Genomic DNA, 543,214 nt, shown 5'->3' with positions numbered 1-543,214 from the left:
TGGGGACGCAAAGCAGGGCCCCGAGGCTTAACTCCTTTATCAGCTTTGCATTAGCATGTTCTGGGTCCTGTCTAAAAGCCACCCCTCCGAGGCGCCCCACGCTGCACCAAGAGTTGCCAGCGTTGCAACTTCCTCCCAAAGCCGAGTGTTGAGATGTGACGGTGTTTGCCTTGGCACAGCGCGCCCCTCGCTGTGCTGCTCTTCCTGTAAGTGTTACTGAATGTAAAGGTCTGTTGGATGTGACCAACACGGCAGTGAACTTGAGATGCAGTATCTGTTTTGTAAAACCTGCCAAAGGAGGGGAGGCTCAAGTGGAGGCTGCCCATCGGATATGACTTCTGCTTCTTATGGCAGGTTACGGATTTGTTTGAGTGTCTCTTTCCATTAAAAAAAGAAAAAAAAAAAAAAAAAAAAGCCAAATTTTCCAACCAAAGCCTTGTAATCCCAAAGCAAATACCTCCTGCTTCTGCCCATGCTGCACTGTTCACAAATTTCCAGGCCATTTTTTTTTGTGTGACTTTTTCATCATGTGTACAGATCTGATAATGGAAAGTGAAATAATTTCCAGAAAAATATTTGATTGTAGATGTGTTTCATATGGAAAATATGTACCTGACCCGGAGGGGCTGGGAGCTGCTACTTCAAATTAGCTCAAAGCGCGAGGCACGGTCCTCTCGGCGGAGGGGAAGGAATCCTATCTCCCTGTTCTCAGGGAGTTTGCAGTCTTACTGTTTCACAAAGGCAAGGGGTTCCCAGCCCTGTGCTAGGAGCCAGCACAAGCAGAGGAGCCCTGTTCATCTCAGATGGCTCTTTGCGCCGCGATGGAAATGCTGTGGCTCCGTGCCAGCACTGGCTCTGGTTATCCTGGCTCACTGCTTCTTCGTTCAGGTGGGCTCAGATGCCGTGACCTGCGCCCCTGTGCCGCGTGTGTGCGTGGTGGAGCTATGGGTCAGCGCGGTGCCATGGGGCACTGGTGGTGGCTTTGGGAATCGTTGGGCTTGACCTCAGACCTTGGCAAGGCTTTGGCTTGCAGAAAGGATACTGCATCTTCCCGTGTCAGCTCTGCTGCCACTGAGCTCACCGTGTCCGTCGTGGGGCGGGTGGCAGCCTGGGGGCCGGAGGGCATCTCGCCATGGTTTCTACTGTCAATACAATTTTGCACAAAGAGTTCTTTGAAGTGACATTTTAAACACTAATATCTTAAATGCACAACTGTGAATTATAACTTTTACACTCCTGTTGGTTGAATTTCCTTTAAAGAAATGAACCTGAATCTGTTGTAATTATGATTTTTTTTTTTAAATTCTGTGTATTGCCAAATCTTTGTAAAGAGTGAAGGAATGTTCTTGCTTTCCAATGAGAATCGTTCTCCAAACGAGACTGCCTCTGGTGACGTGGAGATCTTACAAAGCACGTGGCTGAGCGCAGAGGGGCTCAGGTGGGCGCAGCGAGACTCCTCGGCCTCTGCAGCTCACGGAGCTCTGGTTTGTCCCCTCGTTCAGACCCCAGCTTGTCCGTTATCCCCAGGGCTCAGGACGAGGTTTCCCAGGGCTGAGAGCGCAGGGGTTGGGCAGGCCGTGCCCTAGTGATGCCCCCAGCAGCACCGGTCCTCCCCGCGCTTCCCTCCCTTGCTCCAGCTGTACCTCAGCTGTGTTCCTGCTGCCCCTCGTGCTCCCTGTGCCCTGACACGCATGCATGGCGGCTCTGGGCTGACAGACCCTGCCTGGGGCTGAGACCTGCGGGCCTTGTGCTGGGCCACTCCTTCAGCGCTGTGCTCCACAGTCTGTCCCCCCTCTCTCCTACACTTACTCCCCTTTTCTCACCGCAGGGTTATTATCATTTTTTATTCTTCTTTTCTTTAAGTGCCTTTTTGTGCGGGTGGAGCAGGCACCTGCAGGAAGCTCAGCTGCCCGTGACACCCACGGACACATCGCCCTGTGCTGCTCCCCAGCTGCAGGCCCAGTTCCAGAGATGAGGTTGGCACTGGTGGGACTCTGGCTCAGTTCAGCTCAGAGGAAAGGAAACCAGAGGCGGCTTTGTGAGGGGTTGCCCCCCGACGGACATCCCGTGTAAGTACCCTGCCCTAAGGACAGCACAGCTGCCACCTCCAGGACCGCTTGGGACGTGCATCTTCCTTGTGCTGAAACAGACTGTACAGATCGTTCCCACATGAAAGATGTACCGTATTTGATATGCTGTCTAATACACGTCTGTGGTTTTAAAACCAGTGCCTATGTACCAGTTGCTGCGTTATCCAATGCCAGTAGGAAGCTGGGGCTGGCGGGTGGGGAGCGATCTGTAGTGAAAGAGAGAGTGCCAAAGAAGTGCCTGGTCCTTGGATACTGAGGGTTGATTGTTGTTGAACTGAACTTAACAAATGGGAGTGGAAACCAGGCATCATTGCATGGCGTTGAAAAGGGAGAGGCCTTCATCCTGACCTGACAGGCAGAGCCCCGCGCTGTGGGCTGGGAGGCTGACCCCCCCCTGCTCCCTGGTGTCCTTGGTCCATCAGCTGCAGGGCCCTGCACTGTGATCCCTGAGACAGCACCAGCACAGGGGGACACAGTCCTTCTTGGTGTTCTGCTCTTGTCCTGGAGCTTGTCCTCTTGTTCTTCTGTTTTAATTTCGTGGCTGCAGGGCTGTACCCAGGCGAGGGCACGCAGCTGCCTGCTGCAGATCCACAGTGGTACGGTTGAGCTTCTCAGGTTGGATTTGTGTAGCTGCTGTTGTGTTAGGAGCTGGATATGGGCCCTGGGCGTGTTCCCCAGAGCAGGCCTGGGCGCAGGTGATGGAGAAAAGTTTTCTTGGGTCAGTAGCATCAAACTCTACCAAAGTGACAGTGTCCTCTTGTAATCCTCATGTCAGACCATAGGGATTTTGCAGATAAGGTACTCGAGCTGCTGCTTTTCTGGCTGCAGTTGAAAAATTTTGTGAAAACCTTTCCTGAGGTTTTCCTTCGGGCCCTGGTTTCCTTCAGGTAGGACCAATAATGGAGTCCTCCAAAGCTCAGTTCCTGAGCACTTCTCCTTTAGTCTTTCCCCCAGGTGGGCCCGGGCTTGGGCTGAGGCTGGGGGCAGCCTTTAGTTGGAAGTGCCAATACTGAAAGAATGCCTTCGGGTTTTGTCCAAAGATCAGTGATGGAGTACGGCGGGGCTCCTGGTGACTGCGCTGCAGCCAGGCCTGGATCCCTTTGCCCGGTGTTTGTGCTCTGTCCGTGCGCATTCAGCAGAGCAGCTTGCTTCGCACCTGAATGCCAAACAGATTGAATCCAAAAACTCGAGTACTTGAGGGCACCTTCCTGTGTCACCGGGAACCCACAGTGAGCTGCTTCTCTGCAGCCGCTGGGCTCTGAAACCAAACCTTCCTCCTGCATTCGGGAGCACGGCACAAACCCTCCGGCTGTTCTCCCAGCAGAGCTTTGTGCCCACGCCGGCCCTGCAGCCCGTGCTCGGGGTGGCTGAGCCCAGCGCTTCCCTGCTCCCTCCCACGTCCCACTGCCCGTCGCACGTGGTCTTTGCTGATTGTATCATATTGTACATTGTGTCGGGTCTCCGGAGTTGTAGTGTTCTGACTACAGTATTTCCATGTGTGTACATAAACCTGAGTAAGCACAACTGAAATCATGGATGAAGTGTATACGTTTCATATACTGATTGTCATACAAGTGAATTTTATAATTATTCTAATTTTGTTGTAGATTTCCAATCTTTCCTATTTATTTTGTACCTGATTTATTTGTATATTTTGTGATTTTGTTTGAAAGCGTTTTGTTTATTTCTGTTCTTCTAGATAAATGATGATTTTTTTTCTGTTGGACATTCCAGTTTATGCATTTTTCCCTTCTCCGCTCTTCCCCCCCTTCCAAAGGGCCGGCTGCTGGCACGTGGTGGTGGGTGGTGGGGCTGATGGTGGTGACCCCGGCCCCAGATCTCCGCTGATCAGGAATTGCTGTTGGCACTGGGCAGCCTTGAACTCCTCAGCAGTTGTCAGGAGCGATGGAGAGGCCAGATCAAGTAGGGCCTGCTTGTGTTCTTTGCACTGGGGTCTGGGGGCCGTCCATTCTGCAGCCCGGGGCTGGCAAAGGCAGCGGTGCCTCAAGGCTGATGGCCTTTTTCTTTCTCTAATAAAAGTCCTTTATTTACAACATGCTTGCCATATATCCCATTTGTTTTTTGGGAAGTAGGAACTCCATCTGCTTGGCCCTACCTCATTCCCACTGTGTGTTGTGCAGGGTCTTGGAGTGGCCAGAGTAAGAGCGTCGGGGAGAGGAATGGGGCAGGAGAGCCTGGGGAGGGGGGGGCACAAGAGGCTGGGGAATGGGAATTGGTTTGCCTGCCCAGTCCTGGTGCAGGAAGGGCCTGGCTGCATCACTGTCAAGCACTGCCTGGAAGTAAGCAGGAAAAGGGTTTTACTGACTGTGAGAGTCCAGCTTTTCTCCTGCATTGCAGTCTGACTGTCTGAGGCAGTGCTGGCAGCACCCAGGATGCACCCAGCATCTGTGAATGCGTTCTCTGGAGCAGCAGCTGTGGGGCTCCACCATCGAGGACCGGGTCACTGTGAGCAGCTCATGAGGAGTGAGGGTCCCACAGGTGGGTGCTGGTGGAGCCGTCACACCTGGCCCTGTGGGTGGAGAGACCCCTGGGCATGGCACAGGGACTGATAGACAGCCTCTGTTGGTTGTTGGGCATTCCTGATGGCAATTATGTTGGCATTGGCTGTTGTGTGCTGTCTGAAATTCATTACTCAGAGGGAGGTGAGGCTCTGGCTCTGGTGTCCAGAGAGCTGTGGATGCTACATCACTGGACGTGCCCAAGGCTGGGTTGGGTGAGGCCCTGGTCAACCTGAACTGGTGGGTGGCACCCAGCTCACAACAGGGACTGGGACTGGGTGGGCTTTAAGATCCTTTCTAACCCCAGGGTTCTGTGATTCAGAGCCCTGTAAGGGTGGGATGAGGGAGCCTGGCAGGCTCTGCCTCTGCTTTCCCACCAGTGAATGGGGGCCTGATACCTTCCATTGCTCCAGCCTTGCAACATCTCCCTGTCGCTGGCAGAAATAGCCCTGGGCTGGGAGCAGGCTATTTGTGGGACTACAGAGGCAAAAGGAATGTGCAGAGCTCCCCGCATCGCCCTGCTCACAGCCTCATGCCCTCTCCAGCTGCCGAGCTAAAGCCTGAAGAATCCAAGTGGCTCTACTTGGAGAAATGATGATTAGACATAGCAAATGCCAGCACAGCCTTCAGTGCAAGGATGCAGGGCTGGCTCTGGCATTCCCTTCCAGCTGGGGCTGTTTCCCACCTGCTGCCCCCCACACCACCTGCTGCCCAGTGCCAGCCAGCCCTCAGCCCAGCACTGTGCCATAATGCACCAGGCACTTCTTAGAAACATCACGGTTTATTGACTTGAACAACTGCCACTTCAGTAGCAGCATTTCCTGCTCAGAGGGTGGTGATGTGTATTATTTTTATTTTCTCCTAAGGTACTTTAAAATAGGGGGGGGAAGAAAAAAAGAAGATTAAATGCGCTTATGGTACTGAAACAACAGTCGAATTCATTACAAGAGGCCCCCCCCACTGTAATCCCTTCACATGTGAACGGCACAGGCTGGAGTCAGGGAAGCTGCACCCATAACAGAGAGAAAGACCAGCAATGGCAGAGCTGCACCATCAGCCACAGCGGTCCGGTCCCCACATGGCAGCCATGAGTCACTCCCTCAGCCAGGACGCAGCATCACTGTGCTCTGCACCGGGCCAAAGGCGATGGAGCTGCGGGTGGATGAGAGCCTCCTGCCCAGCACTGTGGCATACGCTGTTTCCTGTTGGGGTAGAGCTGCTTGTCCAGCAGCACCCTGGAAACAGGGTCCCTCACTGTGGCTGGTTTTGTCTTTGGGACAGACAGAAGGGTCAGGAACAGGCAGCGAGGAAGACAAGCCAACTAATGTAACGCTAAAGCGGTAGCTTGAAGCTGTGGGGTAAATATTTACTGTTGGAAGGACAGGAGTTGAGTTGAGAACACAGCGTGCGGCTCTGCTGTTTGGGAAACGCGCTGGCAATCAGGCACTGAATGCTGCTGATGAAAGAGAGTGTGAAACAGGGAGGGGACAACACCGCCTACAAACTGAAATGTGTACAGCTGCAAAATGCACGTAAGAGCCGGAATCCTGCTGCTATCTGTGATGGACGGAGGAACTGAACCATTCACAGGAGACTCTTGCCAAGCAGGGGTGGACGTGGAGCTGGAGGCTACAGCAGCACCCTGGCTATCGTGGTGGGGATGGTTTGAATGCAGTAGAGCAAAGGGTGGCAACCCAGTGGCAGGAGTTGGATTGTTGTGTTTCCTGCAGGGCTCAGCACATCCCTTCCTCCTCCACATGAATGTAACAAATGGCAAAAACCGTTTACAGGACACCGTTCGAATGGAAACACATCATGGGAAAGGAAAAAATCACGCAGCATCCCCATATGGAATGGGAGCAGCGTTACAGCACGGGCGGGCAGCGCCATCTGACTGCACCACCCAGGCAGATCCATCAGCTTGTTGAACCGTCTGCAGAACTGAAAACAAAGGTCTCCTCCTGATTAGTGTTAATTTGATGAAAGTTTCCGGCCGCTTTCAAAACGTGCCTTTGCAGGAATCACACACCCCCAACCCATCACCCCAAGGGCCCCAACATAGGAATCTCCTCCTCATCACTGCTAGAGTCACGGTTTATCTTCAGAAATTCTTTACTTCTTCCTTCTTACTCTTCTTCTTCCTCTTCCTCCTCCTCTTCCTCTTCCTCATCATCATCTTCATCGTGGCAGTGTGTGATTTCCTGAGGTGCCTGGGGGAAGAGGTTGGGCGGTTTGATCTCACTGATGGAGCGGGTCAGTTGGTGCCGCTTGTAGTCAGAATCCTTAAAATCCACCGAGGTGCGATTGCGCGTGGCCATGGGCGACTCCTTCTCGTTGATGTCCACGTGTGTGTGCTCTACTGTGGACTCGTGTGGCATCTAAAGGTGTAAGAGAGAGAGGAGATGGCGAGGCAACCAGAGCACAAGGCCCCAGAACGTACCACCCCATCCTCCCAGTGCTGCCAGCTCGTGGCGTGCCCCCCAGTGCCTGCAACTCACCAGGACGTGGGCGGCTCTGAAGAGGTAGCTGAAAGGGTAGTAAAGGAGGTTGATGAAGGAGGCTGCATAGAGGTCGGCGTAGCGCATCACCTGGCTGGCAAACAGGGTCTGCCGGGAGCCGCTGCGGAAGAGGCTCCCCATCATCCCGTAGCACATGTCCATGTCATGGGTCACTTTCTACAAGCAAAGGATAGGTTAAATCCCGGCCCGGGCACACGGCAGCACAGAGCCGGCCCTGCCTCAGCGTCACTGAAGGCCGGGGGCTACGTAAAGCCTGCAAGGATCTCCAGTGAGCTTTTGTGTGCTCTTATCCCAAGGCATCAAAGCGCAGCCGGGCCCCAGCTAACAGAAGGGAAGGCACCCGCCCCAGGCTGGGACCTCGCACGCAGGGCTGAATGAACCGGAGGCTACGGCCCCTTCAGGCACACATCAGCACCCTGCTCTGCAGCAGCGAGCACTGTAAGTAGGTGCTACGTGCTTAAGGAAGGAGACCCTATTCCAGACCAGGCTGCCTTTAGGAGTGCCAGTGACACCAGTGAGCTGGGAAGCTCCTCCGTTTGCGTCCACAGACAAAACGGCTTTGCAAAGCCTGCCATGCCCACCCAAAGGCAGAGCAAAGCATTTCAGGGCTGAGCAGTGGGTCGGGTTGTCAAGCCCTTTGGGATCCAAAAGGATGAAAAGGGATTTTTATGATTGGTACCTTAATGCGTCTCTGGATGGAGCTGATGTCAGGGCGTTCATTGCTGCTACTGTCCAGATGCCTAGTTACAGGCGAGAAGGTAAATACATGCTGTGAAAAGCCTTTCAGAACCAGATGTTGTGAGATGGGGGCTTAGGGAGGGAGGCTGGTCTGGAGGGGGAGGTTGGTCTCAGGGGCAGAACCCAGGCCTGAGGCAAAGCTCTGGCAGCAGTGCTGCCAACCCAACCCCAAGGGTTCGTCAGAGCCACGCATTAGCTGTTGCTAGGCTGGGAAAGGCAGCAGTACACTGGTCAGCATTTGAACACTCACTTGTATAACTCGGCCAAGAAGATGTCCAGGCTCTGCAACTCTTCAAAAAGGGCTGGATGACCCGGAAAAGAAAGGGGGAAAAGGTGAGTTTAACCTCAAAATGAAAGGGCTGAAAACAAATGCACCATCCTGCCCACATGACCGTGGTGGGAGATGTATGTCACAGCGTTGTGCAGGGAAAGGGTTCGATTGCGCTCTATGCCATCAACAGAGCTCTGGGATTGCTTTCTGGTTACCACTTCAGTTTTTTGAGGCTGAACCTTCACAGCCCTCACAGAAACCTTCCTACCACTCGTGGGACAATGTGCATAACCCCCAGACCGACTCACACGTCAGCACGTAAACCTGGGAGAAAAGCAGGAGTGCTCAAGTTTGGGAAACAGCACTTTGGCAGCAGAGGGAGGAGGAGGAGGAGGAAGGGAGAGGAAGCACCTGGTAAGCAGGGATTCTCTGCAGACTGGAGAGCAGACATGGCTCAGGTGACAAAGGGTGAAAAAAAATGGCTATCTTGTTAGATACTTTTTACTAGAGAAGACACGGCACTACAGAGACAGAGTTTTGGGAACGAGGTTACAGATGAGCTCAACCCCAACCAGCAGCAGCTTCTCCTCTGGCCAAGTCAAGGCTGGGTGATCAAAGGCAAAAACCCTGGGACCCTGTGAGCAACCCAGCTGCTGCACCAACACCTCATCCCAGGGAATCTAAGATGGGTTTGGGAGAAAGGTTGCAAGACAGTGCGATCTCTCCCCTGTGCCCCCTGCTGACCGCTTTTGTCAGTCCAGACGTGTAGCTCCTGTGCCAACTCAGGGATCACTAGGAAGGTCCTCCAGCCCTGGCGCTTCTTGGATTTGAGGATGTCTCCGAAGATGTGATCTCCAATGTACAGAATATCCTTCCCTTTAGCCCCCAGCAGGTCACAGACTGTGTCTGAGGAGCCTAAAACAAAAAACAGAATGGCCGGAATGAGGAGCCAAAGGGAAATGCAGGGCTCCATTCTGAGGACCAGGGCTTAGGGATGCAGCTGCTTCATTTTCCTCCCAGAAATCTTCAACTGCTAAACTCAACAGGGCACTGCACACTCACCTTCCCTTGGAATATACACACACCTTCACACAAATGTAGCAGCCTCCTGGCCACGTAACAGTGATGGAGCCCAGAACATTATGGACAGCCCTGTGCAGCCATTGCATTTCCCTGGTGCAGCCACTCTGTGCAGCATTCCCAGCTGTCCTCACTGCTGCCAACAGGCCTAGCTGCATCTCTCCCCACTCCCAGCCCTGCAGTGGCATTTCCCAGGCCCTCCCTGGAAGGAAGGGAAGGGCATTGAGGAACAGCTCTCTTTCCTCTCAGCACTGAGCAGCAACAGTTTTTTTGGCGCAAAAGGCACAGAATGATGTGTTTCATGAAGCACAGCCCTGCCTAGATTCTGGCATAACACCCAGCCACCCTGCACAAGTCCTCATGAGTGGATGAAGGCCACCATGGCATGTCAGAGCCACTTCACAGGACAAGAAGTGTTCTGCCTCACCTCCAGAATACACGATGCCGTGCTGCAGTGGGCCAGTGTAGGTACCGATCTTCAGCTTCCCAGTCACCTGAAGGAAGAGATACTGCATTAGTAAAGAACAGCGGATGCTCTGGGTCTTTTCTGTCCTATTCTATCTTTATGCTCTGCTTCTAGGGCACGTCCAGCCTAAATACCACACTGCCCGCTCCCACTAAGAGACTGCATATGATCCCCTCCAGCTTTTGAGGTGCCCTCCATGTGCTCACCGTGTCCACCTGCCGCAGCACAGTGCCTTCCCCAAAGAACAGGGGTTTCCGTGCATCCACCAGGATCAGGTCAAAGTAGGACTGCCATGGCCGATGGGCACTCCCAGGCTGCAAAACAAAAACAAACCCTAGAACTGGGTACCCCATAAACGATCACAGGGAATTTAATTGCCCTCAGCCATGATGTTTCTACACAGCTGGTCCATCAAATGCACTGATTCTCCCAGCTTGTGCCTCTGTGGCACGACCCTGTTGCCATTCATAGAGCATTCATTTGTGGCAAAGCCATCCCAACCCAGGACTGGGGAAGGAAGGCAATGAACAGCCACGTCACAGCACAGCTGTTGTGCAAAGGGCTGCAGTAAATGACACTGCTGCCACCATTTCTGAACGTGACAAATGTGACTGTGGCTTCAGCCTTCCAAGGACACACTGACACACTTGCCCAGAGCTGGAAAATGCCTGCACTCTATTCTACAGAGCGCAGCTGCAAACCACAGCCTTGCCTGACGGACACCAGGCGTGATTTCCCACGTTCTGAAAATTCTCCCTAGGTCTTCCACTTTCAGTGCGCAGTGTGAAAACACATCTTTTGAATATGAGATGAATATGAGATGGTCTCCTAATGAGAGATGGAGAAAGCAGTATAAATTCAGCTCCTAAGCCTCTCTCCGAAAGTTTCAGGGCTGAGCTTCATCCTCAGGACACCAGGAAAATCATGGCAAACTTTTGGAACTACCATAGCAGAGGCACAACTAGGCCACACAAGAAAGATACTGCTGTTTCACACAACTCTTTCCCTTCCATCAAGACATTTTTTAACAAAACATTGTATAAGATTAGGAAGAAATCTGGCTGTAAAACGCCACAGCTAAAATGCATTAATGCTAAAATAATGTTATCACTAACATAGATTATTGTTTGAGACTAGATGATGCCTCTTTTCTCTTTGTTATATTGTATTTGCTTTGATCCTATTCAAATGGGGCACTAAACAGCAAGCGTATTTTAACCAGATTAAAGCAACTAATCCCATGCAGCTGATGAAGCAGGATTAAAATGCTTTCCAGCTACACAGATAATTAGGCACATCAACTCCTTTTGGAACTGCAGTCTAGAAACCACATACCTTTGGTCCGTGTGGAAAGTCAAACAAGTAAGTCATAATTTTCTGAAAGACAGAAAGTATTCCAAGTTGTGTTTTTTATGTAGTTAATAAAGACATACTTTTCTGCTTTTGTCTTTTCAGGCTACAAAACTTTATTTTCAGCATTTACATGAAAATCAGCCTTGGAGACAGAATGAATGGATTGGCCTTAAAGTGAAGGGAAATAAAATGGTGGGTTTTATAATCAAAGAACACATCTGCCTCAGGAATCTGCACGTTGCTTCAGCTGTATCTTGCAGTGCTTTATAATGGCACGTGATCCTTCAGTGATCCTCCTGACATTCAGCCAGCAGCACAGCACACAGCCTGCTCTGGCTCCTGGCCCTCTCCAAGATCATCGTTTTGGTGACCTCTCCCCACTAAGAGCTGTCTCACTCAGAAGAGCAGATTGTCACTTTCTCTTTCGCCTTCTTACTCACTTATGAACAGAGGCACAAAGCGACTTAAGCCAGGCCTACCCCAGGTCAGAAACAGAGCCAGGACTATAAACGAGAAGTCTCACCACCTAATTGGCATTCACCACTAAATCATTCCAGCTCAGAAAGCACCCAGTTCCCCACCAAATACTATCTTGCCAAATCCCATACACTAGGCGGGTGGCTTTTGTTTATTCCATTACATACTGATGCTCCAGTTCACACAGCACTTACATCTGTGTATTTGTAGTCGCTGTTTGTCACAAGAAACACCTTCCCAACTTCGTTCATGCGGCTCAGCAGCAGTGGCAGCTTCCCCTGCAAGTCAGAGGACAGAACAGTCAGACACAGAGCTACAGCATGGGCAAAACACAGCTCAGCTGTGATCCCATCAGTCAAAACAAGGAAGACACTGCTACCACCACCCTCCAGACCCAGATCTCCTCCCAGAACGGGCCCACAGGAGGTGAAATCTGAGCTCGCATGAGCCACGAGTTGGAGTGTATTATGATTCCAACCTCAAATTAGGGAGAATTTATTCCTGGAGCTATTTTTACAGAATCATAAATCTTAGGGCCGTTGCCAGAAGAGCTGATTACCTCACAGGATGGTTTCCTGAGAATTTTGCAGGCATGTAACTAGACACAAGGTTAACTGCTTTAAAGTGGTATTCCACCACCAAAGGAGGAGCCCACAGAGATCATTTAAACTGAATAACGATTATAAAATGATGGGTCCAGAGAGGCCCTGCACACTGCAGAGGGCGAAAGTAAGGGAGCTTGCTCAGTTAGATGTGCTGAATACATATTTTGGGGCTTATCGAAGTGCTGGGCTTCGTTGAGTGTCTCGGGATTTTCCCCTCCATCTGTCATTGTAGGAGGTGTGTAATGCTTTTGCTGGATGGTTGAGGAATACTTCTGTTTCAGTGATGCTCATCGGTTACTTTTAAAAAGAGGCCTGCAGCAGAGGATTGCTTGGGCAGAGAAAATGTGGGACTACTGTTGCTTTCAGCATCAAAAGACAACGTAAAAGATCAACGTAAGCCTGGCCAGCATATCCACCTGTGTCCCATGACAACGTTTCCTCTGGCTTTTATATTTTACGTAAAAAAGGCACGCGTGAATACGAAATCACGTGGATCACTGGCTCACAATAAAGGCTGCGTCCGAACTTTCCACTTTGTCTTTGGTTCTTACAATAGAAATGACAGCGTTATCTGTTCTGTGATGTAGTAAAGCCAATCAGCGTATTTACTCCTTGCCTGCTTACTCAGTACCGAATGTCACGCGGCACACGAAGCGACCTCGCACTTACATCTTTCACCACGTACTTCTCCAAATTCTCAAGGGTCTTCTCCTTGAGCGACCCCTGAAATAGAAACAATAGAACCCAGTGAGGTGATGGAAACTTATGATGTAAGAGACATCACAGTAATGCCAACTTTCACACTCCAAAATGCTGTGAAAGTACAAACCAGGGCGAATCTGAACCAGTGACTCTAGAGATGAGAGGCTTTGAGTAGCAGGGACCATCACAAACTCTGTGATCCATCGATTCCCTCACCATGGTAAATAATCCACTTCAGCATTTTAACCCTTTCAGGAGGGAATACAATAGAAACAAACAAAAAATAGATTTGCCATAGCAAGCAAGACAGTCAACGACCTGTCTCCAACACTGACCATCATAGTGGCCAACTCCAACATGTATCATATAAACATTGCATAAGGAAAGAAAAACAGATACCCAACTTCTGCATGACTCAAACAACCACAAGTACAACTGCGAGCACAGATCTCCTGTGACAGTTCCCCATCCCACCCCAACAGACTCTCGAATGAGGAAGAACAAGAAGATCAGGTCCTGAACGAGGCGTTAATGCTCACAAGATCTACATTCTAAATTTGCACACCAGTGTGCTGAAAAATGGCTTCCTCTGCTGAATTCTGTTTGATGCAGATAGCTTTCAGACAACACCAGATAGTACCATTGTGATATACTGACAATAAAATTGCTTTTTTAAAAATTGTGACAATGTGAAGTTGTGAACTTTAAATGCAAATATCCTCACGGCAACACATTCTAAACCCCACAAATCATAGCAAGGAAACAGTGTAGGCACTATAAAAAGAAATAGGAAGCCAGCAGAGAAATACTGCAGTGCCAGAGACCTTGACTTGCTTGAGTAAAACTGCAGTTTATCATTTGCTCACTAGGTGGCAAAGCAAGGCTCTTGCCCAAAAGTGGAATATCTTAACTGAGGAGTTACAAACCAGTCCCTCTAACTCATTTAAGACAACAAATGTCTCAAGCAGTTCTTGCAATCACCTTGTAATGAACCCAGTCAACAGCATCTCTGACATCTTGGAACATACTCCTGAATGACATGAAGAGGTCTCCATCTTTAAACCCTGTTTCACAGCTGTGGAGAGAAAGAGGAGGCTGCAGCCAATTTCAGGGTTCAAAACATATGGAGCGTTTTTATCTTACCACACTCATTTCTTATTGACTCTTTCACTGCAGCAATGCATATATTACATGATTGAACTTTTCCTTTCCAGTCACAAAACATGAAAAAATGACCCATCACAGAAGTCAGCTGCACAGTAGCACTCTCAGACCTGCAGCTTGTTTTTATGTTTACATCTATTTGAAAGCTAGGAAAATACATACATTGCTGAAATAGCCTTTTAAACTACACTGAATATCTGAATATTTCACTTTTGATTACACAAAGTCCTCAATTATAACTTGTGGTAACTGGCTGAGGAAACTTAGCCTCTCAGCTACCTGCTCAAACGTGGATCCAAAGGACATGGGTTGAAAATGAGCTGTGCAGTGGCTGTAATCACTCTTTAATATGGATGTGGTCTGGCCCAAATACCAGTGTCAGCCAGTACAGTGACACTGGCATGCCCTATGAAGGAGACCCACATACCCAGCCTTGGCTGCACACATAGAGCATCTCATCAGCACTAAATTCCCTTAATATCAGAAGAATAACAGGTCTGAACATTTCCCCACTGACATCACTTGAGAGGCATCAAGTGATACTAACAGCAGGTGCATCTCTATTATATACATTGCATGTTATAACAACAATCTTACAGTATTATCACTGTGTCTAACCAGAGAGGACACATACCTGGTGTACCGGTCACAATTAGTAAAGAAATCCACGAGGCAAGCCAACAGGTAGGTCTCTGTAAAGAAGAAAAGCAAGACTTTAAAACAAGGATAACACCACACAGCCAGCTAAATCTGGGCCCTGTGCCTGAAAGAAGAAAGTTCATGCAAAAATAAGTAAATCAAACAGCTGAGTAAGACACTGGCAAAGCTTTACAGGCTTCAAAGATACAGGGACAGTCACACAGGACTCACCTGGTAGATTGAACAATGTGTTCAGAATGTAAAACCTATCTGTGTCATCCCTCTGGATAAATTTGTTCGGATATTGATCCCGTGTTTCAGGCCTGAGAACAGATAAGGTGGAACAGAATGAAGCCACAAAACATACTCAGGATACAGTAGCTGACCTGCAGAACATAGCTTTAGTAGGGTCCATTAGCAAGTACTATCTGTCTGCTTTAATCAACACTTAGCTTTCCTGTGTGCACTAGCAAAACAGCACCCACTGCACGTCACTGTCACTGTGCTGGCTGCAGCACCACTGGGCACAGAGCCTTCATCCTGAGTCAGCAAAGGAGCCAAGCCCCCAGAGGAAAACTGTGGTCAGGAGTCTGCGACTCGACCTTAAGCCCCATGCTGCTGGCTATGGGTATGCCTTACATCATCTGCACTTTCATTGTTTGCTTATCTTAAACTTTCCCCCACTTTCCATGTGCTGTTGAACACCCCTCTGAGCAGCTTCCCACAGGGCAGTGCAGGGCTGCACTGCAGGAGTCTTGCCTGGGGCCTGCTACAATTAACTGGTGGTGTGGTAACGACTAAAGTCACTAAATTGTTCTTGTTTCCTTCATTTCTGGAGCTTCTGAAGATCACCTTTGACTCGAGGAGGAACTCGACTGCATTCATAAAGCCTTTTATAAAATGTTGACCTCCTGCTACAGGGACTTACATGCCTGCAATGACAGGCTCATCACCTTGAGGCCCCGGAGCTGGCTCGTGCTTGCCTTCCATCCCTCTGCCTTGCAGGTAGGAGGGGATTTGCTGGGATACATCAAGCTCGCTGCACTGCAGCCCCCTCTGCTTCCCTAAGCACCTTCTCTGGGGCACAAGGAAAGCAAGCAGATGGAAAAGGGTGCAGGAAATGGCATGAGATGCATCACAGAACCATAGAATCACAGGGGGTTAGAAGTGACCTCTGGAGATCAGCAGAGGTTCCTTACAGCAGGTTGACCAGGAAAGCATCCAGGCAGGCCTTGCATAATTTTCTTAGACGTGGCATCAGAAGTCTTCACAAGTCCTTATGCAACGAGTGCCCTACAGATCACATTAAGTCAAAAAGAGCAGTCAAGAGCAAGCACTCACCCTCTGAGGAAATTAAAGCCATGTGCACACACCAAAAGGTTTCCATAGGCATCAACTTTCAGCAGGTTTCCATAGTGGGTATCAAACACCAGGCCTCTGTTAAGAAAGCAATTAACAGTGAAGAGAACAGTGAAAGCGGTGACTATTTCGGTACAAGCTCTTTTCAATGCCAGCTCTAGAGCAGCTGGCTTGCTTGGCAGGGGGCACCAGACCAAAGCTGCTTTTATTGTGCAGATGGGCGCTCACTTTTTACCTGGGTGCAGGTATGCAACAACAATGCCCTGCATTGCCAGGGTAGAAGATACAGCCGATCTGCTCTGCATGGACTTGAAAGTGGAGCCGTTTAACCTGGCACAGGCTTAGCTGTGCATTTACCAGGACCTCTTCTACAGGGTCACGAATCTGACACCCGTGCTTGTGATCACTGACAGCCTTGCAGGGAGGTGGGATAAGGGAATTTCTCCCCTCCTTTTCATCTGTCAGTCATAGACAAGCCAGATGGGACACAGAAGTATGGCACAGAATGCTTGGGACAATTTTTCCAAGTCCAGCAAAACTCTGTCTCACTTCTTTAGTATCTTGCGCCTGAGAAAGCAGCTTTCCCACAGATAAACCCTTTCTGGCCCTTTCCTGGGATGAACGGGAGGGATTTAAGGAGTCTTCATGACGTGCTCATAATGTTTTGTTATGGGCATGGGAGCACAAAGCACCAGTCTCAATGTAAATCATGCAGGCAGGAAGGAAGGAGGCTGCCAGACTAAAACTGGAGCACCAGGCCTCTGCTCCAGTCTTTTGTAAAAAAAAAAAAAAAAAAAAGCCCCAGAGGAGCCAAAAGCAAAATCCAGCAAAGACACAAGTGGAAATGGCTTAAAGGCACTGAGCTAGATTAAATGCCTTTAAAACAAGCAATATCCTTTTAATTTCTGCCACCAACAGACAAAAATGTAAGAATTCAGTAGCTTTGCACCGCTAACTTGATTTTCCACGTTTGATTCATCTAGGCAAGTGGACTGGGTCAGTCCCACTTCTACTGCTGGTTACCATCAGCTTAATTTTTCAGGATGTCTTATGCACCAGGATGCTGCTGCATCTGGCTTGACAAAACCAAAGGAAAACACATTAATTCATTAAAATAATTATAGAAAAATGTTCTAAGACTTTCTGGCCTCATGGACATTAGCGGCTCCTTCTTCCCAAGCTTTGATTTTGATTTTGTTCCAGGTCCCATTGTGTCTCTGCTGTCTTTGCTTTGAAAGTTATTTTTGGATCGTGACTTCAGCAGCCTCTCCTGCTCTCCTTCTCCTTGCTAGCATGGACTTCAGTGCACAGAAGCCTTCCGTGCACCCAAGCAGTCCGCTCTCTTCCCCATGATCTGTGGGAAGCCACAGGCTTCAAAGGCACAACTCTGAACACCTGGCCTCAGTGTGTCACCTCTGAACGTAACAGAACAAGTAATCAAGGCCTCGAGCAGGCTGGGTTGGTATCTGTGAGTCATTTACCTGGTAGGGAATGCAGGATCATACACAAAATTGAGCAGCTCATGAGGGTATCCAATGGAAACTAATCTTTCTACGGTCAGGTCAAATCCAAGAGATTCGTATTCAGGGGATTTATACACTGTACCAAGATGAGATTTCAGTTAGAAAATTTGCACACAGCTAGGGGGTTAAACAAGAAGGCAGTCACAAGTCCCGTTCCCATTCGCCCTCCTCCCTCCTCCACATTACACAGATGCACAAACGCTCCCTCTTCCACCTGCTCAGATCGGGTTTGGTTTGCTGTGATTTCACAAAGCTGGCGAAGAAACCAATACATTTTGGGAGCACATGTATTTGTGGTTAGAAAGCCTGAAATTCATTGCTGCTGTGCTACTGGATACAATCCCAAAGCTTAGCATTGTCTTCAGATTTCATCTCAGGGGAATTTATGTTTGCTGCAGACTAAGTTAGCTTGAAGGTAGAGCTGTCAACTTAACATACGGTTTGTTTGTTAATAATACCATATGGTACTGTACAAATCTGTTAGCTATTACTCTTGTACCAAAATGCTACTCTTTTAGGCAAGCTTGCTGCTCTCACATTTCTTACGAGCTGCTCATCTGTGACATACACATTTGCTCAATGCAAAATGAATGACTAGTTCAACCAAGTCATTCCTACCTTCAGGACTGTCTTCTTCCTGCAAATGACCTTCCCATGCACTGGAAATGTTGCTATTTAATTAGATCATTAAATGACCATTTAGAAGGAAATTGCTGTGTCTCTGTGACAGATGGCAATCGTTGTGTTTCTGTCACAGTGTGTTGACATTTGTTGCATGACACTGTCTTAAATTGGTTCTAAGATATAATGAGGTCAAATATAACCCGTTATTTCAATGGGGCCTATGGGGGTCCAATGGGTCCAGCTGTGTCTCAGATTCTTGACTAAGTTGTGTTTTACTCAGTTAAGTTTGAAAACATGTAAGTAAGCTCTTTAGAAGACAGACTGCTTTTCCTGAGAGGTAGCTCACACATCTGTGGGCATCACAATGCCTATCAATGCCCTTGTCTATACTGCCCAGGTAATCACCACCGTATGTATACTGTGCAATACAAAAGCCCAATCTGAAAGGAGAAAACAAATGCATGAAATACTACAAAAATACTAAAAAGGCAAGAACTGTCAAAGAAATAAGACTCACAGTAGCCACATGAGAAGGATCCCATATCTATTAACAATCCAGAAGTATTCTAAAAGTTCAGTTTTCTCATTAAATTCAACATCATTCAAATGCAAAAAGCAAACCAGTAATGTTCTTGAACAGATAACCAAAGCCAAACAATTACCAAGATCTTCAAGCATCATTAGACCAGTGGCAAACATCGTATATCAATAAGAAGATATAACACACAGTGCACGTAGCCTTTTCTGTCCTTTAGGAAAGGAAGGGTTGATTGAGCTACAGGTAGGAATAAGCAATCAAAAACTACAGCTAATGAAGGAAGCAGTGACTGACAAGGCAATCCTGGGGAGTGAGCTAGAGTTGGAGGGAGCAAGAGGCAGTTAGGTGATGAACATTGTGAGAGTGACACCAGAGCATCATCTGGAAAAAGGAACTCCTTTGATGCAGGACAGTAGAGATACCTCCCAGGGAAAACAGTGATAAATACACCTGCACGTACTCTCAGAGGGCGAGGGCACGGCAACGATCCCCACGGTGTGAAGCAGCCTCTATTCCCCACTCTGTCCATGCAGCTCCCTGAGACCACATTGCCAATTTATCCATAAACCATCACTTCCCAACAAAACATCTCTCCCAGAAATCCCTGCCCCTTCTGAACTCACCAACCGCCGTGGCACAGCTGAGCCATAAACAAAGCTCAAGGAGCAAGCTGGCATCTCCTCTGGACAAACAGAGGTGGTTTGTGAGCTTCTCCAGCAGAACCCTTCCAGACAAACCATAGAGCTTTCAGTCACACAGCCTGTGCATCTGTGAACAGCTGACGTGTGGCTGATCACTTATGCCCTCACTCAGCTTCTTCCCTTCTGTATTTCTCTTACCATCACATTTATCACTGCAAGCCTCCACTGAACTTTCTGAGCCTACAGAAATGAGCTGACACACCAGTAGGAAAAAGGCTGAAGAACAGGTTTCATCATTCCAAGTCTCTGCTCAGACAGTACTACAACACGGCTAATCCGAATTTTAATTTCTGTGCAAAGTAATTATTCCCCTTTACCTCTAAGCTACAAATAGTGCCCCCCGATTCCTCTTTGAATAAAAGTAAGCTACCAGCTCATCCATACCTCATGTCCCTTCCCTATTTTTCTACCGTTCCACCATACCTGGAAAACGAGAGCCCTCTTGTTGATACACAAACTACATGGGGACACTGAGCTCCTGGGGATGGGAAAAGGACAACAAGTGCTCCCCAGTTACCACAATACTGTCCAAGATAAACTTTCCTTTAACTACACTCAACTGGGAACAGACTGAGAGATGACTGAGCCCCCCTAGACTGCACCACAGCACTGCACCACAGCCCGTGCTGCATCAGCTGGTACCAACCACAGCCCACGCTTCTTGTAAGCTTTGTGAACACCTGTTAAAGCAACGTGAGCTTTCAGGCAAACAAGCAACCCATCTCCTTGAGACCAAACATGAATAGGCTAACAGTACTGCAATGACAGCAGCACATCTGGGGACAATGCCCCCGCCACATGCATTAAGAGACTGCTTAGCCTAGATAAAAAACGTATTTTACTATTGTACTTAGGGCTGGCCCTGCTTTCTCATCTTATCTTCAGGCATCCAAGGAGATAAAGAGAGGGCACAGCAGTATTTTATTCTGCAGTTGGACGATGAAAAAAGTAGCTTAAATCTTTCTGGGAGCTTAAACTTCCCCGGCCCTGAGCTGAAACACAAAGGGAGGAAACTCACAGGATGTGGTGCTGCAAGAATTGGGCAGTTTGCCATGCAGTGAATCCTGTGCTCAGCTCTCCCCTCTGAGCAGCCCCATCCCAATGAAGGTGAAGCAGAACCACCACACCACAGCCCCCAGTGCCCTCGCCATCCCTCGGCCCAAAGCACGCAGGGTGAGAGTACAATCGAAGCATGAGTTGCAACTCACCCCAACCTCCTTTCTGCCTTTTCACTGCTCGATGGCTGTGTCCCTGCCACCGTGCCAAGTCCTCTCCTCCAAATGGAAAAGTTATTAAAATCATTTGAGCTTGAACACGGACAGATGCTCCAATGGCTCAGGGTGATGGACACCCCGTGCTTGTGCATTATGTAATTGGGCTTGAGAGAAAACAACCAAATCTTTAAAAAACTGCAGCCAGCTGACAGCATTTCAGCTTCTCCTTCACATCATCACTTAAAATGACACTAGTGAAAGTTAAAAGCAGGACCCCGGGAGTGAACGCTGCAAGCCTCCGATCTGTGAGGAGTGTTAGGAGGGAGCCGAGCTGCAAGGAGCGGGGTTGTGCAGTAAGGTATGCCATTCTCATGCATTTTCGTGGTTGTTTTTACCTTTGCTGCCAAGACACATACAGTAACAATTTTATAGCTCTCCTGAAAAGGAAAAAAAAGGAAAAAAAAAAGATTTCTACAGAGGCTCCAGCTTATGCAAAATGCTGCTGCCAGGATTTTAACTCACATGAGGCAGATGCAGATTCAGAGTGTCACTCCAGTCTTGACGGAGTTACACTGGGCTCCCCTGTTAAAGAAAAAAATCAGACTGATTTTAAAACTGCAACAGCTCTGTGCCACGTGGGATGGTGTCGCTGGAGCTGTGTCCTCGAGTAAGCTCGGCAGCCGACCTGGCAGCTATTCCAAATGCACTTACAGCTGATTTATAGAGGAGGCACAGTTGGTAATCGTGCATCCTGCAGGCAAAATTCTGTCCTCATATCCACAAAGCAGCCTTAGATCATCAGCTCAGTGGTAATTAGAAGGATGAGGCTACACGTGCACTGCCCGAGTGACATAAAACCTTCTGGTTTCTCTTGGACATGGAGCAAGTGACTCAAGAAAGGGTGTTGTGCTCTTTTGGGGGCTTTGCCATTATTGCCCATCCCTCAATTGGTGACAGAACACTGCTGTCAGGGCGCTCCACTTCTTTCACAGGATGAAACACCTGCACATATCAGTGCAGGGGACCGGGAGACTGAGTCAGGAGCTACTCTGGGAACCTGAGAAGAGAATTTTGCCCTCTCAGCAAGAGCCTCAAACATGGAGTCAGTCTGATGCAGCACATCCAAATTCAATCGCGCCCTTTAACACTTACGTTTACATTTGAGCTTCTAAGTGTAAAGCATTGAGGGATGAACCAGTATCAATCCTGCACATTGTTGCAGTCTACTGCAGTGCTCTAGTTCGCAAGCACGCACAGGAAGAAGACCTCTTTGTAACTTACAGGTATGCATGGAGTAATCAGAAACAGCTTTTGAGATCAAATTGGCACTAAATGCAAAGCTGGGCAAGTTGAAATAACGTTGCAAAAAGGACCCACAGAAGTATGCAGATCTCCTGGAAGGCTGCTCTGAAGATAAGTGTTTAAAGCTTGCACCTGAGGGAGATAGCAGTGGGCTACCAGTGAGCAGTGGCTCAGTTTAAGCTGTGGAGAAGAAAGCCCTTTAAGGGCTGCCCATTTCTTTCCTTGTTCCTCCTCCCCACATACAAGTTTTCAATTCACAGGCAGGGCAGCTTCTTGTGGTTCCTTGAAGAGTCACCCCTCCATCCCCTCAGCCAGCCCCTCCAGGCTGAGAGCCCCAAACAGCCCCAGCTGCCCCCTGCATATGGTGCCCAACCTGCCTGCCCCAACACCTGAACATATTCTGCCTCACATGCAGGTGTTGAGAGCACTGTCCAGGTGGGCTTCCCCGTCCTTGGCCCTGGTGGCTGAGATTTGGGATTTCAAACACTTTAGCCTTCCCTCACAGCTTTGGCTGGCAGATAGAAACTGCGAGACTTCCTCATTTCAGGTGTTCAGATAAAATCAGCATTTCTCAAACTACAGATGATGACCTCCTCTGATGGCTTGCAAGAAGCTTAAGGCACGCTCAATCTTCAGAATTTCTACCCTCTATCTGGGTTCTCTGGAGATGACACGATAAGTCAAAAAGCAGACAGATAATGTGAAGGGTTGAGCCTTGTCTCTGAAGCACGGGAAATGCAGCCCAATTACTTTGTGTTAAGTCTTGAAGAACTGAAAGTGAAATAACTAGAAACAGGTTATTTCAGCTGCTGCTTATCCCCCAGTGGCCGGGGCATGCAAATCCGGCAGTTAGGACCTATATGGGCAGGAACAATAGCCAGGTTTCTGTACTTCTATACAGGCACAGCATGCATAATTAAGCTTGTGCAAACACATTTCTGAAATTACCGCATGTAAAGAGTAGGATCAAAGTCCTGCTGATCTGAAGAATCTATCGCATTCTGAATTGCATCACAAATACATATCAGTAAGGCATTGTTATCAGTGTTGTGCTGATGAAAAGTGCTTAGTTAAAGCCCTGAGAATCGAGATGTCCGTTCACAACCCATCCCTCGTGGCAGTAAAAATACCTATGGAACCTGCCCCACCTCGGTCTACCAAATGGGATCTTGGGTGAGCATCCCAGACCAGGACAGATCTCTCCCCACTGTTCTCCATCCGTCAGCACGTTTCCTGCACACAGCCCTGACACCGGGCACACAGCCCCACATACCACTGTGCTGTACCACCAAATCTCTGGTGTTCCACACCACCACCACATGCTCTGGCACTTCCAATTGAGAATCCAGAAGGAAACTAAGCAACCAATCCCAGAGGTGCTTGGCACCGGACTTAATTAAAAAATAAACCCCACTGAAGCGACAATTCCAATTAAACACATTGAACAATTAAACGGACTGGGCAAGCGTTCTACAGAGCCATGGTTTGAGGAAAGCCTGTCTCAGCTGTAGGCCCAGAGGTCTGAGGCTCCCCAGACATAACCAGATAACGATCTTAATTTACACACCAAACCCCTTCTTGGGAATCTCTTACCATCAGTTTGCACACACAATTATTAAAGAACAGGATTAAGGCTCTAGGATAAACATGACATCAACTTGCGTTGTGGGGCTTTTTCTAACCAGGGTAGCTGCAGTCAGGTGCTGGCCCTCAAAATGAAGCCTGAGCTCTGTGCTACTTCTGCCACAGTAAATGCAGGCATTTCACCTCCCAGCATCCCCACTCCAGCACAGGGAGAACACAGACACAGACAGGAAGGCCTGGTTGTGCAGAGCATGGATCTCAGGCCACCTCTGCCCAGCACAGCATGAGGAGATGGGCCTGCTCTGCTCACGCTGCTGGGGGCCCACATCTGTGCTGTGCTGACCTGGGGGCTCATTGCCTGCAAACAAACCGGTAAATGTGCCTGGTTATAACCTCAAGAAATCCCAAGGGACAGCTCGTACCTTTTAAGCTAGGAACGTGGTGAATCACCCAACTGTCATTTGTTTATGGACTTGGCTGAACTGTGACCATAAGAGATTCGTCTGAGGTCAAAACAAGTTGAAAAACAGCCAGGAATAGAACCCGGCTCTCTTCAATCTCACTGTTTGATTTTAACTACTAGACCATAAATAAAACCACACTGTATTATGCAAAACAAAATTGTAATATTTCAGCTTCTTTTTAAATTGAGACTGAACAAACAAAATGGCTACGAGCAGCCAATTTTTCAATCTGAAATGGGAAGAAATCACTGTCATATCGATCATAATTTTCATTTATCCAAATAAACCCAATTAAGCACAGCTCTGTTGTGTGCAGCAAGACAAAGCTGAGCTTTTAGCATGTTTCAGTACTTAACGCACCGCTTCTATTTCACTAGAAATTACGTATTTGAGGTGATCAGCAAACAAGAAGTCAACAACACCTCCAGCTGTATTTTTGTATGCTTCACACACAAGCTGCTCTCTGCGCATGAAGAGCCAATCTTGCACTGAGCCCTGTGCAGCCACAGATGTTTGATGGTGAATCTGGTAACAGGAAGCAAGGCAAGAGTCACCGCACATTGGGGGGCCAAACCTTTTAGATCCTGTACATCTGAGCTTCCCAGTGCCCTTTCGGACAGCCCAGTGCTGGTTTTGGGTGGTAATCAGAGCACACCTACAGAGGAGAACAAAGGCTCTGCAGTTCGCAACTGCAGCAGTGCCCATAAAGCAGCTCGGCACCCACTCTGCAGCCTCAGAGTGATGGAAAATTCCTTACCTCTAATGCTCCTGCACACATTCCCAAGTGCACAGCACAGCTTTCAGCTCTAAAACCTCTAACCTGGAACTGTATCAGCTCCTGTGCTCCCACTCTGCATGCTAAAAGGATCTGTAAAGACAGCATTTGTTGTTGCTCTGAAGACTGACCCACCATTGTATGATCGGCTTGGCTCTGAATTGCTGGATTTGTACACTTCTGATTGCTTTAGTGCTGTGTTTCTACTTGTTTAACATTAAAAAAAAAATGTTGTCAAGTATCATCAGCTTAAACTCTTCCCAAAGCAGGTTTGTTAGTGTTCTCATTGGTAAATGCTAGATATTTTTAGCTTTCTGCTGCTGCATTTTATTTGCCTTTGATGTAACAAAGATTGGGGCTGTTTGGATATGCCTCAGAGGCCAGCAAAACAGAGCTTCGTCTTGGAAACCTTGCTTCTACTGAATAAAAATACATGGCTTGAGGTAACAACAGCACCGAGGTGACATTCTGCATGTAGAGAGAAACAATTCAGACGGACTCTGCACTTCAAGAAAATTCAATTTCTCAATTTTAATCACTGGCATAACATTCCTTTGCTCCGGAACAGTATTTTAAAGATGACTGCACAGTCACCTGTTCTTTAGGGAAATTTTTTTTACAGTTTCCCTGGCACAAGAGAATCTTTTTGTGCTTAATGAGTGGCCTTCATAATTCACCTCTCTCAGATACAGCCCACTGGGAGTCATAATCCCATAATGGAAATATCCCACCATTTCCATGGAAACAAACTACTGTGCCAAAATATGGGCTTAGTGCTCAATAAAGACTTCCTGAACAGGGAAGAAATAGTTGCATGGGCTTCATGTTGAAAAATAATTTGGTTGCATCTAGAAATAAAATGACTTAAAGGCACAGCAGCCATTTATAGTCTATATCTAAGGCATTATTCAGGCTTATCAGCACTCAAGCAGATGAGACTTGTTTCTTCTCTCCATATCGTTTCTACTTGCCTATTGATGGCCTCACTCACTTTCCCTTTGGATATGATTTTTAAAAGAGAAGGAAACAGAACTCAAGGTTGGTGTAGGAGTCTCAAAATCAGGCGTTCTCCACATCCTTTCCCCCATCTCTACCATATTCACTTAAGAGAGTGGTCCTCTAAAGCTACACTTTTAATGTGTTTAACAGTGTTCACCTGAGTATACATGTAGCACAAATGCCCATGCCATCAATGAGCCACATACACAAGCTTTTCTGCCACGTGCTAAAATAAAGCATTCACAAAGCACTAGCACACGTGACCTCAGAGTTAAATCCTGTGCACTCAGCTTTGGTTCCTCCCACAGAGAAAGCCATCTGCTTCATCACTGGGGTATTTGCAACTTAATAGTACTTCTATAGTGGTATAGAGATTACTAGATAAGGGCATCTATTATATTGAAAAATACCTCCATGCTTCTATCTGTCTGGCAAAAGCAGGAACTGCTGACCCAGCCAGTGTTATTCCCATATTCCTGACAGCAAGAGAGCAGAGTATCACAGCTTTTGAAACCTTCCTTACGCTGTGAGGACTTGTTCCTCTCACAGCTTCTGTTTAATGCTCCAATTTTTCAAGAATCCACTGACGGCTGATGAACAGTTTGTCAGGAGCTGATTTACTGGGACAGAGCAAGCAACACATGCTTCTTCCTCTCCTCATTCCCAATGCCTGCACACTGAAAAGCCACAGCTCCAGATCTCGGGTTTGGAGCAGTATGCAGCTTTACAGGGACAATCTTCTGCAAGCAGCCACCCAAGAAGAGCAGGGACAACAGTCACCCTTAGCACTGCACCGGTATGTAAAAAATATCCAGCTCAAAGCATACTAGGAACAACTTGACTTCTCCATCTGCCTTCAGCTTTAAAGCGCTAATGGCCAAAACAGCTTCTGAAATCTGCAAAATCTGCACCTGTTAAGACTGACACATGCAAACATGAAAATGTAGACAGCAGATGTGCAAGAGTTAAAGCATCTCTCAATGTCTGCTGGGACAGCTTGAAGGCCACTGTTGTCACATCTACCACTCCCCCTCCCTAGTCACCACACTTCTAAATGACACACGGAGCTGAGTTACTCAGAGACCCGGGATAAAAGTAGAACTGATGAGCTTTCAAGCCCAGAGTCCTTACACTATGATGGAACTGATGACAAACCTTTAACCTAAGCAGGAGAGCTCTGTTAGAACATTTGTATTTGAGTTAACAGTAAACATGCAGCAGTGGCATCTGAGCAGAAGAACAAATATTTCTTTGTACCTACTTACATTACAAGCTTTGTTAAGTGTTCAGCTCAACCTTTCATGTGTAAAACTCCCACGTTTATACTCTGTTTTTCATCTGCGTAATCCAGAAAGTCTTACACGAGGAACAAATTCGTCAGTCCCATTTCTCAGTTATGGAAACCGAAACATACAAAGTGATACAACTTAACAGAGGTACAAACACTGGATGCACTCAAGAACTGGTTCTCAGCTGCCACCTTTTCTTGCAGATCTGCAGCCAATCCTACTGACTGGGTGGATCTTTTCCAGAGCCATTATGCAAAGTCAAATGTTTCCAAATAAGATGTAGGTGTGTAAAACTTCCCTCACCCCCAGACCGCGCAGTTGGCTTAGGCATGAACATGAGGAAGGGGCCAAACCTGTTTATGCATGCTGCACTTTGGAGCAAGTTGGGAAAGGCAGCCACAAACAATGACTAAAGCTGCCTTTCCCATGTGATGAGAAGGGAAATGCTGCAGCTGAAAGCATAAGCAATTTTGCAATAAAACATTCTCAGTGCACCAAACCTTGGCATTACATTGGCAACGTTTCCAGGACACAAACTACATTCCAGATTATGTTGAATTAATCATATTTGCACACAATACAAACAGTATTTTTCAAGCTTCATTTCCCCTTCTTTTTAATTGAAACAGTTTGCAGTTGCTACTGATGATTTCATTATAGGTTTATAGAGAACATGGAAGCAGCAGTAATTTAAGTACAGGGAAGGCCTCCCAAATGAAAGCATCCTGCTTGCTGATCCCATGTCTTATTCACTTTGGAGATGGAAGATAAAATTTTCAGCATGGCTCTAACGTCTGGACAAGGGCGGTGGTCACAGAGGAATCTTTCCAAGCACAACCCAGTCTCTCATGCTTACTAACTTCATCTGCCCATGGTCCGGTGTGAAATTACAGCCAGTCCAAAAACCTTGCTGCTGTAACCCTGTGCCTGTCAAGGGACATCTATCCACAACCTCATTGTGCAACCCATCCCATGTAATACTCAGGAATGCTAAGGCCTTCTGCATTACTCAGATTCAGTCCTAATAATTACAAGCGTAGCTCACCCTGAGAAAGAAGCAGCCAAACAAAATTTCTCCTAAAAGCCATTTCTCTCAGCTGCATTTCCAAAGGGCTACAAGAGGCAGGTGGAAAGGTAGAACCGATGTCCAACAAAGATTTTGGAGCCTCTGGTATTAGAGCACCTTGCACAACAACTCAGGGAGCATTGTGAGCTTCCATATGCATAGGAAAGCTCGTTCACCCCATAAGGATTAATCTTTGAGGGGAAAGGCAGAATCTAAAACCTGCAAGAGTCATTTTAATTTGCTTCAATTTTATTTTGAGCTCCTAGCGGCCAAATTATTTCCAGCTGTAACCACAGTTAAATTCAGCAATTTAATGTTCATAATTTCTCAGAAGAGGAGGCTAAAACCTTCAGGCTCTTTTCTTCAAGAAGACTTTACTTGCCTAACCCACCTCCATTAACAGTATTTCTCAATCCCATGCAGGGAAAGAGACAAACATGACAAAACATAAAAGTTATTAACAAGAATTTAAAGTTTAACTTAATTTTGACTAGCAAACAAAATCATTGTAGCAGTGCTGTATCAGCACTTGAATCTTTTTTGTTATCAAGTCAAGTGGTCCTTTAATTTAATAAGGTTAAGAAATACTACCCTGTAAAACAAATGTCTGGAATCATATTTTATTTGCACTGTAACATGATGATACTAACACTGTTGTCAGATGGCGGGCTGATGCTCTCAGTCATGCAAGTAGCAAAATGCATGATCGCTGCAGCATGTGTGTAGTAGGTGTTACTACATCCATACACACTTGCAAATGGAAATATCACATTCCTACCAAAATCAGCTCATTTCAGACAGAAATCAGTGCTATTACGAATAGGTTTGTCTGCTTAAACTCATACAAGTACAAGTACAAAACCATCTCCAGCTTCTAAAGTTCAGAATGATTCTGACTTCTCCAGTACTGAACCTCCTCCTGAGGAGGCTTTCGAGGCTATTGATTTGGGAGGAAAGAGAGTTACTGTGTTCTCTTTCATTGACACATCCTCTTCACAAGATGGGCAATTCGGGGTGTTCAAAAATAACCAATCTGCTCCTGAGCTGTCAAAATCTATGACTGGCAGCTACAGCATGAATGCCATCAGGTTATAGATGATGTGAAAGCTCAGGAAAGAGCGCAGAGCAAAAACACCACACACAGTTTTAGGCAGGTCTAATGGCTCTGACTGCTGTCAATCACTGAATAAGAAGATTATGCTTGGGATACATCTAAACAACTTTACAATGTCTCAAAGTACAAAGGTAGAAAATCAGATGAGGATACTGGGGGAGCTTCCATTCTTCTTCCTTTGTCTATTCACACAAGTCATGAACAGGCCTCCAAAATGCATCTGCTCACTATACATCATCTGGTATGCAGACACTATTTCCAAGTGTTAAACTGTGTATAAACTAGCTTTTGATAGATGTGTGTATAAATAAATATACATATACAAATCAAGACGGTAAATATACCCATGTGAAAGAGTCTGTGGGGGATAATTTGCCCAGACAGAAAACATGATGGTGTCTTATGAATGCACTACAACGTATTAACGTAATACTTGACCACTTCTTCATTATAATTTCAATTAATTAATTGCAATAATATTTTAACACTGTGTTTTTTAAAGCCCCTGCAATTAATAAATGACTTTTCTTGTGTGCCACAGTTACACATAGCAAATAATGGTCAAATAACAAAAGCCCATGTGGAGAAGAAAGGATGATGGTGAGATAGTAACAAGATGAAGACATAGTTGATAGTTTTACAGTTGATTAAAACAGAAAGGGGAACTAGGTCTTAGCAGGCACAAGGCTTGTCATCTGAAAAAGGCTACCCAGCCTAACTATATTCTTACAACTCCCTGTGAAACGACCTACAGCTCTTTGTTGTACCACAGGAGAAGGCACAACTTACCCAAGAGCAATCCAGATTTCCTGTTTTCTGCTCAGATCCCATCTTGTTTCTTTTTTTGCAACATATCCTGTCACTCAGCTCCCCTGAATGCACCAACTGCCTGCTGAATCGTATGGCTGTGACCTTCCAGCCTTGGAAGCCTCATATTTCCACATCCCAAGGAACCGATCAAGGACGCTTGAAACATTTGCATCTTTCATCAAACTGAGCATCATTTTGTGGATAGCAACACATTTGCTCTGTGTTTACAGGAACATGCAACACTCGAGTAAAACGAACAGTCGGAGGAGTGAGGACAGCGCTGAAACTCTCCTTCTGTCTGTTAGCAACACGCTTCTTGTTCCACTGGGATCACCCGCGTCCTTGGAAATGCTGCCAGTTTGTCAAAGTAGGTTGTTTTTTCAGTACGGAAGTGAAACCCACAACTTCTTTTTCTGTTGTTGTTGTTTTTTGTTTTTTTCTTTAAAGCATTTGTTCTTGAACTGTTTTGCACTCCCTAAAAGCCTGGCCATAAAGCTGCCACAGCTGGGAAATGCAAACACGGAAAGCGTGCGCCTGCAGTCGTATCTGAGCCCTCTTTGGAACTGTATCTGGAAAATCCAGCACAGATTAACTGTGATACACTTTATGACTTAAAAAGTGGCAGGAACTTTAAGCAGATTTATAAATAAGGTGTTGAATAACCAAACCTTTTACATACAACTAGCGCCTCATTGACAACTGCTTGAAAATAAATTGCACCAAAGCAAGTGACTGAAATCTGAACCACAATGACTTGCCATAGCCTCCAAACCTGCTTTTTGAGCACTGTGTCCAACCATGTGAGTACAGGGCGCTTCTCCTAACTTTTGCTTACCTCTTGCACTGCATCTCTCACACTCAGTAGACACAGTAACTAGGTGACCATACTTGACACCATATTAACCTAGTATTAGGTGACCCTCTTATTCTACTTAATGTATCTCAGTATATCCTCAGTATTTTAAGTTGAAATATCAAGAGTGATAGAAAGTTTCTATCCATAACCTTGGAAGTGGTAGAATTATGTGTGACAGCCTTAGTTACAACCTACTCTACCTGACACCACAGCCTAGGAAAGTGGAAGTGGGATTTTTATCTTTTCCTTCCTTAAACTATGTAACACTATGTAAGTTTGATTACACAGAAAACTAACTTTACCCTTTTCTCCAGCAGAAGTCTCAGAGAAGTTGCCTGTTGAGTGTGAGTATTTGAAAGATGGAGAAGTCCTGCAGAAAACTTTATGAAACTACAAGCCTTATGCAACCTCCCAAAGACTATCTGCTATTAAGAATGGGCAGTACTTTCTTAATTAACTTGATCAGCCAATACACAGTGCTCCCCTGCCTTGCTGCTTCTCTACAAATGCATCGCTGATGTGGCCAAGAGAAGAGTAGGAAAAAGGAAAACTTATTCCAAAATGCAAGATCTGCATTCCCAAGATGCAAGAACATCTGCTGACTAAAGGTGTAGCCCATCACACGCTCTAAGGATAATAAAATCACACAGTTATTCAAAACCGAGCTTTCATCAGGGACAATAGCAAACTACAGTGGAATATAAGCAAGTAATTATACTTTTCAAGTTTCAGTTTCCTTTAAACTGTACTAAAGCTATGTGGCTCATGACCAAGTACAACTTCCAGATAACAAATTAAAGAGAAACACCTGAAATGAAAGTGGAACGAACAGCGAGTTACATATTTGCTAACACAGGAAACACCTGCTCACTGGAATAGCCCAATCAATTACTGGTCTTCTCTCAACAAGAAGTAATATTCCAAACTAAGTCAGTGATAAAGAGCAAGAAGATACTCACCAGCAAGCGTATAATCCATATCAAAACCAAAGCACTTGATCTTTTCCATAGCTAAACTTCTGTTTACAAAGACCCTGTAAAAAGAGAAAAAACAAAGCCACTGCTTTGAGTATTTTCAACATAACCATATTTTAGAACAAATACATTCTGCCTGGTGTCATAGGTCAGAACCAGAATATACCCGAAAACAGACCCAAGATTCATTTTTGGCCATGAGTTCTCCTGAAGCAAAGCCATGACTTGCAGGGTTATTCTAATTATTGGTATGCTGTCTAGAGACATACACGCATGCATGCACACACACATGGTTTTGCATGTGACCTGCAAAAAATCCTAAGAATAGAAGTGCAGAAGCTCCTGAAGCAGAATTCAGAGTTCAAGTGGAAACAGAAGATAGCAAGCAATACAGTTTGTGTGATTAAAATCAAAAACTGCAAAGAGGTAAGAAGGGAAGGAAAACAAAACAACATTTCCATGAATAAACTCACAGCATTCAAACCCTTTTTGGAACTCTATCTGGAAACTCAAAGCAAATACTCATTACCACATTTACATCAATATGATTAACAAGCATTTAACAGATCTCTGAAAAACAGAGAAAGAAATTTTCACTCATATTATTTCTATTGTGAAAAATGTTATTTTTATCTGTCATAAAATCTGCCGCTCCTCCACAAAAGGGACTCGCTTTTAATTCCATTTCTGCTGTCAATGCTTATTGCAATGAGAATCTAAGCTGCATACTTCCAGGCTCTTTTTGATCACAACATTTTAATACACTATATGCAATTTAAATTCGAGTAAATACCACAGTAAAGAAATAGGTCAGCGAACGCAACAAAAGCTTCTCTTGCTTTCTGCTCCAACTACTGCAGTAACTAAGCTGCTCATGTTTCCCCACAACTTTACAGCAGATCTGTAATTCAGCAGGGCTTCTCCCCACCGCCCGTTATCGGAACGCTGCGGATGAGTCTGAGCAGCACAGGCAGGAGTTCGGTGCGGGGTGGAAGCTGAGCTGCTCAGCATGGAGCTCAGACAGAAATCCCTCATTCTGCTCGAGCCGTGACGCCGAGGGAAAGGTCTGTATGAGAACAGCCACGAGTCCTCCACCTGTACTTCGCTTTCAGTACATGAAAAATTTCCAAACATTGAACATCTCTAACGCTCTCAGCAGAGTAATTAAAAACCAAACTCGGCAGAGGAGGATTGGCACGGAGGGACCCGAGCAATGGAGACGGTACGTGCAAAGCCAAGTGCTCAGATATTCTGGAAAGCTCACGGAAAGCCCGGCTGCAGGCAGGAGGCACTCAGTGCCAGCTCGCTGCTGTGCCGACCCCCAAAGCTGGTGATTTCACCGCAAACGAACACCTAACTGTCACGCTTCTATGCAAGTTGCCTTACCTCATCTCTCACTGATGTGCTCCCTGTTCAGCGCGCAGCAGTCTGATTCATCTACTCGCCTGAATCATGTTACACAAGTCCTTAAAAGCTGTCCTAGTACAGATGCAGTTTTGCTTGGATCTGATTTGACTTCAGAAGATCATTATGCCTCAACCGAGCCAAGAAGATACTGAGTATCTTCTTGGACAGTGCTATAGAAAACACATCTGTGGCTAATTTAACTAGTCACTGGATATCGTTGTTGTTCCACACAAATCCACTCGGAATAGTTTCTCTGGCAATAGCATGCTTTGCCCCTAACCTTGCACACTCTCTCTGGGAGTCACAGTTTCCTGGCACATCGCCTGCCTTTGACAATGGGGCTTGTCACCGAGGGGCCACAGAGGTTAGCGATGACTATCTTTACTGATAGATTTATGGATTACCTAAATGAGACAAAATTATAGGGGAAAAGAAAAAACACCACCCTGTAAACTCATAAAGAAAGGCCTTCTGGAAATAAAAGACGGGATCATAAATCACTCAAATTCACTCTTGCGATGCAAAAATGCACTCTTGCTTTCAAGTAGGTGGAGCACATTACCCAAATCCACAGCTTGAATCAGTGTTTGTTTGCCTTAACATCTCGACAGCTCTGATTTAGCAGAGGCAATGCAAAATGTTATTCAGTACTAAAGAGTCTCATAGTTTGTATAATGAAGATGACTGTTCTATAGATGTTGGTGCCAGGAAGCACTATTTATTATTTAAACCCAGCACATGATTTCTGACCTAATCCCTGCGCAGTTTGTTTCAAAAAGAGATATTTAAGAAGGAATAACATACCTCTGGGAACCGCTAGCAATATTTTTTGTCCAACCTGCAGAGTCCCATTTTGTTCTCTCCTTTAGGCTCAGCCCCTGGAGCATAGCTCTCCGTCCAAGCAAAATGCCCAGACCGCCCGTCCCCCTCTGGACACAGCAGGAATAGGAAGGGAAATTTAAAGAAGCTCGGGAGTCTAAAGGGAGACTCAGAATTGCAACATTTGGGAACAGTTTCCCAAACGAGGACAGAAAACAAGCACTGCTGAGACAGAGCTGAAGGCACTTATAAAAAGGGCAATACGACGGTGCCTGGGAAAGATGAAAACAAGGGAGCTGTGACCCAAGAGATCGCTTCCAGTCCAGCATGCCTATGTTTAGATGATGACGACACCAAACAGACCAAAACCATGGAAAGATCTCTAAGCTTCAGACATTTTTTCATCACTTTCTTTTGGAATATTTACAAACTGAACCCTGGGACTAAATAAAACACACAGCACATGGCGATACCGATGATCTGGGAAAGTTTACTAAAGGCAACAAAAGGAACAACATCTATAAGCATATCTTTCGTTCCAAAACAGGTCTTTGAACTAAAACAAGAAATTCACTATACCAGTCCTGCCTTGGTATCAGCTGGTGAAGGCAGATCTTTCTCCGTCAACCTGTAAATATCCCCCATGACCAAGAAACTGTATGTGGCAAGGGCTGATCGTACCCTGACAGTCTGTGGGACCTGGCAGACTTCAAGGTATCCACCAACTCATTTGGCAGGGTGATTGCTTCACTCACCAGTGCTGGAGTGAAACTGAACAAATGTCACACGCACACACACACACACAAAAAAAAAAGCTATTGCACAACAAGTTCAGGAAATGAGAACACACAAATTAATTTAAACTTGGATTCATGAAGGCAGATTAAATGGCAGACTAAACAGTGGCAGAGCAATTGGAACCAATCTCATCTCGTGCAGGCCCAGGCAGATGTTCCATTCCTTTGTAGGTGCACAGTTCTAAATTCCAATAAAGGAAGATATCTCCTATGAATGCAACCCCTCTATGCACAAGGGGCTAAGTAGATAGAGGGGAGATTAGGTTGCATATTAGGATGAAGTGTTTTATGGTAAGGATGGCGAGGCACTGGCACAGGTTGTCCAGAGAGCTGGTAGTGCTCCATCCCCGGAGACACTCAAGGCCAAGCTGCAGGGTCTCTGAGCACCTGATGGAGCTGTAGGTGTCCCTGTTCACTGCAGGGGAATGGGACCGGGTGGCATTTAAAGCTCCCTTCCAACTTAAAAGGTTCTATGGTTCTATGATACTTACAAAAATTTACTCCCAGAAGCAAGCCTGCTTAATTCTGGGTGTTTACTCAAAGTAGTAAATATCTGTGGTATCCTAGAAACTAAAGATAAAAGTTGAAATCAAACCACCAGGACAATTTCTGGGAAGAGCCACATGTTGGCAGAAGCTGCAGATGCAGCCCAGCCCCATGCTTAGAGCTGACAGAGCATAGGCTCAGCTGATCTCAGTAATACTGCTCAGGTGTGCAAAAAATGTAATGTCACCACAGCAGCTTAGGTGCAGGAAGAAGTGACAAGAGCTTGTAACCCTGCATATTAATAAAAGGTCTGCAGAAGGAGTCAGAGTAAGACGAAAACTAATATCACCCAACCCTTTTAGGAAAGGACATTTTAACCTCAAGTCATTTTTCCAATTGCCAGAATTAGAATTAAATCATGCTTTCACTTCCCCAGATTTTGGTCTCTGCCATTCAGAAAATAATTGTTTTAGCTCAGAGCACTGGAGTTAAAAATTAAGCTGATTCGAACATTCACCAGCACTGGACGATATGAGCAGCCAAATGCAGGCACCACATGAGATCACCTCCTGCATCCTTGTGCTGGTGCTGTTCCCAGCTCCACATCCGTCAGCAGCCAGGCATCTCCTTCACCAGGACACCACTTTTCTTTTGCCTTCACCTGTCCTTCCCTTGTGAAAAATCAAGCATCACACTTCCGATTGAAGGAATACCCTTGTCACTGTGTCAGAGATCTGCATCTCTGGTGCAGCAACTCTGGCAGGCTGGGAGCAGGTGACTGCACCCACAACAGATCCAGAGCCTTAAAAAAGACTTCAGGTGCTGTTGCTGTGCTAATTTCTCTACTAATGAGCTCTTCCTCAAAGATTAAACCCTGCAGCTTGGCCACAGCAGAAGGTGCCCAGTGATGACAGCATTTATTTTTCTTTTAAGCTCTAAGAATTGTGCTGAACAAGAAAAAAACATGTTGTTCGGCAAGGAAGAAGGAACTGCTGAGCACGCATAACAGGAGTCACAGAGCTGTCATATCCTCAACACTGCAATTCACAGTCCTTCGTACTTTTTGCAAGTGAACTGATCAGGGCTTTGTTACTGTTCTTGTCAATCAGTTCTGAGGTAGGAACCTAAATCCCATCTCTTCTCGAGTAACACAGGGGAGGAGCACAGGCGGAGAGGGAGAAATGTTTTTATTTTGTTTGTGCAAAATCTCAGAAGCACGCTGTAGCCTGAGTGCAACTTGCATGTATAATATTGTGGTAATGTGACCAACAAAATAAACAAAATGCACCAGAATTACACAGCTACGGAGGAATGTTAGCAGACAGCTCCTAACTCCTGAGAGGTCTCAGATTCCTGCTTCCTCATGGTTGAGGCACTCTGTTTAGTCTTCACTTTATGGACAACTTCTGTGTTTTAATAAGCAGGAAGAGTTAAAAAGAAACACAGGGGAACTAAATGGATTAGCTTTTGATAGCTTCCCATGTCCAAGTTCCCCAAAGCCTTTTTAGAAGGATAATAATGAAGAAGTATATCACCACTGATAGAATGAGCAGATGCTCTCTCTTACTGCTTAGTCCCCAGATGTGGGCTTAGAGGAGAGGTCTCAGCATATGACATACAGCTCTGGCTGCAGGAGACTCCACCAGTAGTAGTGAGAGCTCAGATGAACCCTTCAATGTTTTCAATGCACACATTGTGTGAGATACCTCCAGGAGGATTAGTAACATTAAATTACACTGGATTTTCAGTTTCATTTTATTCCTTCTTCAACCAAAGAGGAACATTCAGACACATCACTATATTTGTAATTGTGTTAAGAGGGAGTGTTTGGGCCCGAGATTTATTTAGGCAGGTGAAACAGTTTCAGATAGGAGACAGAGAAAAAAAGGCAACTTGTAGTAAGATTCCCAACATAACACCCAGCAATTTCTCAAGACTAACCAACCATCCCTGCATAATTTAAGTGCCATAAAACTGAAAAATCAGATTACAGCTGGAAGTCCGATGAGGCTGTATCCAGAAACACATCCATGAGTGCTTCCCTCCAAAATCCAGCAGTGCTCAGAGGGAAGCAGACAGCCTTCACCACTTCTATTTCCATTGTTTGGATTTTCTTCCCAGGCAACAGCAAAGTGCCAAGGAGCTCACGTATGGATTCCATCCCAAAATAACACACGTCTGCTCCATGAAACTATTACAGGTCACGGGACATTTTCAACGTAATTTCTTTATTATTAATTTGGCAAGTGTTCTGCTTTCTCATTAGCCCATCCATTCCACCGCCTTAACAACCCTCTCCCCCCTCTCTCCAATGTCGAAAGCACTAAAGCAAAATAAATAGAGAGGCACACGCTGCCTGCAGCTCTACACATGCCACTGCACGAGCCCACGGAGGCTGCATAAAGACATATGAGGACAGACCGGAGCCAGCAGTGCCCACAGAGCTGCGCCATTTGAAGTTACATTGGAAATATCACCACTGCCTACTGGAACACGTCTGATGGGAAGAGGTACACAGCATTTTCAGACTAATAAGTGTTTTTTTTCTCGTTTGCCACCTGATCTGACTGATCATTATAAAGGGACCTTATATACAGCTGACCTAATAGACAAAGTTTCAATCTCTTATCCTACGCTACATAACATTTCCAGCTGTTTGCAACCACCAAATCAACCCAGCGTTCACAAATTTGAACATGCTGAAACACATCTTAAATACATCTTTAAATCTAGAAATGGAAACAATCGATTGGTAATCCTTTTGTATTTTAACAGTTTAAATTGCATAACTCACACTAACACCACAAGATGCTTTAAAAGCAAACTGGAGCATGTAGCTATAAAGCAACTTAGTTGAACGTCTGTGATCAGTCAGCAGCAGAATTAGAAATTGTGATGCCACATCCCCGAGCTAGCCAGTAAACAACTCTGCGACAAAACAAAGCTACGACAGAAACCCCACGTTCAGGATGAGAAGTCTCAAATGATTTTGGTGCAAAACGGCAAAAGCATCCCAAAGCCTACATGTTTAACATAAACACCTATTCCAACCTTGCTGCAAAGCCAAAGCCACGGAATAAAAGTAAATGCAAATACCTGTTTCCTGGATCTTGGGAACTGTCAGTACCAAGAGTGGATGGAACACCAACTTTTTCCATTATTTGCTTTAACTAGATGCGGTTTCTATTTAAACCCCACAGAGCTATGCGAGGTAATCCAGAGGGTGCCTAGAAGTGCTCACTCCAAGTTAAAAAATAGACACTAGGGCAATTTGGTGGCTCAGAGTCAACCTAGTTCTTGGTTAATTACAATCACGTTAAATGACAGTACTCCTCCAGAACAAATGCCCTAGTGATTATCCTCTACCAGGAAAAGTCAACAAGCGCAGCACAAGGGAGGTGGCCTCACAACCACACACACGAAGGAAAAAGCACCTAGCAGCTATGCGTCCATTTTATTTCTGAATTAAAATGTATGTTGCTAATAGAGCAGTGATGCAGTATCCTCTTACCAGTGACCTCTGCTAGAGAATGAATAACATCTAGCTTGTATATTAATTCATCTTTAGACCTCACCTCCAACAGGCGCCAACAGCGTTGTATAACTAGGTTTGTGGCTTACAGCAACACTACCCAACTTGTAGTCTTACTTACAGTGATCAGAAATACTCTCACAACATTAAACCACCCCTTTTCCGTCCCTATGGATTTTTTAATTGTTGATGTTGCTTATACGGCCCTCTAGCACAACAGCATAGCATGCATTTTCATATTCTCAAGCTCTGCTTGCTTCCTCAGAAACCTCAATATTCTAATTTCTCAAGATGCTATACCAATTGATTCAAACACCAAGCAAAAACCTGGAGAGGAAAGCAGCTATAAGTATTGATTTTGAGCATTCTTGCCTATGGCACGCAGACATGATTACGATATAGTCATTACACCCTGAGTCACTATGCACTACACCAGTTAAACCAGTCTCAAATGGGATTTCTGCCAACAGCATTACACGTTGAGGATCCATCCATCAATACGATACAGTGAGAAGAGAAATACCTGAAAAAAAGCTCCCAGAAAGAAAAAAAAAATCACAGTAAAATATGAATATTAGAATGGTAACTTCAGAGCTCATTTTTGAAAAAGTTTTCTAAAAGTTTAAAGCTCAGGAGAGCATTTTTAAGGTACGTTACACTGCTTGGATTGGAAAACTTCCCCCTCGCTTTTTGTTGTCTCAGCATTTACAATTCAAGGATACCAAATCTGCTCTACTTCATGAGAACCAGAAAGTGAAATCAATTGGTTTAAGTATCTCCACTGATAATTAATTAAGCATGAAATAAATGAGCTGTGATTTTTTAATTATTATTATTATTTTACGTTTTACACTTCAGAAAAGCACTAGGAGAGGCAATCAGAAAATCCCACAGAATGACTTGAAGCCCAAATGGGCGTCCAGCACGCAGGTAAGCATAGCCCCAGCCATGCTTATATCACAGCGTGGCACCGCTGCCAAATCCTGCCAGCCTTCCAGATAGGACCCATAAAATCACTGGGACAAGGTACTTAGGGACTTAGGTAAATAGTCTTAAATTTGTTATTTTTATTGTGTTCCTAAATCACTTTGGATTTGCATCCTCAAGGATTTTTATTTTTTTGGCTGCTAAGAAGAAAAAGAGACAGAAAAAACAGATTCAAAGAGGCTGAAACAGAAAGAAGAGAAAGGCTCAAACATTCACCATTCTTAGCCACTGGTCCTTCCTAATGCTCAACAAAGTAACCAGTGGTACATGAAAAAAAGAAATGTGAATCTCGATCCCTTCAGTTTTCTACCTCTCTTTTTTATAAAATTGAAAGCGCTACAGCAATAACCAACAGTCAAAGCAAACTGGGATCTTACTGAAACAGCTTCACATCCTAAAACAGATGGCTGTGACAAGCATACATATCCTACATCTGAACAATTAATGAAACACTAAAAAAAACAACAAAAAAAAACTAACAAACCACTCTGTCATTTAAAGCCTGCATTCATCTTTTAAGCAACAACACATCTGTTAGTATCAAGACCACAAAAACTACCAGAAATAGAAGTCTGACAACACTGCCTCTGGAATGAAGTTGTTTCAGATTCTTACAATACTGGATTATTAAAATAACTCCCATGAAACTGGTACACCAAATCCAGTAATAGCACAGATTTATACTACAGCCATGGCACTGGGTTCTCTCATTCTCTCTCAACAAAGTAACCAGGGTCCTCTAAAGAGGACAGTACTTTCAAAAAGAAAATGCACCTCTCCTTAATGTATTTCAAATGCCATGCTTTCCATGAAAACCAGGAGAGTAGCAACATTTCTTCTCAACAAGTTTTGAACAAGACATTTCTAGGTTCAATAACTAGAGATTTAAACTGTGAAAGACACCGATTTCAGACTACCTGATCCCAGCTCCTTTGAGAAACCCTCCTATATATGAGTGCATCATTCTCATTTACCATGGGGAAATTGATTCTGGAAATACAGATTTTTTTGCATGAGTAAGGGTTAACATGAAGAGTACTTGAATGTGTGAGCTCTTGAAGACAAGTACTGCCTCCCTCGGATCTTGTACTACATTTAACAACCTGTCAGCACCTAACTATAGTAAACGTTGAGCTAAGATTTAGGAAATAAATAAGCAGGCCTTACTCTTATTTCATTTACATCAGTCTAAATCACAACTAAAGTCCTAGGTAAAATTATGATACAAACTTGTCAATGACTTCAAGGTTATGATTTTTGCAAGGGAGCAGTACAAAATCCATCTCTTTACATGCTATACAACAGTTACATTAGGACTGTTCATATCTTGACAAGCCAGCTGACACAGAGACTTAAATAATGTCAACATTTAAGACATATACCCAAACATCCTTCAGTGGAAATTGGAAAGCTTCAGAAGAACATCACAGGATCCATTACTCAGCCTTTTACATTGCAACTTGCACAATCTGGCCTATCACATCGTGTTAATGCATTTTTCTCTAATTAGATTCCATTTGGAGATTCAAAGATATCTAACACTTCTTAAGCATTTCCTCTGAAATACCACCATGTATGAATCACAAACGCAACATGGCATTTAAGCATCAGGTTGGGAAACTTGACATCTTTTTCTATTTCTGTATCAGATTTCCATCTCTCCAACTCCTGCTGAACATACTCTGATTATCATACTGCAGGACTCCTCAAATTAAACAAGCTAAAATTTGATGGTACACCACCCACAGTCAGAATACTGACAACTACTAGATACTGTTGTTTTTAATGCTGTAACAGTCCAGACATCTGATGAGGATACAGACTGCATCCATCTTATGCTCAAGGCCTTGGACCTTGGGAGCTGTGGGCTGAATACTTGGCTCAACCAAACATCCAATGTGATCTTGTGAAAACAATCTAGCCTCTGTATTTTGATTCCTAAGTGATAAAATGAGAGCAACAACATTTGTTTTATTCTGTAATCTTGTTTTTTTTAGATTTTTTTTTTTTTTTTTTTTTTTTTTTTTTTTTTCCTTAAACAGCAAAGACAGTTTTAGGCACCTACCATAGAAAAGGAGGCCAGGAGGCCAATATGTGGAGATATGATTCTGAAACACTCAATTGCTGCCCTATTTAATTCTTCACTATTTTTATTTGTGCATTCCAGGGTCTAAGCTTATGCTCTCTCACTCTGTAGTGCAATTAATACAACATTTCTGTCACCTAGTATTTCTTGACTTCAAAGCTTCTATCCCAAAACATAACCTGGAATTAATCTTTTGGCTACATTCAAAAAGCACACCTTCACTTGCTCCAGCACACGTATCTCACCTCTACTGTCTGTACATTCCTGCAGGCAAATACTGTGTTATATCCTAAAACATTTTCTACTAACACTTCTGGATGGGAGGTGGGAATGACCTTTCAGTTTGTAACATCTTGCAGGAAACAACAAGAGAAGTGGAGATTACATTTAGTTTATTTCCCTCTCTCTAAGCACTTCAGCTGTGGAGGTCCAGGAAGGACTTACCGGTGATAGGCTTCCCGGCGGTACTTTTTCAGAGCATGCCCATCCATGTTTGCAGGGAGATCTGCTGCATTCTGGAGTCGGTCACTCCATGAGGTTGTCATCTTCAAATCCTTCTTTATTTCTGAAAGAGCCAAAAGAGAAAATCTTTCTTAAACTCAGGATCTGTTTCACCAACAAGTTGTCTGTTTCCTGGTGCTAAGAGATGCAATGCTACTCAGGAAGTCTTGTGAAGTACCCAGTGGTACTTTGCCTTCCTGAGAGGTCAGCTGAGATAGGGAGCCAAGGCAAGAGTTGGGAGGGTTCTTCCATATGGCTAGAACTTCTAAGATATTTCTACCCACTGTGGTGAAAATGCTTTTAGAAACAAAGATCTTGTCTTCATTGCTGAAGTCACTTTTTTTTTCCTTTTTAAATCTTAGACTTACAAATATGCATAAGCTATAACTGTTGGAAAAGTCACTCTTTACATACGAGATAAATCAAGCAAAGTAAACCCTATTAAACTCCAGCAGGACCAACATTTATGTGGTCACATTTACCACAGTAAAAATGCAGAGCCTTTTCTCTGGCTTTGTTTCTTATTTGACCTCTGGGCAAAGACAGTACTTCAGACTGACGCCAACTTAGCAGAAGAAACTGAAGGGAAGCATAAAGATTATCTTTTGTTCTCTGCAGGTCAGACCCATTATGGCAAAGCGAGAACCCACTCAAAACTGTACTGTACTCATGCTGATACTCACAAACCTCCACAACCCCTCAAGAAGTGGTTGTCAAAACTAAACCTGCAGAAAGCTTCAGCAAGGCCGTGCGGTGAGGCTAGAGGGCTACACTCCCCCCTGTGGTATTCACACACTGGTGGGAGATGTGCCCCACGGGAACATCAGATGAGGCACAACACAAAACCACAGCTCTGTGTAATTGTGCAGCCAGGCCGCAGGACTTGCCGTGTTTGCTCTTCCTTAAAAGAAACACAGCCACCCACAAGTTAGATGGGTAATGACACTGTAACCATCTCTGGACACCTTAAAAAGAAGCCTGCCCTTGTTCCACCGAAGGAAAACATGATTTCAGCAAAGCAGAGAGTACAGCATGCGGTCACGTTACGACTTGAAGCCATTGTGCTTGGGTGTGCTCGCTCTCCTAGAGGCAATCTGCATCATTTTTTAATTTTGATTAAAGACCAACAGCTGTGATCATCACAGCATCTGTTAGTGCATTCGCCTACTATTTGTTGGTCATAAAAATCAAACAGGAGGCAAATAGCTTGGCTGTAAAGAATACGTTCCTCCCTCCCCCAGCATTCCCTACCCGTCTCTCAGTTACTATAAGCAACGTTTACAAACGCATCTGATGCCACATCCTAAAGGTCACCAAATTTAGGCCCTGGCAGGCAGCCACAGGGATGCATTCCTGTGCTGAGAGCTGCCTGCCACCAATTCCCCACAGCACACCAGGGAGGAGGTCAGCGCAGCCGGAGGGACATGAACACGTCAGCCAACCACAGCTTCCACAGCAGGGCATGCAGGGAGACACAGCTTCTAAAATAGCCCAAACCCAGGCCACTAAGGGCTTATGAGCAATTACCAGCAATTTAAGTAGTGCCCAAAGGCAGTAAGGGAATGAACAGCCTGTGAGCATCAACCTGTTTCTCTTCAAAGCGGGGCACTGTGCCCACAGCACTGCCTGCCAGGGGCTTTCTGCAGCAGCCCTGCTGGAGGAGAGGATTTAGGGAGTGCAAGGCCCACACAGCGACAAGCCTCAGGATCTTGTGGGACCCCCAGACTGAAAGACACAGAAGACTTATGTCTTCAGAAAGTGGAAAATGGGCTACTCCATAAGCATTTGAGATGGTTTATGTCACCACCACTGTGGTCTTACCTGGAGCTATTGTAAAGCTAGTAACCTTGAATATAGATTCAGATCTAAAAGATATACGTGTTTAAGGCCTGTAAAAGGAAAGTCAAATAGCTCTACAAAACTGCTGCATGGTTGGTTGTGAGATCTTGGTCTGCCAGCTGAATGTAAACTGTCCACCAAGATCTGAAGACTTACATCCATGGCCAAAATCAGAGCCTTTCCATTATGCTAGCTGCTTCCCACTTCATCTGCTTACCACCACAGAGATGCTGACACAGGCGCTAAGACAGGACTGTACCCAATGGCCATCCATGCCAGACATCTGATAGCTCCCCAACAGCATCCTACAAAGAATCCTAAAGCCCAGATGGTAGAAGACCATTAGCAGGTTACCTCTGTCAGTGGTCTTTCTAAAATGAGGAGTTGGTGAAGCAGTGTGAGCTCCCGTGTGAAACCCTCTTCCATGCAGGGGAGATCAGACAGAATCATACCGAGCGCTAGGATTCAAAAATCCAAGCCTTGAGGAAGCCACAAAAATCCAAGTTTCCACAGTTAAGCAAGAAAGACATGGATTATTTTAATGTTCCAGTAGTTATTTTTCTGTAGCTGTGATGAATAGAGTTCAAAGAGAGGACAAGGTCTGTAGACAGAGGCAGTATCTTTTATTAGACCAACTGGTATGGCTGGAAAAAATAGACAAGCTCTTGGGCATACAAGCTTGTCTAAATTTTCAAAGTCTATCAGTTACTCTAATAAAAGACATTACTTCTGCCCTCAGGCATTACTGATTTATTTATTAAAATTGTTGTTTCAATGTCCACAAAGCGTAAAATAAAAAAATATATTGCTGAAGTTTTGCATTACATAAACTCAAAGGCACTCCTACAGCTCAGCAGGCTGCACCACCGCTCTGATGATAGCTTACGGCTCTGAAATGAAACACCAATCACTTACAAATTACATTGTGATGCCTCTTCACCACCTAGAAACTCCACTCACACAGCAAGTTTTACTGACTTGAATGAAATTGTTCCAGTGCTCCAAGGTACCAAAATCAGCCTACCTGAGTGGGTAAGAGGCATGGGACCTGATCCCTGAATACAAATATTCCTCTTTGCAGTGGTGCCAAATACAGGGAGAAAAATAAGAAGGGGTGAATCACTCCATACACTCGTAAGCCACAGGAATAAACATCTAAGAGAGCAGGCAGCCAGCCAGGCAAGATCTTCAACTCCAAATAACTGAAATACGATGCATCTTTCTTTAGTTACAGATCTATTTTTGAAATCAATAATCTGTAAATAGCTTCACTTAAAAATAGAAATCTTTACATAGATGAAGCATGTTAGAACACCTCCCTGTAATTTATTGCTAACATGTTCCTTGCTGTTGCAGTCTTAATTAAACACCTGATAGCATTTAAGGTGCAGGGTTCATTTTGAAAAAGTATTTTAAAACCCCACATCAGTGCTTTGGCACAGAGCTACTATCCATTACACATGCTTTTGTCCAAAAAAAACATGAGATTTTTAACACATATTTTGTAAGAAATTAATTTGCTTCTTTTGTTAAGCCTCAGCTGATTTTAAGAATCACAGATAGTGTATTTCTTTCAAATACCCCTACAGGTTAAATAACATGCACAGAGGCATTGCCCTTCAAGGAGTTTCACGAGTTAATTTCCTCATCTTTTTTGGCCGATGGTTAGAAACTTCTGCACCTCATAATACCTGATGTGTTTGGGTTAAATATACCACTTGTATTTTTCTTCTTAGTTTGTTTTCAACACTTGGATGATGCAATGCCAAATCAGAGGCATACAAACCAAAATGTAGGGATAAATAAAATAGAAGTGACGAGTCAACTCTTTCCAGGATCCTGTCCAAGAGCTTATGGAGCAGAAAACAAACTCACAGCAAACCAATCCCAAGGCACCAATTTACCATGCGCTACATCTGTCCTTTTCTCACACATGCTGCTTTAGGAATCCTTGGTATCTTGTCAGCACGACCCACACGCATACATGCACGTGGGCAAAGTGAACAGGGACATCAGTGATCACAGCTAAGGTTTGGTACATAAAAACTCTGGCCGGAGGCATACACAGAGCTCCTGGTGCCTTGCCGAGCCTACAAGAGGTTCCTGACCCGTGGCTGCAAGGCTGCTCCATCCCAGGTGATCTGGGGATCTCAGCAAGGGGGGAGTTAATGGTCCTGAGAAAGGGGAAAAGGAAAGAAAGAAGGATTGAGGTTGGTTCAGTCAAAGCACAGTTCAAATTTCAGGCTCAGGTCATAGCACAGCCTCACAAATTGAGAATGAGAAAGGAAAGGCACTTGCCTGCTGTGGTTCAGAATGAGCAGCTTGTTTGCCAGGAGCATCCTTCTCCCTCCACTGTGCACAGAATTAACTCACATCTACGTCAAGCTTAGGCTATGCACTTTGGACAACTAGCATCAGAGGAGATGAAGCCCACTCAGGCTAGCACCATATCCCCTGGTCCTTGAGCATCTGACAACTCGGATTCCATAATCCCCCTAAGTGGCACCTCCTGCTTCACCATGAGGGCAGAGCCTCGTGCCTGCCATCCCAGAGCTCTCTGCAAACTCTCTTCCACTGCAAACACATTTAGGGACAGCCAAAGGTGCTTTCCCCATATCAGCTACAGATAGCAGGGCATAGAGAACAGCCCTCAGACTTTCCACAAGCTCCAGCTCAGGGTGTCACAAACACACTGAAGCCCTGGAGGTGTTCAAGGCCAGGCTAGATGGGGCTCTGGGCCCTAATCTGGTGCCTGATGCAGTGGCTGGCAACCCTACTTGTGACAGGGGGTTGGAACTAGATGATATTCGAGGTTCCTTCCAACCCAACCATTCTATCATCCTGTGTTGTAGCAAACTTCTGACACACCTCAGGGCTGCCAGGAAGCAAAGTAACAAAGAATTTCTAGAAACAGAAGTGCCAACTAAGGAGAAAAAAATCCAGTGGGTGGCATTTCTGAAACTCAGGGGAACTATTCATGTGAGTTCAATTCTGAAATCTCTACTCACACTCCGCTTAGGAAGAACAATACAGAGAAATGGGTGGAGATAAGGGAGGACTCCCCAGTACGTATTGTAATGCTCCTGATAACTCAGAACTAGCTGGTCCTAGATGTACAGAAGTCAGAATGATCACAGCACCCAGAAGTATCAATAAACCAAAATGGAGAATGGGACAAACAGCTCCTTTACCTCCTACCAGTACAAAACAAAAGAAAAGAAAAAATAATCTTGTGGGAAACTAACCTGCAGTTTGGTGGAGGTCTCACTTTGGGAGAGCTAAGGACAATGAAAAGTTTTTAAAGTATAATACAGAAAAGAAAAATTTATCAAGGGAGCAGATTTATTACGGATCAGAGAACAGGAATAATGTAAAAGGGGTAGAATTCTTCAGGAAATACCTCTAGTAGCGTATTAAAAAAGGATGACAGTGCATTAAACTCTTAATAATAACTAAGACTCATTAACTTTGCAACCAAAGAGCATTTTAAATAATACACAACAGAGAGATATTTTACAGCAGACTATGATAAAGTCTCCCAAGGAATTCTAAAAGAATTAGCCAAATATATTTTAGGCTGCGTTAGCTTTACCTGACACCTAACCTATGAAATGTAGTGAAGAGGGCAATTCTTTGATTCATGTAGAATTAGATGACAGAAGTACAGTCAGTCTAGGTCAGGCCATCAATAACATTACGTATTTAGTTCAAATTCTTGAGGACTGGGAATTCTCTTACCCACACACAGCAAAGGTCCCAAAGCAGCAGGCCTGTGCACGGATGACATGGATGCTGAATGATGCTCCACTCCTCTGACCAGCAGCCCTACACACCAGCTCTGGCTGTGAGTTCGCACAGCTCCTTCCTGTCCCGACAGCTTGAGGACAATTGAACCCACCCTGTGTGCTACTGTCAGCATTTCAGCTTACAGCCAAAGGCAAACCACATTCAGAAGGTGTTTCCAAATGGTGTCGCTTTTAGAAGATTAGCATGCGTTAGACTTGAAATATCTGGCAACGCTGAAAAGCCCACAGTCTCTAAGCAGTGATATTTGTAAGCAATATGAACCAGAAAATACACTTTTTATTTTTCTGTTTGTGTCTGTAGTTAAGTTATTCATTTGAAGAATGTAATGCATATGTGCATCTTTGACACTGTAACTTCAGGTCATGATGGCAGGAAAGGACAAGATAGGTTCTTCCTATTTGAATTCTAAATTACTTCTGAAACAAACCTCAAAGTTTACTCAAGTTTAACTGTACTTGAGATAGGCTTTCAGAATGGTAACTGTAAGGGCATGACAGGGTACTAAAGAGGTAGAATCTACTGTTAAGAATCTATTAATAATAAATACAGATGCACTCACTTGCGGTTTATTAAAAAACCTATTATATCCCATTAGATTCATAATGCAGCCTTGCGCCATGGATTGCACTGATCTTCCCACCCCTAGCTTTCCCTTTCAGAACCAGCTCCAAGTTTTCCCTCGGCAGGATATGTTTCCCCAGTGCTCTAATGCAGAACTGACTTCAATGATGCTGCATTTCCAAGAGAGCTTTTAGAGAAACTGGAAAAGCATTTCCACTTGTACATTTACCTGACTACAGTCTGACTGATAGATGACAGTATTTCATGGGTTATTTCTCAATGGGAAATGTATAAGAAGGCAGAATGCTGCTTGTGTGGCTTGTTAAAGGATTTTATTTAATTCCAGGCCGAATTTTATCATGAATCTACATGTTAAAGTAAAGGCTATGTAACAATGAAATACAATATATCTAACAAACCTGTGTCTTATTTTACAGGAGTATTTTTATCAGACTATTTCTAGTGACAATCATCTCCACAGGGTGCCTGTGCCATGCTTAGAGCCTCAGTAATAATCCAGTAAGCAAAAATGTATTAGAAGCAGTAAAAAACGTAGAACAGACAAATTGGGAAGTTTTTTAGGGTTACCATCCATTTCTAACCAAGCAGTTCTGCTCATTCAGGGACTTCAAAGGCAAGAGTCATTCGAAATATTCTTATCATTTTAAATAGGACTTAATTATCACCAATTTCAGGGTTGATTAGAAAGGAGTTCGGAAAAATACTCTGAAATCCACAGTGCTCTGTGAGGAGCAAACCTCAAATCCGACCTTCTCTAACTATCAAGAGACCATCTATTCACGTGAATCATCTGTAATTGAGTTTACTACCTTAAAATGGATACCACAAATTCTCCAGTCAGCTAATGAGAACATTCTCCAGCTTCCACACAGCTCGTGCTTCTCAGCATCTCCTGCAGAGCTGCCATTTCAGTCAAGTTACTTTCAACATGCTGCTCGTTATACCAGCAATTTGCCAGAGGTAGTACCAGCTCTCCCTCTCTCTAAGCCCAGCGTGGCCAGTATTGTCCCACCACTAGAAAAAAAGAAGGCAGAGTACACATAAGGAACACAAGAGTTGATCCAGAAGAGCAAGAGCCATGCCACGAAGAACAAAAAACTAACACGAACTCTCTAAGAAATGCTGGGACTGCAGATCAAATCTGATCCACAAGGCCACCAAGTAGGAATCTATGTGCCTATCTGTCACTGCGACAAACACTGCTGCTGTCTTCAGCCACTTGTCCCCATTTAAGAGCAATATATTATTCTGTGATTACACCGAGGAAGGAATAAAGCTATAAGAGAAAGACTGGAGTGGGATAAGAGGCTGAGACACCACCAATCTTGAGGGGAAACCTTCAAGGTTTCACCTGGAGAGAAGGTGAATGGACAAAGGTTCTTCTTGGGCCACTCACTTCCTTAAGAGGCCTTCTGCAGGAAAAGAGCCCAGCAGCCCGCAGCAACTGCAGCTGCAGAGGTTCCCAAGCTGTTGTCCAATTGACCACCTGCCAACAGCAAGCACAGACCTGGATAATAACATCATGTTCTAACTGCTGCTTGTTTCCAGCTGTTACATTCCAGTAAGAAACCCAGAAGATAGTTCAAATACTTTGCTCGTGCTGTTTTTCTTGTAAGCAATTGCTCTAGTTGCACAAGATCTTAAAAGGTTGAAATCCAGAGGTGAATTTGATCTCTCTGCTGTGATGAAGTCTACCCTAAAGGAAATATTTAGGAACTCCCATGTGTATGTTTTAGCTTAAAACGGAGAAGTAAGCTTTGATGCAGATGCCCACTATAATGGGGATTCAGTGTCAGATATCTGCAGATCCTAATTTTATTACTACAAAGATGAAGCATAACAGAGTGCTAACTGAGCTGCAGGTTAACACAAATAGCACAGAAGGCAGAAATGTCAGCACAGAAATGAACATGCTGAATTCCACAAATCAAAAAGGAAAGCCAAAATAAACTTTTCTATTCTACCTCTACCGCTTTGCTTCTGAACAATCTGAAACACTGTATGTACAGCTATCTTTTTATTTATTAACAAGCACTACCTCTATGCAACACCCTTGGTGTTCAAACTTGTGAAAGAAGCTGCTACCGGATCATTGATGGCTCAACCATATGAGTTTGTGACTCGCAAAGAGAGTGAGCAAGACGAGACGTGCCATCCCCAGTGGGAAAACTGGAAGCCATCACTCCACGTACGGATTTCAGACCAAGGAACAACTGCCACTCCAACCTGCTAACAGGGATTATACAACAGCAACTCCTTTGGCGGCAGATCACGGTATTTCAAGACAATGATGCTTTTCATTCAATTCTGCTGTGTCTCAGGAAGCAAGTACAGCCTTAATGAGCCCTTTCAGCAGCGGTGGTAAAAACAAAGTATTTGAGTTGCAAAGCTCAGATCAGGCACACAGTCATTCTGAAAGCATGCAACTGGGTCAGCTTGGATAACGCAAACACCAAAAGCCCTCTCTATCTTCTAAACGCGGAAGGTGAGGGAGGACAACATTTTTACTGGCTTCCCTTACTGACAGTGCTTACTGGCATAAGTAAAACAAGACACCTCTTGTCTTTGAAGAGCGTGGTCCCGGCTTCATTAAAATGTTATAGAAAAAGCAAGGATCCTGAAAGCTTATTCTGACTTTTTTTCTAATCTTTCCAAGTGGAAGGGAAAATAAGGATGATTTTCTAAAAGACACTTGAACTCTCTTCCACTGTACATGTTTACAGGCTGCAAAAGCAGATGCAACAGCAAAATCAGCAGCTGAACCATCTCTGCAGGCTGGAGACTGTTCCCATCTCTGCAGGCTGGAAGCTGTCCCTGCCCAGCCCAGGTGCAGGGAGCCAGCTGGCTGCTCCGCACCGGTCCCATGGGCACCACATGCAGCCCTAGCCCAGGGACGTGCTGCTCAGCAAAGAAGCTGGCGAGCTCTAACTTTCTTTCATAAAGCTACTGAAAATAAACGTTGAGATCAACAGCTAAGATGACTTGGTAATCTCAAGAGTTGCCCTGTCAAAATCAGTTAGAACTCATTTTTTCCCACTGCTACCAGTTCTGTTTTCCAGTACTGTTCCCTGCAACCCCACTTACACATAAATTTGGTCTCTCCTTTTGAGTTCTTACCTATCAATAACAGGCAGAGCAGCCACGAGGCAAGCAGCGTGAAGTCTGAAGGCGTTTCAAAGTTCTTCTAGCAGTGCACAGTTCCCCTCTGCATACAGAGAACACAATTTGTTCCTTTTTTGACCTGTTTTTTTAATCAGAGGGAAATGTAGTAATTATAGTCCGTGTGATTGCAAGTGAAATTACAAACCTATCCTTAGGGCACAATACTGTCCCCACCTACATGTTATCGGCCCCAAATCTCATTTAATCTTGACAGATATGTAGTACTGAGGCATAACTTCAGGAAACTCAGTGAGTAAATCAATTTTAAGAACACCTTCTCTGCAGTATTCCTGTGCTCTTCCAAAAGTCTGCTAATTCATACAGCACTTCTTACGCAACCCATGTAACTCAATTCATCAGCAAAGTAACCCAACACTTCTGATGACTGAGCTTTTGCTCAGTCTCTGGCTTTCCTATGATAACCTAACTGTCTCAGCTTTATCAACTGATACCAAAGGCCTACATTATACTGTTCTCTAACAGCATCAACTTCTTTCTTTTCTTCACAAACTTTTTGTAACCCTGCCCAAGCACAACACAGAACACTACATTCATTTGGGGAAAACAAAACCAGACTTCCATGGACCCTTCAGTTCACTAGTTTTTAATACACCAAATCAATCCTGCTGACGCAGGAGATTGTTCCCTGGCAGGAGCTGAGGAGGGTACACACAATGTTCTCCCTGTACTTGTCCCAACACAGACTGCGCTCAGAGAGGACACGGATGAAGCAACAAATCCACTCCTGCAGCTGTGACCTGGAAGAAACATTCCAGCCTGAAGGGTGAGAGAACATTAAAAAAAAAAAAAAAGAACTAAAGCAGCACTAACAGCAGGTCCTTGTTACCCCAAAATCAGAGATGAGAGTTACCAACACTGAACCCTCCTTTGGGCCGTGACTTCCCTCTTTGGGGAACATGAAGTAACTTGTTAGTGGAGACTAGAAGACCCACAACACCGGGCTTTGGGAAGACAGCTCTCTGCATGTCCCACCCTCACCAATTATTTGTTCTCAACACCAGAACACACACATTTATAAAGAACTGCAAGTGCTTTTTATTACTTTATTAATATCTACCTGCTACAAGGCTGTGAAGAAAAATGAGCAGCAAACGAGTGAAACTTTGTTGAGTTTTATCATCCCTACGCTCATGATTGCTCAAGCACAGCTAGCAGACTTCTTGGCCTTGGTTCATCAAACTGTCAGTGCAGTATTGCAAGAGAAGTTACAATACACATAACAGAAGAGGTTAATAACCTGCCTATTCTATTGCCGAGGCAAAGGAAAATAGGGAAGGTTAGACCACAAATGTGTTTTTTAAAAACTCTTAGGAAGGCCACACTGCTATTTCTCTGAACCAGAACCAACAGAAATCCCCAGCTTACTGAGCACTGCATACTGTAATTTCTCCTCAGATCACAGCAAGTAACACTCTCCCCAGCTTGTACACAAATTGCTCAGAAGTATCACACACATCTGCTAACGATTCCAGCACCAGATTTTTCTGAACATACTCATGCTCTGTGAAACTGCTCCACTTCAGTGCTACAATCAGAAGATAGGAAGAAACACTGGAACATGCATAACGCACATTCTACCCAGTATGACTGCAGTCACCAAGCAGATAACAGTCCAGGTAAGCTAAATTTCTCAACTGAAAAGGATTCAGTGGAAGATCTACTGGTACACCAGTCATTGCTTAGCACTGACACTTCGGGGCAGGGAAGCATTTTGAAGAACTGAGCAGAAGGATTCTGCGTCTACTTACCTGTATCACCCACAGACTTAATTAGCAAACCTTCATTTTTATCATTTTCTCCTTAACAGTCTCTACTTGCTGGCAGCCCTGCACTGGATTATAGGAAAAGAAATGCCTCTTGAGCACTTTTCCCTTCAGAGATTCCCCGTTAACATGTATTTGGCTTTCAGCAACAGTCTCTCTTTTCCTTTGTTTAAAAAAAATAAAAAAATAAAAAAATGTGGACATGCAGTACCCAGCCCTAAACACTCAAAGACACAGAACAGGTACTTTCCTGGTGCCTTTAAGCACCACTAGAGCACCAACTGACAGATGCTTGCAATGTGAAGTGGAAACCGAAATCTGATTCCTGCCTCAGTTTCCAGACAGCAGAATGAACAGATGATTTACCAGCCTGGCTTGCTTCTATCTTCAATTCCTCTTTCCAACACCACTCAGCCACTTGGATTACAATGAGGGCAAAGCTATAGGAACTGAACTGGAAGGGTAGTTTCCAGGGTCAGCTTCAAGCTAACAGGTGCTCGGGACACCTGAAATTCACGTTCAACTAATTGGTTTTCTTCAGGGAGAGAACTCATCCCAACCTGGCAGCACATACATAGAATAACATGAAATGAGTTGAAATGAACAAGCAATGAAAAAGAAACAACCATGCAGATACTACAGGTATCTGTACTTAAAGACTCCCAGTGAACACTGTAACATGTCAGAAACCAGAACACTCAGGACTCATCCCCACAGTCATCCACTGTGACTTCAAAAGACAGACTTGCAAAAGACTTTGCACAGTCTTGAGACTGAATGGCTTTGTAATATCCAAGCGAGCGCTGCAAACATCAAACACACGCAGCTCTTCCTTAGAAGAAAAAAGAAAAAAAAAAAAAAAAGGGTGAAAACCTATCTCAGAGGAAACTAAGAACACCAACATCCTGAAAGATTATTTGCTTTTAACTGCAACTGGTTCTACTTAGCGACTTCCAAAATTACCTGCACTTACCCTTTAAAGCTACTACTGGCGATGGCTGTGTTATGTGTACAGAGCAGTGGCATACAGCTCACTCAGCACTTCTTCGGGTTTCTGAGGGCAGAACATTCACATGCTCTCCTCTGACCCCACGTTCCTAATCATTGCTGTCCATGTCTATATGCAACTCATCGCCAGCTGAACCAACCCAAACACCAGCTGAATTCAGCCGGTCTTGGGATTTTTGGCATGCTTTATACTGAGCCATCAGTCTTCTCTCTTTGGAATTTACCTTCTGTTCTAGGTTATTTTAGAAGCTGAATAGAAATCTCATCTTGTTATATGCCATGGCCAGATGTGCTACATTTGATGGAAAGGCCAAGAAGAGCTCGGTCCAAGCAGTAACATGTGAGTTGATTCCACCCATTACTACTATTCTGCAAAGGAGATGAAGAACACCAATTTAAGCTGCAAACTCTACTTCACCAGCAACCCACTTCCTCCTGAACCGGATGCACAACGCAGGGATGCAGCTGTTGCTACTGCAGCAGTGCAGACAGTCGCTGCTGCCCGGGGAAAAGGCAATACTTCACCCAAGGAAGGGGCAACCCACTCAGTGGGTCCCACAGTCCAGAGCTGCCTTGCACAGCTGCCAAAGCTGGACCATCCTGGCTGGAAAAAGATTTTTTGGAAATGCACCTTCACAGAGGGTTCAGTGAGAATTTGCTCCCTGAAAAATCCAGCAATAATGTGTCTCAAGTGTTTTATGCATTATGCCAATGTTAACACAGAGAAGTACAAGGCCTGGGTCAAAGCCAGTTAATCCAAAGGGCTGTTCTTAAGTAAACAGTGGAAAACCACTCTACTTCAGAGCCTCTCATAGAAACGCACACAGGAAGCCTCTCTTCCCCCTTCCGCTGAACCAAATGTGCCAAGTAAGTTAAATGATAATCTAGTAGTAAGCATATGTGCAAAATAGTAGGCCTTTGTTTGAAAATATCTGAACCACAGCTGGGAGTTGTGAATAGTCTGTAACTAAATTAAGCTAAGTTTAGAACTGCATAATGACCTCCACCTTTGTTGAAGGAACCTTTATTTTTAAACAAATTGCAAGTGGTAAGATGAGAGGGAGTGGTAGTTTTAGACACTGAAACTTCTCAATTACAGTTTAAGTACATCACATCAGGGTACAGTGTCCCCACACACCTGTCCAACTTACTTCACTTTGATGCCACCTTCCAATCTCTAAAGATTAACAACTGACCAGGCCTCCCTTTCTCCCTATTGCTCTACAGAAGCAGTGCATCCTTTATTTTCAAAAGAGAAATGAACAGACCATTCACATCCCAGCATCACCACTACAAGTATTTCATTACAGCAATTCCTGCTCTCCACACTTAACACACCTCACACCGCAGAATTTAAAGAGGTTTCCACTGGTAAGAGGCACAGGATAAGAACCCACCTGCCTTCTTTACTCGCACGTTAACAGAAAGCAGCATACAAACAAGCTCAGTGGGGTTTCCAACTTCCCTGACTCGGAACCCTCTCCCCGATGAAACTACCAAAAAAGGGCTGGCCGCGCTGGTAAAGCCCGCAGCAGGTATTCACGCCCTGAGAATGATAACTGCAAGCAACAAGTTTACCTCTGCCATTCTGCACCAGACTTGAAAAAGCGGCAGGAGCGTGAGGGCTGGCATGCAGCCATCAGTGCTCACACACGTGGGGACCCAAGTGTTCAGGAAGTCAGAGCAGATCGGCTCCCGGCCTTACCGTAAGGAGCACACACTGCTAGACGTTTGGGCAGTTGTCAGATTTGACAGATGGGGGTTTTTAGGCTGAATTACTCAGGCTCCCTTCTTGATCCTGCGCCATCATACAAAAGTACTTCCCCCATCACGGCTTTGCATGCCCAGGTCCTCCCAGGCACCTTTTTAGCCGTGCAAAGTCATTCATAAGACTTAGTAATTACCCTCATGTAGCCAGGTTTCGATTAGCAATTGCTTACAGTGGCTACCTGAAATACCTACGCAATATTTTCCAGATGTTGCTTAAGGTCTATTTACTGTACATTAAGTTCTATTTATTGTGCACACTGGATTGTCTCTGCGGTTGTGTTAAGCAGAGTCATGTTATACGCACTCTCTATGCAGAGTACACAGTCCAAGGTTTTAGGAACCATTCCAGTAAACGAGTCATAGTGATTAGAAAGCAAAATACAGATCATTGCTACGAGCATCATAACATGACACATAACAGTAATTTCTTTAGAAGTATGAAACAGATGTTTTAGAAGAGATGTAAGAAACATTTATATGAATGCACACTTTGTAAATATGTGAAGATGTGCTTAAACACAGAACAGCCTTAGAGACTTAGACTGCAGCCATTCCAAATGTTTGTGCTGCTGACATAAGAAATGAAACTTAAAAAATAGATGGAGTACAGACAATAAGCAAAGAGTTCCCACGCGCTGACTTAGTAACATCTCATCTCAAAGAGCCAGACAAGACTTCCACTCCCGGCACATTCTGTTCAGTTTTCCGTCCCATTATTCGTATTGCTAAAAAAACCACAGCTGTTTTCTATCAGGACACCCACGTTGGCAAGCCACCCCGAGGCAAGGACACGGCGCAGAGCAGGCTCTGTGAACTCGTCCCAAGGTGCACCACTTGGGCTGCCCTCAGCTTCCTTGGGGGTAGAGCCCACGCGCCTGTCCCCTCCATGGCTCTGTGCAGAGTGGCACACAGGCCCTCCTTATCCCGAGATGATCAGTTACAGAGGTGAGCTTTTAACGGACTGAAGACAAGGCACGGCCCTGCCAAACACCAAGCCAGTTCCTATGACAACTTTCCACTGCAGCCTGGCTGGAGACCATTAATCCACCTTCCTCAGGCGAAGTAGCTCCTACACAGAACCAGTTCTGTGGATCGTTACAGATTTCCGCAGGACTTCCAGCAGCGTTCAAGCAATGGCAGGTTGCACTGTACCGAGCTATCCCGATCCCACAGCATCCCCTCATTTTCAATTTATATGAAAGAAGAGGTTTGCTGAGCACACCCACTTTTGTCTCTATCTCTCACCATTTTCTGGGCAGAGCTGCAGCCGGCCCTTCTTCCTGAGCCTCCTTGTGAGTCAGAATCCAGAATCCACAACTCATGCAGGACTGAAAAGCTGTGGGTCAGCTCACTTTGCCCCAGGGAACCAGCAGCCTACCTTACTGCCAGCCCCAGGCCATTTCCTGATAACAGCTCACTGCAAACTAACAAGCCACATTTCATTTTTTAACTGAAGCACTATTAAGCTGAACCACAAATCACAGGTAGGAGGCGAGCAAATAAGCCTATCTTCTTTTTCCGTAAGCACCACTTGAACATCATATTTAAAGAGTTTGTTTCCTTTTTACTTTAGATACACAAATAACGTGTGTAATTTTTAAGGGAAATACAACATTCCTAAAAGAGTACAATACTGCAGTGTTTACCAGCAAACATCAAACTGAGGATTCTGTTTTTTTTTTTTCAAAAACAAACATACCCTGTGATGTTAAAAAAGCGTAGGACAAATATTTCTAGTTGTTTTAGGAAGGGTTTATCAACTTTCAACTTTGCAAATGGTAACAACTAAAGGGCTCCTCTTTTTGTTACTATTACGAGTTGCCTATAAACTGGAAACTTGCCTGAAAAAATTTCAGCTTGCATCTGATTTTTTTGCTAGCGTATATCCTAGAAACAGCGTATAGAACACTAATGCAACCAAAGCAAATGTACTAACAGGCTCCAAATTTCAAACCTCAGCTGAAAACAGTTGTCCCATTCTTACAGTTTTTCTCCCCATTTGTCTCTGCAATTGTACTTCACTCAATGGAGCATTTTAAAGGTAATTCAGCGGTGCATTTTGCAATACAGTTTGCTTGAATGACGCTATACAGAGTAAAGGTTGTATTGTACTATATAATGAAACAACGTCCATGCTTGAACAAACTCCAACCGCTGTTAATCAAACCAGCAAGTTCCTGAATGGTCTTTTGGAGTCAGGACTAATGGCAATAGATTATTTTAAATAGCAGCCCTGCTTTAAAGTATGTTTAGGTTGATGCAGGCTGACGGGCAGTGACAGAACCCACAGCCAGGCTGACCAGCTTGCAGTTAAAACACAACGCTTTGCCCTCTGTGCCATCACGACAACTGCAGCATACAACCTGAAGATCAACACGTAGCTTTGAGTTTTGCTTCTGGTTTTCAGCAAAGCCACACAGCACCTGAGAAGGCTTGCAAGTCTTCCTATCCCCCATTTGTTCACTAGTCACCACATTCTGCCCAGTTCTGAAAGCAAACAGCTGGATGGATCAATGGAATCTAGAATCGTCAGGGTCAGAACAGTCCAGATCATCTGGCTCGATTGCCAACACGGCGTGTTTGAGCCAGGTGTTATTCTCAACCGAGGCAGACAGGTAAGACACCTTTATACACAGAAAGCGCATTGCAATCTTTGCGGTTCAGACCCTCCAGAACTAACAAAAAAATAAAAACTTTCCCAAAGTCATCATGCCTTGGGGGCAATGTTCTCAAGGCCGTTGCCGAGACGCTCCCGGGCATCACAGGCAGCCCGTGAAAGCCAGCACCGGAACGAACGTGAGCGTTCCACCATCCCACAGCCCAGGAACGCCTAAAACATCCTGCACGGCACGAAACCGCGCTGCCTGCTACGGCACCCAGAAAACGGAGGGAACCGCTTCCACCGTACGTTGTACGGCATTATCTCTGGCACAGAACAGAGGCACGAGCGCGGCTCGAGTCAAGCAGCCGCGCGCCGCTCGGGCTCCGCCGCCGCTACGGCCGCGGTCGGAGGGGCAGCGCGGGGCTCAGCCCGCCGCAGGGGGTCCCGCGCTCGCGGGCCGAGGTGACTCAGAGCGGCTCGGGACGGGAAGGCGGCAGCGGTGCCGCCGAGTGCCTCCCTTTAACGGCTGAAGGGGAAGTGCCTCAGGAGCGCCGCCGGAGCCCCGCTCTCGGCGCTCCCCCTCCACACGGAGCCCCCTCCCCGGCTGCGCGCCCGAGAGGAGCGGCTCCCCCCGGCCCGATTCCCCCCCAATTCCGAACGGTCGCTTCCAACGGTCCCCGCCACGCGCCCGGCGCGCGCGCGCACGCGCACCCGCACGCGCGCACTGCCCCCGCGCGCCCGGGCCGCTCCTCACCTCCTGCCGCGCTCGGAAGAACTGCCCCGCACGACTGCCGCAGCGCCGAGGCGGCAGCATTGCGCATGCGCGGCTCCAGCCCCGCCCCCTCCGGGCGCCAGGGAGCGGGGAGAGTGTGCGAGGCCGGCGGCCGGGCGCAGGCGGCAAGGGAGCGTCGGCAAAGTGCCCGCACGTAGGGCAGCCGCACGTCCAGAACACGGGGACCCGCCCCAGGGAAGCGCCTGTGCCGCTACTTCGCTCTTTCCCAGAAAAACTCTCACTGTCCCGGGCAAACTCCTGAGTTGCTCCTCAGCTGGAGGCAGCCAGCAGAGCCAGCCTGACGTTTTCATCGGTGTTGGTGTGTGTGTGTGACCCACCTGTGCTGGAAGGCTGATGGCAGGCACTCGGATCTGCCTTTTTCCCTCAGACTCCCTTGGTTCAGCAGCCAGCAACCGTTTCCCCCCCGGGCCACCAGTGAAGCAAAGCCAGGCAGTGAAACCCATACCCACAGCGTGATTCAATGGGCTGTGCTGGGAACCGGGCTGGAGGTGTGCATCCCAGTGCTGTGTGTGCACGGCTACAAGGACAGCTTTTTCCTTTCCACCACAATCCAAAGCTAAACGCAGCTTCTGAGATAAAACAATTAAGTCCCATCAGCAGGTGAGCAAGGTGCAAAGTCACAAAGTTTTAAGGCATCCTCCTGCTGTCTCACAACCAAGACCTCAGTTTGGAAGCAGCTTCTTGCTCTCGCAGGAAACCAGAGTGCACCCTCACCCCCTTTGCCAAATGGATTCTCCAGGCCTTTACTGTACATTAAACAACACAGTGTGATATATAGAGATGCACAAAACAGTACAATGATACCCCTCTTGCTCCCTCTTTGTTCTGGCAGGTTTAGGAAGTTTGTGCTCATAAGGACACACTAGACTTATGGGACCCAGCTCCTTGAGGACATGGTCACAGTGAAGCTCAGGTCAGCCCCCAGGACCTTTGCTGGGTATTAAGGGGCCTCAGAAGGGGCTTGTGTTGTTGTTGTTCGGGTGCCAACAACCTGGGATGGGTTTCGACTCAACTTGATGGGATCCCAAAGTCCCTGCTCCTCCTTCCTGCTCTGACAAAAGCAGTATCCGATGGGCTGGAGCCCAATCTTTGCTCTGTGGGAAAGAAGCAGTTGTTATCATTTATTGACTCAAACTCCTCTGAGTCAATAAATTCAGAGACATGCTCTCAGCAGTTACACTGGCAGCTGGCTCAGATCCCACCTAATTCCTGTAGCCTCATTCCCTTCTGACTCAAGAAAATCACAGAATCACAGAAACACCAAGGTTGGAAAAGACCTACAAGATCATCCAGTCCAATCATCCACCCATCACCAATAGCTCCCACTAAACCATGTCCTTCAACACAACGTCCAAACGTTCCTTGAGCACCTTCGGGATTGGTGAATCCACCACCTCCCTGGGCAGCCCATTCCACTGCCTGACCACTCTTTCAGAGAAGTAAATCTCATCTACTTGGAGGCAAAGGGATTTTTCCTAGGATCTTTACTTATGGATGGTAGCAGTCCTTGCAGAGACCCTTGCAGATTTTTTTTTTTTTTTTTGTATTATTTTTTCTTTTATGTAGGAGAATGTGATACTCCCAACCGCTTTTAGAGCACATCTGTATGTCAGTACTAAATCAGCACAAGTGGGAAGGCCAGGAAAGGTTGCACTCTGCTTTACCAAGACAAAAGAAAGCCAGAGCAGCACTCAACATCATCAGTAATAAACACCATAGCAAAGTCGTAACAATGATACAACTTAACTAAGCAGAGCTGGTGACCTCCCAGTTACTCAAACAATTACTGCTGGTAGAAGAAACCTCACTTGCAATACGGTAATGCAAAACAACAGAGGTCGAGGAAGTGGTGAAACACATTTGTGTGTGAGGATGTGAAAGACCTGAAACAATCAAACCAGATCAAAGTGAAGATTTCTGCCTAGTGAGCATGGTGGGGCATAGACTGAGGCTGCAGGGTTTGCTCTACCATCAGAACATATGCACTTGGGTCACAGAATCACAGAATGGTTTGGGTTGGAAGGGAGCTTAAAGACCATCCCATTCCAACTCTCTGTTATATCCAAGGACACCTTGCACTAGATCAGGTTGCCCAAAGCCCCTTTCCAATGCTGCCTTGAATACCTCCAGGGATAAGACAGGGCAGGGAAGGTACAAGTGTTGCAACCTCACAATGGCTGCTCTAAAACGGGCTTCAGAAAGACAGAATGCTTCTAGGAAAGCTAGCTGCGAGCAGATCAGAGTCCTGGAAAGCAGTGCACAAGCCAAGTCTCTTGTATTTATACTTCCTGGCTCTTTTCTTTGTCAGTTGGCTGACACTTCTTATTCCTCCCATACTCTACAAGGCAGATGCACAAGACTTAGGCAGGATTTATATGTATACATGTGCATCCCATTACCAATCCATGACAATGTATCTGGACCAGCCTGCTGCAGCAGTAAGCAATGGTGTGTGGTGCTGTACCCACTTGACTCACAAGGAAAAGGGATGTTTCTGCCTTGTAATCCCCTTCCAATTGTGCCAGCTGGGATGTGGGCTCCTGTACAAGCCACAGCTATTGCCATGATTGCAGGGCTTCCTCCAGACCAAATCATAGTGACAAGGTTCTGATCTTGAGGGGATTTGAATCCCAGTGCCATCCCTCCTGCTTTAGTTGATCCCTTTGAAACAGCAGCAGTTATTATGGAAGCAATGACTCTTTCCAGTCCTGGCTTGCTTGCCCTCTTGACTCACCAGCTGGACTTTGCTGACATGATCCTCTTGTCACCTGAGAGGACAAATGGGGACAGGCGGAGTGAGAGAAGTAGGCTCCATCTCATTGATCAATGCAGAAGGGATGTGCAGCAGGAAGTCCAGCTGCATGTTTTATCCTGTGCGAGGCAGGGACTAGCACCCAGGACACTGTCACCCTGGCACAAACACACAGTGTGGCTTCCCTTCAGAACTGGTGGTGATGAGTGTTCTGTGCATGTACATGGTGTGTGCCCACCCGTCAGTTTGCGTGTCTGCCTATGTTTCTCCACCTGCCCATTTCTAACCACTTCTTTATGCATTTCTGCCTCTCTTTGCCTGTGCGTCTATGCGTGTTTCTTTGCACGTCTACTCTTCCCTTTGTCTGCCTCTCAGCATGTGTACGTGTGTGTGAATGTGTTCATGTCTTTCTGTGTGCCTGTGCAACCACCTGGCTCTTTGTGTGCGTTTGACCGTACCTATCTTTCTGCCCGTATGTCCGTCTCCACTCCTACACCCACTCATCTATCCACTTATCTATTCATCCACCCACCCACCCATCCATCCATCAACCCAACGTTCTACCCCCGCACCCGCCCGCCGCAACCTTTCAGCACCACGCCTGGTGGACAGCTCCGCCTCCTCCCTCCGCGGCGGCTCCGCCGCAGCTCCGCGCCCCATTCCGCCCCGCATCCCACCGCCCCTCCCCGCATCCCATCGTCCCTCCCCGCATCCCACCTCTCAGCTCCGCTCCGCACCCCCCCGCCCCTCCCCGCATCCCATCGTCCCTCCCCGCATACCATCGCTCAGCTCCGCACCCCCCCGCCGGAGCTTCCCGCGCTCCGCCCCGCACCGCACCGCAGTACATAAGCGCTCCGCCGCCGCCCGCCTCGCTTCGCCTCTCTCCGCCGCAATGAGCTACAGTGTGGAACAGCCGGCGCTGGCCGCCTCCTCCCGCCGCCTGCTCGCCCAGGCCCCGCGGCGCACCGATGGCGTCGAGCCGCGCCGTGCCAGCGAGAAGGAGCAGCTGCGAGGCCTCAACGAGCGCTTCGCCGGTTACATTGAGCGTGTGCGGGCGCTGGAAGAGCGCAACCGGGCGCTGGCCGGCGAGCTGGCGGAGCTAAGGCGACTGCCGCCCGAGCCGCGCCGGCTGGGGCAGCTGCTGGGCGGGGAGCTGCGGGCCCTGCGCGCCCGTCTGGAGGAGGCACACGGCGAGCGGGCGCAGGCCGCGCTGGAGCGGGCGCGGCTGGCCGAGGAGACGCAGCGGCTGCGGGCGCGCTGCGAGGAGGAGGCGCGGGGTCGCGCCGAGGCGGAGCAGGCGTTGCGCGCCCGGCAGCAGGCGGCCGACGGGGCGGCCCGAGACCGCGCCGATCTGGAACGGCGGGCGGAGGCGCTGCAGGAGGAGCTGGCGGAGCTGCGGCGCGCCCACGCCGAACAGCTGGCCCAGCTGGGAGCCGCGCTCCGCGCCTCCGCTCCCCCTGCCTCTGGGCCCCCGACGGCGCGGCCTGACCTGGCGGCTGCGCTGCGAGAGCTGCGCGCTCAGTACGAGGCGCTGCCGGCCCGCAACCTGCAGGCGGCCGAGGACTGGTACCGCGCCCGCTGCGCCAGCCTCCACGAGCGGGCGGCCCGCAGCCAGGAGGCCGTCCGGGCCAGCCGCCGCGAGGCGGGCGAATGCCGCCGGCAGCTGCAGGCCCGGGTGGTGGAGATGGAAAGCCTGCGCGGAGCCCACGAGTCCCTCGAGCGGCAGCTGCAGGAGCTGGAGGAAAGGCACAGCGCCGAGGCCGCCGGGCTGCAGGTGAGCGGGTCCCCTCCGTCCCTCGCTGCCCTCCCCAAGGATCTCCCCCATCGCGGCTCCTCGTACGGCACCGCCCCGCCCCGGCACCGGTGCCTTGCGCCCGCTCCTCGCGACTGCGGTGCCCCCCTGCTCTGCGCAGCGCCTCCATCCCTGCAGCCTCCTCCCGGTATAGGGCTTCCATCTGCCCTGCTTGGGTATTGCCTGCTGCCTTCATCCTTCCTCCGTACTCGGCGCTCTGGGAAGCAGGAAAGACCTTTCGGAAGGGACAGGCATGGACACCTCTCTACAAAGCCTATTGTCGCAGGGACAAAGACCTCTGTGCACACAGCAGTGCTGCTTGGGGATATCACCCCATCCCTGTCCCCAAAGTCCGCTGTCACTCCCCATCACTGTGGGTAATTCCTCGAAGCCCACAGTTGGCACCTCGCTCTGGGGCCTGGCTCTTGGCACCGGCACTGCAGAACTTGGAGCTCTGCAGATGTGAAGGCAGCCAGATCCCAGCATCTCAGTGGACGCTGAGCACATTGTATCTTTTATTCCATTAATACAATATGACTCCTTTTTCTTAGTACAGGGAAAACATCTGTGGTTTAGAATGAAATAAATCCAGAGATTGTTGTATTATATGGCTACTAAGTGATCTCTGATTTCCAAATCAAGCCATTTCGCTATTGATAATGAAACAACAGCCTTACATCATACCCGAGGACTGCTGTTGTTCCTCTGCCAAGTACTGCTGTGTCATGGAGCCCACATCCAGACTGGGTCTCTAGAAAGCTGGTTTGCAGCTCTGTGCTGCTTGTAGTCTTGCTGGGTCCTTCAACAAATATTGTGGAAATGGACAATATGCAACATTTCCTGCAGTGGATGAAAGGATTACATGTAATAATGTTCCTGAATAGCCTTAATGCTGAGTGAAAAGAATAATTCTGGGAGCAACCTATCTTTGGAATAAAATTGGAGTTAAAAAAACAGTAACAATGCAGCTGAGTTAAACAGAACTGTATTTCAAACTGATTTAGCTGCAGAACAATGGTTTCTTTCTATGTGACTCACAGGCTCTGCTGTGAGTGTGACAGTGCATGGGAGTTTGTTGCACGGTGTTCCTGATTAGGAGCTAAATGATGCTCAGTGCTACGGCAGAGGCAGTGGAAAAGGCTGGCTGTAGGGGATGGGAGCTGGCATTTGCAGTGGCCACCACAGGTTCTGCAGGCACTTGCTGCAAACTGCTTACTCATTGCCCATGCACATCATGCAGCCTCAGTGGCACAGCAGAGCGACCAACATGGGAAAGCATTTGGCCTAGAAAGATCCCCCACGGGAGTGAGTTTTGCTGCTTTCAGGCCTGCAGCTCAGGGGATTTGCCAGGGAGGATTGGATCTTGCTCTTCTGGTGCAAGCTTTTCCCTCCCATTGCCCTGCAGCTGTGTCCCAGCCACCCGCTCGGTGCTCTGTCTGGTCCCACTGAACCCCATACTTGCTCTGGTGCTGTTTAAACCTACTGAAGAATATATAAAACCATCAGTGTTTAAAGCCCCATCCCACTGCATGCTGTTATGAGCTGTACCCAGCACTCTGCCTGCTTCACCATCCCTGTTAGCACCCAAGCCCCTGTTTGGGATGTGCAGAGCAGAACAGCTGTGGGGAAAAAAACAACAAAACCAAAACACAGTCCTGGGAACCCTTATCATTGCCTCTCTGCAGGACACCATTGGGCAGCTGGAGGCTGACCTGCGCAACACTAAAACCGAGATGGCTCGGCACCTGAGGGAGTACCAGGACCTGCTGAATGTCAAGATGGCCCTGGATATCGAGATCGCTGCCTACAGGTAGGCTGCTCTGGCCCTGTCTGAGCCCAGTTCAACACCCTTCCCCATGCTGCCAAGCCCGGCACCAAAATCGGACCTGGGTCTGTTTTCATCCAAATCAGCTGCATCCTGGTGCTGTGATGGTGTCTTGTGAGGTGACCCCCACCTAAACTCCTTTGCTTGTGCTGTGCTTGCAGGAAGCTGCTGGAGGGAGAGGAAAACCTGTTCAGCATGGGGAGCGTTGGCCTTCCAGCCATGAACCCCCTCCCCAACCCCACCTACTCTTTCCAGCCACGCTCCTCCACTCCATCCTTCAAGAAAGAGGAGCAAAGAGAGGCGGTTAGAGCAACCTCCAAGATACCGTCCGGTCAGGCTGGGATGCTTGACAGGAGCATAACCACTGCCAAGAAAACAGAGAGATTCAGCGTGCGTGGAGGAATCATTGCAAATGCTAAAGTGTAATGGTGGGGATCCCATCCCTTTTGCATTTGGGAGGGAGCAGTCTTCAGTTGGCCCTTTAATTGCCTCTTGGGCACTGCGTTGTGCTCAGCAGCTCCGATTACAAGGACTCCTGTAGGGTCAGGGCTCAGCAGCCTCTGGCAAAGTAAGGGCCGAGCTCAGCACACTGCTCCCTCTCAAGTCAGGCGGCGGCCACACGGGTCGCTGGGTGCATGCTGGTGGGTGTTGTGGGTGCACGGGAATTTGTGGCAGCGAGGAGAGGACTCACTGCAATGAGGGGGTGGGGGTGGTGAGGTCAGTGGAACTCAACTACAACTAGGGTTAAGGCCCTTTACCTACTGTCCAAATCCATGTGTAGCTAAAGTGTTTCCTCTTCTTCAAGGTGTAGCCATCCACTTTTAACTCAGAAGCACAGAAATAGCCATAAACACACCTTGCTTCTGGTCTGTGAGCCACTTATATTTTAAACTATAAGGAATGTCTTTTTTTTTCGTTCTGACAACTCTTTCTGTTTCTCGGTAGCATTAGTCTGGCCACTTGCATGGGGTTTGTTGGTTGGGAACCAACAACCAGTGCCCATCTCCATGTACAGCAGGGAGGGCTGGGTGCTGCCAAATGCCACATCCACACTTGAGCTCCAGCCTTCCAACATGTGCCAAATCTGATGTAGGATTTACAACTGTAGGTTTCTTTCAATGCCTTAAAATTTCCAGCTTCTGCAAGAGCCAGAGACTGCGTGTGTGTGCTACATGTCAGTGCCCGGGCGAGGTTGCCATCACAAGACCTTACTGCCCTCTCAGTGTTGCCAGAGTAGTTCCTGGAACCAGCAAACTGTTCGCTCACACTCTTTCCTCTTCTACTGTAAGGCACAAGTTAATAATTAAAAAGAAAGAAAGAGTTACATGAATCAAACAAAGCTCTTCTGTCTTCTTTCCTCCTGCTTCACATGGTGTGCAGCACCATTAATCATAGAAACATTAAGGTTGCAAAAGACCACTAAGATCATCCAGTCCAACCCCAGCCCATCCCCACCATGCCACTGACCACATCCCTCAGTGCCACATCTCCACTGTTCCTGAACACCCCCATGAATGGTGACCCCACCACCTCCCTGGGCAGCCTGTGCCAATGCCTCTACAGTCTTTCTGAGGAAAAATCTTTCCTATCAACCAACCTGAACCTCCCAGGCACAGTTTCAGGCCATTCCCTGTTCCCAGGGAGATAGTATCCCACGAGATAGTCATGATCAAGGATATCCTGTCCATGATGGTTTCAGTGATGGACCCCACGGCCAAGGTCTCATAAAGACTGGCAGACAAGAAAGAACTTCATGACAGGGAAAACCCCATAAAGCTGCTCCTGTCATTGGGTTGCAGCTCTCTGGAGGCAGGGCCGGCACTGCTAAAGCCATGGGATATGTACCGATCTCATCTCAAGGTGTCCACCGCAGTAGCCACATTTTGTGGAGTTTGTGGCAGCCCAGTCAGAGAGAAAGGCCTCCCATGGCAGGGATTGCCCTTGCTTGCCCCAAAAATGAACACTGAGGCTGTAGATTATATCACAAGATGGCTGGTTGCGCCTCCTCCATGCACTCAGGGGTTACAAACAGCTTGTGTTTGCACGGCCAATTGAAGGTGACACAATCTATGCCTTAGCAAAGTTAACAGAAGAGCAGAGGATGCACCCATCTCCCAAACAAACCCTGTGAGAGCAGGGACAGAGCTGCCAACAGGGCCTTGCAGGTAGCAGCACAGGAGGCAGTGTCCCACTGGTGGCCCTGACATAGCGGGGTGTCCCAGCTCTTTCACTTCCTGCCACCTCACCAAAGCCTGCTTCAGCCATCCCAGAGACACTGGGATGTCTGCTGGTCACCAGCATCCCCATGGGCCAGCAGGCATAGGGAGAAGAGAAGGCAGATGGGATCAGGCAGCTGATACAATAAAAACCTGAAACTCAGATGTCCTTCAGAGCAGCTTTGTGTCTGCCCCTTGAGTACAAAGGGCCTGACCTGTCCTTTATTCTAAGCCTCAGTCCAGTTCCCTGCCTGCTCAGCTGGCTGCATGCTGCCAGCAGAGCTGGGATTTGCTTTGGTAGTAATGATGTGGAGGGCCTGCATTCATGGAGGAGAACAAAGGAGCCTGGGGGAGGACAAGGCATTGCTTTGGAACCAGATGCAGCTCTTCGTAATGGGGCTGCAGCGGAGATTTCCTGCATTTCCAGATCTCTGAGGAGGTTGTGGTGCTGGAATAGGGCTTCTGCTGCAGCCCAGTGTTTTATTGGGTTAAACTCTCAGGCTGCTGGAAGAACACTGCAGCTGCTTAAAAGATTTATACCTCTGCAAAGCCACAACCTCTCAATAAAAGGCGGCTGCAGACACTGACTGTACCATCTGCCTGGGAAGCAGCACTGAGCGGCTGTTCTTCTGTCACGCTGCCTTGCCTTTATATTTATGCTGGGGAGAACGTCAGCCCCAAGCAGGGGTGCAAGCTCCTGCCACATGCTTGGGTGAATTGCATTTTCCTGGAAGAAAACACTGGCCCTGCAGCTGCACTCTGTGGCTTACTGTCTCATTTCATTTCCATGAGGATGAGATGGGACAGCTCATGCAGCCTGGGATAGGCCTGGGTCATATTCCTGCTGCTTCAGTGATGGAAGAGATTGTTTCCTTCAGGATCTTGGATTCAGGATCCCTTCAGCACCACTGGACGTTGTGCAGTAACTGTGCTGAGATGTACAGCACCTTAAACGCTGGGAGAACCACTATGCACAAGGAACAGTTTTGTCAGTTACACTTGTTTAGATGCTGGAATCCATTAAGGATTAAGCCAAAGGAAAACAAGCCAAGGAAAACCCAATAAGCATTTGCATTCCTACAAAGGGAAAACACCTCATTTTGAGGCTTTGGGGAAGAAGCCTGTTATTCCACAAGAAGGAATCAATGGCAATTTAGAGAAAAGCCTCTTCTGGCACCTAGGCCTCGATCTGTCCCATTCTCTTCTTGCCAGCTCTTAGCAGAGACCTCTGCAAAAAGAGCTTCATCCTCAAGTGAGCTACCTATGCACAGCCCTTAATGCCAGCAGCCAGAGTGATCAGATGTCTGCATTGTGGGACCTGACTCTCTGAATTCAAGTTAGTATTCTAACAGCATGAGCAATGCAAGTCTAGCTAAAGCAGAGAGGAACATGAAATAGGATTTAAAAAACCAAAAAAAACAAAAAACAAACAAACAAGCCCTCCTAACTACTCATTTCGTCAATGCAGCTGATTGCTTTTGATGAAACTCTCCACAGATGGATCTACTTACAGCTGGAACAACTGGTAGCCAGAACAAATTCAGCGCCTATGTTTATCATTAGACAAAATTTTAAACACAACTTCAGAAGGAAAATACTTAGTTTGGTAATAGGTACTGTTACCAGTGCTGCTATACGTGCATTTACAAAGAGGACCACAGCAGCACCCTGCCAACTGCCTGCCCTTACGTACCCTGCAGAGCACGGAGGATGTTAGGATTCCCACCCAGGGAATTCTTACCTCAGTCCTCATTGTACACAAGAAAGGACCACCTCCAGAAAGGCATACTGCAAGCAGCAGGCTCTGAGCATGTTGTGGTATCATGGAACTGCTTGGTGCCTTCTCAGCAACATATGGGAAGAGTTGCAAAGCAACTCACCCAAGAACATGTTATTTTCTTCATAATCTCTGCCAAATCCTCACCATTCCCTTTTCTAGTGGTAATGTTTCCCTTGGAAGAAAACAGACGTTCTAAGACTTACATTTCCAAATTGATTGTTTTATCAAGCAAGTAGAAAATATAGAATCTCCCTTCCGCTTGGGGAAATGTTTCTTTTGCAGATCACTACTGCTTTGGCACAAATATATATTCATACTAAATCAAAACACAATAAAGATGGCGATACAGCCTCACAGGAATTCTGCAGCCGCAAAGCAGTACATCAGTATCACATTTCACAGCAGGAACTACTATTCATCTCAGAAAACAACAGAATTTGACCAGCTGACCTGCATGTATGGTCCCTTTCTGAAACTTAAACAAATGTAAGATTTGCTGGCTCATTTCTCATTTCAGGAGAGATTCCAAAGATGACGTGCAAAATTCAACTTACCTTTCTTCTCTTTGTGTTGAAATGGTTACAGAAAAATGTAATAGAGAAAAAAAAAAGAAAAAAGCTAGTGATGAGAAGGTACTGTTTGCAACATTCTCCATTTCCCAGAAGTATCCATCACAGCAGTACAACAGCATTTTAAACATAAACATTCAGGTTGGCACCTGGTAACCTCTCTCTGTTGAGACTTGTGTGGATAATCTGTCCCTCCTCCCTGCAAAGCAAAAGATAATACACAGTAACAGACAGCTGGAAGGATTTTTTAGTGAAGCTTGTTGGCTGCTCTGTATCTTTGGAAACTTGGAAACAAGTGTTAAGGCACTTCCTGGCTTCTTTTTGCTCGTCTTGTGGCAGCACAATTCAGGTCCAAGTGTAACAGCAATATTCAGAAAATAAATAATATTTACACATCACCATCACACTCTCTCCAGCTACAAGTTTTATTAGTCTCCTGAAACTTACCATACTACACTAAATCCAGATTAAACACAAGGAAAACAGAACCTACATGGCTCAATGCTCATGACTCGACCACAGCTTGACTGTGCGTTTATGAGAGCTCCTGACATCACAGCTCAGTCTTCTCCGCTAGGAGTCAGCAGAACTGTAAGCTCAGCATCAGCCATGTCATCTCTAAATAGGTAACCATAAAATAAGACCAGAACTATTTCATCACGCAATGAAATGATACAGTGTCTGTAAATCAACACACAAGTCCAAGCCCACATTCTCTCACCTCCTGAGCACGAGGCTGGCTCATCTCCCACAAGGGCAGAGACGCCATCCCATAGGCGGCCTGTTGTTACAGAAGCAATTCTATCATCAGAACCACAAGCGGCTGGAGGAAAGCCAAGGTTAAAAGGAGACCAACAGAAATAAAACAGCAGCAGCAGAGCTGCAAGAAGATTGGCACATTTTTAAGCAAGCGGGCTGATTATGTGGGGAACTGCACAGCCCACATTTCAGCCTCGACAACTGCCAAAGGTCAGCCCCACTGCACACTGGTGTGTCACAGCAGAACCCCAGGGGGTGCAGCAGGAGCTGGAGAGCAGGTAAAGCATCAGTGCCTTGAGGGTACACTTTAAGGTAGAAGAAAGCAAAACGTTCAGCCAAGACAACTTTGCAAAGAATATGCTGTATGGAGGCAGCTGAGGAAGGGAAAGAAAGAAGCAGACAATAAATTATTGGGAAATAAAACATCACTAAGGGCTCACACAAAATATTCCAGGCAACACTCCTGTTTCTGAATGCAGTTTTATGCATTCTACCTGTAGATCTTCTATCATTAAGTGACTGGAAGATTGGAAAGTCTTGACTTTTTCATTTTAAATGGTACATGGTTTACTCTATGGATAAACTCTGTAAAGATAGTGCAGAGACCTCTGATACTGTTACTGCTTCAGTCAGAACAGTACCAGTTTAGCAGATGGTTTAGCTAGATTATGCAAAAGCCAGCATTATCCTAGACAGACATAAATTTGAATTAACTATCAGCTTCTGTATGCCTGTTAAACTCTGCAAAGCCCTTTCATAGGCATGATGTTTGAGCCCAGACTAGGGAAGAATTTGCAACATAAAACACAACTATAATAGAGCTACAGATAGAAAACAAAACAGTAAGTAGTGATGAAACAAGAAGTGGCAGTATTGTCAAGCCAGTCACCTTGTGTACAGCTGTGATCATCAGAGTGGCAGAGAAAGACCTGGTTCACAGGGGGCTTAATGATGTCTCCATTACAGGATTATTTGTCCTGTATCTGTGTTGATAATTCATCTGAGATTTCATTTTATTCCAGGTAATGATACCAGTTAGCTCCAGTAGACATTCTGATATTAAACCATCTTTCATAGTTAAGCTTTCTCACTGAAATGTGTGATCCTAGCAACACCAGGGCACATCCAGCACTTTCAATGTTGAACTGCTACAACTTAGAGGCTGACAAAAGGGAAGATGAAATGGAAACAAGTGTTCAATTTAAAATTGGCTAAAATAAATTTTATTTTACCATTACAATATATAGTCTCTTATCAACACAACTCACAAAGTCTTTACAAAATAATTCAATCAATTTTCTAATGTATTTTAAACACTACTTTTGTACAAACTTCGAAGGGAAAATAGGCAATTATAGTTAGACATGTCTTTGTTCTTTTTTTTTTTTAGAAGCATCACAAGAACTACTTCAAATAAGACTTTTTTTTTTGTGTGTGGTGTTGCCCTCACAGGCAAAACTTAACACTTTCTGTAAAGAGCTGAAGGATTCATGAAAGCTTTCTTTAGACAAGAAATGCCAGTATTAGTATGCTGACAGCACTGCAGCAAATAGGACAGTAAGCAAACACATTTGAGCTAACTTAAGTGCTCTAAAATGCCTCACTAAGGAATCTTCTTCCCTTCACTACGCTGACTATAGAGGCAGCCTGGTTCTTAACAGTGGCTTTCATGAATCCCCACACATAAGACAGAACGTGCAGCAAGAGCACTGCACAGAAAGCTCTGTTCCTTAATGCTGCACAAGAGACCATGAAAAAGTTCAACAGGACAGAACTGGAATACTACAGCTGTCCCAAAACCCAGTAATTTAATATGTTGAAACAAATGAACAAAAATGTTACCTACTACCCTCCATAAAGGCAGTATGAAGAGGCACACACTATGCTATTTAACCCTTCAGACCCACTCTCCACTACAATTCACTAACACATGCTGGGAAGAGTGGAAAAAGCTACCATTTTTCACTACTGCTAGAAAGCTGTGTGCTGGAATGAAGGAAACTGTGCTCCTGCTAGTCAAGTCATATGACAGATTTTACACGACAGCAGAATTAGGCTATTTTAAAATACAGCAAGCAGGTAGAACGAGGTGATGCTTTTTTTCCCCCCTCCATGCATAGTTTAACCAGCTTACAGCCAGCTCACCTCCATTCAGACTAGAGATGCGTGACCCACAACTTGATGTAAGTCAAACTACCAGCAAATATTTTTCAAGTGCAATCAAAATTGTTTTTCTTCAAGAAAAACAACTGAATAAAGTTTGTGAGACATCATTTCCTACCTATTTTGGTCTCCATTTGAAGAGTCTCCTTCCTCTCCTGAATCACATCTGAAGTCAGATGATCACTACAAGCTTTTCTGCACCCTATGACTGTTTCCACCCCAGAATACAGTGTACTGCCCACTGAAGATCATCCCTGAGAATACTGTTCTAGCTAGACACTTAGGAAGTAAGCAAAATCCCATAGCTTAAGGAAAAAGCCTGTTTACCCTGTGAGATCTTGTGGGTTTAAGAATTATTTAAAGAAATGCAGCAACTCTGAGCATTTAAAGTCCCTGAGCTAAGTGAAAATTGATAGCTGTATGTACTGAACACTTAAAAAACAAACAAACAAAAAACAGTGCTAAAGTCAGATGCAAGTTACAAGCATACAGCAGTCAGTGATAGTTTCTTCTACTTGCTTCCTGTCACAGAAAACATGATGGCGTTCTTTGGTGAGAAACAGCAGTGAAGGAGCTTCATGACTTTGGATTCTTTCACATAAATAGCTGATAGTGTAGCAATCTAAGGAATGGTGAGCGGAGATACCACCAGGCCATAGTGCAGCACAAGCAAGCCATCCTAGAGAGAGGAGAGAAACTGTGTTATCGGATCACTCTGCCTTCTCCACAAGGCATTCCCATCACTGCCTGGTGTGGCAGCCACAGCGTGGTTTCAATCTCACTCATTCCATTGCACTCCCCCTCTCGTAACAGGGATACAAGTTTTATAAAATACCAAAGCAGATAAAAAACTTCCCCCTCTCACTTTACTTTTATACCTCATTTCCCATATGACACAGCAAGGCAGAATAAATAACTTCATTAAATAGTTCTAGAAGCAGCTACCAAATTCTGGCCATTAACTCTAGGCACCAAAAGTCAAACAGACATTTGAGGAAGAAGAAGGAAACGTTGTTGCCTGTTGCACAGAACTTGGATTCCAACTCCTAATGCTAATTTCAGTACCTTTACTGGCTGCTGCAGCTTACTGTTCAGTGGCTCTGTCACTGTTGACAATTGGGATTAAGATAGAAAGACAACAAAAAAGATCAAGTCACTTTTTCTCTCTTTTTTTTTTTTGAAGTACAAAAGCACTGTCTTTACATTTCTACAAGTTAGCTGGAGTCCTGCATATGTCAGTAATACATTCAAATAATTCCACCAGCTTCGTTAAGCCACACTGCCAGCTTACCATGACATCCTACTTCTTGATGAACAACATTGTTTAAATCCCTGTGCTTCTGCTGAAGTTAATAAAAAACCATTTCACCTGCAAGACAATACTTCCTGACTCGTTACAATAAATCTTACTTATGTAACTTGAGTTGCACAGCTGGTGAAAGATCTAGTAGTTAGTCTTCTTCCACCTCTGAAACCTGTTCCCACTCCTGATCCCCCAGGGATCTGACTTGCATTAGAACTAATTATGTAGACAGGCTTTAATAAATGTTTTCTTTTGAAGAGAGAAACACATTAATCACAGACAACATATTAACATTTCCTACCATATTTTACTTTTGATGTTTTTAGCCATTAACCTTAGGACTCAATATATGTTCCAGAGAAGTTATGTAATTCAGTGCGAGGGGGCACATTTTTAAAAACAAACAAACCATCACAGCAACACAAACTTTAAAGATCTAAAGGCCACATAAAGACCATTCCAATTTTATTAAAAAAAGTACCAAGACTGTCTTCACTTTATGCCACTGCTGCATTATACTACAGGACACATGAAGTATGACAGTGGTCTAAACAGTGTTTTGGAAGAATATAAATATTAAATATTTAAAAGCTCATTCACTGTATAAAAATGTTTTTGACCCGAGTCACTTTGCACTGCAGGAAATCGATCTCAGATGCAGGTGAGTAGATGCCCTTGTCCACACCTCCATGAAATATTCTTTTTCTTCCCTTAGGAATTATTCTCACACAGCCCCTACCAACACCCTGATGTTCTGTCTAAAAGATGTCTGCTTATTAGAAAATAGCTTTGTTTTGCTTCCACTGCCACAAAGAAAGAAATAACTGCAGCTGAGCGTGTTTAACTCTCTCTTCTACTCTTATTGTCTTTAGTTCTGGCAGGTAACTGCATAACAACAGGTGATAAAAACAGCTTCAAAGCAACAACAAATACGCACTGTGAATTTCATGCAGCCATTTCACTTTTCTTAAAAGGATGCTGACAAAAGAGGGCCTCAGTGCAGGGCAGTGGCCAACCAATCTTAACTTTAATGAATGAGAATGCAAGAAACCTCCTATTTCACTGCTGCTTTTAGTACTGCCAGGTTATTTTCCTTCATCTTTTTATTCTGTTAGTAAATGGAAATTCATTACTAATTCAAATAGATATGGGAGGAAGAAGGAGCTTCCATTGCCTCATTTACTCAGTGCCTAACAAAGTGGGATGACTATGTTGTAACGTGGAGACAGGATCCTGTTTGTCTTCACTTTGTGTTAGATACTTCAAAGTCACTTATCAACCTCTTGGCACAGAGTGTCATTATACCTTCACAGAGGTATGTTTGCTGCTCGTTGGCTACTTCTATAGGGAAAATGGAGGACTAACTTCCTTTTTTTTTTTTGGAAAACTGTGATCAACACAGCTTTTCCTCTATGGAAACTTTTCTTAAAGTAAAGAAATACAAGACAGAAATGCTACAGTGCGTTTTTTGATTAATGACTTACTTACATGGGAAATACCATTCTCAAATCAAATGCCAAACCCACTGCAACTACTTCTGCACAAAGAGAAGCTGAGATATGGCCCCACAGTGGCACTGCTTACCCTGTACTTATTCACTTTCTAGGTATTATACATTTCTGTGTCTGTTCAACTGCTTTCTCTAGAGATAGAATAACAAAGAGAAGGAGACCTCACTGCTTATTACAGATCTCAAATCAGAGTACTCAGATGTGTCCAACAGAAAAGGAAAGTACGAGCTCTTCTGACAGCAGCTCCTGCCCCTAGGGCTTTTTGCCACACATTTGTGAACCTGACCTAAATTGAAAAGGATTCCACCTGTTAAATCCAAATATAAGTGTTAGAGTGAGTTGACTGACAGAAACATCATGGCATACGCACCTTTTGAAGTTGTAAGAGCAGCAGTAACAAGAAGTGCCCCACTTTCCACATTCAATACTCCCACAAAAAAAAGAGTAAAAGAAAAAAAACAACTTCCATGGCAGATGTGTGCTAGAGGGTCACACTAATTAAATTAGATCACAGCTCTTACAGCCCAGTTCAGAAAACACTGGCTAAGAATGCTTGTTTAAATTTCTGCCTTTGGCAAAGTGAAACTTACCTGCATTTTTGAAACTCCTTTTCCTCAGCAAAAAGAGTAACTGCTGACATGAATGAACATGCACATGAAAAAAAAATGGGACTCAAAACAGTTACTTTTCTCCTCTCACAGTAACTGTACTTAATAAATCAAACCCCAAGTTTACTCCCTGAAAGGACTACTCTGTTTAAGTAACTATGAAAGCTATTTTCTCAGTGTGAATAATCTACAATGAATATCAGAACGTGGTCAATGACAATGGCAGTTCTGAAAAACATCCTAGTGAAAGCTGTTAGGAACAATTCCAGCAATACTGGTTTGCTGAGGCAGGAAGGTTATGATGATGCCCCGAGCTTAATTTAAAAAAAAACATAAAAAACCTGCCAAACATTCCTGCGTACTTGCAGTCTCACTGGACCTAGAAAACCATTGAATTTTAGGTCTAGTGAAAACACAGGACTTTGTAGAAAGCAAAGATCTTCCTTCTGTTTTCCCCAAGAGAGCAGGCTTGCTAGAAATCATTACTAGCACACTTATTTTGTAATAATGAGATTTGATATACCCTTCGAGAACAGATCCTTAGACAACTGTACTCTTTGTGGAGTTGCTGACTGGTGCTTAGCACTGAACATCAATCAGGAAGACCCTATTTTGACATGAAAGCACAGAATGGCCAGGCTTGGAAGGGATCACAAGGATCAATGAATCTCCAACCCCCTGCCACATGCAGGGCCACCAACCTCCCCATTTAATACTAGACCAGGCTGCCCAGGGCCCCATCCAACCTGCCCTTGAACACCTCCAGGGACGGGGCATCCACAACCTCTCTGGGCAGCCTGTTCCAGCACCTCACCACTCTCTCTGTGAAGAGCTTCCCCCTGACATCCAACCTAAATCTTCCCTCCCTCAACTTAAAACCATTTCCCCATGTCCATGACAAACACAGAACTTCAATCAGGAAGATCCACTTTCTGATAAGAAATGAAAACAAAACAGTTTTCATTACAGTCATTTCCCAAGAGCACTTTCATACATAAAAAGATTTTGTGCAATGACAAAATAAATAACTACATACAGTTAATAATTCTCCTGCTATTTCCTGAAGCTTTTTAGTATAGAGTATTTCCATCACTATTTTTGTTGATTGCTCCATGTTGTACTTACCATAAACTCATTATGTCAGAAGTGTGTTTGTTACTAGTGGTTTCTTCCTCCCAGTTTCTATACTCCCTAATGTGGGTTAGGTTAAATCTGAAGTTTTTCTTCATATTATTAGATGAACAGCCAAGACATCAAGTTTGACATAACTTCCTTTGGCTGCAGAAGCCATAATATGCACCACAAGCCTTAAAGACTTTCACTTTCTGCCAGTAGCATGATCTGTATCATCTGCCCTGACTATGGGATCACACCTTGTTAGTCAAATTAGGTACAGGTGCTGCATTACCCAGGACACCTTGAAACTGGCTTTCCACCCATTGCCTCTGACACAGAATCCCTCTTATAGCATAAAAGGGCTCAACATGAAATTTAAGTGTTCTGGATTGTGAGTGCACACAGACATATAAGTCATGAGGACTGAATGTGCTAATTTAACTTCTGTGTCATTTACTTAAGTTGCTTTCCAAATACAATACCAACCTAAACCCCATTCATCCCCACTGTAGTTGATGAACCAGTAAAATTTGTTCAAACTGCCAGGTTAGGATTAATATGCTATTTACACAACATGGTTTTACTTCTATATCCTACTAAGCACTGCGGAGATTATTTCATTGGCTTTGTTGTACTTATGAAATGGTGTGACCCTTGCCATTATAAAGATGTTTGGAGATTCCCAAGGAAATAAAAGGTTTTCTTACTTGCAGAGCCAGCAGCATTTAACATAGTAAATTACTGATAAAAAAAATAGTTGGCTACCCTGAAGCTCTGATCAGGACCTGTATAATATGCATCAAGGACATTAACTGCACTTACTATCATGCATCTTTGGTTTGTGCTTTTATGAGCAACTGTTCCCCTGATAATCCCTTGTACAGACTCAAGGTTATCCTTGGCCTTATGTGGGATACTTCAGCACTCTGATAATCTGCAGCAGAGATGCAATCACCAGGAAGAAAAACAAGAAATGTTACTTAAAAGAATGGCTGTATCACTGGTAAGACAGCAGCTTGTTTCAGAATAGAATAATTTTGTACCCAGAACATTCTCAAACCGTCGAGAACACTTCTGTTACCTGATATATTTCTCAACTACATTTACAATATAAAGAACAATTTGCATAAGATGAAAGTTTTTGTAAGTAACTTCTTCTGTTAAGTTGGTGTTACCTGATAGAATATTTCTTAACCTATTTTAAAACAGCACAAAGCCCCAGCTGCCACACATACCTGTACAGCACTCTCTCCTATGACTTGCCGGATCTCCCTCAGTGTCTGGTAGTGCTCTAGCAGGTGATCACCACATATTATGTCTACCTGTGGAAGAACACAAACATTGTCAAGTTTAACTTGACTTTGGTCTAGCAGGACAATATCTAAGCCATTTAAATTTGATAGTTCATAAAGTAAAACTAAAGCTGCTTAGAATTCCACCATAGCATGTCTGACACTACAGAAATCTTTAACTTTGCTGTCAAAATGCATTTAGCATGCACAACACTATGCTTTGCCCTAAAGCTCCCTTCCATCCCCCAAGTTGGGGCTTACTTCTGGAATGGAGAAGATAGTTTGCTTCACTTTCACTTGGGTGAGCCCACTGCCAAAAAGAAACAAACCCAAACCGTTTAGGAATAGCTGTGATGGATAAAATAGGAAGTTATATTTAAATATTAAAGTGATCAACACGAACACCCAGAGTCATTCATTATCTGCAAAAAAGTGCAAGTTGTCGGTGCTTATGGCAAATAATGGGCCAGTACTATCCTCACTCCTATTCTGAGCAACAGAACACATGAGTAAGTTTGCTTAAGACTGCTTGGAAGAAAGATATGAATAACAAACATTAAGCTCACTGTATACCAGTAGTATACTAGTATTGTCAGCAAGTACTTCTCACACAGTCCTTCTTTAAAATGTAATCAATGTTTGTGTGATGGAAGAAGCGGGCATACTCAGCAATCCTAAATAACATCCTCAACTGCAGCTTAACTACATCAACAATATCTGCAATTCCAGAGAAAGCACTTTTGTTAAGTAGCTGTGCACAAGAAGTGTTACTCTGGGGGAAAAAAAAAAGAGATTCATAGTGAGGCACTCCAGATTCCTTTCACCTTGTCTATTACAAAAAAATAAGCTTCTCTATTAGAAGCAACCAATCCAGCACTGTTTCCTCTCACAACTGCAGCTTTATTATATTCTCATTCTCAGCAATTCCTAGAGAGGGCTTTCATTTGTACTACAATGATCAAACCTCAAAGATAAAAGCATTGTCAGCATGTTGTTACGTAGCTTTAGGGAGGGACAAGTTTTTGCTTTGCCACTACAGTGGTCAGGGAGTATACACTGCAATATTGTTACCTGTCCTCTTCCATGGTTTTACAGCCACTTCCCACTACACTTTGTGCTTCAGCTGCTCAGTCTGTCTGCACATACACTCCTTTGCACACTGACATCTCTCTCCTACTCTTCATGAAAAAAATTTAGAAACATTTGTGTCTCATGCTTGCAGACTGTATTGTTCTTAGCTTTGGGAACAACAGAATTCTAATCCTTAGAGATAAATTCATTTATATACTATGAGAATGTTGTGAAATACTCCATTTCTAATAGAATAAATCTTAAATATTGGTTCCAGAAAGCACACATGATATAAACTGCTTAGTATTATTTCTGCTTTTAGCTTCCAGGAAGAAGCCGGCAAGTAAACATCAATCTGGACGTAACATTAAATGTTGATATCATATATATAAAAAATACATACATAGTTGGATATGTTTGTTAAATACCTCGAATCTTGTTTTGCCTTTTTTTTTTTTAGTGGTTTTCACTTATTTCTCCAGTTTCCCTGGCATTCTAGCCTCTACAGTTATTACTATAGGAGGAGAGACTTGCCTGCCTTGTTTTCCAGTGATGTATGAATTTAATGACTTCTCCTTTAAAAGCTATGTTCGCAATTTTCATACTGTAAATGAAAATTCAATCTTGTTCTCACTGATATAAATATTTACATGCACACTTTATATTTTCTGTAGAAAGAGAAAAAAATATTTATTTTCTCAATGTAGGATGTAAACAAGGTGGCAACTGCTGACTGTCTTTCAAAACAGAATGAGAATTCTTGATTCAAAATATCCCATAGTTGACCCTCTTGCTGCCCCAGTTTCAAGTAGCAGTTATTAAAGATTCAGTGTCTTCTAACAGATTTTTTTTTCCCCACATTCACCTCCTCACATGCTCTCATTGTTATTTCCTAATCCTCTCACTCTAGCACCACAGCCAGAATTTCTGCCTGCTAATTGTTACACCGATTCATTCTGTAATGACAAAAAAAAAAGCCACAAAAGAAAAATCCGAGGTCAGTGCGGAAATCAGTTGCAAAATCCATGTCTCTAAGGAATCCTCGTGCCTTAGAGAAATTACTATATTCTGTTATGAAAGAGGCACCAGCAACATAAGTGATGTGAGTCTACTTTAGTCCTGACAAGCTGGTAAAACTGTTGTCAGCTAACAGCACTGACAAGTGAGACAGCACTGAATACAGCTTGGCCTTTTGCTTAAGGGAAAAATGAATGGGCAGCTAGTTAACTCAAACACAACTTCAAAAATCTGATTAAAACAAAGTAGTCTTTATGGGCATCTATTAGGTGACATGTTTTCTGCACTCAAGAGCCACTTCCCCCACAAGAACATGGTAACAGGCAATTACAAATTAATACTCACCAAGTAAGATGAAGTTAAAAAGGAAAATGGTCGTATAAGGGACAACCCCAAGAGAAAATTTGACCTAGAAAGCACTAGATCTCAATCAATGGTTTCTATGACAACCCAGGGAAGGACAAAGAAAACAGTTTTGGAGGTCACCATGAGTATTTGGGAGAGTTATTCAAAACCTGCAATTTGCCTTTCTAAGGTACCAGAAACATCTGTTCCAAGGGATAAGACTGGCACTAAGAGGCTGCATCAGCAACGGCACTGTATGAGAACAGACTTTCTTCCAATCTTACCCCACAGGCTGCAGTTTACACACATACCTGCAGGAATGCAAATATGATGCAGGATGACTTCAAAAGAAAAAACCATGTTAAAATAAACCTCATTTTCTCCTAACTCAAAGTAATGAACAGAAAAAAATATATCTCAAGTTTAGTGTATTAGATGGGCTCAAAATCTAAATGATTTGCCTACCTTTGTATTCATATTTTTCATTCTAACATGTCCATTCACAACTTTCAAACCCTGTTTGCTTCCTTCAATGTACAGTTTGATTTTACTGACATTTTGCTCCTCTCTCAGTTTCTGCCTTCATATCCTCTCACACTCATACACTTCCCCATCTACCTACTCAATTTTATCTTTGAAACAGCAGGTTATTCTTTGCTTTGAATTTCTCCTGCTGAAATCTTACATGACACTATAGAAACTTCATACACAAAATAATGATAATTTAAACACATTGCAAATTGATTTGGAGAGTTCCTCCTACTTCTGCATTAACAAGCAACAGAGGCATAGGCATTAGATCATGGTGAACTAGCAAGTGCCACTGTAAGTGCTGTACCTGACAAGCAGGATCCAGATCCATCTTCCTTCTGAGGAATTTCTCCACGTGTCCAATAGTTGCCTCCCCTGAAACACGCACAAACTTCTTTTCCAAAGGCTGCAAAGAATAAACACATGATCTTAAGACCCTGTATATTTTCAGCCATCATTCCTGGCAATCCCCAACCTAGCTGAAGGCCCACTAATCGCAGAAGACAGCTCATGCTTTGGAATTCTCTTGGATCTATTTCCAGATTACCCCACAGGGAAAGGACTGTGTATTAACAGATTCTGCACTCAAACTTTCTGCTGTTTGAAACAACTCTTAAAAGTAACTATTGACTTCAGTCCTATTTCACTACTGAAATAAAGGAGAATGGGATTTCCTATTAATTCACATAAATTGGTATTACAGAGCATTTCAAGAACTCTTCCCTTCAACCCCCCTCCGCTTCTAAAAGCATTTATTCAGAAGCACGAGAGATTTCCCAAGATTTGCTTTTCTCCATGTTGGGCTTGCACATCAGACATGAATTTAAACAGTTAAATGCTATCATTTCGTAATGCAAGGAACTTAACTTGCTTAGCATGTTAGAAGTATTGTGGATTGGGTTGGAATTAACAGTCCATAAAATACCAGAATACTTAAAATACTATGCAGAACACAAGGACCAAAATAGTAGAATGGGCTTTTCGTATAATTTCCATATACTTTCTTAGCAAGGACTTCAACAAGAGTACATTTATCACGTCAGCCTCAAAGATTTTATTGGGTTTCTTGTCTGTGGATAAAATTTTGAACAGCTGACTGATAATATGGGCAGCTAAGCAAATGGGCACAAAGGCAGAGCAGATGACTGCATTCAGTATGATAAATGGATCCCATTTGTGTCAGTTAATTGAATTTACGTTAACTTCTGAACAGTTGTGGTTTACTATTTAGCTTCATCATATTCTTTCAATTTGAAAAACAAGTCAGAGCAGAGGGTCAAAGAGTACCACTTAATTAAACAATGAATTAAAATAAACACTTGATAGAAAGCTCAGAGAGGTCTAAAGCCTACCCTTGAATTCAATCATGAATTAAAATATCTATCCATGATAACTGTATCCATGATAATTGTACTTTTGGAGCAACAGTTTGATTTATTCATATGTAACAGCTAGAAATGCCAATAGGACCAGAGTAAGAGCCTAAGCTGGCTGAAAGCTTGACGATACCAGGTTTACACTTAGTGCACAAAGGTTTATGGCCATGAGCCTTATAACTTGTTCTCTCAATCCACCCCAGGGAAAAAAACAAAACAATAACAAAAAACACTTTCATACATTAATTCCATGTCTAATCTAACTTTTTTTTCTGAATAAGTGATTGAGGAAAGAGTAATACCAAGAAGCAATTAGAGTATGTTTTGTGAGAAATGGATAAGAGAGGGACTTGGAAGGTAGATGAGTAAACCTCTCGATCATGAAACAGAAATAGAGAACAGGAAGATATAAAAAGAAAAAAAAATACATTGAAGCAGGGAGGTAATATGCAGGAAAAAAAAAATTGGAAATGCTGTAGAAGATACCTGTTAGAAGATGTGATATTTCTATAAAGAACATACAGGAATCTAAATAGGCACTTGTGCAGAATGGCACTTCAGTCTATGGATGGTGGCATTATGAGCAGCACACAATGATTCCCTGAGAGATCAGGTGGGCAGCCTGTGGCCTTCAACATCCTCAGAGAACTAGAATTAAACTGAGTGGAAATGCACTATTTATTACTTAAAAGGGAAGAATACACACAAAATCCCTTTTCTGAGTCACTAATTCATTTTTTTTAATTATGTTAAGAGCTAAACATGTTTTAAAAGGCAAAACCATTCCTACTGGAACAGCATGAGGAATATCAGATAGAATAAATGCCTGACACAGATTTTATAAATGGAAAACACTGGTTAATAAAACATTTGAATTGCCCTACAGTCGTTTGTGGCAGGCCCAAAATGGAGAAGACAAAAATCAAACAAAAAAACAACAGAAAAAAAGGCAAATAGGAGACATGAAGGATTGGAGGTGATGTAAAAACAAGAACATTAAAAAAAATAAAATAGTGTGATAGATAAGGAGAAAAAAGAACATACAAAATGCTGGCTGGTGCTTGGAAAAACAAGTGAATAAAATTGGCAAGTACATTTTTAGAAATACTGCTTCTGTTCTATAGAAAAACTTCTATTTGTGAAACTGGACTTCAGTTTTCACACTTTGTGCACATGAAATCTTATTTACCTAACACTTTGAGATTGCCTCCCAAGTTCTCTCATACCAAGTGTCATTAGTATTTAAAAGTACCAGAAATAACTGTTGTCATATCCAACACTTCAGATTTGTGCTTGAAAACATATTGATTAGAAATCAACTGAGCTGAGAACAAAGGAAATCAGTAAAAAAAAAAAATGAATTAGGACAATCTATATTTCAGTTAGCAATACAATTCTATTGAAATCACTATAGAGCAAAATTGGAGTTTTACTGGTGCTGCTAGCAGCAAAATATCTCATTGTTATTCTGTGCCATTCCATCTTTTGATTCCTACAAGCCCCAAAACAATGAAATGCAAAATACACTGTGTTGTTTTGAATTACATCTCCTCCTTGCCCTGAACAGACTTTTCTTTTCTAGATGTTTAGCCAAAATAGTGGAAGAGCATACTCTGCAAATCTCTAGTTACAGCCTATGTAATAATGCAGGCATTAAACAGCGAGCAGTGCATCCACAGATGTCAACCAATTCAGTTCAGTATAATGATGCACAGCAGAAAAGATACCTTTCAGGATGGTAGGAATGCTATTTCTTACTCATCAGAACTGCCACTGCTGAGACAACTAGCTTTGTTAGTGAAGGGATGCAGGAAAGCCGTTTGCTGCAAGCTATGGAAGTGCTGCCTAGAAAATTTGCATTGTTTTTTGTTGCAATTTCAACCATGTAGAAAAAGTTACCATTTTTTATACCTTGGGTAATGCTTCCTCTGAGTAACCTGGGCAAGCTTTCAAGTATGTCTAGCTGTGAAAAAACTTTTTTAGAGAAGGACTGCACTTCTGCCTAGTATTCCAAGAAAAGCCATAGTAATGCACCTTTTGGTAGGAAATGCAAGAATAATAACCTAGAATTCCTCAAGTGAAGTTTCACTGACATCATTCCCACTCTCCTGCCATATCTAATTCGTCAGCCTTGGAAGCATTCACTTTCTACTCTGTGATGCTATACAACAACAGGTTTGAACATATGTTGTATTCCATTATGCTGCTAAAAGTTCAGGCTGTACTCAACGTAAGAAAAATAAAGACAAACTAAATTAAATACATTCAGGTTGTACATATTTCTGAAGTAAATCATGTAAGAGAAAAGTTCAAATCACATCTGCACCTTAAAATTCCCTGTGCCTTCGTTAGCTCTGAAAAACAAGAGAAAACACAATCAATATTGCTAAGGTTAACAATTAGTAACACCCTCAAGCTCTTTATTATAATTACTATTAAATTGTAAGCCTGGCATATCAAGCTCATTTTTAAAATCAGACTTTTCCTTCCATTAAAATCAAGTATATGAAACAACATTAGCCAAAAGTTATTCATCTTCTTCTCCTAGCCTTCACTCACTACCCCATTTCTTTCTTTTGAATTCAGTTACTTAGGACTTGGATAAACTTTATCTATGTGAAATGAAAAAAAGCAATACTCACTAAAGCCATATTTTACATGCAATATAAGTTTTCATAGGAATAAGTTGCAATATCAATGCTTTTTTAATATCCATACTTCATCATCCTCAACAGTTGGAACCTTAATGCACAGTTCCTAGAAGCTACTGACAGAACACACTCAAACACCAAAGAGGCTTTCAGTGCTTCCCAGACCATAATTACAAGATTACTGGTAATGCTGTCTAGGAACTCAGGAAAGCTGCAGGAACTTCTCTGGCAGGTCAAACATACACAGAGGTGGAAAATGACCAAATTCCCAGCTGCCCACAATGGAGGTTCATTGATTTGCACAGCCTGAGCAGGTGAGCTCCCACTTATCTACATACAGCATCCCCATCTCGTAGCACAGTATACAAATTTCTCAGTGAATTAAGCTCAATACATGATGTTTCACTACTCTTGCATTACTTTAGCAAGTGCATATGTATGACAGAGGTAAAATACAGTATTTCACTGTGTTGGAGAGAGCTAAGAAGAAATGTCACTATAAATTGACAATATTTCTACTGTCCATTTAATAGAGCAAACAAATGTGCAATGCTCGTACAGACCACAAATTAGCATGGCACTTCAGATTACTGTAATTAGCTATCAAACAGATTTAAGTAGAAGCATTACCAATTTTTGCTGCTGAATTGAAATGTAAAGTAACCAGGAAGCAAACAGACAAGCTTTTCCACTCTTGCTATTTTGATACAGTTCCACTGTTTCAGGAGATAGTTTAACACATCTAAATACATGCATAGTTTAAAGTTTACAAAGTAACAATTACTGCTGGATTGTTTCATCTATTCCAAGTTTCCCTTCTCCAAAGAGCTTTTTTAACATCTCATTGCCAAGATAAGCTCTTTGATTTTGATCTTTGAAGAAAACAGATTAAGCCTTAAACATAAAAATAAGATCAAACATTTAAAAAAAACCCCAAAACTTTAACATAAATTGCAAAACAGACATTAAGTCAATATCCTTCTGAATCTTTCTGGGCACCACTCCATCTAAGTAATGAAAGCAGAGGAGAGTTCTGCATACTGTAGATTGTATTTGCACAATTGCACTTGCCTTGGTGCTAGACTACAATAGAAACTTGACCTAAACCTGCCAGAATAACAAATGCAACACAGATTCAAAAGCCATCTTGTTCTACACACAGGCATGTAAATGTTTAATTCATTTTGAGGTATAAATTACCCTTCTATTTCTTCTTACTCTGCAAAAAAGAAAAATGTACCTGCTGAGAATCACCAAGGGCCACAGTGGGAGTAACCAGGAACCATGACAGTGGAGCTCTAAATCACAGTACTTTCACCACAATTAATTCAAACTGTATCTGATCCTGCAGACAAGATAACGTAACAAAGCTTTCCACACAGTGATCAAGAAACAGTGTCCCAACCTGAAAGGGACATAACTGGAATCCAATTTCAGTTATTTGAAGTCATTTTACACGGTAACTGGCAATAGGACACCTTCAAGTGAAGGCACTGTTGGTGTGAGCAAGTTCCTTCTGCCACCTGGTGGGCCAGCACAGCACTGGCTGCTACCTGACAGGTCCCAGAACGAGCATCCCTCACACTGCTTTCTATACAACACACGCCGAACAATCGTGTCTTTGCTTCACTCTCCTTGTACAATACATGACTCTTGGTTTACTTGTAATGATCCTGCTCATAACAGAAAACCATTGATTTCCTCCTCATCTCGCTTCTTCCAACTCAGGGATGTGTTCCACATCATCCTACTCAACAAAACAGCAATGTAATACATTGTTTAAAAAGAGGAATCTAAGACAGAGACTGCATTGAAGCATAACAAAGGACTGCACGTGCTCAATCTGAGACATCTGAAACTGAATCTGTTTGCAGAACACTTCATAGTACAGTCTTAGTCATGACTCTCACTGCTTTAAAATGTACACGTGAGCACAAAGTGCTCCTGATAGTCAAGCAGGTAGAAAACTAACACGGAATTCAACTAAGTGGAGATCAAAGCATATTCTATAGCAGTGGCATGGATTCTTCTGCAGATAGTTAGCTCAAAAACTTCTCTTACTGCAATCTCCTGTCTGAGCTATCCAAAGGATTTAAAAAAAACAAAACAAAACAACAAAACCCACATGATGGGCAACACAAATAATAACCAAGCCAGAACAGCTACATCAAAGCTCTGCACTCTGAATTCAAGAAAACACAGTAGAAACACTGGACATAAGAAGCAAAAAGGCAAGGACACAATCTCTACTGTGTCAACAATCAGGCCAAAAGCAGAGGCCATCTGCACGTGTTGTACAAGAATCAAGTCACTTCCTCCCATCAATTCAAGTTCTGTGCAGTGCTCTCAGTAGTTGCAGCTTTTATTCCATGCATAATAATTTCTCAGTCGCTGTTGTGAAAATTTGCAGATATGCAAAGCAATACAATTCCTGCTTTCCATGTTCCTGAAAACAGCTCCAATGTTTGGGCTGGAATTTCCCCTTCCTGAGCTATGACTAAAGTTGATGTCCCATAAAAAAAGCTTCAGCTATAGTCCCACCTAAAACATTTAGGGGAATGCCACTCTTGCTGCTCAGGTTTCCTACCTTGTCTTGGCCAGATACATTTAGAATAAAATTTCCTGTGAATTGTCTAACTGCCATTGATCACATTTAACAAACTCATTGTAGGTCTCAAGTTCCCAGCACGCTGTCAGAGATGCTCTTAACCCCTAAATGTTGGAAAACATCCCATCAAGAACACATTTCTTTTACTGAAGCAGCACCGTGGCTTTGTGCACACTGTCTGCAAATACTGAACTGCTAAATCTTAGCTACAATGAGCTCTATATTACTCAACAAAGCAGAAACAGGACTCCCCAGGCACATATCAGAGTTACTCTAAAATTTGTAACCAGGACCAGAGCGTTCTGGTCACTCATCTGCACGTGCTGTTACCCTGTAGGAAATGTAATGCCCAAACACTAACACTGCAACCACAGTGATTTCAGAGATGTTTCTTTGCTTCCCTTTCCCCACACCCCTGCCTGGTGAGCCATCCTTAGAATACAGTTTTTTGTGGCTATAACAGAATGTCACGTACATCGGCAGTCCCCTAGTTACACGACCAAGACCTAGTACAGTCATCACTAACAGTACTGCCACCACCTACAGGGTGGAAGGAACCATAAGAGACAGGTATCTTGGTTATTCCATTTACCAAGACTACACTACTTAAAAAAAAAAAAAATAAAAGGAATGCAAATTTTAAGGCTCTAAGCTTTTTTAAATCTATTTTCATAAAAAGACATCTTAAATATCTTATCTGCATCATCTAGATATGCAAAACTGACTACTGCTATTACACAGTAAGCTGAAAACTCCCATCTGCTACTTGAGATGAAAGTAGTAAACACTCGAAAACAAAGAGCTCAAAACAGTTCAAGACGTGAGCAGAACCCTCGCATCAGCAATTTGCCCATACATTTGTCCACAACTTACCCAATGAATTCGAGCAGTATTGAGATGTCAAGTTCTGGTGGGATCCGGAACACGGAGCCCAGAACTTTTCGAGGTCTTCCTCTGCTTGCTGGAACTGGCTGTGGGACAGCTACAATATTCAAACAGCCAAAATGCAAACACAGCTTGAAATAAAAACAGAATAAGATGCTAACATGTGCCAACCAAAACGGATGAGCTCAAAGGGAAAAAGTGCCCATGACACTCATCCTATTTTTTTTTTTTAAATAAACTAAATCAGCTCTGTATACATTTCTTGCTGTGTATGTGAGCCAGCATTTTGTTAGCTTTCAGCACAGCAATTCTCAAAAGAGATATTTTTTGTCTTACTATCAAACAAAAAACTAAGATAATCTCTCACCTGTCAATGGACATTCAAGTTCTTATCCTATTAGACTTCCTTAACTTATAATATTTATTAGGGGCTAGAAAATACAATTAGCACATACTTAACAAACTTTCCTGGGCAAAAGTAAAATATAAACTGTAAAAACACCCAAACACAACCTTGGTTTAAGTGTTGCTATTTTCCACGTTCTACTTTAGTAACTTGAATCTCACATTCCCTACAAACACTACAAATTTACTTTAGTTGTGAGCTAATATTTCAAGGAAAACTACTAAAAATAAATGGGATAGTAAGTATCTCCTTAATGACATCCTCTAAATGATTATAGCTCACCTGGTTTGGGCACTTCTAATCCTCTTTCTTTATAGAAGTCATGCATTTGTTTTTTTTCTCCTGAAAAAAAACAAAAAACAAAAACCACAGAATAGATTGAAATGTTATTTCAGATGCTGAGAACATACAGTTTCCAATGGTTAGAACTGAAACCGTTTCCAAGTGCCAACAAGTGTTCATTATCATTAGTATTCCATTCAAAGTTCAGCTGCTTAAAACACCCACACTTAGCAAAAAACTTGAAGTTGGACAAAACTCATACTGAACTACGTGCACAAAGCAGTATCCTTCTGACTGTTACTCCTCTTACATCTATACCACTTACAGTCCATACACACAGTCCCCCTGAGCAGACAGCACAGATTCAATGGCTCCCCAAGCACAAGTTAATGGACAGTGAATGTACATAATCAGAAGGAAAAAAAAAAATAAAAAATCATAGCTTTGATGATTAAAAAAAAAAAATATAAAAACATCAAACAATAAAAAACAAGATTTCAGAGAATCTGTCAGTCCCAGCAGTTTGTTTTTTTTTTCCCTCCTGAGACAAATGAACTCACAATTAGAAAAAATGATATTTTCTTTATTTGCTTGAAGCGTGACTGTGGAAAATGATCTGAATGTGTACCCAGAAACAGTCACAACTGCTACACTTGAGATAGAAAACAAACCAAAACGTCTTCAGCACAACTGCAGTGTCCAGCATCAGAATTGAGGCTTTTTCCTGCTGTGATGTTTTTCAGGAAAAAAAAAAAAACACAATAAAACAAAACAAAAAAAAAACCCACAAAAAAATAAAGTTGCCATTTTAAAAACAAAATGCACATTAGCTTGCAAATAACCAGACCTAGAATAGGAATTTAGGACCATTAACAAGGCTTACTTAAGCACCACAACTGTTTTATTGTAGTGATTAAAAATAGAACTTCCAGATCACTGCTGTATATCGTGCTACATTTTACACATATAGACCTGTCCAGGGTACACACAGCCATGTGCAACAGAACTTAGCAGCCAGAAAAATGCCAGTTTGCACAGGTAATTCATTAGGATTGATAACCAAATGTTGTGAAACTGTTTCTAACGAGCTCAGAGTTAAAACGGGACTTTGAATTACTGCCCTTTCTGCTTACTCGTTCCAATCTCTAGATGGCAATAAAATAAAGAAATGGACTTACTTTCCTCCAAATTGACAACTAATTTATAGACTATGTCTTGTAGTTGCCTGTCCAGTCTATCAAAGAGAAAAAAAGAAGTCTTTAATGTAAAGTATTCTCTATTTCACCAAACTGCAACAAAACTGCTAAATACACTGTTGAAATGACGTATGTAAGAGACAGAGCAGCAACTCCACCTGCCTAAATTCATGTCCTGCCAAGAGAGCTCTGATAGAAGAAGCCATGTTTAAAAAAAAAAAAAAAAAAGCAGCAACACCCTGCAAGAACAGTTCAGTAAATTGAAACTCCATTTTCAGAATTAGTAAATACTAATGCCGTGCCAACAAAGATGGGTCTATCCAAAGCAAATGGCTTGAGATCTTTCTCTCATAATCAACAACACTGTACAAATACACAACATTACCCAGGGCGGAAGGGTAAACAAACCCTGGAAAAGAGAAAGAAACTGAATAATTTTATTTTCACTATTGAGATGAAACTTACAAAAACAAATGTCTTCCTTGTAACTGTATCTTCATTCCAAACTGGAAAGCACTACAGGCAGTAAAATCATACTTTCAAAAGCAAATGCAAAACGTGATGTTATGCCTACAGAAGTGCAACAGAGTTATTACCTGATGTTATAGAGGGGCTGTGTCTGATGTACAACTATATTGCATTTTGGACATCTGTTGCTATAGTAGAAGTGTCTCACTATGCAGCTTTTACAAACTGTAAAAGAATAAAATAAAATCCTGTTAAGTCACATGTCCATTCTACAATGACATCTGCTTAAGCAAGAGAAGCATTCAGATTTGTCAAATAGTTTGTTAGAAATAAAATGAAGTATTTCAGCAGCACTAACAAACACTAACAAACTGCCTGTACCGTTCACAGGATACAACACGTAGGTTTATAATCCTACTGGTACAAAGGTAGCTGTTTAATGTTCTAAGTGCAATACCCAGGACAACAGCAGAGTTATGTCAACAGACTGACTGCTACAGATAAAAGGTTTGCTGAAAAGCATCCTACAAACAATTTCAGACGAACAACCAAGGTAAGAAATAATTCTGCAATTTTCATGTGTTTTATGCATACCTAACATATGTAGCAGTTCTATTTTCATTTTACTTGGGCTTCATCCTTCCCTACACTTTCTTCCCTACCTCCCTCCTAACCTAGTAAGCTGACTTCATCTTTGACAGAGTTAATGATTTTCTGATGTTTGATATAAGCATCAATATGTTTTCCTTAAGGACAGTTAGCTTCAAATAGCAGATTATCTTTGTGAAGTCAGAACACCTGAATATCTGTTTTTTGGTCGCACTTGCAGCTAGGTTCTTAGAATGGAAGCACTGGTACTTACAGGTGTGCAGACACTCTGTAATAGTTGTAGCATCAATAAAGTAACCTTTGCAGATGGAACACAGGATGTAAGGGGTCAACTCTGCCAGGTTTATCATACGCTACAAACAAAAACAGTTGACAAGAATTTAAAAATAGAGGTAAAGCCATGAAGTTACACAATTTCAGCTTCCAAAATATCGCAACCTGAAATAATGAACAATTAAAAAAAAAAAGGACTAACACCTTGGATGTCTCATCCCTGCAGGCATTTAAGGCCAGGCTGGAGAAGGTCCAGATATGGTGGGCAATCCAGCCCACACAGCAGGGGGTTGGAGCTCAATGATCTTTGAAGTCCCTTCCAACCTAAGCCATTCTATGATGCTAAAGACTTTTGTCTAGTCTTCAGAATCAATCTTTTTGTGAGCAGTGATTTATTTCATTAATCGTACCTTAAAAGCAAACAAACTTTTGGGATGAGTTGTTTTGAATGAGCTCTGTAACAAAACAATCAGTAAGAAAAAAAAAATAATCACTATTTGAAATTGATGGAGGCCCTCAGTCAAGAGGCAGATTTAGTGCTGCCTCCTGCTCCTATACAGCTAAATACTGAAGCAAGGAATGAAGTTTCACTGCCCTATATTCTGGTAATGAAGTACTTCATCAGGAACGCACACGAGGAGCTCTCCCAGCTTTGCCAGAAGCCCATTACTTTGGGAAAGAACGAATTTCTCCCACGACAGTGGCTTTGACAGCAGCTTTGTACCTCAGAAGGCCAACGCGTGACATTAGCACGCTGTTTGCTCCAGTCTTAAAGCCAGATCTGAGGGCTTTCCGCGCTTTGATCACGTCTGTCATTTTGCATCCACCATTTCAACAACACCAATTACGCACAAAGGCATCGTTTAAAGCAGACAGAAGGGATCTGGCTAATAACGAAAGAGCCTCTTCGCACCCGGCAGCCTTCCCAAGCCCCCAGCAGCAGGCAGCACAAACCCGCTGCTCCGCGCCTCCCCCCCTCAGCGCGCGCCGCCGCCTCGAGCAGCACGCGCCGCGCGGTGCACGCCGGGAGCTAGGCCTGCCTGCCGCGCCTACAGCCGTCGGGCGCCCGCAGCTCAGCGCTCCCCCGCCTTTACACCTTTCCTCTTCTTTACCTCCCGGTCGTCGTCCGAGTCGAGCTCGCCGTCGTCTGTACCAAAGCGAACCCCGGAGTCCCCCTCGAGCTCTTCTTCCTCCATCTCCTCCTCCTCGTCATCTTCATCGTCCTCATCGCCGCTGGATTCCGAGCGGCTCCGCTCGAACTCGAAGGGCAGGGAGCGCGACCCCGAGCAGCCGGGGGCTCCCTCCATCTCCTGGTCTTCATCGGCGGGGCCCGCGCCGGCACCATCCCCTCCCGACAGCCCCGAAACCACAGAGCCCGCATCCGCCTCCACCTCCATGGCTTGGGCTGAGGGTGGGGAGCGAGCTGAGCCGGCGCAGGGGGCCACTGCGCACGCGCGGGCAGCGCTTGTGGCTGCGGGCCGGCGGGCGCGGCGCATGGGCAGTAGGCGTGCTGGGAGCTGTAGTTTTAGCGGGCACGGCTCTCGCCGTTGTTACGCTTGACAGCGTTCTTGCCTAAGGACCTTTCTACACTCTTCGCTCCTACTGCTAAGAATCGAGTGATTCGCTAACGCGGTGCGGCGTGTAATTCATCTAGAAAGCACGTCAGCCACAAGATAGGGAATTTTTTTGTTTTTTGGGTTTTTTTTTTCAAGCGCTTATTCTGTAATATCAAAGAATCCTGATTTTAACAGACAGAAAGCTGGGAAAGCACGTGACCGGCTGTAATTAATTAGGAATCAACCTCGTAATGGCACAATCTTAGAGACATCGTTGGTCTCCTCCAAGCAGGATACCAGAGGCGGCATTGATTTTTTAATACAAAATCAATGTCACTTTGAATATGATCTCTCGCATACACGCACAGAAAGCAGCGGTCCGTCCCGCAGTTTGCGCCCATGCGATCATCGGTCCGTGTTTGCTGCAGGACGCCCGCGGAGCATCACCGCCGAGCGCGGCGTACTGCGCTCCCAGCCCACCTCGCTGCCGTAAAGCCCTCCCGGCACCGTCGCAAAATGAAGCTACGAGCGCTCTGCCAGTCACAGAGGGCGGTACCCTTCCTTTGCCCTGACTGTTGCAAAAACATCCGCGCTTGGCGGCAGCCGCCTGCCACCGGCGAATGGGGGGCGATGCAAGATGGCGGCGGTAGCTGAGGAGCCGGCGGAGGTTGCCGCGGTGAAGCCGGACCCGGAGGCGGGGACGCCGCCACAGCCTCCCGCCGCTCCCCCCGCCACCGCCGCCCCCCCCGCTCCGTCGGCCGCGGCGGCGGAGGGGGAGACGGCGGGGAGCGCCGGGGATGCATCGTCCGGTAAGCCCTCGGCACCGGGCCCGGCCGCCTCTTCGGCGGCGCTGGACCGGCAGACGCTGGTGGCAGTGCTGCAGTTCCTGCGGCGCAGCAACCTCCGCGAGTCCGAAGAGATCCTGCGTCGCGAAGCTCGACTGCTCGGCGAGGACCTCGGAGCCGCCGCCCTCAGCCCCGCCGGTGCCGGGCTCCCGGGAGCCCCGGGGGGCGAAGGGGATGCCAGCAGCAGCGAGGCGCTGCTCAGCCGGGTCGCCGCCGCCGCCACCATCGCGATAGGAGGCAGCGTCGCCCCCGTCGCCTCTTCTAGCCCGGGGGTGGCGGCAGCGGCCGCAGTGCCACCGGGGAAAGGTGAGACGCGCTCGGCAGCTACGGGAGGGGGGGCCCCGCCGGAAGGGACTCGGTGTGCTTCCCGCTGCCTCGGGGCTCTGTGATGCTGAGGCACGGGCTGAGCTCCCCTGGGTGGCTCCTCCGGGGACGATAAGGCTGCACCCCACTCCTCGGGGAAATCGGTGGTTCTGGCAGTCTGCCGTGCAACTCCAGAAGAGATCGCGATTTTGGGGTGCACCTCTCAGAGAAGGGGACCAAGGATAGGCTGTCTGTTTTGCTTACTGGGACAAGTGCTTCCCGTTGTCTTTGGGTACCATCTCAAGAAGGGCATCACGCGAGGCTGAAGATTCCCTTTGTAGTTGTGATGTGATTACCTTTGTAGAGGTGATGGCTGCAGGGATGTTGCCAGAGCCCCGATGTACAAGCTGCTGCATTTTGAAGAAAGAGCAGTAGGGTACTCGTGGAAAAGGCTTTATGCATTTCTAGTGCCAGCTGATAATGGCTTTAGCTGTTCCTCAGTCCTCAGACTGTAATAAATTTTAACGTGGGGCAGCTTTACGTAATATTGGAAGTGTTTCAGGAACTTATACGTCTGAATGGCAGTAAGAGTACAATATGAAGTCAGCTTGTTCCTGGCATCACCTGATAGGAGGTACATATATATTAAGATAGAAGACCAAGAGACAAAAGTGTTTAATGACTGCTATGAGAGTGCTAGGAAGTGGCAGAAAGTCACTGCCCTGTAATGGCTATGAAGTGGTCTTGGTAAATTGTTCAGTTGATTAACTTAATTTGCTTGTTAGAAGCAAAATAATTATAGTGATTATATCTTACAGGCTTAAAAATATTCAGCTCCTCATTTGACAGTTTCTAGCCCTTGCAGTGAAGGATTCTGATGCGACACTAGCTTTTTTTTCACTTAGCTGAGTTAGGCACTACGTTAAATACTTTGTAGGCAACTTTTGGCAGGGAGGACACAAAAAATTAAGAACTGTACTTGAAGAATCAGTTGCTGGGCTATAGTTAATATGCCACCATCCTCTCAATTGTATCACTTAAAGGTAGGGCTGAACAGATGCAAAACAATGTTCTGTTTTGTTCTGAGCATCTTACCTCAGCATAGGTGTTGTTAGCCACTGTGTGTTTGCTATTTGTGTATTGCTCTTTGAGGCAGCATTACAATCTGTTATGTGCTAATGCTTTTGCAGTTGGAGGAGGTGTTGTTGTGGAGGATCAGCCAGATGTGAGTGCAGTGTTGTCTGCCTACAATCAGCAGGGGGACCCAACGCTGTATGAGGAGTACTACAGCGGTTTAAAAAACTTCATTGAGTGTTCCCTGGACTGTCATCGGGCTGAACTGTCTCAGCTGTTTTATCCTCTCTTTGTACACATGTACTTGGAGTTGGTCTACAACCAACATGAGAGTGAAGCTAAGTCTTTTTTTGAAAGGTAAGTGATTTTAATTTGTGTAATTCCATTATGTGCTGTCTGCTACTTTGATTAAGTCCGTTAGCTGTAGTGGCTGGCATAGGCGTGTGTGTACATATATACATATACAAACACATGCTCTTCAGTAATGCTGAAGGGACTTACAATCTGTGGTTTGCTGGAATTGTTAATCCTTTTCCAATCTTCAGTGTTAGAAAGATGTGCAAACTCCATGCTTTTGAACTGTACACTTGCAGATTTTAATGGTGTTTATGTTGAGGTGGTGAGTTCCCTGCTGCAAAGTATCAATGAGAAGATGCTGCTGCTTTAGGGAAAGATTATGGGCTCGTTTTCTAGCACTTGAAAGTTGCACCGAGATCCAAAGCAGTGCAGTCTATAAATGTTTACTAACATCATACTGTATATATTTAAATTATTCTAAGATTAAAGGAAATTATCATTAATCTACATTATTATATTCTGGGATCAAACCAATTAAGAAACATTTCAACCCGTGTTTATCCCTCAAACATGGTCAGAAAAAAAGTTCTTTAAATAATTAAAATGTTCCCTGCCACAAGTATCTTATAAATGATTTGAATTAAAAATGGAAGCTTATTTTTTCTAGATGTATGTCAGCTATTAGGTAATGTGAGTGGGAAGTGAGGAATGCATTCATTGTTAAATGTGCATATTCATATGAGTCAATTACAAATACATCCAGGTAGTCTTACATAGTAAGAAATGCCTTGTACTTTATGGTACCACTAATTGAAGTTTCATTTATGTAAATAGATGTATTAGTGTAACTATTTACTGCAGGCAGTAATCCTTTGTGCTTATGTATTTCTGTGTATTCTCTTCATCTTTTTTTTTAATTTAAACTCTTAATTAATTTTACTGTGTACAATAAGTCGCTGATTCGTTGCGAAAGGAATCTTATTCCAGCACGAAGATCATTCCATATGTAGTTGTTGAGGAATCTTTGGAAGCTACTGTGTTTCATGTTAAAATGATGTAACTAAGTGTGCACTTAGGAGATAGTATTTTCTAATAAATTTTTTACCACGTGTTGAATTTCAATAGATTTCATGGGGATCAGGAATGTTATTACCAAGATGACCTCCGTGTGTTATCTAGCTTAACCAAAAAGGAACATATGAAAGGCAATGAGACCATGCTGGATTTCCGAACAAGCAAGTTTGTTCTGCGTATTTCCCGTGACTCTTACCAACTCCTGAAGAGGCATCTTCAGGAAAAGCAGAACAACCAGATCTGGAACATTGTTCAGGAACATCTCTACATTGATATTTTTGATGGAATGCCTCGTAGTAAACAACAGATAGATGCTATGGTTGGGAGCTTGGCTGGGGAGGCAAAACGAGAGGCAAATAAAGCAAAGGTAGGAGGAAAAGATTATTGCTCTTTATTATTGAACGTTTCCAGAGTAGTTTTTCAGAAAGTACTGATTATTGCTACTTGAGATCTTAAACGACAACACGAACAAAGTGAAGGAAGAGTTCAGTACAAATAGATGTTATCAGGAGTAGAGAAATCAAAATGTGTCACTGACCAGTAGAAGGAACTGTGATAGACAGCTCTATATTCTGTTTGCTGAACTGGATTTAAACTCATGATTTTGCTGTGTAGTTTTAAAATTGACCCATCTGGCATCCTCTCTAGTACAGCAACAACCGTTCTTACTTCCAGTTGTTACTGCAAAGACTGTTGGGTAGATCTCAACAGTAGTTGTAGTACTATATAATGCCACACAAATACATTATGTAAGTGGTAGGGATTTTGCTTTAGGGAAGCACTAAGAGGTTATGGGAGAACTCACAGTTGTCCAGATCAATTGCTGGGTAAAACAGCAGAACATGTATTACACTTGTGACAGACTAATCAGTAACGAACGCAGTAATGTTCAATTTAGTAGAGCTGTCCCTTTCAGACTGAAAAATTAGTGTTCAGTAAGAGCAACAGTTGCCATTATGTCGTATGTATCTTATTGGCTTGCAGGTTTTCTTTGGCTTATTGAAAGAACCAGAGTTTGATGTGCCTTTGGATGATGAAGATGAAGAGGGAGAAAATGAGGAAGGAAAACCAAAGAAGAAAAAACCTAAAAGAGACAGTGTGGGGTCAAAAAGCAAAAAACAGGACCCTAATGCTCCTCCTCAAAACAGGTACCAAGGGAATGATGTGCAGAGAACTCCTGTCAAATCCAGCATTATCATGCCAAATGTGCAGTGCTGGTCACATGATGCTTTAGCTCTTTGTCCATTTCAGCTGTAGACAGCTTCAGCCATAAGACTTCAGGGCAGCTAATGCAAAGCTTAGCATGTAACCTTCTGTCTTTGCCCTTCACGTCAATCTAGACTTCCTGATTTTATTTGGTTACCCCCTTATCTTTTCTGGCCATACTCAAATAGTTACCTCGTTTCACCACCTGTCTGGAATTCTTAAAGCTACTGCTTGTTTTTCTCATCAGTCTTTTACACAGTATTTCATTCTTCTGAATTTATTTTGGTATTTGAATATTGAGTTATAAGGTTGCATGTGAAGATTCTGCTTTCTCTGTTTAAATTGACAATATGGAAAGTTCATAAAAATGTGTGCTTCTAGAATTCCTCTTCCTGAACTGAAAGACTCAGATAAACTGGATAAAGTGATGAACATGAAGGAAGCTGCCAGACGTGTGCGTCTTGGGCCAGAGTGCCTGCCTTCTATCTGTTTCTACACGTTCCTTAATGCTTATCAGGTTGGTAAAAGAAGAATTTGGGTGATATGAAGGAGGGAATCAAAATGATAAACTTCAGTCTTAAGAAAGAAGACTAAAGAGTTAACGTTGGTTGTCAGAGCATTTGGAACATTCAAAATTCTACTTATAAACTTCCTTAAACTAATTTCTATGTTCCTTGGGTTTGCTCTGGTTTTGCCTCAATTCTTTCTTTCGTTTTTCCAATGTGACCCTGAGTGCATTGTACAGAATACAGTCGATAGTTTGCACCAAAATGCTGGGAAGCAGTGCTGCTTTGTCACCATTAACTGTACCTCACCTATGTATCTTTCTGTCTCGTGGTGCAAGAATTTCAAAGATGTGTTTGTCCAAACTATTCTATTTCTGTTAAATGAGCATAGTTCATTCTTTTGGTGTATAAGGTTTGGTAATGTTTGAAATGCACTGTGGAAGCTACAAACAACATCAGTGGCTATTTTGTCTATAGGGTTTAACTGCAGTGGATATTACAGATGACTCTAGCATGATTGTAGGAGGCTTTGCTGACTCCACAGTCAGAGTGTGGTCTGTGACTCCGAAAAAGCTACGTAGTGTGAAAGCAGCAGCAGGTAATTAAGTCAAAGAAAATTGAATGTCAGTGTGCATTGTTTGTGTCACGTGTGTTTTGTGTGAACAGAAAACTGTGTCTGTCAGGAGAGTTTTTTTGAGCAGTTACATGTTGTCACTTTGAAGAAACACTGTGCACAGTTGTATATTTGCATCTTATCATTAGAAATATGTATTTGTAAAGGAAGGAGATATCTGGCTGTGTACACCTACTGCCAGGCAGCCTGCACACAAATGAACAGTTCTTAGTCTTGGTGCTGAAATGAAATGTGGTGTTCAGCAAAGTTATTGAAAGTTATTTTAAGTTGTGTGTAGTGGTGTATAATCAAAGAATGCTAGGATGTTAAAATCACAAAATAAACAAGAGAGTTAGGCAAAGCAGACTATGGTAACAAAAGAGAATAAATACAAGGCTTACCCTATCCTGGGCTCACCCACAAAACACCAGAAGGAGGGATCTCCAGACAAGATCCTTGCCTGCTGGTAGCCAGCTCTTAAATAGGTCTAGGAGGGGTGCAGCCTGGCTCCACCCCTTCCGGCAGCACAGCTGAATTGCCTGCACCTGAGCTCCTCTGGCTGACTCATGGCTCGCCTCAGGTGATCAATCAGAGGTTCAGGCCGTGACTCAGCAGTTCCCATACAAGTGGGAAGCTGTCAAAAAGACCTGGGAAAAGACATGAAAGTTTGTCATCTCAAGAAGTGTGTCTTAAGACTAAACAATACATGTATGAAAAATAAACCAATCAGGATTTTATCTATTATGAGTTTTTATCGATTTTATCTATTATGAAGACTTGTGAAAGAGTGATTATTTATGTAAAGTATTATTGTCACCTTCTACAAGGGTAGAAGTGTTGTGCCATTGTACACACTTCACCATGACCTATTTCAAGGTGCTTTTGTTTGTGAGTTACTTATCGACGGTGGAGAAGATGTTACTTGTCTTCATGGCATTTGTCTTTGAACCTCTGACAGTTGTTATGATGCATGAACTTTGAAATATTGCAGACCTCAGTCTGATTGACAAAGAATCAGATGATGTCTTGGAGAGGATCATGGATGAGAAAACTGCAAGTGAGTTGAAGATTTTGTATGGTCACAGTGGACCTGTCTATGGCACCAGCTTCAGTCCCGACAGGTAAAATAAAGTTTACAAGCTAATTAGTTTGCTTATCTTGAGTCTTAATTGTACGCTATGAATGTGAACATGTTTTTAATGCAGCTTCTTCCAGAAGATTAAAGTAACTCTTGTGTCTTCTTTAAAATAACAGAATTTAAAACGTTTTGTAAGCTACACAAGAGACAACCATCACAGAAGTACAGCTGAGAAGTAAACTTTGTGTGGAACACGAATACAGAGTCTATATATGATCTAGACTCTATACATGGAGTCTATTCATAATTTCTTATAAATTAGGAGAAAGAATTCATACTGAGATCACATTCAGGGAATCGTACCATTTAGTTTTAGTTCAGAGTTACATTAAGATCATTTTAAAGTAATATAGCATAGCAATCTACTGTTTGGTTTTGGTTTGTTTTTCATGTGAATGTAATGTGCCCCTCTGTATTGCTGTGTCATGAGAATTAATCATCAGTGTTCAAATGTCTCTTTCGCATAAGGACTGAGGGCTCAATTCTTCCTGAACACTTTACTGTTGCTTACTTCACTGAAATCCTGATTTATATGGGACATACTAATTGGTAGCTGCCCAGTGGAGAGTTTTATGTATCACAGAATTATGGTGTGAATTTGATATGTAATATCCTATACTTTCTCCTGTGACAGGAACTACCTGCTGTCCTGTTCTGAGGATGGTACTGTCAGATTGTGGAGCCTCCAAACATTCACGTGTCTGGTGGGATATAAAGGACACAACTATCCAGTATGGGATACACAGTTCTCTCCTTACGGGTATTACTTTGTGTCAGGGGGACACGACAGAGTGGCTAGGTAAGAAATTAGATGAGTTTTCTACATATCAGTTTTGTGGTGAATTAACCCTGTAAGAGATTTTTGGCTGATATACTATAGGCTAACCTATTTTGGGAAGTAAATTTTATTACACGGGAATTAAAATACTGAGCAGCTGTTTTAACATACATATTTTTTTCCTTTCAACACACATCAGAGATAGCATCCTCCTTCGTGGTCATTTAATTAAAAATATTTTCTCCTGCTGTTTATTTACCATGACAGAATATTCTTTATTTCTCCCTTTTGAGAAGCACAGTTTTCCAGAACACAGATCCTGCTAATTCAGTAAACTTACCAGTGAGAAGCCATTCATTAATTACTTCCTTTTTTAATTACCGTGCAATAGATTCTGAACTTCTTGGGGGCTCCCTTTATTAACGAAGCTTTTCTTTTCAGACTGTGGGCAACAGATCATTACCAGCCTTTACGGATATTTGCTGGCCACCTCGCAGATGTGACATGTACTCGATTTCACCCTAACTCCAACTATATTGCCACTGGCTCAGCAGACAGAACTGTACGGCTCTGGGATGTTTTAAATGGGAATTGTGTAAGAATATTCACTGGACATAAGGTAAAGGCACATCACCGATGTGACAATTTCTATGGTGGGATTCTGAAGAATACAGCCTTTAGAATACAGATTGACTGGCTAAGAAGGCTTAATTAGCTTGTTTGGCTTTCCTCTCTGCAAATGTCTTTTGTAGGGTCCGATTCATTCGTTGGCATTTTCTCCTAATGGACGATTCCTGGCTACTGGAGCAACAGATGGCAGAGTTCTGCTGTGGGATATTGGACACGGCTTGATGGTCGGAGAACTGAAAGGGCACACTGACACCATCTATGCGCTCCGATTCAGTAGGGATGGGGAGATTTTAGCATCAGGTAAAAGTCGCTGGAAGCAAGCAAGTTTCCGTTGTGTTCCGTCTATGTGAAGTGGGATTATGTAATGGATTCCTTAAGCTGTGGAAGACAAATTAGTCACTGTCTTAAGCAGACCCAGCAAATTAAAACTGGTGGTACCAGGTATTCTGGGAACTGGAGGAAAGGTGTTACACAGTTAATTGATAGTGAAGGTTGGGCTCTGTACGTAGTGCTGGTGTAAACTGAAGTCAGAAATACTTCTGGGGCAGACAAGAAATGGCTGGTCTTAAAGATGCGTGGGGTACTGAGATGGGAGGAGAGGTGGGGGGCCACGTAGCAGGACTTGAAGAGAGGGCAAGAAAATAAGTAATCTGTTGCCTTACTGTTTCTTCGTGCTAGATTTTTAATATAAAATTATGTATCAATGATCAGGTTTATGAGCAGTGGAACTTGTGAAGTTTGCTTGGTTTTCCTGCTTGTCCACGTGGATACTCTGGTGGCTGATTTGGTAGGGCTCCTTTGGTAGGGCCACTATTTTCACTCTGTGGAGGCACAGTTTCGTCTCTGTGAACTGTTGTCTTAAAATGCATAGGAATTTAGGAAATTCCAAATTTGCTCTGTTCTGTCAGTTAGTTGAAGTTAGTGAAAAAGTTCGTTTTCTGATAGAAGAAATAATGTACAGATACTGTAAGCTGGATTCTAAGTAATTTCCTTACAAAATCAGGCTAGGAATTTCTTTAGTTCCCTCTTCCTAACTGCAGTGCTTTAAGAATCCTGAGTGAGCCGCTACCACAGGGTGAATGCTTCCGGAGTGCAGGTTTGATCCAGCCTGCATGGTGGTTCCTTCAGCTGACCAGTGCTCCAATGAAAGCACAGACCTCTGGGCCTGCAAAATACTGGGGTCTTCCCTCTATCAAAGAAAGTATTCAAGTATCAGAAAAAAAGTTACTGTGACTTAGAATCATAAACATCTGGTGGAGTTGGGATGTAGCCCTAAGTCTTGCCTTTTCAAGTGCTGGCTGATAGCATGGAAACCCAGATGTGCTTCTTTGCACTTTATCCACAGTGTGTCCCTGTTAGATTACAGGTGATAGCTTTTATGTGTGCTTTTGCTTTGTTAAAGGCTTGTTTAAAAATGCTTCATTGCAGGATGAGGGCTTACTATTCAGTTATGAGTAATTCTGCTTTGTGAGTTTGAATTCCTATTGTGTTTACTTGCTGTCTAGCAAGGAAAAGACTTTTAACTGTTACTTTCCTTTTTTCTCTTTTAGGTTCAATGGATAACACAGTTCGGCTGTGGGATGCAGTGAAAGCATTTGAAGATTTAGAAACGGATGACTTTACTACAGCCACGGGACACATAAACTTGCCTGAAAACTCACAGGACTTGTTACTAGGTACATACATGACCAAATCAACTCCAGTTGTACACCTTCATTTTACACGCAGGAACTTGCTGCTCGCTGCAGGAGCCTACAGTTCACAGTAGATCAGGAAGACGCGAGACTGGCTGGCTGTGCCAAGTTGTTGCAGCAGTGACCTCAGAATGTGAGATGAAGAGAAATGTCTTGTATGGGAGGACTTCACCAGTCCATTGCAGGAAGAAACAAAATTGTGTAAACTAACTCAAGCAACATCTCTGTTCTGCTCCCATAATTCACATGTTCTGCTCCCACAATTTGAAAATGCTGGAGCTTGACAAGACACTGTGGATTTAAAGGAAGGAATTGTTTCGTGGTGCTTTTGGTAAATGTATACGTACGTGTATATATATATATGTATGTATATGAAAATGGCTGTCTCCTCTCAGAGATGCTATTGAGCTCTGCTGAAACTTCTGGAAAGTTAACAGCCTTGGTATTTGTTCTCAAATGACTTTTTTTAAAGCACTTAATGTATGGTTTGGTAACGTTTAACCAGTCTCAAACACAGGTAAAAACTTCAGACTCAGAAAAGAAGAATGTAGTTTAACTCACTATAGCCTAGGCTGGGCAACAGGTATGGTGAGGATATTACAGCAACAAATGGGGCATTGAAAGAATAAGCCCAACAGGCAGAGGCTTGTGGGGAACTGCAGAGAAGTTACATGTAGTTTTTATGCATCTAAGTACCAAGTCCTGAAAAGATTTCAAACTTCTGTGCTCTTTTGAGTTATTAGAAATGCAGATCTTGTTATTCTGTTCTGACAAGTAGCTGCTGCTGTGTGATAAGCAACACAAGTTGCAATGTGAATTCTTTGGAGGGATGGTTTGGGGGAAAGGGACAACTGACATGCATCACCCAATTTTAAAAACATTATACTTAAACCCTCATGTGTTTTATTAGATTTGAAAAGCTTCAAAAACCAGCATCCTTTCAGCATATAGTTCAATACATCACACTCTAAAAACTAGTGAAGGATCAAGAAATTGCAGAGCAAAAAGCTTACTCAGTCATCAGTACGCTATCAGTTTGCTTTTGAAAGGCTGGCTTGTCTGCTTGTGTGACAATTGCCACCCAAAAAAACCCTGCTGTACTCCAGTAAGTCTTGCTGGACAACCAGTAAAGCTCAGAGCTTCTAAGGAAAAGTAAAAGATACAAAATACTGGGAGGATAGAGCATGTTTTGGGGTCTATGAATGGAAAAGGAAAGGCCTCTTAGAATCTTCCACAAACTACATATAAGGAAATCTGTTTGTATTCCCTGTTACTTGCAGTAAGGGCTCAGGCACTTAAACAATCTGCTGGCTCTCTACTGAAGATGCAGAAAACCAAGACTTGACATTTCTAAGGTAAACAAAAAACTACCTCCTATCTCATCCTTTTTCTGACTAAGCCTTGGAGTAAAGGGGCATTGGGGCATTAAATGTCAAAATAAGGGTAGAAAATTCAAAAGGAAACTAATTTGGAAACTTTTTTAAAGACAAAAGGTTAAAACTAAACTACTGTGGATTTTATCTGTAAAGGTACATCAAAATTTCCTAGCACTCAATATGACCAGCTGGACTTAAGTAAAATTGTAGTAAATTAAGTTACCTAAAAGCACATACAGCATTGAGAGCTTGAAGAAATCACTGCCACATTCTGCCTTTTTGTTTTGTACAGTTTTATACTTTTGATAGTATAATAAATACTAAAACCACACAGCTTGTGTCTGTACACTGTACGTTGGAAGAAGATACTTTCTTTCCCTGACAGCTGCAGTGGATGTGAGAGCAGTGCTTTTAAATGTGAGTACTGTGCTAGGAGAAACAAAGTAGTTCAGCAGTTGATGACTAGTTGTTTAACTTACATTTAGTTCTAACTGTATGGGATACATTTTAGCCAATTGTATGCGAAAGTCAAAAAGGACAGAGGCTGTTGATGTGAACAGGACAGAAAGACTAGTTTTATGCAGAAGGATGGCTTTAATAATAAATTAAGGCTGGAGGGAGAACATGAGAACCTTGTGTAATTTCCTCTGACCTACACTTTTTGCCAGCAATCATGCTTACTTCCTAAGTTTAGGTCTTTTTGTCTCCTACTTTTGCACCCCAGGTCCCATGTTCAACCCTTGTTGCTGGTGACCTGCCAAAAAGCACTGTGCTGTGTAACCACCTCCATTGAAGGAAATGAATTTTACTGAATTTTGTTGTAGAAAGATGGGTTAGAGAGCATGATATACCAGCTTTAGGGGTGGGCAGAGAGCTGGCTGTATATACAAGTCAACTAAGGATCACACTATGTTGGGATGCTTTCAACTCAAAACCAGAAAGATTCTATGCAAAATACAGGCAACAGAGGCAGCAGCTGACTGCTGTTCTGCACTGCATTATCATTAATGAAGTAATGGCTTCCATGTAAGTTAGTAGCTGGAAGTGTTAAAAAAAGTAACCAGCACAACCAAGTATTGCAAGCCATGCAAGTTTACTGATGTCCACTATGACACTCAGCAACACAGATGCTCTGCGCAGCTGTAAGCTCTGTGCTTGTTATGATCGTGCTGCTGAGATCTTCCCTAGATTACTACTAAGTGCTCAGGAGGATGTGTTACAACAGATGAGATCAAATACTCAGGAAAGAGTCAGCTACTCCATCTCCACTACAGATGATTTTTGAAATAGGAAGAAAGTACCCCACTTCTGCTTCTTTGCACCATGTCACATTTTCAATAAAGCAAATATTTGTTTATATTTTATTAGCCACCGCAGGACATCAGTTTCCTTTTGCAATGACATGACAAAGATTGGTGCTTCAGACATGCCAAAAACCTGCCAAGAGATGAGAGAGCAAACATATTAGTACCACTGTGCAAGGCTTGCTATTTGAGCATCACCCCTTCCCACAGTTCAAACAGTTTTACATAAAAGCAGGCAAATTTCAACATTAAAAAAAGGAAGTAGTGTCCCTTTATCATAAACAGTTGTAATAAGCTGAAGCTTATTGTTTTCTACCCATTTTGCAGGCTGTGAGGACAACACAAGGGTTTTCTCATTTTTTCAAAATGCCATTTCAGTGAAAATGTATTTGAAAGTGGACTATGTATTGTAACACTTGGTTTTTGCTACATAAGAACAAGCTCAACCACTTCCCTATGGTCCTTGCCTACTCAGCTCTCAGCGCATTGTTTATAGTGCTCCTTTTCTCTGTTCAAGAGGTCTTAATGCAGCGTTAATCTCCTCATAGAATTCTCAGATACAGTTAATAACTAAGTCATTACCTATTACTTCATTTCAATACTCAAAGCAGTAGTAGCAATAGTTATTTTTTACAGCAAAAGGATAAATCACAGGCACACACTGTGTAGGCAAAACCTGACACGCCTAGATGCAACATCCATCCATTCCTCCTTCCTTGCTTATTCTGCATGAGGATCCCTAACCCTGTTTAGCATGTCTGAAGAATAAAAAGAACAGCAGTAACCCATGATTTCTGTGGACCCCAGTAATGACCTAATTTGTTCAGAAGGCCCCCTCCTCCTGCCCCCTCCAAATTACTCTATAACATAATTAAGGTCTAAAATTGTGCACAGAATTCACATGCCTGTGTTTCTTCTCCTAATTATGTTTTGTTATTAGCAGTTTCTTTGTCACTCTTTCTTCCTGAGTTGGAATTGAACCGTTTTCTGGAAGAAAACTGGCCGCTTACCATTTATTTATCTGCCACAGCAGGAGTTTTCTTTTTAGGTCTGAGCTTGAAATACAAGACGAGCATTGCAATGCCTGTATATGTTGCTATTACATACTGTAAAAAAAAAAAAAAAAGTTTACTGTCAGTCTAAAACTCAAAAAAACCCCACATTATTACCAGACTGCAAAAGTTGTCATGATACGTACATTCCTCCTGCCTGTGATGGTGTAGGAATTGAAGTACTTCTGAAATCCAGTGAACTGGTGTTGAGATCCTGAGTCATGGCCAGCCATGGTTGCTGGTTCTAACAAGCAATACAAGACAGCTAATAAGTTTTACAGTCAGTTGGACAGGACCAATAGAAGATCAAACTGACTCCATGCTGTGCCTAGTTCTTCCACTGACAAAACTATTACAATGTTTTCAGAACATTTAACAGACTAGATATACATTGAAGAATGGGCATATTCAGAGCACTGCATCTTCAAAGGCAAGAAAATAAGGGGCTTTGAAAAGGAAAGCTCTTCAGGCTTTCCAGAGTTCATTTAACAGAAATTAAATATGTAAAAAGTAGTCTGTATGATGATAACAACATAAAGGAATATTCCTAAAAGAATCAAACCACCCAAACTGCTACTCCTGCCTACACAACCATCCAGTACGAGTACATCTAGCAATTGTTCTGGAATTTACAACACTTTATTAAAATAACTCATCCTAAGCTCAGCTGGGGAATAGCTTCAGCTGCACGTCCAAAAGCTCAGCAGTGACCTGATTCAGGCAAGACCACTGTGCCATTTTGCAATTCAAAATGCTGCGTTGCAACTTTCATACTATATTAGAATACAAGTGTTTGGTCATTAAAACCTGCTCTGCTCACAGCTGCACATTACTATTGTATTTTTACTTGACCAGGCTGGGCTAAAATACATATTTCTACTCAGTTTTCAGCTATACCAGCAAGCCAGTTGAGGCAACTATAGGACCTTATAAGTGTTTTCACAGATACAGTGAAATCACCAAGCATGAGAGCACGCCTTTGCATTTTGTCTGCACCTAGACCAAAATCCCAGGTCTACTGCACAAAGTCAGTTAGCACAACAGCCTACCAAACACACAGGAACATACTTGCAGAATCACTCAGTAGCTGATGCTGGCACCTCTAGAGATCATACAGTCCAACCCCAACCTGATCAAAACAGGGTCATTCATGGACTTGTCATTAGATTTTTGAGTATCTCTGGAGATGGAGGCTCCACAAATGCCCTGGAGAGCCTGTTTCAGTATCTGACCTTCCTTACAGCACAAGAGGTTTTAATGCTTAGAGGTATATTTTTTAAGAGTATCCTTCTCTTATGCTTAAGGAAGTCATATTTAAGATGGACACTTGTTTACTTTATACCTCAGCTCAAAGGAAGTACACGTGCCGCACACTACCTACCAAGCTTAGCAGAGATGCTGAAGCCCCTGGCACCCTATAAAATAGATACAGAGAATGGCTGTAGCTAGTTCCGCATTCATGAACACAATCCTTGCACAAACCCGGCCCTGTAACACCTCTGCTATGCAGTTAGAGATGCCTGCCTGCGTTCAGCTGAGGGTGAAACAGTGAAGACCCTCAAAGAAACCTCACAGACATTTGCAGTAGACGACGTGGAAAGCCAACCTCATCTTTGATTTACACAAGACCGAAGCAAAACCCTGGAGAAGAGTCACTGGGAACTTTCCAAGGGCGGCTCGGAGCTCAGACAGCGCAACGCAAGCTTTCCTTTTCAGAAGAACTCCCTGCCCTCGGCATGCCCCTCACAGACGCTGCCTCGCCACGGGCCGGAGCTGAGGAGGCGACACAGCGATTGAAGGTCGCGGGCACCCTTGAGAATAACCATAGCCCAATACCACGTACAGCCCTCCCACCCAGCGGCAAAGTCCACCAGAAAGAGCAGGAGACAGAGACCCGCACTCAAGCCAGACAGGCTCCCTCACACCACAGCTGCCACAACTACCTTGGCTGCCTCCTTCCTTACCGCCTCGCTCTGCCCTTCTTCAGCGCCCTCCCACAAGATGGCGGCCACCCAGCTGCGCGCGCAGCCACCAATCCGCACGCTGATTGGTTGTCCACGGAAGCAGGACGCCCCCCTCCCGGCCTAGAGGACGGCTCGCCGCTTCCGCCCGCCCTTTGACCTTTGATCTTCTCCTGGAGTACCGCTTCCGGGGGCGCGCGGAAAGCGGCGCACGTGAGGTTTGGAGCGGTGCGAGTGGTAGCTTTGAGGCCGGGCCTGGGGTGGGGAGTCCGGGTCTCTGTGGGCTGAGCGGTGTGGCCTGTGTCAGTGGCTGCGGAAGGTGTTTGCTGCTTACCGCGCCTCGCTGGACTTTCATTGTACGCTTCCGTAGGTAAAGAGGCGTTCGGTATTTGACAGACAGCTTTAAATGTGATTAATTAGCGATAAGGCAGGTGTTTAGATGGCCCTTGTAATGCTTCAGCGTAGTGAAACGTCAGATACGTTGTGAGTTTTTTGTTTTTCCTCACTGACCGCCTGGGAAGCAGCTATCTGGATTTTTTTCGTAGTTTCTTGGATAATTCAGTCTTACACCTTTTCAGTGTCAGATCTAACAAGAAACAAGTCTAACAGCTGCATGTTTAACTTCTGTTTTGTCATTTGCTCTATAGAAGCGCAGGTATGGCATCCATAGAAGAAAACTTTCCTCGAGGGGGAATCCAGAAGAAGCCCACAGAGACAACAGGAAAAAAACCAAAACCAAAGTTTGAGCAGGATAACTTGTTTGATGTATGTCAAGAGTTCCATTCACTGTCAGAATATGACCTAAAATTCTTCCTGTCCCTTACCTCTATAGTAACCTCTAGAAAAGACTTCTATGAAGAGATAACTGCTGGCATCCTCCTTGCTACTGATCTCTTAAAGATCCCAGCTATCTGATACATGTTGAATGGGATGTCAGGGAAGTGCAGTGAAAATTACCAGAAGATGTTGTACAAGCATCTGATGCGGAGATACTTGCATTGTTCCACTAGAGTTGCTGCATGCAGACAAACTAAATTTGGTCTTCCTCTGTTCCGTGGAGCATGCTGCAGTTTGCTTTTACTGCTTCTCTCTGCTCCTGTGATTCATGGTTTTATAAAAGATTGGACTCAGCTTGAAAGGGGATATTTTAAAAGACTCCCATTAAGGCCTGTAGGAATTAACATGCTTATTTCATTTTTTCTCCAATCTCATGTTTTCATCTAACTTTATTCCTGGCAGTTGAGTTATGCCTTAACATGATGTTCATCTTGTTATCTACTTTTATTCTTTTCCTCTCTACTTATAATTAATTCAGATTCACCATGAAGAACAAACACAGAAAAGAAAAAGGAGCGAAGGGGATCATAGGAAGCAGAAAAAATTCAAGGCAGACAAAAAAGCTCGTGCTAAAGACATTGCTGTTAGTGTTGAACCACTCACAATTCAGGTTTGTGGATAAATGTTTTATTTTGTGTCTCTCCCCCTTAATGACCTTGGTAAAAAAATTTGTGTTTTCCCTCATTAAAACCTGTAACATACAGCAGGAATTCAGGATGTCTACCACACTATTATCACTGACTTGCAAAGGTAACCACTGTGTGCTGTTTTTTCTGTTTTTCCAGGAGCTCTGTGAGGGGATGCTGCTCCTTGGTTGTATAAAAGAGGTAACTGTCTTTGAGCTTGTCATCAGCTTGCCCAATGGACTTACGGGATTTGTTCCAGTCACGCAGATCAGTGACGCCTACAGTGAATTGTTGAGCAAGCAAGTGACCCAAGGGGAGCTGCTGGAGGTGAGACTGGGTCAGGGCTGTGATTTCTGTCTGGGACCTAGAGGTAGGGGAAAATAAGTCAGAATCAAACTGAAGACTTGCTTAGGAGCCTAGTTTCTGGTGTCTTACAGATAGCTGAAGTTTGATTGCCTGCAGCAACTTAGCCGTGGTTAAATATTGCATGAACTTCATAGACAGCCTGTTAAACTTGGATAGATTTGTGCTTTCTTTTTGCTGCTGTAGTTAAATACTGAGCCTTTGCTGTAGGGAGTTAAATGAGGAAGCTAATTAAATGGTTGGAAGATGATGTGAGGATGCCAGTGTCTCACAGACAGCTTGGAGAGAATAGCGTGGTCCTTATAATATTGTTGTGTTTCTGCATACAGAGTCCTGCTGCATAGTGCTAATGTATATTTTCTCTGAGCCCAGCTATTTCAAACTATATTTTCAGTTTCCTGATAATGCAGCTTCTTGGAAAGAAAGAGGATGGAGTAACCTGCTACTCTGTCTATCCAATGTCAGCTCTCCCTAAGTTGTTGTGGAATATGCGATGTGCTGGATGCTAGCCACTTAGTGGTGATGTTTTTCTTTGTCAAAGAGGGTGGTGAGGTTGGTGTCTCACTCTGAAGATGTACTTTGGTCCTCAGCTGCAACATCTTGGCTCTGTGCTGCCTAGTATTTCTATTTAAGTAAAGCTTAGCAGACTTTGCAGTATGTCTCTGCCTCTATATTGAGATTGTGGTGTTTGTGATATTTCCTGCCTTTTATTGTAGTGTTGTCAGAGATCGAGGACTTTCCTATAGGATTTTTATTTCAAAAAACTCATTCAGTAACTGTTTCTGGCCTTCTTGCATGAATTAATGTTGTTGTATTTATACGCCTCCTTACTTTTGGTCATGTTTCTGGACAGGATTTGAATTCTCTCTCAGACCTGTACTCTCCAGGGATGTTGGTCAGATGCGCTGTGACCAGTGTTGAGAAAAGTGCTGATGGACGTCGGAGTATCAAGTTGTCCATCAACCCTAAAAATGTCAACAGGGGTCTGAATGCATCAGCACTAACATCAGGCATGGTATGTGTTCACAGCCTTTCTAGCCTTTTGAGGTGCTTCTTGCAGTGCATGAGTGGAACTCCTCAGTTTGTCCTTGTATGCTATCAGAACAGAACAGGAAGCTGCTGCCTCCAGAGGAATAGACCTGGGAGGAGAGGGCAATATTGGATTTTGGTTATGTTCTTACAGGCTGTCACCCATGAAACCATTCACCTGATTTTTATTTATTAATTTTTTTTATTTGGGCAAATTATGCAGTTACTTCTCTCTGCATAAGTTTGTTTATTTAACAGCCTATCTCTTAGAGGTGCTTGGTTGTTTAATTTTGATGTTTCCAGCTTCATGATTGCAGGTTTGTGTCTGCAGTTAGAGCACCTGCTATAGTTGAGCATTCCATTTTTATTTTCATGCTACTTGTCCATTATCTCCAAACATACATACATAGCTGGACAAGGATAGAGTTCAGACTCCCATTGTCAGGTGAGCTATTGAGTAAGAAAGAATGTTGCGATTGTTCTTTGCTCTGCAAAACTGTTCTCTGGCCTCATGAAATAAGTGAGTACTTGTGTGGTAAATCTCTCCTCAGAGGTGCATTCTCTGCAGATGCAGCTGTTTCTTCACGTTACTGAATTGCAATGCTTCCCTCCCAACAGCTGCTCTCTGGATTTGTGTCTAGTGTAGAAGACCATGGCTACCTCATTGATATTGGAGTCAGAGGGACTCATGCTTTCCTTCCTCATCAGAAAGCCCGAAGTTACATCAAAGCAGTCAAGAAAGGTATGTAGTATTACAGTAAGAGCTGCTGAAGTTAAAATAGATGTGGAGAATGAAAGGGATTGAAGCTCGCTGTATCTGTGGTGTTAGTGCTCCTCAGTGAGCGTTGGGACATGATGGAGTCTTTGCAAATTGTTGAAAACAGCAGTGGCTGATAAGCAAAAAGCCACTAGGTTCCCTGTTTTCTGCCAGGCCATGTTGTTGTTCCAAGCCCTCTGACCCTTGCTGGCTGTAGACCTCACTTTGGTGAGGTCTTTTAGCTTCTTAAAATAGAAGGAACTCTGAAAAAGCTTTGGAGGAAACTACAAAAGGGAACTCCTTAGTGTTCCTGGAAGGGAATTTATGCTGTGGCTTGCCTTTGTAGGGTCTGACTTGAAAATAGGGCAGAGCCTGAACTGCCTCATTGAGGAAGTAAAGAATGAGGGAAGAGTGGTCCATTTGTCTGCTGATCGATCAGAGGTTTCTGCATCCATTGCAACAGAGCAACAGAACTGGACACTCTCTAATCTACTGCCAGGGCTGGTGGTAAAAGCTCGAGTGCAGAAGGTAAGCTGTGTTTTTGTTTGTGGGTTATTTTCTTTTTCATTATTCTTTTTTGGGCCTTCCTGAAGAGATAAAGGTTTAAGTGGACATGGTAGTTGGTAAGCTGGAAAACTCTGGGTTCAGTTACACAAAAAGAGCAGACACTGTTTTCAGCAAGGTGCTCCCGGTGGTTTCACATAAGGTTTGATCTTTGCCATGCTTCTGATACTGTGAGTACAAAGGCTTCGGCCAGGAGATGGCAATAAACCATGGAGAAGAACAGGATGATTTTTTTTCTGTGGTCTATGCCTAGGAAAGTATTCAACACTGTTGCAGTACTCTCAGAGTAAGGACAATATAGGGGAAAATCTGAAGGATTGTTTTTACAAAACTGTAGAAAACAGAGTTGTTAGCAGTTGCCTATTTTGATGTGCTTGTTTAGTGCAAGGTGACTTCTTGTGAAATGTGTGAATTGCTCCCTGTTTCTGAAAACCAATTGACTTCTTAATTATTTTTTTTCAATTATTTTTTTTTCATCTTCACGTATAATTTCCTTCACCCTTCTAGGTGGCTCCACTGGGTATCAGTCTGACCTTTCTGTCTTCCTTCACTGGCATTGTGGATTTCATGCATGTGGACCCAGAGAAATCCACAAATTATTCTCCTAATCAAGTGGTAAGGAAGAAGATGAAACCTGGCTGAAATTATGTTGCTTACAACATCTGTTATCTTCTTCAGCAGCATTTTGAGGAAGGGTGTTTTTCAGTGGAATCTTTTCTGTCTTATCTTTCATTTGAATTACTATCATAGCTGCTTTAGGGCTGTAAAGAGCATAGCCATTCCTGGGGTAAATGGAAGACTTGTTTGGAAAGCATGAGAGACTTGTGAACGGTGGCAAATGAGTTCTGTGGTTGTCTTCTGCTCATTGCATTGATACCAGACTAGGCCATAAACAACGAATGAATGCAACAAAAACCCTGATCTATGGAACTGTTGAAGCTGAGATGTTAAGTGTTCATATGTGAGCAGAGTTCAGGCATCAAACGTAATGTCTAAAAACCACAAGCAATATGACATCCTGCAGTTTGATGTGTATAGTGATGTTATACTGATAACAAACATCATCTTCTAGGTGAAGGCCTGCATCCTCTCTACCCACCCCACCTCCAAGGTGGTGCATCTTACTCTGCGGCAGGCCTTCCTCCACCCTGGAGGATCCCCAAACCAGCTCTCCAATGATCGCATGGGGGCCGTAGTGGAAGAGTCTACAGTGAAGGCTTTCTACAAGCAGTTTGGTGCTGTCTTTGAGCTTGATGATGGCATGCTTGCATTTGCACGAGTAGGTACCGGGGCAGTGAAAGGAACTCCTTCAGAGATCTCTTAGCCTCTTGGGGAAGGAAATTAAGGTTAAGTTTTATTACCTACCTTAGTGTTCTTTGTGAGACAAATTAAAAAAAAAAAAATCAAGATAATGTGGAAGGTGTTGGCCAAATGCAGCCTCCCCTGTTTGGATTGGGATGTGAGTGAGTTGTTGCACAAGAGCTAGTACAAGTTGCTGCCTGAAGGGTGCGTTAGAAGAATGATTTTTGTCAGCTGCTACTATTTCAAGCTAAGGGCCACACAAGTGTTGCCATTTTCCAAACACTGAATTCCCATTTGTTTTTCTAGTTGAAACATCTATCAAAAACCAGAAAATCTTTTAAACCTGCAGCGTTCAAGGCTGGATGTAAGCATAAGTGTCGGATCATTGACTACAGCCTGATGGATGAGATGTGCATAGTATCTCTGAAGCAGTAAGTTTTACAGACTCTTCTAGTAAATTTATTTGAAGGATCAGAAGGGTTTGGTCAGTGTGGAGAGTTTTGTGGAACTGGAATTTGCCATTTGAGGTTTTTAGCTTTTATCTGTATTGTATCATGTCAGGTTGTGTGGATATCACATTGCTCTTATCCTAACTGTAGGAACATATACATACATACATATGTATATACATGTATGTATATATAACATACACATACATAAATATATACATGTATATATATGGTGGGCTATAGCCCAGAGAGATTAAATGACTTCTGTTGTGATCATGTCAGAAGACAGTAACTGAACAAGAAACTGAACCTTGGTCTTCCAAGTCCCAGCCCATTTTGCTTCTCCCTCTTAGTATTTCTATCTGTGGCTTTAGGCAGTGCAGGTTATGGGTTCTCTTTCCATGCAGCCATGCCTGGTGGTTGTCACCAGGAATGGAAACTGGTGAACCTCCCTGACCTTTATCCAGAGTGCTGTCTTGCAAGGTGGGTCGCTTGGGTAAAGCACAAAACTTTGGTGATGTAGAGTGTTGGGTATGTGTGGTATAAAGGATACTTTGGAGAAAGTGAAAAGGAGAGTGAAAAGGATATTGTTTCTTCTTATCCTGGCTTTTTTTCTTTCTTTTTTTTTTTTTTTTAAGTTGCCTGACAGGTCACCTCTTGTTCTCTCTCTTTCCTAGTCAAATTATTGAAGCTCGTTTCCTGCGATACCAAGATATTCACACGGGGGATGTCATGCAGGTGAGCTCCTGAAGCACTGATGCTATGCAGCAGTTATACTTAGAGAAATTATCTAGATAGTGTACATTTTTCTTTCTGCTTAATGTGTATATTCATTCAATTTCTGATCCAGATTTGTGGTAGGTAGAGTAAGAAGAAAAACTAAGGACTTCAATATCAAAGTGTGATACTCATCTTTCTCTGTTTTGTTCAGCTTTTTGTTAATGGTGGCAAGGCAATCACAGTCATTCTTACGTTTGTGTCATGGTTTGTTGGTTGTATCTCTGGAAATAGTTCCAGTTTACCAGAGTTGATAGGAATTCTACAGAAGTAGACTGTTTAGGTTGTAAAACAGCATTATGCAATGTGTAAAATGTGTATTAATTTGGTGTGGGTTAGACTAAGATTTCATTCTATGTAGCTTGTCAAATTTTGTAATAGTATGTGGTGCAGTGTCCAAATTGCTTCTTACCTGTGCGTAGCCTACTTTTCATGCTGAATTTACTGATCATTTTCTCTCTTTTGGTCTCTAGGGCAAAGTAGTGTCTCTGAAACCCATTGGGATGCATGTGAAAGTTGCTGATGGCATTAAAGGGCTTGTGCCATCCATGCATCTTGCTGATGTGATCCTGAAGCAGCCTGAGAAGAAGTACAATGTAGGAGATGAAGTCAGATGTCGGGTGAGAGCTGCTTGAAAGGACCTCCAGCTGCTTTAAATGGCTGTATTTCATTCTGACTACTTAGCTGCTGTGTTGGTTGGAGAACGGCAGAATGCTTTTTGAACCTTGTTTTACTCTGCTTTTGTAGGTATTAGAGTGCAATCCTGCAGAAAAGAAGCTATTCCTTACTTTAAAGAAAACTCTTGTGCAATCAAAGCTTCCAGTCCTCTCCAGTTATGAAGATGCAGAACCAGGTCTGATCACACATGGCTTTGTGGTGTGTGCAAGGGAATTTGGCTGCATTGTGAAGTTCTACAATGATGTCAAAGGTCTGGTACCCAAGAATGAGCTGAGCTCAGAGCCCATATCTTGTCCAGATAAAGTCTTCCATGATGGCCAGGTAATTAATTTACCTATGTCAAGCCTTGTGTGAATGGATGCAAAAGAGAAATCTGCAATTGTGAGTTGGCTTTGATTTGAGTTTTTTCTTGGAGAAACCAAGTATACCAAGAGGTATTCACCTTTCTGTTTGGGTAGTAGTTAGCCTCATCTATTTAAATAGAGCATGAAAAAGAGACAGCTCTTCTTTGACTATCTCACATAGCTTTTTCTTTTTCCCAAGGTGTGTGGTTTCCTTATTTGTTTTTGTTTTGTTTTTGCTATAGGTTGTTAAAGTAATGGTCTTAAAATGTGAGCCCCAGCAGGGAAGACTCTTGCTGTCCTTCAGGTTATCAAGCAGGCCTGTTCCTGAAGGCAGAACTGAGTGTACTCCAAAGAAGAAACAGGAAGTGAAATATCAAATAGGAGAGGTATTGAATTCAATGACTATTCCTTTTTTTGTCTCTAAGTGTTCTCTAAAAAAAATCTGTAATCACTTTGAGCAACTCTGCTTCAAAGAAAAGCTGCTGGAGGTCGGGAACCAGCGTTAAGTATGCATTTCTTATTTTGCAGTCAGATCAAAAACAAGGTCTGTGTTGTCAGAGGTCAGGATAAAGGAAACACAGGACAGTCTTCTAGGAGGTGCCAAATAATACTTTTGCTCCTTGATGAAGTTCTTTTTCTTCTGGGTGCTGTTAATGTTCACTCCAAAAGCAGCTGATTTTGCACTTCAGAGAAATGTTTCTTAAATGCTTGCCTGTTGTATTGTGGAACGAACAGCTTCCAACACCCTATGGATGTTACTGTTGCAGGAACGTGACAGTTGTTTTTAAATTGTGATAAAATGATTCCCTTCACCCTTCAGACAGAAAGTGATAACCAAGAGAGTCTCTGTAGTCTTTGATTTTGCTGGGAACTGGGAATTGCTTTTGTTTTACCATCAGAGCTGGCATGCTTCTGAGGCTCAGTCCTATTGATGTGAGATTGCATGGCTGGGAGGCCTTGTCAAAAACCAGCATTTGGTACCTGTGCATACTTCAAAGGCACTTCAGTTTTTATATCACTCTATTTCTTCTCTTTTCAGATGGTTGATGTGAAAATCTTGAAGAAGAATGAGAATGGGCTCGAGGTTTCTATCTTAGAAGATGGAGATGATGTGATAGCCTGGCTTCCTAGAGTGCACCTCTCTGACTTCGTTGCTAACTCTAAGCTCCTGTGGCATTGCCTTCAAGAGGGAGATGTCTTGCCCAGAGTTATGTGCCTGAGTGACAAGGGGGACCGTATTGTATCCTTTGTTATTTCAACAAATCAAATGATGGTGATGGAGGACAAGAAAAAAGAGAAATCTGTTAAAAATCTGGAGTATCTGCAACAAACAAAATATTTGCTAGTTAATCTGTTGAAGCAGAAATGCCTGTTGATGCTTCAGAGAGCTACTATAATTTGCTGGTTGAGCGATGCTCTGCTGCTGTTAGCATCCCATTGAGATGAGGATTTGGTTGTGAAATTGCTGAGCTTCCCGAACAGCTTCTGGAAATCAGTGTTAATCTTCTCGTAACCTTAGAAAAAATGTTGCAGTTTTTATACCAAAAGGAGGAACTTAAATATTAGGAAGTCTTCAATTCAGCTGGACCAAGCATGCATCATTAATGCTGAGTAACTTAAGAGATAGCGTTTGTTAAATTTTAGTGTAGGGAGATCAATATGACAACTGAAATTGCAGGAATTTGGGCTTCTGTACTGCTTAGTGTGTAAAAAATGCTGTAGCTCAGTGGCTAGCAGCATCGAGAGACTGGCATCAGGCTCCTTTTATTCATCTTCCCGTTTTTCCTAACTGTCTATTCAGATCTTGTGCAGGAAGTCTGCAGTGATGTCTGCTGTACAGGAAGAGCAAGTTGTGAGGAGTTTCTTTGAAATCCAGCCTGGGGTGCTGCTGACTGGTTATGTGAGGAAGGTTATGCCCTTCGGAGTGTTTGTGGAGTTCCCCTTTGGTGTGACAGGACTGGCACCTAAAGTAGTAAGTCGTGCATTCACTTGACTTCAGAAAACAGCATGGGTGTAATCATCAAGAAAGGCTGAAACACAGTTTTTAAGCAAGGCTGGAGGGAGCAGTAGGACTGGGGGTCCTGTGTTTGGACAACTTCCTCACAGTGTGGTAAATGCTGCCCTTATGTTTGCGTTTTAATTCACTTGCCAAATGAAGTAAAGGATATCATTCAATCAGAGATTTCAAGTAACTTCAATAATTCATTTTAATTGATAGCTTTTTGTTAATTTGGCTAATTTCACTTGGTATTTTCATTAAGTCTTAACTGAAACCCTTCTCTCGAAAAGCACTGCCAATGTCTGGCAGTTAGCAGCTGTGTCCAATAATCCTTGCCACTTTGTTTCCTCTGCACAGAGCATGAGTGACAAGTTTGTGACAGACACCAAGGACCACTTTGTGGTGGGACAGACTGTAATTGCAAAGGTGATGAGCATTGATGAGGAGAAGCAGCGTGTGCTCCTCAATCTGAAGGTGTCGGAGTGCAGCTCTGGTGATTCAGCTGCAGAGAGCTTTTCTCTGCTGAATCAATACTTCAAGGAGATGGAGGAAATCAAGAACTTGTTGAGGAGAAGAGGTAAAAGATTGCATATGTTCTGCCAAAGAGGATCTTATCTTAAAAAAAAGGTCTTCAGATGAACAAAAAAGAAAACTTTTTTTTGTAATGAAAGAAGTTCAAGCAGAGATTTGGCTTTTAAGAGGAGCTGTATTCCAGCTGGAATTAGAGCTGTAACAGGACCAAGAATCTCTTTTCACTTGAGTCTGCTAGGTTTCTTACGTTGATTTGGAGTTGAAACTTGAAAAGTGAGGGTATAAGTAGATGAACCTTAAGGCCACTATACCTGAAGAATAATGAAGATGCAGTGGAACCGGTAGATGTGTGTCTCAAAAGAGTCTGTGAAGGTGAAAATGAAACAGGCCAGGGTGAGACTGAATTCTTTGTGGACCAAAGCCTTTTTCCAGCATTGGAGATGTTTCTTTTTTTTTTAGTGTGAAAATTTGTAATTGATTTATGAATCAGTCTAAAAGTAAAGGAACTGGGGCATCTAGTAGCACTAATTTCACAGTTGTATCATACAAATAGTTGTCTGTTTTCTTTGAATCTGGCAGTGGTTAATTTTTTGCACTGCATGCTCTTTCATTATAAGATCCTTAGCATACTGACCCAATTTCTGTGCTCAGTAATCAGATGTTAAACTTCACAGGGCTTATGGATATACGAATATTGTGCCAAGCTCTGAAACTTTTCTAATGTTTAAACAGAGTTGTAAGCATGTAGTTTTTCTTTTTTTTTCTTCTTCTTCTTTTTCTTTTTTTTTTGTAATGGAAAAATGGCTCTTGGAAGAACTGACTCGTGGAAGTCCTGAAGGAGTTTTTCTGTGTGCCTGGGTGAATGGCTGCAATGTACAGCAAAGCAAAACAGTGACTAAACTTGTATTTTTTTTTTTTTCTGGAGTTATCAGATCCTTAATGTCATGAAATTTTCTGCTTTCTTTAGATCATAGAATTTACATGTTTATATTTACTTGTACTTACTTTACAGATCCAGGAACCTAAACTGTGTTTTCTGCTGTGGAGGATATAAATGGATATAAATGTTTGTTTGTGCTGTTGTAAGGAAATATGAAAATATTTTATTAAGAAATTAACTTGCCAATATTTCTTGTCTTTTTCTAGAGGAGTCTGGCTTGGCCCAGAGCTTTTGTGAGCTGGTGCCTGGGAAGGAGCTGCAGCTGGTTGTGCAGGATGTGACAGAGGACGGCTCAGCACTCTTCAGTGGCAGCTGTGTCAGAGGCTGGACTGTAACAGCTACTCGCTACCACTTGGGAGGTAGGGGTCCTTTCTTTGCTTGCTTTGGGTTTCACTCATGTAGTATGAAGCCTCCATCTTGGAATTAGTTATTCAGGAGAGGAATCAACCTGGTAGGGATCTAACCAGAGCAGGGACAACTCAAAGTTTAGTTTACCTTTCTGCTATCTCACTTGAGTAACTTAGTTACAACTAGCAGCTAAGTAGTCTTTTTATCACTGCAGTTTTTACGAGTTAAACTTGATCCAGAGGTGACTGTATGGGGCTGCTGAATCACGGCCTGAACCTCTGATTGATCACCTGAGGCAAGCAATGAGTCAGCCAAGGGAGCACAGATGAAGGCAATTCACCTGTGCTGCAGGAAGGGATAGAGCCTGACTCCACCTCTCCTAGACCCATTTAAGAGCTGACTGCCAGTAGGGGAGGATCTCTTGTGGAGATCCACTCCACCGGAGTTTCCTCTGTGAGCCCAGGATAGGGTGACTGTCCTTTTCTGCTCTAGTATGGTAATTACATAAGCCAAGCTCTCGAATATGCTATATCATCTGTATATTCATTGATGGTACAGATGACCCTTCCTGCCTGCCATGTGCCACAAGCTAAGTTACTCAAAGTTCTTTACTGTCATCAGGAGACAACCTCTTTGTTCTTGTTTGTAGGCAAAAAAGTCGTTCCTGGTGAGAAAGCAAAGGGGCTGGTTCTTCATGTGGATGCCATCGCATCCAAGGTGCACGTTTCTCTTCGAGAAGAACTCTTAAAAAAAAGAGCCAAGCAAGTAGGTGTTCAGTTGTAATGTTTCTGTTCCTGTGTCCCACCCTAAGGGAATAATGAATTTTGAGTGGGGGGAGGCCTTTTCCTTCCTTTAGAGCTGCAGGAGATCGAGTAAAGGGAATCAAAATCTCAGCAAGGGTGTCATTATCTCCATTTCTGTTTAGCGGCTCACAAAGAACTCCCAGCACCCTGCCATCGTGCAGCACGTCGCAGAAGAGTTTGCCATCGTGTCTCTGTTGGACTCAGGCTGGCTGGCAGCTGTCCCCATAGCCTCTCACTTCAATGATACCTTCCGCTTTGACTCAGAAAAAATGAAGGTGGGACAGAGAATCTATGCAACCTTAAAAATGGTGAAGGCAAACGATCTTGGAGTTGTGTTAGCAGTACAAGACCCAACGAAGAAGAATATTTTTGTAAGGGACCGGAAAGAGTCTGAGACAGCCTTAGAGGAGACACTTGCTGCTGCTGTGAAACACTCTCTTTCCCTGGGTGATATCGTTACTGGTACTGTTAAATCTGTCAAACCAACCCATGTCACAGTTGCTATTGATGACAAATTGACAGGTTCAATCCATGCATCCCAGATTCTGGATGAAGTGCCCATACACTCTTTTCCAACGTACACTTTGAAAGCTGGACAGAAGGTGACTGCCCGGGTCATTGGAGGCAGAGATGTGAACACTCACAGGTGGGAAAATAAGCACCTAATATCACTGACATTAGGGGAATGTGAAAGGTCAAATAATGGCTTTAATTCAAATGGTCTAGGCTGTTCTCTTTGTTACCAGATGCTGTTGTGGCTGTCCTTTCTGGAGTAGTGGAGAACCTCAGGAAATCTGCAGTTATATTCTATCTCAGACCCATGTTGCAGTGCATCAACTCTTTCTACCTCTGTCACTGGATTTGTTTTGAGCGTAGATTGCAAGAAGGATGTCTAATCTTTTAAGGTCCAGCAGAAATCTTAAATGCAAGCAGAACTTGGTTCCAGAGATTAAATTTGCTTAAATACTTTGGGTACCTAAATTGCCACTGAAATAGTACTAGGACGGCTAAAACAGAAAGGCCTTTATAGTTTTAAGGAGCTTACAGTTGTTTTTCAGCAGTGCAGAAGGGAGTACAGGTGACTGGGATGTGGTGAAGTAATGAGAAACTTTGATCCTATTTGTATTCTTTAGGTACCTGCCCATCACCCATCCACACTTCACACGGTCTGTTCCAGAGCTCAGCATTCGACCAAGGTAAGTGTTGGTCTTTGTATTGTCTGTACACCCTTTCCAGACCTTGTATCCATGTAGCTTCCCTGTATTGTTACATTCCTTTTGGGAATGAGCTCACCCATTCAGTAGGAAGGAGCTTCACGCACAGTATAGCATAATATCTTGCTCATTTTTTCACCCTAACTTAGATCTGTTAACTGTATGCTGTGAAATGCACACCATGTCCTTTTAATGTCCTTGTGCTGCCAGTCTGAATAGTGGTATGTCCCATCATATTGAAAAGATTTCCCCTCTTAAGCCCGAAGAAATTGTCACACTAACATTAACTTGCCACAGTTTCTTGGGTTTGTAATTCCTATCTGCATTGCTAGGACCAAACTTCCTAACCAGTATCCTCTTTCTTTATTTGTGAACAGTGAAATAGAAGGGAAAGTTGAAACAGTGAGAGATGACACCCGTGAGAAACTTGGACCCTACAACGTTGGGCAGACAGTCACCTGTTTTGTGAGGAAGGTGAGATCAGAGTCTTCCTAAGAAGTGTGCTAGGAGGAGACAGCAGGTGGAGGTAACCCCAGGGGCTTTAGCTTAAACCTATGAACAAACTGACACTACCAAATTCTTAATTAACCACGAGAGTGGCCCTTGCAAAGCATAGTGTCTTATGAGAAGACTAGAGAGAAGGGAAGGTGCAGTTTTCTGTATTTGAGAGAATTAAGTTGACTGGTGGTCTTAAACATGCTGGTTTGTTGCCAGCAGGTGCTTCCTTCCCTGCAATCTAGCAAAACAGCCTTTGATAAATTATTTATGCCACCAGCACTAAGTATGCTCTCTGCTGATCCTTTCTGTGTGCTTGCATGTGAATCACAGCAGCATTAAGAATGGATCTGAAATAACTGTTTTTGTTTGATGCAGGCGCCAAGGCTTAAGTATTCCTTTCTAGCCTTGAAAATTAGTGAGCCCACTGAAGAAGGGATGTCATTCACCAAAGGTCTCATGCTGTTTTTGGCTGTTTACTGTCTTTTCAGTATAATATCCTGAAAAATTGGCTGGAGGTAGAAGTGACCCCTGAGATTCGAGGAAGAGTTCCTCGTCTGCTGCTGTCTCTGAACACCAAGGTAAGAGGCTATTACAGATAAGCTACACAACTTTCTTCTTAGTATGTCTGCAGGTGACTGCCATTAACACTTCTGACATCCATGTGAACTCAGTGCAGTGACATGCCCTTCAGGCATACTGCCCTCAGTGATGAGTACAATGCCTGAAGCTCGTTCAGTCTGGGTTTACTGAGCCACTGGGGGAAAGCTGAGCTATCTGTCATGGGAATGCATCAAAGATGCGTTTGAAAACTTTAAAGCTTCATAGGAGTGTACACAAGTCAATGCTGTGCAAAGCTTCTTTTCTGGTAATAGGTGGAAATCTGTCTTCCCTTTCAGGTCTTAAAACATCCAGAAAAGAACTTCAAAAATGGCCAGGCGTTATCTGCTACAGTGACTGGAACAGATGCCACCGAAACAAACCTCTTCTTGTCACTCACAGGTAAGGTGGAGCCTTAACAACAGGACACAAATAAATATAATGCTTTCCTCAGAATTGGATCTTCACTGACCTCCTCAGTGAAGGAAGCTATTACACTTGAGAGCCGAGCTGTTGCTCCTTGTAAAATGGAGCTAACCCCTTGGACCCCGACCCAGATGCAGCAGTGTGCAAGGCGGGAGGTGTCAAATCTTTAAGGAACTGCTTACCTACTGTCTCAGACAGAAATCCTATCTGAAGCACATAGGAATATATTCCTTTCTGACCACAAAAATGAGGTGGTACATCTGCCAATATCTCTAAGTTATTCTGAATGTTGTAACTGTGCAGTTAAGGATCTCATCTCTGCTCTCATGACGAGCTTGTTGCTGTAGACTGAGAGAGCACAGACTGCACCTTGCCAGAAGCTAGTGGGTTTGGTGTGTGACCTATGCAACTAAAACCAGCCTCACTGGCTCAGTAGCCCTGTTACTTTTGTTACATGCTTTTAGAGTATTATGAGGACTTTTCCTTCCTTTGCCCTTTCCAGGAATTCAGTCACTGGAACCAGGTACCAACACTGTAGGTGTGGTAGCAAAAATGATTCCTCACATTGGTTTGACCATCACTCTGCCAGGTGGGAAGACTGGCAAAGTCAGTATCTTTCACCTAAGCGATAAATACACAGAGAATCCTCTGAGTGACTTCAAAATTGGCAAAGTTGTCAGGTCAGTAACTTTTGTTATTCTTTGTTTTTCGAGCAACAAGGCTTAGAAATATATTCCTATGTGGTGACAGTTTTTTCACTACCATAAGATGATGATAGATCTGTAAGGTTCAGCTAAGATGTAATGCTTACTTTTTGGGTTGTCTGTTTAGAAGAGAAGGCTATAACCTCATATGTGTTTGGCTGAAACATCACTTTTCAGGAATGAGAAAGCCCCTTTTGATTGCCTTCTTGGACTTTCATTTGAGAGAAGATAATCTTCTAGTTAAGCTGATGATGGGGTTGAGGGAGATCAGTTATCCCAACTCTGGTATAGTTCTGTGTGCTATTTGGCAAACCAGTTGCCTTTAATTTGTAATGTTTGAGTAATTGCCTTTCTCTACTGCACAAACTTGTTGGGAATGCTGGAGGGTGAAACAAGTCAAGTAATTCAGCTGTAACAATCGTCAGTTCTTTTATGCGTCTAATAGAGACTAGGTACAGCAAATAGACTTGTTTCAAAATGCCCTTCAGACAGTGTCATGAACTTTTCTGTCATGCTGCTTTGTGTTAGGCAATGACTACTCTAAGGGACAGAGTGTTTTTTTCCATCTGGAGCTTCATTGTACTGGTGAAAATATCTGTTTCCATGTGTGCCTTTATTTAAGGGTAAAAAATAATCCCTTTGTTTCCTCCCTTCATTCTCCTATGCAGATGTTACATCCTCTCCAATGAGAATGGCAAAATCCAGTTATCTCTTCGGCAGTCCAGGTTGGTCTCTTCCCTTCTCCTAGCAGTGAGGAAAAAACCATGTGAAATCCAGTTACTGTTGCTTTGTATGGTTCATTGTGAAGTGTTCAGAAGACAAGAGCTAGATTTATTTATTTTCTGTAAAGGATGAGTCTTGTTTCCTGTATATCAACAAGGCTGCAATGTCTGACATTTAATGTAGAGCTGATAAAAAGTGTTCAGGTGGCATTTTTATTTCTCACTGTTTATAGATTTGATTTGACAACTATTTTTGTTTAGGAAGAAAGAAAAAGTTCCTTCCTAGAATTTGCAATTCAAAATATGTTACTTTCAGTGTTCAGCTGCATTTTAACCATTTTGGGTAAAGAACAGAGTGTGCTAAATGCCTTCTTTAAAAACTGAGTCTCTTGTGTTGTCTTCTCTGTACAACAAAAGTATGCAAACTCTGTTGGAGTGAACTATCTTAAAAACAAAGCAGGAGAGGAAAAAAAAAAAAAACAACCACGGCCATTCTTGCACAAAACTTCAGACAGCATTTTGCATTTTACATTTTTTTTTAGTGTCAGAGTAAGCCATGCTGATCTATTCATAGAATTACAGAATATCCTGAGATGGAAGTGGCCCACTAGGATTATTGCATCCAGCTTCTGGCTCCACATAAGACCTCCCAAAATTCAAATTCTGTGTCCTCGAATGTTGTCCAAACAGTGCTGCTGTCAGCTTGGTGCTGTGACTGCTGCCCTGAAGAGCCTGTTCTGGTGCCTGACCACCTCTGAGTGAGGAGCCTTTCTCTGCTCCCAGCCTGACCTCTCTTGGCCCAGCTTCATACCATTCCTTTCGGTTCTGTTCCTGTCACCAGAGAGCAGAGATCAATGCCTGCTCCTTTTCTCCCCCGAAGGAAGTTGAACAAACCAACTGACCTGGGTGCTCCTCATACATCCTGCCCTGTAGACCCTTCATTATCTTTGTTGCCCTCCTTTGGACATTCTGTTACAGTTTTATATCCTATTTAAATTGTGGTGCCCCAAATTTGTTCTGTTTGACTCTATCTAGAGCACCACATCTGCTCTCTAATGCTATGTGTAACGTGGCAAAGATGCAGATAGCCAATTAGTGCATTTGAATTAAGTGAAAGATGTTTCTCTGGTATGTTTTCCAGAACATACTAGCTGTTCTTAATGCCGATTTCTTTGCTTAATACCTAGAGCAGAATGTGGTACTCTCAAATGAATGAGTGCTTTACTTTCTTACCTCTCTTTTCTTCTAGATTAAACCCCAAGAACAGCAGCAAAGTGGAGGATGCTGAAATAACAAGTATTAAGGATGTTAAAAAAGGCCAGCTATTGAGAGGCTATGTCAAATCAGTTACTCCGTCAGGTGTATTCTTTGGGTGAGTAGCAAAATAAAAATATACTGGGAAGTGAGGGGTCTTGGCAAACTCTGTATGTACGGTTCTGGAGTCTTTAAGGGGGTGTCACATGTAGTTTTATGTTGCAAAATGACATTCTGATTTCTGAGATTAAATTTATTGCTACATTCCTGAGCCTGTGAAATTGAAATATGGAAAACTTGAGTGATACTATACAGAACTTGTGGTTCTACAGATAGAATCATTTTGCTTTTTCTCTTCTGTTATTGACCATTTATTTACGTGTTTTCTTTTCAGCTTGTCTGCTTCTCTTCTGGGCCGAATTCTTTTCCAGAATGTTTCCCCTTACTTTGTACAGAAACACTGCTTATATGAGAAATACCTGCCAGAGGGAAAGCTGCTCACTGCCAAGGTCCTTGAGTAAGTCCAAGATTCTTGAAAAAGGGCTCTTAATTAGTAGGAGGGAGATGAGGTAGGAAGTGGGAATAGAAGGAGGAACAGTAAAATGTCAGAAGATTATTGGGAGTAGCTCAGATAATTGCAGTCATCTTAAATGTTTTTATGATTATTTTCTTCTCTCTCATTGCTCCTGGCAACGCTCTGAAGTGTAAATAAAACCGAAAATCATGTTGAGCTCTCTCTCCTGCCTGAGGACACTGAGATGCCAAGCGTCCTGCCTGAATCCCTAGGCTTACCACGCTATGGTGCAGAGGAAGAGAAAAGAGAGGAAGAGAAAAGAGAAGAAGATAACAAGGAGAAGAAGGAAAAGGTTAAGAGGAAGAGAAAACAGAGAAGAATGAATTCTGAGAGTGAGCAGGTATGGATGTGATTGCTCAGAATATGCTAAAGGACTTATTTGGCCCAGATAATGACTGAAGATCCTCTGGGGTCGGGAATTCGAGTAGGGGAAAAAAATTATTAAATTTCATTGGAGATCTGTAAAGATGAGAAACTTTACAGTTTGGAGTTTACTGGAGTTTACTGAATAAGCAGCCCATCCATGTTGCTTGTGTGAGCTGTAATATTGATTTTGCCATAGGTGAGCATGATTTTATTCATTTGTTTCCATTCTATGAGAGCACAGTGGGGGAAGTTGTGCCAGGGCACTGTCCTTTCTCTGCCGCCAGACTCATTACTGTGGCTTCAGAATTGTCTGTAAGACTATTGTCTGTAAGACTCCAGCTGTCTTCGTTCACCATGTGCTCATTTCCTCCATTGCAGGAAGCAAAGCCAAAAAAAAGGAAGCTTTCTCCAGCAGATGAAAATGACAGTGGAATTGAAGTGTATTATCGGGAAGAAGAGGATGGTGACCAGGAGGGAGAGGCAGCTGAGGAGAAATCTAAGGTGAGAAGTTGGAAGGAGTACATGAATTGGAAACAACATTGCAGCTCTATGGTGATGTATCAGTTCTAACTGGGATGACAGTAACTGTCATTGCCAGAGATACAAGGGCACAGTTTGTCAGCTGTGAATGGTGCAAGATGTGTACTGGGTTTGATTTACAGCAAAGGTGACCAGAGCAATGTTTTTCTGGTGAGCTGTTTGCAAGTGGGAGAAGCCAATGGTAGGCTGTCACAGTAGGCCTACCAAACAACCAGCATCTGTCTCTGATTTCAGTGTAAAATCTTAAGATTAAAACCTAGAATGTGCTCTGTTTTCCTCCAAGCAGATAAAGAAATGTGGTGAATTTCCCAGGCTGCAAGTTTCCACAGGCTTCACCTGGGATGAGGACATAAATGCAGTGGAAGTGCCTGTACTGAATCAGAAGGAAGAGAGCTCAGAGAGTGAGGAGGAGGAGGAAAATCTGCAGTCTAAGGTACTGTGTGCTGGTATCACCTGCACAGGAGGCGCCACATGGTGGCCATCACGTGTTGTCTTGATACTTGCATGTCTGATTGTCTGGGAGCAAAGCCTCTTAACCCAAAGGATGATCTCTGGTGACTAATACAGAAATTTCTTAACTACACCAAGTGCTGGGTTTAGCAGCAGGTAATCTCTGAAGTGGAGAAGAGAAATAGAGATTCTCACATAGACATGTAAAAAAAAAAAAAAAAAAAATTATGATCAAAGACTTTAATGAAGTTAAAATACTTGTTCTTGATTTCATCTTTTTTTATAATATTGCTCTAAATTTAGAGGAAAGCCTGGAGATGGAAAATGTTGTCAAATTACAGCCCTCTTAGAATACAAAAAAATGCTTCTTTATACTGTGATTAAGATTATTTTTTTTTTTAGGAGGCTGTTTCAGTATAAGCAATCCAGCAAAATTGGAAACAAGCTCAAAAATGCTTTCATATTTACTCTTCAGGATTTCCTGTCCCTCAAAACTTACCTCTTCAGAGGCTACAAATGGCAAATACTTTGCCTAAGGCGTAGTTGCCTTGTACTGAGAACTATGCTGTCGTTTATTTCTAGTTTAGACCTGAGTCACCCTGGTGATCCAGCAACATACCCCAGACTTGCACAATTTCTCCCCATATGTCCTGGATCTTTAGAGTGGAAGATTGTGGCGAATGCCAGCCTGAGGGGTTGAGGTTAAAGAAGAAAAGCAAGGGTGAATGTGAAAGTGTGGATCCTGCAGTTGGGATGCAAGGCTAATGAAGCACTTTCAGCCCTTGATGTATTTCATTAAAAGAAATCAGATTTAATGTAGCTCTTCTTTTTTTGAAGCTATGAACTATGTTTGTGTGGAGGGTAAGGGTGTCGTTCTCCTCCTCCCTGAAAAAATTGGCCCCTTTTCTTGAGAAACCTGCCTAGCCTTGGACGTATTGGGGTCTGTGCTTTAGCTGAGCCTGCCTATTCTGACATACAGTATCTATTCTTTCCTAATCCTTCATCAAAAGAAACAAACAAAGAAGGAGAAGGAGCTGGAGAAGCAGAAGAAGGAGAAAGAGCTATGCAAATTAGAGGCAGCCCTGATGGACCCGAGTCGTCAGCCCCAATCAGCAGATGATTTTGACCGTCTGGTGCTCAGTAGTCCCAACAGCTCCATCCTCTGGCTGCAGTACATGGCTTTCCACCTCCAGGCTACTGAGATTGAGAAGGCCAGAGCTGTGGCAGAGAGAGCACTTAAAACAATCTGTTTCAGGTAATAGTGGAGCTTTGCCTTTCTTTGCCGCACAGAATAATTAATGGCACATTAATGGTGCTGGGAGAAGAACGCTGGTAGCGCCATCAGTGTGTTGTGTGCATGTGAAGTGGGAAGCTCTGTTTCAGCGAGCTCAGAGGAATTAAATGGTAGCAATTGTCGGCTGGCCCTTTGAAGGTATGATGTGAGTCACTACGCTTGGCCTGCAGCTGGATTGCTGCAGCTTGTGGGTACAGTAGCTCCCCAGGGTATCACTGAGTACACAGACGTACCTCTGAGCAGTTGGAAGGGTTTGGAAAAGTGTAATGCTGTTTGTGATGTCCATAAATGAAGTGATGAAATAAACTGTGAAACTTGCATTACCCATTCCATAGGGCTACACCCTTGGGTATTAAAGCATCTCCACAGCATGGTGAAGTTCATTGTGTTTTCTTGAATTATCTTTGTGGTTTTTAGTTACAAACAACAGTGATCAAAAGTTGTAGGATGAAACAACTGCTGTGCTTATTCTAAGAGTGGTTTTTCACTTGTCTTGATAACGTGATGCAAGTCAGCAAGTCTTCGGGTGGCTTGCAAAAAGCTGATGTAGGCTGATAAAAGGCTGTATGTTCTTGTTCGTATCTGCTTTAAGGGAAGAACAAGAGAAGCTGAATGTCTGGGTTGCTCTTCTAAACTTGGAGAACATGTATGGCACTGAGGAGACACTGATGAAGGTCTTTGAGAGAGCTGTTCAGTACAATGAACCTCTGAAAGTCTTCCAGCATCTGTGTGATATCTATGCCAATTCTGAGAAGTACAAGGTGAGATTGTGCAAGCACTTACCGGGCAACTATCCTGTTCTGTCATGTCAGCAAACCACCAGCCCTGGCTGCGTAAGCTTCTGGTTCTCTGATGTTAGCCCTGTCCTGTTCCTAGCTGGGATTAATAGTTGTTGTTGGTATCAGATGAAGAACTATTGGTACTTACTTCTCACAAATGTTCAGAGGCACCTGGGCCAGGAACAAGAGTTTCATGAGCGAGGGTTTAATGAGCTATAGGGCTCTGTTATGAATCCGTGTGATCTAACCCAACTTTGCCATTCCAGCAAGCAGAAGAATTGTATCACACAATGCTGAGGCGTTTCCGTCAGGAAAAATCAGTGTGGCTGAAGTATGCCTCTTTCCTCTTGAAGCAAGGCCAGACTGAAGCTACACACAGGCTTTTGGAGCGTGCTCTCAAGGCTCTGCCCACCAAAGAACGTAAGCACTCATTGCCAATCATCACTTGCACTATGCATTTATAGGTCTCCAGTAGATGGGCTGCCTTCTGCATGTGTCTGCATGTGGCAGTGATTATAATAAGTGAAAACTGCAGCCAGACAGTGTTGAATCTGCTTTCCTTGACTGTAAGGGGAGGGGAAATTTCAGCCTGGATAACAACAGTAAAGCCTGTTGTAAAACAAACAAAAGTTAAATTGCAGCTCCTTCACTCTGACCCTCCACCTTGGACCAGAATCACTTTACACTCATCTCTGAACAGAGATGATGCTGTCTCTGTGCTTGCCATTTCTGTGTAATTATAACTCAATTTGTGTCCCTTCATAGGAAAGAGGGCTGCTGTGATCCCCTAACATGTCATTACTTGTTCCAGATGTGGATGTCATTTCAAGGTTTGCACAGTTGGAGTTCCGTTTTGGTGACCCAGAACATGCCAAGGCCCTTTTTGAGAGCACCCTCAACAGCTACCCAAAGCGAACAGATATCTGGTCCATCTACATGGACATCATGATCAAACAAGGCAGCCAGAAGGAAGTACGGTGAGTTGTGCTGTAGGTGGCTGGGAAAAAGGACAGGATAGTGCTTAGGGAAACACCTGAAGAGAGCACAAGTGGTACTGCCGAGGGCCTCCCAGAGCAAAGGAAAATCTGTATCTCATAGGGAAAGAAAACAGCAAAAGCTTGTCCTCCCCAAGTCTGGGAAGACTCCAAGGAGATCTGCATGGCAGTTAGTAATTAATAGTAAGGAGTGACCTGCAGAGCAAAAACTAGAGGGCTTTCAGTAAGGTTCAGCCCTTTTATCTCTTGTAGCGTGAAACTAAGGAGAATGGTCTCTTTTTTGCTGAGATGACAAAAGGGAGTTCAGCTTCTCACACTGTAGATCCAGCTGCAGGCATTTCATGAACGTCGGGTCAAATACAATGGCTGGATCTTTGTGTAAACTGTCTAATGAAGAAGGCTTCCGTTTTGAGGCTATCACCAGTTCTCATGAACCTCTTTCTTGAGGCATTTAGGTTGTGTCTCCTATGAGTTTCTGTGCTTTGCTCAATGTACAGGGCTTGTGTTGAGTGCTGTCACCAACATAGCAATCTGAATCACTTCGGTTTCTTGCAGGGACATCTTTGAGAGGGTAATACACCTGAACTTAGCACCAAAGAAGATGAAATTCTTCTTTAAGCGCTACCTGGATTATGAAAAGAAATATGGTACAACAGAAACTGTCATGGCTGTTAAGACAGCAGCACTGGAGTATGTAGAGGCCAAGAGTTCCCTCGCTGACACCTAAACACAGCACAAGTAAAAGCAGAGAGATTCCACTCTCCATTGCAAAGTGGGAACTGAGAGGTGTGGAGTTTCCATGGACAGTGAATTTCTGAAGAGTGTTGGTCTTATGACCAAACTGAAGTAGAAAGATCAAAGAATCTAAAGCTTACAGATGTTTGCAGCTTTGTCTGAATGTTACAAATAATCTTTGTCTGTTGATGACTAAAGACAGTTTTATGTACAGATTGTTTTATAATCAATATAAACATCGCTCCTACCTGGTCTGCATTCCTATGGAAATGGTGCTGTTGTGGTTCACTGCGTTTAGGTACAGCGTGCTAATGATTTCTTTCTCCGGCAAGATAGCAGAGAAGAATCTTGCCTTTCACTTTTTTTGATACCTTGATTAACCTGAAGTTCTTTCATGCTTCTAACAATTGACAGAGCAATGTGGAATTGTGGTGTGGATGAGGTTGGGAGTGACTGCTGGAAATTATCTGGTTCAAACCCTTGCTCAAAGCAGGGTCAGCTAGAGTAGGTTGCCTGGGGCTGCATCCAGTTCCAAGGATGGAGATGCCACAGACTCTCTGGCAACCTGTTCTGGTGTTTGACTGTGTTCACAGATTAAAAAAAAAGGAAAAAGTAAAATGAGGGTATTTTCTTACATTTAAATAGAATATCTTGCATTTCAATATGTGCCCATTTTCTCTTGTACTGTCCCAGAGCACCACTAAAAATAGTCTGGTTCTACTTTTTTTTTTTTTTATGCTCTCCTGACAAGTATTTACACACATGGATAAGATCTGGCTTGAACCTTTTCTTCTTCAGGCTGAAGGCTCCAGCTCTCAGCCTCTGTTTGTATGATGTATGCTCTCTAGTCCTGTTGCCATCTTCCTGTTCCTTTGGAGGATTCACTCTGGTAAGCCCAGTGACTGCTTCTCTGTATCGGGGAACCCAGCACTGGACACATCACCCCAGATGACTCACCATGGCAGACTGGAAGTGAAGAATTACCTCATTTAGCCTTCAGATAAGGTCTTTCCTAATATATCCCAGGATGTTCTTGGCCTTTTAGGCTGAAAAAACTTGTACTTTCAAAGCATACAATGTCCAATTACAAAGGATCCCACGATAACAACCATCCTGTAACAAATTGCCAGTGTCTGATGACAGGAAAAAGTCAGTGATTTTCAGTACTGGGCATCTTTTAAGATACTTCATTGAAGTTGAAAAGAGTGTTTTTTCTGTGCTGGAGAAAAAAAAATCCCCAGCTAACCTTCTGTATAGAAAAAGCCAACTATCTTTGATACGCTGTCACTGGTGTTGGTGTCTTATCCTTGGTCTTGTATTTCTCCAATAAGGTGTGGATGATGTGATGGGTTTTTTATAGACAGAGAACTGAAAGTGAGGGAAAAAGCAGGGGATGCAAAGAGGTGATTATCCAGTGTGGACACTGGCAAGTGGTTGTCCAAGTTTGAAACAATAAACTTGAATAATCTCATTCATTGTAGGTGCTCTGAACTTGAAACCAGAGTTCTGCAGGACTCGGCCCTTTTGCCTCTCTGAATGCCCAGCATGGGCAAGGCTGACTAGTTAAGCGTTCAGTTAATTCCCAAATCCAATGGGATCTAAAAACAAGTTGTTCTACTGCTTATCCCCAGGGGCTGCAGGGTGCTGGATTCATGCTTAATGCTCTTCTAGAAAAGGACGATACTTTCTTGCAACATCCAGTAGCAGCTGCTGCTATTCTTTATTCTTTTTTTTTTTTTTTTTTTAAACAGTGCAACTGCAGTAATGGTGGTTTTCCTTTTATTTTTTCCCCCAAATGAATTAGTTACGTAATAGAGTGTGTAAATAAGTGTCTGAATTGAAACCAAGATCCCTTTGAAGTATTATTTCTTTATGATTACAGTGGCTATTATAGTCTATACAGTAGTCAGCAGGGAAAATGAAAGGGCTGTGTATAACTCTGTGTACTGGAGCCTGGTTTAAGTGTGGCTTGCTGCTGGAAAGCGTGCCCTAACTGACAGCCTGTAGGCTGCTCTGTGGCAGCATTGCTTTCAGCCTCTGCAGGAGGAGCACAGAGCACGTGAGCTCAGCCTTCATGATCCAGCATGCCAAGAATTCAGGCGCCTTGGCTTCCCTTTTGGTATTTTCCTTGCTTACGCTGAGTTGGAAAGCTGTGTGGCTTAATGTCCTGCTTTGAGTATTTTTGCAGAAGTTAATCAAGTCTACTTCTTCCCCAAATGCTTTGCTCCCAGCATTTCCCACACATTGGTAGCTCTCATCCTGATTCCTTTCCTCCTTCGGTACTTTCTTCCTTCTGCTGACTTCACCTCACCCTCAATGGGGAAGGGTGAGTGACTACCTTGGCAGGGTTATAGATAACCCTATTAATTGCAGGGGAGTTGAACTAGATGACCATTAAGGACCACTTCCAGCTCAACTGATTCTATGATTCATAAGGGCACTGTTGGGCTATGAGGGACAGAAGCCCAGAGCTGCGTTATCGCGGACCATGCTCAAGGCTCTGGAAGAAGGGAAGAAAAACAGGAAAAAAAATCCTCACAATTGCATTGTTTGAGATTTGCTACGTATTAGAGAAATACTACAGTGCAGTATTTCCAACAGCAGTAGTTTGCTCTGCTCCTTGCTGTTAGCTGCTGGCCCAAATCTGCCTCTCCAGGAAGATGGTGAAAAAATGGGCAAGCTGCACAAGTCTCTGGCCCATTGCAAGGCATGGAAAGCAGCTGGAATTAATGCAGAAGAGAGAAGCTAAACAAAGCAAAGGCCGGGCTGTACACATGTTGTATTCTTAGGATAAACAAATCCTTTAGCAAGCATTGTGTCTTGCTGTTCTCCTTCAAAAGGAGGGGAGAGGAGGAGAAGGAAGTGGAGGTGGTTCAAAGGAATTAGGGCTGTCTCAAAGGGAAGTAAGAGGAATATGCTCATGCTACTGTTTCAGCAAGTTACCTTGCATCTGCTGACTTGCATGCGGGGGTGGCAAGCGCATATGCGTGTTCACCCCTCAGGGCCTGTGAGGAGAAATGCAAATTTAACTTTTTATCTCAAGTGAATGCAGTTTCTTTCTTTTTTTTTTTTTAACTTGCATATGATCATTCCTGAAGATTAGGTCAGTTGGTAGCTGAGCCTTCCCACAGATGAAAGGCAAATTATGGCAGAGCTGATCATGTGTCCTGGGATACCTCCTCCACCAGTTTAATATATGATACTTCAAAACATAGTATCGTGGTGTTAGCTGAACAAAAGAGGATGTAAACATTTAATAGAAAGAAAAGTTCCCAGTTCTTGGCTTCAAAAGGAATATTAAAACATGCCTTCTATGACTCCCTTAAAAATGTCAAAAGGCAATGAAAAAGAACTCATTTAATAGTTTATTTCAAATCTTCTTGTGTTGAAGCCTCTCTGAGTTCAGTGAGCTTTTTTTTTTTTTTTTTTTTTTTTTAACAATTCAAGGCTTTTTGGTAAAAGGCACAGTGTAAATGGAAATTGTGTCTGTAGAGGAACTGTACAAGTAGGAAAACCAAACTCCATTGTCCTGCCTATATAGGTATATAGGTCTGACTCTCAGGTAGAAAGGGGCACAGTGCCAAAACAGTCAGCACAGTGTCAGCAATTGCAGTACTATAACATCTCTCTGGTCTTGCTCTCTCAGTACAGCTGTCCCTAAAATAGCCAGTTTGCTGCAGGGACTGTTTAAAGCAGTGGTAAGAATTTAGTTCAGTGGTAGAGGGCTGCTCCCCTCATCCCATTCCCACAGTCTCTTGTGCTGCTGAAGCAATAGAGCAGGTGAGTGCATGTAACGTGGTCTTTTGGCTGGCAAGTTTTTTGCCCCTTTCCCTGGAAGAAATATGCTCCGTTAGTACAGCAAAATACTATTTTATACATATAGTGTGTGTATGTATATAACATAATTATATGTATGTAATTCTGTCTGGGGTTTTGTTCCAACCTGTCAACCAAACAAGCAGGACTCTCATCCAATGGTGGATGAGTAATGCAATGAGCTGCACATGGTGCTGTGGTTCACCGTGGATGCTATGCTCCCTTTGAGCCCTCCACTATGCCACCTCGCCTGAAAACTATTCTGCTGATGGTGTCACCTTCCAGGTTTATATTCTCATGGCTGTGACCATTTGGGCTCATTAGAGGTTGCCAGACGCTTCAATAAGAACAAAGGGAGTTTAGTGTCCTACCCAAATTTCAACTTGGTAATTACAGAGTGTCTTTCCGAATGCCTACAATATTGGTGATTCCTCCTGCCTTAGTCTCTCAGTTATTTGGTGTGCTGATGTAGTATTGACCCACTCCTTCTCAGATGCTATTGAATCCTTGTTGCTACAGGAATGTGCTCACTGCTTCTCTTTCCCTCTGAAGTCTGTAAAGTACTCCAGGACCTGTCAGTGTAACTGGCACTGCAGAACTGCATAAGAAGATACTGGTGTTGATAAAAAGGTGGGTGTGTAGGATGGCTAGGGCTAGCCCTGCCACAGGGGAGACAGATGGGACTGCAAGAGTCAGAGCTAGAAATGTTCCCAGCTCTTCCTCCCTGAGGTTTCTGATGGTGTTTAAGACAGCAGGGCTCACCAGCAGCCTGAAGGTAAGGTGTGCATCTGCTGTGCTCCCCTTATCCCTCTGGGAGCACCAGCAAGATGGTTGTCTCCAAGGGAGGGGTTCCTCAGCTCAGTGCATTGCTTATCAGCCTCTACCTGGAGGCTGTTGATTCCTTTTTACCTGCTGAGAGTAGTAATCCTGTTGGCAGGAATATTCCCAGCGAATCCATGAGCTGCACACCAATACTGATAGGCCTGCCAGGCAGACTGGGGAACTGCTTCCAACATCCATCTGTCTTAGGAAGCCAAGAAGAGCATTTCATGGCCCTCTGGGGTTGGCCCATTCCCTTCCACCCCTTTTGCCCATTTGTGGAGTCGGCTATAGAGGGGGAAGCCCTTGTTCTCCCGGTAGATGTAGACACCCGTGATGGCGTTCCACTGGGGGCTTGGCTGCACGCCCTCCACTGGGAACTCCTGCACCAGCTCCTTCTCCTCCTTATCAAGTGCCACAAATCCAAAGAATTGCTTCACGTTCTTTGCTGCCAGGATCCTGGAGTGGACTTCAGCCGTGCGGCGGAAAAGCTTGTCCTCGTTGGAGCGGTATTGGGCCCAATAGGCCTCCTGCCGGTAGCTCAGCGGTGAGCAGCAGTGCTTCAGGCACTTGGTGAGGAAAACCAGGACGGCGACGATTCCAATGAGCAGCCAGCCAAAGAGCTGAGAGAGAGAGTTTGCGTTAGGGCATGTCAAAATGTTCTTACCTGCTCCGTGCAGCTCTGCTCCCAACTTGCCTACCTGGGATTCATATCTCAGCCTCCGTGTCACCTCATCCCGGAACTTGGTGAGGTTTGCTGGCACATCTTTGCAGGGGAATCTCGCCAGCACCTCAGCCCCAAACTCAGATGGGAACTTATCCAGGGTGGATGGCCTGACAAACTCGCTGAGGGCACAGATGTAAGCCTCCCCACGCAGCAAGGAGATGACTGACCAGGTGACGGGTGCCACGGCTGCCCGGCCCATGATGGAACCAAAGAGGAGGAAGGTGGCGGCAGTGGAGAAGTTCTTGGTGCCACGCTTGTGGCACTCAGCCACTACGTTCCAGGTGTGGTTGTTCAAGATGACGCCGATAAGGAATAGTGCCAGGGCTGGGACACCGATGGCAGCCAGCCCATAGATGTAGTTGCGGGCTGGAGAGCAGGGGCAGTGGAAGGCAACAACTGAGAAGAGCTCCTCGCTGCCCACTGTGCCCAGAGCCACCAGGCCATTAAAGATCATCACGTCTTTGCTCTTAAAGAACAAGGAGAGGAAGCGGAAGTTTTCAGCAATAAGGGCAGCCATCTTATCCTGGAGATGGAGAATGAGAGGAGGTGCCTACTGCAGTGGGGGGCTGTGTTGGCCCACGTCCCAGCACTGAGGGACACGATGAGGGAGTGAAATGGCCTTGGGATGACTGAAATGAAAGGGAGCACAACACCTTCACTGCAGTCACTGATAGGATTGAGGAGGAATTCAGCTTAAGCAACGAAGGAAACCTCAGGCTCCTCAGTTTTTCAATAAACTGTCCAAGAGCATTTCTGTAGCAAAGATTACCAAGGGGACGATCATTTCTACCCTTGTCATTAGCACGTTCATAGTCTTTCGTTTGGCTTTAGTCACATCCCACAGAAGCGATGACCACTGGTGATGCCGCTGGTCACTTATTGATCTCCCAGGCCTGTAATGAAGGAGGACGCTGTGTTACTGGGGAAACTGGACCAGAGCAGTGGGGCATGGATGCGTCCCCAGCCCTGCCAATGACTCACACTCTAGCCCTCCCTCCTTAGACCTGATGAGTTAATATTTAGTAAAAGCCTGAAGTATGCCAGGGAGACAGCAGGAAATGAGTCCCATGGGTGCTGCAAGTTTGCCTGGTAGGTTTGGGTACAGGGAGATGCTTCATGGGAGGATCAGGTTGGAGAAACATTAATGGGAAAGCAGCAGCTAGTGGCTGAGGACCTACTAGAGGATGGTGTCCTGCTGCTCTGCATGTGTCTTCCCTTTTACTGCACATAGTGGCAGCTGGCCCCGTGCTAATGCAGTCCTGTTTCTCCATCAGGGGTCTCTGCAACTGGGCAAGGGGCTGCTGGTGCCAGCAAGAGATACTACTTTCTGGGAAAGCAAAGCTTATTGTGATCCAATGTACAAACACTGAATATTGATAGAGCTGGGCCTGAAATTACATAGAAGTTCCTGCTAGCAAGGGATGTGGTAGGATGATTCTCTCCCACAGTTGCCTTGCTGTCCCCTTTGCAAGTGTTGCTTAGCTGATTTCTTTGTTTCCTTTGCATCTGCTCTGCACCCCTGTGTGGTTTAATTTCAGGAAGCTTCAAGTCTGACAAAGCCTGCAAACCTTGGGGTTTGCTGGAGGCATGAAAGACCTGGACAGCCGACTAACAGTCCCTGGTGGTTTGTGCAGCACTGGCAGCATGCGTATCATTGTACAGAAGTTCTGGGGGAGACCTGACACCCCAGCACAACTGTCCCAAAATCCAGGGTGAGCTATCCCTGTGCTAGCCCCAGCTACAAGGAAAAGGCTATGGGGGCGTTTGTGCAGGTGAGAGAAAGACGCCATAGTTCATCCTCCTCTAACAGAAGCACCCAGTGCCTTTAATACCTTCCTGCATCTTCCCAGGTTTCCATATACAAAACTCCCTCCTTAAAGCCAAAACCCGCAGCCACGTGACAGCAGCTCCGGCCTGCAGTTCTGGCTGCTGTGCTTTGTGATGCAAGCAAGAACACTAAAGCTCCAAACTTGCCCTGGTGCATGGTGTTCAAATCCCTTTTATTAGAACAAGCTGATAAGCAAGGCTTTGCAACCTCTCTTCCAGATCCTGGTACCAGGCAAAGCAAAAAGAAGAGGAGCTGGCAAGGAGCATGCTATGTTGGCCAAGGGGTTACCCTCGCTTTGCTGCTGGGTTATGATGGGAGAGATGGGTGGGTAGGATGGGAGGGGAAAAGATGCTTTCAGCAAAAGACTTTTTTAGCAGGCAGTGTTAGTCTTTTCCTGAGACATCTCTGAAAGCAAGTGAAAAAATGCCATCACTTACTTGGAAAGCCGTTGAAATCCTTCTGGAACTTTGTCTAGCTGGTTTTGCTCAGGCTCCAGGAGTGGGGCTTTCCCAGCAGCAAGGGGGTGAGCAGCAGGGAGGGTCCAGCTGAGGCCAGGAGGGTGGGCGAAGCAAAAGTGGGTAAAGCCGTATTCAAGTTCGGCAGCTTCCTTTGCAGTGTGCCCTGGGCTGTCAGCTTTTGGGAAGGAGGGAGGGAGGGAGGGAGGAGGCTGGCTGTTCTTGGGGCCTGCGCCTGGGTGGGGCGATGAGCAGGCGCGTGGCTTCTGCTGGGTGCAAGACTGAGGTTGTGCCTTTAAAAAAAAAAAAAAAAAAAGAAAGGAAGGAAAAGCCGAGAATGAGTCAGTGGAAAAAGCACGTTGGTATGTTTCAGATCTGCGATGCAGCTGTGCAGAGGCTGGCTGTGGGGAGGACGGGGTTTGCCTGCAGGTCAGGAGCAATGGATGCCTGGATGGAATGTGAGGGGGAAATTCTGGAGCCCCTAGTCTGGTTTGGATGTGACCCCCACGCTCCCTAGAGGATGCTGGTGGGACCGAGGCTGGAACCCATGGGAATGAGGATGGGACCCCAGCTGAGCAGGTTGGGGCAGTGTCGGAGAAGCACTTTCCTCTTCTCAGGTGAAGGGGAAGGGGTGGAAACTGCTGTTTTTGTGACTGAGAGCTGGCTGAGCCTGTGGGAATAATGCCAGTCTGGCTGGGTTTTCGAGAGGAGCAGGAACCCATCACCACAAACTCTGTCAGGTTTTGCTTCTTGCCTCTGAGATGGACCCACTCTTGTGGATCGAACGGAGGGGTGTAATGGCTGCTATGCAGTGCTGTGGTTTGCGTGGGACAAGCCGTGTGTTTGGGGCTGAGTGCAGCCCATGAGCTGGAGATTGCAGCCATGTTCCTGTCTGTCTCTGCCTTTTTGCTTTCTACTTCCTCTGTAGACTGATGCCTTGCTTTCTCCTCTCTGCTGCTTGTCCCTTGGCTCCAGTTCCAGCCTGTCGCAGAGACCAGAGGCTCTGTCCCTTTTCCCCAGCCTCTTTGGCACTGTGTCCCCAGGGTTAAGCTCAGTGCTCTCATGATAATCTCTTCAGCACAGGCAAACCTTCAAGTAACACTCACGTTCTCCTCTGCCCAGAGCAAACCAGTGCTAAGCCAATGACTGTGGTCCAGCTGAAATCTTTGTCTTGAGTACTCCTCATCCTTCAGCCTGGTAAGGCTCTAGCCTTACCCCATCCCTTTGTGCTGGCCCTGTTTTTTGCAGCAGTGCAATGCCGGAGTGCACTGCATGCATGGCAGTCCCGCAACTCCAAGAGCCCCACTGCCAAACATACTCTGTGCCAGGACCGCAGCCTGTGGGAGCCACTCTGCATCCCCCAGTGAGGGGTCTACTCCCACCAATGATGAGATATGTCCCCAAAATCCAGAAAAGCTGCTGGGACAAAGTGTCAGCACAGGAAGATCACCATTCCTGCTCTGCAGGGACTGCCAAAGTTGCTACATGGGACAGAGCTTTGATCTCAAAATCTAAACTGAAACTCCAAAAGCTTTTCTTTGCAAATGCACGTAGGTTCCTTGGTATGTGGATGGAGCCGGCTGGCCCCGCATGCTGATCACAGCTGTTAGTGGGACTTGGGGTACAGCTTTCTTGGTGAGCCATGAACAGTGCTGTATGCACTGTACTGTAATGCAAGTAATGGGAGTGGAAACCGCCTTTATCTTTTAATCTCCTTTGCTTGTAAATCAGGTTTTGTGTCTATTAATTTCTGGGCAGGTGCTTTAATTACAGTTTGGGGTGTGAAGATTAATGATAAATCTGTGTCATGCTCCTTTCTCCCGGGAGTCAGCCACACTCAGTCTTTGACCATGGGCTGGTTCATGCTACAGAGCAGACCGAAGAATTCCATTTTTGTTTTGTCCTTTGTTCTTCTCTCCCCACAGCCTCTGTGGAGTTAGACACCGGTAATTAAGGTTTATGTTCAGAACAGTCACCTCAGTTACCAGTGAGCCATAATGGGTTAGTTTAAACAAGAATGCGGTAGGAGAAATTTCAAGGGGATGAGCATTTAGAAAGGGACGCAGCACGAGTAAAATTTGTGTTTCTAAAAGCTTTTTTTTCTCCTGTGTGCTACTAGTGCAATGAGAGCAAGGAGTGAATGGAGAGATTTCCATTCCTGCCTCAAGGCCCTGGGTTCTGTCATCCCTGGGCTGTATGGAAATCAGTGCCTGCCTGCTGTTGCAAAAGGTTGGTGCTGCACCCTGCAGCCATGTGGCTGACCCAACTGTTCCTCCGTGGGCTGTGGCTGGCCCAGTGCCAGTCCCACATGTTGCCCCAGCTCCTTGTCCCTGTACTGAAATAAAAAAACCCCGATGGTTTTATAAAAAGCCTTTATGACTCTTGTACATCGAGCCTGAACAGTAAGCCTGAGATATTTATTTGGAGCTGACTTCTCAAACAAACATCTGCGCTGATGTATAATGTTTGTCTTCATGCTGGAGAGGAATCCAGGTGAAGCTGCAAGAATGGAACATCCTGCAGAAAGTTCTTGGCAGGAGGGTCAGCCTGGCCTCCACCTCTCCTGGTCCAGGCACCCCGTTTCAGGAGTTTCCCCTTGAGCCATACTCATGATACCACCGCTTCCCTCGCAATGTAGGATACCCCTTTTCAGGTTTACCTTTGCATCGCCTTTATTTTAAATCTTCTCATGGCCTGGAAACTGTATGTGTGTGTAGGGGTCAGTGCACGGGGGGGCTGATGGGGAGACAAGCAGCCCAGCTTGATTCTTTACTGGGGATATTGCAATGCTGCCCAAATGCACAGCAATCCTGGGTGTTGCAGGGAGCTCTGTCACAGGTCATGAAGTGCATGAGAAGAAAGAAAGGAAGTTTTGCACATATGCGTCAGCAGCTGCTTCCACACAAAGCTGTAGCATGGTGCCACGGGATGCACAACGTGCCCCAGCATCCCCAGGGCTCATCTGTCACATCGAGCCTTGGCCAGCTGCCTTGTTCAACCCAGAGCTCGTTGTCTGCATTACGCAGGCTGTAGGGCTGCATATGGGGAGCAGATGGGGTCACCTGGGTGCCAGTGCTGCTCTTTGGGTGCTCGTGCACCCTTTGGGTGCTCATCACCCCAGCCAAAAGTGTGGCTCTGCTTCTGCTCACACTCCGCTGTAGTAGACTGCAGCCTCCCGCCGGGGAGCAGGGGGCTGCATGTGGGGTTGTGTGGGGGGCTGCCATTCCCCAGCCCAGCCATTGCTGCTGTGGGGTGCAGTTGGGTGAAGGTGCAGCGGGGGCTTGCACCTGTGCCAGCTTTTCAGGGCTGTGTTCATAGTGCCCCAGTCGGTGATGCCTAAAAGTTTCTCTGAAGCTTCCCCAGCATCTGTGGGGGCTTTTCTGGGTGGGTGGCAGTGAGTTGCCACCAGGTCTTTGCTTATGCTCTGGAAGAACTGCTGGATGCAGACCTTGGCAAAGCTCTTGGCATGCTCTGCACAGGTCTCATCAAACAGCTTGCGCTCGATGTCAATGTAGTGGGACCAATACCTGCTCTTCAGGAAGACAGTTTGGGTGAAGCAGGGCCGGAGAGATCTGACCAAGAATGCCAGCGTGGTCATCAGCAGCACGAAGCACCAGCCTAGGGCCTGTGGGGATGAGTGGGAATACTAGATCCATCATGAGCAGACCATAATAACCCCTTCTTCCCAAGCTTAATTTCTCTTCTAAAAACAGGAATGATTCCTATCTGTCCTAAGGAACGCAGGGAGAGCAACTTTAAAACAGAAAACAAGGGATGAGAGAGTATTGGACCATCCTGATTCTAGCTGTGGCCAGAAGCAAAGGACTTGAGAAGAATTAAGCACAGGACGAGGAGTTATTGGCACTTTTTCATCTGTGGTTACCTGGTGTGGCTAATAAACACAAGCAGCAGAGGCAACTGGTTACCAGCCCATTGCTTACATGATCTATAACTAGTGCCCAGAGCAGCCACAGGTTAACAGTGGGTTACATGAGGTGGTGGCAGTCATGGAGTAACAACTACATTTACTCCTTCTGAACTTGCCCTAACTGATTCTTGGTATACAGCTCCACTGTGCATCACCATCCTGGGCTGGTCAGCCTGGACCAAGTGGGGTCAGGACATGGATCCTTGCTCCAAAGCCCTGCTCCATGGTCACCTTCTGCTGTTCATGGGAATGCTGTCAAGGTGAAACCTGCCACTATTGGGATGGAGCAGAGGGGTGCCTGTGGTCAGAGAGCCAACACCTGGACCAGGCTTGGTGGAGAGGAGTCCGAGAGGCTGCTGTGAAGGGTACAACTTGTCCCCCTGCAAAACAGCCCATCTCTCCTCCTGAAGCTTTATTTCAATGAAACCCCCCTTTAAGACAGAGCTAAGGCTGTCAGCACCTAACCCTAAGCCATCAGAGAGGACATAGCTGTGATGCCTCTTACCTGTGAGATGCAGCGCAGGTACCTGATGGCCACTTCATTGGCGACGAGCTCCTGCCCATCGTAGATCTCCTTGCAGGGGATGCGGGCAAGGACTCGCTTCATCTCTCCCTGGGAGAGGCTACGGTGGCTGGCATTGCCCAGGGCCTCCATGGGCAGTGCGGTGCAGAAGGCACACGTGATGCACTTCCCGTCCAGCAGTGTCACTGACACCCAGACAGCTGGGGCAATCATGGCCCTCTGTGCCACGGAGCAGAACATGTAGCGCAGGACGGCCGCATCCTTCCTCCGCTGGCCCTGGGGCCGCCTCCACTCCTCAGTCAGCATGGACACGTTGTTGTTCAGCACGAAGCCCAGCAGGAACAGGATGAGGGGAGGCACCAGGAGGACGCCCAGCCCATAGGCCAGGTTGTAGCGTGGCAGGCAGGGACAGTTGAAATCAAAGGCTGAGTACAGCTGGGCGCTGGCCAGGGCCATGATCCCACAGATGCCGCTCATGAAGGACTCCTGGTTGGACTGGAGGAACTGGAAGACCATCCGAAACTTGTCCATCTTCCTCCTGAAACAATTCCTCCCCTATTGTGGTCCAAGCTGAGTCTTTGGTTTATTTCATTCTTTCAGACCCTTTCTGCAAAGATAGACATCAGCAAGTCTCTATAGAGTTCAGCAATTTACTTACACGCTCTGACAGCCCCAGTATTTAATGCAGAAAATGCAACTTTTTATTTCCTGTTTATTTTGCTGCTTGCAGAACTTCAAGGTTTGTGTCCTTCCACTCTTCCTCGTGTCCCTGGGACCTGGGTTGTTTCTCATTTGCTAAATCTGTCTCCATTCTTCTCTATGTCCTCATTTCTGCAGTCTCCCTGTCACCAGTCCTCCTGGCTGCTGGGCACAGGTGCTGCCTTGGCTGTGCTCTGCCCAGAGCAATCTGTGCCCTGGCAGGAATGGGACTTGCTGGTTGGGCTCTGTGAACCTGCTTGCAAATTCAGCAGGGCAGCTGAGTGCCTCCCACGCTGGACAGGATGCCCCACCTCTGCTCTGCTAACATAGATAGAAAATGGGGCTTCAGATTTTCCTCCTCAAAATCGGCATCAGCCAGAGCTTAGCTTCTACAGAACAAACCAAAAAGAAGTGGATTTTATTGCTGCTCTCATACATCTCGACTCCCATCTCACAAAGCAGCTTCGGAGCACCACATTTCACCTTCAAGCTGCCCAAAAAATACTGGAATATTTGGACTCTAAGTGGCCTTAAGCATACTGCTGCAGTGCTGACCACCAGCAAGGCATTCACTCCCTCCAGCCTGTCACCACCTGTGCTACTGACATGAGTGTCAAAGTGGTACCACCACAGAGGTGATCACAAAGTACACTGGTAACACCCAGTGAGTCCTAGCTTTGCCTGCTGCAAAGAGGTTAATTGCATGATCTCATCAAACGGAAAGAGATTTGCCTGCATGAATACAGATGAGGATTACTGTATCTCTAGCTAGGAGAGCCAGCTGGCTTCTCTGCTCACCTGGTGCGTGGCTTTCTGAAGGGCAGTTTACATCAAAGCTGCCATGAATCAGCCTTGTAAATGCAGAGAACTATTTTTGATCTCCAGGAAAACTTTCATTAAAGATGAATGAGGAGCCTGAGTCTGTTTGGTGTGCAGCAGCAACAGTTCTCGTGGAAGCCAATAGCAACTCAGTAGGGATCAAAACAGGGTTCATATATGTCGATTTTGATCTCTCCTTATTTTTGTGAGAGAGAGTCTTTTCTTGTGAACTTCCAGCAGGAAGCTCACTCCAACAAATTTTCTGTGCAGAAACAGCATGACCTCATCTGCTTGTGCTTTGGAAACCAGGCCTGGCAGAGGTGGTGCATGCCCAAATCCATCCCGATCTGGGGTCCTGCACCTGGATGCCCAGTTAGACACCATAACAGGGAGTTGCGTAGGGCTCTGTGTGCCCCAGTGAATACAGGAGATAGAGAGGAGGGACAGGAAAGTGGTCACGATTCCCATATCATTGGGAACATTGATGGTGGGATGGGGAGATCTGTCCTTGCAGTCAGCATCACTGTTTCATGGACTCCTGGTGGGTGAAGGGCCCCGAGGACTTCAGACACATCTGCACTCTGGGCATTAGGACAGCCCTGAGAGACAAAGAGCTGCTAAAGCTTGTTGGTCACCCTCTCCTTTCCTGCTGTCGTATGAGAGCACAGTTTCCTAATAAAGCAGGTGGAAAGGGACCTCTGGGCATCACCACTGTAAGACCAGTTGGAATCCAAATATTCCCCCATCTTTTGGCCAGCTTGAAGGAGCAACCTGGTGCTTCAATGCTGCTTTGTGAAATAGGAAGAGAGATGTAGGACATAAACAGCAAGTCAGGTTTTAACTTCTCAGGAACACAGGCTACTGTGTGTGTAATCTCCAAAATTTCTGCATCTGCATAACAGTCATAGTACTTATGCACAGTACTTATAGGTCAATATGCAGTACACTGGTAGTACACACATACTTATGTGCTACCAATGGCTACTAACTCCAGAAGTGGGTAGTTTGCATGAGCATAGATGCCTAATTTGCACTTGCAGGTGTCCAGGTATGAAAATCAGATGCAGAGAAATAGAGAGGAAATTGTGCCTGGCTGCAGTAAGTTTATGTAGTTGTGTTGCAGCTAGATCACTGAAAGCTCTGAGCAGCACATTTATTTTTGTTGGTGACTGATCTACTGAACTTCAGCTTGAACAGGTTCCCAATGAGTTTAAACTGATTCAAAATAAGCTTCTCTTAAGTGAGAATATGTCTCCCTCAGACTGGTTTCAGCTAAAGATAAAAAATCCATATCCAACACTCAACAGTCAGGTGCCTAAAACAGCACAACCAACTGGTCAAATTAGGTGATCCTCCTGCTGTGATAAATGTTGGGGTAGTCTCCCCTTGAATGTAGCTGGGTTAAGTCACTTAGAGATTGTTGTGTCAGCTGGTGACTGATCAATAGGTCAATATGTCAATAGATATTAGGTCAGTAGTTCAAAGGTCAATGGGTCAAAGGTAACCAGGCCAAAAGTCAATGTGTATTAGGCTAAATGGTCACTAGGTCAAAGATCAGTAGCTTAAAGGTCATTCTACCTGAACTGAAGGACTGTTATGACAGATTGAATCCAGAGTTACAAACTAAATGAGCATTATCAGCATTGTATGCTGATGGTCCATTGACTACAGGAATGTTATGTGTGTATCAAAAAGCAAGATACATGATGGTAATTAGGATGTGTAGAAACTGTGGCACCTGAACATGATGTAAAAGGTATGGATTAAAGGGTGGATCTTGTCTTGAGTCCCGATCAAAAGCTAAAAAAATCATTGGGTCAAAAGTCAGAGGGTGAAGGTCAAAGGCCAAGAGGTCACAAAAAGAGTGAGTGCCTGAGCACATACAACTTTTCTGACAAGGACCCCCCAATCAACCAGAGCTACTCTGTGACCAGACTGATCCTCCTGTTTCCTCCCAGCACAGCTAATAAAACTACCCCACACCTCCTTCTTTGCATTTTGTGTTTTGTGGCCACTCTGAGATGGCTTAAAGCCTGAAAGTATGGAAAGTAGCATGCAAAGTAGCATGCAAAGGAGAGCTGCAGACCTCGGGACTGAGTGAGGCTAGGAAAATCGCTGATTTGACTTGTGTGGAGTGGTGAGTCTGCAGCAAAGTTCAGGGTGAGATTTGTGGTGTCATGCCTGGTGATAGTAAACCAGAGCTGAAATTCAAAGTGCAATGTTTATTTTGAAGGAAAGCATAGCAATCACACTCTGGAGCTAAAGAGCATGGGAAGAGCTCTGTGCTGATCCCAGCGGGCACTGCACACACGGCTTGGGGTGTGCCTGGGGTATTTCTGTGCCATTTCAATATCTGGCAGAGCTGATTTTTTTAAATCAAAGTCAGAAAAGTTCATAGTGGCATGAAAAGATGGGGAACAGAGATGAGGGAAGGGAGAACAATGCAGCATGGGGTTTACAGTAAGAATTTTAATGCAACCAAGCAGCACTGCTGGACAGAAATATCAGTCAAACCCATATCATGATAAACATCTAAAACAGAGGCTAGAAAGAGTGGATGAGAAAGTAATTGGCATTAGAGGCTCAGAGCTTACATTCAAATGGTGCTGAAACTAAGGATGGTTATGCCCAGAGATGTAAGGATGATCCTTTGGGTAGATTGGTTTGTGCTAAAATCTACAAGAAGTGTGTAAAAACCAGGTGTGTCCTGTCCATGGCATGATGCTGGTGCATGCAAAGCCTTCTGAACACCAACCAGCCCAGCCAGAAGGGCTTTGTCACAGCTACAAACTCTTCAAGATAACAAAAGCACAATTCAGAGCCCTTGGATGAGTATTGTCGCGAATGCTGACTCTGGTGATTCTGGAACTCTGGGATTTTGGGAGCTGAGTCTTACTAATTCTGCTAGGACGTTCTGCTGGGTGCCCCAGAGCCCAGCCTTTGGACCTGGGGTTCTGGAAGAAGAGGTGAGCACTTTGGCCATCCATCTGCTAGACACACCTGGATTGACTTTGGGACAACCTCCTCTTCACATATGGGTGTGCTGGGTGAATTTAGACCTGGCACTGCAGCTATCTGCCCAGGGTGGAGATCTCTCTTGCTCCAGAGGATGTCTGTGGATCGCCTGGCTTACATCCAAGGGAGGTTTCTCATAGTACCACATTTTCAGAAGTTTGTTCACCTGATTGTGGTCTGTGATGCCCTGGAGAAGATCTTCCTCTCTCTCATTCTGTCCAGGCAAGTCAAAGCTGTGCTGTCTGATTTCTTTCCGCATGCTTTCGAAGAAGTGAAGGATGCATTGGTGAGCAAAGAGCCGGCTGTGCTCACAGCAGGTTTCCTCAAAAATCTTCTGCTCGATGTCGATGTAGTTACTCCAGTGACGTGTCTGGAGGAGGGCAGCCTGGTTGAAGCAAGGTGTGAGCCAGCGGGCAAGGAAAACAGCTATGATGAGGATCAACAAAATGCTCCAGCCGAGGGCCTGGGTGATAAGAAATAAGCAGAGGAACAGGATCAACATAAGCATAAGGACAGACACAAGCTGTTTGCTTGTACTGCTGAGAAAGGACTTCATGTAATTGTGCATTGGGACTCCTGTCTTTATCTGTCCCTTAAACCCAGCTCCTGAAACTGCATTTAGGCTGAGAGTGCTGGGGAGGCAGTCACCTCTTTCCAGTGAATACATGACATTTATCTGTGCAACAGAACTGCAGTAGAATAACTCTTTGCAAGAAGTCTGGAGCATTTGTTTTAAGCGTGGGAGCCTCAGATAAAGGGGATTTGATGCTCTTCTGCTGGCACCCACTTATCTCCACTGAGAGCCACCTGCTATCTATACATGCTCTGAAGCCAGGTGTCCTGCTCTCACATTGTTCCTGAACAAACTGCTTTCACCTGTCTCAGCTTTCACTGTCCTTAAAGCTCCTACCTGCCAAGTTAGAAAACTTTGGTTCTAAGCAGGCAGGGTGTTAGCAGGCTCTGATATTCTTCACAACCTGCTTTTTATTAAATGGGTTTAGAATGCGCTGGTTCTTTTAGAAGCAAAATTATGTTAATAAAAAAAACAAAACCAAAAACTTTCCTTCCTTCTTTTTCTCTTCTGATGTGACTTTGGAGATTGTCACTGAGGGCAGTGGTGTTTTGGGGTGTAAGACAGCAAAGAGCAGCCCTACTCCCAGCCAGACCACAGCAAAGCTGTTCTGAATGAAGAGTGGGTGCCCTGAGCACATCCCTGCCATGGGGCTGAGCTGGCAACCACTCACCTGGGACCAGCAGTGCAGGTACCTGGACACTGCCCTGCGGGATGTGCTGTTCCTCATCAGCTCATCCTCCTTGCAGGGCACCCTGGTGAGCATCTCCTGTGCCTGTGCCAGGGTGGCATTGGCAAAGCCCACAAACTTCTTGGGGTCTACAGAGCTGCTGAAGGCACAGATCAGGCATTTGCCATCCAGGAGGGTAACCACGATCCAAACAGCTGGGGCAACCATGGCTCGCTGCGTGATGGAGCAGCACATGTACCTGAAGCAAAAAAGAGACAGGAGCTCAGCTTCTCTCTGAGAAATCCCATTTCTTCAAAGTCGTTCTCACTGTGCTGCGTGTGACCTCTGTTCTGGACAATGGTTTGTCTGTAAAAGGGTGAAACTGGTTCTCCTTGCCATTTTACTGGTCTGCAATAACTGAGCTGAAGGGAAGGAAATCACAATGCTTTGATAAAGAATGACCACAATGGTAATGGTACTCTTTTTGCACATACAAGCATATCATCTTGCACATTTATGCCCTGGTGGAAAAAACCCATGCATGCACTGACCATGTCCCAGACTCCACACTCGTGGGGCGAAGTGTGGAAATGAATTTAGAAGAAGTTGACTTACCAGGAGGAAGAGAGATACAGAGAGAAGACAGAATAGAGGAGAAGTGGAAGGGAGGGCTCTGCTCCTGGTGCACACCCCACCTGATGACAGCCAGGTTCTTCCTCCTGTGTCCCTGTGGCCGCCTCCACTCCTCCATCATCACCAGAGATTGTCTGTTGAGGATGAGGCCGCAGAGGAAGAGGGCGATGGGGGGCACAAACATGATCCCCAAGCCATATGCCATGTTGTAGCGGGGCAGGCAGGGGCAGCTGAAGTCAAGGCAGGTATAAATCTTTACACTAGCCAGGGCTAACAGCCCACAGATTCCGTTCATTACAGACTCTGAGTTGGACTGGAAGTACTGGAAGATCATCCGGAAGCGGTCCATTCTGCTCTTTTAGCCAATTCTTCTCCAAGGAAACTGTTTCCCTTCCTTCCCCTCTCTGCTCCCTTGGGGATGAAGAGAACGGAAGAGGATGCACAGCTTTCAAAGCTCCTTCTTTCACCCCGTGCTATCTTCTAGTATGGCAGTTGGTAGTTTCTGTATGCGATCAGGGGAAAGGAAGCGAGTCCAATTTGCTGGTCTTCGCCACAGCTGCCACTGTTTCTTTTTGGTGAAGCAGTCCCCCAGCCCTGGGAGTACAGGGAGGAGGCAGGAAGAGCACGCTTGGCTCTGAGCCCACCCCATTACCGCTCAAACAGATTTCCCTAAATGAAAATTGCCTGAAAGGACCAACCCTGCAGTCCAGCGGCTGCGAGAACTGATGGCTTTCCCAATCTGGAACGGCACCTTGTGGCAAAAGCTTTGTACTGCAAAGACATTTTTGGCATACTCACATCAGTATCTGAGACCTTTGCACTGGGGCAGCTCACATTTCCTATAAATGATGCTGGTGTTGAAGCAGGTGAATGACGAAAGATACCACCTGGTATAAGAGAGGGTGTCGTAGTGAGAAAATAGTTGTGTTTGCTTCTAAAGCCTCTGCTGGTGTTGTTGTGTGTCGTGCAGCTCTGCCTGCCAGTGACACTGCCTCCAAAAGGCTTTAATGCTTGTTGGGATTCTCATTTAATGGCTCTGTGTTTATGTGCTGACTGGGGTAGGGAAAATCTTACATGTGTTGTAGAATGATTACTTGAGAGAAATCATTTTGCTTTTCCAGCACTCCTGAGCAAAAATATAGAAAAGGCTGAATATTTCCTTACAGCTAAATAAAAATAAAAATAAAAATATGAAAAGAGTAGCAAGCATCCTCTGTCCTCTGGATGCTGGAAGATGCAAGAGAGTCTTACTTCTTCAGAACAGTCACCTGGCCTGGGTGTTAGAAGTCCATAAAGAATGTCTTGTGGCAATTATTGTGCAATGCTGTGATCTGGGGTCTTGCCAGTAACTCCAAGCTGAAATGGTGAGTCATTGAATCACAGGAGAAAGATGATATTCCTTTGTTTGTTGCGAAAGGAGTTTTCTAGAATGAGAGAGAAAGAACCCTGGAGATAAGTGAATTGCTAAACATGGGCAAATGTTAAAAATACCTCTCAAAACCAAAAATGTGATTATTTAGCTTTCTCTTGTTTGACATGGGCGCTATCTTCTGAGCTAGACAGCTGCTCTTTTACTGATCACGTTCAGAACTGCTCAGCACACTCTTACACACCATGTGGGACAGACATCTGGTTTTGGCCCAGGTAGCAAAACATGCTGAATCACGAAGTGATTGAACAGCTGGGGGGAGGGCAGGGCCAACCCAGGGGAGCACAGGTGCAAGCAACAGGTGCAAGCAATGCTCCTGAGCAACTGTAAGGGGTGGAGCCAGGATCCCTTCCCAGACCTCATTTAAGGGCTGACAGTGTAAGGGAGGGTATTTTGCTGGAGATCCTTGTCTACTGAGGCCTTCCTAAGGTAAGCAATTTTTTTTCTTTTGTTTCTACGTTTGCAGCTGCAGTGTTTGGGCTTGTCTTTGTTTGCTGTGTCTTAGAACTTTGCCACCCTGCTATTATTTCTGTACTTTCCATCGCATTATAGCATTACAGCCCAACACCACAGCATCAGAGCACTGGCAAAGGGTTAGGGACACCTGTCCCTGTATTTTTGTGGGTGTAAAATAGCATTTATGGTTTCATGGCCTCTTTATGTAAGATGATGGAGAGAGTGTTGTTATGGGCACAAGAAGCCCCTGCTCCATAGGTGAGAGCCCTTTTGGTGTGGCACGACCTTCTTGCTTTGAGGAAAAGGATGATTTCACTGATGAAATTTGTGTTGATTGTTCAAAGTAGGACAAATTCTGTGGGATGGTGTGGTCAGCTTGGTGGCTGCTTTGTAGTCCCTGTGTTGTTCCAGGATAGAGTTGGCACCCAAGAGTAGATATTTCATCCAGTTCCTGGTCTGCTGGAACCAGACCATGGCCACCATCTCCTATGATGAGGGAGATCCTAATTTACCTCATTATGAGTTATTTGCAGTCATTTATAACTTTGATAAAGGAGCCCAAATTGTGACCCTGCTCCTTTCTGTGTTTCTGCTCCATGTGGTGGGGACCATATGAGTGCTTTTGCTGAGCTGAGCACTTTCCCCAGGTGAAGCAAATAATGAGTAACAACCACTAAGTAATTAATGAGATGCCAGCAAAAATAATGGCAGTGTTGTGAGGTGTAGCTTGTTTCCACTAATACTGTTCTGTGGTGATTGAGTGCTCCTATGTTCTGCCTTGTAAACTCATTGAAGTATCAACATGCAGCAAACTGCCAGTGAGAAAACAGATGGCTTTGTTTTGTGTTGTTCTTCTTAGGAACTTATTGTGTATTGCTCTCCTGGCCATTAAAGCTTAACTTCTTGGCTTATGTGAAAGCCTTCTTTCCTGATCTCTGCATTATCCCAACCTTGACCTAATTTGCACTGTTTCTGACTCAAAGAGCTTTTTTTTTGAGGTCATTTATCTGCTTGGCTTTGAGCTGATGTTGCAGCAAGATCAGTTAAGATGGAGTCTCTTCTCATCTTGAGAGTGAAATAGGGAATACAGTGGAGAGTTAGGGAATCAGATTGATTGCTTAATATCCTGGCTTAGTGATTTTTCAGACTTTTCTGATCTGCTAACACTTGCACATCTTTCAAGGGAGGTGCAGACCTTCATAGCAGATTTAAGGATGCTGACATTTGACTAGCTTGTCTTGTTATTTTTCTCAGACTCCAGGCTCTGGCCCTGGGGAGTCTACAGTTTGTTATCAGTGGTTTTCAGCCTGCAAACTTTTATTGATGCAGCAGTTTGTCTTCAGTGTGCAGAGATGTCATAGAAACTGCTGAGGTGTTCAGAGGGGAATATGGCTTGGGTGAGGAAGCCCAACTCAGTGTGGTGACCCTGGGCTGGGCAGCCCTTGGTGCTGGCACAGTCCTACTCTGGTGTCACTGCCTCATTCTAGGCCTTCAGTACTGGAGTCATGGTTCCTACACCACCAGTTGTATCTGCATAGTTGTTCACTTACTAAAGACCTGTAGGTAAGTCAAGGCTAAAAGCTGGATCTGTTACTGTAGTTTTTTCCATCTTCTAGGGAAACTCTTGGTGAGTTTGAGAGCTCTTGATGTGTGAACTTTGGCTACTCACATCTAGTGTTTGGGCTGCTTTGCTGTCATCCTTCACCTGGCTGCTCCAATCTTATTTGATTTAACCTGGTTGTGTTTCAGTACTACTAGACAAGCTGTGCTGGATCAGGTTTGAGTTGAATAAAAGGAAAGACAGCTTATCCAAAAGAGTGGTTGGGCACTGGCACAGGCTGCCCAGGAGTCACTGTCCGTGGGGGTTTTCAAGAAATGTAGAGGTGTTACTTAAGGATGTGACTTAGTGGGCAGTATTGGCAGTGAGTAGATAGGTCATTTTAAAGGTCTTCTTCAACCTTTATGATTCTACTTCAGTCAAGAAGAGATGTTATGGAAGGAAGTATTTTCTGTTGCCACCAGCAACTCAGGCAGTAACCATTCAAGTTACTGGATGAGCCTCTTGAATTTACAAGGTGTGAACCATAGCACAGATTTCCTAAAGCTCTCCTGTGGTGACAGATATGTTGTAACACGGATTCACCTGTTCTAGCTGTGATCAGACTTAACTTCAGGGCCTCTGGGGTGCACAAATGATGATGTATGAGTTCACTAGAGACTACCTGATTAACGTGACAGATCACTTGTAAGGAGTGATACTGTACTTCTAATTTATACCTTGAGAAGGGAAGGAGTTTCTAAAAACAAATTATGAGGAATTTTCACTTCCCCTCCTCTCCTGCCCACACCATGGGGAAATATCTTTAATTGTGGCCTTCAGAAAAGCTGACTGTGTTCTTGTGGCAGGCACAGAGTTATGAAGAAGCGCCCTGTCACTGCTGCGGGGTGTGGTGCATTAGAGCTGGGGCTTTAAACATCCACTGAGCATGTAAATCTGCTGCTTCACAGTAGCTGCAATTCATCTGCAGGCAACATTAGAGTCCTGTTTTGTGAAGTTGCCTTGTCACCCAGCTCTTGCCCATCCCTGTGTACAACAGCTGCCTTCTCACATCATTAATAGTCTTCTGTGTGCATTAATGTGATTTATAGAGGGCTGAATGTCTTCAGAATGTGCAGAATGTGAGTGCTGTTATCTGACTGTGGCAATTCTGCCTTCTTCCAAGGAAAATAGCAGCCTGCCTTGACTTCTCAGGTCTTTCCTTTCACCAACAGCTGATTTACTCTGTGATGACTGAGTTGCAAATGATCCTTGTGGCAGATTTCATCTATGCTTGGTCATGATAAATGAGAAAATAAGATATCCTAGGAAGATCAGGATACTTGGACTTATAGCACAACTTTCTTTCACTGTTCAACTCTTACTTGTCTCAATCATGCTCTGATTTTGGAGACTGCCTCTGAGCTTGTGAATTTCAGAGCACAAGATCTAATAGCTGCTGGAGGAAGAGGTGGCTGCAGGTTGCTGTGAGTTTGGGCTGCAGTGCTGGCGGCTGGTATGTCTCTGCTGACTGCACCTAGGAATGTAACTGTGAGAGAATTCACACATTTTTCAAAGAAGCAATCCCAAGAAATCAATGAACTTATCATGCAGTGATTTGGATGAAAAACCAAACAGCCATCCCAACCCCAGCTAGTCCTTGTAGACTGATAAGGACAAAACCATGCCGTTTCCAGTTGGTTCTTCACAAAGCAACTCTGTCCTCTGATCCTCGGAGCACAAAATACCTTAGGAAGACAAAATCAAGGACTGATAACCATAACTCTACTGAATTCTAACTGTTGCGGACTCAGCAGAGAAATGGTCTCATAGGGCATGTAATTTTCCATATCCTCTGTGTCGAGCCAAATCCTTGTGGTCCTGCAGGCAATGATTACCTGCTGTGCCTTCTGTCTTGCAGAGGATAATCATCTCTTCACTTTCCTTTTTGCAACATCCTCTCTCCAACCACTTCTGTGTTTTTGAAGCAAATAGCTGGCATCACAGTGTGTGGGATGATAGGATCCTGTGGCATCATAATTACCACCCTCTGCTCCTTCATGCTTTAATCAAGACCCTCTGCTGGTAAACACTCCAGTCTCTTCTGTTGCACTGTAGTGGGTGCTTGTCCCTTTGAGATACTTCTTTAGAGCTCATGAAATTTACCTTTTTCTTTAGCTGATGGCAGCCCCTCTCTGCAAAATAACATGATATAGAGGAATTATGGAAAATACCTGAGGTTTTAGCTAGGATCCCTCAGCAGCCTGTGGTCAAGAAGCTTTCTTGCAGCTCATTTCCCAGTCAAAGAGCAGCATCTTCAATCTGCTCAGTTCCCCCTACCCTTCCTGGTATTTACCCCATTTTCACCAGCCTCTCCTTTCTGTCTGATCTCCTGCTTTTTTTGCTGAGAGCTACCCTTGTTCCTTATGAGTAAATCTCTGCGTGATTTAAGCTGATTTTCTGGGAGGGAACAAGCTAGCAAACAGTGGCTATGAAATAACCACAGATTTGCTTTGCTGCTGCTGGTTGCCAGGAGCCGACTTTGCTCTGATATTTGCTGGCTCCAAATCACAGCTTTCTGACCTGAGCAGTGGAGCAGAACCATTAGCCATATAAGTGCAAGGCAAGGGTTGTATTTTGGGTTATTTCAGATTATCAAATTCTCAATCTCTGGGTCTGGTATCATCACTGTTTTGTTAATTTAAAGTGAACTCTGGAAGCAGAAAGAAGCATTTCAACCCATCTCTTGCTTTTAAATTCCTTCCCAAAATGAGGTTAGGTCCCACCTCAAAGGGAGCATTGTAAAAATGGAGAAGGTGAAGGTAATAACTCTGAGACTCTGGAACAAGCTGCCCAGGGAGGTGGTGGGGTAGTCATCTCTGGAGATTTTTCAAGACATGTAGGTATGGCACTCAGTGACATTGTCTAGAGCACTTGCAGAAATGGGCTGATGGTTGTATTCGATGATCTTTGTGGTTTTTCCAACCTTTATGTTTCTGTGAAAATGCCTGTCTTGGCAGTTGGCTGTAACTGCTAGCGATGCTGTAGCTAGGACTTTGACCTTTTCAATTCGTGGAAAAGAAGGTTGAATGATGGAATCATAACTTGTAAGCATCTATTTTGGCTGCTGCATCAAATATAAGAACATCTAATGAGCTCCACTGGCATGGAACTCGCGTATCAGCAAACTCAGACTGAAAAGGAGCAGCAAGCTTTAATACACAGCCATTTAAACACTGTGGAAAAAAAAAAAAAAGTCTAATAGTGGGGTAGACTTGCAACTTTAAAGGAGATTTTGCTTTTCAAACATCTTGCAGACAGTGAGAATATCTGCATTAATTCTTAGGCAGATAAGCAAATTTGCCTTTTGAATCCAGTACGTAAAACTCATGTTAGAGACTTTGAGAATAGATGATAATGTCAGGAGTGTGTTCATCTGTAGATGAGAGCTGAAAATATCTATCTGTTGATGTAGTGAATAATGCTGCCTGCAGGACTGTAGTGACAGAGTGAACAATGAGAGTGGTGTGGCTAGAACTGGAGTATTTATTCCTATGGGAAGGCAGTGTTTAGTCCCTATGTTCACATTCATCAGAGCCCAGTGATGGCATCTGATTTCATATTGTAATCTTTTGTGCAGACTGGAAATTTGGAGAACAGATCTGCCAGCAACATTATTCAAATAATCCCTGCTGGGGACTTGTGCTTCTCTTCTGTTCTTTCCTGGTTTGGTTGTGCATTTTGAGATTTGTTTTGAAATGCACGCTGGTTGTCAAGCCAGAATTAAGGCTGACATTTGCCTGTGGGGTTTGTCTTCACTGCTGGGGCAGGATTGTACTCTGGTGAAATAAAATAAAAAAGAATAGTTGCACCTGTTTTGCTGAATTCAGCAGTCCCTGGTATTTCCCTGGTGAGAAGTGCTTCCCATTGTAAACACATTACAGGCTGTCTTTGAGAATCAGCAGGACTATGCAATACTAATCTTGACATTTCTGAAGTTCTGGCTGGTTCCCACCATTTGAGTCAAAGAGTAAAGAAAAACTGTGACTTCAGATGCTAGCAGCAAGCTGCACATCCATGGTCATTGCTGTTACGGCCTCTGTAGACTGGGATGAGAAGGTGACTGTTGTTATTTCCAGGTCCAGTCAAATTCAGTGCAATTAGATAGGAATACCAATGGAGGCCAGGAGGGAACTGAGCAGTCAATAAAAGCATGGGTCTGTGTCTGGGGCCAGGAGCTGTCAGCAGCCCATCAAGTGAGGAATGTGCTGTGGGGGAGGGATCTGGACCAAAAAGGTGTTACAACATCACCAGTCCTTAAATGCAGTTGGGAAATAAAACCATAAAATAACTTTACCTGTAGGCAAAGCAACAAATACTTCAACAGTTAACTATTGGGTAGCATGCCAGAGTTCTTCCTTTGACAATCTAAAGCACAGCTGTTGGGGATGTCAAGCACATTTAGACACACAGTCTAGTAGCCCTTAACATACTTACCCTTCTCTAACTGGCCATGTTTCTAAAGGTTTGTTTTTCCACTGTTTTCCCCAGGAGGCTGATTTCTTGACAGGATGCAACGTTGGTTAGCAATGACCCAATTAGAAATTTGAGCACCTCCACTGTTAATTTGGGAAGTAAACCTAATTAAAAGCAAATATTTGGATGCAGAAATAGGAATGGGATATGAGATTTGCGCTAGTATCTGTCTGCTCCTGATTTGTTCTTGCTTTAACAGAAAACCATTTAGGTCTGCAAAGATTGTGGGATCTCCTTTGGAAGGGAAATATCCCTCAGATTTCAATCTTTCACAATGTTCTGTGTGCAACTTCCACCATCTTGACTGTGATGTTGAAACGACTGAAGAGAAAGTCTATTGACAAAGGAATTGTTTTGGGAAAGAAATTACTCAGAAGTCAAGTATGAAGACCACAGCAATGCTGGTAAATCTATGGAGCTGGTAGATGCACCTCAGTGTGCTGGGGGAAGTCTGAGTTGTCATACTTCTGTGAGTAGGGGGCTGGTCTGCCTGGCAGGCAGTGATACTCTGAAGAGAAAACCAAAGAGCTGATTACTAGCTGTCCTAAAATCCAGTTAAATTCCTCTTGTAGATCAAAGGATCCTTTAAAGAGGGAGGAGCTGATTCCTCTAGAAATAACTCCTGCTCAGCACAGGGCTTTCATGTGAGTGGTGAGATCTGACTGCTGAGATATGGTACAAATGTGGTTGTTCTCTACTGCTTGGAGTTTTTCCTCAGTGGGAGGAGGCAATCTTTGACTTGCTCTGATGTGCACATGGGGCTCAGCCCTAGTGTGGGGAGCACAAGAAGCTTGAGTTAAAAGCGACTTAAGCCATCCCCACCTAAGTGTTGAAGGGTGCTCTGGGTGAGATTTGCATGCCAGAGCTCAAAAATGTGACCAGCAAGTCTAACAACCCTATTTATTCTACCCTGTTGATAGCTGTCTCCATACTATTAATTTTGAACATAGTTCATGGGAAACATAGCCCATGCTTTGTAAAATAGCTGATAGAAATGTGAAGGATCTCTAAGTTCTGCTTGTCAGTGCAGGAATCAGACCTTTACTATGATTTCTGTCCCGTAGGCAGACATGCATGGTTCATTAAAATTGAATATCCCGAATGAAGCAAAGGAAGTGATTCTCTTACTTTTGCTATTTTCCTTGCTCTCTCATGTAGAGCTGTTATTGGATTTGTTATGGAGCTTTTCATACAGGTGAAAGAACAGGAGAAATTAAATGATGGTGAAATACAGGTGTGTCTACAACTAACTTGATCTAAGTCCATAAAAACCCATTTGGGGAGGTGTGTGAATGGTCAGAGCTGTTTCATTCTACACACTACAGAGCCAGTGTGTCCTAAGGATGGAAACTTCCTTTCTTCCCACTCACAGAAAACATATACCTGTATTTCTTATGAAAGAGTTGATACATGGTTTAGCTTTAAAGATCACCTGTTATGACTTCCTTTGACTGCTGTCTGAGTGTTGTGTAAGTGTTAGTGAGGTTTTGCATCATCAGTCTCTGCACTTTAAGCTAGTATTTCTAGATACATCTTCCAAAATGGTGCTGGATGATGCTGTGAAATCTGTTGTCCTTTTGGGACACAAAACTATGGACAAGAAGCTGGTCACCTGTGACAGAGAGCAGCCTCTTGTCACTCTGTTCCATCTTGATTCATAGTGCTGAATTTGTGTGTGCCCCATCTCATCCTTTTACCTGGCACTGCTTCAGTTTCAGAGGTGGCAATGATGGGGACAAACTTATCCAACACAGCTGTTGCACTGTGTTTTGTTTTGGGGTGACGCATCATCTGATCTGGCAGTAAGCAGAGTCCTGCCTTCAGCACAGGGACAATCTTTCCAAGTGAAGCCAACCACTGTCAAAAGAGGAATAGTTTACATAAATATGAAACCTGACTACTGATAGTGCCATTTTGGGTGAAGAGAAGAAAGGAGTGATGAGTTCTGGGCCATCAAGAAGGCTTGTTCCCAGCTGCCTTTAATTCAGGCAATTAAAAAAGCAGCCAAACAAACTAGATATTATCCCAAATAGCACAGTATCTCCTAAGTCATCTTTTTCTCCCTGCAGCATGCAGATGTGTATGTTGTGTGGAAGAAAAAAAAGCACACCTATCCATGCCTGTAGAAATTCTGATGCTAGGCTGCTTATAATTTGGGCCAATTAAACAACATCCGTCTTCTTCAGGTTCTTCAATATATGAGGCAAAGAACTAGATGAATGTATGTTTGAAGTTGGCAGTGCCCAGTGCAGCAAAGCTTGGTCTGGTCGTCCTTCTCTAGCAAGATCTTCTCTCACATGACAGTAGATGCTCCCCTCACGCTGTCTCGCTGCTTCTCCTCCTCCAGTCTCTCCGACATATGCCAGAGCTGAACAGCTGACACTCATCCTTGTACTTGACTGTGGGTTAATTTTTGAGAGTTCATGGATGTTCTCTTGACTTAAAGCAGTAGATGTTCCATGAGCAGATGAGACTGTGCAGCATTTTTCTCCTCACATTCATTTATAGTGATAATTAACATGTTAGCACCTTTTGTGGAGCTGATGCTTGTTTCAGATAAAATTTGTGAGTAGGTTGCATTATCTTGATTGACCTCTCAGCACAGATTGCAAATTGAATGGTCAGGTGCCTCTGCACAAATACAGGAAGGGAATGATAATGCAGTGCAAACTCACCCTGCTCTATCATACAGCGTAGAATCATTTGAGTTGGAAAGAACCTTTAAAGGCTATCTAGTCCAACTCCTCTTGCCATGAGCAGGGACAGCTGTGGCTAGATCAGGATGCTCAGAGCCTGGTCCAGCCTGCATCGTCTCCACCAGATCTGTGTTCCTTGATGAGATTGGTGCCCAGAGATTGCATGTCTGTACTCAATTCCATTGATACCACTCATACTAAGAAACCATGTTCTCACTTACTGGCATGGAAGTCCCACAGCTTTGGCAAGCTGATTAAAGGTTCTCTGTTGCTGAAGCACAAGAAAAAAGCAAAAACCCAGAATCAGTATGACCTTCTTTTGTCTATTAAGGGCCCCTGCAGCAGACTTTATTTCTCACCCTGCTCAATATTTTCTGCAGGGAGAGCTGACACAAGTTGGCAGGGACAGAAGCAGCCTCTCCTTGTTCCTTATCCAACCAGAGCATGCACTAATTCAGAGGCTCTTTGACAAAGTGAACCAAGATCAGACCACAGCAGAACCTTGGTGCTGTCTTGTATTCCTCCTTGCTTGGCCCTTATGGAGTAAGTCCATCCCCACAGTGAGTTCCCATAGTGAGCAGTGTGCATGATGCATGCGTGAGTGCCTGTGGTTTAATGGATGACTGCACAGGGATGCTCCCTGTGTGATTACATGGATGTACCCAATGCCTACCAAAACTGGAGGAAAAAAAAAAAAAACCTCCAGAAAAGTGTAAGTCCTCTCAAGAAATCCAAAGACAGGCACAGAGAGATTACAGAGAGGGAGGTGAGACTGCTGACTGCCAACAGTTAGATTCAGCAGGATAGAAGGTGTTGTATGGCAAAGCGACAGGGAGCTGCTCACCTAATGGAAATTCCAGCCGTGTATTTGTAGCTGAAAATAGTGTTCAAAGGGGATATGAATATGAACAAATGGTGTGGCTGTCCCACTTCTGCACGTGAGTTTCCTGCTAGTGGGTTCACAGTGGGGCCAGAGCAGGACCCAACATTCCTATAACACCTATCATTGAACAGTGTTTGAGAAGGAGCTCCAGCTCAATGTGATGGTAGCAATGCCAGACTGGTGTGATCAGCCTTCCAGGGAGGAGGAGGAAGGGTGCAACACTGTGGCACGCGCTCACCTATATTGCAGAGCAGGGCCTCGTGGTTCCACCTAGCCTGTCCAGTTGCATGGAAGAAGAGTCCTCATCCTGATGTCAGCACATTAATTTGTGTCACGCATCTTCAGTGTTTCTTATCTCTTACCAGTCAACCTCAGAAAGGCTTTCAGAAGTTTTGTATTTGAGCAGTTTCAAAGAATAGTGCTTTTCGGTCTTTTGGGCGGAAGCTTCATGACAGTAACGGTTTTATTGTGAAAATATTCACGTGTAGTCTGTGGAGGAGATTTCCTGAGATTCCCTCTGAGGAAGCAGAATGGAGGTGGACAGACAAAAATCACCTTTAGGAAAGCAACTGACCAGTAGAAATGTCTTTCAACTGGAGGAGGAATGAGGTGTTTTCTCTGACAGTGCTGAGCTGAAGCAGTTCTTTGCCTTCAGCATCCACTGACAGCCCAGGCGAAGCTTGCAAAAGCATCTCCAGAACCTACAATGCTCTTTGAAGTGAAGCGAACGAAATATGCAGACGCACGTCCAACATGGGTGTTTCATCGCCGGTCCCGGGACCATCCCACCCCGTCCCAGTCCGGGGGCCGAGCTCCGCTTCCACACGTGTCCCCACCTGTGGCACCAGCCGTGGCACATCTGGGCTGCGCACCCTCTCCCTCCCGGAGCGGAACAGCTGTCTCCATAGCGACGGGGAGCGGCGGGGGGGCCTCGGTGCCGCCGCCCCGCCCCGCCGTACCGAGCCGCCGCGGAGCCGAGCGGAGCCGGCGCGGCTCCGCGGAGGGCAGCGGCAGCGCGGGGCTATGGGGACGGCAGCGGGGCCGTGAGCGCGGCCGGAGCGCCGCCCCTTCCCCGGTACCACCGCAGCTCCACGGGAGAGACCCCGCGCGGTGCCGCCCGGCTCGGCTCGGTTCGGATGCGGCCATGGGCAGCCGCTTCTCCAGAATCCCCGCGCTGCCCCGCGGCGGGCAGGGCCGGCTGCACCGTGCCCGTCACCACCACCTCAAAGGTACGGCACCCCGTTGCGCCCCGAGGTGGGATGGGCACCCGGGCAAGACGGCAACCCTGCGCCGTGAGGGGACCCCAGTTTGGGATGAGCACCCAGAGCGCTACTGCGGGGTGGGATGCCCTATGCCTGGCACTCTACATGCGGATGCCCTTCGTTTGCGGCCGCGCCCCAGGAAGGCACGGGGACAGCGTGTTGGAGGTGACGGAGCACCGAAGTGTCCCCAGGTGTCTCCTTGCGAACGATTCCTTTGCCTTTGTATCTTTTCTGAGTGCTTCAGAGATCTAGCTGTGTGGTGTGGGCTGTCAGTCCCGTTTGCAGGAGGGCAGGGGATGTATGGGGCATCCTGCCCAGCTTCTGTGGTTGTCCCTTTGCCGAAATCCTGGAGCGCCATCAGGACACAATCAGATGGAGCTGACTTCTGTAAGGCGAGCAAGTGGGAGAAGACTGCCGAGGTCTTCTGTCCCTGCCCTTTTTTGCCCCTTTTTGCTCTAACAGAAAATAACCTGTCCTTCTGGAAGAGAATTTCTTGGGCAGCACTGCACGCTGCATGTGGTTGATGTGACCTTTTGTTAAGCACATTAATACAGAGAGGCACAGGATGATGGGAAGAGGATGTAAGCAAAGAGTAAGGCAGGTGCTGTTCCTACAGCTGTTACAGATGGTCAATACTTGTTGCATCTTCCATGATGTTGTGGGATTTTCACCCACCAGTATGGGAAATAGGGATGTTCTCCCTCATTTGTACTGAGCTTTTGTATGCTTCTTTGGTATGGTTGAGGGGAGTGGAATGGGTTAATGATGAGCTGGGCAACTGGTTGCCATACAGAGGGATTCTCTGGTTATCCTTTCCTTCCACCTCTCTGCTCCCTTCCTCTGTGCTTGGATGGTATAGAGAAGTTGAATGTGCTGAGGGTGATTATACCACAGCTTTCTTAATGGCTGTGCGAGGAGATGTGAGGAATGCTTACTGTTCTGCCACAGACAGTAGCTGTACTTAGAATTAAACCTGCAAGGAGAGGGTACTGAACTCTACATGGTGAACCTTCATCCCCTGTCAATGCAAACCGGGAGGTACATGCGATGCTGTAGTAGCTGGTGTGCAATTGTAAAGTGCCAGGGAGGATTTATCTCTATGAATCGTGCTGTCAGCTGGAAGTCTTTCTGGAGCAACCTTAAGCAGATAAGAATTTATAAACTGGAGCCAGAAGGAGCACTGCCACTTAATCCATTATCAGTGGCTTACGTGAGCTTTCTGAGATGCTCTGTATGGATCACCTGACTAGGGGTCTGTGGGGGGGGGGGGGGGGGGGTAACTAATGGCACTTTTGTTTGTCTTGTTCTTCCTTTAATTTCCATTTTAATTAAATTCCTACATGTGCCAAGGCAGCAAGTAGGAATGTTCCCTATCTGTAATGTAGCAGAACAGTAAAATCATTTTAGTTTTGAATAAAGAGTAAGATGCCTTTGTTGTAAAAAAAATCAAGCAACTGCCAGGGACAATATGTGCCTTTTCTGTCTTTTTTTAAAACCAAAATGCCTCAGGTTCTACATTTAAATGCAGAATAAACAAGTCTGATTGGATCTGACAGGTTCCTGTAAAATGGTCTGGAGGCAGAGCAGCGAAAGTACAATGTCACACAGTGGTGTTACAAATCTGCCATTTAACGTTTGGTAATGTGCATTTTAATTGAAGGTCCCTGGTTCTGCCTGGATGCCTGGCTCTGCAAGGGGCACAGAGCTTTGTAATGCGGTCACAGAGCACTCTCCCACTCAGTGCCAGGGCTGATAGGCTTTTTCTTGCTGAAAAAGCTGCACTATGGTGATCTGGGGGCTGTGAAGTCAGCTTCTGCCTTACAAGCTCATCTCTGCTGTGTAAGAAGATCACCATGTTGAATAGATCTGCTTCCTACATACACTGAAAGTTTTTGTTTTCTTTCCTGCTTGTCCTGCTTAAAAATGTTTCTCTTTAATTGAGCAGGTCTTCTGAAGGCCACGTGATGCTTTTGGTGGTACTAAAGGTGTAACACAGAAATAAAATCTGGAGCTCCAAGCTGATTGTTTTAGAGCTGCTTTCAGAGCTGGGTAGTGCTTAAAATGGGATCTGCCCAGATGTATATGGAGGGGCTTTGAGTTGCTGTTCAAAAGAAATTGCTAGTTGCAAGGATTTTAGGACCTCTCCCAAAGTGCTGTTACCCTCAGTGCTGTTTTCACCGTTGTGCCTGCAGGATTTAATCAGAGAATCACAGAGTGGTTGGGTTGGAAGGGACCTTAAACCCACCCAATTCCAAGCCCCCTGCCATGGGCTGGGTGCCACCCACCAGGTCGGGACCCCAGGTGGCCTTGGGTGGCTACAGGGATGCGAGGCCAGTGTGGAGACAGTGAAAACTGAAGTCAGTTGAAACAAGAGACATCCAGGACTTCAGCTGTTCAGATGCCACAGCCCTGATTAGGTGTTAACCTTAAAGTTAACAGCCAGTGGCTGGAAGGAGGTCCTCATTTGATGGTATAATGATGAGACTAAAGTGACGTTACTGTCAGCATTCCTGTGAATTCTTCACTTCCCATAATGCAGATGTAGCTTGGGGTGATAGAAGGTGACCCATTGTTTCCCTTTTAATGAACAAGAAATGGTGATTGTCTGATAATGATCTCCTTTTGATGTAGACTGATAACTCCAGCAAATATTTGCTCTCCACCCTCCCTGAAGCATTGTTTGTGACTGCCACCAAACAAGGTGTGTGCAGCTGTTTGGTGTGGAACGCAGTGTGGACTGCATACCCTCTCTGGGCTGTGGTGCTGCTGTTCCAGGATGCTAGGAATGATTTTTGCTGGTTGTTGGGTTAGAGGTGAGGTGTGGGACCTCAATTCCACCTCCTTGGCTCTGTGGGGAAGTGGCTTTATATCCTCACTTGTCCTTCATGTCCTCAGTTGTAAGGCTTAGCCAGTTCTGTGGACCACAGATCAGTATTACATTGTAGAAGCTAAGAGGCATTACTGTCTCCTCTCTTCAGCCTGCCAGGCAGGTTTGCTGCTCTTTCCTGATCCTCCTCTTGCCTCAGAAGGCTGCGCTCCATGGTGAGTGACAGCCTGCGGGATTTCTTCCCATCATTTTTCTTTCTCATGGGTTAATGCACCTGTGATATTTATGGTAAAGAATGCATGCACTACAGTTGAGACAGCCCGAGGTAGTCAGAGACACTCTTCTCAGCACTGGCTGATTACTCATGGGTTATTCTCTATTATTTGCATGGCAGTGGCATCTGGAGTCTCCCGTGGAGATCTGAGTCATGCTGGGCTTGGTGTTTCTGTGGTCCTTGCTGGAAGACTGCTCTGTACATGCTGCTCAGATAAATCTAACTCATGTGCCTGGCTGGTCTCTGCAGGATGCTCTGGGGTCTGTGTCTCTGGGGTACCCTGTGAAGCAGGCTGCTACCTTGGTGGGACAGTCCTGGCCAGTGGGGATGCTAGTTATGATAAGATATACCTTACAGGCCTATGTAGTTTTTGTCTATGTTTTTGCTCTTGCTGTTCTGAATGTTATATGTCTCATTGATACATAAGTCTGACATTTTTTTCCTTTTGCTGGTATTTTATGAGTCTCTGAAATAAATGCAGAAGATAGCGATCTGCCTGTTGTATGCACTGCAATAATTACATATTGTTGACAGGAAAGAATATTGCAATGCCAGCTCTGTTTCTTGCATTTGCAAGATAAGACCAAGTAAAAGGATGTGAGCAGCTGATGAATGTGGGGACTGGAGGTCAGTGTGCAAGCATAGCACTGAGAGAATGTTGATAGTGATGCCATTGGTTCACCTCAACTCCCATTGCTATTGTAATTGATTCTTCCTCAAACTATCATTTCATTTTTTTTCCAGCCTTGGGAAGTCAGAAGGCTTGCTGTTCCAGGCTTTGAAGGTTGCCTCCAGCTTCCTGCCCTTCTGCTTTCGTTCTGCCTTGGGTTGTTCATTTCCCTCTGACCACTGGCGTGCCTGGTTTGTAGGTGGAAGGGTTAGCCTGGTTCTGGTTCTCAGGTTTATATGACCTTTTCTTAAGCACTCTGTTCTTTCCCTGTGTTGCTGAACTTTGATTTGTTGCATTTAAACTGCCTAACGTTGCCCAGTGTTCCAAACACAGCAATTTATTGATGTTGCTTTTATTTTCAATTCTCCTTTTCATGAGGTATAGGAGCCTGTTGGTGAAGCAGGTAATGGTGTAGCTTGTCAGAAATTTCCCAGGAAATCATGTTGTTAACAAAGCACAACACTTCCTAAGGGTAGACCTAGGAACAGGCTATTGAGCTGAAAATATTAGTTCAAGTCTCAGTAGCAGTTAGAGAAAGCAAATGTAATATTAGAAATTATAAGGGAAGCCAAACAGAAATAGAGGCCATGAGTAAATTATAATATAAATCTGAGTCTAGTTCTGGTTCTTCAGGAGGGCAGGGGGGCAACAAGGGTGGATAATCAAAGGTCTGGAATAATTTAATGTAAGGAATGATTGAATAAGCTTGAACTCTAACCTCTGATGCAGAGGGGTGGTAAATGACAGAGACCTAAAAAAAAAAAAAAAAAAGTCACAACTGACACATAGAAAAGGGACAGAACTCCATTTTTCACTGTATCTTCCAGTACAAGAACCAGGAGGACATCCGATGGAGTTGGTAGATTTCAGGTCCCTTTGAACAGAAAGAGGCTGCAGCTATCTACAGTGGCTAGTAGCTCTCAGAGCTCATTAATAGTAGATGTTATAAGTGCAAAAATGGGTCTAATTTTACAGGAGATTGGAGGAGGTCATGAAAGAGGAATTCTCTGAAGTTTGCTAGGTACAAAGACCGCACATTCATCTTGCTCTTACGGGCTTTCCTAAGACTACTGACAGTAGTCTTAGTACTGTCACTTAGTACTTAATACTTAGTACTGACTTCAGCTGACAGTAGCAATGCTGAGCTGAGAATTCAAAAATTCTCCACCCTTGTGAGAGAGGGAGCTGGGATGTTCAGAGATTGCAGTGATGGCTGAAGGCATTCAGCTTGCTCCTGATGTTGGCCAGTTTCTAGCTGGATACATCCTCTTTGCTGTGAGCATCCCTGCCTAGATGCTTGCAGAATGGTTCATCACCATGGCAGCCTCAGAGTCTTGCACAGAACAGATCATGCAGGCTGTATGTGGGAGACAGCAGGGATTGCCATGAGGTTTGCGTGCGAACTCCCACCGTGTCTCTCATGGATGAGACTGCCTCCTGCTTCCTGGAGTTTTTAACAATAAAGGTGCTTTTGCATGGGTTGTCTTTTTTGAATAAGAGAAAGTAGTTTCTCTTAGCTTGCTTTGACACCCCAAGGGACAAGGGGTCTAAGTAGCCCCCGCTTTGTTTAGTTTCCGAGACTACTGAAATGCCAGATTTTGTGGAGAACTCTGAATCTGGGGGAGGTTTCTAATACAGAGGCTTGGAAGATTTTGGATTTGGCAGCTGTTCTTACCTACTGCTGCTAGGATAATTGCAGGAACCGGCTACTTCTGCATCACTGAAATTGTTGCCCATGGCAAGTACACGACAACGACACATGTTGTTGTGTTTACAGTATGTGACTTTGATGCGGCTACTTGTTTCAAGGTGAAGATCCATGTGTTCTCTGGCTTAGGCTGCCTTGAAATTTTAGAACAGCTGAGGAATGCAGTTCTGAATTGTCCTGAGGGGTGGGGTCTACAATACCCGTGTTTTGGTAGCACCTCCATCCTGCAGTCTCCGTCTATGGCTGATCTGAGATTAACCTGATTGATGGCACCATGCTCACAGTCGGTGACAAATCCTGAAGTCTTTTCTGACTTTAATCATAGCACTGTGCAGGTGCTTAGTGCTGTGCTGCAAATTGACAAATCCCATAGTAGTTTTGAAGACAGGAGCTGAATTTTATACTTACAGCCTAGCAATGGTTAAAGCTTCTGCTGTGACTGCAACATGTATACGCAAACCTGATCTGCCTCCTAACCTAGCATCATAGGGTACTGCTGGCTGTGTAGCTGGAGATGAAGGTAGGCATGTGAATCATGTTTGAAGGTCCAGGTTGATGCATCTCTGTAGTTGAAAACTTGCCCTGGCTCAATTTTATCTCCTATCACTCTTGGGCATCTCCAGCTGGTAAAAGCAAGCTGTATATAAGATTCTAGTTCATGTTTGTATAATATTAGTTATCTGGCCTTCCAGTGACAGGATTAAAATAGGATTGTGTTCTAAAATTACAGAGTAGAGGATGCCATGGTTGCATTATGTGCCTACAACACTGTTAGACAGCTTTGGTTTATCTCTGCTGAAGCATAAGAAAGGATTCTCAGCTCACTGGCTCAAACCTCAAAGCTATTTTATGCAAACATCTGGAAAGTAAATGCTAATAGTTCTCAGTCAGCTTCTCAGATAAACTATAGAGCATTTTTTTTTGTTGTTGGTTTAAAAAACCCAGTGCTTCACACATTGTGTAAACATTTTTTGGAAAACTAACATAAAGATCTTGGACAAAATAAATTCTAAAGTTCTGGCATGTCTGTCTCCCTTCTCTCTTTGTTCCTTCTTATTCAGTATTTGAGTTTCGTGCTGCTAACACTGATGCTTCCAGCTGTTCCTGCATGTGTGGGCTTACACACATGTGCATGGGCATAGGCAGGGATTTCCTGCTGCCTGTTGAACTCATCACTTGACTGGTATGGCCAGAACACACACGCTGTCTAGCATCGAGTCTAGAGAAGGCTGGCAACTCGCTTGCAATTTTCCACTTGCATTACAGTCCTTTTGGCAGAGCAATGGGTGGGGAGTTCTGTAACTGTCCAGGGCCAACTATTGCTGATGGGACAGGTCTGCAGGCTGGACATGGGGTGGCTGCAAGCATTCTCTGTCCATTTGCCTGGAATGGCTTTGCTTTGTTTGTGCTCCCTGTTGGTTGTCTCAGGAAGGGGGATTGGAGACAACCTGTCACGCATAATTTATAAAGCTTTATATTTGACTTGGGAAACCACTGCTGCATATTTTGCTAGCCAGACCAAGAGAGTATGCTGGGAAGCAATTGTGTGAATGATGGAAGAGGGAGAAAGTTGATGAAAGGTCGTGTGAACAATTGAATTGAAGAGGAAGTTGACGAAAAGTTCCATTGGCCCAGTGGAAATGTTTGTACGCTTGGTGCATCTTTAAAAAAAAAAAAAAATCATTTTGGGTAATTGGAAAGGTGGTATTTGCTTTCAAACAGAATGCTTTGAAAATCTGTTGGGTGAGAGCAGCAAATGGGTCAGATTTGGCAGGTTTGGAGTATTTTCTTTCTTTTCTAACAGAGAATTCAGAAGAAGCTATAGGTCTTTTTCCTAAAGTGGAGGGAAAGATGGTGCTTTTCTTCATGGTAACAGTCGCACCTATCCTGAAAAGGCTTTTTTTTTTTTTTTTTTTTTTTTTTAGAGGTAATAGAATTGGATTTGATAAACTGTGTTTCTCTATGTGAGAGGTCTCAGTGCTTACATGCATTAAATTTTATGACAAATGAGGAGAATTCTTATCTGAAAAACATATTTACAGTCATTGAAAATACTGTATTTGTGCAGAGAACTTGCTAAAAGGCAAATAAAGCTTTTCAGGATAGAATTTTCTAATGGGCTTGCATAAGCATCTTGGGTTATGCTTTGAGAGGAGGCCTGGTCCTACTGAGGCATGAAGTAAGAAGCTTGGCTCAGTGTGATGCTAAGCAGAGGTGGAAATGCGGGATCCTTTATCCCAGAGAAATTGATCAGAAGCACTTTTGAGGTAGTGTCTTCTTATCTGGGGAGCTGAATGAGAGCATGAACGTCCTTGTGAACAGCCTCTGGCTTCATTTTACTTGAAAGCTGAAGATCACATCCTGACCCCGTCAGAAGAAACGTGATCATGCTATGCTTGATTCATTCTAATTCACGTTGACTTCCCATATGTCAACATATGATTTAAATACCCTACTGATCATCTTTTATCCTCTGTTAGGCATAAGCTCTGCTTGATTTCCCTTTAACTGCTACTTGGATGGAGATGTGACTATGTTTTGTGCTCTGCTGCTCATCAACACCATCTAATGTAAAGACAGTACTGGACTCTTAACTTGCTGCTGGACAGTTTTGGCAGATAAGCTGTGTAAAAGTAGATCCAGAGTTTATTTGCTTTTCAGATTACAACCTTTTATCAGAGGTTCAAATCTCTTTCTTGAGTGGTATCTGTGCAACTGAGTATTTATTGTACTAGTATTCTAAATTTCTGTTGTTTGAGCAACTAGTGCAATTGCATTTTTAAATATATCTGTATTTATATCTCACAGGATCACTTTGTCCATGAGAGATGGTTATCTTTTGTACTTGGCAAGTATTTACTGGGTAGGAGGGAAAGAGATGGTTTCCTACAGAAATATTGACTCCCCTTAGTGGATGGGATGCAAATAACTGTGAAAGTCACAAACTGAATCTGTGTTTTATAGAATCATAAAATCATTAAGATTGGAAAAGACCTCTAAGATTGTCCAGTTCAATCATCAACCCATCCCCACCATTGCCACTAACTGCATCCCTCAGTGCCACATCTTCATGGTTCTCGAACACCTCCAGAGAAGGTGACCCCACCACCTTCCTGGGCAGCCTGTGCCAATGCCTCACCACTCTTTCTGAGAAGAAACTTTTCCAACTATTGAACCCAAATCTCACCTGGTGCAATTTGAAGCCATTCCCTCTTGCTGCTACCCAGGAGAAGAGGCCGACCCTCACCTCACTGTGACCTCTTTTCGGGCAGTTCAGAGTGGTAAGATCTCCCCTGAGCCTCCTGCAGACTAAACAATCCCAGTTCCCTTAGCTGCTCCTTGTAAGATTTGTGTTCCAGACCCTTCAAACAATTATCCCTTAACAGATATAAAATTAAAGACTAAAAGAACTCAAATCTATGTGTATCTTTTATTTCTAAAGTTTTAGAGTTGTGATGCTAAGTAATAATTACAGACCCCAGTGTTTTACTCATCCACTTGAGACTTAAGGCCATGGTTTAGTGGGCAATATTGGTAGGTGGGTGGTTGGACTAGATCATCTTAGGGGTCTTTTCCAACCTGTATGATTCTATGTCCTGCATTCATTTTGGCAGAAAGTTGTTACCTATGCTGCATGATTTATGGCCTGTATGGGCAATTTGCTGCTCAGTGCATTGCTTTGGGCAATTGTTCTCAGCTTGGATTGACTGCATTGGTGGACTTAGCAGAAAGAGTAAAAATCTGTTTGCGATTTCAAGCAGAGAGGTCCTGCAGGTGGGACGTGTTGCAGTGAATGAGGTGAGCTGTGCTGTGCTGTTGTCCATGCTCTGTGTTTGGTGGCCTTGTTGTCAGCCCAGCGTGAAGCCCAGGAGGAGAAACTACTGAATGATGTGTGGGAATGGTGACTGAGGGTAAACTCCCAATTTGGAAATGTTAATGTTACATCCATTATTAATAACCCCACTGTGGAAGAAAGAAAAAATGCTGCAAACCGAGCTGTGTCACAGGGAAGTGGCAGGCAAAATTAAAATTTTATTCTTGCCATGGTCTTACAGTAAAGATTTTGCGATACACACCCAGAAATGCCACTATAAATAGTCTCGTTATCTAATCTTCCAACTCGGACTATGACAGAAGATTACAAATAGGGAAACAGTGCCGTGTAGCTTTTAGCTATTCTCCCACTGCTTCCCTGGCTTCTGATGGAGCTTTATTGCTGTGCCCCTTGTAATTCAGATGGAGGCAACATTATTCACAAGTACAGCATGTCACTAGCAGGAGGAGAGTTCAGATAAAACCCAGAAGATTTATGACACAGTTTAGATAAGGCCACGTAGGAACTGGGAGGAGGGGAGCAGTAAGTCAGAGCCCAGCAGTGTTTCTCAGGGTGTGGTGAGAACATCCTCATGCCAGCTCTGCTGGCTCACATACAGAGCATTGTGAAGATGGAGGTGCAGGTGGAAGGGATGTCACACCCTCTTCTCCCCCCTCCCTGCCCTGCTGGGGATGCAAATGCTCAGTTCTGGCCCCTCCTTGGATCTCTACATCGCTTGTATCAGCATACCTGTAGGCAGTGAAGAGAGCTGAGTCCTGGGAAAGGGTTAAAAATGCTCTTCTGCAGCCTTAGTACATGGACATGAATGACCATTTCCCACAGAAGTCTGCTTCCTCAACCTTTATGGAGTAATAAAACCTTGTTATGGCCATGGGAGGAGGTGGGAGGGATTACGGCTGTTGTAAAACCTTAGCCCGATGAGATTCAGACCATCCTCTTTTTCCTGTGTCCTAAGGTAGATTGATGTCTAGGAAAGTAAAATGATTCATTTATTTTGCACAACTAAGTGGCAGGAAGACTGTGCTCGTCTTCTCTTATATCCATCAGTTCCTACAGAGTCCATGTCATCCACTTTTGCCTCCCTGAGAGATGCTGGGACTTGGACTTCCCTTGCATCTCCAGCCCACAGAGGCAGCCAGCAGGTGTTGTTCTCCACATCTGTAGTTCACAGCATCCCCAGCATCCTGCTGAGCGGAGGCAATCACATTCAGCTCTGCTGACTCACTGCCTCTTGCAGCCCTCCGAAAAGCATCCTTAAATAGCGCTGAAAACAAATGAGCCAGAGGACGTTCCTGGCTCTGCCAGGTTCAACTGAGACCCAATGTTGGTAGCAAACTGAGTTTTTTCTGACCCCTCACCCCATATTCTGGCATTTCAGCTTAAATTCCCAGGCATAAGCAATCAAAAGTTATGGATCAAAAACTTCCTGGGCATGGGCACTCTAAAGCTGCTCATCAGGAAGGAGAATTACCTTCTTGTGATTAGATTCTGCAAGCAGATCAAATTTGCTGCTGGAACAGAGGTTTTATATATAGTAAAATGCTCCCAGGTGTGCTTTTAGTAGTGCTTCTGGGTGCTAAGGATTGATTAACAAGAGGCACCCAAACCATATTATGGTTGAGGCAGAGCAGGGTTCTTTTGCTCTGATTCAGGGAGCTGATTGAATTCAGTGACAGATGCCAAGTATTTATGTCTTTGCCTGAGTTTATCTGTTAAATTAGAAAGTGCTAAAAGCTGGAGTTATTTTGGGAATAAATGCATTAAATAGATGGAGAGCTCCGGATCGGCATTGGTAGGATGGTATTTTATTTTTATGGATGCTTGTCCAAAGTGTATTACTCAGAACATCAGAATAGAAAGCTGCAAGGATGACACGCTGCACTCGATTTACACCAGAATACTTGAGCTGAGTTTGGAGAGTCCAGTGTCTTTCTTTGTGACATTGCTTGGAATCATGAATAATGCAATTATAGAATCGTAAAATCACTGCAGTTGGAAAAGACCTCTAAGATCACCCAGTCCAATCATCTACTTACCACCTACCAGGGAAAGTTATATTTATTGTATATGCACAATTGCATATATTAGTAAGCAATTGTAATTTTTGCTGCAAGGTTCCTGGCAGTTGCAATAAGGGGAGAATTATTTTAAGTATGTTATTTAGCATGTTGATAAATGTCCAAACTCTAAAGAAGCTGTTATTTGCCTTGAAAACCATTGCAAACTCATCTTTTGATTCCTTTTGCTCATTCTTCCTCCAACCAGTGATTTTTCTCCGTTTGATTTATTCTGTAGTGTTGACAGTAGTGTGGGTTTTTTGTTTAATTTATTCTGTAACTTCACCTAAAATAGATTCTGACCTTTAATTTTGTTTATAGCTTGCATATAATTCTTTATAGTTTTAAATTCTTTTTTATTTTATTATCATCTCCTTTAATAAGTTGTTTTTTTGCTTTTTTTTTTTTTATTTTTTACCCTTATCTAGCCTTCCCAACTTTCCATGGGCCATCTTGAAACCCTTGAATCATATGATCATTCAGGTTGGAAATAACCTCTATGATCACCTAATCCAACCATCCATCTACCACCAATATTGCCCATTATACCATAAATGGTGACAATTTACAGCTGAACCAAGACTCAGGGTAAAGCTGAACATCAGACCCATAAACTCCAGGCAAGTTGTCCCATTTCCAGTGCCTCTAAGCCATCTTGTGCCTCAGATATTAATACATATCTGCTCCTTACAATTGCTTTCTGCTATGCTCCATCAAATAATGCAATGCTGTAATTATTTGTGACAGTGAAAATCTCCAAAAGCATTCAGATAGAAGCCAAAGCATGTCCTGTGTGGGAAGGTTATAATACAAAGATGGCTTGCTTTGCCTGCAGGTCACGTTGACACACAAGGCAGAAATACCTATACAAGATGAGCCCTAGATGTGCTAGATTTAAGGGGGAACTCCGTTGCTGCTGCCGTGGGACTATTTTCAGGTGCTTGGCTGAGTGAATGACCCAAATATAGTTTAAGCCTGTGACTGTTTAATTTTCATAGCAATGCAAATACACTCGGTAAAGGCTAGGAGCTCTGCATCTAATTTAGCAGTGTTGCTTTAGCAACATTGTGCAGGATGCAAATAGTCTCCTTGGCAACACTTCCTAAGTGGCATTAGATAAGCGCTGGTTACAAACAGAGAAGCAGATCAGAAGGAGAGACATGCTCTTGTCCTGTACCTGTTTATACCCCAGACATCACGATTAGTGGTGCTTCTGGGCTGGGATCACAAACAGGAACTGCCTCAAAACCAGATTTGGGTTCCTCTGTTTCAAAGACCTTTTTCTGGGAAGCAGCAGCACAGTAGGGACTGAAGGTGACAAATAGGGTTACTTAGTGCTCAGAGAGACATGGCAGTTGCTTCTGCTGTTGACAGTGTCATATAGAAAGAGCTATGAATAGAGGCAGCTTTTCCAGCTCTCATAATTGATTCCCTCCCCCCCCCCCCCCCCCCAGAGAGGAACTGCAGGGCTTGCATGAGAATCCTAGCTTTTGTTTAACCCCCACCCCTCCAATTCTGTGTACTTCTCTTTTGCATAAAAAGCTCCAAGGTATAAAATGAATATGACCTAATGGCTCAAAAATCAAAAAGCATATGAAAGATCTGCCAATGCTTTTGTTCTACAAGGAATATGAATGCATGGCAATGTCAGCTGGAGCACTTGGAAGATGGTGGAGAATGGTGCCAAATCCATGAGGGCATCAGAAGATTCTGGTTAGGGATGGAAGCTTGTAGCAGCAGATGGTTTTGTTTTATCATGAGCTTGTCCTGCTTTAGCAGAAGCAGACATTAGGTGGACTTCTGCACTTATTTTTTTTTTTTTTTTGAAAGAGACATACTGTTTAGCAGAGTCTGTTGTGGTAGGACAAGGGGAAGTGGTTTCAGATTAGAACAGGGGAGATCCAGATTTTATATAAGGAGGAAGTTTTTACAGTAAGAGTGAGGAGGCACTGGCACAGGTTGCCCAGAGAGGTGATGGCTGCCCTAACCCTGGAGACACTCGATCTAATCCAGAGCCTTGCAGCCAAGCACTGCAAGTCCAGAACTGTCCAGAACTGTGACATCTGGGTCCATGCACAAGCCAAGGGACTTGAGACCAGCCAGTCCGAGGTCCCCTGTTCATGCTGACAGTGTGCAGCACCTTGCAGCTTAGATACATGTCAACAGGCTGACTGCATTTTTCCTCTTCTGATACAAAAGAGAATTCAAATGTCAATAGCCTTTCTTTATAAGGAGAACTCTAAATAAAATCAAAACCACATCCCCCACAGCCCTTTTTTTTCTCTCCCAGATCCTCTTGGAATCCATCCATCTTCATCTCACCCTTATCTCGTGGCCTCCACTCTAAATGTCAGCACTAATTAATGGGACCTTGGCCCTCAGATGATTAACAACGAAGTGTTTGTTTGTGAGATGGGGGCCCTCAGGTCTCACCTTTCCCAGGGTGAGGAGCTGGGGCTGTTAGCCTGGTGCGTGACAAGCTGCGAGAGGTCTAAAGCAACGCTTTGCCTCAGGGTGCCATACACAAATAAGTAAAACTTCTCAGCTGGGTGGGAGAAGTGTTTCCTAAATCTCCTAGAGGTTATATCGGCACTGGAGAGCTGTTCAGATGCTGGGATGCTGTTCCAGCCTTAAGGCAAAATGTTGCTGCAGTCTCTGTGCAGCACAACGGCCTTGCTGCCACGTGTCTTGGTTGTGGTGTTTTGGGGTCTCCAAGTAAAAATCGATGGGGCAGATAGAGTCAAGATGTAGATTATGCTCTTGCAGTGAAGAACTGGTGACTCCTACAGAAGCAGGTGATGTGGTGGCCATGTGTATGCTATAGAGAGGAACCCAAGTGCCCTATCTGGCATGAGACCCTTTTCCATCAGCCTCCTCCTGACCCCTCATCCCTGACTTATCACAGAATCATAGAGAAAATGCTTGGGTTGGAAGGGAACTTAAAGATCGTCTGGTTGTAAACCACCTGGACATGGACAGGGTTGCTGACAGCTAGATCGGGGTCCATGGCCCCATCAAACACAGCCTTGAACACCTCCAGAGCTGGGGCACCCACAGCCCTAGGTCCTCACTTCCCTCTGAGTATAGTACTTCCTCCTAACATCTAACCTAAATCTTCCCTCTCTTAGTTGAAAGCCCTTCCTCCTTGTCTTATCACAGTCCATTTCTGTGAATACTTTCTCTTTTCCTTCCCACAAAACCAGTCAGAAGAGATTGCAGCCAAGACCTTCTCCTGAGCAGCCAGGATGCTGCGGGGTGACTCTGGCTTGGACACAGACATCTCTCATTCAGCACTGACCCCTGACAACAGATGACTTTTTGCAGCCTTCTGCTTGCTCAGATGGGTTTATTAACTCTTGTGTATGCTTTCTCTGCAGCTGGAGCTGCTCTCATGGCTGGGCAGGCATTCGCAGTATCTCTTGTTGGCACCCTTGTCTGTTATTTTTTATATCTTTAGTGGCCTTCCTTGTGCAATAACATAAATTATCTTTTTGATAAGCATCTTGCAGTGGAATATTAATGTATATAATTAAGATAGTATTTGGTTCCCGAATCACGCTGTTCATCCCGAAATTGGCTTAATTACACAGCTGCTCCTCTTAGGAGCTTGAAGGAGGCTGGTTTTGTTTAAAAGCCTAAATATGTAAATAGGGGCTAAACTTCTTCCTCCAGGGAGACAACCTCCATTTGGGATTTCCAGCTATTTCATTTGTAGTGTTTTTTTCATTTTAAGGATGGGAAAAAGTAGATGGAGACACCCAAGGTCAGGCTGGATGGGCTCTGAGCATCTGATGGAGCTGTAGGTGTCCTTGTTCATTGCAGGGGAGTTGGACCAGATGTCTTTAAGGGTCCTTTCCAAATCAAATGATTCTATGATTCTGTGACTACTGATTTTTGTTTTAATCCTCTACACAGAGAGTAAGGCACAGAGCTCTTTGATTGATTTTGTTGTTTCTGAGCTACGGAGGGTAAAAAGCCTGAGGATATCATATCCCTTGGATTTGTTCACATGTAATTTCAGTGGTTGTTCTCTCTGACACCTTGAAACTCAGGTATCCTTACCAGCCAACCAAAGTCTGTGGGGTAAGGCACCCGCTTCCAGTTTGCGAACTGTAAAACTAGCTTGAACAGCAGCCTCAGCCTCTCTGTGTTATAACGACATGGAAGAAAAAATGCCTCCAGACAATTCTGCAGTAATATTTCAGCTTTCTGCGAGGCAGCTGAGAAGTTATGATCAATTTCACTATCAATTCTTCAGCTTTGAGCATTGCTGCTGTAAACTGTCGGTATCTCCTGTGAGTATGTTAGTGTTGGGAAGTATGCAGTAAATCAGATTATAGCTGCCCTTTATTAACCCAGTGCACAAGACTTCAGCAGTAGAGGCTTGATTCAGAGAAAATGAATGAGGATAGTTAAAGCCAAATATAAATAGAGCTCATTAAAAAAACAAACAAACTGGCCTCTGTTTCATTATGTGACTCTTAAGTGCATCAGGAGTACAGAAGCAGTTCTCATTAAAGTCCCCTGGCTGCCTTGTTCTCTTCATCTGCACACTTATGAGCTATAGGAGCTCTCGGGGCTGTGAAACCAATCTCTGCCTTGTGATGGGGGAAGGAGAAGGAAAACAAGCAGAATAAGCCCAAGAGTGTGTACACACAATAAAAGGAGCTCAGCCTTGCCAGCACGTCCACGTTCCCCAGAAACATGGAATGACTGGGTTGGAAAGGACCTTAAAGCCCATCCAGTTCCACTCCTGCTATGTGCTGGGTGCCACCCACTGGATCAGGGCACCATCCAGCCTGGCCTTGGGCACCTCCAAGGATGGGGCAGCCAGACTGCTGCACCTAGGGCCTCTCTCTTCTGCTCTAAGCATAAAGCTAAAGTCAGACTTACATGCTCCCTGTCCTGGTGTAGGAGGTGCTCATTCTTGCTGTGTTTTGAAGTACATATGTTCTGGGGGAAGGGAGAAAGTCCAAAAACTGTGATTTACTCAGAGTATGGAGAAAATCCAGCAATAGTGATAAAACACAGTGTATAGCTGTCTGTGCTGAAGGAGCAAAGGTGGCAGAATGCATCCAGAGTACCCCATTCAACAAGGCTAAGTGAGGCTGCAATGATTGCTTTGATGAATAGGAATTGCTTGGCGTCCTGAGCATGTAGTACAGAAAGGATGCCACATGTACCCTTGTCTTGAGCATCTCCAGGGACAGTGACCTCACCACCTCCCTGGGCAGCCTGTCCCAATGCCTCATCACTCTTTCTGAGACAAATTTATCATAATATCTAACCTGAACCTCGCCTGGTGCAACTTAAGGTCATTACCTCTTGTCCTCTCACAGTTACCTGGGCTGGTGGGCTGTGACTGTAAGGACCTACAGCTACTTTTAAGACAAAGTTACAACATTTTGTTTTTAGAAAGGTGTATTAAAGAAGAGATGGCGTGAATCTCATTATGACTAGTGTAATAGCACAAGTGGGAGATTCTGCTGAAGGGAAAAAAACTGCAGTATCTCTTGAGCAAACTTATTCCCACTGGAGAACTGGAGAGCTTAAAAGCAAACAGCAGCTGCATGCCATTTACAATTGCAGCTCTTGGAAGAAGTGTGGAGCCTGCAAGGGAAACGTCTGCACTGTGCTTTATGTTATCGTTTCCCTCTGCTACAAGCACCAGTTCAAACCCACTTTTAACCCCAGTTCAGTCTCAGCTTTAGTAGCAGTGGGAACATCAGGATACCGAAGCCTTTGGTCTTTTAAAGCAATATATTACCTGCCCCTGCTCAGCACAAGTTTAGCATGTGTACCAGCCAAGAGGGCTCCCTCCATTCCAATTCTATGTGGAAAATCATTCCAAAGTTTTAATTAATTTTAATTCATGATTGCAGAGCAATTTTAGCGAATGCAGATGGAAATCAGTAGAGAAATGTTAGTTTGTCTCATGTTAGCGTTTTTCGTGCGTACGTTTCACAAAAAGAGTTGCAGCTTACTCAGAACCTGGACTGGACCGTGCCTGACTGTTTAATTACTGTTTACACAGAAATAATTTGCAAAGTGTTATTTTCTGCAATCAATGCGCTCCCGTCCAATAAATACTTAACGCTTCCATCTGCCATTTTCAAGTCAGCTATCAACTCTCTTTGATGAAGTCTGTGAAACGGTTGTCTGCTGCTCATGTAAAGAAAGCTTTGAGATCCAGCTCGTGCAGAAACCTAGAAAAAAGCAGATTTTCTACACCCAGCTGGATTCTCTTTTCTAGATTTAACATGCCTAGGGAGACCATTGCATATGGAGAGAGGTTTTTGGCAGACATGCTCATGCAGCATCTTTAGCAGGGAGGAGGGGTGGAGGACACCTCTGCCACATGGGCAGGAGGGAACCGGTGGGATGTGGACCTCTCCTCCTGCAGAACAGCTCCTCGCTCTGGCTGCACAGTGACAATTTGATTAGTGGTATTCATGGAAGATCTGGAGCACTTCTGCATGGCAGTGCCCTGTGCCAATGCAAATGTCACTGCTCACAGCACAACACGGGGGCCTTGATGATTAGTTCTGTTTTACTGTTTTTCTAGAATAATTATGTTTAATTCATGTGTTGTTTCATCAGAGTGTCTGTCACTCAGGGCTTGGCCTCATCTTCTTAAATAGCTGGATATAAAATTACAATGTGTTCCTCCAGTGAGACCATATTTCCCGAACATCATGACAGCTTTATGATGATACAGGGCTCTCTGTTTAGCTGAACAGATACAGTGAATTATCCTTTAAAAAAATCAGAATCTCTTCTGTTGGGTCACTCCCTGTTCAAAGTTACTCTGAATCAACATCACAGGCATCTGCAGCCATGGCAGTTGTGTTGTGGCCTTTAAGCTGGGTCAGAGCGGGCTGTACTTAACTGGGCGGCAAACTGATTAGCACCAGATGGAGCAGGGCTCATTTTTCAGCAGAAACTGCTCTGTCTTTGTGTCCTTCCACAGCTTGGTGGCAGCTTCCAGAGTAAGGAGAGAAACAGTGGGAACGATCCCTATGTCCCCACGGTGCCTAACGTTCCTAATGACCCTGGAAGAGGGCTGCTGCCAGTCCTAGCACATTTTAAATACTCCTTTTGTAACTGGGCAGATGGCAGATCATAGAATCATAAAGGTTAGAAAAGACTTTCAAGATTATCAAGTTCAACCCCAGTCTATCCCCGCCATGCCCATTAACCATGTCCTTCAGTGCCACATCTCCACGTTTCTCGAACACCTCCAGGGACCGTGACTCTGCCATCTCCATGGGCAGCCTGTGCCAGATGGGTGTGAGCCTGAGCCTGTGCATACAAAAGTGTAGTTCAGATAATGTTCTTCCAATTCATTCAAGTTATTGCCCAAAGCTCTTTCCCACTATACTCCTGTGGTAAGACCAACCTGCCCAAGCCTAGTGGGACTGTAATGAAACTCCTTCCTGGACCTCTTGTGCTGTGCAGCTGAACCTTGGAACTGCAGTTGTTGCACTGGGGACATATGGCAGCAAAGCTCTTCTGCCCAGGAAGGCGGTGGAGTCACCATCTCTGAAAGGCATTAAAGAACTTAATGTGGTGTTGAGAGACATGGTTAGTGGGTGTGGTGGGGTTGGGTTGATGGTTGGATTGCATGATCTTAGCAGTCTTTCAAATATTAATGTTCCTATGGTTCTATGATTCCGTTATTTTGGATGTACTTCATGAATTTGCTGCAGTGGCTGGAGGACCTTTGGGATGGTTGGAAATGTCAATCAATTGAATAATGACACCTGTGGATTGAAAATTTCACTGGATTATGGTACAAGCATTGGAATTATTTCTGCAATGGGCTGTTGCTGTGTGGCGGGGAACCACAGTCATTTGGTGGTTTTGGTGTTCATGTAAGTGGTGATATCCCAGAAGAGGGGGAAAAAGAGATGCCTGCAGGGAAGTGTACTGGAAGCGTAGGTTGTGACATTATTTTGGTGCAAGACTTTTTAAAAAATATTTTTAATATTTAATACTTAAGACAGCTTTATACTTAATATTTAATATTTAAGACAGCTTTTAAAATTTGTAGGGTATTTGCCGAATGGCTGGCTGCCCTATGGCTTCATTAAACAGCATTCAACCTCAGGAAACCCCCAGTGGCTGGAAACAAATACTAAATTAAGCATGCTTTTGGCTAATGGCTAAGCCTCCATAGCCAGCAACGTGTTGTCCTGGGCAGTTTTCTTGCTGCTTTTATGCGTGTTTTGGGGGGAAGCCAGACCTACTGTATGCAGGTGAAGGGTGGGGAAGATGAACTGCCTCACAGCTTCATGCACCAAATTGAGACTGGGACAGTCATGAAGGGCCTGGTACTTTCTGTTTTCATCATCTCCTTTGCATCAATCTCTGTAGGAAAACATAATTTGAACACTGCAGAAATCTGCTTGTTAATGGAAGATGACATGGTCTACTAGGCACAGCAGGGCTTAGTGGAGATAAATCCCTCTGCTTGATGTTCCTAGTTCTCCCACGCATACACCAAGGTATTCACCTTGCTGTGCCTATGTACAGAGATAAAGGAGAGACGTGGATTTGCACTGCTGTTGTTGTGGCCTAATTCTAACCAGAACCCAGCAGAAGGAAGCAGAAGGCTCCTGACTCCTGCTGCTGGCATTTACACCTAAATTAGTTACTCTGAGAGATCCCAGGCAGTTTGAGCTGATTGATGTTGGGTCAGCTGCAGGCCACCATTTCCTGTACCCCATTTCTTTTGAAAGGATCATACCCTGTGCCTTTGCTGAACATTACACTTTATTGGAGTGATGTATAGAAGACTGAAGGTGTCTTTGAACTCAAATTGTGGTTTGTCATTTGACCAACTTATGAGATTGATCTCATGAGCTCTTGTGAGATTTTGGGGAGATTGTTCACCTGCTGACATCTCTTCTACTTTCATGTAACAGTTCTGTGTGATCAGGATGTTCCTGAGGATGACCACATTTGCACCAGTCTGTAGGAAAAATAAGTTTTTCTTTTTCAAACTGATGTTCTGTACTGGGTTATTTAGGTTAAAAACAACAACAACAGTGCACCCTTAGTAAGTTTGCAGATGACACCAAGCTGGGAGGTGGTGTTGATCTGCCTGAGGGTAGGGCGGTCCTTCAGAGGGATTTAGACAGGCTGGACCACTGGGCTGAGGTGAATGGGATGAGGTTCAACAAGGCCAAGTGCCAGGTCCTGCACTTTGGGCAAAACAAACCCATGGAGCGTTATAGGCTTGGGGATGAGTGGCTGGATGAGTGTGAAGAAGAGAAGGACCTGGGGGTGTTGGTTGATGCTCTGCTGAACATGAGCTGACAGTGTGCCTAGGTGGCCAAGAAGGCCAACGGCATCCTGGCCTGCATCAGAAATGGTGTGGCCAGCAGGAGCAGGGAGGTGTTCATCCCCCTCTACTCAGCACTGATGAGGTTGCACCTTGAGTACTGTGTTCCGTTTTGGACTCCTCACTACAGGAAAGATGTTGAGGCCCTGGACCGTGTCCAGAGAAGGGCAACGAAACTGGTGAGGGGTCTGGAGCACAAGTCTTATGAGGAGCAGCTGAGGGAGCTGGGATTGTTCAGTCTGGAGAAGAGGAGGATCAGGGGAGACCTCACTGCACTCTACAACTTCCTGAAGGGAGGTTGTGGTGAAGAGGGATTTGGCCTCTTCTCCCAGGCAACGAGGAGGACACAGAGTAATGGCCGCAAGTTGTATCAGAGGAGGTTTAGATTAGACATGAGGAAGAACTTTTTCTCTCAGAGAGTGGTCAGGCACTGGAATGGCTGCCCAGAGAGGTGGTGGAGTCGCTGTCCCTGGCAATGTTCAAGAGGCGCCTGGATGACGTGCTGCGTGATATGGTTTAGTGCTAGTGGTGGCAATGGTGATGAGGAGACGGTTGGACTGGATGATCTTGTAGATCGTTTCCAACCTTGAGATTCTATGATTCTAACAACAAAGTTGGATTTGCTCTCTACAACTCACTGAAAGGAGGTTATCGTGTGGTGGGGTCAGCCACTTCTCCCAGGTAACAGCAACATGAGAGAATGGCCCCAAGTTGTACCAGAGGAGGTTCAGTTTAGGTATTAAGGAAAACTTCTCCAAAAAAAGTGATTGGGCACTGGCATAGGCTGCCCAGGGAGGTGGTGGAGTCATCGTCCCTGTAGGTGTTCAAGAAGCAGATGTGGCACTGGAGTACATGGTTAGTGGCCATGTTGAGGATGAATTGATGGATGGTTGGACTAGATGATCTTAGAGGTCTTTTTCAACCTGAATGATTCTATGAAAGGCTGAAACTTGGCTCAGGAGAGCAGGATGTTCAGATCCAGCAGCCCCCAGCCTGGGGTAGATCTTTTATCCTCCGTAATGTCTAGCAGGGCAGCCAGTGAAGAAGGAGCCTTGTCAAAGAGATAAGCAAAGGCAAGCTGGGGAATACCAGCATTCCTTAGTAGTGCATTTCCTGGGTTTTAGAGTAACTCTGTGAAGCAGGAATTTAAAAGAACAAATCTGGCTGATAACTCTTCTGGTAAATAATAATAACAAAAAAGCTCTGGCAATTCAAACCTAACTTGACTAATGTAGTATCTGTCTTGAAAAGAAAAATACAATAGCAGAGAAGTTTCCTTTCTGCCATTTGTCAGCTTTGCAGGTGCTGTCATTGGGTAACATTCAGGCCCACAGAGCAACACACATCTGCACACCCCTGGGTCTGATACAAGCCTTCTTAAAATACCTTTTCTGTGTCCTGTATCTTTGTTCTCGGTGCGTTTCATCCACTGTATGGAAAGCAGCAGCCTCCTTCCCTCATCTAGCATGGGGGTTGTTTGTCTCTTTCTCAGGAAAGGCTGAAATAAGAACCTACACAATCTGGTTTTTCTTTCCTACATTAATAGCATTTGCTGGTGCTAAGAGACCTGTGGTGCCCAGCAGTGTGGACTGTGTGCTTTTCTTACTTAATGACCAAGAGGTGTCAGAGACAGGTGATATACCTCGTTAAGCTTCAAGTGTTGATTGAAAGGTCTTGCATTTACCCAAGTGGGAAGTAGTGCCCTTGTTGCTCTGCTTTCCTGCTTTTTCTCCTGGCTCACTTTATGGCAGTAAAGCTTGGAATTAATTTGCTTTGGTTGGAATTAATTGGTATTGACTGAAAGGGGCTGCTGAGTCATCTCCTCCAATCTGCATATTAATGCCACCCCATTCTCTTTCACCCTTTCCAGCTGGTCTGAAAGCAGAGGGTGAGAAGATATTTGGACAGGATCAGCTTCTGGCTTTCAAAGTGGTAATAACTTGATGTTGATCAACTTGGTGTTGATGTAGTTCATCTCATGGTAAACTAGAAGATCTGCTTAAGAACTATGGTCTATATGTTCTGATGCAGTAAAGTAGGACTTGGGGAGTACAGGCTCTGCCTTCAAAGTTGTTCTTCAGTCTTGCAGAGGTCTTCTATATAGTTGTGTGACTGGTCTGTCAAGCTTTATTTTGCTCTGCATCAATAGAAACAGCTCTAAGTGCCCAGAACTTCAAGTTTGTTCTTTTTTTCTGGCTGTTGTTTTTAAAGCAAGAGAGAATTAATTAGAACAGCCACTTGAGTAAGGTAATGTTATTTCCAGCTTTCTAAGAAAGTATTGGAAAGAGAAAGCGCAAACCTTTGCTATATTTGGCAGCTTCCTTGGAAACTCTATCCCTTATGAGAGTGCATTAAAAATAATGCTCTCTGGCAGCACTTTTGGAACCTAGAAGTGAAAAGGTAGTAACCAGCTCTGTATTGCAGGCTTATGTCTTTGTGAAATCTGCAATCGTGACAAAGCTCAGAGTTGTGACTCAATCTTCTGGAGAGGAAAGTTGCTGGGCATGCTTAATTTTAATGACTTTTCAGTGTTATGTTGTTCTTTCTCTTTTCCCCAAGCTCCGGAATGAAGTTTACACTTCCATATGATAACAAAGGGTGAACTCTTCAGACCAATTCTCCTGTTTAAGTTTTCTTGGAGCTTCTCTGCTGATGCCTGCTGCTATATTGTCTCTTTGGCTGGGATTTCATCCAAGTTTGCTAACAGAGATGAGGTTTAGCCTCTGAGTTTGGACTTAGCTCCGAGTTTTCCTGGAGTGCCAACTGGCCTGCTGTTGGGTACCAACTGTACCGACTTGCTAATAAATCATAGAGTCTTGGGTGATAAAAATCAGCATCTAAATTTAGGATACCAGGGAAAGTGGTAGCTGTTTTTCTGTGGGGGAATGTTTTTCTCTGAGCTGCTACTAATCAGATGTGTGTTGTTGGAAACATCTTTATTTTCTTTGTACCTCCTTTTTTCTTATTATTGTGTAAAGGCTTCACCCATTCAATGCTTCTCACAATGCAACAGCTTGTTGATATTTAGCATTCTGAAACTGGACTACTGCTGGCAATCTACAGTTTAAAAGTGAGTTGGAATAATGAAACCACAGGTGCAATCTGTGCTTGGAAATAGCAGCGGTTGATGTTGGCCTAGAGAGTGTTGGTTTCTTTCAGATAGCAGTGAAATCCGTATAGATGTGGTACAGCTTTGTGTCTGGGGCTGTGGCTCCTGTTCATCTGTTCTGGTGCATGTCCTGAGAATTGCTTTGCTAAGTGCATTCAGAGGGAGTGACTTCACAGCTATCTTTGGCTGCATGCTATTGCTCTAATTCCCTGAAGACTGGTCTCGTATTAGAATCATTGTTTCTCCTGCTTTCTCGTGTTCCTTTTCCCACAGCCATTACTTTGGCTCTCTGTCACTTTGAGCAGTGTGGCACATGGCTCTGGTCCTTGGTACATCCTTTGTTGTGCAGTGATTTGATGCTCTCTTGCAGTTGATTGCACTTAGTCTCTGGCATTGAATTTTGTGCACCTGGTTACTGGGAAGACTGACCTAGGCACTCAGAAAAAAATAAGTATATGTTTGTCTATGAGATTGAAGAGGTATCTTTAAAGGACTAAGACCGAAAGAGCTGAATGAGTACCAAGCAAAGCCTAAATAAGTAGATTTGCCTATAACGCATTTGATAGGTGCAAACATGAAGGAGGAAGGCTCATTATGTTCACTGGGGATACAGAAAGGATGAAACAGGGAAAGACTTGATGTATTCAGCAGGTAAACTCTGAGACATCACTGTGCTAGAGAAGCCACAGGCCTTCTACAGTAGAGAAATTAACAGGCTTTGAAAGGAAGATTACTCTGGTCCTGTAGTCTGCTCACTGGAGTTAATGTATGGTGTGTGGTGTGTGTTATGTTAACCACACAGGGATTTGAGTTTTTCTGGCTAATGTCTGAAAAACTGAGGCCTGCAGCAGAAAAGCCCAGTATTGTTATCCAAGGAGGTTGGTGTGCTGCCCTGCCTTTAGCATGTCTTCTCTTGCTCTGTTACATAACATCTTAGTCCATCTAAGAGCTCAGGACCACCCTGCCTGGAGCAGAGCTGCCCTTCAGCAGCCTCTAGCGGGGAATGACACGGCTGGAGCCAGGCACAGCTCCTCTTTACTGCATCCTGCTGACTTTGTGAAACAGCCAGAGCAGTGAGCTGGTGTCTGGAGTCTGGGATGAATTGTTTTAATCTCTGTTTTGTAAGCAAGGTTTGATGAATAGGAAGAAAAAGCTTCTTTTTTTTTTTTTTTTTTTTTTTTTTCGGTCGTTTCATATGTGGGGGAAATAGCACTATCTAGAGGTGAATGAGTCATTTTTCTGAGTCACCAATAGTGGGATGAGGGGATTTAATATTTGTGAATCAGAAGCAAAAAGTACAGCCTGTTCTCTACTTGGTCTGAGAGAGGAAATAATGGGCACCTTGAGAAAGCACTTTCCTCTGCAGTAAAAGCATGTTTTAGGTCCCACTTGGAATGACTGCGATTCCTGGGCCCCATGGCCCTGCTGGTCTGGTTGCACCCAAAGGTGCTTTTTACCTCTGGGCTTTTCTGGACCTCAGGCCCTTGTGTCTAGCACTACTGGTGACTTCTTTGATATCACATTGTTCATAGAATCACAGAATTTTTGGAAAAAAACACTAAGATCATGCAGTCCAACCATCATCCCACCACCATGCCCTCCTATTGCTCTCCACTCACTCTTCCTTCTACAGTATGAGGACAGAGCTGGGAGTTTCAAGTTTACTAAGCAAGACTTAGTGCTGTAAGCATTCCATTCTCTTTACCACAGAGAAAATGTGCAAATTACTCACAGGCAGCAGGAGGGGTGGCAAGCAAACAGATGCGATAAATAACGCGTTGACTGTGTGATAACTCCAATTCCTGCTCCTGGGTGCAGTGTGTGTGTTGTGGATTTTTTGGTTCAGCTGGGACCATCCAGAGCAGGGGGGGCATGCAGCCGGGCTGGTGGTATGTGGGGCTGTCTCCTCACGTCCGCCAGCTGTCACTGTTGCTGCACACACAGGGGTGCATGCTGTCTGGCTGTGATTGCATTTGCTCCCGTGAGCACCGACACCCCTGCAAGTGGCCCCCTGGCTGCATCCTGATAGAGGCTGCAAAATGTGTAGGAAGATGTTTGCTGGCAGCCAAGGGAGGTTTGGTTCACACTCAGAGTATTTAGCTTTGTCTTAAGTTGTTCCCGAAGTTACAACTTTGTTGCCTTGCAAAGCCGTTTAATGGTTAGTACTCCTCATTTGAATAAAATGAGACCTGCATATGCTTGTAGAATGAAGGAGCTAGAGCTTTGCTTCCCAGAGGGGAGGCAGCTTGGAGGTGGAAGCGTTCTTCTGCAGCATTTGTAGAAGCAGTCAGCATCCCTTTGAGGAACTGTACTTTTATATCCTCTGGTAAACACAAAATTCAGTGTGTACTGATCAGCCTAAAGCAATAGGAGCCAGGAATCAGTCTGCTCACCTACATTTTAGGAGACCGGACACCAGTGTTGTAATCATGCTTTGTTTGCATTCAGATGCCTTAGAGCCTGACACTTGAGTAGACCCTGTCAGGATATTGATACTTTGAATTAACTATTCATGTATCCCTTAGAGAATATGCAGCAGCAAACTGACCCTATTCCATGTTTTGTGTGACTGCATTTTGGATGTGAGGTCTCCAGCTGTTTTCGACAAAGATCTGCGGTAAGACCTGCAGGTGTAACTAAATTCATGCCATACATTTGTGGTGCTTCTCTAGCCTTACAACAACATTTGACCTTTCAAATTTAATTCCAGTAAAAACAAGCACCAGTCTAGACTAACCTCTGCGTTTAGATTAGATCCTGCCTCATACAAATATAATTCAGAGGAGAAAATGAGCTCCTAGCAGGGACAGATGGGTAATCCCAGCCCCTGCTTTGTGCTTGTGTGCTTTCTGTTAACTCTTTTCAACCTATGCTCCTGTCAGTTGTCTCTCATGAAGCTGAGTGTTCAGAACACCAAATGGATGATTTTCAATAGGTTTCTCAATTCCTGACCAGACCAAGCAGCATGGAGTACAAAAGGGGAGAATCTGTGAGAACGCTTGGCCATGGTGATGGGTTAATGGCTGGACTTGATTGTCTTAGTGGTCTTTTGCAATCTTAATGATTCTATGATCCTATGTTACCATGGGAGCTGCATGGGAAACTTCCTGGGGAGAGGTAGGTTAGAATTAAAATGGTGGGTTTTTTTGGTTTGTAGTCCTGTGTCAGTCAGCCCATATCTGTGCTACATGCCTGCACAGCTAGAAGGGGAGAAAACCATCTTTTCCATCTGTGTTTCTGATTCTGATTTGGCAGCACAGGGGCCTGGTTTGCAGCCAGCTAAGTAGCTCTGCTTGCAGTCTTGCCTGTGCCATTAATGCCATTAAACTCACTGAGGGTTTTGGGAAGCTTCTCTATAGCCTAATTTTGATGGAATACCCAATTAATGGTGTTGATGGGATTTTATGCAGGAGTAGCTGAAGATGGAGTTTCTCCCATTGTTGGTGAGTGGTGGGGTTGTGTTCTGCTGGACTTATATGTCCTCTTCTTGTTTCACTCCTAACCCCTACTTCTTTTTGTTTAACACCAGCACCATATGGAAATTCTGCTACTAAATAAATATTGCAGCCCTGGCAACATGTCTGTTTTCCATGCTTCTTTGCCATGCTAAGGCTTATCTTGCTTACCAGGTTTGAGTAAACAGCCTGTGGCTGTTCAGAGATGGGAGAATTAAAGGAAGGGTTGGCCACATGGCACCCTGTACTGCCAGCTGGGATGTAGGCAGATGCCTACATGCAGTTTCGCTCACCTAGGCTGAACCTGAGTAGATGAGCTCTGCTGAGAGATGTGTTGCTTAGGCTGAGCTCAGCACTGCACTGAGAGCCTATGCAGCATTCAGGAACAGGAGGGAAATGGGAACAGTGGGGCTGTATGTTAGCCCTGGTGCCCATCAAAAAGCAAGTTGATGCAGTGATGCTGCAGTGGTGCTGGCGGTGGCCCTTCCTTGGGACTTGCACACGGTTATTCCCTGCTGAATCTGTCCCAAAGACTTTTAAGACAAACGAGATAACCCGATGCTGGGTTCGCTATGGTGTCATTTCCAAAAGAGGCCGCAGGGCTCTCCTTCATCTGCACTCTGAAAACAAACAACCAATTTTTCATTTTTAGTGGTTAATTCTGCAAATATGAAGGTCTGTTTAGTCTTGTCTCCCTAACATAAACCAGCCAGAACAAGGCAGCTCTAGGGGAGTTTGCAACAAGTTCCCTTATTTGGAATAGCAGGCATTGTATTGATGTGGCTGCCTGGGACCCTCGTTGCCCTGGGGGTCGGGTGGGGGTCAGGCTGCATCACAGGGCTGTGCTGGGCACCTGGAGCAGCCAAGGCCATGGGGCCAGGTCCTCTCCTGCACTACGTGTGTTGGCTGTGCTCAGCTGGCAGGAGCAGGTTGTGATGTGAAGGAGCTGGGAATGTGAAATGCAAAAGAAAGATATCATGTCTTCCTTAATCTGTGCTCTTGTTCTCCGCTGGCATCAGATTTTCAGTATCTTGCTAATGGTGCACCCTTGTAAGCCTTTTAAACTAACTGGTTTCTGTGATCTGAAGTGAATTCCTTTGGTCCACATCAAAAAGGGGAATTAATTTTCTGAGCTTGTGCTGGGAGTTTGATTTTGGTGATATGACATAGAATCGTGGAAACATTAAGATTGGAAAAGACTTCTAGGATCATAATCTAGTCCAACCACCAAACCACCAACCTGTCCCCAACATGGCTGCTAACCATGTCCCTCAGTACCACATCTCCATGGTTCTTGAACACTCCTGGGGGCACTGACCCCACCATCTCCCTGGGCAGCCTGTGCCAATGCCTCACCACTCTTTCTGAGAATAAATTTTTCCCAATATCCAACCTGAAACACATTCTGGACTTTGGAGGGCTGGTTACTATTTACCTTTGACAAAGGCAGAAATAAACATGTGCATTTTGTTTCTCTATATGAATTATCGTTTATATGTTGTCCTTGAGCTATTTTTTTGCACTCTTCTGTATTGTCACTTCTTTCGTGGTTGATATCCCCACCGTTTTTTGCACTGCAGCTGCTGGAGGCAGTGCTGCTTTATCCCATGTCTTCCAGTGCCAAAACACCTTTATTGGTTTGGCTTGCTGGAGCTGCATTGCAAGCTAATATTTGATATGACAGATGCTAAGCATGCTTAAGATATGATGATATTTGGATATGTATTCATCAATGAAAGAGCTAATATTTTTTTTGTGTGTGTTCAAAAGCAGTAATGATGAGTCCAGATCCCAAATTCACTGCTGTCCTTCCAAGAGCACTTGCAGGATCAATAGGCTTGGTTTTGCTGCAGCTGTCTCTATTAAATTTGTTCATAAAGTTGGAACTTAGAACTGCCTTTGTAGGTAGATATCCATCATTTCATAGTCATCTAACCAAATTTCCATAAATGGAGGATTAAGCACTGTCTAAATTATTTTCACGCCATCTGAAATTTTTTGCAGACTGTTTTAAAATCCTAACAATGATACTAAGGAGATGGAAATGTGCACTGGCATGAAGAAATATTTCCTTTTAGCACAGCAATTCTTTTCCAAGGAGTCAATGTAATAACTTGTATTCCTGCTCAAGGTGCTTTATGAATTCTGAATCTAGTTCAGCAGTCCATCTTTGTTTAGCGAAGTGGTTAAGTGCATATTTGAATTCCACCTACTACTTGAGAGTTGGTCCAAGTTCACGTGGCAGGAGCCTGGAGAAGACCCAGAAGAACCCACTCTCCCTCTCTTGCTCTAGTTAGGGCTCTTTTGCCATGCTGGTGTTTCTTCTTAAACGAATGGCATTGTGACAGTAGGAGCAGGAGCACCTGGTCCTGTTCAGGACCTGCCGTCCTGTTCAGGCTGCATACTCCCACACCATTTTGGAGTACCCACGCTCTTCACTTCTGCCTGCTTACTCAGAGGGATGAGGATTTGTAAATTTGCTCCTTCTTTAAGCCTTCCATACTAAGTCTCTAATTGATAGTCAGAACCATGAATTTAATCCCCTTTTACACCCACCATTTCCTTTAACACTCCCACTTGCAGGGAGCAATAATTACAGATTCCTTTGGATTGCTTTGCTCTCTGTAAACACACAGCCTGACATCTGGCATGTTTTGAAGTTTTGACTGAATCTTGATTGTTCCTGTAAATAGGCTGTGTGTCATACCTCAGTGGCAGTAAGCAGATATATCTCTTCCTGCAGGAACTGAACAGGAGATGCTCTTTGGAGTCATGTTGAATGCAGTTTGGGGAATGGATGCCCCCAGGGCTGAGCCTGTGGAATAGGAATTTTTTAAGAGGAGTGAAAGTGCATAGGTGGATGTGACCTTGTAGGGGTGGTGTTAGGATTCTAGTAGAACAGATTTTAAAACGAGTGAATGCTGTGGATGGAATCATAGAATCATGAGGTTCGGAAAAGACCTCTGAGATCATCTAGTCCAACCATCAACCCAGCCCTCCATGCCCAGTAACCACGTCCCTCAGTGCCACATCTCCATAGTTCTTGAACACCTCTCCGGGTGGCCTGTTCCATTGCCTGACTTCTCTTTCTGAGAAGAAATTTTTCCCAGTATTCAACCTGAAAGAAGAGATGGAACAAGTCAGTTCTGTGGGAAGCCTTGTTTTTGATGCTCAGATGTGGATGAGCTTGAAACATAAAATATCAATTCCAAGTTTAAAAGCTATTTTCTTCTGTGAAGAAGTTAAGTTCCTTCTTAGTGCAGTAGAAAAATCTCTAGTTTCCATGTTAGATCAATGAGAGTCAGGCTAAAATGGACTTCATTTTTCCAAACTGGGAGATATTCTGCTGCATGGTTAAAATAAAACAACAACAAAAAAAAGCTTAGAACCTTATGGTGAGGAAATTCTAAAGTATAGAGGAAAACTCAAAGGCAGTGACATGGGGATTAGATGATTGACCATGTTTTCCCTGTAACTAAATGTAGACCTAAAGTCTTTAAGAGAGGTTCTGCTCACTTCATGCTGCTGAGGTGGAAGTGTTCTTGCTGACATCCAGGCAGAGGGAAGTGAGGTCAGGGATCACAGAGGAAAGTTTGTAGGGTCAGGAATTGACACCAGATATGCTGGGATCCCTTTAGACTTTTAAGCTGTGCTGGGGAAGGCAAATTTTCTGTGCTTACTGCAGGGATGGATTGAGGAAAAAAATATTTTAAAGTTATGTTTGGTATAAACACAATTCCTTTTCAATGCTTTGTGTCTGTACAAGTCTTGTGACAAACAAAGACTGCAAGTTGTTATGAAAGGCTGTAATTCTTAGGCATCAGAGAGTGAAGGAATGAAATATTTCTCTTAATCTCTATAGCATATTCCATATTTTCCTTGCTTTGGTTACATTTCTGTGAGGCAAATTGTGAATTCCCTCGCCTATTATTAATTTATTGTTACTGGAACATAATAGTGCAGAACACAGTTCATCCAGGAAAAAGCTTCAACGAGGAGTGAGTCATGGATGGTAATAAACTTCCGTCCCTCTCCATAGACCATAGGACTGCTTAGAAAAATGTTTTTGCCATGATCCCTGAATTGCTTGTGCTTTGTGCAGCAGCTGGTAGAGATAAAACTGAGCAGAGCTGGGCAGACTCCCTGTCTCCCTGCTATTACTATAGCATGTTTCTGAATCATATGCAAAAAAATGTTTTTTGGTATGTAAAAGTGTCATCAGAAAAGCAACTCTACTTGAAAACAGCCAGTCCTGCAGAGAGGGCACATTCTTGGAGCACGATAGCGAGAGTGCTATCTGTCATGCATATGCTGGATGGGGTTTGGGAGCACGGACACATGGAGCTGAGCCTTTGCTGCTGCCCTTGCGTGAGATGTGTTATCTCCTGGGGTCGTCTGCAGGCGAAGACGAAACGGATCTGATAGTGCTCCGCAGCTGCTTGAGTGGAACGTGGCTTTGCATGTTTCCATCAGTTATCTCCTCGTTGGTGTGCAAGGTCTCATTTGCAAAGGGCTGGTGTCACATCTAACTGATGTGTGTTGTGTGTTCTCTGCTATGCTCAGGGCTAGGAGAACCAGATATTTCTGACCATGATGTGTCCCAGAGTGGTTAGGCTCTGGAGTGATGTGCAGCACCTTCTGAGGATGTTCACCAATGGCATCACTGTGGTGTGGAGAGGATAAGCAGTCCTTTGGCAGAGAATGCTTTCCGTGGCATGGGTCTTCAGTACATGGCAGGAAGACTTTAATGCTTCTGATACCATTTCCAGCCTTGTTCTAAGTCCTTCTAACACTCCTCCAAAACTCATCCATTGGATGGGGTGTGCTAGGGAGCCATGTTATCAAGAGCTGTGTGTAACCAGGTGGCTGGATTCCTCACTACTCATTAGCTGGTGTGTTGTGCATGTGTGCATCAACTAATGGCACAAAAATTTGCAGCCTTGGGTGAGCGCAAGCAACTCTCAGGTGGGCTTGTAGGGCTTTGGCTGCCCTCATACAGCTGGGAGCTGTAGGGGTGTGCAGTTGTAACTGCCTGTGCCAGCACTGCTGAAGCAGTGCTTTAAGTGCAGTCTGTCATAGGATATTTCTAGCTGGCAATTCTTATGATTCTAGCAAGCGTGACTGCTGTTATCCTTCAGGGCTTGTTTTCTTTGTAAAGCCTACAATTGGGTGAATTTTCCTGAGTGCAGCAGTGTTATCTGTAATGCTGCTTATTGCAGTGGTGATACAATCCTTTCTTTTTTCTTTTGCAGTAGTATACTTTTTTTTTTTTTTTTCCAGAAGGTTTTATTAAATATTTCATCATCTTAATGATTGTTGGACGTATTTTCCCGGATCCTCCTGCATTAACAGATTTTGTATAAAGAAAAACAGGCAGAAAACAGCATCCCTCAGGTGTGTGCCTGTGTTTCCTGCGTTGCCTTTGTCTCTGCTGTAGGGGGAAAGCAAAGGACCTGTGCAACTGGAGTGTCTCTGGGTCTCCACCACCTAAAGGAAGGTGGCCAGGACTTGGTTCATTTGTTTTATCATTAGTTGTTTAATTTCTGCACTATGACAGGCCAAGACAGTATAAACAGAAGGACAAACAGAGTTAGTGTGATTGTATTACAGCAGTTTGGAGTTGATAAAGCAGAAGAAAAATTGTTCTCTCCTACGTAGCACACTCATCCAACTCAAGGAATGAGTGCTCTAGGAATGAATGACAAGGAAGCTGGGCAGTGAGACGTGGCATGGGCTGATGCAGTCCTGTGTTGCTGGTGCAGTGTTTGTTAGGGTTATTTAGCCATGAGGCATCTGGGCTGAAGACATGGGAAGAAAAGGGCAGGAGGTAAAGAGACAGAACAACCTTTTCAGGCAGGGCAGAGCTGTCAAGCTCCTTTTTGGAAGGAAGGAGCTTGCTGGATAGGCAGCATTGTTGGTTTTCTTGTTGTTGTTTGTTTTTTGTAATCACAACAAAATGTTTTGTGAGTTCCACTAAATACATATGCTGTCCTAATTTATTCTGGATACTTCCAGGTGATGTGGATGTGTGCTGCCTGCTTTTATTTTATATCTGTAGAGCTATTGGAAATCTGGGGCACAAACTCCTCTGATCTCTCTCCCAACCAAAAATTAGTGGGGACGGAACTCCTAAATATCTTGTGTTGCTGATTTAAGCCCAGTGTCTTTGCTCTCCTACAGAAATGAGATGCTGTAACTAGGGGCCTTTCTAATACAGAAATCACTTTTGTTGATTATGTAATCCAAATACTTTGTATGAAATTTCTCTCATGGGTTTTCCTTATATTTTCTTTTCTTGTTTCCTACTTGTCTGGTTATCTGATGGTTGCAACAATGAACTATCTGCAGGTGGCTCCTATTCTTGTAGACATTTTTATCCTTTTGATCAAACATACAATATTGCTGTCATTGTCACTGAAAATTAGACATGTAAGTAGTTATTGTCACTTGTTCTTTTTTGCTGCTCATTCTGAATAGTGGCAGAGTGGCTTAGTTTAGGGAACTTAAACTGACCCCTGTGTCAGTTTAAGTCCCCTACTGTGGGCTGAGTGCCCCTTACCAGATCAGGACCCAGATCCCCATCCAACCTGGCCTTGGGCACATCCAGGGATGGGGCACCCACAGCTTCTTTGGACAGCTATTCCAGTGCCTCCTCACTCTCTGAGAGTAATGGATGACTCTGAGACACAGTCAGGGTTTAACACAAAATCCTATCATGGTCAAGTGGAGAACAATGAGTCTGTTCTCAGGCACTTCCTAGTAGAGTTTACCCATGTGACTTTAGTCCGTGTTGTAGGTTCAGGATAGCATGTGTTGGTTTAAAGGGTAGACAAGCTGTCAGTTACATTTTGTCCCGGAGCACTTCTCAATCAAGGATGGGTGAAATGGGAAGCATAACAAACGCTGCACGAGCAGCACAGGGCTGCATCAAAATGGGAAGCTGTACTGTCATGAGAAGTTGTGTAAAAAGCTTATTTTGGATTTAAGATTAAGGCATTTTGAGCAGTTCCGTAAAAAGCAGTTGTGGCTTTGTCAACATGGCACATTCTGCTGGCCCTGTGTTCATTACACTAAGCCTCAAAGAGGAGATAAGGCAAAGTCACTGCTTACTAGTTAAAGCTATGCTTCCTTCTGCTGCAGTCATTTCTACAACAAGGCTCTGAGTTTTCTCTTAATGCTGTGCAGCGCACTCTAAAATGCTCCTTGCTTGTAAATATTTTAGTGTTTGAATACACTTTAAAAGACTGTTAATATTTAAATCTTCACTCTGAAATGTTTCTTGCCTGGCAATTAGAGTGCAGCCAGAGAACAGAGCTTCAGTTTAATGGCTTGTGAACTCGAACTGCAGTGATACTGCTTTCTAACAAGTGTTCCTGTAATTTCCAAGAGCAAAGACCAGTGGAAAGCTAAAACAGTCACTGTGTTGTAAAACATCTGTTTAATTTGGTGATGATGGGTTGATGGTTGGACTTGATGATCTTGGAGGTCCTTCCCAACTTTAATAATTCTATGACTGTGGAGACAGAAATACCACGTGTGACCCTGCAGGACTTTAATCTCCGGTGGGAGATGGTCAGCTGGGTGGAACAAATTCAGCCTCAGTTGACTTCAGCAGTAATTCTGCATTATTACAGGATTATTCTTAGATATCTTCTGCTGAAATTGACTGGAAATTGCTGTGTTGACCATGTAGCATTTCAGGTGCAATCATCATATATCATGCAGAATCATAGACTACAATCATCTCAGTTCTCTGCAATGATTTGGATGCTCACACTGGCCTTTTTCACACCTCTATCAAATTTAATTTTCATTTCTTGATGATATTTTTCAAATGGGCAGGTTTCTTTTCCCCATGAAACTTATTTATTAGGGATTATTTTCCTTAGGATGCACTAAGTTTGCAACCTTGGAGTCTGCTTTTCCTCTGCTGCCTTCTGCCAGCCTTCCTAGTTTCTTTTGCTTATTTATTTAGTCTTCCTAGCGATTAGATTTCCTAATTAGCATCTTCTCCCATTTCACTTAATGAGCTGTGTCCATTTTTGGGTGACACGCTGGATATGCATCTGTCCATCAAGTGCTCACACAGCTACCTGGGCATTCTCCCAAATGGAGGTGTTTGCTCTGTAGAATGTAATTATTGGCAAGCACCAAGTGCCCTCACTTCTGCTTTATTGGCTCAGGTACTTATGGTTGCTAATGGACTTGGCTGATGGGATGTATGTTGTTCTCCATCAGCCTTTAAGACAATTCCTGGCTTGTGAATTACTTAGTTCTGTCAAATTCCTGTCACCCGCTTTTTCATGTAATTGGAGATTTTGACTGATTTCACTTATTTCCTGAATTGAGACTTTTAAAAAGCAGTAATTTTTCTTTAGTTGTCACTTCTGTGACATCTGGTAAAATATCTCCCATCATCAGTCGTATTTTTCCATTAATTCTTTCCCAGCTAATTTTGCTTGTAATTGCCTTCACTTCTGGGAGTTGGGTCTTCAATATCATCTTTATTATTCTGTAATTACTGTTTTGAACTTTATATGTTTCATATGTGGAATGCAATCAAGTTGATGAAGTGGAGCACCTGGCTGCTACTATTCTTTAACTACTTATTCCATGCAAAGATGAGATTTGCTGTGGCATTTCTCCCCTTACTGTAGATCTCAGAAGGTGAATGTTCAAATTGCTTAGCCTCAATTAAGCCCTTGAATCTTATGAAACGTGCATGGGAGCTTATTGCTGATGGCACTTCGGGGTCAGGTGCTCATTGCTGCAGCCTCCCCTCTTCACAAAGCAGCTGCCGGCCAGGCATGTGTCCCCTGTGGGGCCCTCGCCGTTGTCCTCGTTGAACTCTGCTGCTCAAGTACTTGGTCTTCCTTCTGCCCAGATGATTTTCCAAGCTGATAGCATCTGAGATCTTCACCGCTGAATCAGAAGTGCAGAAAGCACTGTGCTGCATCTGACAGCAGCAGGGCAGCTCTGAGGTAGTTAGGCAGGGATAACCTGTCTTACGCGCTACCTCTTGTTTTGCAGAGTCTTCAAATTCTTGAGTTCTTTGGTGAAATAGCTTACTCATTGTGATCTCTCTTACTGATTATTCTGTGTGTGATAATTAAGTTGCCTCTTAGAGCAGGCTGTTGATGCTGCAATGCCTCTAAAATGGATGTTGCTAACAAGCTTCCTCCCAGTATCAGATTTACCTCTGTGAGGAGGGAAGCTGTAGCATTTTAGTACGTGTTTCAGTGGGCTGATAGCTTGGATATCACAGATTACTTCAGCTCTCTTTCTGGGGCATAATTAGTTAAGTAGCTGGTTATGTGCCCATGTCTTCAATCCTTTAACTGGATCAATGAACCGACCTAGCACAGCAAGTCCTAATTCCTTTATGAAACCTTGCACTGATCCAGGTCTCCATCCAGTCCAAGAAGCTTCTACTTTTCATTAGGGGCTATCTAAGAAAGCAACTAAGAACAGCCTTTAGAATTAGTGTCAAGAGTGATGCTAAAGGAGTATTTGCTCTTATACGAGGTGCAGTACATCATTTTAAGAGCAACAAGTTGGTCAGAAAAATCTCCCGATTGATTGGATGTGTGCAGCTGTTCTCTGCCCATGACAATTATCGTGCCCTGAACAGCTGAGTTCGAAAGCAAAGACATGGGGAGTTAACTGCTGGAGGCATCTATGAGATGGTTTTTTAGGAAACTGATTTCTTGAGCACCATTAAAAACAACGGAATCCTTCCTTTGAGAGGGCTGTAGCAGAGCAGAGCAATTTCCTGCCCTTCTTCAGGAGCCAGATAAGGGCAATCACCTCTAGTGGAGTATTTCAATCAGATATTTAGGAGAAACTTCTGCAGATAAGCAGAGGTAATGTTAGGACTTGATAGAGAAAGTCCTTTTTAATCTGTGCCCTAGGTATGCTGCAGTGGTGTGAGTGGCACTGCAAGAGCGTGGAGGTTTAATCCTGACCTGGCAGGACCAGGGGTCAAAGGGTGCTCAATCCTATGGAAGAGTATTGTGTTATAGGATTACGATTGGTTTGTATTTGGGCTAGATGGGCAGTTCTGAGTTTCTTCCAAGAGGTCATAACTGGAATCCATGTTGTAACTCTTAACAGTAAAATCTAAGCAGTGAAAAAGCTCATCTGTAAAAGATGTAATAGTAACTTAGAGTTACTTTCTGACCCCATCTCATGCTAGAAGGAAAGAAGAAAACTCAAGGTGACTGGGCTGCATGTATCTCAGTGTTAGACAGGCCTCAGGCCTTGTCTTAGTAAATTTGTTTTGCTTTCCTCTTAGATGTACTAGTTTGGTACCTTTTTTATTCATGACATAATGATTTCTGTGTCTGTGACATAGGGTATAGTTCAGGAATATCATTTCAGAGGTTTAACTCATTTAAGCTGAAATAATTAGCCAAATGTTCAGAAGTTTTGAACATGACACAGCCCTTGTAAATCCTGTCTGAAGCCTCAACCTGCCAATATCCAGCCCCTGAATTAGGCCTAGCTGTTTGTTTACTGAGCGATGCTATTTTAAGTACGGTGTGATGGATGAAGCAGATTACTGATGCCTGAATACACCTGATTTGTTGCTTACCCTCCACCTGTATCCAGGCCCTGTTCTTTGAAAGTATCTGGGTTGTGTTGCGATATGGGAACAAGTCAGGACTGGGCAGAAATAAGCTTTGCAAGAGTAGATAAGAGCGACTTGCAGGAGCAGCAGGTGCGACTGTTCTCTGCAAGTAGATGATCCTTAATCCTCTTAAGGACAGCCTCAGTAAAATCCCCTTTGTGACATTAGGCATAGCTCTGGGCCAGGTGGCCTCAGCTTCTGTCACCAGCTCCATGAGCTGCTTTGCTCTGAGAAACTTTGTGCTGCTGTGAAAACCACCACAAAAACAGCCGAGCTGCCAGGTGTGCAGGAAGAGCCAAGTGACCGCTAGCCTTGTAGGACAGACCTCTGAGTACATCCAAGAGATTGTTTACTTCCAGGTTCTTGGAGACCTTGGAATGGGGGTATAGAGATGCTGAGTGCCCTTCCTAATAGTTATGTAAATAAATCAGTGTGAAAAAATAAACAGGGATGGCAGTGTGGGCAAGGGATGACTGATATAATATAGGAAAAGTTTAATAGTTGATGTGGTGTGAACTGACCTGACATAAGGAATACTTGGCAGCTCCCTCTGCCTTTCTACTGGGACAACAGCTTCTCTCATTTATGCTGTGCAGTTGCAAGAAAAGGTTTTTTGGTTGGATAAAAATAGTGTGGTGAAGGAAAATACATGAAGGGTGGGATGGTGGTCAGATGCCTGTGATCACTTCTCTGCCTAAAGCTTTGTGTGATCTTGGCAAAAAATATTTTATGCTTGAACATGCGAGGTGCTCCAATTCTGTAAACATTCCTCTGCTTGTCTTAGTTGATATTCCTTACACAAGCTGGTAGGGGCCCTTCAGAAAATATTGCTATGTATTATTTCATGGTTAGCATTTCATACCCTGAACAGAAGTCACAACCCAAGCTCCATCCCATTGCATTTCTGCTTCAGTGTCTGTCACGCTCTTCTTTTCCCCATCTCCTTGTATTATACTCAACCACCAAAATCTGCATCTTGAACATTCCTCCCAAACACGTCTTATTAACTGCAATGAGGAGTGGTGAAGGCCATGTATGAATGCCATATGCTACCTTCGTATTTGCAGCATAACACTGAAATTTCTGTAAGGACAAATGGCTCTAAGATTGTTGTTTTCCTTTCAGTTTGGTAGGCGCCACTATTTTTGTTCTTATTTTAACTAGCCAAATAATTTTGGTAAGCCAAAATTCATCTTTGGAATGACACAAAATGTGCTGTGGGACAATGTCAAGGCTGCCAAGTTCTCTGGATTTTGGTGAAAATAATTTTCGAGAGAGGCATCTTGAGGGTTTATAGTTGGGCAAATATCCCACTGATTCATCCATGTTAAAGTCATCACAAAGAGATTATGGAAAAGGACTGAGACCATCTGCAGTATATTTCTATAATGCATTATTTGTGTGTCGAAGATGGCTGGTATTAGCTCTCTTCCCACATTTTCTGGTTTATTTTTTAATTCTTTCACCACTCTAGTTCATATGTTGTAAAAAGACCCTTCCTCATGTTAGGAAGGAGGCAAAAACTTCTGGCCTTCCTTCTTCATAAGAGATGGTAATTGCAGGTTCTAGGGTTGCTGGTGATAACAAAATCATGGTCAGAAAGACAACGTTTTAGACCAATTAAACACAGCAGATTCTCTGCAGTGATATCACTTAGCCCTTGTGATGCAATTCACTGTCCGCCATGGAGGTACAGCTTTATGATTCAATCATTCAAGCAGGAACAAGCTGCCCTCTGAGGGTATTTTTCACCAATGAAACCTGTCTTAACAAAAAGAAACCATATGAGGGAAAGGAGTCTGAGGTCTGAGTTTTCAGATATTGAAACGAGCAATTAACTTCAGAAGTTTGCTCACCCCTGGACCTGCTCCTGGCTCAGCTTCTGCCCTGGAGACGCCTCAGTCATCTTGGGCTTCATGAATAGGTTAAATAAAGATTTAAAAAAAATAATAATAAAATTAAGGCAGTGTTTGCATCAAATTAGCTTTTAACAAATGCCATGATTCTGTTGTGGCATTATGTACTTTTTTATTTTTTTTTGCTTCAGTGGTGCTACTCTGCATTTCCACTAATGAAAAGCAATCCGAATCTGGCCACTTGGCTGCTCTACTTCAGCAATTGATTCTAAATCACCCTTGCTATCCAAACATGTAGATTTGTTACTAATTATGTAGCTGCAATTGCTGACTATTTTTCTTCCTAGTTTAGTAAAAATCTTTCTGACATTTAGCAGATTGACATTCTCTTAGCATCTCCACAACAATCTGTCCAGTTTGTTTAAGACGACAACGTTTTTGGAAGAAGCTGAAGCATCTCTGTTGGAAACTCAAGTACCTGGCAAGAGATTCTCTAGATACTTGTTGAGCTGGCCAAATTCTGTTGTGCTTAGTAATAGCAATGGGCAGTTGTGTGACCTCATGTTTTTTCAGCTGTCTAGGGTTTACCTTTTGTTTTATGCTGGAAAGCTTGAGAAAAAGTCACTTGGAGTGATGGCCACAGCAAGAGGTCTGTTGCCCTGAAAGGTTTGCTCTCTGCAGTGCTGACTGCTTCCATTGGTGAGAGATGGCTGATGCTAGCGTGACACATGGTCACGTTTCTGGTTTGTTTGCATACTTCCTTGTTCCCATGGTGTGGATAGCCGATGCTGGTCAGATGTCGTCATCAGCACTTGGTGAATGTTTGACTCATTTCACTGAAGGTATAACGTGTGCGATAATGTTCTGATAAAGCTCTGTTTTCAGAGCTTTGAGGGGAAAGGTCTCTGTGTGAAAGCTGCCACTTTCTGGCTATATTTTGAGGGACTACCAAGCTGAGAACTAAGCTTGTGTCCTTGGTTAATTGTACTCTGAGGCCAAGCAACAGCTTCTGAATGGCGATCATCAGTCTGAAATTAACCATGCTGGTTGAACAACTCACCCTTTTCCCAGAGTTACACCCGGAGTTATGTTTCTCCAGCCTCTCAGCCTGTTCTCCCCACTGGTGTCTGACAGTGCTCCAAGTCTCTGTCCACTTAGCGTTGAGCTACTGAAAAGCTTGGCTTTGTGCTTGATTTACAACTGCTAATGTTGAAATAGCCTATCAAAGAGCCGTAAGACCTGTGAAAACACTTTTAGGCATATAAAAATACATGAAAGAGGTATTCTCTATTGTCTTCTGTTGGGGCAGCACTTGAAGATATTTACATCTAATACATCTCACATTTTGAAGTGATCATATTGAACTCCTCTAATGCCTGTGCAGATCATGATGGGGATGAATACGTGAGGTGTGCTCATCATGTACTCATGATGTATACTCATCAACATGAGGCTCAGCTTTTTTGTTTTTATCTTTATTGTGGTAGATCAGTGGCTACAAGCAATTTTCCATCTTGTTGGGCAAAATGGTTATCTTGCAAGATCAGCTGTGCTCACTGTGAATGAGAAATTGTTCATGTGTCTTTTTTACATAACATACTGCACAGCAATGATCATTTTCTGTTGTACGTGATGACAGGTACTGAATTCCAGGTTAGCCATAATGAGGTACATGTTATTTTTGCCACTGTCCTTTGCAGCCATTACTGAAACATGGTGGTGACTTTGGGTGTTACTAACTGATCCTACAAGGGTTACTCAGAGTTCAGCCTTTTAGCAGATACTTAGCTTATCTGTACTTGTCCCTATTGGAAGATGACTGTTTATTCTCATTTTGAGCTCCATGATTTGGATAGCTTTTTACACATTGCTCATTATAAATTATACTTAGCGTGTTTCCATTTGGCCTGGATTCCTTTCTCTTTTAAAAGCTTATTCCAGGATTTGTTCACTATCTCTGTTTCATATTTAAGTGGCCCTTTTATAACCTTGGTAAGAATTTACATGTAATTTAAAGCCTTGTGTCCAGTTTCAGTTTACAGTGCCCTTTCGTTTATGTTCCGCTATAGACACAGCAATTAAATCAGTGTTGTTGGAAAGGCCATGAAGACTTGGTTGCAGAGACAAGTTACCAGCAAACTAGTTGCTGTCTTGATTTTAGAATGATAGCAGAGAAACTATGAGGGCTTAGCCAGAGCATCACTAACAGCACAGTAGCCATCAATACCTCTCCACAAAGTATTTATTGATGGATCTCAAGTCCCCAAGACTTCTAGGTAAATAAATTCCTTTTCTAAGAGTCCAGGGCTCTGACTATATCTATAAGTTCTCCTTTGTTCTTGGTTGAAGAGGGTTTATGATTTGCATAGACATTGCTTTACTCTGGCTGCTGCTTTGCTGCCTAAGAGGTCATCTGTTAATTAGTATGCTGGCAGAAACTTATACTCTTTTATATAGCACTTGTCATTTAAAGATCTCCAAATTTGTCCAAAGCGGAGAAAATTTATCATCTCTATTTTGTAAATTTAGCAACTAGAAACAGACAGACACTCAAGGTCAGAAAACCATTGCCAGAGCTGGAAATAGATCTCAGCTCTTTTGAGTCATGGTTTCTGATCTTGCTAAGAGCTAGATCACAAATGTGGAAAGGAAAATAGTTCTTAAAACCACAATTATTTACTTCTGAAGCTATCTTCTGTTGAAGTGTAGTTGCTAGGCTGCCACAGTCTTTATATTGTTATCTTGCATTGGATAAATAAAGCTGTTTGTACAGTGTAAACTAAGACATTGCTTTACACACAGTGGCAGTAAACCATTGCATAGCTTAAGAATTTTGGTGGGTGCTCTAGGAGGGGCTGGGTTGCCTGGGCCAGCATTGTCCTGTAGTATGGTGATGGTCCCTAAGGGATGGGGACTGCCTACCAGTGACTGCACAGAGCCTGGCAAGATGATGCCTCCAGCCTAATTTGATCTCCAAGATGTTGCTGAAATGTAAACAGCAGATTACTTACTTCTAGATGCAAAGGCAATAGAACTGTTAAAAAAAAAAAAAAAGGCAAAATCCTCATACATTGCAGCATCCAGTGAACTCTATGTTGTCTTTTGTTTTCTCGAGATGTTTGTGCAAGCTCTCTCACTCACTGTTATGTTAGGAAGTAAGGAAGCACTTGCAAACATAATTTGGAACCACATATAAGAGAAAAATAGTTTTTGTTCAGGAAAGTTGGAGAGACTTTATCGTCTGCATGCAACTGGCAGTGTCTCCCTGGGAAAGACAGTCTCTGAAATTCCACCCTTCCAATACTGGAGAAAAAAGGATTTTTCATCCTTGTCTCTGATGAAGTCATCTCCTTTCTGTTAAATCACATTTATCTCTGCTAGAGGTGGACGAAGCCTCAAAATAATGACAACATTTCAGTTGCTCCTGTTCTTAAGTTGATTCCCATCACTGCGTTCAAACATCTGTTCCCTGGGGAAGACCTTTTTCTTCAGTATTTTGATTTGGAAATTGCTCTGACATAAATAGACAGCAACATCAGATTCAGCATCTTGAATGCACTTTTTGGTCTCTGCATATCTTCAGGCTACCTATTAAATTTTTTTTTTTTTAATGTATCGCCAGTGAATTCACTTAGATTCTAAGTCATTTAAATTCTCAGCCATTTTTAGCTATTGTTAACAGACATTTATATAATGGTACAAAAGAGTTTTCCCCCTCCATGTTCACTCCAGCATGTAGCTGTGTAGGTTTGGGAACAGTAGCTTAATGGGATCCTTTTGTTAAAATGGGCATGCCATCTCTAAAATGGAGGGTGCCCTGATCTGAGTTGAGATGGTGTTTTCTGGTTTAATGGAATAATGCAACAGAACAGTCTTGAGTCATGCTGACATAATAGACAACTTTGGAAATCCTTGGATTAGCATATATCAAGGAAATGGTGCATTCATCTCTGAGACAGAGCCCACCTCTTGCTTGCTGTTTGTGGCAGTGCTGGGAGTATTATTTTTTTTTCCTAATTCTGAAATGGGAAGTAATTGAATGCTGATGACAATTTGGGTATGCTGCTGCTGAAGTGAGGATGATAAAAATTCTTGAAAGGTCAGTTAGTCTAAAGCAAAGTGAGGGCTGATGATGCATTTTGCTGCTAGATGTCCCAGCAGGCTGCTTGTGTTAAAGACAGCTAGCTGAAGGGCTGGCCATCCTATTGTGTGAGGATAGGGTTTTATCCTGCTCTTTGACACATAACCTTCAATTTTTTCCAATTTTCTCTGCTCAGGAGAGGTTACTGGTACAGGACACAGTAAGAGTTGAAGTGAAATGCATGGGAGGAAGGATTTTTCAGTAGAATGCTCTGAAACTTTTTTTGTTAATACTTACTGAACTCCAAAATCTAATTGGGTACATCAGGTTCTTCCTTAAACGTTAAACACTACTTGAATTCCCTTTGATTATCCTCATCATGAACAGACTTGCTGATTGCTGGGGTCGTTCCAGCAGCAAAACCACTTTTGACCAAATTTCATATTCCATAAAAGCTTTACTACATAAAGCTTAAAAGCTGCTGGAAATTAAATGAAGGCATTCTGTACCACCCAGACTGCTGAAAGGCTTTAGGATGATCAAGGATGCCATTCGCTGTCCCAACTCTGGTGTTTTACAGCATATTAGTAGCATCTCTTTGAAGACTTTGCTCATGTTCTGCTGAAGGATACCTCACCTGGTGGATGTGCAGGTATCTTGTAGGCTTTGGGGGATTGAAGTTACATGGGGAAAAAAAATCAATGTAAAAAATGTAAAAAAGGTGCAAATTGCAACAGAGGTTTTGGCAGATGAGTAAGGTGGCTAAGGGTATAATCACAGCACTAACAATCCTTTCAGCTGCATTCTTCTTAGACTGACATATTACACATTTTGGCAAATTTTAATTGAGCCCTGCTTGGCTCAAGGCAGATGTAAGTAATAGTGAACAAGTTTAGGACGAAGTTAAAATGAAGCCATACATCATACAGTACTGTAACCACAGATTTCTGTCCTGATAAACTTTTGGCAGAAGTGTGTATATATTTATATGGTACTGAGTACCATGATCTCTTAAGCTGTAAAACATCTAGAATCTGTGGGATCTAACAAAACACATCACTGTTTTTCTCTCTGGCACATTTTCTTCTTTCCTATGGAAGTATATGGAAGGAGTAGTTCAGAGGACTGGGTCTATTCTAGATGTAGAAATAGGGCAGATGTGCATAGGCAATGGGATTTCCTGCAGACTCTGCTTGCAGATGCTCCCCACTGCTTGGCTGGCTGCGCAGCCTGAGCTCACTGTCTCAGGCTCCTTCCAGAAGTCTGAGGTGTCAGATTGCTGTAATGTTAACAGTGAAAGGAAGGGTGTTAATCACCCTAATGCCTACTTGATCTTTATGTTTACGTACCAGAGAGTTGCACATTTTTGCCTCTGTAGACCAAGTGCAATGCATGTACAGTGGTTATTTTTGTACCTCTGCTTCATCAGAGATCCCACCCTTTCACCCAGTATTTTGGGAGCTCCCTGCATCCCTGGCCTAACACAAGGATTATGGGGACTTTGGGATCGCATTTCCCCTTCCTTGCTCTGGGATCTCTGTGTATCCCATGCACAATTTCCCACTGGTCAGTGGTCTCTGTGGCCACACTTTTCTCTTTGAGAAGTGATGCAATTTGGGATTTTTATTATGAACTACCTAGGGTTGTGGCACAGAAGATGAAGAGTTGTCACAACACCATTGCCCTTCTAAGTAATTACACAAGCAACAACTTCTATCACCTTCTCAGGCATCTCTGGCAGACCTGGGCCTCTGGGAAAAGGTCTAGTGCAGCTACAGCAATCTCCCTCTATTTATCAGGGAGTGAAGTATATACTGCTGTTGTTTATTGAGCCGTGACAGAGTGCTGCCTATGAGCTCAGAGCAAACTGTGGTGTAGACCTATGCAGCTTGCTTCCACCCTTAGCAAACAGTGCTCTTCTCTACAAACAGGATTGAGGCTGTTGACTCCAGGGAAGAGGGAACAGTAACAGCTATGGCAGTAGTTGCCACCCTACTTCCACCTGTCCTTATCTTTGGAGGACAGAGCATTTGTCTCCAGGGCTTTGTCTCAGCTCCCATTGGAACAGCAGTATTAGGAGTGACCTTGTGCATCTTTGTCCCACCCTCGGAGCCACAGTGGAGTAAGCAGAAGCTATTCTGAGGATGGGAGAAAGATGGGGCCTGTAAGGGAATGCTGTTTCACATGGGGAGCAGTGAATGACAAGTGAGACTTGGTCTCCATGCACAACTCTGGCCTGACTCTTCTGTCCTCTAAGAGACCTTTAGTTCAAAGCCTTGACGTAACTAAGTGCATCAGTTTTATTTTGCCAACAAATGGTGAGGAAGATACAGTGAAATGAGAGAGGTGCTGTTTGAGTTGGTGCTGTAGATGTGTTACCTTCTATGGACTGGGTGTGGAGCAAATGCTAAACTTCAACAACAACTGCAGCTGTGTTATTCTGCAATTTCATTGCTGTTGACAGTCATCCTCCAGAGTCCCTCTGGATGATAAAGATTGTGTATACTTACTAAAGTTGCTGTTAGGTGACCTCTGGGAAAAGAGGTTTTGCTTTTGATCCAGTTCCATTTTAACATCACAGGCAAGAAAATTCACTGTTGAAATAGCATCTTTGCTGAGAGGTGAGAAGCCCAGGACAGCAGAACCATAGGAAGGGTCCTCATGGACTGCTCCAACTGCACGCCCTGCATGCAATGAACAGCTGGAGCTGTCCTGTTCCTTCATTGCCTGCAGTGAATCTGAGATGTTTGTGTGTATATCTGAAACTTGGTGGCTGTTCCGCCATCAATTGCTTCTGACCTTTCAATCATGAATTATTGTTCACTCACCTCCTTACCTCCTACCATCCCTTCCTGGTAGGGTTTCTAGTTATTGATTGAGTGATTGTAGCTCTCTATCTTGGGATGGGTACATTCCAATTAGTGTGGTTTTGCTTGTCTGAGCATTTATCAATCTTGAATAAAACATGTGGTGGGTTTATATTTACCACTGGTGTTTATCAGAACATTGCAAAGCTATTTATTGAGGTCAGATTGATGGAGAACTGAGGTGTCCTGGAAGTGCTGTAAGGCTTCGATAAATGAGAGGAGGGATTCATACCATTCAGTTCAGCCTCTTTTAGCTTTAAAATAAATTTAAAACAACATTCTAAAAGATGTTATAAAGAAAAATTATTTGCATATGAGGAAATAGCAAAGGTTTTCTTCATCAGGGAAGCTTTCTGTGCACAAATGATCAGAAAAGATGCAGAACCACGTGAGACCTGTCATGATTGCAATTTCTCCGGGGCTGACAATTTCCAGGTGTTACAGGTGGTCCATCACCAGTGATGGTCCATTAAAATATTTGCTGCTTGGCAGTACTCTGTTTCCCTGTGGGAAGAGGAGCAGAACAGGAGGCAGTTTTTGAGCACTGTGCTCCTGGTTCTGTGGGTCTGGCGCTGGTAACCTCTCCCATCTCATCTGGTCTCTGATCCACATCTGGTTGGGAATGCAAGTCCTAAGTCCTCAAAGGACTGAGAGCCCAGCTTATCTGTTATGTCCCTGGCTCTTGCTGGCCATCTTTAGGTGTCAGCATTCCCGCTTCTCCTCTGCATCTCACCTGATGAACGGTCTCTCTATCTCTGTGGTCTCTCTTCATATTACTTTCTGCTTATGTAAAAAAAGGAAAATAAAGAAAACCAGTTGGTGTTAGGCTCCATTGTGCCTGCTGCCAGTTCACTTCCTTGAAAAAACGCATGACCAAAGGGAAATCATTACGCTTATTTCTTCAGAAATGTTTTCAGAAATTATAATTGTTTTGTACTGAGAAAGAAAGTGTAGAGAAAATAAAGGCATAAGCCTCTGTATTCTATAAGTTTGAAGAAACCCCTGTGTTTTATTCCTTTGAATAAAAAAACCTGAACACCTGACTTATTAGGTAAGAAACAGATGGCAGAGGCTTGAGGGACTGTGCGCATACAAAACATCTGCCATGCAGTTAATATTTAGAAAATGATGATGTTGGAACCTGTTGCTTTCAGAGGGCTGCACAATGCAGGAAAAAACGTAATGCAAGAGATCCCTGAAAAGGGGCTTAAAAACAGATTTGAGTGCCCTGAAATGCTAGCCCTGATCTAGCTGCAGTGGCTAGGTACTGCTCTGCTATTTAGCACGTACTAATTGTCTGGGGTTAATGGGAGACAATGCGGCTGAGGAACCTGCAGCCTTGAAGGCCTCCATCCATCTGTATTAGGGACATCTGCAAGGCCAGTGAGTGAGCAGCAGCACAGATCTGACAGACAGTCGGGATTTTAATTGTTCATTTGTGGAGAAATTAGCAATGTAATTACATAATTGGGTTTTCACGGCCCATTCAATCTTTGTGACTCTGCAGGGACCCTGCTGTGATGGAGCTGTGAGCGGTGGCGGTGTGGATAAGGCCATCAGGTGGCATGTCACCAGCAGCCTCTGGGATGTGGTGGGGGAGATGGCACATCGCTCCTGTTCTTTTCTGTTGATAGGTCGCTACTGTGAGAATCCTGGAAAATGCTTTGTGTTTTAAAGCTTATCTACCTCCTCCTGGCTGGGGGATTTTAGCATCAGTGGATGGGCTGCTGTGTCTGTCTCTGAGTGTGAATCTGCTGCTGGAATGATTGATCCACTGAGCATCCCTGAGTTCTGACATGATAGTCCAAGTGCTGTTTGGCTGTTCTGCTTTCTTATTGTCTGTTATATGTTGTGCGTGCAGAGATATCAATTCCTCAATACCAGGCTCTTGATTCTGACCATCTCATTATCATTTTAAATGTACAGGGCCAGATGCTTTGATTCATACCAGATAAGGAGTTGGTTTCAGAGGTTTATATAATCAGTCCCCAAAAGTTTATAATTTGCAGAAATATTTTTCCTTTACATCCAGAGAACTTAAGTTTATGAGGTCTACTTGAACAATACATTATTTACTACAGATTTTATCTAAATTCTGTTCTCAGATATATACCTTAATCTGTTGTATTTTTAACTTTCTTCCTCTCATATTATTTGTTTTGTATCTCTATAGATTTAACACGATTTTCCAAATAGAAAATCTTTCCAAATATGACTCAGCAGAAGCAGCTTTTACAAAGTGTCAAAACTTTCAAGATCGTGGCACTCATACTGGGAAATGGAGGTTTAAAATCAACCATTGCTTATGGGGTATTTACCCAGCTCACAGCTATTAACTGCAACAATTCGTATGGGTCTAACATAGCAGTTGTCAGATGTTGTTTCTATTTCTGCTTTTGTTTTGCTTCACTGGCAAAATTCTCGCTGATTTCACTGGTGGCAGATTAAGTCCTGCAATGTTTCATTTCCACAAGCCAGCAGAAATGTCTTTCCTGTTTTTTTTGTGTCCATCTCCTTTAAATATTTTTGTTTTTGTACAACTATCCCCCTAAAATTTCAATGTCTTCCAAATCTCCTTCCTCAACTCAAGTTGTCTAAATCCAGACAAGTTTGGGTCCAGACTGCAGACTTACCCAGAGACCCCATTACCAGAGAGCTTCTTATGATTAGAAGGTTAAACTGAATGAAGAAGCTTTTGTGTTGTTTGTGTGTTGAGGTCAGACTGTCTGGTGTTTTACAGACATGCAAAGCAGTGATGTGCAGTAGGGTTTGTGGGGAAAGTAGTACAAGTGAACAAAAAGGAGACTTAGTTCTCTGTGCATGCAGGGGACGGGCTGTCTTTCACGCTCTTCTCAAGAGCAGCTCATTCATGGGGGAATCACTAGGATTGCTGTCATATGGCTTGCTCAAATCTTATCTGTTAAACTTCTGCCTTGGCCAGTGGTATCAGGATTTGTTTGAAGCAAAAAGTGCAATCTGGAGAGATAAGTTCATAATATGTGGATCTTGAAGAGACTTCTAATTATTGAAAGACTGGTTACCTGAAATAACATCCATACAATACATAGAACTGTCCTCGTAACACTGCACATGCAGAGATAGTCATCTTCTCATGCCCCTATGTCTAATGTTCCTATCTTGATCTAGAAGGACAGAAAAAGAATTGTACTTCTAAACTGCTGTACTTTTATGGGTGATGTTCTCCTCTTCCATCCTCCAAAAGCACTCTGTTGAGTAGGGGAAGTAGTTCCTAAAGTGGGGGAGAGGGACCCATCACTAGACAGCAGCTGATATCTTGGAAATGTTTTAGAAACTGTACATGAATCAGGAATGCGTCATGATGTAACTTCATAAGTATTCAGTTGAAAGAAGGGAGAACTGTGCACCAGCTGTCCATGTCCGCTTGGAAGGCTGAGTATGAGTCAGATTGGGATTCCCATGGGATGAACAAGAGTCTTCTATGGACAAGGATATGCTGTTGGCACCAAAAATATTGGTGTTGGCTATTGAAATTACAAGGCAGAAAGAGATGTGAAAGTGTTCACTTGTACCTTGATAGGACAAAAGCTTGGTCAAGAGCATGACTGATAATTCAAAGAGGCACAATCACAGAATCACAGAATCACCCGGCTTGGAAGGGACCTCAAGGATCATGTAGTTCCAACCCCCCTGCCTAGCAGGGCCACCAAACGTACACATTCAGATCAGGTTGCCCAGGACCCCGTCCAACCTGGCCTTGAACACGTCCAAGGACGGGGCATCCACAACCTCCCTGGGCAGCCCGTTCCAGGGCCTAACCACTCTCCTTGTGAAGAACTTCCCCCTAACATCCAACCTAAATCTTCCCTCCTTCAACTTGGATCCATTTCCCCTAGTCCTGAATATTTGCTTCCAGCAGAGCAGTCTCAGTGTGAGAGTAGTGAAAGCCCATATGAAGTCTCTTGCTTTAATTGTGTTGATAACGTCTTTGAAGGATGTTTGGTCTTTGTGGCTACAAAAAAGACACAAAGCAACAAAAATCATCACAGCTGACACATAACTGTGCAGGTAAAATGCTCTTTTGCAGATAAAACACCTCTGGAATATAAGAACAGCTCAGTTAAGATGATTTGAGAGGGTGGGAGAAATGCTCTGTTTGTACTGACGGTGTAAGTGCTGAGGTCACTGTTGATTTTTATTAGCCTGGGGAATGGCTTCCAGGTCACCTTAAGAAAACTAATAACTGCACAGATTAGCTGTAGGGTTTTTGAATCCTGTGGAATCTATTCTGTGGTCCTAATAAACAATATTTATGCCTCCATTGAAACTGTTCCGATTTTGTGTAGAAATCACAAATATTATTTTTAAAGCCTCGGGCTGAACAGAATTCATATTCATTTTGTCTGTTCAGTGACCAACTGTACTGGAGTCAGATTCTGGCTATTATTAAGAATATGTGAACTTCATAAAATATCTGGTTTATATTGTAGGCTATCCATTTTTCCTTTCTCAGGTGTGATTTAACCTGTAACACTCTTGTATTAAATAAATTTTCTTGTGCTCCACCAAAATCATGAGTTTTGGAAGACTGAGAGAAGGGTGGGAAGATGCAGACATCTAAGTAAAACATATGTTGAATGGGAAGAAATCAGTCATCCTGGGTTCTGGGCCTGTGATTATTTCCACATGCCTGGATTGTACTGCTGTGTTGTGTGCCATTAATGTCATTAGATGCTTTATGTCGGAGTGGATTTTTGCATATGCTGATGGGATTGCAGGATTGGGACTGCACTGGGTTGAGTCTGCCCATGTGGTTTCAGGGCTACAGGTGGAGGTGAGTGTCCTTCTAGACCCCTCCTCCTTGTGCCATGTGCCCAGCCCAGTGTTCCCCAAAATGCCCATAAATGTCTGGTTGGGTTACAAGCCTCCAGGCAGCAGGGTTTGTCCTCAGCCCTTTTCAAGAAAAGCAAACTGACTAATCAAACCCCACCTTGTAAAAATGGATATTAAATCTGCTGCTTGGTGTTGGAAGGAGGCACAATGAAAAATAAGCTTAATGTTCTTGTTCAAAGGTACCTGTGTGTCGGGGAGAAATGCCAGCCTTCCCCCATTGTTTGCCTCTGGGCTGATCTCTGAGAATGAGACTTTGGGAGCCATTGTTGTTCCATTCGGTTCCTGGTAAAAGGAAAAGAGATTTGACTGCTGCCTCCAGATAAAAATACTGAGGAGTGAGTCTTCTAGGCCAGAAAACAACTTATTTTTCTTTCCTTGTTTTTTTTTGTTATTTGAGCCTGCCAGATTGGTCTGTTCTCTGCTCTCCAACTGTGTGGGCGGCAAAGAAGAGGATGCTGAGACAAAGAATGGGGGAGGGAGGAAAGAAGTGAAAAAGACCTTTGGACTGGAGGCATGGTGCATGGGAGGAAGAGAAAGTAATGGCAGTCAGAGTGTTTTGGTTTGCAAAAGCTTGCTGCAGGTCGGAAGAATCTGTGGTAGGTCAGAGACGCTCAGTCTAGAAGTTGTAGTGATGAATATATTAGCATGTTTTTGATCCTAAAGCATACAGATGTTTTTCTGCATTTTATGAAGCTTGCATCCTACTGAACTTCAATGCCTACTGCTGGAAATGGAGATGATGGATGGAGGGAGAAGTGACTGAATGGGAACATGACCATTGCTCTACTTTAGTAGAGTGTTTTACATTTTAAGCTAATCTGCTTTGTGCTTTGAATTAGGTTCTAAAGAAAGTGGAATTTTATGAAGCTAAGGCTCTGATTTCGTCCTGACAGAATCCCATTTTCCTGAGCTGAAAACCAAATCTCATTTCTCATTCCAATAATAGCTACCTTCCCCCAGTCTGCTGCATCTGGTTTGTGATCTTTTGTGGTACTTGTGAGATTGACTTACATGTGAAATGTGATTTAACTCCTTTTTTTCTGTTTCTTAAATGAAAAGGGGAGTAAGGATAAATTTCAAATCAAACTTTAAAATCCACGATGATCATAGGATGGGGAGATGCTGGCCAGCATCTTCAGGTGAGGGAGGAGAGCAGAGAAGAAGTGAGTAGGAGGCGAACATGGAGAGAGAAAGGACAATGCACATGTGAGGCATTATGTGGCTTGCTTCCTATTTAAACCTGCAAGATTCATCTTGCCTGGCCTGAAAGATTGACCGTTGCCATGTATTTTGCCCTTGGAGCATTTGACCTCCAGCTCCTTTTATTTCTTGTAATCTGCAAAAACTTGTAAGAGCAGCCCTATAAGGTTTGAAAATAAATCTCACTTCATATGGGATAGCCCTGCAACAGGGGCAGGGAGGTTCTGGTAAGAACAGAGGCAGTCTTGCGAGAGAGCATTCAGGGCTCTCCCCTATGATTCCAGGAGCCTTTCACAGCCTGAAACTTAGAGACTGGGATGTGTGGTGGGGATGGTGGTTCATGGCCGTGTGGTGTAGCCCCACTCACCTGTCTGGCCAGCCCGAACAGCTTCTCTGGGACCTGCTGCCCTTCATTGCCCTGTGAAGGTCTTTTGACAGGGTAGGGACTTCGGGTAATAAAAAGGTGTTTCTCTGCTGGGCTAATATTTACATCACAAACATATGGTGCATTGGCTTGGTCACAAATCCCTGTACGTGCAAGTGAGAGGCTTTTCAGAAAGGGTGGGACATAAAACACTGAGGTTATTCTCTCCTGTCGCTGTGTTTGCTAAGAAAAATCTTTAGGAATTACACCTTGATGCTGAGGGAACGTTATCACAGTTAGAAAGCTGAGCTCTCAAAGGTGAGCATATGCTGTGTGGAAGCAGTCAGTCTAACCTTCATTTGCACCCCGGTGCTTTCTGATTTCTTTACATATGCAAAAATCAGAACATGCTTTTCTAGCTAGGACAGAGGCAGCACCTCTTCCAGGTGTGTTGTGAAAACAAATGTGTTGTTTGCTCAACGTGCCCCATAAAAGTGCTATGACTTTTGCTGGTAATTTAATTTTTCAGTGTAGGGTTTGGTTGTTGTCTGTAATAAAGTATGAGTGAGCTACTTTATATAATCCAAAGGTGTGTGTATGTATATATATATATATTACACAAGTGTTCTCTGTAGTTCTGAGTGGAACAATACTTTTTTTTTTTTTTAAACTAAACTATTACAGTGCCATGTCACATGGAACGATGCTGCTCTGGGTTTCCAAATGTTTAATAGCCATAAAACTGAGCCTGAAATAACACTTCTCAGTCCTGCCTTGCTGTCATTACGCTGCCTGCAGGCAGAGTCAAAAGGAGGATATTCAAGTGGGACTCTGGTTCTGCCGTCAAGCAAAGATTTTTAACTAGAAGAAAACAGGCTTCTTGAACTTGATCTTAAAGCAAATGTCAGTTTCATTAGGTGAATGGTACAAAATCAACATCTCTTTGCTTTCTTAGATTAGTGTGTTTCTTCTGGTGAGGTGCTTGCTTTATCTTCTTATTTCATTACACATTGATAGGTCTAGAATGCTTTTGAAAAAGCATTGTGCATAAAGAGAGAGCCTCGTGCTCTCATTGCAGAATGTTGTGTTAATGTTAATTTCTCATGTAAATAGACACGAGGCCATTTGAAAATGCAGTCATTGTCACGTACACCATGATATTTTCTCTCAGCGTGGGCTTTTGGTGGATTCCAGGTGACGTTGCCCTAGAGCACAAACAGCTTTTTTATGTTGTCTAGAAGTTCTGCTCAGAAATGCTGCTTAGCCTTACACAGTGCTTTATGGCAAATTGTGTCACACATTGAATTTTGTCATATCCAGCCTCTGCTACTTGGTGTTATTCTGTCAGGATTTCTGAACTACATTATTCTCTGGTAGCTCAAAACTATGTAAGAAGGGGACCATTCCTGCCCTTGAAGATAAAAACTGCATCCAGTGGGAACTTGAGATCATTTGCCTGCTGATGGAAAGATGCTGTGCAAGCAACCTGGGTTTGGTCAGTTCCTTGCCTTGGAAATCCTTCTTGCTGCTCAGCCCTGTGCCTCTTGCTAGCAGTCTTCCCTTCTGCTGCTTTTGTAGGTGGATGCATGGGGATTGAGATAAAGCACTGAGCAGGCAGGGCTCAGCTGAGCGCTTCTGTCACTGTGTCTCCTTCACTGAACCAGCCTACATACTGGACATCCACTCAAATACCTCACAGATGTCTTCATTGCCCTCCTGAGCGACAGCCTTTACCACTGTGCCTCTGTGGTTCCTGTCACCAAAGCAAACTGCACTGATGTCTTATTTACACTGAGTGCAAGTGTGAGGGAGATGCTCAGCCTACGGGCTTTCCTGCCCCTAAATCCTCCTTCCTGCTGTGCTGCAGCGATCTGCCCTGGGGTTCCCAAGCACCCGAGTTAATGGTCATGGTGCTGGATTTAGAAATCGTGGTCTTGATTTTTAAGGATTTCACCTAGGATTTTGAATTTCCTTTGACTTAAGTATTGAGATTGGAGTTTTTATCCAGAGTAATACTTCAATTACATAACTAATAACATTGTCAAATGGCTGCACGTAAGCATCAGCTAATCAGCATTCCTTTTGCTAGGTTGCTATCTGTATCATTGTGTTTCACACAAATAATAGCCTAAAGATGCATCTCTGCTTTCCAAATTCCCTCTATTAATAGCAATAAATTCAAGCTAAAAGGGTGCTTAGAATGTAAGATATCCCAGCTCTGGTCACTGTTCTTTGTGCACTAATGCTTGCTGCTGAGACATTTTCTCTTGGATGCCTTGCTGTTGAGAACATTGCTGTTCCTTGAGTTACAGTGGCTGAGGTTTCTGAAGGAAGCCTTATTTCTGTACAGCTCAGCTCTCTGCCCCAGCAGCAGTCTTAGGCTTATGCTGAAAAAAGACCTGAGAATATGATCCTCTGAATCCCATCTCCCTCAGTCTCTAGATGCTTGTTGAGAGATACTGTATTGAAAAAGGGCAACTTCCAGTCAATTGATTGTTACCATAAAGCTGAGGGCACGTGGCAGTAGCAAAATTGACGACAGCTTCTTAAACACTAAAGTCGTTAAGAGAAGGTTCTCTGCCCCTGGCAAACATCTGATTGATTTCCACAGTTCCCAGCTTTCTCCTACAGTAATTTTTGGAGAAGATTCAGACCATGTTGTGGAGAAATGCTTTAAAGCAGAGAAAATCCTATTAAAAGAGGGACAGGCAGAAGAAAGCAATGAGCACAAAGGAAGAGGGCAGTTTAGAACCAGTAAGGTTGGAAAAAAAACCAAAACATAAACATCATCAGTCCAGCCATCATGGCCACTAAAACCATGTCAGTCAATGCCACATCTGCCCAGTTTTTTTTTTTGTTTTTTTTTTTTTTTTTTGTCTACACAGCAAAGGTCATCAGACATCACAACTATTTTGGGATGTATTTCCCAGACCATGATGTGTCCCTGATGTCTTCCTTGCTGACTGCCAGCCTTCTCCTGCCTTGCTGTGAGGAAAGCAATGAAGCTGTCTCATCTTCCATGCCCCAAAACATTGCCCAATGCCCAGGCTGTGGATGTATCCTAGGGTGGTGGGAGAGGTGCCTGATTTTCTGCTCAAGGCTGAATCAGAACCATCCAAGGCTTCAGTCCAAAGAGGCATCCTGTTGACTGTGTCCTTTGCAGCCTCAGCATCCTAATCTTCTAGTTAATAAATATATATTTAGCAAGGTCAGATACTGCTTCAAAGCACACTCCTGCAGTAGATTCTTGCTTGGATCAGTGATGTTGCTTGGATTTAACTTGCTGGATGTTGTTGGGAGTTGGTTTTCTGTTGGGCTGCACATATCTCAGTCAGTAATTTGTCAGAGGGGAGCACAAGTGGTGATAATATTGTGACATCATATATATATTATAAAAATATATGTATGTTCAATACTTGATATCACAATGGGAGACCTTGCAGATATTGGCAAGGGCAGAAAAATAATCCAAAGGGACCTAGAGGTTGTCAGTGTGGAGAACTATAAAATGGGAATAAGTTGTAGATAGAGTTGTTTTGTTCTTTTTTTCCCTAATATCTAGAGAAAAATCAAAAACATAGAAGAATGAAGAGAAATTTGGAAAAGGGCAAAGTCTGAAAGGGACGTGCAGGTGATAGGTCCAGATCAGAGAAGTTCCAGTATGAGGTACAGAATCATAGAATGGCTTAGGTTGGAAAGGACCTTAAAGATCATTGAGCTCCAACCCCAGTTGGGGTAGGGTTGCTAACCAGTGGATCAAGCTGCTGATGGCTGCAGGAGAAATACTGTATGGCAAATAATCCTTGAGGAGTTAGCATTGCGTAAGGGGCAGACCATTGCACTGCCCTGGCTCTATGGGGATGTTGGGGAGGGGGAGTACTATTTTATGGGGGTTTTTTTATGGAAAAAAAAGAAAAGCAATTTTTCAATCAACTGAAATTGTTTATAATTTTTTGCCAAGCAGGATGAGTCATTCTGGCAGCCTGCCCGCCCCGCCCTCCCCACCCTCCCACCATTCCATATAAACAAATAAAGTCAATAAGTTAGGAAAAATAGAATGATCTGAAAAGATAACAGCTCAGATTTTTTCCTTTTGGTGTACATAGAACAAAATGCTTAATGTTTTTTTAAGGCATCATTTCAGAGCTGGATTCAATGACCGTAACTTGAAAAAATGAGGTAAAAATAACTCTTTAAAAATGTTTCATTTTTGAGTTAAAGAAACATTTTGTTCAGTGAGACGCACAAAGCATTCAGTTCTGGGCCAACACAAAATGATTTTTTTCTAGCAATCTCTTGGTTGAGGCAGTGGACCAAAAACTCAATTATTCACAGAGCTGCAGCAAGATTAAGGTAAGGATGGAAAGCAGAGCTAAGCAAGCAAGGGAGAAAATTTGGGGTTGGAGAGTGGAGTAAATCTTAATTCTTTGGGGTGAAACATGGTTTAAGGCATCAGTGCCCATTGGTCACTTTGTGAGCGTGAGGCACTGGGTCAGTGTGACCCAGGTGCTGCCCTATGCCAGCTGGGTTGCACGGGCCACGCTGCGGTGCTCCTGGGGACACGTCCTCGTGCTGCACCGCTGCTGCTGTAAATGCAGCATCATCCAGGAGGGGAAGAATAAAAAGAGGGAAAAAAAAAACCACCCAAGTCTCCTGCCAAGAAGCTGCTGTAAGCTCTGCAGAGTGTGAGTTTGGGCAGGGAGGAGCTGAGCACTGCTCATCCCAGGGAACGCTGCTGCTTGGCTCCGGGCGCGAGTCTCCTTGGTGGGGCAGAAGGAGCTGGGCGCTGGTGGTGCCTGCTGCTGCTTGGGGATGCTCCTCTGGCAGGTTCGAAATGCTTGGCACAGCTTTACTCATGCACGCAGTGTTAGTGCAAACACCCTGACTGAGCTTCTCTGGCTTGAGCTTTTTTTTTGCATTGCTTTTTTTTTTTTTCTTTTCTTTTTTTTCTCTCTCTTACTCAGCCATCCTAAGCAATAATCTGATTTCCCGTTATCCTGGTGGGAGAGCGAATGCAGTGGGATGGCAGGCTTTGCCCAGCACCATGGTAAGGGGTGGGAGGCAGAGCTGGGCTTGTGGCTGTTAAACTTTTGAGTCCCAATCTTTTGCAGAATGAGGAATGACTGTAGCATAACAATAAACTGCATGAATTACTTTTAAATAAGCCAGCTTGGATGCACCATGGCTGGCTGTGGCAGCATTGTGCCTGCTGTGCTCATCTATCCTGAGAGCAGCAGACAGGAGAGATGCAAGGGAGGTGGTGCACGTGTGTGGCTGGAGATGGAGAGAGCTGGCTCTTGCATGGGGGAAGGGGAGCAGGACCGTATGCATCTCCCCACTGCCCCCGCACCCCCTTCCCTGCTTCTGGTGCTGCTTTCTGCCAGCAGAGGTAATGGGCTGCAGCACAGACGCTGGGCTGAGCGTGCAAACCTCGCACCAAGGAGTTGACTGGGGTAATGTTTTTATTATTCCAGTCCGTGGTGAGCCAGCCTGCATTTCAAGTACTCCTTTGCTATTAAATAACTAATAATTAACCAGCAGAGGCCATTTGAAGACTCTGGTGCAGTGATGTCTGGTAATAATTTTTTTTCCACCTATTTTATTTTAATTTTTGCCCTTCCAGTTCATTCCGAGGCTCCGCACTGGGGTCCCAAAGTGGTTTTCAGTGCCCGATGCCGTTGCCTGTTTATAAATAAGTTCTGAATGCGGTGAGTGAAGTTGGCAGCGCCTCGGGCTTTGTTCTGAGCACCGCCGGGTACCACGGCCACCTCCGTGGCTCCGGTTTTGGGAGCGCAATATGGGATGCTGGGGGCAGCGTGGGGCGGGGGAAGGGGGGGAACGCCGCATCCCCGAAGCGTCGGCAGCTATTTCAGGAAGACGCGAAGTCTCCTCCTTCTTATGTAAATAAACGTGACAGCTCCCAGCGCCGGTGCGGGAGGGCCGCGAGTGGGTGGAGGCAGCCGGCGAGGGGCAGCGGGGCCGGGGGCTGCGGAGCGGAGCGATGAGCGCCGGCGGTGCCTGAAGGGGCGGCTATGGGGGGCCAGGTGACCCGAGGGCCGCTGCACGGTGAGCGCTGCGAGGGGGAAGGTGAGGGCCGGGGGTGCGATGGAGGAGACGCGTGCGGTGTGTGCCAGCTTCCAGCGGGGGATGAAGGTTGCCGAAGGGGAACTCGGAAGCTTTGGAAGCGGTCACCTTGCGTCTGCTTCCCGTCAGCCGCTCCGTAGTGTCCATTCATTTCTATGTTGCGTTGATGCAGCGTGGAACGAACGCTGGTTTGAACTACTCCGTGCGCTCGGCTGAGCCGAGGAGCCTGCCTGCTTTGCTAGGTAACGTGAAGCCGTGTAGGGAGGGGGGGCTGAGCGCCCGGCGCGATGCTTCAGCAAAATCCGGAGCAATAGGCAACGTGCGGCCCTGGCCGCGCAGATCTCATGCCGTAAATATTTCGGTGAGAATTCTGTGCTCGTTAAACGTGCCGACTGCTCCGCAGTGTTCTGTTCACCTCGAGACACAGCCCGCGTGCTGCGCGTTCCGTGCGGGGGAAAAGGGCTGTTAGAGAAACTTCCTCGTTGCTATAGTAAATAGGGCTGGGAAGCGCGCAGATCGTGTGGTGCGAGCTTGGAGCTGCTCGCGTGCTTCCCTTGAGGTGTTAGAGGTATATGCTGAAGCTGTGAGTATTCACGTCCCAGTCCCGATTTTTGCTGGATTGGGTGAAAAACACAAACTCTGCAGTTTAAGGAACAAATGGACAGAGTTAGGAAACAGATGACTCTTTTCTAACGGCGTGTCTCCAGTGAGACTGTAATTTGTTCATCATCTGCGTTCTGAAGTGTCACCCACAGGCTGACCTTATTTCTTCTATAATGTCGCAGTGTACGCGTCATATGCAGAATGTGAGTGCTATTGGGTCAACATTTACAAAATAGCAAGCAAGCAAACAAACAAACAAAAAAGCAGCTCAAAACAAACAGCTCTGGATGTTGTAGGTTCCATTTCCCTTTTGAAGTAGCATTTGAATGAACTTGAGAAACCTGGCTGGGAAGGAGCAGCACCTCTGTGTGTGCCAGGGACTTGGCATTGCTGCCAGGGCTTTCTGCTGCCCGCTGCGCCTGCAACTTCTGCCCTGTGGTGCTGCTCTGCTCGCCAGCACGGCTCTCCTTATTTTTTATTTTCTTAGGAGATGCAAAGTAATGAGGAGACATGGGCAATTAACTCTGCTGTGTTTTCCTCTGTGGACAGAGGGGCTACAGGCAGTGTTGTAATGAGAGGTGATACGCTGCTGAGTTGTAGCACAAGTCTTTTGGAACGTGGGCGTGCGTTATATTTAAAAATAGGAAGAAGTCATCCACCAAAGGATGCATAATGAAAATAGACTACATCTGCACTTGTGGTTCGTCTGTGGCTGCCATTCCTGCAGTTCCATCTTTTTGTTGAACGTTTCTGTTTTCAGATATGCTGGGGAAAGAGAACCGAAACCGTATCAGTTTCTTGGAAGAATAAATGAAACTGAACGTAATGATAGCGAAAGGAGCTCTGTGAGCAGCAGCCTTGGGGGTTAACACCCCTTGCTTTTAGAAACCATGGGTAAAGTACAAATATACTGTTTGCAGATATTTCCAGTGACCTCTTTGCACTGAAAGAGTGGGCTGGGATTTTCAGGGGCACCTGAGTCATTTAACTCAGCTGGGATGGGGCAGAGCTGCCCTGCCCAGCTGCTGGAGGCTCCTACTGGGATGGGCACAGCTCCCAAGCCTGGCATGGTACACAGGGGCCTGCCCGCCCCTGGTTGTCCACCCTCACTTTGGTTGGGTTGGAAAAAATAAATTGAGAGATGGGCTCCTGAACTGGGCTGTGAGGGTGGCACTCCTTTGAAAAGTATCAAAGCAGTGTGGCGGTGGTTAACAGCTGTGGGTTGTTTGAAAGAAGGTGTCTTATGGCTTTGTATGTTGGCACGCAGGAGCTCTTCATTCCTCCTTCTCCTTGAAGCAATGTGCTGTTGCCCAAGTGCCCTCGTGCAATCTCTGTCCACGTGTCCGTATTCTTCATGGCGCTGTGATGGTCTCTGCTCCTCTTTCCCCCTTCCCACCCCCTGCACACAAGTCCTTGGCGTGCTTTCCATTGCTCTCTTTGCAAAAAGAAGAAAAGTTGAAAAGGGAAGTCCAATGGTAACGCAGTCGTGATGGACAGGATGTTTACAGTCCATGCAAAAGGGAACATCTATACATATGGTGTTTACGTTAGCAATATTTTAAACAGGAAATGTTAATATGATTGCTCGTGGTTCATCTGAGGCGAGTTTCTTCAAGACTGTCTGTGTGCTATAGCGTTCCTACAACATAGGCAGGCTTAACTAAATATTTATATTCAACTACTTGTTAATAATCGTGCATAAAACATCTCTGATGGATGCATATCTCAGAACAAGTACGTTCTTCTTACGCATTTGGTTCAACTGTCACCTGCTTCGTTAGTTTTTAATTCCTCTTTACGGCTGTGAGCGAGATGTTATTTGCATTCGGTTTTAGGGGATCGGATCCAACTTTTGCCTGAGAAAAAATGTCTTGAGAATTTTTAAAATTATTATTATTTTAAATATATTTTTATTATTCACTTGGAACGGAGCAGACAAAAAGTCAGGCTTCAGCCAAGGAAGCTGCTGAGCTGTGCTGGAGAGGGTTCAGTGCGTGGCTACGTGCGGAGGTTAGCGATGAACGCGTCCGCATCTCTTCAGAGGGCTTTTGACTAGCTGGAGTGTACACAGTGCATTAATTCATGTGCAGGGGATGTGTCTGCTGCATGCACATTTGCTCAATAACCTTCCCTCCTACAAGTCACAGTCACTAATAAGTCCCTCATCGCAGGGCTTTGTCTTGTTTTTGTTTTAATTACTCTCGTGTCACAGGTGCACATCAGTGGTTTGCAGTGGAATAATTTCTACAAGGAGCAGGAAAAAGGTATCTTGTGTCACATTTCCCAAACTGTAATTGTATGACATCAGTGTATTTGCAAAGAAGTCTCTGGTGAGAATGCATCAGTTTTTTAGCCTGGGAAGCAGCAGTCACCGACAGATGTAACTTTTGGCTTGAGCAGTTGAGTTTTTAAGCTTCTTAAGCAAATGATGCTCTGTAGCCTGAGGATACAATAAAAATAATGGCTTCTGTCTTTGTGGTATGTATATGCAGGTGTAAGCATTATGTATGGCCAGAATTTCCCCATGCCTATGTAAGTCCTGGTGTGCTGCATAACTGTGTGGTTGAATAGCAGGAGGCATAAAGAAGCAGTAATGGTGGCATAGCAGCTCTCCATCTGCACTACGTGGTGGTGAAGGCTTTTGGGCATCTACTTGGGTTCATTTCCAATTTCATCGGCATCCTGTTTGCCGCAATCTTTTCCTGCACATGGCTGCTGATTTATTCCTGTGCACAGTAGGTGTGAAGTGCTGGCACTGTCCTTCCTCTGCATTTTGTTCTCATGAAGAGCAGTCTGTGGGACTCGCTCACAGGTGTCACTAGGAGGTTTGGGATATTTGAGGTCGGCTGGAAGCCTCCAGCCCCAATAGCTGCTGCTGTAGGGCTTTGGGGAGCAGTGGAAGCTGGAGGTCATTTCCTGAGTGAAAAATAGCTGTGGTGTGCAACTTCATTTATTCCTTCTTTGCACAATGGAGCTCTATTTTTAGCTTTCTCTTAATGCTTTGTAGTGAATGGTATATCTATAGGCAAGTGCTGAATCAGCCCCATGCTGTTTTTCCTACATTGTGTGTTCCTTGCCTATTCTGCAACAACCTTGCCAAATGCTGCATTTCACCCTTGCAGTTAATACTGCCCAACAGAATTGTACTCTAGCACACACCATTGTACACACCTTCAGATGAAGTAATTTCTGATTTCTTTGATCTGATTAAAACTGTAAAATATCCCCGAAGAGAAAAAAAAAAAAATAAAAAAAACCAATCTGACAGCACCAATTTAGTGAGAGTTTCTTTACAAGTTAATTTTACTTTGCATTTTTTGTAACGTCTAAACTATTATCTAGATTCTGAAGGATCTTACCTAGCTTCCGTATGTGGAATGATTGAAAATTGCTTCACTCTCTGTAGGGGGTTAACATTTCTGCAGGCAGTCACTCACTGAGAACCAAGATGAGATGAGGAGAAGAGGGTCTTTCTAAGGTCGCTCTGCTTTCAGCAAGATTGGTATCTAGCTCTGAAAGCAAATGAGTATGTGTGTGTATGGGAAGTTAATCCTGCTCAGGGTTGGATTAACTGGTGCAGAAGACCCTGGGCAGAGTGCCAAAGCAGTGCTGGCATTTGCTAAAAGTGGGGCTCCCAGAGATTATTTCAGTTTGTGCCTCTGACCCATGGGTCACCTTCGGATGTCCTTAGGTGGCTGACAGTATTGACTGCTGACAACATTGCTCAGATGAAGTAGTGCCTCCATATATAGAGATTTTATGGGTAACCACATTTATACTTGAAAACTCTGTTGTGAAAGGCAGATGACTTCTTCGTTAGCTGTGCCATTATTTGATTCTGGGGGTCTTGGTGATTTGAGCAAAGAGCATCCCTGTTCTAGTTTAATCTTTTGCTTTCTGGCATATTATCCCTGTTCGTTTTTCCATATCCTCTTGATGCTGAGAGGACCGAGGGACTGAATGTTTTGTGTTATTTTTCAGATTTGGTTGTCTTATTTGTCACCTCTTTGAGCGGTCCTCACCCTCCTCTACTGGGAGCTGTTCTTACATCTGATCCGTCTTCACTTGTTCCTTACTTAATTCCTCTTTTGTTGAGAATTATGGATGTTATGTTTAGCTGTCGTTCAATTAATTTACAGGTAGCAGGTGTCTCTTCAGAAGGGTTTGTTGGATGCTCTGATGAGTCCCAGGGAATCATCATCATGCTTAATCAGAACAAATGTTCCCAGAACCAGAAGAAACATATTGTTAATGGTATAAAATAGGTTTGTGGAACAAATACAACTGCCATTGCTGGCATCTAGGAGGAGTTAAGAAGTGGAGGTCTCTAGCCATGCAGTCTCAAAATCGACAGGCCTGCTTTCTTTTTGATAAAGAATTTTGCATTAATGTCCATACATGCTGAGGGTAGAATTGAGATCAGCCTAAAAAAGATTAATCATAGAGTGAAAGGGAACTTCTTGAAAAGTGAAGGCAAAGCAAGAAATTGATCCTGATGGATTGCCCTGGGGAATCAGTAGGAATTTACTGATGGCGCAGCAGGGAGTGGAACTGGAGGTCAGGAGAGATCTTATCTCCCAGAGGCTAAACAAGGAGCGTGCCTGCCAGCCTCGTGGTCCATGTGCCCCTGACCAGAGCATATGCTGCAGTGCTGTGTCTGACGGTATTTTGCTGTAGGGTTGATCCCTATTAGTGTTGCTGTCTGTTTGTTTTTCTTCCCATCTATCCCTTTATAAATTACAGTATTTTTCTTTGAAGACATATTTATCTGAGCGAAGCTGGTCTGAGATGAGTCAGAGCCTTCTCCTCTGTGGCTCTTGTCAAGATGGCTTCAATGGTATTTCTGTTCCTTGACTCTGTCCTTGATTGTGTCTTGAAGGGATGCTGTACTTTGTTGGCATTAAAAAAAAATTCAAGATAACTGCAATTGGTGGGTCTAGGAAGAAGAGTCATTCGGTTTATCTGGGATTCACTGTGGGTCTGGCAGCCCAGCAAAGGAGGAGGAATGCAGACAGAGCCATTATAATTGATCAGATGCCTTAGTATATATTTCCCATTGTAAAGGTTGATAGCACTTTTATCTTAAAGAAAAAGTGATAGTAATAAAAAAAGAAGAAAAGGGGGGGTAGTTGGACATAATAAGAGCAATATACATTAATGAATGTGATGTGGAACATAAATGGTGTAATTCTGCTTGTTTCCCTTGCAACAGCCTCTGTTGGTAGAAATCTGGAGTTCTTGCCGTTTTCCTCAAGCCCTTGGGATAAACCAAGGCTCCTTGCTATAAAAATCAGCTCCTTTTTTGTGGTTTGTTTTGCATTTACTCATTTACTCAGTCAGAAAAGGATACATGCTAATACAGAGAGGAAGCATTAGAGGTCAAGTAATGTAGGGTGCCTAGGGTTTGAGTTGTCGTACCTTGCAGATTGTGGTGTCCCTCATGCAGCAGTCCTGCCCAGAGGCTGGTCTGAGTGTGGAGACCTAAAACACACTGCTGCAGCCCTGGGGTTCTACAGCAGACATTGTTGATGAAGTCTGGAGAAGTGAAAGGACCCTACACTTTACCAAACAAGACAGATGTTCAGTGACCTCTTCATAAATTTCAAGTACGTGACAGAAACTGTTCCCATCTTTAACTACCTTTGAAAAGAAATCATTATAGATCAAAGCACACAGAGCCCTGGGTAGTTCCCAGCGCTGACATGCAGACTGCACAGTGTGTTTTCTGAGAGCACCAGTTGTAGTCTCACTGCAGGTTTTGCTCTGGTTTGCTTCTTGTGATTGCATGAAGCCTTCTCCATAGGTACTGAGTACCACTCAAAACTAAGGTCAGTCTTGGTGTGGTGTGGGGGAAGCACAATTCAGTTGGTCTTTTGAGGGCAGCAGGTGCTTGTGTTTGAGTTGCATCTTGGCAGGAGTGAAGGTTTGCTTTGGCTAAGCCTCTTGAAAGAGCCTAGTCTTCTGTTCCCTGTGGTGTTTCCCAGCTAACCAAGCCCTTCGCTTGCTTTGCAAAGTTCAGATGCTCCTCAGGCTGTTGCAAGTCCCAGACCTATACTATCCAACAGCCATGAGAAAGCCGTGTAGAATTATGGAGAAGGAATGAGTTTGAGTGTGGAAGTGCTCTCCCACCTCTTGAGAGGTTTCCAACAGTCAAGGAAGGATGGGAAGGTGTTGTGTAGAGCCCCAGCGCAATGCTACCATCTGTTTGCAGGGAAATTGAGCCATAAACCAAACCATGGCACACAGAAACCATTTTAATTTCAATCTCTGCTGGAAGCACTGCATGGAAAAAAAATGTGATCAGTATAAAAAGAAATGTTTATGTTTCTAGGAGCATAGACCTCCCAAATAATTAACATCACTTGACAAACTGCTGTTTAAAATGCAAGTGGTTTAAGTGCTGCAGTTCAACAGGCATTTGTCACAGTTCTGGCGTAAATGTGATGCGTGCTTTGGGTCGGTTGCTGCCTTGAAGTAAGGAAAATTTCTTCTGGTAAACATCTTTTGCTTAAGGAGAAAGTCTTCATAATTTTTTTGTTTGGAAAAACTAATGTTAGACAACTGGCCAAACGGCAACTTGGTGGCAAGGGCATTGGGCCTGTGGTTTAGGAAAGAAATAAATCCTGGACTTAAAGGGAAAAGGCTTTTGGGAGGAAATTTTTGAAAGCTACAACTTGAGTTCTACTTCGTATATCTCTAATATTCACTCAACTAAAATAACTTAGAATAGAACTTTACTTTTTTTCAGGGCAACTTAATTTTCTCTTGAGTGACTGACAGGAGACACAGAGATTGTTAAGAATTGGTATTTTCAAAGGTTAAAAAATAGCATCCTGCAAGGAGACTGAGATTAAAATAAAATATGAAAAGAAAAAAAGTCTGTGGAAGATAGAAATATAAGGATGCCCATAATGTGCTGAAGCATCCCAGATCAAAATGACTTATGTCTTTGCACAGCAGATTCATATTATCAAATATAAAATAGAGCCTTAAGAATCTAATTACTTTCACAAAGGCATTACTGATGCTGTAAATTTTATGCAGCTTGGAAAAGGAAAATTGCTCAATTTATTTTCTGCCTATCCTTAACTAGTTCAATACTGCCCTCTGATTTTTCAGTTCCGAAGGGAAAGAGACCCCAGAAAGAGGCTGTCTTCTATTTCAGTTCTGAGTGAAGCTGTATGCTTAGAGGGAATGCAGTTCTGGGAGTCCCGATGAATGAAGGTCCCTCTCGCATGATGAAAGTTGCTATTCTTCTACTTTCAATCCTTCTGTCCCTCAAAGGCTCTGCAAAATTGACAGAAGAGACCTTGATCAAGTGACACGGCTGTGACAAGGTTTCCGGACAGACTCGCTTCTCTCCGGCTCAGTGCTCTATTGCTTGAGCCATAGGTAGCTGATTCAGTATCTAGATATCATGTATCTATATTCTGTGGCTTGGAATTTGCATGGTTACTGACTGCAAAATATCTGATTTTCCTTACTTACAGTATTTTGAACACAGCTTCTAGCAGGCTTAGGTGGGAAAGTGAGCAAGGCTGACTTTGGGATACACTAGAAAATCTTGTATTATGCTGTAAATTAACTTCTGAAATCTCATATGTTTTGATGAAAGAAGACAGACTGTCCCTTGGTTTGTCAGGTCCACCTCTAGCAAAGTACCTGCCAGAACAACAGAACTCAGAGGTTTTTATTTCCTGCATCTGGGGTGCTTCTGCTTGCAAAAGATCCGATCCTACTGTGAGGTTTTCATCTGGGCTTAGAGTTCTCACTTGATGCAAAGAAATGAGCAGTTCCTTCTAAATTTAGTAATTAAGATGATCAACACAAAGATCTGCAAGCTCTAATTGCAGATCTCTGTGCCTCTGCTTAAGGTGTTAGAAGTGGGTATGGAGACGCAGGGATTCCAGCTCCCTGTATCCTTTTTTGGCAGTGGTGCATTGGTATTTATCATACAAAGGATAAAGCTTTCAGGCTATCCATTCCCATGGTAGCAAGGATAAAATGCAGAGATATCATCTGAATGTTCTCCAAATGGATGTGAAAGGTTGTGAAAGTCATTCAGAGACTTTAAGAAACGACTGCAGTTCTTAAAACGCTCTTCACCAAAGGTCGGGTAACCTCAGTCACTTTGCTGGAAGATGTTTCTACCCTTTTATCTAAGTGATGCCTGTGCTCTCTTTACCTGTTTATCAGTTATCCCACAACTTCAGAGATTTTCACTTTCTGCATCCACATCCAGCAGAGCTGTTCTCTGAGGACTCCAAAGGTCATTCCGTGCTGATCGCAATTCAGACTTACCAGTGCACAGGTAATTGCCTGAAGGAGACTGAGAAGTTGTTTAGCATATGGTAACTGATGTCTTGCATTTTGTGTATTGCCCATGACAATGCACGTTTTGCATCTTCTAATCTTGTACTCTGGTAAATCTGTGCTTGAATTCTCATGGACAAACCTTATCGAATAGGTCTTTTGATGTAGCAAAATCAGTGTTTCTGTGGCACGTATGCCTGGTTCTTGTGTGATGCAGGAGGATGTGTGTGGCACTGTGTAGGAAGCTGTAGTCAAGTAAAAGTACAGGCAAGTTACCTGGAATAATTTCCACACATTGGAGAAGTAACTTTGGAGTGTGCAATCTGAGAAAATATAGAGATGGGTAGCAATTTTGGACTTGTGCAACTTCAATTTGATGACAAATAGTGTTTTTATGTATATACTGTATATATAGCAGTTGGTTCAAATTGTGTGTTGAGATATGCTTTTGAATGAAGAAAACCAAGCAGGGAAGTGCTTCATGGTCCAGGGGTGCAGCCTCCTCTTCAACAGCTGCATCTGTATGCTGGCTATGCTGGAGTGTTTGTTAGGCATGAAGTTAAATTAAAGTTTAGGGTAGTGGCTTATAGAAATAGGTGCAATTATGTATCAAAAAAGTAATAACAATCCAGAGGTCGTTTTTGGAAGAAATGCCCCTTAGCGTGACAAGATGGCTAAAGATTTTCCATGATTTTTCAAGCTATGCAAAACAAGGAAGGTGGATGAATGAATTGGCTTAATTGCTCTTTGCTCTTCTGTGATAGTGTAGATGTCTTTCCACCAAGAGGGTACAGCCCCTTGATTCCTTTAAAATTGTTTCTTATTCCTGCAGGAGCTTCAAGGCAGTTACACCATGAATATGACTTTATCAGATACAATGCTCTGCATTGCATTTCTTCCTCTTTCTGCTCTTACCAATACTCTAATATGCAAAAATTCCCTTTGCATGAATTTTAAAACAGTATCAACTTCCTTTTACAAACTGGCATGCTTTTCTAATACCTCTCTCTTCTGTCAGCTATTTAGAAATAGTCATCTTCACATTGTATCTCCCAGGTCACCTGTGTAAGTTACCCAACTTTGGTGAATAACTGATCGTCTTGGTGTAAGGCATGGTTGTGACAGCAAGTCTGAAATTGAGGAAGATTATGTTGTAGGTTTTCTTCTGCATAGCTTGTGCATGTTGATGTTAACAAAATGTCAAGCTAGAGGTAGTGAAGCTTCCTAAATATAAGTTTTGGTGGGGTGTCCTTCTCTACAAAAAGACTTGAGAGGTTGACACAAGTACTAAGGAAATAATAATGACACTTTATGGGAATTCTGAGAAGGTTTTTAATAAACTGGCCTTGAGCTTCTAGACTGAAGTATGTTTTTGCCTTTACAAAATCGGAGAGGATTGGAGCCCTTCCATGTGCTCTTAGAGTCACCTCCCAGCTGTCTTCTGGTGTGAGATTCAGCATAAGGATGGCAGGTAGAGTTGCTTTGAAAGACGCGCCACCCTACGTGCTCTTGTCCTCAGGCTGTGTAGATTCAACACTCTTGGGTCATTTACTGGCTGGCCTGTTGCAATAGGCACTGAGAAAAACAAGTTCCTGTACAGGCTTCTCCAGCACCTATTTATAGCAAAGTGTTAATAAGTTCATGGACCTGGCATGGGAATTGCTCGGAAGGATGATGGAATAGTGTTCATGCTTTTTGTTTGGAATCAGCGCCAAGGATGCTGTTTGTCTTCGTTACAATAAACAGTAACTTTATTTCCTGACTGGCCATTGAAGTTTCAAGTTTGAATTCATAGGGCCAGATTCAGATGCAAAAGAAACAAAGTTAATGACTGGAAGGTGTGTTTAAACTGGTGCAAGTGATGTGCTGCAGAGCAAGATGGGACTGTGAAGTCAGTAATTTAGATTCCTCTTCTCCCTTTTGGTACAGAAAGGGAAGATTAATGAAGGAATACACCAGTGGATGGCCAAATTATTGTGCAAGGAGAGAAATGTTGCCCTTTCTCTTGCTTTCCTGCAGCAGCACTCAAATTATTGGCCTGGAAAAATAATATTTTAATTATATATGCTGGCTAGCATATCTAATTTTGGAGAAGAAATGATGGCAAAGCAAGCAGAGGCAAAGTTTGTGTGGTCTGAACTCTCCTGGAGAGAGAGGTAGGAGAGCAGAAATGAGGATTTCAGTAAAGAAATGGTGGAGGAGGAATTCAAGGAAGTACGTTGCTCCTGTCATTCTGAAAGATTTATGAGGTGGTTAAACATGACCAAATAGTAGAGTCACATTTTTGTGTACCTGTTAAGCTGTTAGATCTAATAACCCCATGTTAAGAGTTTACGTGCTGCCAAACATAATTAGACAATAAAGCTGCTGGGATCAATATCTTCTGGGATGAGTCAGACCGTGTATACATCAAATCCAAAAATTCAACTGCAATTTCTCTTTGTCAGCGAAGAAACCAGAAAACCCTCCGTAATTACACATTTAAGGGCTTCCCTTTAGGACTGTTTTGGTTCTTTATTTTGGATGAAAATCTTTGATATCTGGATAACAGATGTGGATGTAAGTAGTTCTAAGACTGTAGCAACTAACCACAAAGTGACAATACATCTACAGCTAGCAATGAGCAGAAAGCAAAAATCTGAGCATTACAACATCAACACCAGAAGGGTTTTGCAAAAGTTTATACAGCAATCAGCATCATGCTTGGAGGGTCGTGATTGCAGTCAGGAAATTACTGGTGTATCTGCTGGGAGTAGAAGATTCCATTTTATCAAAACAGGCTGTCCAGGGAGGTTGTTGGAGTCCCTGGAGGTGTTCAAGAGACATGGAGATGTGGCACAGAGGGACATGGTTAGTGATCATGGTGGGGATGGATTGATGGTTCGACTAGACCATAGAATCACAGAATTGCCTGGGTTGAAGAGGACCACAGAGATAATCTAGTTTCAACCCCTGCTACGTGCAGGGTCACCAGTCACCAGACCAGGCTGTCCAGAGCCACATCCAGCCTGGCCTTGAATGCATCCAGGGATTGGACATCCACAACCTCCTTGGGCAACCTGTTCCACCCTCTGTGTGAAAAACTTCCTCCTAATATTGAACCTAAATCTCCCCTGTCTCAGTTTAAAACCATAGATGATCTCTGTGGTCTCATTAAGGTTGGAACCTTAATGATTTGAAGCTTGTAGAGCTGAGCACTGTCCTTTGGCTGTGCCATTGCCTTGCTGTGTGCAACTCTGGCAGTCCTGCAGGAAAGGAAGTACTGCTCCTGGATTTAGAAACATCCTTGGAGGCAGCCACCAGTAAAGGGAGGAGATGTGCTTAAACCCCTGAGAACAGTGAGAGGGGAGCCTTTACAAAGCATTGTTTGGGTTTGGAACAATAATCACATTTTAGAAACATTTTAGAAGTGCTTGTTAAGTTTTAAATGTGGATGGGGTAAGGAGCTGCTTCCAGCAGGTATGCTGTCAAGGGACCCTGCAAATAACAGTGGCAGTGAACTTCAGAAGGAAGAGTGTGAAATAAATATGACCCAAGCATTGCATGTTTAGAGAAGACTAACACAACACAAAATGACCCAACTTTATAGTACCTCAAAGTGAATCTAAATGGATGGTTTATATTAGGAAAAATGGCACGCTCCAAATGTAAATGTCATGTATAAGAAAAATTGCTTCCTGAGATTCTTTAGAAACGGCATTACGGCTTAAAACTTCATGGTATGTGGTAGTGAATGATAAACATAATCTACACTGTCCAGCTGGGTAAGAAGAGAAGTAAAAGAACGGGCTCTGGGTTATATATCCTGACCAACCAGATACTAAATTAAAGTGAAGCCATCCACACATGACATTTGCAATAAATTCAGCAGCAAAATGCAGAAGAGACAGCAAAGCCACTGGAAATTTCACTGTTTCGATCCAAAGTTGTCAGCATTTCTGAATTGTAAGGAATGTTAATGCTTTGTTCGTATATGCTTCTGTAAGGCAGGAGTACGTGGATTCGGTGCTGGCTGTACCCATACTGTGCCCAAGGATGGGTATTTGGAGTGGCACAAGGGATGTTAAAATGCTGGTGTGGTTGTTGTGGATGTTAAACCTGGTGTGGTTGAACCTGTGTGCTCTTGAGGCTGCAAGAGCTCTTTTCTGATTGCTGTGATCTACGCTCTAGCAAGTTGGCCTCAACCTTTTGTGGCTTTGAGGAAGTGGTAGTAGAGTTAAATCACTGTAACCTTGGGAATATTTCAGTTAGTGCAAGTGTAATGTTTCCTTGGAGGTGAATGGTGCTGTCTGTGTGGTGGAGTATTTTCCGGGGTCTTTCTAGAGGCATCCATCCAGCAGCCTTTGCTCTCTGCCCTGCAGCTATGGATACAAGCTTTAAATGCCCAGCACTCATATCACCTTCCTTCCTGTGTCTGCAGAGATATTTCTGCTTTCTGTCCTGTTTTGGGGAGCCTGTACTATTGTTCACTTGCTTTATTACAGAGATACTCAGCAGAGCCAAATTTTTTGTAAAGAGCATGGTAGGAGTGTGTATCCAGTCTGGCACTTCTGTCTTTCGCAGTGAGAAGTGGTCTCTGGTTGGGGAGTGGTGCTAAGAGATGAGAGGTAGTCAACTGGAGGATACTCTTCCCAGTGCTCTATCCAGACAAGAAGCATGATTCAGAGATGCTCATCATTACCCTTTTAACACCCTATCTCTTGCCATTGGTGACAGAGGGACTGAATTAAGAAAAGCATCCTGCTATAGCTCATTGTATTATAAATATACAGTATGACTAGCCTGCTATAAGCTTCACTCCACTTAGATGCTGAGTCTAGAAACACATCTTTGATTTCTCACAGGTATGCTTCAGAGGTAACTCCAGGGCCTGAGTTCAGAACAGAAGTTTCTCTAACTTGTATTTTCTTTGCACCATTTTGTAGCGTATTCCATTTTCTACTCTCTAAGATTTTAGTTCTGCAGGTCCATGTTATTGCCGCAGCCACTTCTAGTCTTGCCTTATGCCTGGTCTCCATTGTTCCCACCTTCCTCCTTGTCTTGAGAAATATGTGAAGTTGAACCTTGACAAATTACTACTTTTGTGGTGAACTCTTAATATTCGGACTTCCAAGCTATTATACCGTACATGGAAAATGTGCCCAGGATAAACTTTCCATTAAACTATTTAAATTGGAAGAGACAGCTGGCACATCTTCAAGTATTCCAGAATTAGATCCCAAAATACTGAGGCTAGTTAATCTTTTGGAAGAACAAAAACTCTTACTGATTTATATTTAGCAGAGGGAATGCATTTTAAAAACACAGTCTATATGAGGCCCCTCGAAGAAAACATCTCTTACGTTGATTTGTAGTCCATGGAAATACTACGTGGCCATAAAATATTTGCAGTTGGGCTCTGTTTTTATGTAGCCACCTCTTTGCAGTGTGAGCTGTCATTAACCCTCCTGGCGTGGCTGCTCTGCAGGCTATGCAGTGAAGCACAGCTACCTTTGGGCAGTGGCTTTGCTGTTCATCACAGCTGTGCCTAACGTTGCAGGAGGGAAAGGGAAAATGCACCTTATGCTATTTGGAAACTCTAGGCTGGGTAGATGAAGCTTTGGAGGAACTCTAATGTTAATGCAGGTGTAAAGTGTTTTATGTGCATAGTCCTGCTCTATACTGAGAAAATGAATAATTGGAGCTTCACTGGCTTGTCCCAGGTAGACTACAATGTGTGATCCCTGCAAAGGGCAGTGACACAGAAGGAGGTCATAGTAATGTTGGTGACAGAATTGCTGCAGATGTCTGTGGGAGATGCTGAATAAAGACCCCCTAATTAGGGGCCTACAGGTGGTTAATTATTACGTGGTATCATTACCGAAGGTGCTAACTTTAAAAATTAATCTACAAGGGAAAGGAATTTCTTTTAATCAGCTTTATAAACATATAGAAATAGTTCTATATTCCTACAACTCTCTTTTGATACAGTCTTTTTTTTTCCCCCCCAAAGAGCCATCTTCACACTACTTGGCACTACTGACTGTTCACAATGCCAGCAGCTGGGTTGTTCTTCCTGGGGTCACCTCCCCAGCTCTGTCCTGCCCTGTTCTCCTTGCTTCCTGCCTCTCCTGCATTTTGGGTCTTCTTCAACTTCCTTTGCACAAAGGATCATAGAATCATGGGATCATTAAGGTTGGAAAAGACTGTTACGACCATCTTGTCCAGCTGTCACCCATGGCCACTATGACCACCAAACTATGTCCCTCAGTGCCACATCTTTGGGCTCTGCCCAGGAACATCTTCATTATATCTTTCTCTGTAATTTCCACAAAGGTTCTGATATAACCTTTCTACAAATAATTAAACAGATTCAATTCTCCTTTATGGTACCTATATCTCCTTTGGCCAAACATATCTTTGCTCTCAGATTTTTTTGCTTAAAAAAAAAAAATACGACTCAGACTTTCTATATATTAACTGGAGCAGAGCTCTTTTCCTATCTCTCCTAAGCTTTTCTTGTCTCCTTTTTCAACCTCTGTACAAACTGCCACCCTCCTGACCCTTGCTAATACTCATAGCCTCTGTATCATCTTCAAGCACACCCTCAGAAAGCCTTGTATCTGGGCTGTAACCAAGGACGTACTGTTTAATGGGTTCTGCTGAGGTTGCTGAAAAAGTTCCACGCCCAGGTCATTGCCTGACACTCCTGCAGAGGAGTGCCTCCTGAGTGCCTCAGCATGAGGAGTGGCTAAACAGGATCACTGCTCCTCAATGAACTTGTATTGCAAATTATAGCTGGTTCTACGTTCTGTCCTTACCGCCACTTTTTTGTACTGCTTCTACTGGTTTTGTTTTTCCCAGTGGCATAAAAAATAAGCTTAATCACTTGGAATGTTTCTCAAATACTGACGACTCCCCATCATTCAGTTTTGAGAGATGGATCCATCGTGGATCATCTTGCTCTGGCTTTTGTTGCCTACTTTTCATAGTGGAGGGGCATCTCAGAGGTGTCTACAAAGCCACACTTGTCTACAAGTCTACTACTTCAGACACTGTTTTGCTTTTTTTGGTCTTAAAAAAAAAAAAAAAAAAAAAAAGAGAGAGAGAGAGAAGTATAACTCTAAGCCTTACCCGAGCTGGTATTATCTCCTTTCATGTACATGTTGTCTGTCTGCACCTGTCTCTTGTCTCCTAGTTTGCAGTTTAAGTGGAAAATCTTACACTATGTGCTAACCTACTCTTCTTGATACATCTCATCACTGCTAAAATAGCACAGATGAAAATAAGTTACGTTTTGGCTTTGACTTGTTTTGGAGTCTTGGATGGGAGTGCTAGATCTGACCTGCTGGCTCAGATCCACCTTGTAGATAAGTCCCTAATTCAGCAAAGTTTAACCCGAGATGCTCTATAATTTCAGGCTGCCTGGATTTAATCCTCATGAATTAACCCTGTGCATTTCTATCATTCTGTGCCCCAACCTCTCCAAAGCTGTAGTCCTTTTGCAAGGGCAAAGCTTTGTTTCCTGGTCATCTTGTAATGCTAAGATTAGTAGTTGACCATAGTGACAGCAATCTGATAGGGCCATTGTCACCACAACAGGCATAGGGAGAGTTGGTTGTAGCCTGGAGATAAGCGATTATTTATTCAAAAAAAGCAAACACATTTATAAAGGCACTTTGTTTTTGCATTAGAACTTATTTATGGTTCCTTCTCTCCTGTGCTAATGCCCACGATCAGGCTGCATGTGAAGAAAGCAAGGCTTGCAACCCCTTTCAGTTTCCCATGGTGTTAAGCTAATATTTATTTTTAGTAAACCATATCTTGAAACGTGCTTAGAAAAATGCATTTGCAAAGCCTAGCACTAGGAATTTGTTGTGGTTTTCTCCTTTTGAACTTTGTTAATAAATACGAAGAATCAGTGGAAGCAGCTACTCTGTTTCAATATCATAATTTTCTAAAACAGGGAACCACCTCAAAAAGCGGGCTGCGTTATGATTATTCATCTTGTACTTGATTGTTTTGTCTCCCTGTGCTGCTGGTAACCGTGTAGCTTTGGTTTTATTTCAGGGCTAAGACTTTCCTGCTGCACTGATGTTCCCAAATCCATCCTTTTAAATGCATGCGCATTAAGACTGGTGGGCAGATATAACACCTTTGTCATCCTCTTTGGATAATGTCAGGATTTTGGAACCCTATTCTCCTTTCACAGCTCTGTGTGCTCCTTTCCCCATCGCTGTCCTGCAGGACAGGCACAGCTCTGTTGCTCACCCCACACTTCCTCCCCAGGTGGACATGGCTTGGACGTTCCCACCTGTTTTGTATGTAAGTCCTTGGGCCCTGGTCTGAAGTCTTCTCTCTCACTCATTTCTGAATTCTGTTCATTTCACACGCTTAAAGAAGTTTATCTTAAATACTTTGCAGTTAGTTTTCAGTCTGAAATGAGTTTTGACATGATTCTGCTAAGTGCTTATCAAGAATTTTTCAACTGGAGAAAAATGTATTTCTAAAAAATGAACTCCAGTCATTCTTTTGCTGCATTTAAGAAATCCCAAGCCTTGAAGATTTTCATTTTGCAGAGCATGAATACTTGTGGTGAAAACCTGTAGCAGGCTTTGGGACACATTTTCTAAGCTGAGAACATCCAGTGCCCCAGTGCTGCCTTTTACAGAACAAATGAGTCTTCCTCAGGCCTTGAGATCCAGGAGCCCAGGAACATTTAGCACACATGGAGGGAGAACTGTGTCACCTCTGGGATAACATTCTGCTTTTTTAAACAGCCAGCAAAGAGCTCTTAGGATGCTGAAGGAAGAGTGAGTTGGACTGCTTCACACTGTGGCTTTCGTTACCAAAAGAAATGATACAAATGGCATCTGTTGTTGAGCATGAACTGGAAATGGCAGCCTATCCCATCTTTAAAACTAAGAGAGTGAGCAGATGCTGATCTTTGCGACCCTCAGCATGAAATCTGTATGGAGACCCATGGTCCTTCTCTAAGTTTGCAGCAGTTTGACACGAGGGCTGGTTTTCTGACATGAGTTTGGTCTTATGACTTTTGTCACAAGGTTCCAGTTGTTTGCGTGGCGCTGGCTTGTTGCTACAAGTCCCGTTTGTCAGCAGGAAGTATTTATGCCTGGCTCTTTTAGTACCCTGTTGTGGCATGGGAAACCTGCAGTGCCCTTGAATGTGCTTTCAGATTTCAACCTTCTTGTTTGTTTGCAAATTTTATTTGAAGCAATAACTTTGTCCTTTGTAAATGACTGATAAGTCAGCTTGTGGGAGACGAGGAGTCTGGTACAGACTTTTGGTTAATGCAGTTTCTCATGTTTTGTGTGAAGTCGGAAGGACTTGCATGGTTTGCCAACTACAGCTCCAGGTTTGTGATCTTCACTCAGTTCTTTATATAAATAAAAAAATCATTGAAGCGTACTGCAAGGGTCCTGGATGTACTGTACTGATATTGCTGGTAGAAAAAACTGAGGATATCAAAATGTGTAGTTAAATAAGTGAACTGGAGAAGGCCGTGGTCCAGGTCAAGTTCAGTTTGAACAAATACTTAAAGCTCGTGATTTATTCTGGCTTTAGCTGGCCAAGCAAGCACAGCGATGTATCACCAGACTGTGTTTCCAAAGTGACGGCTTCCTTGTCTGAGTCCAGTCTTATGTGTTTGTGTTGCAGTCTGAGGTTGTATGGTGTGTTCTCCTAATGGAGTGGCATACTGTCCTGAAGAACTGAGTGAAGACATCATATTTGGCCCGTTGCTTTCTATCTTCTCCAATAATTTCTGAGGTGAAAATAAAATGCAAATATTTGTTAGTTTAAAATGAAGCCGTTTTTTTCTTTTTTTAAGTTAAGACCTTTTCCAATCCTTGTCTGTCCATGTTCCTCATGTGGGAGTGTAAGAACATGTGGGTGCAGGTAGAAATCTCATCCCCATCCACATTTTCTACCTGAGAAAGCTCATCCCAAGGGGGGGATTCTTCTATTTCCATAGAGCATAGTTGCCCTGAGTTTCAGCTATATGTATGGGGAAGCACATCCTGCAGGCATTGACCTAGGGTGGTTTGACTCATTCTCACCCAGCAGGGCCACCTTGTCACAGCAAATAAGCATTCCACTAACATCTTTTCCATAGGGTCAGGCAGGACCCTAAGGCTCCATAGCATGACTCCAGCAGATGCTCTGGACATATGCAGTGCTGTTATCAGAGCCTGTTTTGGAAGTTGTGAGTGGTTTTCATCACTTCATTACAGTGTTTTGAAAGGGCATCACATCCTATAGAGAGATGCAGCAGTTGTTTGGCTGTGATTATAACTAACCAGTAAAATTAGAGCATAGAGGCAAGGAAGTTAAAATTTCTGTGCCTTTGTGCTGCACGAGTTCATTTTGGTATGTGGCTGCTAGAAACGCATTTGAGTTACAAAATTCAGATCTGGATGCACAGGTGACATGAATGTATATTTGCTATTAGCTTCTTGTGAGGAACAGGAGAATGAAAATTACTTATATTCCATGTAATCTTTAGCATAAAATCACTTCCACCTGGTTTATCTCTCATTTAAAGCATTGATGAGAGCTTTTAAAGGTAAAACCATTTGGCCTTCCTACTCTGTTTTGAAGGGGTAGAACAGGGAGACAGAAGAACAGGGGGATGACAGCAGAAAGCTAGAGTAGCTGGTGTGAAAGCTGAGTCAAAATGTTCTTATTGGAATCCATGTTCTGTTGGTACTTGTTGGGTGAGCCTGAATCATTACAACTTCATGTAGCTAGAGACTAACGCTGCCCCAAAGGCTGTGAGAAATAAAGTCCAGGCTTTGTATTTCTACCTCCCAAGAATTATATTAGAGTTGTAACCACTATTTTTATAGTAGCTGTAGAAAGACATAACTGTCAGCAATGAATTTGCATGAAGAATGGATATAATTAGTTTATGTAGCTTGTGCATTTGAAAAATAGAGTTTTAAAGCATACTGTTAGTCATGCAAAAGCAAACTGACGCATTGCTAAGGTCACATTTGCTTTTACTGCATCCCTAAGTCTATCCTGTAATAATTCATTATTTTGTTGGTACTCTTTCTAAATCTGAGCATCTCCTCCCAAACATATGTGCACAATGCAGTTTATTTGTGCACACAAGGAAAAGGAAGCAGATGACTTTTGTTTGGTATAATGATTGTTCGGTGCTTGAACTGCTGCAAATTCTCTGTTGAAAATAAACTCATGGGTCCTTCCATTCATGGACAAAGCTGCTGTTGTGACTGTGTTGGTTGTGCATTGACTCTTTGTATAGGGCATTGGTTAGGGAAAGATGTAATTTCCTCCTTGCTTGATTCCCTTGCTCCCTTTCTGCTTTTGTCACTGTGTCACAATGTGCAGATAAGGACCTACATGGCAAGTGGGATCTCAGCTGAGGTTCCCATCAGTAGAGGAGAAGGATTGTTGGTTGGTGAAGGAATCCAGGTGGGTTATTGCTGAGTGGTGCTCAAGAATGATTTGAAACCTTTGTTCTTTCATTCTACTTTCAGATTCCATAGGTGGCTCCTTCCCTCCCTCCTCCCACCGATGTCACCACAAGCAGAAGCACTGTCTCCCCATCCCCCAGTGTGGAGCTCTGTCCATCACCCCTCTGCTTTTCCACCCCCACACAAAGGGGTCCCAGATCATCATGGACACAACACAGAAGGCAGTGAAGCGCCAGGCTAGCTTCTGCAATGCCATTACCTTCAGCAACAGACCTATTGTTATTTACGAGCAAGTCAGGCTTAAGGTGAGTAATTGATACCTTCCCTTGTTGGCATGGTAGCTGCTGGGTATGTGTTGGAGTCTACCAGGTTTTGATGCTTGCAGCAGATCTTTATCTCATCCACAATAAAAGCAAAACAGTCAGATCTTGGCCTTTAAATGTCACCAATCTTTGTTGGTACTTCTGATTTGCTCTGTCACTACAGTTCAAGGAATCATAGAAACATTTAAGCTGGAAAGGCCACTAAGATCATCTCATCCAACCGTCAACCCATCACCAACATACTGCTAGACCATGTTCCTCAGTTCCACATGTACCCTTTACTTGAACACCTCCAGAGACAGTGACTCTACAACCTCCCTGGGAAGACTGTGCCGATACCTCCCCACTCTATCTGAGAATGACTTTTTTTGTAATATTCAACCTAAACTACCCCTGGCACAGCTTGAAGCCAATACCTGTTGGATGTTATCTGGGAGAAGAGGCCAATTCCCACCTCACTACAACCTCCTTTAAGATCATTGTGAAGAGCCATAATGTCCCCCTTGAGCCTCCTCTTCTTCAGACTAAACAAACCCAGTTCCCTTAGCCATTCCCCATAAAACCTGTGCTCCAGATCCTTCACTGCTTCGTTTCCTTCTCTGGACAAGCTCCAGGGCTTTGATGTCTTTCTTGTAGTGTGGAACCCAAAACTGAATGTAGTATTTGAGGTACAGTCTCACCAGTGCTGAGTAGAGTGTATGCATCTCTAGCCAACCAGGCTTTGCATGCATCATGCAAAGGAGCTTTAGTGGGCAGACTGAGGGAGGATGAGGAGTTAACTACTGTATTTGGTTTCACAATGAGAGCTTTTTTTCCTATAAACAAGGCAGCAGTGAGGGTGGTCTGGAGGTGAGAGTTAGCCTCTCCACAGCAAAGAGGTAAGAGGTGGAAAGGCAGATGAAAAGGACCTGGAAGTGAAAGAGCTCGGCATGGGTGATAAAAAGGGTTTGGCTGAAAGGAGCAGTAACTGCTGTAAGAATTGCTGTCTGAGAAAAGGATCTTTCTGACAGACTGCTGACTGCTTTATTGAGTCAGTCTACTGACAGCAGTAATGTCAGAAGAGAGAGCATTGCAGACATCATGCTTTTCTCACGTAGACTGATATCTCTGCCTTTTGTCTGTTGTAACCAAGAGGATGGAGCTATAGCCCTTCTGCTGCAGCTCACATGAAAAGTTCAGCTCCTCCACAAACTCTGGGAGCTGTTTCCCAGTGGAATTCCCCCTTCCCCATAGGAAATGAAGCATCTTTTAGGCACCCTAAGGAGCTTGGGGCCCTTTGCACTTCATCTAGAGATTTTTCCAATCTTTATGCCTTCCTACTTGCAGGGCTGTTTTGCATTCCTTGCTCATTCTGTGCCTTCCATTGGCACAATGTGGTTGATCGTCTTTGGCAGATTTAGCTTATAGCATACACAGAGAATCAACATGAGGATCTTTCATTTGAGCACAGTGAGTTTTCCAGGGCTTCTAGCTGCACGTAGCAACTGAGTCTGGATGATCCTGCTGTTGCCCATCACTGGAGACTCCAGTGTGCTGAGACCTATGGTAGCACATAAGTCTTCCCTGATAGCCAGAAGAGGGGAAAAAAGGGAGGAAGACATTTTCTTCTGAAAATGCAGGGAGATTGCAGAGATTTCAGGCTCATGCCTGAGGCAGAAAATCCCTCCTACAGGTTTGCTTCATCTTCTGTAGAGTTTTTACTGCTTCCAGTCAGGCTGGAAACCCAGCAGGGCTTGCTCACATTGCCTAATGGGATTTTTTCCACATTGGCTAGCAGTTTGGGCAAACAACCGCAATAAAAAAAAAATTAAAAAAAAAATTGGGAGGAGATGAAAGCAACATTTCATTTTTGAAAACATTATCAAAAGTTTGAGTGGGTTTAGTGGTTTAGGCAAGAGTTCTCTATTATTTCTTTCTCATTCTGAAACAATGTAAATATCTCAGGAAATTTGCACTTGTTTATCACTGTATATTTTAGGACTTCAGCTTGCATAACATATATGAAAAATATTCATGCAAATGTTCTGTGTCTGCACATGAGGTTTGTGAGCAGAGCTCCTGCTGCATCTATGGGAAGGTCTCATGGGAGCAGGAAACAGCAGGCTGAAGCAGAACTTGTTCCCTGGGGATGGATGGAAATGTAAAAATGCCTTTGTTTTCCTATGAAGTCCATCTCACAGTTACCTTGCTAACGTGTGCCTGTGGAGAACAGACTCTTACAGGTTTTGTTTCTTACCAACTGAAGACCAGCTATGAACCCAGTTGTTCAGGACTTATAAAATCCGAACTCCCTCCAGTAAACTAGAAGAAGGAGATCAGGAGAATGGATTCTGCATATTAAATATTGTCTCTGGGTTTTATTATGAGATTTTGTTGCAGCTTTGAGTATCCCATCAAACAACCAGAACTGTATAGGGTTCAGGAAGATTTCCTTTCTTCATTTCCAAGATATATGCCCCAGTATGGTTTCTTCTCTGTAACTCAGGGCACTGCTAGAGAGTAGGTTGACTTTTTCAGAAGTAACAAGGCAATAAAGAGTAGGAGCCTAGATCTGTAGGAACAGTCATAGCTTAGCAGTTTGGGTATGGAGTGCATCTTTTCCTCCCTTTCTGGTACCCAGGGGACTTCCCAAGTTTTTCTATTAGCAGTAGCTGCTGAAGAGAGAATTTGGTCCACCATTAACCATTGCCTTTTTTAGCAAAGCTCTGTATCCTATGTCCAGCTGTGTCTAATTCTTGGCGGGCTTTATACTGGATTTTAATTTGAATATTAGTTTGCTTGTGGTCAGATTGTATTGAGAACTGTTTATAGGTGTTGATTAATACATGGAAAGTGTGCAGCCTAGATTAGCATATGAATATTTACTTCATGCAGCCTCTGATTGCTGTAAAGCATTGGCAAGAGACTGTGAAAGAGTAAATTGTTCAAATAACAATGAGGCCATATTTATCTCAGCCCCAAAAGCTTTTAGGGCTTGCAGTAAATTTGCTACAATAAATAATGCTGGCTGCTTCTTGGAGTGCACGCATATTCCCTCTTTTGGCACACACATGCCTCATCCAACCCCTACCACTGGGGATGTGTGTGATACCATCCCAACCCCACCAGGGAGATAAAAGAGCATCCTGTGATTCCTGGAAGCTGAGGGAAGCTCTCGAATGTTTGATGCAGTCTCATGTAAACAGTTGAGGTGCTTGGCTGGGTTGAGGAGGGATAAAGAGCAGCACTTGCTTAACTGAGGAGCTGTTTGACGATTGATAACTCTTTTCTGAAGCCCTGAGGTATTTTCTCTGAGGTATTAATAAAGCAGAAATCTCTAGGCTTGTTGTGCTCATTGGGGCAGATATGCCTTGGAGAGGAACGCGTGAGGGAAAAATGCAATATTTACAAATGTTATTAGGAAAGAATTCAGAAATACAATCCCCAGGAGCATCATCTCCACATTGGGTTCTGCTGACACCATGGAGACCACCTGCTTCTGTAGGAAAATGGAGACCTTGTGCCAGGGGAGTGTTTTGGGTGTGTTTAGGGCCCAGTGCCCGCTTCCCTCTGTCCTCTTCAGACCAAGGTTCAGTTCAGTTGAGAAAAAGCCAGTGGTTCTGAAGGCACCTCTGATCTTTTTTCTGATCTCTTTGAAGGACAGAAGGGTGCGTATGAAATATGCAGATTCCCAGAATCTGTTAACAGATGCTCCTAATGCTTATTTGGGAAAGCACAACACAGCCAAAATTAGTAGATTTTAACCCCCAAAAAAGATAACATCTATCTTTGTGCCCTAGCTGTGTATTTAGTATGGTTAAATACTTTAAACTTTTCCACATGCAAGTTCTCTGCTGAAAGATATGTGATTTCATCCAGTCTGATAAGATGGAGAGGAGTAAGAGTGTCTCCATCTTAGCTGGGAAACCCAGAAAACCCTGTGGTGGTGGCTGAGATTCTGAAGCCAGTGCTTTTCCTTCAGGTCCTGAGAAATCCCATCATCCAGCCACTGTGGAGGAACAGCTCTGCTGCTGCAGATGCTGCCTCAGCTGAGATACAAGCTCTTATGGCCATTTTTTGGCACATTTTGCGAGAGGACTGTTCTTAGGGCAAAAGGAATTACCCTAGAAATAGAAGTTGAGTCATCATGCAGCTGTAATTACATTTCATCCCTCCCCATGGATTTAATGTGATTCTTTTTCTTATATGTGCATTGTATCCTAAGTATGCAGTCCTGATGTTTGCAGACGAGATAGTGTTTGGTGGGTAAAATGATTCCTAAAGCTGGTGGGCTCACTTGCATGGTGGCTTTTGGCATTTGCCGGCACAGATTCTGTGGTGTGTATAAACGCAGATGTCTGAGTGCCAGATGCTGTTAATGCTGCTGTTATCTTCACAGATCACCAAAAAGCAGTGTTGCTGGAGCGGTGCTCTTCGACTTGGGTTTACTTCCAAGGATCCTTCAAGGATTAACCCTGACACCCTGCCGAAGTACGCATGTCCTGACTTGGTTTCCCAAAGCGGCTTCTGGGCCAAGGCTCTGCCAGAAGAGTTTGCCAATGAGGGGAACATCATTGCCTTCTGGGTGGACAAGAAGGGACGGGTTTTCTACCGGGTGAATGACTCTGCTGCAATGCTCTTCTTCAGCGGAGTGAGGACGGCAGAGCCCCTCTGGGCTTTGATTGATGTCTATGGGCTCACCCGCGGGGTGCAGCTCCTAGGTGAGTGCTGCGTGAGCCGGGCTTGTGATGCTGAGCCGTCCCCCTACCCTTTCCACAGCATCTTGCCACCGTGGCCTGTATTAGTTTGAAACACAGCACTTTAAATACCATATTGGTGGGAGGTGGGAACAACCACTGCAGTGCATCACTAGAAGCCGTGTGTAAGTAAATTTCTGCTTGAAGGCATCGTGCTGGCTACACATTGTCCAAGCATTTTCTGGAGTGTGGCACATACCTTGTAAAACCTTTCTTTATATTTGGCTTACTTTCCCCATGCCAAAGTGGGGAAATGAATTATACGTTTTAGGGATGATTTCTGCCTGGATGACAGTGTTGTGATTCTCTGTCTGGGTTAGTGAACAGATTTTAAATATGGATCTCATCCAGATTACTAAAAGAAGCTGTGGCTGGTTTTGCCAAGGTGTTGCTTTGACAGAGGAGTTAAATTCATGCTCTGGAGCCCAAGGATTGGAAATGCAGATGGAGCTGGAGGACGGGGATTGTTGAATGCCTGTCTTCTGCCATAATCAGCTAAAATACAGGTTGTTTGCACTCCTGAGGACTCAGGCTTGCCCCAGAAGTGTGGTCTTGGCAAAGTTTGGGATCTTTGTGTTTTTCTATCTTAAACAAGCCACGTTTTGACAGTTTTGCCTCCTTTCTGTACAGTTCTGCCTCCTTTTTGTTGCACTAAGAAATACAGCAGGTCTGCCTGTAGTGACCTATGTTGCATGGAAGAGGTATGCGGGTTCAGGATATGAAGAAATAGAACTAACCTCTTCTTGCTGCAAAATCAGCTGGCCCAAGATTGCACAAGGCAGAGGAATTAAGGGATTTCTCGGCAGCTTTTTACTTTCTTTTAGGAGTAGAAAGATTTATCTTTTGTTGTGAATCAGGTTGAGTCACAGCCACTGGGCAACCATTCTTAGACCGAGAAGGTGATATTTGAATTGAGCTCTGGAATTTGGGTAAATGTCACAGTAAGGACTCAGTGAGGATCTTACAAATGACTCAAAGCTCTCTGTACTGCTCTTGTGAGATTTGGCACCTTGGGACTCTTCTGCCTGATTAATGAGGGCCCATAACTCTGGATTATGTGTTTCCTTTCAAAACACCCGAGAAATGGTTTCGTCTCCGTCATCCACCCCTGCACTGTCCTAGCTTCTTCCATATCCCTTTTCACAAGGGAAATGTAACTCTTGCCAGCCACTGATTTGCCTCTAATTTACCAGGCTCCAAACTCTCACTGCAGCACTGGTGGGTATAAACTCTCTGAATGAAGCAGGCAGCTTCTGAGTTTACACAGTTGGCGTGGAGCTCAGATACATATTTATAGCATGTTCCAGCAGCCTTCAGCAGGCTTTAATACTAGCAACTGTGCTGAAACATCTTAGGCTTGAGTCCTCTTTATCTCTATTCATTATTACACAGCACTAAAAATCAGAGTGCTGAAAGCCTTGGCTCTGTCGCCTCTGGATCATATAGGCATACCCACAGCAAAGCTCTGCGTGTGTGTCAGTGTTGTAGACCACACATATAGTATTGGACAACTTGCCAAAAACTCCTGGGACTTGACAAATGGATTTCATAGCTTAGCTATGAACATATGGTCACATTCAGCCCAGCACGGCATGCAGGGCATCTGATGGAGGCTGGGAATGCTAGAGTGGTATGTTCAACAGAAGAGTCTAGCATTTCAGATTTCAGTTCAGAGATTTATTTCCCCCACCCTTGATGTGTTCCTTGCTCTTGAACCTAGCAGTTTTCCCAAAGGTCGTAGTGTTGCTGTGTCAAATTGCATGCACTGCTTCCATCTGATTTTATGTGTGCTTCACCCAGGAATCTGACTAAAAGTTTTACCATTTGTGGTCGGTTGTCTTTCTGTTCATTGCAGAATTATTCCCTCCCTGCTCCCAGTATGTAACTTATTTTCCAAAATCAAGCTTGTCCTGGGGAAAGATGTGCAGCAGTCAGTGCTGTGTCACTGCAAAATCCCAAACTGTGGGGAAAGCTGTGTGCATTTATACCCCCACAAGTCAACTTCCAAACTTAGCGTTTTTCTTATCTGCATTACAGTAGCAGTCCCAGCCACAACTGGGGACCCAATAGAGCAATGGCCAAGTCCAGTGAGACTGTTCCTTTCTTAGAGATTTACAGGCAGAATTAAGCTTTACATTTCGCTTCCATCCCTGCTGCTAATTGCACATTGAATTACTGCTGTAATTGGCACAGGCACATGTGGCTGTGGGTGTCCCTGGGCTTGAATGCCCCTGCTGTAGGCACAGAAGCAGAGTCCTACGAACAGCTTCTTTAACTGCTTGATTTTGTTCTGAAAAAGGTAAAAATGACTTGTATGTTCCACTGCATCTCGATCTAAGGGAGTTTAGAATATTGAATATGGATTGTGTCTTGGCTGTCACTGCTGGAGTGAGTGTAAATGGGAGACCAATTTAATCCCCATTGCAGATAGCTTCAGAAATAAGGTTCACTATTCCCAACCAGTCATGGTTGGGAACCTGTTCCTTCCTGTCACAACCTCTATACACATTATACAGAGGAAAGGTCTTAAATTCACCCAGAAAGCTCATGCTGCTATGACCTCAAGGTCTCAAGGGCTCACGTAGGAGAGGAGGTTACAATGAGGTGCATGGACGATTGGTATTTTAGAGCATAGGTTTCGGCACAGATGCAGGCTTAAGTGACCTGTAAACATACCCTTATACAGCGACTCTCCTGCTGACATGCCCAACTTGCAGGCAGGATTGTTTACAGCTCTGCTTCCCTTTTTGGGCAGCTAGTTTTGCACAAGTGCACTTTTACATTCCAGAATAATTTAAAGTAAAATTTAGTAGAATTGTGCCTTAGCCATATGCTATCACTTCAGCATACACATATGCTCTTTCACTCTTTAAAATAGAATCTGAGAAAAATGGAATATAAGCAGTCTACTGCCCTGCTGCAATAATAAAGCATAAAAAGGAGAAGGAAGGGACTAGCTGTTTAACTCTTGAGTCTTCAGTCTTGGAAGAAGGATGGTAGCTCATAGGAACCAAGTGGTGTTGACTCACATTGGTCTGCTTCTTCCAGACAGTTGGCTAGTAGGGAGCTGCCAGGTGGTTTTCCTCTTTGTCCCATTCATCAACAATATAGTCAGCAACTAGAAACTTTTCCTGTTTATTATTTCCTTCATACTCGTCTCCCATCCATATTTTCAGTATTTCTAAGTTGTCTCAGTCTTTTATCAACAACAGCTTGGAAAACTAAAGATTATTTTATTCAGATTGGCATGCTGAAAGGCACCTGTTGAAAGCAAAGCTTCACCACCTCTGGTAAATATAAAATATGTAAAAAAAACTCACAAGACCTTGCAAACCAGAAAGATTTTAAATGCACATCTTTTCCTGAAGTAGAAAGAGTATGAATATATCTTCAATCACAAATATGTACTCTGATCCTGCTAGAATTAACAGTCAATGCTGCCTATTACATTAAAAAGTGAAGAAAGCTTGTCTTTCTCAAGATGCCCTTCCCAGCTTCTTACTACTTTGTGTTTGCTAAGAATCAAAAGTCAAAATGTTGAACCATTTATAGATGGATATTTACCCATCTTGGGACTCAAGCTAGTGCACAGTTGGCAAGGAAATGGCACGTTTTGTTGGGGAAAGAAGGAAGCATGTTTTTCTTTCTTTACCTGTGTCACTTCTTAGGTGAATTGAATCTCTAGCTCCAAGGCACCTTTAGAAGAAACATTAAGTAAGCCTCAAATGAGGTGGATTTATGAGCAAATTTCAGGTGTGAATGGTACAAGACTGATGCTAAACCTGATTTATCGCATGCATCTGTAATTTTGCCATGTGGTTATTGCTGTTTTATTTTCCGTGTGCAAAAACTTACTTTCCATTACCTATGGGAATCCATTTCTTTTGCTGCTGTGACACATGCAAATGAACACGCTGATGTGCTGAGAGTGGCTCTCACGAAAGGAAATTGGATAATCAAATATGACTGCATTGTATTTTTACAGTGCATTGTTGAAAGTGGAAGCTATAAACTATCTGCCCTCTCTGTGGAAGTCTGTGACTAGCTCATGGAAAGGAATGATATGCTTTTAAACAGAGTTCTACTTAATGAAGGCAAGATATACACAACCTGCAAACAGTCAGTTGTCATTGTTTTTCTGCATCTCTGTAGGAGAGAGAGGATTTAAATTGCTCGTAAAGTTTTATTGTCTGTAGCTCTTGTCTCTATGGCAGCTGCAAGAAGCTCTCTGACATGGCTAGAAATGTGAAAACAGACCAATAAATAACTCATCTCGTGCCATTTTAATCAATCCCTGCTTTGACTTAGAATCTCTGGAGGGATGTATTTTTCCAGATGTGATAGGTACCCAAAAGTTAGCTTGCGGCCCTGAGTTGTCTGTCTTGCTGATGCTGATTAGGCTGCTGGGGTGGCCCTTCCAAACAAACCCATCTCAGCTGTTTCAATGCAGTGCCCTTTGCTGGGGCAGCCTCTGAGAGATCGGCCCTTCAGTCTTGACTGAAGGTCACGATAGGGTGTTGGATTAGGAAACTGCGAGGGGTGTGTTCCATCTGTTGCTCACAGGGGTGCCTTTGCTTTCTCCTGATCTTATCTCTCTTCCTTATCAGGACAGCTCGAGGAGCTGAGGTGTTCCTTAAGAGAACAGAAAGGACAAAATCTGGCACATAAGGGGCTACTGGCAATAGGTACATGACCACAAACTGTATCCATGTTGGCGTCAGGAGAACATGCAAGAGAACCTGGGTAGAAATAAACTGGAGAGCCTGGCTATTGCTGTCAAGGTTGAGAGAAATGAAGGCAGTAACAAGGCAGAAGGATCAGTGGAAAATAAATTCTGTACTTTGTCAAGTTCCTTTAGTTCTAGTAAGCTGAAGTATTGTTCCTAACACAGGTGAGAAAGGCAATAAAGTATTTTCCACGTTACCCATAAAAGCACAAGGAACTGTGAAATCTCTGACAACTCTAACTGGTGTTTACACAATGGGTATGTGGATGCTGTAGTTGTACTGACAGTGCATAAATATTAAACATAACATCTTCACATTAAATATCTGTTCTCATGATTGATTTGGCTGCTGCTTTAAGGAGGAAAATATTCAGCTTTTCACTAAGAAGTTTATCTTTCCTTTGCTAAGTGCTATTTCTTAGTGTAAGTATAGGAGCTGCAGTCTGGAAACAGCAATTCCAATTAAAAGTGCTTTGAACTTATCTTACCCCCACCAAAGGTATAAACTCCTGGAATAATTGAATATATACTAAATTTACCACTTGGGCTCTTGTTAGTTGCAGTAGTTTCCAGTGTGGGCAAGGCCCTGGAGAGTAAGAACATGCTGCAAATGGTGTTCTCTTGGGAAAGCCCCAAAGAATTACTTACGTTTGCTGAGGTTTTGGTATTTTGATTTAAATCATTAGGGTCAGATATGCTGTTATTTTCTTTACAAAATACGTTCTCCCAATTGGTACTTATGCGGCATATAATTGCGTTTGCCTTGTTTTGTCTAATGTGGTTTCTTTTATAGTTGTTTAAGCAATAGAAGTCTTCAAAAAGAAAGGCAGAAAACGCACAGGTACAAGGAATTAATCTCTTCAGATTTATTAATATCTGTCTCAACAATACTCAGCAAAATAGTTTAAACACAACATACTTCATCTTTTAAAGCTGAAAGCTGACTTCTCTTTGTTTATAAAGCTGTAGCTTGACAGAGTCAGTGTGCATTTACTCCAGTGAAGACGGCTGAAGCTGGAAGTGAGTTACAGATTTAAGCTGAGTAGATGATCTGGTAGAAGAATATCAATTTATTGTGCTAATCTTGCAATTCCAGCTGTTCCAGTTGTAGAGACCCTTTCCCCTAAGGCCTTATGACAGATGATGGCTAAACATTGCAGATAGGATAAAACTAGACACTGTCTCTGTACAGTATGTATTCACTGGCATGAGGTAGCACTTTGCCATTTCAGTAATTAATTGGCATCACAGCCTCTGATTATGCAATCCATGCAGAGGATGTAACTGTTATCCCTCAAGGTGCCTAGATTATTAAAGAAGTTTGTCACCTTCAATGAAATTAAATTACCTTTTCCATCTGTATCAGCAGCAGAGCTAAAAATGAGATTGTATCATACTCTGAAGTCTCCATTTGTTCTATTACTTGTATAAGCAGAAGTGTTGCTGGGCTCAGTCAGGAAGGCCCTTACCTATAGCACTATTCCTGCTGTGCTTTACTGGTCTGAGCTTGCAGCTAACCTGTGGGGCTGCTCTGGTTTTACAGTGAGTGGAACCTCACCCTGGCTCTCTGTGTAGTCACCACTTTTCTTTGGCCAAACACCAAGCAACAGAAGCTCTTCCAGACCCTGCCTGTCCTGTCTTGAAGAAAAAAAGCAGTTTTGGCTGAAGGAATCTTTGCTGATCCAGGTCTACTTCCAAGTACCCTTGTCAGGAGAAGAGACCCTGTGGGAGGTCTAATGAGTATAACTGGTCACAAGTGGATGAAGGATGGCAAAAATGCAAGTAGTGGTATCTAGTTGTGTAGAGCCAGATTTTCCATTAGTAGCTTGGATCAGCACTCACTGTTGTCAAGGGTAAACTGCCCCGATACTGCTAATTCATGGTGCTTTCTTTCATCAGAAAGTTATTGTCCACCATGAGCGTATGCTTGATGCCCACTACAAGTAGTCGGCCTGTGGCACTGTCTCACAGTAAATCGTGAGGGCTTCACCAAAATCTTTCAAAGGAAATTCCCATCCTATTTGTTCCTATTTGATTTTGAATCGGTACTTTTTTAGTCTGTAGCTAAGAATTCAAGTCTGATTAATCAGATTGTTGGCCACTGCATCAAATCTTGTATCGTTGGCTGATGCTGGTGAGTGTAGGAAGATGAAGATCTCTTGTGATGCATCTGGCCACTGGTGGAACCCTTCACAGGCAATTAATTCTCTTCAGGAAAAAAATAAATGTTTAATTGCTCAATCTTCTTTTAAGAGGATAAAGACCACTCCAGGGAAAAAGCCTTTAGAATCCAGTAATCCTATTGGTATGCTGGTGCCATGCCAATAAATATCCATGTGTCTTGCATGAAAAGAACCAAATCTTGAAATCTTGAATGCAGGGCATCCTCCCTTTCTCTGCACACCTCAGTCCAGAGGACTCCAGCATCTTAGAGCCTTGTAAATGTTTGCATGATCTGGAAATGCTGATGGCTCAATCAATACTTTTCTGCATTACCTCATTTTGCTATGGGGTTTCCCTGGTTATTCTTTGCTCTCTTTGGTGTCTGTAGGGAGCAGCCACGGCCTTCCTGTGCCAGCTGACCACTCTGCTGTCCCAGCGTTGCTTGAGTGAAAGCATATTTTTGACCAGAGCACCTGTCCTGTTGGTTTCTATTCCTCTTTGTAGACCTGTTTGGTTTTAACTGGATCTGACTAGTGACTCTATACACTGGAGTATGCTCCTGTCTTCAATGAGCCTTGATGCTGCCTGCACTTGTCAAAACACTTTTTATTGCTCCATTCCTAGCACGAATAAGTCTGCAGGTCTTGACTGTAATGCTGTTTGGCCAGGTGGAAGGAAATTGGCCTCATGCTGAAGGTCAGTGCTGAAAACAGGTGGAAAGAAAGCTGAACTGACTGAGAATTTCACTGTGGAGCTACAGGGACAGGCAATTTCAGCTCAGCTTTATTGGCTCACTCAAGAGAAATACGTAAATTATTTGTTCATAGGCCACAATTGCTGTCACGATTACTCATGCTATAATTTCTAGTGCTTTGGTTTAGGATGTGGAGCTGAAATAAGTGTTCCATAGGAAAGAGATGAACTACAGAGAGTCTAAATAATGATCTGATGGTGAGGCAGAGTGCTCTTTGAGGCAGGGCAATAGATGCAAGTTGGTGGAGGAGAAATTCAAGTGGGAAGTAAAATACCAGATTTTAAAGGTATATAGTTCCCAACTATATAGATCACACATTCTCATTTGGTGAGAAGACTGCATAGGCTGCAAAGCCTGAATCCGACCCCCTCTTTACACACATGTGGCTGTGTCCAGTGTGCCAGAAATCAGGTTTATGGCTGGGTAAGTCTGTTAATTCACATTCCTAAAGATAGCTATGTGCTTAAGTGCCCTGCTGGATCTTTTTCTTTACCATCTGCTTGTTATTGTGTTCTGTGCAGGGTTTGCTAGGTCAAAACCAGTGGTCTGTGGTTAATCAGTAATCAATGGCAATGCAGAGGGATCAGGCTCTGTGCTTAATGGTTTTTCTGGCCTGAGTGGCAAAGACTCAAGAGGAGAAAGGTGAGTGTGAGTAGGGGAGGCTGGGATGTGCTGCAGAAGCTGGAGTGAAAGTGGGGAGATTGCCTCCCAGCAATGCTAGTTTGCTGTGGAAAACCTGGCTGGTTTCAGTGCAGGAGGGTTTATATGGGATCCAGAGGCATGAGGTGGGCAAGAATATGCAAGCTTGGAAACAGGGGGACATACTGGCTGAAAACAGTGAAAGAACAAGTTTAGCAAAGCAGGTTTGCTTGTATTGACAGGGAAGGGAAGAACAACTCCATGACCGAGATATCATCTTGCCTGGCTTTTTCACTGGTGCAAAGTTATATATATAAGTTGCTGTCTTGCTTTGAATTCATGATGGTAATTTATGACACAAAGGCTTTGTTGTTTTTTTAATTTCTCTTCCCTCTGTTTGGACAGTACCTTGATGTTGTTTGTTCTGAGGTGCTAGGAGTCTTTGCGCTGCTTTGCTTGGGTCGCTTTGGATGCCTGGTGTGTTCCTTGCAGATAAATCAGCTCTTCTAGCATGCCAACTATGTACTACTGATGGTCTTCATAAAAAGGGGTCACTAAGAGAGAGGAGAAGAACAACCCTTGGTGAAATATGAGTCAGATATTTCTTACATTCCAAATTAGATTTGTGTATTTCTGTTCTTCTCTTGATAATACCTATTTCTCTTTGTGCTTTTATCATATAGTTAACTTATTTTTGAAGTCTTCTGCTAATGATGAACATAGAGAGATCTGTCAAGGTGCACAGGATCTATGAGGAAGGAGTAGATATACTCTTCACCAGTGGCTTGCAATGGGTATTTCACTCTAAAGCCGTGTCTGTGAAGTTTGCTGCCAGATAAATTCCCATCCTTCAAGCTGCACTTTAAAGTCTAATCTTCCACTTAGTAGCATCTTTACAGCACTTACTTGAGATGTATATTGAGTGCAGTGTTTTGTCTGTCCATTGTAACTAAACCCTCTGCAGCAATTAATGTAAATTAGTTGCAAGCATGGATTTAGAAAGGACTGGTTGTGCCTACCAGCATCATTTCTTTTGACAGGCATTTGGAGCTCAAGTAGATTGACCTGGTGTGGGTAGATTCAGAGTGGGCTCAGCTGACAAGATTTGATTGACTCAAAAGCTTTGCTGACAACCACAGAGGTGAGGGAAGAAAAAGCCTATCCCATCTATGAGAATGGCACAAGGGTAAATGATGCCACTGGACAAACCTAGACAGTGATCTCTGATGAACAAACCCAGGCAGTGATATCTGCCTGGCTTTAACAGAAGAATGAAAACCAGTGGTGAACAACAGCAACTCCTCAAAGTGTCTCAACTTCACCACCCCTGACAATTTTTGTCTCAGTTCTTATGACATAGGAGTTGTCTGGGGTATACCCACAGCCTGCAGTTCCAGATGTTCACAGCCACTGCTTCCTTCTCAGGATGTTCCTGTCGGTGGCTGTTTGACCAAGCTATTATTTTATGGTATATGTATTTCCTTTTTATCTGTTCTCACTGTCAGTCTCTCCAGCCCAATAATCATGTTTTCTTCTTTACCACAGCCTCCATATCCTGCTGTCATTCTAAAAATGCTTCTGTGATGTTAAATCTTTTCCAGTTACATGATGAGAATTAATTCATTCTGACACAGCCATGGAAATCTGATTCAATCCCTTTTTTTTGGTATCTCAGTCACAGTCCTTGATCGCAAATCAGCATGAGTCAGAATTTCCCAGGTTATTATTTCCTGAGAAAGGCTGATTGCAAGCCTGTCTCCTTATTTAATATCCTTTTTCTGACTTCTGTAGAGATGAATTGTTGAAGGTGCATGATTTTGTTTTGAGAGACCTGCCTGTTCTGACATACAGAACCACAGGTTAAAAATAAAAGGGGGTTGGGGGGAGGAGGAGGAGGAGGAGGGTGATGCAAAAGAATATCCCTGACCTGTTTTAGTGTTGCTGTTCCCCATCATCAGGTAGTTGTGTCCGCACTTGCTTACCAGCATGAAGATAAACACAGACACCAGCAGGATTTATTTCTCCAGAGACTTAAAAGTCGTTGATTACTACTGGGAAGGAAACATAGAGTTCTTTATCAGCTCTTGCCAGAACATGAAAATGATGGGTTTTCAAAGCAGCTGTATTGTGCTGAGGTCTCTCTCAAAATGTGCTGGAAAGCCCCGGATGGATTTTGAATCCTTTCTGGGTTCAACTCATTAAATGAGTAGCTTATGTGGAGCTAGTAGAGTCATAGAGTCATAGAGACATAGAAGTAGACCAGAATGGAAAAGGTGTTGGGAAATGCTTTCTTTGGGGCTTTTACAGTTCACTTATTCTCTCTTATCCCTTTGCCTCAAGTATTTCAGCTGGAGGCTGGCTGCCACCTTGCCTTCCATGGAGGTACTCTGGAGGCAGACACAAGAAAATGCTGCTCCTCCTTGCGCTGTAGCTCTCCCTGTGCTCCCTGCCTGCAGAGCAGCAGCTGAAGGGGCTGCAGAGAGAGGGAGGCACTGCTTCTCATTGCTTCTCACTGCTTCCTAGGAGCTCCCAGGAGCCTGCCCCAGGAGGCTGTCAGTGCACAAATTCAGTGGCCAGCTTGAGGACTGAGGAACTGCATCTGTGTTTTCTGTTGATTGCAGTAGTTCCTTTTTGTGATTCTCTTGGGTCCCCCAAATGGGTTAATAGTAGCTTTAACACCCAGTTGCGTCTTTTGCTTGTTTGATGCCAACCTCTAGGATTTTTTTTCATGTTAAAAGAGGAGAAAAAAATTGCACAGAGACAGGACCATTATTTTTTTGAGGAACAAATGTTTATTAGAATTCAGTTGTTCAAGAAAAGCAAAGCAACCAAGCAACAGGGAAATGAATGCCTTTACCCACTGGTATGAGTATATCAGATTGATAACTGATTTTAACAGGAAGGGATGAAAGGCATCCTTCATTTTAGAGATAAAGGATTTGACTCCCACTTGAGGTTCAGATTTCTCAGCATCCTGGGACAAGCCCATGTGTGCGTCTGCTTACTGCAGGATGGCGATGCTGTCTTTCTTCCTTACAGGAGAATCATAAAATCATTAAGGTTGGAAAAGACCACTAAGATAATCTAGTCCAACCGTCAGCCCATCACCACCATACGTGCCAAGCCATTCCCTTAGCTCTCAACTACTGGTCCCTACATGTGCCAAGGTGGGCCAACCAAGTTATTGGCCCAGCAGAAGTGCTGTGTCTTTGTTTGACTTTCAGCCTTGAGAGACTGCTTCTGTCAGAGACATGAGTTACTATTTTGTGGCTTGATTTTGTGTTGTGTCATGTATGTGAAAGGTGCTGCTGTGATGCTCCTATCCTGCTGGGCACTGCTGCTGTTGACGCTTAGATGTGTGAACTCAGTTTCCCCCAAAATTTCCAAACAGATTTGGGTGTTATTGATCCTCATCAATTGATAATTAGGAGATGCTGGTATGCTGAACAGAACTGGTGGCCTTCCTGAGTTTCATCTTTTATTAATCATTCAAGTAATTTCCCTTAAATGATGAGGTGTGATTGCTTTTTCTAAGGCCCAATTGGATCTTCAGACTGAGCAGTGATGAGACCCTCTAGCTTATATTACTGCAAATTACCCACTTGGGAGATGAGAGAGCTGTGGCTGGAGATATTGCCTGGGAGCATGCTTGTGCCACAGACAGGCAGATGCTGAATAAGCAAGAAATTAATTCTTCCTTCCCACATAAGAGAGCAGCTTGTTTTTGCTGGACCTTTGCCTGTACGCAGGCTGTGGCACAGAGCCAGCGTGTGCTGTCACACTTAACCTTAGGCAGAGAGCAGCCTATGGCAGGGCAGAATGCCTGCCCTGGGTGCAGCTGGCGGCTTGGATGTCTGGGAATGTGCGATGCTGAGATATTAGCGCTGCATTAACTGGAAAACAAAGGTGAAACAAATGCTATCCTCCGATCTAATGCAATGCAGTAATTGTGCTTTAAATGATTACGATGAAGAATAGGTTGGTATACATTTATATATTAAAAAAAAGTGATCCCATAATAAACATAACCTTATTAAACTCAAGGAAGCGTAAATGACTTGTAACTCAGAAGCATTATAAAAATTATTATGGTTTACTGCTGTATCAGCTCCACCTGTGAGAAAGCTCTTTATGTTTTGCTTTGAAAAAGACATTTCTCATAATCAAAGTTGTTGCAATTAGATGGAGCGGTAATGAGCCCCAGGGTAGCTGGATGGTGTTGCCTTATGAGGATCTTCACGCCATTTCTATGGCGCTCGATACCAAAGCCTTTCTATGGATGCTTGGTGTTAGTGGAGAAGTTTCTGTGGATCAGCATTGCAGCAATTGGAAACGTTATGTTTTGCAATACACCCCTCTTCCCCTAAACCCACCATGCTGTTGAATTCCATCCACTTAAAACAGAGCCTATGTTTAACAATAATTTAAATCATTATCCTGCCTGTCAGCTTGGAGTTAAGGGGCTACGCAACTGCGATTCTCTGTTTAGAAACTGCCTAGAGTAATAACTTTCAGATGTCTCAAATATGCACCACTTATCTATAACATCTAAATACAAATGTCTCCCCGCTGAGTGAGCCCGACACTGTTTACCTATCGTGTCCAAACCATTCCAGAGGGCTTGCTTGGCGCGGAGCGGAAAGCCCTATATCCGCAACTCCTCCAGCACTGTCAGTGTAATGTTTTTCAACTCCTCCTCACCTTTGGGTAATGGTGAAGATAGAAACAGCCTAAGCCTGGGAGTGACAAGTGAAGCACATCCCTGTGCACGCTGTCCCAACATGCAAAGGGTAAAAGTGCACAGCATCCAGTGCTGTGCTTGGCAGACAGGATGATGCTCATGTTGCTGGGTCCCAGCCAGCCTGCTGAGAGATGATCCCCATGCTGAACCCTGTCTACTTCTAGCATGATGAGGTTGGTTATGGCTGAGGCTGTCACTGGCTCAGTGGCCCCATATGCTTCTTCTGCTTGCAGACCTCGGTGAGTCCTATCAAGCTTCAAGGAACATGAGGCTCCACACTTGGCTGTCACTGAACCCCAATGGGCTGTGATGTGGAGTTGCCCCTGGGGCACCCTTGCAGCCGTTCTGTGAGTAATCAGAGCAGGGAGAGCTAAGAAATTCTTCCTCTCCTCACTACAGTTTCTTATGGCCCCCTGTGACTTCTGAGGGCTGTCCCCAAGGTGTGGTGCCTCTCATGGAAGGAGAGGAGCTTCATCCTCAGACATGGCGCTCGATACCAAAGCCTTTCTATGGATGCTCTGCAGCTTGATGCAAGCAGTGGTATTTCCTTATGCATTCTGTTGAACCCCATTTGATGTTCTGGCTTTGCTTCCCTGGGGCACACAGAACAAGATCAGCTGGCATGCATTGCCCTGATGCAGTCAGCAAAGGTTAAATAAGGGGAAGCAAGGAGTATTTAACACATCATTGCCTCATCTGTGATCCCTAGGTGAAATCTGAGTCACTGCTCACGTGCCATGAGCTGAAAGCTATCGGATGTCCGCAGATGTTGCTGACAGTTCTTCCCGCAGTGACTTGGCTGCACAAGGCACTCATCTCTTTGCTCTCGGTTGATGTCTGGATCACCTGTGGGCAACGCTGCTGCTATCCCTGTGCCACACAATGGCAGGTTGTTTGAAATGTTGCATTTCGAGCATTTAAAATTGCAATTATTTTATTAATTTTTTTTAGAGCATGTGGAGGTTGGACTGTTAGCAGAGGCAGGACGTGATAGCAAATTGCTTTACGTAAATGTGGTTATAGAAGCAAGCGTTTTCCGTGCAGTTTTGGTGGCAGCTACCATGCACATCCCCTCCACAGCCAGCCAGGGATGCCACAAAGGAGCATGGCTGATCTTCTGCCCCTGCAGCCAGGTTTAGCTACGGATGTGTTTTTTGGAATGCATATAGTGAAGCGTGCACAGCATTGGCTGAGCTCAGAATATGGTTTCTTCTTTCCTTTTCTTTAATGCGGGCTTCCTTTTAAGGATGTGGCTTGGAAAGGAGTCCTTGGTAGCTTGCTTAGGAAAATAGCCCAGTTAGGCTCAGCTTTCTTCAAGCATCAAGATTGCCTCTGCACATAAATGTACAATCTGCTTTACTTACTTGAAGTGCCCAAACTGCATTATGTTTTTTGTTGTTCTTCACAAAGTATTCATCAGCTGAGATGCATGAAACCTTGCAGGCTGTTTCTGGACCCAACATGTTGGGAATTAGGTCCTGCCTGCACATCTCTTCCACCAACTATTTTTTCACCGTCTTTACACCACATTGACTTTCTCACTATCACCCATACCAGAGGGGGTGCAGAAAGGCAGTGCAGCAGCAGCGTTTCATACGTTTCACCTGTTTATCCATTACCTGACATGTATCTGTGCTGCTTGTGTGTGACAGCTAAAAGCTACATATATCACTGATGAGAAATACCACGTTTACCATTTTTTCTCGGCTAATGGTTTGCAACTCAGCCACATCTGCAGGAAAATAATTTGCAGGTACCTGAGTTTCATTTGTGCTGTTTGTGACTCTAAATTTGCATTGGGTGTTTTGTTTTCAGAGAAGAGATTGTGCTGTGTCGTGCTGCTGATGGGCTTTTCCCTGTCCAGGTTTCAATGGAAAATGTTGGAGAGCTCCTGGGAGACGTTGAAGCACTTGGTTGCTGCAGGGATGGAAATCTCTTGGAGGTGGCGCTGGCTGACTTCAGCTTAAGCGCTGAGATCTGGAAGAGGGAGCTGGAAATTTAAGAATCTGGTTTCTATAAGTATTTTGACCCCTTGGGATTGGCTGAGCAGGCGCCTGGGGCAGCAAAATTTGTGTACGACATTTTGCTGTGTCATCTTTTTTCTTGCTTCTCAGAAAATGATGACGCTGGATGGAGTTCAGAGGAGTAAAGGGGACAGTTTGGGGTTGTTGGGTTTTTTTTTTGTATGTGATAACTGCTGCTGCTTGTGCCTGAGGAGTGCTGGTTGCTTTGCCAGGGAAGGCAAGATGGGGTCTGTATTCTATCTGGTATGACAAGGGACCATTTTATTCACAGAACTGTATGAATAATGGTAAATTACTAAGTCTTGTAGAAATCTTGAAGGTGGGATAAAACCCTGTAAATAATAATGATTGTTGGTTTGTGGGTTTTTTTTTTTTTTTTTTTTTAAAGCTTCTCTCTCTGAATATTTACAGCTCTGGATTTAAAAACAAAACCAAACAAAAAACCCACCAAATCAAAATCCAAACCCAAAGCAAGCACCCAAACAAAAGAAAACCAACTGTGCAGAGAACAGAAATCTTCCTGAATTTCCATGTTTTCATGAAAAGCAAGGGGAAAGTAATCCGTTAAATTGCTCACACGTTTTTCTGTCGCCTAGACAGTGCTGTACTGAAATACCATAGTGTGTCTAGCTGAAAAAAGGAGCCCACTTAGGATGGCAGATCACATGCAGACACTGGGGAGAAACTGTTGAGGAGGAGCTTAGGGGGGCTGGGGGAGCACATGGTCCACATGGGCACTGGATCTCAGAAGTGCTGCAGTCCAGAGTGGCTCCCAGCTGCTCACCCATGGCACTACAGAGGGAAGCTCAGCTCAGGTGGGACCCTGCTGGTTCGCAGCCTTCAGCACAGCCAGCTAACAGGAGTGTGTAGGGGAATGAGCCTTATCTCTGCTCCTTCTGAAAAATATCGAGTTATGCAATCTGAAGGTTGAGTGAAACTGAAGAGGAGGGAATTTAGCTCCTGCAGGTTATGTGTTCTCAGTGTTGAATGGTCAGGAAAAAAACAGGAGAGTAGTGGATTTGTTGTTGTTTCTGTTGTCATGGGGCTGTTGTTTTGGCTCTGTGCTTCTCTGTGTTGCACAACAAGCCTGCGATGCAGCTTCTGTATCGGGGGAAGTGTGGCAATTCCCTGGAAAAATGGAATACCTCTTGATGTGTTCAGTTATTTTAGACAAATTACAGAATGTAGAGCTACTTCATATTGTCCCTCAACAGTTACTCTTAGGGTTTCAGCCACGCAGGAGGCTGCTAAAATGTGTGGTGGTAGCAGCAAGGACGGGGAGGATTATACACTGCTCTCACTGGCTTCTACACAACTGATTTATTTGCAGTCTCCTGGGCTGTGTTTCCCATTTAATGCTGCACAGGTTTCCAAAAGAAGTTCAGCTTCTGGCCATCAGCTCACCCAGGAAATGCTTAGAAAAGGGATTTTTTTCCTTCTTAACACCTATAGTATTTCAACATTTAATGTGGCAATTGCTGGAGTCGCAATTGCAAGGTCTGGGACCTCAATCCTGCAGATTGGCTAGGGACATTCAGAGCATCACGGGATGCTGGCAGGAGGAAGACTCAAGTGATGGAGATGAAATGGCATTCCTTTACAGGAAGAGTAAGGAAAGGAATGGAAACTGGGCTGGGCTGGCTTTCCATCTCTTCTTCTTGAGCACAGTGAAGCACAGCCTGTTCACAGACTGCAGTGCAACTGGGAGCTATGGATGTGGTGGGAGAGCAGTGGGAGAGGAGCTCTGGACAGTGCTGGTGTCAGATAGAGGGAGATGTGAGAGAAGAGGACCAGGCAGATGGTTGTGAATGTGGAGAGAACCTTAACTATGGAAAGAGAAAAGAAGCCCCCCCCAAAACAGGTCAGTACAGAAAACTTCTATTTTGCTCAGTTAAGGGAGTCCATAAAAATTACTTTAGAATGTACGTATGGGACAACCAGGCCAGTACTACTAATCTGAAATCCTGTCCTCTAACATGGCTTTGGCTGTTAGCAACTTCCAGTGTATTGTGTAAACAGAGTCTATTTTAATGTGTCTGTAAATAGCTTCCCAGGAAGAACCCCATTCCTCCAGCCCTTCTCCGGGGTCCCATTGTCCCATGTTGGTGCTAGGGTCTGATTTTTCCTTCCTGCTTTGCGTGGACGTGCAAAGCTTTGACAATTGCACTTTGTACTCTTGAGACATGAATGCCTTCCAAAGCTTGAAGGAGTGTTTTGGGTTTTGAGACTGACCTTCGATTTCCAGTGACAGCCAGGATGAATTTCTGCAATTTCTCAAGTTGCCCGGAGGCTGACATTGACTAATAGGACTGGATATTCAGCAGGAGTGTTAGGAAACTCTCGGTGATGAGATTTATTCATGCCGTCCTTGCATGCTTTGAAAACTGTAGGGCTAAACTCATGTTTGGGGTGAGTGGAGCAGTGTTACAACAGGGGTGTACTTACACCATCGCTCCGAAAGCACAAAGCAACTCTTTCATTAACCCCACCCCAGTTCTCTCCAATCAACAGCAAGCAGTCTGGGTTGCTTCAAGGATGGCAATAACTACATGCAAAATCACATTGTATTCTGTTGAAAAACAGCAGTGAGTATTTGCCTTTTGTTTATCTTTCTTAAGATAACAGGATCGTTCTGCTGAATTTTACTGGAATAGTCCTTTGCTGTCTGGAAATTAATAACTATACGAAAAAATGTAGCAGGGTGTAGCTGACTGTGTTTGAGAAAGGTTTGTGCAGAGCCTCTGCACTGACTACACAGGGGAACACATTAGAGAAACAACTCACAGGAACTGGATGATGTCGAGGGGGCTTTTTTGGTCTTTTCCTATTTGTTCTGCAACATCTCAGAGATCTCTGAGCCCATTTCTAATTGTAGGTAAATGGGGAAAGCCCTCACAGGATCTCATCTGCAGAGCACTGGTGATACAGTGGTTTTGTTGGGATTCCTATTTTACAGTTTTACATTTAGATATGCAGCTATCTGTGACCATAACATGGTTGAAACAAAACTGGTTCGATTTTATTATAATTATAATTTATAATTATATTTATAATTATATTATTATTAATAATCAATTCATTCCTCCCTCTGTGTCCTTCATTCCTGCTCTGTGTTTGGGGCAGGGAAGATGAACATAATACTTTTTTTCACCTGTTTGCTGGTTAAACTTTTCAGTTAACCAGCAAGGGTTAAAAGCAGGTGTGTTTGATTTTATTTTTTTTTTTTTAATTTATCTGTAAGTGAAGAATGTGGGAACAGTCTACAAAATCTAAGGTAAACGTTCAAGGTTATTGACGTTTTTTTTACGAAGCAAAATTTTGGACCAAGTTTGATCTGACAGCATGGCTTTTAGTCTAAGTTTGCTTAGAGGCAGCCGTTCATCCTCGTGGGCACTGTGCTAGATTTCACAGAAGTTGAGAATCGCATCTGCATCACCTCAGGTGCTCTCAGCTCCCATCGTGGGCCCTGATGGGACCACAGCTCATCCATGGCATGGCAGCCAGTGGCAGCCTTGCCCCAGTAGCAAGCTCAACTGCTCAGCAGTCCCTCTCATGAGGGTCACGGCCAAAGGATTAGCACTCATTTACTTGGCTTTTTTAAATTCCCCTTTGATTGGAATTTGATCCTGGTTCAGGCAAAACAAGAATGGAGCGGCCCCTTCTGCGGCATCCAATCCAATCTGAGAATGTGAAGCTGATGTCAAAATGCAGATTTTCCACTCACAATTCATTTGGGCATAAACATGCCCTGTCTAAAGAAAGATCCTCAGAGAAATTCAGCCACTGAATCCTTCACCTCTGAAGGACCCCAGACGTAGCGCTGTATGCAATGTGCCTCTTTTTGTGGGTGAGATATTAAGAGCTTATTTATTTATTAGAAAGTGGTTTACAGTGGTAAGTAAATTAGTGAGTTCCAAGTCCCTCTTCTAGCTGCCAGATGCTGGGAGGATGTTTATGGCCGCTGTAAATAATTTCGTAGCTTAATACAAATGCATTTTTAGAAATCAAGAGCTGATGGCTGGCCGTTTATGGTGTGCGGTTGAGGATTCATCGGTTCCTCCAGAATATGAGAAAGAAAACAAACAGGCTTTCAGAGACTTTTAAAATTCAGAGGAAAGAAAAACCGCAAAGGTGTTCTTGATTCATGGTGCTGCAGTCTCGAATCTGCACTGCTGTGGCTGAGCTCTCTCAAGTCTCATCAAGACAGGCAGAACAGAAAATGCTCAGCATCATTCAGGACCCAGCACAAGCGTTTTGGAGACTGCGAAGGCTGGGACTTGGTTGTACAGAGAGGATTCCCTTGTGCTGAATATGTATTTGTAGATTACTTTCTGCTGCTGAGTTACCCTTGCTAAGATCAGCTTTAAAGGGAGATCAGATGCTTCAGAGTAGAAGGAAAGCAGAGTGAACAAGTACAAAGAATGGGCTTTATGTTGTGGCTAAAGGTTGTGAGGACTGAGCAGCACCCGTGGTTCATAGCAGAAGGAGTCAGGAGGGAATCAGGAGAAGGAGTGTGTCTCAGCAGAAGGAATGAGGAGGGAAACCTACTTTTCTGACAAAAATAGGGCATAGAATTAAAATGGAGCTGGAAGGGATTTCTTTTTCAAGGCACACGCACAGTGAGGAATTAGAAATCAGCAACGTGACGTCAGAGCACATGTGGGATGTTGGGGATGGCGTTTGTGAAAAGACTCTGTGCCTCAGGGAGGAACGGGAAGAAATGAAGTGTTACGGATGCTTCATTTGAGCACTAGATCTATTTTCAGCTTGATAGGGACAGCAGCAGAAGAACTGCAAATATCAGCAGAAGCTGTGACTGCTTCTGCCAGAGCACATTGTAGTAGCTGCATATTCCTGTCCTGCACTCTCTGCAACATATTTTTGGTGTAAAACCACAGAACTGAATAGTTGTTAGCACAGGAGAAATCTGATGCTGCTAAATTGTGGTGAGGCAAAAAAATCATCCTTGCTTCAGCCTGAAGCCTAGGCTGGGCTTCTGGTACGGAGCAGAAATACAGTTTTGACACTGGGGTGTGTTTGGGTTCTTTTAGGAAGAAAAGTGTCCTTTTTCTTATTACCTGCGATGTATACCTTGTTTTAGGGTAGGAAAATGCCATGGGTAGATAACAGGCTGGAGTTAAATGTCTGACTCAACAAGATCGATGGTGCCAATATTAAGTTAGAGGCCAAATAACTTTTTGTGCAGTTTTGAGGTGGTGGTGGACTTCTGCCTCAGACCCAGCATGCTGAGATTTGGCTGCTGTCATTGCAGTGTTGACATTTTTTGCAGTGAGTGATGTCTGTTGCCATCCTGATCCCTTTCCAAAATGCTGCTGGATTGCCCAAGCATTGAATTTAGCAGCATGGCTCACTGTGTCTGTTCCTTGAATCATTCTCATCCTGCTGATTTCCGGGGCTAGTAATGCATGTGCTGGGGATGGACCTGGGAGAGTTTGGCAGATACAGAGGCAGCAGAGGATCCTCTGAGCGAGCATATAGCTGCTGTTGAAGGAGCCATCTCCCAGTGCTTTACCTCCATCCACTCCTGGAGCAGGAGGACTAAATGGGTTGGCTAAAGCACAGAAACAGTGACGCCTTTGAAAATGCCCACACTGAACTATTGGGACTGCTGAAGAATGAGGCTACTGACCTGGAAAACAGGCCGGGATGAAGAAATGTTAGATTTCTGAAGAGAATTGGGTTTCCCAGAGGCTGAGAGGTGGAAGCAATAGGCTCTGAAGGTTACTTAGGATGTCTGATCTCTAATGGACTGTGAAGCATCTTCTAGCACCAGTGCCTCTGGGAAAGGCCTTGCTGACACCTTCTGGGACTCATCTTACAGAACTGGGCACTGGTGTCAGCAGGAGGACATGGATGTGGGGGTGACTTGCTGGGGACACAGCAAAAGGATGCCCCCTGAGCCAGCTGATCAGCAGCTTTTGGGGCTCATCTTTTGCAGGGTTAGCATCCAAGAAGTGAGAACAAGCCACAGCAACGTTTTGTTGCTCTAAAGACAAATGTATGCCTTCCCAACTAATTCAGGCCCTCAAATGGCATGCCAGACTGAGACTAGTAGGCTGCAGGCACCTCAGCACCTGGCTGAATGGAGCAGGGCCTGGTCGGCACCAGCATGGCTGACAGCACATCTTAGGAGCTGCTTGGCTCCAGCACTGCAAGGCTTCTTTAGTTCGTGTTGTCTCTTATAGGCTACAGCGTGTCCCAGCCCAGGTTGGGCATCACCAAGGGGCTGCCAGAAGGACACTTGTAAAACCATGGCAGTGTTTGATGGCGAGGAGGAAGGAGCTGGCAGGGTGCATATGCAACATCTCACCCTCTCTCCCCACCCCTGTGCTGTGTTTATCGCACCCTCCTGCTGTGTTATGTCTGATTAGGGCTGTGAGCTCCCCTGGGATGAGACCTGCCATTTTTAACTGCCAGGCACAAGGCACACCTAAGCCACCTTATAAATAATATTTCTGTGCGTGGGGAAACTTGACACGAGGACGTAAAGCGGTAGCCATGGCAACAGTTGTCCGTGTGTTTTGTGTCTCCTATTGACAAAGCAGAAGGGCCCGGTGCTGCGGCTCCAGCCTGCACCACAGCAGAGCAGGCATGGCTTGGCGGGGCCTCGAGAATTTCTTCCGAGAAGAAGTCCTTACGCTCCTGCTTGGGGTTGTTTTTAATGCTTACTTTGATACAAAAAACAGTCATAGAGCAGAAATGCCACCAGTAGTAACCTTTTCTTCTCTGATTTAGATAGTGATGTTAGATTGGAGCGCATCGTCTGCTTTTTCTCTCCTTCAGGCTATTATAAACGTGTGGGTTTTAGCTATATGCCTTCCCTATACCATCTTCTGACAGCAATAACAGATGCAGATGTGAATTATCTGAATTATCCAGACCTTGGCTTTGATGATGACTACGTCTGCACTTGGTAACAAAGAATACCTTTCCAATTGAAAATAAAGCATGCATTTTTAAACTCAGTACTGTCACTGCACCAGGAATGGTTGGACTGCACTGAGCAGAGTAGAGAGAGGGACTGTTTTTCTCTGATAACCAGGTCTGGAATCCGTCCCCTGGGCCTCAACCATCCCTTGCACTGGTGGTGATATTTCAGTCATTGTAAGATGAGCAATTTTTTATTATTACATAGCAGGGATTTGGTAGTTCCCTGCAACAGTTCAGAGCGTGTGCAGAGAGGTTCACAATAACATTGTCACCAAAGTCTGCTTTAAAGTTTTCTACTGAAAGAGACAGAAGCTGTAGAAAAATTGATCTATCCATGCAATGAGGAATTTATGCTTTTGGTAAAGCTACCCTGTAGCAGTTACCCTCACTCTAGCTCATGTTGCTAGGCACTGTGTTGTTGTTGTATTGGCTCTTGCTGCTAACTATCCTCAGTCCAGTCTAATATCTGAAGGAAAGCTTATTCGTGACATTCTGGAGCTCAACATTGTCTTTTACAAACCATTAGAAAGTAGAGAGCTGATTAACAGTTTCTCAGATTAGAAAAGCGTGGCATTGTCAGCTAACAGAGTGTAAAAATAAAGATGTGGGAGTTTAACAGGTTGAAACTTGGAAGTGGATGAATGAACACCAGTACCCAGTCCTCAGCAAACAGTTGCAAAAACTGTATCAGCAGCAGGTAAGGAAGAGGCTTAGGGTGTGCCTCAGTCAGAGAGAGTGACCTTGGACATAAGCTGAAATGTTAAATCCTAGTGAAAATGCATTCACTGTACAATGGGACATCATGTGGCAAAAGGCAGCTGCTGAGAAATGGCAGAGGAAGATACCTGCCAAGGGCATTTCATGAGAGATCAAAGAGGAAAGGAAAATCACCCTGTGGAAATGGAGGAGGGACAAAAAGCATGACTGCGTTTTTTGATACTTGTGTGTCTTACTCACCCCAACCTCTCCTTTAAAGGTCTCAGGCACTATTAATAGCACAAATCAGTAGTAATTCAGGTGTCTTCAGTGCTGTGTTTATAGCTGGGGAGGCATGTCTCTGAGGAAGCTATGAAATGGTCCCAGGAGGGCATTTCCCCGTTAATCTGTGAGTGGCCCAAATCTGACAGTCCAGCCTTGTCCAGCACGGGTCTGTTGGAACCATTCCAGGCTGGCTGCAGCCCCAGGGTCCCAGCAGGATCAGAGATCTCATGCCTATAGCACCAGGAGGGGAAGGGAGGAGGAGGAGAAGAAAGAAAAGCAGTGGGAAGGTAGGATGTAGGGAGAGGAGAACCTTTTGGCAACCAAGTCCTCAAGTACCCTTCCATGGGAGGCGGAGGAGGGTTTGTCTTTGAAGTTGCAGCTGAGATCAGCATCAGGCATGGCATTCTGGATGGACCCTGTTCTCCATGTGAATCCTGTAGTTTCAGCAAGGTCACACTGCTCTGACTGACAGTTACACTGCAGCCCTCTGGCTTCTTTATTTATTTATTTGTCTTATTTATATGTTCAAAGCGTAGCTTCAGGAAAGCCTCCTGTTGTTCTGTCTGAACCTTTCTGAGGTCATGATCTGTGCATTTAAATCAGCTTTACTGACAGCCAAGGTGTTGAAGCTTTCCCAAGGGTAAGAGCAGAATTTGCCTCTTTGCTTGCTGAGGAGTTAGCTGAGGCTCTGGTAACAAAGTGTAGCCCTTTAGTTTCTTCATTTCAGGGCCTCAAGATAATTTGTAAGGCAATCGCTAGCCTAATGGCTGTTTGCTATGATTGAATGTATAAAGAATTTCTTGAAGAGTTGAACTTTCCAATCTTATACCTTGGCAGATTTGAGCACTGACTCTCTTTGATTCTCTTCTAATTTCATATATCTGTTACAATTAGAATGATTGATTTAGGGCTGCTATTTTAGGAAATCTCCTTTGCTGCTTACTCCACTGACTGGATGCAGTGGGACAACAGTGGAGACTGGAGTTGCACATAGGAACCTTTTATTTATTGCTATGGAACATAGTTTTTAAATCTTACTCTGTGTTGCTTCTGTGCAGAAAATTATACTGATTTGGTATTAGTGATATATTCACGTGTATATCTTGTTGCCTTCAGTGGGATATACTTATGCAGATAAAGTGAATGTTTAAGTGCTAGCATGAAATGGAATAGACCTAAACATGGACTGAGCTTTTCTGAATTAGTACAGACTGCAGTAATTGTGCTGCTTTGGAGCAAGCTCATCACACAAAGCCTTGATTTGCTCTTTCTGTGCATCACTGGCAAAGTGACTCTTGCAGACTGCAGCAACGCTGGAATGAGAATGGAGTGGATGGGGTATGGTAGCTGCAGTGACATTTTGTACAGAAGATAAGTCAGAAATATTTTTTGAGTGCTCCTTATTACTGGATTCTAGGGTGGAAATTCTCCAAGAAGTGAATACTGTGCATTAAAACAAAAATATTTTGGACAAATAAAATGATGTGCTTTCTTCCAGAAATGTAATTGTTGGATCTTTAGGTGAGTAATTGGCTTTGAGGAAGGAAGATAAACTGTAAACTTAATTAGTCATATCTGAAAAATTGAAACCATTATGGCACGCTGTATCTGCTTTCTTTCATTATTTTCAAAATGATATATTTCAACTTTGAGTCTTGAAATAACATTTTAATCATGAAAATTGCTGCAGCAATTTCCAAATAAGCCCCAGAAATCAGCTGGAGAAGCTCTTGGTTCAATAGTCATTTGCTTTAATAAAAGGAAGTAAGATAAACAGAGTGCTTTGTGTTAGCTTGAAATACTGTATCTTCTCAATTTATTTTTTTCTTCAGGCAGTAGACTGAAGTATTATATGTTATCACTGCCCTTCGTAGGTTGTGTCTTCATTAGAAAACACTGCACTCTCAGCTCCTGTTAGAGACTGAAGAGGCAGTGTCCTCATGTTGCCCACACAATTTATTATTTAGCGGTACTTTAGCAGATCAAGTGGGCCTGCAGCATGCCCCAAGAAAAGCTTAGTGCTACGTGTGCTTGGGTGATCTCCAGCACTGATTCTGTGCTTCCTATGGGAGTGGAGAAGACCTAGAGGGGTATTTCAGGTCAATAAGCAGTGATGCTTTGCAGGGTGCTGGGCGATGGCAAGCACAAAGTGGCTGTTGGTGGATGGACTTCTTGCTGAGCAGCTGTCAGTAATGGGAGGAGCCTTTCAATGGGCAACGTGGGGAGAAGTTGGGAAAAGAGCCATCATACCCACTGCTAGCAGAAAAGCACAGCAGGAAATGAAACTAGGTGAAAAGGGATAAATGCAGGATACATAAATGCCACAGAATGGAGGATGATGGATGGGAAGGAGGGAGAAAATGCTTCTTTTGAAGAAAATTTCTGTCAGATGATTCAGAGAATGAAGAGATTTGTCTGACGCAGCTTGGAAACTGGTTGTGAGCACTGAGATGCTGTGGAAACGTTCTTACAGAAATGCAAAGAGCGTTGCAAATAGAGCTGTTGGAAGGCCCATAGCAATCCTTAAAACAGTAAGAGGTAAAGCTGTGGGGTTAACAGCACATGTAATGTTGAGCTACTGTTTTCAAATTGTAGAATCATAGAATGGTTGGGTTGGAAAGGACTTCAAAGATCATTTAGTTCCAACCCTGTGCCATGGGCAGGGTTGCCAACTCCTAGATCAGGCACAAGATCAGGTTTCCCAAGGTCTTGCCTCAATGAATAAGATAAAAGGGGGTCAGCATTTCTTTAAGAAAAGGAAGATGAAAGAGATGATACTGCCAGGAGTAACCAGTGGTGTCACTGAGAATGAAAAGAGGGTTCTGTAAAGTTATTAGGTAACCAGGAATTGCAATAATAGCTTTAATTTCCCAAAGAGAAATTGAAAAAAAAAAACAAACGGAACACTTTTCTACAGAGAAAAGTTCCTCTTTTCTTTACATCTTGAAGACCTGGAACCTTCAGTTTTGAGGAAGAATTAGGTTTTACACAGGTAATTAAACATACAAGGAAAGACTTTCAGTGGTAGAAAGAATATGAGGACCTATAAAGACAAGGTGAGACACTGTACAGATTGAGATGAAAAATAATGCGTGACCCTTAAAGTGCTGATTGCTTTTCTGTATTTTGTGCGAGAAATAATAGCACCTGATCATGGAGCCCTGCAGGCCCTGAGAGGAATGGAGGTGGAAATCATCGCATCAGGGGCGGGAGTAAAATTCAGACTTTTATGTTTGTGAGTGGGAAATAAATGGAGAGAATGATGGGGATTAAATGGTCTCCACAAAACCCAAGGCATAAGACTTCTGCAGAAACCTTATTTCTATGACTTCATGGGGAATTAGGAAACATTAAATGGAAAACTCATGGACACACTTAAGGGAATCGGGCAAGGAGGTGGTGACATCCAGAGGTGGCTGTGGCAGTGGAGAAGCACAGCTTTAATCTTGAAGAACATCCACCATCTGCATGATGGCTGGCTGGGAGGATGACTTTACCCAGAATGAAGCCTTCCTGAATGAAAACCAAAATGTGTTGTTTGTAACACAGAGGTTGCCAGCACCCTGCTAACTGGGAGCATCAGCTTTTGTGGAAAAGAAAACAAATCCCCAGCCATAACAGGCATATGGAAGTTTGTTCTTCAGAATGTACTGTCAGGCCCTTTCAAAACATTCATATTTGCTTAGTAAAACAGTAATTTATTTTAGTTCTATGAAGCTAGTTATGTTCTTTGTGCCATTTCATACGTTCGTATCAATCTGACATGCTTACAGATGCCATGCAAAATTGCATGAATGTTTGTTATGAACCAGACTGGCTTAGAGAACTTTGTTATATAGCACATGTCCCAAAATTATGATTTATTAGTTAGTACTCAACCTTTGTACATTAAACTATAGTCTCATCCATGTATGAAATGGCATGCTTTCATTCCTTAGATTTTATTGAAAAATATGCAGATGATCAATTCAATTACTAAGCTGAACTGGAAGCCATAATTGTTTGCTGTGGCTTAAAACCCACCCACAGTTTTCTTAAGCTCATTAGTTTGTGTTTATTTCTTTCTGAATATTTCAACTGGGAGGCTGGCAGTACACGAGCACACATTCCTTCCCATCTTTTAGAGTCTGTTCGTTATTCTGTTGGTTTGTTTCTGATTTGTTTTGCTGTGATACTTAATCTGCTGTGAGCACAGTGTTGACCATCCATGAAAAGAAATCTGTCACAATCCCATTAAGCCATGGGAGGATATCTGTATCCTCAGAAAAGTGTCCCGGACAGATTCCAAGGGTTTCCTGTGATTCACCTGGCAGGACATCAGGTGCTGTGTACCTAATGGTAGAAAAGCAGAACTGCTTCAAGAACAAGATTTAGTTCTAAACAGCCCCAGGAAGCCACCAGGTTTGCACAGTAATTGTATCTCACATCTAGCAGCTGGTAACTATTAACTGGTTAAGTTTTTCTCTTCCATTTTTTTATCACCTCTCCAAAACTGAATCATGCAAACCAAATTATTTTAGTGCTTCATCTTTGCCAGAATGTCTGGGGAGAAATGTTGATTTCTATCCAAACAAATATAAATGTGAGGCAAAGACCAGTTTAGTGAGGTGCTAATTAAGCACTGTTGATTTCCACTCATTTCTATTGAAGTGGAAGACATTTGTTGCCTTGCATCTAATTCCACCAAGTCACAGCCCAGTAACTGGTTCCACTGAGTCAATGGTTTGGCTTCTTTTGTAACTCAGTTTTAAAATCTGGTGATAACTTTTGGTGCGATCATAAATGATTTCTCCCACAGATGAACTCCAGCTTTAAGGCTCTCTATAATCCATGGTCTGGGATTTGGCATCTGCTCCTTCGTTACAGCAGTAATTCTCTCATGCTGTACTGGCAAGACACCTGAGTATCTTAACAGTAAACTAATTTGGACTGTGTTGGTCATAGGCAAACAAATAGACTTGGATGATTGATGTATCTGACACTTCTGCAATGAAAATGGCTGTCGTTTTGGTTAACGTGGCTTCCAAATTGCAATGAGCAGGAAGCCAAAATTGACATGTAGCCATTAACTCCTGCTTAACCATGTGAATGCACATGAAAAGCATGTGTCATCTGTTGGCCTCAAAGTGATTTCAAGCTGACGTGTTGGCAGAAGAGGAATTCTTGAACAGTGTTTTCCATGCTGATCATTGAGGTCCTATGATGAACAAATGGGTCCCGAGGACATTGAGGTTGGAGGTGAAGAGATAAACCTGCAGATGGAAGTGGAGGAGCAGCAGGTAGGGAATCAAGCACTGAGTGGAGGGGTAGGATGTGAGAGGGCGTACTGTGGGGAAGCTGAGAAGGTTTGTTGCACGCTGGGCAACCCCAAGAGGTTTCAGTTAAAAGGAATTGACTGTCCCCTTAGACAACTTACCCCATCCCATGGCTTTCAGTCTATAAAACAACAACACTAATTCTTCCTGCCTTCCACTCACTGTTTATCCCTCTCTTCTGTTCATGTGGCGAGGAGCATCTTCTGCTGCAGAACCAGGCAGCTGGGTCCTGATCCTAGATTCTGCTTGCTCCAGAGCAGATTTTGCTGACTCTTAGAGAGCAGCCCATGCATCCTACGCATATAGCTGGTACAAGTGAAACCATCTGTTGGCTGTAGTTTTGCATATATTCCTGTAAGCGTGTGCAAAAAGAGAGGAGCCAGAGCACCAAGAGCAGAAGGAAGGAGCTTTATTTGAAACGTGCTGTTTGTACTACCAATGAAATACAGGCATGTACATATGCAGGTACTGCATAAGTAGGTGTTTATTTAACTGATGTCCTTGATTTTATGTGGGCGTTTTGCAAGGAAGAAGGAATGGTTGATCTGAGGTAATAAATTGGGCAGTTTGATTTCTCAGTTGTTCATAAAGGGAAATGTACTTTGTTGAAGTGAATTCCTAAGTATATGGCAAAGGAGGTTTTTAGTCTGAATCATTCCTTTGAGAGATTTTAAACATTTGCCTCCCACATGCTACAATAATTCTCTGAAAGTGGCTTCATTGCACGATCCGAGAAGCTGCATTCTGGCGCCTGATGGTTTATGAGAAGTAAACACAATGGAGTGGTCTCGGATCATATAAATTCAGGATTTAACAGTAACAGGCAGGGTAGGGAGGGGGAGACCCACATGCAGCATCCCAGCACAAGGACTGCCCGGGAGAGTGGGGCTCTGCAGCCTTACTGAGTGCAGTGCAACCCAGCCTCCAGACCTCACATGGAGAGTACAAGCTTGCAGAAAAACAAATAGTTTTACAAGTGTCTGCCCTGACATGTTGCCAGCAGGCAAGAGCACTCTGGACATGCTCTGTGAGAGGAGCTTCGTCTCTTTGTGACTGCAAGCGTGGCATCGTGTTTCTTCACTTCTCAGTTTTTCTCCTGTGTTTATTTTAAGTAAGGGTGATTTTCACTCTCCTGTTTGCTTAGCTCCTCCCAGTGCAGTAAAACAGTTAAGACACACATGACAGAGCTCAGCACTGCTGAGCAGAGCATCCCGTGGTGGTGAAGACATCTCGAACACCATTGAGTTCAGCAGGCTGAATGCAGATTGGCTTCCAATGGTCTTTTAATTAGGGTGGATTCTGAACCCAGGGCCACACAGTAGCACTCCTCATTGCAGATCCAGCCAGGGCTGCTCTTCTTTGCAGCGGAGGTGGTGCTATGGGCTGGCTGACATGCAAACACTGAGGAAGTCAGCACCCAGGGGGATTTGGGAGCTGGTACTGCTCCCTGCCTCCAGGTCACAATGATCTTCCTCTTTCTTTTATGAGGAATAAGTGAGAATACAGCTTGTTTCCATTTCAGTGAGTTTTCAGTCCTCAATCACCTTAAAGTACACAATAAACGTAGCTATAAACGATGTATGGAAATTGCTCTGGTTACTTCTAGGCTGAAATGTGGTGGTTCCCCAGCTGCATGCCTCAGCGCAGTAGGACTGAATCAGCAAGGGAGCAAAGATTGCCTCATCACCACACGGGCAGACTTGGCAGGGCCAGCAGCTGTGTTGGAGTGCAGGTAGCATTAAAACCCACACTCCTACGATGGGGAGTATGGGGCTGTGTGTGACCAAAGGTTTCCAGGAGCACGGGTTTACTTCTTGTCTTATGACTGGTTGCTTTTTCCAATTGCCTTTGAGTGTGATGCTATTTTACAGCCCAGTACATCTGCCTCATATTTCAGACACATCGCCCTGCAATGGAGAAGCCTTGCCAAATGGCTGTTAGCTGCACGAGTCTGCTGTAGGCTGTGGAGGAGATGGTGCATTCCAGCATGGTGGGAATATTGTGCTATAAATCCTTCTGCAGCTGTATATTTGCACAGAGTATTCTTGTGCAAGATGTCCTTTGGTAGCTCAGCACCTGTGAAATTCGTTGGTCATGGAAATTGTATAGCGAGCACCAGTATTTGCTAAAAATACTATTATCCAGTGAAACCAGGGGTTGAAAGATGAGAAATGCATCTGTAAAAGAAAAATAGAGAAAGAACAGAAGGAAGGAAAGAACATAGGGCTGTGCATAGGAAAGAGCAAGCCAGCGTGCTTCTGACTACCAATTTTTTACTCTTTGCTTAGTAACACAGGACTGAAATGCAAGGAATCACTCGGTTATTCCTTGTCTACTCAACACTTCTCTCTTTTAGGAGGGAAGAAATGTCATAGGTTCTTAGGTTGTCTACATGATTCCCCATATCCTAAGGTGTTGAGTCTCAAGTTTGGTTTATTTATATTACATCTTCTGTAGCTCATTCTGGAGCATGGTTACAGCCTTCACAGTCTGAAGAAATATGATTTATGTGAGGCTTTAGGTTGCACCTCAGATGGAGATCTGTTTCCTTAGAGCTTCCAGTTAAATCTGGAGTTCCTGGTGTATGTGTGTGTGCACCAAGCTTGCTCTGCCTGCTCAGATCCTGTTCAGGTGTGTGAATCCTAGCTGCTCATGACCTTGGAAAGTGAAGTCTTTAGGCAATGACAAACAAAACTGAAAATGAAAAGAGAACGGAAATAATGATATGACAGTGTGACAGCAGAACATCCCCTCTGGGTTTGTACAGGGCTGAATTATCTGTGCGTGCTGGTGGCTAGAAATGTGTTCGTGTTTGAATGTGCATGTAGCTGTAGTAAACACGCACGTATGTGATATCTGTAATAAATATTTACTATGACTATTATGCATGTGTAAGGAAACGATCTTAAGAAGTCAATGTTTGGCAGCAGTTCAAATACAGGGCAGCGGTGACATACTTCTGATCTGGATACAGTGACTCTGGCTGTATCTGGGTGCTCCCCAGCTCCTCCTAACTTCTGCTTTCAAGTGCTACTGCTGTTGCTTTGAGCCGGCAGGAGGGAGAGCAGGAGGCTCTTCCATGCCCTCAGAGCAGAAAAACAGAGAGCTTTGAAGCCTCTGGTCTGAGGAAAATTCCTCAAGTAAATTTTGTATGCAAGGAACCAGTTGCTGAGAATATAAATTTTGCAGATAAACACTGCTAAAGAGGGAGAGAAAACAGAACTGCTGAACTGCTCAAGTGCCCTTCATCTCTACTTTTCTAAATAAATTACTCCTACTTATTTTTTTTCTTAAAGCCAGATAAAGATACAGAGGGATTTGTGAAGTAAGACATCCTTTGCAAAAATTCAGTGTCTCAGGTTTGTCAGCAGATGAGCAGAAAAACTGTGTTTAGTAGAAAACCTTTCTGCTTTGGCTAAGTCTATATTGCTTCTGGAAAGCTGAAGTCTATAAATCCAGCACTGGCATCAGAACTGCACTGGTGCAGCACTCAGCCAAAGCTCTCTGGAAGGGCACCTGGGCACCCAGCCTATGTTGAGCTGTGTGTGGAGCTGGCTGGCCTGCTGCTGGTACCCTGACCAGCTGGGTAAAGCTGTTTATGACAGCTTGCGGGCTTCACTCACAAGTCCCATCTATTCTCACACAAGAGAATCCAGCTGCCTTTTCCCAAAGAAATGCTGCCCCAGCTCTATTATGCAAGTAACCTTGTAAGCCTGAATATTGCATAAAAAGCGATGATTACTAAATTTTTCGGGCTGGTTGACCTCTTCAGCAATGGGCCCTTGAACTCGTTTCATATTGCACTGTCTCATCAGATAGAAACATTCCCTCTTTTTGATGTGTACTCCAGTTTTGTCTCTGCAACGATAAATGCCTTTGCAGGCATTAAAGACAGTTTGTAAATGTTGTGCAGGAACAAGGCTGTGCTATGAGCTGCTGCTGCACGATCAGCTTGATCTGTGTTAGCAAAGTGATAAATGAAGCCTTGGTGGAAGAAAACAACTCATTTCTGAGTTCTTCTAGTGAAAGAAACTGCTCCGTTGCCTCATTTGTTTCACAGTTCACCAGAATTATTCTTATAGCCCTCAGCTGTTATCAGTTACGTCAGATAAGTGGCTCTCTTCTGACTTACCTACCACTCCAAAAGATGAATCCCACTGTTTTTTTACTTCATGTTCAGTGGGATTCTTTTTCTTTAGCTGAATATTTTGAGATTTGTGAAAAAAAATAGAGCCCTGGAGCAGGCCAGCAACTCATCTCTAAATTTTCACAACCCCATTTCAAATGCCAGTCAACTGCAATCCTTTTTTCCATGGATATTTGCAAACATTAATGAACTAACTCTCACATTCAGTCCCATATGCTTGAGACATCCCTTATATGGCTAGGCATCTGAGCTACTGATAGATCTGAGTAGAACAGTTGGAAGCGTAGCCCTGGTTTGCTATCACTGCCATGTGTCTTGGCTGCAGAAGAACTTCATCTCTCTTAACCTCTTTTCAGATGGAAAGAGATATTTTGTCCAGTAGCCAAAGGGAAATGCAGGCATCCTGGTGGAAAACAAGCTGTTTCAAAACCCTGGCTGCAAGCTACCCACACATCACAGTTGTCAGCCAGGCTGCACATGCATGGTTACAGGGAATAAAATAGAGGGGACCTTCTGTTCCTATTCAGAAAGGTCTCTACCCATTCACCTATACCAAAGCATCGTCGTCGGCTGCCAGTATTAATTTGTTCTCCTATGTGGGTTTACTGCCAGAGGAAGGGAAAATAAGTCTAATTCTATCCAGCAGGGACACTTGCAATGCAAATGTGAGCCCATATATTACAAAGCATTAAGGCAACCTGCTTCTATTATCACTTGGGGTAATTTTTTATTTAATTTATTCCTCTTTTTCTTCAATAAACGTCTGGGAAGAGAAGCCGGAATATAAGTATGGGGAAAATCAAGTATGAGAAACAACAAAGCTTTTTTTTTTTCTTTTTTTTTTTTGACACTGTGCTTCCCATGTAATAGCAGATTATTTAAAGAGGAGCCTGGAATAATCCAGTTTAAGCAAAGCAGAGATCTCTCCTGAAGCCAAACTGTGTGTGGGTGTGCTCTTGTCAGGGCTCCCAGAAGAGGAGGGCAGGGAAGGCTGTTAGTCAGACCTCGCATGTTGCAGGAAATGTTGGTTATTCAGTAGCTGGCGTGTTTCCTTGGCATGCCAATATGGAACTAGTGCTCTGGTGTATCAGGGAAGGGTGCATCCCTTTGGGAAAATTCTTGTATAACCCGAGTTCCTGCTTCTTTGTTGCCATAGAAGAAAAATCCAAGGAGATGCAGCTGGAAAAGGTGCACATTGCAAATGTCTTGCCCATGGGTTGGGAATGAGTCTTCACTCCTCTTCCTCTTCTTGCCGATCCACCTTGTGCCCCGTTTGCTGCAGGTCTGAGATGTGGTGGTGTGGCTTTGTGCCACTGGTGGGGGATTCTGTTGTAAGGGGTAGGTCCTATCCTGTGATGTTTGGAGCCTGGCTTGAAGCCACAATGCAGTCGTAGAATCATAGTCCTGCTTGGTGCAGGCATAGCTCCTGTAGTTCGCTCAATATGAATCACAGCTTATTGTAACCTTTACAGAGAGTTACCCACATGCTCAGGTTTCTCTCAGTGTCTTTATGCAATTCAGCTTCTTAAAGTTCAGGAAGTTAAACATATATATAAAAATCTTTTCATGATCTCACTTACTTTTATAATCTCCTCAAATAATTTTGTGGGTTTTTTTCTTTCTTTTTTTTCTTTTTTTTCTCAGCATATTGCTCTTTGAAATTTCTATGGCAACAGTGTAGCTAAGAATATGTTAAGTAATAGTAATTTATGCATTAAAGCCAGGCTATTATGATCCTTAGAAAAAGAATAAATTGATGATTTGCTCTTGGAACAGCAGGGGAAATGAGCAAAAAGAATAAGGTGCAATTCTGTTTCCACTGATGGATGCGAATGTGCAAGCATCATCTTTGTTATATATCTATGGGTTTGATTTTTAATCTTTTTTCATGGCAATAATAGATGATTGTACATTATTTATAGAAAACTGCATATGCCCAAGTTCTACTCTGTGAAATCCATATTTGCACTGATTTGCAGTAAGGACCAGACCACTAATGATTAATTACATTCAGGAATACAAATTAAATTTCATATGGTGATAAATAAATTAAAACTGAACATAGCATTCATTCTAAAACAAAAAAAAAAGTCTAGTTAGAAATTAATTTCCTAAACCTATGCGAATTATTGTAGACGATGAACAGAGCATGAAACCTCGGAGCCTGGGTAAATATTGATTGGCATGTCCAGGGTGTACTTCATATATTTACCCTCTGCTTCCCCTCTCCAAGGAGACCTTCCCTGGGTCAATTCTTTCCATCGATTTTGAGTCTGCCTACTCGGAAAATGATGCTGGTGCGAAGAGCACAAGAACAGCCATTGATTGCAAATGCATGTTATGATACTCTGCCTCCATGTTTGAAAGTTGGAAAATTTATTAATGGCGGCAGCTTTCTGATCTTCCCTTTTAAATATCTCAATCAAACAGCATTTTGCAGACTCCTGGATGTTCTTACTCTCTGCAAAGCGATACATATTTTGCTTTCTCTTGTCCTTCCCCACAGACAGTGAAATCATTCCTCCTGACTGCCTGCGGCCCCGCTCCTTCACCGCCATCCGCCGGCCATCGCTGCGGCGGGAGACAGAGGACACGCGCCTCTCAGTCAGCCTGTGTGACCTCAACCTGCAGGAGGAGAGCTTCCACGTGACAGCCACCACCTGCCCCATCCCGCAGAACTCCCTCAATTCCCAGCACTCTCACCTCCTCCCCTCCCAACTCGAGAGCGACCTCCGCTTCCACCACCTCCGGGGAGCCCATGTCAAAATCCTCGATGACCAAACTGTGGCTCGCCTGGAGCACGCCCGGGAGGAGAGGACTTTGGTTTTCACCAGCAGACCCCTTCGGATCAACGAGACCATTTTTGTCAAGATTAACAAGTCCAACGCTGCGCGCACGGGGACGCTGTCCTACGGGGTGACGTCCTGCGATCCCAGCACCCTTAGGCCCAGCGACCTCCCCTATAACCCCGAGTCCTTGGTTGACCGAAAGGAGTTCTGGGCCGTGTGCCGAGTCCTGGTGCCCCTCCAGAGTGGAGACATCCTGGGATTTATGGTGAATTCAGATGGCGAGCTGCACCTGAGTCACAACGGGGCCAGCACTGGCATGCAAGTCTGTGTGGACTCTTCGCAGCCCCTCTGGATGTTCTTTGGCTTACACGGTGCCGTCATGCAGATCCGTGTGCTCGGTAGGTCTCACCCCCCCTTTCTCAAAACCTTGCACACAGAATAGCCAGATGGGATCTGTTGTGGGTAAAGACGGAAGGAATGGAAAAGCTGATGTCTCCCTTCCTATTCTAGGATCAAGTACAACTTTTTTCTTTTTTTTTTAAAGGGAAAACACAGTAAAGGCATGTATGTAGCACATGGCTATGACATACAAGACTTTGCACTTCTATAGCATCTTTCATCTGATGATCTCAAAGCTCTGTTCAGATAATAAATTAAACCTCAGAGACCCCCCACTGAGTATAGATGAGTCACTGTGGACCTAGGTGAAGCAAGGATGAAGGAGAGGTGGTTTATTCTGAGCTAATCTGAGGCATAGCCAGCAAGACAAATGACTGATTCCCTTTTCTGTGTGTTAGCTCTCTGAAATGTCTGATTCCCAGAAAGAGTGGTCCCCTTGCTTTCTCCAGGCTCATATGTGAGAAGTAGGCTGGAAAGCAGAAAGAGAACCGTGTACTTTGTAATCGCAGAGATGTGCAGAGCATGGTGCTGAACAGTGCAACAGAAGAGGGATTTGTGCTCCAGCTTTAATTAAGGCAGCCCATTCTTTACCACTTTAATTAAGGTAACCATTTTAATTAAGGTAACCCACTCGGTGTGGTGGGCATCTCAAGCTGGTCACTTTCTCTTGATGTTTTTTACTTTACTTTTAAGCTCTGTTGGCCAAAATACTTTTTATTGAAATGCTGAAGTGTGGAGGGAAAGGCCTTGATATAGCATTTGTGTAGGAACAAATTGACTGGTCCCCTTTGTGTGTAGATACAGAGCCATAGGCATAAGATGTGTTTGACCTTGAATTTGTAACATAATACGGATCTGCTGGTGTCAGTGTCAGAAAGCAGATGATGGTTTCTTAGAATGTGAAGTCCTTCTCTAACTGGAAATTATCCTTTCTTGTTTATACTCTTATATAGATTTAAATATATTTATGTTCTTTTTTTGTTTCAAAGCCCCTGAAAATCCCCTTTTACCAAGCAGAAAAGAAAAAAACAACCAAAGCATAACCAGCACCTCTTTTCTTAGGATTTATGGACAGTCCTTGAAGATAAATCATGATGAGCACACACATATGTCTGCAGGGTCCAGTTCACAGTCTAAACCACAGTCTGAACTGCCCTAAGTGATTTGCTTAAAGTTGACCATAGGCCTATGCTGTGAGTGTTTTGTGGCCATTAACAGATCACAGATGACAAATGTAATACTGCAGTTTATTTCCAGGAGCCCAAGACTCAATCCCTGATAATTCAACCTGATGATATTTGTTGCGGGTACAGTGCATAATCCATGGCTAGCTCTGCTCTCCACCAACACATCATTGTTATAATGGTAGGTGAAGTCAAACAGACTCCAGTCAAAGTAGGAAGATTAAATGCTTCTGTAGGTGTAAGAAGGAAAGCCTGCTCAGGTCATTGAGCTGCTGGTCAAACTAGTAATCAACCTGTACTTCCTTTCATATGAGATCACTAATGTGACCCATGTTCCCTTGACAATCTGCTGAGCTGGAAAAAATCCTTTCTACCTATATTTGTATGCACATAACAGATTTTTCCTGACCTCTGTCACAGGAGAAGCTGAAAATAGGGTATTGTTCTTATGTGGAATGTAAATGAAGAGAACTGAACTTGTTGACCTCACTCTGCTCAGTGATAGGATAGGACCCCACAGAATGTACAGCTTTAGCCACATCAGCTTGGGCAGCAAGCTGCTGTCTCCCAGTTAACAGCTATAGAATTGGAGTTTACCAATAACCTTTAATAAGTGTTAAAATACAAATCAAGTTTTTCAGGCCTATTTTTCCAGTGTAATAATTAATGCTGGAAGCAGTGCATTGCCAGTATCAGTATAGCGCTGCTGCACTCATGCTGTCCCAACACTGCATATCTCTGTACCTGCAGTAATTATGTAGATCATCAATATCCTGAGAAAAGGTGCAGAAAATAATGAGCTACCATCTCTAGCTTTTGCAATGCTATTAGGGAGGTGATGTGCACTGTTTGCACTGCCATGGAACAGATTATGGCACTTGCCATAAAATCTGTCGTTATGATAATAGAAAATGTAAGAGGAATATGAAGTATTCATCTTTCTAATGACAAGCTCAATCTCCAGAATGCAAACAAGAGTAATTTTGTGTGATCTACCTTTTGTAGTTTGATTTTTATCTCAAAGGAGAAGACATGTTTATAGTCATCTTTTCTAGCTTTAATGGAAAACGTGAAGTTCCATATCTTTGAAAGAAATGAGACAGAAATACTGCAAGAGGCATAATTGTACCAAAACTGTCTGAAATAGCAGATGTCATTCTTATTCTGGGAGCATGCCATTATTAGAGCAATCAAAGCAGTGCTATGCAGTGTTAAAGGAATGTCCGACATAGAACAATGTAAAATATAGCAAATGAAAATTGCTGTTTCTATTTCTACTTCCTCTCTGTCTTTTCTGCTTTTCTGGGGAGGATGGAGAAGGTAGAAAGCACCACTACCAACACTCCTGCAGCTTTTTTTTTTTTTTTTTTCTTTTTCTAATTATTTTTGTCCTTTTTGTCACCCTGCCATGGGGAAAAGAAATGAAACCCAACTACTGCTATAACACAGTGAGAGACCACAGTCATTTATAGTGGGAGGTGGAAGGATGTCAGTTTGGTGCAAAGAAAATGTTAAAAGGCAGCTTGGCCACATGGAGGGAAGATAAATGGAAGAGGAGGGCACTTTAAGATAGCAGATAATAGTATAAGAAATATCAAGCTCCTCGCAAATGAAGAGGGACAAATTTAAATTAGATATACGTGATGATAATTAACAACAGAAACCAACAATTGAGGGAGGCAATAGATCTTTTTGTCAGGATTGGAAACCTTTCTAAATATTTAATTTGCGAAGTGCTGGTCTTGCTTCAGAAATTGTGTGGATTATATATGTAGGATGCCCAAACCAAAACCCTGAACTTCAGGCAGGTAGAAATGAATCCGATTTTGCACATCCTTTAGGAATTCCATTTGTTCTGATTTAGGTTACCTTCCTTCCTGCCTCCCTGCCTCCCTGCCTTCCTTCTGCCTCCCTGCCTCCCTGCGTTCCTTCTGCCTCCCTCCCTTCCTGTCTTCCTTCCTGCCTCCCTCCCTTCCTGCCTTCCTTCCTGCCTTCCTTCCTGCCTTCCTTCCTGCCTCCCTCCCTTCCTGCCTTCCTTCCTGCCTTCCTTCCTGCCTTCCTTCCTGCCTCCCTCCCTTCCTGCCTTCCTTCCTGCCTTCCTTCCTGCCTTCCTTCCTGCCTTCCTTCCTGCCTTCCTTCCTGCCTCCCTCCCTTCCTGCCTTCCTTCCTGCCTTCCTTCCTCCCTCCCTCCCTTCCTGTCTTCTTTCCTTCCTCCCTCCCTCCCTTCCTCCCTTCCTGGCTTTTTTTTTCTTATTTCTTTTTTTCCAGGCATCATTTCCATACAGTAGACAAAACCAGCCTATTAAATTTGATTTACTGTTTTTAGCTTTTGCTGGTAAGCATTTCAGCTCTCACGCAGTTTTAGTGACAGCTTTGAAGAGCTGAAATGAACCAGCCTGGACACACTGGTCTGGTTTTGGTGGTGTAATTAATTTTTGAAGTTAAACTGATCGCCCCCATAAGGATTTACAGTGTATGACTCACGTCTGGAGGAGCTATCACAGCAACGAGTTTATATATTTAGCATTTGGGGAGCCAAATGGTTGGGGATACTCTTTCATTTGCTTGTGTCTCAGAGTGAATCACCAGTATGTGAAACATCCTTCATCTCCTTTGTATTGTTTTTGTGTGTGTCTGTGTGTGTGTTTCCCATGTGAATTTCATCCTTTCCAGTTATATGGAAGTTCTCTTTTGAGCGATGAAATAACATTTTCCATCAGCAGTCATAGTGGTGAAGATGAGTTGCTACCTTATCTGTGTCTTTTCTGTCTGTGCTCCTCAATAACTCCAACCCCACCACAAAAGCTGCCCAATACTGCAGCTCCCTGGATGTATCCTTATGTAGGCTGACAGCCTGTATTTGCTGTGCGTAGATCTGTGCTTATATCTGTGCTGGTAAATGCAGTTGTGTGTGGGCTAAGCTGTCCCACCTCCTGCACTGTGTTGAGATGGAGCTCCTACATAGCTGCCCATTGCAAGATAGTTAGAAATTAATTGCTGTGACATTTCTGTCCTCTTTTCAGACTGGCTGAAATTTGGTCAGTGGGATCAAAACGGAAGGGGCAGGGGGGGAGACCCGACCAGGGACTACTGATGGAACAGCTATGAATCCTTGGTTCCTCGGGATTCCCTGCAGCAGCAGTTGGCAAAGGATCAAAATGGGAGTAAAGGGGCTCAGGAAGGTACTGTAGAGTAAGTAGTGTGAAAAATGAGTGAAGAGAGTTACTAATTGATGCCTCCTGGAAAGTAGTCCACTTGTACTAATGCCTCTTCATAAACTCTCCTCTTCCGTGTGGTTTTATCTTTCGTTGCAAGCAGCCTTTGGCTTGGCTCTAGTGTTGTGTAGATCCCTCCATTCCTGTCTAGTTTTCTGTTTATTGCCTTAAAGGAGAATTAGCACAAAGGGAAGCTGTTGTGCTAGAGTGGACCAGGGTGCTTTACACCTTGTATCTAGGAAAACTGCATGCTCACAGAGAGTTGTATGCCGTGAAATATTTGTCTTTTGTGATCCATGTCAGCCACCTGCTTGTGGCTTGTGCTATTCAGCACATAAACCCATGCTTTGCATGGGCAAGTCAAGCATGAGCACTGACCTGTGTACCGAGCTATCAGCCACATCTGGTAGAGGCTGGGTAGAACAAGCAGGCCTCCTCTTAGTGACAGCCTCTCCCTGTCTACACTTCCCTCCGTAACAGGGAAGGTGATTATCACAACTGGGATAATAAACTGCTCCTGATGCAATGAGGTTTTCATAACAAGTGATGTATAGATCTCCCTTATCTCCTAATGTATTTGTTTGCCTGCAGTGAATGTACAGGATACAGGATCATATACCAGCTCCTTTGAATTACTGCTCCTGTCAGGAGATAAAATCTGCCTATTCTTTGAACTAACACTGGCAAGAGTTAGTTATTCTGGCTACTGAGAGAATGACACAGCAGACTAAACTCTTTCTTTTCCTTCTTTGTCAAATGCCTTTTCATGCAGCTGCGTGTCCCATAGAAATTCAGAACAGTGCTGGCTGAGGAAAGTGGAAATATTTATCTCCTGTGTGCATCTGCCACCCTATTTAGACATGTCCCTCCTGGCGGAGCGCAGAGCTTGGAGGAGCTGGGTTAGGCAGTGGTTTCCCTTTTGTTCACAGAACCACTTTTTCTGTGGTCTCTCAGTTACCCTGAGCCCAATGTCTTATGTGAGATGGAACGGAAAAGGCACAGTTTATGAACAAACAGGAGCCTTTCTGGTCAGAGTAATTAATACCTGTACTCTTTTAGCTCCAGTTCTCCTTTTCATGCATCTTGTCTGCTTAATCCAGGCTCCTTTTTTGACTTCTCGTTGATCCAAGTATCTGTCTGGGTGCTTCGTTGGGATAGACTGTGAGATGGAGCCCCTTAGAGGCTCGTTCACTTCAGCAAGATGCTCATTGCATGGTGCCTATGCCTGTGGGACTTTTCAGGATGAAGTGCTGAATAACTGCTGAACTTCACCCTTTGGGTCAGAAAAGACATCAGCTGGCTCATACATTTGCCACGTGCTTTTTGCCTTCAGACAGCTCCTAATGTCTGGAGCTTTCATTTTTCGTTCTGAACTGCACTGTGGCTAATAGATGTGCTGGTGCCCTGCTGCCCTTCTGGATACAGCAAACAACAGTGTTCCAGTGAAGCCATAAAGCACACTCCATTTCTGATCCACAGGAAAGTCTAAACTCTTGTTCTCTGTGATTTGGATCTAACTTCTATTTTCCCAAACTGTGGTTAAGTCTGACACACATCTGTAAACGTAAGTCTTACGGTTTTGCATGCAAAATCTACCAGGCTACCTATTTCTGGACATTCCCATAGCATAATGCAGAATTCCTTGTGTTTTCATAGGCTTGCAAAGAACAAATTGTAGTATTGTTCTGCTCAGAAATGTAGTATTGTTCTGTTCAGAATTAAAATCACCCAGGCAATACTGAAAGTAAAAACAACCATGGATCATCAACCGATGCCAGTCACCTGAGAGGTAGAGATGCACTGCGGTACAGAGGCCAGGCTCTGAGAGCATGGCTGGCCATGAACATTGAACCCAAGGGGAAGGAAGCTCTGGTTTCTGGTAAATGCTGTATTGTTCCCATTGCCGTGGGAACATAACAACTGGCTGTGTAAATACACGTGTTTTATGGCATTCAAAAGTGATGGATATGATTACATCCTTCCCTAGCATTATTGTTGATCTTTAACTACCATGTGCCCAGGCAACTGCAGGTGCTTTGTTCCTTTGTTTCAGTATGATGTATTTAAAAGTCCCTCTTGGGCAAGACCTGGGTGGCCCCATGGGACAGAATAGCTCTCCTGCAGCCTTAGCAGGAGGCAAGAAAATGTGATAATGTGCATAAATTTATATGGCTGCTCTTTGGAACGGAGCATGCTGCGGAGAGAGCTGTCATTTTAGCATTGAGACAATCACACTGAAACTGTGTTTGGTATTTGCAACTCACTCTATAGTTAACGGAGTATTTGCATTACTGAAAGCTAGTTACTGAAATAAAAAGTGGAATGATTTAGTCATTGCAAGGCTGGTCTTGCTAAGAGTCACCCCTTCATGGATGTACCACTGAAGAAATACTGAGGTGTCAAGTGAGAGGTGTTTGTCTGACATCTACCTGGTGACGTCAGACGTCAGTGCCTAAGAGAAAGAAACTTTGTCTTTCTGGGAAAGGGTGGGGGAAGAACCCCAAGACACTTTGTTTGCCAATAGATTGCAAGGCCAAAAGAAGGCACTTTAGGTACAGTTCCACAGTTCCAGGTTCCTCATTGCATCTTCAGAATTGTTTTTTTCTCCTGTAATAAACAGAATAGCTTTGGAATTCCACCAAATATATCAACCTTTTTTTTTTTTTTTTTCTTTTTTTTTTTCCCCTGTAATGGAAGGTTGAATAGAGTATAAAATAATTTGGGAAAATTCTATGCAGTTTGCATCTATGAGCAAAAAATATCAGATTTTCCATTAAAAAACAGTAAGGACAGAAACTGAGATCTCAGTCCTACTGGAGTCTTGCACATGATTGTTTACCAAGAGTGGTCTACGAAGCCAGAGATTTGTGGTAGATTAGATTAAGTGCAGCTGAGATGCTTCACAGGGTTGCTCTAATAACTTCTGTAATATGACAGCTAACTCCCACTGCAGGAGCACAGGTGTTATGGGACAGACCCCCATCGTCAGATGTTTACACGAGCTGAGTACTCACAATTAAGCCAGATTTTTCAAAGAGCCTTGATCTTACCAAGGTAACAAATCCATGGCCCTGACACATGCACAGTGTTATATGTGAGAATGTATATTGAAGATGTTTTGAGATAGGGAAATTAGTTTAGCAGACAGGCTTAAAATCTGGTTCCTAACAAACAGAAATCAAACTGGGAGTTTTGTAAGACAGCTAACTGAATGGGACTGTCAGGTGCCCAGTGATCACTGGGCTAAAACATATGAGAAGTGCACATCTCTCTCGAGCACCTTTCAGAGTGCCAGCTGAAGACTGCAGCCAGATTTCAGCATCTCATCAAGTCATTTCCACTGTGTGCTGGGAGCACTGGAACCAGTGTATGGATGAAACAACATTGAAAATCAATACATAAAATCAATTAATACTTCTGAAATAGTCATTAAGAGTCTAGACAGGTTGCCATTTACCTTTCATTGGCTGATAGATGCTTTTATAACTGGTTCACTGACTGATAGATACGGGATGGAGTTCACTGTGTTGTCATTATTTGAGTCACACGAATAGAAGTCCCTGTCTTTTTACTGCTTCTCTAAGAAATGGATGCCAGATGAAGGAATGAGTTATGAACACCTTAAAAAGGTGAAGATTTGATTGCATCTGAGTAAATGCTTCTAAGCACGTTCAGAAGGGGAATACAGACAGTGCATTGCTCCTAGCCACCTGGTGTCGTGGTGGTGGTTGATGCATGATGTTTTCTCTGGGCCCACACAGTAAGAAGGTCAACATAATTGCCTTGCTATGAGGAAGAAATATAGAAATAATGTTTTTATAAATGAGTTAAGGAGGGTGTGTTAACTGACAATTTTTCATGTATTTTTAGAGAATATTGCCATTGTATCTGGCCTGTTTAACAACTTAAAAGCTTTCCCCAGACAGCTGCCTTCAAGAGATGAGCAAAAAAATGTCTCTGTTGGAAGTGGTGACAGCCCCAGGGGATATCCCCTGAGAGTGGAATGCAGTGTTCTGGGAAACCACCCTGTTCACCACAATAGACACAGGGAGCCAAAAGCATCTCTGAGGACTATAGCTGCTGTGTTTTGGTTGCAGTTAAGACCTTCTATAAAAGGGCAATTGTGGATATAGAGAACTGCTCTCACAAAAATCATAAATGCTGGATGGGATCCCAAGAGATTACCTATTTTACTTTCCTGTTCTTAAAGAGCTCTAGTGATGAAGATGCCATAATCTTTCTAGGAAGTCTGATTGCTTTATAGTGCTTTGCTATCTATATAATGCGTGACTTGAATGCCTTAGGATTCTAAACCCATGATTTCTTGTCTTTCGTGAGCTTTCACAGAGAACAGATCAGATTGTTTCTGCCCTCATTCTAGCAGCCTATGAAAACTGTTATTGTCTTGAAATCATACAACATTTTATGTTGGAAGGGACCCCTGAGAGTTATCTAATCCAATGTCCTGCTCATAGCATGGCTAACTTCCAAGTGAGCACAAGATTCACCAGTTGAGTTTGGAGTATTTCCAGGAACAGAGGTACCACTGTGCCTCCAGGCCCCTGCTCCAGTGCTTAACCATCCTCAGTTGAGCCTGGATTGATGTGACCTTTTCATAACAAGATGGCATTGTTGATTTATTGTTATCTGGTGACTTCCAGCAGTCACCAGGCCTCTTTCTGCAAGACAACTGTATTTCTAATTGAACAGTCCAGTTCCCTGCCCTGTATTTTGGTAGTTGATTATCTCTGCTTAAGTGCTATGTTTTGCATTTGAGCCAATTGAATGCCATCCTTTTTTTCTGCTGACCCTCGTTCTGGCTGGCAAGACCTTTTTGAATTACAAACTGCTAACATACTGGCAGCCTTTCCCTGCACAGTGCTGTGTATCCTATGGTCATACTCTCTTCCACTAAAAGTACAGTCTCTCTTTCCTTTTGTGGGTGGACACACAAATTAACTTAATACATCTCTCATGGAGCAATGACAGAGGATTGCAGAGAAAGTGTCAGGCTGCGTTAGATTTTCCTAATGCTAGTGCTGCATAGATAAAACAGCAAATGGAATTGATTCAAGTCCTGCTTAAAGGTAATTCTAGTGTGTTCAGCATGTTTGGGATCAAGCATGAGGCAAGTTAGGAGCAGAGAAAAGTTATCTGGGAGCTTTACAGAATGTTTTAAGATCAGTAATTAAACTGATTTATTTACCATTTATTTTCTTCTAATCATGATTTGAAAGCTTTTGGTGGGAGCTCTGTGCACACAATGAGCCTGTTTGGCCTTGTGCACAAGAATCTGGTTTTAGTTAAGCCAAGCTGGCCATGCTCATTCCACCCGGCACATGATGTCATTCCGTGCTGCTTGTCACGGTGTCTGCACACCATCCAGCAATATATTAACAGTGTGAGTAACGTGTCTTCTGCTGATTATTCTGTCACCAAGGGAAAAGCATGTCTTGTCTGGTAGGGAAACTCGGGTTGTTTTAAACAAAGCTCTGTACTTATGCTGGAGAAAAGTCAAGAACTGCGCCTTGTATTAGGAGAAAGAGCTGGGAAGGTGTGTGCTGGCCTTGGGACTTGGGCAGGGCCATTTTGGGACTCAGACCAGCCACTCAGCCTGCAGTTCCTGCGCTGATGAGCTCTCCTCACCCTGCAGAAGGGCCATTTGCACTGCTGCCAGCATGCTCCATTGGTTCATATCTGTGGCACTTGGGGCACCTCCAAATTCTCCTATCAGGCCAGGAAAAAGTGCTCTTAAGAGGCTTTATTTTGCACTTAGTGAAATGACCACATTGGTGTTAGAGATGCAATGCACTGTGTGCCAGCTGAATGGAAGAAATGTCTCCAGGCTGCAGGGAGAAGAGGAAGAGCTTGAAAAAATTGTTCAGCTGTTCATTGCTGGCATTTGTTCTGTGTGCAATGAAGGAGCTGAAATCCGTGCTCCTGCTGGGCCTGTTTACAGCGTGTTACCCACAGGGCAAGTTTTCTGCTACGGTCATCTGTCAGATTGGCAGGGAAGAGTCATTGCTAGTGGCTCTCATTAGAGGCTGCATCATTCTCTTTGCATATTTACTGAGATGAGCTTCAGCCTCAGCTTTCATCTGTGTATTAACAGAAGTGATTCTCTACAGCATCTCAAGTGGGAGAGCCCCAGAGCCTTTTAGAGGTTAATTGATTGTGCCTGTAAGCAGGCGCTCTTCATTTGAAGAAGGGTGAAACTGAGGGTCTGAAGGCTGAAGCGCATTGCTTATTTTCCCATATGCAGACTTCAGAACGGATTTCAACTCAAACTTGCTCCCCCTGCTTTCTGTACACTTGAACTTCTCAATCTTAATCTGCTACAAAGGACAGGGGAATGTGTCATGTGCTGCTGCTGCACTCATGCTTTTTTGCACAATCCAGAGTTGACACTTAGGGTCCCCACTTCCTGAGATCGGACCTCATTGGCTTGATAGTTCCCAGCAACAAGGAACAGAAGGACCTTTGCATGGGGTCCACAGGGTGTCCTTGGCCTTCTGCTGCCGCTTTTTCTCTGGAGGGTAGCCTCCAGCTCATCAAGGACATTGCAGATCCCAACCCTCTGTGTCTCTTGGCTCCTTATATGGTAACATGGAGAAGCCTTTGGATTTTAGCTCTGATTCCCAGCCCACAACACGAAACTTCGAAACTGCAGGGAAACTAGTTCTTACCACTAAGAAACCCTACCTTGGTTCATGTGTGTGCCACTGCCTCACCACTGCCATACTGAAGCCCAGGCTGTATCATTGCAATGAACCAAACCTTTGCAGCAACCAGAATTTTAAGCATTCCCATTTTTCTGTCTAAATCAGTTTCTACCCAGATTTCTGTCCTCACCTGGTATCCCCCCCTCTTACCCTAAGTCACCCTACAAAAAAGGCAGGGCAGTGAATGGAGCTAAGTTTTTCTGATTATCAAATGCTTGAATCTGTCTTTAGGAAGTCCTTGAGTGACTTGAATTCATGAGAGCCTGGGATATATTTTACTCTGGGTTAGCGCAGAGTGCTTTGACAAGGTGATATATTCTTGTGTTGGAGTCCAGCCTACCCTTCTGCAGGCTTTGTCCTTTACTGGCCACAAGCCCATCGCTGGGTATAGTGCTGTGCACACGTAGGAGCTTGAGACCATGAGGAAAGGAACTAAAGATTTTAGACAAAGGGCAGAAGCAAAGGGTTATGATGGTTAAAGGAACACCGGGTAGTTTCAGGGACTGTGGAAGCCTCTTGTCTTCTGCCAGTTGCTAGCATATGAAAAGGTGTGAAAGGTCTTGTTTTTGTTGGTTTTCTTTTTTTCCCCTAGATTTCAATCTGATGAGTCACGAGAGCTGGTCAGCACTGAGAGTTGCACCCCTACCGCTTATCCCCAGGGCCTCGTCAGACTCAAGTGTTTAAAAGTCACTGTGGCTTTGTTTTCTCATGGCACAGGTTCCACCATACTGGCCGAGCGGCTGGGGCCGTCCACACCGAGCTCACCCACATCAACGCCCAATTCCCCCACCGTCCTCTGCAGTGGTGTTTCTGACCCCATACTGTCTACGTGTGGCTCTGGCCCACTCTGCAGCTCCATCAGTGGTAAGTGTGGTGAGATACCTCTGTTCTCTCCTCTGTCTCTCTTCACAGTCTTGTGGTTGTCTCTCGGAATGGATTTAAAAACACAGTAAGCAACGGAGGCTCTTGTCAGCTCCCTTGGGGAGGGAGGGTGAGCCTCTGCAGAGTCTATTTTCAGTCTGACTTACGTGGAAGCTGCTGAGATGCCTAGACAGCAATATTTCTCTTACCCTTTTCATCATGAAAGATCCCAGAGGACAAAGCAAAGTTTCTGTTCTGTGCATTGGTCCTGTGACGCACAGTGGAGAACTCTGTGGCAGTGGTGTTGCACACTGACTTAGGCTGGAGCTACAAATATGCTTAATTCCCCCCCTTCCTTCTCCACACACCTACAGTACCCAAAAAAGGCAGTAACAATATTCCTAATATTCCAGTGAGATTCAGATAAATGAAGTACAAATGATAGGATGTTGTGTTAAATTTTTAGAATGCCAAGGATCTACACGATCCCAAAGCTATGTAATTTACCAAGTCTTGTCACTGTTGTCCTAACCAATGTATTTTTTCTCTGATGGTACCATTTGAATCTTTTGGGGCAAATAGAAATTCTCTCATTATCTTGCCACATCATCTGGCTTGGCAGGGAGTCTTCGCCACATTTATGTTGCAAGCACAATTACTGCAACCCTTGTGGCTCTTGCAGCAATGTGCCTGCTATGAGCTAAATGCTGCCCATGCCAGCAGCACCCCACCCCTGTCCTGGAGGACCCACATGGAGGGATTTGTCTCCAGGCACTGTAGACCCATATCCCTAGATCAGCCTTAGAGATGAAGCACTACTTGTCTTGGGAGCTGCTGCCACCTGTCCTCCTCTTTTTCAAAGCAGATGGTTTGCTCCACCCCTTCTCATTTTTTCCTCCTCCGTTAATGTTTAGACAGAGGTTTGAAAACGTGAAAATGCTCTTTGTCCCAAATGCTCAGGAACAGCTGTTTCTTGGTTTGTTCTTTGTGGGTAGCAGATCTCAACAGATGCTACCTCATTGCTGCACCGAGTCTTGGCATGTGAACCAGGGCTCAGTGACCAGCGGATTGCAGGAAGGAGCCCCTGATCCTGAGGACGGCTGAACCGTGATATGCTGTTAGGGCACAGTCCCACCCTCTGCTGCTGGCTCTGGGGCAATTACTGTGGGATGTTAGGAAGCCTTTTAAACAGCATAAGCGACCTTGTTCTTTGTCTTTCAGGCACAGCTCCCAACTCTCCCGTCAGCTTGCCTGAGTCGCCCATCTCCCCATCCGTCTCAGGGCCCTGGGGAGATGAATGTACCATCTGCTATGAGAACATGGTAGACACAGTCATTTACTCCTGTGGACACATGTGTCTCTGCTATTCATGTGGTCTGAAGCTCAAGAAGATGGCCAACGCTTGCTGTCCCATTTGCAGACGGGCCATCAAAGATATCATCAAAACATACCGCAGCACTTAGAGCAACAGCAACTGCTGTGATGGGACTAGGGAGGTGGAGAGGTGGCTGTGAAGTATCAGAGATCTTGGTCTCTATTCATCACCTGGGGATTTGAAAACCATCACCCACCACCACTCCTGATCCTCCACTTCCATGGACAAGAGATGAGACCAGCTTAGATGCTACTCTTCTACTCTCCTGGGGCTGAACTCCAGTGCATCAGGTAAATCACCATGGACTGCTTCCCCCCTATGGATTTTAAACTTTCTCCCAAAAACAAACAAACAAAAAACCAGCTGGAGCAAGCATCCCTTTTCTACATCGTGCACAGAGGAGGGGAATCTCCAATGTTTAGCACGGACAGCAAGAGAAAGAAGGTTCAGTGCTGCACATCTCCTTCTGGAGCCATCCTGCTGCAAAGAACACCTTGGTGGAAGGGGAGAAACAAGCAGTGTGTTTCGATTTACAACTGGCCCCTTAAAAGGTGTGGCATGAGGCAAGCATGCACCCAGCAGAGGAACACATCTGCAGTAGAAATGCAGGAGTAATGAGGACTTTTAAAGAAAATCCTCTCTGTGTCCATCGCGGCAGCACCTCCAGGGGAGCAGCACCATGGCTGTTGTGCTGCCTTCTTGCAGTTCCTCATTCATGATGGGTTTGGCAGCAAACACTGGACTCTCTCCCTCCCAGCAGCGTCCAGCCACCTCCTGGCACCATCCTGTTGCATGACAAGCATCTCTCACACCCCCTCACCACCAATTTGCTGTGGCTTGTCCTGAATGGTCTTCACGCAACACAGAGAATCCAGCAGCATCTCTGCCTCCATGGCCTGCAGGAGGGGAAGATGCACCTCCCTCGCCTTTCCTCTCCTTGTCATCCAGACAGCAATTCTGAAGGAAAATAGAAAAATGAAGGAAAAAAAACAACCCAAAAATACAAAAAACAAAACAAAACAAAAACCTAACCCCACTGGGGAAGAATGTATAAACCCACATGTCTGCGGGTCTCATTTACTGGTAACTTTATCACTGTGCTTTAAGACAAAAACAGCCAGGTGGTACTTTTAGCCCTTTACAGCCAGCCCGCCGGCAGGACATGGCTGTCCTTATGTGTTAGAGGGGGGAAGAAGAAATTATAGCTTGAGGGATTTGGTTTATTTAAATAACCCCCTTGCCCTCACTGGGAACCCCACTGTCCCTATAGTGGGTGCCATGATGACCGTGGTACTGTCACAGCTGCTGGCCTGGCAAAGAGCTGCAGGGTCTTGGGCCATGCTCAGCTACAGCAGGTGCTCCCCAGCTGCCCTGGCCCCATCCTGGTGCCTCTGGGAGGAAGCAGCAGCACTGGGCCCTGAGGGGTGGTCGGGGCTGGGTTGGGGTCGCAGCCTTCACCCTGCCTCGTTGCCACCAGGCCAGGGAATGCCAGGGGGCTGCACTCATCCTGCTGAGCCTTTTGCTATGGTGGCCACCACAAGTGTGGTGGGTGAAGGTTCCGGAGAACATGGCCTCACCCTGACCCTTCAAGGAAATCAAAGGAGATGCTAAGAGCTGGAGAGTGCTCTGTAAAGCCTTTTTCTAAAGGCACCGCCATCTCTGCAGCCTCCTGCAGGGGCCTGCAGCCACCCCCAGTGTGCCTGGTGGGCACTCCGTAACTTGAACACTGATCTTCTGGTTACAGGGATTTACACCATTTCTTTGCACACCTCTCACATCCACCCCTAACCCAGGGGCCCTGCTTGGACAGGGGTGGGAGGAAGCGGTTACGGCCTCCATGCCAGGAGCATGGCCAGCGCGTGGGCACAGAGCCAGCCTCCAGGACCAGCAAAGGTGGGGAATCTGTGTCAGTGCTTAAACACACCCCAAAATTTCAGAAAGGAAGAACCCAAGAGGTAGGAATGTGTCCGTGAATCAGTGGATGTGGGGAAATGTGCAATAAGCAGCCTCCCAGGCCTTCACCAAGCCACTGGGACCGGTTCCCTCCCGCACAGGGCAAGCCAATGGGTACGTTTTATTTTTCAAGAAACTATCTATGGGTACCAGTGCAGTGGTGTGAATTCCCTTTTCACCTTTTGAATTCAGAGTGTTTTAATATATTAACTGTGTTGTTTGTTTTACTGTGGACCAAAGTCTAGAAGTTAGCAGAAACCGAAAGCTCCCCCAGCATCTGAGCTCAAAATTTGGGGTTCAGTCCTGCTCCCAGCATCAGCTGGCTCCAGTTGTGAGCAGGGAGGAGAGCAAGGCTCTCTGCAGGGAGAAAAAAACAGCAAAAGCAGTAACAACAACAGTCCTAACCTTTTGTTTTGTTTGAATTGTGTAGGCTCCCACGTACCTCTGTGTTCTTGTGTCATTTGCATTTCATTGCTTTACTTTAAGATGTTTTGTGTTCTGTTTGAAGAGAAGAATAACTCATTGTGAAAAATTGGGTAACTGTGATTGTGAATAAAGCTGATTTAGGTATCCTGCAGTACCGTGACCAGCTGAGTATTTGCCATCTCCACAAGTGTGGCAAAACACGATGGGCAGGGCAGAAGCAAGCAGTTGAGGTAAGCAATGGTGGCATGAAAGTTGCTTTTTTGGAGTGGGCCAGGGGGAGAGCAATCAGGCTTTCCTTTGGTGCTGAAGGATGAGACAGTGTATAGAGCTGGATGATGAGGATGATGATGAACAGGCCCTTGATGGGCTTCATATCTACCTAAGTGATAAAAGAAGACACAAAATTGAAAGTATGGACTAAGGGCATTCCTCCCGAGCATCTTCCCTGGTGCACCAAACCAAGTCTGAGCGTGCCTGTATTGTAACTCCAAGCATTGTGCCCAGCTCCTGCTTTCCCAGGAGCAGGAGGACCTCTAGTGGGTCTCAGAAGCCCTTTTCATTCATGGTGACATGGGACATCCCCTTAAGGTGGGAGTTGTGCAACAGACTGCCACTACATACTGGGGACACTGGCTTTGCCAGACAGCCCCTGCCAGATGTACTGAGTCATGCACTGCTACATCTTAGGACAAATGAGCGAAACCCAAGCCCCCCCCCTTTCTCGGTGTCGGCGAGAGGAACCAAGGCAGGTAGGTATTCTGTCAGTCTTGGCCCATGGTCTGCGCTGAGGAGGGATGAGGAAGAGGGGAGGGATGCTCCAATTTGGTCCAGGAGGGCAGAGCCGGTCCTCCATCGCCACCTGGTGCTCTGCCCCGGCATGGCACACACTTGTTATTTTTCAAACGCACATGCGTGGGTGCAGGGTATCTTGGTGGAGTGTGGAGAAAAATGAGGAGCAAACAGAGCAATTAACAGTGGGTTATAACACACATGGGTGTACATTAGTAATATGTTGATTGTATGCTAGAGAAAAACCCTCTCAACCTTAAGGTTCACTCCACATGCACAGAAAGAAAAGACACAGTTCCGTGGCACGCTCCTTGCTCAGGTGTGTGCCTAGAAGTGCCCGGGACTGCATGCAGCCTCATACTTAATTTCTTATAGCCTTCAGAGAGCTGGGATGGCTGAGCAGGAGCCCTTGGCAACCACGTACCTATGTGCTGACATGGGTGTGGTGAGCAAACACTGCCTCTGCTGAGAGCTGCTCCATCTCCAGTGACATCATTTCATAGAATTGTTTGAGTTGGAAGGAATACATGAAGGCCATCTGGTCTCACTCTCCTGCAGTGAACAAGGACACCTACAGCTCCATCAGGTGCTCAGAGCCCTGTCCCACCCTGATCTTGGGTGTCTCTGAGGACAAGGTGTCCCCTCCCTCTCTGGGCAACCTGTGCCAGTGTCCCACCACTCTCACTGTAAAAAAGCTCTTCAGTTTCACCTGCACATCTGCTTCATGTAGCAGGAAACTTCTGCTTGTTATCTGGGGCCTCCAGCCTTCAAAGCCAAAGGTGTCAGCAAACTTGACAACTGTGCAGTATTCAGAGCTTACAGTGCCACGGTCAAGTTCTGCAGCATACGTGAAGGGGTTTGGAAGAACTCATCTTGACACTTTCAGCCACTCTTTTTCTGATAAACAGGCCACCCATGGAAAAAGAAATGCTTCTCTTCTTATTTTGGATCTGATGCCATATCACTCTCCAAAAAGAATATACTGAAATGTGTGTTAAGCCTTATGATCTTAACACAGACAGAGGGTCTTTGTGTTTGAGGACAGAGGTGAGCAGGCCATAAAGCTTTACAAATACAGCTATAAAATACAGCTGCAGCAGCAATTCAGAGCTAGAGGACAAATGGAGCTCCTTTATCCATTTAAGCCTGAGCTTAAATTTGCAATTTCACACACATCCAAAGTCCTAAGTTTCTCTGGGAAACTTAAACTTAGTGGTTTGACAAAGAGAGTGGAATAATACAGTATTGAAAAGTTGAAAATAAAATAAACCAATCAGATCACAATTAAAAACGTCAAAAATTTATTTTCCTTAGGGCATAAGAGACAATGTAAACAAAATACAAAATTAAAAAAAAAAATCACAAGTCAATTCTTACAGTCTGCAAACATTTGAAGATAGAGTACCCTTTCCCACTTCCCCCAAAACACTGCAAGCCTGCTCAAATGTTAACAAGCAACCATTCTGGACCCTGAAGGTCCAGTGAGTTTTGCCAAATCCCAAGCTAGGAATAAATCTCTCATGTAAGAAGGACACTGCATCTGTTTCATCAAACGCTTAAAAAAAAAAAAGTCTGAAAAAGTATAAATATTACAGATGAAAATCAGATTTAGCACCACCTTTGGTCCAAGCAATCAATGAACTGGGAGATAACAGATACAGTCTGTTTAGCAAATCCCTTCTGCCTGAGTCTTTGAAGATGTTAGAGGTTCACATTGCAAGAACTTGTAATAGAGCTGAGGGAACAGCCCCCAAACTCCATCCCTCGTAACCTCCACCAGTCCTGAGCATGCAGGAAGGTGAGCAGTACTGATTGCCCATTAGTAGATGCCGATCACCTCCAGGCTCTGATAAGTGCCTAAAGAGGGATGCTGGGATCTACTCACAGGCACAGCAATCTTGAGTTCTTGCTCTGTGTCTTCACATGCACAACTGCCTGAAACATGTTTTCATTCTCTGTTGAGCAGACCCATGCAGAGTTCTCAGTTCTACACGCAAAGACATTATTAAAATCCCACGCCAAAACATTTCGTTTTACTACACTGCCTCAGCACATGGGAAAAACACACCAAACTTCCATTGCTTTACACTGTATTGCAGTTCTCTGAGCAAGTGCTTGGCCACAGCACATGGCTGTTGGGTAGCAATGGAAAAGAAGGCAGCTCTGAACCATTTCTGGACTGGGCACTAAAATCAATTCTGCAAGTCTGGATTATGGAGAAGGTAACACTTTGCACAACCGTGGTCCCCCCAGTGACAAATCTAGAGCAATGGCAACACTGTGCTATGATCTCACTTTTGACGAGATGTGCATCTGACAGAGATGTGCTTCTCCTGTCCCAGTCACAGGATCAGGCCCACAGTACCGTATCTATCAGCTAAAGACTCACAGGTCCCCAGAGGATCTGTGCTAAACCTCAGGGGACATTTCTACGGGATTGCTTGGCAAAAATGAGAACTACATCCTTGTGTTAGTCTGTAAAGGAGTTACTCATCTTTTCTACCTACAAATCTGACCTGCATTCAATCTACCAAGATTATGTGCAGACTCAGAGACTGGTCACAAAGAGGTCTTCTGTTTTGTGCCAGTTCAGACAGAGGCATTTTGTATGATAACTCATGCCACCAATGGCAAGAGATACTGCTGCATGAAAGATGTCATTTTCTGGCTTTCAGTTTTGACTGGAAGGCCAATATTTTCTATCACCAGATTTGCAGTTCTAGGAAAGCATCTCAAACAGTCAAATACATTTGGGCCCTACCAGGAGCTCTTCTGTACAAAATCATGTTGGTCATCAGCTCAAGTTCATTAAACAAAAACTGGGCACTCCGTGAGGCTGCAGTACTTATTTCTGCTTATAGCTTCCTGTCTGCTGTAGGTACATTAATGGTTGATGCCATGAATGTCAAAATACCCGTCAGCTCTGAAAGAATCAATATTTGGACAGAAAGCTCAAACATCTGCACTACGACCAATATTCACTGCCTTCAACAGAGCTGGACCATGAGCCACAAGTAAATATGGTCCCAAGCTGTTACAACAAAAAGGGCTTCCTCCGACTCATTTTCTTTACCTCTTGGCTTAACTCACATCCCAGAACAAACGGAACGGACTCCCGCCTTATAAACTCTCTCCATATGAAAACAAAACAGTTCTCAGTTATTCCTTTTCCATATACACCACGACAGAAACCACAACAACTTCAGGACATTTTCCCAAGCAGAGCAGACAAAATGGTTCCCATGTTAAAAACAGCAACAAAAATAACAACCAAAAAAGCATCACCAACTTGACCACACACACACACTAAAACCAACCACACATTTCTCTGTCTCTGGTCACCAACATGCTCTCCCAAGACACCACAGAGTACATTCCCACCACCTATCCACTAGAAAATGGAGTGCTACACCAACACAAAAATGACAACAGCGTCTAATATTAAGAACATCAACAACTGAGGAAACCCACTGCAAACCTTGTTTAGATCAGACCTAGATTGATTTTGTCATCAAACATAAGTTTGGGACAGTAAAAACCGTAAGGCTTTCCATACCGTACGTGCTCTCCTAGGAGAGGGGAGCACAACCACTCGACAGATTCCAGCTTTCATTCAGCAACAGGTTTAGGCTCCATTAATTATCTACTGTTTCCAGAAATCGTTTGAGCTAATTAACAGTTTTAGAAGCAGCCACAGATATACGTGCCCAACAGAGATATCTGCATCTGAGCTTTGACCGAAGCAGCAATCAAGCTGCAGGCAAGACTTCTGATGTGAAAGTGATACCAGCTCCTAACTGAGACATCTCATTGCTTTGATTCTCCCCAAACCTGGGAGCAAAGTAACTAATATCTCTGCCTGCAATTAAACGTGCAGTACAGCAACAGCACTGATGCAGCATGATGTGAGCCAGACAACAGAAATGCACTTACTCTGTGCACTATTGACCCCATAACAGTCAGCTTATAGTACAGAAAAGCCATTGTAATGCTCCATGCACTCTGCTTCCACAATACTCCAGGTCTGAACCCACATGAGTAATGAGCAAACCCCTCCAGCAAGGGGAAAAAAAAAAAAGTCTTCTACAGATTGGAAACAATTATAACATCCCCCCACTATGAAAATCTAAGACAGGCAATAGTTAACATTGGCTATTCACTGAAATCTCTCATATTTTTAAAGGTTTTTTTTTTTTTTTTTTTTTTTTTTTTTTAAATTCCCTTCTAATTTGCTCCAGTTTGTTAACAGCTATAGGCTAAGTTCCAGTGACTGCAGTATTTTCTCCTATCCTGCTTCTGTAGGACAGACAAGCCCAACCTGGATGCTCAGGGGATCCAGACTCAGAACACAGTTTGATGTCCCCAAGGATGACGATGGGGTTTTGGCAATGCCATGCAATTCTCCTTCCCCTCTGCTTCTTCCCTCCACCAAACAGGACCAAGAAAGAAAGGTACAAAGTGCCTCTGGTACAGCAATCACGTGGCATGTGTTTGTCTTGCTTTGGGGGATCACTGACTTTAGGATACAGACTACCATCATCACAGAATGTAAAACTCAACTTTTCTCAGTAATGAAAAATCCTAATGCAGAGCAGTGATGTATGAAAACCATCTATACAGAGAAAGCACCTGCAGTGTCAGATCAAATAATTTACGGCCTTATTAGAAACACTTTTTTCCCTTGTATTTTATCTTTTCCCACCCCTTCCCTGCCAATATAGTTGCCTTTCATTTCTTTCCAAATCATTAATACAGTTCCCATTAGTTTGATTCAGTAACAAACAGGAGTCTCAACTCAGGACAGCGGTGGTTTATGCTGACAAAAACAGGTCTGTAAAAATGCCAGTGTGAAGCTTTAAACCAAATTTATTTATTAAAGAAAACAAACAAACTAAAAAAAACCTCAAACACAAAAGAAAACAAAAATTGCACTCTTCAACTAGAATCAACACTACCTCGATGCAAGAACAAACGAAGAACATTGGTGATGGGACCAGCCCAGCCATGACATTATAAAATGGGAGAAGCTACTTTGTTCTGCCTGTGCCATCGGGTCTGCACTCAGCTTTCACCCAGGGATCACTGCAGAGCCCCAGCTGTGGTGTAAGGACACCCCACACAGCTGACACCCCAATAAAGATATCCAAGGGGAAGTTCTGGGGAACTCTGGGTGCTCCGACTGGCTCCAAGATGAGGAAGAAAAGCAGCAACAGCAACCTACATTGCAACCCCAAGTCTGGGAGAGAACTCTGGATGCAGCCCTACATACAGTACTTCATCTGAAGCTACAGACAAACAACAGATGTGGCCACTGAGCAGCACAGAGAGACAGAAAAGGAAATAGAAGCACCGGGCACAGGTTAGCAGAGGCCATTGAAGAGTTCAAGCATGCAAACGCATTCCCTATGCATTGCCACATCGGTGGTCCCTGCTTCTATCAAACAATTAAAAGCAAACGGGGAAAAAAATAAACATTTGCTCTTGAACCATTGTATTAGTGCTGTTGGCAGCTACTGAACACTGAATTCACACACAACACTTTGCTACATGGATAAATAACATCTGATGTTGCCAGAGAAGGAGCTGCTAGTATTGGAAACATACCTGCAAGACAGCAGCAAAGCTCCAGTGGGTCTCACAAAGCCGCACAACCTCCATGCAGCAGATGGTGCGTGGCAGCCCCAGCTCAGCACTCCCATGCCCCTTTAGGAGAATGGGCTGTGGGGAGCGCTCATGAAGGTTTCTGCCATTGTAACCCTACTGATGCTCCTGGACTTCTGGCTGGTTTGAACAAGAGCAAGTGAAAAAAATTGGGTTGGCTCCCCAAAACAAGATGAATCTGTAAAGCGTTAGTATCAATGACAGGATTTTGAAAAACATCTATTTCAATACAGCTGCAGAACTCAGTTCTTATTTGAATGCAAAGGTCTCTGGTAATAGCCAGGCCTTTTCACAAACTCAAGGGCAGCAGGACAAGAATTAAGCAGAAGGCTGAGGTACAGCTGCCCTCCAGGGACATCAAGTAGAGCTTCAGGAGCAACACTCCCCAGAGCTCAAAGAACCCAATGCTTGTTTTTCACATTATTTTTGGATCTCATTAAAACAGTCCAGTTTTTCAAAGAGAGGTTTTGCTGTTACCTGGATGGTGACATTACTCTGGACAGGTGGAAGTTCTCCATCCATTCAAATAGGATTTTTTATTTTTATTTTTTGAAGAGCAGAGTTTCTGCTCAGCTTTACTTTGGAACTGAATGATCATCCTTTGCAAGCCAGGAACTAGGATTTCAAGTCAGATTAGTTGTGAAATTCTGCAGGTGAGAAGTAACCTGGATAAAATGGGGACTTCCTTCTTTATTGTTAACTTAAGGAAAAAAGAAAGAAATGAGGACATATAGAAATACATTTCCACAGCTCTCAGAATAAATACAAATAACAGTACAGTATCAAAACTCGGGACAGCACCAGCAGAAGTATTTTCTTAAGTTATTGATTCTGAAGCAAAAGAGGACAACCACCAGCAGAGACAAACCAGAAGGCAGTATCATGCAAGGATGACATACAGAGTACTTAAAGCATAACTCAGAAGTTCTGTATTAATAAGGACATTAATGCACACCCTATACAAAAACCTGGCAACATGCTGCACAATCCTTACACTTTTAGTACCAGGTGATGCTCTCTGTGACAAGCAGCCATTCCAAGACCAACAGCCCCAGCTATCCATCCCTACCGACCCAAGGGTCCCATTTTTATCCACCTGCCCCCTCCCCTGCATCTCCTGTTCCCATAAGAGTGCATGAATAGAGAATTGCAAACATTTCACACTGCACGTTCCACTCCAAGTCCTGGATGAGGGGCCTGTTTATTTGATGAATATTGCACTTATCCACTCACTGGATTTGATTTTTTTTTTTTTTCCTCAAGAATGCAGAGTATTTGGGAAAAAAAAAATAGAAAAAAATAGTAGGATACAACACAGGAAAATATGAGTTATTAACAAGCTAGCTATGAAGATCTAAAATTAAATAGTACTAGTTCTATTCTGTTAATACTAGGAATATGAAAATAATGAATGCTTTACCAAATTCCCTTGTTTTTCATATAAGATAAAAGCAGTAACTTTCTTTTTAACTGAGGAAAGCAATGAATATATATTACAATAAAATACGATTCAATAAGATCTGAAAGTGATGGAAACAGTCATATAATGCCTTCGTCAAAATTTATAGCATCGCAATGGAAAGAGCCTCTGGAGTGCATCCACAAGGGCCACAACCATGTTTTAGCTGTACCAGTGCATGTGAAAATCCATTTTTAGGAGTCAAACCATGAGCCAATTTCAATCTGTGAAGTTACTGAGCATGTGCTGTTTTTGTACAGTGATTCAATATCCTGGCACATGCCCATTGCATCTTTTATCTTGGAAAGTTTGGCTTGCAAAGGACTGGTACATATGGCTGCACCTACCCACTGCAAGACATGAGAGAAGAATTAACAGGGACTGCCTTCCATGGGGAAGGGCAGCCAACAAAACCATATTACTGCTATTACAAGAAAGCGGGATGAACTGGGAGACAGAGGAAAACAGCAATTAAATCTTTCAGGCATTATATAAACCTCAATAACGAACTCAGAAGTGCTCATTATTATTAAAGTTGCAGTATACAGCAAGATGCAATTTTCACATTCTCAAATTTTCTTCTATGGTATTGGGCTTGGGGTTCTCTGTTGGTTCCAATTCAAGGCTTTTGGGACAGCGGGGGCAGTGACAGCAGCCACCTCTCCCCCAGATGAGGGCTCCCTTCTGCTGCAGTCGGCATCGCTGGGGCCCCACTTCCTCTTCTGTCCGATTCAAGAACAGAAAGAGGGAGATTTAAACAGTACTACTGATTTCTGCATTGAGTGCCCACTGAGGTGTATGTTATGTTTAAATATTGCTCTTAATCCAGTGTCAGTTCTGACAAATTTAGTAAATAAAGCTTAAGGCGACATGAACTTTTCAGAGGAGAGCTCGAACATTTCTGCACTGCACTGTCCTTCGAGTCCCCCCCCTTCCAGGTTTGCCCTGCAGTCAGGGCAGTTCTCTGATGGACTTCAGGGCCTTTCCCTTTGTTTCACAGCTAATGAAGAAAATGGCTTGCAATTTTTGGAAACTAGCTGCTTGCCAATGGAAAAAAAATTAAAAATTGACCTGATATCTTTCAGTTGCAAGAATAAAAAAATAACAAAAAAATAAATCACCTGTGATGACAGCAAGAGGAGAGGACAAAGAAAAGAAAGTAACAGTATTTTCGGGGGCTACTGGGGTATGGTATTTGCTTTAGAAGTGTCCTTCAGAAGTACAGCATCAAATAAAAGGAAGCCCAAACCAGAGCCTTCCCACTGGGTGCAAGCCCAGTGCGTGAGGCAGCAGCCCTCACTCATTGCTGACAACAAGCAGCTAATCTGCACTCATCCCTTCTGCGGAAGGGCAGGGGGCAGTCACAACAGCACTGGCTTTGCAGCCTCATCTATAGGCTCTGGCTTTCCTCAGCCCTCACAAAGCTTTCAAGATGGGATAAAGCAGCAATTGGGCCTGTGTGTGCATTGGGCTGATGCTTGAGAAAAGCCTGATAATACAGGCACCACCCATCCATGCCATTCAGCATCATGCAAGGCACGTGGCACCAAGCATCACAAATAGCCACAAAAAGCAGCTTTTCCTTCTCAAATCCTACAAGGACTGCTGCAGCTCAGAGACACTCCGGGCTCAACTTTGGCTGGATGTAAGTGTGACTATCTGTTGCAGCCTGGGCTTTCCTATCTGAGCTGTATGCTACTCTCCTCTCCCTGGGCGGGGGGCTCACATCACTCTGCACCATACTTGAAGAATTCAGTGGCTCAATGCAGAAGATCTGGGAGCTGTGCTTCTACTTCCCCCCAAAGAGACGACTTGGTGGGAATGTCTCTAAACAACGTTAGAATATTTTAAATAATAAGTTAATTCTTAATAAATATGTGCTTCAAGAAAATGATAATTATATACTGCACCTTTAAATAATGCACTTAGTTCTCTGCATTGGCTTCCATTTTGGTTTCTTTTATTGTTAAAGTGCATTAATTCAAAATAATGAACCACTTCCGCATCATTATTGTTAAAATAAATCATAACATTAATACAAGTCACTAAGTCACTACTATTAGTACTGCAATCTAGCAGATAACTCTATGTATTGCTCTATTTAATACTGTCCAGCAGAAGAATATAATACTTCTATTGTAATCTCACAACATCTCCAACAGCCTTTTACAGCTGCGACCATATTAGTACAACTAAAAATGGGGAGAAGTATGAGACTGGGCCACAATGCCTCAGATACACATCCAGTAAGATGAAGCTAACTGGATACATACATATATATTATATAGTAAGATGTAAGGTACAAAGAGGGTCCTGCACACTGATACAAGCTGTTGTGCAGATACACCTCCTTCTCCTGCCACCACAACTGAAAGGGATCCCAAACACCCACCCCTCCCTGCCTGGATTCTGAGAGCCCCTCAAAACACAGCACTGCTTGTAGCCTGTTGTGGCACTTCGATGTTATTTCGGCCACCTAAAGGATATCAGACAGGTTAGCTGTAGGCAACTCTCTCAATATTACCATAGCAATTAAAAGCCCCACCCTCCCCCCCCCCCCAAAAAAAAAGTTAAGAATAAAGACAAGAACAACGTATAAATTGTATAATTTTTTTTTGGCAGAGAAACATCCCCCGTAACACACAATACTGTTGTGCTATTTTACTCAGACCCTCGAACCCAGCTATTTTTAAGTCTTTGTAACCTTTACCTTCCAAGCCAAATCGTATGAAGCTCTAGTGGAAAAAAAGGGCATGGATCATCTTGTGTAAACCAGTAGTGAAATAGTTTGTCTCTTCCCTCTTAAAACAGACACAAGACTACCTATTATTTAAAAGAATTAGATTTTGATTTAGAGTGATTAACAGAACCATTTTAAAAATAAAAAAAAATAAGCAAAGCTTTCTCAAGTACAGTAGGGATTTGGCCAATGATGTTTACAGTACAAGAGTTGGCTACCTCAAGAATAACTTCATATTCCAAAGCCTTCTGCAGTGGATGCCTCTTCTATTTCACACAACGCCATCTTCATCAGGTGCCACATTTCAAAGCATGAGTTAAAAAAACCAAACAGAAATGGAACTAGAAGAGGCAGCTTCCTGGTTAATGTGTTTTAGACTTAATTGCTTTGATATTAAATCCCTGAGCCTGAAAAGCCCAGGCACACTTTCCAGTACAAATGTACTTCTTGGATTCAAGTGGGAACAGAAACACATATTTGGCTCCTACTTCAGTTTTAAGTCTCTTTTGGTAAACCAAGACAAAAAAAAAAAAAAAAAAAAAAAACAACACAACAAAAAAAACAACCCAGAATGCACAGAAAAGAAACAAAACATGGAAAAACAATTCCCCAAAAATATACAAATTAAGGATGTGCAGACCGAGTTTGATGGCTTTTTTCCCCCTCGTTGTAAACACTGATGTTGCAGAAGGTTACAGCTTTTTCTAACTAATACCTCTATGGGCCCTGCTAGCAGACAGTATGCTTGGATTTGGACCAGACTGCTAGAAAAGCAGAAGCAACGCATTTGACAGCCACATCTTCAGTGTCTTAAGGGACTTTTGTACATTTTGATTTTATGACAAGTTTTGAGAAACCCAGTTCTGTAAAGAGACTCAACCAGGATCTCCTGGCAGAAGTCAGGCACAGAACTAAATAGGGAGCCTACAAAGTAATAAACGTGCTTAAGCATGGGGTTTGTAGGTTTGTCTTTACAAGCACCAGTAGGCATTGCTGCCCTAGAACACCTGATATCAACTCAAAGAAGGAGACAGAAAGAAAGGAAACAAGGAGCCCTCCAACCAACACCACCTGATCGCCATTCCGGGTGAATTAGCAGAAAGAACAACACACAGATGAAGTCAGAGACCAAATCTCTCCACGATGAAAAGGCTCCAACTCTGGACCAAACAACTGTTGAGAAGAAAGAAAAAAAAAAAAAAAAAAAGCTTCTCCAAAGGATTTGAGTCCCTTTGTGTTTCAGAAAATTCCATTTGCTTCTCACTGCAAGTTGTAGAAATGCATCCGAAACTCTTGGGTATTTCCACATACGGACAAGAACGAGGAGAAAAGGGAGCCAAGATTGTAAAAGAGTTTGGCACAGAACTCCCCAAGTTGAGATGCATGTGTATTTCTCTCATGAAAGGCACACACTTGGTTTCCTATCAATAACGGGAAAGATGGGATGTCATACCCTGTTACACATATAAGATTATTAACAACTTCACAAAAAGGCAGTTGACTGCTGCATCTTCATAGTTGCTTACAACATGTTAACCCCACAAACCTCTCCAGAACATGGCAGATTTGTCCTCAGCATAGACTCCTTTGTCCCTCTGTACAAACTGGGGCACATGGGAAAGGTCTTTGTGTATAGCAGTTATTTTTTTCCACATGTACACAGCAGGAACAGTATAAATTAGGGAGGTTGAAGATATTGCAATACTAGTTCTTTTTCTCCAAATAATTTGAGGGCACCCAGCCCTTGAATGGCTTCACACCATTCATGATCTGGCAGTACCACCAGCCATTTGGGTTCCTTTCGAGGACCTCCATGCAGACACCTTCTTGAAATCCTGCAGTCTCCTCATCCCCTTCATAGTCTGCAATCGAAACATAGATGTCCTTGAGGTTGTTATGGATGAACTGGGATTTTTCAATGGGCTTTGGCCTGACAGTAGACACGGGGATCCCATTCCTCTGGCTGGGGAGGTTGGAGGTGGGCTCTGAACCCTCGGAGCCCGACCTCTCAGGCTGCTTTCCCTTTGCATCACCTGGCTGTGACCGTGCATTACTGAAGGAGGAATTGCGACGCACATTTCTAAGATGGTCTGTGGCTGTTAAAGACTCATTTCTGCGCAAGGAGCACGACAAGTTGTTATCCTTAGGTGGTGGGGAGACAAACACCGACTGAGGCCGGACAGCAAGCTGCCTCACACCATTCCGCATTTTTACAGGTCCTGATGTTTTTGAAAATCCACCTGGAGGTTTGCTTGGGATGGGTGGTGTTGCACGTTTGCTCTGGTTGATGGTGTTCAAAGCCTGAACCCTCTTCTCTATCTTCTCTAAGCTGTTTGATTTATTTTCGTTTTTCCTGTTCCTGGTGAATGAGGCATCGGTCTCCACTGATGTGGTTTCTTGCTGGTTATCAGGGAGAGCCAAGTAATGGGAAGGAGCCCAGCCTTCCATATCTCCATATTTCAGGTACCACCACCCACTGGCTTGCTTTTCAAGCACTTCCACTTCCACTCCTGCTGGGAAGCAAATTTCAGAATCCTGTACCTTCTGGTATGAGTCAGTGGTCACATAGAAACACCTGGAATCATTTTCCTGCTCAGTTTTGGCTGGATGGCTAGAACAGAAAATGCCACGGGAAGGAACTGTAATGAGGTCAGCTGAGCCCCTCCTCACATGGTCATCGTGGTTTTCAGAAGCTGTGTGTGGTGGGCTTTCAGACTCTTCACTTCTTGAACCTTTAAGTCCACCTCTGAGTTGCCCAGTTGGCCTCAGCTGACGCCTTAAAGTGCTGATATCCATCTTTTCTTGACTCTGAGAATCTGCCTTGTTCAGGAATGGTTTGGGCCTAACAATTGGTTTTGCTCTAATTGAAGGACTCTGCCCAGGCTCTTTCTTCATGCCTGTTCTTGGCACGCTACGTAAGCCAACATCTGAAGCTGATCTTGGTTTTGTCTCCTCACTCCTAGAATAGTGACATTTTCCAATCTCGGGCTGGATGTCTTTTTCCATCTTGGGCTTCATGAACGATGATTTAGGAGACAGAGAACATGGAGAGTTCCTTCGAATCAAAGAAAGAGAAGAGCTTTTCTGAGAATCAGAGTCTCCACTAGATTCCTTATTGGACAAAGAATCTTCCACATAACGCCTGAACCCCTCATTCTCATAAATGGTCTCTTCTTCATTAGCAACATCCTCTGAAGACTCTCCTACTCTGAACTTTGCTTTCTGAAGTGATGACACAGGAGAGGGCTTGAGGGGCTGAAACAGTCGTTTCTCAGGAGTGCCCTCTTCACGATGACTTTCATTTACTTCACACTCTGAATCAAAGCCAAAGGCAGGCACATCATACTCAGGTTCTTCATATTTCACCTTGTGGGGAGAGTCCTGGGTATTCTCTGAAGAAACCATTCCAGTTGTTCCTTCTTCAGAGTCTTTAGGTTTACTGGGTGGTGCTGGGGGAGGAACTTTCGGGCGGGTTAAAGTACTTGTTCTTCTATTTAAATTTGGCTTCTTCCTCTTGTCAATGTAAGATGCTGGAGCCCATCCTTCCTTCTCTCCAATCTGCACATACCACCAGCCACCAGAATTCTTTTCTATAACCTATAAGACGATAAGGAACACATTACTTAGACAAAAATCTCTATGAATTACTTTTCACTCCTTGCATTTCAATCCTGTCCCCTACAACAGCCAAGCATTATTTTTCCACTGTTTGCACTGTTAAGGCTCACCTCTGCCTTTTGTCCACCGCGAAAGCTTATCCCATCAGAGATACACGACTGGAACTCTGCAATGGTGTAGTATTCCACTTCCACAGAGGGTGGCTCTGGTGGTTTGGGCAACTGAAAACCCTATGGCAAACAGGAAGTTTCGTTCAGTTAAACCATAGAAACAGCAGGCTGAACAGCAGTATGAACGAGAAATTGCCTTCTCAGACATTCTATTCACTGAACTCTTTCTTCTTCCTGTGCAACTTCCTAAAGAGATGGGATGCAAGAGAGAAGGCTTTCTAAATATGCACTGTCAATGACATTTTTGCTAGCTACTGCGAGTGTGATAATCTTTACCTGAACAGTAAAACATTTTACTGATGGGGCATAAACTGTGAGCTGCCATATCAGTCACAGCCACCCCATTTACTCTGGGGCTTTGTCCAGTAACACTCCATTCTGGATGACTTGTCACAACTGCAGAAAAATGCATTGCAACATGCCTATGATAGATTCTGCCTATTGCCAAATATACTACTATAAAAATGTAATGTAATTATTGCTTTTAATATGCTGCTGGATTGTAATTCTTCAATGACATGACCAAATGGATATCTTCAACAAGAAAGGAGAGCTTTGCTCAGCTTAAGTGATAAAAGAAGGGGAAGAACGTCACTATAGAACAAAAAGATTCCTGTTTCTCTCCATAACAGTCCCAAAACAATACCAACATCCAAATGTCAACAAAACCCACATTTACATTTTACAATTGCTCCACGAGAAACAAGACACTGATATTTATGGCTATTACAATAGCATATCAGACTTCTCTAAAAGCTATATGCTTTTACATTAAGCTATCACATTTTAGAGGGTATATTCACCTGGTTGCTTGAGAGGCATCTCAAGTAACACAAACTGACCAAAAAAAGCTGTAGCAAAGATTGAATACTATGCATTGTCTGTCTACAAAGAAGTTATTACTGTGACTTCTGTGCGATAGATTACTTCAGATGTGAACTACCCAGATGATGGTCCAAATGTCACAAATTGTTTCAAAATTCCACACTCCCAGCTTTGAAAATAAAGGACCAAAGAAGGTCTTACTCCTGCAGCACGCACCCTTCCATAAGATCCCAAGTCATTTTAAACATATACGACAGTGAAGCTTAGCCACCTCAGAGATGGGAACAATGGAAGGAGGGAAGACACTCCCAGGTGCTACGACAAGTCATCTATCATTTCAGGTCAAAAGACAGAGTCCTTGAAAAAAATATTCAGAAGAACTTTAAAGCTTCCAAGTCAGCCAAATGGGCTTTAATGCATTCACAGTACACACTGGATTTACAACGTTCTCCCTACTTAAAACTTTTATTTTCCTGTGAAAATACTCATACCACCAATTCTTCATATGGTTGAAGGGTTGGTATGAAACTGCTGGGTCAGATCAGTTAGAGTTCTACATACTTATTTGTGAAAGCTTCTGATATCTAACTCCCAAAGTCTCACGTCCAACACGACTTTCTCCTCCTCAAAATACCTTTTCAGTAGGACTGAAAGTGACTACTTTCTAGGTTCAGACATAACATAGCATCAAAATATTCTATATGGACTGCAAATTAAGAACAGTTCAACATTTTCAAAAATTTTCAAGATGTTGCCCTAACTAAAGAAAACAAATCTCCCAATTAACATTAGGGTATCTATGTCTGTTCAACAATAAAATGAACAGTCATGAAAATAAAGGATGTCTCTGATATGCCCCACTGCACCACACTTAGTACAATTGTAGGAAGCCTAATGAAGTATCCACACTCCTCCTACCCCACTGCTACTATATATTGTAAAACAATACAAACCAGACTGGATTCTCTTCGTGGGGGTGGCCTTGTTCTTAAATTTGGAGAACCTAAGCAGGAAAGATGAGGGGAAATTTTCTTTAACTTGTTAGATACTGCTAAACACATTCTTCAGCAGCTCTCCTCTGTTACAATTATTAGAAATCAATATTTGAAATATTTAAGCGATCTCTGTGAAACAAGGCAGGAAGCCACGAGGATATATTAGAAATACTAAGGTAACTTTGTTATTCATCTCAGCTAGGCTAGCAAATTTAAAAGGAAATCACTGCCAGAAAGTAGTGGATTGTATTTTCTGCTGGAACTGACCAGGCCATTGGAGACAAGCCAGCAAAGAACTGGCCTAATATCTAGCTTTCCCCCCAGCAGTAAAAATAATCCACTCTATTAGTAACATTTATATTATCCTTTCTCAAAGTATCTTACCATTCCCTGCCCAGATGAGTGTTAGCATCTGCATTTTGCCGATGAAGCAGTACAAACATTATAGCAACTTGATCCCAGGAAAAAAGCAAAACAAACGCAAGATAAGATGTATATGGTCTCCTTGATTTGAACGCACCATCACATCATCTGCATTACCACAGCTGAGGGGCAGCACATTTTATGGTGCATAGAAGAGGGAAAAAAACCTTTTCCTGAAATAAAATGTTGTCTCCACACAGAGGCTAAAATAAACAAGCATTAGCCAGTCTTTATATAAAGTCAAATTTTATCACTATTAAAAAATGACCGTAACTTGGAGTTCCTGCAAATCTACAGACAAGTGCAAAGATCTACACAACAGGCTCAGCTCTAAGGGCAGCATGTGCTGGACCTAAGCTGACCTTAAGTAACACCAGTCCTGAAAGACAGAAAACAATTCATTGCAAATTGGAAATCCTCACTACTTTAATGACTTACTTATCTGAGCTCTTTGTGGCGCTATCCTTGCTATGGCTGGAGATCCCTGGGCCAGTTTGGAAGCCTGCTTGTCTGGTGTCATCATGGCATTACCATTAGAGTCATTGCAAAGAATAGGCAAACTGATTTCCTTCTTGGTGATATGTGTTTCTGAGGTCTCATTTTCTGCTTGAGTTTCCTTGTCAGTGGATTTCTTGTTCAGCAGGTTACTGATCTCCATGATGTTTCCAATGATTTCCACTGGCCCAGTTAAGTTCTTTTTTCTAGATGGAAGATCATCTTTAGCCTTCTTCAGATATGAAGCTGGGGCCCAGCCCTCTTTGCCAAGATACCTGCAGGCGCAAAAGGAAATATCAACACATTGAACACAGCTTTCTCAATGCAGTTCAGGTGCAACAACAAAGGCAAAATTAATGGATAATGGCATAAAACAAAACTTGGAGACCACAAAAGCTGATCTGAGTACTGAATTTATTACCTATTGACATCTCAAAGTCAGTTCAGCTAGTAGCAAACTGCAGACTACAGTCAAGTCACTTATCATAAAGTCTCTCTGAGTAAGGAACGTAGTTACTCACAAGACCAAGAGCTTGAACACTTTTGTTTTATGCCCCATCTAGACAGTACTAAAAAAAATTCAGTATTCTTCCATACAGCAAAAAAATGCAAGCTAGTGAGTAAAAGATTTTAACCCTTCCAAGCAGCAACTCAAAATAGAAAAGAGTTAAAGTAAGAATGAAATTCATCCACACACAGAGCCCCTGCATGCGCTCTATAAAAGGTACTTGTGCAATCCTATCTCCTTGTAATTATAATAATGAATACTTCCCCTCCTCTCATAACTCCCAGTCTTGTCTGATCAGCTTTTTTATTTTTATGGAGAATATGGGATTGTTGAACCACTGTAGCTTCCTCCATCACTGCATGGTCAAGAAAAAAATGTGACTAGAAAAAAATACAGCCAGCTTTGATGGAGACTCATTTTCTTAAACAAGCTAGGGGCTATTTGAAGAAATAAACTGGGAAATCTGAAAAGACACTTGAATCCAGTACGAGTTCCTGGAGCATCAGACTGAGCTGCTCATGCTACACTTCAAACTGAAGTCATTCTTCCACAACTGGGCTTTTGGGAAGATGGTTTTTCTAACTCCTGCCATTCCTAACACCTCAGCAGGGATTTCAGATTACAATCAGACTCCAGGGAGGACTATGTGGATGAACTCTGCTTTCCCTAATGAAACCTTAACTTGCTACAGAGTGAGTCACTGAAGCCCTTCTCTCTTTAATCTCTCACGATACCCAAGGCAGGTGCTTGAACTGTAAGTGGGAAAGCAGGCCTCATTAAATTCCTGGTGCTCAGGAAATCTGCAGGAAATACAAAGGTTAAAACAGTAGGACTCTAAGGCTCTTCAGCGAAGGTAGAAATTCAGACTGCAAAGGAGGAAGCTGAGTGGGGAAATATCATAAAATTAGTTTTCAATTAGATTCATAACTGTTATGGAAAGCAAGGATTCTGTGGTTCACTGTGAGATTAATGCACCAGGGCATATCCTGGGCTCATCCATCACATTTGGACACTCAAGAAGGGCACCAAGACTTTATGGATGAAACAGGAACACGTACTGTATGTTGTCTTCCTTAGACTTTTTGTTAGTATCCTGCTGTACAAAACAATTTCTGTACTTACAGCAAGAAGTACAAAGGTCTCTGTGTTCAAAAGCTTGCTTTTTCCTCCCCTCTCATCTATATCAACAAGGACACAAAACAGAGATGCTTCTGTTTCCTACAGCAGCTTCTCTCTGTCATGCATGAAGGCAAAGATAAGGATCTTCCCTGTTCAGAGCTCAGCTATGAGTTTTTCCAAGGATTCTGGTATCAAAGAAAAACATCCCAAGAGCTTTGAGCTTTGTTTGCAGCAAGGAGACTAATAAAAAGTAATGAAGTGATAATGACTTGATTTGGCTTCTAACAGATATGCAACAACAAGCTACTGATACTGCATCAGGATATGACTTCGATCTACACAATTCTGTCCTCTTTGAGGATTTTCAGACAAACCACAAACTGAGCTGAAAGAGAAAAAAAAAAAAAAAAAAGACTTCCATATGTTCCACTGCAACACATGCCCCCCGTTATGAGGAGGCATCTCAGTACCATTTTTAAGTCTTGAAGACTTTTCGCTCCATCTGCTTTTGCAGTAGATGGTCCTTCTGCAGAGCTACAGATCAGTGCATTAGGTAAGTTTGTTGTTGTTTTTGGAAGGACAGAGAACTTTACATAATTTGGAAATGTCAAGATTTTAGCTTGAAGAGAAAGCTAGGCTGGCCAGTGCACTGAGAACTGCAGCGAACACTGCAAAGGTTATTTTAACAGAGCTTGATTGTGCAAAATCAGCAAGAAAAAATATTCTACATCCATCTTAGTTTGTGGGTGACTTAATATGCTTAAGATCAGAGAAGCAGCAACAGGCAGGTTCTGTGCTGGCTCGTTAGTTCTCCTGCCAACTGTGTGTGGCTGTTTGGATCAGCCCATATAATCCCACTGCTTCAGACCTCTGATCTCACACAGTTTCTCCCAATGAATAGAAGCAGCAATAGCTGGACAGTTCATAACTCTGGGCAACGCACCCTCATGGCAGAGGCTGTTGCTAGCTGCTCCTTCCTATGAGTCAGTAAATTCAATCTGAAGTTAATGCTGAGCAGTAGCTGCCAGCAACTGCCAGCTTATTTCTGCATGTCCACAAATAAAATGATGCTTATGTAAGATGTCAAATAGGCTTACACCTTAGTTCTTGAACAACATGGTAATCTCAAACCGCTTTTGCAAACATCAGCTCAAAGACTACTCTCACCTACAAAACAGGGAGATCAACAACTAATGGCAAATGCCAACCAGCTTCAGAAAAGTCTTGAACCAGTAACAGCCTTCACTTCACGTCCAAGAGCTGAATCACAAACATCCTTCCTTCTTTCATAATCACAACCCACTGGAAATACCTCAAACCCCAGCCTAGGTCCCTCCCAGCTCTGGGGCAGCTACTTACCACCCCAAGTGCACCTCATTCACTTGGGCTCAGGCTCAGATCAAATAACAAAACTGAAGCAGCAGACTGATAGCAAATTCTCTGCTTAGTGTGTTGTGATCTGAATGCTAACAGGCACCATGAGAGTACCTCCAGGTGAGGGTTGTGATGGAAAGCAAGATTTAAATAATGGGCGCTAACGTCATCAGGAAGTGCACAGATCCACTGAACTCAGTGGAGCAGTACAAAGGATCCATGTCAGAGCATTTGTTTCATTTCTCACATTTGAAACAATTTTTTTTTTAAAGACATAACATACAAAAGTAAAGGAAAACATCAATATTGTCTCTAGCTTCTATAGCAAAGAAATGGGAGGGTTATAGAATGAGGTGCTCTGATTTGGTTCCCCGTGATTCCAAAACTCTCCATTTATATTACGTGAAGGAAAAAATGGATTCAAACCATAGGAATGTTTTAAAAAAAAAAAATAATAAAATAAAGGCAGAAATGCCTGTGTGAGTCTGAGAGTCACATCTGCTTTCCAGCTCCAGAGCACTGGAACTACTCCAGAGGGAAGCAAACTGGGGGAGGAAAAAAAAAAAAAAAGAAAAAAGGAAAAAAAAAAAAGAAAAAAAGAAGGACAGGAAATGAGGATCAGCACATGGCAAGGAATTTGGGGAAATTACATATTTAAGGTGGAACATGCTAATGTCTTTAAGGTGGATTCCATTTGCAAGCTGCTGGGTTTGTTTGTATTTCTGGACATTTATGCGGGGCTCTGCTATCCAGCTCAGCAAACAACAAAGCAGCAGGATTCAGCTGCAACCTCTTCCCACCTTCCTGCATGCTCACTGCAGAAGAAGGAGTTGCTGCCTGTAAGGCACTCAGTGCTCAGAATGAAGAATTGTTGAGGATGAGGAACCTTTTTTCTGAGTGGTCCCAAATAGTATCATGGGGGTTTAAGCCTAATAAATAGCACAAGAAGTTCAAGATGGTTTGGGCTGCAAAGAAGCAGCTTGCCAGAGACGGATCACTGCATCAACATTTCTCAAAGTGTTGCTAGTGGAAAAATAAGTTTCTAAGAGCTGAATAAACCTCCAGGCAGAGAGCAGAGTAGTGCGCTACAGCAGCAGAGGACGAATGGCATCAAAGCACCAATGCACTCCTATGGGGAAGAGCAAACAGAGGCTGCTCAACCCAAAAATGTCTCTTTAAGAAGAAAAGCTAAGGACGTGCTGCATTCCCAGCCTATCATGGAGAGGGTGTGGAACCCAGTGGCCTTCAAGTGGATGAATGTGAAGGAGCCACTTCAGCAAGCATCACTGTATGCCAGATTGCACTTCTACTGTAGAGCCTGATAAGCACACACTTGCGCTTTAGTTCCTAGAAAACCATGTGCCTAGTTGAAAGGACAGTGCAAGGGAAAAGAAAGAAAGGGATTTCTATTTATTGTACAGCTGTTGGCATGGCAAGGGGAAACTATGGTAGTAATGCAGATGCATTTCAAAGAACACTAAAATAAACTGGAGGTATCTTGCATTGCTTCTTCCCTCACAAAGTCTACATGCTGTTGGCTCCTCTAGCTGCAACTTTGGATTCCACTCCTGAGAATGATTATAGGAGAAAAAAATGTGACCTGACCAAACCCAGGCATTCTGAGTGCCTCCTATCTAGAGTACCTCCCTGACTCCACTGCTATCTTTATTAGCCTCTTCCCTCTATGGGAGCATTAGATGGAAAAGAAAAATCTATTTTCTAACTACAGGACATCAAGAAAAACAACAACACTGCTTTGGTCAGCAATTTCATAGCCCTCATTCATCGCTATTGAATCAAGCAGAACTCAAACAAAAGGAAGTTACAACTTGAAGAGGGAAAAGGGAAAAATCATTACATGCTGAACAGAAAGATGACTCCAGGAGATGTGCTGCATTGCCTGAGAGACAAACTGGCATTTAAGGTATCTGTTGTATCACTTCTTGTTTAAAAGGACCTGAGATGTCACAATACCACCAGATCCATACACCTGAACAATGCATTTGTTATGAAGAGGCAGAATCCTACGTGCTGTGTAAGCCTAGATGGAGAAAGTTTGCAAAGTACTGACACCTTATATCCCTATCTTAGACACGCTTAACATACATTTAACAACATTTTTCCAGAAAAATCTCCTTTTAAAGTGCTTAAGCCTCTATGACTGTTATTTCAAATACATAGTTAGATACATGATGATAACTTCACCTGCCCTTGGAACACATTCCTGAAGGCCCAGTCTGGATAAGCAGAAGTCAGGCGAATTACCTGAAGCATCAGTAAATTTTATGAAGAGCAATAGCCAGAAAATTGATCTTTTGTCCCTGAAAACAGCACTGTCTACCCCAAACAGCTCAGCAGACCACAATAAGCCTTTCAGCATTGCTATAAATGATTTAAACATACTGCAGAAAAACTTACACTGGAAATATTAAAATCACACGCAACAGGACTTGTCAGGACTGTCATAACTCAGATATGGGCTTTTAACTTGAAGGAAGGAAAAAATTTCCACAGGTTAAGGAATTTCCCCACTAGAATAGTCTACAGCCTTTGCACACACTGTAGTATTTCGTTAATCAACATCACATTGTCTTTGCCTTTTCTTTACGTTTCTTCAAGATGCAGTATGGATAATCTGGGTTTGCTTGCCCAGCTACAGAATTAGTTAAGTGCTAACGTTAAGTAAACAATCAGAAAAGTTCATTGCCACAGGCCCTGTGGAACCGTGGCAGCGCAGCTTCTTTACCTGATGTACCACCATCCTTCCAGGTTCTTTTGGATGACCTCCACGGTGACCCCTTTTTCGAACCCAATCTCATCCTTCCCCTGGCTGGCGTACGGCTGAATAGTGACATATTTCTCCTCTGGTGAAGGGAGAAAAGGCAACATCAGTTAGGATCAGAATTAGTCCAGCTGTTTTTCTGTTCTGCTTGCTTTTAAACTGTTATGCAGTGATTACGTGGAGCCATTGCAAAAGGCGGAGCCCAGCTCAGGGGCCCACTGATTATTTATGCTGACGACATGATAGATAATCAGCCCCTTGCCACTACCCTGCTGCTGATAATCACAAAGCATTTCCATGCCAATAATGACACAAAGTCCCGTGAGAGCTTCCCTCTCCCCTCCCCATGTTCCTCGAGTGGGTAAGAGAGAGGATTTGTAGCTGGACTTCACTCCCATACTGTAACTTGACAGAATCAACCCAGCTGCCAAATCAGCAGAGCGTCACTGCAGGAGCTCCAGCCAGTTGGCTCTTTTGAACACGCACATGGCTGCACGAAATATTGTGTTACTGAAACCTGAGCCCCAGGTCCACAGAGAGACTGATGCTCCCCAGCACGGAGGGGTTGGCCCATCATGCTGCTCTCTCTGCACCTCCAGAGCAGTGTGAAGTGGCAGGAATGAGCTTGAACCAGCATTTAAAGAAGTGACCTATGAATAGAAGGGTCTTGTGTTTAATAGGAGACCATAAAGCATCTTGAGATTGTGGGTTGTGAAGTGTTTGCAAGCACACTTTTGCTAGACCTCACTCCAGAGAAGTACACAAGGGGCAGTGGTAAAGGAGAAGAAAGCCAAGACATACTTCAAAAGTATAACCTAGATTTCAAGTATGGTCTTTGAGCCAAACACTCTACTCATCTCCAGCACCTATTACCTTTCCAGGCTGGGCAGAGGTGAGCAGATGTGCTGAGCCCAAGCCAAAGAGCAGAGCAAACAGCCATCATCTCAGCATCTTCGCCCACCCACAAGGAATCATCTCCTGCAGCATCTCCATCATGCTCTCAGTCAATCTTCACAGAATCACAGAATGGCCAGCGTTGGAAGGGACCTCAAAGATCATGAATCTCCAACCCCCCTACCACATGCAGGGCCACCAACCTCCACATTTAATACTAGACCAGGCTGCCCAGGGCCCCATCCAACCTACCCTTGAACACCTCCAGGGACGAGGCATCCACAACCTCTCTGGGCAGCCTGTTCCAGCACCTCACCACTCTCATAGTAAAGAACTTCCCCCTGACATCCAACCTAAATCTTCCCTCCCTCAACTTAAAACCATTTCTCCATGTCCCGCTGTTATCTATCCTTTCAAAGAGTTGATTCCCCTCCTGTCTGTAGGCTCCCTTTAGGTACTGAAAGGCTGCAATCTTCTCCTCTGTTAGCTTAAAGTACAGCTGGCATTGAAAACAATTACCAAACTCCTCCACTGAACTCAAGCTACAGTGCATTTAACAGTATGAGTTTCTGTGGCTACATCAGAGCAGGGAAGGCCATCACGGAGGTACACAATCCAACAGCCTTTCCAGCACTTTCTGCTGGCAATCACAACAAGGCACGGCCAGGAGCAAACGGGAGGGGTTGTCTGTGCACAGGCAGGAAATTAAATGAATCCAGAGTTCCTGATCACTGCAGAACAAGGGAGCTATGAGAAGGTTGAAAGCACTTTTAGAGAAAAAGAAGCAGACCCAACCATCTGCTGGGTTTTGTGGTTCAACTACATCTTGGTGCTGGGTGAAGTATAGAAAATTAAAAGAAAAATCCTTACTCAGACAGAGTAAGAAACATCTGAGAAGTGGGGAAAAAAGTTGGCAGGCTGTCCGATGGCAGAAAATTCAGTAAAATGACATCTGAAATCAACTCCTTTCAATGGAATGCATTGGATGCTAATTCTGACAGAGTAAAACCTGTGAAAACCTTTGCTTCCAAAAAGAAAATATTCTCTCCTACTCCCTGTTAATGCAATTACTTTATTACTGCTAAGGAATTCCAGTTTGTGATCAGCATCAAGATACAGCATCTTCCCCACAGACGTACTCTGCTATAAGATGATAAGTCTGATGAGTACTGAAGCAGCTAATGAAACCTGGCTTCAAAGTCTCGGGAGAGTTTTCCTTCTATGTGCTCCTGCTCTGCACGGTAAAGGCAGACTCGTTCTTAATCTATTTAAAATGATTGCTGCTGGTGGAGTTTTGCATCCAGTTTCATCACCCACAAAACCCCAAGCGCTAAAGTGAACTCCGGAAAATCTCTGGACAGAGGAGAGGGCCAAGAGGAAATTCAGGTACAGAGCTGCAACACACTCCAGAGAAACACTACACTTCCAGAGACATTTCTAGGACAGCTACAAAGAGCTGTCATGTGCTTGCTTAGTACTGGAAGAAGGCTTTGCTTGGTCTCCTCCACACCAAAGCTGCTCTGTAACCGAGGCTGCTGAAGGTCCCCCTTGCCACTACAGCTACAGCAGGAGTCTCTCTGTTTCCCTTACTTTCTTCCTCATGCGCACCTGCTGTAGCTAAAGCCAGCAATTCAGCCAGTTCCAGCTCCTCTTGCCAGGCAAAGCAGTCCTACTGTCTCCAGGGATGCAACTTCCCTCCTTCTACAGAGGACAGGGGAAGTCATAGCTCAGGCATTCACACCTGCAACAGAGCATTCCAAACTGCTGCTCCAGCATGGTCTCTTGTGGCTGAGGAATGGCCACAATGTTCACCCACCAACTCCAGCAGCAGCGTGTCTGAGTCTGAAAATGCAAGTGAAATCAAAATTTGCGGACAGGCTCCTTCGCAAATCAGGATGCAATCACCCTCTGAACATTAGATCTCTTCCAACCCTACTGAAAACACTGTTTCAAGTCTATACAGGTTGCTCCAAAAGGAATGCCTCCTATTTATTTCCATACCAAGGAGAAGCCACATCCTCCCATTGGCGCAGCTGCAGCCTTTCCTGATCTTCCCACTATTACTTAGGTTTAATGGGGAGAGACTGCTCCTAAGTAGCACTCTGCCTCCAGTACTGTCGTTACTGTGTGGCCTACTGCTCTCATCTTGCTGCCTGGCATCACACTCAATACTGCCTGTCAGTTGCTCCAAATGACCAGAAACACTGGACAACTCCTGAAATAAACAAGGAATTGCTAGGGCAGGTGTAATCCCATCTGGGGGGCCATAACACTAGGATGCACAGGTGAGACTGGTGGGTCTTTCTGAGCTGCCACAGTCTGTCTTATTCTGTCCTGGAGCACCTTCATTCTTAGATCTTCATTCTTGTAGCTGTTAACTCCTCTTCGAGAGGAGAGGCTTCAGGAGATTCCTCCCTGCAGGGAGGGAAGGGAAAATTAAAAAGAGACTGAATGGAAGTGGAAGGCTGAGAGAGAAGTTCTCTCGTGAAGCAAGACAATCATAGCTCTGAGGGTAAAAATCCACTCAGAAAAGAGTGCCCAATAACGTTTGTCTTTCACAGTTCTATTTTTGAGCTTACAGATCAAAAACAGGAAGGCACCATTAAAATTTCCCCTTGCAAAGTGCTTTCAAAGCAAAAATTATGGTCGTTTCCAAGATTACACACGTTTGGTTTCTGTCAGTGGTGCAGAGGATACCACAAACACACATGAGGTTTGTAACTTAAACAGTACTCTGAAGACACGGGTCCCCTTGCAACCCAAGTGTAATTCTGGTTTGCTTCTTAGAGACTGTCTCCAGGCAGAGGATGTTACGCATAAACCAATATTTGCTGGAGGGAGCAGTGGAGCTTTCAATAGCTGTGTCACTTAAGAGGATTGATGCAGCATTCAACATATCAGATTACTATTCACAAGTCTTTAAGAGAAGATATCTGACACTTTATGATTGATATGCAAAGTTACTGGAAAGACTTAACATAGATGAATGGCTTCATGAGAGAATCAGCAGAGCAGCAGTCAGTGGCAAGACACTGCTCTGAATCACACTGGCAATTCTGAAATATACTGCTTTTGTTCAGACACTGTGACAGGCAGCAGTACAGAATACACGTCAGTGAACCATCCCAGATCCACCAATAAAGTTACGTGCCGTAGATCTGCAAAGAATTCACAAGTGTTTAATCCTGATTCATCAAGTTTTGACTTAACAATTACCAGTCAAAAAAAAAAAGAAAAAAAAAGCAAGAATATAACTCATATTCCCCAGTTGCAGCTTCCATTACATCAACTTCACTGTTGAGGTCAAGTGGGCAGAATTAGCTCTACTGCGTGACACAAAACACATACACCAGCTACAGGGCTGCATTCTGGAAATAAAGAGATGAGAGTCTGACTCCTTTTCAGGATCAGTTGAAAACGGCACACAGACACTTCTGAGTACGCGACAGTCAGAGATCTGTCAATAGTTCAGACAACTTCCCTTATATTTCCATATTTCTAGTTTGCAGGTCAAACGTATCTTTTCCAGCTCAACTGAAGGAGATACCTCTACTGGAAAATCAGCTACCCTTGTAGATCTAAGCATGGCACTCATGAGGAAGCAATGCCTTCTTGTCAGAGAGATACGATACGAGCCTGTCACATCATGAATTATTCAATTGCAACCCACTTAGCTTGGAAGGCAAGGATTATCACATGCCATTCCCTCCTCCTGGACACTGACACATTTAAAACGCGCAGAACAAGAATTTCTGCCCTGTTTGGACTACCAGACCCACACCACCCACCTGGAGCATTCCCAGAGTCTCTGGCAGTCCAGTGCTGAGTCCACTTGTTACTATAAAACCTGACATCCCCATTGGCCTTTCTCCTCCTTCCTTTTTTCTCCTCAGAGGCAGGCTTCTATTTTACTCTGCTTTTTCCTTAAATCGCCCTAGGAAAGGCAGTAGAGCTTGGAAGCAACATTTATATAAGCTGAGAGCTGAGGCCTTTCCTATACACAAATGACAGGCTGGTGATGGTGCAGCTTCTCCTAGCTTTGAGATCAGAGTCCTACCTGAGACTGCTGAAAGCAACGCGAAAGTAACTCACATCAAACAATCCAAAAAGCAAGTTGGGACAATTTAACAGCGCCTGTGCATCTTTTTCTACTGATTTTCAGATGCAGTTTAATAAAGTGCAACTTTTTGCATTAAAAGTACTTATAACATTGCTTTTAAATCATGCTATGATTCAGGAGGGCTTCATGCCAGATGATACTTATTCTTGTGTAACGGCAGACCAAGACAACAATGCTTCACAGTGTTTTTTTGTCTAGAACTAGAGCCTCTCATTAAAGATCCAGCAGATGCATTCACTCCATCACCCTCCCTTTAACCAGCAAACACCCAAACAGGTTCCCTTTTGTTTCATCTGCTGTATTTTTGTCTACACGAGAAAATGGAATCTGAAAGAAATTTTAGACATTGGATATGGCATTTTCCATACCAGGTGCCCCATTAAGACAGAGGAAAAACCTCAGAACAGCTAAGATGAAGCTACATCAGTTCCTGACGAAACTATTTAATTATCAGAAAGAGCAAGGCACTGAACTTGACAGCCTAAGAGGTTTCTTCCAATCCCATCTGTCAAACGCAGACTTCAGATTTTACACGTGTGCTCACACACACACACTAGAGTTATGAGGTGTCTTGAGAAAGGAACTTGGTCCCTCCTCTGGTTGTCTGGATTTATACTTACTCAGGTCAAGGAAAGCAGACCTCTGGTATTACTGCTAGAGCTGTAACATAGAACTTCAGTAGCAGTTTCCAAATCTTCCTTATTCAACCTTCCCAATTCCCTTGGCACTGGTTATTTCAGATTCTTTCTAGTCTATCACCAAGGTAACAGCTCCTTTTCCCAACACCTTCAAAATCTTCTATCACTGCTGCTCCCCTCAGCTAGATCTCGGACCCTTCCGTCTCTTTTGCACAGCCACCTCCTCTCTTTTGCTACCTTCCCAGCACACTGCTCTTGTCCAGAATCACTCTGCTTCTTCAACCACTTTCTATCAGGTGTGGCATCCAATTGAATTGCCCCACCTTGCATTTTTAAGCCTTAGGGATACCATCTTGCTTTAATATCCTACTACATGTAACTGTTTCACTCCCTTTCCATTTCCCACTCCTCCAAATCCTTTCATCTTTCTGTGCTCGGCTCCATGCCTTTCCCATGATGCCTCATCAACCTGAACAGGCTCCCTCCTCTGTGGTATCAAATAACCCCAAACCTCTCAAATCCTTACTAAAATAAGCTTCACCTACCCCAGCTTCCTGCCTTGCCAAACAAGCTTAGTTTTAGCCCTTCTCTAAAAGCTTTTAGAAATACCAAATAAGTATCACTTTCCACTGTGAAAAACCTTTTGGTTGTAATAAGACGCATGCCAAATTGCCACTTGCCCAGGCTCCTTTGATGCATGAGCTTTCGTTCTCTTTGTTTAGGCTGTAAAGTATTTGGGACTGGAACCTTGCATTTATGGCAGTGAAAATACCACGCACATTTCCAGCCCTGCATAATCAGTCTCAACTCTCCCAGGCAAACGGCCAGCGCTCAGACATTTCTGTGTCCAAGTTCTGAATGCCCTGCAATGCACACCCCTCCTTCACCTAGATTTCAGAAGTTTGCTCTCTCCTCTCTCCATAAACAAGCGTGCAAGCTATCCACAGCACTTCAGGAGCCAAGTAAGGGAGCAATTTCCTTTGCTCAGCTGGTGCCTGGACATGCCCCCAACTTTCTGTAACCCCAGGCTGGTTGGAAATGTTAGGGGGAGGATAGAGGGGAGCTGGGCTAGAAATTAGCCAATTAACGATTTCTCAGCAAAATGCAACAGCCCCAACCCTACATCTTCCAAACCACAGAAGAATTTTCTTTCAAAATACTTTCCCCTCAGTCAGCAATCTGCTCACCCTCCCCCCTTTGTCAGACCTGCTTCTGGAAAAAGTCTCCCTGCTCCAGAGAGAGACGCGGCGACTCAACACCGGCTGTGCTTTCCTTGTCTAAATATTCTGCAGAGAAAAGAACTAGCCACAGCTATCAAATGTGACCATTTGCAGACAGGAGCTCTTCAGCTTTTGTCTCTCTCCCATTCCTTCCTGTCCCCTCTTTTTTTTTTTTTCCTTTAAATAGCAGAAACATCATGCCAACACACACACACAAAAGAATAATGACATTTCTTCTAAACAGTTCTGTATTACACATGCTTGACATTCAACCAGCAAGAAGTAATAAACATTTACTACTTTGCTTGGAGTACAAGGGTGGGAGGAGGTAGGAGAAAAAGGAAGAAACTAAACTACATCTAGTGCTCTGTGCCAAGATGCACTTGGGCAAAAGATGGCTTCAAGCCTCAAGAGCAATTTGGTGGCTTCCGAGCTGCCTCCCCTCTGCTCCATCACTCCCAACAAGTTGGGCAAGCACTAGGAAGACGTATAGTTTTCAAGCACGAACTTTAACTCTTCCTTTCAATAGCCTATTTCTTGTGCTAGCAGCTACTCTTACATAATAGGTTCATTTGACAGGAATACAGTCTGTGTGTTGCTACACTGTTGGCACAAATAAATGTAAAGTACTCCCCTGCACTGTACCAGCTCCAATGAGAATGCTGGGCACAAACCCAGAGAAGCAGTAACGTACAGCAAATATCTGGCACATAAAACAGCATGTAAACCCCCATTTTTCCCAATCAAACTCTAATAGCACAAATGACTTCTTGTGAAATAAGCTCATAAACAATCCCAAGCTCTCGTCTAGGCGAATTTCCAGGTAAATGCATCTGTAGAAACAACATTTCACCTGGTGCAAGAGAATGTGAACTCTGCACCTTGTGGGTCCAACAAGGGTCAGTCTGAAGAAAACTACAAATGTTCAAGCTTCTCCTCACAATCAGCATTTGTATTAGGCTGGGTCTCAAAAACTACAGGCCAACATTTAGAAAATATACCATATTTAGAAACATTCAACTTTTTTTTTTTTTAAATAAAAAAAAAAGCTCTGCAACTACACAAGAAACATAAACCAACATAATCTCTTAGATCTGGGCACACCACAGACGGTTTTAAAGAGAAAACTTCAGTAACAAATGTCATCTGTTTCTCTTTGTAAAAACAGACTACAGCTGTTCTCTTTGCAGATTTTTTTCCAGCTTTATAAAAGGAGCACTACTACGATATTCAATAATTTGTCTTTCATCTTTCTTCTTTGCAGACCCAGCAACATTACTCCCAGATATCTGAGCCTTGGGGTTGCTCAGCCTCTTTAAAGGTCTTTGGAAAAAGTCAAAGTAAGCCTCAAGTTGCCTCCAAAGTCCTGGCCTTCAGATCCATCTTCAGTTATGGCTTAAGCGGTTTCATCTCAAAACTAGACAGTAAAACAGTTTCTATTTATGCCTGAGTACCACTAATGAATGGAAGCATCCTTTTAGCTTGCCTTGAACTCCGGTGAACTCTCAGAGCTAACCGCTCAAAAAGCTGGGACCATCTCAAGCAGAATATCGCTGGGTGGGAAGAATTTCAGCCAAAAAGTTTAATTGAATTTATTTCCAAGAAAGAGGCCAAGTGGGGGAGGGGAAGCTGTTTTCCCTGCATTAAGCAGTTTTGGCAGCCTCATATTTGTGCAGCCTCATGTTCTTCTGTGCTTTGGAGCACGAGCTCGAAGGCTAGCAGCAGCATATGCACAGTTCACATATTCTGTCATTTCTGTGCAAACCCACCCAAATTTGGCCTTGTTAGAAGCCTTTTGGGCTGGAATGGGAGGGAAGGAAGCAAAAAACAAGTCTCTACTGACCTCGCGTAAACCGTGATCTGTTAGAGAGCAGTGGGCTGGACACCCAAAACGACTCATACTTCTCCAAATGCAGTTTGGAACGGATGAATGCTTGAACAGGCTGCTGCTATACCAGATGCATCCTACCTCCACTGTGTCCCCAGGTTCTCAGAGCACTATCTTTACTTCCCATCAACCTGTTCCTGTAAGAACTTCCTCATCTCACATCTCAAATAACACCATACACCTTAGGTTTAGCAAATGTGGCCAGTTTTGGCTGAAATGCATCGGAGGGAACTCATACAAGCAGATCCTCCTTGGAAGATGTTCAGTCCTTGAGATGCTGCCATGATCTAGCTTGAGATAAGGCACATTGTCCAAGACAATTTTAAACCCAGCACTGTTTGGGCCTAAAAGGGAAGAAATTTTTACAGAGCAAGACAAAGGCTGGGGTAGAAGAGACTGTGTGGTGAGGAAGACTGCCAGGGAAGACAGCATGACACCAGCCAGAGGGTAGGGCTGGAAAAGATGTATGCACAGATGATGAGCAGAAGAGGAAAAAGAGGGGAATGCAACTTAGATCCTCGAGTATTACCAGCACAGTATGCTACAGGACTGGCCGTGCAGCCTTAACATTTTTTGAGTTTTGTTTCAGTACAGTATGAATAGGAAAGAAAACACATATTTATATATATGTATTCATATATATATATATGTATTCATATATATATATATATATATATATATATATATATATATATATATATATGTATATATATATAAACTGGTAAAGTGCGCTTAGAAAACTTATTCCCCAAAGTTCTCCTAGTTTGCTATGAAAAAAATAAGTAGCTCCCAAATTCTTTGGGTACAGAAGCTGTTTCTCCCCCCTACATGCCAGCATGTGTGCTTACTGTTGTTTGTTTTTTGACACTTTTGGTGTGTATCTGGTGCCTAAGGCAGGATCTTGCCTTAGAAGACAGTATTGGTTAATGCAGGGTGAAGCTACCCTAGGGAAAGATAACCCCTCCTGTTATTGTGGTTCCCTCAAAGACACTTTGAAGCACAGGTTAAAAAAAAGTCACTGAAGTTATTTGTTGCTTGGAATCTTCATGGGTCTGCACACAGGACTATCACCAAAACCAGGAGAAGGTAAGTTTGAAACTTTAGAAGTACACTTTCTCTTTACTGGGAGCTGGTAAGCTTCTTTTTGCTTATATCTGGTTCCATTCTCTCAGTAAGGTTAAGTAAAACTCACAAAGTGGTACAAGTGGCAGGTTCCCTCCCCCCCTTTATAAAGTGCAGTGAATACCTGGGTGATCCTGCAAGACAGTGGAGAACAAAACAGAAAGTGTACTTTTACTCCAACAAAGTTGAGTTGCATGCTCTGGAGAAGTGCTTGGTTTGGAAGATTCCTCATCAGATTCCAAATGCAACTTCAAAACATGAAGTGAGGCTGATTTTTCCCCCATGCTCCCACCAGACCAAAGCTGAAAAGATGCTGCTGGTGGTGACATTTCAAAGAACTAGGACTGACATCCAGAAGCTCCCAGAACTTCCCTAGAACTCTTCCTCCAGTACTGAGCCCTGCTTACAGGGGAGAGAGGAGACTACACCAAGCATTTTCCAGCGCGCATCTCTGATCTCTTTGGTCATCTCTGATCACTCTGGAATTCTTTTTTGGCTCTTCATAGCCCTGAACGTATCCCTTGTACTTGCGGAGGTAGGAAAGACTGAGTACAGATGCATTCAAACTTAAAACAACAGATGTGAACTCTGCCAGTCTGCACAAGCAGTCACGCTACAGAATTACACATAATTATTTGCCTTCCACTTTTTGAGGTGCCTAACCCTGGCTCCAAGATACCCTCAATCTCTCATATATGACACACACATCAGAACTCTGAAGCTTCAGCCTCCCTCTAGCAGTGTACCGAGGGAGAGAGACCCTGGGGAGCACTCAAGTGCACAAAAGCTGAGGCGGCAGCATGGTTTTCAGTGTGCCTTTAGGGCTGTTGCCACAGGAAGCTATTCATTCACCTCGACTCTGCTGCCTGTTGACTATCCCGCCCAGCGTCCATCGCCGGTCCAGGCGCCTCAGGTGAGCCTTGCGTCGCTTAGAAACTAGTTTGGAACATGGATGGAAACATAAAAGGAAAAAAATAATAATGGTGGGAGGGTGAGAAATAAAAACAAAACATGGCATTTACAAGCACCAGTCTTGTTAAACAAACAGATCAGGTGGGAGGCAGAAACCGGTTTAGTTGATATAGTACAGTAAAACAAGTTAGAATCTTGAGCCTGAGAAATATAAATCACCTAGAACTGTCAAAAATTGCTACTGTTGCTATTGGCTTTAAGAAAAATATGAAAAAACACATGTATACCCAAAAGCAAACTGCACAACAGAGGAAAACTTGCCCGTGGTGACTGCAGTGGCAGGTCAGATCAATATCACAGTACTGTTGCATGTCCTAGTCAGGCTGAAGGCTCTTTGAAGAATTCAGTCCATTCCATGCAACAGTCAAAACCAGAGCTCTAACCCTCTCTAAGCAAATTATCATGTTAAAAAAAAAATAATCCAGGTAGAAAAACAAAGAATATGGCTTCTCATACGTGAGCACACTTAACAGCACTCAGGAACTGAGTTCAAGTGGAGACTGACGTCTCCTTGATTGCAACATATGACTCATAAGTACTGCCACAGATAACGTTCATGATTCAAACAACTTCTAACATACTGATTAAAAATATAAGGAAATAAAAACTTATTTTGATAACTAACCTGTTTTTGAGCAGGCTCAAGAAGCTAACAAGCTAGAAATGTGAATTAGTTCCGCACTCAAACAGTAACTTATGCTTCAAATATAAACAAAGATGAAGGATTTATGGAAATGACACTGTGAGAGCAGCTGTGCACAGAGGACACCACTTGTTTTGCAGATCACATACATGGAACTGAACTTCAGCTCCTTTGTCTACTTGTGAAGATGTGAACACAGAACATTCGGATTGGCACAAAACCTCGACACTTTCCTTTTTCCATGCTTCCAATGGAAGGCCTTCCTTTCTGTTGGAAGCATGCTTGGTGCTATCAGATTAATGCAAAAGCTCTTCATTAATTAATTCCTTTATGTTGACTCTGAAGTCATTTGGGGAATGTACTCTCAGACTCATGAGAGCAGACACCGTGGGATTCCAGAACTGCGCTCCGTAGGCAACCAGGAGCAGCAAAGTGATTTGATCAAGGGAAGGATTGGCTGTTCAAGTAAGAAAATATTAATTAACTTACCCAAACAAGCAGCTGATGCCCCTGACCTCTCCCCCCCAACATCATACTTAGACACCAGAAGGGTTATTTATCAAAACGTATCTAATCCTTTCAGGGGATTATTTCAGAGTTCTGCAGCTTCTGTGGCTGCAAATGTTCATCTGTATTGCTTTCCAAAAGTTTTCCAAACTTTGTAAGAGGCTGATGCTCTAAACACAGGCCCAGGTAGCAGCTGACTGACTGCCCTCATCCTACAGAAAGATGTTGTGCAGGCTCAAATAGAAGGCGGAAACACTTCTGCCATATACACTCTGCACACACAGACTGGGGCACTTAATTGCAACCCAACCAGTTTTATTGGAACCCCCTTCACCTGCTTACTGAGAGTTGGACAGTTGTCTGTGAAAGTATCTTTGTTTCTACACACTCACAGAATCATAGAATCGCTCAGGTTGGAAAAGATCTTAAAGATCATCAAGTCCAACTGCAACCTAGCCATATTACCTTAACTCTAACAATCCTCTGCTAAATCATGTCCCTCAGCACCACATCCAAATGGTTTTACAACACATTCAGGCATGGTGACTCAACCATCTCCCTGGGGAGCCTATTCCAGGGCTTAACAACCCTTTCTGTAAAGAAGTTTTTCCTGATATCCAGCCCAAACTTAGCCTGGCACAACTTGAAGCCATTTCCTCTCGTCCTTCAAGAATTGGTCTTTCCTTATCATAGAACTGTACAATAAGGAAGGACTAACTCTTGAAGAAAGCCTTTCCTTTTTATTAATAAATATTAGGAGGACATTTCACTATGTGGCAAGGAGAATAGCTCTAGTAAATAAAAAAAAAACAAACAAAAAACGAAAGGAGGAAAAGAAGAACAAAAGAAGCCTCAGCTTGTGGTTAATAACATAGAGCAAAGTTACTGAAAAGCAAAGAAAAGTTGGGCACATCAAAGCAGCTGTGGAGGTAATGCAATTAGATTTGTCACTGGGATGGAACTGAACATGGGAAGAATGGTCTCAGATTTCAATGTATCTGGATTTGCAGTAAGACAGGGAATGTGACTGCTGACCATAGCTGAGGAGAGCAACGTAGCAGATTAAAGAGGGCCGAGAAGAGGAAGATAATAAACATTTGATGGATTTTCCATTACCAAGACTGCCATGCAGCAACAACCCTGTGCAGAGTACGCTCCAGAGGGCAACATGAAAGGAAGAGATCTTAAAAGGAAAGCAGTTAAAGCAATAAGGCTGTCAAGCACACGCCATATTTAAGAGTCAGGAAAAGGGAGGCAGTTACATATCAACAGACAAGACATTCTTCAACTCTTTCAGAGAACAGCAGTAAGTTGCTTGCTCTTTACCAGCAGGAACTTCACTAACTGCTTTTGCATCTGCTAAAACGTTGTGTCATAGCAGATTGGTCTACCAGTAGGTCTCTAAATCCTAAGTGACCCAGGATACGGGTAGCTTTGAGTAGGGAAAAAAGAATTAGAGCCAAAGATGTCAATAAGCCATAGATATCACTCCTGATGTCCAGCACAAAATAATGTTCTGGCTGTTAGCTATCTTAATGGGCAGAATCATCCCAACACATCTCAAACCTATCTGTACGACAGGAAGTTCTGTTTGTTTTCCACATACATTGTAGAATAAGCATCATGTCAAAAGCACCTACAAATTTAGCTAGAGATTCATTAGAATGGAGCAAATAATAATGAAAGTGTCCTTTGTACACAGTTACTACATGAAAAGTCCATTAAGATGTGGTTAGTCTTTCATAATGGAAAAGGGGAACACATGAGGCTGTACTGTTCCATTTCTGGAACCTGAATAAGCATCTTTAGCCAAAAAACAGTGCTGCTGAATACATATACATGACAAATGGTATCTCATTTTTAGCAGAATAAGACCTCCGCACACTCACAGACCACAGCAAGCAGCAGTTAAGCTAGTTTCAAGGATTTATTTAAAAAGTGTAATGAGAAGCCACCACTGAAGTTGAACCTCTTTTTCATCGCCTGCGGCTTCAAAAAGCAGCATCTTCCAATTAACAGCTCTCATTTGTATAATTTCTGTAGATAAGCTATGCAAATTCTCTCTTTCAGAAGCCACCACAATCCAAGATCTCTACAAGAACACAGTGCTTGGACTTGCACAAAAGTTGTTTTCATATTGTTTAAGAGTATTAAAATGAACATCATTTCTGCTTTAGAACTTTTGTTACAGTGACAGTCCAAGTTACAAAGGGATTACAGGCTTGTGCTTTTCCCCAGTTTCTTCTGCAACAATTATGTACTGATACAAAAAAGTCAGAGAAGTTCTGCAGTGGTTTAGCAGCCACAAATAGTGGTAAGAGCCTTCATAGTTTGTTTCCTACAGGTGGAAAAGCATAAAGCAAAGCAAGTACCAGTTTCCCCTTGATAACAAAAAGCTTTCCATACCTTCCCCAGTTTTGGATGTGTTGATGTCAGAATCATCTCTGGTTCCATTTTGGGATTCCAGGTATGTAGCAGGGACCCAGCCCTGCTCCTCTGCAGTGCTCACAAACCACCATCCTACAAAAGAAGCAAAAGAAGTTGCTCAGTCAACAGAGTAAGAGCAAGAATAGTGAGATGCTACTGAGAAACAGGTAGAGAGTCAAAACATTTAGAGTAGGTTTAAATCACTCTGAATCCTCCTAGAAAGAGGCTGTTTCTATCAGATACTCTCACAGTGCCAGATGAGTGCACAAGCGAGTCACAAAAATAAAGAAATAATTGTTAAGGACAGTTTCTTCTAAGAAATCTGAAATCTACCCATAACAACTCTGATTGGAGTTATTCAGTTCAGTCTCTCAAAGGTTTCGCAATGTGTACATCTACAGAATTGAAACACTTCCTCAGCACTGGGGAAATGAAGGAGATGGCACAAATCCTGATATGGTGCATCACCAAAAGAAAACAAAACAAAAAAAAAAAGAGTTAAAAAGAGTAACTGAAGGGCACAAATCTCAGATTAGACTATAAGTGCTTCTAGCACACTTGTCACTGAGGCTGTCATTCAACAATCATGACCAGAATTCAACACTCCAGGAAGGACTACTCAGAAATAAGAGGAGAAAACAACTGAAATATGACTTCAGGCTGTAAGCACAAGCTATTTGGCTTCTCTGAATCTCCATGTTTCCATCACCATTTATACAAACATCAATGACAGTGAACTCTATTGAGAGAACCTTTAGGTCACAGCTATGGATGGTTCACCTACAGTCTTACTCGTCCAACTTATAGTTAAGTGCATCCCTGTTGTAACTATCCTTGCCTCTTTTCCTCCTTGGCTCCATTCAGCTATAGACTCTTGTGTTAAGTTCAATTTAAAGCTGCTCACCCAACAAACCGTGGCTGTCAGTTGCAAGTAGAACTACATTTTGCTCCCATCAGGTAAGGGCAGGGTTAAGATACAGGACAATAAAAAGCTAAGGAAACAATGGAAATGTTTTACCTTCTATAATATCTCCCCAAAAATGCAAGCTGATTTGTCAGAATAGCACCAGCTATTGTTCAACACCAGTTTCAGAGCCTCCCCAAAGGGAGATGAGAAAGCAGTTATTTCTGCACAAGCGCTTCAAAACAGTTTACATACTTTAATGGCCATCATAAAACCAAGAAATTTCACAGGAACCTGAACCTGCCTGTAATGAGCTAAGACAGAGACAAGCTGGCTGGTTTATAAATAGATGGGGCACAAACTTAATACATTTATGGCAAATCACAGACTCACATGGTGGCCACAGAGCCCTTCTGCAACCCTTCTCCTCTCACATTCATATCAAAATTTGTTAGGGAAGGTTGTACTGGAAGACAGGAGTTAGAATTCCTCATTTTCCTTCCTGGAGCCTGCTGCAGGGAGACATGTGGCCCAAGGAACAAACCCTCTTGCTTGTCACAGCACAGCTGCTAGGTTGCTCTATTTATTTACCCTCCAAGCTCAGACACGGCTTTCCATTTTCTGGCCCAGCAGAGGGTTGGAAACTTCGCTTCACAAAGCTCATGGTTGGAAAGTTTAAATTTAGTTATTCCTCCTCAGCAGGAGGTGGATTCTCTTGCCACGAAGGCCACAGCAGCAAGCACTCAGAATCTGCCAGAGAGTTTCAAAAATGCATCTTCATGGTTGTTCCTCATTTACCAGTAATGCATTGACATGGGTAGCAAACACAGTTCAGTACATGCTTGTAATTAAGCACAAAAAGAAGAAAAGTACGAATGGATGCTCACAAGAAAAATGTGGAGTTTTAGAGTGGACAGGCAGAAATTGCTAAGGTAGCTCATACTTTACAAAGTAAGGTATCTGAATTATGATGGCACACCTAAGCCATATCCTTTACTGAAAGTAAATAACATAGGGCAAGAACTTAAGAGCCTCCTAGAAGAAAGTGGCGGAAGGGCAAGTAAGTGCCACAATGCAGCTTGTGCATGACACCCACAACTTGCAGAAAGCAAGTCTGCCCAGCTGTTAATGCCGTAGCTTGCTCTGCACTACCAATCCATCAAAAATATGACAGCAGCTGCTATTTGGCCCCACCAGCACCACCTATTTATTTATTTATTTATTTAGCAAGTTCACACAGTTCCTGGTCTACAGGCAAGTTAGCCAGATTGGCCTTTGTTTGCAGAAAGTAAGACTAAAATAAGGCAACTACTGCTTGTCCCTCCCCTGCCATCTTTCCCAAACCATCACGGTATTGCAGAAACGTTGTTAGAAAATTTACTTTTGAAACAGAACAAAACACTGCATTTATTTTGAGTTTTCTCTCCACGCTGGAGTTTAGCTCAACTTCACAATTCATTATTAAAACCATTCTACAGCAACATCTGCATGGAATTATGTAAAGTTATCTGTGTGCACTGCCAAGCCAGTCTGAGGTTCGCTCTTGCACTCACACCATCTGTAAAAATTAGGCAGTGACTTGTAGCTCGAGTTAACCCTTACAGATACCTCTGACTCTCAGACATCAATATGCAGCTCTAAAGCTGATGTGGCATGGATGTCTAGATGGAGATTATAACCTGGACCTCAGCCCTGGTAAGGATTCAAAGAGAGTTTCAGTCCCAGAGGAGGCACATAGAGAACTATAGCCATGGCATCAAGCTCAGCTTAAGTTTTGCTGTATTACTCAAAATTGTGCCTTAATATTAATCCAGGAATACAAATTTCTAAGGTAAGCATGCAACATTCTCTCCACGTGAGTTGGACTTTTTGGTTGGCATACGTCAGCATCCTTCGCTGCAATAGCCAAGACACCTCAATACTCACAAGGTCCATCTAGCTTCTGATCGCTCAGATTTTGGTACGGATCTACATCAGCTATTAAGGGATGAAAGAGTTCCACTTCTACTACAATGATGACTGTGAAACAGATTAGCGACATTTAAGAATAAGTGACCCCAAAAAGAGATTCTAAGAATCATAATTCTGATTTTAATTATATTCCTAGCTCTCTCACCAAAAGGCTTTAAAAAATGTAGAATTAAGGAAGCAAGGGTTCTCGTCAACCAACCCTACTGGAAACCACCAGAAAACAGTGATTCACAAAACAGTTATAGGACTATATTTTGTGAAAGTTTCAATTATGTTGACCCTCACCCATCTTTGCTTCCATATTTCTGCACACAGACAGGAAATTTAGGGCTTGAACAAAAGTAGCTTATGAGGTGCCACAAAAAAAATCTTAAAAAAAAAAAAAAAAAAAAAACAAAAAAAAAAAACAAAAACCATGATCTTGCTGAATACTGGCCTCTAGTTCTCCCCTCAGCCATTAAGTTCTCTGTAGATCTTTACCGCCAACTTTTAAATTAACCAAAATAAACAAGGGTAGCAACACTGTAAAAAGGGAATAAGAATCTCTCCTGCATGAGTGGACAACACATTCTTCTAAACAAACACTTACATAACACTCCACCTCTCAAGAGTCTTGGAAAAACCACACTTACGCAGCAGTTTGGTACATCTGGATGTGCTCTTTGCAGTTCAGAGAGCTGCTACCTTTAAGTCTTTGTGCCTTAGATCAAGAAACCTCAAAAGACAGTTCCAACAATTTGAGTTGCCCTGCAAAGCAGTACTAGATGCTATCAGGCCTCTTCAAATATGGCACACAGACGTTTTCACACCAACAGCTGACTATTTTCACTCAGAGATGCTGTCTGCTTTTTTAAAGAACAGCTCGGGTGTGAGCATTGCAGTACAGATGCAGGCACTTGCTTTTTCCTCCCCTCTGGAGCTCTTACTTCCCACACAGTGCATGTATATTTGATACACATAGAAAAGTCAGTTATAATTGCTTTGGACAGACCTCCAAAGAACACGCAGAAGAAGAAAGACATCAGAAGTAGCATTTTGCATGAGGGATTTTGTGCAGTAAGCATATTCCCACACCCACTTCCTAAATTTTCACTGCAGTGTCCGTATACTGTTAGATATTACCATTGTACATGTTGGCTCTTCTCTCTGCACCGGGCTGCTTATTCACACACATTTGGCAACAGCACCTGGTTGACAGCACTGAAATCACATGAAATAAGGCCAGTGCCTGATTTCAGAGCATTTTACATGCTTGCGATCACAAAGAGGCATCTTTCTGTTATATATGCTCATACATGCAAGAGGTCTTCCTCACATGGCCCTTACTGTGGTTTAGGGTATAGAGGTCCATATGTGAGTCACTGCCCATCAGACTGAGGCTGTCATCTCTGGGTGAATTATTAAAGTCAGTGAAATATTAAAGGCAGCTTTCATCTTCAAACACAGGGTTTCTCAGCCTGTGTGCACCACAGATTTCATGGTAGCCATAAGCAAGGTTTACCTCCTTTTAAACATGGAAGCAGGGCTCAAACAGAGGATGTGCTAAAAGAAAAAAGATGTACTTGTACCAGACATCCCACTGGAACATAATGAAGATTGACAGCACAGATTCACAGCCTTTTACGTACCATACCAAAGCAGACTGGGCCACATGTTAGAATCACACAGAATCACAGAATTGTAGGGGTTGGAAGGGACCTCCAGAGATCATCGTGTCCAACCCCCCTGCAAACCAGGTTCCCTACATCAGGTTGCACAGATAGGCATCCAGGCCGGTCTTGAACATCTCCAGAGAAGGAGACTCCAATATTAGGATTGCAGCTCAACTGCATGTCGTGACCCCTCCAATCAGTTCAAGTCCTAGAGCTACATCCTAGCAGCACAGTACCTATGCATTTCCAGGGGCAAATCCATTCCCAACTGGAAGCCCCATTTTGCAAAAGCAGTCAAGTGTACAAGGGTTCTAATCTAACTTGCAACTACTTGCGGTTGACCTCTAGGTACATACAACTTCAGGAGTAAACAAAAAACAAATCCACTATAGCCTATATTATTGCTCTTCTCCAAGAGGTTTTCAAATTTGCTGAGGAAATACCCCAAGAACTTTACATTGCTCTGGCTGGGCAGCAGAGTTGCTAGATTTCTCATGTGAGAGAAAAGAGAAAGGTGTCTTGCCTGCAGTTCCTCTTCTGGTAGTCCAACATAGGAGAAAACTTGTCAGGCACCACAGGAATTGCAATTTCTATATGAGCCATGAAACAGGTTTTCTATCAGACCACCAAAAGCTGAATGGAGAACTACAAACATAAAAACTCCAGTACTACTGTTTCATTGGTTTTTTTTGTCTGTTTTTTGAAGGAATGTGAGCATTCTCCCTCTCAAAGAAAATAAGTTAAGTTTGGAGAGTCAAAGACAGTCAAGAGTCAGCCCATCTAAGTGCTTGCATGCTCCAGAGCCTTGCTTCAGCGTTTTACAAGAAACCCTACACCAACATAACAGCAGCTTCAGCTTAAGAGCATCACTTAAGAGCCCTGTGAACCCAAAGCAAATATAGAATGCACAGGAGACACTTTTCTCTCCTCCACCTTTTTTAAAAGGAATCTGAATGCTAAGTTGTGTTTTCAAGGTAAAGGCTACAGCAGTTTTGGCTTAATTTGGTGATGGAAACAATGTCTGAGAAGAGGGCTTCCTGAGGAGAGGGAAGAGATGGGAAGTAGGAGGTGGGGACCTCTGGATGGCTGGTCTCTGCTGATATCATTTTTTTGGCTATTAACAGAACAGCACTTTGCCTTATGGAGCTGAAAGTCAGAACAGAAGGCCAAGAACTGAGACCAGGATTTGCTGTTCTCCAGCAATATTTGATAGTAATAGCTAAACAGCTAATACTTAGGGCTCAGCAGCAGCACAGGGAATTGAATTCCTTGCACTACTCCAGTTATTACTGAATTCAGAAAAACCAGAAATGAATCCTAAAGTCTGTGCGGTGTTACAAGTGAAAGAGTCATCTTTTCCTTGTAATAACTACCTGTTAAGGTAACTAGTTGCTTCCAGTCTATGTGGCTACGGACTTGCTGTCCCAATCCTTCAAGTTAGCCATCTTTTTCCACCCTTACTACCAATCACATGAGCTTGGCAGATGGAAGCTCTTCAGCTGTGCCTTTAGTACCTCTCTCCCCCTTGCTGCTATACTCAGTTCCTTTGGTTGCAGAGCTAGCTGGCATGAAGGATGCACTATATGTGAATAAAATATTTAATTATTGCTGTCACACAAGTTTTTCCTGGACCAAAAGTAGCTGAGCTGCCTAGGTATGTACATAAGCACTCAACTGAGAGCCCCCAAGTGAATCTCAAATTCTGGCTTTAACATCTAGCTTGCCTGGATTTCTTTCACATCACATTATATGCACAAACATATGTAGAAATTCACACCCTGACCTCTGCATTCAAATAAGTATAATTCTAGTCTTCTACTGGGATTGGAGCTGTATTTTCTTGTACTTCTGGAATAAGCAGAAATGTTTAGAACATGGGAAAAATTCATGGGAAAAGCAAGAACTGGATAATATACAAATCAGCTCTAATACTTTATGGGTTACATCACTAACAGAGACGATGGATATTCGGAGTCTTAGACAACGAGGAAATACCACATTACTGTGTTTGTTCAAGTCTTATATGCAAGTAGGTGGTAAGTCGTCCAGAGGTACACATTTGGAAAAATACTTACACACTTATCTCTTATTATAATAGGGAAATTATGCCTGTACACGTAAGTGTAAAATGTTTATCTTAGCATTCTGATAACATTAAACTCCCCTTATGCTGGATCTGCAGCTATTTGCTATGGCTCAGTAGATACCTAAGGGCTTCCCCTCCCTGTTTTTTTTTTTTTTGTTTTAAGAAAAAAAGACCTCAAGCTCATGTATTGACACAGCTGGAATGAAGGCATCTGCCAAACACGTTCTCAAAAATTGGCACGTACATCCACGAGGCCATTGTATAATCCAGTACAAATTACACCAGTTGTGTCCTTAAAGCAAGGAAATAAATGCACTATTACATTAACAGCTATGCAAAAGTCTTGGAAATGTCCTGCAAATCCCAGGCAAAGTCCCACCAAGCTCTATATCACCAGCTTTCCCCAAATTATCAAGTACCCTGGGCTCCCAAAAGAGAAGCAGAAGAAAGTACTACTAGCTTTGCCAGTTGCAAAAAAAACAGTCACCATGCCCAAACGTTGGCCAGCATCACAGGCTACTGAGGGCTGAAAGAGAACAGAGCAATGAAAAAGCCAGCAGGTTGCAAGTTGCAAAAAGGAAAAGATATTTCGAGTTTCAAATATACTAATGCCTTCTGAAAATAAATTTAATAGAGTCTTCCCCTTCCTGCTTTACTTGTTTCATGAACACCTCATGGTGAAACTGTCTGCAGTGTGTGCATTCCATATAAGCCAAGCAGTTTGTGGTTCACAGCCTTTGCTCAATACAGAAACAAAGGAACTAAGAGAGGAGTGTTTTTCTCGGAGGAACTATCAATCATGACAAGGAACAAAGCTTTCTTTTGGTGGGCATACTGTACTGCATAGGCAGCCTGGCTGCAGCTGTCAGCCTGTGAATGTCAAGCGCTGCTCAGTAAGAGAGCAAAACAAGATCCACCGTAGCCAGAAAGCTTTCAGAAGGCCACTGACTTGCACTGGCCAGCCTGATCCTATTATGTGACCTGCAGAACCAACCTAGGTATTCCAGAAAATACTTCATTCTACTTATTTCAGAAAATACTGCAGATTTTCCTTTTTCCATCGAATTGGCTTGGAAACAGGACTTCCTGCCTGACCTTCAAGTCTGATTGCAATACAGATTAGTTTTCTCTTCCTTTTCCTCAATCTTCTTTCTCTTGTAAAGTGACAGATCTACACGTATTCCTCTCTCAGCAAAGAAATCTTTGATTGTAGTAACCATAAGATAAGATTGCTAGAGAACACACTGAATAGCCAGTACAAAAAGCTGTGTGTGGGGTCTGTACGGGCATCATGTGGTACCTGTACAGTGCCTTCCTCTCTTGTGACACAAGCCCTCAGAAGCTAACCAGTGAGGATGCCAACTGCAGCCTCTCTCTTTCAGTACAGCTTCTCTGATCATTCAGGTCATTCATGGGCCACTTTCCTTGCTGTGTCCTTAATTACAGCCTACAGACTTTCATCTCTACTTCCAATAGGACTTCTGTTTTTTATCTAGTTAGTGCTTTTACTCTTGGGAAGATCCAGCCGAAGTCGGGAAGCCAAACAATAAGCCCTCCCTTGCCCTACTCAAAGCCTGTTCAGCCATCTCCTCTCCAGCAACACATCATTTCTACATTTACACCTACTTTATAGATCTGAGTGAGGGTTCATGCCCAAATGATATCATGGACTCCACGTCTGTAGCCATTAGTAACTTAAGGAAGCCCCAGCTCCAAGTGAGTTTGTTGAGGTGTAGGTAGAGAAAGATTGAGGCAAACAGTGCAGAACACACAGATCCAGGTGGTCGCTCTATGGCAAAAGAGCAACCCATTGCCTTCAGAAAGGCTATGCCTGCAGCAGATTTCCCAGAGCAAACGGTTACAGTGAAAGCATGCAAATAGATGGCCTTCCACCCCATAGGAGCATCTCAGCCCCAGGAACCAATGGAGGCTCTCATTACCAGTTGTGAGGTTGCGTTTTCTGTGGTCAGCCAACAGGGTGCAATAGCCAAACTCGCATGCAATTTCCTTTACCTTCACAGGACTTAATCTTAAAGCAAACATATTTTGTGTCCAAGCTTTCTCTAGGAAAACATGAATAAGCTTTCAAATGGGTCTCATGGTAATCCTGTCCAAAGATTACAAATTACTTCCTAGAGGTTTAAAATGTTACAGACCCCCAGACCCAGCAGATAGGAGACAGCCTTCACAGGCAGCAGAGAATAGCCAGTATTCACAGCCCACACAGACTGACAAGTTGTTTTCCTTTTAATTTCTTTTTCTGAAGTCTTCAGAGAATGCAATGTCATTTGCTTACTGAGAAATCCTCAAAGCCACATGGATTCAGGAAAAAGAGACACTGTGGACAAGGAGTGATCCTAGCAGTGTACAAAACGGCACTCCAGGTGCTAGAGTTGCATAGGAATCCCATTTTTCAGTCAAAAATACAGCAGCCACCTCTGAGACAGACTTCAGTAACTTCAGGGCAGAATCCAGCAGCACTGGGCAAAAGCTTGAAGCAAGGAACAAAGACCATTCAGCAGAAGTCAAAAGATAAAGCAGGCAGTGATATTGGCTCAGTCTGAAGCACAGCTGGGCTACCTAGCTAAAGATACTGCCTTTTACAAGCAGCTCTATGGAATCCTTCAGAGCCATGAAGCTCCTCCTGCTAAAGGAGACACTTTGGTCTCCTGGTGCCCCGCTTAGTGTGTAAAGCAACATCACACAGCACTTGGCCATCTCAGAAACGGCCATTTCCATACCCCAGCTGTTCCCTGGAGCTCTGCTTTCCAAAAACAGCTTCTGTCCAGCTCTATTTATTAGATCTGGCAAGACCGTAGCCCAGATGGTACATTATCGCAAGTACTGATGTAAGAAGCTGAATGCTCTGCTCGCCCTCAGACACCACTTCATTGCTTTTCTCCCGAGCTTCATTCAAGCCATGTTTCTGCAGTGACCCCAGGAGCTGAGCCTCAAAGAGCTGCCTGCACAGGGCAGCAGGAAATGACAGCTTTGGAAACAAGTACCAGAGTGATGAATAGCAGGCTACAGAGCTCCCTGAGCTAGCGGGCTGCCAACTAGTGAGCTGCATTGCATTGGACAAGGACATACATGGCAAGTAGTATCACCCACATGCCCCAGAAGAGATTACAAACCCACTTCAGTATTTTCTGAAGGCTTTTTCCAAACCTCTCTGAAATTTAGAGACTTACAGGCACATTACTATGTTTTGCTCAGCTGGACGGATCCATTTTGAGCTACCAGAGGAAAAATCAAAAGAAAAAAATAGAGAAGAAAAAAAAACAAACAAGGAAAGATTTGCCTTTTACCTTTAATTGTGATATGAATATCCAGACTATAGGAATAGCCTGTGCAGGTGGAAACAGAAGAGGACATTCACCTTTAGGAAGGAGAAACCTGAGCTTATCCATGCAGAATTGAAAACCAAACAGGAGTTAGTGGGGTTTCTGCTTCCATTAACTCAAACAAAAAGGTGGGCTGGCAGTGTAAGAAGAGAAGGTGAATACACAGAAGCTGCTGAGACAGAAACTTCTGATAAGTTGCTCATCTTCTCTCTCAACAGAAAAGCACTCCTATGCTGCAGAAAATATTTGGCTTAGCAGCCAGGTAGGAAGAATGCTTGAGCATCTCCATAGGGCTTTTGCTATATGGCAGTAAGGATACCATTTCCTTACAGCTTGCTTAGCTGTGTCACCTGGGACACTGACTTTAAAGAGAGGTATTTAGCCTTTGGTGCTCTATACAGATCTGAGAAGCAGCCTAGACCCAGAGAGAACTGCTCTGTTTCAAGACTAGCACCTCATGAAGCCTTGCAACTATGGAAGCAACAACTACTTTCCTATTATTCAGAGAAAGGCTGTCTTGCCACCTGTGTCAGTTACCACAATGACTCGAGAAAGGCACAGTCAAGTATGCAGTAAGTCAGAATTCCAATATTTAAATATTCTCATACTCTGATCCTCTTTCCTGTCTCTTCAAGCTTAGTCAAACAAAACACAGATCTGCTGGCAATAATCACTGAAGTGATCTGATACTAAGTAAGGGTCAGCCAGGCAAATTAATGAAGCAAGATACAGAAAAACTGTCTATCGCCATGCATTTTACAGAGCTGAAACAAGACAAATATAACATTGTGAGGCTTATTCCTTTCCATTAAGAACAGATCAACCATGAAATAAGGGTAGGAGTAATGCTGTCCCTGGGTGAAAAGCAGAGATTTGCAGACCCTCCATTAGGAATACACATGCATTACACAGTACAGACCCACTAAAAATAAATAAACAGCACAGCAAGGGATTACCTAAACCTGTTAGATGGATGACACAGAAGCACAGAGTTTATCTTTCCAACAGACAGCCACTTAAGCTTACCCTATGAGTGACTGCAACATCAAGCCATTCCCTCTCCTCAGTCCAACACTACCAAAAGAGGATACGTTAGACTGTCTGGACACCCTGCTGCCACTTTCCTTGCTTAGGCAACTATTTTTCTCGAATCATTCCAATGCCAACATCATAGAAAACTGAAATTTTTGCATGCTGCACATCTCTGCTTTTCAGAAATTCACTTTCTGCAGATCTTGAGGTGCTTTCAACTCTGAGTAACGGCTGGCTAGAAGACAGGAGCACCACTGGCACATCCAAATACTGAAAGAGCACACCAAGAACAGGTTTAGTTAGTTTGGGTTTGCTCTCCCCATCAGAGCTCAAAGCTGAGAGCATCAGATGTATTCTGGAAAGCCTTCGAGAAGCAGTGCTCCATTAGGACTGCTACTGGGGCTGGAGAAGCTCTGGGGAGTTCTCTGCAGAAGAATTGAGAACCAAACCGATTCTTTTCAAGGGGGAAGATTTTTCCTCCCTAAAGTCTTACTTATTTCCCTTCCCCTCCCCCACCATCCAGATTCGAACAGTGTTCCCTTTGTCTAACACTTCTGTAGACAACCATTCTCTGGAGACAAGGCCTAAAAGTCTAGCACAACAGGACCCTGATGTCAGCTGGGCCTTAGGCACTGCCATAAAAAACAAAAACAAAAAACAGATCACAGAGGCATGGCTCTGGCAGTGTAAACCAGTCTGGATAGTAAATAAGTCTGGGTAGGTCTGTTAGTTGCCATACTAATTATGATGTTGGAATGCTACAGTTGAACAAAAGCTTACATACCCTGAAAATTTATGCTAAAACATCCCATTTAGTAACTACGTGAACATTTGGAGGGGTAAGATAGAGTTCACTGCAATAAAATTGAAGGTAAGCAACAGCGCACCTCCAGCAAGAGCAACTGAGCTATTAGCACCTTTTAGGTTGACTAATGAATTGATTTGCTTCTATTTGGATGCAACAAATGATGTGTGACAGAAGGAAGGGATCTCAAGAGCACCTTTTCCCCATAAGGCTCCAAGAAGCATTTAGTCAACTCTGCTCACATTTGTTTCTTTAAGTCCTGATCCCTATGGAGAAGATAATACTTATTAAAATTCAGAGTTTCTTAGGACATTTGCTGATGTGACTTAAAGATGTCATCATGGCTACAGTTTATTTCCAGGAGTTGTCTTTCCATATTTTCCACCAGGAGATGCAGATATCCTCCTCCTTCTTCCTTGCTTTCCATAGAAAACAGGATAAACAACACCATTAACTAATCGACTTCATGTTTTTGTACTAGTTTTGACTTTTTTTTTCTGGGCAGCCTGCTTCAGTGAGCCAGGGAGCTGACTATTGTTAAGTAGAGGCAATCTCTCTGCTCCTGGCCTGTTTTCTCTACTGCTTGCCAGCACTTACTGCCCATCACCACAAAGGAATGGAGCTACTCACTTCATGCCATTTTCACCTCTATTTTTAGAGCTCTAACAAGGTTCACACTGTAGTTTATTTATGAAAGTAGGATGTGTTTGATTTTGACCTGTATTATCCAAGCAGCTCTGGTCTCCTTTCAGTAAAGGTATTCAGCAGGAAAGTAAAACACCCCCAAGACCACATGTCCTAGTTAGGTGGGGAAGAGGCATAGCGTGGTCACATTCTCACAGAAATTAAAAACAAAAACCCATCAGTGCAGAGGCCTTGTTACCCCACCAAGGGCCATGCCTGCACCACAGAGCAGCTAGGCATCGAGCTTACTGCTGTTCTGGGCTGCTACTTCCAGCCTGCCTCACGTTTTCCTCCCAGCTACAACTCAGGCCTTTGGATGAGCCCATGCTTATTTATTCACAGCTCAGTTTTCCAAATCCACAACAGAGCCAAGGAAGCAAAACAGTTTCTCCAGATGAGGTCCTGGAAATTAGCTAGAAAGATCTCAGTCCTACAGAGGAAGAGTCCTGCAGATGCTCACACTTCAAACTCAACGAGGATTTGCAACAGACACAGGTATTCCTTAACTGGCAACAAAAAAAGCCAGATGAAGGTTTGTGACTGGGGAAAAAAGGAGAAGACAAAAATAAAACAAAACCCACCACAATAAAAACAAACCACATGCCAATATTTCTAGTCCAAACATTTCTTTATTGTTAAAGAAACCCCAAACATGGTTTACCTACCTATAACACACCTTGGGATAAGGTCAGGTTTCAGGATGGAGCTCAGGGACTCTCTCATTTGCTGCTGAAAACCATTACTACAACTTGATATGATAACCAACACTTAATCTAAGCGAAGGTAGTGAGGAGTAACAGAAGTGAATGAGGAAGGGCACCCACCAGCCCTGCCTTCAACCACTGCTGTCAGACCTCAGCATACATGTGTCTCACAGCTACACAAACTGCACCTGAGTCTTTAGACTATTCTTGGTTTTTAGCTTTTAGGAAGTGTTGCTACTTCATTACATGAATGATTTTAATTAACTTTTTTTTTTATTTAAACAGTTCTCTTTGTTACACACTTGTCTAAGTGTGATCCCATGCCACTATTTCTATGCCTATAGCTATACCATTTAAAATGGGATTGACACAGAGACTTATTTTGCAAGCAAGACACCTGTCTATAACCAGCATCAAGCCTCACAAGCACAAGGTTTAACTGACATATAGCAAAAGACTATATACTATACTACTACTACTTACTATAGAGAGGAGTTATTGATTAAAAAGCCCAAAACACTCAAAAAGAAAGAAAAGCAGCTAAGGCACCCCCTGCCAACTTGAGCCTGCTGTAAGTTTGAAGAGAGAACAAAATGAACTTTAGTTTGACTCCTCTGCGCTCAGAATTACTCTGTGACAACGATTCCCTGCTGCCAACACACACTCCAGCTCAGAGCATGGGATGACAGTGTCCAAGCCAAATACAAGCATGGCTAGAAAGCCTTGCAGCAGATTCAACAGTTCTTCTCAGTACTGATACAGCAAGTACATCTGGGGCACCCTGGCTATGTTAAGGGCACATTCCTTGGCTGAGCCAAAAGCTGTTGAGCACTACTGCAGACACCACTGATGATTATCTCTGCAGCACTGATACAGCACTTCCAGCAAATCCCCAAGCTGGCAGATGGGGATTCTTGGGAATGAGAGTTGCAAGAAGCCCCAAAAGAGTTTATAATCTCTCTCAGATCATCTCAAGTCCAACAAGGAAAATGTGCCAAAAACATCTGTACTTTGAATCATAACGAAGCGCTCAGTAAGAGGCTGGACTTCCTGAAAGCCAGCTGCAAGCAAAGGCAGCTCTTGGTCATCAGTGTCACCTTTGCATCCTGAGGCCAACTCAAATATGATTGTATGTGGGAGTAGGAGTTTTACTTGTAAAGGCCAGAGCTTCATTCATGCATCTCTAAAATCAAGCCATTTGCCCCTTCAAGCACTCTCTAGAGATTTGGGATCCCACAGAAACACAGGGCTGCACACAGCCATGTTTCTCAAGTTGGTTTTTTGTTGTTGTTGTTTGTTTTTAATATTAGAAAAAAAAATAGTAAAAACTGCCCTTACAGTGATGGTATCACCTAATGAAAGAAATAAAGTGAAATACAAAGTTCTTCATTACCCATTTCTTTAAACATCAACACTCCTGTAGCTACTTTTATTACCTGGACATCAGGAAAGCTAAAGAAAAGAATATATATATATATAAAATATATATATATAAAATCATACTGAACCATAGTTACAGTGCATCAAATCCAAGCCAACTGTACCAGGCTCCCTTTTGGGTCTGTACACAGTGTCATTTTCATCTTACCCCAGCTGCCGTCCCCCATAGATTTAGCAGTACATAGATTCAGCAGTACAGCATGACTGTCCAGCTAACACCAAGCTAACATCAGCACGTACTAGTAAAATCTCTGCTCATCTAAATCAGAGATAATTCGGTGGGGTACCAGAAGACTTAGGAAGACAGCAGACATCTCCATCAGCAGCAAGCTCTTGCCCATGCAGCACAGCCTGGGCCAACAAGGACTCCAGCATTTTCAAGCTCCCCCCACTAGACTCACCCCAGTGTTCACACTTTGCGATGGTTTAAAGTTCCCAAATCAGAAGCATTGCTGGATTTCCAACTTCTAGATATCCCTATGCCAGCAAGGAAAAAAAAACCTGAAGATTTTAATTATTTTCCAGATTGCATACCAGGCTTAATTCCTTATTCTCTGTTACTATTGTCTGTGAGTTCACTTGACAATTTTCAGCCCTGCAGATTTACAACCATTCCTAGCAAAGTATTTCATCCACAAATAAACGTAACCAGCCTTTTTTTCTGAAGGCAAGGGGAAAAATATATAGAAAGCACACAGATGTTTGGCAAGCACATCAAAGCAAAGCTAGTCAGTACAAAAATCCTCACCACTAAGACATTCTCATTGCTTTAACAATACAATCAAGTTTTAAATATGAACAGAGGAGGATTCCAAATGGGTGCATAGCATTTACAATAATAAACTGGAATTGCACAGAAACCTGGGCTACAGAGGGGTATATGCTAAATCCAACAGAACCACACCACATCTTCATGTGTCACTTCACTATGCAAAGCCAGTCGCACAGAGTCTGTGCAAATCTTTGTTTTTCACATTAATGTGACATTAGATGAAGTTGGGCAGAGATATCAACTCCTGGCCAGTAGGTATCAGCTTAACTGTCTTTGGCACGGTTGTACTTCTATTCTCTGCATAAATGGAGAGTACAGTTTTTGGCTCTCCAAGCCCTCAATACACTGCTGAACCATGTACATTCACTTAGATGCTCTTGGATCTTTGGAGAGCAGAGAGCACTTTCCCCTCTGACAATATTTCATAACTTCAACACATAATACCTTTTCCAAAGGAGGACAGATGTGCAGGAACAGCTTAAGTCTTCCAAGAAGTTTTCCATTAGGATCTTGGTTTTCTCTGGCTATGTAGCCCAGTCGCATAACCATGGCCCCTCAAGGCTGGAGATGGGAAACCATTACTTGAGCTTTCCTTGCTGACAGCAGACTGAAGTCCTGCTCAGACACTGCAGCAAACAGGTCTGCCTGCCTGCAGCTAGTCACCCTTTTCTGGGAAGCTCTGAAAAGTGATTATGCACTTGTCTTACAAGGGACATTTCAGCCAGAATCAGTCATGTCAAACATTCAACCTTTTGAGGCATAGAAAGGTATCATATGGGCTTTAGGAGAAATGGCTCTATTTTGCTTTCAGAATGCTGGACATCTGAACTAAAGGAAACTCTTAGATCGGGTTTTTGTTCATTTCTTTTGATGTTTTGTTGTTTGGTGGGGTGTTTTTTTCCTTTTCTTTTTTTTTTTTCCTCCTCTCTCCTGAAGAGATCCAAACTCCGAGAATTTCATTCTCTCATGCCAAAGTCATCAATAAAAATACCCAGATCTTCCACATGCCACAGTAAGAGAAGCCATTTAATAGTAAGCTCCCATCCATGAGGAGAATCACACTTCAGGTCACAGCTACTTCCCTTTGCAACAGGGAGATCACATTCTGCAAGTGAGCTCCTCCTGCACAAGCAGCATCAGGCTATTCAGTCAACCTGGAGGACAAACTGCACAGGGAAGGGAGTTTGCCATGTTCCACAAGGTGACAGTGAATCCATGATGGTATGTTCAAGACAGGCTACCATGGGCTAAAGTAGTAGAAACCTTTCAAAAACAAGGAGAAAGACAGATGCAATGGGAAAGAACACAGACTTATTCCCTGAATTTCAAGGCAAAGTCAAGCTTTCAGTAGGAATTTGGAAAGAAGGAGAAAGGCAGCCACAAGTCAGCTTTCTGACACTTGTGTACATTCCTATTAGGACTCGCTAACTTTTGCTTACTCTTTTTTGTTATTTGTTTTTCCACCAGGAAAGCCCTATGCTGCTATCATATGATTAAGAAGCCACTCACTAATCTCAACAAAAATCCAACACTTGAGTGTCTTTGGCTTTAGCCACTGTACAGAAAGCATTTGGGATTCTGGAGCATTTGACAGCTTTCCCCTCCTCCAGGACTGACATTAACCAAAAGCCTCCTATCCAAAATAAAAATGCTAGACAGAACACAACTTGCATTCCTCCTGTTTTGGGAAAGTCTGGATTGGAAACCTATTTTCTCATCTTGAACCCATGTGTATCTGTCGAAGTGTAGTTCAGGAACCATATGACATTAACAGCTTATTCCTGTGAATGCTACAGCAAGCCTATAAAAGAGTGGGAATCTTCAGCAAGATGCTCTACAAAATGCAACACAAATCAAAGGAAACACTGGTTGTATTCCTACTGCTGCCCACGAAATACCTTTCACTGCAGAGAAGAGAACTGTTGGGAAAAAATGACTGTGACAAGCCTGCAAAACACCATCTCTGTAAGCAGAGGCTGAGTACTGGGCTCATATTTCATCCCTAGCCTACTTCTGATTTCCATAAGAAACTCCACTTCGATTTTCCAGAGACTCTGCCACCTACTCAGAAACCAGTTTCAAGCAGCAATGGCAAGTTCTCACTGCTGCCTGTTCTTCAGCCCATAGCTGATGACACCCTGAAGTCCTCTGCCCCAACAGCCTTGTACTATCTTTCAAATGGTGATTTCTGAACATTTCTGGGCAAAACTCCCCCAACAAGATACCAGTGGCTTTGAAGCAGAAGAGGACAGACAAATATCCAAATACAAATTGAAAGCACTTGCTCCAAAACTCCGCTAGTGTCTCAACATTTCTTGACTAGTCAACACCTTGCAATTTTATTTTTAAAAAAGCACTTTTGGCATCATTCTTGGGCCTCTTAAATCAACACCAACAAATTCCACTACAGATTTAGACTTCACAACGTGACTTCAGTTCTCCAAGTAAGAATCTTGTGAAAAAGCTCTGTTTCTGCCAGCATCCACTTCCAAGTCCTCCAGTCCCAGATAGCAGAGAAACAAAACAGGAGAGCTGCGTAACGGCAGTCAACCTCCTACACACTCAGAAGCGTCCTGGCTACCTCTGCATTATGAATTTCATGAGCTGCCACTGAACAGAGCCAATCCTGTGCCCACTGGTTTTGAATCCCACAGCTTGTGGTCCTACATGCCATACCAATACAACAGTCTGTTACAAGCTGGCGACAGGAGGCACAGCTCTCTCACTTCAGGGAAGATTATGATGTTGTACACATCCAGCAAAAACATAGAAGCTTGTCATATACCTAGAAGTGTTCAAGGCTAGGTAGATGCAGTTTGGGAAAACCTGGTCTAGTGGAAATGAGCACACAAATACCAACCTTAGCTGCATACCCAGTTATGAGAATTGGGATGATCAGAAACTATTTGTTGACTTGTTACTCACACCATTCACTAAGACAACTTCACAAATCTCAGTCAACTGTTATCTCAGTGTTGACTTTCCAGAATGCAAAGCACCAACAAAGGCACAGAAATTTGGATGAAAAAACAAGGAGTTAAAAGACTCCACTCTGATCCTCTTAATAGAAGTTAGCACAGTTACTATAGAGCAGGGGTGGCAAAAACTAGCCGGAAGAGAAAAGGGTGCAGGAGAAATACATCTGAGCAATTTCAAAGGTCTTCCACCTTTCACAAGGCATCTCCTGTACATAACATTTCCAGGGACGCTGGCCACACACTGCTCATCAACTTTGTTGAATTAACAGTACAGCTTATGGGATTAATCAGTTCTTTCTATCCCACTTTAAAAACCTCAGAAGAAAGTCAAAACAGCAAGTTGTTCCCAAAGAGACACTAGTCCCCAAAGACAAGTGATTTGTTACAAGGCTGGACATTGCTGAGGCTACAGATACACTGCAGAGTATGCACCATGAAAATAAAAGCAGCTACATTTATTCATATCATTATCTGTTCCACCTCTGGCTCTCTCTTCAGTCATTTTTTTTAATGGCTATTTCTTGTCACCAGTGGAAAGTACTGTCCATAACCAAGAATTTGGTGGAAGTTCGCTGTTTCCAGGCTTTACAAGTCAACTTTCTCCCAGAAGGAGTTACTGTTCAGCTTCAGAAATCAAAGATAAGCAGTTCTGAACTCCGTCATGGCTCCAGCTGAATGACTACAGTTGTGAAAACTTCCTTAAGCAAAGGCTTTTACCGAGTCTAACTCAGTGCTCAACTACAGCATTATAGGCTCTTCCCTGCCAACTCACTTTCAAGAAAAACACTGAATACCAATGGATGGTCTGACTTCAGAGCTCTACCTTATAAGTGCAATTTTGGTCCATCCACCAAAACCCAATGAAAGCGCAGCTTGGAGAGCAACAGAAAAAGGCCTCAGCATCATGACGCCGTTAAGGTTGATTAAGGTGAAATCTCAGTTTTGCTGAAACATGGAATTTCTGTTTTCCTAACTGAGGAATGCACCACATTACATTTTCCTCAGATCAAAACATCTTGACAGGAGAAAATTAACAGAGGCTTTTGCTGTTCAAAAAGGATCAAAAAGCATTTACCATAAAGTATTCCCTGCAAAAGGTGCAGGAGGAAGGGAATAAGAAGTCACTAATCCCCATCAACACTCAGCTCTGCTTGCTTCAGGCCTCCCCTACTCACTATTTAGTGCTCACTAAATTTCTACCAAATTTTCTACCAATTTACTTGGGGCCAGTCTGGCTAATCATGAGTCTGGTTAAACAAGAGAAGAGGATGGTTGATATGATCTGGAGATTACTAGCTAGACAGTGGAAGCACTTGGCACTACAGATTCAAAGACCTGATTCTGTTGGTTTACAGAAACAAGAGCAGCTTGCTTGCAAACCCACAGCCTTCACTTAGAGATGTGGATGGGTCCGGTCCAGTGATTATTTTTGGTGCTGTATTTTCATGATCCCCTTAAAACACACATGTGCATGACCAGGCACTTGGTCTCCAAGTGTAGTGACTGGAAAAAAGGCCCTTGTGCCACTCAAGTGCAAGATGCAAGGAGGCCTCAATGCTGGCCTCTGTTACAGCACTGCAAGGGTAGCTGTAATGGAAATTTCCCTGAAACCAGTATCAACTTCTTTCAAACACCACCAAACAATTCCTATTAACACGAACCAAGTTTAAATCAGAGACAGTAAGCAACTCACCAAACATCCCCAGTACTGTCCAGTCTCCAAATGCCCACATGCACATTCTGGGTGGTGGCTTCTATCTAGGACTGCTTGCAAGGGAGAATCCTTGGAGCACGATGGAAAAACCAACACCCTTTCATATGGCTAGTTCTCAAACCTTGATACTTTTCAGAAAGAGGGGCTTTGCTTCCCAGTTCTCAGCTGAGTGTGAGGGTTCGCATACCAACTTCCAGACACGCATTTCTTATTTTAAAATTAATAGGCTAAAAGACCAGGAAGTGCAGAGTCTGCTCCTAAAATACGCCAAAGATGTCTGGAATGACTAAGTTCATAGTTTAATTTGTAGCTGGTTCAGGAACCAGATCTATTTGCTGTGCACAAGAGGAGCAAATAGCATCTTCTGTAAGGCTCAGTTATCCCATTTGCCTGGTGACAGAAGTGACCATTTCTGGTCATCCTACTTTTGTAGAAAGAGGCTTTGGTTAAGAAAGGCCTACATGAAAGAAGAATCATTTACAATAACATCTTGAACATGCAGCCATCCTGTAATTTTGGTTCTTCATGATCTGCTTAGTTTCCTTCTTGGTAAGGGCAAGAATTTCAGACAAGAGTAAGAAAAAAGATCAAACAAACCGGCTCTCAAGTTTCCGATCCTATTTTCAAACAGGAAATTTCTGCCTCTAAAAGAAAGAATTTCACCTTCACTCTTTCAAGTCAGTTCACGCAGTCTTCACCCTGCATATACTCAAACACAGACTTCAAAGTGACTTCCAGGGCACTGCGGAAGATGGCCACGAGTTCAAACCTAGGGTTTCAAGTGGTCAGTGGCAGTTCATTTTTATCCACTCCAAATTTGCAGGTATGCTCAACTAAGACAAAAGCCTCCCTGAACATACTATGTTATAGGTGCTATGAAAGGCCACATGAGAGATTAAATTGCTACTTAGGAACTAACCAGAATTCAAGCCCATGATTCAAGTTTGATATTAAGTGCTACATTTCCAGACCTGGGCTCACTTCTCTATGTAGACTCACCCTGCTGCCACGCTCATCGTGTCCCATACAGTCTTTCAGTATACTGATATTTGCTATTCCAATTTTGTATTTCATTTTGTATGCAGCTAGAATTCTCCAGATGCATTGTCCTTTAAGGAGGACAGATTTCATCTGTGCTTTTGTTCATCATTCCAGAGCCAGCACAATGCCTCAAGACATCAATTCATGAAGCTGTTTGCTTACTGTTTGTCTGACAGTGCATGTACTTGCCAGTGTTAGGCCAGCTAGTCAAGTTGCTGCTAATCATGAAAACGCAGCAGCTTATTTTCTCTTTGATCCAAGTACCAAACCAGCTCAGGATTCTTAAGCAAACACGTGGCAGCTGTGTCATACAGGAGCAAAGCTAGGTCTGTAGTGTGAGTGCATCTAGCACTGCCTTGCCCCTCCAACCTGCTGCAAAATATGCTTTCATTAAAGCCCATCCCATGTGCTGCTTACCAGAAAGGGTGTGTGCACGCAACACAAGAGGAGAAGAGCAGCAGGAGGTGATTCTGCAAACAGAATTAAAACAACTTTCAAGACCAAGAGACTGGTCTCTCCAGCACACGTTTGCATGGTGGGGAGAAATAGAAGTGGATTCAAGCACAGTCTGGAAAATACTTGGCAGTATTATCAAGTTGAAATTCAACTATGTTGCCAATATAACTGCACTTCAGTTTCATTTGAAATAATAAAGTGATGTCCCATTGCATGTGAAACTTTCAGATGAAGTCACACAGTATCAAGATACAAAAAAACAAACCTGCCAATAAAAATAGTAAAGAGAAGCCAGCCAGTAAAACAGAGATCCCAGAGAGCCCCTCTCATCCCCTGCGTCTTCCAGAACTACTTCAGTTAATCCAGCCATGAGCCAACATCTTTCTACCAAAAAATAATTAGTCTCCATCAAGAATGTTGGAAAGTCTGATGTCCTTGCCTGAGGGGCAGAAGGGAAGACATGTGCCCCTTTTTCAAGCCACCCCCCTAAAACTGACTGTGTTATGAAACTCCAAAGCAAGGCAATTGCTTTTATAGATTTTGCTTAATCTGAAGATGGACAAAAAATTGGTCTGCAGGGAAGCTGAACTCTTTTTAACATGAAAACCAAAAGTAAGGAGTTATGTTACTGGTTGTAACTGAAACGTGTCTGCTAATGATTACAGCTTTCATTTTACTGCCAAAGTATTATTAGAACTGCTTATTTTCTGTGCAGCTTGGAGGAAAAAAAAATCTACTCCATCCTTTATTAATCTCGTCCTCATCTGACACAATAAAAATGCACTATCAGTCTTTTGCTTACTTTGGAAAAAAAAACAAAAACAGGCTTGAAAGTCACCACAAGAGCCAAAGCCTTTGTGTATAATTGCTCTCGATTAACTAGAGCACAGGGCAGAAGACGTCACTGTGTATTAGGTTGAGTGTTTTGGGGGCTTATTTAAAGCTATTTCACTGTGACTTGCTTTCTTAAGAAACTTTGATGTTACAAAGATCTAAAACATATATATATATATATATATATATATATATATATATATAAAAATATTGTTTGATATATATATATATATATAGTTTTCTTAACACATACATACACATATACATTTTTAAGACCACAAGGCAACTATGGGACAGATGAGAAGATCTCCATAACAGCCCTGTATCTTCTTGGCCCCCGGTAGTTCCTTGCAGCAATGCTGAGCTTGTGACCTATTTGGCTGATATAGGAAACCCAATCATTAGAAAGTGTATGTATTCTAATATGAAAAGCAGATTTTCCTTGGAAACGTTTTCTTGGGGCAGGTTTCAGGGTCCCAAAACTGGCAGTGACTGCACAAACAGAGGAGGTAATGAATAAAGGCTCCAATCAAGGATGGTGTGTAAAATTTTTTCCTTTTCAGCCTGCCATCCTGGGCTCCAAACAGGGTATGCAGTGGAAACAGAACAGCTTTAACTATTCTGCCTGAGTATAAAGGCTCAGTGCAGCAGGATTAGATGAGAAGGGAAAAAGGAGTGAATTTGTAAGCAGCTGGAAATTTCAGAACTAAAGTTTACAGATGTCTGGGAAAGAGTCTACCACTCAGGAGCTCCTGGCTATGTTGTACAGCAGACTTAAAGGTAGCTTTGCTTTTGGCTTCTTCACACTTAACAGACGCGCAATTCCTCCAAAGCTAAATTGCCTTAGTAAAGAAATAAAGTACCAAGTCTATGGTTGCAGTAATCACTTCCCATCTTCTCCCAGAGCAGCTAGATCATCAGGGCAGTCTCAGAAGTGCTGATGGATACTTCACGTCCACACCTACCAAATGTGAAGTCCAGACAGACGTGTTCCCTCTCTGCTCCCAGATAGCGAGGTAAGGATCTCGTCCCCTGGAATATAGGGAAGTCAGAGCAGCTGCAGACAGGAACAATCTTTGTGAGGGCTGACACTGACTTTCCCTTCCCCTTCAAACTGCCCTCAAAGTTATCTGGGAACAAGAAGAGGTTCATACTGACCTGGCAATCTTGTGGGACTTCTTTCAAGCCCACCTGCATGCAGGCTATGCCCTGGCGAGTGGGGTTGCCCTGCTGGGTTTTTCCAAGTAGGGGAAATGCACTCTCTAGAGAAATTATAGAACTACACAACTCTGACAGTAATAGTGTTTTGTTCTGCATCAAGTTAAATAGAGGGAAGTTTAAAAGGGAACCCATTTACTTCAACAGGATGCTTAGAAGACAGCACAGGGGAAAATCCCAGATCAGTAGATGCATATTTAATTAATATGAAGACTTCCTATTTACAGCAATAACCCTTCCCTTAACTGAAAGAAATCTGGGGGGCTGGGATCGGAAAAGAACTGTCCCACAGAGACATGAAATCAGCTAAAGAAAAGGCAAACGAACATAGAAGTTGAAGTGGTTGGACTTAAGATGGCTACGTAAAGAAGAAAAAGATGATAACTAAGTTAGTCCTGCCAGAATAGCTGTTGCCCAAGGTTAAGAGAGGCAATGGGAACTAGATAAAAACATGAAAATAAATCCCAAGGCATTTCAGGTAAATGTAAGCTACAAGTGTGATTTCAGATTGGAAGTTCATTTTTTGGTGCGTCTCCAACTAGAGAGAAGTATCAGGAACGGCAATTTGAAAGCAAATTCTACATAAATAGATGTGAAGCTTGATTCAAGAGGAAAATGCTTTTAGTAGTGCAACCTCATGATACCTCATGTTAATCATTACTGTTTCTTTCTATAGGAGAAATGAAATAGGGCTGCAGTGCCTGGAAAACAGTCATTAATGCCTTACAACATCAGAAGTTTCTATGAGAGACTTGAGGAAGCAGTACTACTAGTTAGCATTAGCACTATGATAATATATATTATATTAGCAAATGCACTGAAGCTCACTTAAGTAAAACATTGAGTGGCTCCCAAATCAAGTAGGATCCAAACAGCAAGCTGCCCATCAACTGCTCCATCCCATCTAGCAAAACATCCCTCCTAGCAGATCTCCAGAGCCATCTGGAGGTGTTCCAGGAAAGCTTAAGCAGTTAGGCACTGCAAAAGGCATAGAGTTAATACACAGCCATGTTTCAAATGTTCCAGGTGAGTTTGTCACCAAGAAGAAAGAGCAAGCACACACTGCAATTCAGAGCTGTACAAACTAAGCAACAATGTCTATGAAATGCAGAATGGCTTTCCAGCAAAAATGGAAACATCATCCTACAATTTAAAGGACAACCTCTCCTTGCCACAGGGCCGAACAAATGTTTTGAGCACAAAAGCAGAAGCCCACTCAACTCCTTTGCAGAGCCCCAAAAACACAGGCATTTCAGAGGCAGCAATGGAGGAAAATCTCATTTTCCACAGTGGGAGAAAATACCTATGAAACCAGAGCATTAACAGCCCTGCTTTGGTTCCAGCTTGGCAAATTCCCTTCCCAGGCCTGAACACAGAAACACATAATGCTTGCCATATAAGTTACTAAGTAGAGCAGAAGAAAAGTATTTAGATACCACAAGATAGCAGCATGAATATTACAACACATTCATAATTCAATAATTTTATACAGCAACCTCAGCTGAGATGTTGGTACTGTGGTGCTCAAGCAGTAGGCAGGTTTAGAAACATTAGCCTCAAATAACTTTTCAAAGCTCATGTACAGGGCAGCCTCCAAACACAGCTCAGCAGCAACTGCAACAGAAACACTGCTGCATGTTTCCCTTATGAATACAGTAAATCCAAGCTAAATTCTCAAAGCTTGAATGAGGGTTCAGCCATATCAAGATCCTTTTACTGAAAGTTTAACAGTCAGAAAGGGAAAGCAAACACCACTTCTTTACCCTTACAGAGACACTTTTAAAAATCCAATTAGCTCAGGCAAAAAAAAAATATAAAAAATAAAAAACAACCAAAAAAAAAAAACAAGAAAAAAGAATAGAGGCAACAAAGAACAGATTAGAATATGCTCACAAAACAGAATCACCAGAGGTCAGAGTAGGCTGTCAAGGGCCGCTTCCAGCTTAAGTACAGCTGCTAAAGTCATTAGACAGTGTCACCCCACCCTTGGGTTCCCAGGGGCAAAAGCAGAGGAAGAAGGGCTCCTCCTCATCTCCTGCTGACTTGGCTTTTTCTGGTATGAGTGTTGAGTTCTCTCCATCCATTCAGCATTTTGCAAACAGGCCACTGGAAGAGAGAGAGCCTGTTTTGCAGGGTTGGTCGGTCACTCTGTTCCCAAAAAGGACTGATCTCCAGTGATGACATGGCTTCAGCAAATCATCCCATCCACTTCTATCTCTGCTCTAGGCTTGTCTCAGGCTTCATCTGGAGTCAGCACAGAGCCTGGATTAGTTTAAATGTTCCAGTTCATCCTACCAATACTCCGTTGACCCAAATGACCCCTTTTCCATTGACTAGTTTAAAACAAGGCATCCCGGCTCCCTCCACAGACGCCAGCTTCCAGACAGCTAAAGCTTAAAATAAATCCCACCAGACACACCAACAGAATTTGCTTTGCTTATACTGCTGCAAAACAAAACATGAGAACAACCAGCCTTGATCACCAACTCCAAAAAGCCTGAAGACAGAGTCAAAGACACTGCTGCAATTGAGACAAGCAAGTGCTCACAATCAAGCATTGCTACCCTGAACACAGAGGGCTCTGAAACTCTGCCAGCACAGAGAAACCTTCTCCAGCCACGGAACTGCAAGCATCTGAGGGAGAAAGGCATCTACGCTTTGCCAGCATTGTCCTTGTTTGGAGGAAAAACTTCTACAAAGACTTTTTCTTAGGATATTAAACAACTTTCCAGTAACTTCTAGCCAAACATTCCTCATCACCCACCCTGCCTCCTCAGACGGCCTGTGTTTGTCTGCCTCAGTACATACACTGCCTTAGTACATATGCTGGGCAGAAAACCACGGTGAGACAGGAACTGATTCATACATGGATCAAGTATCCTTTGCTGCAGGGCTTCCTGCAGAAAGGCAGGGAACACAGTAAGGCAGCAGTGAGCTCAAAACAGGATGCTGGGTATCACTGCTGCAGTCTGAAGACAGCTCTTACTTTTCAAAATAAGAATTTGGGATGATCCTTTCTTAAATTCAACTCCATTCATTACAGAATTATGAACACTGATTCACAGAAGAGCAGTCACACAGGCTGTTCTAAGCATTTAGCATTGGCCACTTACCTGAACCTGTCTTCTTGGATGAAATCACCAGTGCTAGAGGAAAGGCATTTGACTTAAGTGTTTGTTTCTTCTCCTAAAATTCCAGGCACAGCTCAAGAATGGCCCTCTATACTAGACAGTATTTACTTTTTGTATCACAACATGGTCTCTTTCAAAGTTTGCAATTCAAATACACAGCCACGCTGAGAAGGAATGGAAATGCAAAGAATTAGTTTTCTCAGAGCAAAGATCAGGCCAGGGCTAGGTGTACAAATGGAAATTAAGATAGGAGTCACATCTGCTGGACAACGTTCTCTTGAAATGCTCTGTAAGAAACATTTCCAGGGAAAGCCAGCATGCACACTTGACCTGAAATAAAGCACAATGAAAGCACAATGACGGCAATTAAGTATACAGTGTCTGGCAACACTTCCAACTGGTGGATGCTCAGCTATTGACATTTTTAAAGTAAACAGAGTAGTTGTATTTGTGACTCAGTGTAGAGCTCCATCAATATTAGGAGCCTAGGAAACTGCTGAAGTATTACTTATGTGTTAGAATAAACAGAAGTGCACTGGCCTTTGGCCAACTTCTGCAAGATAAATCTAATGCTCAAAGACATTTGCTACCATTGCACACAGTGCCACACTCCTGTCATGTACAAATGAGGGAGCGTGAAGATGGTGACATCCTAGAGAAAGAGGTGAAGCAGCAGAAAGCAGATGTGAGACAGGAAGTTGTCATTACAGAATTAAGAAACCAAGACTGTAATGAATAGGACTGAAAATTAATACTAGCTGGGAAAGTAAGCATGGAATAGAGGTCTGACACTGGGGACCCCAAAGCCAGGGAACCCTAACAAGCAGAGGCCTTCCTCATAGTGACACTTCATTGCTGTGCCCCACGCCCTGGCCTCCCTTCCCAAAGGGCCCTCTCATTCCTGAGGAAACTACACTAGCTGCAATAGCTTTGTAGCTTCCAATATAATATTGGAAATCTGTCTGCAGTTATGTAATTGCAAAGGAAACAGTTACGTCCTGCTCAGCCCCACTGAAGAGGCATCCCTCTATTCCCCTAACAGAAGGGGCTCACAGGGGCTGTGAGGGAAGAGCCCCATCCCACCACACAGCCAAGCAGCAGAGGTGCTCAGAATGTGCTTATGCTTCCCTGTCTGTCAGGTTTTCCATTGCAAACACTGCTGCCACAGTTTATAATTTGACCGTTTCAAGCCACATCCACACAGAACTTGGCAAGGAGGGAGCTGCTCGAGCCGAGTCCCTCCCCCTTCTACCTCAAAGAAATCTGCATCAGATTCCTGCTTTAAAGTCACATTTCACTGCTCCAACACAAATACATACCTTCAGATCATTCCACGAGGCTTTTCTAGTTAAGGTGTAAGAGAAACAAATGCACTTGACAGACAACACTCGAGTCAGTTATTTACATTGCTATCCCAAAGCTACACAGAGATGTTTAGATAGAGCTGGCCGGTGCACGTTGGCTACACAGCACATTTAAACAAACCCATCAGACACAGCCCTGCAACTGCAGCCTGCTCCCAGACACCAGCTGGAGAGAATGTAAACCTTCACTTCAATCCTGATGCATTTCTGACCATTGCTACATACAGCTTTTCCCTCCCCAGTTGAGTTTAAAAACAATGATAATACCAGCACACCTTCCACTCCTGCAACTATTATCCAGAGGAAGGTCTGAAAGGCAACTTTTGTTGAACCAAGATTTTTTTTCCCCCAGAAAATGTGTTTCAAAGACTGAGAGCTGGTACATAACTGAGTAATTTGTTCTGAAGCACTGAAGTCCTACAGACATCTTCCAGTCCAGCAAAATTTGCTTCCATGGCAATTGCAGCAACAGTCAGGTTACAGTGACCCATGAGCTTCATAACAGAGATGAAAGGTTTCAGGATTTATTCACCGCATGCTACACTGACTTTGCTTTTAAAGCCTTAATATCGAACAGAAGTCTCTACTTGAAATGATATCCAAGTCTGAGCCATTGGTTCAGTAATGAAGACAACTTCATACAACCTTGTTTCAAATAGGTCTGACTGCAAGATGCCTCAAATCCCATTGCTTATATGGCAGATATAACACTGAATAATGCTACATGGTAAATTTAACACACTTAACATGAAGTTAACCTAATGGATAATAACCAGGTAAGAATTCAATATATGATACACTGGAAGGTTTTTATTTCCCCCTCTGCTTCTACCTGATATATTGATCTTGGAAAGTATGGGGTAATTCCTTCTAGAGGGATGTGCAGTCTGGAGGCAAACAGGGAGATGATAATTAGCTCAGGCCCTAGAAGCATTTCAGAAGAAAACCTTCAGAAGGACATGAAACAGGCACTGTTTGGATACAGCTTCTGAACATCACTATGTAAGGGCCATCTGGCCAGTAAAGCCAAGGTATTTCTTCCCTACAAAGCTGTGCAACAGAGCCAAACTAAGATTCCTCCCACTCTGGAAAACGAAAGAACTATTAACACATCCCTAGGCATCACCATGCAATTCTATTCAAGCAAGGCTTTAAAAAAATAAAAAAACCAAAAACAAACAAACAAACAAAGAAACAAAAATCAAGCAATCAGTCATGCCTATTAGCTACCCTATTTAGCTTTCCCAAAGTATATATTGAAAAACAAACAAAACCCTTCCAAAACCCCATATTTGCAAGTATACAGACAAGAAAGTTTGCAACATTTGCCCAGTAGAACCATCACCACATTCAAAGCACACTGTTCAGTCTAGTGGCACTGTAAGCTATCTAGTTATTCTTCCCTCCCTCCTGTTCTGAGGAGCTACACATAGCAAAAGTTCATTGCTGACACCGTCCCTGCTGCAGTGCCATACTTAACACCTTGCTTCATCACTGCTTTCTGGGTATGGGAGGAGAATGAGCTTAATTTATATCATCACAGCTCTAGTTTCACAACACTTTCGAAGACAGTACAACCATACAGTGAGGTGAATTGCCACCCACATGCATAGTCCAAATGATCTTATGTTCTTTAAAAAAAAAAAAAGTGTATCCCCACATTCTTAGAAGTCATAACCACATATTCTAGACACGCTTTCCTACACTAAACAGGTTCTGCATTCAATCCACGTTGCAAGCTTAAAAAGCTCAGACTTCAGAAAACTTCAGCTAGTTCCTTTACATGCCATTCCAGTTTCCAGAAGAGACAAGAATTCAAAGTATTGAAGTCATTCCTGTGGTATCCCTAACCCAACAGAGAGTTAGAGTGTACGTTTGGAGTCCTGCTCATGGACAAACTAAAATATTATTCCCTTGCCAGAACAGTACAGAGAAGCATCCAAAGCAAGCGATGCTTTGTACATCACCGATTGGTGCCATGGTTTCTCATACAGGCATGACTGCTGATCCCAATGCTTCCTATCTCTTCTTATTTATACGAGCATCATGAAGCCTAGGTGATAAGCATCTTGAGAATACAGTCTCAAGGACTGTAACCCAAGTTCAAGGATGTTTCCTTAGAATCACATTTCTGGACCCACTACTTAAAATTAAACCCTCTTGCATCTCCACATACCACGTGGCTCAGTACAGGACACTGTGAACTATGCAAGGCAGAAAGGCCACATTAAAACAAAACAAGGGAATTGTCATTTGAAATTCAGATATGCTTCTTGCATTATTTTATACCTAGTTTCCTCAGTACCATAAGCCATTATCAAAAGCAGGGATATCATGGATATGAACACAAGTTGCCACAATAGCCAGGTTTGTTCTGACAGCAGTAATGCCCACTGTTGACAATGAGAAGCCTTCAGACTCCGAAGGGAGGAGGCTTTTCCATTAGTCCAGAGAGTTGAAATCAAGATTTTTTTTTCCCTTACAATCACAGTGAGAGCTTTGAAGTGGAGCAAATTAGCATTTTGGTCTTTACTAGTTTTGCAAGTGATACAGTCAGTATCCAGAGGACAAGCATTTCTGTTCACCCGAGTGAGTGCATTCCCACACGCTATGCCTTTGGACACCACTGTAAGTCACTGGCCAGCAACTGCTTCACACAGCCAAGCTAGCATTAGCCTTTCATACAGCAAAGAAATTACCACTCCACTGAGGAAAAAGAAATACATAAATACAACGCGTGATCATTATTATGGATGAACTGACTCAGAGCTCTGAGAAACAGACCTAAGCCCCTGACCAGGGCATCCCGGTTCCCCTGCCAGCGCACTCCAGAGCCAGCCAGCCAGGAGAGCCTGCGTGCGGAGCTCCCACAGCACGAGCCTCGCAAGCATGGCTCCAAACGCCAGCAGCTCCTCTGGATGAGGACACACAAGTCACGAGTGGGCTGGAGAACAGCCCTGGACAACTGCTTTGGATTAATGCACAAGGAGCGCTGGAGGGAGGAGGGGAGCTGCTGAAGACAGGCAGTTATTTAAACCAGCTGCTAACCTGCTCCACCATGTACACAGTCTCATACATTTGTTTAGGCTGACTCAAAGCTAGCAGGCATCCAAGAGTTAAAGCACACAAAAGACATCTATACAAACACTTGCCAAGAATCTCATTTTCCAAGCACAAGCTAGTTATTGCACAGATGGCAGAAGAAGGGATTTCATCTTACTTTTACATTACATGCTCTGCCTCTTTGCCTCTAAACTCCCCAATTAACGCTTCTGCAAGAAGTTTTGAAGCTGTGCACAGCCATGTATTTATCTACACACATTCCCTTCCCTCCCTACTGAGCTCTGGGCCACAGGCTAAGCTGTCAAGCCAAGTTTCACCCCAAGCAATTTTTAAACGCTCATCCTATAAATCCTCCAAAAAAAGGAGTTAGTAATGGAAATGCTGACGGAGACTCAAAGAGACAGCAGGGCAACTAGATCATCTACTATACATCAACTTCATTAGCTGCAGACCCTTCTCTCCTTCACCTTCATTTTCCATTAGTGTACTTCAGCTAATTAACACACAAAACCCATGAAACATTCTTACAGTAGAAGGCAACATTTGGCCCCCAGCCCAAATCAACATTGAGAAACTTCAACATCCTCAGCCAGACATAGTAACTGTACCAGATGGAGCTAACGTACGGCTACGAGCAGTGGTGAAGAAACTGAAAGAACAGGAACACATGGAAAAAATCTGACCATTGAAAGAAGGATGAGCAACAAAGTTGTCTTACCACTTTCATTTTTCTCTATGACATCCACGACCTCTCCAGCTTGGAGGCTGATCTCAGAGTTCTCCTGCTTCTCATAGTTGGACACCACCACATATTGCTCCAGGATCATGGGTTCGGAGCTAGCATCAGCACCTGGGGAAGGGAAAAAGCAAGCTGTAAGCCAGCTTCCAGCCATGGCTCCTCGAGAGCGACCTCCGTCCATCCGAGTCACAACAGGCCAAGTTGTCACCAGAGCCAAGCGAATCAGCAAACAACCTTGGCTCGCAGCATATCCCCAAATGGCTGGCCATATAGAAATAGCCTCCTCTGGCCCACAACCCAGCAGCACAGAGGGACATTGGAGAGAAGAGGAAGAAAAAGGGGAGGAAAAAAAAATGTTTTGGGTTTTTTTTTTTTTTTTTGAAAAGGAGTCGAAAATACAGTGTTTTAGTCGCAGAGTTTCATGATGGATTCTGAAAGTAAACCTCTTCCCAACATGGTTTCCACAATCCTTGCTCCCATTCAGTGAGAAAAATCCTGGGCAGAAGCAGCATAAATCCACAGCTGAGCCATCCCCCCAGTAAACCAAAAGAAAAACAGCTCTCCCCTTGGCGTCTCAGCTCCTTCTCCACTCTAAAGGCTTGAGCTGAAAGTCAAAAGGGGGCTGTAGATGCCAATCATATTCGTCTGCACTGCAGCCCTTAAATAGAAACACATGAGCGGGATTGAAAGAGAGGGAGGTGGGGTGGAGGGAGAGAGGGGAGGGCGGGGAGGAGTGTTTACTTGAAACAGAAGAAGAAAAAAAAGTTATAGCGCCAGATCCTTGCTAAAACACGGCCACCCCCTGCCTGCCCCCCGCCAGCTCCGCGGTTCCGCATTCCCCAGTGCAGAAGCTGCCTCGGAGCAGAGCACAGCCCAGCGTCCCTGGCCAGGCACGGTGCGTCCCACTTCCCTCTCCATCGCCCTTTGGTGCCTTCTTGGAGCTCTTAAAGACAGCCCTCCCTGTTTGCTTCTCCTTCGTACTGAAGGTTCTTGGCTGTCAGAGCCAAGAGCAATGACTGCAGGCTCTCATACAAACACAGAAGAAAAAAAGTGCAAATAACCATTCTCCGTTCCCCTGCTGCCCTCAAGCTTTTCTTGGGCGTTTTGGTTCTTTTTTTTTTTCCAATTGCCTTTTTTTTTTTTTTTTTTTTTTTTTAATTTTTGAACCTCAAAATCAAAATTGTACACTCTGGGAGGAGTCACAGGGCAGGCACACTGCTGCTCCAGGCATGGGAGAGATCCCAGTGCTGCCACCGCTGCATGGATGTGGCACGGCTCTGATGCAATATAAACAGCACATACTCAGCTCCTCCAAACATGGGCACCACAGCACTGCTTCTGCCTGGAAACTGCCTTGAAAGGTCACGAAAGCCTCAAAGTTTCTTAATTTTCCCTCAAAAACACATTCTTCAAAGCATCAGAGCAGAACAAAAAGCACCTTGGATTTCTGCGCTAAGAGCCACCAGACAAGCCTTCATGCAAAACTATTTTACAGGTTTCCTGAATTGCAGCATTGTCTATAAAGGCAGAGCTGTCTGGACCAACAGTATATCATACATTTTACGCAGTAAAAGGCAGTTCCCGTCTCTCTAGATTAAGATGCAGATGGAGAAGGGAGACAGCAGCAGATGTACGGCCTGCTGAAAGTCCCATTTCACGTGACGGGGGCAGAGCCAGGAGCAGACTCCAGGTCTCCTCAATCTCTGAAGACAAATTGGCTATAAGAGACAGGAAGGAAGCAGCATGGTCTGAAGCTGTCCGCTGGACAAGCTGGGGGACTAATAGCTAAGCACAGGATGCTCAGTGTTGCATTGCAGTTCCAAAAGCAGCCCGCATGTATGTATTTGAACTGCAGATGCAAACTAATTCTGCAGACAAATAATTAGCATTCCTGCCAAAAGAGAGATAAAGAGTGCATCAGTCATTAGAACAGCATCCTGTGCAAGGAAAATCCTTAAATAAAAGCAATTAACTTAACATTTTCCTGAAAGGAAACACTATCACAATGCCTCCCTTTGGACTGGTCTTAAGAAATCCAGAAAATTAGACGACTTCCGTACTCCCTAAGCCTGCCTCTGACTGCTCTTATGTTCCATAGGTTAACTTTCTTTAAAGAGGAGTCATCTCCTGAAGCTTGTGTTTAAGAGATTTAGCTCTTCTGTGGATGGTTGAACCACAGCCAGCAATAGGAACAGGGGAAGAAAGCAGTGAACTGACAATATTAAGATTTATTATAGAGTTTTTCACTATAGCTGTTCACTCTAAAGAAGCATCATATTTCTGTTCACAATGAATCAGCCTGATTTGTGTGCTCTGGTTTAAACCAGCACTAATTTGGTTATCAGGAGTGTGAGGAGATGCCTTCCCCTGTTTCTCTGCTGCCCACACAGTCCCTTCTCCAGTCTGGGAAGGGGGAAAAGCAGCAGCACCTTTCTTCACTTTATTTAAGCAAGCAACGCCTATAGCCCCCACTCCATTTTTGCCCTAGGATTCTCTAACTAAAACCAAAAGCCACCATGGCAATGTATTTATGCACATGCAAAGAATTCAGCGTGCTTAGAAAGGCAGAATGAGGGACCAAACAATTGCGAAGGGAGTAAAGGACACTCACAAAGCTATTTGCTGCGCACACACACCACAGTTGTCTTCTCTATCTCCTAGACAGTAGTCATAGGACAAAAACCACCAGACAGCAGTGCCTCTGTGGCAGGAGCAGTGCTCGTGTGGTACACGTGTCCCTGCTGGGAACAAAGCCGGGCCATGGCCGGAGTGCAGGCTGGCAGACATCCTACACCAGCCACCCATGCTGAGCCAGGGACCGTGTGCCAGGGGAGTGCCCCGGCCAGCAAACCCAGAGAAGGAGCACTGCCAACCCACTTCCGCAATTCTCTCTCTAAAAGTAATAATAATAAAAAAATTTAAAGCAAACAAAAAAAAAAACAAAAAACAAGATGCAGTCCATCTGTATTCGCATATCTGAAACTCAGTAGTCTACCCTGTCCTGGCTTAGATAAAGCGTTCTGCACAGGAGGACTTCTTTGTCACTACAGCGTCTGGTGCAACACTTACAATTAAGAGACCGTTTTAACAGAAGCTGGCTTAAGCATTACAAGACTCCTGTTAAGGCAAAAAAAAAAAAAAAAAAAAAAAAAAAAAAAGCTACACAACTCCTTGGTCTAACAAGTAATCAAAGTCAAATAAGCCTGTTCATTTACAGCTACAGCAGATCATCTCACCCTGCTTTAAATTTGGAGTGCTGCACATGGCCACGTGGAGGGTAACCCTGCAGTTCCTGAAGTGATGCCCTCCCAGGATCAGACACCGTACAGTGGGAAAGGCTTCAACAGTAAAGGAAGGAGGAGAGCTGGAAGAGACAGGAACAGCTTCTCCCAGTAATCTGAAGCCTCGCACGTTATCTGGGCAGGCTGGTTTCAGCTGTTCCATTACTCCCTTCAGACAGGCACAAACTTCAGCCCTTCTCAGTCCTCCACCCCGATAGGCATCTTTAAATAAATGATGCGTCAGTGAGGCTCAGGATCCCCAGGATCACACCTGCACAACATGAGCCCCACGGAGCAGGGCAGGATTCCCAGCAAGCTCACATGCACACTGCAATGCCCCATGAATATCACAGCACCACTTTTGGAAAGCCTTTTCAGTACAGGCAGGAGGAATGGAGAGCAGAGGGTAGGATAAGACTGACGTGCCAGGTAAAGCTCCCTTCCAACCCTCCCCCCAAAAAAGCAGAATTAGTATTACAGTTCAGTTCCAACTTGCAAGCCCTCCCGAGAGCAGAGCGCACAACAGATTGCTGGCTGAAATAAGAGTTTGCTTGCCTCTCCGTTTATTTTTGCCTCGAGTCCGTTTCCTGGTTAAAGTCTTGAGGATAGCCCTCCTCCTCTCCATAGGGCTCCACTTTACAATCCTCCCGCTCCTCACCTCTGAGATTACTTTCCCAGGGCTGGGCAGAAATGTCATCGGAGCTTGTCCATGCCCCCAGAGCTGGCACTATGAAGTGACACTGTTGCACCCTGACCCCCTCTCCAGGCAGCAAGGAGAGAGCATCGTTCCTCCCGCAGTACTCAGAGCCCAGCAACTGTGGGACAGCCTCCTAAATAAGAGCACAAAACTCCCGTTCCAAGTGGCTCCTTCCTCCTCCGTGTTGCAACAGCTAAGACCTATGATGGTTTTGCAATAGCCAAAAATTAAAACCACCAAGTGGACTCCAAAAATAAAATCATCTGGATATGGAAATTTGAGACTCCTGATCTTTGCCAGAGTACTCCATTGTTATCAGGCTATAAACATGTCTGCTCTTTTAATCCATACAGCGTGCTGGACTTTATATTGCCCTTTTATGATTATCAATCAAATGTTTACAGATTCAGACTAAATGATGTAGGACTGGGCTGGTCAGTGGAAGTTCTGAAAAGAGCCAAAACCACAAACGTTCAGTGAACACCACGAGCATGAATCACAACTGAGTAACCAGCTGGCAGGTAGTCCTCCTTCCCAGACCTGGGCTGCAGCTGGCACGTTCCCCATGGGCACACGCAGGGTTTGCATGCGGGCACTTGGCAGAAGGCACCCCAGTGCCTCAGCTCACCAAGCAGCAGCACATCAGAGTTGCACACTTTCCAAAAGGAACTGCAGTGGCTTACATCTAGAGCCACGGCTTCTTTTTAAAGCCAATGAAGGGTAACCCTTCATGCATCTCAAGGAAATTCCTTTGGAAAAAGTTGAGAGCAGGCAGGGAAGAAAAGAAGGAGTATCCAGAACAGCAGCAATCCCATTTAAAATCCTCCAATCAGACTATCCCCTCTCAACAATCACATCCTCAGCTTTAAACACATGGATTTTCTTTGTCTAACTAAAACCCTTACTTTATTTTTTTCCTTATCAGAAGTTCTATGACTCTGTGGTAAATAAACACGTTGTATCTGCGTGTTTTCTTCGAGCCCTCTGCCAGTGATACATCCCCAAGTCATTCAAGATAGCCTAAAAATTGGGCTAAGCAATTTTTATCCTGCACATGGCATGAAAAATAGTTTTATATGAAAAGCACACGAGGTTACACAAGAGCTCCGATCCCAGAGCAAATTCAAAAGCAGTTCCTAAAATAACGCACTCCTCGAGTAAGCAGTGGAATGAGACTGACAGAGCTTCCTACAGATCTCCTTGGGGAAAATAGGGACTCAGATCAGAAATAGAGAACTTGCTAAGACTACCACCTATACATGCTCTAAAGAATCAGCCCTTGACTCATTTCCTGGATACTCCTGCATACTCCAACTCCAGTCTGTCCTCTCCCTCAGCCCCTTCCCAAAATTCAGGCTCTAATTTCATACCAATGATTCACACAGGACACTCACAGCATGCGTCAGTAAGAAAGGGGATCCATCTCTATCCTTTCTGGTAGGCAGGGGTCTCCCCAGTTCTAACAGCACTTTACTTCAGCAGTCAACAGCTCTTGGTTTAACAGTCCTGAGCTCTGAAGCTTCAGTAACATGCATAATAACTAAAAGAATTCAGTACAAATCCATTTCAGCCTCTGGGTCTTAGCAATAAAACTGTTCCGGCAAAATTCCTTTTGTCTCATTACAGAGGAAAACAAATATTTGCAGAAGGATATCAAACGGGTTATTAATACTCCATTGTTTCTGCAGCTCATGGCCTGAGATCAGCTAGGTAGTTCTTTCTCTAACGACAAAGCCATTTGATGGCGTTTTCTGAGAAGTTTCAGAAGCAGGTGACACTCTGCTAATTAAAGAGAGAAGACTGAATGCAGGATGGGAGAGCTTGGATCACATCAGTAAGTAACTTAAAGCCAAATAAGCTTGGCCTAAAATCTTATCCAACACACAAAATGTCAATGCCAGAGAGTAACACAGGGTTGAGCACCACCCTTTCAGGGATGACCAAGTCAGTACGCAAACCCCCTCATCCCAAATTAGGGGCCATAATTAACACACAAGGAGTTTCTCCGTGAGCGAGTATTCATACACACACTTTCTTCAAGACCACATTAAGCATGCACACTTTTAGTGCATGGAGCAATATCTTGCTCGCAGAGCATCTGCAACTCCAGTCATTATCGTTCTGGCTACACATGCAGACACCAGGCAGAGATGGCAGCTCCATGAGCCATGTAGAGTCCCTCCTGGCCCAAGAGATTGCTGCTACAAACAGCCATAGGGTGCCCAAGCCAACAGCACACACAGTCATCAGGAAGGGAATATGCCTTGCTATCACAGCAGCAGAAAATAGGCTCCCTCTTGGATTCATCCCCCAGTGAAAGGGATGCACAGTATTTCCTAGCTTTTCCAAGAGGCAAGATCTGGCTGAGCTTTCAAGACCATGGGACAAGTGGCAGCTTTAAGGCAGACTGGGTTCCAGCACTGCATGTACCTGAAGCTCAGCTAAACCAGCAGCTAAAACCAATCCCATGGACAGAGCACCAGGAGCAGCTTGGCCCTCCGTAAATGCCCGGCACTCTCTCAAGTGAGCACTCCACTTGAGTTTCTTCCTTCTTCAGAGTGCTCAGCAGCATTTCCAACAGAATCCTGACAAATGGAGAAATGCAGTGCTGCCCTTTGCCAACTGGAGCTTGTTAGGATTTTTATTTCTTTATTTTTGATCTGCTGAGTTTTAAGGTAGAGCCAAGAAAAATTAAAGGCAGGAGGGTGAAGGGAAAAAAAAAAAATAAAAAAAATGTTGAGTCCTCTTTCCACTTCTAGGAAAGTTGGCTTTCTGAACAGCTGTTCCAACCAACTAGGTTACAGGTAGCAACAGTTCAGAAAACTGAAGCATTTTGCACACTGATCTGTTAAACCATTTGTAGATTTTCACACAGCTGCTAGACAGGATCCTCCACCAGGCTGAAGTCACCTATGTACATTGGCACTCGCCCCAGTCACGCTTGATGTGGCAGCACACCCACATTACTCTGCACCGCACAAAGCCAGCTAGCCAAGGAATGCAACAGCAGTCGGGTCACCCCCAACCACCCTCCTGGCACATGGGTTGCAGTGATGGCAAGGGAAGGCAGGCTGCCTAGCTGTGCGAAGCTCTGCATTCCTGATGGCCCGCAGTCAGAGACACCCACTACATCCCACTGTGGCACTTCTCACAATCTGGCAGCGTGGCATGATCTTCTTTCAAAATAAGACGTTAAATCTCCTGGCTGGAGTTTGCATTTAATGGAGCAAGATCCTGTCCTATGACTGGCTTCTCTTCCAGTCTTCTGCATTCTAAGACATAGATTGATACCAAGGATAAAGAATCCAAGCTTGAGCCTTTAACTTCCATATTACAATACAGCCCTCAGCAGGCCTGATCTGAAGAGAACCAGTGTTGGAGCTGTGGATTCATTTGAACAAGAAATTAACTGAATGACCATTCCAATCCAATCCAATCCAAAACACATCATGATAACTGAATGACATGAATTGGAACAGCTTGGGGAGCTAGAGACCTGGGCAGGTGCACCAGAAGACTTCTCAGCAGAACTGTGTAACAACATTTCCCTTTTTGAGCACTACACAGAGCAATTAATCATTTATGTTTACCCTTTCATTGTGCACAGATTTTGAAGCCAAACAAGCAACATGCATTTAGCTAACAGAAGAGAAGGAATTTGTATTGATTAAAGTTTCACCTTCACTTTCTTCAGAAGGCTTTAGTATTCTATTTGCCATATTTCAAACCACAACATAAAGCAGTCCCAAGACATACAGAAAGCTGGAGAAAACCAACCCTGTATCTCCCTTACCTCCAAACCAGGCCACCTGAGGGCTCCTTGCCATTCTCTTCAAGCAATATCATCTCAACACTGCCCTCCTTTTCAGTCTCTCTGTTTGTCTGAACTCCCAGATGACCTATTAACCACCATGCTTCTGTGATCGAATACTTCAGATATTTTTGGGCAATTATGTACAAATATCAGCCTGAAATCAGACCTGTTCTGCTCAGAGTGAACATCCCCCAGGGGTGTACTGAACTTCTTTCTGGGTCAGCATTTCTGATATCGCTGCAGTGTTACTTACTAAGAGCCTCTGCCTAGCAAGCACCCACCCACTGAGGATGGTGGGATTTTGCTCACAGGGTTTGAACAAGACATTGGCTTGGATATTAACCAAATTGAGCACAGAAAGCAGCAGGGGCATTTCCATTCTTCCTTGACTTAATACCTATGTGTTGTCTTACTGCCCATATCCTTCGCAGAGAAGGAAGTATCACAAGCCACGGACTTCAAATTTGAGAAGGATGAAAGAATGATAATGTTTGCCATTTTTGCATCTTCCTCGTCTCATCTGTTCCATAAAACATCCTTTCTATATGCTGTGGAAAAGCTGTCTTCTCTCCTTTATCCCTCAGTGCAGGCATGGGGCTGTGAAGGTGTGTTGCTGCTGGACAGGGTCAGCCCACCACAAGGCAATTAACTGCTTTGAGCTGTACAGCTGGAGTTGGGCAAGGGAGATGTCACACAGCAAAAAGCCATGTACTGCTTTTGGAAGCATCAGAAGCCAAAAATTCAGCACCCTTGTCAAAAATCATGCATCACAAAAAACCAACACACAGGTACACAACAGATCCTGGATATTCACTGCCAGAGACAGTGAATTCACAGTCACAGAATTCCAAAACCACACGACATGCAGAACAGCAAGGCACAAGAAATTACCTGGAGCGACACTCTTTTTTGGAGTCTCAGACAAACTGGACATCCAAACTGGAAATCCAAGAAAAGGGCAGCCATAAAAGAAGGAAGTAATTAGAGAAAGAAGAAAATCATATCAGCAAGTTTGAAAGTTAATTTAAAACAGATTAAAACAGAAAGGAACATCAACTTTTTTCTTTAGAGTTTGGTCAGCACAACGGGGAGTTGCGTAAAGGTCAAGTCATAAGAACTACCCAGGTAAAATAAAAGTTAGTCAACTTATGAAACTGACATGTAGTTCTTCAAATTTGAAATCTGAGTAAGATATGCTCTGAGCTTATTCCCACTAGGACAGGAAATGCATACCAAGAGACAGTTTGACTCATTAAGCCTCAGACCTGCAAAAGTATTTAGCTCTGCAGCTGTTAATGATCCCCGTAAGACCAACAGGCAACTCACAGAGATGGAACTTCAATACATGCAAGCATTTTGTTACTGTGGAACTGCATTAAGTAATAATAGACATGGAAGAATACAGAGCTCATACAAAGGTATAGTTAAATCACAAATGTTTAGCCAACAAACATGTGGCAGAAACCCAGCTAAAGAAAAAGCTAATACAATTGTTATCAACAAGGTCAAAAGTTTTCCCTGCCCCTCCACAAAATTAGGTTTAAATACTTGTCTTGGGATTCTGGGAACAATCACATTTTCTTGTTTTGTTTGAGTACACTGGAAGCATGTTTCTAAAGTTATCAGGTTTGCCCCCATTTCAAAATAAGAAGCAGCAAATATTCCCATTACATGGGATGGTGGAACACAGGCAGAAACACAGGCAGACCTGTTACTCTAACACTGCCTGGGAGAAGATGCAAGGGGGGAGAGGGGGGGGTATTTATATGATAGACTAAGAACTTACTGAATTCTGGCAAACAACTCCAAAAAATGATTTTTAAAGCCCACTAGCAATAGTGAGCCCAACTCCGGAATAATCAGTTTAACAGCAGGGAAGATGCACCCTGCAGTTATTGGGAGAGAGGATCAGTGCATACTGGCACCCTTGCTTTTTTGACTTGCTACTGTCTTCTGACCCTCAGAGTATCATTAAGGCAGCCAAAAAACCCAAGTAACCAGTTAAAAATTCCTAGTACATATGTGCTTGCGATTTCTCAGTTACAATATAAAGCAAGAGAAAGGGCTTTCAGACATTCCCACTGGAAACCAGAGCTCCAAGAAACACTTTGCTGCATTTCCTCAGCACTACAGGAATAGCAAAATCTTTGATTTTTTCCTTTATATCAGGCCCCCAATCTTCATCATGTTAGAGCAATACTGGAGGTCAGCTAGATTTGGCCTTTGTTTTTCAACAAATTCTTAGCAGTGGAAATACCTGAAAACTGCAACCATCCAGTCCCCAAACCCATGCACTGCACTATAACAATTCAATACAAAATACATCATGATAACTTACAGTAATTTATTTTGGATTACCATTAAAAAAGGGGCTCTACACTGGTAGAGTGCAACAGGAAATCATCTGGCAGAGTAACTCATGCTCTAGCTTACAAAGGGAATATACAGCATGTTTCTATTACAGACTCAGGACACAAACGGGAAAGGGTGTGAAGGAGCTGTTGTCAGCAACTTGTCTCTGAGCTTTTGAATAAACTTCCACTGCATTCAGGAAGGGGATTATGAACGTCAGTCAGCTGTCAGATCTTTTTCCAGATAGAAGAACCTGAATACTGCAGTGATAAATAATGCAGATGTAATGTAGAAACAACCAGGAAGATTCCAGTTTGCCCCAGTACAAGCCAGAAGCAAAATGTTGAAACAGCCACCAACTAAAAATAGAGAAAGAATCAACTGTGCTTCACACCAGCTTAGGGCTTCCCTGGATCTGCCTGTCCAAGAAGGGAGGGAGTTTAGCCCCAGATTCACAGCAACCTCATCTACAGATACCCACGTGTTCTCTCATAACTGACATGGAACAATGTGCCACAACAACAGCATAAAAACGTTAGCTCCTATCTATTTCCAGAGAAAGCAAAAGTGGTTTTCTTCCCTTATCAAAATCATAATCTACCTAGATCATAATAAGAAGGCAATCTAGAGCAGTAACTGGGGAACAACATCACTGATCCTGGGGCAGCTCCCCAGCCTAAGGAGCAGCACACAAGCTGCAGCACTTCTCAGCTGCCCCAGCCTGACAGCAGCGAGATGGAGATGGGGCTGCTCCTGAAGCAGAAGGCAGCTAGCATACTTCAGCTGCTCCTGCACATCTGCTTAGCATTAAGCTTCCTTCTTGGGGATTTTTTTTTTTTTTTTTTTTATTCCAAGACGTTTAAGCTCTAATTGCTACCAGCTTCTAAGAGTTCCTCCTACAAATAATAAAAATATCAGACATTAGTGATGGATTCCACTTCACAAAGAGCTCAAACGAAGAGCCATGGGGGGATCTAGGGCACAGGGAGGAGGTCAAGGGCCCCAGATGCGTGCTGCGCCCATGCCAGCAACACACAAACTTTGAACGGCCCCGGGTTTCCCCTTCAGGAGTTTTTCTGGAATTCTGCACGGGGCTTGGAACTGGTTTCCAATGGGATTGGTAATGGTAAACGAACAAACCCTCGCTTCCTGCCTCTCCTCTCCCCCTCTGCTGCACAGCCAAGCGCCGGCTGGTCTCAGATGACTTGGGGGGTGGGGGGAAATCTCAGTATTTGGAAGGGAAATTAAAAATGCCTGCTCAAAGCAAGCCACTCCTAAGGTAACAGCGTTTCGATTCTGCTCCATAACACCAGCCCCCACGGTCCTCACTGTCAGCTTCAGCTGGAGCCAGAACAAACCCCTCTGCTCGGAATTATTTTTAAAAGCTCAAAAGAAACATGGGTTCATAAATTACAACTCAGCCAGGAGCCAAGGCGCTGTGCAGAGTACTGAGGCTGTCCTTAGAGCCACCACACCATCCAGAAATAGCAGCACTGCAGGCTTTGGCAGTGACCACTGGACCCCATCCCTTTGGAGCTGCCCCCACTGAGGTGGGGACCTGGGGATGGGTCAGCTGGAGCCTCAGATGGGGAGGAAAGGAAGGAATTAGAGGGGGAAAGGCTTTGAAGGCTTCATTAAGCCAGTTGCCGTGGTGAACTAAACACAAGAAACAGATGACTGCATTTAGATTTCACCAGAAGCTTTTCTGCTGCCACTGAGACCAGTTTGTTTGCTGCTCCTCCCACTGCTGGCAAGAGAACAGGCGCCAGACTGCTGGGGACTAACGCTCAACTCTTGTGATACAGCCCCACTCATCTTCTTTTAGTAGCAGGCTATTTGTCTTGTGTGCAGCTAGAGCAGAGGGGACTTCAGGAAAACCCACAAAAGCCAGAAGTCTGAAGCTGAACGCACGAGCTCAGTGCTACCACAACCCAGGAGCTGCCACCTCCACGGTTCACATCATCTTACACATCCAGGTGAATTCCAACAAGTGCAAAGCAGCTCCTTCTCCTCCACAGCTCTCTCAGCATAAGTTATCAATACTGGATTCCTTTTTTTTTTTTTTTTTTTTTTTGCCAGCAAAATATTTAAGTGTCAAAGCATTCAGTTCAACATTGACTACAGCATCCACTATTTAGTACTGCTGTATGGGCCAGAAGCAACACACAACCAAAGATTCACAGGTTGCATGCAGCTGGGGCTATCAGTTTTCTTTAAACTAGTATACGCACAGCTTTCTATCTTGTTAAGGTAAATATTGCCCAGTAACATTGCTGCAGTAATTCCCAGAGGTTAATTGGATCATACTTGTCCTAAGGCTTAGCATGGGTATAGCTCTGGCCATGTAGCCCTTGCACCAACCCCGCTCCTCAGCTATGCATGGAGAAATCCTGGGCCAAGGACATTTCTCATGGAGGATCTGGATGTAGCTATCTTGCTTTGGAGTGTAAAAAAAAGTTTAATTACATAGGTATGACCTGTTCTATAGAAGTTGCCTTCCTTGAAGCCCTACATCAAACATCATCTGATAATACTGAAGTCTCTGAACAGCTGTGCAGCTCCAGGTTGCAGCATAAAATACTGGGAAAATGAATACAAGAACAAGTTGCTGTGCTGATGAGATACTGATATCTGAAACTGACTGCCCCTTTCCAACAGGGATCAACTCCATAGGGCATTATTGCCCCTCAAGAAGAAGAGCTCAATTAACCACAGGCTGCAGTGGTGAGGTTGCAGCTGAGCATTTTGCAGATTCACTTCACAGGCATTCACCCTTCCTTTCTTGGAAGGATGAAAAGAGTAAGCAATGCAGTCTTACAGTGAACTCAAATTACACTGACTTCCTGAGTCAAAATCAGTGCTGCACTCCACTTCAGAGAACTTCACTGGTGGTCCAGTAGCTGGCAGAGATTCCCCAAACTGGAGCTGGGGGAAGTCAATGCTTTTTCTTCTCCATCAAGCAAAAGGCATTAAGAGACAAACAGGGGTGTTGTGAATTCATCAGTGGTATTTGACAAATCAGCAAGAAAGAGTTAGAGTGGGCTATTCCTTAGAAATTGTCCAATTCTTCGAACTGGCCTACAGCCTTGCTCGCTGTAATGTTCCCCACGTAGGACAGAATGGAAAATTGAAGTTAAGCCTTCATTTCAATCCTGATTTTGGAGGTCAAGCACATCAAGAGATTGGTATAAATGCGAGCGCCCTGCTGTTGCCCTAGATGCTCAGGCAGGACCTTACTGCCTACAGCAGGTAAGGAATCACAGAGGGCCAGGCTCCATCCTGACTTCTCCCAAGCTGCTTCCTGGGGTTTGGCTTTCACTTGTCCCCAAGCTTGGTTGGCAGGGCAGAAAGGAAACGATGAGGGGACAACTTCCTCCTCCATGCCAGGGCACCATCTCTACCATCAGGAGCAGAAAGTTCAGTGAGGACCACCCAAAACCATAGGGTTTGCTTCTGCTTTTCCATCTACAGCCAGAGCACTATGTTCACTGTTCCCCCATACACTTGAAACTCCTTGAAATTTCTGATTCCTCACATCCATTGGTAATTCCTGTAAGCCTGTTGCCGGATTTCTCTCCATCAGCCCCTGCTCCTCTGTCTGGAGTCTGACACTGGTTAAATGAGAAGGTAATAATGTCCTGAAGAATATAAGTAACTACTTTTAACATTGACTCTGCATTGGTCACAAGCATAAAACAGCTTGGAAAGAAAAAAGAAAAAAAAAAAAAGCAGATAAACCTCAGCCTGAGTTGGTACCATTTTCACACATCCCTGGCTCACACAATTAACTCATTCAATTAGGCAAACAACAACAGATAGCCAGAGAAACAGGAGAATGGCACAGAAAGGCTAAAAGTGTTTTGATCTATTATTTCAATCGCCACTGCCCAAGGCATATTGTTTAATTGTGCCACTGACGTTTCTCCCTGCAGGCCCCAGAGGGACCTACAACAAAACCAGTATTTGTGCCCAGATCTAGGATGGGCCTGGTAACCACCCTGTCTCTTGCCACAGTGGCTTAAAAAAGCTTCCCTCGTTCTTATGACTGCAGGACATTAATACAGTGTGTTCCAAGCAAGCTTTTTTTTTTAATACAAATAGTATTTGAATGAATATAGAGATTTAAGTTTTTCTTTCTCTAGAACACAAGTAGTCTCAGTCCGAAGTAAATCTCTCATCCCTGCAGGATGCTTTTCCTACATACCTGAAACTGATCTTCACCTCTACTTCACACATTATCTGTGGATGAGGCAGTACCTTAAAGAGCTACACTTAACAAATATTTGATTAGTTGATAACCTGTGATATCTTCCAATATGCAAATTCAGCCAAAGTGCAGATGATTTGACAGCAGGCAGTAAATAAGACCTTTAATTTCAGTCCAGCTCCCCAGCCCTCCTTCCTTCCCTCCTCTCCAAGCAGCTTGTGCAGTGCAGATGCCTCAGGAAAAGGGGCTGTGCACAGGGGGGGCAGAGGACCAAGCTGCAGCCAGGCTCCTCGCCTGCCCAGCTGAATGCTGCAGACCAACGTCAGCCTGCTCCCACTTGCCACGTAAGCAGAGCTGCCTGGCGCATGCTGGACCCACACACGCTGCTTGGAAAATGTTCCCATCTGGCTCTCACGTGACTCGAGCATGCTTCAGAAATTCATCATCTGGATAACTCACTCCTACAGGGAAGAAATCCACAACCAGAGAGTCCTTTCCTGAGCTGCAGGATGAGAGGACCGCCTGCTCCGTGCGCAGCACAGCGCTGTGCTCACCAGCTGCACTCCAGCAGCCTCATACAGCCCCCCGTCCTTTCTAAAAGCACCCAATTACAGAAAAACGAGTTCCAATTTTCTACTCTGTTTACTTCTGCAAAAGCCCATCCTAATCCCATTTGAACCCATGAGTATACAAGGCTCTGCAGTTCTTATACTGGCATCTATAGTTTGCATTAAGTCTTTCCACACAGCAAGCAAAGACCACTTCCCCTAGGACTGCTGTGGTCCTTGCACATACAGTTCTGTAGGAGATCCCAGAGAGCCCCCAGCCAGAGTCAGCCCCTGCTGCAGAGCAGCCCTGCTGCCAAGCAGAGCACACTGCAGAATGGACCTGACCAGGCAGCCTGCCTGAACTGGCAGCAGGATGAGCTGCACACGTCACAATCCCTGCTGAGTGCCTTGAAGTAATGCTTTTGGCCATCTCCATAAAAGCCACTTCATCCAGAGCAGATTTTGCATGTCATGTAGCTAGCCCAAATGTGACAGTGAAAGTTACGCCAGGCTGAGTTGAAGTCACTCCAAGCTGTGCCCCTCGGGCAGTCAGGCCCCACACTTACATCCCTGCCAACCAAAGCCCATCAGCTTCCACTGCAGCAGGTGCATCTCACCTGCCTTACCTCCTGTAAACCAAAGCCTGACAGCACATGGTTCCCTGGGTGTGAAAGAGAAAAAAACCCACACAAGCAGTGCTAACACAATCTGCCACTTGACAGACAGAGGAGGGAGGCAGGACAGGAGCAGACAGAGCTCCCTAAAACCAGAAGATCCATTCCATCCCCAGAGGCACTTAGAGAGTTCAGGTTGTCCATACAGACCACACCTTATCCTTGCAGCCCAGCTCTGCCCTGAACTGGGAAGCTCAGAGAGCACAAACATTCCTCTCCCTAATCCTGTGCTCTGTCCCCACACTTCAATTTAAAAGCCACACAGCTAAACCACACAAGGCACAAACAACTGTTCTTCTCTTACCCCATCTTCCACCCTCAGCATATGGGCCATCCAGAAAAGGACAGCAAGCCCAGACATCCAGCAGGCTATACAGCTCGTCAGCAGAAAAGTGAGGCAGTGCAGAAAGAATAAGGGTTCCTATCTGTCTGTTCTTCAGCAGCTGCAGGCATAAGTACAATGCATTTTAATTTAAATAGTGATTTCAGAAATGCGGAGCACAAGAAGACTGAATGGCAAGATCAGTTTACTTCTACCAGAATACTACAGAATTGGAGAGGGAATTAGGCTGGGCAGGGTCACACATTGCCCAGTGATGCAGAACAGCATCACATGTACTGTGAGGAGATGAAGGGTGCCTGGCATAGCCAAAGCTCTTCCTTGGAGCCCTCTAAGCAGAGAGCAACAGCCTTGCTTTGGGAAAGTGCAAGTGTTAACAAGCAAGTGCTATCATGTTGCTTCAGCTACGTGTTAGCTCACAAACTAGTTAAACATAAAATAAAATTTAAAAAAAAAAAAAATCAAGTAAAAAAGTAAGCTGTTTTGGGAATTATTACATTGAGCAAAAGCTAGTAAACTGAACAGCAGTTACAGTTCAGCAAATTCTAAAGTTATTCATCATGAGAAGAGGGAACTCCACCATCAAGAACTGAACTGGGGATGCACATTAAGACCATTTACTACTAGGCTCAGACTCAGGAAGTACATACCCAATAATTACAAACTAAGCTTTGTTTGGACCTTTGTTGCTATGCTTCTGCTTACTCTATCCATCTTTTATTACTAAATCCCTTTATCCTCCTTTAAAAAAAAAAAGAAAGAAAAACACTATGTGAGAACCAAGATGTTCTGCCAGAATCTGCTGTTTTTAAATTCCACATGATAATTAGTACATACAGCCAGGAAGGTTAATCATACAATGGGAGAAGAGGTCCCAGGTTTGATCAAGAGGAATCCTGCCAGTACTTGTGAGGGTGCAGAAGAGCAGCAGCAGACAAGCCACCTGCTCCAGCCATTCCCATCAGCACGGGAACAGCAACAGAGCTGCTTCACCATGGCTGCTGCCGCACTGACTGACTGCACACAGCAATGCAAGTAACAGCACGCACATGTGATTCATCAGCACACACACAAGAGCACGTGCCTTTGTCTGCAGGGACCATGTTGCAGCACAGATCTCTTGCGAGGATTAGGACACCAAGGCCAAGCTACGTGCTTTACAATGCTGCTGGGACCCTGCCATGGGCTTGGACAAACTTAGATTCCCCATTTGCCACCTTAAAAAACAAACAAAAGCCTCCCTAGCTTAAGCTTTTCAAGAGGGATTTGGGGAGACAGAGCTAGAGGTGAACAATGAGAGCAGAATGACTAACATTTGGGTTGAAAACCACACCATACCTTTGCTGTGCTATCACCTGGGCTTGGATTCATCCAGCAGTAACCAACTGCCTGTCTCACTGCCTACACACTCAGCACTGGTAGCCACAAGATACCTGCTGCAGTTACCACCACAGGAGAGAGTTGCCTCACAACATGATTTACCACTTCACTTTACTGGATGTATTTTTTGACATCTTTAGTACCATGCTCGCAGATTGGGCCCTTCAGAAATGACATATAAAAGATTAAGCTCTACCTCTTGGGTCAGCTCCAGGGACAGGCAGAAACAGCTCCAGCTATGCTGGTCCAGCTAATGGCTCGCACATTTGCAACCCTGCTGAATGATTAAGTACAGAAGGGCTAGCACACACCACTTATTTTCTCCATATTACCTCAAAGGAGGCAGTTCAAACTGAAGTTAAGAAAATAAAACTCATTTACAAAAATGAAAAAGCATGCAAGACATGCCATGGAGCTGTAAGGGCAGGCTGGATGTGTGGTGTGACAGAACCAAAGAAGTTAAGCTCTGGAGGGATGAGCATAGCTCAGCTGTAAACCCAGGAAAGAAAAAGCCTAGAGTTCAGCCATTTCTCTTCATAATTAGAGAAATTAGAAGAAAGTGGACAAAAGCCATCCCTGATAACTCAAACAGCAATTAAGGCATCTCCCTAAAGCTGACAGAACGTGCCCTCAGTGTGCAAGCAAGTTTTCCTTAGCAAGAAGAAATGAGTAAAGACCCAACTCCTGCTTGCAGCCCAAGGAACAGCCCCACAACGTGACAGGCCATAAGGGCCGCAGTACTGTTACAGCAATCTGCTCGTCTTTCCCCTGGAGGCCCCACTTCCGTAGCTGTTGTAATTCTCAACTCTACTTAATCCTCCCATTGAGGGAATATTAAAGAGATATCAATAAAAAGACAGTCTGAGTGGCTTCAAACAGACATTAAAGTTTTTATTTACATCCTTCCTCATTTTAGGCTACAGAAGGGAAAAGAAGCAGATTGCTGTCTGGGTGCTGCAGTATTCTGCTTGTCCAATAACTGAATGTGGGAACAGCACTGAAAGATGCTTCTCTCTGCCGAGGAAGCCAAGCTTCATCAACAGCCCCACCGAGGCACCACTGGCTTGGAGCAAGCTGCTAAGCTAATGCTCTGAGTGCTCAATTACAGGGGCTGTTTAAACAGACTACAGCTGGCAGGCTCAGCCAGAGCATGGCCAGCTCAATGCAGACAGGATCTGATCAATTAGGGAAAGGAGACACTGTGGTGCTGATGGAGCCATAAACTTCAAGTTTATTTCCCCTCACTGTAGGGACATCCTACCTCACAAGAGCAGGGAGTAAGACAAAGCCACCAAGTAGCAGCTTGGGGCCAGGGCGGCCAGGGCAGGGGGAGTGAGCAAGCAGTGGGGTTTCTGTTATGCTTTCAGAAGGGGGGTGGCCAGAAAGGCCTTTGCAAGCAAACACCAAAACAGACACAAGGGCTTGGCTGCCTACAAGGCAGGTGGCAGAAAGATTCCTTAGCACTGAAAGCTAAGGTGAAGCAGCATCTTCTGCTAGCTGTAAGCCCCACTGTAAGCAACAGGAACTCTCTCAGTAATAGATGAGCATGAAGACTGTGGAAAACCCGTGGAAGCCATGTCACTTCTCTAATTACCACTGAATGCCTGGTTCCAGCTGTTTACTCCAGCTTTATGACCAAAGATCTGACAACAACTTTGGCAGTGAACTACCAAAGAAAAATTCTCAGCAAGGGAAGAGGGCTAGATCGTCATACTCCAGGAGTATAAAACCTGCTATAGCCAGCAACAATCTAAGGGAGACAGGAACATCTTTGAGGATAAACATCCTGAAACTGGTTTCACAAGCCACATCAGGATTGGCAGATGTCTCAAGGGTTAATTAATTCACCATGCACAGATGGTAGCTGGTAGGGTTTGGAGAGTGGATTAACCTAATTTGTGGTTTGTAATGTACCATGCAAATATCCATTACGAGATTCGGAGCAATTCTGCCCTTATTTTGATTTGAGGAGAGAAAACCACACATTGGATGACTGCATAGAAGTAATGCCTATTTTGAGTGACAAATGAGTTGCTGTTCACTTAGTTAATGGCAGTGACAAATCAGTCTGAAAAGTAACCCCTTCCCTTTTTGCTACAGAGGGACTTGGGATGAACCCTGATGAGATCGCTTGCTGTGGGTATGCAAAACATGTCAGCCTTAACCGCTCCTCACAGTTGTACCGAGGCCTCCTCATCACTAAGGAAGGGACCCAGAGCAACAATTCAATTGACTGAAAATAAGAAGGCAGCTCTGCAGCATGTCACATACAGCCCTACAAATCCAAAGCAACAGCCCACGTGGCTGCTCAGGCCATAGCAAATAGCCATGCCTATGCAGAGCCCAGCTGCTTCAGCAGAGCTCCAAGCTGACTGCAGGTTAAAGCATTTATAATTAGATCATAACCAAGGAAAGGGCTGTGTTTATACAGCACTTTGCACAAGAGGAAGCCCTGGCTCAAGGTTGGCATACAGAGATGCTGCAGATCAGCACAAGACTCTTCTGTTTAGCTAAGTTAAGGCCATGCTGTTGCACTTTGTTCAGAATGTCCCCAGATGTTTACAACTGCTATCAGCTGCAGTGATAAATGCATCCCTAACTCCTATTAAACTCTGAACTTCCTCAGTTTCTCCCTGCTTTAAGGGCTCAGCACAGGACTAGCTAGAAATGCACTCATTGGCAAGGCAGAGGTCAGGGTAGAGGCAACAGTGGCTATCAGAGGCATTCCCCAAATGTTTCTGCCATCAGTCACACTCATGCCCTGCCTTCCCAAGATGGAGCAGCTGTGAGATTCCTGCTGCTCACAGCTCTAAGTCTCTTCCCAGCATATCCTTGGTCAAAAAAAGGTATTCTCAGGTCTGATCTGTTGGGAGGCATTCAAGTGTCTATTTGTACCATTTAAGATTGAGTAGTGTTTGCACCTACAGAGGAAGCTGCATTTCAAAGTTATTAGTTATCCTTAAAGGCTCTTCACAACACAGGCTTGGAAGCTGTGTTCATTCACCCCATCACTAGACCCAGTGTCATAAAGCTGCTCTTTGTTAGAGGCTGTAACCACCAACTCTCTTGGCATATTCTTTGGCTTGTTGTATGTACACTCCCACGACATCAAGCTCCAAGTAGAATGAAGCCTTCCCCCGCCACTCTAAAGACAAGCAAGAAGATGGTTGAGAACAGAGTCCCTTTATATAACTCACTTCGGTCAGACTGCTGCTTCACATTCCTCTTACAGTGTAAGTGGAGAAAGAGCATCCCTAAATCCCACTGCATCCAAGCCCTGGCTGTGCAGTCAGCCACCAAGGGGCAGAGAAGAAGAAACTCCCCAAACAAGACCCAGCAACACATGAGGGTGGGAGAGCAGAGCAGGGGAGCCCAGCCTCGGGGACCGATGAGCATGCTGTTTGGGATGCCTCAAGGGGAACAGACGGCATCCCAGCTGTATTGATTCAATTTAGTCCCTCTTCCCTCAGTGTCACAGTGTATCAGCTCCAGCTTCTCTCCAGAATGGAGGAATAGCAGCTTCTCATCCTTCCAAAGCAATCCCTCACACATCTTACAAGAGCAACACTGCAGCTCCTGTGCACGTCAACTTGTGCACAGATTCCAAAGCACTCAGTTTCCTTGCTGTTCTAGGTCAGTGCTAAATCAGGTTGCCCCAGAGACTTCAGCAACACATTTCAGCAGTCTTTATGGGGCCTTAAAACCCCAGTGCTCTGCACAGGGCACTGTGAGCCAGGATCTTCTGCCCTCAACTCTGCCTTCTGCATCTTTAATTCACTGTACAATTTGTACAAACAATGCAAAGTTTATTTAATATTATATGCTAGAAGTGCAGTCACATCTCTGCGGATAGACCTGCCTAGAACTGCAACCCAGAAAGAAGTTCTGTAGGAAACAAGAAAGTTAAATGTTCCCCGGGTTCCAGTGCTCCACCTGCCTCTGATTACCATCACCCACCTGCACTTATGGTAAATTTAAAGGAGGAGAGCACCACAAGCACCAGCCTGCAAAGGGAACAGCCATAAATGCACAGGATGGCAGGGTCAAGTAACAGCTCGCATTAGTGTACCACTTAGCTTATTACAGGACTGCAGCATAAAAGCTCTCATAATTAACAAATCAATCTAGGCAGTGACATTCTTTAAGTTCAGTAAGTTACATTCCCAGAGATTCAGCCATTGCAGCATTTCTTTATCATCATCTCAAAACACAAGAGGAAAAAACCCTCCCCTCCTCTGCACATAGGCCAGACTATTCCAGGGGTTGCAGAGGGTTTCAGGGGCCTCTTTGGATGCCCTGGATGTGATTCAGAGCAATTGAGACTACAAACAAAGTCAATGAGAGTTGCAGGTGCTCAGTACTGCTTGGGAGAGGAAAAAAAAAAAAAAAAAGGAAAGAAAGAAGCCCTATCACATCCAACTCAGAACAGCCAAATGCAGAGGCCCATAATCACATTTCCCTGTTGAAAACATATCTGTATAAATCACTAAGAGCTATAAGGAAATGGGAAAAATTGGTTTTATGTAGCTTCAGATCAGGATTTTATAGGACATTTGAATCCAGGACTTAAAAACAAAATAAAGAGCTATGGCCCTAACCCTAACCCAGAAAATGAGAACATTTTGCATTGAAAGCTGCAGCAGATCCTTTTGGTCAGGCAAAAATAAGATTCAGACCCACACAGAAAAGCATCTTCTTCCTCTTCTCTCAAAAAAATACCTCCAACTCTTAAACTACATTTTTATTTAGGTAGAGATTGACTTAAGAAAAAAAATATAAAAAGAAATGTAACCCCATTAGCCTCTTAGACTGGAGAAAGAGCTCTATAAACACCAACATTTTAATTGCAATACAATGTAAGATGAGTTTCTTCTCTTCAGTGGAGCAGAAAGAATTTGATGCCTGGCTACAGCAGGTTTCAGCAATGAAAAGTTAAACTGCTATATAATTTCATGCAACACAAGGGAAGGTTTAAAAAGGAGGAGAAAAAAAACAATCCAGTTCCCTCTATAATCACACAGTAAAAACCTCAGTATCTTACCTGATTTTCTCTTTGAAGATCCATAGTCCCTGAAAAAGAGACAACAACAAATGGACATGGTTAGAGCTGGAAACAGAGAGAGAACAGAGGCTTCCCAAATTTCCACCCATAGGCTCAAGGGCTCATTCTGCCCGCTCCCCCCTTTAAAGAGGAGCTCAGGGCTGCAAGGCATTGACGGGCAAGGGCTGGGGCTGGGACAGGTCCTGAGCAGAACCGGCTCATCGGCAGCAGCTGGGCTTCTGCAGCACCGAGGGCTGGGGGAGCATGTGATCACTGAGATAGAGCCAACCATCCTCCGGCAGCAAGGCAGGGGAGAAGGGTGTCACTTTTTCCCCTTTAAATCGAGCTATTAAATGCATGGCTACTGGATTAACCCCTGCCGTTCCCCTGGAGAGGAGAGGGAACGTTAACTGCTTGCCGTAGGGGTGCGGCTGCTGCGGGCTGGGCTGGCACTGAGTGCCGTCCCCTCCTCCCATTAATTGGTGCATAACCTTCAGATCCCTTCCGGGCATCTCTGACAAACACGAAGAGAAATACCCAAACGCCCCTAACTTTGCCCCTTCTTTCTTCCGGGATGAGGAATGCACCCTGACTTTCCCACAGTGGTCTAAGGACCTTCTGCTTGCTACAGAACAGCTGAAATCTCAGAGAGCTGCTGCAGGAGTGAGCTGAAACTACAGAACACAGCTGCAGAAGAGAAACACTTTGCGGTGGCTGCACTTCCCCGTGGTGCCCTGAGCCCCATCCATGTGCAGATGGGGCAGAAGGGGCATCGCTGTGCAGGCACAGTGCCCTCCACGCTTGGAATGTGTAGGATTTGCTCCTGGTGAGTAATAACTCCTCGGGAGTTTTTTGCACCCTCTTTGGATTTTCCAGTTCCTATTTCAATTAAAGGGTTTTCTCAGCCATGCCTTGTGTTTGACATGAAGATGCTACTGCTGTTGCTTCTTCTGCAGAAGTGATATTATATATCCAGAAGTAATGCTCGCTATATGGTGCCTAAAACAGAGACCCCTCAGAACAGCTGGGGAAGGGATGGCTCCCAGAATGCAATTACCAGCCCCAGCTCTGCTCCCACCAGCACACCAGAACACCCTGTGACAGTCCCTATAAGAGAGGCATGGCCACTCTCCCATTCCTAGCCAACCCATGCCTGCCACTTGTATATATCATCCAATTAACGTGACTGGAAATGGGCTGTTGATGGATGGTTAGAGTTAGCAAGCAAACAAAAGCAGATAAAACTGCTCCCAGCATCCCACCACACCAAGCCAAAGTCAGTACTCAGGTCTGGAAAGCACAGTGCAAGAAGATGGTTTGCCTGTGTCCTCGCTCTCCTCCAACAGCAACCACCAAGGAATGCTCAGCCCTCCATCCCAGATGTCCTCCCACATTTTGCAGCCCAATCTCAAGCTGTTTCTCAGGGCTTGTGTGAGAGGCTGCAGGAAGCTTTTAAATGAGGCTTTTTCTTTTAATTCTAAAGGATGACTCACCCATACAATTTCAAGAAGGCAGAGATTTAAAAAGGCAAAATTTTGAAACTGTTTTCTTCTTTCTCTGTGATGAGCTTTTCCATGCTTATCTTTGTTCCTGTCCTATTCCTCATCCAGCTGGCATTTCTTCCATAGCAAAAACACATAATTTATGACAGCACGCTCGCCCTAAAACTGAGTTCCATGAGCCCTGTGGTGGGCAGGCACACCCCACACCACACTACTACTGTCATCACGAAGCGCTGTACTCCACAGCATGCGACACCACAGTTCTGGTCAATGGCAAACATGGTGCCAACAGAGGCACATTTGACCCAACAAATCCCATCACTGTTTCTCTTGGTTTATGCCACAGATACAAACTCTGTCTTGCTGCCCCACATTCAGCCAATGCACACTGGTCCTCCCCTCTGGGTCTTCTGCATATCTATCCCACAGGTTCCTGCATTGCACTCAGGATGTCCTTTTATGTGCTACGATGTTTAATTCTTCTCTAGTGTCCTTCTCAAAATTTATGTGTAGACCAAATGTAGACCAAAATGAAGGTGGGAACCTCACTCGATTTAGTACTTTGCAAAAAGAAATGGCTGCTGCCCCAAACTGACAAAGAAAACCAAATGATGGGGGGGAAAAAAAGCATATTATACACTTTGCACTGATGAGGAATCTGTTGAATCTGCACCTTCTGGTCTTAGTTTCCAGTCTGAAGCACAGGATCATCCTTTCATAAGAAATTAGATGACCATTACAAAATATTTGTTTCAATCACCACCACCTTCCAATTGTGAGGCTCACTCAAAAATAAAGCCAACAGCCAACCTGAAGGACAGGTTTTCATTCCTTCTCCAGATTTTCAAGTCATATTTTATCACATTCTGACTTGGGAGGTCCTGAAGTCCCTGAACCCCATGTCTCCCTGTCTCGTTTTTTATACAAATCATTTCAGTCACAAAGTCAAGACAAAGCAGTATCAAATAAAATGGAGCTTCAAATAAAATCCACATTTCCTCAGTGAATCTCTGAAAGCCAAAACTTATTTCTTATACCAAGGATGGGAAAAACATCAGTGCTGAAACAGAAAGCCAACATAGCATAACAAATAATTCCTCTGAGTGGGTAAAGTGCTCCTTGTAAACACTCTTCTCTTTTCTGCTAATTAAGGAAGTAGCAGCAATAGCAGCAGCAAGGAGCCATGCCCAGCTATGTATTTATTTTTTATGCCCTATTATTCAGAGATTCATTGATGTCTTTCCTCTCAAGCAATGGTCTATAGGTGAATACCTCTTAGCCTCACTATTTCCAGAGGAACATTATGGTGAGATTGAAGTATCAGATTATGTCCAACACAATAAAGGAAATTTTTTAGTGGTTTCTCTTAACTGTAACAACTTCAAAGCAGAAATTCTGATCTCCTGCAACATGGGCTGCACCAGACACCCTGCTAGCCCTTACAACAGACTAGAAGTCTGGCCTTACAGAAGGAAAAACCCTTCCAAGTGAAGGTACAAGGTCACTGCAGCTATACAGAGAAGCTCACTGTCCTTTAAGCTCTGGCTCTTTCCTTTTTCTTTTCTTTTTATCTTTATACATACACACATATTTCTATTCTGACTTTATTTCTGTGTGAGAGCAGACACCACCATCCTAATTCCACTTTATGCTCTGTCTACAAGAAAAGCAGTGATAGCAGCAGGTGGAACTAAGAATGGCACCAGCAGGGCCCTTCTTCATTAGCCAACATCACTCCATACTTGAATAAATGCTTTTTACAAAAAAATAGAGTATTTCTAGATGGTTTTTTTTTTTAATTAGAATATAGCAAATTTGTCTAAAGTCTTCCCATGGGGTATCACCTTTATTTGACACTGAACCTCATCACTGGCAAGGAAAGCATTTCCCGCTGCTAATGATATTAAAATATTGCTGGTGCCAAGTACATCACAAAGACTGAATACACTCTTCTTGCTTTATTGACAAGGAGAGAGAGGCTGCATCTCCTTTTTCATCAGTGTTACACCAGGATAATGCTACTCATTTGGCTTCTACCAACAAATGTGAAAGGAGGAACACATGTACTGCCGCAGAGCTGACTGCCTTGTCATATTAAGATACACAGTCAGTCAAGGATATTGTGAAAGACCAAAATATGTTATAAATAACGTATTTATATATGCTATATAACTAAATTTGTTTGCCTCTTGTAATCTACTTTAATTGAGGTGGTTATATTAATAACATTACAGAAAAGTGTTTTGGTGCATCCTTTATTTAGGGACTAACTTTGCTGCTGCAATCAGTGAGTGTTCATGATAAAAACAATGATTTGTGGGTGTTTTAATCTATCTAAATATAGAGAGATATACACAAAGATGCAGTGACACAATTGGAAAGTTGCTTAATAAATGAGGAGCATCCTGACATTTGTTCAAGAAAAGCCCAGGAACTGTTTCACATGGAAGAGAAGACTGACTGCGCACAAGCATGTCTGTAATGGACTGAGTCAACCTCTTTAGCAGTATTTCTAATTCAGCTTGATTTGTATGTGGCCTGGAGGGTTTCTTCTGCATCCCCAAGGAGATTCAGAGTTTTCTGTGTAGAAGCCCAGAAAAGTTTGCAGAGCAGCACTGTAACAGCGGTGGGGCTGCAGGGCTGCAACTTTGTCCTAACCAGCTGCCCCTCTGGAGGTGATGGACTGCACTGGGAAATCCCTGCCCTGCTACTTCTGGAGTGTAAAGGCTGTATTCAAGGCTTCTCCCCTTCACTACAGGACAGCAGACCCAAGCAAGCTTACGCTGTGGGATTCATCCCACCGCAATACATCACCTTGAAGCCCAGGGCCTCTGCATGCAAGCAAGGCTTGGCTTCAATTCATCTAGCAGAGATTTCAGACAAGAGATTCTGGACTGTGAGAGAAAGCAGTGCCTGCAAAGCAGGGGGAGCTGCCAGAGCTCAGGGAGCAACACGGCCGGGGGAGCCACAGACGTGTCATCAGGCGAGACAGAAGCTGAAGGGAAAGTAAATCTTCCTGCTCTCCGCTTCTCAGAGTTTGCTGTCCAAAAGAGATGAGACAGTGACAAACTCTGAGTAATAGAGGTTAATCCGTATCCTCTGGAGCATTTTAATACATAAGTTGAAATATTTCTGTATTTGTTGGCTTTAACTAACTCATGTTTAAATACATTGTAGGCGTTTACGTTCCCATGCTCCTTAATTCCTGAAACTCTCCGGTGGTGCGGAGAGGTTGCGGTGGAGATGTATGACATTTCAAACAAACAACTCAGATTATAATTTAATCACCAGTGATTTGCCAGGCAGATTAAAAGCACAGAAATGTTTTAGCAAGGGAGTCTGTGCTCTCCCACCCAACATCCATATGGTTTGCAATCAGTAATGAGGACTGCTGCCTTTCTCAGCAACTGTTTTTCTTAACACCGCTATCAGATTCTGAACAGTGTTTTCAAAGTAAACCAATGCCAAAATACTTTGCTACTGCTCTTTACACATACAGAAATTCGAACCTTAAAAATATTCTCTTAAAATTCTTCTGATTTTACTCATCTGCCAGACTGACATCTTCAGTTTGAGACAAGCCCAAAATCAGGCATGACCAAGAACCAATACTGGTGCCTTGGCTGTTACCAAGCCAGAGGACCTCCCAAACATACTAACACAGTGCAAAGACAGGAGTGATATGGAGTGTGCAGGGTTAACACAGATCCATGATGCTAGAAGTGCAAAAGTTTAACCATGTGCATTAGGGGATCTCCATTCCCTGAGCTCTGAGCCCCATGCGACACATTTAAACAAAATTAGCTCTATATGCTATGCATCAGGAACACAAACTCAAGCACACAGAGGCATACAGCTATACATTTTTCTTCTCCAGCACACCAGCAGTCAGAAAAGCACAGCTGATCTCTTCCCCAAGCCAAATAAACAGATGAAGCCTTTTTTTTTTTTTTAAATCAGAAAATATTCTGTTCATTTCCTGATATAAATCGTTGCATTGTGGAACCCTCTTGAACATGAATCTGTCCTTTCTGAACAGAGGTCGAGCTTTTCAGCCATGTCAGAAAGGCACCCATTGTGGCAGCCCTGAGATTTCAAAATTCCTTGCCAAGGGCAAATGGGAGTTGGGGGGCAAGAAGGAAAACTGTCGACCTGACTTTGAAAATGAGTGTTTCTTGCTTGCTGGAAGCAGTCTCTGCTTGCTGCTGTTGAGAAGGGTAAGCCAATATTTTGCAATCAACTCAAGAGAAGACACTACAAAAGAGAGTTTTGCCTTCCTGCCACTTTCCTGTTGTTTGCACAGTGTGGCTGTAGCACTGGCACAGACAACCAACACAGCTTTATATGTTTCTGGTTAGACTGCAACAATTTTCTCAGCACCATAGAACACCAGCAGCCCAGTCTGGCCCACCAGGACTCAGCTGGAGGTCCTCACTTAGTGCTACCTTCCAATAACTTCTTTCAAGCCAACAAAACAAAAATTAATCCAAGTTCTCCTTTGGAAACTCCAAGTGCAGCACTGGAATCTCTTCCATATGTGCAGATGAGATTTTCCCTGCCCAGGTAACCTTAACTTGCACAAAAAAGCCATGGTTGGAAGGAGACGGGCACTGACTCCTCTTCAGCAATACTCCCTGTACAAATCCATGAATTTATATCCCAAAGGAGATGTGCAGGAGCCTGAAGATTACTTGACAGAGGATAGCTTGAGCTCTGCCACCAGGTCGGAGGTGCCAGGAAGCAGACAGTTCTGAGACAAACCCCATCCCATGGAGGCCTTTCAGTACTTGAAACGATCTTACAAGGAGGGGGAGTGACTTTTTACAAGGTCTAACAGTGATAGAACAAATGGGAATAGCTTTAAGCTGAAAGAGGGGAGATTTAGGCTAGATGTTAGGAAGAAATTCTTTACTCAGAGGGTGGTGAGACCCTGGCACAGGAAGAGGCTGCCCACAGAGGCTGTGGATGCTCCATCCCTGAAGGTGCTCAAGGCCACGTGGGATGGAATCCCGGGCCCTAATGTGGTAATTGGCAACCCTGCCCGAAGGAGGGGGCTGGAACTAGATGATCTTTAAGGTCTACTCCAACCTAAGCCATACTATGATTCTACATTCCCCATGGACCTTCCTGCCTCATGCAGACTCCCAATACTCAAGAGGCAGCTTGCTTTTCTTTTGGGTGTGTAAAGGGTACAGAAAGAAGAGAGGTGGGTTCAAGGCATCCCACCCATTCCCAAGTGATTGGGAAATGTCACGGATTTGTGTCCCAAGATTCCTCAGTGGTGAAGCTGATTATTTGGCTTCAGCGCACATCTTCAGTATTTGGCTTGGGCTGATGAAATGCAGAATTAGCTCTTCAATTTTTCACAATTACTCTTTATTATGATGAAATTATTCTCCTGGAAGAAGACAGGGCTCTGAAATTGTACATTCAGCATTTCACCAGGCTGTGAGATAGCGAGCACGCTGATCTGACAGCAAAGCTGGGCCACTCTGGCACCAGAGGGAGATGGCTTAACGCAACTTGGAAGCTGTGGGACACTGGGGCAATGAGCTAACTCCATGTGATCCTCCATTGCGAGGCTTTGGTGGCCTTGAAAAAGACAGCATGAGTGTTTAGAGCAGGCTTCTTCCTGGAAAGAAGGATAAAAACAAGATCTTGCTTAAGAGTCACATCCTCATCTGGTTTTGCTTTACCCTGTTTATCCCTTCAGATTGCAAATTTCTCTGCAGGACAGGAGAATGTATTTACCTTAGCAAGAACTCTGGGTTGAGGTGCTCTTCGTCTCCTATAAACTGACCTTGGCTGTCCCCTGTAGGGAGGACAAATTTATCTCTGCCTTCCAATGACCAAACGTGTGTCACTTTATTATAGTATTTATAGCACAAATGCTGAGTGATAAACATGAGGCAATAAAAATTAATCACTTTCATGTGCAGCTTTTCCAGTCGTGCTCTTCACTTTGGGATTTTGCTATACAAATATACACGCGCATACGGTACATATTTAAAAGATGCAACTAGTCTCAGTTTCAAATTAAGTACTGAATAGTAGAACCATAAATTCACATGTAGCTTACAAACTGGTCAGGCTAATGAGCTCTTACATATATCACACCGATCTGGCTAAGAGCTTAAGAAGATAGCATAGGCTTTGAATTTTTATTTCATGTTTTCTAAGCAATTCCTCATTTGATGGTGGGCTGTTTGTTTTCTATTAGGACAGCTGGGTCCAACCTCTAGTTGGCAACCATATGATCCATTGAGGCTCCTAAACTGCGGCCCTAATGGCAATTATAAGAGGCAGAGATCCTTTGTAGTGGATTCCTTGTCCCCAGAGACAGCCAAGGTCAGGCTGGATGGGGCTCTGAGCACCTGATGGAGCTGTAGGTGTCCCTGTTCAGTGCAGGGGAGTTGGACCAGATGGCCTTTAAAGGCCCCTTCCAAATCAAGGGAACTCCTGGAAAAGGAGCGAGGGAAGGAAGGGAAGAGAATGTGCAAAGTTAGAGATCTCCAGGCTTCTATTCAAGGCTCAGATGTAAGTTGTTTGAAAAGGACACTGAATACCAGGAGGAATACTGGGAGCACACTGGTGATGGAGGAGTAGAAGGGGAGAAAAAAAATGTTTCCCCAGGGAACTGTCTGGGGCTTCTTGATCTCCTTGAAAAATATGATTTGCCCTCAAATTGCATTAACTGCCTTAGAGGAAAAGAATAAACAGATAAAGATTCTCAAGTAGAAAATATGCAAACGAGCAGGAATTGTGCTTGAAACCTTCAAAGCCATGACTGACCTACAGAGAGAGAGAAAATACTCTCCCTCCCAAAAATACCTGCAGAATTAACAAGCCACCAGTTTAAATTAAAGAGAAGAACTTCTGCATATGGCACAGATGAATCATGGTGCTCACTGGCATTACATGCTGTAATCTTCAAAACTAGGCATGGTTCCAAAGAGCAATGAGATAAATTCAGGAAGAAATAAATGGTGGCCATTGTGTTCCACGCTCTGGATGCTCTGACCCAAGAAGTCCCATAACTGCTGAATGCCAGAAGCAGGGAGGATACACAAGGGAAGCTCACTCTGTGTTTTCTTTGTTTCTTGTATTGGCTATGAGCCACTGCTGGAGACAAGAGGCCAGATGGGGCCCTGGTCTCACCTAATTGTGGCCTTATAATATATTCTCCTGTAAAAGATCAGACTGGATTAGGATAAATTACATCCAAATCATGCTGCATTACTCAGCACATTAAGTTGTCCTTAATCACATACTTTGATGCTCTAGATTCCTGCTTAAATCTGCCCTCTGTGCATATTTCTGTGCCTGTTCTGTTGAAACCACTGCTGAACTTCAACTACACATAACAGGGCTATAATGAAAAGCCAATAAGGCTCTTTGATCAAGCTCTTCTAGGACTCATCATGGGGACATCCTCTGCAGTGACAAAATGATTTCCTCATCCTGTCTCTTTCAAAAATGTTTTGAGAGCCTTTAAAAGCAATTTAATCATGATTTATGTTAGCAAAGTGATTTTTACTGCACATGTGAATTACAAGAAAAGGGCCCTCAACTCTATTTTTTACACTGCTTAGGAAAACAGTTACAAACGCCGCAGTGCCTTCAGCCTCTCTGATTTCAATGCAGCGGAAACCAGCAATATGGGTAAGTACTTCATTCCTAATTCTCCCATATGTCTCATCCAGCAGTTGACCAAAGACAACCTAAAGAATTATTACTGTATTTTTTCTTGTGTAAATGGTATTGAACTTCCTGTCTAAGCTGTTTACATTATTTCCAGAGGATGTGCAATGAAAGAAATAAAGCAATTCTTTAACAGCAAGCACAAGAAACTTGTTGATGGCTATCTAGTAAAACTGAGCATGCATTCAGTGACAGCGAATCACCTCATCCCAAGTTTAGAGATGAAAGGGATATAAAACTGGTGACCACACAAGCTCCCAAAGGAAGCAGTGGAGCAACAGAAATCCGAAAGTTTGGTGGCCTGATCCAGCCAGCCAGCCCCAGGAACAGGCTCATGCCAGGGGCAGAAGGCAGCAGAAGGATTTTGCCTCTGCAAAGTGCATGCAGGGCAGCCTACAGCATATTGCCAGTGGTGGTAGGTGCTAGAGGGATGCTGTAGCTTTGCTTACAGCAGTGCTAAGCTGCCCCCACACAGATGAGTCCCTGAAGTAAAGGATCTCAAATGAAGACTGGACAAGACTAGAGGGAATGGCCAGAAGTTGCACCAAGGGAAGTTCATCAGGAAAATTTCTTTTCCAAGAGTGGCGAGGTATTGACACAGGCTGCCCAGAGAGGCTGTAGAGTCTCCATCCCTTGAGGTGTTCAAGAAATGTGGAGATGTGGCATTGAAGGACATGGGTTAGTGGTGTGGTGGTGATGGGTTAATGGTTGGACTAGATGATCTTAGTGATCCTTCCAACTTTAATGATTCTATGATTCCTTTAATTCCCTTGCCAAAGGCTCTAGATTGCTAGTGGATCACCACTTTACTCCCTTTTGCCAGACAAGCAGCAGAAAGACAACAAAATGACAACAAAAGACAACGAAAAGACCAAAGTACTTTTTCTGCTATTTCTCCACGTCTTGGAGGAGCTCTGGGGAGACACCAAGAGGGCAGAGCGGAAGAGCCCCCAAGTACTGTAGTCTCGTGGCCAAGCCAAGGATACAGGGCCATGTGAATCCTCTCAGATTCCTGCTTTGTCCCCAGCTGTCCCAGACCTTAGGTCACCCCATGTTTCTGTCCCCATGACATGCCCTGTGTCTTGGTATCACTGCCAGGGATTCCCCACAGCCATCCTGGCACATAGCTGGCACCAGCCATCATGCTGGAGACTCTTCCAGGGAATTTCCAGCTGCCAATGGCATTTTTGGAATTTTCAAGGCTCTAAATGAACAAAGCAAGAAATGAGTTGCAGACATGGCCCAGGCCCCGTGAGATCTCCAAGTTCCCAGTACAAAGGAGAGCATGCCAGATACTTGGTGTTATACAATTTTTTGTTCCTTTCTGGTGCTGTTCTTACGGTGTCTAGCACTTCTGCTTACTCATGTGGCTTTTTAGTAATGTGCTGGTTGGACCTTTTGGTCTTGCTACTCCTGCTCCAAGGGAAGTGTGACCTGGAAGATTAAGACAGTCGTGTGCATAGACAGCAGATGGCTATTGCATCTGTACTTACTTTGCACTGCTAAATACCCTTATTGCCCCAGCTAGTTTTATATCCCCTTTTAGAAGTAGATCTCTCATAACTTTTTTGTCATCTGCTGTACATATGACCATAAGAATTGTAAATAATTTTTCCAGGAGAGGCAAAAACTTACTACACATGTGAGAAGAGAAGAACAAGCCCACAGTTTGAACTCCACCTTCTTCATCTGGTGACTGTAGCCTTGCCTCCCCTCATTACCTTTCTTTTAGTTAGATCAGCAAGATGAAAACAGCCATTTCCCAAATCTGCTGCAGCAGCATGTTCTCAGTTAACTGTCTTGCAACATCAAATGTCTTTCCAGGGTACTAAAATGTCATTCCCTATAAGACACCAATTTAATATACCTTGGAATTGTTTTCTGCCTATTTCTACAAGGCGGCACATGGAAATATCTTTCATGTCATTGTTTTTTTTTAATTTACTTGTCAGAGACATAAATAACAGCATGTAAGATCTGCGAGTTCATGAACTCCAGGAATTTTTTCCAATCGATGTCCTTTGAACTGAGATTTTTCAGACACTGTAAGACTCCAAAACATATCTAGTATGTGCATCTCGTAAATTTGCTTGATTGGCAACTACTAAAACCAGACTTGTCTTCCCTGATTACCTACCAGCATTAGGCAGATTTACAACACATTCTAGGATTTTACACTAAAACATAAAAGAAAAAAAGATGTCTTCATCTTGTCTTGCCCAGTATAACTGTTCAGATTAATGAAAAGATTTTAAATTAACATTCATGGGCATGCCAGAAAAACAGAGATAACTTCCCAAAGATAAAACCTTTCCAATACTGGGGTTACTTTCAAGGTAATGAACATATTTCACATATCCCATTTTGATAACAATTCCCACTCTTTTCTGTCCTCTGGGAGATTAGTGAGCTAAATTAGGAGACATCTGCAAAGCAGCATCAACAGCATTTCCTGAACATCCCAACCTTGGGAGTATCAGAGTCCAGAGAAGGGCCACAAGGCTGTTCAGAGGACTGGAGCACCTCTCCTGTGAAGAAAAGCTGAGGGAGTTGGGCTTGTTTAATTTGGAGAAGAGAACCTCATTGCAGCCTTCCAGCTCTTGAAGAAACCTTCAAAGCAGAAGGGAACCAACTGTACATGGGCAGATAGCGACAGGACAAGGGGGAATGGCTTTAAAGTAAAAGAGGGAAGATTCAGGTTAGATGTTAGGAAGAAATTCTTTACTCAGAGGGAGGTGAGGTGCTGGCACTGCTCACCAGAGAGCAGTGGATGCTCCATCCCTGCAGGTGCCCAAGGCTGGGTTGGATGGGGCTTGGACCCTGATTTGGTGGGGGATGTTGTCAGGGAGGTTGGAACTCAGTCTTTAATCCCTTCCAACCTAAGCCATTCTATGATTCAATGACTGTGAGCATCCCATGAGTGAATGGCAATGCTTTTTTTGATACTGTGGGTATGAAATAATACAAAAAAAGACTTTGACTTCAAGACAGTGTGAGAGATTGTCTCAGTGTCAACGCTTGTTTCATTCTGAGAAGGAAACAAAGGAAAACAGCGCCACATTAAAAAGGCAAATAAAAAATCATACTGACCTCAAATACATGCCTTTCTACTTACACAAAAACACCCCTCATCATTTCGACTGACTTTCTAAGGTGACCGGAATTAAATCTTAAGTACTTATGGAAAAAATAAGGGAAGATCATTCCCTTATAGGCATTAAAAAGTGCATTGTGCATTATTTAAATGGTGTCAAGGCACCCTGAGTACAGAAGAAACATCACACACTATGAAACAGTGCAACCTTTGAACAGAGCATAAATTTTGCAGTCCAGTCTATTTACAAATTTGGATGTTGTTCAGACCAGCTCACACAAAACCAGCCAATTTTTCCTCGTTCCTTTTACGTAACTCCTTTCCAATTCTCAATCCAGACATTAACTTTTAATTCACCTTGTACACCTCCAAAGAGGGTGTGTGTGGTATTCTCAGTATCTTTTTCCGTATTCTAAGTTTATAAAAGTGGAGAGACATAATGAATGAATTTAATTAATTCCATACAGTCAGCTGGTTATAGAAGACTTATTAATTTGGCTAAAAGAGAAATTAATTGTTCTTTCAAAATGCACACTGATTATGGGGTATTTCTGGCCTGGAACATGACAGATCTCTCTGTTTTCTGGGCTGAAGTGCCACTGGCTCATGAATCCTGAAGTGAAGCAACAAATCTTTTACTCTCAACTCCCAGCACTGATTCTGAATTCAGTGCTATTTTGAATAACCTCTCATTGCTGTAGAATACCATGAGATCCAAACTAGAATCCGGGCAGATCAGCCATGAGATGAGGTAGCAGTGACTAGGAATCAGAACATGGAACTATGTCCTGTGGCCAATAGTCTATTTATTAACAATTTCTTTTCCACTCATCCTCTGGGACAGAAGCTAATTCCTGAGATAGGGCAGTTCTGTATTCCATCCAGTGCCCCTCCCCCCCCCCCCCCCTCCCCCAGCAGCCATCCTGTCCTCCAGGATTTGTACTGGGGTAAACAGTCAAACTCTGCTTGTCCTGCACTGTGGGGTAGAAGGGATCTGCCAGGTGCCCTCTGAGGCACGTTCCAGCTGAACAAATCTTTATCTAACTAGCAATATCATGTGCAACACTGGAAACTCAGCTCTTTATTTCATGCAGCTAAATAAAAATCCTTCAAGCTCTGCAATGTATCCCATCCATTAACGGAGCCTGGGGAGCTGTGCTGAGACCTAGCTCATGATTAGATAAAAGCTTTTCCTTCTAAATCACTGTCCAGAAGAAACCAAGGCTCTGGAACAGTGAACTCCACATACATTAGAGGTCAGGCACATCCCTGATGCTAGGTTATTTATGTGCCTTTGTTTTACACTGAAGACAGTGAGGGTTTATGGTAGGTAATGAGTTGCTTCATTTCTGTACCACGATAAGGATGCCGAGATCCTTCTCTCAGTAAAGACACAGAAAATACAAAGTGCTCCAGTTTTCCCAATAAGAAACACTTTTAAAACAGTGTTGTGAAAATATTACTGCAGAGCCCTGTGTGTACTAAAACAACCCTAGGAGGGTGACGGGGAAGGGCAGCACAAGGATTTGGGGCCACCTCTTTGCCCCCAGGGTCTAAACTCCAACTCTCTGAAAGGCAGCTGAGCAACGGATCAATGACTCGTAGAATGGCTTAGGTTGGAGGGGACCCTAAAGATCGCCTACTTTCAACCCTCTGCCATGGGCTGGGTGCCACCCACCAGATCAGGCTGCTCAGGATCCCATACAGCCTGGCCTTGAATGCCTCCAGGGATGGGGCATCTACACCCTCTCTGGGCAGCAGTGCCAGGCCTGGGCCTCAACACCCTCTGAGTTAAAAAAAAATAAATTCTTCCTAACATGTAACCTAAAGGAGCACCCCGTCTAAGTTTTCACTTCCTGGTCTTTCACAAATTCTGAATCAGCTGGGTGACCTTCATCTCATGCCATACTGGGAATTTAAAAATATACCGCACCTTGGAAAAATGTGTCAGTTCTCAGAAATAAGAAAATCAGGTTGTGGGTGGGTGGGACAACTGCACAGTATATTTATATAACATTCTGAGTGACAGTCTTTTAAATTCCACTCTAAGGAAAGTAGATTTTTCTGCACTTCAGATACTAAACGGAGTTATTATCATAGGCTTGAAGCAGAACCATTTTAAGAGAGAGGGGTCACTTTCAATTCATTTTTTAGGGCAAAGATTTTTTTTTGCAGGTTTTTTAGAAGTAATTATTTTATGCTTAATCCCAGGTTTTCACTGGTAATGTTACGCCCAATTTAGAAGATACAAGCATCAAGTGACTTGGCATGGGGATCTACTCAAACAAAGGAAAAGAAACCGCTTACAATTTATGACACGCTTTGATAGCTGCGATTTAAAAATGCCACTGATTCATTCCAGCAAACGTTACAATAACAAGCACAAGACTAATGACCTGATGCCTTGTCAGAGATGTTCACAGGTCAGATAAAACGACCACATTCTATCGGCAGGATCCAGCCTTTCAAAGCCAGCCCTGTTTGAGCTTCTCCCCAACTTTGATCCCCGCAAGCTGTACGTCAGCACCGTCCTCCCAAAAACTGGCCTCACACTGAGGGGTTTCTGCCGACACACTTTCTGAAATCCTTTTGGGCTGCCCTACCTTCCGTCCACCTCCATCCCGCACACCTGAATGCTTTCCTGCTTCACAAAGAAGCAGAGAGAGAAGGGAAGAAAACCTTCAGCCCACATCGGGGCTTGCCAAACAGCTGGTGAAGAACAGTCCTAGAAAAACTGATATTTAAATAACTGTGGGGAAGATTCGTCAATTTAAGAGGAGCGGGGTGAGATCATCCATTGCCTTGTGTTGTCTTTTTGCTGAAAGCGGCCAACGGACAGCTGGATTGCCCCGGATCCTGCACTTAAACACATTTGTGGAAAGATTTGTATTTCATCATCATGTTGCATTTTTCTCCTCTTTTCAGAGCCCTTCCCTCAGCACACTGCGGGGTTTCCAAGCCTGTATCACGTCCCTTCACACCTGCTGCAGTCTGTTCACATTTAACATTGAGCAGAACGCGTGAGCAGTAACAAATACTTCTCTCAGTGTATTGAGTGTCTCTTTTGCTCAGTGAAGGTCTCCGGTTTTTCAGAAATCCCCATTACTTAAAATTACTGGCTATCCAGCCTGGAGAAATGAGGCTCAATAGGTGCTCTGAGGATGGGATCCCAGGAGCTCAGCAGCATGGTAGCACACTGCCCCAGCACAATCAAGTAATGTACAACAAACTACAGTTGAGTGACTCAAGCAAGATCTCAGCAGCACCTGCACACCTTGGTCACTTAATTTGCTCTGGACAAGGCTGTGTTTCTCTGGGAACAGAGGCACTTGTTCCTCCACTTCCACGCTACCAATCCACGTTACCCATACAGAGTCTGCACAGAGATGGTGCAGGCAGACCTGCATCATGGGAACGAAATTGCTGCAGTTCCTTAAAATAACCTGAAAGACAAGTGCGGTTTTGCTTGGACTCTACCACCTGTCTACAGGGCATGGCCAAAATTCCCCCACTGGGCACTGCAAACAGCAGCAGCAGCTCCTGTTCCAGCCCCTGGGACCGCATTACAATCATATTTGGGTTTTGGCAGTTTCACTCTTTATTGTTTGACACTTCTCCCCACAAAAGATAGGGAAAGACTGCACAGGGCGCATTGGCATGTGGATATTAGCTACGTGCTGGGAGCCAGTTCCACTGGGGTGACCAGCAGACACAGCCTTATCAAGGCCCACGTACCTGCAAAAGCAACCTCCAGAGCCAAGCTGAAGGTGAAGGCTGTGAGCCCCTCAGTGGTGCTAATTCAGTTTTCCTACAGTTCCTCTGAGCATGGCAGAATCACTCAATGGGCTCCGATGGGCAACACCCCGGGGTCAGGGCTGAGGGTGGTATGCAGTGTCCTGCTGGCTCATGGTTGCTATTCCTGCCCGAGCTCCCCAGCTGGGCCTGCCTCTGCATTCTCAGCTGTTCAACAACCGGAGACAAACACGCGTGCCCTCCCGGTAATGGATTCTGTTTTCCCCGCTGTGGTACATGGCACACCTATTGCGCTATGGGGCCTGGCATGAATCGATAGGCATGGGGACACGCTTCATCCCTGGAGCCTGGCAAAAGCCCGGAGTCCCTGTTGTGTGTCAAGGTTGATGACCTCTGCTCTCTGCCCACTGAGTCCCGCTGTGGCTCATTTGGCCCTGGTTCCTGCTCCATTTCAGGTTCCTTTCCTTGATGCACTACCACACACCTCCTCATCTCCCTGTGTGTGAGTCACTCCGGATCGCCAGACCCACAGAGGGGCAGAGGCTGGTGTTAGCTTCACTGAGTGCTCATAACCTGGCTGGCCATGGTTCCCAGTCCAGGTATCACTTTTCAGGCAGGTTGTGGCTCTCCACCAAGGCCTGGTGGCACCTAGCCAACATGGGACGGGGCTCAGCCACATCATCATCTCTTGCATCCTTTCCCCTCTCCATCTGGAGTCAGCCATAACACGGATGGGCTTGAGCCAGACCCATGGGGACATCAAGCTTGGGCCCAAGCCCAGACACCGAGGCTCTGCTTTGTCTCCGTCTCAGAACGAAGCACAGCAAAAAGCAACTTTTGGGATACTGCAGTGACCCATTCAAATTAACAGGGTTAAATCATGCTAATGCAAGCCACCAACTTCAAAAGATTTACACAAGGGATGAATCTGAAGCCATTATTTTTCTTCTTTGAGCCTTTCAGAAAGATGATCTACTTTCCAGACCATGGTGCTCACCTTACACTTGGTCAGCCAGCCTTGCTAACAACCTTCTTGCCGGTCTTTTATTTCATGGGCTTTTCTTCCAACCAAACAGCTCCAAGAGCTGTTCACCAGCCCTTCTTTCCACTGCACAGAACAGCCCTGGTGTATTTCCGACTGGCCTAATCTATTTTCTCTATCAGATGCATATAAATACAAAGAGAAAAAAAAAAAAAGGAAAAAAAAAAGAACAAAAGTAAAGTGTCTTTAGAGAATCAAGGAGGCTTACAGACACACATTTCTCCTGTATCTGAGGATGCAGGTAAAAGGTGCAGGCACACATGCAACAAGGAGTATCCTCTACCTCTGAAAACTACAGTGCATGAAATTTGAGCATGACTGATGAATGCATGTCCCATATACTTTGCTGTAATTGGAAGCACTTGTAGCTAAGGCAGTGTAGGAGACCAATGAGACAGGCAGAGAAAATCTCATATGTAAAAGATATAAGCTCCCAGCTATGCAGTGATCTGCCAGGCAGTCCTGCTCCTGAGATGGCTCATTCAATAAGAACGCCAAGGAAGATGGCCTTCAACTTTTTCAGCAAAAAGCTCAATAACCTTAAAAAACATAAATCAAGACTGCTAAAATTGGCAGATGATTTGATAGGAAGAAGTTGCCTTTTGGGGACTGCTTTGTGCCTGCCAAATTCACCCAGACACACATCCACATATGGATTTCTAACCTCTCCAGGTTTCAGTGGTGATTACAGCAGAGACTGTGGTATGAGCCATGCTAGACACATTATTTTGGGAGAGCTGATTCATTAGAAGTAGACAATGAAAAGTACAGGGGTTATTTGGTCCCACCTCCATAGTTCCCAGGTATTCAGCTCTGGGGGTTTTGGCACAGAAAAAGCAGACATGAAATTCAGATCCTGAACTGGTTTCAAACTTTGCTGCAAGTCTGAAGGTGTGCAGGTCTGAGACTTTGACTACTAGCTCCCCAAAGAGGTGGCTTACTTCTCGGGGTGAGACGGTGAAGGATGGAAAGAACCGGTGTTATTTCGCTTTGCTCTGAATGCAGCACAACCATCTGTGCAGTCACTGCATTGTGGGGCCTTGAAGGAGCTACAGAACAGTCTGACTGCAGTCAGTTGCTGAGCGGCAGGCCCTGCCAGGCTGACACAGCCTGCTGGTACAGATCAGACCTTGGGGAGAAATACTGCCTGACAGCTGCTTTCCGTCTGCAATGCTTCAGCCCCATCACGTCTCTGCTACAGCCTTTCACTGCCATGGTCAGACATACACCAACAATGTCTCAGGATGAGTAACAGGCTAAAAGCAAAAGTGCAGAGCGATCGGGAGCTGCACAAAGCTGTTTGTAAACGTACAAGTGGCATGCTTCCATAATAAACAACACGTTATCAAGCTGCATTGTGAGACAGCAGCAGGCAGCATGCAATGCTCTGTGCTCCCTCTGCCGGCAGCAGCCGCAGCGCTCAGCATCATCCAGGCGCTCTGGGATGCTTTGTGCTCTGCTGGAGGCACCATGAATCCCTCCATGAACGGTGGCAACATCTGTGCAAGCACTGCCTGTGAAGTGAGACCCGCTCTGCCAGGATTTATGCAGATAAGGAATAAAGGTGACAGTCCTATGTGAAAGATGAGGTCTCCGTGGCATGGCACAGAGCTGTGAAGGAACAACCTCCAGCTGGGAACAAGAAGCTCCTGCTGCTGCCTCCATGAGATACAATCCATCACAGCGCATGAGGTACACAGAGGGCATGGTGGGCTGGGGAGGGGAACTGCTCCAGAAACAAAAACACAGTTCTGTTACAGGCACCACTTGCCCTGATGGCTTCTTTTGCCAGCATCTTGAGACATGCGGGGCTCTGTAACTGCACGCAAAGGTCCACTGGTGACTTATCCTGCTCAGTGTGCTTGATTGTGCCACATAAAAGTGGAAAACATGAAAATACAAACCTGTCTACATCCATCCAGTGGGTAAAACCAGAGATGGAGAAGTATGTGGAGGTGGTGGAGTCACTGTCCCTAGAGGTCTTCAAGAAACGTTTAGATATTGCATTGAGGGACATGGTTTAATGGGAAATATTGGTGACAGATGGTTGGATTGGATGATCTTGAAGATTTTCTCCAACCTTAGTGATCCTATGATTCTATGATTCAATGTACGTCTGTCCATGCATTTCATGTTTGTAAAATAGATATTTCCAAAGCATAATTTTGATGGCATTACTCTATCACCAGCAGTACTTTGGAAATTCAGAATCAGAAAGCTCAAAGTTGCTGTTATCCATCAGCCACAGGCACCCCAACAGCAGTTGAAAGCTACCATAGAGTGAGCCATGCACAGACATACAGCAGCTGACAAAGAGCAGTAACATCAACTCATTCTCTGCAGCAGAGAAAAAGCCTGAATTCAGGACTTTGAGCATCCTCCTCCCTCTCACCCCACAAGCCCTGTGCACATATGGCCCCATTCAGCAAGGTTCCTGCTGAGCCCTGCCCACTGATGGCACCAGTGGGTGCAAGGCAGCTGGCACCTCCATCAAAATGCTTCCTGCTGAGTAAATCTTGAAGGCTAACAAGCTTTAAAAGTCTACCTCCAGATTTATTTTTCCTGTGTCACTTTGATATAATGGGGGCAAAGCAGTCCACATATCATTTACAGTATCAGGCAATTTAATTTCTTGCTTCTCTGCTGATCTCTAAGCAGACACAGCCCTTTTGATGTCTTGGTCCACATTTTGAAAGGATGTGGCAATCACGACAGCTTAGAAATGTGCATACAATTAGTAATGCTAATACAATTAACAGTGAAAGGCTTACACTTGGATCACAAACACAGCTCTTTTCCAACCCAAGCCCTCCTCGCAGGCTTCTAAGTAAATAGGTCAGATAGCAATACAGAACTTCTGACAAAGAAAACTGATGTTTCAGACTCAGAGAATGCTACAGAAAGCAGGAACTTGGCACTACCAGACAGATTAAAAGATGTGGTCACATTTCATGCAGGGTAACTAGAGGCAAGGCTGGCCCAGGGATGCAAAGATTTGAAGCTAGGGTGGCTCTCATCCTGTGCTGGATGCAGCTCCAGGACCAGAGCCTGTCCTGCATGTAAGGCACGCACGCACTCAGAGCAAAGGATGAAAAATTCATGATGGAGTTTATTGCAAAACACCCACTGAGGATCAAAGCTGCTGGCCCAGCCAGCCCCACATGCTGCCTTTTTGAATGTTCTAACATGGGAAAACACATCAAAAGCCTCAAAAGGAAAAAGGCAGGGAGCAGCACCTTAAGCAGACGGCCGCGATTGTGAAGGAAAGGGATTTGTCAGCACTCCGCAAATATCATGGGCACAAAACCAGCTGATTTCCCAGAAGAGGGAAAAGCCCACTTGGCCAAACCCAGAACAGTCACAGGCACACCCCAGGAGAGGATGACAATGCAAGGGCAGCCCGTGCTACTGCCAGCAGAGGAGCTGAGAATGCTCATCACTTCTGGGAACCAAGCCGTTGATAAAAACAAAATGGATTCAAATAACTGGGCTGAGTTTGGAGCCACTTCTCAGAAGCTTGAAAGACATTTGCCTTCCCAGACCTGGGAGACCAAAAGCAGCTGTCTGAAATCAGCCTGTGGCACAGCCTGGGTCAGTGTATCCATCACTGGAAGCTGCCCCCAGATCCTCCTCCCTTCCCAGGTCCCAGCCACCTGCACATGGGACATCCCTGGCTCCTCTGCTGCCAGGAAGCAGTGCTGCAGGCAGGCACCTGCTGCCTGGTGGGGATGGGAGCTGCTCGAGGAGCTGCTGAGCAGCACAAGGCCATGGGAAGGGCAGTGACCCCAGGCCTCCCAGCAGCAGCTTGACATGGCTCCGAAACCTCAAGAGCTGTTGTTCAGGTTTTCAGTTCATAATCGCAAATGTGTTTTTCCTCTTCAGATCGTTTTACCAGCAGTTCATAACTCTGTGGCTTGTGAACTGCTCAGCTCTGGGTCAGATGGTCTCACACAACTGCAAAAGTCACTTGATTCAGTCAGGATAAAGAGGCCCAAACCCCACTCCCCTTCCCCTGGGAGCTCTCATTTTTTCCTTTACTTGACCGCTTAAATCTTTATTCTGCAACACATCCAGTCTTGCAGTGAGCCTTCTATTTTACCCACAAATGAAGAGCAATTTTCCTTCAGAGCAGCATTTGGAGGGCTTTAATCGGAAATTTGTCCCTGTTCCATCATTTTTCAAAGGCTTTGCAGTTCTAGTCTGCTCCTCTCTCTGGTTAAAAGGAGCAACTTGGAGAGCGGTTTGTCTGGAAGAGTCTGGCAGGGGACAGCTCAGCACAGTGAAAAGGGATCAATTGCTGATGGCCTGATTCCCATAAGGACAATGTGAGGGCTGCAAACACCTCACTACTGGGGATGGATGGATGGATGGATGGATGGATGGATGGATGGATGGATGGATGGACTGACAGTAGATGGATGGATGAATAGACAGTGGATGGAAGGACAATGGACGGAGAATAGATGGATGGATGGATGGATGGATGGATGGATGGATGGATGGATGGATGGGAATCATATAAGACAAGTGAGTGCAGTACTGCCACATAAGAAAGAGCTGTGCTTGAGAAGTTTGGTGAGAAATATCTCCTCTGAGATTTGCTAAGGAACATCAGTGTGAATAAGAAGCAGCCCATGAGAGCCTCAGCAGATGTGCAGTGGAGTTTAATCCTTGCTGGGTCAACTAAGCAGGCCAAAAGCAGGATTAATATACAGTGTGTCAGGCTGCACATGCAATACACTGGCAATACTACTTGGATGAGAGCAAACATCCAGATTAGGTGCTGACAACTCCCCTAGCAGGATCACGCATGAAATCTGGCTTTAGGAAGAACTGTCTCTATGACTTTCACAGCCAAAAATCCAAGAAAGCCAGTGACACCTTCCACTCTGAAGCTCACCAGAGTGCCACAGCACAGCCAGTGCTGGGGATGAGAAAGGTTTCCTTTTCCACATCAGCTCTATGGCATCGTACAGATAGAGCAAGGAGAGCCTAGTGATCAGCACACTCCCCAAGCCTGGGGAGCAGATTCAGTCCAGCACTGACTGCTGAAGAGACGATTAGATCCTTTTCAATCTCTTCCATATGCTTACAAATGCCTGATCCAGGTGTGGTTCTGGAGTCATTAGTACTAATGTCCAAGCCTGTAAGTCTGCTTCTTCGCAGTTCCTTGTCAAGTCTAGATGCAGAGTTATTTAAAAAAATAAAAGAAGTCTATCATAAGTCAAATGGAAAAAGATAGAGCCATAACACCTAATAAGAAGCCAGGTGGAAAAGCTATTTCATATCTGTTCATAGCATGCCACATGCCACAGCTTTCCTGCTGCTGTCTAGGGGAATTCCTGCTCCCTGGGATGACAGAGCCAAGAGCAAACCAGCATCACCAGACAAGCATGGCAAGGGTGTGAGGCATGGCACACTCTAGGGAGAGCAGAATGCACAACACCACGTGCCTAACATCTGCACACACCAAAGGCTTTAATTCCAGTGCCTTCTGCTGCACAGAAACAGTGCATGCAAAGCACCATCTCTCCACAGTGTGGCAGCAACTGCCTGCACAGCTCGTAACCCAGGGCCTCCAGGCGCACGTCTATCCTTCAGAAGAGTGGTTGGGCACTGGAACAGGCTGCCCAGGGAGGTGCTACAGTCACTGTCCCTGGAGGTGTTCAAGAAACGTGGAGATGTGGAACTGAGGGACATGGTTTAGTGGGCAATATTGGTGGTAGGTGAACAGCTGGATTGCATTATCTTAGAAGGCTTTTTCAACCTTAATGATTCTACGATTCTATGACTGTACAGCAAAGGGCTGCCCAGACCCCTGGTCACCAAGGGGGGTCTTTAAGCAGTGCAACAGAAGCAGTTTTGCTAAAGGTAGGAGAGTTCTGCAAAAGTCAGTCAATGCAAACGTTAAAAATCACAAGTTATTATGTTGCCTTGGGTTTTTCTTTTGGCCAGACTGTTTTGCAATCATCTATGAAATTTTAGCATTGCCACTCATTTTTAAACAGAAAGTCGGACAGAATGACAGTGAGCTACAGCTGTGCTAGAAACATTGTACACAGATACAAGCACATATCAAGCACACAGGAGAGAACAAAGTATTATGGGACAGATGAAGCCTAGTGGGCCCTGCATGGAGGCCAATGACCCTGTTGCACAGCTCAGCTTTCCCAACACAGCCTGCAGCAGCAGGGCTGCTCTGTGGGCATCAGGTGCTAACTTGTCTCTGCATCTCACGTGGCTTGGACAGCATTTCACTCCGTGCTGCCAGCCCACAGCATGCTCAGGTATCTGCAGGCAAAGCTGGCACGGGGTCAAGGTTCTTGTGTCAGGGGCAGGAAAAGCGGGACGGGCTCCTCTTTGGCTGCCCCTACCAGGGCTGTTTGCTTGTGATAAGATCCAGCCCCAGCGCTCAGCTCCATTGCAGGAAGTTTGTTCCCATCGCCTCATTTCCCACCTTCCTCCCCTCTCCCTGCAGGCTGGGGAGGTCACAGCACAGGAAGGAGGCAATGAGGAGCTGCCACCCTCTTCCCAGAAACCCCAATGCCTGCAGCCAGACCCCAGCACAGCACTTCAGAGAGCAACGCCTAAGGGAGAAACTCCAGCAGTGATCAGAAGCAGGCAGAAATCAGTGGTTGAGGATGAGCCTTTTCAAAAGGTAATAAAAGGATAAATCATAGTCTCATACAATCATAGATTCACTAAGTTGGAAAAGACCACTAAGATCATCTTGATCACCAGGGATGCAGCTCTGCCAGCACCTCACCTCCTTCAAAGTGACAAATTTCTACCTAACATCTCACCTAAATCTCCCTTCTTTTAGTTTAAAACCATTTCCCAATGTCCCATCACTATCAGATCTGGTAAAAAGTCAGTCCACCTCCTGTTTGTAAGATCCTCTCAAGTACTGGAAGGCTGCAATGAGGTCTCCCCAGAGCTTTCATTTTGTACTCTTTGCCCATTGCCACCATTATCACACCCCTTCAGAAGAACAGGAAGGGTCACCCTCAGGTTTGGGAGGTGGCTGTTAGTGTCAGCACCTGATGCTCTCTGTGAGCTGCACAAAGGTTCAAGCTCTTCCCACAGGTCAGAGCAGCAGCAACACCCACAGCACAGTGGCAGAGGATAGAGTAAGCCCTGTGGTGTGGCACAGAGCTGTTCATACCTCCAAAAACCTAAGCCAGGGCAAAGTGGATCTGTTGGCATTACATATGCTACAGCCCATTGCAATCAGAGTGCTGGTGCTGCCCGATGTTTACATTTCTCCTCCCCCTGGTTTGACCCAAGGGATGTCAATGGCCTCAAGGTCGAAGAGAGGAGAGTGCAGCAGAAGGGATTTTTTTTCCTTAAGCAACCTTGCACCAAATGCATTCATGTTTTAGAGGCCATAGGAAAAACCTCCATCTGGAGAAAACCACTGCAGAAGGTGCTCTCAGCCCAGCAGATGCCCTGATTCCTCCCACTGTTTATCTTAGATACCAAAACACTGCAGTATCTTTCAATGCCCTCATGCTCCTGAAAAGCAGGGCCTAATACTTCCATACCCAAAAGGGTTGCAGTAGGTGCAATGCGTAGCATTCAGCACTGGGCTCCAGCAGGAGAATTCTCTGAACACAGTAAGAGGTTTCACTCCTATGGTAGCACAGCAGTAACCCACAGTTTAACCCTCAGTCTAAAGCGATAGGGAAGGAAGAGAAAAACATCCATTTTTATAGCCATGAGCAATCCAGCTCTGGTTTTAAATGCACAATTTCTTCCCTTCTTTTTTAGTTGTCTTCCCCCAAGTGAAGCATTTGGGCTGATAAAGAGAGGACATCCAGATTCTTTTCCCAATAAAAAACAAGCTCACTCTCAGCAGTGTCTCAAGTGTGTAGCAAACTAAGAAATGAACATTGACCAGCACAGGCTTTGCAGTGTCAGATTCCTGTTGCTTCTGACCCATCCCTTCCAGCTCTATCCCCTTCTGCCTCCTCTTTACCCCTCCTGTGTCTCTGTGAAGCCTCTGCTATTTCAGCACACCCCCAACAGAAAGCAATTATTGATGCTATATGTTACATCGAGCCTAATGGCCAGCACAACTGGGGGCCTGCCTGTCTGTGGCAGAAACTCAAAACTGATTGTTTCTGCCCCGAAACTCACTATCTGAGTATCCAGATGTGCAGGGAAGAGGGAGCAGAATGTTCAAACGGAACAAACTCAGTGCTGGCAGAGAGCACAGCAGTAAGGCTGTGTTCTTCTGGGGTGAGAGTGGTTAGTGGTAAAAAGTGAAGTGATGGTGCTAAGAGGAAGAGGATGCCATGCAAATGAAAGCCAATGACTGAACTGCAGGAAGTTCCCTGAAGGTCCCAAGGCCTTGGCCTGGCTGCTTTTCCAGCTGTTAGCACCAGCTACAGCCTGGCTGGCTTTCCCTGAAGTTTCTTTCCTCAGGCCATCTGGGACAGAAGAGAGCAAGGACACCAAGACGTAGGTCCATGGCACTCTCCAGCAGCACACCCACTCCCTACACACTGCCAGGGCTGAGAGTGGCTCTCAAAGGAAGGTGACTGGCGCTGCTTCTCAATTCCACCCTTTGACCTCAAATCAAGTGGCACTGAACAGCCAACCAAACAGGACTGAAGCCACCAGTCCCAGAAAGCTGAACCAAGAAACTCACCTCCAAACGCAGCGACGGCTGCCCCAGTTCTAACGATCCCCTTGGAGGCTCTTCTGCATCTCAGCTAAGCACAGTAATACTGCATTACATTTATTCAGACCATATGTAATACACACAAGAGCCCATAAAAGCTTAAACAGCACAATAAACATTTGGAAAAGCGTAGTGACCAGATTTACGGGGCTTGGATACTCGCCAGCATGACCCACCAGAATCAGATCCTGAAGTTTTGTGTAAGCACAAGATGTATACACAACACACACAAGCACACATCAGTGTGCTGTTATCCCATAAGAAAGATAAGCAGACCCCAGAGCCCATCCCCAGCAATGGAATCTCATGGCTTTCCACTGTTACTGAGTGGGATTAGTTTAAATCAAGGCCATAAAGAAGGTCTTGGCAAGGAGCAGTTGACGTAGCATGACAAAACTTCGTCCCAGAACACACAGTAAAAATGAGAAAGAGGGAAAGACAAAAAGATTTAGACACTTAGTTTCCATTAAAGGGAAGATGAGCCTTGCTGCAGAAAGAGGGCTTTGCTTTGCCAAATTTCATGATAATTTTCCTCCACGGGGCTGATGTGGTATCTCCTGAACCACCTACCAGGCTGGAGGAGAAGGGATGATGGCTCAGCAGAAGGGAAGAGGTGTGAAGTGATGATGGATCTTAAGGGGTATAAACCAATAGTATTTGTTCCAAGAATCTCCAAAAACCCTGAACTGTCATTTGCACAAAACATCTTGGAATAGTGGGAGAGCAATGTTGGAATGCACAAGCTCCTCTAATTTCCAGTGAAACAGCTGAAAGAATTTTGATTTACTGATTTCTTGGGTGCTTTTTGACTCATTTTCTTCTCTTCTATATATAATATTTAAAGCTAAGCACTGCATTTTGTACACTTACAGTCTCTGTCAGCTCACAGAGACTCTGCACTAGCAGGAGTTCATGGAATCATATAAGTTAGCACAGATGCGAGTATCCTGTGCTCAGGACAGAAGCCTGGAGTTCTGGCTCCGTTTCTTGTGCAATAAAAGCAGCCATGGCACAACCTCAGCATTATAGCAAAAGGAAAGAGATAAAAGAACAGCACAAGATACAGCTTTTCAGAAATCTGCTTCATTTGTTATGATAAAGGAGAGCATTAAACATTAGCTGGCAATAGATGGAAGGAGTTGCCCACCTCCCACACACAACTTCCCAGAAAATGTATTTACAAGTTTAAGACGAGCTGCTACATTAAGTTACACAAAAGGAAGACCAAAGTGTGACGACAGATTTACTTACATGAGGCTGAGGATGTAAAGATGCCCTTGCTATTAAGGAACTGGCTCAGAAGCTCTGCTCCCTTTGCTGGTTGTCACAGACAAGAAGGCTGTTTGTGCTCATCAGCCGCACAGGGAGGTGGGCAGTGCCCTGCAGCTGAGGACAAAGGCTACATGCACAGGCACATTCCCTCACCCACTGGCACGAGGGGGAAGTCAGGCAGCAAAGGATCTATCCGAGGCAGATGTACTTGTGTGAGCTCAGCAGCCAACAGGCATCACAAGAGTTATGGCTGCGAAACACGGACAGGCAGAGGCAAAACACCAGCACATTTCTGAAGCATCCCTCTTCCACCTGCCTGGGATGGTGACTTGCTGCCCAAGTACTCAAATGTACCAGCCAAGCCTCCCCCTGCCACAGCCCCACAGATGGAAACCTGAATCTGAAGGGCATCTCCAGCACAATCATCAGCAAACACAGCTGCAAAGGACAGAGGGAGCAATGGCAGAGGAGGCAGCCAACACAGGGAGCATCATGAGACACATTGGGCTGCTTCTGCACAGGGGTTTGCAGGTGGAATAATCTGTTCAGAAAGCAGGAACTTGGGACAAAGGAGCACAGCCCTCTCCAGATAATGTCCTAGTGTATGGAGCAGTATGGAATGGTCTTTGTTTCTCCTCCAATGGCTATTTGCTGTTCATTGCAGGAGAGTGACCTGTAATGAGATAATTTGCACTAGTTTGGTGTAAGAAGATGACAAGGTGTCTTGAGCTGAAGATCTCCCTTCACATGCAAGGAATGAGAGCTTTCTTTTGGAGACATTCCATGGCATCCTGAATCCTGGTCCCCTTGTAACCTAATTTCTCAACGTCCCTTTCCCCTATTGTCTTCAAATACAGAACATTCAAAAAGCTGATATGGAAACTGATCTGTTCCTACAGACCTAGGGAGCTGCAGATCACCATGTCAACCAGCAGGAGTGCTGACGGGACGAGCAAGTATGCTGAGAGTCAAAGTGAAGCAAAAAGCATGGCCTCCTGCCTGCTGTTCCAGTGCTGGTGACCTTCACAAAGCACTTTCATACTTCTGTTTCCCCAGTTCTAAATAATGCCAGCGCTTCACAGTCAGCTAGACAGAGCTGCTGTATGCTTAGGCCATACCTTGAGGTCGATGGTGAGAAGCTCCACAGAAGGGCAATGCCATCGCAATGCCAATATCACCACCGCACAATTCACACAACACTTCAGCATCATTCTTTGGAACGATCCCTGGGAAGATTTTGGTTTGACTAAAATAAGTTGGATTATAGGCAGACAGGGACAAAAATAACCCCATTCCCATGTGTTTAGTACTATTTAAAGGGACACAACACCTATTTTCGGAAAGTCCAGCTCTCTCTGGTTTCACAAGACAAAAAGACGCCATCTTTCAGCACAAAATGATTTAGAAAAATAGACATTAATATCATTTTCCAAAATCTTTAAGTATGCCTGAAATGAGCCAAAATATGGGAACATGGGGCAGAAGCAAACTGCACGACAGAGCACAGCAATCATCCAGAGCATGAGCAGGGGAGCAGTTCCTCTAACAATTTTTAGATGAGGGTCTTGGTTACAAGCTATGGGGTGTAAGGGTGAGCTCCACCGGGAGCACAGGGACAATGCTGAGATGCAATGGTGAATGCTGGAGCCAAAGGACGTGAGCTGACAGCAGGAGGAGCTGAGGGAAGCTGCTGGGAGCGCACAGACCAGGCAGGCACAGTGAGAGGTGTCTCACACACCCTCAGAGGGGTGCTCAGCAAATCACCCACTGCTGTCTCATTTATTCTAAAGACTTGAAATGAAAGGACAGACAGGACAAGGCTGAACACAGAAGAGCAAGCTTGCTTTTGTTCGTCTATAATATTAATAGGCGTATTATGTAATTTCCTTGCCTTACTGATGGGGCAACTATGGTTACAAGATGGGATGGGATTTCCTTGAGGTCATTCCCCCAAACTGCATGAGTTGTTATTTTCCTGGCTCACCCACAAACAGAGCAGTTTACTCTTCTGAAACACTGATGTCCAACTGTTGAAAGCCTTTGCCAATCAAAACATTGTGGCCTTACCCCGTTTTAATAATCTAAGGCATCAATCTCCCCCTTAGTGTTTGTTTGATGTGTTCTGCGCCCCGCTGAAACATCCCCTGCAGACCTCCCTGAGCTCATGCTCTGACTGAAGAGAGATGCCACGCATCAGGGCCCTGGAGCTTTCTCTCTGAAACTCTTAACAGGGGATTGTGGTAAAATGTATTTATTTTCATGTATTGAGGAAAGACCACATATTCCAGCCTCTTTTTTTTCCATCACTCAGAGATGGGCCCAAGGCCAAAACGGTGCTGCTAAGCTTGTTTTCTATTTAAAACCTTCATTTTTATTAATAACCCTTTACAGCCTACACACCAGCACTGCGGGAGTTGCATTTCCGTGTTATGTCATCATGAACCGTTATGTATTTAATTCCTGTACCCACAAACCCATATGGACATCATTAAACACGTACCGTACAGTATTAAAACTGTGTTCCATAAAGTGTGATTTAAAAAAAAAAAAAAAGACCTGTGAAGTGCAGAATTTTTTTTTTTTTTTCCTAAGGTCATGGGAAAATGAAGAAGTAGGGGAGAGAGAAAAGGTTCAGCAGTGCTGTGGGTTCACTCACAGCAATCCGTGCCTGCAGACTGAAAATCCAGCCCGCATTACCCGCCAGGGATGATTAATTACCCAGCAACTTCAGGCTAGATATGACGAATTTCTGCTTGACAGACCGCAGAGACAACTTCTACAGAAATTACAAGTTACAAACCAGCACAGGACTTTGATGACTTTATTTCCCCCAAATCAGGTTCCCATCACTTCTCCTGGAGCTGCCTGCAGTGGGATGAAATAGCGAGTTGCCCCTATTGCTATGGGCCAATTATTGGAGCCACTAATGGAGATGAGGCAGACCGTGTCCTGAGTGCAGTGTCTGCATGGCACTGGGTTTGCCCCAGTCTCTGTTACCGTCCCAAGAAGACTTGGCATGGCTGTAGCCTATACTAGCAGCACACCCTTGGGCACTTGGGCAACTTCTGCAAGTCAGCCTCAGCCTTGGGACTCTGTCTGTGTCCAGGACCTCCTTTCAGCCCCCTGTTATCTCTTATATGGGATTGGGGATGAAAGGAGAGAAAGTGATGGAAGAAAGATATAGGACAGCAAATAAACCCAACATACAGACTGCTGGTGGAAGGAACAAAAATAAGAGTAGAATGCTGGCAGAAGCAGGGCAGAATGCATCAGGAGAGAAGAAAACAGCATCCGTGGGATGTATGGAGAATGAAAAAACTCCAGGGACAGTTAGGCACAGCACAAGAAAAGATGTCAGTGTGAGGCAGAGAAGCTGATGTAGTCAGGGATCATAAGAAAGCAGAAACAAAGCAACAGGTAAGAACAAAGTACAACAAAAAAGGGCATCAAAATAAGAGACTTATCTATGTATGTAAAATAGGAGAGAAAAAGTCAATTGCTTACAACACAAACTACACAGCCTAGGACAACCTAGTTCTTTATACTAGAGAGAAACATATCAAGCCCCACAGCAACCAGTGGGCAGACCAGGGACTTTCCCCCATACTAGTATGTGAATTCTGGAGGCTGAGATGGTAAAAAAGAAGATAAGCATGTGCAAAGAAAAGACTATTGAGGTTTCCCACTGCCTGAAAAACCCTCCAGACTCTTGAACCCAGAAGAGGCTGCTTCATCTTTCCTTCTGATGCCCCAAAAGTGTGGCTGCTTGGTCACTGAGTTCCCTTTCAACATGAGAAAGCACTAGCCAAAGTGAATGAGCCACAGCCAAAATGGTACTGATAGCATCTTGCAGCAAATACAGCCAAGGAAAGGAACCCTGCACAATTCTTATGGAAAAGGATCAAAGAGACTGTGTGGGTGCTCCCTAAATTTTACTGCTATGTGGTTAAAAGGTCCTCTCAAAGATACAGATAGAGATACACACCTAAACTGCTTTACAGACCGTTTTGGTTTTCTTTAGGAAATACTATTAAAAGCAAATTCTCATAAAAGAGTATTTAGGGCAGAAAGAGTTTGCTATATAAGCCCTCTGTGGTCTGTTCAGGCCAGTTGAACCTCTTTGCTGGTTTTTCTGTGTTTAGGAACCTCCAAGAACAGGTGTCAGCTACCTTCATCACATGAAAATGAGTGACTTAATTCAAATTAAACTTGTTGTGTTGGCCCTGGAGCCCATGTGCAGGTACTCACACACATGTCAACCGCTGGGCAAGAAAGGAGAGAAGAGTTAACATAACTTACAGAGGAGATTACTAATGAATGAACCTCCTTTGTATCCCAGCCCTCTTCAGAATTTTTCATTCCCATCAAACAAACAGGCAAATGAATACACAAACACACGAATAGCTTCAGGAGCACGTGTACTCCCTTTGAATTCAATACACTTATTCATTGTGCAAAAAGAACTCACATGCATAAACGTCTGAGGAGCAGGGCTGCTCTCAGGGTGAGGCTGCCAGCAAACTTAACCTTATCTTGCTGCATTACTCTGGAGCTGAAATGTTTCTGACATGTGCCTCTGTAGGGTCATGTCCTACTTCTTCCAAAATCTGGAACTTGCTTTGGTGTTTCAAAACTGAAGCGTTAGAAGAAGCAGCAGATAACTTCTCCAAGTAATGTGCAAGGGACCCTCACAGCCCCTGGACGTTAAATGCTCTGTTTCGGGCAAATGCCCTCTTAAACTGATAGTCACATCCACTTGTACAGTTCCCCAGCATGTGAGTGCATCTGAACTGAACATATCTGAAATGCAAATAAGGTCTTTCTGAGTGCATATTAAGGCAGAGAAGACCATGTCAGAAAGCAACATTTGTTTCTTGAAGCCAGAAATTCTCTGCTCACTGATATTAATGCAATCTTCTCTCACAAACATTAGTTACTCTGCCAGGGATCAGGGTTTATTGGGCAGTAAAACATGGCTCAGTATTTTATATGCCTGTGAAGAACAAAAAAATTAAATAAAAAACACTTGTCACAAGTGTACATGGCCAAAAATTTCTAATTTATGAGGATACTGAGTGACTGAGGCAGGTGTACAAAGAATGCCTTAGGAGAAAGATGATTAAAAAAGGGAAGAAAACAAGGTAATAATAGTGTACTGGAGAGCAGCTTTCCAAAAGAAGAAGGGGAAAGGGTCTCATCTTACGGTGCTTGTTTCATCCCTCACCTAATAGTCCAACCCACCTACATTTCAAAGCATTGCATTTTTCATATGCTGGAAAGCATCACAAAGCATCCTTCATCAGCCCGGCCTTTTGGCAGCTCTCCTGTTCCACATGCAAATGCTACATCTGGAAAAGGCAGGAATCCTCTCTCCTGCCTGAAAGCCTCCTTTTATCTCCTCTCCTCTGCGGAACTCCTACTCCTTCCAGCTGCTCACTCCAACATACCACTTTACCAAAGGCATTTGAGGCTTTCTCCCCATCTGCTGCTCTGCCCAAAGCCCCGGCTCACCTCCAGAGCCTCCCCAGCACATAGACAGCAGATACAGATGAGCACAAACCCGATAACAATGAAGATGAACAGAAGCTCATTTGTCAGCAGAGGAACCCGTTAGCTGGGGAGCAGCTCAGCCACGGTTCCTCCTCCCCCAGGGGATGACACTGCTGTATCACCAGCATTACTAACATTGTTAGTGCCTGTCCAACAGAGCCTGGCTTTGTGCACTGAGGCAACCCAGCTAACAATAGGATACTTTTCTCCTGACCTCTTGCTGGAAAAGTTTAAAGCTGTTTGCAGGGATGTGAATGAATCTTGCAGCTTTCTCTATCTGCCCCACTGCTTTAAGCTTCGTTATAAGATAGGCACGAAGGTGAAGGAATTGATCCAGGCTCATCAGAATGCCTGAGCACCCAGGTTACTGATACAGGGACTGCAGAGGTTATACACAGCCTGAAGAAACTTATTATTGGAATTGCAGAAAGGAAAGTGCTCAGTTCCATTACCCACATTTACCCAAATTTGGGAGATACACTGCTGAAAAGTCCTGTCTTACAGAAAGCAATGCAGATTGCTGGTAACATGCACTGGTCCTGACTGCAGATTAAAAGCTCCTCCATTTGTTATATCTGAAGTCATTCTCCACACATGGGGTGAGAATCTCATTGTGCCACTCCTGGTGCCAGGGCTGTGGCTGGGCTGTCTCACTGTGAAACCCTCCCTGCCCTTTTATTTAGCAAACATTCATAATGACCCAAGGAGTCTGTCCACTCAACAGCCATTCTGCTGCTCAGCAGAGATGATGAAAGTTACCCAAATTTTGGGACCATGTGTCAAATGAAAGCCAAATACTCATTTTTGGTAAAACTTTTTAATGAAGACTCTACTTCTACCCAGAGTTGGAGGAAACACTCTACAGCTTCAACTAGGTCTAGCCAAGAGAGGACAACGTGAGGATCTATTCACTAGGAAAAAAGCAAAAGCTATGGCAACACTGCTGATTCACTGCTGAACCGTGACTGGTTCAAGTCTCTGACAAACTCTGTTTCTGGTATAAGTCACTCTCACTTCATTCTCTGCATGCTTGGATGGGAAAGGAAAAGCTTTATCTGTTAGATATGGTGCCCCTTCAGCCCTGCCATCCTACTTCCACAGTTGTTGCAATGGGTTTCTTTCATAAAGCATTTTGTCCCCCAACATTTTTTTCTTCTGTATTTTCAAGCACTGGGTATCTCAGGTTACTAGTGATTTTTTGTGATGGTTCCCAAATGAGCCTGAACTGCTCTGATTTTTCAAGACCACAAGACTGTAATTGAAAGCAAATGTAATCAGACATATACAATGTTCTGAGGTTCACCACAGTGCACTGCAGTCAGCATTACTGGAGTGGCTATTAAAACTTCTTGGAGCTGGGAAGCAAATACAGCTTGCAAGAATCTAGCAAATAACCAGCATTTATTAGATTAGACTAAAGCATTGCAAAGCCACAGTCAATCCTCTATTCAGAATACATCTGAGATCTGTTTAAACGAACAGCTTTCCTAGCTTAGGCCAATTGTTTTAAGAGCCGTGAACGGAAAGAAGGGAATAATTCTACTTTTAACACAACAAATTCTGCAACCTTACATCACATAAAGTCCATTACTGTCGACAGGTTCGTTCCAATCAAAATCTGGGATAACTGGAGAAAGAAGGTGGCCCAAACACAAAGAGTATCTTTGAACCCAGACACTGCTTCAGCTGGAGATAAGCAGTAGCAAATCCCTTCTATAAACCTCCTAAACAAAAATGCAAGCACTAAAAGGGGGCAGGGGTGGGCTTTAAGTGAATTCCCACTGGCTCTTGAGTCTGCACTTAAAAGCAGGTCTGGGGTTATCTGTGAAATTTCAATTAAATCAAAAGCTTTGATAACATGATAAGTCACTCCAGAGTTTGGAGTCAAAACATGTTGTTATTTGATCCTCCGCTTGTGTTTCTGGGCACAGCCAGCTTGAAAGACAGTCAGCTGCACACCAGTCATGAAGATGGAAAGGGTGGAAATGAATCTACCAATAGATCATTGTGTCTTATATGGCCAGAGCCATTCGAGATCTGGTGTTTTTATACAACCTCAGTCCTAAAGAGGGATCCCCATTATCTCAGTTGAGAGGATGGTGCAAAACAGAGCATCTCAGATGTGTGCAGCCCTCCAGGGCATGGCTTCCTACTGCCACAAACATCTTTTCTTTCTGGGCTTAATACAAACAAGGTTTTAACTAGCAACAGCATTGAGAGCTGAATGCAGGACTTTGTGGACATGAGACACCAAGCCCTGTCCTCCTGCCCAATGGCATGCACTGGATGTAAAGGGCTGTGCTGGAGATGCCAGAGCTTAAAGTCCTGTTTACCAAGGAACGTCACTTCTGCTTGAAATGCTCCACCTTAAATAAATTGGAAATGTCATATCCATCTGGCCTGTATTACACAGCACTAAAACACACTTAAGCAATGTAAGTTATATATATCCTATACATAACAATGCCTTGTTACATATAGGATAGCATGCACAGCATGATAAAACCTTATCAAATTTAATGGGACATCTTACATTGCCCCCAGTCAGTTCAGAATTGCATATGCAGTTACACTAGGCTTGGGTACAAGAGAAAAACACTCTTTTTATAACCAGGGAGGCCACTCATCTGCAGCAGCATGGAAAATAAAGGGAGCCTCCAGATAAGCAGCATCAGAATTACACAGCAATCAACAATAGGAAGCACGGGCCAGCAAGAAGTCCCATCTGACCCCAGGCGCCAACAGGGGATAATTTATCACCCTGGCAGCAAACGCCCCATTGAGCACGTCTGTCCTCAGTGCTCTCCTCCTTGGAGTGGAAAAAGATCTTCATTAAACAATAGCCGAGCAATATTAAATATAGACATGGCAATGACAAGCTGGATTCTTCTCCGTTATATAATTACGTTTATAGCATGAGCTGCCTATTCTTGTTTTTCAGAGATGTGACACACGGGGGATAAGATGGGCTCTCCCCACTTTGTCATGTTAGTGCAAAGCAATGCCCAGCCCATCCCTCCTGTGATGAGTCAGCGGTGACAGGCAGCCAGTGCTGCAATTAACCTGCTGGCAGGGGCTCGCTGGGAGCAAGGAATGGAGATAAGATGAGGAAGTTGCCATCCCTCTTCATCTCCTCAGTCTCAGGTTCATTCAGCAGGCACAGCAATGCAAGACGTTGCTCTGCTCCTTACACAGACCTAAATAATTTCAGTGTGCTTATCCACATTGATAATTCAGGCCAAGGGACGACCCCGTTCTGGGGTGTCAAAGCCAGCATCACCCTACATACAGGCTTTAGAAGATTCTATTTCACTGGCTCAGGGCTCAAATATAACAGGTGTCTCAGCTCCTCTACAGCCAGGAGATGGAAGAGGATTTCCAATATCACAAAATAAGTAAACGAGGCAAAAAAGAGCAGACTTCCGAATCCCCTCCATTAACCATTAACCTTCATTTCTCTGGGAGGAAGGAATTTCATGTGTTAATTTAAACATTAACTGAACCATTACTTTCTAATCTACAAAATAGGCATCGGCAAAGTTATCAGCAGTGACTGTTCCTTTAGGATACGAGGAAAAATTACTGAACAGGAAAAAGGCCCTCGAGCCAACAGCCCTAGCATTTGGGTTTTCTAAAGGCAACGTCAGCTTTTCAAAGTACCTCTTCAGTCCCAAATCTTTTCTATAGAAAAAGACTTGTCTCAGATTTGTAAACCTTCACTAACTCTGACACTACTGCTACGCTCAGTCTAGACAAGCCAGTTCCCAGCAGCAGCAAAGCAGGAGCCTGTTGGCAGCGCTCTGATTTCGGTTACATTCGGATGCATTCAGAATAAGTCTGGTTATTTTAAATCCATCCTGTGCCTGTGACAGCACACCACTTTTAAACCCTGCAGTGTGGTCATAGCCAATCCAGGCAAGAGCTATTTCTGTGTGCCGGGTGGCCAGTGCCAAGTGGCATTCACTGGGATACCTTCGTGCTGTGTCCTTTCACAGACAGATCTACAAAGCAAGCACAAGTTCCAAATGTGACACTGAAGGCAAGGAATACAAGCTCTTGCTGTTCCAACTGCCATTCCTCCACATCTTTTTGTTGTTGGGTTTTGGTGTTGTTGTTGGTTTTTTTTGTTTTTGTTTTTTTGTGGTTGCTGAATCTATTTCATTTAATATGCAGTCTGTTTTTCCCCAGCATTTATTGTGTGATATTTATCTACATGCAATTTCCCTTTTATTTTTTTGCCCAAACAGCGGAAAGATTCAAATCTTCTCTCAGGCAGGCTGCACTACCTCCTGGTACCACTGAGACTGCAGCCAGCAGAGAGTTTCAATACCCTCCATTTGATATGCAGCCCAAATCATTTATACGTTGCGAACAAAAGGGGAAATTCCCATGTGAAATGAAAGAAGAGGATGAGTTGTACATGTGTTATTTCTTTTTGTTCCATACCTAGAGAGCGCTCCATCCATGTGTGGGTTTTGTTTAAGATAACCATCTCTGAGTAAGACCTTCCCAAGGATCCTGGCAGCAGGCAGTGATGGAGGCCAGCAGCCAACAGGGGTATCTGGAGACCATCTGACGGTGACCTCGCACTGCCAGGACCCAGCAGTGCTGCTGGGGCAGCAGACTCACCACAGCCACAGATTTCTGCCACCCCACACTACAGGCAGCATGCTGTGAAGCACTTTCACAGAGTCATTTTCACAACAAATTTAGGTGTAGAGGATAAACATTTTGGAGCAAACGCACTTCTAAAAAAGGCACATTTGGTGCTCTGCTGAGCCCAGATGCTCAGAGACCCGTGGCAGCTCATTCCCACAGCAATCCATGTCACTGGATGGCTGGGGAAGGGCAGCCAAACAAGGTGTTTGGCAAACAGCCTTCACAGGTTGTTAAATCCTTACCTACCCAAATCTCAGCAAAGGTGATAGAGCAATTTTTTGAAATATGAAACTCTTCTTCCCATCAGAACAATGGATCTTAACTGTCTTATCTTCATGTCAACTTTTTCAGACAAATATCAGATGCACTTCTTTCTTTTTTCATGTTCTGTGTATTATGACTTACTTCCAGATGGTGAATCACATGAAATTAAGACTTCTATCATTTGCTGATTTTGCATTTCTTAGGGAAATTAACTTCCATTCCGCATCTCTCAAGTGGAATGAATTTTCCTGAAAAAATGCATTCATCGAGAGATCCCAATACTACCACCAAGTAGGGACTGAAATACTGATTGTCATGAGATGGTGCTGACTGCATTCCTAAATGATGGGAAAATTCTCTCTTCTGTAAGCCCTGTAATAAAGATCAATCCCGAACAAAGAACAGCGGCCTTCCTCGCGGCACATCTGTTCAGAAACTCCACTCCCAAATGTGTCATGAAACACTATTCTAAAGGGATGGAATACAAGAAAAATGATTAGCTTAATATCAAACAACTGAGAATAAAGATAGATGTTCTACAGATGAAAAACTTGCCTCCTCTTTCATTAGATACTGCAGGACAGACCATTTGGGAACGTGGAATAGTCATATGTAACACAGTTAAGTTAATGGATAGAAAACAAGTCTATCAGGGAACTGTACTTTAGCACTTCCAAACTCACACACTAAAATATAATTAATGTATTACCATGGCAGCTTCTTTTCAGATTCCTTACAAGAAGTTTGCAATAGGTGAAGAAGAAAGGGAGAATCCAACTCGCATTCACTGCCTAGCATCTGTGACCTGGAATGGGACGCTAGGATTTATGCGATGGACATATGATGCAGAAAGGCCACAGCTATGCAATGAATTTCTGTACTTCAGTAAAGAAACTGCCATTAGTAAATGCATTTTCTGCATCAACCCACAGAGTATTATCTCTGTACTCAGTTAAGTGCCCCACTTTGTCAGGATTTGTATATTGTTTTAAAATCACTTCATGACTTTCAGAATAAAATATTCTCAGACAATAAATGCTGCTTTAAACTCAGTTGTTAATGTTATTATTGGTGGTTTAAACAGAAATCTTGTTTGAGCCTGCCCGAATTTCTGCAGGAGGAGGACTGCAGAAATGCACCAATGGATTTTGGTCAGCTTTTGATATTGGAGTGAGACCAGAAAGGAAAATGAACACTCATGTGATCAGTCTGGCTGTGATATTTTGAATCAAACAGCAAAAATGCCCTAAAAGCAATAGACCGTACGCAATGTCGAATTGATTAATATTCCTCTTTGGGTATTTCTGTTATTTTTTGTAAAAAAAGAATGATTAAAAAAATGGTTTCTGAGATTCTGTTTGTTGACTGTGAGCCCTGGCCTGACCTTAGCCTCAAACCCAAATCCCCAGTAGAAGTCTGAAATTAATCTACCTCTGGCTTAGTTATTAGTAATTATAATTATTAACAGAAGCATCCAGGAAATGAATGGCTTTCAATGACATGGTGTTTTAATGTAGAATGCTGGAAAAATAAAAACAGTCCTTTCTTCTTTCTTTACAGCAACTTTTCCCATAGCTCTCTTACAGAGGACATGTTTTCACCGTGGGGAGTGGTCCAAGATTGCTCCCAAACTGTGCCACAGAGGATTTAGTGTCCTCTGAAGGTCTATCCCATGCTGCACAAAAGGAACCTGCTGTTGTGAGCTACCTGGCCCAGCTGCAGCACCACTGTAGGCACAGCCCAGCTATGCTCTCTGGAGACACCTCTCCAACTCTGCCTGCAAGCTGCTGGACAAGGAAGATTTTTAGTGGTGCTGAATGGAATACCTTCTGCCTATTGTCACAGAACTCGAAAGCTTGGACCATCACCAAAACAGGAAAGAGAAAACCTAAGCAGCAAATCCAACCCAACAAACTGGCCAGATTATAACTGTGTTGGAAAACCCCGTCTTTTATTATAGCTGGATCGCATGCTGCTCAGCACCATGGGAAACCAGAGTACAGAACACAGCAGTAGTAGGAAACGACCCTGCAGGGAGCAGCCTGCAAGCCAAATGGCTGCAGCCCAGAGAGGATAGCATGCAGGGGCAGTGAGGGATTCCCTCCTGGAGGTCAGCTAATTGAACTCCAGGTCAGTCTTTGTCTGATGAAGATGAGCTTCTGCAGAAAGACAGAACAGGCGATCCCGAAACTAAAGCCCATCTTGCTGCACACAGAAACAAGACACAAAAGCAGCATGAGCAACTCCATTCTGCCATCCCTCGGTGGCTGAATCTCTTACTTGGTGACATTTGCTCTCCTTTAGCACAGCCAGTTGGGTGCCATGTGCATGCTACATCGTCACTGCATGAACAATCGCCACACTGAGTGCTAAAAGAAGCAGCTGAATAAAGAGAAAATAATTCTGGTAGCCTAGATGCTGCCCTCAGGCTACCCCCTACCACCCTCAGTGAGATAATGGGGCTGTGAGTGAGGTCCAGGGAGGGTTGATTTCACAGGGCTCAGGCAGTGCTGGCTTGCTCCTTCTGAAGGGGCCTGGCAGAGTACAAAGCAAGGGAATGAATCAGGGATTTCTCTGTCAGACCACACTCCTTCGTGCAGACTCTGACAATCTCCCTTCTCCCGGACCCTACGCAGAGGTCCAGTGAGCCCCACACCTCCTCCATCCCTCCTCAGTCCACAGAAGAAAAACACTAAGATGTTTCCATTGGCTTTTACATCATCTTTTTGTAGAGATTAATCTTCAGTTTCAACAATACATCTTTTGTGAAGCGCTCCCAGCAGAAACCTTAGACACCTTCCCTAAGATCTGTTTGCTTACAGAAGACGAGGTAGGATTTGTTTAAACCCGGCTAGATTAATGTCTTGCAGACATTAGTGAAGTGAGATTTAATCAGGTTATTGCTCTACATTTTCCAGGGAAATAAATCACACTTATTACTAGGCTGGAATAAGTTGCAAAGCCTGGGCTGAGAAAATTTAGGCTTTTTTGTTTTTCCTAGGGTGTGCAAATGGGTAACTAGAAAAACTGCTTCACTGCCATTGAACTGGGAGCTCAGCAAAAGACCCTCAACAAAATGTAGGAAGGAAAAGAGAAAGCGAGCCATAATGGCTAGTGCCCTGCCTGGCAGGTCCAGTCCCGACTCTTTTACTGAGATCTAATGCCACAGGCCCTGAATCAATACAGAATGCAGGCAGGAGCGTTAAACAGTGTGAAATGCAGATTCTTGAGATCCAAGTGGGATCCTCTCCTGTAACCGTGGAGATCCTACTCCTGGCTCTGGGATATGATTCTGTTAGAACATGTGTGTGTCTCCCTGCATCAGACAGAAACTGTGGAATTAAACAACCTCTGCAAACCTTCTTTACCAGACTTAAATGAAAATCATGATAGTCTGTAGGTTCCAGAGTGTAGACATACCCTGCTGCAACACCTTCTGAGTTTGCAGCACATATTTAACAATGAACACGCAACTTCATTTTTTCTACTCACCCCAAAAATTTCTCCAAAGCAAGCCTGTCTAGAAAGAAAAAAAGAGCAGCTATTTTTGCAGACTTTTCATTTTAAAGCTGCTCCTTTTCTCATTTCACAAACAAAAAACGTTTGCTCTCAGCTGCACTAGCAGTACTTGCTTCAGTACAAATGCCAATATGATCAAAGCCACACATGAGCAACTGAGAAAGTTTGGAAATCAAGCTGCAAACATCCCCTCCTCTCCACTAACATCACAGCTACAGGTCCAACATAAGACAGCTGAAGTCAATGGAAACCTTTCTGTTATCTATAGGCACTGCATGCACCGAAGTGGCAAACAACCCCCTCAAACTTTATATCCATTTTCTATTGGACTTGATGATCTTAGAATCGCACAGAATCACAGAATTGTAGGGGTTGGCAGGGACCTCCAGAGATCATCGAGTCCAACCCCCTGCCAAAGCAGGTTCCCTACAGCAGGTCGCAGAGGTAGGTGTCCAGGTGGGTCTGGAACATCTCCAGAGAAGGAGACTCCACCACCTCCCTGGGCAGCCTGTTCCAGTGCTCCGTCACCTCACTGTAAAGAAGTTCTTACGCACACTTGTGTGGAACTTCCTATGCTGCATTTTCTGGCCATTTCCCCTTGTCCTGTCTCCACACACCGCTGAAAACAGTCTGGCCTCACCACTATGGCCTCCACACCTTAGATATTTATAGACCTGGATCAGGTCCCCTCTCAGCCTTCTTTTCTCAAGGCTGAACAGATCCAGTTCACTCAGCCTTTCTTCATAGGAGAGATGCTCCAGGTCCTTCACCATCTTCGTGGCCCTCCGCTGGACTCTTTCTCTGTCTTTTTTGTACTGGGGAGCCCAGAACTGGATGCAGTACTCCAGATGAGGCCTTACCAGGGCAGAGTACAAGGGGAGGATGACCTCCCTCGACCTGCTGGCCACACTCTTTTTAATGCATCCCAGGATGCCATTGGCCTTTTTGGCCACGAGGGCACACTGCTGGCTCATGGCCAACCTGTCGTCCACTAGGACACCCAGGTCCCTCTCCTCAGAGCTCCTCTCCAGCAGCTCATCTCTCAACCTGTGCCAGTGCATGCAAATGCAAATCATACAAATCTTAGAGGCCTTGTCCAACCTTAATAGTTCTTTGAGTCTACAGGAAGTTGTAGAGAGATGGGGGTTGGTCTCTTCTCCCATGTAACAACAATAGGATGAGAGATAATGGCCTTACGTCGTGTGTTGGGAAAAATTTATTCTCAGAAAGAATGGGGAGGCATTGGCACAGGCTGCCCAGGGAGGTGGTAGAATCACCATCCACAGGGGTTTTCAAGAACTGGGGAGATGTGGCACTGAGGGATGTGATTTGTGGGTATGGTGGGGATGGGCTGGGGCTGGACTAGATGATCTTAAATGTCTTTTCAACCTTAATGATTCCATGATTCTGAGATTATTACTGGGCTGTGCTAATACAGGTGAGACCAAATTACAGAAACACTGCCTGCAATCAGGTTTCAAATCATGCCACAGAGCTGCACAAAACACAATGGAAATAAGTCAACGTATTACTGAAGAACACAACCAAATATATCCTGCTTATTATACAGGAGAAAAGGAAACATTATGCAAGGCAGCACAGTTGCTTGTAAATACTCTCTTGCCAATGCTTTCCCTGGATAAATTAGTTCTCTGAACTGTGACAATATCACCATGAATCAGCTTGTCTATTCCAAGGTAAAGGCTACGATTCTGCTTTGTGTTCAATGGAAACTCTTTTCCCAGCCTTTTTCTTAGCTTCCTGCTTAGAAAGAATAGGCTCTCCAGAGACGATTTTGGATTTGGATCACAATCTTGCTCCCTTCAGATAACTAAAGGGAGGGCAGGAATACATTTAAAGTGGGCAGGAGTACATTTAAAGAAGCAGCTGGTAATTATTAGCTGAGTACTTACTGGCAGGATTTCCCCCTGCTGCTGCGCCAACTAAATGAGTCCTTGGTGATAATTATCAGGTAAAACTCACAAGCAAGGGGAGGTTCCCTCATTAGAAACATCAGCAAGAAACAATGCAAAAGTGGGCGGGGGTGGCTGAAAAATGTGTTTGAGGGCTGCTTGACTTCTCTGTCCTCCACACACCCAAGTGGTTATACATAATTGCTGGGCATTTTCTGAGGTACTCCTTGAAAGCTACAAAATCTGTTCCGCGCTTACAGTAGCATTTAAGTGAATGACCTTCATCTTTCTTCTAGCCAACCAAGAAGAACTGGAAAAGCATGCAGCACTTACTCTTTTGGAGGGTTGAGGTCTTCTGGACGAGCCTCAAAGAACCTGAAGACTTCATCACACTGTGAAATGTGAGGGGGAAGTCGAACCAGCGCCTGCAGAGGGAATCAAAAGGGAGGGAGAAGCACTTAGAAAAGCCAACTTAAAAACATGGCCTCAAGTATTTAAACTACCAAGCAAGAAGTAGCAAAACAATCTTGGCAGGGGGAAGGAAACAGAAAAGGAAAGCATCAGGTCCAGCTACTTACCTGAGAAGAAAGGGAATTGCACAACTTGACTGCAAATGTCAAGTAGGAAGTGATGAATTCAGATAAGTGATGGTACCTAGGGTTGGCCAGTGTCACCTTCTGCTACGTGTCCAAGAGCAGGATTCAGACCACGTGAGCAAAAGCATTACAATGAAATGATTAAGTACTCTGTGGCAGGGACTTTGTGACAGGTTTGAACAGCACCTCAAGGCAATGTGGCTAGGGTTTAGAAGCTCTTAAGTCAATGCATACAAATGCAAGCAACGAAAATCTGCAGACTCAACACCTACTCATACAATGAATTAATGTTCCCCATAAAGCTTTCTGTTTAGCACTGTCAACATTTTTCTGTTTTAGCAGAGTTTGCTAGAAAACAAACAAAAGCACACAATTTGTTCCTAAATTAATAGGAAAGAAATTTGATTAATTGCCTGCAAAAAAAAAAGAAAGAAAGAAAGAAAGAAAACAAAAGGCCTGGAGGCTATTTGTGCACAAAGGCAGCTTCACTGCAGTGCATCCTGGCTAACAATGTCCATGCACTTTGCAAGATACAGATATGCAGCACTTGTCACACTCAGCAATTGTGAGTATAATTTGGGAAGAACCACTCTAAAGTGGAAGTGGATTGGAAACTCGTGAGACAAGTACACAAGGCAGAATCATGCTGTGAATTTGCTGCCCAGGCTATAGATCCTGACGGTGCCCAAGGAAGCCACGCATCTATCCGCAGCCTGCAAACAGCAGCTTCATGTGTCATAATTCTGAGATTTACTGCAGAAGTGACCATTAGGAGAGGAAAAGAAGCTGGAGTTAACCTTCCCCTCTGCTAAGTTATGGTGAAAATAGGCCATGGGTTAAATATAGACCAAACTTCATAGAAGTGCTGTAAACCCATTTGACAAAATGAGATTGCCTGGCTCATCTGCTAGTTGGAAGTAGGACAAACAATCTTGAGAGATGGATGAAAAACTACAGCAGAGCTAAATGAAGGTGCATTAGGGCAAACTGGTTATAATAACCCATGAAACATCTGCTTTATCTTGGTCAGACAGCCAAGGAGGCCCAGCCAAAGCATGAAGGCAGGACGGGCAGTCTGCTAATGCGTCTGCTTCTAGGCAAACTTCAGAAGAGAACAAATTTGTTTCCTAGACTACTCCTGCTTGGGGACATCAAGGAAAATAGTCCCCCCAAATAAAAACCCTAATCTGAAGCAGCAGTTTCCAGTATTAGGCAACCTGATCCTGTTTGAGGTGGCCTGAAGCTACAAGATGACTGCTTCCAAGCCTAAAGCTTACATTTCCCTGCTTGAGGGATACCATACAAATGCAGGGAAAATTCATGTGATATCAACAAACCTATGAAGAAGAAGCTGACTTGGCCACAATGGCCTGTTCAGTGTTCAGCAGTCATTGAGAAGGCTTGGAGGAGATAAGAGGAAAGGCTACTTGTAACTGTTCTACAGAGCAGAAGAAAACACCCTGTTTTGAGGAAGCAGCATCAGTGGCAGAAGCCTGGCAGTAGCTGGGCATGGCTACACAGCACTGCTGGATCCTGCAGCTAATGCAGGATCAAGTGTAAGAGATGGAAAACTGAATTCCTCTACTTTGAATGAAAGACACCTCAGCTTCCATTGCTATCCAAGTCAATGCTGCTGTTTTGCTCAACAGTGTAAGAAAGCTCTCTGCCTTTATTCCTGGTGCATATAAGCAGAAATAATACTGGGAAACCAGCAAATGCCCAGGGAACAGTAAAGATTATGGCATGCTGAAAGAGAAACACTGCATCACCTCAGACACCACAGCATGTTTTATTCAGCTGAATCCCAACCAGGAGATAGACTTATGCAGAGCAGCACTGTTGTCTGAAGACCAGTATAGGGAGCCAAGATCCATTGCTGGCTCCGTTACTAACGCCCTTCTTGGTTTGGACAGGTTACTTAACCTCATTCCATGAAATTCAGCAGGGATACATCTTCTGTTATCCATTTAAAATGCTGAGCAATAACACTTACCTAATCTGCTGAAAGGTTACAAGGCTCAGATATTTAATATCTACAGTGTGTTTTGAAATCTCTAAGGGCTTGATCTTGTGCAGTCAATGGGCCAACAGCAAATGATACATATAATTACTAGAGAAACATAAATACCCAAGTTAAATGCATCACAGGGGGTCCTGGACATCAGACACCTTCTCAAAGAAACATCACTTCCCTACATGTTGCAGGTATTTGCCCTTCTTAAAAAGCGGGCTACAGATGTCAGTACTGGATCAGAGCACAGAGTGGGTTTTCAGTGATGTAGAAACACACCAGCAAGCGGCTGTGTTGTTTTATGTTTCTACATCAATGGAAACTTTAAGAAATCTGACCCCTCTGACCTGGTGGTCCCCTGTTTGGAAATCTCCAGAAGCATTAAGGTGAGCATCGTGGTCATGCTGAGCTGCAGGAGGACAACTGGTTTCAAACTAAAAGAGGAGATATTTAGATTGGATATAAGGAAGAAGTTTTTACAATAAGAGTGAGGAGGCACTGGCACAGACTGCCCAGAGAGATGGGCGGTGCCCCGTTCCTGAAGATACCCAAGGTCAGGCTGAATGGGGCTGTGAGCACCTGATGGAGCTGTAGGTATCCCTGTTCAGTGTAGGGGCATTGGACCAGATGGCCTTTAAGAGTTCCCTCCAACTCAGATGATTTGATGATTCTATGATTCTAACTGAAAAGGTCCTCCTTAGCTTTTCTCCTTCTCAGGCAGAGAGCAGTGAACAAGAACCAAAGAGATGAAGCTGTTCCACACACAGCCACCAGCTCACAAACCCTGGGGACACGGTGGCCCTGGGGCAGAGCTGGCTCTCATGCTGCAGAATCACCTCCAAGAGCGCTGCCATTTTCAGCCCAGTGAAATGAAAACCACCTGATAATAATCGGCCATTGCATGTTTTTGGGGAGCTCAGATGTAAGTCTGCAGCCAGTCATTGAGGACAGATGCAACATCTCTGCTCCTCTGCAAGGGGGAAATACACATTTGGGCAGATACATGTTCCAGCCAAATGGCTCCAGGCAGAGCTACAGCAGGCTGAAGGCAGGACTGTGAGGTCAAGGAGAGAAGAGGAAAACAGATGGTGAAAGGATGGAAAGGATAGGGATGTGACATTCTTCCTGGTAAGCAGAAAACAGAGGTAAATACATGCAGTTACAAACAGCACGCATCCAGAAACAGCAAGGAACTTGCACAGGAAAGGTGAGAGATAAAAAGTGCCAGTGAGCAGAATTCATCCTTACACCACTGCTGAATGTTATCAGTGAGATTCCTTCTTTGGAAGGCGAAGGCAGATGTGCGCTGCTTAGACCTCACACACTCCTCAGAAGATATGCTTTTATGTGCTATTTCGGCCTGTAATGATGTCTGTCTCTTTATATTACAGGTTTCAGACAGTCTCATGGAGACGCAGGTGATTGGAAAAGCTATTAGAAAAGCTGTCACGTCAGGCAGGGCGTTAGCAATCAGCCCCCGGCATCCAGCATGACCGGCTGTCTGCCTCACACAGCACCCACAGCAAAGCACAGCACGGGGTGCAGGCTGGTGCTGTAGGTCACATGGACTGCAAACAGCTCGGTGGGAATTCATGACATTAAAATGCATGCACACAGATAAAGAAACATGCAGTATTTAGGCGTGCCTTGAGTGCTGCGTGTTGCATTTAACGCAGATACATTTATAAAAACCAGATGCACTGACATGCATTTATGGAGACATGCAGGAGGTGTGGGGATATGCATACAAGGATATTCACCCCACTGAACCTTTTGTGTCTAAAACTGGAGACTGGTTTCACTTGCTTAACCACTTGTACAACCATCGGAGGAGGGCCAGCCCTCGTGGAGGGAATCTATCTGCCACAGTGGGGACACCCAGCTCTGGTGGTGAATCATGCACAGGGTTCAGGCACCCAGTTTCCCTGTGCTCAGTGGGGTTAATCCCAGCTCCGCACACAGAGACAGCTGACTACTGCATGATTACAGCTCCCTGACTTTTCATATTAAGTATCCTGTTCTCAACTGCTTATCATCCTAATTAACAATAATTGGTTGTGGCAGATGTTTAGGAATGGTCATGAGTTCACCAAGAGGGAAAGTGCAATTACCGTAGTTCTCTTCTCAGAACAGAAAAATAATTTTACTTATCTGAAAATGCTTTTTGCATCTGTTTTGTTGAGAGCCTCACATTTCCTCCAAGCTTAAACCCCCCAAAAAATGAATTGTGGAGGCCAGATGGCAAATACTGACAGTCACATCTATAGGTGTCCCTGTTCACTGGAAAGGAGTTGGACAGTTGGACTAGATGACCCATAAAGGTCCCTTCCAACTCAAATGACTCTGTGATTCTATTCAACCACGCTAGAGACTTGGGTGAAGAGTGCATGGCAGTGACTCAGACTGGAGAAGTGGGGAGATGTGAGAACAAATAAAGCACTGAGGTGAGGTGGAAAAAGGGTGCAATTTTAGAAATGATTCACACGTAGAAGGGGCTCTGACATGAAAGGGCCATAAGAAGCTGGGAAGTGAAGTTCTACACCAGGTACCAAAAGAGACATTGCAAATAATTAACTCTCACTACTGCAGCTGGTCTAAACACGTCAGGATTCTGAAAGGTAGGGTAAAAATGACTGATGAAGTTCAAAAGTTTTCCACTTAAACACTCCATTCTTGACCAGGACCAATGGCTATTTAATTTTAACTCAGCCCTAGCTTAGAGGAAGGTAAAATCTTGAAAGAGAGCCTGGACTGAGAGACCAAGAGGGAGGCAATTATGTTTTTTTCCCTTTTTGAAGAGTAAACCTGTAAACTGTCATAAAAGGATGACTAATATTTCCTGGAGTTGATGCAATCTGCTCATTTAATTTTTGTTTAGAGGGTATGTATTTGGGCACTTTGGAAAAGCCCATAAGCTTCAAGATCCTCCAGCTGGGACAGCACAGAAGTGTGACAAACAGAAGTATTTATGACAAAGGGACTCGTCTCTTCAAAGCTTTCCAGCATAGAGATGCTTCCCTCAGTCAGCACTGACACAAAGATGCCAGCCTGCAATGCTGCCCTGGGTCTTCCCAGAGGGCTAAGGAAGGAGATCGTGATGATTTGGTCTTTCTTCCATACAAGGTGATGCATAGTGGACAGGCACACCCAGGAGGTGTATTTGGGAGATCAGAAGCTTATTAAATAAAACGCCTCTAGCAAGACAAGGCTGTGAAGTTGGTATTGCTTTCATATCATCAAAAACTCCGAAAAATTTAAGAAAACCAGACCCATGGGGCCCAGAAGACATTGAATTGCACCAGGCTAACTCCAAACCTAGAGTTAGTAGAGTTAGGAGGGAAATGATCCAGAGATATCAATTCCAGTGGGCAGCACATGTTTACAGGCAAAACTGAGCTTGTTTGCTAACTCGCTCAGATTACATCCTCTCTCAGACATCCAGACCCTCACTTTCACATGTTTACAGAGAAATGCCCTGGAAATCTTTCTCTGTATGTCCCACTCCACTTTTCATCACAACGTTAAAGCTTCCTGAGGCCTTACCAAAAACACTGGCCTGGGTATCTCTATGGTACCATGCCCTCAGCTGGCACACAGCAGCAAAGAACCCAAGAGGCCTGCAGGGCCACAAGGCCCATGCTGTTGGTCAATACTTTCTGCAGGGCTCCCCATATTGCCAGCGTCCCACAAAGTGTGGGACAGCTTTTGCCTGCCTGTCCTTGGTCCCAATGCCCGTAGCAGGAGCCACAAAACATCAAACCAGAAATCAGACGTGCTTCTCAGCCATGCAAATTGCTGTGCTCTGTCAGAGACAACGAAACAACAAATGGTCGAACATTTGCCCCATGCGTTTCCCATGGCTCATTTGTGCTTCATCTTTCCAGGTGAAATGGATAGAGTCCTCATCTCGCAAAAAAATTACCACAAACTTTGCATCTGAAGCTGCCTGACTCCTCTATATCCTCATAGATTCCAGTGGACAAAGCCCTGCTGTTTCATGTATTCATTTCACTCTCTCACATCAGATTTTCTCCATCAACTACACCCACATCATTCCTTTTTTTTTTTTTTTTTAATTAAGCTTGTTGTCTGCCTACTCATTTTAGGACCAGCATGGGACAACTCTGCCCACGATAGCTGGTTGGAGCTTGATGATCTTTAAAGTCTCTTCCAACCCAAGTCATTCTGTGACTCTGACATAAGCTTTGTGCTCCTCTTTCAGACGAGCAGGATTAACCTCTCAAAGCAATCCTCCTCCTCTACAGCACTGTGCAATTCTTAATGAGTCAAAACATTCACTGGACAGGCAAAGAAAGGTAGGAAAAAAAAGGAAATTATGCTGAAGAGGGGGATTTGACCCTATTCACAAGTCCCACTAAGACCCATGTGCACCAGCTTTGTGATGCCGTGCTCCTTGGAGGTGAGTGGCAGGGCAGCGCCGGGCTGGGGCCGTCTGGGCACAGACAATGGGGTCCCAGATAAGCAGTTTCCAGCCTGGGGCAGGGGCTCCCTACCAAGTAAATCACTGCTTTCTCTGCCATGCATCTGCTGGGTGAACCCTGACATTCGTCCTGGCTGCGTCGCGGGCAGTTCCTGTCTGAAGGAGGGAGGCTGACGACGCTGTGGGACCATTTTGAAGCAGCCACTTGGCCGTCAGCAGGAAGACAGCATGTTAATTGTTGTGTAGAAAGCCTGATCTCATGTGATAAGACTTCGCTTACAGCTTCCTTGCCCGGGTGAGGCAGAAGGCAGGGGTTTGCTGGGGCCATGTCATCATTGCCTGCAGTGTGCCCCAGGCTCTGCAGGGATCTCCTCACCATTGTGGATGAGCAAATGTCTGACTGGGAACAGAGGTTTTCCCCTCCACGTGGTCTTCTGACTTTTTAAAAATGGAAAGAAAACCTCATGGGAATGAAAAGAGGAAGTCTGGGGTTTAAATTATATGCTGACATGCTCAATACCTCTCCAAAAATCGAGTATCAGTCCTGCATAGAAATAACTTTTAATCTGCTGTCAGAGGATCAATTATGATTGAATCACGAAGTCTAAGCTGGAAAGGAAAGACCAGGTCACTTAACCCTCTTTTCCACACAGCAGGCTTTTCTGTCCTGTCATAAATTTCCAGGCTTTCACTTCTTACAAGAAAACACCTCTGCAATCTGCCGGTCCATCTCTAGTGCTGCGCAAACCTGAAATTTCCCTCCTGCAGCACAGATAGGCAGGGGAAGAAGAAAATGCCATCTTTGTTATGGCTCTTTCCCTACTGAACTCTTGCATTCATCAAGGTTGAAGTAGAAATATAATCAGCTTTTATATGAAGATACTGTGCTTATGGATTTTTCTGATTAAATAAGGCACCAACATGGTGCTTCAGATGGGCAGCACAGCTGCTTCATTAAGCTTGGTGGTGTTTGGGACAAACCATATTTGCTTAAAGAAGACACCTCCCCCTCCTGCGACGGGCTCAATACAGATGAAACTCTTGGTAGTGAACGTGGAGAAAGGTGTGGTGCAGCTGATGGCTGTGAGACACCTGGAAGCTCTTCTACACTCTCCCCTGGAGCTCCTTACCCTGCAGTACTCATCAATGGGCTTCAGCCTCTTCACAGCTACATCTCGGACATGGCTCCTCCGGAACAGGATCTTACCTGAGGAGGAAACAGAGAATGGGGGGGGTTAGGAACATCACCTCCACTTTGGACAGCAGTTGTATATTTTTACATTATTTTGCAAATAATGTAAACAAAATTTGGTTACTGTTCAGTGCTGGTGTTATGCTGGAGCACATTGATATTAAGTTATGAGTCACTTCCACCACAGTGCTGCTCTGGCATGTTGGGACCAGTGCTCCACACAACCCCATTGCTGCCCACCCAGTCTCCTCCCATGGCATTGCTCTCAGCCTTGCACACAGAGCAGCAGTGCACAAGGAACGAGGTTTGGCTGATAGATACCTTATAAACCTACAGAGGGAAACCAAATAATAAGAACAAACAAGCTCTTTTTTTTTGTCCTTTAAAGTGAAAAAATAATAACCTCAGCATCCTTAATGGATGACATCTCTGCAAGTCAGCTAAGATTAAACAAATAGCTGGGTTTTGTGTTATACTACTTGTAACACAGTTTATCAAAATAATCGAGGAGCTGAGTTTCCCCACATACAAGGATGTCATGGAGTTGGTATTTTTTTGGCTCTAAGGGATTTTATCTTCATATCCTTTTTTGGTGGTTTTCTTCCCTTTTTCTTTTGTGCTACATTTCTTTTAATGTATTGAGACAAGAATAAATTATATGTTATCCTTGTGGTGCAGAAACAGTATCTGCCAGCATTATTTAATCCATGAAATGTCTATGTAAAAAAAACCGCAGGCATATATACCACCTCCTGATCCAAACTTCTTCTGCCAGCAGGCAAGTGAGATACTAATCCATAGATGGTGGGATACGAAAATGAGCTACGAGATGAAATCAGATCCCAAATCTGAATATGTGGTTTTGATTTTGTCATGGTTACAGAAGTTGAGAGGTAAATGACACCACTGCCTTTAACAGCCCAGTAACAGAGGCTCTGCACCCTCCCAGGCTCTGCTCCTTCTGTTTGCCTTTCCTCGTTGTCGCGGCTGCTACTCTGTAAACTGTTAAAGCCTTTTGTCCCAGACAGGACAAAGTGCCTTATCAGAGTTGATTTCAGGATCAAACCCATCAGTCAGCTTGTCCTCTGAAGTCATCATTTCAGAGTGCCACCAATCTCTCTGGTTCCATGTGGTTATCTCACCACAAGGCTGGCGCTGAGCCATCCCTGTAGGATGTGATGCCTGGAGGTAACAGCACAGCACACGGGAAACCTTCAATACACATCCAAGGCACTCATCCACACTTACGTGATTTAAGCAATGGTTGCTACATGTTTACCTCCCTGCACTGCCTGATGCTGGATACACCAAAACATTGCCGCTTTCTTGCTCCTATCCCGAATAAATGGGGATACTACTGGATCTAATGGATCCCTACTTACAAAATATTTCTTAGTTTCTCCAGGATCACAATGTACTTGCAGTGCATAACTGCAGTAAGGCTCTTTTCCTGGAAGGGGGCATGGGGTAGAGAACAGACTGCTTCCCTCCTCCAGAAATGCTGCTGTGGGAGATTTTTGCATTTCTTCGCAACTTTTATAAATACACTGCAAAGAATAAGGGACATTTTGGAAACATTTGCACTTTTTGGCTTTTCTGTTTTCAGTTCAAGCCATGAGTCAAAAGAACTGGTGACTGTTTGAAAACATAAGGGAACCCAAGACTTAAACACATTGAAGATCTACTGCAAATGTGACTCAATTTTCCTAAAAAGTTTACAGGGAGGCCCTGTCTTCAAAGTAACATAATAAATGAAAGTCTCAGACATAAGAAACAAGATAAATATAATAAAGAACGTTATATTAAACACAGAGTACAAAAAAGACCCCAGGATATGATAAGTCTTCATTCAGTCCTTAAATGGATATGGAAAATATCAGGATGACTGTGGTGTTCAGATGAAGCAAAGCCCAGGAGGTGCTTCCATTTTTATCCCTCAGAAAAAGGGAATTTTCACTCTTCTACTAAAAGCTAGAAAAGGCTATGCAGGGGCTGTGGGGCAGATCTGTGGCTGCCCAATCCACAGCATTGAGAACTGAGATCTGGAGAGGGCCAAATAACTCAGATCAGCATTGCCAAGAAAAAAAAACCAAGAAGGAAACCAGGATGGTCAGAAAGCACATCTTGTTCCGATGGGCAGCGAGGATGGACCCTGACCAGGCAAATATGAAGATGCTTGGGCACAGAAGCCTCCTTGCTGGGGTACAGGCACATTGCTAAGGAAGGAAGGCTTCCCAAATGCGCAGCTTCTCCCCTTCTCTAGGAAGAAAGGCTACACCAGCAGAAGCTTGGCTGAATCCATCGTGACCACACAGCAGGAAACACCACAGACCATGTATGAACTCCTACTGTTCCCTCAAGTTCTCCCATTTCTTCAGGGCTGTATGCTCCTCTATGTTTTCCCAGTGGCTGCAGCTGGATGCAGACCCCTGGCAGGGGAAAGCACTGACTAACAAGGTATCTAGGATCACCCTGGCAGTGAGATAAAGCAACAAGCAGCAGGCAGAGAGCAGAGTACGGCTTGTAAGAGCCCACAGAAAGGAAATCTTGGGGAGGCAGCGGATGGGAGCACGTTGAGCTGCACTGAAGTGAAGCGGGAAGTCCTGTGGTGGCTCTAAATGGGTAATTTCCTTGCAAGGGTGGTGTGCTGCTTTGCGTGCTGCTTGGCTTTTCCTCTGGGTAGTTTCCACATCTCTAAGGAAGGGGCCTGCTTATACACTAGTACATCCCAGAGCTGCTTCCTCCCTCAATGACAAAATGAATTTTACTTCACCTCTTCTAACACTCCTCAGGCACCACAACCCTACCTCAGGCTCCATTTGGAAGCTATGGGCTGTAAGACAGTACTACCTCATACACCACTTTCATTTACCTACACACACGGCTCAGACCAGGCCAAGGATGAAGAGAATGTGTGTAGGAAGGACACAGCAGACAGCAGCACTGGGAAAGAGAGATGTGAGGAAGAAATAGGGCTCCAGTCCTGCTGCTAGTGCAGGATGACAATATTTATTTTTATTCTTTTTTCTTAAAAGAAAATATTATTCCTAGGAAATTAATGTGGATAAGAGGCAAAGTATCAGGTTTAACTTTGTAGGGGACATCTTAAGTCATCCCTTCATCTGTGTATATAGAGATGTAGCCTTTAATTCCATGACCACACACCTCTTCTCCCATAGGACCCAGTTTCCTCCCCTGCACACAGCGGGTACACAAAGTGGGAAGAAGAAAGCTGTCTCAGAGACCGCCAATCTGGCAGCTGCTGATTCTGCAAGCTCGAAGGTATCCTCTGAACACTGCCAGCCTCTCTGTCAGAGGTTAGGGAGTGTCCAAACACAATGTAAAAGGGGTGATGGATAAATGCACGTTCACATCTAATCTTCCACCTCGAGCAGTCACTGCACGTCAGAGGACTCTAAGAGAAGCAAACCATATGATAAATAGTCAACAATGGACAGCCGGAATACAAATAGGTATGTTAAAAATACTATAATGTCTCATCTGATTTATGTTTATAAAGACATCTGCTGCCTCCAACTATAGAAACTACAGCTGTGGAGACTCCATCAGTCAGCTGTCTCCTAAAAGCAGGAATGGGCTCTCGTTTCTGCCTCTTGATGTTTCTGTTACTGTGCTGCTGGTTCTCTCCTCTTTTCACCCAAGAACTGGAGAGGTACAAGGTCTTCATGCAAAGTGCCAAGCAATGTATTCAACTTCCGATTGAATTCCTAGAGAGTCTGCTTACAAGGTGCAGTTACAGCTTCTCCTTTTGGGCTAAGCAGCCTTCCCCAGTGTAACTAACACCATTTAGTGGCTAAAGTATTTTTATGAAGGCTTCTACTATTTACACATAGCTGTTCTTACTTTTATACACTGAAGAAGTGTAAATGTGCAATCAGATACGACTCTTCAACCTGTTTACGCTGTGAAATCCACGCCAGAGCCCCACAGAGCTCTCAAGCACCTGTCATGCAACGTAACTCCCAAATGGTGCATTTAAATATGCACTGCCACCTTGCAATGTAAAACATATAATTCAACTACACAAAACTATGGGGTAGAAGAACAACTTAATGTTTCTCATGGACGTACGTGTGACTGTCAACCAGATGGCAATGTGACAATGGCCAAAATAGAGGTGTGTTCCTCATAAAATAATGTCTCGCTTTCACACGGGGATCCCAGTTTCCATGGATTGTTTCATCCATGATTTCCTGGAGTCAGGGAGCCAGTGCCAGGGTCCTAACACTGATGCCATTTGCTCCTGACAAAGAAAGGGGAGGGAAATGATTCATGCTGTTTCCACTGGTGGGAGGGGGAAGGACTTAAGCAGAAACTCGTGACTGTCAGAATTGCTGGCTGAATGTGGCTGCCAAAGGGCCTCAGTTGATAAAGGCCTTGCTAATCAGCAGAAATTACTATGAAAGGTGACAAGAGGTGATGGAGACAGATGGGGCTGCCAGGAGAGCCAACACAAGCAATAATAACATGGCGCTGAGATATGGGGGGGACAGAGGGTGTCCTTCTGTACTTGGATCCTGCTTCTAATGTGCAAAAGATGCAATGTTAAAGAAAATCACTGAAAAGAAATAGAGCATGGGAAATAACATGACTTGACTATAATATCACTAGGAAGAGAAATATTCCTCCGTTAGAATTGATAGCAAAATACATTAATTATTACAAGGTGAAACCAGAGACAGGCAAGAGACAAGGTTGATTGCCCACCAGCAAAGCGCTTCTACCTCTGAACCTGGCTGCCCTCCACTGACTGTAAGGTTGGCTACTTATCCTCCTAGGCTAACAGTGCCAGCTCTAGAGCAGCTTAGCCATTACAGACTATGGGAATTCAAGCACTTGGCACAGCTGGAAGAAGGATAAAAGCCATGAACACTGATGCTGAAATTCAAAAGTGGCAGATGGGGGCCACAGGGTGCAAATCTCAAGCTAACAGCTTTGTTAGTGTTTGTACAGTGCTCTGTATAAGCCAAGAGCTACTTCTTGCCACTCCGTGTCCTGCTGCTATCACCCAAACAACCTGCTGCTTCTGTAATCTCCTTTTCAGTTGCCCCAGCTGCAAATCTCCTACCACTCTAAAGCAAGATAGGAATTGAGGGGAAGACAAATGGTACATTTGGTCTGGGATGGGCTACGAAATTCTCCTTACTGTTTTCTTACAGTGGGATGGCTCCCTTTACACTGGTACATACCAGACATCCACAGAGACTCACCACCTTATTTACAGGAAAATGTCAAAGTACAACAAAGCAAAACAACTACCTCACATAAGAGGAACTCAACTGGAGCATAAGATCCCAGATCCCTCAAAATTGAACTCCCCATTGTGGAAATGGCTGCAGAGCGCTGGGGTGTGAGCAAAGCCTTCAGCTTCTATGGTGAAATTGCTGTCTCCTTGAACTGCACAACTCAGCTTCTTCGATGTGGAAAGCGAACTCTTTTGTAATTACTGGGTGCATCTGTTAGATTAGAATGCAAAGAGTTCACTGCTTTGAATTGCAGAAAGCAGTTTGTCAGAGGGCAGAAGGAGAATAGTATTTACACTTGCAGCCAGCAATCACTGGGAACTCCCTCACCTGGAGGAACCCACCTGAGGGCAAGCCAGAGACCCACAGAGATGAGGAACCAAAAGAGAGTCACATTTTCAAAACATGAGAAACACAGCCTAAGGAAACAGGCAGGGTTTTGCTGTGCAGAGGTTGTTGTGCAGGAATATCCTTCTCTTTGCACACAAGCTTTGCTATGCCATGAGCAAAAGGCATAGGAAAACAGGAAAGCTTATGCAGATCCAAACAAGCCTATGTGTATTTCTTCCCCAAGACAGTAACCTGAATGCTTAGACACTGACTGCACCCTCTGTTTCTCTGAACGTTCTCTAAAAAATCCATGTCTAAAACTTCAGGACCAAGTCGTCTAACATATGAAAGCAGAAGAGCTTAATCATCACTCAAGTTATCAAGACATTATGCCAAATCAATGAGTAAAACATCAACCACATCTCACCACTTGTGCTGAAACACTTGGCTTATCTTCTGTATCAGCTGACACCAGTCGCCTGATTTCACACAGGTAGTTAGTGGCTCCTAACCTGTGATCTCCAAATCACCAGTGGTCCACAGACACTCTACAGGGATCATCATTCATTGGTACAATTTTGAGAACCAGCAGCCCCTGCTTTACTCTGTCTGTTTGCTAGTCAACATGCTCATATCATCTTAGCTACTCCACCTCCTGCCCCACAGAGTGCAAAAATGAGCGTCAAATGCATCTGTACCACATTTCTTAACCAAAATGCTCTTCCTGAAGAGCTGGAATATGCCCTTCTTACTATACCAACTTTTTATCTGCGCTTTAAGAAAACACACTATGTAACACCTGGCTCACTGGGGCCTGATGAAGTCAACAGGCTTCTATTTGCTGACACTAGTCATGTCATGGAAGGACCGTATGGTCCCTGCTCAGCTTTTTAAAGCACAGGCCTTAATGAACTGAGCCTATTAAAACATTTCCACTGTCTTATGAGCTTTTATGAGATTTGCCATCAATGCACGTGTTGGTGTGACACTTAGCCAGAGATACTGGGACCAGCGCCAGCCCCACTGACAGAGCATCTCTCATACGTCCACTGGGGCTGGAGACCTTGCAGCAAGGTCACTGCAGGGAGGTGGGTTTGCACCGCACCCTTGCCAAACAACACTGGAAAAGCACAGTAAGGTCGTAGCCACATCCTCTGGTGTGACTGGCAGTAACACCGCTTGGGAGACTCCACCCTTATGCTGGTTGAAGCTGCAAATAAAATAATATTTGCACTCACACCACGTAGATCAAAGTCTTTCATTATTATTATTAGGAGGTAGGTCTTGCAATAACTTGGTGTTATGGCATATGCTCCTATAGGAATGCTGCAGACAGAAATTGAGGAGTAGGGAAACAAAGATGACTTTGCAGGATGACAAAATGAGCACACAGTAATGGCAGCAATAAAGCCGGTCCCCAGATCCCTCTGCTACAGAGGGATGTAGAAGGAAACTACATCTAAGTTAGCATTCGTGGCCAGAAAATCTGTTTTAAGCATTTATTCTAATGAAAAACAAATCCTCAATCTGCCACAAAAGAGGGAAAATTCTGTCCTATGGAAGACCTCAATTAAGTCAGCTGCCAGGTACACATGTACCACATTACAGGAGGTGAAATTCAGCACTCAGATTGGCAGGGACACTGCTCCTCAGAGCAGCTGTGGTATCTGGAAGGCACCAATTAACACAGAAATTGAACAAACAAACAGCTTGGCGGCAAACATAACTGGGTGCCTGTGCTTGTCAGAGTCTGGAAATCAATAGCTAGGGTTTCAGAGAGCAGTATTCAGAAACAAACTTCCCTGTGCTTCAAAAACAGAGCACCGTTCTTTCTTTCCAAATGGAAACGCTCTCCCAGAGTCCTTCAAGCTAAACCTCGGAACAGCTTCAAGCTGAATTTTCAGCAGGCTAACACATGGAAGCAAAGCACTGAACAACAACCAGACCACTGGTGGCCAGCCTGAGACAGGAAGCTCGTCTGCAGGCAATGCCAGCATCTCAAGGGCATCATTCTCGGGTTCCAGGCATCTTTGTAACGTGTGACAAAGACAGTCCACTGTGGGTATTTCTTCTCCGCCTGCTCCTATCCCTGATAAAAGTGCTGTTGATTTCAAAGGTGCAAAGGCACATCGGACTGCCGACAGTACGCAGATGAGAAGGGCATTTTGACTTCCAGCTCACATTTAGGTCTGACCATGCCTACCCCTCTCTGTTCTGACTCTAAAGGCTCTTTCCCTGCCTCCCCTGTGCTTACAGCACAATGACCGGCCTCTGTTGCATGCAACTCTCCCAGATGAGTGCATTTCAGCCATTTCCAGCTCATGCCACTTAACACAAAATACACTCATCTCAGCACCAGCACTGCCTGCTAAAACTGCATGAAAGCTGAGACTCATTCCCTAAAAAACCAAGTTCTTTTTCCAGATTCCTCCACAAGCAAGTAAATTCACCACTTATGTATGCAAGAGCATCTCAGAAAGACAGAGCTGCTGTCCTAGATAGAACCTCCCCTGGGTAATGCAAAGAGCATACGTCTGAACTCAGGAGAAAACAGCGCTGTCAGGCAACAGCAGCTTCCCCCACTGGAAGATGCAGAATAAAAAGCCCCTTTCAGGGATTAATGCTCTCACCAATTACTTGCCCCTTGAAAGGAAATGTGCCCTCAGTCGAGGTGACAGCAGGACCCTATGCAAGCTTTCATTTCCCTTTCATGGTTAATATGGCCTTTTTACTGCCCAGGAAAAAGGAAAAAAAGGCAGACTGGAAACTAATGTTTTGTTATTTTTTATTTTTATTAAGGATCACTGGGCCAAGCAATATAAAAACATAAAAATAACCCCAAATTCATTGCTAAATTAAAGAAAAAACACTAAAATGAATAGGCATAGAAATCTGAATTAGGAATGTGATCTGATAACTACCCTTTCGGGCCCTGATTAATTGCATTTGAAGCCAAGGAGACACAGAGCAGCCAAACGGGACTGACTACTAACAAAATATACATGACCAAACAAACTGGTCTTTCTCCCTCTGTGCCACCACACCGGAATGGCAGCTCCCCAAGTGCTGTTTGCCTTTGTGTACTGGTGTGCAGTGCTATGCAGGTCTGGCCAGAGTTATAAAGTCCCACTACTGGGTACCTTGGATAACCCCGCTGGGGTGGTCCAGCCTGCAGACTTGTGGTCTCCAACTACTGGGTCGAAAATGGACAGATGCCATCTCCTGCATTTCTAGATGGAGAATAACCACCCGTGTGTCTAGCTGGTACAGTTCAAGACAGCAGTTTCACCAGTTGTTACCACACACTGACAAAGGACAGAAGATTTAATCCACTCTGTTGCAGCCATGTAAGAGTGTTGCGTTCGGTTGGGTCAAAGATCTATCTGTAATCCTGCTCCCTGTCAGCAAGAGTAGTCAGAAAAAAACAAGGAAGAAATTCAAAGAGCAGGATGCATGCAATAGGATTCTCCTGACATATATTCCCCATTCCTGCACATCAGGTGTCAGAATTGTTCCGAATTAAAAATTGTTTACAATAACCACTGTTGACTCCATCCTACAAAAATTGCACTAGTGCTTTCTTGAACTCGCAGATGGTGCATTCCCTGTGGAGATCTCTGGAAACAACTTTCATCATTTAATCATATGGCATGTAATTACATACTCCCTTTTCACTTTAAGCTTGCTTTCCGAATTTCAGAGGCTGTACCTGCTTTTTGCATTCCGAGAATCAAAAATAATCCCATCCTTGTCATTTTCTCAAATCCTTCACAATTCCACAAAATTCTGTGTCAGACAGAAGATTTCTCATCTATTTATTCTCCCCATGCAGAAGGTAATTCACTTCTCTAATCCCCTCTGTCATCCTTCTCAGCACCTTGTTACACCTTTCTTGAGAGGCAACACACGGTGCCCACAATGTGAGGAAATCATAGATTTCCACTGTTGAAGCTCTGTTTTGTTCTCCACTCTCTGTCTAATTGCTTCAAATATCAGTTTGGCCTTCTGGCTGCTGCTGATTACTGAGCTGTAGCTTTTGTGGAAACATCCTCAAACCTACTGAAACCTCACTGCTGGATTGCAATGAATCTTTTTCTTCCTCCATTGCACCGCTTTGTACTTACCAGCATCACATTGTGTTTTTGCCATCAGAAACATGAGATCCTCCTTCAGCTTTTAGCAGTCAGCTCCCAGTTTGAATACCCTCAGTAACTTTGTGACTAGTTAAGTTCATTATAACTCTAACATCCCCTTTTGCAGATACTGGGTTGATCCTAGAACAGCTCCTTCGAGAATCTTTGCTGATAAAAACAACTTTCTTTTGGATACGAAGTTTTAAGACCTTTGTTCCAGGAGAATGCATCTTTTCAACCTGCGGGCTCATCTGCACCTATTGGCTTTCAATCATCCATTTTAAAAACTTTCCTGTAATATTTTTAATTTCAAGTCTCAGAAACCAAGGATTATTGTTAATGTCCACAACCATCAAAGCATCCAGCCTTAAACAGAGACTCCAATCTGGCAGAAAATAAGCTTACAGCCTATGTCAGTCATACATCAAATAACAAGAATGGCTGTTAATATAATTATCTTCTTATTGCTATTTTGGGAGGCACAGTAGGTTTTGATGGAGCTTGCAGTAATAGGATCTCTTATGCCATGATTTACAAGCACGTCTGTCTTGAACAATTTTCCACATGGGAAATTAATCACATTCTGCCTAATGGGAGGGAAAATATCCCTTTGCAGTTTCAATTGGATTTGCCATGGTCAATTGGGCATGGGATTCTCCTTTATCCTTAGTTATAATCCGAGGTGTAGTGATGTCATCCAAAATTTGCTGTTAGACTCCGCAGATGGAGATAATTCATTAATTGGCAATACTTTTACAGAATGCTCACTGGCCCACAATGAGTTAAGGCAAATCTACCAACATGGCATGGCCGAAAAATTGGACTGTGGCATGTATCAGCTATTGTACATAGTTATTTCAGAAACTACGCCCCAGAAAATTTCAATTACAGATTTTGTACAATGCAGTGCCATTACTTCTCTGGTAGAGAAATCCTCAGCTCAGGTTTCAGAAGCAGGCAACACACCTCCCCCAGCAGTGCACCTACACAGACCACTCCGTTAACTGACACACAGATTCCTGAAGGTAAACTGCAAGACACCACAAGGAACTGAATATGAGGTCCTCCATGTGCCTGGCCAATGACAAACCTGCAGTTAGCTGTTTTTAATTCTCTACAGGGACTCAAGACTAAACTATCCAGAAACTGTAGCTGACTTTCCCTAATATCATTACTCAGATCATTTGCAAAAGGAATTTTAATCCCTTCCTCTTTTCTGCAGGATGCAGAGCGAATGTCTTGGTACCGATTCATCTCTACTGCATATCTCTGAGAAACACTTCAGCTCGGAAAACCCCAATTATGTTTTCAGTTCCAGTGGAAAAGGGGTGAGAAAAAAAGAACCAGAAAGAGTGAGGGAAAAGAAGATAAAAAATTAACAGTTAGTTAAGTGGCACCACAGATAAAGAAGGTATTTCCAGGTAGCAGGGAAGGACATCAAAAAGATCTGTGTCTCTGGAATCCCTTGACTTTGCAGAATGAAGTTACTCAATGTTCCTTTAAGGCTGAAAGACTAAAGGAAAACAGGACGGCTTAATGTAAAAAGAAGTAATCGTATGACTGGAAACTATGAGTGCCCCTAGCCAAGCACCCAAAGGAACTGAGTAATGTTCATTAGTCAGTGACTTTATTGGTACTTGGGACTTTCAACTGCTGAGCAGGATTTAGACTCAAAGATATTCTGGGGTATGCTACTCTATGTTTGGACAGAATTCAGCCTCACCCCATGTAACATTTTTCCATGGCGATTCAAGCAGAACAAGGCCTCACATTTTCCCTGGGCAGGACAGAAGCAGGGCTCTTCTTGGGATCAGCAGAGTGGAAAGGGAGAGGGGAAATGTCACAGCCCACCAGTGGTGTAAGGACAGGATGGAGAGGAGCAGGCCTCCTGCTGGGAACCTGAAGCTGTCTTCCAAAATATTTACTCCCATAGCAGAACCCACCATCACAGACGCTGTACAAACGCAGGACAGCCCAACGTTAATTCATCCACAGTCTTAATGGTCAGTTCTACTGGGGCTTTTGAACAATAAACCTGCCTTTGCACCCACAGTCAGTCCCAATGACTTTGCTCTCCAAGGTGAGTGACATGATGAGGAAAGGTGGTGATGAACAGATCAGCAGTGGACAAAGAATTCTGTGTAGTGAGCCTCAGCTCAGCTTGCAGATCGGATCCAGAGCACAGGGGGATTAAAAGGACTTTTGCTTTCTTTACTGCGGCTGCATCAAGCCTTAGCTTACGTATCCACCTTCAGAATTTCATAAATATGCATTTTCTAGCATAGTCTCCTAACATCACCCTCTCTTCAAGGACAGCCATTTGAATCCCAAACAGATCCTTAACTCACTCTGAGTTAATATGCAGATCTTCTTTCAAGTACCTTCTTTTTCATGTTATTTACCCAGAAGTACCAGACAACTCTTTTTCACAGGTATCTCTTTGTAGTTTAGCAACGTTTCTGATTTTTCTATCAATGACACTGCTTTCCACATAGTTTAGCTCACAATTTCTCAATTTATGTTCATGTGCCAAGAGGATAAGACAGGTGCATTTCATCTATTGCTTTCAGTTTTAATTATATAACCGTTACTTGAAAAAGAGGGCTGTTTTGAAAATACATTCAGTACTAAAAAAAAAACTAATTTACTTCCAATATTTTGAATGCATGCAGGGCATTACCTTTAAGGACACACTGACTCTTCGCTGCCTAGGAGGGATTCAAGAGGTTCAATCCTGAGTCATTCCAACAAGTTACAGAATCACAGAATCATTAAGGTTAGAAAAGACCTCTAAGATCATCTAGTCCAACTGCCCATCTACCATCAAATTGCCCACTGAACCATGTTCTAGAGTGCATCTACACATTTCAAGAACACCTCCTCGGATGGTGAACCCACCACCTCCCTGGGCAGCCTCTTCCTGGGCTTCACTACTCTTTCGGAGAAGTTTTCCTAATGCCCAACCTGAACCTCCCCTGATGCAACTTGAGGCCATTCTTTTTTGTCCTACTGGAAGAAGATGCCAACTCCCATCCAACAACCACGACCTCTTTTCAGGGAGTTGGAAGGAGCTGATTGCGTTAGATCATCCTATAACCCCCAGGACGTACCTCTATGTTGGTAACAAATGCACAGCTCCTGAAATTCCCTGAGGAATCACAGGCACCAAAAAAAGCTGCAAAGAAAAATTCTTTCCTGGCCCTTTAGAGGCACTGCAGTAGACAAACACTGCAGAATGGGAAGTGCACGTTTCCAAATGAAAAAGGCATGAATGAGAGCTGAGTCTGGCCCCAGAAGCAGTATGACTGCAAAGCAAACTAAACTGACTGACATCAGAGATGATGTCTCATTGCCGGGAGTGAGAACACAGCTCAGATACATGCAGATTAGGAACATATGCAGCATCTGTGATCCTGCAGCAGACATCAGCCAGCTTCAGGCTGCTGAGGAGAGGAGAATGAGCAGCACAAAAAGGACTTTGGAAAGAATACAAGCACCCACATTGGGTACTCTGCAGCACCACAAGGCCCTGCATGGGTGTAAGGAAGCAAAGAGAAGCTGTGCCCCTGTGCTGGAAAGAAGCAACTAGCAAGAATGACAGAAGCAAGAGACAGAAGTTAATGGGACTCAAAAGGATTATCCATGAGGAACCACTAGTAAACACAGATTTTCCTGCCAGCAAGTTGATGCTCTTGATGCTCGGGATAACTGTTTTCCTTCCATTGTATTAAAATAACTAGCCAATTTGAAACAAAAGTCGAATTTCCCAATACACAAACACAGCAGGAGCACACTGATACTTCAGAAAAAAGGAGCAGGGGTCAAATGACACTCAGGCTCTTCTGAAAATTTCCTGCTGGAGTCTTTCACTCTGTAAAACCATCCTGAAGTAATCCAAACACTCCAGGTGGAAAAACCAGCTGCTTCCCTAAGTCAGCCTGAGACCTGCTCCCGTGATCCTTCACTTGCCCACCCAATAGAATGGGAAGGAGACTTTCACTGGCTTCCTCAACATCTGGAGCCTAGAAAAAGTTCAGACTGTGTCCCCTGTATGCCAGTGGGAGGTTCCTACACCTTGCCTGTACCAACCTCTGTTTGCACAAGTCCATGTTTCATGAGCCTGATGCAGGATAAAATCAGTAGTTTGCTCTACCATACACCCAGCTCTGTACCACTGCACTTTTACTGTGGCCCCAACATCACAAGAAACCACACCTCCAGCAACCTCCTGCAAAGCAAAAGCTACTGAAAAACAGCTGGGATGGGGTCCTCTGGTCCCCTTCATGTTGTCCCGTGAAAGCCACACAGTGTCTCCGCACCAGCCCAAAGCCCTTTGATGCCCATGTTTATATCTGTCCTTGACATCCTCCTGTCCTCCAAGGATGAGGCGGTGGACCCTCCTCTCTTACATGGCCTGCTACACAAGGCAAGCAGCCAAGAACATTCCTTTCCTTTGCAAAGAAATCAATTCACCATAATGTAGTAATTTAACACCCCAACAATTAAAAAGCCTGAGCTCAAACTTGCACTTCCACACATTTACTCAGAAGGGAAGAAAACCAATAAAAACACCATATAGCCATCACCAGAACCACCTCCATGAAAGCCCTAATTCCCTATATTGCTTTAATTAAAAGCGGATGAATAGCAGCCTAGAAACTTCTAAGAGGAATACAGCCAATCTATGGGCTTGTGAGAATAAAACAGGAGGAGGGAAACAAACACAAAAATCCTGCCAGTGTTAGGGCTTACCAGAGGATTACAACACTTTGCCTCTCTTCTCAGGAGAATTGGGGAGCAGAGAGGGCAAATTTGCATTGCCTACTGGAATGGGTGGTAGGAGCAGAACGCAGCTCTTGGGACATCAGCCCCATCAGCACGGCTCATCTTCATGGCTCCCCAAGTAATGTTCCTACAGCTGACACTGCAGAACCAAGGATCTGGTCTAATTGCAAAAGAAAGGGATGCAGGGAGAGAAAATCCTGTCAGATGGTGAGTATAGCTGACCTCTGGAATGGAGAACAACTCGACAAGAAATAATCTAATCCATAAGAGTGAAGTATTTATCACTGCTGTTACAGCAACAGACCACCCTGCTTCAGGGGACATCTGCAGACACAGGTGAACATGGCTTGTAAGCACGGCAACAGAGGCACTGTTTTGTCACAGGTAATTACAGAAGGGCTTTACTACTGTATTACTTGAGTGCTATGTGATGCTTTATGGATTTTTCTTTTAACACCATGGAAAGATGTGGAAATTCTCATTTGCCTCCTTTTTTTGCCCCAAAAGTCAGTGCAGTGAGACCAGGGGGAGATCCAGACCTCCTGTATCCCATCCATCTTCTGTTTCCTCCTTGAAAAACACCTGCGGCAGAAGTGAAAAACTGGAGATGAGCGGTGAGCAGGATGACTGACTAACCCTGCAATAACTGATGCTTTCCAAGATCACACCCTACAGATGAGAGAAGGGGAGAAATTGAATCTGAGTGCCTGCATGGGCTCCAGCCATCCCTGTGCTCCCAGCACTGACCCACACACAGTGGGGAAGTTGTCCCGGGGGCTTTGTGGGAGCAGCACCCCCACACACCCAACGTGCACACATGGAATGAACCCAAATAGATTGTTTTTCCACTTGGGTGAGAGAAAATTAAAACCTTGCGAAAGTCTCTTTGCTTCAGAAGGAAAGCAAATTGGCTTTGCTTAGCTTTACTCCATCTTAGCCTCCTTATCAGTTTGATTTCATTCTTAAATCTTTTAAAAACCTAATGTCATATAATCTGGCAGCCCCGGCGATGGGCTTTATAGAGAAAAACACAGGGAAAGGCTTTTGAAAAGCACTCACGCCCGCTGTAACCACTCCTGCTGAAGTCAACAGTAAATCCAATGATACTGTTGGGAGCAGAGGGTCAAGGCTGAGCAGGCTTGGTGGTACAGAAACTTATGGGTGGGATTTGCAATCTCTTCAAAAATGATTACTAATAACAAAGTATATTAAAAATAAAGAGCTGAGCCATGACCCTAAAAATATTTACATATCTGCCTACCTTGCAGCATGACAGTAATTACGGGGGAGCTGATTTCTCTAATGTAAGCCAGGAATAAGGGTTCAGATAGTTGTGGAAAGCCTTAGCTCACAGAGGGAGTCAGCTACAGTGATTACGATGAAGGTGCTTGAGCTCTGCAAGACTGTTGTTGCACACACGCACAACAACACTCCTTAGGTGCACCAGGATGTTCGTAAACACACAGTCACACCAGCACCAAACGTGAGATGGGACTTCTCTGGCTGAGATGGTGCTGGATATCTGGAGAAAAAGCCCTAAAATCCATTCATTTCTCAATGACCATAGCAGAACTTGGATCAGAAAACAAGGGCTAGCTAAGAAACACTAGCAAAAAATAAGTATCTTATTATAGCTCTGCAGATCTGACTATGTGACACGAATCAATCTAACTTCAAAGGATGAAACATCGTAATTACAAACCATTGCATTGACTACAACCATTTCCAGGCTATGATGCAAGTACGACTGGAATAATATTGTGGGTACAGGATTAATCTAGTTCCCTATTAATGCCAAAAGGAAGAAGGATGTGACTTATTTTCTCTTCCTGACAAATCATCCTAAGACACTGCTGAATCAGATATGCTCGCAGCTTAAAATGAAATAAGTAAAAGAGTTTAACTTTTATTACTAAGTTTAAGGATGCATTAGTGAGAATGTAAAACTAAATCTTATTTAAATCCCTGCATTGTTCATGAAATAAGTTCTTAGATTTAGTAATTACTTCAGAATAGACAGTGAAGAGAGCTAGAAAAGGTCATTTCCACTGTTATTTGTTGCCATGCAGTTTCAACCTCAGGTTCCTGCACAGTACTGCAGTCTTCACAGCAAACATTTCAGGGGAAAATGTTTTAGGTGCATAAAGGCTACAACTGTTCCCACTACACTAAAGCCATAAAACTATTGCAATTGAACCAAAACTTGATAACAGCTTAATGGCATAGAGCAACATTTGAAGTAAACTGAAGCTGATCATATCATTCTAAAGCTCTTTTCCAAGTTAAAGGCTCTTATTTACAGTTTTTACTTATAACCAAAAGACTGACATATTTTAACTAACCCGCCTTCCTTGTCTCCTTAACCTTGGTCCCTTTCCAAGAAAAAAAGATGACATCTGGCCACAGATGGGGTTTGATTTCCAGCAGCAGAAATAACCCACAACACAAAATCCCTTGTGTTTATTTACTGAATTGTGGTACATATCCTGAGAAGTGAGATTAGCCAGTATTTCCATGGTTAAACAGGTTGGGGGAACAGGCTTGAAGTGCCTCTGTTACCACATCAGCCACTTACATGAAACAAATCTCTAAATCCTGTTTTACATCTTCTGGCATCAGATGCCACCATAAAGCAGCATACACCAAGGCCCACTGATGGGTCAGCATCACCATCACTGCTGCTCACTCAATCTCCTTATATACAAGTCACCCCTGGGGGTACCTGCTGGCAGGGATATCTCAGCTGCTTGGTTTCATGTATGAAAGACTACGGAGTGGGAAAAAGCCCGGGCAGGTTGCTCAAGCAAGCTCCAGAGGAGCAGCAGCGCATCCCCAGCTGTGGGATGCTGCAGTGAGATCGGATGCCAAGCAGGGCAGTATCAGGCTAGAAAGTTTCTTCTTGGCTTTGCAGCTGCCGGCTGCCCGCTGGTGGCTCTCCCGTCCCCTGTCACCATGTAACAGAGCCAGCAGCAAGGAGTTCCTTCTTCTCCCAGCCCCTAGGAGAAGGAGGTGGCTAGGGCATTGTGCAAAAGTAAATATTTATGTAGCTGGGGCCTTCCTTCCCCTGTCTTTTATTTTCTCCCCCTTCTTAAAGTGCCACAGATCAGCTGTTTTCATAATTGTGCAGGAAATGAGTTTCCCGCTGGCTGGCAGCTTAACACCCTCATGCACTGAGGCTGCACCACTGCTGCCTGCTCCCACATCCACCCGGGATCTGCAGTGGATGGCTTCGGCCAGAAGGGAGATGGGACAGGGCCAGGCAAGCAGGCACAGAGCAGCACAACTATTCAGCAATCCTTGTGGTACTGAGGAACCCCATTGCCTGGTCCGCGGGTCAGCCTAGGATCCCAGGAGACACGATGCTCTGTTTATGCCTCTTGGGAATAAACATCCACAACATAATAGCACAGCTTCCTGCCTGTATGCCACTCAGGAAATTCAGGCATATTTCAAGCTTGCAACTTTTTCTTTGTTCTTTGGACAGTTGTCCACTGGTGAGGTTGCTAAATGGCTTATTATCTATAGGTGACTTCTCCTCCCAACAGGAAATCTGCTAAACGCAATTTGCCTTTTCTGTATTTGCTAGAAATATTTTTCCTTCTGGTCTTAGCATCTTGAAAGCTAATGACTTAAATAGATCAGCGATGACGACACTGCCCGGTGGGAACAGGCAGCAAATGCCTTTTCCTTGTACTCTGCTCCAACGGTTTTACTGCTTACCCGAGAGCTCTTCTGCATTCAGTGAGAAGAACGACATTCAATTGCATCCCTCACTCTGACAGTGCCCATAGCGAAGAAGTGAAGTCTGCCTGCCAGCCCCAGTGCCTGCCATAAGAACACACTGGGTGTCAAACCAGATTGCTTATTGCAGTGTTGCTTATTCTGGGTCAGCCCCGTGCCACTCGCAGCCCCGAATATAACAAGGAACCTGCAAGTCTGAACTTGCTGATGGTTAGGATGTAAAATCAGCAGGAGTGTAATTTTCTGCTCTTTATTTAGAGGTGGCAAAACCCTGATAGAAAATGACATGGTGAAAGTGCTTAACTTCAGACCCAAGGAAATCTGAGAGCAAACATTAATTACCTCCATCCTGAGCACAAGCCTGGGGCCTGCATTAGCACCTCTGTGAATGGGAGAAGCTCAAGAGGATTAAGTTTCCCACTCTGAAGACTTTTCTTTTCCTCACCTACCTAGCCTTGGTTTCCTCTTTCTAATTCCCAAGTTATTTCCTTCTCTCTGCCTCAGTTTTCCCTTTAAACAGGACTACAACTCTGAAAATGTTGCAGGTGGGTAGAGAATGCAATGGGTTATTTCATTATAATGTAAGCAGATTCAGTATGGCAAATCCCAGCCTGCAGTATCCCCTCGCTCTGCTTCCAAATATAAAGATCCCCTTATGAGTGAGAACAAACATACTCACAAGAGCCTGAAAATAGCCACATTGTGGAGCAGGAAGGTCTGCAAACATACCATATTTAAGGACATCAGCACCCAAAAAGCTTAATGAATAGTGAAAATAGAGTAGCAGAAATCACTGTGATCAAACAGCAAATTCCCAGGTTCATTGTTTCCAAATCCTCAGGAAAAAAATAATCACAGCCTATTTTAAGCACATGAGTACATAAATAAATCAGCTGGCCCAGCCTAAGGATAGAGTGGGATGAAAACAGATACAGAGGTTTAGGCTATTACTTAGCCTGTGAATCTCAGCTGGGCTCTGCTCTCCTATATTGCCCAGGCAGCTTAACTGCATACGAGAGACAAGATGTGGCAGAAGAGAAACATCCAGAGGGAATCTCTACTGCCTGTGGGACTGTAAAGGCATCATAGTTCTTGGCAAGCCTGACTCCTGCATTAAAAAGCACTTTCATTATATAGGTCATTTGTTGATGGATTGTGGGAAAAGTCACATTTCAACCTAAAGATGAAGACAAGCAAAGCCTTATATAAAGCCACCTTCTCTCCAGCCTGTGGGTTGAATGCAGAATGCTCTCAGACTTGCTACGTACCACCCACTTTAGATTACAGGCTCACAGAGTTATTTTTAAAAAGTAATTATAGTAGTAGAGAGCACACTCATCTGGAACGGCTGCCCGAGGAAATGGCGAGCCCAGTGCAGCTCAAACTGCTTTAAAAGTCTATAATCGTGTTTATTTATTGCCTTTAAAAACAAGAATCAAAATCCAACTAATTTCTGAGTAAAAACGTTTGTTTATTTCCCCAAGGAATGCAGGCAGCTATACTGCACTGAAATGCTGCCCTGGTTGCAGGCAGCTATAATACACTAACAACCTTTTTGGTTGAGCACTGAGCATTAAAAACAATTCCCATTAGCTCTGGCTTCAAGCAAATCCAAACCAAAATCTTTTCCATTCTTTGTCTGCCCTTGAAACTGTGGTTTGGTAATTACAAAGCTCATCAGGAGACTCAGATGGTCTAACAGAGGCACACCATGTTCTGCATATGCTGATCTCTGCCCAGAGGTGGTTTCAGTGTGAGCTCTTAACGCATGAGGGAGGAGAAAAGTATTCTAGAGGGTTTTGCCACTCCAGGATGGGCATTGTTCTTTATTCCATTTGCTGCCTTGTAGATTTTGGATCTCTACATTGAGAAAGGACTCAGGAAAGATTGAAAGAGACAGAAGAGAACCAGATACTCACCCAGAAGTCACCATCACTTCCCTGCTAAATTTTGGGTAGGCAAGAAACCAAACCCAAACCTTCAGCCATGTTGCATGCTGGGCTCTGCTCAGCGGAGGCTGAACCCACAGAGACCTCAGGTAGAACAGTACTTGCAACAGACGCCCGCAGCAAGCAACAGGGACAGTGCCCAGCTTTATTACAACAGCAACAAGACGACAATAAAAGCACTCAGAACAACCCCACTCATCCACTCCACCTTCTTTTTCCTTCCTTTTGTAAGGATCTCAGGCCTTTGGCTCAAGCCCTATTAACGCCCAAAGACCTCCAGGACCTTCAGGAGACTTGACAATGCCTTTGAAATAGACTCAGTGTGCAAAGCCCATGGCCCCCCCTGCACCCAGTTACGTGGGGCTCATTACAACTCCAGCAGCTCCTTCCTTTGAGCACAGTGAGTGCTCTAAAAGCCAGTGGTTGTTGACAGCTAGCTTTTTTTTTGCAGGTTCTTCAATAGGAAGCAGCCTGAGGGCATCCTATGACCTCATGCTTGACAGCCGTAAAGACTTAAACCCTAAAAATATCCCCACAGAATCTGAAGAACATAATCCTCCTGCCTGCCCCCCTCCAAACCATCAATCCTCCCGCTGCTCAGCTCAGGAACAGCCGCTTCCTCCCGGCAGTCCTTGTTTTCCCTTCAAGCCTGGAGCCGACAGGAAATCCATTCTCCTCTTGTAAGAGACAGGAGATGAATTTTCCGCAATAGCTCTCCTAGCAAAGCAGAAAATAGAAAGAAACAATAGAAACTGCTTTCTCAAACAATAGGAGCTTCTGAAGAGCAGCTCTCCAGAAACACAGCATCACCCATTTATCTGCCAGTCCTAAATAAGCCTGAGTGGAAAGTAGCCAAGGACCTGTTAGCTATCTTGGCCCAAATATAAGGTGTTAGCTATCTTGGCCCAAATATAAGGTCATTTTAAAGCTGGAGGCATCCTCTCCTTTCAAAGAACAGGAATGAAAACTGACAAAGCCTATATTAAAAGGAAATTATATTGCACTGTGGCATAGCTCTTACAGAGCTCAAACCCCCAGCATCCTGCACTTTGGGCCCATTCTCTAGCAGCTCCTCTGGGGTGGACTGCAGTGCTGACTAACTGCAGGTGGGTGGAAAGGGACAGAGGAGTGAGAGTCCCCTTCCTCCACCCAAGCTCACAGCCTGTAAGCCCCACTCCCATATCCCCTGCACAGATTGCAAGGGGCCAGACCCATGCAGCAAGCATGTGGAGAAGGCACCAGGATCTCTGCAGACGTTGCTTGGTGAACTGCTCTTGCAGTGCAGATCTTATCTGGGAGAATGCTTGCTGCCTCATGTTCGAGAAACCATGGCAGAATATCTCCTTAACTTGTATTTTGCAGGTTACTTGTCATTTGTATTACTCTTGTATTACGCAGCAAGACAGACATCTGAGACGTGTGTGTGCCCATCAGACCTGCAGAGACTACACCCGCACACAAAAGGAACACTGTTTAGGATGATTTGCCTTGTATTTTAATCTAAAATGTCAGATATAACTGCATCCAAGATAACTCTATCTGACATTTTTTCTTTTTCCTTAAGTTTATATTTCTTTTTGACAGGCTCAGAACTGCTGCAACTCTGATCCTTTACAAGTGGGTCAGGGATTGAAAATGATGTTAAAGAAAAGTTAAAAGAACCTACTAACACCTTGCTGCCCAGGCCCAGAGAGCTGCAGGAATGGATAGCTGAAAGTGACAAAAAAAGCCTGCAATTAAATAAATATCTTTCTGCTCATTAAATCATAGAATCATTAATGTTGAAAAAGACTAATAAGATTATCCTGTCCAAATCCCACTAAGAATTAAGACATTTCCTTTTAAATGCCCACCCATCAATAACTCTCCAAGGGAGAAAGGAGCTGGCAAGAGGATCATCTCTGATTCCTAAGTCTCTCCTCAGCTGGTGCAAGCCCCAAATCCCCGTGCGTTGTGCCTTCCGCGCAGTGGGGAGTGAAGTAGAACTGCCCTGCATGCACAAATCACCGCTGATATTCGGTCTCTTTGACAAAATTACACATGGTCACATCCTCATTTTGCTGATCCCGGCCTCGATTTGCACAGGTAGAACAGGAACCACAGGATCCCAAGGCCACCACAGACCTGGCTATGTGCTGAGCCCAACTGCTCTGCTGCGGCACAGAACAACCTCCGACCAAATCTCTGAACAAATGCAGCTTCTCTGCAGCCCGCGGAAAAATGAAAGGAGCAGAGTTGGAATGCATGCAACCGAGAGGAAAACGACCAATGAAAACCTGCTGTCAACCTGCTCCAGCCTCTGCCCTCGCTTCTTCTTCCCTAAGGAAAAGACAGCATTTGTAAGGGAGGAAAAAAAAACCCAACAACACAGCACCAAACCAAGATGGAGAAGCAGACATAGCCACCTGGGATGCAGTTCATCGGCAGGAGCTCTACCCTCTCTGCTGCGGCCCACGAGTGGCAGGGATGGGGGTGAGGATGGTCCCGGCCGGCGTTTGCTGGAGTTTACTCCCCAGCCTCCTGCATTGTGCAAAACGGGGAGGCTCCCGCTGTGCTCCCCAGCTGGCCCAGCTGCCTGGGCGGTGCTGCCATCTCCTCCTGCGCCCGGGGCCGCCGCGCCCGCCCTGACGCACACATGCACGCAGGTGGGGCTGCGGCCGCCCTCGGATGGGGCTCACGACCCCAGCGCCTGCTTGGTGTTGGGGCCGGGAGCTGAGCGGCAGAGTCCGTTCTGGCCCACCTGCTTGGCTTTGCCTGGCAGCTCCTTTGTCTCCAAAACACAGTCTTTCCCCCCAGGAAAGTGCATCAGGCTGTGGTGGGGCCAGCACTGTTTCATCCAATGCAACGGCACTGAGCTCTGCCAGGAGCCCCAAAAAGGCTCCTTTCTGCTTTCCCCTCCCTAATCAAGGGAGGGAGAAAATCTGAGTGGGAAACAAAGGAAGCCAAAAGAAACCTTTCTGAGAGGCCCCCCAGTGCTGGAAGAAGGGACTGGGCTGGCCTCTACAGCTGCCAGGATGATCTGGTAGGGCTCCCCACAACATCAGAGATCCGGCTTCCCAGTGCTAAGGAAAATCAGGCAAATGGAGCAGTCCATCTCTCTTTTCAGGCAGGAGAGAAGATGCTGGAAGGAATTTCCAACAAAACCCATGCAGAAATCCCCAAACTTTTATTATGGCTCAAGTCCTCTTTGAAAGTCTAGGCTCAAACCACACTGCTACATGGGCACAAAGCATCAGGAGCCCACCTTTGTCTGTGCACAGACCTCCACAGCAGGAACCCAAGCTTCCCTCTCTTCCTCCCTCCCTCACAGGGATCTGCAGCCCAGTAGCAAGCATGAGGGGATGATTTCCTGCTGTGCACTGTGTTTTCCCCAAGGCCACTCTTTGGAAGATGCCATGGAACAAGAGGAGCTGACATCGCTCAAGCTTCAGCTTTGTCTCCAGACAGCTCTTCTGTTTAGTGCCAAGAGAAATGAAAAACAATGCAAGCCATGCAGTCTCAGGGTCAGCCATTGCAAAACTGTTAATCTTGGGGCAGCATCGCTCAGACTCTGTCATTTGTATTTGCCACTGTATTTGCCAGAAGCACAACAGAGCAGTCTTTTCCTTTCGGTTGAATTTCTTTTATTACCTCAAGACCCTTGAAATATGGATACACAAACCAACAACCTCTCTATCTGCATCAGCAGAGAGAAGAAGAGACAGAGGCAGCAAAGTTTCACATCTACAGTCCAAGGACTGTTCCTTGGATTTGCAGCAGAAGTGATGGAGAAATCAGTGCCTTTCAGATGGGCTCAACCAGCAGTCAAACAGCACTTTTAATCTTTTGGGGTTTTTTTTTGTTTTTTTTTGTTTTTTTTTTTACAAACTACCTTCAGTCTAGACAGGGTTTTTGTAGCAGATTTTATTCTAACTTTTTCACAACCTCCTTCCACCTTCCCTAACAAAGACCTCATACCACTACCTTAAAAATTAAATCATGCTCTCTGGGGGGCATCCCATAAAAATCTTCCTCTCCCTTATTCCTTCAATGAAGGCTTTTTCAACAGTAAAAAAAAAAAAAAAAAAAAAGGAAATCAGAGAGAAAAAAAGAAAAAACTTATAAGAAGATAAAATCGGAAAAGGACAGGAAAAAGTTCCTCCTCTTTGTTATGATTTAAAAAAGAAATTCAAGAAAAAAAAAAATCAGTGTAGCAAAGGGAGTCTCAAACATAAAACAAAACTACAAAATAATCCAGATAATATACTTGATTATTTCCTTGCTCATTTCCATGGCTATGAAGCTGCAGTCTTTATTTGTGTAGGAAGGAAGAAAAATATTTGAAGAAAGAAATTGATAGAAATAAGATACACAAAAGGTGTCTAAGGGAAGGAAAACTGCCCTTTTCCTTCTTTTGGACCCAGTATGGTCTCTCCTTGGAGGGCAAGGCTCTGTAGTCTTCTACACTTTTCTTGTTCTTACAGGTAAAAGGCTTGACTGCCCCAGCAAGAAGACACCTTGCCTAGTAACTCACAGCAATGTAACCACAGCAAAACAACAGTAGTGAGCACAAAGGGGGCTATCAACTGTGTGTGAAGCAAAAATCACAGCCAAAATGTAACAGGTCACCAAAGCAGTGGCCATCTGCAGAGCTCCATCATGTCCAAGTGGGGATTAAAACACACTGGCTCCATGTTCCTTTGCCTTCCACTGCAGCACATGGTTTGGGTATTGCCATCACCCAGCTCCTGCATATAGACCACGTCTGTCCAGGCTGCTAAGGCTCCACTGCACTACATATGACCTGTCAGCCAGTCCCACACGCACTTCCTCCTTTAGCAAAGTGACCTGGCCCTTAATTCTCCAAGCTCAGATCATGCCATTATTTCAAGAGATCATGGCGGCATCACTGACAAGCAGGAGTGCTGATACCCAGTAGCCACTGCAGCAGTGTCAGCTTTCTACAACAGACCTGATGGGAGGAAGCCATCAAAGCCCGCAAGCTGCACATGCAACCGAGGGCACTCAGCACCTGGCAAGCAGAGTCACTACAGCTTGGCTGAATCAAGCCAGTAATAAGCAAGCATGATCACAACATCTTCATAAATATAGGATTTAAGTGCAAACATCTGCCTTGCTGTTTTTTAATTAAGACAGTTTACATCTACTCCTTTCAGTGATCCACAGCTCCAGCAGCAGAAATGCCATGCATATTCTAATTAAGGCAGCTAGTTTATTTAACAGTTTGACATTGTTTTACATTAGCTGAGTCACCTTGTTGCTGGATAAAGCAGCAAATGTTTTTCAGCAGTTCAACAAGAAAAAGGCAGAGATTCTGTATCAAAAGTAGAACGTGTATCACAGATACACAGATACAAATTGAATACAGCTGAAGTCTATTCTACTCCAGCAGCTCCTCTCTTTGGGACACTAAGTCAACCCAAATGTTTCCCAGATATAACTCTTCCTCTCAAGGATACACATCTCTCTCATGTTCTCGTAGGGTGGGAAGGGTGGGAAGTGTTATAACAGACATATGGGATGTATCTCATTCTCCACAAAAATCACCCACCCATATATCAGGACATACATCACTAAGAACTGCACGCAGGCTGAGCATCTGTGCCCTGGATTCAGCCAACATTTTTCTGGGACAAAGTAAAAGAAATTGGCCAGTGACAGTCAGTGCAGAAGAAAAAAAATGTTACCCACAGACAGAGATTTTCCTACAGCACCTCACCTAAAGTCATTTGCACATCTATATAGTGCTTTTCATGGATCTCAAACTGATTTGCAGCAGGGAAGGCAAGCAGGCAGTTCCCATTCTCATTGTATAGGGATTTCACAAAGTGGTTCATCTATGAGTTTGTTGATGGCTCAAGTGGAAACAGAGGCTGATCTTGGACTCCTCTCATTCCACATTAGAAATAAAGGGCAACACCACCTCCCCCTGGCTGCATAGGGTCTGCAGTATAGAGAGCTGTATAGAGCAAATCTGATCCCTGGGGCCATCTTCTAGAAGGCCCATGTAGGCTGCCAGGCTGCCATACTGCCCTACTGTGGCTTCAATGCTTGCACTGCTGGCTTACAGTTCCCTGCTAGCTCAGGAGCTGTGCTAACCACATAACAGCAGCAGATTCTCTGCCTGAAACAGTGTCACAGACCACAGCATGCTCCCAGTGAGGACTAAGCTCTCCCATCACAACTTCTTTTTTGGAGAAGAGCTGGGATCTCCTTTTTATAGTTAAAGGCAGAACAGACCTTTTAACAGGCTGAAATTACTCTATTTATCCTAACACTCAGTGCAGTGAGCCAGACTTTAAGCCAACAGCTAGAATCGTGCAGTCAAACAATAGAGAGCTGGCCTGAGTCTGAATTTCCAAGAGCACGCTGCGGTCTGGCTCATCTCCACCATGCCAGCGCTGCCATCGCTGCTGGAAGCGCGTGTGCTTCCCCTGAGGAGAGGGCATCTATCATGTCCAGCCCCTCTCTGAAAGCTGCCAGGGAGATAGTAGCTCAGGCCAAAGAAATACTTATTTTTGGCCAGTATTGCAGTAATCCCCTTTGCATTTAGTCTTCTCACAGTTTTGGTCTTTTTAATATCTCAGTGGCAACTCTAACTATTCATCCTTTATTATACAGTAACAGCGTATGCAGAGCTGTGACACACAGAAATGAAGACAACGGTGTCTTTGGTTTCCAGTGGCCTCCTTGTTTCAGGCTGTGAAGTTGTAGCCCGTGGGCACAGTCCCATAGAAGCCACCAAAACCCTTTGCGCAAGAGGGCATGAGCCAGCCTGAACCTGAACAGCAGATATATAAGACCCCCCTGGGAGCCCTACTGACCATGCCAGTTATGTAGGAGGAAGAGGAGGCCTGGTATCACAGGGCAACATTACAAGTTCCCAGGGAAAAGGTATTTGTAGGACCCAGTCACAAAAAGTACTGAAGACCATGTCTGGGGAATTGCAAGTCCTAGTTCATGGCTTAGGTTGGGAGGGACCTTAAAGATCATCGAGCTCCAACTTCTTGCCATGGGCTGGGTTACCAAACTAGATAAGGTACTCTCATTCATCTTGCTTAGGGCCTTAGCCATAATGTTACCTGGTAGAAAAGGGATGATTCTTTGTTTGGGGTCTTTCTGTCCTCCTTCAATGGGAAACTTGTCCAGAAGCTGCATCTGCAAAGGAAACAGAACAAATGTCTTAGGGGGAAGGTACAGACTGGCCACTTAGGGATGGAGGATTTTTTGGTCTGTGTGTGGTTTGAAAGGATTAGCAAAGCAATGCAACTGCAGGAATCCCTCAGCCCAGTTGCAGGGGAGTATGTACATAAAAAGGTACGATATAGCTGCCTCCAAGAAAGGGAGGGCAGGTTTCTGGCAGCACACAGAAGCTGGGATGGGGCCCAGGCAGACATCTGAGCCTGGCCTTGCCGTGCTTCTAAAATTAGGCTCTCATCCTTCATTACAAACACACGCCTCATCTCTAATCCCCAGTCTGCCCAGGTTGGTGGAGACAGTTTTTTACCTGTCCCCATGACAGACCACCCGCCTGGCTAAAAATGCTGCTCAGGCAACAAGGATTAAAGGCTTTTTAATAAAACAACCTATCCGTCTTCATGCTGGTAAGGCACTGCCCACTACCACGGTCCATTCAGAGCATTCCAGCTTTCCCATGGAGAAACAGACTGGTGTCAAGCACACTTGTAGACCTGGTTATGGACCACCCAAGCCAGCATTTCACCCAGCTCAGTTTGGCCCTGCCAACTCCCAAATGCTGTCCACCACAACCACTTGCTTCTAACACACCCCTAAGGGTCTACTGAGAACAGAGCCCTGTTGGAGATAACCAGACTCTAGTTTGAGAAGCTCAAAGAAGCACTGATGGCCACAGCCAACTTACATGCTGGAGATACCACACCACCTGTGCCTAGGCAAGCAGTACGCTGACCCCATGTTCCTAAATGACCCTCTTGATCTCTGTTTGGACACTTCATTCAGCATTTAACTAAAGCATCACTACGTGTCCAGCAGTGAGGGTCTGCAAGTTAAACAACCCTTTTGCTCAACACATTTCCTTTAAAAAATATTTTCTTGCTAACACAGGAAAAAAAAAAAAGATTTTTTTTTTAAACTGTTTTTGTTTTAAGCACACAGAACCCTTCTTCTCTTCCACTGCACACAACATCTCCACCATTTTCACCATATGGTGCAGCAAACCAGAGATCAAGAGGAAACATGGGAGTAGAAGGAACATCTGTGCGGGAGAAAAAGTTAAAAGATCCCACATGTTTCCCCATCAGGGAATCAGCCTGGTAAATAAATAGACCGTAGCTTTGCGGATTGTTAGCTCACTCACTTTTCTGCCTACGGAGACATGATTTTTATTGAAAATGGGAAATTTTGTTTTCTTGTAGATGGAGCTCCGGGTGTCTGAGGTCAGGAGTTCTGTTCAAAGAGAAGAAAAGGGAGGGGGGAAATCTCCACTGACTGACTTGAAGCTTCACCGCTCCTGCACTTTCAGCCAGGAAGGAGATTCTCACTTTACTACACAGAGACTGATTCAAGCTGGAACCGATACAGTCAAATTCCCTTGGTTGTTCCTGAAGTTAGATTAGCTTGGCTCATACAAGCCTTGTTAACCACATCAAGAGAGTCACAACATGTGTAACTTAGTGCTATTTATCTAAAGGGTGGATATCAGCAAAATAGATGCAATAAACTGCAGCTGGTAGAGTCTAGATAAACTTTCCAAGACTTTCTTGCTCCAGCTCTCGCTTCTACTGGGAAGGTGTGGATGGCAGAGAGCTGGGAGTGCCAGAGGTGCTCAGGAGGTCACCAGTACAAGTCACAGGGACATGACCTGCCCCAAAGGTAAAGTCCTCTGGAAGCATGGCAGATTTCTTATCTTCTTTCATATATGAGACAGTGTCCCAATGGGCAATACACACTTTTGTGCGAAACCAAAGACAAGAGTGAAGCTGCACGGCTGGGCACCCTTGGAGGAGAGTGACAGTCCCTTTCCAAGTTTCTGACCCCAGACAACATGTGATGCTGGCCTGTCGCTCCTGGACCAGTCAGCTGGGTCAGGCATTTGCAACACCCCATCAAGAGTGATAGGCCTGTGCTGGACATCTGGGCTGGAGGGTCAGGATTAAACTGTCTGTCATGACACAGGGAACTTAACTGAGATCCTTCAAAGGATCTGAGAAAGGATATCACAGCAGTCCAGCAATTATGTACCTGCCTCTATCCCCAGCTATTCTCATTAATGCCTACAAATCATTCCAAACACATCTATGTCTGTATAAACAACCAATAGTGAGAAGGAAAAACTGCAACACAGACTGGAAGGTAATGGCTTCCCAATAGTTTCTACAATGCAGGAAACCCTTCAGGATACCAAATCCCAACAAAAAGCTGAAGAAGCACGGGGCCTTCTTCAGCACTTCCATGCACACAGTTCTGCTATTCATGACCAATACAAGATCTAAAATTCTGGAAAAGCAGGATTTTGTGCCCTTTCACCCTTGGCAAGGGTGCAGAGCAGAAGAAAACTAAGAGATGGACCTAGGGGGAAAAAAATCAGCAACAGGCCTCAATGAAACAGCCCAAATCACAGAATCGTTTGAGTGGAAAGGGACCCTTAAAGGTCATCTAGTCCAACTCCCCTGCAAGTAACATGACTGAGCCACAGAAACTCCTGATAGCCCCACTTACCCCATCTGGATGACTAACAACCAAAGACCAATAAACAGATTGGAAATCCACTTTGTTTGATGCATGCAGAGCATCTGAAAGTTGAAAACTCTTCGTGACAAATGGTTTCCCATGAAATTATTATTATTGTTATTGCAAATATAAACATGATTAACAAAACCTCATATCCTTCACTTAATCATAGAATCATTTGAGTTGGAAGAGACCCTTAAAGGCCATCTGGTCCAGCTCCCCTGCAGTGAACAGGGACACTTGCAGCTCCATCAGGTGCTCAGAACCCCATCCAGCCTGACTTTGGGTGTCTTCAGGGATGGGCATTCACCACCATTCTGGGCAGACTGTGCCAGTGCCTCACCACCCTTATTGGAAAATGCTTCTTCCTTATATATAGCCTAAAGCTCCTTCACTTAATGTCCCAGATTATTCTGCTCAGGCACAGGCGATCTCCGCTAAATGTCACTTGCATGTTTGATAGGCAACATTTAACTTAGGATACAGGATTCACTGTGTGAAGCCAAGAAAGTTACCTGTCCCTCAGACTAAAATCAAAGACAGTGAAGGGAAAAAGGGCAGTCTGGATGTGGAGGCTTCCCAAAGGATGCAGCAGTTAGGGCTGTAGCTGGCTTTGGGCAGACAAGAAAACACAAATGGGCAATGCAGGAAACCTGTGTGAGCTTATACTCAGTTTACATACAAGTATTAGTATACAAACTCTACCATGAGGGAGCCTCCAACCGTATGACCAATGTGATGAGCAGAAAGAAATCTATTAGCACATCCCTGTGTCACAGGGTGGGGAATCCGTTTGGAAACAGGGAGGGTATATGGAAAGCGGGAAATGAGCTTCCCACCCATTCAGGCAGCATGTCTGGAGTCAGGCTGAACAAACACACCCCATTCCTGCTTCTGGCACAACAGATGTGTGTCCACAAATAATTCATCACCAAAACCACGTCCCCAGGCTTTCTGTCCCCAGATTACTTCAGGTTTGCCAACAACTTTCCTAAGTTAGTTCCCTACTGAGTCTTGCCTTGTGCTCTGAGCAGCTCTGCTCTTGCTTCTGCTCTGAACTTTTAGTAGATCATCCGTAAAGCTTATTGTCCAGACTATTACTTTCTTACGGTAAATGATAATGCAATTAGTGATATTAAAAATCAAGGGAATCACTTGTGAGAGTTGCTACTCACTGTAACGAGAGCACTGCCCTACCTCACTCCTTACTACTTGCACAGAACCGTGAAATCATTTGACTTGAAAGAATGGAAGAGGAAAAAGATTTCAATGATTTCAACTTGCATAAGAACTGGCCTTTTTGTGCAAGTCCCAGCTCCTGGAAGTCAGCAATTGTTTGAGAATCATTGTTCATTGTGAAAAAACAACCAAAACCAACTAGCTTTTACACTGCCAAGCATAAATTTGAAAACGTCATCCAAATTCATCCTTGAAGGCCCAGAAACTGAAAGACAGCAAACACATTCTCCACACTTTTGGCATAAACATAGGTTGCACTGGAATCTGTCTCACACATTTTATTTGTGTGGGAAATGAGAGAAATGCAGCCAGTGTCCTAACTCACAGCTAAGCTTCAGAAGATTCTGCCTCAGGATCACCTTTGCCAAAGAAGGTGAATATGCAGCGAAGAAGGAGATGCTTCTGCCAACAAGAATTTTATTTGGCCCAGCAGTCAGCAGCTGATAGCATCTGTGATCACCTCCCATCACTTCTCTTGTGAAAAGTAGATTTGATTCAGCTCCCTGTCTGCATCATGGTGGTACCACCTGATAAGAAATCTAACAAAAAAAAAAAACAAAAACACCCTTTGAGATGCTAAAAGATCTCTGAAGATGAGAAGCCAAGCAACTTCCTGCCAATTATTTACTTACTGCCTTTTATTTACCTTGATTAAACTTTCACAAAACAACATTTCCTTCCCTTTTAGATACAAGGACTAGAAGCACCTGAGTCTAAAGGGTGATGTCTCTTCTACAAGAGATCCGATTTTCACTCTGTTGTAAGCCAGCCAGGACATGAAAACACCAACTGTTTAATGGCCTGATCCTGTAACATTTGCCAGTGGGACCTTTGTTCCTGATTTGATTATGAGGTTTCGGAAGTGTGTGACTAAATTCACCTCCCTGAAGCTAATCCATTAGGACAGTTACCTGATCTCCATACACACCATACACTATGGACTCAAGCTGGAGTTTCCCGCTGGGCTGTTAATTCCTCTCCTTCCTTCCCTGCAGCAGTTTTTACTCTCCTTCAGTTAGAAGACTGAAGTTCTCCACACCTCTTAACATGAGCAAATTGGGACACCCACATAATCTCTTATCAGAACGCATATTTTGCTGATTCCTTTCAAGTGGATGTAGCACTGCCTTGTGCACAGATAAAAATCAAAGTCCTCCAGGAAGTCAGTGCTGCAATCACAGGAGATTTACTTTAACGCAGAGCGACCCGAGAACGACTTTCATCCAAACCCATTACTTTGGCAAGTGAAACAACATCCAGAGCCGCAAACAGATGTAGAACTCCAACCTTTTGCAAGAGACATGGAGCCTCTCCACAGTGCCTAATTTACTTTTGTCCCACCCAGAGAAACTGCCAGCTGATGACAAGCAAACCATGACCACGAGACTGAGAACAGCACGCTTCTGGCAAGGCAGCCCAAAAACCCCATCAACTTTATCACTTTACTCACAGTCACTCGAGTGGTCCCAATGTTATAACTCTTTCTACACTTCACGTGAAGAGGTGTATCACCTTCCCATGTCCAGAGTGCTCGCTAGAAAATGTGTTTTTCATTAAAAAGCAAGCAAGCCATCAATAGCTTTAACTTCGCCACTGTCTGACTTGAAAGGTAAAGCACGTGAGGACAGGTAGGCACCAGGCATCTGGGCTGAGCTCTCAGGGATCTCCTCTCATGTGGCTTATCTGCACTCAATTAGAGTCCCAAGAAGGAAGGGCACAGAAGAGGAGGCATCAGTACAAGAATGGCACTGCGTGCACCCTTCTGTTAAAAGGTTACAAAAGAAACTGGGGAAAAAAGCAATGCTTCTACCAGGGATCTACAACTGGTGGTAATGAAATTCACACTCTCACCCAGATGGAACTGGGGCATCTGTAAACCAAAAAAGCTTGAAAGAAACTGATGTAAATAACAAAAGTTTGGATGAGAAGAGAGGGTAAGATACCAGAATGTAATAAGTTATCAGTTAAGCCCAGAGAAGAAAACCAGCCACACTGCTTGATGACCAATGGCCATCAGCTACATTTTGAGTTACATATGATATGATCCAGAAGAAGGGGAAAAGCTGGAACCAGGTTGAATCCTGCCATCTGCCAGAGTTTTCTCACAGAAACCTCTCTGCTGTTCTGCCTCTGCTTTTTCAGTGATAAAATGAGACGGATCTCAGGAAGGTAAACAGGATATTTAATCAAGAGCCACCAAACACTCAGCCTTATTTTGCAGAGCAGAAGTCAGAGAGTCATTCCTTCCCATCTAAAGGAATTGTGTTCAAAATCAGCAAGACAAAAGTAAATCCAAGAATTGTTATCAGTGGTTTTCAGTTACTTATTCTCACACTTGCAGGCTTGTCCATTTGTAGTATATTCCAAATTCTGGTTAACCAGAGCAACCAAGGGTATCTTTGACTTAAAGAAGATGGTTAGCAACCAGTTCTAGCAAATGGATCTCATTCCATTAGATAACATATTGGCATTTCAAGGATCCCTACCTCAGTCTGCAAGTGAACCACAAGCAAGAATGTGGACAATATGTGAGCCAGGCATCCCAGATTCATCTTCTACCTGCCTATTCAGAGATGATCATTGATTCAATGTTCTGATTTCGAGACAGCTTTTCTGCTAAGGTTCATCAGTGGAGCATCCATGACATAAGTAGAAAGACCAGATTTACCCAGCTCAGGATGCATCTGCTGAGATCAATAACAGAAGAACGTGCATGATGGAGAATAAAACTGCTACCTTGGGGACAGGTTTTCTCTAGGGCACAGCTCCTGGAGGGTTTCCCCTGGTTGCGGGTCACACAGAACTTTTTCTTCATCCTCCTCTGCTTTATCTTCTCACAGGAACAACACATGAAACGGCGCAGCCCATCTGCTGGCCACTCTCGTGCAACTGATATCCTATACAGCAGAAGGAGGTGAAACTCCATCTCTTCTAAAAGCAGTAACCAGCTCCATAATGCAGCTGGAATAATTGCATCAGGCAGCCAGTAACGCTGTCTCTCTCCTGGTGTTACATGATGCCACAGCGTGCGAGAGAAGCGCATTAATTCAATGCCTGAGAAGCAGCAGCAACTGGCTCCCCTTTTATTTTGAAAGCAAAAAGGGAAAAAATTAAAGCAAAAGCCATGCGAAGAACCGGCTGACATGCCTGACAATTACAGCGTTATAGGACGTGTTCTGAATTAAATACAGTGCGATCCGTGAGAAAGTCAAACAAAAGCAGGAAAACGCATATAAAATAAAGAGAACAGACATTTAAAGCATGGTGTAATCCCCAAAGGGAAAATGCATCTCTCAGGTCTGAAAATTTCCACCAGAAATCTTGGAAATCTTACAAGCCCTTCAGTATCCAACTAAAACAGCCAGGGAGGAGAAGGGGAGGATGCAGGGAGTGGGGGCGTTTCCCCAACATAATCCATCAAAAGAGGGAATGCTGTTTCCCAGCTGAGAGATTTGGTATTTTTCTTAAAGAAAGCCTTCTCTAAGGGCTCCACGAAACGAGCCCAGCATTTGTGGCTAACACAGACTGGCAAAACATTCAGAGGTGCTGGTTTGGGATGACAGAGGCTCTTGGTGCATCTCTAAAGAACTTTTCAGAAAGCCCCCAGTGTCCCTTCACAGAGCAGCTATTGATGCATCTTGCCAGAAGCATTTTGTTTCCCCAGTGCTAAATTAGTCTGGCCTCATCTGACTTAACTGCACTGGAAGATGCTTAGACAAAGGCTACTTCATACTTTTCCATCATCCATGGTGGTTCTATGTCCCCTGGTTACTCTGCTATCCACAGCACATTTGCCCCGGTGACATCCCTTGGAAGTAAGGCCATACCATAATGCCTGTTTTGAAGGGAGAAAAGAAGAGATGAATGCTGTAGTTATATGGCACAGCAAGGTCACATGGAGATGTCAGAGACATGCTGATGCTATGCCCCTGCTGGTCAGTTAGCTGAGCTTCTGAGGAAAGCTCCTAGCTTTAGGAGAGGATGCAAACATTTTGCCTTTTTTCAGGTGCTGGCACATCCAGAGATAGCCCATGTAATCAGGCTGCACCATCTAGACGCATCCTTAAAGACTCACTGCAGGTCACAGCAAAAATCCAGAGTGGAGAGCTGACCATAGCTGTAGGGCACTTTCCTGACCTCCTGTTCAAGAGTGATGCAGATGTGGCAGCACAGGTGGCAACATCCGGGAGCGGAGCACCAAACAGACGGGATGCAGCATCCCCACTCCACTGCTGAGCTCACACTGGTTTCTCCACAGGGCTGGAGAATCACATCTGAAGCAGATAGCAATGCCCTGTGCTGCCCTTACTGCTCTCTCATTAAGATGTAAGAGCTGATGTCACCTGTGTTTTAAGATAGAACTACTCATCCAGACAGACCCATTTACACAAATCGATTTTGTTGCCATCAGCTCAAAGCCTCACAAACCCCGTTTATATACTGAATTGTAGATGACTGTGCAACAGAGTCCATCCTCAGTGAAACTGCAGCTGCTCAAGCAGCAGTGACCACCATTTTGATTAGACCCACTTAAAACAACCTCTTGGTTCATTTTGAAGAATTTTGTGAGTCCTGAGACTATTCCCCTGCTTACACTACTATGAGAGTGATGAGACTTTAGCTCCAAATGTATGAAATTTAATCCCTCTGTTTTCATAATCTACATCTTCTCTACAGCCTGTTAGCTCTGCTTGATATATTGTCCCTTGGAAACCACAAGTAACTTTAATATTGAAAACAGAAACAATAGCTCTGAACACAATGGCACATTTCACTTTAGAAGCTCCATCTGAAATGGTATCTAGTCATCTCCATAGGATGCTGCTCATAGCTCTAGGGAGACCGACTGCACAGCTCAGTACAGCAGAGAAACAGTGCCAAACAAAACATAGCAGCAGGTTTTAACAACACACTGCGAGGAGACTCCTTTGTCTTCTTTCTCCCTACCTCCAAACCTCAAGATGTTTTGCCTGCGGATTTGGTTCCAAGCACATGTGTCTCCTGCCTTTGGGGTAATTTAGAAAGAGTACAGACAACGAATCCCATCACCCAAGCTGTGCATGTAATAGATATCCTGCTCTGGGCCTTGGGGAAGTAAGCAAGCAGGCAGTAGGACAGGCGTTTCAAACAGCTCAGACCCAGCTGCAAGGCTTTACATTCCCAGCCCCACTGCGTGCCCTTGCCAAGCTGCCTGCTACCCAGGAAGGACGGATTCCAAGCCAGGGTCGCTCCCCTGGGCTTGCAGTAGAGAGAGGATTTATGATCTGGAACATAGGAACAAACCGAGGTTTGCAAAAATCTGTCATTCTTACCAGTATCTATCACACTGGCATCTCACAGATGCGCTTCTATCCACACATCCACCTCTTCTGGTGAAATCCACAGGCAACATCTCACAAAGCTGCTGTTAAAGACATCTCCTGTCCCCAGGACACGAACAGAGGATGGGTGCCTTTGCTGGGCACCCAAAGCCACCCAAAGCGAGCTTCCCTTTCATCACTACCCACAAGGCTCCATTCAGATATTGGTCTGTTTTAAAAATACAAGGATTTGGGCGATGCCTGAACCCTTACAGCCCATGCCCAGACACAGGAGCCCAGGGGACCCATACAGCCACTGGGACACCCCAAAGGACCTTGAAAACAGACCAGATCGGGAAACAAAGCTGTATGATGGGAGTGACACCCCATCCTACAGAACAACGCCATCCTAGCTTCCAAAAAAGGGGTGCCAAGACCAAAACCTTATTTCTGTAAGTACAAACCTGCTTTAGGGACTAGGTTAATTTAATTGAGAATGAAATCCAACCCTAAAAAGTAGTCAAGCTGGCCTACCACCACCAGGTTGCTGGGAGCAGGGTGAGCACTGACTTTACAGGCCCCTGTGTTACACCATGTGTGCTCTTTTGTTACTCCAGCATCTTTCACTCAGATAACAATTGCTCAGCCCTGACGTGCTGCTCGTACACCAGATGGTATTCTGTGTATTAAACCAACTAATCACATGCAATACTTGGCAGAGTATTAAAAGCATGGATGGAGGTCTTTGACAATGTTGTTTTTTGTTGTTGTTGTTTTGGGATCTTTTTAAAATCTCAGTAGCTTTTAAGTGGCGCAGGCACATTGTCAAGAAATGATGTTGGGGCTGTGACTTCTCCAAACTTGCAGATGACAAAACTGCTGAAAGTTGAGGGACAAAGAGTGCTTAGAGGCCAATGTATGCATGTGGGAGGAGAGGGGCTCCATCCAGCCTGTCCTCACAGCAGGAGGCTTTCAGTCTGGTTCCCTGGTGGTGGCTGGGAGAGCTGAGGGCAGGGAGAGGGCTGCCGTCTGCTATTAACACCAGAACTGCTGTGCCTATGTGGTATGTCTGCCATCCTTGACTGCCAAACTCGAGTTATCTTCAGATTGTCTGGCCATGCACGCAGTCTTCTGTGGGGTAAGTGAAGAATGTACATTAATTAGGTGATGCAAATGTGCTTGGGTGACAGAAGGGTACTGGGGAGAACAAGCTGCAGAGAATGGGCAACCACAATTCACTCTACCCAACTGTCCATTCTCAAAATTTTATGAGAGACTTTTAAGGGAAGGAAGAGACTTACAGGCTGCTTTGGTGGCCAGGCTGATGCCCATCAAGGCAGGACAAATGAGGAAGCAAGCGTCTCTGACTGTCTATGCTTTGTGACCAGCTTTAGAAGCTAGATGGGACAGACAGGCAAGACAGACAAGCATGAGTCATCTTGCATTGACCTCGCTGGGCACTGTGTGAGCACTTACGGCTATTTCTCATCCTCCCCAGGGGTTTTCAAGACACTTTTCTGTTTTCCTCCCCACCACAAAAAGCCACATTAAAAAGACATGGGAAGAACATCCAGACAGTGGAAATATCCTGACAGATGTGCTGGAAGGCCCTTGTCTAGCCACTAGACTGCAGGTACCACATAGCTCTCCTGCTGCCCCTGGGCTGGGGCAGGGAGTTCACATTTCACAGCCCTCCCACCAAAACTGCCCAATGACACTTTGTCAAAGCAAGCACCCAGGAACATGGTAACTCACAAGGACAAAATTCACCACTCAGGACCACATCCCAAGTCAAACTGAACAATGGCAGGGTGGTATCCAGAACCAGCTGCTGGTCTGGGGAGCACCCCTGACCCCAATGGCTCTGTAGGGTGATGTATCTGAATTTCAATGACCTGATTCGAGGCTTAGAAAAACTTCTACAATGAAGTTCCTTGTTCTCTTCAGTGTATTTTAGATCAGCCTTTAACACCCTGGCATCAGAGTTATAGGGGATCAAGATGCGGCTTGTCGAAGGAATTGCATCTCCAGCCATCTGCAGAACCTAACCCTAAAACTTCAGTTAAAAAAAAAATCCCAAAAAAGAAGCGAAGTGAGGGGGAGGTGGGAACACCAACACCAACTGCTATCTACCAGAATGCAAGCAAATTTGGAAATTAAGTTCCATGCACGCTGAGGACAAGGCACACTATTGCAGAACAGAGATTGGCCACTTTTCCACCATAAAGCAATACATCAGCCTCAACAACTCAACCCCTGCTCACCTTCATTATCAGACAGGGAGAGAAAAGGGTATGGAAGGGCAGGAGTTGCACACCTGTGGCCAGCACTGCATGCAAACATACTCAGTTGCTCTTTGCCAGCAACCCAGATGCAAAGTTATCTTGCTTAATTAGGTCTTCCTTTGGGGGGAAAACTTTGGCTTAAGTAACTGAACAAATAAATTACATAGCAGGCATACACATATAGGCACAAATAACCTATTTTGCTAAACCAGGTGCAGACGATTGTTCCCAGCCCTTCATCTGGGGCTGATGCTCGTTTCTCCATGAGGTCAGATGCATAAGAACCTCGTGCTGGCCACAAATGGAGAAAAACCTAAGAACAGCTCAAGAAAAACAGAAACGAAGCTTAGAAGAAAATTTCCCTCTCCAACAGGTGTGGAGATGTGATTCTGCGTGGTTCCACTCATGGGCTTTTAACACAGACTGAATCCCCTACTGCAGATCTAAAACAGTTAAGGAGGCTTTGAAATCTCACCCCTGCTTTGAACCTTGCAGATTAGCATCAACGTGGAGAAGGATTTGAACTCAGAGGAAGATGCTCATATTTCGAAAGCAAGCGCTAGCAGGTGAAGGGGCGAGCAAAGGGATTTGCTCCATTACAGGCAGCAACAGCAGCCTGGGCAGGTGATCCCCTTGCCTGGCTGTGGGACTGAACAGGATTAATCAGTAAAAATACAACAGAGGCTTCAAAAGGAAAACAAATTTCCCTTATTAGCCATATTGAGGCATGCAACGAGGCAAACTGCCAGGATTCTGCTTCTCCTGCCTTCCTGTTAAAACTGAGCTGAAGAATACGATTCAAGCATCAAGGCTTTCAGTGGCAAACAGGCTGTCACTGTAATAGCATCTCATCTACTTAAAAGCATCTCTCAGATGTCAAAGAAGGCAGAAAAAGAATTCCAGACTTATCCTGACTCTGAATGTGTCCCTCGAGGTCTTGCTTCCACATTTGTTCCACACAGTGAAAACCGAACATCAGATCAGAATATGGAGAAAGGAGATAAAACTAATAGGAGGAAAATATACTGATGAGGGGCTACAGGAGACATGCAGATGCTTTATGTGCCTGCAAACAGGTAAGGAAAACAAAACAAAAACAACAACAACAAAAAAAAAAAGAGAACCACTCAGAAAAGCAGCAGGAAGAGCTGAGACGCATTTCTTGATTTCAGCACAATAATCAAGGATTTAGATGTTGCAGAAGTACCACTTTCCACACAGCCCTTCATGCCAGGGCAGTTCATTTTGCCATGATGTGAGCAGATTTTCACATATAAGCAAATTCCCTTTCAAGGGCAGCTTCTCTTCCAATTTGGCTTGTTGTACTGGGCAGTCTCCAGGAACTGTTATTGTTTCATCAACAGCAGTGAGCACACAGGATATCATGTAGGCAATAAATAAATATATAGTGGCTTATTCTTGAAAAATATTGCAGGCCTGCAAAATGGACACAGAGCAAGAGAACAGCTGTTACAGTATTTCTGATATCCAAAATGATGACAATCTCACAAGATGAGAATTGGGTCCTTGGACCAGAACCCAGTGCCAGGACTGAATTTAAGACTTCACATGAGAACCAAATGATCAATCTGAGCTTTCACCCTGGGCACTACCACTGCTACAACTGAGCACCTGTTGGTCGCGAGTGAATTTATCCCCTCTTAAAATCCAAGAGATGAAAGCTCTTATAGAAAGGGTAATCCAAAACCCAAATCTCCAAAACCCAGCTTTTCCTGCTTTAGTCAGGACAGAAAGAAAACAAACAAACAAACAAACCCAGTGTTTTCCCTTGTACTGCTTTAATCTTTCTAAGAAAATAAGACTAAAGGGCAACACACCTAACGTGTAATTACATGATGAATTATAGTGTGCACCAGGTGTAGAAGTGCTAGAGACAGTTGCTAAAATTGCATCCCCAGCTGCAGTGCGTGTGGGCTGCAGCACAAGGAAGAGCACGCAGCCCTTCCTGTACGACGCTCTGGCTGCCGTAGCCATGAAGTCCCACTCCAGTTGTCCCCATCCCCCTTCCCTCCTTCAATAACACAGAGAGCCATACAGTGCCTTTATCTCAGAGAGCGCTTGAGCTCACTTAATGATGCTGTACAAAGGGATTATTTATTTCAATCTGTATCAATCAGGGCTTGAAGCCTCCTCATGCATTTTCCAGCCCAGACACCAAATAGACCTAAGTCTGCTCGGAGCTGGTTTGTGCTCCTGCAATACAAATAAACACAGGTCACCACAAGGAAAGGAAAGAGTTTTCTACCCTAAAGACCAACTTAATTGAGAGCCTGACGGATCTGAAATCAATTTTTAAAAACATACTTAAAGGGTTATGGAAGGACTTTGTTCTGATGTGGAAAATTCACAGCTCCTAATATTAAGACATGGGTGGGGGGAGCTTGAAGTATGAATCAAAAATAATGTGGCTGTTTGAAGAAATTAGCAGCACCTATTTAAACCCACACCCATCTCTCTCCTCAAATAATCACCCCACGAGCAGAGATGGTTTATAGAGCCCTTTGGAAAATGTTCCTCACAGCCTGCCTTCCAAGCCCAAAATAAAATACATCACAGCCCAGCATATACTTCACCAGAGTGCTGCTCTCTTTTCCCCCCATTCCACACCTCCCATTTGTTGCTAATTAAATGAACCAGCAGGTGCTTGAACCACAAGCTCAGCACAGTAGCAGTGAGTGCTGTAATGAAACCCCCAGGAATGTCTTCTTGGAGAGCAGCACCCTTCCAGGGACTGAGCTTGGAGAGGAAAGATGAGATGATGACAAGGGATGGGTCGAGCTCTAGCTGCGAGCTCAGCTATCAGCGTGCTTTCGAAGGACAGGTTGCTAGAAATGGCAGCATTCTGGGGAGGATGTTGGTTCCTCTCTGCTTTGCAAGCCACCTTTCCCCACAATCCTGCTGCAACACGGTGTGCTCTGCTGTGGGGTTGGCCAAACCCCAGCCTCTTTTCTCATGCACTTTAGATCTAGGGTGGATGGGTACATCTCAAGCTTTGGGATGCATCCTCACACTGTGACTCCCAGCACACTACTCCTTCAATTAACTCCTTGATTAATAGAGCTGCTCCAGCCTGTATGGAATATCCCATACTTAGCCCCTACGCATATGACTGAAATTTCTCATACGCTTTTGGATCTTCATGGAATCATAGAATGGCTTGGGTTAGAAGGGACTCCAAGAATCATCAAGATCCAACCCCCTTGCCACAGGCAGGGCCACCAACCTCCAGATCTGGTTGGTGACCATCTAATCTGGTCTTGAACACCTCCAAAGATGAGTATCCACAGCCTCTCTGGGCAGCCTGTTCCAGACCTCACCACTCTTCTAAGAGCTTCCCCCTGACATCCAATCTAAACCTTCCCTTCCTTGAGCTTAAAAACATTCTCTCTTAACCTATCACTGTTTACCCTTGTAAAATCTTGTTGCAGTACACATCACACATCTGTATAACAGCAAGGCACTACCATTTTGTTGCCCATTCTCCATGTGCAAAGTCTATCTGCAGAGTTTGACTCCAACCCAGGTAGCAACTCTGTGCTATTCCCCCCCACTCCTTGCACAAGACTGCTCCAATCCCAGCTGCGAGCCCTCAGGATCACTCCCTGCATTTATCCCCAGGGCAGCAGCCCTTACTGACACTGAAGGCAGGAGGAAGCTCTGACCAACACAGACAGGAGGAGACAACATCCATTTCTGCTGCTCAGCAACACCAGGAGATCAGTGCCCTGCTGAGGCAACCTAAGCTAAGTGAGGTACCCATACAGGAGCTCCAAGACCAACATGCTACACCAGTGACCCTGAGATAACATGGTACAAGCCTGGAAATCAGCTTCTCATCCCTTCTACAAATTTCACTTCCAGCAGTGAAAGGCTATCTGACCAGAATGTAATTCCAAGAAAGAAAAACACTATTTATATTTCTGCTGAGCAGTTTGCTTTTCTTTGGTCACTCTGCTGACTTTTCACTTCTTCACCAAATCCTGTTAGAAATGGCTGGGTTCTGGGGGGAAGAGAGGGAACATGATCATTAAGGTCTGGCTTAGCTACTGTAATACAACTAATGCTTAGCTCTATTAAAAAGCCAAAGACTTCAAAGTGCTTTACAAACATGAATGAATAAACTTTCTCCAGGAAGGCTGCTTATAGCCCCCATTTATGGGAAGATAACCTCCCCGCTGTGCCACACCAGCAGCTCCCCACTCCCTGTCCCACACCAAAGACTCTCAGCTCCTAACGACACAAAAACACTCCCATACTAAGGCAATGAATCCCTTCTGACTTCGAAGTGGAACAGGATTTAGCACAAGGTTTCCTAATAGCAACAGGCATAACTTAATGCTATACAGCAATGATAGTCCTGCAGCCCACAGCATCCCATGCTCAGCCTCATAACCCAGGGCTGTCCCATACCCAATACAAAGCCAAATTTTGAAGGGTTTCTCTCCAAATTGGAAACTTACTGCAAACTTCTCCCTCTGTATAAGGGCAGCCAGGGACTATCAATGTGGAACACAACACCCTGTACTGCTCTGCCTTCCTTATTTCCAGATCCCAGTGGTAACTGAATTTCTTGAAACACCCAATACCAAATACTATCCTTATTTGCAAATTAGACACGTCAGAGACCAGCACCTTCTAACTCTCAGCATGACAACATGAGCATCACATACAACTCTAATGCTTTCCCAAAGCTACAAAGACTCCAATGTACCAAAACCTGCATGGTGACCTGGATTTGTTACAGGGATGGAAGTACTCACCATGTGACATCCCACAACATATTTTCCTCCCAAAATCTTTTACCTGGATGACACAGGTACCAGTCTTGCTGAGACAGGAGCAGCACAGCTGTGACGAAGACAAGCCTGTGTTTGGATTTCAAGGCTTTGCAGGCCACACAAAGGCCAAAACATGCCACTAGCTAGGCTGCCCAAAGCCAGAGATTAACCAGAAAAAATGAAGAGCCTGTGAAGTTATTTGTTCCAGGTGAACAACGCACACTTCCTGCAAGAATTTCCCAGTGTATGTTATTCTTCAATCATTACATTAGTCCTCCAAAAGATTTTTTTACTGTTATTATTTAAGTTAGTCCTTTTCTGTTTTGCTTTCTAATTCCTTCTCATTTGGCATTTTCCCCTCCCTCTCACATGTTTTTGTGGTCATTTCCCTCAGAACACCTGGCTGAAGGTAGCGGCTCAGCAAGTCATACTGGTTTTCTTAACACACTCTTAAAAAAAAAAAAAAATCAAATACACCAAGACCCACAGGGTCTCGCAGGGCTCTTTTGTCAACTCGGTGTGCACAGATGCTGCTAAATCCAGTAGTACCAGCCCCTGAGAGCACCTGCTGAATCAGACATCCCTGCACAGTCACTGATGCTTCACCAGCAGCTCTTATACAGAGACATGTTTGCACTGCAGATCTACAGAAACTGTACCAAATACCTTGGTGCTTTCCTGGGCCACTGCTCAGACCTGTGTAAGTTTGTTCACAGCTTCTGCCAGTCATGAATTTTTCGGCAACTTACATAAATGGACATGGACGAGCAAATGCTAACCTAACAGCTGAATGGGGTAGCATCAGAGAAGTGAGGTTGGAGGCACTCACTACCCAACTATCAGAGGGGAGGAAACAGGTTTCCATCCAGACGCTGCCAAAGGATCTGGGATGCTACAAGAGATCAAGCCTTCCCTTTCCTGCACAGATTCTATCAAACAGGTCTCTCTTTTTAACTCAAAAGCAAAAGGCAGAAGCAAAGCCTCCTGGCTTGCAGGGTTTTCTTCAAACAGAGCATCCAGGAAAAAGTGTGCAAAAAGCTGTGGTTTTGCAGACGATGGGTATTTTTGCTTTCTGCAAGACTCATCTGCTCAGTGGTATCGCTCCTCTGTGTGTTTAGCTCCACTGAAGACTCATTGATGCTTCCCCTGAAGCAGGGAAAGGGGAAATTGCAAAAGACAGTTCTGCAGTGGGATGCTTTCATTTGCATGAGAAACAAAACCACTCTGGTTCCAGAAAAGGAGAAACGTGCCATGACCGTATGCAGGCAGGAAGGCAATAAGGTGGGAAACAAACTTACCACTCCATTCGGCACTTCTGCAGAAAAAAAAATAATCAGTTCTTAAGTACTAAGGGAAGAAGCACGCAGCCACCAGTTCCCAAAAACCAGGCCGGGGTGTACCTCAGCAGGAGTGTCTCCTATGGCAGGCAGTGCTGCATTCAGCACATGGTGGAAGAAACGCCACTGATGTTTTTGTTTGCCCTGTAAGCATCGAGAGCTACAGCCCGTTCCACACACAGCCTTCCCACATCAGAGTCCTGGGAGCAGAAAGCCAGCAGCGGTGAGGTGGCAGGGACAAGAGCCCTGGCAGAGCCCCGCGTAACCTTTCCATTTTGGCTGGGTGATTTTCTATTTGCACTTAAATGCATTAATGTAAATAAACTCCCCATAACCCTTGCAGGGCTATTTAGGACATTTGTGGAAACAACCGGCTCCTCTCATCGCGAGCCAAGGGATGCTAACGCAACAGGCACTTCTCATCTCGGTCTGCGCACACTTAATGAAAGTGAAGGATTGTGTTCTGCACACAAAAGTGGAATTGTGTAGCAGGGCTGGGGGTGTGAACTCCATGCGATTTTCCGGCAGTATAAATAATGGAAAGCTGAGAGCGATTATGAGTGGCAAAGCGGCAAGGAGGGGGAGGACTGTCACTGCCCAAACTGTTTGGGCTTGGAGTGCTCTGGGGAAAAAAAAGGCCAAAAAAAAAAAAACAAAAAACCAAACCCAATCTCAACAAGGAATTCAGTTTTCCCACAGAAATTGCAAAAAAAAGGCTAATCTTGATCTCTGGTAAAAAAGGAAATATGCTAATAAAGCAGCACTTGGAGGGAGAGAAACCCTGGGGCCGTAGCTGGTCCCGCAGCCCAACTGCTCGCCTGTGTTTCATTGTTCCAGCAAACAAAACCTGGAACAAGGTTAACGAACAAGTGGGCTCCTCCCAGGGCTGAGCTTAAATCCTGCTGGGGATAGCGAGCAGGCTGTGGCAAGAGCTTCCAGCAGCAGAGTGACAGAGGTGGGATATCACGGGAGAAAGCCCAAAGTCTCGACACTCTGCTGAAGAGTGGCATCCATTCTACCACAATTCCACGTAATCCCATGTACAAAACGTGGGCCAGGAACAAATCCAGCAGCCATAGGACCAATATCAAAATTCTGACAGCGCTGTTCCAAAATTTTGGTACTTTCAGGCAAGTTTTGACACTTCCATTAGCAGCCAGAACTCATGTTCCTGACACGTTTACATTTTTAACACAAAAAGCAACCAAGAATAAGGAAAATGGGTCTGAATCTTCCCCAGCTGTTGTAAATCAACTCAATTCACTTGGGAGAACCCATTGCATTTCCTCTCTCTAGTTGTATATCCAGAAAATGTATATCCTCACCATCCTAACAGACATAGGTGTCAGCAATAGGGCACAGGTGCTGTTAACAACTTGCACAAACCAAACCTCAAAAAAAAAAAGGGAATGATTTACAGCAAGTGATCCTTTTGACTGATTTCACTGCTCTCTCTGCATCCTGGAGGTCCACAGATAGAGTTTGATATTCTTAAGGTATTCCTTGAAGGATGTTTACAGGGAACAAGCTTGCAGCTCAGATGGATGCTGAGCAGGCACCTGACACTAGTGTGCCAGCTACCTCTTCTGCTTCCCAGCACAGCGATTTTAATCCTTTATCAACCAGGTTCCCATTCCAGACAGTGAAAAGTCACACACTGGGAAATCTGCTATCCATTACAGTTCCGCAGTGCTCCCTTGAGATTTTTAGTTTGGACAAATCTGCTCACGTTAAACTTCTTCTAGATGATTAAAAAAAAAAGCCACAGCAAAGTGACCTAGAAAGCAGATAAAACAATTTGTCTATAGCTTGCAAATAATATTCACAGAGATTTCTTCAATGTTTGCCCTGTTCTAAAAATACTATCCCATGAATATGTGAACATCTGGTAACGTGGCACCACTTCACAGCCATCAGATCCGCACTGGAGAGGGATGCTGAAGCAGGAGCTGGCATCATCTCAGCTGCATTTTCCCATATCTTTCCCCCTGCTTACACTGCTTTGGGCCAAAAGCCTTCAGTGAACGTTTCTCACTCCTACTCACACAGACAACACACCTTTTAAAAACCACATCTCACTGGGCTCTTAATAAGCAGTGAGAGTACATCACTTCTGAGCTCTGTCAGTTTTCTCCTCTTTGACATTAGCATTGTTAAGAAATTTCCAACCCGTCTCTCCCACCTCAGATCACACACCAGCCACGTGCAGCACTCTGCAGCTGCTCAGTGCATCAAAGAAGCAGCAGACTGAAACCCACAGTGCTGTTGGCTCCAAGAGCCCAGGCTTTTCTCTGACAACTAACATTTACCTGCTGGCCAACAGCACACAGTTGAGTAATTCCGAGTAGTGCCAGTAGGAATCAGTGATACGTTGGTGTACATCCACACCACACACTCCCTTCACACAATCAAGTGCTCAACTCATTGCAGTTTCATGCTTTGCCTTAAAAAACCAGCAGGCTTTATGAAGTTTCTCATTGCAGTGCCAGACACACAGCACGAGGGCCAACTGGAAGATGTCCTCTAAGAAAGAGGAGGAAAACTAGTAGCACACTACATATTTTAAAAGATGCAGTAAAGAAGTCAACAAGAAGAGGTAATGGTCTCAAGCTGCACCGAGGAGGTTCAAGTTGGGAGCCTGACTAAAGAAGAACTACAAACTGAATGCTAACAAAGATCTGCCAGTGTTGAACTTCTGCTCAGAGGCTGCAAAAGGCAGGGAATCAGCAGATGTAACACATCACCTTCAGCAATCAGAGCACTCACTAATTATGCAGCCCCTCTAGAGAGGCTCAGGTTGGCAGAGCACAGCATGCAAGAAGATGACGAGAATGGAGGGGAAAAAAACCTCTCTTCACAGCAGCATGCCACTTGATGTCACGCTCCTGCAAGACTTCAGAAGCAAATTAGTATTTAATTTGGGTTGGACAAGGTAAAAGCTTTCTGATAGTATAGGGAAATGTTTCAATACTGCTGGTTCTACAAATAGGATAAAAACACCAGGGAAACAAGCACACATGTAACAAGCACACATCTAGGAGAATAACAGCATTGTATGGAACAACTCCCATGTGATTACAGTGACCCCAAACAACATCCATCACGGACATGCACTTGAACCACAACCCTCAGAGATGCAGCTTCCAGGAACCTTCATCCCACACTGAGCTCAGGACAACCCCCCACAACAGCTCCAAGACCTCCACAGGATGTAGCAGTCACACGAATGCTCCTGGTTTGGTGATCTCTTTCGTGCACAGAAGACTGAGGATGGTACGATAGGGACTCACCTCTCCTGCTGGGATATGTCCCCCAGAGAAAATAAATAACTTAATCTTTTGATAGCAAAATCTATTCCCCCATCTCTATAGACTTCTCCAAGGACCGAAGCAAGGCAGTGTGTGTACCACCTCTGCTCTTGGCTTGCTGCCATCACACTTGGAGCTAAGCTCCCACACCTCTTCCTAAACTCCCCCCATGTCCCTGCCTGACACAGGGCAACCTGGCAAGTACAGTAAAGTGGGGCAGAGCAGCAAATATTGCCCAGCAGCCACCATGCAGAAGATTCCATGGAGCATGGGCAGCATTACAGGATCAGGTATATGTCTTAACAGCACTCAGGTACAGAAATTCAAAGGGAAGGGTTCCTAGGCCCGGTCTCTTGCACTGCAGGTTATCTGTTGTGGGCTTTTTTTGAGTTTGGCCTCAATTGTAACTCAGCAGGCACTTTGCCATTTCCCCATCATGGCCTTCATCTTTGTCTGACGTGCAATGTCTCTTCAGAAACAAATACTGGAAGCTGAGCAGATTGTTTTGCCAGGCAAACATTTAAATAATGATGGAAATAAGAAGTATAAACAATTCCACTCATTCACTGAAGACAAAGATATTGCCCCAAGCCAGCTGGTATCCTAAGGCATTGGCTGAGTCCTAAAAGAAAAAAAGGTATTTAAACAGCCTTCAAACCTGCTAAGACAATCACTCCCAGCTCAACAACTACATCAGCTACATTTTATTTATTTTTTTCTCCAAGGGAAACTTGCCCCTGGGCCATTTTTCTAAGGGGAGCAGCTGGAGTCTTTGCTACCAGCAGCCAAACTGGTCTCATCAGCGCAGCTTCTGGCATGCACAACCAGTGCTCACAGCAATGGCTTGGGGCTTATCCTGACAGCCTGGTGTTCTGTACCACCTGCAGGCCTCGCTGCTGCCAGCCTCTCACTCAGGACAGCAGCATCAGCAGACAGACAGCTCGTGTTTACCCAGAAGAAAGGACGTGCCATTTCTCCCCAAGGAGCTGCCGCTGACCTTTGGGACCAGACATGTTGACAGAGCCACGTTCTGATTTCCTCTGAATTTTCCCAGGGTAGGTTCAGTTTCAATCCTGTCCTTAAGGAAGAAGCTGTCAAATCAAACCCATCCCAACTGCTGGAGTAACTCCATCCCTATGGCCCTGAGACCATCAAGAAGGGCCTTGAAGCCAAACCCTGGCTCTGAACCAGACACCTGCTCCAGGGGAGGATCCCACAGCAACTCCCACAGCAGGACCAAGATGCTGAGGGGCCCAGGGTGCCACACCAAGAGCAGGACAGTAGTGATCCTGAGGCCATGCTGTCCTGTCTTACCCAGCATAGCCCAGTGCAGAGGGAGGCCCACACTGCAGAGCCTGGATCCCCTGCAGTGAGTACAGCTCAGCAGGAACAATGCCAAGGAGCAAGGACTTCCTTTTCTTTCTCTGTGCCTCACGTTTCACCATGCACACACCACCGCTCTTATCCAGCCCTCTTCTCCCCACCTTCTCCCCTTCTCTATTTGACCCCACCTTTTCCTCCAGCTCTTCTACCTGTTTCCATACACACCCTCATACCAACATGAACACTCCCCCAAAAGCTTGTCAGGGGCTGGGAATCTTCCTAACACAAACCTCCCACATGAAAGAAACAAGCTGCATCATGCAGGGAGCAGCCTTCCTTCCCCTCCCATGGCACTGAGTGCCCTCACGCACTGCAGCAAGCCCAAGCCAGGCTCCTTCTGCAAACTCGGGCACACACTTGCCCCACTGCATTCTCACCCATAGTCCTCATCCTTGATAGATTCAGTACATGCTTGAGCTTGCCAATCCACCCCTTCTATAGAACGAGAAGCAAGAACATAAAAAAAAGTGCCATACATCATACCAAAGCAGACATAATTGGACCAGAGGATTTAGTGACTGTGGGTCTCCAGTTGGGCAGTTAACCCAAATCAACTAACGTCAAGAACATTTCCATCAGGGTTACAGCAGACATTGATCTACAAGCACCATGTGATGATTCCCCCTTTGCTCTGTCCATTTGCTGAAGCTGCTGGGTACTGTTTAACTCACAGTAACCTGTGAGACACAAGGCACAGCTCCAGCCACAAACTCAGAGGACATACAATATTTGATACAGCTGGAGGGAAGAGAAAAAGGCATGTTTGTACAGAACACCACCTTACAGGGGAAGGATCAATAGCAGCAGCAGTCAGATGAACTCCAGCCTGAATAAAAGCAGCAGAATTATAGAATGCAGTGTCTTTTTCTTTTTTTATAGTATCACTTTTGTTTAATGTGCTCTTCAGTGCTCAGTTACTCCATTACAGCACTATAAACAATCAGGATAGCCGTAGCAATAACAAATGAAGCTCTTGATGTTTTATTGTCAGCCTGGAAACAACTTACATCTCTTTCCGCTCCCTAATAAAATTCTTGATATTCTTTATTTTTTTTTAATGTTCTAATTGGCTGCTAGTGAGTTCCTCTTTCTTCACCACTTTGAAGAAACCTGCTTAGATCAGCAGTCGGCATCAGGCAGATAATTTTTTGCTAACTGATGCACAAAGCAAATACTTGAAAAGAGCTCTGTTTATTTGCCTTTTCAGAATTGTGACATTTCAGATGTCTCCTGGCAGCCAAAACATCTGTGTGGGTCATTGTATGCAGAGGCTGCTATCTGCCCACCTGGCATTCCTGCTCCAGCAGGGCTGTTGTTCGCCTTTCAAACAGCCAAAAACAAGCATGGAATTACTGCATGCCACTAAAGCCAGCTGCTATGTTTTGCCATGGAGAAATCTGCATTCTGCTATTGTAAGAAAAGTTCCCTTCCCAGTTCTGTGCACAGAGATACAGCTATCCTGACAGGAGCAACAGAGACAACATCACCTGAACACAGAGCTTGGTTCCTCTGCTCACAGTCCAGTCCAGGCAGCAAGTAACAGCAAAGAATCAGACCAGAACATCTGGAATCACTGGGTAAAATGCACAAGATGCACTGCTGGGGATCTGAACTAAGATACCAGGCTCTGAAGCATGGCCATATTTACTCTGCTCACTTAGCTGGAGCAATGGATTTCTCAGCAGAGGGGCAGCATCCAGCTGGGGTCACAGTACCTACAAAACGCCCCAAGTGACACTGAGCAGCTGGCAGAATAAGACAGGGAGCAGGGAAAGAGCAACTATGCATGCTTGCCAGTGGCAAACCCTGCTGCTGCTTCCCATCCCAGCACGGTCAGTGAAAGCATGAGATGGCTGCATCCTTCACCTTGTACTTTGGGTAATTATTTATGCACACACCCAGTTGCAAATCCCCATCCTGCTAATAGCCTCCAAAAAGCACTTTTCCAGCAAGAACAAAGTAGGCCTTGTACCTGTAAATGTTCAAGTGGAAATACGAGGAATTACTCTGCTATCCCAGAGTATCCCAGAAACTGTTTTCTCAGCTCTTTTGGGGGCAATAGCAACACTGCCTACTAGAACTACCAGCTCAGAATAGGATTCTGCTGCCAGTGATGGTGGGAGGCCTTGTCTGACGCTCATGGAACGTGCCTGAATGAGCCACCAGTCTGCCACAAAGGCCAATTTTCTTTACAGGCAGATGCTCATGTGGCTCTCCCAGTAATGAGCAGCTCACAATCCTTTGTCCTGTACAGCAGGTAAGAGCCAAGGACCCAGGCAGAGTGCAAGAAAAGCAGCACTTAATATATTACGTTAAGAGGTGGTTTTGACCCCACGTGGTGCTCAGGTGCAAACACCCCCCCAGGGTAAAGGACAACAGAAAATTGGACTTGACAAGCAATTTATCATACTGCTTTCATCTATACAGAGTTAATTCAATACTTTCAATCCTATTTACTGAAACACCAGCACCCACATGGAGTCAGCTGCTGTGATTTGACCCACACTCAACAGTAGATGTGACTGGGTTGCACAATCAAATGGTGCAGCAACACCATGATCTAATTTAACTCCACATTTAGATCTCCAGGCCTCATTGAAGCAGCGCAGAGCTGGCATTTGGCTCATTGCTTTGGCTTCTGTTTTCTGTACACCCCACATCTTCATAGGGCAAACTCCAGCTTCAAAATCCCATGATATGTCCACACTGACTACCCTATTACTTAGCTTGAAAGCTAATTCAAGCATATACACTGCTGAAATAGCATGACAGAACACTTCTGGGATTTGAATCCTTGGGACAGGGCAACCTCTGAATGTCCGTATTGCCTAAAAAGATTTGCTAGGAAGCATTTAAAAAAAGAAAGTAAACCAAAGGTTCTCAAAAAGCTCTGAGCCATTTGCTTCAGAGACAGCTGTTCAGTTAAGGGTGTGCCATAGTGAAATTGTTTATATTCCTTCCTCTTCACCCCTAGGCAGCTCCCTACATTTTCCCGTGGGTCCTATCTGGTGTTACTGCCAATATCAGGCATTGCAGCCCTTACAAGTTAGCCCTTATTCCTCCCCTTCAGCTGAGGGAAAATGAGACACTTGTAGGCTTAGAAAACACTGAAGAGCAGCTCTGGGATGAGCACAGTGGGATGTGTGAAGCTGCAGGCTCCAAGTGTTTTGCATACGAGTGGTGTCTGTGAATTGGCTGAACATTTGCTGGAAGGGCCACATCATGAGATGAGTGGTATCACCATTTGCCAAGGCCATGCTGCCATGCACGGTACCAAGCCTCAAAACCAAGGTCCAACTAGTCACACAGTGCTACATCAGAAGTTCAGGCTTCCATCAAGAACATGGAAATCCCAGGTCGCCTCCTTATCTGGAGCAAAGTAAGGGGATCAATTCATCACCAACAAACACGTGGCAACCCCAGCACCAGTTGCACAGTCTATGACCAACAGCCAGGTTCAGCCCTTCATGGGCTTGGGAAATGGGTCCAGTTCTTTCAAGCTGGTCTTCTATTTCCATGATGAAGAGTTCTGATCTGGGCTTTCTATTGCAAATATCACTCTTTGTTCAGCAAATCTTAACGTAACTGGGAATCAGTTTGCAAGATACAGCCCAGCACAGATCACCAATACAGGCCAGACATTTCAGACAGCAAACATAGGGAATCCTCAACTACAAAAGCCTGATATAGCTGCTTTGCAACACCAGAAGGGCTTTCCTGTAAAATGCTCTGAAGGCATCCCTGTTGCAGCTGTCTGAAGCAAGAGGCAGCAGAAGCAGGTCTACAAGACGTGGGGTGCCATTAACCAAACATTAGGCACAGGGAGCAAGAGGGGCTGCAGAGCTCCTACCTGAGCCTTTCAGTGCCTACTTACACGTGCTAACGCAGCAGCTGCCGCTGAGCAAGAACCACTGCACGTGAAGCTAAGAGTACCTCAAAATACAACTGTTTACCAAAATGTCCTGATCTTACAGTTATTTTTCTAGCCTCCACTGCAGTCTTCCAAATTAGAATCACTAACACAAGCTGCAATTCAAGATTCACAGCCCGTTTCCATTGCCTCACCCAGAAGATGCTCTGGCAGCATGAAGAATTTAGGAAGAAAATAATAGCAAGGAAAGGAAAAAGAAGAATAATCTTTGGGAGTTTAAAATCTCATTACGGCAGCATGAGAATAAGGGTCCTTGTACCCATATTACAGTTGGGAAACCAAGGTTCAGACAGGCACAGTGGCATGCCCACAGAGAGCAGACAGGACCCCCAGGTGAAGATCTGTCTCAGTAACTTTGCAGTGCCTCATCCTGCCAGGGCAGAAGAAGCTGCTGCAGAGGGCTGTCACTGCTCACGCAGTAGTGGCCCTGTCAGGCACCTCCAGGAGAGAAAAGGGTTAAGGAAGGGAATTTTGGTACTTTCTTGTCGTATTTTCTCATGGGGGGAGAAGCGTTGTGCAAGCAGGAGTTTTCCACTGGCGCTAGGCCCCCTTGCACTTATCAATGGGACCTTTCAGGGCTCACTCCCTGATTGAGACATCATTTCCTGTCCAACACACTAACCCCATTGATAACTCCATACTTGATGGGAACTTTTCAAACCTACCAGGAAAGGCCAGGAGACCCAGAAGAACATACGCATGGAAACAGAACTGGGGTGAAAAGAAAAAGAAAAGAGAAATAAATAGTTCTGGGCACAAGCCACGTGCCGACAACAAATGTTTGTGATCATCTTTAGGAAGTACATCAAGTACATCAGACCCGTTTTGTACGTAAGACATATGGTTCATGACAGGCCTGGTGCTTCAGGCCAGTAACAAGTGGAAAGGGGCTCAAGAGCATCCTCTCTTTGGCCTTCCAGTCACACAGCAAACCTGGACATGAAGACCAGCTACAAAAATGATTCAGTCTTCCACCAGAAAAGCCAGAAGAACATAATCAATATTGTTTTTAAAACATACTAGAGACTTCAGATGTCGAAGTACAACAAAGAGCAGTGATGAAAGGAGTGCTTCCCAAGGTATCTCTGCCCAGGCACTCAAGGGAGAAACTGTTTCTTTACTGATTTTTCATACCACATTGTGCCGGTGTTATTTCCCAGGCTACAGCCCATCAAGTTCTGTATAGCCTTAATACTGGCTGTAAGGATTCACTTGATATTCTAACCACAGCTCAGCTCCAATCACAAGCTGCAGCTTAAAATCTGCATTTCCCCCAGCATTAAGGAGTCTCTCAAACCCCAGCTTCTGTTTTCACTTGTTCCCAAGCAGAAATTTTATAACCCCAGCCAATTATAGAATTAGAGTCTATTGGTACCTACACAAAGGTACCAGTGGATCTGGACTATGGGTAAATAGGACACTAGCCAGAAAGCTCTCCCTCTCCCTACTCCTCCAGGTGCATGGCAGCAGCTTGGCACAAGAAATGAAGCAATTGATGCCCACAAAGAAACTTTGTAATTTACATTTCCAAGTTTTCTGGCCTTAGAATTCATACAGCAGCTGTGCAGCAAGAAGCTTTTGATGAAACCTAAATACACAGGCATGGGATAAAGCAAGGGAGCCACTCTGGGTATTTAGAACAGACCAGTAGGAGCCAAGACACTGGCTGGCTGAGTAGGTGGTTAGAAGGAGGAACAGAAGGTTACCACCATCGTCTCCATTACTGAATTGCAGTGGGAGTGTGCAAAAGCTCCATTGTTTTCAGCAATTCAGGGTAAGTAGTTTCTGGGGACCCAAAACGTAGCTCCCTCTCTAAATGCATCTCAAGCATTTAAAATTAGATTTCTTCCTCAATAGGAACTATTCATGAAAATGTCAGCTTTAAATGTCTTTACAAAGCAAGTGAGCATACCACCCACTCATCTCATACCCTACAGAGTCTGAAAAGTCTGAAGATCATCACATGTAATAGACCAAACAAGAACAAAGCCTTACTTAAATGTATGAGCTGGAAAAATGACCAGAAACACAAGTAGAAATAATATTTTACGTAAGAAAAAGATAGACCTACCTGCAGGTCAAAGAACTTGCTGTATCTCCGGTAGATGATCTGGGAAGTCAGGTCTGACCATGTTACATTGATGATATAGACCTGGGAAAAGAAAACACAAGTCGACGTGAGTTCTGAAGAAGGGGGAATGTCCAAAGGCTGAACAATCAGAACAGGTAAACTCAGCATCTCTCTGTCCACTCCCATATACAGTGGGGAATACAGCCCTGGGTGCAGGACTAGCCCGAATTAAAGCTACTGCCCTGCTGCAGCTTTCAGCAGAGATCTCAGGAGAGCTCATGGTGGTTTTCCACTTCACAACCAGCAGAGCTATTCCAGCCCTGAGGCTACAACCCATTGTGAGTTGCCCATCTCCCACCCCATGAATTCAAAATCTCCTTCTCTGAGGAGATGCCGGCCCTTCCCAATGCTCTGGTTCAACAAATACATTCAAAGGAAACTCAAAAGGGCTGAGGGATTACAGCTCTATAACACAGGTACTGTCATGCACTCAGACACTACAGCAGCCCAACCCTGCTGACACACGTCAGCTCAGCACCTCTGGTACCTATCAAATTGATTCAGAGGTGATGTAAAGCAGGCCAGCGAGGGGGAGGTCGTTCTCTCATACTCATGGAACAAGCAATGCATGTCCAGAATAAGCCCAGGATTTCCCTTGTCCTGCCCCAGTACATGCCTAGTACAATCAACTTATGGAAACACTCATCAGAAGACACAATAAAAAATTGTTCACAAGTGCACACACAGATACATACATATACACATATACTCTGCACAAATGTTTCCTTCTGACCCTAGCGCCTCCAACACATTTAAATATATGTAAATAAAAGAAACAGCAAGATCTAAGTGCTGCGCTCAGACACGATGTCCTTGAGGCCAAGCGTGGGTCCTGCTGCCCTGATGACAGACAAACCACAAGACTTGAGTAAACACAGGATGGAGCCATTGAGGGTGACTACCCGACTCCAGCATAATGGAAATCCCAGCCAGCCCAGCTCCTGGGTCTTTAAAGCAATTTCAACTTTTCACATATGGAGTGAGATAAGGATCTGGCAGAGGAAACAGGAAAGCATCACTCCTCCCTCAGCCCCTGTGCTGCAGTGGGAGCTCTCCCTCTTGCCAGCAGTGAAGGGCTCTGCCCCCAGTGATTGGGAACAGACAGGCATCATCCTCCATTTCCCCCAGGACACCAGCCCATCTCCCAGTGTCCAGATACTGGGCAATCACTGAAGATGAGATGCATGAAACCTCTTGGAGCAACGCTGAAGAACCAGAACCATTGAGGATATTTTTTCCCCTTCTCCTACCAGGCACAAGCTCATGTCCTGGAAAATCATGAAGATTCTGCAGCCTCACTTTCCTCTCTGACTGTTATATAGTGACAGCAGATCTGCTCCATTAGAGGCAACCAGAGTAAGTAACACAAGATCTCAGGTCTCCTTTAAGACCTTACCTGAGCAGGCAGCCAAAGGTCAGAACCTTTGGGAAGGAAGCTATTGCGGTCAACCTTCAGATCAGCCACACAGTGTTGAAGAATGTTTTTCCATGTGTTTATTGTGGAAAAAAAAAAAAAAAGTTTGTAGCTTCACTCCAGGCTAATTCACAACACAAATATTTCTGCTGGTTCTCTGTCCAACAGCTACTTTCAGATGGAAAACCCATTCGATTAAAAACAGATCATGACAGATGGGAGCTGACTGTGATCCAAAAGCAACTTCAGATCCTGTAATTCTGGCCCTGAATTCTCTCAAAGGGAATGAGACAAGGATAGGAGAACATATTTCACATATAAATGGAGTTGATGCTTTTTGCTTAATTACACATCTTTTCTCTAGAAGCTAGAAGCAAAACATGCTGCAGCCATCCAGACACTTTGAACCTGAGGGTACCTCTTTGTGCTATCCTTCAGAACCCATGAGAGTCCTTGCTGCAAGCAGTCAGCACTGCAGTAAGCAGCACTACACACCTATCCCAGAAGAAAAGCCCTATGTGCAACGGGGCATTTAGGGCCAGCCAATGCATTTGATGCAGGAACAGGGCCTGCTGCACTGTGCAGACATGATCCCAACCCTGATCTCCAGGCTCTGCAAGAAGGAAAATGCCACAGATTAGCAGTCATGTCAGGATTTTGCTGCACGTTTAAAGCAGGCTCTCTGAGCCTTAGGTCTCTTCAAGCTCAGCAAAAGATAAGTTGGATAGCATACAGACACACTGACTTCTATTTCATAGGAAGATCACAGCAGGAGCAAAAAGAGCCTCTAATCATTACTTGGAGCTCTGCAAAGCAAGAGATGCACGGACTCAAACCTGCACGCCGGGACGCAGGTGCACAAGCTGAAGCGACCATTGATTTTCTTTGCTCATTTGCATAAATCAAATTGCTTCTGGGAAGCCACCACTTCAAATAACAGGGAATAGGGGTTTTCAACAACACAGAAAAGATCTGTAAAATGTGTGATATTAAAAGCAAGGTCCAAAGGTATCAAAAGCCTTAACTATCACATTTCCCTCCTTTAGAGATCAGGGTATGGGGGTTATTGCCTTCCGCTGCCTGATCCAGGCCCACAGCTTTCTCACAAGCAGCAAACGTTGCATCAGCTTTCTTTGCCTTTTTTTTTTTTTTTTTTAAATATGCTCAGATCTTGTAATGGGTCACTGCCAAAGTGATCAGCGACATCCCAGGGGACGAGGAACACAGCAGTCCTGTGGGAGCCTGAGGTCACACATATGCACAGGGTAGGGAGGCAGCAGGAAATGTCAGATAAATACAGAGCCGTCCCACGCTCAGTGCTGGCAGAGCCAGGGCTGGGCTTCTCGTGGCATTTGATGGCACCCCAAAACTGAGCATGGCTCACAGACCAGGTAGAAGGTAGAAGACCCTGGTAAGGAGAGATGTTCCTGATGGGGATGCAGCTTAGATAAAGCAGAGACATTCCTCAGCACCAATCAATCTTGGTCCTCAGTGCTTCTCCCCCCCACTGGAGGGTGAAGATCAAGTTCTGCCAAGTGAGAATGATGTTTTCCTATAGCCCTTCACAGAATTTCACTGTAATCACAATCACAAATTGTGAGTAACTACATAAATAATTGCTACAGGTAATCTGCTTTACACCTATTTATGACCTTGAAGGGGTCAAAACACAGCTGACATTCAAAAATTTCATCCCAAAAATGCTTAAAAAAAATAAGCCCTCAACAACATATATTAATTGAAGTACATGTCACAAAGAACTCAATGCACAGCCCCGGATCTCCCAGCTACGAAGGATGTTCAATTTTTCATTTCACAAACGCAGTCTTTTTTCAGCCTACTATGCATTTTCAAATAAATCCTTTCTGGAGGAAAGGAGGAGCAAATCCCGCACAAACTGTAGAATATTAATCAGGAACTGGGCTTGACAAGCAGCTCTTAATATTCATGCTGCATGAAGGAAGGTGCAGGATGTCAAGGGGGTTTTATCAGCTGCTAATTATCGTTTAATTCTAGCTCTGGGAAACTTCCATTTTAAACACCACAGAGCAGAAAATTTACTGCAAACTGAAGTTACAGATCTCCTTTTACTGCCTACCCAAAACAAGATATGATTTCCTACTACTACTACAAAAAAACCCGATCATATTACTTCAGATGTCATTGTGCATGACTTTATCACCAAATGCCTCATTTTCAATAGAAAATATCCAGTTCCAGCTGACACAAGACCCAGAGGTAGGGAATTCAGGTTGCTCTCACGTGACTGATTTTTCAATTGGCTTTTTAGAGGGTAATGTTTTGTTTCCTACAATCAGATGAGCTGAGTGGAAGATAAATGCCAGAAATGAGCAGTGAGATGAGAGCAAGATAAGAACCTCTACAAAGAGGCAAGCGGTTGGCAACGATCCCACAGCACTGACTAGAAACAAGTCTGTACCCATAACAGAGGGCACTTTTAGCCTTTAAGGAGTAATTACAGTAAATACTAACTTTCTTAAAAGTTTTATGAATGCAGCAAACAACAATATGGTGCAATTTGTATGCAGATACCATCACGATAGCCCCTTTTATCCTGGAGAATGTCAGTGCCTTCAAAGCCTTGTATTAAAGCACTGGATGTTTGTCCTGCAGTGAATCACAAGCTGGAAAAGATCCTCCTTCTCCCTCATGTTCAGATGCTATCGCAGCTTGCGAGCTGGAAACTTCCCACTAGCAGATCTCAGCATGTGAACACTCCATGCTCCACTTCAGTCAAAGTCAACACAGCTCCTGCAAAGCTGGTGGCAACTTCAGCTGCTTCATTTAGCTGCTGGAGTTTATACTGAAACAGCGCAAACTGCAGCAGCCATCCACAGTCAACATATGGTTGTGTCCTAAAGGCACTGCAACAATTTACCATCTGCATAATTATTGTAATGCCAAAGACCCTCCAGTGAGTGGAAATCAGCTGGCCCAGACACGAATTTGGAGGGATAGCAGCCCAGAGTGAACACTTTCTCCACCCATGAGGCTAAACCAACTATATGCGCCCCAGAAGCATCATGGCTGATGTTGGCTACGTGCTTTCACCCAAAAAAGACAGGTACCGAGGTTTCCCCACCTGAATACACAGGACGAGGGGTCTCCAGTTACTGCCCTATACAGATCAGGGCCAGGAAAAAACCCAGAGATCAGCATCGGAACACAGGGCCTCATCCCACACACACCACCTGTGCCTGAGCTTGGCTTGGATCACATTCAAGCTTTTGGAAAGTTTGCATTTGACTCTGGATCTAGCAAGCGCAGCTCAGGCTCCTTGCCCAGCTTGCCAGCATCCAAGAGACCCTAAAAAGGGTCTCAGGTCTCAGTGAGACCTGAGAAATTCCCACCGAGATGCAGTCAGACCTTTCACCCGCAGCGAGTCCACCACCAGAGCCACGCCATGATGTCACCTTTCAGCACAATGACCTCCAGGGAACTGCAGCTCAGCCAGGCCAGGGCTAAGGGAAGACCAGTCTCAAAGCCAGGCCAGAGCTGTTCTCACCCTAGGAATGTGAAGGGAGAGCTGAGAAGCAGAGACGGTGCTCAATAGAAACACACAACACAAGGAAATGGGAAAGCTGCTCTGGTGGAAGGTGCACAGCAGCCCCGAATGCAGGGCTGGTACAGGTGTGGGCGTCTGGCTCCTCTGGAGCAGATGTGGTTTCACAGACATCCATAAGCAGGGCTCACCTTTCCATTACCAACGGGGGAAGTGTAACTGAGAAAAAGCCAGATCAACCCACGAGTCTAGCAGGCAGATGTGGCACGTACCCAAGGTCTGGAAGCAAAGCAGAGCTGCTAAATGCTGGGAAGGAAGAAATAAGGCAGTCTAATTAAACATACAGAGAGAAAAAACAACAAGGGGAGAGGAGCGTTTTCCTTCCTCCACTACTTTTCTTTGAGGATCTTGTTACAGCTGTGAATGGCAACAAAATAGGATTAACGCCAGATTAATGCTGCCTGCCTTTTCAGCTGTATCACATCAGATCTATTCTATATGCAAAGAAAATAAACTCTCTTCTAGCTCTGAATCCTACCACACTCTAGAATCCAGTTATGTCCTTTACAGTTCGAAAAAACCTCACTACTGCTGAGTTCTCCTCCATAGGCACCGGCCTTCCTCTCTTACCCAAATCCTGACACCTAAGCATTAACGAGAATAGCAAACAACTGATTTCAGGCAGCCAGCAGACGTCCCTGGGGACACACGAAGAGGAGCTCACTGGAGTACAGAGCTTTTTTTTTTTTTTTTTTCCCAGCTTTATGGGTATGGACCAGACAAGGAACAGGGCTGAGGTAGAATGATGAATCCAGCTCACTTTGTTTTCACAGGCAGAGTAATACTGCCCTTTTTTTTTTTTTTTTTTTTAATAATAAATAGATGAGGTTTCCAAATCCATGGTTCCAACTTCTCTTTAGCCTTATCTTTACATTTCAGGATTTTTTTGGCTTTTGCCAGTTCAGATTCTTAAACTCTGACTTCACCAGGCCTTCACCAGCACCTTCCTGCTACAAAGATGCTAAATAAGTCCCACATGCAGTCAGAGCCCTAAGCCAAAGGGATAAAATTCTCTCCACTGTATTTCTTCGCTTGGCCATTTGCATGGCCAAAAAGGTAAAATGTGGAAATTCTCTCCACAATCAGTGACAGTAACTTAGAGGGCCACAGACCTGGACTTGCTTGGCACCCTGATTACTTAATTTAACCTCCCTCTTAGGTGTGTCACAGCAGTGTATGACATGACTAGTTCTCGCAGGCATGAAGTATGTGTTGTGTTAGAAGAGCTTTGTTTTTTAACTGATATTTTGCATCACATAAGACCTGTCAAGGCTCCAGTCTTTTCTCTAAGACATCCAGTAACTGGAGCTTGTGAAAGAAGAATAAGAAACAGGACCAGTAAAGCCCCATTGCTACCTTAGTTATCACCTCACAGCTTCAGGAAGCCGAACAGCAGCCTCTCTGAATGGGAAGGGGAAAACATCCTCCCACTAGAGCTACACACGTGCACAAGAGAGACAGAGCCATCTGTGCTGAGTACAACAAAGAATCGTATTTCTGCTTCTTATTCCATTTCTGTCCACCTGCATTTACTACTTCCATATGCAATGGAACTATTTGTGAAGCAGAATAAACGCAAGACCGAGTTTCTGCCATTTTATGAATTGATAGACCATTAAAACACAATCCACAGCAAGCACTAAATGGAAGAACTTGTTCTGAAAAGAAACACATATCAGCCCTGGAGAGCACGGCTCAGCATAGAGGCGCTTAGCACCAGTGTTTAACATCGAAGTGGGGTGGAGGTAAGGGGAACATCTATGGGCTGCATTGGTTGTCCCATTGCATAGATGAATCTTCCCAGTACTGGAACACAAACACAGTGCTAGAGCTAATACAGCTTGTGGTTGCACAAAGAAAGCGCTCCATGACGCTGCCAACCCCACTTCGTATAGCAGCACTGGGCAGGCTTGTGCTCTGTAAGTATACAACCAATTACTCAAATCCCCAAAACTTCTGGTTATGCCAAAATTCAACCTTCCTTTAGACTTCTTGCATTAGGGATTCCTGCACTGCACCAACACTCGCATGTAGTTTATACTAGCATGCAAATCTTGCAGCTTTGATTCGTAACCTTCCATATGACCCCCAGACACAGCGCTGGAAAAGCAAAGTGAGGGCCTGGGAAAGGGAACAGAACTGCTCCAGGCCCTTTCAGAACAATGACAAAGCTCTGGGACATTCTTAGTCCAAATAATGGAAATTCTCCAGGGATTCTGCCATAGAATAGTGGGATTTCTTTTCCTTCTTATTTTTGAGTAGAGAGAAACAAAGAGTTCACGTAAACCAAAAGACCCCAGACTCAAAAAGCCAGATCTGAGAGGTACAGTACTTCAAGGGTGATCTACTGACCATGAAAAAACAACTCTGAAAAACTCTAATCTCTGTAGTTCATGCAACTACAATTTTTGTGTGTCACTGGAGGAAAAAACTTGAGGTGAAATCAACTGCACTAACCAGCAAAGCATGACAGAATGGTCCGTGCCATGCAATGGCAGATGTGTATTTGCATTTTATTTGCAAAATGCTAAAAAAGTGATGGATTAACAGACGTATCCTCAATCTGTAAATACTGTTCAACAAGTAAGCAATGCATACAGATCTGCTATTATACAGTCTGATGACTGTATACACATAGCTCTGACTGCACTTTTTCCTTTACAGAACAATACTGAGAATGTTAAAACATATCTAATTAAAAATAAAGCTACACGAACTCAGAAAGATGCAATGGTGAAACTACTGGGAAAAAAATATTCCATTGTGGTGACCTTTCACTTCATGCTTATGTGAAATCCAAGTTTCTTGTGAGAACTGTGAAAGTAGATGACTTTGTTCCAAGTCACTCAAAGAATATCCAAATTGCACTGTGAAATGCTACAAAGAAAGCTAAGGTGGAAAGCTCTGCTTATTTCCTCCTGAGCTTCTGGCCAAGGCAGAAGAACTGATAGAAGAGTCCTGCACAGGTCAGATTCCCAACAGTGATGCCATGACACAGAATGAAACACAAAATTACTTTCTTCCTGTGGAACTTGAGGGTTTTCAGGAAGGCACTGTCAAATCTTCACACCCTCCATCCCTCTGCCTCTTTGTGAAAGACAAACCACTGTCTCTATCCTTTCCTCCTCCTCTTCTCACAATCCTTTTCCCTCCTTTTCCCACGCTTGGCTTCCTGCCTCCTGACTCGCAGGAACACCCTCCCGCCCCAGATGTGCAGGACTATCCCAGACAGCCTCAACATATCCCGCTCCAACTCTGCAATTTGCAGCCTGGGCCACACACATGCAAATGCACACACAGCCCTTCTCACAGGTTTCCAGGCTGCATTCATTCTGCACATCAGGCTGTGGACTCTGTGGATGGGTGAATCAGGGACACAAAGGATGTGCTTCCTCAGTCTGGGGCAGCTTCACACATCGCTGCTTTGCATGGTCTCCCTCTTTAAAGCCTGCAAACATAGGAACCTTACAGCAGGAGAACATGTGTCATTGTTAGGCACCCAGGCTGGGCTCTATCCCTCACCCAGTTTGTCAAGGGTGACGTGACAGCAACCACCAACCACATCAGTTCCTTCTCATTTACCTATCGCAGCCCGCACATAGCCAGGGAGTTACTCATTTTTGGAAGGAGAGTGTGTGGCTACAAGTCAGCATGTGTCACCTTAGAAATAGGCCTTTTAGAGCCATGCCTCTATTATAAGTTCTGCTGAAACCGGTAATAAAATGTGAATCAGCAGGATGACCGTACACGTTTACATTTCTGTCAAATTCAGGGTTTACAGTGCCTTGCAACAATAAATAAACCTCTTCCTTCCAATCCTCAGACATGAACATTCTCCCACTCTTAGCCACTTTAAGGGAATTATTAATGTTCCACAGAAAAAACCTCTATTAAATCTGCTTAAGTGACCACCCAAAGCCCAGCGAAATTACTGCCTGTAACAGTAGGCTTTCAAGAACTAACGCAGCTGCACCCAGCACAAACAGCATCTGGAGACAGCAGGAATTTACCACTCAAGGTTTGGGGAACAACCGATGCACCCCAAAGTTAGGATCTCTAAAAGGTCAAAGTCACTCATCTCAGGTCTTTCTCCAGGTACACGGCTTAAGTGGAGTGGAGGTCTCTGGAAGTCTCTCTTCCTTTGCTGAACAGAGGAACCTATGGCATACAGGCACCTGATGCCTGCAGGGCTGAAGCTAAGATAGATATGCTGTAGGAGATACCTGCAGAGTGCAGAATGCCCACAAGGGTGCTGAGAGGACACAGCACCAGCAGTCCATGCTGAGTCATGCAGTGGGGCCAGTCCCACTCACAATCTAAAACCCCACACTTGGCAGGGGGCACTTAGCCCCAGCACAGCATCACTCGGATGCAGCTGTTGTGCTTGGTAGGACCTCTGAACTCATCCCTGCTGCATATCTCAGCCCCAGTCACCGGGCCCAACTGCCAGCAACGTAATGCTTCCAAGTGCCAGACCCTTTTAAAAACAAGGATTTGACTGCAATCCTCATCCAGAGGATTCAAAGTTTTTAACCTGGGTCCCCAGAGGGATTTTAAATCCCAATTTATGAAGTGCTAACAGAGGAAGGAGCTGGAGGCAAAACTATAACTTACCATTAAGCAGATATGCAAAGATAATAACAAGAAACAACATCCTGACAGCAGGCCAGGCCCAACTGTCCACACACCAGCTTGGGCATTCAGTGACCCTTGGTAGGCAGAAACGTGCTCACAGAGCCTGGGAAGAACATAAAACATAGATATGCTCAATAACTGCTTAATCCATCTCAGGTTTCAGGTTTGCTTGCTGCTCCCTAACACCAACCCCTGCTGTCCTAAACACTACCAGAAGGGTAACTCATTGAGCAACATGAAACTTCCATAGTTACTTAAGATGACTTTGACTTTCGCTAAGACCAAAGTTCTGCTTATCAGATAAGGACACACCAAAATTGAGATGGATTAGGATGATGCCAGGCCTGTCCCAAACAACCACAATTTTGACTGCCAAAGGGAGAAACGGAATAAAAAGCAGTGGGGGGAGAGCCAAACACTGCAGCTACCTCCATGCAGACATCCTTGCCTGAGGGCTGAGCTGGCCAGGGCCAAGCTGAGCCAAAATTCTCTATGCTATGAGTGCAGGGCATGAAGCAGTCGGCTGAGTGCCACAAAACACATGAGGTGCAACTTACAGCATCGTAACTCACACCCTAAAGCATCTTATTGCAAAATGGCTCAGGGCAGAGCTGGGATTTTCTTTCAGTGTTGTAATTCCCCTGCCTCCTTTATCTTCTCCACAATCATCTTTTGAGTAGAGACATGTCCAAAGAGGATCAACTCTCACCCTGTGAGATGTGAGTAAAACCGGCAGGGCTTGGCCCACCGTGCCTTTCCTTAAGGCTTCAATAACGTTAAACGAACGCTCTTCAAATATAAACCACTTGCTGGCTTGGGACATCATTAACACAGACATAAAGATATGTGCTACCAGCAGGCTCTGGTAAGAGCCACAGCAGTGCACAGTCCAGCAGATTGCTTTCCTTCCCATTTCATGCACCAGAGAGGGAAACCATGGGGCAAAGGAAGATCTCCAGATTCAAGGCATCTTCCACAGGCCCATCTTTCTTGCAGCCCCCTGACAAAGTCTGGGGCAGGAATCTGTTTCTAGGTCAACTAAAGCCCACTGGGAGCAGAAAACACTGAGAAAGACTCCTTTAACAGATAACAAACCCCCTCTGACACAGCTGCCATGGCTGTTCTCACTGAGGGAAGAGACAAAGTCAGACAAAGCGAAGGCAGGAGCTATTCCAGATGAGAAAGCCACAAACTTGGGTGCCAGAGACAGAGCATCAGGCTCCCATGGTCTCTCTCTGTTAACCAGTCAAATTGTTCTTGAGGGTAAGCAGAGGAAGCCGGCTGGAGAACTGAACAATACTTTTAGCAGAGGATGACCACCAGCCCTGAGACACAGCTAACCACAGAGTAAAACCACGGCTCCCATCAGCATTCTCTGTGAGCATCTCGGGAAGTCCAGGACTGCCCTGGATGGGAGCGAAACCCAGGCTGGTATGTCTGGGACCCACATGTCCATGCCATGCTCAAAAAAAAAAAAAAAAAAAAAAGAAAAAAAAAAAAAAAAAAAGGGGGATATCTGCTGCCTGGAAGGCTTCAGGGGCTTCTTTCCTAGCCATACACAAACACAACTAACATACACAAACTAAACATACACAAACACAACTAAAAAGTTCCCCAAGTCTTATAAACACAAGGTGAGACTTATAGGAAAGTGTAGCACTTCCAGTTCCTGGTGGTCCCAAAAGATCTCAGCAAGTATCCTATTTCCACGCATTGGGTTCCTGAAACTTACCCATGAGAGCAAAGCAAAGCTCTCATCTCCTCAGGACAAGAAGTCTTCCCAGAAAGCACAGAGCAGAGACTGAGCAGTCTGTGGAGCTCACAACAGTGATCCCATCAACTCATCTGCAGGCAGCTGAATCCTCTCCACATTGGCTCACTTATGGCAACAGCTGTGGCAGCCTGCACACATTTCCAGTCCCACAGCCCCTCCATGGTGGCAATAAAGTCGGGTCACGACTGCAGTCACTCAGCAGCCAGGACTCCATAGAGATTGCTATGTGTCCAACTACACTGCATCTTAACCTTTATCCATAAAGAGTCACACCAAGTAAGCACGTTGCTGACTCTCCAAGTCAAACCACTAGCACAGTGAGAAACCTTGACAGGAAAAACACAGAAAATGGAAAAATGGCACACACCTTCCAGCCAACTAGCCCCGTTTCTGTCCCATTGATTTAAGAAACAAGACGGAAGAAAATACCATTCGTAGGAGGCTAAAGGGTTTTTCAAGAGTTTACAGAAACCCCATCTATAGGAGAGGCCCAAATTCCTGCCTGCAGTCCTGGCAGCTCAGCAAGCTCATGGTTTACTTGGAAATGCCACTCAGAGGCCTCGCTACCTGCTTGCTGACATGGAGCCCTCCTCAGCTCCAGCACACTGCTCAACTGCAAAGCTCCTTGGCAGGGAAGATTATCCAAGTATGATTTAAGAGTGAGCTCTGAAGGTAGGGAGCTCAGCCAACCGCTGCATCTGGCGGCCACAATACCGAGAGTCAATCCCCCCAGTTAATAACCTCAGACTCCATCGAAGTGTGACATTAAAAAACAATCTCAATAATATCCCAGCCATGTCACTCTATTTTTTCCCCCTTCAAAGGACATCTGGCATGTAAGGCTTGGGTTTTTCCTCATCCCATGGAAACCAGCAGCGCATTTTCCAAGGATTTCTGTTTTTTAAAGCAGGGAATGGGAAGGGATGCAGTCAGTTCATGCACGACTGCAAACATTTTTCCAGCCATCCCCTTCTCGTCTTTCCTCTATAGAAACAGTATTACTGCAATCAGCCTAGAAAGAAATGCCACTGTTCCAAAAATCAACAGCTGACAGAGACTGACTGCAGTGCACCCATGACCTCCTTCAGGAAGGCAAAGCCATCTCTCCCACCTCACATAAAAAAGAAACCTCTCCAGGAACAAGAATCTCCATCTAGAGATCTCTATCTGTGCAAACAGTCTATAGATCTGCTCCTAAATTCAACTCAAGCAGAGTTTCCTCTGTGTCAGTGCTTTTGCACCCACCTCTGTGATCCTTTCTGAAGGGCTATGTTGAGACTACTCTGATGAAGAAAATGCTGACTTTGGTTGCATGGTACCAACAGTGTAGTTCTTATTTTCCCCGCCTTTGTTGTGTGCAACAAATACAGGACAAGAAGTACGGTAATATCAAGTATTTGTGCACCCTTCCTTGTTTTCGTTGACATGAGCTGAAATTCTCTTCCAGTTTTGCATTCATGTGATTTCACCAAGTGCCTAGAAACTATCTTTCCCCCCAAAGAAACCATGGAAATGGGCTTGGCTGTGTATCTGAAGTACAATATCCTCTCCACAGAAGCAGGCAGGGCTCAGACAAACAAGACAATCTTGACTTTAACTCTTACCTCAAGTGAGCACACATTAGCCACTGGCGCTGGGGGATAGATGCAGGGATGGAGGGTGTGAGAGGCCCCTTTTGAACTCCGACTGTAAACATTACAGAATTGTTTTGCAAACATCAGGGCACAGCCTTAAAAAAAGCCATCACATTTCCAAAGGAAAATTCAATGGAAGTTACGCCCCTGAAACAGCATCACCATTCTGAAGATGTTGGAAGCTCTGCACCAGGTACTGCCTCAAAGCTGAGGGGCACCTAAAGGTGCAGCAGGCAATATACTATTTCATAGAATCATTAAGGTTGGAAAAGATCTCTAAGATTATCTGTAGTTCAACTGTCCACCTCGTACCAGTACTGCCCACTAAACTGTGTCCTAATTACCACAATTTGACCAAAGAAGGGAAGAAAAGCACCTCAGGAGAACTTTCTGCTTAGGTCTTAAAGAGCCAAGAAGCAACGAAGTGAAATGCAGAGACAATTTACAAACCAGCATCCCTTGGGAATGCCAGTGTTGGCACGCACAGTAAGACACGTAAACATGAGATAGCCAGGCTCAAGACACAGAAAGAACATTTGGGGGGCAAGATTTTTTCTCCCAAGGAAATAAAGAAAAAAAGCTATTGAAAAAAAGACATTTTCATGCCAAATTTATTTTGAGCCTTGGGCTGCTCTCTCCTACTAACTGCCAAACAGGCTACTATGTTCCTCTTCACAATATTTATTTGACTGGCAAGATACTATTTCAGCTCTATAAAACCCCTCTGGAACATGCTTTCAATAAATTGAATTTATTTTCTGACTAATCATTTTATTTGCCTAATTATTAGCAGTGCTTGGAACAAGTTAGATACCACGGGCAGAACCCAATGGTGTCCAGTCACTCCCAGCAGCTCCTCACACACCGCCCCAGGCCCAGCACTGTGCTCAGCTCCCCAAGCTATTCAGCTTCCCCGTTCACTTCGACAGAGGCAAGCACACTCTTCAGGTATGCAATGCTCCCCTGTAATGGAGGAATTTGGCAGGAAAGAAGCAGGACAGCACCTGTGTTTCCTTACACAAAGCTCTCCAGCAGTAACTTAGAAGCAGAATTTGGATGCAATACCCACGAGATTGAACAGTTCTCTAGTCCATATGGAAGCAGCACCTGAAGGGCAGGTGTTGTTAAACCTAAATAAAACCAATTCTAGGGACACTTTAGAGCAGAGATTAGAAGTCAGGAGTCAGTTATTCACAAAAATGAAGGGTGAACAGGTTTGTGAAGTAAGTATCACGGACATGTTTATACTCTGACAACTTTTTAGATAATTCTGAAATCAAACCAACAGACTAGTACTGAGAACACACTGCTGAAACACAGCAGCACCCCACTTTAACACAGGCTGCCCCTCCAAGCAGCAAAACTTAACTTCCCAAGGTTCTCAACCCACCCCATGGATTTTGGAGGAAAGATGAGAAAAGAATGGGAGCCTACTGACCCGCTCAGCATGGGGACACAGGAACTCAGTCATGCACAAGGATTTGCTCCTAAAACATTTCCTTGTTCCCTCTACTTGCAGGCCCTCAGACACATGGATAGGATGTCCCAGTATCTGATGCTTCGCAAATTCAAATGCTAATCACGTGTGATGAGGCAAACAGCACAAGATCAGCATCACTTGAGGAAGAAGGGCTTCCCAGGGCACAATCCACCTCCTGCTTGATCTCCTCTTCTACACACAGCACCTTCCACCAAAAGCCTGAGTTTGCACACGCTCAGTTTGAAGCCCAGAGCAAAGACAGTCCTGGGGAGAACATGCTCTGCATGACACACAGAGAACAGAGATATTCCAAGAACAGGAGAAAACACTCGTGGGAGAAACAAAAGAGACGATACCCTGGAATATAAGAGCATTTTAAACACATTTGTTTCACAGTTGCTAGAATATAAAGCAAAGCCCTGGAGCTCTGCCAGCCAATCAGTATTTTTACAACCATATCAAAGCACATGACAAAAAACAAAAAGCTTAAGGGTCAGACTTAGCACTGGGATTAGTAACCAGGCTGAAGCAAATAGCACGATGCCAGGTCTGGACAGGATCCTCTGATCATAGGCCCTGAAAACACATTTGTTTTTCACACAGACAGGAATCGCACGTGAAACCCAGATGCCAGATTCCTCCTTCAGCCCATTGTGGTGAGAAGCCTTCATCACCAGTAAGTGCCAACAGAGCCTGTGGCTGCCTCAAGTCGTGTATGTAGCCCCGGAGAGCACAATGCCTTGAGACCCAGCTGCTCAGCTCTTCCCTTATTGCTATTTTGGATCCCTCACCTCCAGCACCATCCCCGTGCTGCATGCTGCCCCATGTGTGACACGTTCAGAGGATGGAGCCTGCAAGCACTGGGGAGGAGAAAAGGGAAGAAAAGCCACCAGTGATAGGACTGTCACATACTGCTTGCTGACAACACGATAACCCAGAGCACAAGGAGTTAGCAGCAGCTCCAAACTGAAACACCTGGATTTAGAAATCAATAGACACCTTCTCATCCTGCAGGTATCAGAGCTGCGTGCCTCTGTCATATTCATCCTGACAGGGCAGGATGCAGCAGTTATGGGTACGTGAGATGGGAAGAGGGATGGGGAGAAGCAGTGCTGCCTCCTGCCATTGCAGTCCTCCTCTGCACGACTGCAGCACCAGGGTGCCTAATGCAGATTACACTTCAAGCTGAATTTCTCTTTTATCCAAGCAGACAGGCGGCTTCTCTCTCAAATAGTCTGCAAGAGAGAATTTTAATGGCAGAGATCAGAGAGAAGCTTAAAGCTCAGGGTGTTTGTTTTAAACACTTGATGTTCCCTTTGCTTGGTTATTTTGGCCTTCGGTTGAGCTCCTTTTTATGTTACACAAAGATAATTTTTTCTTTTGTATGTCAGGACTGATCAGAACTGGGAGTGACTTCCTTTCAAAATGTTTTTGTGTTTTTTTTTTTTCCCCCCAACAAATTAAAATGACTTATTTGTCACAACACTACTTTTAGTTTCTGCAGAAGACACTCTATTTGATTCCAGAGGGCACAGCTTCATATACAAACCCTTTTCTACCTGCTCTTCAGAAGGGAAAAAAAATAACTTTTTTTTTTTTTTTTTAAAAGATGAGATGATTATATCAAAACTGCAATTCCTTGGTTTCTATTATTCCCCCAAAACTGAAGTTAAAGAATACGTGTTTTTCAGCCCCAGTGCTTTTAACTACAGACAGGAGCTCTCCCACAGCAGCATTGGGGATCATGTTATGCACAATGGGGCTTTCAACAAACACGCTGCTGCGACCCGTGAGCTGTAGCAGGGCTCCGAGCCTCCGCAAGTGGCACAGCCCGATCTGAAGCCGGGTCTCTGTGGATTTGAGGCAGCAGCTCAACTCCCATAACACAGGGAGATGGCATTAAGCATCACTGATAGACTCTGCCGCTGGCAAACTCTAATTTTGATTAAAGGAGCAAAATTTTTAGCTCCCCTAAGCAGTCTCAGCTTCCACTGAATTTTTCTTTTGATCCATCTCTCAGTCAGAATTTTAAGCAGCTATGGTTTTTTCTTCTCCCCTTGCTGACATCTCTCAGCCCACAGGGCTTGGTGGGGATAGTTTCAAGCACATCACACAATACTTTGCCACATACAAAGCAACACACATCTGCAAAAGTTGATGGAGTTATTAGCACGCATTTGAACAAAAACAGAAAGTAACTTTAGGGAAGAAAGCACAAGGGGAACTTTTTCAGGAACAAACTAACAACCTGACACAAACTGCATACACAATAGTTTCTTTACTACCTCCAGCTACAGAACTGTCTGATGGAGAAACAAAAAGAAAAAAGAAGTTGCTTTAATGAAGTAATTCTGACCTTCTCTCTTACTTGAAATTTCAGCTGCTATTAGCAGGCAGAATAAAATCTGACCAATACAAAAGCACAGTACAACCAGGAGATTCAGTCTACGCCCAGCATATTCTCTATATCTAATAAACCCCAACATGACTCCAGAAACTCAGCATCACCACTGCCACATGCCCACTCAGATAAGCAGGGATGGAATTTGCAAGTGCCATCCTTTCCGACCACACCTGTCCCTTGTGCAATCTCTGAAGGCACCTTGTACTTGCTAAGCTGGAAGCATCCGGCAAGAAATGGAAAAACTCCACCATATGCCTGCAAAACTGAGGAAAGAAAGCAGAGACAAGGAAAAGGCAGTTTGCTTCATGCAAATAAACAAGAGCAGCTACTCAGGCCTTCATAAAGGTAATTTTGCAATACTGATTAAAAGAAATAAGAAAGCTAAGAGAAAAAGAAACGTATGCAGACCACAAGTGATTTATCAACAGTCGCATGGCACGCAGCAAAGATAAGAACAGAAGCCTCGCCTTTTGACACTCACAGTGGTCCATGAAATGGATCACCATAGCATTTTGTCCTCAAATTACTCTCATGGAAGGCACAGCTCAAATATTCCCTTACTTTAAGAAGCTGAGGTTTCAAAGGAGATGAGTCTTTCCATATAATTCATCCCCAGGCCCCAGAGGAGGACAAACCACTGTGCTTTGGGTAGCCTGCCCAGCTGCAGACTTTGGGCACAGAACTTGTGCAGACAGATCCCAGAGAAACAAAGGCCATGACACACAAGTAAGGCCCTTTACACCTTGTCTTCTGGACCACGGCTCAGGAGCACGTAGCAGGAATAACGCAGAAAAGGCCAATTTACAAAGAGCAGCTCCTGAGCAGACAACTTTGCACTGTGCACCGCCACGGAGAACTCCAGAGTTTGACTGCTTTCATCCTCCTGATCAGGGATTCGGGGAGGACACTTGCACAAATACACACAACCCAATTACAAGCACTAGGGAAACTTTCCCTCAGGCCCACCCTATGTGACACACACGGGCACGTGCTTTGGTCAGATCAGACAGAGCGAGGACCCCAGCAACACATCACCTCTTCCCACCCAAAACAGGGGAAAAAATGGCATGGATCCTTTTCAGCGCTCTGAGGACTAATGAGCCATGTTACAGCACACTGCTCACGTTGACTGCTGCTTCTTGCTAACTCTTGTTACAACTGTAAAATTAAACAGCTCATTTAGAAGTGCTAAAATGACTCCTACTTCAGAACACAGCTCTCAGGGGAAAGAAGAAAGTTTGTGATTTCAGCAGGCAAATGCATGAGATTGTCTTTTAATTACCAAAGGAAAGGCAGCTGGTTCAGTTCACGCTATCTTAATAATTTCCCTCTCTTTGATGTCTTGATCACATCTTTTGAACAACACGCTTCATGCTTAACACTGTGAGAACACTTATTTTCATAATGAAAGGGAAATATTTTGCTCCATGCATAATATTTAGCTATCCTGATAGGCTGCATTGATAGGGCTTTAAATATTGTGTTTTCCAGCTAAGGCTGGCTTTAAAAGAGGCCTGCAGGGGAGTGCAAGACTTGTATCTAAATGATAAATATGTAATCAGCGTACGTGTCTAGCATCCTTTAAAGCAGGATCAAATGTGTCTAATTGGAAAAATATAAGCAACCCCAAATTTTCCTGTCCTACAGGCATAGAAAGGAAGATGACTAGTTTTCCATTTCAGCTTTAAAAGCTAAAATTTCTAGGCCATATGAAAATGATGTTAAACATTTGCATAGCATGACAGCATATCTAATGTCGTACAACAGAAAAATCAAAAATTCTGCTTTCCACTGACACCAGAAACAGCCAAAAATCTGGAGAAATTGCATAGCTTTGAAAGCTGATGATAACAAGATGGTATATAACAGGATGGTGTTCCATGAGAGTTGCAGTGATTCACAGAAACTATATTTGCATTTACAGATATAAGCTCCTTTGCACTGGTCTGCAGTACCAGAAAGAACGTGATGGCCTAGCTTCATATGGCATCAAATTCCTCAAGGCAGCTGACCATGCATTGAGAGGCCAACTCCATACAGCTGTCAGCAGTTAGGTGCTGCTTTCTTGATAAACAGGCTACGTTCAAGGTGGGCTGTGATTTGATCTACCTTAAGTGTAAAGTCTTGTAGAACCTAACCTGCAGTCAATCAGGATATCCCTATTGGGCTGCATAACAGAAAAAAGGAGTAGTTAATTTGGGAGAACTCATTCAGAGGCAGGAAAAACACCTCCCAAATGCTTTTGACCAGGGCCATTGCAGACACTCAACCTTTACTCTAATTCTCCAATCTAATAGGTTACATTCCATTTATCTACATAAAACCTGGCTGCAGAGGAGTGACTTCAGGATGCAGACCTCATTCTAACCATAACACCCATTTCCTCACTATTTTTGCTGTAAACCAGATGTTATTATCTTGGTGTGCGTGACATTTACACTCAACAACGCAGAGGCTGGTTGGATTTGCTGAAACAGTGAACAAAACCCTGGTTAAACTACTTCCTATAAGCAAAGGCACTTTGAACATCGTGTGTGTCACAGAGTCTGGCAAACCAGAGGCACAGCCACGCCTGGCTGAGGTCAGATGTGGTCCAGGCTGCAGCTGGGCAGATGTGGATACAGCTGGTCACAGTGACACTGGCCCTTCCTTGCATCTGCCAGAAGGACCAGGTGTGCTGCCCCTTGAAGATACAGATGAGATAAATCCTAGGAGGAAATGGGCTGCAGTTAATCTCCATTGGTCTGGGAGAAGGGAGGATCGGGACTGTGGGAGGATGTGACCTCTGGCCAGGAGTAGCTGGAAGTGATGACATTTTACTACAGGCACAGGACAGCATCCCTAACCACAGCCCTAGGCTTCCAGCAAATGACAGAAAAGCTTTTCTTCCAACAAAGGAAGTAATTTGGGATTTTTGTTGCTCTCTGAATTGGCTAACCACAGTCTCAGAGAGGTGCCAAGACAAAGTGAAGGCAGGGAAGAGAACCAGGGTGGTTTTTCGTTGCAGCTGCTCCTGATCTGGCTCTATTACAGCAGTACACACCAGGAGCCTGACTGCCCATAGGTGCCAGCCCCCAGAGCCTATAAACAGCAACTCAGGCCCTTCACAGAGCTTGCTTCAATGCTGCAAGGTGAAGAATCCCTCTGCGTGTGTTGCTGTCCTACAGAGAAGCAAGGCAGATATGGTTTCATGGCTCAGACCAAGATCCTTCACCCTGCACTCTGTTCAAGAGCCCACCTGAGCTCTGCCAGCCACTAGCAAGCTCTTGTCAAGCCTAGAAATGTCTATGACTGCAGCTCTGCTAGCACAATTTGGGACCTGCTTCTTCCCACATCCACTTTATATCTTCTTCCTTGTCCCACTATTTGCCTCACTGCTGAGAAGTTTCCAAACCTTTCCCACTTCAAGAAAATTTGCCATCCCACTCAGGATGCAGATTCAGATCCAGCCCAGGTTCCTTCACTGGTGACACCAGCCTCCCATGCCCTACTCATCCCTCCTCCAATGAGCTCCAGGAATTGGAGGAGGCTGGGACCAGCACTAATGCAGCCTGGGTGAATGCAGTGGAAGGCAGTGACTGGCTGTGAGCAGTGCTCATCCTGCCCTTGGAGAAAAAGTATGAAGGAGAAGTCACTACCATCTGTAGTCATTCTCACAGGGAGCTGGACACACACACACATCCCTGGGTATAATTTCTTCCCCTAATTTAGCAGCGCATTGAGCAAAGCCCTATCCAGCCAACCTCTAAAAATAAACTGAGTTTTGTTGCTGAGATAGGGAGGCTTAGCAATTCTGCCCCCAGCACACTGAGCCAGCAAGGGGCTTTGCTCTGCCCCACTGCTGCTCCCAGACAGCTGAGGGTCATGATGCACCCCAGGAGCTGACACAGCTGCAGGGACAGCTGAGAGCCCGGAGAAACCAAGCTGCGGGTTCTGCAGGTTTGGTGCAACAGTTGCTCCAGTGCCTTGAGTTTCTTATTCCTTAATCAGAGACACCTCTTTCTCAATGCCAAGAACATTTGCCAGGAGAGAACATGTCGTTTTCATTAGCATCAGTGTGTGCTACCTGCAGAATGATAAACATGCAGCTGAATTCTGTTTAAAAGAAGTAGTCGTATTTATTAGAAAACTTGTAGTAAGAAGCTAACAAGATATTTCACTAGGGGAGTCCCACCTTTTTTCAGCATGTAGGAAAGAGGACAGCAACAAACACAGGATAATAAAACCACAGACTGCTGAAATATTAATATATCACATTAGGAGCTGTAATTTAAGAGAGGGAGGCATCCTGAGTTCTGATAACAGTCTTCTGCTGGCAGATTCATAGCAGTATGTGAGAACCATTATCAGCATGTTTCTTTATGAAGACCATTTAAACTAGGGCAGAAATTAAAAGATCCTCCTCCTGAGGAAACCCAGTGCAGCAGTAGGAATTGCAAAAGAGACCTTTGATTCACCCTACGTTCATCAGGTGAATCACTTCATGTTGAGCAAATACTAAACCCAACTGAAGAAATACAACCAAAAGCTGCCATTCCTTGAAGCCACTTCAGACTGCTTGCCAAAACATGCAACTGATCTGATGCTCTATCAAAGAGCTGTCTGTGATTAACTTTATTACCATGAATTAACTAACACCTGTAATTATGCATCAACCTTGACTCTTGCAATACAATTCGGGTCAGTTCATCTGCAAAGAACATTTGTGCTGCAATGGACTTGAGCACACAGTGAGCTTGTAAGCTTGTTCACCCCACTACCCATGCACTGTTACTTACTAAGATGCAGTAAACTGCTAATGTTATCCTGAGATGAAAGGGAGACTAATCCCACTCCTGTAATTCGGGCAATAGCAACTCTTGCAAGATCAGTGCTCTGTGTCTGGAGTCAGATGCTCTACTGCAGCTCACTGCTCAAGCATGAAGAACCTCAGTTCCTCTGCCCAGCAAACCCCCATGGTCACAGGCAGGAATCCAGATGCTGCAGTTAATTGGCAAGAGTCAATTGCTTTTTCCCTCAGCTGCATGCTCCCATTGCAAGAGTGAACCAATTACTGAACAACTACCTGGAAGAAAAGACCGCAGAGGGAACAGTTTTGCAACAAATGTTCTTAATTTTGACCACCTTTGAATAATCTTTTCAAGTATTACAGTAATAAGCCTACAAAGTATTTTATAGCCAGAGTCACACTGCTGAATGCTAGTCACTCTTACTCCGAAATAAGTGACAGCTGCTGGTAATCTCCCCAGCTCCTCCTGCTAATTCCCAACTGCCAATGAGGTAACACGGCCTCAAGACATGGCCGGGTATCTTAAGCATGTTATCACTAGTGCTGTCCTGCCCTACAGCCTTCTGCTTTGTTTCCATGCCTTCATGGGCACAACAACTCAGGGGGCTGCAGAGGGAGCCAGGTGTCAGCTGTGGGACCTCCATGCCTATAACCACCCCCTGATAGCACACAGCTCATTTTACACTGAGAGGTCCGAGCCGTGGGGCTCCCAGGAGATGGCTTTTCTCATCTGCTGCCTGCTCACAGTTGGCAGAACCAGCTCCAGTCTCTCAGGCTGGCAGCTAAAATGACCTGCTCCTTGAATATTTAACAATCAGTTAAGAAAACACTGACTGATAACCCTTGTCCTCACCCCAGAATACATTCTAGCAGTTAGAGTGTATGTGATTCTGGTTGTCCATCCCCAGATCCTGGCCAAGACTAGCAAAAGAGATTTGGAAATGGGCAGCTCAAGAACTTCCAAGAGCAATCCAACTGTCAACATAAAGGACTTCCAAAACCCTGCAGAGACCCCAGAGCCAATCTCCTGAGGTCAACTCCCTAACATCAACACCAATACAGTCAGTGATGAGAGGCAAGTTGTGCCAGGTCTTCTCAAGATTTTCTGTCCCAACCTCATACAATGCTACCTGCAGCTGACACAGTAAACACATGCTCCAAGGCGCTTGTGAAGATTCTCTGATGCTTGTGGAGTAGCACAAATACAGTGAAGATGCCAAATATAACATTAACAAATGGTCACTGCTCATTTTTGCTCTAAGGAACAGCGAACTTAAGCCTAAGAAAGGCGAAAACTACCAACAGTTGCTACTTCTGCTGCTGCTTTTGAAACAGGCTACAATTTCAATCTAAAAACTATTGCTCTGAAACCTAGGACACTGTGATCCCTCCTTCCCCTTGGGTCTACTAAAGAAATGAATCAAACACATAAAGGGTACACGGGCCTCTCAAGTTGCTTTGATGAAAGTGAGTTGCATCCATCACAAAAGTGTTCTTAGCTCAACTGATAAGAAGATCTACAAGATACGTAAAAACCAGCACTAAGTGTAACAGTGAAAACATTTCTCAATGCTTGTGTCAGGTCCTGGGAATGTTTCCCAGCAAAAAAGGATGGAGAAACACCAGCCAGGAGGGCGGCTGGCCAGGGCCACCATAGCTCTGCGAGAAGAGCATGATTCAAATTTCTGGAACAAAACTCAGCACCCAGCTTTGCAAAGGGGACAACTTCAAGTGAAGCCGATTTCAATGACAGCAGATCTGTAACTGCAAAATCTGGACTCATGGGGACTGAAATCTCAGGGGTTGCTATGGCCTCTCCTTCACCCCAAAGGCAAAAGCCAAAAATATTAAAAAAGAGCAGATATGGAAGTTAAAAAGAAAACGTTCTTCTGAAACATCTCAGCATCAGTTTTGGATCATCAGCATCACAAACCAACCTCCAGAGCAGCTTGCTGATAATTTCCTTGGTTATCTCCGCCAACACACGTGTGATGTGGCACGTCATCTCCATGCCTGCCAGCACTACAAGCTCTGAACATGACCCTGGCTCCCTTCCCCAAGCCCTGAGTAACTCAATAACTGTTTTATTTGGCTCCCCCCTTGTCCTCTCTTCACAAAATCAGCACGCTGCCACAACGTTGATCTGGAACTATTTACTATTGCTGAAGCTCAGACAGAAACCACAGGCCACCTTGGCTCATCCCAAGTGGGACGGGCTTGCTGTGCATTCCCCCAGGACAGAGGATGCCCAGGCAGGACTCACCAGGAGCTCAGAAACTCTGCTGAATGCTGAAAACTCCTTTATCCACATGTTCTGAATATTCAATAGGTACCATCTCCTTACGATTACCCTCATTAAAGCTAACATGGGAACGTAATCAGCCATGGCTTCTCTTATCTGCTTTTGTAAGAGAGTGTCACTTGCAAGACTTTGGTACTATTTTCTTTGAGACTCCCCAAAGACAAGAAAATGAAACCATGACAGAACTGCAAGGTTCTTCCCAACAAGCATTCTCCTTCATGCCAACACAATGCTCAGCTCAGGGATGGGGCAGGCTTAAGAACCCCTATCCTGCAAATCACTTCTTCTACATCTGGCAAACCACCCCACTGAGGCCAACCTGTTTGCAAGTAGCTGCATCTGGCTCCCAACACAAGAATGTGCACACAACTGTATATGCACTGAAGCTGCCTGCACTGACCTGTGTCTGAGCTGAACAGCTCATTTCAATTCAGCCAAACGTGCACAAGAAGTGTGGGGTTGGGACACCTACTTACTGCACACCTTTGGAAGTGGCCTCTTCTACATGAGGGTGTCAGAGCAGCTCAGTAGAATGAGAGCTAGGAAGGGACACCATCACTACGAAATAGAAAAGTGGGACAATAGGTCAAACCATGCTAAGAGGAAAGACCTGTTTATGCAGAAATGCAAGACTGGAATCAAGATAGTTGTGAACAAAAAACATCTACACTGCTACTGAGGCTTCCAGTCAAGCCAACCCAATCACCCTGAAGGTTCATATACAGGAATGCAACATGCACATACATCATTAATGACCTAGGTCTGCCCTAAGTCTATGTTCTGCAGTCCCAGGACCTGCTTTCAGACATAAATGAAAACCTTTCCATCAGCCCAAATTATCTGCAGTTCTGAAAAGGCACTTCTCCCAAGAGGTATATTACTGTGCACACACAGCTCTCCCTGTCTAATCTGCCTACCTTGCAAAGAGGTGCCAATACACAGAGTGTTTGGGGATTCTTTGATGAAAGGCATTAGATAAGTTCAAAGCCTGAGTATATATTAATAGCAATACCAGATATGATACCTCTACAAAAATAAATTGCCACTTGACCCGGGGCTGGGAAGCAGAAACTGATCTGCCAAGACCCAGATGTGTGACATCAGCCCATAAAAGCACAACGGCCCCACAGGGGAGTATGGAGCACAGGAGGGAGCTGATGGCGATGATGGGAGGCTCACTTCCTTAACACACACGCTGCTCTTCCTAACTTCAGCTGGCTGAGACTCAACAGCTCTCGCTGATGTCAACTATGTGCAGCAAGCCTCGGGAACCTGAGCTGGTGCCACACAATTAAGGGGCCTAGGAAAGCATCAGAAAGATGCTTTTATTAGAAAGAGAGAGTCTGGGAAAAACATCAGAAGACCCACGCTGGGCCAACATGAAGCTGAATCTAAGCTCAGCACTCTGTTTTCAATGAAGCCAAATGATAATCGCATAAAAGAGAGGACAGTATCCTTACTCAACCTTTAGAAATCAGTAGGTCACTGACTTTCTCATCCAAGTACACATCTCAATATATCTTGTTTAATAGTCATCAGCCCTGCCCCCAGGAATTCATTGATTGTTTTTTAAAACTATATATACTTTTGGCCTTCATATCAATTTTCACCAAGGTGTTCCACAGCTTAATTTTATTTATATATATTTTTTTAAATAAATGCTACATAATACTCAAGAATGCAACAATTCTCAAACCACTGCCAAGAAGCTGACCCTGTACCTCTCCACCTGTACCAGAAGAACTCAGAATCTGCATCCAAATGAGCATCTCTCACTCTTCACTCCTCTGCTTCCAGAGTACTTCAGCTGGACATAATTTCAGACAGATCTCAGTATGAGAAGGGTTGGACCATTGTCAGCCCCACAAAGACAAACTAGAGCTACAGATGGAAAGCTTGTTTGTTTTAAGCTGATTAGCTTCGAGCCACTAAAGGTAACTTTATAAATCTTTAATTTCACGTCCTTTGCAAAGACAGCTGGAAATAAGTCTAGAAGTGAAACAAGCAACAATAGTTACGAGAATGGTATAAACGGCTTTATTTCATCTGTGGTGAGTGCTGTTTCCGACAACAAAGTTAGTTAATTTCCAATGTCAGCAATTTGACAACCAGCCTTTTTAATAGGAACTCAGCTGTTGTGTTTGGAAACAAGAGGGAGCAGGCAGGCGCAGGAGCAATGCCCTTGGCTACGGCTTGGCCACTATCACTTTGGAGGAAGGCTTGGTTTGCGGGAAAAGCTACAAATCTCTTCACCTTGTCCTGCACCAAGAACCCAAGAGATTGCTCTGACTACAGTCATTGGAAAATGAAGCTTTACAAACAGGCATCTTTGCTAAATAGATACAGAAGCCCCATCACAATAATGCTTCCAGACTGGAAGCATTTGCCACAACTTCTAGAACCAACTCATTTTCCATAAAACTTCTGCAGGCTTTATGTGGACACAAATACACAGGCAACAGTGGAAAGAAAGAGCCTGGGAACTCAGATAAAGACCCAAAGTGAATGGACACTCACTGACGACAGCACTCTGAAGTTGGCTTTGGTGCTTGGCTTCTGGTTAAACAATGACACAACACTGTGTTTACTAGCAGGGAAATATGAGGGTTGGAAACGGGTCTGTAAAAAAAAAAATAATAATAATAATAAAATCCAATCACTAACAGGGTTTTCTGACAAGCCAGATTAACATCTATTGTCACTGGGGCAAGGCCAAATCTGGCTGGAAAAGGGCCAGAAGTTTGATGTCATTGAGAGGCCCTCTAGGACATCAGCTGAGGAGTGTTCCCATGTCATCTCAGCATTCACTGCTGCTGTACTGCCTAAAGCAAGCTACCAGCCACCACCACCTTTGGTTTAACCCTTTCTATCACAATATACAGTAAAAATGTGTCAGCCTTTCAGCCATAGGGGGTTGACTCAAGTACATCACAGCTCATGTTAACCAGATGCAAAAGAATAATAAAGAATCAAGCAGGAGAGGGTGTTGGCAGATAAAATACACATTCAACCAGGTTTGGACCATTAAGTCCTGTGTTAGCACTAGCAAGAGTCTCTGTCCTTCTATAAACACAAATAGCAGGCATCATTTCCTCATTTTACTACTTAAGATGTTTTCAAGTTCCCTGTGTTCAAACTGTGGCCAGTTATATACACTCGACTTTATCTAAGTCAAGGTCTTCACCATAACCCAATGAACACCTCTTACACATGTAGCAAGACAACAGCCAAGAATTTCCAGCTCTCCACCATTAAGATCCAACTCAAAGCCAAGGTCACTCAATCTCCTACAAATGCCAGTGCCCGGTGGCAAACAGTCCCTCTACTCACCAGACAAGATGGATAGCTTAGCATTGCCGTGTGGCAACACAGTGGGAAGGCTCCCCAAAAAACATCAGCACACAGGAAAAGCTTTGGTATCACCTCTCCTCAGGTGCGAAGACTGCTAGAAGCACATCAGTGCTGTATCTGTTCTACAGACCCTCACGTACAGTGGAAGTCCCTGTTTGCTCACAAGGTGCTCCTCAGTCCAGCACTATCACATTTAGAAGGTCAGCTAGAATTAAAGAATTAAGATATCAGGAAACAACAGCATGGAGAGATTGAAACTTCTTAGACGAAGGAGGAAAAAATGAGAGTAAAAGAGTATTCTTAGGGTCTGACCAGGATTGTGTTATCAGCTCTAATGAGACCTAAAGATTCACTGCAAACGTCTGCTTTCTGCCCTACTTCGTTGGCCGAGCCCCCTTCCAGCACAAATGCAGACCAACACAGATGTTAAAACAGAAGCAAAACACATGCACAAACACACACACACACACAGCGCTTCACATCAAAGCTCAATGCCTACCAAACAACTGCACACTCCTCCAAAAAAAGACTAGAATTACGTTCAGGATAACCACTGGGATTACTGTTTTACAACATCAGGGCACACAGATACAGCGTTATCCAACCCTGAGCAGATGAGTAGTAAATTCAGGACCAAGCCAAGGGCCTGAGAGCAATGCTTTGCTCCCATCCCCATCCTCAGGCTGTACATCCTTCAATCCTGCTGACTGGGATCAGAGCCTCATTTCTTTAAAAAAAAAAAAAAAAAAAAAAAAGGAGGCTTGCAGTGAGACTTGCATGCCAGTGCACAGTACCACCCTCCAGTGCCATCTCCAAATTGCCACCACTGGTCCTTTATGCCAGAAAGACAGAGAGAAGCTGCAGGAATGGTAGACTCTTCTTCCCCTGATCACAGATACTGTGGTCTTCAAGGTTTATCACCCAGGACAAATTCACTTCAAATATTTTTAGTTAAAAACAACCTATTTATAGTCAGTTACCTTTACAAATCACAGATATCTGCATTTAAGCATGCAGTGCAAGCAACATGCCCAGCACAGAAGCAGGTGGGAAGCTGCTTCCCTAGAACAGCCCACAGTTTTGACACAGACTGTTATAATCTCAATACTTCACAGCAGCAAAGTATTAAACAGAAAATGTCTTCTTGAGCAGTAACAGCTGAAGACTCACCCATATGCCTCAATGGAAAGCATTTTGGAGACTGGCTACTGCTCCAAATTCCCCTGAGGTAAAACACTGTGTTGTCTTTATAAAATACCTTCTGCTGAAGCACGAGAGGAAAAATAAATGGGATTTGGGAAAAACAAAGAACTTCTAAAGGCTGTTCCAGGTTAGTACAAAGCAAAAGACATAGAATTGCTAACTTTCAGTACATGGAAAACCAGCATGGATGCTACTTGAATATTTAGGCTCTCTTTATTCTTCTCTACTTCAGCCAACAGCTCTAATCTCGCCTTACTAACAAGAAACAAGCAGTTCTTTCATTGATAGATAGAGATAATAGCAACAAGGTTGGTTCAAGGATTCCAACAGTTCCATCTGTCATCAACAGATATATAGACATACATATGTAATTGTTTATTAATATCAAATCCACACTCATGCACAGAGTTACCCTGCTTCTGTCTGTCCTCCTTGTCCCACAATCAGTCCCAAAGCTTGTTTTAATCCCACTGAGGAAAATGCTGAACTCCAGCCTTCTTCCTGTGACACTCTCAGGAGACGGGAGGAGGGAGAAGCACTTAATCTGCTCTCCATAGCCTTCTTCCAGGAAAACACTTCACATATCCTTGTTTGTTTGCTTTCAAATCCTAAGTGATTTTTAATGCCAGTGAAAGCTGCTGGAGTGACAGCCCTGGGAAACTGCAGGCCTCCAACTTACTCGCGAGCAGGGGCCGTGCCAGCTGCCCAGCTTCTGCTGAGGACTGGGAGCCCAGCTGCCTCCTGCAGCACCTATCCCACAAGCAGACCTCCTCTCAAGAGGAAGCAGGTGTCAGTGCCAGCACCCAGGCAGAGGAAACGCTCTGAGCCCACTGGCTGTGTCACAGAGCACTCACAGACAGGGGAACAGAAGACTTAATGTTGATTTTTGGAGTAACTTTGCTTGAGGTGACGGAAGGTTCGCAGAGGAACACTGCACCAAAAATACGTGCCTAAGTTAAGTTATAAACAATCATAAACACTCTGAGCTAAGGAGTAGGAAAATCTCCTAGTGCTGAAGAAGCAATTAACAATTCTTACCTTCACACACGGAGATTCAGATGCTCCGTGCTGCATCAAACCCCCAGTGGTGCAAAGGATGACTGGAATAAGGTTTCACCACTGCAGTTGAGCTTTCCTGACAAGGAACACAGGTGCCGGCACAGACCAGGGCCTGCTCCCAGAGACTGTCCTCACATGTCACCTCAGGGCTCCAAGGGAAGAGGGATGTCCCAGAGGAACAGGACCACGGCCAACCATCCTGCCCAGCACCCTCTATGTGCATTTCCTCATGGGTGAGCATGACTTTTAGATGAGCCCACTTATCACGCTGAGCACCATTTCCAGCTGAGAGCACAACCCCACTGCTCTGACTGCAGTGCCCTGGCTGGAGCTGCTGGCACAGTAAGAAGACAGTTGATGACTTAGGAATTTTATACACCAAAATTTGCACTTACAGACTTGTTCTGGACAGCAGAGAACCACATCACCAGTATTTCAGGGGCAGCTGTGAAGAACTTCTGTAAATGTGATTGAACGGGAACATGGGGCTTCTGGTTAAACCCAGCTATGGTAGCAATGGTTTCACATCTTTCTCCTGATGAACGTAGATGGGAATGTTTTCTCACTTACAAGTTTGCATCAAGCCTCCTGGAGCACCTCTGCTATGGAGACGGGCAGAGGGAGTTGGGTTTGTTCAGCATGGAGAAGAGAAGGCTCTGGGGAAGTCTCATCGCAGCCTTTCAGTACTTGAGGAAAGTGACTTTTTACACAGTCTGATAGTGATAGAAAGTGATAGGACAAGGGGGAATGGCCTTAAACTAAAAGAGGAGGCTAGATGTTAGAAAATTCTTTACATAGATAGAAGTGAAGCCCTGGCACAGGCTGCCCAAAGAAACTGAGGATGTCCCATCCCTGGTAGTGTTCAATGCCAGGTTAGACAGGGCCCTGAACTATCTGGTGGTAACCAGCCCACAAAACAATCTTTGAAGTCCCTTCCAACCTAAGCCATCCTATGACTATACGCATTTCTATAAAAACATTTTACCAAGTGCTAAAAACCTAGGAGCCCAGCATATCACTGGTTAGTATGTTTAATTGGAAAAAAAAGAAAACCACACCCCATGGGTCAGGGGAAAAAATGATAGCAGAATGCCAAAATAATTTCTGCTAGTTTGATTTCAAATACAGTATGTTCAGAACCATATACGTATTCATGGACACTTAAAGTCTATCAAATCAATCCAACAAGTCCATCACCACAAGCTAAAGATGATGCGTTATAAGAGAGAACAAAGCTACAGAATTACAGCCTTACTGTGAAACACGGCACAGCCTGATCCTGCGTTAGAGTTGTCAGTGACTACTAAGCCCATTTAAGAACAAACCTCAGCTTTCCTAGAGCAGCATGTAAAACTGTGAAGACGACACAGATTTGGGGATGTATACCCTGCTCACAAAAGTAGAACGCTCCCAATCTAGACAGTAGATTAAATAAACAGTGACCTCCTCATCCAAAAAAAAATGGGATGTGGAGTAGCTTTGTAAAATCAATAGCTCAATGAAATCAAGAGGAGAATCTTTACAACTGCCACAAAGGTCATCCTAAGCACTACCACACTCAAGCACTTACAAGCACTACAATGAATAAATCTCCCGCTGCTCCACCTTCACCCTGGAGCAGTTTAAGGTGTTGTTACACGATCTTCTTCCTACCTATCCTAAGCCCATCCTTCACAATACTGGATAAGGACAACCGGTAGCACGAGGCACTGCTGTGCTGAGGACACCCCCTGCTCATCCAGCTGATATTGCCTTACTGTCCCTTTCTGCCTGCACCTGTTTGTCAGCACTTGTCTTTCCTGCCTAGGACAGAAGCCATCTTTCAAGTCTGTCCATGTCCTTATTAGTGTGAAGCCATCCTTAATGTAATCAAGGTTTTTGCAAATTAAAAACAAAAAAAAGAATTACGTAAAATAAAAGCAATAAGCATACTGTATTGGTGATATTTAGCAAACACGATTCATAAAGACTAACCAGATCATTAGTATTCAGATAGAAGGAGCAAAAAGACAGCAAGCAGGCTGAAGTCAGTAGGTTCTAATTAGGTTGTGAGATTTTCCACTTCAGAATCTTCTCATGTGAACAAATCCACCTGGTTTCGTTTCACCTTCCCCCCCAGCCCTCCAAAACATGACAACAAGGTCTCTGCCTAGAAGAGTAACAGAGGTTCTACAGCGTGGCTTTGCCTTTATAGCAAAGAGAAAAGGTGATGTGCCATGTAAAAATCAGTAAGTAAAATAGAATTTACCAACTTCTCAGTAAAATTTTCAGTAAAGCCTCTCTCTGACGGCATGAGCCAAGGCCCAGGGAAGTCACTGGAGTTTTTCCGTTGACAAGACTATATTTTGGTCTTGAGTGTACCTGATCAAGCAGCAGACACCTCCAATTTCAAACACTATGCTACTGTGCAGCTGCCTGCCTTTTGCATGCAATATTTACACAGCACGCTCCAGGCAATAAGGTGTCACTTCTAGCTACAAGAAAGCATTCAGCTGCACAATGCCAAACAGCATAGCTGCTGTCAGCCTCCTCTAGTAATTGTGCACTTCTGCATGGCTACCAGGAACCGAGTCCCTTTGTGTGATCAGGAGCTCATTAAGAGGGCACAGCATGAAAAAGGAAAATAAAAAAAATAATAAATCTCACATTTGAAGGTCCAGCTGTTTCCTCCCAGTTGACTAAATTAGAGAGCTTGTACGTCACCTCCTGTCTCAGGTAGGGTCACATTGAATCCCTCTTCCTGTTTAATCCGTGTTAAATGGGAAATGGTTTTGGTGTTGTGTTTTTTTTTTTGAGGAAGACAATGGCAGAATATGCAGGCAGTATTTTTTTGGCTCTGTACTTTTAATCAGATAGATTGCAAGATTGCTTCAACAGCCAAAGAGAAAGCAAGAATATACTGCAACACTTCATGGGCGGCTGTGGTCCAATCAGTTAACCTTTCTTTGCCCCATCTTCCTAAGGAGACTACCAGCATGCAGCAGCCTTGCAGGGACAGGGCAGTACATAGGAGATGCCCGCAGACAGAGCTGAGCAGTGGGGAGGATCAGCCAACAGGCTGCTCTAGGAGGCAGGAAGTCTGGGCTCTGTTTCCTATTTCATCATTCGCTTTCTTCGGATGTCTGCTCATCTCGCACTTCAGACTGACCCTCCGGACAAAGGGCATGATCTGGTCCCTCAATCCCACTTCCTTTTAGCACAGAGCAGTCAAACTGAGGAAATTCTGACTAGATAAGTGGGCCCCAGAACCCACGCATCTAGGGCTCTCAAGAAGCTCCTCAGTCCACCCTGCAGCTTGGAGCAGCTGAGAGCATTTTGGCCATGTCATAGGTCAAAACTTAACTGGAACTCGGCTACCAGGGCAAGTCAGTAGGGGCATCTTAATCATTTTTGAAATGGAACTTGGAGGCTTTGGGAGCTTCTACCCCCAGCTCATGGACTTGCTAAAAGCTTTTCCCTGACTTTCCTTTTGGCTGCCCTCCCAGCACACCGCAGGCTCAGCCACAACAGAGCCAATACAGACACTTGCTAGGACTTCAAGCCTCCTGCGTTATTTCATCTTGCCCTAAGCACAACAAACCAGGACAGCAACCTTGCATCTCTATTGGTTTTTAATCTATTTCTAAGGCAGGGGGCAGCCATTTACTTTGCAAACTATTGAATTTAAGTACTGCTGCCTCTTAGCCAAGTACTACTCATCCCCAGCTCTGCCAGAAGAGAGGACTGTGAGTGCCCCTTAACCTGCTGGACTACCTTGCCATCCTCTAAAGAAGCCTTGAGTTATAGAGGTAATTGTCAGGCAGTGTATAACGAAAAGCAGGTAGATGCCTAAAGTATCTCTCAGCTACTTTAGAAACATGCCTTGAACAGCTCAAAGGACTGCAAATCTCTTGAATGCTGCCTAAGGTAAGGCAACAAGAAAAAGACCCTTAAGGGGCAGAATCACAGACATGACACTGAGAGACACAAGAAATGCTGAGAGCAGGCAGAAAGTGTTTCAAGACAGCAAATAGGAAAAAAAATTGATATCACACTGGCCTCATAAAACAAAGGTGTCTGAAAAATGAAAAACCCAACAGGACACAATCTCTGATGTTAAAGAAAACTTTGCTTTCACAAGCAACACTTCCGTCAACAAGCAGTTACAGTGATAATAGAGAGATGCTCACTGGGTGCTACTAGGTGCAGGCAGCTTTGGACTGATGATCTCCCCTTCCTGCTACCTCTGCTCCCTAGAAGAACTACTTATCCACATTGTCCAGATTCTTTTTTTAGAAGTGACTTTTTATTTTCTCAGTATGCCTTATCAGACATTAAAGCAAAGACAGTTGTGTAGCCTGCAAGGTCATAAGATTTGCATCTGAAACATGCAGAACAGTAGAAATCATCCCCAAAGACATAAATCTACCCCCAGCAGGACGCTGGCTCAGAGCAAGGGAATGTTTGACCCTGAGTGGCTTTTTCTCCCGACCTTTCCTAGGCTCTGCACACAGGAGATCACAAACATTTTTCTGATGTAACCCTTAGTCCCATTCTGAGGAATGAAGTCACGAAAGAAACAAGCAATCCTCCGGCTGCCTCCCAGCACCCCAAGCAACAATACTAGAAATGGTAATCATTCACACCAGTGAGTCAAGCTGGATCATGGGCCTTGGAGGAAAACCACACAGTGTTTCCAGTCGGGGGGAAAGGAAGGGCAGAAAAATAGATCACAAGTCCTCAGCATGTACTCCAGCTGCTCAAAGAGCACTGCCTTCTGCTTCTCATCAGGTCCCTCACATCACTGCACCTGTGGGCCATGATCTGTAGGTCACATGAGCTGCAGGTAAGCCGTGTTCTCTGGAAGAGATCTGGCTCACACTGACCCAAAGCAGGGGGAAATCCAGCTCTTTCTCCCACAGAGCCATAAAGGGTTTCTACTAGAACAAAGATCCTAGCAGTCCATAACACACCTGGACCTTCCTTATCAGTGCTAGTTGTCACATAACCAGTGGCCTGCAATGAAGAGAGATGATGCCAAGAAAAGTCTGAGCCACTCCTGAATGTGAGCAGTCAGCAGGAGCAGACAGGTCATAGGGAAGAGTCAGACCCTAACAGCGCATGTTTTTTCTTCAGACTTCACTGACATTTTACAACTGACCACTGGGGACAAGTGCACGTGCTTTTCTGGGAGCAGCACTGAAACCCAGTGCAGCAGAATACAACCCTCTACAGCTCAGCAACGCCCAAGGAGTTTAGTATCTACAGCCATACAGCAGGACTCTATAAGAACCCATCATGAGCCATTCAGAAGTGACATTAGGAAATAATTACACTGCTGAGAACTGGGACTACACGCAGGCAATGCAAGTGACTGAAAACAACAATGCACCTCACTCATTTGACTGGAAAGAGACAGCGAGGCTATTTCTAAAGCAAGAAATGTGTGCTTTTTTGTTTTTAAGCCTTCCCTCTATGCTTTAAAAACCTGAAAAACACACAAAGCCCAACTGCAACTGGAGCAGAGCAGTGTTGAAAGAGGAAATCCATGCTGATGAACATATCCCTGCCCTCGAAATAACACAGGCACACTTTGAGACCTCAGAAATGACCTCAGGCATATAAGGATCTGGCAAGACACACACACACATCAGTAACTACTCAATCCTTTGGGGAAGAGCAAATGGTTGAGAAGAGGAGGGGAGAATTCTGTTCTTTTGGCTTCTAATGAACATTACCATTACCCAGATGCTGTGAAACTGTGAACAGGTGAAGGTGTTAAGCTGTTCTCACTTTGCTGAGTGCAGGATCAAGCACATCTGCTAGGCAGAGCCTCCCTGCAGGGCTCCCTAAGGAGGCAGACAGATGGGTAACTGGTAAGTTAACTGATAACCCAGAAGCAGAGAGGGGAGCATGTCTTCTTTAAGCTTGTCTATGACTGGTCAAAGGAGGGAAGAATCAACAACGGATCTTTTTAGAGAAACCATTGCTGTTTTGGGATCATTTCATGTTTAATTCAGATTATAAGCTAGTGAAGCAACCCCACAGACAGACTGAACTCCTGCAACTGAGAAAAGAGACTTTGAGATTGCTTACAGAGTAGCAAAGGACAGGAAAGGGAATAGGATTTTGTTACCAGCTTTTTTGCTTCAGAATGGCTAACCAACACCATCAGCCATTCACAAATGTCCTAATTCACCCATAGCTCAGCCAACGGATGACCCCTGTAGCACCAGGGGTCTTTTCAACAAACCCAGACTTGACCTTCCTGACATTGTTCTTGTAAAAGGAGAAGGGGAAAGCACAGATCTAGCATTTTTACAGAATTACCATCAGGTGCAAATTAATCCTTAAAAGAACACTGCTGTAGAGAAAGAATAGGAAATGAATTCAGAAAACCAAAAGTTCTAAGAGCAGTAGTGGCTTACATTGGGATACACCATACCAGAGGCGTGCAACTATTCATCCAGCCCTCTCTTTATCCTTCCACATCCTGCTGTCCAGGGCTGAGCAGGTATCCTTGTGCTCCTCCACTGCTGATAGGAATGCAAAGAGAGGCATGGCAGGCTCCTTCCCCAGCAGTGATTTCCTATGGCCATGAGTGGCTGGGCTCATATCAAATAGCACTGGATCTAAGATCTTAATCTCTTCCCATGCACAGAGCCCTACAGATCTTCCAGTGAAGTATTAATCTCTTTAGAAGTTTCACATGGAGGGAGCACAGCAAAGGATATACAAAGCCACCTTCTTGTTTTATTTCTTGAGTCAAGGCCACAAAAGCTGTGCTGTCGTGAAAGACACCTGCTCCAGGGCGTGATTCCTTCCAGGCCAAGCACACAGGGGCTTACATGCCACTCACATTTAGCACTCTCCATATGCCCTCAATGCCTAAAAACCTGTCTTCATCTCTCCAGACTCTACCACGGCCCTGAGAGATCACAATCAAAAGGAGTTCAAGCTAAAATGCCTGAAATACTGACGTCACCATCCACCAGAGAAACACATCATTCATCTGATGCCAAATGCATCGCGTGGCCTTAAGGCATGGCATGAAAGTGAGAATGGATGTTGGAAGCAGAAGGGCTTTCTGGTATTACAGAACCAAAATACAGCAAAGAGCACCAAGTTTTGCACTGTCCAAAGTACACACAGGCAATGGACAGAATCCCAAGCCACATTTATGTTCATTTTGGAAGAAAATAGTTGTTTCGTGATGAAAGAGCACAGAACCAAACCAGTAGTGACCAATGGATTGGATCCAGGGAGTTAAATTCTTTGACAGAGCAAGTTCACCCTGAGTGAAGCACTCCAGCCAAAGGCAGATGAACGGCTGCAGCACATTCATCTGTAGCAAGCTGTAATCTAGGAAACAAAGCAGCCGCCAAGACTTTCGGACCTATGGGTTAATTCACTCATCTCAAGTAAAGAGATTCACAAGGACATGGATCATTTTTAACTGAATTATTCCAGAGCTTGTTTGTGAAACAAGATTCATTGTGCTGAATGCTGTTCAGCCGCAGACTAAGGGTTACTCAGATGAAAAGCACATACTAAGCTATTTGCACAGCAAACCACTTAATTTTCTTTTTTTTTTTTTTTTTCCCCTCCCCTTTTTTTTTGGGGGGGGGGGAGGGGTGAGGGGGGTCAAGAACAGACAAGAACATGGAACTGTACTGAAACAGGCAATATTAGAAACAGCATAAAAAGAGTGGGGTAAAGAGACAGGAAACAGAATTCCCTACTAGAAGCACTGTATAGAGCTGTCTGTAGGAGTTCAGGTTGCTGTTAAAATGCAGTGACAACAGTCATCAAGGAAACACAAAAACATTCCTGCAGGAAAATGAGGGAAATATTTTCTTCCATGCTGGTAAATAGAAGACATAAATCCCTTTTCTCCAGTTATTTTCCAAAAAAGAAGAAATTAACTTTCATTTCTCCTAGTGCTTGGGAATGTATTGTTCCCAGTCCTTTTGTATAACTTGCTGCTTGGCAGTCATACATCTCTAGAGGCTTCACAGCCTCTGATGCCAAATCACAGCCACCTTTCAGGTGAGATAACAGACTGCAGTGGCGTCAGCCACAGCTCAGTGACAATCTGCAAAAGCAGCCTTTCCTGCCTGGAAAGCAGTAAATGAGCACTAGGCTGAAGACATTGGTCCAGCTGGCACACTGGGAGCAGACTCAGAGCTCCCGATCTTATGAATGGGGCAAAAGATGGTTAATTGTAAAGCTCAATCTCTGACGTGCCGTGCATCTGCAGATCAGCATCTCTCAGCAACATAGTGCCCTCTAGCCTTAACCTGGGTTGCAGCTTAAGCCTTAGAGGAAGATGCTCAGCGATGTGAAATACTAATACAAAACTTTACATCCAGTCTTCAGCCTTATCTTTCATGCACCCCATACAAGCGCCCACCAGTTCCAAAAAAGCCTGGCAGACACGCAGTGCCAGGAAACACAGCGCACTCAGAGCACTTCCACACCACAGGCAGCACCCCTCGGGCTTTTCCTTACCAAACTGGGATGCTTTACCTTCTGTACACAGAAAAAATGTGTATTTAAACACAGCTTGTATTTTGAGAAGAAACTTAAAGGACCACGTGCAGCTAAAACCCAGGAGAATCAGAGCCAGGGAACGAAGGAAAGATGTGTTTTCTAACTATGCAGACGGGCAAACTGTCTGCTGTGAACTCCCGCAGGCAAAGCCACCTCCACACGGCGCCCCGCAGCCCGGGAAGGTCGTCAGCAGCCCGTCTGCGCCGCTCCGTTAGCAGCAAGGTGTGAAAAGAGGAAGGCAACAGACATGAAAGGGAACCCGAACGCCAACTCCGCCTCGAGAACCGCGCGAGCCTCCTCTCCGTCCCTCGGAAAAAGTCCGTGTGCAACTTCACGGCAGAAAACGAGCAAAGCCCGCTCAGCACCGGCCGGCTGACCCCACAGCGCTCCCCGTCGCCGCGCCGGAGAGCTGCGAAACGCGTCCCACCCCAAGTTCTGCAGTTCACCTCCCGAAGGGAAGACAACTCGCTTAGGATAACGGCCCCGCTGGGTCCCGGCCCCGCAGGCACCGCTCCGCTCCCGCCGCACACGTGCACCGCCCGCCCGCGGAGAGCGCCGGGCCCCGCCGCTACTCACGTAGTGCTTCGAGGGGTTCCTTCTCTTCTCCACGTCCACCACGTTGGCGTCCAGCACGCTGTAGGACAGCATCTTCGCGCACCCCGCGGCTCCCTCCCGGCGCTGGCAGCACCCTCCGCCGCGCTGCCCGCCGCGGCGATGCCGGCCGGCGCGGCGGGCGGGAGCGAAGGAGGACGCCTCACTGCCGGCTCCGCCCCGTCCGCGGCGGCGGCTCTCCCCGCTCCCGGAGGCAGTCCGGCCCCGCGCCCGCGCCCTGTCCGCAGCCTCCGGCTAAGCGGCGGCGAGAGGGCGAGGCCCGACCCCGCCTCGAAGGGGCGCGAGGGGAGCGGGAGCCGCCGCCCCGTGCGGCCGGGGGGCGCGGCCTGCCCTGAGATGGCGGCCCCTCGCGCCCTGCCGGCGGCCGAGGGCCCCGCTCGGTCCGGGAGCCGTCCCCGAGTCGCTGCCTGAGGCTGAGGAGAGCTGGGGCGGAGCAGGTTGCCCGAGGCCCCCCGTCACTGCGGCGAGCGGCCGAAATTTGGCCGGCCCGAGTCCTCAGCACAGTGGGGCCGGTGCCCCGGAGAGGGTGGCTGTGCGACCTCCGACCGGGCTGCAAAGGGATCGGACTCGGAGGAAAGCTGTGCAAACTGTCTGCCAGGGGGATTCTAGCGATAGACCTCCTTCAGCTCTTTCCACACACGTGCAAAAGGAGCCTCGTCTTTCCCTGGTCACACTGCAAGAGCAACCAGCCCCAGAAATGTCACGTGCTTCACAAATCATCACTTTGCCTACCACTAACAAGGGAACTCGGGTGCAATCTCCCAGCCAGTAGCTCACTCCAGGAATTGATATTCACCAAATTAACTGACCTCTGTTTCCTTCACCAAATGAAGTCTCAACAGCAGCACAAACAGATTTCCCAGTAAGCTTCCACAGCGCTGCTGACAGCTACAGACCTACCAGCCTAGCAGTGTAGAAAGGTCCCAGCTCCTGGCAAAAGGACGTTCCCTATTTACAGGGAAAGAAGGGTCAGCCTCAGTGGGGTTTCATCATACGCGCTATAAGCGCATTTTCTGAATCACAACTTTTGTGTTGCTATAATGCAACAGAAAGCACAGCAGTGAGAGCTCAGCAGCAAGGCCACAAGCAGCAGCAAGTGAAGACATGCTCAAATACAACAGCTACACAGAAACAAAGGAAAAAATCCACTTACCTTTGGAAGACCTCAAGTACACAGAGATCTCCAGAGAGATCCCCCTCCTTTCAACTGCCAACCCTTAAATGAGATCTGGGAAAGGTCGGATCCTGGCTCCACCCCTTACAGTTGCTCAGGAGCATTGCTTGCACCTGTTGCTTGCACCTGTGCTCCCCTGGGCTGGCCCTGCCCTCCCACCAGGTGTTCAATCACTGCTTCGTGATTCAGCATTTTCACTACAGCTGTGTTATTAGCTCTCTTAGCCATTGTAAAGCACACACTGAAATTAAATTACACCAAAAGCTGAGCTTGAAGGCTGATGTCTGAAAGTGAGAAGTTGGTAGCTGGATGCCACTAGCAGCTTAAGAAGTTGAAAAGAGGAAAAATGGGAGCAAGGCCATAGCATAACTACCTGCTGTCCTTCCAGTACACTCTCTCCGGGTGGAGATGCTTGGACCTTTCTCCTACTACACACAGTCACCAAAACTAGAGAGCTGATAGAAAATGCTCACATCCTGGCACCCCATCCTGAGATGTGTGCTAATGCTAGATTGCCTTCTGGTAACGGGGCGGTTAGAAGAGATGTTCTCAACTATGCCATCCCTTTTTTCCATCAATGCATTCCCTGCCCTGCTCTTCTTCGAAGGGCATCCCACCTCTAATCTGCTTGCGTGACACAAGGCAGTAGAGAAATTATTTATACTAGAAACCTTTAGTGTTTAGACTGGCCAAGAAGTCCATGGTGTGCAGAGCAAACAAAGAAAATTCTTCCCTGCAAATGTAAATATTCAAATAACCCATTGATAAAAATATGCTCAGCATGGCTGGTCTTTGGGGTCTTGGATGCCTCTTTCCTGTGAGCCATTATCAATATACATTACACATTCCATCCTCTTCTATCACTCTGTCCAGAAAAGAATAAAGGGTTCCCCACATCGTTTAAAATACTCAGGGTTTGTTTTAAATCAGCTTTCAAAACATTTCATTGTGAGGGAAAAAGAAAACATACATAATTCTCCAAACACTTTGCCCCATCCTTCCTGACATTCTTACTAACTGGCATCTCCTTACAGATACTCCTTCTCATCTACTTTTGCAAGGGGCTGCTATTTTCAGTCAAACCTTAATGGCACTTGGAGGTTCGTGCTCCCTTGGTGACAACCCCATACTTTCACAGCTTCTAGTTCACTGTTCACCTTCCTTCTGCTCAAGGCAGCTTAACTGTTCGCTGCTCCAATCTTCTCCAGCTGTAAAGCCTGCCCAGCCCTTGTGTGTGTACAACCTCCTCGTCTCCTCCATCTGCTGCTTTCACTCTCATTGTCACCTTCTGCTCTCCTTGTTTGTCTGCTGCAGCCATCCATTTCCATAGGAAAAATGTATGTTGCTAGGGGCATGGATTGTTCTTTTAAAATATGTACAACGCCCAGTCTAGTGGGAGTCTGATCCCACACCATTGCAAGACTGGCAGAAAATAACCGAAACCACTTATTATGCTGCAGGCTTGAGAAAATCTGCTCCTCTCTTCAGCAGCAGCTGGGAAAAGGGAGCTGACAGCACCTGCCCAACCCTTGTGCTCGAGAGGCAGGCTTGGACTGCCCCTGGGACTCAAGCAGAGGAAAGCAGCAAGGAGGGCAAAGCACAGCAGGCTCCTTGGGCTTCGCACATTAAAGAGCCTGTACTTGAGAGGGACCACGAAGACACAGACCCAGGCACTGCAATTTCATAGGAAAGTTATAAACTCCAGAAATTCTAATCTTAAGTCTCCAAGTATTCATATTTCTTTAAGTCTCTGTTACCGAATTCCTGTCATGACAAAGAATATCAGTACTATTAACAATAAGTTTAATACGTATATGAATATCAACAGCTAATTTAATAGTTCACCTTTACAGAACCGTGGTCCAGTAAAATCCACCTGAGGAGCAGTTTGAAGGATTCAGACTTCTGAAGAGCAATTTGAAAAGCTGCAAAGGAGCTTTCTTTTTTTCTTTTTTTCTTTTTTTTGACCAAACAGGTAACCACATTAGCCTCTCAGATGCAGTACAGCTTCACTCCAGCAGCCTCAATTTTATTCTAATTCCACAAAACCTGATGTGACAGAATGCACATGTGATGGTCTCAGAGCTGGAGCACAACTCGTATTTTCATATTGCAAGAGGACTTTGTCATGCTGGATAATTTTTGCAAATAAGCATTTGAGTTGTAAATTGAAAATACTTGGACCATAAAGTCAGCAAGAAAATAAAACAAGGACCTCATTTTTCTGTGCTTCATTAAAGCCATTTGTAATGCCTCTTATTAATTCATGGCATATCACTACAGATAAGTAAATTTCTGTAAATATCATCCAGCACACTATAGCATAACGACCCCTTCTGAGTGGCTTAGTTGCTGTTCAAAGACAATGTTTCCTTCCTGCTTCTGATTTTCTATTTGCCAAGGTCCGCCCTTGGAACACACTGATATTTTCTTGTCCCTTTTACTATGAGGAGCCCTAATGGTGCTCACCACCTTTGGGGGAAGCAAAGTGCCTCATGAGTTCAGCTGCCTGTGGGGAGTGTTTCAGTGCTGTGCATGACAAATTAGCCACACAACTCATTACTGGCAACTACAGTTGCATGTGTAATCTGCTAGACATGGTACTAGAGATGTGCCCCTTAGGGTTTTCTTGGCTCTGATGTGTAACAGCACACCACAGAGGCTTTGTTACACCCCCTTCTCAACTTCTGTACTTAGAAAACCTTCAGGCTGCTTTCGATGCAGTTCTTCCACTTCAGGTTTTCAACACATGCCTTTTGATATAAGTGACAAGAATAACAGAGCCTGTCTGGCATTCAGATCTTAAACTCTGAAACACAAAGCATAATACAATCTTTTTTTCCCTCCTATTTTTTTTTAAAAGCGAATCACATCTCATCTTCTTGGGAGATTACTGCTTTTCAAATGAAATTCACCCTTGGGATAAATAGGCTCAGCTAATGTAGTAGAAAGGAGCTGAAGAAACCAGCTGCAGTCCCGCAGAGCAGCCCCACAAGATCAGTAACGAGCCCCTTTGCCCCTCAGCCTCCTCACCAGTATGCTGGTTTATCAACCCAAGTGCAGCCTCGTACCATGGGAAAACTTAAATAATCATTCTCCCTGCTAGCAGTGTACGTGCTTTCCCTATGGTGTAACAGCTTTCAGTTGCACTGTAAAAGAGCTGCTTTACTCTCTTTACTTAAATTGTAGATCATCCTTTCCTTAAGACAGCTATCTCAGAATTTAACTTTTTCATGGTTAACATTATTTTTCAGTCCTCTCTTACCAGAGTTGGGGATTAAAGACTTGAAACAGCAGTAGGTGCATCTCACGCTCTGTTTAGGGTAGTAGCAGCACATTGCAGACTGTTTTTCATCCATGCACACCTTGTACTTTTCCGTTGTTATGAAGG

The 543,214-nt window shown here is 44.3% G+C and overlaps 11 protein-coding genes and 1 long non-coding RNA gene across 42 annotated transcripts; 5 read left to right on the top strand and 7 right to left on the bottom strand.

Moving 5' to 3' along the window:
* Window positions 1-5,371: 5,371 nt before the first annotated feature.
* Window positions 5,372-59,816, bottom strand: NT5C2 (5'-nucleotidase, cytosolic II). Of its 8 annotated transcripts, none has more exons than XM_052677266.1 (19): window positions 59,739-59,757; window positions 51,776-51,899; window positions 42,374-42,494; window positions 31,801-31,874; window positions 17,464-17,581; window positions 15,965-16,060; window positions 14,855-14,946; window positions 14,619-14,676; window positions 13,802-13,895; window positions 12,788-12,841; window positions 11,708-11,791; window positions 11,019-11,060; window positions 9,890-9,997; window positions 9,645-9,711; window positions 8,882-9,052; window positions 8,117-8,168; window positions 7,808-7,868; window positions 7,108-7,284; window positions 5,372-6,987 (listed from the first exon to the last, which is right to left on the bottom strand). In XM_052677266.1, exons 3-19 carry the CDS (start codon window positions 42,472-42,474, stop codon window positions 6,736-6,738), a joined length of 1,701 nt encoding a protein of 566 aa, XP_052533226.1. In that variant the 5' UTR covers window positions 42,475-42,494; window positions 51,776-51,899; window positions 59,739-59,757; the 3' UTR covers window positions 5,372-6,735. The 8 variants fall into 8 exon arrangements, with proteins under 8 accessions (XP_052533226.1, XP_052533227.1, XP_052533232.1 ...); XM_052677267.1 differs by lacking the exon at window positions 59,739-59,757 and adding an exon at window positions 49,468-49,672; XM_052677272.1 differs by lacking the exons at window positions 51,776-51,899; window positions 59,739-59,757 and adding exons at window positions 20,978-21,019; window positions 21,105-21,164.
* Window positions 59,817-63,391: 3,575 nt separating this feature from the next.
* INA (internexin neuronal intermediate filament protein alpha) lies at window positions 63,392-67,470 on the top strand. Its single transcript, XM_052677280.1, has 3 exons — window positions 63,392-64,303; window positions 66,007-66,131; window positions 66,308-67,470. The coding sequence occupies exons 1-3, from the start codon at window positions 63,422-63,424 to the stop codon at window positions 66,570-66,572; spliced, it is 1,272 nt and encodes a 423-aa protein (XP_052533240.1). The 5' UTR covers window positions 63,392-63,421; the 3' UTR covers window positions 66,573-67,470.
* Window positions 67,471-70,341: 2,871 nt separating this feature from the next.
* Window positions 70,342-94,692, bottom strand: PCGF6 (polycomb group ring finger 6). 6 transcript variants are annotated; one of them, XM_052677869.1, is made up of 10 exons: window positions 94,294-94,635; window positions 93,162-93,261; window positions 92,428-92,524; window positions 91,814-91,869; window positions 90,636-90,695; window positions 89,936-90,044; window positions 86,130-86,157; window positions 82,735-82,833; window positions 79,407-79,493; window positions 70,342-74,312 (listed from the first exon to the last, which is right to left on the bottom strand). In XM_052677869.1, the coding sequence occupies exons 1-10, from the start codon at window positions 94,576-94,578 to the stop codon at window positions 74,256-74,258; spliced, it is 978 nt and encodes a 325-aa protein (XP_052533829.1). In that variant the 5' UTR covers window positions 94,579-94,635; the 3' UTR covers window positions 70,342-74,255. The 6 variants fall into 6 exon arrangements, 5 of the variants coding, with proteins under 5 accessions (XP_052533829.1, XP_052533831.1, XP_052533830.1 ...); XR_008205275.1 differs by lacking the exon at window positions 86,130-86,157 and having other exon boundaries at window positions 74,291-74,312; window positions 94,294-94,637; XM_052677870.1 differs by lacking the exons at window positions 70,342-74,312; window positions 79,407-79,493 and adding an exon at window positions 79,516-79,773 and having other exon boundaries at window positions 94,294-94,639.
* Window positions 94,693-95,359: 667 nt separating this feature from the next.
* TAF5 (TATA-box binding protein associated factor 5) lies at window positions 95,360-106,602 on the top strand. Its single transcript, XM_052677862.1, has 11 exons — window positions 95,360-95,888; window positions 97,076-97,316; window positions 98,382-98,697; window positions 99,315-99,478; window positions 99,918-100,053; window positions 100,520-100,640; window positions 101,647-101,776; window positions 102,428-102,592; window positions 103,013-103,190; window positions 103,324-103,501; window positions 104,752-106,602. The coding sequence occupies exons 1-11, from the start codon at window positions 95,375-95,377 to the stop codon at window positions 104,967-104,969; spliced, it is 2,361 nt and encodes a 786-aa protein (XP_052533822.1). The 5' UTR covers window positions 95,360-95,374; the 3' UTR covers window positions 104,970-106,602.
* Window positions 106,603-107,345: 743 nt separating this feature from the next.
* ATP5MK (ATP synthase membrane subunit k) lies at window positions 107,346-534,082 on the bottom strand. Of its 3 annotated transcripts, none has more exons than XM_052677878.1 (5): window positions 534,077-534,082; window positions 110,009-110,044; window positions 108,774-108,871; window positions 108,586-108,681; window positions 107,346-107,708 (listed from the first exon to the last, which is right to left on the bottom strand). In XM_052677878.1, the coding sequence occupies exons 3-4, from the start codon at window positions 108,858-108,860 to the stop codon at window positions 108,589-108,591; spliced, it is 180 nt and encodes a 59-aa protein (XP_052533838.1). In that variant the 5' UTR covers window positions 108,861-108,871; window positions 110,009-110,044; window positions 534,077-534,082; the 3' UTR covers window positions 107,346-107,708; window positions 108,586-108,588. The 3 variants fall into 3 exon arrangements, with proteins under 3 accessions (XP_052533838.1, XP_052533840.1, XP_052533839.1); XM_052677880.1 differs by lacking the exon at window positions 534,077-534,082 and adding an exon at window positions 110,571-110,664 and having other exon boundaries at window positions 110,009-110,042; XM_052677879.1 differs by lacking the exons at window positions 110,009-110,044; window positions 534,077-534,082 and adding an exon at window positions 110,571-110,673.
* PDCD11 (programmed cell death 11) lies at window positions 110,694-134,353 on the top strand. 5 transcript variants are annotated; one of them, XM_052677849.1, is made up of 36 exons: window positions 110,694-110,806; window positions 111,236-111,353; window positions 111,904-112,035; window positions 112,211-112,378; window positions 113,268-113,429; window positions 114,062-114,185; window positions 114,547-114,728; window positions 115,272-115,379; window positions 115,837-116,043; window positions 116,373-116,497; window positions 117,193-117,253; window positions 117,766-117,912; window positions 118,040-118,291; window positions 118,557-118,700; window positions 119,354-119,554; window positions 120,116-120,286; window positions 120,671-120,890; window positions 121,991-122,143; window positions 122,782-122,897; window positions 123,058-123,581; window positions 124,069-124,131; window positions 124,527-124,623; window positions 125,136-125,225; window positions 125,544-125,646; window positions 126,173-126,350; window positions 127,043-127,099; window positions 128,346-128,468; window positions 128,745-128,867; window positions 129,054-129,264; window positions 129,669-129,791; window positions 130,117-130,263; window positions 131,291-131,535; window positions 132,167-132,335; window positions 132,620-132,773; window positions 133,165-133,330; window positions 133,904-134,353. In XM_052677849.1, exons 2-36 carry the CDS (start codon window positions 111,246-111,248, stop codon window positions 134,073-134,075), a joined length of 5,526 nt encoding a protein of 1,841 aa, XP_052533809.1. In that variant the 5' UTR covers window positions 110,694-110,806; window positions 111,236-111,245; the 3' UTR covers window positions 134,076-134,353. The 5 variants fall into 5 exon arrangements, with proteins under 5 accessions (XP_052533809.1, XP_052533810.1, XP_052533811.1 ...); XM_052677850.1 differs by having other exon boundaries at window positions 110,754-110,816; XM_052677851.1 differs by lacking the exon at window positions 110,694-110,806 and adding an exon at window positions 110,831-110,954.
* CALHM2 (calcium homeostasis modulator family member 2) lies at window positions 137,434-140,113 on the bottom strand. 2 transcript variants are annotated; one of them, XR_008205276.1, is made up of 3 exons: window positions 139,420-140,113; window positions 138,809-139,341; window positions 137,434-137,914 (listed from the first exon to the last, which is right to left on the bottom strand). XR_008205276.1 is itself a non-coding variant. In XM_052677877.1 (2 exons), the coding sequence occupies exons 1-2, from the start codon at window positions 139,960-139,962 to the stop codon at window positions 138,925-138,927; spliced, it is 960 nt and encodes a 319-aa protein (XP_052533837.1). In that variant the 5' UTR covers window positions 139,963-140,113; the 3' UTR covers window positions 137,434-138,924. The 2 variants fall into 2 exon arrangements, 1 of the variants encoding a protein (XP_052533837.1); XM_052677877.1 differs by having other exon boundaries at window positions 137,434-139,341.
* Window positions 144,874-146,737, bottom strand: CALHM1 (calcium homeostasis modulator 1). The gene is made up of 2 exons (XM_052677874.1): window positions 146,162-146,737; window positions 144,874-145,353 (listed from the first exon to the last, which is right to left on the bottom strand). Exons 1-2 carry the CDS (start codon window positions 146,708-146,710, stop codon window positions 144,874-144,876), a joined length of 1,029 nt encoding a protein of 342 aa, XP_052533834.1. The 5' UTR covers window positions 146,711-146,737.
* On the bottom strand, window positions 148,966-153,465 carry CALHM3 (calcium homeostasis modulator 3). Its single transcript, XM_052677875.1, has 3 exons — window positions 152,649-153,465; window positions 151,957-152,212; window positions 148,966-151,175 (listed from the first exon to the last, which is right to left on the bottom strand). The coding sequence occupies exons 1-3, from the start codon at window positions 152,933-152,935 to the stop codon at window positions 150,726-150,728; spliced, it is 993 nt and encodes a 330-aa protein (XP_052533835.1). The 5' UTR covers window positions 152,936-153,465; the 3' UTR covers window positions 148,966-150,725.
* LOC128078051 (uncharacterized) lies at window positions 160,933-163,559 on the top strand. The gene is made up of 2 exons (XR_008205277.1): window positions 160,933-161,188; window positions 162,731-163,559. It is a non-coding gene; the product is annotated as an uncharacterized LOC128078051 (long non-coding RNA).
* NEURL1 (neuralized E3 ubiquitin protein ligase 1) lies at window positions 165,106-301,552 on the top strand. Of its 5 annotated transcripts, XM_052677867.1 has the most exons (7): window positions 223,303-223,363; window positions 224,011-224,111; window positions 245,041-245,282; window positions 249,679-250,000; window positions 284,984-285,664; window positions 297,504-297,650; window positions 298,869-301,552. In XM_052677867.1, exons 2-7 carry the CDS (start codon window positions 224,105-224,107, stop codon window positions 299,108-299,110), a joined length of 1,641 nt encoding a protein of 546 aa, XP_052533827.1. In that variant the 5' UTR covers window positions 223,303-223,363; window positions 224,011-224,104; the 3' UTR covers window positions 299,111-301,552. The 5 variants fall into 5 exon arrangements, with proteins under 5 accessions (XP_052533824.1, XP_052533827.1, XP_052533828.1 ...); XM_052677864.1 differs by lacking the exons at window positions 223,303-223,363; window positions 224,011-224,111 and adding an exon at window positions 165,106-165,352; XM_052677868.1 differs by lacking the exons at window positions 223,303-223,363; window positions 224,011-224,111 and adding an exon at window positions 224,183-224,244.
* On the bottom strand, window positions 303,475-539,838 carry SH3PXD2A (SH3 and PX domains 2A). 8 transcript variants are annotated; one of them, XM_052677858.1, is made up of 16 exons: window positions 539,803-539,819; window positions 499,818-499,898; window positions 472,792-472,880; window positions 471,536-471,611; window positions 444,190-444,266; window positions 436,345-436,436; window positions 393,057-393,085; window positions 379,406-379,453; window positions 370,702-370,833; window positions 338,770-338,883; window positions 335,094-335,177; window positions 324,324-324,441; window positions 318,520-318,851; window positions 317,617-317,666; window positions 315,779-315,898; window positions 303,475-315,647 (listed from the first exon to the last, which is right to left on the bottom strand). In XM_052677858.1, exons 4-16 carry the CDS (start codon window positions 471,609-471,611, stop codon window positions 313,755-313,757), a joined length of 3,165 nt encoding a protein of 1,054 aa, XP_052533818.1. In that variant the 5' UTR covers window positions 472,792-472,880; window positions 499,818-499,898; window positions 539,803-539,819; the 3' UTR covers window positions 303,475-313,754. The 8 variants fall into 8 exon arrangements, with proteins under 8 accessions (XP_052533818.1, XP_052533817.1, XP_052533814.1 ...); XM_052677857.1 differs by lacking the exon at window positions 472,792-472,880 and having other exon boundaries at window positions 539,803-539,838; XM_052677854.1 differs by lacking the exons at window positions 472,792-472,880; window positions 539,803-539,819 and adding an exon at window positions 538,614-538,758.
* Between the last annotated feature and the right edge of the window lie 3,376 nt (window positions 539,839-543,214).

Source organism: Tympanuchus pallidicinctus, unplaced genomic scaffold, assembly GCF_026119805.1.
Source record: "Tympanuchus pallidicinctus isolate F22 unplaced genomic scaffold, pur_lepc_1.0 scaffold16, whole genome shotgun sequence".
Lineage (NCBI taxonomy): Eukaryota > Metazoa > Chordata > Aves > Galliformes > Phasianidae > Tympanuchus > Tympanuchus pallidicinctus.
The sequence above is the reverse complement of the archived record's forward strand: the minus strand, read 5'-3'. Positions and strand labels throughout refer to the sequence as shown.

Coding starts and splice junctions, on each gene's coding strand:
- NT5C2 (XM_052677265.1), bottom strand. CDS start 59,805: ATGCGCAATGCTGCCGCCTCGGCGCTGCGGCAGTCGTGCGGGGCAGTT. Junction 9,998..11,018: donor ACTTTCCACACGGACCAAAG/GTATGTGGTTTC, acceptor TTTGTTTTGCAG/CCTGGGAGTGCCCATCGGCC. Junction 7,869..8,116: donor TTCTTGGCCGAGTTATACAA/GTGAGTGTTCAA, acceptor GCCTGTAACTAG/GCATCTGGACAGTAGCAGCA.
- INA (XM_052677280.1), top strand. CDS start 63,422: ATGAGCTACAGTGTGGAACAGCCGGCGCTGGCCGCCTCCTCCCGCCGC. Junction 64,304..66,006: donor CCGAGGCCGCCGGGCTGCAG/GTGAGCGGGTCC, acceptor GCCTCTCTGCAG/GACACCATTGGGCAGCTGGA. Junction 66,132..66,307: donor ATCGAGATCGCTGCCTACAG/GTAGGCTGCTCT, acceptor CTGTGCTTGCAG/GAAGCTGCTGGAGGGAGAGG.
- PCGF6 (XM_052677871.1), bottom strand. CDS start 94,677: ATGCGCCGCGCCCGCCGGCCCGCAGCCACAAGCGCTGCCCGCGCGTGC. Junction 91,870..92,427: donor CAGCCCCTCTATAACATCAG/GTAATAACTCTG, acceptor TCTCTTTGATAG/ACTGGACAGGCAACTACAAG. Junction 90,696..91,813: donor AGTTGTCAATTTGGAGGAAA/GTAAGTCCATTT, acceptor GTTTTTTTTCAG/GAGAAAAAAAACAAATGCAT.
- TAF5 (XM_052677862.1), top strand. CDS start 95,375: ATGGCGGCGGTAGCTGAGGAGCCGGCGGAGGTTGCCGCGGTGAAGCCG. Junction 100,054..100,519: donor CGTTCCTTAATGCTTATCAG/GTTGGTAAAAGA, acceptor TTTTGTCTATAG/GGTTTAACTGCAGTGGATAT. Junction 100,641..101,646: donor TAGTGTGAAAGCAGCAGCAG/GTAATTAAGTCA, acceptor GAAATATTGCAG/ACCTCAGTCTGATTGACAAA.
- ATP5MK (XM_052677878.1), bottom strand. CDS start 108,860: ATGGCTGGCCATGACTCAGGATCTCAACACCAGTTCACTGGATTTCAG. Junction 108,682..108,773: donor CCATCACAGGCAGGAGGAAT/GTACGTATCATG, acceptor TTTTTTTTACAG/TATGTAATAGCAACATATAC.
- PDCD11 (XM_052677849.1), top strand. CDS start 111,246: ATGGCATCCATAGAAGAAAACTTTCCTCGAGGGGGAATCCAGAAGAAG. Junction 116,044..116,372: donor GCATGCTTGCATTTGCACGA/GTAGGTACCGGG, acceptor TTGTTTTTCTAG/TTGAAACATCTATCAAAAAC. Junction 124,624..125,135: donor TCACCTGTTTTGTGAGGAAG/GTGAGATCAGAG, acceptor CTGTCTTTTCAG/TATAATATCCTGAAAAATTG.
- CALHM2 (XM_052677877.1), bottom strand. CDS start 139,962: ATGGCTGCCCTTATTGCTGAAAACTTCCGCTTCCTCTCCTTGTTCTTT. Junction 139,342..139,419: donor GGCTGAGATATGAATCCCAG/GTAGGCAAGTTG, acceptor TCTCTCTCTCAG/CTCTTTGGCTGGCTGCTCAT.
- CALHM1 (XM_052677874.1), bottom strand. CDS start 146,710: ATGGACAAGTTTCGGATGGTCTTCCAGTTCCTCCAGTCCAACCAGGAG. Junction 145,354..146,161: donor ACCTGCGCTGCATCTCACAG/GTAAGAGGCATC, acceptor TCATCCCCACAG/GCCCTAGGCTGGTGCTTCGT.
- CALHM3 (XM_052677875.1), bottom strand. CDS start 152,935: ATGGACCGCTTCCGGATGATCTTCCAGTACTTCCAGTCCAACTCAGAG. Junction 152,213..152,648: donor AAGAACCTGGCTGTCATCAG/GTGGGGTGTGCA, acceptor TTTTTGCTTCAG/GTACATGTGCTGCTCCATCA. Junction 151,176..151,956: donor ACCTGCACTGCTGGTCCCAG/GTGAGTGGTTGC, acceptor CTTATCACCCAG/GCCCTCGGCTGGAGCATTTT.
- NEURL1 (XM_052677864.1), top strand. CDS start 165,268: ATGGGCAGCCGCTTCTCCAGAATCCCCGCGCTGCCCCGCGGCGGGCAG. Junction 245,283..249,678: donor ACGAGCAAGTCAGGCTTAAG/GTGAGTAATTGA, acceptor TTATCTTCACAG/ATCACCAAAAAGCAGTGTTG. Junction 285,665..297,503: donor CATGCAGATCCGTGTGCTCG/GTAGGTCTCACC, acceptor CTCATGGCACAG/GTTCCACCATACTGGCCGAG.
- SH3PXD2A (XM_052677854.1), bottom strand. CDS start 538,685: ATGCTGTCCTACAGCGTGCTGGACGCCAACGTGGTGGACGTGGAGAAG. Junction 338,884..370,701: donor CATAGAGAAAAATGAAAGTG/GTAAGACAACTT, acceptor CTTCTTTTGTAG/GATGGTGGTTTGTGAGCACT. Junction 324,442..335,093: donor CAACAGGCAGCAGAGTCGAG/GTGAATGAATAG, acceptor TCCCTTCACCAG/AGGAGAAATATGTCACTATT.